The sequence below is a fragment of the Salvelinus fontinalis genome, chromosome 8 (assembly GCF_029448725.1).
Source record: "Salvelinus fontinalis isolate EN_2023a chromosome 8, ASM2944872v1, whole genome shotgun sequence".
Lineage (NCBI taxonomy): Eukaryota > Metazoa > Chordata > Actinopteri > Salmoniformes > Salmonidae > Salvelinus > Salvelinus fontinalis.
The window spans coordinates 5202909-5687745 of NC_074672.1; the positions used below are offsets into that span (position 1 = coordinate 5202909).

General features: G+C 41.8%; 3 protein-coding genes and 3 long non-coding RNA genes across 9 annotated transcripts; 3 read left to right on the forward strand and 3 right to left on the reverse strand.

Annotated features, from left to right (window-relative positions):
* Positions 1-558: 558 nt before the first annotated feature.
* LOC129860415 (actin-binding LIM protein 1-like) lies at positions 559-62658 on the reverse strand. Its single transcript, XM_055930804.1, has 9 exons — positions 62406-62658; positions 53321-53446; positions 41829-42012; positions 41616-41725; positions 26694-26820; positions 14553-14646; positions 10843-10930; positions 10305-10363; positions 559-1548 (listed from the first exon to the last, which is right to left on the reverse strand). Exons 1-9 carry the CDS (start codon positions 62656-62658, stop codon positions 1438-1440), a joined length of 1152 nt encoding a protein of 383 aa, XP_055786779.1. The 3' UTR covers positions 559-1437.
* Positions 62659-93078: 30420 nt separating this feature from the next.
* On the reverse strand, positions 93079-392542 carry LOC129860416 (pro-neuregulin-3, membrane-bound isoform-like). Its single transcript, XM_055930805.1, has 9 exons — positions 390961-392542; positions 235098-235230; positions 178859-178932; positions 168802-168828; positions 148237-148339; positions 139121-139247; positions 117730-117845; positions 116942-117097; positions 93079-95350 (listed from the first exon to the last, which is right to left on the reverse strand). The coding sequence occupies exons 1-9, from the start codon at positions 391733-391735 to the stop codon at positions 94609-94611; spliced, it is 2253 nt and encodes a 750-aa protein (XP_055786780.1). The 5' UTR covers positions 391736-392542; the 3' UTR covers positions 93079-94608.
* LOC129860417 (uncharacterized) lies at positions 199678-204064 on the reverse strand. 2 transcript variants are annotated; one of them, XR_008760364.1, is made up of 4 exons: positions 201706-204064; positions 201269-201338; positions 200635-201169; positions 199678-200502 (listed from the first exon to the last, which is right to left on the reverse strand). It is a non-coding gene; the product is annotated as an uncharacterized LOC129860417 (long non-coding RNA). The 2 variants fall into 2 exon arrangements; XR_008760363.1 differs by having other exon boundaries at positions 200635-201338.
* Positions 392543-393343: 801 nt separating the features above from the next.
* Positions 393344-400906, forward strand: LOC129860419 (uncharacterized). Of its 2 annotated transcripts, none has more exons than XR_008760366.1 (2): positions 393344-395329; positions 396057-400906. It is a non-coding gene; the product is annotated as an uncharacterized LOC129860419 (long non-coding RNA). The 2 variants fall into 2 exon arrangements; XR_008760367.1 differs by lacking the exon at positions 393344-395329 and adding an exon at positions 395357-395803.
* A 4263-nt stretch (positions 400907-405169) lies between these two features.
* LOC129860418 (uncharacterized) lies at positions 405170-409112 on the forward strand. Its single transcript, XR_008760365.1, has 2 exons — positions 405170-405403; positions 407633-409112. It is a non-coding gene; the product is annotated as an uncharacterized LOC129860418 (long non-coding RNA).
* Positions 409113-440397: 31285 nt separating this feature from the next.
* On the forward strand, positions 440398-477666 carry LOC129860420 (zinc finger protein 518A-like). Of its 2 annotated transcripts, XM_055930807.1 has the most exons (3): positions 440398-440730; positions 450832-450913; positions 470211-477666. In XM_055930807.1, exon 3 carries the CDS (start codon positions 470229-470231, stop codon positions 474594-474596), a length of 4368 nt encoding a protein of 1455 aa, XP_055786782.1. In that variant the 5' UTR covers positions 440398-440730; positions 450832-450913; positions 470211-470228; the 3' UTR covers positions 474597-477666. The 2 variants fall into 2 exon arrangements, with proteins under 2 accessions (XP_055786782.1, XP_055786783.1); XM_055930808.1 differs by lacking the exon at positions 450832-450913.
* The last annotated feature ends 7171 nt before the right edge of the window (positions 477667-484837 follow it).

A 484837-nucleotide genomic window follows, 5' to 3' on the forward strand; every position in this document is an offset into this window, starting at 1 on the left:
CCTCAAGAACACAGTGGACTCCATCATTCTTCAATTGAAGAAGTTTGGAACCACCAAGACTCTTCCTAGAGCTGGCCGTCCTGCCAACCTGAACAATTGGGGGAGATGGGCCTTGGTCAGGGAGGTAACAGAGCTCCAGAGTTCCTCTGTGGAGATGGGAGAACCTTCCAGAAGGACAACCATCTCTGCAGCGCTCCACCAATCAGGCCTTTATAGTAGAGTGGCCAGACGGAAGCCAATCCTCAATAAAAAGCACATGACAGCCCGCTTGGAGGTTGCCAAAAGACACTGAAAGTACTGAGACCATGAGAAACAGGATTCTCTGGTCAGATGAAACCATGATTGAACTCTTTGGCCTGAATGCCAAGCGTCATGTCTGGAGGAAACCTGGAAACATCCCTACAGTGAAGCATGGTGGTTTCAGCATCATGCTGTGGGAATGTTTTTCAGTGGCAGGGACTGGGAGACTTGTCAGGATTGAGAGAAAGATGAACGGAGCAAAGTACAGAGAGATCCTTGATGAAAACCTGCTTCAGAGCACTCAGGACCTCAGACTGTGGTGAAGGTTCACATTCCAACAGGACAACGGCCATAAGCACACAGCCAAGACAACGCATGAGTCACTTCAGGACAAGTCTCTGAATGTCCTTGAGTGGCCCAGCCAGAACCCGGACTTGAAACCGATCGAACATCTCTGGAGAGACCTGAAAATAGCTGTGCAGCAACGCTCCCCATCCAACCTGACAGAGGTCGAGAGGATCTGCAGAGAAGAATGGGAGAAACTCCCCAAATACAGGTGTGCCAAGATTTTAGCCTCGTCCCCAAGAAGACTCAAGGCTGTAATCGCTGCCAATGGTGTTTCAAGGAAGTACTGAGTAAAAAGTCTGAATATTCATGTAAATGTGATATTTCAGTTTGACATGTTTATTTACTTAGCAACATAGATTTGAATAAGGCTGTAACCTAACAAAATGTGGGAAAAGTCAAGGGGTCGGAATACTTTCCTTGTCAGCTCACATTATTGAACTGAGTTGTGTTGTTGCATTGGATTAAATGATTTGACTACTCACATCATGTGTTATGTCATACCAATGACAATGTTAAGCCTGTTTTATGACCGAGGGTACAACTAAAGAGCTACCAAGACTTCAAAAGCCCTACACTACCTAATAACGATATAATACTATTTAGCCAGAACTGTGATGCTGTTATTACATTTGTTTATTGTACAAAATACATACAGGACAATGACAAGACAGCCATAAAGAACTCAGGACAGTGTACATGACAATACTCCCAACATAACAAACACAGATGATACAGCGCAATAAATAGGGAACACCTTGGAGTGATATCAATCAATAATAAAGAAAGTATAAGAAGAACACTGTTGTTTCATTGGAGTCCCCAGTGTGTCACCTTCAGTCGCATCTCCAGTTAGTAGTGTGCAGAGTTGCTGTAGGTACTCACATAGATCGTGTGACCAGGGGACCCTGAGATGCTGGAGCCAGGTCTTGAGCAGATACTCTCAGACGAGGACCTGGTAGGCTGCGGGCGAAAGAGAGACTGTCAGCCACTAACGACTAACTTTCCCATAATGGCACGGTCCCCACAATGACATAGTTGACACATTTGCACACAGAAGGAGCGTCCATTGTGACGATGTCCAGTGCCTTCAGAAAGTATTCAGACCCCTTGACTTTTTCCATATTTTGTTACGTTACAGCCTTATTCTGCAATGGTTTAAATAAATCAATTTCCTCAGCAATCTACCCACAATACCCCATAATGAAAAAGCGAAAACAGGTTTTTAGAAGTTTTTTCAAATGTATACAATTTATTTTTATATATATATATATACACACCTTATTTCCATAAGTATTCAGACACTTTGCTATGCGACTCGAAATTGAGCTCAGGTGCATCTTGTTTCCATTGATCATCCTTCAGATGTTTCTACAACTTGATTGGAGTCCACCTGTGGTAAATTCAATTGATTGAACATGATTTGGAAAGGCACACACAGGTCTATTATAAGGTTGAAAGTGCATGTTAGAGTAAAAACCAAGTCGTGAGGTCGAAGGAATTGTCCGTAGGGCTCCGAGACAGGATTGGGTCGAGGCACAGATCTGGGGAAGGGTACCAAAACATATCTGCAGCATTGAAGGTCCCTAAGAACACAGTGGACTCCATCATTCTTAAATGGAAGAAGTTTGGAACCACCAAGACTCTTCCTAGAGCTGGCCGCCCAGGCCAAACTGAGCAATCGGGGGAGAAGGGCCTTGATCAGGGAGGTGACCAAGAACCCAATGGTCACCTGAAAGAGCTCTAGAGTTCCTCTGTGGAGAAGGGAGAACCTTCCAGAAGGACAACCATCTCTGCACTCCACCAATCAGGCCTTTATTGTAGAGTGGCCAGACAGAAGCCACTCCTCAGGAAAAAGAACATGACAGCCCGCATGGAGTTTGCCAAAAGGTATCTAAAGGACTCTCAGACCATGAGAAACAAGATTCTCTGGTCTGATGAAACCAAGATTGAAGTCTTTGGCCTGAATGCCAAGCGTCACGTCTGGAGGAAGCCTGGCACCATCCCTACTGTGAAGCATGGTGGTGGCAGCATCATGCTGTGGAGAGACCTGAAAATAGCTGTGCAGCAACGCTCCCCATCCAACCTGAAATAGCTTGAGAGGATCTGCAGAAAAGAATGGGAGAAACTCCCCAAATACAGGTGTGCCAAGAGTCGAGGCTGTAATCGCTGCCAAAGGTGCTTCAACAAAGTACAGAGTAAAGGGTCTGAATACTTTTGTATATGTGATATTTCAGTTCAAAAAGCCTTTTTTGCTTTGTCATTATGAAGTATTGTGTGTAGATTGATGAGGGGCAAAAAACAATTTAATACATTTTAGAATAAGGCTGTAACCTAACAAAATGTGGAAAAAGTCAAGAGGTCTGAATACTTTTCGAAGGCACTGAACAAAAATAAGGAAATCAGTCAATTTAAAAAAAATATTCGGCCCCAATCTATGGATTTCACATGACTGGGCAGGGGCGCAACCAGCCAATCAGAATTAGTTTTAATCCAAAAAAGGGCTTTATTTTTATTACAGCCAGAAGTTCCTGGGCTGGCTGGTTACATGTGGTTGTGACGTGGGTTGGTCGTACTGCCACATTCTCTAAAATGATGTTGGAGGCGTCTTATGGTAGAGGAATTAACATACAATTCTCTGGCAACGGCTCTGGTGGATATTCCTGCAGTCTGCATGCCAATTGCACACTCCCTCAAAACTTGAGACATCTGTGGCATTGTCTTGTGTGACAAATCCAAACATTTTAGAGAGGCCTTTTATTGTCCCCAGCAGAAGGTGCACCTGTGTAATGATCATGCTGTTTAATCAACTTCTTGATATGCCACACCTGTTAGGTGGGTGGATTATCTTGGTAAAGGAGAAATGCTCACTAGCAGGGATTTAAACAAATTTGTGCACCAAATTTGAGAGAAATAAGCTTTTGTGCGTATGGAACATTTCTGTGATCTTTTATTTCAGCTCATGAAACATGGGACCAACACTTTACATGTTGAACTTCATTTTTGTTTTAAGTTTAAATGAGTGTGACAGGAATTGGAGCACATTCAAACATTTGTGCCCAAAACACAAACACACATCAGCCTTTCCCTTTTCTCAAATGCCCTCTTTCCCTTTAAGAAGGACATCTTAAAGATATCTTCTTAAAAGTATCTGTTAACAGTTTGTAAATGCCTTTCAGAAATGGCCCTTTGTTTTCACTTTGAAATTGATTGGTTTGATTAGCTTGATTAGTTAGTCTAGCCTGATTAGCTAACATTCCACTCCTTGTAATTGCTTGTCAGACTGGACTTTTGGAAATCTCAACGTTCAATATGCAGCCGGATTTACGGCACAGTTGTTGATTGGTAGTTGGAAACAACATTAATATTTTCCATGATAATGCAAATTTGGTGCAATATTGAATTAGAATTTTAAGAACAACAGCAAACACTACCGTTACAACCTGTTGCGGTAATTTCCTTCTGAGGAGCCAGTGTCAATGCAAGATCATCACTTTTAAGAAGATAGCATTAAGACGTCCAACACACAGAAGAAACTCAACCACTACACTTTTGCAGGAACTGTTCTCACCCCTAAAGGGCAAAAACAGTGAGTCAGTCCTCCAGGTTTCTTTTTCTGTGTTGTGAATGAACCATTACCTGTCGGTGTAGGCTTTTACCTTGGGTACTCAAGCAAATACAAATTACACTGCAAATCCTCTACGTGCTTTTTGTGTAAAGCAGTGCATAGCAGACTACTGCACATTTACTGTAGGAGCTAAAAGGCTGCAAACATCTGGCCTGCTTAGAGTCTTACAGCTGTGTACCAAGAGGGGATGGCCTTAATCTGGGCCGCTGCGGCGTTTTAGGATGAGAACCCTAAAAGAGAGGACAATCCGTAACTAGTGCTGGGTGTCTACTGTGTTTTGAGGTTTTGGTTCGATTATTAAAAAAGAATCACGGTTTTTGATTTAGATTTAAAAGAAAAACATTAAGTACACTATGCATTATGAGGGTTGAATGCTGTAACAATACAGAATAAAAACGATTAATAAAAGTTCCACGATGGTAGTGACTCTGCTTATCACTTATTAAAAATCATTAAATTTCAGTATATTATATTTGTTTAATTTAGCTTTATTATTTTATTCCAAGTCATCATCTCATCTCTATAGAGCTGCTGCCTATACTGTCTGACAAAATCACTATTTTAGTAGTTCTTCCAAGTAAATAAGGGATACTTTTATGACTGCTGAACACATACCTAACGAAGCAACTGCTCTCTCTCTATGTAGCTATCCCGTCTTGATTGCTCATTTTAAACCACTAGATGTGGGTTTCCATTGTGCCCTTAGGTTAATTACTGCTGATGGTCAAAGAACTCACCATTGTGTTTTGTATCAAAAAGTTTGTTGGGCCTCCTTGTATGCAAAGAGAGAGCAGCATTTGCTTGTGTTATCTACAAAGCACCCATGCAGAAACCTATGTACCTATAATTCAATTTAGACTAACACATGACCAAACCTGGTCTCAGGCTTAGATAACACAGTTGGGTAAAGCTTCTTTAGTTTTTTTTGTGCCCTTGATGTGGAACAACTTACAGGGCTCTCTGAAATGAGATGTTCTGGTCCCCCTTAGTCAGTTCAGAGTAATGATCGGAGACCTATGTTGATAAATGTGTCTGTTTTTCTTAATATGTTTTGTAATTTTGTATGTTTGATGTATTTAAACAGGGCTCATCTGTAAAATAGGCCTTACTCTTAGTGTGACCTGTCAAAATAAAGGTTAAATAAATAACAATTATTCTGTCTCTTATATAGCAGGCATAAAAGACCGTACAAGGAGCCACGCAATGGATTATGGTCATTGTAGTTAATTATCGCATTTTCTGTGCTAAACTATATAGAGCAGTGGCCTGTTGGACACTACTACTCCCATGCATGAACTGAACGAAATGGAATTCAAATAATCGGACCAATGTTGGTCAATTGGTTGTTTAAAAAACAAAAAATAACCGTCATTTCAGTTAATTGCTCAGCACTATCCGTAACACAATTTTATTTTTTGGAATTTACCAGCCAAACCACCCTTCTTAACACTCGCTTAACCTGGAAGCCAAACGCACCAATGTGCCAGAGGAAACACCGTTCAACTGAAAACCGAAGTCAGCCTGCAAGCGCCCGGCCTGCCACAAGGAGTCGCTAGACTGCGATGAGCCAAGTAAAGCACCCCCAGCCAAACCCTCCCCTAACCCGGACGACGCTAGGCCAATTGTGCGCCGCCCTATGGGACTCTCGGTCACGAACCCCAGGCTGTGTGACGCCGTAACACTGCAAATCAAATCAAATTGTATTGGTTCCATACACGTGTTTAGCAGATGTTATTGCGGGTGTAGTGAAATTCTTGTTTCTAGCTCCAACAGTGCAGTAATATCTAACAAGTAATATCGCACAATTTCACAACACACAATAAACACATTTTAAGTAAAGGGGTGGAATTAAGAATATATAAATGCTTGGATGAGCAATGTCGGAGCGGCATATACTAAGATACAGTAAAATGGAATACAGTATATACATATGAGATGAGAAATGCTAAACAGGTAAACATTATTAAAGTGACTAGTGTTCCTTTATTAAAGTGGCTTCAAGTCTATGATTTAAAGTCTATGTACATGTATATGGGGCAACAGCTTCTAACGTGCTACTGATGGCTATTTAACAGTCTGATGGCCTTGAGAAATAAGCTGTTTTTCAGTCTCAAGGGTTCCCAGATTTGATGCACCAGTACTGACCTCACCTTATGGATGATAGCAGGGTGAACAGGCAGTGGCTTGGATGGTTTTTGTACTTGACAATCTTTTTGGCCTTCCTGTGTCCTGGAGGGAAGGTAGTTTGCACCCGGTGATGCGTTGGGCAGACTGCACCACCCTCTGGAGTGCCTTGCGGTTGCCATTCAAGGCGGTGATACAGCCCGATAGGATGCTCTTAATTGTGCATCTGTAAAAGTTTGAAGGTTTTAGGTGCCAAGACAAAAATGTTCAGCCTCCTGAGGTTGAAGAGGCGTCATTGCGCCTTCTTCACTACACTGTCTGTGTGGGTGAACCATTTCAGTTTGTCAGCGATATGTACGCAGAGGAACTTGAAGCTTTCCACTGGGGTCCGGTTGATGTGAATAGGGGGGTACTCCCTCTGCTGTTTCCTGAAGTCCACGATCAGCTCCTTTGTTTTGTTCATGTTGAGTGAGAGGTTGTTTTCCTGGCACAACATTCCCAGGGCCCTCACCTCCTCCCTGTAGGCTGTTTCGTCATTGTTGTTAATCAGACCTACTACTGTTGTATCATCTGCAAACTTGACCATTGAGTTGGAGGTGTGCATGGCCACCCAGTCATGTGTGAACAGGGAGTACAGGAGGGGGCTGAGCACCCACCCTTGTGGGGCCCCAGTGTTGAGGATCAGGGAAGTTTCCTGGCGGCCCGTCAGGAAGTTCAGGACCCAATTGCACAGGGCGGGGTTGAGACCCAGGGCCTCAAGCTTAATGATGAACTTGGAGTGTACTATGGTGTTGAATACTGAGCTATAGTCAATGAACAGCATTCTTACATATGTATTCTTGTTGTCCAGATGGGATAGGGCAGCGTGCAGTGTGATGGCATTTGCATCTGTGGACCAATTGAGGCGGTAAGCAAATTGAAGTGGGTCTAGTGTGACAGGTAAGGTGGAGGTGATATGATCCTTGACTAGTCTCTCAAAGCACTTCATGATGACAGAAGTGAGTGCTAAGGGGCGTCATTTAGTTCAGCTACCTTTGCAATCTTGGGTACAGGAACAATGGTGGCCATCTTGAAGCATGTGGGGACAGCAGACTGGGATAGAGAGAGATTGAATATGTCCGTAAACACACACGCATGCTCTAAGGATGTGGGTAGGGATGCCGTCTGTGCCGGCAGCCTAGCGAGAGTTAACACTTTTAAATGTCTTACTCACATCGGCCGTAGAGAAGGAAAGCTCACAGTCCTTGGTAGCGGGCCGCATCGGTGGCACTGTGTTATCCTCAAAGTGGGCAAAGAATGTGTTTAGCTTGTCTTGAAGCAAGACGTCGGGGTCCGCGACGTGGCTGGCTTTCCTTTTGTAATCCGTGATTGTCTGTAGACCCTGCCACATATGTCTCGTATCTGAGCCGTTGATTTGCGACTCCACTTTGTCTCGATGCTGACGTTTTGCCTGTTTGATTGCTTTGCGGAGGTAATGACTACTGTTTGTATTCTGCCATATTCCCCATCACCTTGCCACGGTTAAATGCGGTGGTTCGTACTTTAAGTTTTGCGTGTACGCTGCCATCTATATACGGTTTATGGTTAGGGTAGGTTTTAAGTCAGTGGGTACAACATCTCCTAAGCTTGATAACCGTCTCAGTGTTCACGTCAGTATTATTCTCCGAAGCTACCCGGAACATATCCCAGTCCGCGTGATCAAAACATTCCTGAAGCATGCTTTTGGATTGGTCAGACCCGCGTTGAATAGTCCTTAGCATGGGTACTTCCTATAGGAAGGGAAGAGCAAAATGGAGTCATGCTCAGATTTGCCGAAAGGAGGGCAGGGGAAGGCCTTGTATGCATCCCGGAAGTTGGAGTAACAATGGTCCAGTGTTTTTCCAGCGCGAGTGCTACAGTCGATATGCTGATAAAATTTAGGTAGCCCTTTTCTCAAATTTGCTTTGTTAAAATCCCCAGCTACAATAAATGTGGCCTCAGGATATATGGTTTCCAGTTTGCATAAAGTCCAGTGAAGTTCCTTGACGGCCGTCATGGTATCGGCTTGAGGGGGGATATACACTGTGACAATAACCGAAGAGAATTCTTTGGGAAGTAATACGGTCTGCATTTGATTGTGAGGTATTCTAGGTCAGGTGAACAAAAGGACTTGAGTTCCTGTATATTATTACAATTACACCATGAGTTGTTAATCATGAAACATACACCCCCACCCTTCTTCTTCCCGGGGAGATGTTTATTCCTGTCGGCGCGATGGACTGAGAATCCAGATGGCTGGACCGACTCCAACAGCATATCCCGAGAGAGCCATATTTCCGTAAAACAGAGTATGTTACTATCCCTGATGTCTCTCTGGAAAGAAACCCTTGCCTTGATCTCGTCAACTTTGTTATCTAGGGACTGAACATGAGCGAGTAATATACTTGGAAGCATTGGGTGGTGTGCGCGCCTCCTAAGTCTGACTAGAAGACCGCTCCAAATTGCTCTTCTCCGCCGGCGTTGCTTTGGGTCTGCCTCTGGAATCAGTTAAAATGCCCTGGGTGGTGTGAACAAAGGATCCACTTCGTGAAAATCGTAGTGCTGGTCGTAGTGCTGGTAAGTTGACGCCGCTCTGATATTGTCACGCCCTGACCTTAGAGAGCCTTTTTATGTCTCCATTTTGGTTTGGTCAGGGTGTGATTTGGGGTGGGCATTCTATGTTCTGATTTCTATGTTTTTGCATTTCTATGTGTAGCTGGGTATGGTTCTCAATCAGGGACAGCTGTCTATCGTTGTCTCTGGGAATCATACTTAGGCAGCCTTTTCCTCTTTTGTCATTGTGGGAAGCTATCTTTGTTAGTGGCACTATAGCCCTGTGAGCTTAACGGTTGTTTTTTCATTTCTTGTTTTGTTGGCAACATTTACTAAAAGAAAATAAATTGTACGCTCACCACGCTGCACTTTGGTCCTCTTCTTCCGACGGCCGTGACAGATATCCAATAGTTCTTCCCGAGTGTGTGTGTGTGTGTGTGTGTGTGTGTATGTATGTATGTATGTAATAACAGATTTTCTGAGCTAACAAAAAAAATGAAATACTTCAAAGTTTACTAAGAGCTAGAAGCGAGGCAGCCCTCTCTGTCGGCACCATCCTCCCAAACAGTATATCCTGAGTGAGCCATGTTTCCGTGAAACAGAGTATGTTACAATCTCTGATGTCTCTCTGGAAGGAAATCGTCGCCCTGAGCTCGTCAACTTTATTATCTAGAGACTGAACATTAGCGAGTAATATACTCGGAAAGCGGTGGGTAGTGTGCACGCCTCCTGAGTCGGACTAAAAGTACACTCTGAATACCTCTTCTCCGCCGGCGGTGTTTTGGATCAGCCTCTGGAATCAGTTCAATTGCCCTGCGGGGTACAAACAAAAATCCGATTCGGGAAAGCCGTATTCCTGGTCGTAATGCTGGGGAGTTACCGCAGCTCTGATATCCAAAAGTTCTTCCCAGATGTTTGTAATAACACAAAAGAATTCTGGGCAAATAATGTAAGAAATAACACAGAAAAAAAACAAAATACTGCAAAGTTGCCTAGGAGCTAGAAGCACAGCCATGCTGTTCTATACGTCTGTCATGCCCATAGCAAACACTCTAACACCCATAATGTTCTCTGTCATAACCATAGCAAACTCCCTGTCATACCCATAACACTCTCCATTTCATTCTCCCTGACTACAGTTGAAGTCATCCAAATGAACAGAGAACTAAATTGTAATAACCCTAAGACTTTTACGATCACATTTACCAGCATATTTGCTTATAAATGATTTGTGAAACATGAAGGCCTTTTAATGAAAGGGTTTATGAACTTTTGTCGAACGTCAACTTCACTATCATGAAACAAACTGTTGTCTTGATTCCAAACAGTCTCGACATGATAAGTGAACAAGAGAATTCAAGCTGGCAGTGTGTTCGACGGAGTTGATCAATTTTACCCTGTATTTCTCTTCAGCTCTGCTATTGTTCTTACAGTCTGGATGCCATACTGTAGATCCTGTGGAGAGAGAAGAAGAGCTCAGAAGAGCCTAAATGTGTAGCAGACCGGGGTTCAAATACTATTCGCTTTCGATGAAATACTTTTGCTGTGCTTGCCTGATGCAATTGCGCCAATGTGCAAACTCTGCCAATCAGGCACTCCAGGCAGGCTCAATCAAGAGCTCAAAGTATTAGAAAGAAAATAAATACTAGTTGAACCCAGGTCTGGATGCATAGCTACATCTGAAGGCATACATCTGTAAATCTTGACTTCCTTGAAATTTCATCCCTGATTTCCTCCTTTACCATTCATGCTTTTACAAAGCAAAACAACATTGCACATATCCACACAGTGCATACAACAACATTCTAAACAACCTTGACTCAGTGAAGTGAAAATTCTACGGAAGTGGAGGTTAGTAATCTCCCCTGTGAGAACATACACAAATGTTTACAGTACTTGAAATTCAACTAGATGTACTTGCCCTGGGAACCCACCTTGCAGGTACATTTCCTCTCCTTCTGTGAACATGTGGTTGCATCTGCTGCACCTTGCACAACTGGGATGGTAGTGCTTGTCACCTGCCTGGAGAAGGGAGTCAAACGTCACACACAGTAGCATGCACTGTAAACCGCAATGTGCTGTCAATACTCAAAACTTTTGAGGAAACCCCTTTCACTTAACAGATTTGAGTATAGTTACTTGTTCAAAGGATATTGTAGTTATTACACAAACCGATAAAGTCACTGTGACCCTGTAGGGGTCCAGATTTGGGTTGTATCAGGTTGAAAAGGTTGAGTAATGCTCCCACTAAGCCACACCTCCAATGTCATTTCCCAGTGTGCCTTGCTTTTTCGAGTCAATTGTAGAGTTACTAACCCATGACTGTATTTGTTAGTGACAGAGGTTTCGTTGTTGAATTTGTTCATCTTCATTCCAAGGCGCTTTTACCATGTGAGTTCATAGGCAATGTTATCATTATAATTAAACTCTTCATGACAACACATAGCTTGGAGACCTTCTGCTGAGGCCTAGCTTTAATCTAATATAATGGTTTACAGACCACATCAGGCTTTGAAGTAGGGTTGCAGAATTTCCAGAAAGAAAAAAAAATCATGATAGAAGGAATTCCAGAAAACCTAGGAAATTTACCAGAATAGAAAACCTAGGAAATCTACCAGAATTTTGCAAACCTACCTGCAAGTCAGATTTGTCTGCCTAGCAAAGTGATGTCTAATTTCTATTGGAATCCAGCCAGGTAGCCAACATTTCAACATTTTATTCACCCACAACATACATTCATAACTGCCGTGGTCTGAAACTGTGTGTGGAGACTACCTAATCCATTTAAACCGGAACAACCATTTCAGTGACGGGTAAAACAAATCTAACTAAATGATTGGATTAGTTTAAAAAAAAGTAATTTATCTTTGTAAGATGAATCAATCAATCACTCAATGTACAGAGAATTAAAAACGATTCCCCCAAAATCTGCCTGCTAGTAGAGCATGTTGGGGAAAAAGTCAAAAGATCAAATCACCCTCTAGTGGCCTCATGGGTGGAATGTTATTAATATTTTTTAAATAATTTCTTAATTAATAAACATGAAACAAAAATCTAGTTTTGTTATATTTCAGTCTTCTGTGATGTACATAAAGTGTAATATTTGGATACAAAATCAAAATAAAATGCATTTGAACTCTGTGACATGGTACAGGTGTTTTTTTTTAAACACAAACCATGTGTGTGAGGTGTATAATATTGTTTCAAATTAGATTTGTTTAAGACTATCAAGAAACATTCTCTGTGACCCTGATTTAGCCCACTGCAGTAACATTTTAAAGAGCCAGTGCACCTAAAAAAGCAACTAATCCCTTTGAAAACAGCCTATGTGGCATTGATATGAGTCAGAAACATTCATTATAGTGTCAAAATTGACTACAAAGTGTAAATAGGATCATTTCGGTCAAAAAGTCTAAAAAATGGAGCTTGAAACCTCAACAATGAAGGCTCCTAAATGGAGCAGCAGTCTAAGGCACTGCATTTCAGTTCTAGAGGCATAACTACAGACGCTGTGGTGGAATTATGTTTTTAGATTAATTAATTTGACAAATTTATAAAAAATGAAAAGCTGAAATATCCTGAGTTAATAAGTATTTAACCTCTTTTTTATGGCAAGCCTAAATAAGTTTTGTCTCGTCAGTCCACAGAATATATTCCCGAAAGTCTTGGGGATAATCAAGATGTTTTTTTGCCAAAAGTGAGATGAGCTTTTGTTCTTTTTGGTTAGCAGTGGTTTTCGCCTTGGAACTCTGCCATAGATGCCATTTTTGCTCAGTCTCTTTCTTATGGTTGAGTCATGAACACTGACCTTAACTGGGGCAAGTGAGGCCTGCAGTTCTTTAGATGTTGTTGTGGGTTCTTTTGTGACCTCTTGGATGAGACGTCACTGCGCTCTTGGGGTAATTTTGGTAGGCCGGCTACTCCTGGGAAGGTTCATCACTGTTCCAAATTTTCTCCATTTGTGGATAATGGCTCTCACCGTGGTTCGCTGGAGTCCTAAAGCTTTAGAAATGGCTTTGTAATCCTTTCCTGACTGGTAGATGTCAATTACTTTGTTTCTCATCTGTTCCTGAATTTCTTTGGATTGCGGCATGATATATTGGATTTTGAGATCTTTTGGCCTATTTCACTTTGTCAGACAGGTTCTATTTAAGTGATTTCTTGATTCAACAGGTCTGGCAGTAATCAGACATGGGTGTGGCTAGTGAAATTGAACTCAGCTCTACAAAAAATGTGATTAATCACAGTAAATTCATGATTTAACAAGGGGGGGGGGCAATGACTCTCGCATAGGGCCATGATCGTTCGGATAGCTTGTTTCCCTTAATAAATAAAATGACCACTTAAACTGCATTTTGTGTTTACTTGGGTTATCTTTGAGTAATATTAAAATTTGTTTGATCTGAAACATTTAAGTGTGACAAATGTGAAAAAAAATAAGAAATCAGGAAGGGGTCAAATACTTTTTCACAGCACTGTATATACAAAAGTACAATACAACATGATCCAGCCTTCTTGGTAAAAAGAGTAGGTGAAAGGATGATCTCTGCATGTGTAGTTCCCACAGTGAAGCATAGAGGAGGAGGAGGTGTAATGGTGTGGTGGTGCTTTGCTGGTGACACTGTCTGTGATTTATTCAGAATTCAAGGCACACGTAACCAGCATGGCTACCACAGCATTCTGCAGCGATACGCCATCCCATCTGGTTTGCGCTTTAGTTGGACTATCATATGTTTTTCAACAGGACAATGACCCAACACGTCCAGGCTGTGTAAGGGCTATTTGACTAAGAAGGAGAGTGAGGGTGCTGCATCAGATGACCTGGCCTCCACAATTTTTGATCTCAACCCAATTGAAATGGTTTGGGATGAGTTGGACCACAGAGTAAAGGAAAAGCAGCTAACAAGTGCTCAGTATATGTGGGAACTCCTTCAAGACTGTTGGAAAAGCATTCCAGATGAAGCTGGTTGAGAAAATGTCAAGAGTGTCAAGAGTGTGCAAAGCTGTCATCAAGGCAAAGGGTGGCTGCTATGAATAAATATAAAATACATTTAGATTTGTTTAACACTTTTTTGGTTACTACATGATTCCAAATGTGTTATTTCATAGTTTTGATGTCTTCACTATTATTCTACAGTGCAGAAAATAGTGAAAATCAAGAAAAACCATTGAATGAGTAGGTGTGTCCAAACTTTTGACTGGTACTGTATGCATAGTGTAATTGTTAATTGATGTGTTCATGCAGGGCTCATCTGCAAAAGAGATTGTGGTCTAAACATGACTCCCTGGCTAAATCAATGTTAAATACAAATCCATTGTTACACAGGGGTCATCAAGTCTTTGGCTAAGATTAAAGGCTAGGATGAAAACAATGGTCATGTTTGAATACTCTTAAACATCATTCCTTCCTCTTAATGAATTAATCACCAATCTGACATGACGCGATGCGTTACTGCTGGGCTGTAACAAACATGAGCATGCCATATAGATCCCCAGACGAATGGATTGAGATATCCAATAATATAGAACTTGACTACGCACACTGTTCATTCAAAACAATGAGCAGCAACGACTGAAGGAACAATGATTTATAATTTCAAGTCATGAGACGGGAGGAGCAAGGGGACAAGGAAATGTTTCATACCTCCAGAACCTTCCCTGTGATGAACTGATTGCAGGCCTCACACTGGACCCCAAAGTGGATCTGGTAGTCTTTCTCGCAATAGGGGGTGCCATCCCTAAGAGAAAAGAGGATTGGGGAAACAAGAGAGTCAGGCAGACAGAGAGGGCAAGATCTGAACATTTCTAGTCAATAAACACTTAGATATTGTCTGTGATATAAGATGGCGCCGGAGAAGAAGGCTGACGTTTTAAATGTCCCCAACCAATTGTGTTTGTTTCTTTGCTTATTTTTTAAAACCTATTTTGTACATAATGTATCTTATGACCGAAAATAACTTCTGGACATCAGGACTGCGATTACTCATCACGGACTGACAGAATCCTTTTTTTCCTTTAACGAGTCTGACGAGCCCGATGTGAATAATATACTGCTCTCCCGGGAACAGGCCCAGATCCCCGTGATTTGTGTGAAGAGAAGGCAGAGAAAGTGGCCAAAGGGCGGGCTTCCTTCTGAGAATTCATAGGCGGCGCTCCTAGGAGCCGGGAAACTTAAATTCGTTTTTACCAAATTTCTATTAGCATGTTAAATGTTCAACTAGAGGGAAAAAACTCTGGACCACCTTTACTCCACACACAGAGACGCATACAAAGCTCTCCCTTGCCCTCCATTTGTCAAATCCGACCATCATTCTATCCTCCTGATTCCTGCTTACAAGCAAAAATGAAAGCAGGAGGCACCAGTGACTCGGTCAATGCAAAAGTGGTCAGATAAAGCAGATGCTAAGCTACAGGACTGTTTTGTTAGCAGACTGGAATATGTTCAGGGATCCCTCTAATGGCATTGAGGAGTACACCACATCAGTCATTGGCTTCATCAATAAGTAACCGATTACGTCGTCCCCACAGTGACTGTACGTGCATACCCAACCAGAAGCCATGGATTACTAAGCTAACATATGGAAATGTTTTAAGATGGTCATACCATGGATCATCTAGAGGTGAAAGAAACTCACCTATTTAGGCGAGGTGCTGGCTAGCGGAGTGGAACACTTAAAAAAATAAAGGAGAGCTGTCATGGCTGAATCAGAATTAGTTAGGTAACATAGATAAATAAGATGTTTTATTTATCTTCATATTATGCTTATGTGGGATACTTGTCAGTTAGAATGTCTCTTTTTGAATTATACTGTCGGCAGTTGCATTTTCCTTTCTCAGCTAGGGCTTAGTCACTTGGGGTCCAGAGAGGGGAGAGATCAGGCTTGTCTTCATATGTCAATGTATCTGTTAAACCATGTAATCCATCTGGTGCTATGCAGAATATCAGAAGGGGAGGAGGACAGAATGGAACATTGTCTTCTTATGGGAATGTGTCTGTAACTATTGTATGTCCCCTCTTGAGGTTGCCCTTATCTTGACCTAGTATATGACCTAAGAGGTTCACTGTCTTCTCTGAGCTTATCCAGGAGGGGGTGTATTTGAGATGGGCTAGATGCTATCTAGCTATGGGATACTCCTCTTTCTAGTAAAAGGTTATTTGAACTGTTACTAAGATCTATGGTTCGTCATGTAAGTTAGGAGAGGGTGTATCTTGGCTATAAAAGATTCTAAGAATTGTGTTGTAAAGACTCTGAAAATTCATTTATAGACACTGAATTGATCTGAGAGTCAAAAAGGGCTATAGTGAAGCTCATATATAATTAAAGATGGACTTTATAATATAACTCTGACTTGTGTGTGGTTTGCTCTCTCATAATTGAGTAATACAGGAAATTACCACGATAGAGCTCTAACTCTAACTCGAGCTCAGATGCAAAGATATTTATGTCCAACGTTGACAGACAAGCTGTCGTCATCAGGGTATACCATCATTTAGGTATTTGAATTTTAGGACCCCTTTAGGTATAAAAAAATATATAAAATTATTATTTCATGGTCTGATAAACACTGCTGTAGCTCGTTCACCTTCCACCGCAGATGCGGAAGGCTGACATAGGCAGATTGAGACGCAGTCCATGCAAAACAGATATCTCTATCTTAAACTGACGGATTTTGATGGGTATTTTTTTATTATGTTACTTAGATTAGAGTGTCAATTATCATTGGAAAAATCTTTCTTTAGGACCAATTTCTAAAATTGTGATAAAAAAATAAAATAAATTGTGAATAACTAATGTCATTAACCCCCTAAGGTCGAAGTTCACACCCCACAGAAAGCTAATTAGCATCATAAAAACATCTCCATAAAAAGCTGTCAATTTAAGCTAGAGATGTGAGAGCTGTTTCAGGAAACTAGGCTTATGTCGCGGGTCACTACTTCACCAGGAAAGAGTAAACTTTTTTTTTTTTTTTTATCAAAATGCATTTTTGGGCAGAAATGCCTTCTCAAACATATGAACTTTCATGCTCCTTAATAACAAACTTTTATGCCATCTAAATATGACTACAATTTTAGTCAACTGCAACCTAGTTGGTTTAGCCACAGAAAAAGTCAACCTTCCCGCTAGCCATGATTGGCTGAGATAATGAGTGGGCTGGACATGACGAGAGATGAGTTTGGATTGGTCTGCCATGTAGCATGCTTCTGTCCAATTGAGCTGGTCAGCATGTGTAGGTAATCCTGTCTAACACTGCTTTAAAAAAATTATAATAATATATACAGTGGGGAGAACAAGTATTTGATACACTGCCGATTTTGCAGTGTATAAAATGCAAATGAATTACTTAAAAATCATACAATGTGATTTTCCATATTTTTGTTTTAGATTCCGTCTCTCACAGTTGAAGTGTACCTATGATAAAAATTGCTTTGTAAGTAGGAAAACCTGCAAAATCGGCAGTGTATCAAATACTTGTTCTCCCCACTGTATATATATCGCATAGCTAGTAGAACAGCATAAATGTTGCACTCCACTTTCTGGAGGACAAGGTTTTGAAATCAGTGGAATTAGAGTATAATAGCTCAGGAGATGGAGAAAACACCTGTCTCCGGATTACATGTTCATACTAAGGGCAACCATGGCATCCATGACAGGGGCAAGCGTCCATCCATGATGTATACAGGTAAGATAGTCTAGCTAGCTACAATTTTAGGTATTACACATTTCTAATTTTGACAAAGTTGTTTTTATTTCAAGTTAAAGTGTACTGTTAGCTAGCTAGCTCGCTAGTTAACATTACATGTATGATCTTATTATTCGTATTACATTTACATTTAAGACATTTAGCAGACGCTCTTATCCATAGCGACTTACAAATTGGTGCATTCCCCTTATGATATCCAGTGGAACAACCACTTTACAATAGTGCATCTAACTCTTTTAAGGGGGGGGGGGGGGGGGGTTAGAAGGATTACTTTATCCTATCCTAGGTATTCCTTAAAGAGGTGGGGTTTCAGGTGTTTCCGGAAGGTGGTGATTGACTCCGCTGACCTGGCGTCGTGAGGGAGTTTGTTCCACCATTGGGGTGCCAGAGCAGCGAACAGTTTTGACTGGGCTGAGCGGAAACTGTACTTCCTCAGAGGTAGGGAGGCGAGCAGGCCAGAGGTGGATGAACGCAGTGCCCTTGTTTGGGTGTAGGGCCTGATCAGAGCCTGAAGGTACGGAGGTGCCGTTCCCCTCACAGCTCCGTAGGCAAGCACCATGATCTTGTAGCGGATGCGAGCTTCAACTGGAAGCCAGTGGAGAGAGCGGAGGAGCGGGGTGACGTGAGAGAACTTGGGAAAGTTGAACACCAGACGGGCTGCGGCGTTCTGGATGAGTTGTAGGGGTTTAATGGCACAGGCAGGGAGCCCAGCCAACAGCGAGTTGCAGTAATCCAGACGGGAGATGACAAGTGCCTGGATTAGGACCTGCGCCGCTTCCTGCGTGAGGCAGGGTCGTACTCTGCGAATGTTGTAGAGCATGAACCTACAGGAACGGGTCACCGCCTTGATGTTAGTTGAGAACGACAGGGTGTTGTCCAGGATCACGCCAAGGTTCTTAGCACTCTGGGAGGAGGACACAATGGAGTTGTCAACCGTGATGGCGAGATCATGGAACGGGCAGTCCTTCCCCGGGAGGAAGAGCAGCTCCGTCTTGCCGAGGTTCAGCTTGAGGTGGTGATCCGTCATCCACACTGATATGTCTGCCAGACATGCAGAGATGCGATTCACCACCTGGTTATCAGAGGGGGGAAAGGAGAAGATTAATTGTGTGTCGTCTGCATAGCAATGATAGGAGAGACCATGTGAGGATATGACAGAGCCAAGTAACTTGGTGTATAGCGAGAATAGGAGAGGGCCTAGAACAGAGCCCTGGGGGACACCAGTGGTGAGAGCACGTGGTGCGGAGACAGATTCTCGCCACGCCACCTGGTAGGAGCGACCTGTCAGGTAGGACGCAATCCAAGCGTGGGCCGCGCCGGAGATGCCCAGCTCGGAGAGGGTGGAGAGGAGGATCTGATGGTTCACAGTATCAAAGCCAGCCGATAGGTCTAGAAGGATGAGAGCAGAGGAGAGAGAGTTAGCTTAGCAGTGCGGAGCGCCTCCGTGACACAGAGAAGAGCAGTCTCAGTTGAATGACTAGTCTTGAAACCTGACTGATTTGGATCAAGAAGGTCATTCTGAGAGAGATAGCAGGAGAGCTGGCCAAGGACGGCACGTTCAAGAGTTTTGGAGAGAAAAGAAAGAAGGGATACTGGTCTGTAGTTGTTGACATCGGAGGGATCGAGTGTAGGTTTTTTCAGAAGGGGTGCAACTCTCGCTCTCTTGAAGACGGAAGGGACGTAGCCAGCGGTCAAGGATGAGTTGATGAGCGAGATGAGGTAAGGGAGAAGGTCTCCGGAAATGGTCTGGAGAAGAGAGGAGGGGATAGGGTCAAGCGGGCAGGTTGTTGGGCGGCCGGCCGTCACAAGACGCGAGATTTCATCTGGAGAGAGAGGGGAGAAAGAGGTCAAAGCACAGGGTAGGGCAGTGTGAGCAGAACCAGCGGTGTCGTTTGACTTAGCAAACGAGGATCGGATGTCGTCGACCTTCTTTTCAAAATGGTTGACGAAGTCATCAGCAGAGAGGGAGGAGGGGGGAGGAGGGGGAGGAGGATTCAGGAGGGAGGAGAAGGTGGCAAAGAGCTTCCTAGGGTTAGAGGCAGATGCTTGGAATTTAGAGTGGTAGAAAGTGGCTTTAGCAGCAGAGACAGAAGAGGAAAATGTAGAGAGGAGGGAGTGAAAGGATGCCAGGTCCGCAGGGAGGCGAGTTTTCCTCCATTTCCGCTCGGCTGCCCGGAGCCCTGTTCTGTGAGCTCGCAATGAGTCGTCGAGCCACGGAGCAGGAGGGGAGGACCGAGCCGGCCTGGAGGATAGGGGACATAGAGAGTCAAAGGATGCAGAAAGGGAGGAGAGGAGGGTTGAGGAGGCAGAATCAGGAGATAGGTTGGAGAAGGTTTGAGCAGAGGGAAGAGATGATAGGATGGAAGAGGAGAGAGTAGCGGGGGAGAGAGAGCGAAGGTTGGGACGGCGCGATACCATCCGAGTAGGGGCAGTGTGGGAAGTGTTGGATGAGAGCGAGAGGGAAAAGGATACAAGGTAGTGGTCGGAGACTTGGAGGGGAGTTGCAATGAGATTAGTGGAAGAACAGCATCTAGTAAAGATGAGGTCAAGCGTATTGCCTGCCTTGTGAGTAGGGGGGGAAGGTGAGAGGGTGAGGTCAAAAGAGGAGAGGAGTGGAAAGAAGGAGGCAGAGAGGAATGAGTCAAAGGTAGACATGGGGAGGTTAAAGTCACCCAGAACTGTGAGAGGTGAGCCATCCTCAGGAAAGGAACTTATCAGGGCGTCAAGCTCATTGATGAACTCTCCAAGGGAACCTGGAGGGCGATAAATGATAAGGATGTTAAGCTTGAAAGGGCTGGTAACTGTGACAGCATGGAATTCAAAGGAGGCGATAGACAGATGGGTAAGGGGAGAAAGAGAGAATGTCCACTTGGGAGAGATGAGGATCCCAGTGCCACCACCCCGCTGACCAGAAGCTCTCGGGGTGTGCGAGAACACGTGGGCAGACGAGGAGAGAGCAGTAGGAGTAGCAGTGTTATCAGTGGTAATCCATGTTTCCGTCAGTGCCAAGAAGTCATTAGAGTATCTTAGAGCCATTTGCTTTGCTAGTTATAGCCTAATGTTAGCTAGCTAACATTGAACCTGGTTGGTTATGTGACTGCAGATTCATGCAGGGTAGTATCGTCATGAGTTGGGATTATGGTTTAATACCTACATGTCCTAACAAAAGACAAGTAACCATTTCAATAGAATGCCACTGCGACAACTGTTGATAGACGTAGCTGGTAAATTCGCTCTGGCTATGTACTCCGATTTCAGAGCACTCTCGTCTGAGTGTGCCAGAGCGCAGAATAACTGAAGAATTTACGAACGCTCAACACCTGTTGAATATGGCCGGTGTCAGTAAACGTTGGCAAAAAAGTGTAAATTGTTGCCAGCAGCAGTTGCAGTCATCATTGCTCTGGGTAACATAAAAACTGACTAACCAACCGGCGAGTAAAATAGTTAGTGAGCTGTTCTCTCATTTGTGTCTGGAGTTAGCTAGCAAGCTAGCCAACGTTAGCCACTTAGCTTGGGTGCTTGACTGCTGTTAGGACAGAACGCTTGAATCAACCCTTAAAGAGATGGGTGGGTCTAAAACTTGAGGGTGTGAATGATGCTGAATGGGTGTAGACAAAGAAGAGCTCTACAGTAGGTACCAAAACGTTCAAAAGGCCACTTTTTTCAAAAGTGAGGTTCCAAGTTTCTCAACTTTCAAAGCAGAATTACTTTCCCATTGTTCCTCAAATGCAGGGTATGATACAGTCTGTAGCTCTGTGTCTCTACTTTCATCCAATGTAAAAAACACAATTTCAAATGTTGGTACATAAGACTGAATCAAGGCGTTCGGTCACATATCTGCACTGGATGCGTCTCAAAATTGTTTATAGCGTCCGAACAGTTTGGCCGTCAAAACTATTATGACCCTTTTATGGAAAGATGAGACTTGCTCTAAGAGTACAAATTATTGAATGGGACTTACAAACGTTTGAGAAAGATCATTTCACATGTTTTACTTTGAGTAAATTTATTTATTGGTTTCTTTTCATTTTGATAAGAGATGAAAATTCAATGAATTGCAGGTTATTTGTTGATTTAAAAATAGAAATGTACATATTTTAAGGTTGTGTCATTAGATTTGGGGTGGGGTCGTGAGGAATTCTTGGGGGGGGGGGAATTGTATCCCTAGCAATGTTCCCTCTAAGCTGTGCTCGTGCACACAGCTCCCAGGGCCTGCTGCACATAATAAATATCAGCGCACGCAGAGAAGCATGAGATGGAACGTCACTCAACTTTCTAGAGTTCTCTCGTTAGTTTACACTATCAACGTTTCCCTTTACTGTGGGAACTGTGATTGGATAATACTGCATTGATTCACTTCCAATGTAACATACCGAAACAAAACTAACTATGCAAGAGATTTTGTTGTAGGATTCCATTGCATTGACAGGGATGACTCAGGCCCCTACTCTACACAGACGGGTGCGCCATAACCAATCAGAGCTGCAGTAGACCTAAATGCAAATAGACCATTGCCATATATGGATCTGTGCCATTCCCTTTGAACTGGACTGTTGTTTACAGCATGAGCAGTCGTGAATTTGCTTGTTTTGAGATCAAAGCGAGAGCTACATGTAGTGACGTGTGTACACTCGTTCATATTCTTTGCTAGATGGTGAGTTATTAGCACAGTTTTAGATCATTTGTAGTCAGCAACGGGGGAGTGATTGCTTCCTACAAGAGCACAAAACGTTTGCATTTCTAGACATCTTTGAAAAGCGAGTCAGATAAAGAGGGGCAGTGTTGTATTTTGAGACAGGCTTGAATAAGCGAAGTAGCCAATAGGAAGAGGGTAGCATAATTTGTCTGATTCTCTGTAATAATGGGATGGGATGATATTTTACTTTGCAAAGTGGTTTTCTTGCATTAAACAACATTTTCAGTAACCTCTTTGTCTGAGGGACAAGTGGATAAACAGGTCATGCCAAGCCCTGCATAGTTTTTTCAAAAGTCTCATGGAAAGTAAGCCTACGTTGAACGCCACACATTAGCTGCTACTGTATTTCCATGTTAAACGTTACGGGATGCATTTTCTCCACTGTTTTTGATGGCAGGCCACTCTGGTAAGTCTACATTATGATCAAATAGCCACAATAACCTACTTGACCACTGTTAACTAAATTAAAGCGGGTACAGCCTCAGTGTTCACAGTAAATGTGCCAGAAGTTGCAGACTTCTCACAACGTTCAAGTTTGCGCTCAGCAGACCTGAAATTTGCTCAGTGACGAAACAACTTAGAGGGAACATTGGTCCCCAGGAATTCTGGTGGGAAAAAAATGGGGTCCACACTGAAAACATTTCAATACCACTGGCCTAGAGTGTAGTCTGTTTGCCAGATATTCATTCTCTCCATTGTCTAAGACACCAATATCAGCACAAATCACAGCACAGTGGCGACCCGTCATTCAGGGTAGGTTGGCTCTGTTTTGCATGTTATTTTGGCATTAATACGTGTCACATATCACTTTGCAAACAATGTTAAAATAATAATTTAGTTAAAGCCACATACAAACATTGTCTCTTTTTGCTTTCTTGAGTAAGGCCGATCCAAAATGCAGGTGTTTCAGCCTAGTTCAGTGCTTTCTGTGGTGGCAGCCAGCGGAAAATATGGAGCGTAGGGGTTGGTAATGTTCTCTAGTTGCACCATGATTGTCTCAGTGTTCTGTCACTCATGGGGATACTAAGTCACCGCAAAATCTATGGCTAGAGCTCGAAAATTCAAGCCTCTTTTGTGCTGCCATAGAGTTACATTAGAAGTGCCCATCCAAGAAGGCTCAAGGTAATTGGGCACAGATAAAATTACATAAAATCACGCTATATCTACCGTATGTTAACATAATTGGACTGATCATGTCAACATCATACTTTTAAAATCTTAGCTAGCAGTCATCATGAATCAAATAGACAATCTACTGGCAAATCCTTTTCAATCCTCTTCATATGAAGAGAGAAATTATGAAGAGAAATGGTATATAAAATGTATCGGTGCTCATCGGCCATTGGACATTACACAACAAGTTGAAACGGCAAATTCAACAATGAGTGGTTTGGAAGGAATCAGTGGCTAACTGCAAGCATTGCAAAGCAATCAGTAGCCTGCTATTCAGAGGAGTGGGTGTATGGTCCAAGTCTGGGTTTAAGGGTCTCTTTTCCAAGTTTAAAATTATACACGTTCAACATTGGCCAAGCTGTCAATCCAGTATGACTTCTGCCGTGTTCAAAACTGGAAACTCGGAACTCAGGCTTCAGTGAGTTCAAGACAACTGCGAACTCGGGAAAATACGTTTTGAACGGCCATCCAACTCGGAATTCCAAGTTGGGAACTCGGGCCTCTTTCTAGCGCTCCGACCTGAAGATCACTGACGTCATGATTCGACCTTGTTTTTTTTCAGAGTTCCCAGTTGTCTTGAAAGCGCCATAAATCCAGAGAATGACAGATTTTGATGACAAAGTTTTATGACAAAATTTGCCCACGAAGGACCAGATAAAATATAAATGTATTGGTCACATACACATGGTTAGCAGATGTTAATGTGAGTGTAGCGAAATGCTTGTGCTTCTAGTTCCTACAGTGCAGTAATATCTACCAAGTAATTTAACAAATTCACAATGACTACCTTATACACACAAATGTAAATGGATGGAATAAGAATATGTACATATAAATATATTGCTGCGGCATAGGCAAGATGCAATAGACGGTACAAAATACAGTTGAAGTCGGAAGTTTACATACACCTTAGCCAAATACATTTAAACTCAGTTTCACAATTCCTGACACTTAATTCAGGTTATGTTGATATAGGACTCGTTTTACTGTGGATATATAGATACTTTTTAACCCGTTTCCTCCAGCATCTTCACAAGGTCTTTTGCTGTTGTTATGGGAATGTTTTGCACTTTTCGCACCAAAGTACGCTCATCTCTAGGAGACAGAACGCGTCTCCTTCCTGAGCGGTATGACGGCTGCATGGTCCCATGGTGTTTATACTTGCGTACTATTGTTTGTACAGATGAACGTGGTACCTTCAGGCATTTGAAAATTGCTCCCAAGGATGAACCAGACTTGTGGAGGTCTACAATTTTTTTTCTGAGGTCTTGGCTGATTTCTTTTGATTTTCACATGATGTCCAGCAAAGAGGCACTGAGGTTGAAGGTTTGCCTTGCAATACATCCACAGGTACACCTCCAATTGACTCAAATGATGTAAATTAGCCTATCAGAAGCTTCTAAAGCCATGACATAATTTTCTGGAATTTTCATGCTGTTTAAAGGCACAGTCAACTTAGTGTATGTAAACTGCTGACCCACTGAAATTGTGATACAGTGAATTATAAGTGAAATAATCTGTGTGTAAACAATTGTTGGGAAAATTACTTGTGTCATGCACAAAGTAGATGTCCTAACCGACCTGCCAAAACTATCGTTTGTAAACAAGAAATTTGTGGAGTGGTTGAAAAACGAGTTTTAATGACTCCAACCTAAGTGTATGTAAACTTCCGACTTCAACTGTAAATCATGCAGATATAACTTGTGTGTAAGCAGTATATAAGAGAACGAATGGGACTGCCCTGGTGAAGCTCACTTTATGCATCTGAGTTTCACTGTGACCTCTTCACCTTGTTATTATCAGAGTTATTCATTAAAGATTGACTTCGAGCGTCTCGTGTAGAATTTACACAACAATTTGGCGTCACAAACTGCATGATTGATTCTGCCTGCCAAGCTTTCTAGTGAGGGTCTGCAAGAAAAACCAGTGCCACATTTTATGAAGTGTGAGGGAAATTCCCGGAATGAAGGGTTTGAAAGTGTCTGTGGTTGTATGCATTGATTTTGTTTACTTACTCCTTTGATAGTTTAAGTAATAACTAAATTACTAAAATGTCATGATACTTATCAGAGTGAGTGATAAGAGTAGGGAATGTGGTGGAACATTTGTTTGGGCTTTTCTAAAAAACAATTTCTGTGTTCATGCAAGTGACTGATTGAACGTGCCTGAGAGGAATCCTCACTATCAGTATCTGCAATTTGGCAGTACGCCCAGAACCTTGTTTTGAGAATGAAAGGGATATCAGTTTCAAGGTCTCAGCTTGGAGAGAAGAAGCCTTGTGGGGTATTGTTCGGTCACATGCATTAACAAAACGTTAATGATTAATTCATTATGAATATTTGAAATCATGCAAATATAACTTGTCTGTGTAAGCAGTATATTAGAGAACAAACGGGACTGCCCTGGTGAAGCTCACTTCAGACCGGTACGCAATGCATCTAAGTTTGAGCTTGACCGCTCCAGCTTGCTGTTAATAAACAATGCTTCATTTAGATTGACTTCAGGTGTCCCTGGTGGTAATTTCGACGACAATCCCATCTGCCAACTTCTGTATGTAGCGTCTGAACAGTTTGGGTTGCATACTAATGACCCCTCTGTGGAAATGTGAGACTATTTCCACAGAAGGTTTTCACCAACATGTACATGTTGATTGTTTTGGTCTCGGATGCCCACAGGCCTCAAGATACCCCAGTACCAGATGAAAAACAAATGAATGTAAGTACTGTATATTCTATATTGAGACCGTTTAGTGCATAAGGGGTTAAATGCACGTAAAAAATATAACAAATGTTTCCTGATCTTTCTTCTATCTCTCAGATATAGGACAGACGCTTCAGAATAAACTTCCCTTTTACTTTTTTTTGGGGGGGGGGGGACTATCTGTTATTCAATGCGTTTGTATTGGCTAATAGCAGTAAGGCAAAACAAAATGTTTCAAACAATAATTGTATATTTTTTTATACTTCTTAAGGTTCAAAATCAAATAGCAAAATTATATTTGTTGTGACCTTAAAACAATTCCATATAGCTTATTAGAAACCCCCTCTTTGTGCCCCCATATTTGAAATTTCACCCATTATAAGGTTATAATTTCATATACTCAATCAGTCTACTATTTAGAAGCACAGGTTTTCAGACACAGCCTAATAAAGAAAGAGAGAGGGTGTAGAAATTAAGAGAGGGTTGAGTGTGTTGCAGTTGATGATTACTCACTTGCTGATGTACTCCCCGTTCAGCACTTTGCCACAGGCCTTGCACTTGAAGCAGCCAAGGTGCCATTGTCTTTCCAGAGCCAATAGGGCCTGGCCATTCTTAATGTCCCTACCACAGCCTGCACAGTCTGAAACACACAAACACACTTTTAGCATGATCAGAAAGACAGAGCAGACATGGCATACACAAAAGCGCACACACACCTCTGATTTATCTTTAAAATTCAACCCCTTAGCTGGCGATGTGAGTTAATAAAATTCAACCCCTTAGCTGGCGATGTGAGTTAATAGAAGAACTCCTCTTTCATTTGTCCAAGGGCACAAAGTGATTTATGTTTTCAATATAACACTATCAATACATGAGGCTCCAGGCTTTTTTACCCATAAAAAACTGATTATATAAATACATGAAGGTAATTGTAACGATGTGCGCTGTCAGTCGTCAAGCAAGTTCAGGGAGTGAGTGTTAATAAATAAACGCAACATAATACAAAACAAGAAACACGAACACACAGAAATGAAACTGAAAAGAGAAACAATAACGCCTGGGGAAGGAACCAAAGGGAGTGACATATATAGGGAAGGTAATCAGGGAAGTGATGGAGTCCAGGTGAGTGTGATGACGCACAGGTGCGCGTAACGATGGTGACAGGTGTCCAACATAATGAGCAGCCTGGTGACCTAGAGGTCGGAGAGGAAGCATACGTGACAGTAATAACAACATAAACTCAGCAAAAATAGAAACATCCCTTTTCAGGACCCTCTCTTTCAAAGATAATTCATAAAAATCCAAATTCCTTCACAGAGCTTCATTGTAAAGGGTTTAAACACTGTTTCCCAAACACGTTCAACACCTGTGGAACGGTCGTTAAGACGCTTGCAGACGGTAGGCAATTAAGTTCACAGTTATAAAGACTTAGGACAATAAAGAGGCCTTTCCACTGACTCTGAAAAACACCAAAAGAAAGATGCCCAGGGTCGCTGCTCATCTGCGTGAACGTGCCGTAGGCATGCTGCAAGGAGGCATGAGGACTGCAGATGTGGCCAGGGCAATAAATTGCAATGTCCGTAATGTGAGACGCCTAAGACAGCGCTACAGAGAGACAGGATGGACAGCTGATCGTCCTCGCAGTGGCAGACCACGTGTAACAACACCTGCACAGGATCCGTACATCCGAACATCACACCTGCGGGACAGGTACAGGATGGCAACAACAACTGCCCGAGTTACACCAGGAACGCACAATCCCTCCATCAGTGCTCAGACTGTCCGCAATAGGCTGAGAAAGGCTGGACTGAGGGCTTGTAGGCCTGTTGTAAGACAGGTCCTCACCAGACATCACCGGCAACAACGGTGGGCACAAACCCACCGTCGCTGGACCAGACAGGACTGGAAAAAAAGTGCTCTTCGTTGACGAGTCGCGGTTTTGTCTCACCAGGGGTGATGGTCGGATTCACGTTTATTGTTGAAGGAATGAGTGTTACACCGAGGCCTGTACTCTGGTCGATTCGGAGGTGGATGGTCTGGGGCGGTGTGTCACATCATTGGACTGAGCTTGTTGTCATTGCAGGCAATCTCAACGCTGTGCGTTACAGGGAAGACATCCTCCTCCCTCATGTGGCACCCTTCCTGCAGGCTCATCCTGACATGACCCTCCAGCATGACAATGCCACCAGCCATACTGCTCGTTCTGTGTGTGATTTCCTGCAAGACAGGAATGTCAGTGTTCTGCCATGGCCAGCGAAGAGCCCGGATCTCAATCCCATTGAGCACGTCTGGGACCTGTTGGATCGGAGGGTGAGGGCTAGGACCATTCCCCCCAGAAATGTCCGGGAACTTGCAAGGTGCCTTGGTGGAAGAGTGGGGTACCATCTCACAGCAAGAACTGGAAAATCTGGTGCAGTCCATGAGGAGGAGATGCACTACGGTATTTAATGCAACTGGTGGCCACACCAGATACTGACTGTTACTTCTGATTTTGACCCCGCCTTTGTTCATGGACACATTATTCAATTTCTGTTAGTCACATGTCTGTGGAACTTGTTCAGTTTATGTCTCAGTTTTTGAATCTAGCTATGTTCATACAAATATTTACACACCTTAAGTTTGCTGAAAATAAAAGCAGTTGACAGTGAGAGGAAGTTTATTTTTTGCTGAGTTTAGAATCATAAGCATTTCGCTACACTCGCAATAACATCTTATAACCATGTGTATATGACCAATAAATTTGATCTCTCGTGACCACAAGGGAGAAATGTATATTGTTTCGAAAAGAGATGCTTGTCAGCTAGTCTAACAGCTAATTCTTTATGATGGCAGCCATGTTTGTTTATGTTTGACAAGCAAAAACTCCCTCATCCCAGAATGCCATTCACTATAAGACGCAAATAAAAAAAGTCAGACGGCTGCACCCATTGCCTGAAAAATCTGAATTTAGTTTGGCCACTTTTCAGCATATTACAAATGTTCAACTTACGTGTTACAGTGTATACAAGAACCGGAGCACATGACTTGACAAGTCATTTACAGTTTTTGACAAATCAAAGAAAATAAAATGTTATCACCTCACAGATCATCACCCCAAATACAACTCTACTTCCTAGCCTTACCGTAGCATGAAAGCTAAACAGGGTTGCCAGATTTGTCTGAAACCATTTTAGGGGGGTTTGTGGGGGGGTTCATTTCATTTGAGGGGGATTTCAAGTCCATGGGGGGTAGAAATAGAGGAAGGTATCGTTGGGGGATATGATGGAAGATATATTACTATGATGGGGTATTTCAAGTCCGTGGGGGGTAGAAATAGAGGAAGGTATCGTTGGGGGATATGATGGAAGATATATTACTATGATGGGGGATTTATCAATAAATGGGGGGCAAAAACAGGAGAAGTTTATTCGCTAAATAAAAATTGAGACCACTGGAATGGGGGGACTGAGCTGGAAACCCTGAGTTACGATAGTTACAATCTAAGTCAGTCGAGTGAACCAGCCCTTCACCTCGTTTATGTGACAACCAGAATACATTGTATGATGTCAACAAACATGAGGTCACACATTATAATCAGTACAATCTTTCATTTTTCACACATCATACGTGTCCATTACAATCCATGCAACAATCGGAATGCATGATTTGTCACCAGTCCTTGAAAATGTGATTAAGCAGTAAATAGATTATGCCCTACGCACACATAAGGTGTGCTAAAGTAGAAACAACAACCCGGTATACAGAAACTATAATGATGACGTAATAAGGCACTTACTTTGATAAGAGCGCACCCATATCCAAAGTTATTGTCAGTTAGGAAAACAACAATGAAGGCAATGCGGGCACCAGACGGAAAATGTGCCAGGGGCAAAAAGTTATTTTCTGACTGGAGATGCGCAAATGTCTGCATACTTGATCTGGGGAAATACTGGGGAAGTGCTTGGGCTCTCATCTAAGAGAGAAGTTTGTCTGGCTCAGTAAAGCTCAGTATAAAAATAAATTGTGCGTAATAGTGAAATGGGCTACTTCTATGTGAATTAATGAGGAGGAGGAACACACCTCAATTCAAACTGTTGTTAAAAATAATTTGACATTGACAAGTTGAAATATAGCCTATTGATAATTAGCAGGCAGCGTGCCTTGGTTTGAGGGCAGCACGGGTTAAATGTCCTGTTGCGTAACAACATTTTGGAACAGTGAATGCATTATGCCATCACATACATAAAAAAACTCACGCTGGGGCGACCGATAGAGATATTTGGAACTCACACATGAAAAGGTTAAACATTCACAAGGCTGCGGGGCCAGACGGATTACCAGGAAGCATACTCAAAGCATGCACTGACCAGCTGGCAAGTGTTTTCATTGTTATTTTCAAACTCTCCCTGACCCAGTCTGTAATACCTACATTTCAAGCAGACCAACATAGTCCTTGTGCCCATGTGCTAAACAGAGTGAGTAAGGTAGTGTAGTAATAACAAAGATTTAAATACTAAAAAAGTGGTGAAAATAGTAGCCTACAATAAGGAAAATCTCCAGGTAAAAATACACTATCTAGTCCTTGTCCTATATTCTAATCTGACTTTGGTGCAGGTCATGTTGTTCTTCACATTACTGTCTCTGGTAAACGCACACTATTTCAAATAAAATATGTTTATTTGTCACATGATACAGTAGGTGTAAACGGTACAGTGAAATGGTTATTTGCATATTTGCATAGCAGCAATATCAAAAACATAAAGTGTCCAGATAAAAATATTTTAGAAATATTTTCTTCATTATTAGATGCCGCTTACCTGACACACTTGTATAAATGAATGGGTCATGTGAAGGAAATAATATGACCACCCCCAAGCCACATCTATCTAAGTGGATGGGTCACTATTGCCTAGACATGTTCATGAAATGCAATTGATGGCTGTAATCCCCCCAGATACACCTGGCTAACTTGATGGGTCATGTGGAAGAGAGGATATAGCCACCCCACAGCCACATCTAGCTAAGTGGATGGGTCTCTACAGAAGGTGTAAACGGCACAGTGAAATGGTTACTTGCACATTTGGATTGTAGCAATATCAAAAATTGAAAGCGTCAAATATTTAAAAAAAAACTAGAACAAAAAGTGTCAATACCAGTAGAGAAAGAACAAAATAATATACAATATATACAAGATCAATATCCATAACGATATCAGTGATACTGGTGATAGACAAAGTAGTACGCATTCCAAGATCGTCAGTGTATAAAATACTTGTTCTCCCCACTGTATGCCTACATTCCTGAAACGGGTCACTGTAGAGTGGCTTGAGAAATTATTCAACCCCGTTGGCATTTTTCCTATTTTATTGCCTTACAACCTGGAATTCAAATAGATTTTGGGGGGATTTGTATCATTTGATTTACACAACATGCCTACCACTTTGAAAATGCAAAATATTTTTTATTGTGAAACAAACAAGAAATAAGACAAAACAACTGAAAACTTGAGTTTGCGTAACAATTCACCCCCAAAGTCAATACCTTGTAGAGCCACCTTTTGCAGCAATTACAGCTGCAAGTCTCTTGGGGTATGTCTCTATAAACGTGGCACCTCTAGCCACTGGGATTTGTGCCCATTCCTCAAGGCAAAACTTCTCCAGCTCCTTCAAGTTGGATGGGTTCTGCTGGTGTACAGCAATCTTTAAGTCATACCACAGATTCTCAATTGAATTGAGGTCTGGGCTTTGGCGAGGCCATTCCAAGACATTTAAACAACTTGAGTGTTGCTTTAGCAGTATGCTTAGGGTCATTGTCCTACTGGAAGGTGAACCTCCGTCCCAGTCTCAAATCTCTGGAAGACTGAAACCGGTTTCCCCCAAGAATTTCCCTGTATTTAGCACCATCCATCATTCCTTCAATTCTGACCAGTTTCCCAGTCCCTGCCGAAGAAAAACATCCCCAGAGCATGATGCTGTCAACACCATGTCACGATCGTGTGGAGGATTGACGGACCAAAACGCAGCATTAGGAAAATAAGCCATCTTCCTTTTTATTATGAAGAAGGAGAACCGAAAACAAAACACTATTACAAAACTAACAAAACAAACAAACGACCGTGAAGCTATGAACGTAGTGCACATACAGGCTACAAACGTATAACATAGACAATTACCCACATCAAACGAAAGCCTATGGCTACCCTAAAAATGGCTCCCAATCAGAGACAACAGAAATCAGCTGTCTCTAATTGGGAACCCATTCAGGCAACCATAGACTCTCCTAGACAACTACACCAACATAGACACAGCTAGACACATACACTCAACACAAACCCATACACTACACCCAACACCCCCTTTACCATATAACCACCCAAAACCGATAAAACACAAACATTCCCCATGTCACACCCTGACCTAACTAAAATAATAAAGAAAACAAAGAATACTAAGGCCAGGGCGTGACACACCATGCTTCACTGTGGGGATGCGGTTCTCGGGGTGATGAGAGGTGTTGGGTTTGCACCAGACATAGCGTTTCCTTGATTGCCAAAAAGCTAAATTTGTCTCATCTGACCAGAGTACCTTCTTCCATGTGTTTGGGGAGCCTCCCACATGCCTTTTGGCTAACACCAAATGTGTTTTCTTTTTTTTTTTCTTTTAGCAATGGCTTTTTTTCTGGCGATTCTTCCGTAAAGCCCAGCTCTGTGGAGTGTACGGCTTAAAGTCGTCCTATGTGTAACGTCCTGACCAGAGTTCTTATGTGTTTTGCTTGTTTAGTGTTGGTCAGGACGTGAGCTGGGTGGGAAATCTATGTTGTGTGTCTAGTTCGTCTGTTTCTGTGTCCAGCCTAATATGGTTCTCAATCAGAGGCAGCTGTCAATCGTTGTCCCTGATTGAGAATCATATATAGGTGGCTTGTTTTGTGTTGGGGATTGTGGGTGGTTGTTTCCTGTCTTTGTGTTTTGTCTGCACCAGCTAGGACTGTGACGGTTAGTTTGTTTTGTCATTTTGTATAGTGTCTTGTTTTGTGTTAATTAAATCATGGAAAATTACCACGCTGCATATTGGTCCTCAGATCCTTCTCGCCTCTCCTCGTCTGAGGAGGAGGACGACTTAGACTGCCGTTACAGAACCACCCACCAAACTCGGACCAAGCAGCGTGAGTACGAGCAGCAGCTGCCCACTACACAGGAATCCTGGACATGGGAGGAAATTCTGGAGGGTAAAGGACACTGGTCTCACATTGGAGAATATCGCCGCTCTCGGGAAGAGATGGAGGCAGCTAAAGCCCAGGAGCGGTGGTATGAGGAGGCAGCACAGAAGCGTGGCTGGAAGCCCGTGAAGAAACCCCAAAAATTTATTGGGGGGGGGTAAAGGTTAGTGTGGCGAAGGTAGGTAGGAAACCTGCGCCCACTTCCCATGCTTACCGTGGAGAGCGGGAGTACGGGCAGACATCGTGTTATGCGGAAGAGCGCACGGTGTCTCCTGTACGAGTGCATAGCCCGGTGCGGGTTATTCCACCTCCCCGCACTGGGCGGGCTAGATTGAGCATTGAGCCAAGTGCCATGAAGCCGGCTCAACATATCTGGCCTCCAGTACATCTCCTCGGGCCGGTGTACATGGCACCAGCCTTACGTATGGTGTCCCCGGTTCGCCAACACAGCCCAGTGCGGGTTATTCCACCTCCCCGCACTGGACGGGCTATGGGGAGCATTCAACCAGGTAAGGTTGGGCAGGCTCGGTGCTCAAGGGAGCCAGTACGCCTGCACGGTCCGGTATATCCGGCGCCACCTTCCCGCCCCAGCCCAGTACCACAAGTGCCCACACCACGCACCAGGCTTCTAGTGCGTCTCCAGAGCCCTGTTCCTCCTCCACGCACTCTCCCTGTGGTGCGTGTCTCCAGCCCAGTGCCTCCAGTTCCGGCACCACGCATCAAGCCTCCTGTGCGCCTCCAGAGCCCTGTACGCACTGTTCCTTCTCCCCGCACTCGCCCTGAGGTGCGTGCCCTCAGCCTGGTACCACCAGTGTCGGTACCACGCACCAGGCCTATAGTGCGCTTTGAGAGTCCAGTGTGCCCTGTTCCTGCTCCCCGCACTATCCTTGAGGTGCGTGTCCATCTGAGCCGTCCGTCTGCCCAGCGCCATCTGAGCCGTCCGTCTGCCCAGCGCCATCTGAGCCGTCCGTCTGCCACGAGCCATCTGAGCCGTCCGTCTGCCACGAGCCATCTGAGCCGTCCGTCTGCCACGAGCCATCTGAGCCGTCCGTCTGCCACGAGCCATCTGAGCCGTCCGTCTGGCACGAGCCATCTGAGCCGTCCGTCTGCCACGAGCCATCAGAGCCGTCCGTCAGTCAGGAGCCGCTAGAGCCGTCTGTCTGTCAGGAGCTGCCAGAGCCGCCAGCCAGTCAGGAGCTGCCAGAGCCGCCAGCCAGTCAGGAGCTGCCAGAGCCGCCAGCCAGTCAGGAGCTGCCAGAGCCGCCAGCCAGTCAGGAGCTGCCAGAGCAGCCAGCCAGTCAGGAGCTGCCAGAGCCGCCAGCCAGTCAGGAGCTGCCAGAGCCGCCAGCCAGTCAGGAGCTGCCAGAGCCGCCCTCCAGTCATGAGCTGCCCTCCAGTCATGAGCTGCCCTCCAGTCATGAGCTGCCTTCCAGTCATGAGCTGCCCTACAGTCATGAGCTGCCCTACAGTCATGAGCTGCCCTACAGTCATGAGCTGCCCTACAGTCATGAGCTGCCCTACAGTCATGAGCTGGCCTACAGTCATGAGCTGGCCTACAGTCATGAGCTACCCTACAGTCATGAGCTGCCCTACAGTCCGGAGCTGCCACTCAGTCCGGAGCTGCCCTACAGTCATGAGCTGCCCTACAGTCATGAGCTGCCCTACAGTCATGAGCTGCCACTCAGTCCGGAGCTGCCACTCAGTCCGGAGCTGCCTCTCTGTCCGGAGCTGCCACTCAGTCCGGAGCTGCCTCTCTGTCCGGAGCTACCTCTCTGTCCTGAGCTACCTCTCTGTCCTGAGCTACCTCCTAAATCATGTGGGGGCCTTGGGGAGGATTCTTAGGCCAAGGTCGTGGGCGAGGGTCGCCACTCAAAGGACGCTAAGGAGGGGGACGAAGACAGTGGTGGAGTGGTGTCCTCGTCCTGCGCCGGAGCCGCCACCGCGGACAGATATCCACCCAGACCCTCCTCTTGAGTTTTAGGGGTGCGTTCGGAGTCCGCACCTCAGGAGGGGGGTACTGTAACGTCCTGACCAGAGTTCTTATGTGTTTTGCTTGTTTAGTGTTGGTCAGGACGTGAGCTGGGTGGGAATTCTATGTTGTGTGTCTAGTTTGTCTGTTTCTGTGTCCAGCCTAATATGGTTCTCAATCAGAGGCAGCTGTCAATCGTTGTCCCTGATTGAGAATCATATATAGGTGGCTTGTTTTGTGTTGGGGATTGTGGGTGGTTGTTTCCTGTCTTTGTGTTTTGTCTGCACCAGCTAGGACTGTGACGGTTAGTTTGTTTTGTCATTTTGTATAGTGTCTTGTTTTGTGTTAATTAAATCATGGAAAATTACCACGCTGCACATTGGTCCTCAGATCCTTCTCGCCTCTCCTCGTCTGAGGAGGAGGACGACTTAGACTGCCGTTACACTACGGACAGATACTCCAATCTCCGCTGTGGAGCTTTGCAGCTCCTTCAGGGTTATCTTTGGTCTCTTTGTTGCCTCTCTGATTAATGCCTTCCTTGCCTGGTCCGTGAGTTTTGGTGGGCGTCCCTCTCTTGGCAGGTTTGTTGTGGTTCCATATTCTTTAAAATGTTTTATAATTGATTTAAATGGTGCTCCGTGGGATGTTCAAAGATTCGGATATTTTTTTATAACCCAACCCTGATCTGAACTTCTCCACAACTTTGTCCCTGACCTGTTTGGAGAGCTCCTTGGTCTTCATGGTGCCGCTTGCCAGGTGGTGACCCTTGCTTAGTGGTGTTGCAGACTCTGGGGCCTTTCAGAACAGGTGTATATATATACTGAGATCATGTGATAGATCATGTGACACTTGCACACAGGTGGACTTTATTTAACTAATTATGTGACTTCTGAAGGTAATTGGTTGCACCAGATCTTATTTAGGGGCTTCATAGCAAAGAAGTGAATACATTTGCATGCACCACTTTTCCGTTTTAACATTTATTTTGAAATATTTTTCATTTCACTTCACCAATATGGACTATTTTGTGTATGTCCATTATATGAAATCCAAATGTAATTCATTTAAGTTACAGGTTGTAATGCAACAAAATAGGAAAAATACCAAGGGGGATGAAGACATTTGCAAGGCACTGTACTACAGTCTATATGTCAATAGAACTTCGGTTGTGTTTTTGCAAATTTGCTTTGTTAAAATCCCCAGCTACAATAATTGCGTCCTCAGGATATGTGGTTTCCAGTTTGCATAAAGTCCAGTTAAGTGCTTTAAGGGCCGTTGTGGTATCGGCTTGAGGGGGAATATACACGGCTGTGACTTTTACCGATGAGAATTCTCTTGGGTGGTTATACGGTCCGCATTTGATTGTGAGGTATTCTAGGTCGGATGAACAAAGGACTTGAGTTCCTGTATGTTATCACAATCACACCATGAGTAGTTCATCATGAAACATACACCCCCACTCTTCTACTTCCCAGAAAGATATTTATTCTTGTCTGCGCGATGAACTGAGAGCCCAACTGGCTGTACGGACTCAGACAGTATATCCCGAGAGAGCCACGTTTCCATAAAACAATTCCTGATGTCTCTCTGGAAGGAAATCCACGCCCTGAGCTCGTCTGCCTTATTATCCAGACACTGAACATTAGCGAGTAATATACTCGGAAGCGGTGGGTGGTGTGTGCGCCTCCTGAGTCAGATTTGAGTACCTCCTCCGCAGGTGGTGTTTTGGGTCTACCTCTGGAATCAGTTAATTTGCCCTGTGGGGTACGAACAATGGATCCGATTTGGGAAAGCCATATTCCTGGTTGTAATGCTGGTCACTTACATATCACTCTGATATCCAAAAGTTCTTCCTGGCTGTATGTAATAACACCCCCAAAATTCTGGGCTAATAATGTAAGAAATAACACATAAAAAATCTAAATACTGCAAAGTTTCCTAAGAGCTAGAAGCAAGGCAGCCCTATCTGACGGCGCCATTTTCAGCATGATCATGACACAGGTGCACCTTGTGCTGGGGACAATAAAAGGCCACTCTAAAATGTGCAGTTTTGTCACACAGCATAATGCCACAGATGTTTTGAGGGAGCATGTAATTGGCATGCTGACTGCAGGAATGTCCACCTGAGATGTCGCCAGATAATTGAATGTTGAATGAATTTCTCTACCATAAGCCGCCTCCAACGTCATTTTAGAGAATTTGGCAGATACGCCATCTATTCTCCATAACCATAGACCACGTGTAACCACGCCAGCCAGGACCTCCACATCAGGCTTCTTCACCTGAGACCAGCCACCCAGACATCTGCTGAAATTGTGGGTTTGTAAAACCAAATAATTTCTGCACAAGCTGTCAGAAACCGTCTCAGGGAAGCTCATCTGCATACTCGTCGTCCTCACCAGGGTCTTGACCTGACTGCAGTTCGGCATCGTAATTGACTTCAGTGGACAAATGTTCACCTTCTATGCTATGGCCACTGGCATGCCAGAGAAGTGTGCACTTCAGGGAAGAATCTCCGTTTCTACTGTACCGGCCAGGGATCGGTGCACCCCCCCCCCCCCCCCCCCCCGCAGGATGGTTGAGTTAACGTAGGCTAATGTGATTAGCATGAGGTTGTAAGTAAAATAAAACCCCAGGACATAGACATATCTGATATTGGCAGAAAGCTTAAATTCCTGTTAATCTAACTGCACTTTCCAATTTACAGTAGCTATTACAGTGAAAGAATACCATACCAAGCTACTGTATGAGGAGAGTGCACAACTATGAAAATGTATTAATGTATCCAATTAGGCACATTTAGGCAGTCTTGATGCAACATTTTGAACAGATATGCAATGGTTCATTGGATCAGTCTAAAATGTTGCACATCTAGTGGCCAAAATCTAAATTGCGCCTGGGCTGGAAAAATACAGTATTGCCTTTCTCTTGCATTTCAAAGATGATTGTAATAAAAAACAAAAAAAACGTTTATTTTCCTCGTATTATCTTTTACCAGATCTGATGTGTTTTTTCTCCTACGTTAATTTCACATTTCCACAAAAAAGTGTTAACTTTCAAATGGTATCAAAAATATGCATATCCTTGCTTCAGGTCCTGAGCTACAGGCAATAATATTTGGGTATGTTATTTTAGTCGAAAATTGAAAAAGGGTCCGATCCTTAGAGAAGTGGGACAACATTCCACAGGCCAGAATCAACTCTATGCGAAGGAGATGTGTCATGCTGCATGAGGCAAATGGTGGTGACACCAGATACTGACTGGTTTTCTAATCCACGCCCCTACCTTTTTTAAGGTATCTGAACCCAACAAATGCATATCTGTATTCCCAGTCATGTGAAATCCATAGATTAGGGTCTAATGAATTTGTTTCAAATGACTGATTTCCTTATACGAACTGTAACTCAGTAAAATCTTTGAAATTGTTGCGTGTATCCTTTTGTTCAGTGTAATTACTAATAATTCCTCTCTATTCTGTACTTTCAGAAACCACACACACAAATACACTGAACATCTTTCTTGCCGAAGATTGTGGCCAGCGTTTGTATGCTAGTAACATACTGTTTGAACCAATATGTAATGGTTGTTCATTTAATTGAAGTAGTAGTAGTGGTTGAAGCACAAAAACAAAAAATAGTTTTACTAGAAGAAAGAAAAACTGCAAGAAAAGACTGACAACTGTCATTTCATTATAAATATGCATAACCCATATTTCAATATTCATATAGTAATTGAACAACCAAAACTGCATTCCCACCCCCTCAGGTGCTCCTCCAGCAGCTCTGTCATGAGGTTCTCTTTGTACTTTCGGTAGGTAATCGTCCCACCTATGGGGAAAGGGAGTGGGGAGAATGAGGGATTGGGAGGATGATGAGTGGGTAGGTGGGTGAGCTATTGTCAATATAATTGCATATTGGAACGTTATGTCCAATTATAAAATAAAATAAAAATCTAGTTCAGTAATATTCTTACCGGTAAGATGACGATGAAGTATGTGGCCATTGAGGAAAGTAATGCCGATCAGATGGAAAAATATCTTCTTATACCACGTTGTAGTTTTCTCAGCGCATTCCACAAAACTCTTCATCATGTTCACCTTATTCACTACCCCCATTTTGAGGTTACAGTACACAGTCTGCTTTGATCTTTCCCTCTCCCGTCAGATGGCCCACCTTCCCTGTGGCCGACAGGGTTGCTGTATGGACAATGCAGAGGACATGGACGTCTCGTTTGTCATGCTATTTTACTGCCAGCTGTTGACCGTTCTCATTGAACTCCACCTCCTCCCTCTGCATCTTCCTGCTTCCGAAATACTGGCATCCCCTTCATGTTCGACCGGACTGTGCCACAGGCCACTTTGCTGTTGAAGAGCAGATGCTGGAAGAGTGTGGGACTGTACCAATTGTCCACATACAAAGTGTGTCCATTCCTAAGAAGTGGAGCCAGCATGGTCAACACCATGGACCTGGACACCCCAAGCCCCTCACAATGTTGGATGTCAGTGATGGACCCTGTGTAGACCACATTGTCCTAGACAAATCCTGTCTTCATGTCGCACATATCAAAGAACTTGACCCCAAACCTGTGCATTTTGGAGGGAATGTACTGACATAAAGCCAGCCTACGCTTTCATAACATCAGGGACTCGTCAATGCACAGGTTTTTGTACTGTATGGCACAAAGACCCGACCAAATGCTGATGTCATGATGGTAAGAACATTGATTTGTATAAAAGTGGTCATTTAGGTTGGCAGTAGCATTGTTTACGAAATGCAGGCATCGCAGCAGAACTAGGAAGGGAAAAGAGGGTGACAAAGAAGGGAGTTGCAAACATAGGATCCATGCTCCAGTATTCACTTAGGGAGTTCTTCTTTACTATCCCCATGAGAAGGACTGTCATCAGGAAGGTACACATTTCACTAATTGTGGTTGTAACCCATTTAGGGAGCTTCCCCCTCACTCTTGGCTCTCTCTTCTCCTGTAGCTCCAAGGCATTGTTCTCCTCCACTATGTCTCCCACCAGCTCCTCTGTCAGAAACAGCTTGAAGCACTCTGCCTCAGAGGGAGATGGCAAGGGGCTTTGCACTCCAGACTGATACTCAGCAGGGCCCGGAGGGGTGAAATGGCTGGTGGCCTTCCAGCTACCGCAGACCTGCCGTACTTCACCCACTGTTGGTCTGCCTCCATCACCACCATAATCTCCAGAATGACCGGGGACTTCATCGGTGGGAAAGGGGCTAAAATGATTATTGTCAAATAATCTTACTCAACTGACGTAATTGATAGCAGGTTGAAATTTGGCCGTAGAATCAATGACCGAAAAATATGTATTTTCAATATCTGTAAATGGCATACTTTCAACGTCCAGTTTAATATGTATTTTCACGTTTCATTCAGCACCTAAAATGCACCGGATTTGAATGGAAACTACATATTTTTGACGTACGTATAAGACGTCTTTTCAACATCCATATAAGATGTATAAAATTTTCCTTACTTGGGTGCATCATTGTTGTTCCTTTTGTCCAGTGAACTATGGACACCTCTCCCACTCTGTCTGGGCAGGGTAACAGGAAGCGGTCTAGGATAGGCTAATGTTGGAGAAGTTATACCCTCTTAGATAAAAAAAAAGGTGCTAAGTAAGATTCTTTGTCTTGGTCCTGCCTAGAACCCTCTATAAATGGTTCTACCAAAAACCTTTTTATCATTTAAGGGTTCTTCCTGGACCTCTCTTTGAAGGGTTCTTCCTAGAACCATCTATGAATTATTCCACCAGCCTTATTAACCTTTAAAATTAAACTCTTTATGACAGTACATTACATAAATCATATGGCCTTTCTTTGAGAGCCTAGTTATAGCCTAGCACAGTGGTCGGAAACTCCTGGTTTACAAGTCACATTATGCTGGCTTGCAAAGTGATGTGTAATTCCTATTGGACTCCAGCTAGAGTGAAGATATCCAACAATTGGAACTTGTAATTACCCGCAACCTGCATTCAGAATAACTGCCACGATTATTTTATTTGATTTAAGAACAAATTCTTATTTACAATGACGGAAAGGGAGAGCTGATAAATATGACAACCTAAATCATGTTAACAGAAACAATCATCCCACAGAGAAAAACTCTTATCCATGCCGGATGTAATTTACGACACCTGTGGTAAGGGATCCTCAAAAACGATTTGGACACCTCTCACTCACGTGGACACACACACATGCACATTTGGACACACACAGATGCACGCATGCACGAACGCCACACACACTTACTGCTGGAGCTGCTGATGTCTTTGGGGGTAGGGGACAGAGGGTGGATGCAGTGTTGACAGAGACAGTCTTTCCCATTAAAGGTGACACGATCTCCTGTAGGAAATGGTCGTCTGAGAGTGAGAGAGAGAGAGAGTGAGAGAAGAGATACATCTATGTGTATGTGTGTGTGTGTGTGTGTGTGTGTGTATGCATGTGGCAGCACAATGATCTTACTTGCAGATTGTGCAGACGAAACAGGCTGGATGGTACGTCTTGCCGAGAGCAGTGACCACCTCTCCCTCTACAAAGCTCCCACAGCCATTGCAGCATGTGCCATGGAGTCGCTGGTAGTCCAACGTGCACAGGTAGTCCCCGTTCTTCATGAAGAAGCCTCCCTGAGCCAAGTCGCACCCGCACACTGAACACACACGCACACACAAAATGTATTCGCTTAGCATACATGCTAAAATGAGAAAAGTTCTCTCAGAATCTTTCTTCATCAATATTTAGCCTTCATTTCTTCACAAAATAAAACATTTAATTTCTTCACACATAAAATGGCTGTAGGTAGCATTATGCTAAAATTAATTAGTAATCTCAGGCAAAAAAATTGTCAAAGACTCCAGCCACCCTAGTCATAGATTGTTCTCTCTGCTTCCGCACAGCAAGTGGTACCGGAGCGCCAAGTCTAGGTCCAAGAGGCTTCTAAACAGCTTATACCCCCAAGCCATAAAACTCCTGAACAGCTAATCAAATGACTACCCAGACTATTTACATTGCTCCTCCCTTCTACGCTGCTGCTACTCTGTTATTATCTATGCATGGTCACTTTAATAACTCTACCCACATGTACATATTACCTCAATTACCTCGACACCGGTGCCCCCGCACATTGACCTGCCATTGTTATTTACTGCTGATTTTTAATTATTAGTTATTCATATCTCAACCTTTTTTTGTTGGTATTTTCTCAACAACTGCATTGTTGGTTAAGGCCTTCTAAGTAAGCATTTCACTGTAAGGTCTACACCTGTTGTATTCGGCGCATGAGACAAATAAAATTTGATTTGATTTACGCAGTAGCGCCGATTTGAGTAATGGAGGATTCCAGTAGTATGTCAGAATATGGCTGCACGATTTGGACGAAATACAGTTGAAGTCGGAAGTCTACATACAAATTAGCCAAATACATATAGACTCAGTTTTTCAGAATTCCTGACATTTAATCCTAGTAAAAATTCCCTGTCTTAGGTCAGTTAGGATCACCACTTTATTTTAAGAATGTGAAATGTCTGAATAATAGTAGAGAGAATGATTTATTTCAGCTTTTCTTTCTTTCTTCACATTCCCAGTAGGTCAGAAGTTTACATATACTCAATTAGTATTTGGTTGCATTGCCTTTAAATTGTTTAACATGGGTAAAACGTTTCAGGTAACCTTCCACAAGCTTCCCACATTAAGTTGGGTGAATTTTGGGCCATTCCTCCTATCGGAGCTGGGGCAACTGAGTCAGGTTTGTAGGCCTCATTGCTCGCACAAGCTTTTTCAGTTCTGCCCACAAGTTTTCTATAGGATTGAGGTCAGGGCTTTGTGATGGCCACTCCAATACCTTGACTTTGTTGTCCTTAAGCCATTTTGACACAACTTTGGAAGTATGCTTGGGGTCATTGTCCATTTGGAAGACCCATTTGCGACCAAGCTTTAACTTTCTGACTGATGTCTTGAGATGTTTCTTCAATATATCCACATGATTTTCCTCCCTCATGATGCCATTTATTTTGTGAAAATGTCTTGTGTCATGCACAAAGTAGATGTCCTAACCGTCTTGCCAAAACTATAGTTTGTTAACAAGAAATTTGTGGAGTGGTTGAAAAACGAGTTTTAATGACTCCAACCTAAGTGTATGTAAACTTCCGACTTCAGCTGTATACTATACATTTTTGTGCATTTAGATATGTTTGTCCTTGTTCGATAGAGCCATTGGACGTCTTTCAGCGATGTTCCTATCAGCGGATTCATTGCTAAATATACAAGCAGACACATTTTTTTTCCAGTCTCTGAAAGACTACAACTTGTGTTGGGTGGTGCTTCCTGCTCTGTTCTCCGGCCCTCCTCCAAGAGGCACCACTAACAACAAAATCCTTTGGGCAAAACTGAAAGAACTGACCAGACGCAATGGCTTCAAGTGATTTCTCTCATCAATACGAATTCGACCACAGAGCAATTTTTTATGTTCTATTATCTACATTGTGACATTCAAACAACTGGACATTTTTGGGATTTAGCTAACGTTAGAAGCTCAGCTACAGCCGATGCCAGCATCAAGAGAGCAGATGACAAATTTGGTGCCTAGCTAAGTAAGTTTCCGGCAAGCCACCTAGCTAGCTAACTTTAGTATATCGATTGAAACCCATATTGTGTATTGCTGGCTAACATACTACTCCCAGTTAGCACATTGGATCTGGGCCGATTCCGGCTGAGAGTCGGGGCACTTGACTGAGAGTCAGACTCGGCCGATGTCATGTGAGCCGAGTCTGGCCCGCTTTCGGCAGCATTACTTATGGCTAGGATGCGGCGATTGAGCTCAGGCTGCGATTGTGTTAACAACGTTAAACTTCAATGGTAAATAATATTTCTAATCCAATTTGGACATTAAAGTAACTGGATATTTTTTGTAATAATATTCTGTAGAAAAGTATGTTAAAAAGTTATTTTACTGCTGCTTAAGTTACCAGTTTGAAAAGGCAGGTTAAATGTAGCCTAACGTTCATTTATAGGACTAAGTGGGATATCGACACGTAAAACGACAACGTTACGGGACTTCTAACATGTTTCAAGGCCAGTTTCCTAATCAGCAATCAGATTGTGTTGTCTGTGATGTTAATTTACAGCAAATTGCTAAACAACCTCTTCTGATTAATCAAGGTGAGTGTTCCCTGAAAATGACACAAGTTTTTGAATGTTAATGCAGTCACTTTGACCCCTAAAGATCTCTTCTCTGTCTCTCTAGCCTGCCAGCTAATTCCAGCAGAAGCTCTTCCTCCTGCAGCCAGCCAGCTATTCAGCCAACAAAGGAGATAAGGTTCCTAAGAATTAATGCAAGTCGCTGCCCTTTATTAATTCAGTTCATCAATGTTTTTTTTAGAGCTCTGGCCCTCAACGTCACCATTTGTCAGAAGGTGTTCTGCAAACGTGTCAAGATTTCTGATTCTATTCAAAAAGAGCAGTCTACACATAATGTAGAAAATGCTGCTGTTCCTTAGACATTTTATATGTCCAATGAGGCCGCAGAGGAAATGTTGTTCAGTGGTCAGGACTTTGAGGAAGAACTGTTTGTGGATGCTTTGATGGACACTGCAGGTGTAGGAGACGCTGGAGGTCAGGGTGAGGTTAAAGATGCTGAGGGGAACGTTGGTGATGAGGGTGATGATGTCGAGGAGAGGATTGACGATGAGGTTGAAAGCCCAACGAACCGTTTCAAAGGCTATTTGGTGAATTGGGCTCTTGAATATGGAATAACATTAGTTGCGTTAACAGCCCTGCTTTCGATTCTGGGCCGCTTCTGTGCCGATTCCTCATTGCTAGCTGGGCTCTTAAAACTCTTTAGTAGATATGGCTACTAAACAGCAAGCTGCAACATTACAGCTAGGTTTACTGGTAAACATTAGCACATGACTGCAGTTGACAAGCTAGTTAGGCTGGTGCCTGCTAACTTGTTATATGCCACACCTCGCTTCGTCACTTGTTAGCAAACATGTAACATCAGCAACTAAATATTTTACTTGCTCGCTATGTAGCAAACAGTGAGGAGAAACCATAATACAACCATTTTATGTTGTAAAGCTATGCAAATATTTGCCTAAGCATGCATGATTGACATGGCTGTAGGTAGATACTGTCTGCCTACCTACCTAGGTAGGCAGTCTGGTCACTGTACAAAGGTTGAGAGTTATGCCATATTTCTTTCTATTAGGCTAGATATTGTTGTTAACATAATCTTTGTGCATGTACGCATGTATGCATGTTCAACTAGTCTGCCCTAATGTTGATGTTATGCTGGCACAGTTCAACTGTCCTTCAAACTACAATAGAGTATCATTTTTAATACTTTTTTTGTCTTACAGACAATACCATGGTACCTGGGCTTTTCCCTGGAGTGGATTCTAGATACAGAATTCTGTTTGCTTGCATGTCATTGTAGCAGAACTGTATCTCGTGAATTGTATCCCTTAGACTAGACATTACACTGGGTTTCTAGCAAATTACTTTTGAGGAGCTGAATGGTAGTTTGATCATGACAACACTCCCTCCACAGCTTGACAAGTATTCCCTGAACTTTACTACACTGATCATACTGTATTTATAAAAATAAAAAAAAATTGTGAATGGCAATTTCCTCATGACCACCAGTTCTCTAAGCTACAGATTGTTACACCTGCCATCTTGCCTATTTTAAGTCTTCTCTCATTGATCGAGACATGCAGCACTTTGGTGTGGACACCCACCTGTCTCGATCAATGAAGAAGACTTGAAATGGACAAATCTTTGGGTAAATCACATTATCTGGTGTAGCAATCTGTAGCTACAGTTCTCTGCACTGAGACACACTGAACTGTACTACACTATTCATACAATTTTTTTGGTATGTTACTTTTATTTGAACAAATAAACATTCTTTGGATATCTGAATGTCTAGCATCTGTTTGATAGATGCTGTACAGCTTATATAAATATATTATGTGAATCCATAAAGGCAGACACATTTATTTACGGTGGTTCTACATCAGGGCTCCAACCCTGTTCCTGGCGAGCTACCGTCCTGTAGGTTTTCACTCCTAATAGTTGAATGGACTTTGTGGTTCACTATGAGCAGACGAATACACAGGAAGTTGAAACTTCTCGATTCTATCAGTGAAATGAAAATGTGCTTGTTCTAGCTTGTGGGTTGGCTAATTGTGATGTTAATAATAAAATGTAATGTTAATACAGTAATGACTATATGCCGTGGCAGATCCAGGGTGAAATTCCCTTTTATAGACAACCAAGCACACACAATTTCTATGTTTGGAATACAATGGGGCTTTGGAATAGTGTTGTTTAGCAGTGAAAAAGCCAGTAAGGAGTTGTGTTAATTTTTTTATTTATATGGATGCCCATTAGCTTTTGCAGAAGCAGCAGCTACTCTTCCTGGGGTCCACAAGAAACACAAAACAGTGATACAATGATAGACAGTCACAGACATTTGTAATGCAACAACATATAAACAATACATCAAAATACAAACAATACAACAAATCAAATTGTATTTGTCACATGTACAGAATACATTACTGTGAAATGCTTACTTACTCAAATAAACTAAAGTAAAACAAATATATATTAAAATAAAGAAAAATATTTAAAAAACTAACTAACTAAAACATTGTGTGTGTGTTTTGTGTGTGTCCTAACAGTCCCCGCCATTCCATGCGATGTTGTTTAATCCCTTCTTTTAACCTGTTTGGGCTGCAGGGGCAGTATTGAGTAGCCAGATAAAAGGTACCCATTTCAAACGGCCTCGTATTCAATTCTTGCTCGTACAATATGCATATTATTATTACTATTGGATAGAAAACACTCTCTAGTTTCTAAAACCGTTTGAATTATATCTGTGAGTCAAACAGAACTCATTTGGCACAAACTTCCTGACCAGGAAGTGGAAAGTCTGAAATCGAGGCTCTGTTCTACCTCCTGCCTATAAATGGGTATGATACGTATTAGTATACATGCACTTCATAGACCTTCCCCTGGATGTCAAGAGGCGGTGAGAGAAGAAATTGAGTGTTTATCTTGGTCTGAAGTGGAATACAAGCTCTTTGTATGACGTGTCCCCCATTTCCTGTTTTCTGGAGAGCGCGAGGGGGTACCTGGATTTGCCTTCTGTTTAGCTGCCGTTATAGGCGACTACTATCTCCGGCTTTGATTTTATTTGATACATGTGACCATATCACCATAAAGTGTGTTTTTTCAATATAGTTTAATCAGATTATTTAAATTTTTTCGGGAGTTTTGCCGTGTTCCGTTCTCTGACTTTGTTGACGATGGAGAGATTCGTGCCACTTGGCTAGTGTGCTTGCTAAATCGAGAGGGAAAATGGACGTTCTAAATCCAAACAACGATTGTCCTTGACAAAGGACCCCTTGTCCAACATTCTGATAGAAGATCAGCAAAAGTAAGAAACATTTTATGATGCTATTTCATATATCTGTCGTCCATGTGAACTAGTCGTCGGCTCCCAACTTTTGTGTACTCTAGCTATACCGAAGCTGGATGTCGTAATGAAGTTATTTTTTGGAATTCTAACACTGCGATTTCATTAAGAACTAATGGATCTATCATTTCCTATACAACATGTATTTTTTAGTTATGTTTATGAATAGCTATTTGGTCAGAATATGTGTGTCAGAAAAAGTGTCAGAAAAATATCCAGACGTTGTGGAAAAAGTAGCTACGATAGCAACAAGTATAACCACTGATTTCAGCTCTAAATATGCACATTTTCGAACAAAACATAAGTGTATGTATAACCTGATGTTATAGGACTGTCATCTGATGAAGAATATCAAGGTTAGTCAAAAATTATATATCTTTTACTGGTTTGTTACGATCGCTAATTTTTACTGCTGGGAAATGGCTTGAGTTTCTGGCTATTGTGGTAAGCTAATATAACGCTATATTGTGTTTTCGCTGTAAAACACTTAATAAATCGGAAATATTGGCTGGAATCACAAGATGCCTGTCTTTCATTTGCTGTACACTATGTATTTTTCAGAAATGTTTTTTGATGAGTAATTAGGTATTTGACGTTGGTGTCTGTAATTATTCTGTCTGCTTTCGGTGCAATTTCTGATTGTAGCTGCAATGTAAACTATGATTTCTACCTGAAATATGCACATTTTTCGAACAAAACATAGATTTATTGAATAACATGTTATAAGACTGTCATCTGATGAAGTTGGTTAGTTTGGTTGGTTCTTGGTTAGTTAGGTTGGCTTTGTGCATGCTACCTGTGCTGTGAAAAATGTCTGTCCTTTTTTGTATTTGGTGGTGAGCTAACATAAATATACGTGCTGTTTTCGCTGTAAAACATTTAAAAAATCGGACATGTTGGCTGGATTCACAAGATGTGTACCTTTCATTTGCTGTATTGGACTTGTTAATGTGTGAAAGTTAAATATTTAAAAAATATATTTACAATTTCGCGCCCTGCACTTGAGCTGGCTGTTGTCATAAGTGTACCGATGTCGGGCTTGCAGCCAGAAGGTTATTTTGCTGTCTGCTTGAGTAAATGGAGATGGGAGTTCCATGCAATAATGGTTCTGTATAATACTGTGCATTGCCCTGAATTAGTTTTAGACTTGGGGACTGTGAAGAGACCCTTGGTGGCATATCTTCTGGGGTATGTGTCTGAGCTGAATGTTATTTGAGTACGCAGACAATCTGGCATTTTCATCACAGTAATGTTTCTCATAAAAACTAGAAGAGAAGCAGTTGAACTCTCGTCACCCCTCATCCAGGAAAGACTGGCATGCATGTTGTTGATGTTAGTTCTGTATGTGCCGGTAAGGTTAAGGCGTGCTGCTCTGTTTTGAGCCAGCTGCAGCTTTGCTAGTAACGTTGATTTGTGTCAAAACCACAGAACATCTTTTGTATAACAGACATACCCCTCCCCATCTTCACTTCAAGTTTGTTAATATGACTTGACCATGATTATTGACCATCCAATATTATACCTAGAACTTTGGCTTCCTCAACTTGCTCAATGGTCACACCGTTTACCGATTTTGTGACAGCAGCACATGTTATTGTTTTTATTAAATTACTGTGATCTCCATCTGGAGATATCAGAAGATGTTTTTCCTTAGAGAAAGATTGAGAGATTAATCAACCTGGCTCAGAAAGCTATCTAGTCTACTAAATCAACAAAGAAGGGCAGGATTGAGGGACTAGGACATAAGGCCAACTAAAAGGAGGAAAAATGGAGCATAAAACCAACGGAAAAGGGAATTGATTGAGGATTTCTGGAGGATTTCTAAAGGAAACACAGTACAAGGCGTTGAAAAGGAAACAATCAAACAAAAATATATAAAATAAAAAGCACATAAAGGCAAGGTAGGATTGTTCTGGATATTGCAATTGATGTGTACTGTCACACCCTGATCTGTTTCACATGTCTTTATGCTTGTCTCCACCCCCCTCCAGCGTCCTTAGCTTATTGATGAGCTTTGAGGGCACTATGGTGTTGAACGCTGAGCTGTAGTCATTGAATAGCATACTCACATAAATGTTATTTTTGTCCAGGTGGGAAAGGGCAGTGTGGAGTGCAATAGAGATTGCATCATCCGTGAATCTGTTGTGGCGGTATACAAATTGGAGTGGGTCTAGGGTTTCTGGGAAATTGGTGTTGATGTGAGCCATGACCAGCCTTTCAAAGCACTTCATCGCTACAGATGTGACAGGTCGGTAGTCATTTAAGCAGGTTACCTTAACTGCTTAGTGATCCAATCCCATTATTTGACAACACCCAGTGAAATAGCAGCACGCCAAACTCAAAAACAGAAATACTCATAATAATAATTCATAAATCATACAAGTGTTATACATCGGTTTAAAGATGAACTTCTTGTTAATCCAGCCACAGTGTCAGATTTCAAAAAAGACTTTACGGCGAAAACAAACCATGCTATTATCTGAGGACAGCACCCCATCAAACAAACACATGAAAATCAAAAATCACCCCGCCAGGCGCGACACAAAAGTCAGAAATAACGATATAAATCATACCTTAGAAGATCTTCTTCTGTTGGCACTCCAATATGTCACATAAACATCACAAATGGTCCTTTTGTTCGATAAATTCTGTCGTTATATCCCCAAAATGTCCATTTATTTGGCACGTTTGATTCAGAAAATGCGCAACATGACTACAAAGTATCTAATAAGTTACCTGTAAACTTGATCCAAAAATTTCAAACAACTTTCCTAATCCAACTTTAGGTATTTTTAAACGTAAATAATCAATAAAATTTAAGATGGAATAAACTGTGTTCAATACCGGATGAAAACAATGTGGCGCAAGCTTTCAGGTCGTACGCGCCAACCACAGAGGTAAACTTGGCTATCCACCCAGATAGGAAATGGTTACTTCTTCATTTCTCAAAAGAAAAACATCAACCAATTTCTAAAGACTGTTGACATCTAGTGGAAGCGATAGGAACTGTAAGCACCTTAGAAATCTAGATCCATATAGAAACCCATTGAGAAGAGAGTGACCACAAAAAAGTTTCCTGGAAGGTTTGTCCTCGGGGTTTCGCCTGCCAAATCAGTTCTGTTATACACAGACATAATTTTAACAGTTTTAGAAACTTTAGAGTGTATTCTATCCAAATCTACCAATTATATGCATATCCTAGCTTCTGTTTACTTTGGGCACACTTTTCATCCGGACGTGAAAATAGTGCCCCCTAGCCTTAAGAAGTTTTAATGTTCTTGCTTAAAAGATGTTGGTATTAGCGACTCGGACAGGGAGTGGTTGAAAATGTCAGTGAAGACACTTGCCTGATGGTCAACACATGCTCGCAGTACACGTCCTGGTAATCGGTCTGGCCCTGAGGCCTTGTGAATGTTGACCTGCTTAAAGGTCTTACTCACGTCGGCTGCGGAGAGCATGATCACAGTCTTTCGGAACAGCTGGTGCTCTCATGCATGTTTCAGTGTCATTTGCATTGAAGCGAGCATAAAAGTAGTTTTGCTCGTCTGGGCCATTTTTTTATTATGTTACTTAGATTGACGCACAGGTGCGTCGATAGACTCTTAGGATTTGTTTATGAGGTTGCCATGAAAATGGATAGACAAAGCTTTATGAGTGTAGTCTGGCGTATGCAGTCTTTCCAAAATCTTTCACAAACGCAATAAAAAATGTGACCATGAAATGTATTTGGTAGTTTTTCATTCAATATATGAAATTCAACAAGACAAGCACTGAGCTCTTTTTTTGTAAGCAGTAAGGATTTGTAGAGCAAGACAAGGTTTTGTTAGTATAAAGGCGGATTGAGCAATGGTCTTGGTCTAATACTAATTGTCATTTCTATGGATACGAGGAGTGAATTAGTCGCAGACCAAATAGTTCTCTATCACAGGCAAATATCATCTTATTTCTGTCAAGATCCTGTAAAACAACAGAACCACCTAAGATACCACAGAAGCTGTAAGGAGACTGCTGGTGAACGTGGTATAATGACCATGTTGGCGCAACAGTCGATGGAATAAGAGAAAGGCTGTTTAGGTGGCATCAGCATCAGCATCTTCTGCTACACCATCTTTGTAACCCTGTTAAAGCTGAAGAAGAGGTCAAGAGCGTGGAGGTGAGCCTGTGTCTTACACTCCTTCCTGACTTTCACTTTTCTGATGCTGAGCGTTGCTAAGTGACTGAACCAAAAGTAAACTTCGACCGAGATTGACAAGTGTCTTGTTACCTCAAGTTGACATTTGCTTATTGTGTAAGTTCGGGGTGTTCTGTTGTTTTTTGGAATTAGTTGACTCGAGAGAGAGGGTGGAGAAACTCAATTCAATCACTTTGAAATTTGTGAAGACAGTGGAGTGTGGTTAGCGCTTTATGGGGGGTTTCCTTAGGAAGCAGCTCAATTTAATTATAAAAGAGAGGAGAAGAATGATAGAAAATGCGTATTATTTTGGATGCTGAATATCTGCTTGACTTGTGAGTATATTGAGGTGGTTGTACTTACAAGTTGGGCAGCTTGTTATGGATCTCAGTCTTTAGTAAAGGGGTTTCAAATCAAATGTTATTGGTCACATACACATATTTAGTAGATGTTATTGCGTATGTAGAGAATTGCTTTTGTTCCTACCTCCACCAGTGCAGTAGTATCTAACAATTCACACACATCTAAAAGTAAAATAATGGAATTAAAAAAGATATAAATATATAATTATTAGGACGAGCAATGTCTTAGTGGCATTGTTTGATGCCGCTGCTGTGCTGTTAGCACAAGACAAATGATTATAGTTTATAAGAAGTGAACATTTGATATTGTATCATACTATTGATTGACAATTGACTAAACTGATGAATTTGTATTACTTTGATTATTATTCCTGAAAAAAAACACGATATATGTTAGCCTTTCCTTCAATCTCCTCTCTCAGCCCACAATACAAACTAACCAGACGTCCTCTAGAGTTAACCCTGGCTTGAAGGGCAATAATGTCACTGTGGGATTACAAGTTCTGAATGTTTTATCTTCCGCTTTCTGTGAATAAAAATATATTATAAAGAAAACAGTAAGTGGGATCATTTGGAATGAAAATTCCATAGTTCCCGTTCTGGGTGAGAATAGCACGTGACCTATCTCAAGTACGGAAATGTATACCCTTTGAGACCAGGTGAAAGGTGCCATGTAAACGCAATTCATTACCATTCAATGAATCATTCGAGGTCACACTACTCACACAAGACGGTAACCACAAAGTGCCAAAAATTGCAAGAGTTCCAACCATCCGCCACATCTTACCTTTTCTAAAGACTTCCCTGTGCATTGGACCAAAGGGCATACACAGCAAATTCCTCAAAGTTGACAAGGAAAAGAGACTGGGAATAAGTGAGATTCGGGTCCAGACAAACATGTACGTGAGAGCGCGCACACACACACACACATATACATACTCACCCTTGCAGGTAAAGCACTTGATGTGGAAGTGCTTAGACTGGACCCGCAGTACCTCCCCCTTGCATGGCTCCCCACATTTATAGCACTGGATGCACAGCTTCTCTGCAGGGTCCTGAACATGGGCCACTGGAGGAGAGAACAGACAGGTGTGAGCACGGCCACCTAAAATTATATTTAAATCACTGTGTTCAAAACGTGGTGCCTGTACACACAGCAAACATGCGGGTGTTAAACGTGTTGTGAGTGCTATATCTGATTGTTGATTCTAGTGGAGTTAACACCAGTGGGATTGAAATTGACACCAACTGCAGTGAATATATGACGTTTTATTTCAATCACAGTGGAATTAACACCGCGCGGTGTTGTTGTTACTTGACTGTGTTGAGTTAATTTCCGTTAACATTCTCAAGGTGATTTTTTGGGGGGGAGGGACATCATTATCATAGTGCCCAGCATGCTTTGTTAGAGGTTGATTTTTAAAATATTTTTCTACACGCACATTGATAGATTTTTTTTTTTCTTCCTATACACAGATACATATCTTACATTTTTCTAAACTAATCCAATCTGTAAGTGATTGGACTTAATGCACCTGTTACTGAAATGTTTGTTCCAGTTTAGATTATTTATGTAGTCTTCATTAGCTGGTACTGTACCATAGTAATCATTCTGAGTGCAGGTTGTGTTTGAGAAAAAGTTCAAATTGTTGAATATCATCTGGCCGGATTCCAATAGGAATTACTGTTCACTATACAAGCCAGTAGTGATGGGAAATTTGACTCTTCTTACTGGCTAAACCCTTTTTGACTCAAGTTCCAAGTTGTATTAATTGTATGTACAAGATACGCATGTATAGCATTGTCTATTGAAATGTGTACTTGCAGGTTCTTTCTTGACAATGCAACAACAATAAGAAATATTTACAATATTTGCATGTGTATTGGGGAAGGGGGATGGGGGGCAGTGTATAAACTGAGCAGTATAATAAGAGTCTGGTAGCAGCAGTTGTGATGTGTGTGTAGTATCAATGTATATGTGTGTGTATATATGTCTGTGTGGGTGTGTGCATGAGTGCTAAGGTGCGGAAAATCAGAGCAGGTGGTCAGTCCAGTTCAAGTGTTCAGCAGCCTCATGGCTTGTAGATAGAAAGCCTGATCTCTAAGCCTGCTGGTATCAGACCTCATGCTCCAATACTGTCTGCCCGACGGTAAGGGAAAGAACAGTTTGTGGCTGGGGTGTGTGGGGTCCTTGATGATGCTGGGTGACTTCTTCAGGTACCATTTCGAGTAGATATCCCGGAGGGCCTTGCGGTTGTGGACAGAGCAATTCCCATACCAGGCCATGATGCAACCGGTCAGGATGCTCTCGATGGTGCAGCCGAAGTATTTGGAGAGGATCCGGGGCGTTATACTGAATTCCATCAACTGCCTTAGGAAGTAGAGACGCTGTTACGCCCTCTTGATAAGAGTGGTGGTGTTGTTAGTCCATGTCAAGTCCTCGGTGATGTGGACACAGAGGAACTTAAAACTTGTCACTCTCTCTACTGCAGTCCCGTTGATGTGGATTGGGGCATGTTCCTTCCTCTGCTAGTCTGTTTAGCTGACATTGAGGTCATTGTCATGACACCACAATGTCAGTTCGCTTCCCTCCTCCCTATAGGCTGACTCAACGTTGTTGTTTACCAGGCCGTCAGCAAACTTGATGATGGAGTTGGTGTCGTGCAAAGCCACACAGTCGTGGGTGAACAGGGAGTACAGCAGAGGGCTGAGGACACTGTAACGGTTCCGTAACCACAGACACTGGGAGACGGGAAGCAAGTATACAACATGTATTTTTTAGTAACGTTTATGAATAACACAATATAGCGTTATATTAGCTTACCACAATAGCCAGAAACACAAGCCATTTCCCAGTAGCAAAAGGTTAGCGATCGTAACAAACCAGTAAAAGATATATAATTTTTGACTAACCTTGATAGTCTTCATCGGATGACAGTCCTATAACATCAGGTTATACAAACACTTATGTTTTGTTCGAAAATGTGCATATTTAGAGTGGTCAGTGGTTATACATAGTGCTAACGTAGCTACTTTTTCCCAGAATGTCCGGATATTTTTATGACACTCAACTATTCTGACCAAATAACTATTCATAAACGCTACTAAAAAAATACATGTTGTATAGGAAATGATAGATCCATTAGTTATTAATGCAATCGCTGTGTTAGAATTCTAAAAATAACTTCATTGCGACATCCAGCTTAGTTATAGCGAGAGAGTGCCCAAAATCTGGGCGCAAACCAATAGTACACATGTTAGACAGATATATGAAATAGCATCATAATATAGGTCCTACTTTTGATGATCTTCCATCAGAATGTTGTACAAGGGGTCCTTTGTCGGTAACAATCGTTGTTTGGATTTAGAACGGCCTCTTTCCCTCTCGATTTAGCAAGTACACTAGCCAAGTGGCACGAATCTCTCCATGTCAACAAACGGAAGAGAACGGAACACGGCAAAACTCCCGAAAAAATTTCAATAATCTGATTAAACTATATTGAAAAAACATACTTTACGATGATATTGTCACATGTATCAAATAAAATCAAAGCCGGAGATAGTAGTCGCCTATAACGAAAGCTTTTCATAAGGCAATCCCCGGTTCCTTCTCGCGCCTTCCTGAAAACAGGAAATGGGTGACACGTCATTCCAAGAGCTTTTATTTCACTTCAGACCAAGATAAACACTCCATTTCTTCTCTCACCGCCTCTTGACATTCAGGGGAAGGTGTATGACGTGCATGTATACTAATACGTATCATGCCCATTTATAGGCAGGACCTAGAACAGAGCCTCAATTTCAGACTTTCCACTTCCTGGTCAGGAACGTTGTGCCAAATGAGTTCTGTTTTACTCACAGATATAATTCAAACGGTTTTAGAAACTAGAGAGTGTTTTCTATCCAATAGTAATAATAATATGCATTTTGTACGAGCAAGAATTGAGTACGAGGCCGTTTGAAATGGGGACCTTTTATCTGGCTATTCAATACTGCCCCTGCAGCCCAAACAGGTTAAGAAATCGGAAATATTGGCTGGATTCACAAGATGCTTGTCTTTCATTTGCTGTACACCATGTATTTTTCAGAAATGTTTTATGATGAGTATTTAGGTATTTCACGTTGGTGTCTGTAATTACTCTGGCTGCTTCGGTGCTATTTGTGACGGTAGCTGTGATGGTAACTGCAATGTAAAACTGATTTATAGCTCAACTATGCACATTTTTCGAACAAAACATAGATTTATTGTTCTATGTTTTAATAATCGATAATATTTCAACCGGACCATAACCTATTCATTAAGAGACAAAAGGAAAATGGGGTGCCCCTCTCTCGCTCGCAGGAAACATTAAGAGGACACCGGACTACTTTTGAAAAATCTGGTTAATTTTCAAAATAAAAGCCTGAAACCATGTCTAAAGCCTGGTCACAGCCTGGGGAAGCCATTGGAAAAGGAATTTGGTTGATACCCCTTTAAATGGAGGATAGACGGGACAGGAAACACAGATAAAAAAATATATATATCACTTCCGGTTTACATTTTCTCAGGTTTTCACATGCAGAATAAGTATTGTTATACTCACAGACAATATTTTGACAGTTTTGGAAACTTTGGAGTGTTTTCTATCCTAATCTGTAAATTATATGCATATTCTACTATCTGGGCCAGAGAAAATGTCCGTTTACGTTGGGCACATTATTTAAAAAAATTAAAAATAATAATTGTTTCTGTACCCAAGAAAGCAAAGGTAACTGAACTAAATAATTATCACCCCTTAGCACTTCTGTCATCATGAATTGCTTTGAGTGGCTAGTGTTGTGGAAATTCAGTACTGAGAGAGATTTTGTAATTTCTTCAAACAATTTAAAAAAATGTATTAATTATTGCAATAATGAGGCTGGTTGACCCCCCCACCCTTGAGTGTTGTACTGAGTAACCTAACCTTTACAAACATGCAGAGTACTTTATATAGCTGACACTAACAATGCTCAAGTCATGGTTGGTTAAACCCCCCTCATGCAGACCAAGGAGCATCATAAGCCACTCTGGCTTCATCCTGTCGTTATCTGCACGTGGGCTGTTGTCTTAACCCCACCCTGACTTAGTTTCCCAGATGCAAGGATGATTGAGACAATGAGGGATTGTTCTACTCCTAAGCTATCTCTAGTAAAACACATTCTTGTCTATGTAATTCAGTCTTTAACCCATTTGTCAGCTCAAGCCATCTCCAGTGATAATACGCCCAGATTAGCTGCAGGGAACTAGAGTGGAGCCCATGAAAACACAGACACTAGCAAGACAGAAATGTCTTACTATTAGTTAAATATTTATTGTTAAACATTAATATCAAATACACAAGGTAAATATGTAATTTTTCTATCACACTAGTTAAGGATCATATCACCTCTACCTTACCTGACACCATAGACCTACTTAAATTTGCTAGTCTTTTCATTCTCAATGCTGCCTGTAGAATGATATATTTTGCCTGTGTGCATAAATGACAGACAGTTGTTGGTCGGTGCAAGTATCTGGAGTCATCGGAGGAGCGCGTAATAATCCTACTGTAGAATTCATTGCAGGCAGCAGATCAAATGAATGTCTACAATGAATGAGTCACTCAGAAAAACAAATCATGACCTTAGAGTCAGTAAAAAGATTTGTTAAAAAGAAAGAATTGTTCATGAACTGCAGCATATTGTGATTTGTAGATCTGATATGGCCAAAGAACCAGGATCATCAGACCAAAATGTTAGGGGAAAACTATGCCATAACTGAAGGCTTGTTTAATCTATAGTCATAAATCGTTTACGTTGAATTCAAAAACATGGATTTACACAGTCATTTGGTGGTTTCAGAAATAGAAGAGTATCACTGGAAAAACCATGTCTCTGTCATTAACAACAACAGTCATGGGTATTAGTTTGTCAACAGTTTGAACAGTGTTACTTTAACACTATTTCGGTGGGTCACATATACACTACCGTTCAAAAGTGGTCACTTATAAATGTCCTTGTATTTGAAAGAAAATTACATGTTTTGTCCATCAAAATAACATCAAATTGATCAGAAATACAGTGTAGACATTGTTAATGTTGCAAATGACTATTGTAGCTGGAAACGGCAGATTTTTTATGGAATATCTACAAAAAACCCTAGACAATACAAAACAAGCATACCCACCCTCGTCACACCCTCACCTAACCAAAAATAATAAAGAAAACATAGAGAACTAAGGTCAGGGCGTGACACAAACAACATTCCTTCTTGGGAAAAATGTACAATGTCTTTTTATGTTTATATGATTTTTAAGAAACCTGTGTGTGTCTGCTTGCTTGCATGCGTTTGTGTGTGAGTGTACTGTGTACACGTGTGTCTGTATCCGTGTGTCCCATATGCCAACTTGAAGTACATGTTTTCTTAAAGCAGATTAGCTCATTGAGTGTGTTGTACCTACACAATAAAGGTTTAGATGTGTTCTTAATAGGGTACAACCACTTGTCACTGGTGTGATACCCTGTAAGGGTCATCCTTTGAGCCTTTAGTTGTAGGTACATTATTGTACCCCAGTTCATACCTCAGATATTACCTTTCTTACATGTAGTCCACAGATACAAAACCACGTACTAAGAAAAGGCCAGTTTTATTGCTTCTATAATCAGGACAACTGTTTTCAGTGCTAACATAATAGCAAAAGGGTTTTCTAATGATTAATTAGCCTTTTAAAATTATAAACTTGGATTAGCTAACACTACGTGCCATTGGAGCACAGGAGTGATGGTTGCTGATAATGGGCCTCTGTACACCTATGTATGTCTAGGGGTGTTGGTAAGTCTAGGCATATGACTTCTATGGTGGCCTGAATTGGTTCCCAATCAGAGGCAGCTGTTTATCGTTGTCTCTGATTGGGGATCATATTTAGGTTGCCATTTTCCCTTTTGGTTTTGTGGGTTCTTGTCTATGTGTAGTTGCCTGTTCAGCACTCTTTGTATACCTTCATGGTTTGTTTTTGTTGTTTTGTTATTTTGTTGTTTTGTTCGGTGTTCATTCTTATATTAAAGAGAATGTACGCATACCACGCTGTGCCTTGGTCTCCTCCCTACAACGGCCGTGACAGTTTGGTACTCCAAAAATAGCCATTTCTGCAGAATGGCTGCAACTTTATACCAAATGCTTCAGAAAGGGTTTTAAATATAGTGGACCGATAATCTGCCACACAAGGACAGGACCAGAACATGTGGGTCAAGTCCTCCAAGGAGCTTTTACCCCTGTCATATGTACCATCAAAATTTGGGTAGAATTTGGACAATCTGGCCTTACTAAAAGGGATACGTGAAGTACCTTAAACTGTATAAGGCTGAGCCAGGCACAATAGGAGCTTCCATTTACCCTAAGTAGGGCAGTATGATCTTAATGTTAAACAAAAAACATTTGTTGACCTTAAACTGGTACAAAATACAGAAAAACAAAGTATACAGTGCCTTGCAAATGTATTCAACTCCCTTGGTGTTTTTCATGTTTTGTTGCATTACAACCTGTAATTTGGATTTCATACAATGGACCCACACAAAATAGTCCAAATTGGTGAAGTGAAATGAAAAATATAACTTGTTTAAAATTAAAAAAAGCAAAAAATTATAAATAAAATTACAACAGATAAAGTGGTGTGTGCATATGTATTCACACCCTTTGCATTGAAGCCCCTAAATAAGATCTGGTGCAACCAAATACTTTCAGAAGTCACATAATTAGTTAGATTGCACACAGGTGGACGTTAGTTTAGTGTCATGTGATCTGTCACATGATCTCAGTATATATACACCTGTTCTGAAAGGCCCCAGAGTCTGCAACACCACGAAGCAAGGGGCACCACCAAGCAAGCGGCACCATGAAGAACAAGGAGCTCTCCAAACAGGTCAGGGACAAAGTTGTGGAGAAATATAGATCAGGGTTGGGTTATAAAAAATATCAGACACTTTGACCATCCCACGGAGCACCATTAAATCCATGATAAAAAATGGAAAGAATATGGCACCACAACAAACCTGCCAAGAGAGGGCCGCCCACCAAAACTCATGGACCAGGCAAGGAAGGCATTAATCAGAGAGGCAACAAAGATACCAAAGTTAACCCTGAAGGAGCTGCATAGCTCCACAGTGGAGATTGGAGTATCTGTCCATAGGACCACTTTTAGCCCTACACTACACAGAGCTGGGCTTTACGGCAGAGTGGCCAGAAAAAAATCCATTGCTTAAAGAAAAAAATAAGAAACACATTTGGTGTTAGCCAAAGGGCTTGTGGGAGACTTCCCAAACATATGGAAGAAGGTACTCTGGTCAGATGAGAATAAATTTGAGCTTTTTGGTCATCAAGGAAAACGCTATATCTGGCGCAAACCCAACACCTCTAATCACCCCGAGAACACCATCCCCACAGTGAAGCATGATGGTGGCAGCATCATGCTGTGAGGTTGTTTCTCATCGGCAGGGACTGGGAAACTGGTCAGAATTGAAGGAATGATGGATGGCGTGCTAAATACATAGACATTCTTGAAGGAAACCTGTTTCAGTCTGCCAGAGATTTGAGACTCTGGACAGAGTTTCACCTTCCAGCAGGACAATGACCCTAAGCATACTGCTAAAGCAACACTCGAGTGGTTTAGGGGGAAACATTTACATGTCTTGGAATGGCCTAGTCAAAGCCCAGACCTCAATCCAATTGAGAATCTGTGGTATGACTTATAGATTGCTGTACACCAGCGGAACCCATCCAACTTGAAGGGCCTGGAGAAGTTTTGCCTTGAAGAATGGGCAAAAATCCCAGTGGCTAGATGTGCCAAGCTTATAGAGACATACCCCAAGAGACTTGCAGCTGTAATTGCTGCAAAAGGTGGCTCTACAAAGTATTGACTTTGGGGGGGGTGAATAGTTACGCACGCTCAAGTCTTCTGTTTTTCTGTCTTATTTCTTGTTTGTTTCTCCCCCCAAAATATTTTGCATCTTCAAAGTGGTGGGCATGTTGTGTAAATCAAATGATACAACCCCCCCCCCCAAAAAAAATCTAATTGAATTCCAGGTTGTAAGGCAATAAAATAGGAAAAATGCCAATGGGGGTGTATACTTTCGCAAGCCACTGTATTCTATTCCCTAGAGCCCACAACATTGACTCCACAGACTAACATGTCTGCACATTGAATGGAGCTCAAATTGGGAAGTCCCCACATATAATTACCTTTTTGTATTTTGACTGATGAAGACTCTTGTAGTCGAAGCGCATTGCAGTTATGCGTCCTGATGTTATATACTATAGACTGATCTGCTCCTTGTACATATTACCTGAGAATAGTTTACTAAAGTTCTCTGCATCGCACTGGCCACCTACTTGTGTTCTTTTTTAGATTTATATTAGAAATAGTCAATTCAACATACCCAAAATAAAATGTATTTCCCATTCCCTATCTTCTCTCTTCCTCGCTCCAGTCTACACATTATTTCCCTCACTCCTCAATACTCCCTCTACTCTTGGTTCCCAGTTCCTTCTCTCTTACACTATTCAAAAATGTCTTAATAGGAGTCCTTTCTCAATGTTATCTCCCCTTCTGTTACCTTCCACTGTCCCAATCTCTTTTCTTCACTAATTTCTCTCCACCACTCCAGTAGGGTTGCCAACTCGGACCAAACTCAATCTGGGAGATTGAAGGTAAAGTTGTTCTAATGTTATTTGGTGACTCCTTTTACAGATTTGAAAACTGCCACTCTATTTATATGCATCTTCTTAGGGTTAGGGTAAGGGTAAGGATTAAGGTTAGGGTTAGTGGATAGTTAATACAACAATTGGTTGAAAGTTGAACGAGTACAACTCCCCAAATAAAGTGCTACCAAATTGTCCTAAAACTTTTGACATTACATCAATTAATTTCAGAGACAATCTAACTGAATAGCTTTTTCGCTCGCCTTCAGAAGAACAAACCCAGTCTCCAGACCAAATCGGAATGGTGGCAACACTAGGCAGATGAGCAATCCCTTACCTGGTCCAATTGATCCCATGTCTGGCGGCATGCCTACCATCCGCTCACACAGGATATAGTCGTTGGGGTTCAGGAAGGGAAGCTGCTCCATCATTGATTGTTTCGGAATCAGGTAGAGAACCTCAGCAATCTGACCATCCTCAATGATCGACATGCGCCTAACCGAATTCTTGCGCTTGGCCCTGTCCATCACCACCATATCCTCGCCCCGGCTGGAGCCACAGATCTTGCCCAGGCTGCTGAGGTTTGGCATGTCGATACTAACAAAGGTCTCAGCCCAGCAACGAGGGTTGCAAACTGACTGCAAATTAGAAACCATGCAGAAGGACTGCTGAAGGACTGCAAGAACCAGAGGAACAGTAGGACGGCTGTATGGCAAAGCAGAACATAGGAACGGTAGGGCGGCCAAACAGTTAAAGCAGCCGAAAACCGCAAACACCCTTTGAACTCAGGTATTAAGCTGACCTCTAAGACTTTGTAACATTGTACGTGTGTGTGTGTGTGTGTGTTGTCCGTCAAGCACTGCGAGACTAACTCCTACTCACTCCCTTAAGAAGATTAAGAGGGATGTATTTTTAGTGTTTATCTGCAGGGCAGGTATAACAGTGGAGCCGTGACGCAGTAAGTCAAGTCAAATGGCTGGTACAGTCATTCTATCTACCGGCATTTCCCCCTCATCCAATTGCATGCCCCCGAGGCATATCAAAACAAGAGCAGCATGCATCCATGGTAATCTCCTGTGATTGGGGGAATCTTTAAGAAGATTATGAACTTCAGCCTTGTGCGTTTTTTTACCATCACCTGTATTACAGTTAAAATCAATCTCTTTATAGCTAAAGCCACAGTTAAGCTAGATCACAGGTCAATGCATTTTCCTATCCATTCTCTATTCTTGAATTGAATGGGATACAATCTAGGGGCAAGCAGAGAAGTGAATAATTTATCGTTGGAGGGAGAGGGGACTTGGTGGTGTAATTCCATGTAGCTACTTAGATTACATTTGATCGGGAGCAGTATCTACAATCAAAACCCTGTTTCAATGTTGTTGCTGCAGATTTGAGTCCAAATCTTTTTTGATTGGTTAAAGTTGTCACTTGCCAGGTCGTCATTGTAAATAAGAATTTGTTCTTAATTGACTTGCCTGGATAAATAAAGGTTAAATAAAAACATTTAAAAAAAGTAATGAAGCTAGTTCTTTGGCAAGGACATGATGCCCTCTGAGGCTGGGACAGGGAGGTTTCCACATTTACCCAAGATGCTGAGACTGGCCTTAAATACATGTACAACTACAAGCGTTGTGTTTGGTTGAAAACATTCTGACCTAAACCTCAACTGGAGTTGTTTATAAAGGGTGTGACCATTGAGGAAGCTAAACTCCTAGGTATAACATTGGATGGTCAATTCATATTGAAAAAGGTTGCTGTGAAGATGGGGAGGGGTATGTCTGCTATAAAAAGATGTTCTGTGTTTTTGAGACAGAAACCAAAAGTAGTAGTTGGTTTTGTCCGTCTTGATTACTGTCTGGTAATATGGTCAAGTACAGAAAAGAAAGAGTTACTGGCTAAAAACAGAGCAGCACGCCTTGCCCTTAACTGCACAAACAGAGTTAACATAACAACATGCATACCAGTCTTTCCTGGTTGAGGGTTGACGAGAGATGAACTGCTTCTCTTCTAGTTATGAAAATTATTACTCTAGGGAAAATTCCAGATTGTTTGCATAATCAAATAACATTCAGCTCAGACATCTATACATATGCCACCAGCGGTATCTTCACAGTCCCCAAGTCCAAAACGAATTCACAGCAACACACCTCATTATACAGAGCCATGATTGCAAGCATGGAACTCCCTCCCGTACCCAATTACTCAAGAAAACAGCAAAATGACCTTAAAAACAAATATTAAACAACATCTCATGGAAACGTTGGGGACTGTGAGGGGAGTTGTAATATGTGTTGTTGTTGATGTATTGTTTGTATGTCCTTGTATTTTACATGTGTGACTGTCCTTGTCTATCAGTGTGTCCGTGTTCTGTTACTTGTCATGTTGTTTTTTTTGTACACCCCAGGAAGAACAGCTGATGCCTCTTCAAAAGCTAATGGGGATCCACATAAACAAATAAAAATGTATTATAACACACAAACACACATGCCCCTTCCCTGAGTTATTTCATATGTACTGTATCTCTCGCTCTCTCACGTCAGGGAGTGCAACTTTCTATATTAATTCCTATGAGGGAAGTGCAGAGACCAGTGATCTCACAGCCCTTATGTAAGCCATTTCCTCAGATCAAAGGTAACCTTATCCGGAGGTCAACATAGCGCCTACTGAGGTTGCAGCCGAAACACGTTTTTTATTACTGTGCAGTACAGTGCCTTCAGAAAGTATTCATACCATTTGACTTAGTCCACATTTTGCCTGAACTCAAAATGAATTAAATATGTATTTTTCTCACTCATCTACACACAATACCCCATAGTGAAAATGTATTGAAAATGAAATACAGAAATATTTAATTTACATATGTATCCACACCTCTAAGTCAACACATGTTAGAATCCCATTTGGCAGGGATTACAGCTGTGAGTCTTTCTGGGTAAGTCTGTAAGAGCTTTGCACACCTGGAGAGTACAATATTTGCCCATTATTCTTTTCAAAATTCTTCAAGCTCTGTTAAATTGGTTGTTGATCATTGCTAGACAAAACTGTAACTCGGCCACTCAGGAACATTCACTGTCTTCTTTATAAGCAACTCCAGTGTAGATTTGGCCTTGTGTTTTTAGGTTATTGACCTGCTGAAAGGTGAATTCATCTCCCAGTGTCTGGTGGAAAGCAGACTGAAGCAGGTTTTCCTCTAGGATTTTGCCTGTGCATAGCTCCATTCTGTTTTTTTTTTTAAACGAGAAAAACTCCACAGTCCTTAACGATTACAAGCATGCACACAACATGATGCATCCACTAATATGCTTGAAAATATGGAGAGTTGTACTCTGTAATGTGTTGTATTGGATTTTCCTCGAACAAAACACGTTTTGTATTGAGGACAAAAAGTTAATTGCCCAATGCCTTGTTGTAAACAGGATTCATGTTTTTGAATATTTTTATTGTGTGCAAGCTTCCTTCTTTTCATTCTGTCAATTAGGTTAGTATGGTGGAGTAACTACAATGCTGAAGATCCATATGCAGTTTTCTACTATCACAGCCATTAAACCCTGTGATTGTTTTAAAGTCATCATATGCCTCATGGTGAAATCCCTGAGCGGTTATCTTCTTCTCTGGCAACTGAGTTAGGAAAGACCCATGTATCTTTGTAGTGACTGGGTGTATTGATAGAACATCCAAAGTGTAATTAATAACTTGACCATGCTCAAAGGGATATTCAATATCTGCTTTGTTTTATTTACATTTTTTACCCATCTGGTGCTCCCAATTAAAAAATGCTTGATGCACAACATTACATTTAGGGGCACCAAAAAATAATTTATGTTTAATTGATTGATATACAGTCAATATGAATTCTAGCTAATATTTAAGACTATGTTGTGCCTTAGAAACTAAAATGTAACACTGTAAATACACTGCTCAAAAAAATAAAGGGAACACTTGAACAACACAATGTAACTCCAAGTCAATCACACATCTGTGAAATCAAACTGTCCACTTAGGAAGCAACACTGATTGACAATACATTTCACATGCTGTTGTGCAAATGAAATAGACAAAATGTGGAAATTATAGGCAATTAGCAAGACACCCCCCCAAAACAGGAGTGATTCTGCAGGTGGTGACCACAGACCACTTCTCAGTTCCTATGCTTCCTGGCTGATGTTTTGGTCACTTTTGAATGCTGGCGGTGCTCTCACTCTAGTGGTAGCATGAGACGAAGTCTACAACCCACACAAGTGGCTCAGGTAGTGCAGTTCATCCAGGATGGCACATCAATGCAAACTGTGGCAAAAAGGTTTGCTGTGTCTGTCAGCATAGTGTCCAGAGCATGCAGGCGCTACCAGGAGACAGGCCAGTACATCAGGAGACGTGGAGGAGGCCGTAGGAGGGCAACAACCCAGCAGCAGGACCGCTACCTCCGCCTTTGTGCAAGGAGGTGCACTGCCAGCGCCCTGCAAAATGACATCCAGCAGGCCACAAGATCATACTGCTGGTGTCCTTTACAAAGGAGGGGAGCTGTTCTGCGAGTTGTTTAATAAGAGTCAACAAAAGTTGATAAAGTGGCCGTTACTGCGTCAATGCCCGCTACAGTTTTTGTAACATTCTTGTGTAAATCCTGTGTAATTTCGGCAAAGTATGAAAAGTGGCAATTTTAGGGTGTTGAATAGCCAAAAAGTTATGTTCTTTTTTGGTGATTTGACCAGAACTTAAATAGCCATCTAGGACAGTAAAGATAGTATTCTGAAATTGGGAGTAGGGTCACTTCTGAGTTTCTTAATAAAGGGTTATCTTTTGTGCGGTGATTTTGATGCTAAGGTAGACATGTTTAAGTGTTTTAGAAACATCTGTTTAATGGAATACTTTACCTCCCCTAATCGTGATATTTCAACTCAACATGTAAGCTGCTCATGAGCACCTACTCTGACTACTTTTAGAAGTAAGAGTTATTCTGTACCTCTAGCCAATCACAATCACCCTATTGAGACATAGTACAGACTCGTTGAAAAAGATGTTGGCAATCTCCTTAAGAACAAACATAATTTACCTAAGGATGAAAAACAACCAACCCGCCCTGCTGATAAGGGTGGGTTGGTTGTACTCATGGATAGGACAGTTTATGTAAATGGTTGTCATTGGCAACCGCTTACAACACCTTTTACAAGCAAGGAGACATGGGCAGGGCTCAATATCTTGCTTAATAAATTAAAGACATTCAGTCCCGTGGGTTCTGGGACCGTGCGAACGTTCCCCTCTGCCTCTCGTAGTTGTTTTTTCTTACCCCGTAGGGTAAGGTATCTCGTCTGTACACGTGACCCCTGCCACCTCCGCGATTCCGTCAGCCCAGTCTTTGAATAAAAAACGGGCACTAGGGCCTCCTGAGTGATGCAGTGGTCTAAGGCACTGCATCGTAGTGCTAGCTGTGCAAAATAGAGATTCTGGGTTTGAGTCAAGGCTCTGTCGCAGCCGGCCGTGACCGGGAGACACACGGGGCAAACGTACATTTGGTCCATCGTCGTCCGGGTTAGGGGAGGGTTTGGCCAGGCAGGGATGTCCTTGTCCCATCGTGCACTAGCAACTCCTGTGGCGGGCCAGACGCAGTGCACGCTGACATGGTCGCCCGGTGTACTGTGTTTTCTCCGACACATTGGTGTGGCTGGCTTCCGGGTTAAGTGGGCATTGTGTCAAGAAGCAGTGTGGCTTGTTTGGGTTGTGTTTCGGAGGACGCACTGCTCTCAACCTTCGCCTCTCCTGAGTCCGTATGGGAGTTGCAGCAATGAGACAAGACTGTAACTACCAATTGGATACCACGAAATTGGGGAGAAAAAAAATATATATTAAAACTGGCACTAGAATGAGCGGATGAGGCACTGGTCGTATAGTGTTGGTCAGACGGGAGTGGATAGAAGTACATGGCCTCCCACCTGTGTCTATCATGGAGAGGAGGAGCAGGACCTCTTTTTTCAGGGTTTCTTCGGAAGTAGACTTTGTCCTCGGCCTTGTCTTTTTTGTCTTGGTTGTATTTCCTTTATTTCTGTAGACAACTTGTCTTGGAGTTCTTGGTTATTTTTCATCAGTTCATTGAATATGCCATCCTCATTAACTTCTTTGGGAACGGGGGGCAGTATTGAGTAGCTTGGATGAATAAGGTGCCCAGAGTAAACTGCATGTTATTCAGGCCCAGAAGCTAGAATATGCATATAATTAGTAGATTAGGATAGAAAACACACTGAAGTTTCTAAAACTGTTTGAATAAAGTCTGTGAGTATAACAGAACTGATTTGGCAGTCGAAACCCCGAGCACAATCCATCCAGGGATTTTTTTCCCCATTAGGTACTATGGCAGGCCCGTTTTAATAGAAATATGCTTGCAGTTTCTATAGCTTCCACTAGATGTCAACAGTCTTTAGAAATTGGTTGATGTTTTTCTTTTGAGAAATGAAGAAGTAGCCCTGTTATTTTCCTGTGTCACTCCAGGTGCACTCTAATGTTTTGGTGCGCACGACCTGGAACGTGCTTCACTTTGTTTTCGTCCGGTATTGAACGCAGTTTATCCCGTCTTAAATTTGATCGATTATTTACTTTTAAAAATATCTAAAGCTGTATTAGGAAAGTTGTTTGAAATGTTTGGACAAAGATAACAGGTAGATTATGAGATATTTTGTAGTCATGTAGCACGAGTTGGAACCGGTGTTTTTCTGGATCAAACGCGCCAAATAAATGGACATTTTGGATATATAACGACGGAATTAATCGAACAAAAAGACCATTTGTCACAACTTTGGCCGAAGTTGATCCCTCTCCTTGTTCTGGCGGCGTTTGGCGGTCGACGTCACCTGCTTTCTAGTCCCCACCGATCCATGTTTCATTTTCGTTTTGTTTTGTCTTGATCATACACACCTGGTTTCCATTCCATTAATCATGTTCCTTATTTAACCCTCTTACTTCCCTCTCTGTTTTGTGTGTTATTGGTTGTCATGTGGGTTCGTGTTCTTGTGCTCTGGATTATTTTTGTATTGTTTCCTTGTTGGAACATTATCTTGATTATCTTGATTTATCTTGATTTTGAGTAAACTTTCGGACTATTACTCATATTTGCGTCCTGCGCCTGACTCCGCATTTTTCCATTCACCAACACCCTCACACCATTTGTGATGTTTATGGGACATATTGGAGTGCCAACAGAAGAAGCTCATCAAAGGTAAGGCATGAATTATATCTTTATTTCTGAGTTTCGATTTGATCCATAAGAAGTTTTTAACAGCTCCTTGCAGAGCTGTGTGTTTCTCTTCAATCATGTTAACCATTTCAATAAAATACATTTTCAACTGGTCAAAAATTAATGTCACTAAATCGATAGAGCATTTGTTCTGGATGGCACACCAGTGCTTGCAGAAATCATCTGTGCGCTGTCCCAATTATGGTTATTTTTGTCCTCGTGGAATAATTGTTTACCAGCAGGTGGCCCACGTACAGAGGACAGAGGCGGAGACCATGTTGTTGTAGGGGAGGTGAGTGAGAATCATGCTCTCGTGATGAGGTAGCCCTGCCTGCGACTTCCAAAAATGTGTCATCCTCGGCCCAAGAGGGAATTTCCATTTGGCCTAATGGTCTCTGAGCTGGAGACTGGGGTTCAGATCCCACCCGACACTGTCATGGGGATGTCATGAGGGGTGGAGAGTACCACAATCTGCACGCATTTTGCATTCAATGCACACAATTTGAATTCAAAGTAAGCTGGTACAATAAACTTACCTAAAATACACAAAAAATAGGCTTCTAGTTGGCACATTGTGTTTTTTTTACTCTGAACCGTCTGAAGTTGGAGATGAGCCAAGCTAGAGAAAAAAATCGCTAGCTCTCCGCTCCGCTCTGCCCCCATAGTCGTAGTACTATATTCCTCGAGATGGATGGGAGCTCTTCACTTCGCCCGTTGATACACTGATATATGAGGAAAAGGGAAAAGGGTCAAGTTGAAATACATTACTTTGACAAATACATTTTCAAAAATTGCATGTATTAGTCAAGCACGTAACAAATATTATTTTGTAGTTAGCTCCTTAGCGTAGCCGTCATTACGACAAAGGTATTTAGCAACAGCGTTTAGTCAATTAATCAAGAACACTTTCTTGCCCGCAAATGCTTTGATCTCCGCAAAGGTAATAAGTCCATTGACTAGCAAGGAAACGTGCTGTGTTGCGGTAGTTCGGTGCGAACGCTGAGTGGATGGAAACAGACATGGCAAAGAGAGAGCTGTTACCCTTTTAACATCCTTTACAAAAATGTATGTTAGACTGTTAAAGATTAGTGGGCCTATGTTAATTAATCAGTTCTTAAATCTGTCCTCTTGATTTAGCTGTTTGTCAACAGTAGGCTGCTAATGACGTGATAATAGCCTAATCAGTTCACCAATAACAACAAGGCATGTTGAATGAATGGTAGTCAAACCTAACTTGATGGATTAGGTCAGAGATGGAGATCTGAAACAAGCTCATATAGGCCTAGTTCAGTTGTTTTATAACATACATACATACATACACATATATATATATATATATACATACATATATACATATATATATATATATATATATATATATATATATATATATGTATATATATATACATACATATATACATATATATATATATATATATACATACATATATACATATATATATATATATATATATATACATACATATATACATATATATATATATATATACATACATATATACATATATATATATACATACATATATACATACATATATACATATATACATACATATATACATATATATATATATATATACATATATACATATATACATACATATATACATATACATATATACATATATATATACATATATACATATATACATATATATATACATATATACATATATACATATACATACATACATATATACATATATACATATACATACATACATATATACATATATATATACATATATACATATATACATATATATATACATATATACATATATACATATATATATACATATATACATATATATATATATATACAGCCTACAGTCAGCTAGACTACTACATTGCATCCAGTAATTTAATTATTCAAAATTTTCTCCCCAAAGAAAATGAAGAAGCCAGTTTACAATAATATCCACATAAAGACACCTACTAATTAGAATAACCATTACCACTATATTTAAGCTAGACAAAATGTGAAGGTGTCATTGAGAACACCTCAATTTAATTTAGGACCAAACACTAGAGCAGTGTTCCCCAACTTCTCGAGTACCCCCAGGAGTACCCCCAGCAGTACCCCCAGCAGTACCCCCAGCAGCACATTCTGTTGTAGCTCTATTGTCCAGGGCCTGATTCAACTCATCGAGGGATTGATGATTGAATGACAGGTTGAATCAGGTGTGCTTGTCCAGGGCTTAAAATGAAAATGTGTACTGTTGGGGGTATTCGAGGACTAGAGATGGGAAACACGGCACTAGACAACAGGTAGGTAAGTACGGCAGGACCATTATCGGAAAAATAGGTAGGAGCAAGCCCATGTAATGCTTTGTAGGTTAGCAGTAAAACCTTGAAATCAGCCCTAACAGGAAGCCAGTGTAGAGAGGCTAGCACTGGAGTAATATGGTTCTAGTCAAGATTCTAGCAGCCCTAAAACGGAGCCTTGAGGAACACCGACATTTACAGTTGATTTGTCGGAGGACAAACCATCTACAGGGACAAACTGATATCTTTCCGACAGATAAGATCTAAACCAGGCCAGAACTTGTCCGTGTAGACCAATTTGGATTTCCAATCTCTCCAAAAGAATGTGGTGATCGATGGTATAAAAAGCAGCACTAAGGTCTAGGAGCACGAGGACAAATGCAGAGCCTCGGTCTGGTGCCATTAAAAGGTAATTTACCACCTTCACAAGTGCAGTCTCAGTGCTATGATGGGGTCTAAAACCAGTGAAGCATTTCGTATAGTACATTGTTTTTCTTCAGGAAGGCAGTGAGATGCTGCTCAACAGCTTTTTCAAAAAAAATTGAGAGGAATGGGAGATTCGATATAGACCGATAATTTTTTATATTTTCTGGGTCAAGGTTTGGCTTTTTCAAGAGATTCTTTATTACTGCCACTTTTAGTGAGTTTGGTACACATCTGGTGGATAGAGAGCCGTTTCTTATGTTCAACATAGGCGGGCCAAGCACAGGAAGCAGCTCTTGCAGTAGTTTCGTTGGAATAGGGTCCATATAGGGTATGCAGCTTGAAGTTTTAGAGGCCATCATTATTTTCATCAATGTGTCAAGAGATATAGAAAGAGAGGAGGATGTTATTGCCATTTTCTGCAAGTAGAGTCAACATGATTTTTCTACTTAAGCACACACACAGAGAGATACACAGAAATCATTACCATGGACAACCATATTATTTTTAGCTTACGTTGATTGGACAAAATAGTTTTTGGAATCTTTTAGATGTCACTGTATTAGACGAAGGATAGGTGATTAGATGATGTTGAAATGTTGAAGTGGAAATGGTGCTGGAATAGTGGAGGCAGCTCCTGTTTTCTTTGCGACTTGCAGTAACTCTCCGGTGTTTTAAATAAACAGTTGTTTTGTTGCCTGAAAATGTCAGAAACATTAACTTGATTGACAATGCTGTAGGTCATGTAACTGTTTGTTACACGCACTATGTTTTGTGGACTCCACCGAACAGATGTTGCTCTCCAGTTTTGTGATGAAACAAAGGTGGTTGAATTTCTTCTGACATTGTGTCTTCTTATTGTTTCATATATATCATGGTGGCAAGGCATATGAACTAATGAACTAACTAGGCTATAGAGCAAACAACGCAATTATTACAACACATAGGTTGTAATGGGGCTTTTTTTTCCTGGCTTGGCTTCCCCAGTGATTTTACGCACGCACACCTACTGCAAAAAAGGTGTTGCATCATCCTCCTGAAAAGATTACAACAGAGTTCATAATTGATTTCTTTTGATCACTTTCCAACAAAAGTGTTGTAGTTTTTCTTACTCAAATACAAAAGAAACCATGATTTGGAAATGTTCTCTGAGAGCATGATGATGATGCTTTTGAGGTTTTTTACCAACTTAAACATTGGCCTTTGAATTCAAACTCCTAAAAAGGTCTTGGAATATCATGTCAATGTGCATTATAACTGAACCCCATCTTCTTGCAAACCAACTCCCCCCCCCCAAGGATGGTTCACATTTAACACAATCAAACATGTTTGCTTGTAGATCACAACGATTCCCAGATAAGCAAAACAGCCTGAAAAAGTGTACCATACCAACTGCATCCCACACAAGAGTGAATGCGAAAAAATACATATTTTTTAATAGCACAGTGGACAGAGAAAGTATTCCCCCAAAGCTCTTACATCAAAGCCTGTCAGGTCTTAAGCCTCCCGGTTGTTTGGTAAATATAACTCACAAATACTCGGCCAAGAATGTGCTGAGCCGCTCGCCCATTGAGCGATTACGGCCCTGAGGGTTGTTTCAGTACTATCTAATCCTATTACACGATCCCTTGTACTGCTGCTCTTGAGTTCCAGCGACTCACTTGGTAAAGATGTGATTAATGTAATTGCACTTGCGTCGCCGGACAGACGGCTTCAGGAAGTGGTAATTACACGTAAGTCCTCCTGCTAGTGGAGCTCAGAGGTGGCCAGTTCAGAGTGGAGAATCCATTTGTCAAGAAAAGCACGCATTTTGGGATTATACGTTCTGCTCTCCCTTCCTGCACTCTTATCTGTTTTTCATTTGGGGATAGTAGATGCCTTTAAGAGCTCACAATGTTCTTGTGCCAGCCATTGTGGGACCCTAATGTTTTAAACGAGACAACATTTGTGAAGCTTCATTGCAAAGCCACATGGGCATTTCTGTTTCTATCTCATTACAGTGTTTTTCACTCCCAGGCGGTGTGGGCCTCCATACAGATGAAGTCGGAAGTTTACATACACTTAGGTTGGATTCATTAACCTGTTGGGGATGGGGGCGCTGTTTAGACTATTTATGCTAATGTGGCTAATTTTTTAAACGGCTTCCCACAAAATCCTTGATCGTACAATATGCATATTATTATTATTATTGGATAGAAAACAGTCTATAGTTTCTATAGGAGTTGAAATTTTGTCTCTAAGTGGAACAGAGCCCATTCTACAGCAATTTCCCTGACATGGAGTCAGATTTGAGAAACGTTGGCCACTTTTCTGAAGTCATTTAAAAGGGCACTGTCGTTGCTATGACTATACGGACACTTCTTACGTCTTCCCCTGGATGCCTTTACGTGATGACGATTCCAACGGGCTCGATTGCTCGTTCACAGGCCCTACAAATGAAAAAAACCTTTAGCTAGCAAATCTTTTCTTGCTGCGTAACGCGCGTGGAAGACACCGACCCTCTCCTGTTCCAAGCGTTAGTTTAGCCTGTTATATTTCTCCGGTCATCTTTTCACTCGTTATAGGAGTTACAAACATCACAAAGTAGTTAATTTAAAGCGTTTTATAGCAATTTATATCCGTTTAGTGCGATTTTGGGACATTTATTTTTGCAACGATGTGAAAAGTTGGGCACGCTTTTCAGTTCATCCCGAACGTAGTTGACATTTCCACATGGCAAGAGGACAGCTTTCCACCAAAAGACGATTTCTCCCAAGAAAGGATCCTTTGCCCAAGATACTGATGGAAGAACAGCTCAAGGTAGGACATTTTTATTATGATAAATCGTGTTTCTGTCGAAACATTTTAGTGGCTTAGGACGCCATGTTTTTTGACGTAGCTTCGCTTGGCGCAAACTGTATTGAAAAGTAAGGATAAATTAAAAAATGTAATTCCGCAATTGTATTAAGAATTAAATTGTCTATCAATCCCTGTCCACCCTATATTTTTTAGTCACGTTTATGAGTATTTATGTATAAGAGTAGATCACTGTCTAAGTGGCGCAAGGACTTTTTCTTTACCAGCTTGTCTACATTTCACATTGTCTAACCATGATTTTGGTGGCTAAATATAAACATTTTCGATCAAACTGTATATGCATGTTGTAATGTGATGTTACAGGAGTGTCATCGGAAGAATTCTGAGAAGGTTAGTGAAAAAATTAATATCTTTTGGCGATGTTGACTTTTATCGCTCACTTTGGCTAGAATCAATGCTGGGCTGCTAATTGCTATGTGCTAAGCTAATATAACGATTTATTGTGTTTTCGCTGTAAGACACTTAGAAAATCTGAAATATTGTCTGTATTCACAGGATCTGTGTCTTTCGATTCGTGTATGCTGTGTATTTTTACGAAATGTTTGATGATTAGTAGTTAGGTAAACACGTTGCTCATTGTAATTATTCTAGTCCATTTGTGATGGTGGGTGCAATTGTAAACTATGCCATATACCTGAAATATGCACTTTTTTCTAACAAAACCTATCCCATACCATAAATATGTTATCAGACTGTCATCTAATGAGTTTTTTTGTTGGTTAGGGGCTATAAATATCTTAGTTTAGCCGAATTGGTGATGGCTACTGGTGTTGGTGGACAAATAAAAGATGGTGGATTATGCTAATGTGTTTTTAGGTAATAGATGTACATCTTTACATATTGTGTCTTCCCTGTAAAACATTTTAAAAATCGGAAATGTTGACTGGATTCATAAGATCTGTGTCTTTCATTAGCTGTATTGGACTTTAATGTGTGAAAGTTAAATATTTTAAAAAAATATTTTTTTTGAATTTCGCGGCACTGGTTTTTCAGTGGGGGGGGGGGGGGTGTGCCGCTAGCGCCACGCTGATCCTAGACAGGTTAAAACTTGTTTTTACACTAAGTTGACTGTGCCTTTTAAACACCTTGGAAAATTCCAGAAAATGATGTCATGCTTTAGAAGCTTCTGATAGGCTAATTGACATAATTTGAGTCAAATGGAGGTGTACCTGCAGATGTATTTCAAGGCCTACCTTCAAACTCAATGCCTCTTTGCTTGACATCATGGGAAAATAAAAATAAATCAGCCAATACACGTTCATCTGTACAAACAATAGTACACAAGTATAAACACTATGGGACTACGCAGTCGTCATACTGCTCAGAAAGAAGACGCGTTTTGTCTCCTAGAGTTGAATGTACTTTGGTGCGAAAAGTGCAAATCAATCCCAGAACAACAGCAAAGGACCTTGTGAAGATGCTGGAGGAAACAGGTACAAAAGTATCTATATCCACAGTAAAACGAGTCCTATATCGACATAACCTGAAAGGGCGCTTAGAAAGGAAGAAGTCACTGCTCCAAAATCTCCATAAAAAAGCCAGACTATGGTTTGCAGCTAACTGCGCATGGGGACAAAGATTGTACTTTTTGGAGAAATGTCCTCTGGTCTGATGAAACAAAAATAGAACTGTTTGGTCATAATGACCCTCATTATGTTTTTAGGAAAAAGGGAGGTGCTTGCAAGCTGAAGAACACTATCCCAACCGTGAAGCACGGGGGTGACAGCATCATGTTGTGGGGGTGCTTTTCTGCAGGAGGGACTGGTGCACTTCACAAAAAAGATGACATCATGAGAGATGAAAATTGTGGATATATTGAAGCAACATCTCAAGACATCAGTCAGAAAGTTAAAGCTTGGTCGCAAATGGGTCTTCCAAATGGACAATGACCCCAAGCATACTTCCAAAGTTGTGGTAAAATGGCTTAAGGACAACAAAGTCAAGGTATTGGAGTGGCCATCACAAAGCCCTGACCTCAATCCTATAGAGAATTTGTGGGCAGAACTGATAAAGCGTGTGCAAGCAAGGAGGCCTACAAACCTGACTCAGTTACACCAGCTCTGTCAGGAGGAATGGGCCAAAATTCACCCAACCCATTGTGGGAAGCTTGTGGAAGGCTACCCGAAACGTTTGACCCAAATTAAATAATTTAAAGGCAATGCTTCCAAATTTGAATTGAGTGTATGTAAACTTCTGACCCACTGGGAATGTGATGAAAGAAATAAAAGCTGAAATAAATAATTCTCTCTACCATTATTCTGACACTTCACATTCTTAAAAAAAAGTGGTGATCCTAACTGACCTAAGAAAGGGAATTTTTACCAGGACTGAATGTAAGGAATTGTGAACAACTGAGATTAAATGTATTTAAGGTGTATGTAACCTTCTAAATTCAACTGTATGTGCAGGCTTTTGTCTCAGCCCAGCACTAATTCCCCTTTCACACCACTGAGCCAAGCTAAGTTGAGCTGGTCTGGTTAGGCACCCACCATAGATGCTGAATCCATGGTGGAAGCCAGCAAAGTACCATTTGGGAAAAGAGGTCAGTTCACAATGTCTACTTTCCACTTGACTGTGAATTCTAAGAATTTTTTGGGCTCTTTGGTTCACCAGTGCAAATAAAGGTGAAGAGAGAGTAAGCGCGTGTTAAACGTCCTTAAATAAAAAAAATAAAACAGAAGTACAGAAAAAGCAATAAATGCAGTTGAGAACTAAATAAACACAGCTTATAGAGCAAGTTTTAAGAGTCACACAGACACATTCAACGCACCCACTACGCTATCAATGCAAGTGTATAATTAACCAGATGATCAACCATGTTAAATTGGCCTTAATAGCCATATTAACGCTTGATGATGGTGACCTGAGAACATCAAGCTGAATATCTGAGATTTATTCATAGCACTGTTTTGTTAAGCCATCAACAGCTCCGTTTCACAAACATGCTCGCTAAGATCCCACTGGGCACAGATGTAAGTTTAGCATCTAGTTTAGATTTACATTTGGTGTAGTTGTCAACTAAAGTGAATTCAATGTGAAATCATAAAAACATGGCACCATGTAATTGAATTTAGGTAAAAAGTTGGGTGATAAAAACTTCCCTTAACCTGTCTAGCCCCGGGGTGCCGCTAGCGGCACACCCCCCCCCCCACCCCCACTGAAAAGGCAGAACCGCGAAATTAAAAAAAAAACTTTTTTTTTAATATTTAACTTTCACACATTAAAGTCCAATACAGCTAATGAAAGACACAGATCTTGTGAATCCAGCCAACATGTCCGATTTTTAAAATGTTTTACAGGGAAGACATAATATGTAAAGATGTAAATCTGTTAGCTAAACACATTAGCATAATCCACCATTTCTTCTTTGTCCACCAACACCAGTAGCTATCAACCAATTCGGCTAAACTAAGATATTGATAGCCACCAACCAAGAAAAAACCTCCTCAGATGACAGTCTGATAACATATTTATGGTATAGGATAGGTTTTGTTAGAAAAATGTGCATATTTCAGGTAGATGTCATAGTTTACAATTGCACCCACCGTCACAAATGGACTAGAATAATTACAATGAGCAACGTGTTTACCTAACTACTAATCATCAAACATTTCGTAAAAATACACAGCATACACTAATCGAAAGACACCGATCCTGTGAATACAGACAATATTTCAGATTTTCTAAGTGTCTTACAGCGAAAACACAATAAATCGTTATATTAGCATAGCACATGTGCAAACATTACCCCAGCATTGATTCTAGCCAAAGAGAGCGATAACGTAAACATCGCCAAAATATATGAATTTTTTCACTAACCTTCTCAGAATTCTTCAGATGACACTCCTGTAACATCACATTACAACATACATATACAGTTTGTTCGAAAATGTGCATATTTAGCCACCAAAATCATGGTTAGACAATGAGAAAAGTAGCCCAGCTGATCAGAAAATGTTCGTGCGCCATATTAGACAGTGATCTAGTCGTATACATAAATACTCATAAACGTGACTAAAAAATATAGGGTGGACAGCGATTGATAGACAATTTAATTCTTAATACAATCGCGGAATTACATTTTTTAAATTATCCTTACTTTTCAATACAGTTTGCGCCAAGCGAAGCTAAGTCAAAAAAAATGGCGTCCTAAGCCACTAACATTTTTCGACAGAAACACGATTTATCATAATAAATTGTTCCTACTTTGAGCTGTTCTTCCATCAGTATCTTGGTCAAAGAATCCTTTCTTGGGTCTAATCGTCTTTTGGTCGAAAGCTGTCCTCTTGCCATGCAGAAATGCACATTGCGTTCGGCATGAACTGGAACGGTGCCCAGAGATTCACAGTGGCTCAGAAATAAATGTCCCAAAATGCGCACTAAACGGATATAAATTGCTATAAAACGCTTTAAATTAACTACCTTATGATGTGTTTAACTCCTATAACGAGTAAAAATATGACCGGAGAAATATAACTGGCTACACTAATGCTTGGAAAAACAGTAGGTCGGTATCCTCCGCGCGGATGACGCACCAAGAAAAGGGTTCCTACCTACAGGGTTTTTTCATTTATAGTGGCTGTGATTGGGCAATCGATACCATTCAAAGCGTCATCACGTAAAGGCATCCAGGGGAAGACGTAAGCAGTGTCCGTATACTCATAGGAATAACAGTGGCCTTAAAACTGACTCCAGAACAGGGGCCAAAATGTGTGAAATCTGACTCCATGTCAGGGAAATTGCTGTAGAATGAGTTCTGTTCCACTTAGAGACAAAATTTCAACGCCTATAGAAACTATAGACTGTTTTCTATCCAATAATAATAATAATATGCATATTGTACGATCAAGAATTTTGTAGGAAGCCGTTTCAAAAATTACACGATTTCCATAAATAGTGACAACAGCACCCCCTATCCTTAACAGGTTGATTATTCTTTTTAAATCCAATCAGTTTCCCACAACATAATTTTGGTTGAAATTACGTGGAAACAATGTTGATTCAGCCTCCGTCAAACAGGCATTGGATGTACAGTGGTTCCTCCTTTTAAAAGTTTCGAGCTTACACCGCGGGACTTAGAGGTACACAGAGTCATGGCTTCATTGCTCCAGGCCACCGCAAGGGGGAGTTAGAGCACTCATTATGCATTTGGGTCCCAAGGTTTTCATATGACCAATCACATTGAGTGGTTCCAATGGGGGACAAATATGACGTGAGCCACCCGTCGCTGGTGACTTTCTTCAGCAAAGATGGCTGACAAAACATTTACGGTGGAAGCAAATGTAGGTAATTATAACGTCATAACAAGTCAAGCAAAAAAAATGTATATTGAAAGGAATATGTTAGTTAACGTGGAGACAAACAATTGTGCATATTTTTTTATCATAAAGGTAATTTACGAAAACCGCTATTTAGCAATTTTTTTTTCAGTTATATCTAATACCAGGTGTATCAAACTCCATTCTTGATTCTGTGTCTGCATGTGTCTCCACTCCTGCTCCTGGGACATCAATGATTACACATTGTAACTATGCAATAGACTAGAAACATGATCTAAGTAAAGGCTGATTTGTAATTCACATATACAGAAAAAAAACAGTACACTACACTTCCTATGCATGTCTAACTCCCTTCATCTGCATTAATCTGAGGTTCTTCCAGCCATGTGGATGATTGAAAACAGGGCAGCAAAGTTTGTTTGTCACCAGAGCGGTTTAGAGCATATTACTATTTGCCTGTGAATAACCAGACTTTCATACAAACTTACTATGCTGAATTATTGACGCACAACCGAAGGTGCTACCATATCCTGCCAGCACACCCACAAGCGAGCCACTCAGGCGGAGAATGACGCGTAGAAGAGGGCGAGGAACGAGATGGGAGTAACAATCCAGGCTATTTGCTCTGAGACCGGCATAATAATGTAATGAAACAAGCAGGGAGCAGGTATCGAACCATCAATATTCTAGCCTGAAGTCCAGCATGCTATCGACTGTGCCCAAATGTATTAATTAGGGTTGGGGCCGATTGTGGCTAAAAACACTATCAATTGGAATATTCAACAAGTGGAAAGGGGAAAAATTATTATTATTAGTTTTTCACTTAGCAGGCTGTGAACTCTGCTAACAACGTTTCTTGGATGGGCTATTAGCTGAACTATAGACTATTCAACCTTTACTTAAGAATTGTTTAATAGCCGAGCTAGGTGTGAAACCCTCCCCAACTTGCATCTATGTTAATAATGTTCTTGAATTTTTTTTAATAATAATAAATAAAACTGGTGGCAATCAATAGGAGGTAAAAACATGGCCAACTTGCACACCAACAGATGGTGTCACGATTGTCTTCTTTAAAGAGAGTGGACCAAGGCGCAGTGTGTGCAAAATACATCTTCTCTTTATTTTGAAGATGAACATGAAACGAAACACTTATACAAAACAACAAACGTGAAGCTACAAACGAAAGTGCACACACAAGCTACTTATGTTCAACATAGACAATTCCCCACAAACAGCTAAAGCCTATGGTTGCCTTAAATATGGCTCCCAATCAGAGACAACAATAACCAGCTGTCTCTAATTGAGACCCAATTCAGGCAACCATAGACTTTCCTAGATACCTACACTCAACCATAGACACAGCTAGACTTCTATACTAAACATTAACCCACCTACTCTAATAAACCCCCTAAACCTTACAACCACCCTAGACACTACAAAAACACATACATTCCCCATGTCACACCCTGACCTAACTAAAATAATTAAGAAAACAAAGAATACTAAGGCCAGGGCGTGACAGATGGAGAAAACCTACACCAGTCGAGCAATTCATTTCAACAATAATTTGACTTTATAAACAACAATAGGGCTTAATTGGAATCTATTTCTTCGGACCCTAGACCTATATAACTTAAATGGCTGAGGTAGGCTATGAGGCTTAACAGCCTAATAGAAGTAAGATTTTTTTATTTTGGCCTACTTACAATTGCAACTGTTCAAAAATGTAGCATTCTACATAAAACAATAGTTTAAAGAAAAAAAGTCTGCATGTTCGAACTAAAAACTAACAATGAAAAGCGAACATTTGTGAATCCCAAACTCTGAAAGTAATTGGAAAGGTAGATACAAATTATTTGTGACATTGTATTTCCAGTAAAGAATGTAAACAAGATGCTGTGTTTTTATTTACAGAAGTGATAGACAACTGGAGGCATTTTGAAAACAGGTTTTCAAACACTTGTTTTTCACAAGTGTACTTTAGTACTGTAGCAAGTGTAGCCCATCAAGCAAATGCTTCCTATTAGCAGGACAATAGACTTTTTATAGCCCGGCTACTATTGTGAAAATTCGTCAACTTCCATCCAATGTACACTGAAGTGTTACATTTCTAACTCAAAACAGCAGTACAGTATTACTTCATCAACATCTTTATGCTTTCGTTAATAGTATAAAATAACGAGAAAAAGACATTCAAATGCGGATGTTTATTTAACCTGTTTGGGCTGCAAGGGGCAGTATTGAGTAGCCAGATAAAAGGTGTCCATTTCAAACGGCCTCGTACTCAATTCTTGCTCGTACAATATGCATATTATTATTACTATTGGATGGAAAACACTATCTAGTTTCTAAAACCGTTTGAATTATTTCTCTGAGTGAAACAGAACTCATTCTGTAGCACATTTCCTGACCAGGAAGTGGAAAGTCTGAAATCGATGCTCTGTTCTTCTTCCTGCCTATAAATGGGCACGAGACCTATTAGTATACATGCACGTCACACACCTTCCCCTGGGTGTCAAGAGGCTGTGAGAGAAGAAATGAGGAGATTATCTTGGTCTGAGATGGAACACATCATCTTGGAATGACGTGTCCCCCATTTTCGGTACTCTGAAGAGCGCGAGGTGGACAGTGGGATTGCCTTTTGTTTAGCTGCCGTCATAGGCGACTATTATCTCCGGCTTTGATTTTTAATTGATACATGTCACCATATCATCGTAAAGTATGTTTTTTCAATATAGTTTCATCAGATTATTGAAATTTTTTCGGGAGTTTTGCCGTGTTCCGTTCTCTTCGGTTTGTTGACATGGAGAGCTTTGTGCCACTAGGCTAGCGCACTTGCTAAATGAAGAGGGAAAGTTGCCGTTCTAAATCCAAACAACGACTGTTCTGGACAAAGGACACCTTGTCCAACATTCTGATGGAAGATCAGCAAAAGTAAGAAACATTTTATGATGCTATTTCATATATCTGTCGTAGTCGTTGGCGCCCAAGTGTTTCTGGCTATTGTGCTAAGCTAATATAACGCTACATTTTTTTTCGCTGTAAAACACTTAATAAATCGGAAATATTGGCTGGAATCACAAGATGCCTGTCTTTCATTTGCTGTACACTATGTATTTTTCAGAAATGTTTTATGATGAGTAATTAGGTATTTGACGTTGGTGCCTGTAATTATTATGGCTGCTTTCGGTGCAATTTCTGATTGTAGCTGCAATGTAAACTATGATTTATACCTGAAATATGCACATTTTTCTAACAAAACATATGCTATACAATAAATATGTTATCAGACTGTCATCTGATGAAGTTGTTTCTTGGTTAGTGGCTATTTATATCTTTATTTGGTGTAATTTGTGATAGCTACTGATGGAGTAAAAAACTGGTGGAGGAAAAAAAGTGGTGTCTTTTGCTAACGTGGTTAGCTAATAGATTTACATATTGTGTCTTCCCTGTAAAACATTTAAAAAAATCGGACATGTTGGCTGGATTCACAAGATGTGTACCTTTCATATGCTGTATTGGACTTGTTAACTTCTTATGGCTGCAGCCCGACGCCGGTACACTTTTGACAACAGCCAGCTCAAGTGGAGGGCGCGAAATTCAAAATATATATTTTTAAGATATTTAACTTCACACATTAACAAGTCCAATACAGCATATGAAAGGATTCACAAGATGTGTACCTTTCATATGCTGTACTTGTTAATGTGTGAAAGTTAAATATTTGAAAGAAATATCTTTTGAATTTCGCGCCCTGCACTTTAAGTGGCTGTTGTCATAAGTGTACCGACGCCGGGCTGCAGCCATAAGAAGTTAAACTAAATTTTAGTCGCACTTCCACCCAGCTCCACGACCACAGGTAAAACCTTGCTGAGATGATCAATGTATTTGTTGCATTGTTGTATCGTCAATTTCTCTAGCCAAAACATCTTGATGGCCTTGACCAGTTCATCTTTGCCTGTCGGCTTGGCAGAGTTACGGATGAATGTTATCAGTTAATGCAAAACAAGTTTGATCGGGTTTAAATTAAGAGACCTACATGTAGAGATGTTTATTTATTTTTTGATATCCTGCAGGCCTACCGTAGGTGTTGTAGGTCTATTATTTAACCTTTATTTTTCAACATAAAGGTCTGCTTACTTTGTTGGCGTCTTGACACAGTTTATGCCCTCATTTGCAATGCAAACCCGGGCGGCAGTGTGTTTTGGGTCATTGTCTGCATTTGGAGAAGAAAAAAATTAGTTTAGCCTAACAGCCAACATTAGGTACAATAATTGAAATATACATGTAAATAAGTCTCTAAACTTGACAAAATATTGCTATAATCCTACCTTGAAACAATGTGGTCCCAGAAACACCTCTGACATAGGGTTCAGCATATCTGTTGATGATTTCTTCCTCAAAGAAATCTCGAGCCATGACACCTGAAAAAGGAGGCAAGAGTGAATTATTGTGGAACACAACAGTCCCTGAGGTGTAAGCTACAATATTTTATGTACCTTTTGCTTTGTAAATGATAAGTGCACAGGGCGAGACCCAGATGCAGACAAGGGAGGCAGATGGTTCGAGTCTCTGATACTTATTAGTATCCAAGGGGCAGGCAAGAGAATGGTCGTGGACAGGCAAAAGATCAAAGTCAGAGTCCAGGAGGTACAGAGCGGCAGGCAGCCTCGAGGTCAGGGCAGGCAGTATGGTTGGGAAGGCGGGTTCAGAGTCAAGGCAGGCAAGGGTCAAAACCGTGAGGATTAGCAAAAACCAGGGAAGGAGGGGGGAGCAGGAGCACGACGTAACATACTGGTTGACTTGACAAAACAAGACGAACTCGCACAGACAGACAGGAAACACAGGTATAAATACCCAGGGGATAATGGGGAAGATGGGTGACACCTAGAGGGGGTGGAGACAAGCACAGGTGAAACAGATCAGGGTGTGACATTAAATAGCCAAATTTACCATCAAAAATCTAACATGGGCCTGGTCCCTGGTGAGAAATTGCCCCCCACACATGGAGGTTAAGTGGATGCTTGGGACTCGGCTTGCTTGATCTTCTTCCTTCTTCTCTGTCGCCATTTTGAGCAAATTGCTCAAGGGCCACGGTTGATTCGTCTGTGAAGATGACGTCATTGAATGTCTCGCCAGCTTTGATCCATGCCTGCAGGACGCGAGGGTCTTTGTTTGTCAGCTGAATCCTTGGGTCGAAACTACAGAACATTGTGGCTATTTGCAGGGCTATATTTTGGCTTTTATAGAATATTGTTTTGGCCTTTATTCAGATTACAATCGCTCACTGTTGTTTAATTGAAAATAAAATAATTTCGTTATTTATAGCCTTCCCTCTGTGGATGTCTATTTCAGCACCGTTTTGCGCTGCCCTGAGACAAACATTGAGAAACTAAAATGTTAAATAATCAAGTTAGGTTTCTCCAGAAATAAATCATTCTAAATAACAAACTGGCTTTATTTACAAATTAGTGAGAATGTCTCACCCCATGTTCAAGAAATAACTTTTCTCAGGTTAAATGAAAAAGACATTTCCAAAATATCGTAACTTTTTAAACAAAGCAATTATTATTATGAATTAATTTTGAATTATATAAAAGCCCCTTAGATATTATCACATATCCTAATGGAAAATGCCTTTAGATATTAATTTAGAATCCTCCAATCTTCAAAATGTAATGAATGGCGGAGAGTCACTTAATTGAAAAAAGTATTTTTAAATATACTGTAGGCATACCATAGGTGAAATGAGTCTCACTAGTGTTGAGTAATGTGCTGTTAACTTCACTAGGGTAGGGGGCAGTATTGAGAATTTTGGATGAAAAGCATGCCCAGAGTAAACGGCCTGCTACAAAGCCATAAAAGCTAGAACATGCATAATATTAATAGATTTGGTTAGAAAACACTCTGAAGTTTCTAAAACTGTTTGAATGATGTCTGTGAGTATAACAGAACTCATATGGCAGGCAAAAACCTGAGAAAAAATACAACCAGGAAGTGGGAAATCTCAGGTTTGTAGTTTTTCAACTCATTGCCTTTCTAATTTACAGTGTCTATGGGGTCATAATGCACTTCCTAAGGCTTCCATTAGATGTCAACAGTCTTTAGAACCTTGTTTGAGGCTTCTACTGTGAAGGAGGAGGGAATGAGAGCTGTTTCAACCAGATGTCTGGCAGAGTGCCATGAGCTGGTCACGCTCATGGCCGTGAGAGCGACCTGCGTTCCAAAGGAATTCTCCGGTTGATACATTATTGAAGATTTATGTTAAAAACATCCTAAAGATTGATTCTATACATCGTTTGACATGTTTCTACGAACTGTTATATAACTTTTTGGACTTTTCGTCTGAACTTTCGCCTGGACTTGCCCGCGCCTCGTGAGTTTGGGTTGTGAACTGAACGCGCTAACAAAAAGGAGGTATTTGGATATAAATTATGGACTTTATCGAACAAAACAAACATTTATTGTGGAACTGGGATTCCTGGGAGTGCATTCTGATGAAGATCATCAAAGTAAGTGAATATGTTATGTTATTTCTGACTTCTGTTGACGCCGCAACATGGCTGGTATATGTTTGGCTTGTTTTGGTCTCTGAGCGCCGTACTCAGATTATTGCATGGTTTGTTTTTTCCGTAAAGCTTTTTTGAAATCTGACAAAGCGGTTGCATTAAGGAGAAGTATATCTATAATTCTGTGCATAATACTTGTATCTTTTATCAAAGTTTATTATGAGTATTTCTGTAAATTAATGTGGCTCTGTGCAAATTCACGGGATGTTTTGGAGGCAAAGCCAATTGTAAACTGAGGTTTTTGGATATAAATATGAACTTGATCGAACAAAACATACATGTATTGTGTAACATGTTGTCCCAGGAGTGTCATCTGATGAAGAATATCAAAGGTTAGTGATTAATTTTATCTCTATTTCTGCTTTTTGTGACTCCTCCCTTGGGTTGGAAAATGGCAGTGACCAGGTGCTGACCTAACATAATGATATGTTGTGCTTTCGCCGAAAAGCCTTTTTTGAAATCGGGCACTGTGGTTTGATTAACAAGAAGTTTATCTTAAAAATGGTGTCTAATACTTGTATGGTTGAGAAATTTTAATTTGGCACCCTGCAATCTCATTGGCTGTCCGTTAGCGGAACCCCGTTCCCAGACAGGTTAAAAAAGTGCTTTCTGGACCGTTTTTTGAAATTCTTTAGATTTTTTGGGTCAATTATACATGTATAAGAACTGTATGAACATACTTTAGTCATATTTTATTGTCATATTTTTTTAAAACTTGTCCATAAGGCATATGTTTTGTTCATTTGCAATATGATATCATAGGAAGTCAAAAGTCACTTTTTTAAACTTTTTTTTTGCCAAATGCCATAAGAAATGTCCAAATGCAATATGAAAGTATTGAAAGTGCAAAATCAGGATGTTATATCCATTTGCCCTGTATGATCATTAGAAGTCAGTTTCCAAACCCAAAAGTCAGTGAACCTTGTTCAAATGGCATATATACTGCCCAAATGATATATTGCACTATGTTAAGCCAAGAATCAACCTAGGTGGTCCATTTGTCGGGACTCTGTTTTTTAACAATCTTTTTTTTAAACTTCTTGCGAATATAGGGGGTGCTGTTTCGACTTAGCATAAATAGGTCTCCAGATTAAACGGCTTCCTACTCAATTCTTGCTCGTACAATATGCATATTATTATTATTATTATTGGATAGAAAACACTCTCTAGTTTCTATAGCCGTTGGAATTTTGTCTCTGAGTGAAACAGAACTCCTTCTACAGCACTTTTCATGACAGGGAGTGAGATTTCAGAAATCTTGGCCCCTGTTCCCAGGTCAGTTGTAAAGTCCCTGTAAATGCTATGGAGAAACAAACACTGCCTACGTTTTCCTCTGGATGTCAGTACGTGGTGACGCTTTGAATGGAGTCGATTGCGCAATCAGGGCCTCTATAAAACACCAAAGACCGGAAGTAGCTTTCTTTTCCTGCCTGCGCCTGACGCACGATGGACATCGGACTTGCCTCCTTCCAAGCTGTTGTTTAGCCAGTAATATTTCTCCGGTCATGTTTTTACTTGTTATAGGTGTTAAAAACATCATAAGGTAGTTAATTTGAACCGTTTTATAGCAATTTATATCCGTTTAGGGCGATTTTATGGCATTTCTGTGTGATGCACTTTGAGGACCTGGGCACTTTTCGAGTGCATGGTGAACGTTAGTGGCCATTTCGACGGGACAAGAGGACGTCTTTCGACCAAAAGACGAATAGACCGGAGAAAGGATTCATTGCCCAAGATTCTGATGGAAGACGAGCTCATAGTAAGAACTATTTATGATGATAAATCGTGTTTCTGTCGAAAAATGTTAAACGCTTATGCCGCCATTTTGTTTGGTGTAGCTTCGCTTGGCGCAACCTGTATTGAAAAGTAAGGATAATTTAAAAATTGTAATTCAGCGATTGCATTAAGAATTAAATTGTCTATCAATCACTGTCCACCCTGTATTTTTTTGTCAAGTTTATGAGTATTTATGTATAAGACTAGATCACTGTCTAATATGGCCCCCGACATTTTCTGACCAGCTTGGCTACTTTTCTCATTGTCTAACCATGATTTTGGTGGCTAAATATGCACATTTTCCAACAAACTCTATATGTATGTTGTAATATGATGTTACAGGAGTGTCATCTGAAGAATTCTGAGAAGGTTAGTGAAAAAATTAATACATTTTGGTGGTGATAATGCTATCGCTCTTTTTGCCGTGAATCAATGCTGGGGTAATGTTTGCACATGTGCTATGGTAATATAACGATTTATTTTGTTTTCGCTGTAAGACACTTAGAAAATCTGAAATATTGTCTGGATTCACAGGATCTGTGTCTTTCAATTACTGTACGCGGTGTATTTTTAAGAAATTATTAGTAATTAGTAATTAGGTAATACACGTTGCTCTCTGTATTTATTCTAGTCGAGTTGTGATGGTGGGTGCAATTGTAAACTATGATTTATACCTGAAATATGCATATTTTTCTAACAAAACCTATCCTATACAATAAATATGTTATCAGACTGTCATCTGATGAGGTTTTTTCTTGGTAGTGGCTATCAATATCTTTATTTGGCCGAATTGGTGATAGCTACTGATGCAGTAAGAAAATGGTGGAGTAAGAAAATTGTTGTCTTTTGCTAACAGTGGTTAGCTAATAGATTTACATATTGTGTCTTCCCTGTAAAACATTTTACAAATCAGAGATGATGGCTTGAATCACAAGATCTGTATCTTTCATTTGGTGTCTTGGACTTGTGATTTCATGAACATTTTATTTTATGATATCCCTGTAACTTTAGGCTAGGCTATGCTAGTCAGCTTGTGTTTTGGGGGGGATCCCGGATCCGGGTTAGGGTGGCGTTAGAGGTTAAATGACCAGGGTCGCCCTCTATTGGATGGGCATTTGTGGGGGGTGCTCCCTACCCAACCGTAGACCCCTTGCTCCCCCCAAAAGGCATTAAAAACTATTTTTTAAATGTGCTCCTGGTAACACATTCCAATCACCAGGTGCACGGCTGTCCATTTGCAATATGTTTCAATGGGCATTTACCATCACAAATTTGACATGCTCAAAAATACTGCAGAAATGCAAAATTGACTGGCCCGATGAACTTGGGATGGCCGGGCAGTGATAGTGGTTCCGCTCCATCGCTCGTTGTGTTGATTTCATCATGTCCATTTGGTGATGTTTTTTCACTGTTGAATAATATTGAGTACGGACATCCATTTTTTTTAAACCTCCATAATCACTCAAGCCGGCCCCCATTGACTTGGGGCCGTAGTATAGTGCTACCATAGCGGGCATGGAAGTCTGGATACCCCCTAAAAGCATTTAAAACCGTATTGAAAATCGTGCCTGGTAACCCAAAACATGAAACATAGCCTAAAATACTGCAGAAATGCAAAATTGACTGGCCTGATGAACTCGGGATGGCCGGACAGTGATAGTGGTTCCTCTCCATCGCTCGTTGTGTTGATTTCATCATGTCCATTTGGTGATGTTTTTTCACTGGTGAATCATATTGCAAATGTACTGTGCATTTGCAATATGTTTCAATGGGCATTTACATCACGAATTTGACATGATCAAAACTCCTGCAGAAATGCAAAATTGATGGTGACAGGAGAGAAGTGGGATTCTGTCGTTTTTTAACAGTTTTAGAAAAATGTACAAAATGACTAGGGGCGCCCCCTATTGGATGGGCACGGTTGGGGGGTGCTCCCTACCCAACCGTGGACCCCTTGCACACCCCTAAAGGCATTTAAAACCATTATAAAAATGTTATCCTGGTAACCCGTTCCAATCACCAGGCGCACAGCTGTCCATTTGCAATATGTTTCAATGGGCATTTTATTCACGAATTTGACATGCTCAAAAAAACTGCAGGAATGCTCCCGTCGGACCCTGGCCTTTGTGCGACAAGGCTTTTGATGGCCTATCATGGTTCCTGACGTCTCCGCGTTCATCGCCGCATGCACGATCTGTGCGCAGAACGAGCTGGTCTCCTTCAACCTCTGCCTGTCCCTCACCGTCCCTGGTCTCACATATCCCTGGACTTTGTCAGGGGTCTCCCCCGGTCTGATGGCAACACCGACATCCTGACAGTAATGGACTGGTTTTCCAGAGCCACCCACTTCATTCATCTTCCCAATCTAGCCTTTGCCAAAGAGACGGCCCAGCTCATGGTGCAGCACGTCTTCCAGATCCACGGACTCCCAGTGGACATGGTCTCCCACCAGGGTCCTCAGTTCTCGTCTACAGAAGGTGTAATTGGTAAAGTGAAATTGATACGTGCATATTTGCATAGTAGCAATATCAAAAATAGAAAGTGTCCAGATCTAGGAAGTGGAAGGGTCACTATTGTCTAGACATTTTCATGAAATACAACAGATGGCTGTAATCACCCCCAAACACACCTGGCTAATTTGGTGGGTCATGTAATCATCTGACGAAGTGGAGTCTTTTGTTTAGATATGTACCTAGCTAGCTAGCTAAACAATGAATCATAATCCCAACCCATGCAATACAAACTGATTTTCACCATGCATGCAATGCTGTATTAAGAATCTGCAAGTAACTAAAGCTAGCCAACTAGGTTCAATGTTAGCTAGCTAGCTAGTATTAGGCTATGGATTTCTGCAATACTAATAATATTCGTACCCAGATCATACACGTAACGTTAGCTAGCAAGCCACCAAGCTATTTATAATGTATCTTACCCCTATACACAATGAACGCCTTATGTCAGACTGGAACCCTTTAACTGACTAAGATGTCCTGTGTCGTTTCCGTTTTGTACGTGGCTACAGCTTGTTTGGTGTTATATCTTTCAAAAAAGTTGTGGTAGCAAAGATTATCTACACGTACTGAGCAGCTCATGTTATAGACAGAAACCTGCTACATGGCAGACTAATCCAAACTCATCTCCCGGCATGTCCAGCCCATCCATTATTTCAGCCAATCATGGTTCCTGTCTTTTTCTGTGTCTAAACCAACTAATTTAACAATTGTATTCGTATTTACAAAGATCATACACATTTGTTATTAAGGCACAGGAAAGTTCACATGTTCCAAAAGGTATATTTTTTCACTTCTGTGAAGTAGTAGATTTTTCCCACTTTGACAAAGTATTTTTTGTAGATCATTGACAAAACATGACAATTAAATCCATTTTAATCCCACTTTGTAACACAACAAACTGGAAAAAGTCAAGGGGTGTGAATACTTTCAGAAGGCACTGTATTCTAATATTGCAATCAGAACATTATTATTTACATAATCCAACATCAGGATATGCATAGGCTCTTGAGGAACTCATACACTTGTGTAACCCTAATTAAAACTACAATACTGTCAATGTTCAACCGTAACATGTGATGAAAAGACAACAGAGCAGATGAACCAGAATTACATTTACTCTCACGGGTGGACAAAAATACATATCTGAAAGCCTGCCCCTGCTAAGCTACACCTCCAATCTTCTAATTTGACCTGCTGGTTCATATATCAATAACCCAGCATTAATAACCCAGCAGTTTAAAAAAACAAAAAAACAATTAAGTACCCAATGCCTGCAACCCAGCAGTTGGGTCAAACAAACAAAACATAATTTATTTAGAGTGTAGGTTCACAAGTAGGCTACACTACCTCTGCAACCCTCCCAACCCACTTATTAGTAACCTATACATTTTGCAGTCATTTTGCTGCTGATTGATTAAAAAAACATTTGACGAGAAAAAAAGGTGTTACTAATTTGGAGGAAAAACAAAATCTGTGTTGCTCATCTTTGTTGTTAACAGGAACAGAGACAAAACCAGGTGCCGGCGCTTTAATATTTTCTGTGATTAATTCCTCTTGAGAAACATTCTCACCTGAAAATCGGCTAGTTAAAAACGTTTCTGCTGATATCACTGCAGTTTTTCTAAATGCAAAATAATGAGCCTGCGCTTTAACGAGGCTGTTTTGGGGAAGAGATAAGTAAATTATTCAATCCGTCTGATGCTCCTTATCAAATGGAGTACCTCGCTTTTCCGGGGAGGAACACCGCTGTCATCGTTGTGCTCGATAGGGTTGCTGTTGCCATGGAGACAGGAACAGTGACTCGGACCATTCGTCTTTTCTATTTCCTGAACTCTGGTAGGAGATGTCTGGGCTGCTATGGGTGTCACATGATAATCTTTAGGTGGAAGAAGATGTAGAACTGAGAAACCTCATTCAGGATAGTGAATAATGCCATAGTCAGCACCTGTTGACATAATGTGTCATATAGGATAAACTTATTTTGCTACACAATTTACTAGGCTATACCCTCACTGACTTGAAAGACACAGACATCAAATGTGAAGCTGAAAGGTGTTTTATAAATTCAATCACTCACACACTCTTTAACACTGTAGTCGTTGTCTTTATTTAGTCAGGTTGTCATGTCAAATATACAGTATATATACGTCTATATACAATTAGATTTCTTTACAATAGAGAAACAACATAGCGATAACACACTATTTTGGTTTCTAAGTAGAAGCGTTGTTTAAATAGTGCCATACAGATAATGTATATATTATTTTATACACTTTTAAATCAAGCTCCCACTCCAGTCTTTATGTCCGTCTGCATTGTTTCACATTATTCACATAGACTGTGTGTGTATTCTTAATAATTCAAGGTCTTAAATGTATCAATAAATTCCTCTCTGCAGTCCAGGCTGCTGTGGCTCTTTTACAGAAACTAGGGGCCATCTGTGATTGGTCAAATTTGTTAGGCAGGTGGTCCCACTCCCCTCGTGTCGTCGATGCAGGTGGGCGGAATCTTTCCCTGCAGGTGTCATGTTACTGATGATTTGTCACCAGATATTGTTTGTTATGTTTTTACCATTGTGGCCAGATGGAGGACTAGAGCTCAGACTAGTGGCCACGTCAGGGACAACAGTTGTTGACAACTGTAGCATTGTAGCTATGCCTAACCCTTTTCCCTAACCTTAACCTCATTCTCCTAACATGCTATGTTAATTCACCAAACCTGCTGTGTTCATTCTAACCTACCACATTAATTCACCTAACCTGCAACCAGAGATGGGAAGTATTTCTGTTACATGTATTTGAAATGTGTATTTTAATTACTTCTGAGTATTTTGTGTAATTTGTATTACACTGGGCTGAAATGCACTCCAATGTATGTTTTAACAAGATACTGTTGAGAGCTGTAATTTGTATTTTCAAATGACAAAATACTTTTTTCTATACCGTTTTTTTTTATAGCGGTTCACAATTTTGTGGCCCCTTTCACCCTGCATTGGTATCAGAATTCTGATGGCAATATGGTGTGTTAAGAGCATCTGATAAATTAACGAAATGTAAATGTATATGTACAAATGAACAATTGAAAAGCATGCTGAGTATTACTCTAATGAGCTTCGCCCCGAAACAAGGCCAATAGTAATACCTAGTGTGCTTTGCAGTTTATTTTGGTATGTTTATTTTCACATGTACATTTATATTTTGGTTATTTAGCAGATACTCTTATCCTGAGTGACTTACAGTCAGTGCATTCAACTAATGTAGATAAACAACAGCATATCACAGTCATAGCAAGTAAAATGTTTCTGTAACCGTTACTGAGAATGTTGTTGCTGTTCGGGCCGGCAACTTGCAAATGTATTTATGTATTTTAAAATACAAAATACATTTATTTTTCATTAAATACATCTCAAAATATAAGTATTTTGTAGTTTATTTTCATACGTTGTTCTTTATGGTAATTTGAAATTGTATTTTGTCATCTTTGCACATCCCTGCCCCAACATTAATTATCCTAACCTGCTATGTAAACAAACCATCTGTGGTGACAAATCATCAATATCACCACACTTGTCGGCAAGATATAGTCCAATCAGCTGGCAGAAGTTTTGGCATAATCAATTCCAGCACCTCTGCTCACCACTGCTGTCAGAAAGCAGTTTGACCCTCCATCCATTAGGGGTGGGGTGGGGGTATTGTTCACCGAGCCCCTGGGCCTCACTTTGAGGACCCCTGCTCCCGGGACAGCTGTATAGCAGTCTGGGTGTATACCGCATGCTCTTTCCCTCGGACTCCAGCACGGTCACAGCAATAATAGTGTTTGTGCTGTTCAACCTGGCAACACCTGATCTGGATGCTGCTGTCCCGGAGGGACAAAAGCCAGAGTGTTGGAACGAGCCCCCTGGCCCTACTGGAGTTTCAGAGGAGCCATGGTGCATCTGGCTAGGGCTTGTCCCTAACCCCAGTGCAGTCTTAGCGCCGCAGGGACGCACATGACTGGGTCTGGCCTCAGATTCTATTACAGTCTCAGAGGAAGAGGTGGTTGAGTGACGGGGGGTGTGGCTGCAGCCAATGGCAGGTCCTTGGGCCTTGTGACTTGGCCCAGCGAGACCCCCTCCCTGCGAGACCCCTTGCCTGGTCTCATCCATGTGACCCCCCTCGCGGTCGTGTCCCTGGAGAGAGGGGATGATGGGGACCGATTGTGTGCGGAGAGAGGGTGGAGCAGGTTTTAGTCCTCTGTCCAGACAGGTGTAGGGCACCTCCCTCCAATCTTTCTTCCACGCGGAACGAGACAGGGTTTGCATATTCTGGAACCCGCTGCGCTGGCGGTCGTCACCATCATCCCTCCCAGTGTCAAACCTGAAGAGATGCAGAGAATAAAAAAGAGAAACAATAGAGCAGAGATGACCCAGACCATTATTGCATGATTTCATATTTTCACACGACAAAGCGGAGAGGGAAAGAGAGAAAATAGGAATAGATTCAGTTCAAGCCCCAAAAATAATCTGTATACACCAGTGAAAAATGTTTATTCTCTGAGGTACTGGCAATGCATAAACTTTGTAATTATTTATAATCCACCCATACAGAAATGAATATGTTGCTGAAAACTTCCCTCAAGTTTGGAAAATTTGCTGCAAATTAAATAGTGTGCCACAAAATGTTGCCAGAAGTTTGCAAACATTTGCCACTAGTGGTGAATCTGCGACAAACCTTTGGAAACAATAGTATTTATTGTCACTTGTGGCAAATGTTTACCAGAAGCAGTTTCTGGTGAACACATGAGTTTCAAGACCAGTAACAGTTGATGACCAATCAAGGGGATTAGAAACATCTGTTGGAAACTAAGCTATCTACCTACGAAAGTTGTCCAGTGAGAGTCTAACTTATTAATTAACTTTAACATTTTATTATCTAAATGATGCCTACTTAGCAATGTCATGTTTTATGGGATAGAGTGAAACACTGACAGTTTCATTCTGTCAGTGCCACTGACTGACTGGGTAGCGCTTAGCTATCATATTTTTGCACAATTCATGTGATAGCTGGCTAGCTAACTAATGATTTGCCTAAACAATTATATTTTTAGGTGAATACGCTCCTGTCTTAATACCAATATGCATGACAGTATGCTAGTGTCACGGTTCAGTAACATGATAGCTAGCACAACAGCTAAGGGAGCTAGCAAAAATATGAGTTGATTTGAGTAAAACTTCACTTTTAAAGATGGATACCCTTCCCCTACCCTTGGTGTTGTTATAGGCTGTATTGGGAGGAGGATGCATCAATACCCTGGAAATATATTCGTGGTGCAATCATTCATAACACTTTGAGTGATAAAGGGGCGGCAGGTGGTCTAGTGGTTAGAGTGTTGGGCCAGTAACCGGAAGTTGCTAGTTCGAATCCCCGAGCTGACAAGGTAAAAACCTGTCGTTCTGCCCCTGAACAAGGCTGTTAACCCACTGTTCCTAGGATGTCATTGTAAATAAGAATTTGTTCTTAACTGACTTGCCTAGTTAAATAAAAAAATTAATTAGTGTATCGTCTTTACCCTCCTGTTGTGTTCCTGTCAAATTGGACTGATTTACAAGTTTTCTCTATGAAACATGTAGTTAAGGTTCCATGACGTTGTCCACACAGGGCATCTGAATGCACAAAATACATTTTGATGATTTTCATAACATTTTGGGTGTTATATTTAACTTTTGGGCACATGCTCATTCACCTGTGGTGTTCCCAGTCAAAAATGACCGGTCATTATAAATGAATGGGTGAGACTACAATTAGTGTATAAAATTGAGTTCAGGCACATGCCCATTCATCAGATGGACACACTTCCTCTCCCAGTCCCCCACATGCATGTGTGTTTGAGCACACACACACACACACCTCACTCTCCTTCTTGGCTTCCATGGCAACCCCCACGGGAACCTTTCCCCAATAGAATCTTTCCCCCACGGGAACCACACCTGTTGGCATTCTCACAAACAATCGCAGCAATGTTTCAATAATATATAGAACTTTTCTCGCAGCTCTGGTATATAAAGCTTTTTTGAGGCCTTGCTCACAGTTCATTCTGTGGCAGCACAATGACCAAACGATATACTGTATGTGAGGCTCTTGATCATATCTTTGATCATGACACTGATGAGGAGGAGAGAGGCCAGGAAACTGACAGTGATGATGCATTAGAGGAGGAAATGTCAGACGTTGAAGACAACACAGAATATGATCCAGACCAAGAGACAACCGATGTGGAACAATCCAGTGATGAGGAAGAGGTTGATGTTACATTCCGGTCAAAGAATGGGAATTTGTCCTGGTCTTCATCCCCACCGAGAAGATGAACCCAGGGCCAACGACAAAATATCCCAATATGTTTCATCTGAGTATTTGTTATAGTCAAAATAATCCATACATTATGCTTTTTTTACTCAAAAACGAGTTGCATGAGCACAGGTCAATGAGGCCTACAGGCCATAAATAGCAAATAGAAGTTCAAAACCTGTAATGTTCACAAGAACTTAAGTTGATAAAAGATCTAACACAACATTAGGTGATAATATATGTATTTATAATCAGCTATAGTGGGGTGGTCATTTTGGACCGGGAACACAGAATTAATTAACATGAAACGAACACAACAGGAAGGTAAGTAATGTATAATTTTCATACAGTACCAGTCAAAAGTTTGGACACAACTACTCATTCCAGGGTGGTTCTTTATTTTTTTTACTATTACCTACATTGTAGAATAATAGTGGAAACATAAAAACTAGGAAATAACACATATGGAATCATGTAGTAACCAAAAAAGTGTTAAACAAATCAAAATATATTTTATATTTGAAATTCTTCAAAGTAGCCACCCTTTGCCTTGATGACAGCTTTGCACATTCTTGGCATTCTCAACCAGCTTCATGAGGTAGTTATCTGGAATGCATTTCAATTAACCAGTGTGCCTTGTTAATTTGTGGAATTTCTTTCATTAATGTGTTTGAGCCAATCAGTTGTGTTGTGACAAGGTATACAGAAGATAGCCCTATTTGGTAAAAGACCAAATCCATATTATGGCAAGAACAGCTCATATAAGCAAAGAGAAACGACAGTCTATCATTACTTTCAGACATGAAGGTCAGTGAATAAGGAACATTTCAAGAACTTTGAAAGTTTCTTCAAGTGCAGTCACAAAAACCATCAAGCGCTATGATGAAACTGGATCTCATGAGGATCAACATGGGAGATGAAGACCCAGAGTTACCTCTGCTGCAGAGTTCATATGAGTGTTACCAGCCTCAGAAATTGCAGCCCAAATGCTTCACAGAATTCAAGTAACAGACATATCTCAACATCAACTGTTCAGAAGAGACTGCGTGAATCAGGCCTTCATGGTCGAATTGCAGCAAAGAAACCACTACTAAAGGATACCAATAATAAGAAGAGACTTGCTTGAGCAAAGAAACACGAGAAATGGACATTAGACCGGTGGAAATCTGTCCTATGCTCTGATGAGTCCAAATTTTAGATTTTGGGTTCCAACCGCCGTGTCTATGTGAGCCGCAGAGTAGGTGAACGGATGATCTCCGCACGTGTGGTTCAAACCGTGAAGCATGGAAGAGGAGGTGCAGCATGGAAACATGTGCAGAATTGTAGGAAATTAGCTGTAAAACTGCAAATGTTTCTCTCTGCTCCATGGCAAAATAAGTAGAATTGCATTTAATTATTTGAGCCCCAAACACAATGTTGTTTAGGAATCCAATAGGCTAGGGCCGGCTCTGACTGAAGGTGTGGGTATGGATGTAGGTATGCAGACCCGCGAGCCACTGCGACCTCTCATGATGAGTTACGATTTGTGGCCACCACCCCCATAAAAGTCAAAGTTGTGCATCCCTGGTGTAAAATTAGCTAAGCAGCTGGCTGTAGCCCATGTACCCAAAAACATCAATTCAGAGTCCAGCTAAATTATCTAGATAGTGTTACGAAGTAGCTAGCATTAAACCCACGTACCATGCAGACCTTACTTGCTACGAAGTTACAGAAAACTAAACCAACAACCAAAAAAACTCAATTGGATTCATTCTAAACGTAGGACCAACGAGGTAAAATGTAGCTAGCTAGCATTCATTTGTTTATGCAGAGACATCTTTGTTGCAGCATCTTATGAGTGATAAACATTTTCCCGGCTTTCTGTGTTACAGAATGTGTTGCAGTCATGACGCAAGTGGCACTAGTGCTGTAAAATACTCCCATGTATCTCGTTTGACCACCTGTTTTCAACTACATTTCAGTCAGCTATCGTCATTGCGAACTAGCACTTCACATAGGCTAGCTCAGCTGTTATTAGAAAACGTCTGTGTTACTCAAATCCTGTAGGTAGCTGGCAAGTCCACCTCGGCAACAATGTTATTGGGGTGCAGAATGTTACATTAGTCTTTTCATTTTAAGATAACCTTCAATTAAGTTTGTGGTTACTACTGGTTGCGGATCCGAGGTGAGAGAAATTGTCATGTTTTTTTTGTTTTGGTTAAGGCTCAGAGTTGGCTTATTGATATTTTGAAAACTGACACTACTTCCATAGACAGTATGGATAACCGGGAATTGTCAATGGCTTGGAACCTCATTTCAGCCAATCAGATTGCAGATTTCCCCGAACTAGTTTTATTTTTATTTATTTAACCTTTATTTAACTAGGCAAGTCAGTTAATAACAAATTCTTATTTACAATGACGGCCTACCAAAAGGCCAAATGCTTCCTGCGGGGACAGGGGCCTGGGATGAAAAATAAATACAATATTAATATAGGACAGAACACACATCACAACACTACATAAAGAGAGACCTAAGACAACAACATAGCAAGGCAGCAACATGACAACACAGCATGGTAGCAACACAACATGGCAGCAGCACAAAACATGGTACAAACATTATTGGGCACAGACAACAGCACAAAGGGCAAGAAGGTAGAGACAACAATGCATCACTCAAAGCAGCCACAATTGTCAGTAAGAGTGTCCATGATTGAGTCTTTGAATGAAGAGATTGAGATAAAACTCCAGTTTGAGTGTTTGTTGCAGCTCGTTCCAGTCGCTAGCTGCAGCGAACTGAAAAGAGGAGCGACCCAGGGATGTGTGTGTTTTGGGGACCTTTAAAAGAATGTGACTGGCAGAACAGTGTTGTATGTGGAGGATGAGGGCTGCAATAGATATCTCAGATAGGGGGAGGGAAGCCTAAGAGGGTTTTATAAATAAACATCAACCAGTGGGTCTTGTGACAGGTATACAGAGATGACCAGTTTACAGAAGAGTATAGAGTGCAGTGATGTGTCCTATAAGGAGCATTGGTGGCAAATCTAATGGAAAATAAGGAAATAAGGAAATATGGTACAGTATTGAGATCTAATTTTAAAATGTGTCATAATTCTCAAATGCTGTTAGTGAAACCTAATAAGACCCACTCAACAAAGCCCCGAGGAGTGAGCCATTGTTATTGTCTGACTTCAGAGACCATAAATGTCCATAAATGAGTACAAATAATTGAACTACTTTCCCCATTCTTCTGTATTACAGGGGGATGTGTGCACTGGAGGTAAATCCAGCGCATCTTAACATATCTAAAAATAACTGACATGGCACATTTGGCTTCAATCCATTCTTCATCTGTGACAGGTAAATATGTCTTTCTGACAGTGTTTAACGAAACTGACAATGCTCGTTGGGGATTTGCTGTCAAAATCGAAAAGACGGCCGGGTTCTCATGCCAATATTCACTCTCTTGTTCTCTCTCGCTGTCTTCTTTATGGTCTCTCTCCCTTCCTCATTCTCGCTCTCCCTCACTCCTTCGCCCTCTCTGCTTTACATTTGAGCCATTTAGCAGATGCTCTTAGTGATGCTTTCTCTCTCTCTCTCTCTCTCTCTCTCGCTCTCTCTCTCTCTCTCTCTCTGCTTATTCCCAGAGACCCGAGGGTGTCTCCATGGCAATGAGGGAGGGAGAGTTTTGTATGGCTGTTAAATCTAGAAATAGGTCAGTCCAACTTCCCTGGGACAGCACCGACTTTCTTTGCTGATGGATCTGTAAAAGGGTTATCAATAGTTAATATGTTCCAACTAGTCAACTAACTAACCCAATCTTTGCCTGTCGGTGAGAAGAGAAAAGCACTCTTACACCACTCGTTCCCTGAGGATTTGCAAGCCATTAATTGGCTATGGCTACAGATTCCTCCTCTGCTGCTTTAAAACATATCCTAGTTATCTCTCCCTCTCTGCATGTGTGTTTGTGTGTGAATGGATACTTTGTGTGTGTTTGTGCACATGTGTGCATACTCTATGTATGGCCTGCATACTATGTGTTTGTGTATGCATGCAAAACCTGCACACTGTATGTGTTGTGCGTGAGCATAATGTCCGTGTGCATGCATACTAGTCTGTATACTGTATGTGTTGGCGTGTGTTTGTGCAGTGCTCCAGGAGATCTACTCACAGCCGTTGAACGAATATGCTGAGCTTCCTGCATGCTACCCTGTTTAATACGAATACTAATTATGGAAAAGTTTGATAAAAAAAGAGTTTGACAACAGTTTGTACTTTACAAGTCACTGTGATGCTCGAACAGGTTGGCATGCTAATAAGAACTTTGCCTGGGACTTTCAAGTGCAATAAATTCTCTCAGAGACCTATGGTTGTGTCTCAAATGGCACCCTATTCCCTTTGTAGTGCACTACTCATTGGTTGCACGTTTTGTAGACTGACTCTCGACTGAACATTCTACTCAATGCATTTTCATATGGGGTCGATGACGATTTCATCAAAAGTGCATTATAGTGGCTTGGAACATTTCTAATGTTCCAAGAGATTGACTTTAGATGTGGTATAACATTAGCTAACTAGCTAAGATTTAGGGGAGAGCACTGGATTTTATCTAGCTAACGTATTGTGTGTAGATTGATGAGGAAAACCTTACATTTAATACATTTTAGAATAAGGCTGTAACATAACTAAATGTCTAAAAAGTCACGGGTTCTGAATACCTTCTTATACCTAATTTCTGTATACCAAATACCTAATATCTGTGGTTCGTCGGTTGGTTGAGAGGGGTGTATCTTGGCTATAAAATATCTATAAAATATCTTTGTACTTTTGTGTTGTCACTTTCAATGGTTCATTAGAAATGGCGCATCATTGAAAGTCAAGTGCTATTGCAAAGGTCTTATTATTAAAAATGTAGTTTAAGTATAACTCTGACTGGTGTGTGAAGTTTGTTTCTCCTCATTTGGTAATACAGAAATTAGCCACCACATCTGAATGCCAAGTGTCATGTCTGGAGGAACACTGGCACCATCCCTACGGTGAATAATGGAGGTGGCAGCATCAAGCTTTGGAGATGTTTTTCAGCGGCAGGGACTGGGAGACTAGTCAGGATCGAGGGAAAGATGAATGGAGTAAAGTACAGAGAGATCCTTGATGAAAATCTGCTCCAGAGCGCTCAGGACATCAGACTGTGGCGAAGGTTCACCTTCCAACAGGACAACGGCCCTAAGCACAAAGCCAAGACAACGCATGAGTGGCTTCGGGACAAGTTTCTGAATGTCCTTGATCGCCTAGCCGGACTTGAACCCGATCGAACATTTCAGGAGAGACCTGAAAATAGCTGTGCAGCGACGCTCCCCATCCAACCTGACAGAGCTTGAGAAGATCTGCAGAGAAGAATTGGAGAAACTCCCCAAATACAGGTGTGCCAAGCTTGTAGCATCATACCCAAGAAGACTCGAGGCTGTAATCGCTGCCAGACGTGGCCACGAGCCATTTAAATTACAGGTTGTAACACAACAAAATAGGAAAAAACGCCAAGGGGGATGAATAGTTTTGCAAGGCACTGTACACTGTCATAAGGCATTTGTGTATGTGTTATGAATGACAAAGTTTTCTTACTTTAAAGTAAGTAAACTGTCACGCGATATAGAGACTACAGTTGAAGTTGGAAGTTTACATACACTTAGATTGGAGTCATTAACTCCTTTTTCAACCACTCCACAAATTTCTTGTTAAGTCGGTTACGACATCTACTTTGTGCATGACAAGTCATTTTTCCAACAATTGTTAACAGACAGATTATTTCCCTTATAATTCACTGTATCACAATTCCAGTGGGTAAGAATTTTACATACACTAAGTTGACTGTGCCTTTAAAAGACTTGGAAAATCTGTACAAACAATAGTACGCAAGTATAAACACCATGGGACCACGCAGCCGTCATACCATTCAGAGATGAACATACTTTGGTGCGAAAAGTGCAAATCAATCCCAGAACAACAGCAAAGGACCTTGTGAAGATGCTGGATGACACAGGTACAAGAGTATCTATATCCACAGTAAAACGAGTCCTACATCGACATAACCGGAAAGGCAACTCAGCAAGGAAGAAGCCACTGCTCCAAAACTGCCATAAAAAAAGCCAGACTACGGTTTGCAACTGCACATGGGGACAAAGATTGTACTTTTTGGAAAAATGTCCTCTGGTCTGATGAAACAAAAATAGAACTGTTTGGCCATAATGACCATCGTTATGATTGGAGCAAAAGGGGGAGGCTTGCAAGCCGAAGAACACCATCCCAAACGTGAAGCACGGGGGTGGCAGCATCATGTTGTGGGGGTGCTTTTCTGTGGGAGGGACTGGTGCACTTCACAAATGGATGGCATCATGAGGGAGGAAAATTATGTGGATCTATTGAAGCAACATCTCAAGACATCGGTCAGGAAGTTAAAGCTTGATCGCAAATGGGTCTTCCAAATGGACAATGACCCCAAGCATACTTCCAAAGTTGTGGCAAAATGACTTAAGGACAACATAGTCAAGGTATTGGAGTGGCCATCTGTTAGGAATTTTGTTAATAATAATAAAGCAATTTCTAGATTTAGATAAAACTATAACTAATTGAACTCTGCACGCCTAGTGAAAGAGATTTGTGCTGTGGGTTATAAAGTAAGCAAAAAGGGTCGTTAAACTATGGTTGAACTGATCCAACTTAGCCCTGAGATGTTTAGATAAGGCAGTGAGTAACTTTTTAGGTCTTCCATTATCTTGAGTTGTCTGCTAAAGTGGTAATAAATTATAGTGAGCCTTCAGGAGAATAGATTATATTGTGTCATGTGTGTGCGCTGGGGAGTTGGAATGAACTTTTGAACCTGTTTTATATTGGTCAGGAGGAGGAGATTTATTCTGTAACCTATGACGTCATATCTTGTATATAAACTGTTGTTTATGGTCAAATGGTAGCGTGTTCCGAGAATAAATACTATTATCTAATTTTAATAAGTCTATTTTATGTTAATAAGTATCTTACAAATTCTTATAAATAGACAGATTGATTTTATTTAATGAGTACATTGAGGAATTATTTAATTCCCTTAACACCATCACAAAGCCCTGACCTCAATCCTACAGAATATTTGGGGGAAGAACTGAAAAAGCGTGTGTGAGCAAGGAGGCCTACGAACCTGACTCAGTTACCCCAGCTCTGTTAGGAGGAATGGGCCAAAATTCACCCAACTTATTGTGGGAAGCTTGCGGAAGGCTACTTGAAACGTTTGACCCAAGTTAAACAATTTAAAAGCAATGCTACCAAATACTAATTGAGTGAATGTAAACTTCTGACCCACTGGGAATGTGATGAAAGAAATAAAAGCTGAAATGTATCATTCTTTACTATTATTCTGACATTTCACATTGTTAAAATAAAGTGGTGATCCTAACTGACCTAAGAAAGGGAATTTTTACCAGGATTAAATGTCAGGATTTGTGAAAAACTGAGTTTAAATGTATTTGGCTAATGTGTATGTAAACTTCCGACTTCAACTGTATATGTTATGAATGTTATGTTATGAATGACCAAAGGAGTCTCAATTCAAAATATGTATTACAGGACACTACATAAAGTGTCAATAAATAGCCTATAAATGTTTAGCCGATTGATGAAGATTCCAATAATCCACAAGTTACTGTAGGGTGTGAGAAGTACTTAGATGGGTTGCTGTACCTGCAAAGCTTGCATTTGTGTTTGTCAAAGCCAAGGTGATTTGTTGTAGTCCTACCTGGTACTAGCCACCAGGTATTCCCCTTCTGTTCTCATACTGGAGACCAGGGCTTGATTACAACTGGTTACAAAGGGTGTCAACATTTTGTGGCTGATCTTTCAGCGAGGAAGAGGGCGAATGTGTCAAAGAACTGACTGGTCCCAGCACCGCACGATATGGCTCGTTAGATTGCTGTGTGAGTGTCTGTGTACTGAGGAACACGTAACTTGGTTCCAGAATAAAGACACTTTCAATTTCCTTAAGTTGGGCCCTTTCACCAAGGTGATGCCTGGTGTGACCAACATGACTTCTATTTAGCACATGTGTCATCCTGCAGCACAACATGTCATCCTTTCTAAACACACATGTTTGTCATATGCGACATTGGAGTATGACACATTTAACATGGGTGATTGTCAAATTATGTCAAAAAGCATGACATGCGGTTATAGGTGATTTGTGACACATTTATGTAGTGCTTATGAAGGCTTTATGAGGCGGGACCAGAATTGGTCGTTATGCTTTGTGATTCAATAATTATTAGTTTGGTAATCGACCAAAATAGTTAGCTACATAAAGCTATGTTTGCCTGTTCAGCACATTGCCGTTAACTCCAACTGTGAACTGACCAACTTGAACGACTGAATGAATAATGATCAATCAGTCAAGTAAACAATGGCTCTTCGGCACTACATATCGGTAGACTATGGTCGAGGGACGGGAAACTCCAGTCCTCGGAGGCCAGAGTGGTGTCACACTTTTTCCCTAGCAAACACAGCTGATGAAAGTAATTGTATGTTACACTGGTTACAGCACAACACCACATCTTATGTAAAGAACACTGTTGTGACACTGACTTATTTGGTAGTAATGCCCCCCCCCCCCCCATTTAGCCGTGGTCAACAGAGCATTGATGGAGATTCACAACCCTGGAGAGCATTGAAGAAGAGGAAGTAGTTGAAGTCATAATCAATGTTTATTTTGCATGTGCACAGGATACAGTAGGGTGTACAGTACATGGGAATATGACATTGAATTGTACCATGTACTATTGACTAACAATTTGTTCATGTTTTCCCACAGTGCCATCAACCCCCACAGACTCGGACTCGTCCCTCATGTCCCAATACTAGCTAAAGATTGTTATATCCAAAACTTTGACAAAGCACCATTAAATCCATTATTACAATTTTTTACGAATATGGCACCACAACAAACCTGCCAAGAGAGTGCCGCCCACCACAACTCATGGAGCAGGCAAAGAGAGCATTAATCAGAGAGGCAACAAAGAGGACAAAGATAACCCTGAAAGAGCTGCAAAGCTCCACAGCGGAGATTGGAGTATCTGTCCATAGGACCACTTTAAGCCGTACACTCCACAGAGTTGGTCTTTACGGAAGAGTGGCCAGAAAAAAAGTCATTGCTTAAGAATAAAATAAGCAAACACGATTAGTGTTCGTCAAAAGGCATGTGGGAGACTCCGCAAACATATGGAAGAAGGTGCTCTGGTCAGATGAAACTAAAATGTAGCTTTTTGGCCATCAAGGAAAACGCTATGTCTGGCGCAAACCCAACACTGCATCACCCCAAGAACACCATCCCCACAGTGAAGCATGGTGGTGGCAGAACTATGCTGTGGGGATGTTTTTCCATCGGCAGGGACTGGTAAACTGGTCAGAATTGAAGGAATGATGGATGGCGCTAAATACAGGGAAATTCTTGAGGGAAACCTGTTTCAGTCTTCCAGGGATTTGAGCAGGACAATGCAGGACAATGACCCTAAGCATACAGCTAAAGCAACACTTGAGTGGTTTAAGGGGAAGCATTTAAATGTCTTGGAATGGCCTAGTCAAAGCCCAAACCTCATTTCAATTGAGAATCTGTGGTATGACTTAAAGTTTGCTGTACACCAGCGGAACCCATCCAACTTGAAGGAGCTGGAGAAGTTTTGCCTTGAAGAATGGGCAAAAATCCCAGTGGCTAGATGTGCCAAGCTTATAGAGACATAACCCAAGAGACTTGCAGCTGTAATTTTTGCCAAAGGTGGCTCTACATAGTATTGACTTCGGGGGGGTGAATGGACTTGAGCGTGTATAACTATGCACGCTCAAGTCCAGTCTTATTTTTTGTTTGTTTCACAAGGAAAAATACTTTGCATCTTCAAAGTGGTAGGCATGTTGTGTAAATCAATTGATACAACCCCCCCAAAAATACATTTTCATTTCAGGTTGTAAGGCAATAAAATAAGAAAAATGCCAATGGGGGTGAATACTTTCGTAAACCACTGTAATCATGATCTTCAGTTTAGGATGCAATTAGTTTTATCATCAAATAATCATTGAATCACAAAGCGTAACAGAAAAATCCACAGCATTTCGCAACTGTCTTTTGGCATTGATTATTTCACAACCACAACTTCTACAACCTTAGTAGGCATATATTTTTAACACTTTTTTTGGATATAAACTGCTTGCTGTAGTTTTGAAGTAATCACAAAAAAACAGACCTTATTTTAGGGCATTTTTCATCCTGACAGCTCCTATTAGTTCTTTGAGCACCATGGAACCAACTCGCCTTCCAACTGTTCTATTCCAAGCCCACTGTTGAACATCACAATGCTTGCTTCGCTATTGTTGGAAATAAGACCTGTCCACGGTAAACTCATACTCGTACCTCAGGTAATTTATTAATAACAAGGTTACAGCTACTTGGTGCACAAGCTCACTGTTTGCCTGGGTACACATTGTTGTGACCCACAGTGCTAATTATGGCTGGTGCATAGCCATCAAACGTTAAACATTTTCTGATCATGGTTAACCATATTTTTTTTCAGAAAAAGGTGTAAACCTAAACAAAACGCATGTCCCCTTTTTCAAAATGTGGCCCATTTAAACAGCCAGAACACATTTCTTAATTAAAAAATAACTTTTTTTGACGATTTGTTGATTCTAAATAGCTACTAGGTAATTTGATATGCGACGAAATCTGTTTGTTAGTCGGCATCAAATTGAGCGAATGCTGCGCAGGTTCACTGAGTTGCAAACCAAATGGATATGTCTAGCTCATTGATTTGTAGTTCTGACGCAGTTGCTACCTCAGATTATGAGCCTAGCAAGTGTCACGAATGAGTTACGTAGTACCCACAGAAGGCCACAGGGAGGAGCAAGAGAGCTATAAACCCATACTGTTTTTTTGCTTTAAAATCCTAAACCTACATATAACCTATTTTAGCCCTAACCCCTAACAATAGGTATAACCTATTTTAGCCTTAACCCTAAACCCTAATTCTTGGGTAAGGTAGCCTAGAACACTTTAAAAACTATTTTTTATAATAATATTATGTTAGTAAATACCATTATAGTTCTAAGTAGCATTTTGATTGTTTAAAAAAAATCAAAACCTATGTAAGTATTTTGCAGTTTTGTTGTTATTAGTTATTTTATGGTATTTATTATTGCAAGGCAGAACACTTAATAAACAAGCCACATTTTATTTTTCAAATATGATTTGAACTGGGTGTGACCTAGTAACATATATGTGAAAGTCCAGTAATTAGCTGGGATAGGTGGGGCAGGTTTGAGACCAGAAATTAATAAGAAAAATACACTATATTTCTCAGCTGCCTCACCAATGTCTTTATGTAAATTACTTTTAATTGCTAAATATTTTCAATAGATGGCAGCATAAGACCACAAAGCATCAGTTATAGGCTATAGCAGAATATGATTGACATAAAATAGCATGCAACCAAAGACTATATGTACCATGATTTTCTAAAATGGTCACTCATTACAGGTAGCTATAAATATCTTGTATTAGGCATGTGTTGCTTTTGGGAGAGCAAAAATAATTGTGACTATAGCAGGTATTGAACCTCTGCCAAATAATTACTAGACAGATGCGCTAACCTCAACCCTAGTAGACATGCAAAAAAAAAAAACTCTTAACATATATTATGAGTAAAGAGCCTTGAATAGAAAAGACAAGAGTGCTTCTTCCAGCCGCCAATAAATGACATCACGCAACCCTCGCGGAAGCAAATTTACCTCAACATACCCTCGCTGTGTCACGTTCCTGACCTATTTATGTTAGTTTGTTATGTGTGTTAGTTGGTCAGGACGTGAGGTTGGGTGGGCATTCTATGTTTTCTGTTTCTGTGTTGGTTTTGGGTTGCCTGGTATGGCTCTTAATTAGAGGCAGGTGTTTGGCGTTCCTCTAATTAAGAGTCATATTTAGGTAGGCGTTGTCACAGTGTTCGTTGTGGGTGATTGTCTCCTGTGTTTGTGTATGTCGTTACGCCACACGGGACTGGTTTCGGTTTGTTTGTTCAGTGTTTTTTATGTGTAGGCTTTTTTCCCTGTTCGTGAGTTCTCCTGTGTTATGTGAGTCCGTTGTTCAGATCTGTCTACACCGTTTATTTGTTTTGTTAGTGTATAGTCGAGTTCTTGTTTTTTCTTTAATAAATCATGTCGTCACAATCCGCTGCATATTGGTTCAATCCCTGCTCCTCCTCTTCTGATGAAGAGGAGGAGGAAAGCCGTTACAGAATCACCCACCAAACTAGGACCAAGCGGCAAGGGAAGGCTCAACAGAGCAACCAGGACTCCTGGACTTGGGAGGAGATCCTGGACGGTAAAGGACCCTGGGCTCAGCCAGGGGAATATCGCCGTCCCAAGGCGGAGTTGGAAGCAGCGAAGGCAGAGAGGCGCTGGTATGAGGAGGCAGCGCGGCGACGCGGTTGGGAGCCCGTGAGTCAGACCCAAACATTTCTTGGGGGGGGCACACGAGGAGTGTGGCAAAGCCGGGTAGGATACCTGAGCCAACTCCCCGTGCTTACCGTGGAGTGAGAAGGCGTCGTACTGGTCAGACACCGTGTTATGCGGTAAAGCGCACGGTGTCCCCAGTACGCGTGCTTAGCCCAGTGCGGGCTATTCCACCTTGCCGCACTGGGCTAAGTTGGGCATCGAGCTGGATGTCATGAAGCCGGCCCAACGCATCTGGCCACCAGTGCGTCTCCTCGGGCCGGCATACATGGCACCAGCCTTACGAATGGTGTCCCGGGTTTGCCAGTATAGCCCAGTGCGGGCTATTCCACCTCGCCGCACTGGCAGGGCTACGGGCACCATTCAACCTGGTAAGGTTGGGCAGGCTCGGTGCTCAAGAGCACGTGTCCTCCTTCACGGTCCGGTATAGCCGGTGCCACCTCCATGTACCAGTCCTCCGGTGGCAGCCCCCCGTACCAGGCTGTCTCTCCGGGTTCTCTCTCCAGCTGTTTCCTCCTCTCCAGCGCAGCCAGTGCCTATACCACGCACCAGGCTGTCTCTCCGTCTCCTCCCTACAGAGCCGTCCTGCCATGACCAGCCAGAGCCGTCCTGCCATGTCCAGCCAGAGCCGTCCTGCCATGACCAGCCAGACCCGTCCTGCCATGACCAGCCAGAGCCGTCCTGCCATGACCAGCCAGAGCCGTCCTGCCGGGACCAGCCAGAGCCGTCCTGCCGGGACCAGCCAGAGCCGTCCTGCCGGGACCAGCCAGAGCCGTCCTGCCGGGACCAGCCAGAGCCGTCCAGCCGGGACCTGCCAGAGCCGTCCAGCCGGGACCTGCCAGAGCCCCTCAGCCGGGACCTGCCAGAGCCCCTCAGCCGGGACCTGCCAGAGCCCCTCAGCCGGGACCTGCCAGAGCCCCTCAGCCGGGACCTGCCAGAGCCCCTCAGCCGGGACCTGCCAGAGCCCCTCAGCCGGGACCTGCCAGAGCCCCTCAGCCGGGACCTGCCAGAGCCCCTCAGCCGGGATCTGCCAGAGTTCCTCAGCCGGGACCTGCCGCCCCTTATCCCGGTGCTGCCCCTTATCCCGGTGCTGCCCCTTGTCCCGGTGCTGCCCCTTGTCCCGGTGCTGCCCCTTGTCCCGGTGCTGCCCCTTGTCCCGGTGCTGCCCCTTGTCCCGGTGCTGCCCCTTGTCCCGGTGCTGCCCCTTGTCCCGGTGCTGCCCCTTATCCCGGTGCTGCCCCTTATCCCGGTGCTGCCCCTTATCCCGGTGCTGCCCCTTATCTCGGTGCTGCCCCTTATCCCGGTGCTGGCCTTTCATTTAGGGGGTTTTAGTTGGAGGGTGGTCATTGGGAGGGGAATACAGAAGCGGGGAGTGACTATGGTGGTGTGGGGACAGCGTCCGGAGCCTGAGCCACCACCGTGGTCAGATGCCCACCCAGACCCTCCCCTGGACTTTGTGCTGGTGCGCCCGGCGTTCGCACCTTGAGGGGGGGGTTCTGTCACGTTCCTGACCTGTTTTCTGTTGTTTTTGTATGTGTGTGATGGTCAGGGCGTGAGTTTTGGGTGGGCAGTCTATGTTTTCTGTTTCTATGTTGGTTTTGGGTTGCCTGGTATGGCTCTTAATTAGAGGCAGGTGTTTTGCGTTTTCCTCTAATTGAGAGTCATATTTAGGTAGGGTGTTCTCACTGTTTGTTTGTGGGTGATTGTCTCCTGTTTCGTCTATGTCTGTACCATACGGGACTGTTTGGCTGTTCGTTCGTTTTGATGTAGTCTGTTCCTGTCCGTGAGTTCTACGTTTAGTTATGTAAGTTCATGTTCAGGTTTTCGTCTACGTCGTTTTCTTATTTTGTAATTTTGTAAGTGTTTTGTTTTCGCTTTTGCCGTCGTATTCAAATAAAGAGATGGCTTATTTCCCTACTGCTGCGTATTGGTCCACTGATCCTTCTCTCCTCTCCTCGTCCGAGGAAGAGGAGGACAACAGCCGTTACACGCTGCCGCAGAAGGCACAAACTTTTGGCGGGGCTTGTTGAGTGGTTAAATGCTGGTTGATGAATTTGACAATAAATGCCCTGGGAAGATATGTTTTTGTTGACCAGAGGTGACTGAATTAATGTTCAGGCTTATTGATCATCGTCATAGTAATGAAACATAATTTCAAAACCTGAGCATAAAAACAGTTAAAATTAAACATGAATCATCATTATATTACCTCATAGCAATCTGTTAAATGCTTTTTCAGTCCTTCCTCTTGCATGTAGAAAGGGACAGACAAAAAGTTTTCCTGTGAGGGAAGTGGTGTATCCGGGGAGAAAAATGATCTTCTGAAATTTCATTTCTGGTCTTATGCTGCTATTTATTGGAATTATTTAGCAACTGCAGTAGTACTGAATAATGTGTATATCCTGACTAAAGTAGTAATTACTCAGAATAGCAAAATAACAAAGAATGAAACTCAAACACCATACATTTAGTTAAATCATTTTAAAAATTATTTATTTAGATGTGTGACATCTGCCACAGTAACACCCCGTTAAGATATAAACATAGACACTGAATATCTGCTTATTTGTTATAAATCTGGTAGCTCTCAAAAGAGCCTTTGCTTTGCTGAGCAGTTCGTTTTCAGGGGTGTACTGCCTGCCATGAATAATGAAAAGTTAAGATATTGCCACGCTTTCACATAGAGACGTAGTTTATGTTTACATTTTAGCAGACGCTCTTATCCAGAGAAACTAGGATAAGTGCCTTGCTCAAGGGTACATCAAAAGATTTTTCACCTAGATGGTTTGGGGATTCAAAACAGCCACCTTTCGATTACTGCCCAACGCTCTCAACCGCTAGATTACAAAACACAAAACATTAAACACAAAAAGGCAAATGGTAGTAGATAAATGCTAAGCTGGTTAAATAAAAGACTGATCTTAGAACTTTCAGACTGACGGAGCGGCCTTCTGGTCAGACTTCGGAGGTGCGCACACCACCCACCGCTTCCGAGTATTTTACTCGGTAATGTCCAGTCTCTAGATAACAAGGTAGATGAAATTAGGTCAAGGGTTGCTTTCCAGAGAGATATCAGGGATTCTCTCTAGGGACATGCTGTCAGAGTCGGTATAGCCACCGGGATTCTTTGTGCGTTGCGCCGACAGGAATAAACATCTCTCCGGTAAGAAGAAGGGCGGGGGTGTATGTTTGATGATTAATGACTCACGGTGTAATTGTAATAACATACAGCAACTCAAGTCCTTTTTTTCACTCGACCTAGAATACCTCAATCAAATGCCGATCATGTCATCTCCCAAGAGAATTCTTGTCGGTTATTGTCACAGCTGTGTATATCCCCCCCTCAAGCCGATACCATGACAACCCTCAAGGAACTTCACTGGATTCTATGCAAACTGGAAACCATATATCCTGAGGTAGCATTTACTGTAGCTGGGGATTTTAACAAAGCAAATTTGAGATCAAGGCTACCTAAATTCTATCAGAATATTGATTGTAGTACCCGGGCTGGCAAAACACTGAATCACTGCTACTCTAACTTCCGCAATGCATACAAGGCCCTCCCCCGCCTCCCGTTATGCAAATCTGACCTTGACTCCATTTTGCTCCTCCCCTCCTATAGGCAGAAACTCAAACAGGATGCACCTGTGACAATAACTATTCAACGCTGGTCTGACCAATCGGAATCCACGCTTCAAGATTGTTTTGATCATGCTGACTGGGACATGTTCCGGGTAGCCTCCAAAATAACATAGATTTATATGCTGATTCGGTGAATGAGTTTATAAGAAAGTGCAAAGGAGATGTTGTACTCACTGTGACTATTAAAACCTACCCTAACCAGGAACCATGGATAGATGGCGGCATTCGCGCAAAACTGAAAGTGCAAACCTCCGCATTTAACCATGGAAAGATGATCGGGAATATGGCCGATAACAAACAGTGTAGTTATTCCCAAGGCAATCAAACAAGCGAAATGTCAGTATAGGGACAAAGTGGAGTATCAATTCAACGGCTCAGACACGAGACGTTTGTGGCAGGGTCTACAGATTATCACAGACTACAAAAATAAAAATCTGCCACGTTACGGACACCGACGTCTTGCTTGCAGACAACCTAAACACCTTCGTTGCCCGCTTTGAGGATATTACAGTGCCACCGACGCGGCCTGCTACCAAGGACTCTGGGCTCTCCTTCTCCGTGGCCGACGTGAGTAAGACATTTAAACGTGTTAACACTCGCAAGGCTGCCGGCCCAGACAGCATCCTTGGCGCGTCTTCAGAGCATGCGCAGACCAGCTGGCTGGTGTGTTTATGGACATATTCAATATCTCCCTATCCCAGTCTGCTGTCCCAACATGCTTCAAGATGGCCACGAATGTTCCTGTATCCAAGAAGGGAAAGGGAACTGAACTTAATGACTATCGCCCAGTAGCACTCACTTTTGTCATCATGAAGTGCTTTGAAAGACTAGTCAAGGATCATATCACCTCCACCTTACCTGTCACCCTAGACCCACTGCAATTTGCATACCGCCCCAATAGATCCACAGTTGATGCAATCTCCATCACACTGCACAATCCCATCAGGACAAGAGGAATACCTATGTAAGAATGCTGTTTATTGTCTACAGCTCAGGATTCAACAGAGGGTGGTGCGGTCTGCACAATGCATCACCGGGGGCAAAATACCTGCCCTCCAGGACACCTACAACACCCGATGTCACATAAAGGCCAAAAAGATCACCAAGGACAACAACCACCCGAGCCACTGCCTGTTCACACCGCTACCATTCAGAAGGCGAGGTCAGTACAGGTGCATCAAAGCTGGGACCGAGAGACTGAAAAATAGCTTCTATCTCAAGGCCATCAGTCAGACTTGAAATCATTAGCTACTCTAACAAATGTTTCACTATTATCTTTATTATTGCCACTTTAATAATGATGTTTACATATCTTGCATTACTCATCCCAAATGTATATACTGTATTTTATACCATCTATTGCATCCTGCCTATGTCGCTCTGTCATTGCTCATCCATATATTGATATGTACATATCCTTATTCCATCCCTTTACTTAGATTTGTGTGTATTAGGTAGTTGTTGTGGAGTTGTTAGATTGCTTGTTTATATTGCTGCACTGTCGGAACTAAAAGCACAAGCATTTCGCTACACTCGCAATAACATCTGCTAACCATGTGTATGTGACCAATAACATCTGCTAACCATGTGTATGTGACCAATAACATCTGCTAACCATGTGTATGTGACCAATAACATCTGCTAACCATGTGTATGTGACCAATAACATCTGCTAACCATGTGTATGTGACCAATAACATCTGCTAATCATGTGTATGTGACCAATAACATCTGCTAACCATGTGTATGTGACCAATAACATCTGCTAACCATGTGTATGTGACCAATAACATTTGATTTGACTGCCATTGTTTTGGGGAAATAGGGACATGTCTGTCTATTTTGCCAAATGTCTCAAAATGTATGTATTTTAATGACTTGAAGTTCTACACCATTTTAATCACGATAACCTATTATTGCTAATGATGTACGTTTGAGCAGTGTACAATGCTGTTACCAATTGCTGGTAGTTAAAACGTCAACAACAACAAAAAATGACTCATGAACTCTGAGGTCATCCCATTGTTTCCTGTAGGGGAAATATAGGTATGTCTGTTTATTTCACAAAATATCTCGCAATGTGTATATTTAGATTTTTTTCAAGTCAGACACCATTTTAAAATCATTTTAAAATCAGGAGAATCTCCTCTTTGTAATTATGTAAATCTGGCCAGCAACCGCAGATGTCATCGATCACTAGACCAGAAATAGTCAGAAGTTTTCATTTGTTCCCTACTTTTTCATTACGCAGACATAACAGTTGACACCATCGAGATGCGGATGTTTACTTTCTGCACTAGTCGTTTTTTTTCAAATTTCATCCGACGAACAGATTGTAGCTGTAAAATAAAAAAGGGATACATTTGCTTGTGCCATTTAGGAGAAATTTAATTCTAAGCATCACTCCAGTCAGAAGAGGCTCTCCGAAGTTCCGTTTCAATTCATTTGCTGTGGCCTCGAGCTAGCGTTCGTGCTCAGCCAACGTTCTTTTGCCGTTTTTCAGCCTTGGGTAAATTTTGACTTGTTCTATTGTCCAGCCTAATCTTAGGTTCCCTTGAAATCCAACTTTCTCCACCAGTATCTCCATGAGAAATCCATGTATGTGTGATGTTAATTTATAGCTAGATTGATGCATTTTATGAGGTGGTTCGGGGCCAAAAATCAACAACCACACACACTACTATGTCAACAATCTGCATATCTAGCTTTAGCCAGCTAGCGTTAGCCAGTTTAAATAAATGCATTGGGCATCTTGTGGGGTTTGTGCAGTGTAGCTACATGATGTAGCTATCGTTAGATTACTTTGAGTACAAAACAGTCCAAATACAGATGTTAGCTAGCTAAGTAGCAGTGTTAGCTAGCTTGAACATTGAATACACTACGGTTAAAAACACAACAACCCTTACCTACCAGTCCATGAGAACAGTGGCCATTTCACTCCATTTTCCACCTTTCAAAATTCATTCCAATGTTTATCTGGTTTATGGTCATGGGCAGTCTTTTTCTCACTTCTTCTACTCTTTTTGTGGTCAAGTTGATTCAGATCCAAGAACGATGTTTGTTTCTGTCAACATTTTCTGAAAACATTGTCCCTGCTACCAGGACAGTTTATCTGAAAACAAGTTACCTAGTTTGGTCTGCTCTGACTTTCACTTCGTCTCAAGCGCCGGGGCGACGTTCCAGCAGGGTTGTTCGAGTAGGCGGGAAGACACACCATGCCCAGAAGGCCAGCCCAAGGCTCAACCCACTTGTTTTTGTTCAAAATAAAAATGCAACACAAGATGTGGGGCGGCATGGAGTGTTACGCCATTTAAGTTAACTTAGTTCAAGGTGGCTCAAGGTAAACAGAAGATTTATACTCATGAATATTATTTCAAAGCACATGATTCAAACTGACTTATCAAGACCAAACAAGCTTGCTATCAACACTGTCCTCATTCAGTTTCAAAGGAAAGCAGAACATCCAGGTGCTTACCCTCTTAAAGACTCCGCCTCCATCTCTGTAGATACTACCTCTTGCAGGTGCTTATAGGCGGGGCCAGCAACCCTTGGTCCTCGAGAGATTGGCAGGGTCCTGAAGTGATGAGTGTCCTGGTGTCTTTGGGCTGGACTGAGGGACAGGGAGCTACTCCTGGAATGAGCCAGGGAAAATAATACATGACAGAAACAGAAAACATTGAAATGGGTCACAAATGGGTCAATGGTTATAGACGCTTAAATGAGCATGTTGTAGTTTCTACTTCTCCGCAACAGTGTGTCCCTGATTTTGGGGGGGGGGGGGGGGGGACAAGGGGGAAGGTCTTTACTAGTAAAAAAACAACAAAGAGAAAAGAGGAGACTATAAAGAAACACATGTCACATGAATACATTGGGGATCATATACCAACATCTATTGCAATTTAAATCTTTTTTTGAAGATAAAAATATAAATTTCCCCCCATCTGTTGTGAAGCCCTCAGTGTGATTTTCATGTTAGCTGCTAACTCTGTTAAACTGTGAATCAAACGGGAATGTCCCGATTCCGTCTGCTTTTCGAGATGCAGATAAGGGCCTTTGTGTCTGGTACCGGAGCCTAGAGGCACATTAACATTTTTTTTACCAACTGCAATCATCATAAATCTTCTTTACATTCCATGAAAGCGCTGTTTACATTGTGCCATATTGTACATTTTACTTGGCTGCATCCACTTCTGTAGACCTGAGCGGCCCATTTAAACAAGAGGGGCAGGAAGAACAAGAGAAGATGTTCTACTGTATGAGTACCTGAAGCTTTTCCCTTTGGCGAGTGCTCTGTTGAGAGTCGGTGGAGCTGCTGTAGGTGAGCCAGCTGACAGACTGCTGCACCCTTGAGGAGGGGAGGACCCATGAGATTTGTAGCACTGCAGTGAAAGACAAAAATACCAAATAAGGACATGAGTTGAGGAAAGTAAGGAAGTATATATTAGGACCACATTGAGTTCAGTGTACGTAATATAAAGATACTGAATACACCTACAGTATGCACACAAGCCCACATACACACAAATATTTACACACACATACGACCCATTGCAGAGCCGTAGATAACACTCAATTATGCTCAAAGAGATATTCAACGTCTGCTTTTTTACCCATTCATGTTTGTGTTTGAAATTCACTGCATGACTGAGGGACCTTATAATATCAATTAAATACATTTCAAATTCAGTCTAACACAACAAATTGTGGAAAAAGTCATACTTTCTATTCACACCCCTTGACTTTGTCCACATTTTCTGTGTTACAGACTGAATCTAAAATAGATTAAATTGAGATTACACCTAATCACAATACCCCATAATGTCAGTTGAAATGTGTTTTTCAATTTTTTATGTATTAAAATAAATTGTTGAAATGTCTTGAGTCAATAAGTATTCAACCCCTTTGTTATGGCAAGCCTAAATAAGTTTAGGAGTAGAGATTTGCTTAACAATTTACATAATAAGTTGCATGGACTCACTCTGTTTGCAATAACATTGTTCAAAATAAATCATTTTTGAATGAGTACCTTGTCTCTGTACCCTACACTTACAATTTTCTATAAGGTCCCTCAGTCGAGCAGTGAATTTCAAACACAAAGACAAAAAAAAGCAGACATTGAATATCCCTTTGAATATGGTGAAGTTATTAATTACACTTTGGATGGTGTATCAATACACCCAGTCACTACAAAGACACAGGCGTCCTTCCTAACTCAGTTGCCGTGGAGGAAGAAAATCGCTCAAGGATTTCACCATGAGGCCAATGGTGACTTTAAAACAGTTACAGAGTTTATTAGCTGTGAGAGGAGAAAGCTGGATCGATCAACAACATTGTTTTTAATCCAAAAATCGAACCTAATTGAAATAGTGAAAAGAAAGTAGCCTGGACAGAACACAAATATTCCAAAACATGCATCCTGTTTGAAACAAGGCACTAAAGTAATACTGAAAAAAATGTGGCCAAGCAATACACTTAAACTTTTTCCTGGATACAAAGTGTTATGTTTGTGGCAAATCCAATTCAACACATTACAGAATATTGCTTTCCATAATTTCAAGCATAGTGGTGACTGCATCATGTTATGCGTTTGCTTGTAATCATTAAGGACTGGGGAGTTTCAGAATGAAAAATAAATGTAATGGAGTTATGCACAGGCAAAATCCTACAGGAAATCCTGGCTCAGTGTGATTTCCACCAGACACTGGGAGATGAATTCACCTTTCAGCAGGTCAATAACCTAAAACACAAGGCCAAATCTACACTGGAGTCACTTACCAAGAAGACATTGAATGTTCCTGAGTGGCCGAGCTACAGTTTTGATTTAAATCGACTTGAAAATCTTTGTCAAGACCTGAACATTGCTGTTTAGGAATGATCAACAACCAATTTTATAGAGCTAGAATAATTTAGAATAGAATAATTGGCAAATGTTGCCCCATCCAGGTGTGGAAAGCTCTTAGAGACTTACCGAGAAAGACTCACAGCTGTAATCGCTCCCAAATGTGCTTCAACAAAGTTTTGACACATTGATGTGAATACTTATTTCATTAACATTTGTCTCTATTTAATTTAATGAATTAGAAATAATTTCTAAGAACATGTTTTCACTTTGTTATCGGGTAATGTTTTAATTCAGCAACAAAATTGGGAATTTGTCAAGGGTATTGAAAACTTTCTGATGTCACTCAGCAGAAAAAGAAGCAATAGTCCTGAGTCACTCTAGGAGATGTTCCCCCATGATAAATGCCCCCTCAGCCCAGGCAGAGTCCCTTTGATTAGACATTACATTAAATAATAGATTAAGCGTCGCCACATTCTGACTACACCCCCTGGCATGGAACTCTCTTCCAATTTATATAGCGCAAATGAACAGCAAACCTGGTTTCGAAAAACATATCAAGCAACACCTCATAGCACAACACCTCGTCCCCATGTGACCTACTTGTTGTGTGCATTTACTGACACGCATGTTCAACAGATTTTTTTAAATTGTTTTTTATTTAACTAGGCAAGTCAGTTAAGATCAAAGTCTTATTTACAATGACAGCCTAGGAACTGTGGGTTAATTGCCTTGTTCAGGGGCAGAACGAAAGATTTTTTACCTTGTCAACTCTGGGATTCGATCTAGCAACCTTTCAGTTACAGGCCCAACGCTCTAAGCACTAGGCTACCTGCCTCCTGATATATAAACGCACACTACAGATTAATGTTTTAAATTAATGTAAATTGTAAAGTCTTTTGACTGTAATGTCTTTTTTGTTTTGTCGGACCACAGTCAGTAAGACTAGCTGTCGCCATTGGTGTCGGATAATGGGGATCCTAATAAATCACAGCACTTTCTACAGCGGTCAGGAATTAATCCCAGACAGGATTACATTTATGGATTCCTACAGAATTTCCCCTCAATTCTTTCTCTTTTCCTGGATCAAAATTAGAGCCATTAACTTATAACAAGGGCCTCTGTACTGGGAGCCTTAAGAATTCACTCAAGGCGCAGTGCAATGCCCCAAAGCCTCCTGAACAGAGTTTAACAGCAGATAATGTTATTCCAGGGACTGAAGTTCCCGAGATGGTCAGCCTCTGATCTTACTGTAAGTAATTAAAGCGATTGGATGTGACTTAGGTAGTGTCTCAAATAGAACCCTATTCATTATATAGTGCACAATGAATAGGGTAGTGCAAAAGTAAATAGGATGACATTTGGGACTCCCTCCGAGTCTATTCAGAACTCTCATTCCTCATAAGATCTCTTACTCTTCTCGTTCTTTACACCCCTGACTCCCGGAGTGACCTGTTACAACTTGTTCTCCACCGGCACAGGAAAATTGGATCATTTTGACCACCCTCTCACAAACTCGGCTGGGGGAAACGGGACGCAGAGGAGGTGGCCGTTGTCATTTGACTCTCTCCGGCACAATTGCAGTAACTTTCTTAAGAGTAATGTAACATGAGTATTATGTCTGCGTCTCGCCACTGCCAACAGCATAATTGGCTTACTGAAAATGATGTTATACCTATCAACACTTGTTTTACCTGAGTTATGATGCCCCAGATACTCAATTAGTCTAAAGAAGGCCCGTTTTATTGCTTCTATGCGCCTATGTAGATATTCCATTTTTAAAAAATCGTCCGTTTCCAGCTACAATAGTCACTTACAACATGAACAATGTCTACACTGTATTTCTGATCAATGTGATGTTATTTTAATGGGCAACAAATGTGCTTTTCTTTCAAAAACAAGAACATTTCCAGGTGACCCCAAACTTTTGAATGGTAGTGTATATTCATTCATCTGCTTTTCATATTGATGTACTGTTCCGAATGTCAGAGGCAGGATTGCAATCGTTGTCACAGGAGTCTGTTACTGCACACATGACTAGAAGGTGTGAGAACAAAATTACAAGATTATGTAATAATACTGTTTATGCATCAGATAAGGTTTAATGAATACTTTCTTGTCTGTGGGTTACGTTGGGCCTCTGGGGCTTGAGCTGACAGTTGACTTGGTGATAAAACCTAAAGACCGCATTCCAGAGATGAGATGTGGTGGGTGAAACCGAGATAGAGAACCTCAGTATCAGTATATTTGAGTTTAACCATAATACTTGTTGTAATATTTGTTCTGACTTTTCTGGGGAATAAAACTGGTATTGCAACCACCTTTGTATGGCTTATTTTAGAAAATGTGATAGTTTGAACAAGGTTTCATTTTGAATTAGTGGGAGATTGTAATCTGGATAAAAACAAAAATCCAAGGAGTGAGACATTTTTACTCATCTACTGGAGAACCAGTTCGGATTTAAGTGTAACTTTTGTAGGATTGAAGCTTTTAGTGAGAGGTTTAATACTATAATATTAAATTAATAATTGTTGCCACACTAACTCGTATTCATTATATATATTGTGACGGCCTCAAAACCGTTACAATATATATGCAAGTTTAATTTTGTCTGGCTTACCGTTCCAAATAAAGTGAATTATTTTTTTGCTCAAATAATTATAAAAAACAAATTGTTTGTCATAGGCAGGGCCATTAGTAAATTGTGATATGACTAAAGAGTTAATCAGTGTGATCCTCTCCATGGTTGCCAGATGATAACTATTTTTGATAACTTTCTATAGAAATGTGTTCATTTATTTTTGATGGGATATGAATACCAAGTATGTCTACTTCACCATCAGGCTATTTGATCGGTGAATAATAATCATTTCTATTGACCCCAAAACAATCTGAAACTCAACCAAAACAAATAGCATATGCATACAACAAGTTTGTGGAGTCAAACGCTTGATGTACAGTGCCTTCGGAAAGTATTCAGACTCCTTGACTTTTTACACATTTTGTTATCTTACAGCCTTACATGGTGACCAGACCGATTGCTCGCGTGCGTCCGCATGGCATGTTGATTTTATTCCTGCACATCAGACACAACCAGGACACGCAGGTTGAAATATCAAAATTAAATCTGAACCAACTATACTAATTTGGGGACAGGTCGATAAGCAAATATTTATGGCAATTTAGCTAGCTAGCTTGCTGTTTTTGGCTAATTTGTCCTTGGATATAAACATGGATATAAACATTAGGTTGTTATTTTACCTGAAATGCACAAGGTCCTCTACTCCAACAATAAACTCAGGGTAAACTCCAACTCAGGGTAAACTGAGTTGTTTCTTGTAATCCCTCCTCTTTCAGGCTTCTTCTTCTTCTTGGACTTTATATATTGGTTGGCAACCAACTAAGGTGCATGACCACCACCAACTGGACTGGAGTGTGGACCACAGTTCATCTTTCAATCCAATGAGGAGTTGGCACATAGGTATATGCTCCTAAAAACCAATGAGGAGATGTGAGAGGCAGGACTTGCAGCGTGTCAAGTGTCACAAATAGAACAAAGTTCTATTTTAGCGACTGGCTACGCAGACGCGCGTGATCAGTGTGGGTGCAATGATTGAATAACATGTATGTGTAAATATATTTTGCAACTCTTGCGCACGCGACGCAAGTGGTGTGGTCAGCATGTTATTCTGAAATGTATTAAATTGTTTTTTTCCCTCATCAATCTATACACAATTCCTCACAATGACAAAGCAAAAAGAGGTTATTATTATTTTGTGCTAATTTATAAGTATTCAAACCCTTTACTCAGTACTTTGTTGAAGCACCTTTGGCAGCGAATACAACACTGAGTCTTCTTGGGTATGACGCTACAAGGTTGACACACCTATATTTACAGTGAGGGAAAAAAGTATTTGATCCCCTTCTGATTTTGTACATTTGCCCACTGACAAAGAAATTATCAGTCTATCATTTTAATGGTAGGTTTATTTGAACAGTGAGAGACAGAATAACAACAAAAAAATCCAGAAAAACCCATGTCAAAAAATGTTATAAATTGATCTGCATTTTAATGAGGGAAATAAGTATTTGACCCCCCTCTCAATCAGAAAGATTTCTGGCTCCCAGGTGTCTTTTATACAGGTAACGAGCTGAGATTAGGATCACACTCTTAAAGGGAGTGCGCCTAATCTCAGTATGTTACCTGTATAAAAGACACCTGTCCACAGAAGCAATCAATCAGTCAGATTCCAAACTCTCCACCCTGGCCAAGACCAAAGAGCTCTCCAAGGATGTGAGGGACACGATTGTAGACCTACACAAGGCTGGAATGGGCTACAAGACCATCGCCAAGCAGTTTGATGAGAAGGTGACAACAGTTGGTGCGATTATTCGCAAATGGAAGAAACACAAAAGAACTGTTAATCTCCCTTGGCCTGGGTCTCCATGCAAGATCTCACCTCGTGGAGTTGCAATGATCATGAGAACGGTGAGGAATCAGCCCAGAACTACACGGGATAATCTTGTCAATGATCTCAAGGCAGCTGGGACCATAGTCACCAAGAAAACAATTGGTAACACATTACGCCTTGAAGGACTGAAATCCTGCTGTGCCTGCAAGTTCCCCCTGCTCAAGAAAGCACATATACATGCCCGTCTGAAGTTTGCCAATGAACATCTGAATGATTCAGAGGACAACTGGGTGAAAGTGTTGTGGTCAAATGAGACCAAAATGGAGCTCTTTGACATCAACTCAAATCGCCGTGTTTGGAGGAGGAGGAATGCTGCCTATGACCCCAAAAACATCATCCCCACCGTCAAACATGGAGGTGGAAACATTATGCTTTGGGAGTGTTTTTCTGCTAAGGGGACAGGACAACTTCACCGCAAAGGGACGATGGACGGGACCATGTATCGTCAAATCTTGGGTGAGAACCTACTTCCCTCAGCCAGGGCATTGAAAATTGGTCGTGGATGGGTATTCCAGCATGACAATGAACCAAAACACACGGCCAAGGCAACAAAGGAGTGGCTCAAGAAGAAGCACATTAACTTCTTTGGGATAGGGGGGCGCTATTTTCAATTTGTAAAAAATTGTTCCCAAATTAAACTGCCTCGTACTCAATTCTTGCTCGTACAATATGCATATTATTATTACTATTGAATAGAAAACACTCTAATGTTTCTAAAACCGTTTGAATTATATCTGTGAGTAAAACAGAACTCATTTTGCAGCAAACTTCCTGCCAGGAAGTGAAAAATCGGAAATCGAGGCTCTGTTCCAGGGCCTTCCTATTCATTTGCTTGAAATCTATGGATATACATGCACTTCATACGCCTTCCACTAGATGTCAAGAGGCAGTGAAAGGTGGAATGGGGTGTCTAGCTTGATCTGAGGTCGAACAAGAGCTCTTGGAATGACGTGACCACTATTTCCTTTGTTCAGCAAGGCGCGGGAAGGAACCCTGGATTGCCTTCTGAAAAGCTTTCGTTATAGACGGCTAATATCTCCGGCTTTGATTTTATTTGATACATGTGATAAAATCATCGTAAAGTATATTTTTTCAATATAGTTTTATCAGATTATTGAAAGTTTATCGGGTGTTTTGGCTTTTTACGTTCTCTGCGTTTGGTGAAGATGGACAGCTTCGCGCCACTTGGCTAGCTTTGGTTGCTAATTCGACAGGAGAAAAGCATTCATTCATTAATATAAATATAATATATTATAATACTTGTTAACCTTTCTGGCACCGGGGTTCCGCTAGCGGAACTCCTCCCACATTCCACTGAAAAGGCAGAGCGCAAATTATTAATTATTTTTTTTAGAAATATTTAACTTTCACACATTAACAAGTCCAATACAGCAAATGAAAGATACACATCTTGTGAATCCAGTCAACGTGTCCAATTTTTAAAATGTTTTACAGCGAAAACACCACATATATTTATGTTAGCTCACCACCAAATACAAAAAAGGACAGACATTTTTCACAGCACAGGTAGCATGTACAAAGCCAACCTAACTAACCAAGAACCAACCAAACTAACCAAGAAACAACTTCATCAGATGACAGTCTTATAACATGTTATACAATAAATCTATATTTTGTTAGAAAAATTTGCATATTTGAGGTATAAATCAGTTTTACATTGCAGCTACCATCACAGCTACCGTCAGAAATAGCACCGAAGCAGCCAGAGTAATTACAGACACCAACGTCAAATACCTAAATACTCATCATAAAACATTTCTGTAATAATCGATGGTGTACAGCAAATTAAAGACAAACATCTTGTGAATCCAGCCAATATTCCCAATTTTTTAAGTGTTTTACAGCAAAAACACAATATAGCATTATATTAGCTTACTACAATAGCCTACCACACTACCGCAATCATTCATCACGGCACGTTAGCGATAGCAATAGGCACGTTAGCGATAGCGAATAAACCAGCAAAATATATAATTTTTGACTAGCCTTGATACGCTTCGTCAGATGACAGTCCTATAACATCAGGTTATACATACACTTATGTTTTGTTTGAAAATGTGCATATTTAGAGCTGAAATCAGTGGTTATACATTGTGCTAACGTAGCATCTTTTCACAGATATAATTCAAACGGTTTTAGAAACTAGAGAGTGTTTTCTATCCAATAGTAATAGTAATATGCATATTGTACGAGCAAGAATTGAGTACGAGGCCGTTTGAAATGGGCACCTTTTATCCGGCTACTCAATACTGCCCCTGCAGCCCAAACAGGTTAATAATAGTTATGGTTTATAAGTGCACATTGAACAAATAAATAAAAGAAAAACGCAACCAACACAGGCAACATACAGATGAATCCTGAAAAGGTGAGAGCGGTGGTGGATTGGCTGCAACCAACCTCCAGTGGGCCGCTGCAATGCTTCTTGGGGTTCTAACGCCGGTTCCCCCGTCAGGGCTCACATCTCACAAGGAGGTGGTCTCCAGCTGCAGACCAGGCATTCTTGCACCTCAAGCACCAATTCACTATCGCCCCATCCTAATCCATCCCGGATCTATCCCGGCAGTTCGTGGTGGAGGTCGATGCCTTGGACGTCGGAGAAGGGGCTGTCCTGTCCCATAATTTGTCCCAAGACCAAAAGCTACATCCTTGTGCTTTCCTCTCCCATCGTCTCAACCCCACGGAAAGGAATTGCGACGTGTGTAACCAGGAAATACTTCCGGTGAAGATGGCGTTGGAAGAGTGGAGGCACTGGTTAGAGAGGGTGGAACACCCATTCATACTATGGACAGATCACAAGAAGCTGGAATATCTCCGGAACCCCAACCGGATTCCGGGGGGGGCCCAGCTAACTGGATGTTTGTCCCGGACTCTGCCCGTTCCTCGGTTCTGGAATGGGCTGATTCCTCTCAACTGGCCTGCCATCCTGGTTCCCGTCGAACCCTGGCCTTTGTACGACAATGTTTTTGGTGGCCCGCCTTCGTTCCTGACGTCTTCACGTTCGTCGTCGCCTGCACTGCTGGCCTCCTTCAACCACTTCCCATCTCTCACCGTCCCTGGTCACATATATGACTGGTCTCTCCCCATCTGATGGCAACACGGTTATCCTTACCGTGGTGGAATGGTTTTCCAAAGCGCTCATTTAATTCCTTTCCCCAAGCTACCCCCAGCCAAGGAGACGGCCCAGTTCTTGGTGCAGCTCATTGAGTCTGCACGTTCATTGGGTCGTCGGCAAACCTGTCCTCCTGTTCCACCCCAGGTCTAATGACCAGTCGGAGCGAGCCAATCAGGACCTGGAGACGACTCTTCGCTGCATGGTCTCTGCCAATCCCTGAACACAACTGCTGACCATAACCAAACAATTTCTTACCACAACCGCACAAGTACTGACTGCAAACACACAACTTCTAACCACATCTAGTGAACAGAACCAAACAACTACTGACCACACAACTACTGAAAATTAATCTACTAGCTACAGCAACTGACCACAACCACACAAGTTCTGACCACACAACTACTGACCACAAGCACACAACTTCTGACCCCACCACCCAACTACTGACCACAACCACACAACTGCTGATAACATTTATTGACCACAACCACAGAACTACTGACCACACACAGACATCTACTGACCACACCACAATTGACCACTCATCTATTGAACATAACAGATGTCAACAACCATAACATTTCTGAACACCTCCACATAAATACTGACCACAACCATACAACTGCTTACCACAATTAATGACCACAACCACACAACTGCTGACAACATTTATTGATCACAACCACATAACTACTGACAACACACAGACATCTTCTGACCAGACAACTAATGACCACGCTACTGAACTGCTGATAACAAACACTTCCTGCAACCACACAACTTCTGACCACATCTAGATGAACAAACCCACACAACTACTGAGAACAACACAACTACAAATAGTGACCACAACCACCAAACTTCTGACCTCAACCACACAACTACTGAAAACAACCACACAACTTCTAACCACAACCACACAGCCACACAGCCAGTGGCTTGGGAAAGTATTCACCCCAATTGGAATTTTTTGGGGGGTTTGTATCATTTGATTTACACAACATGCCTAACACTTTGAAGATGCTAAATATTTTTTATTGTGAAACAAACAAGAAATAACACAAAGAAACAATAAACTTGAGCGTGCGTAACTATTCACCCACCCAATGTCAATACTTTGTAAAGCCACCTTTGGCAGAAATTACAGCTGCAAGTCTCTTGGGGTATGTCTCTATAAGCTTTGCACATCTAGCCACTGGGATTGTTGCCCATTTTTCAAGGCAAAACTGTTCCAGCTCCTTCAAGTTGGATGGGTTCTGCTGGTGTAGAGCAATCTTTAAGTCATAAAACAGATTCTCAATTGGATTGAGATCTGGCCATTCAAAGACATTTAAATGTTTCCCCTTAAACCACTCAAGTGTTGCTTTAGCAGTATGCTTAGGGTCATTGTCCTGCTGGAAGGTGAACCTCCGTCCCAGTCTCAAATCTTTGGAAGACTGAAACAGGTTTTACCTCAAGAATTTCCCTGTATTTAGCACCATCCATCATTCCTTCAATTCTGGCCAGATTCCCAGTCCCTGCCGTTGAAAAACCACACTGCCGATGAAAAACCACACAACTTCCGACCACCATCATACAAGACTGACTGCAAATACAAAACTACTGACTACAAAACTACTGACCACTGAACAGCTGACCACATCTAGTAACCACAACCACATAGCTACTGACCACAAGCATACAACTTCTGACCACACAACTACTGACAATTCATCTACTGGCTACAACAACTGACCATAACCACACACCTGCTGCCCACATCTCGTGACCACAACTACACAACCACTGACCACAACTATTAAACTTCTGACCACCATCACACAACTACACAACTTCTGACCGCAAACACACATCTGCTGAACATATATAGTGACCACAACCACAAAACTACTGAAAACACGTCTGAACTTCCAACCACACAATTACTGACCACTCAACTGCTGAATACAACCACACAACTTCTGACCATCATCACACAACTACTCGCCACAACCACACAACTTCTGACCACAACTACACATAATACTTAGTGCTCACAACCACACAACTACTGACCACAACCACACAACGTCAAACCACAACCACACAGCTACTGATGAAAATGACAACTTCAAACCACACAAGTACTGATCAGTAATCTACTGAGCACAACAACTGACCACAACCACACAACCTCTGACCACAAACACACAACTTCTGACCACAACTACAAAACTGCTGACCACATCTATTGACCACAACCACATAACTACTGACTACAACCACACACCTTCTGACCACACAACTACTGACCACGCAACTACTGATCATACCTACTGACCACAACCACACACAACTTCTGACTACAACCCCACAACTACTGACCACAACCAAACAACTGCTTATCACAATTAGTGCCCACAACCACACAACTACTGACCACAACCACACAACGTCTAACCACAACCACAAAACTACTGACAAAAATGACTTCTAACAACACAACTACTGATCACTCATCTACTGAGCACAACAACTAACCACAACCACACAACCTCTGACCACAACTACAAAACTGTTGACCACATCGAGTGACCACAACCACATAACTACTGACCACAACCACATAACTACTGACCACGCAACTGCTGATCACTACTGACCACAACCACACAAATTCTGATCAAAACCACACCACTTCTGACCACACAACTACTGATCACTTATCTACTGACAACAACAACTGACGACAACCACACAACTACTGACCACAAACACACACATTATGACTACAACTACAACTATTGACCACAACTAAACAACTGCTGACCACACAACTACTAACCACTCAGCTACTGGCCACAACAACTGACCACACCCACACAACTTCTGACCACAAACACACAACCTCTGACCACATCTAGTGACCACATAACTACTGACCACAACCACACAACTTCTGAACACACAACTGCTGATCACAACTACAGACCACAACCACACAACGTCTGACCACAACCACACAATTTCTTATCACAATTAGTGACCAAACCACACAACTACTAACCACTCAGCTACTGGCCACAACAACTGACCACACCCAAACAACTTCTGACCACAACCACACAATTGCTTATCACAATTAGTGACCAAACCACACAACTACACAACTTCTGACCACAACCATACAATTACGTATCACAATTAGTGCCCACAACCACACAAGTACTGACCACAACCACACAACTTCTAACCACAACCACACAACTACTGACAAAAATTACACTGTTTCTAACCACACAACTACTGATCACTCATCTACTGAGCACAACAACTGACCACAACCACACAACCACTGACCACATCTAGTGACCACAACCACACAACTTCTGACCACTCGTCTATGGAACACAAGAACGGAACACAACCACACAACTTCTCAGCACAACCACACAACTACTGACCACTCACCTGCTGACCACAACTACAATTTTAACTTCAATGGGGTAACGTCATAGTTGGAACGTCCCAATGATCAAGGCAAGCTAGTACCCTGATTGCAGGAGTGACAGGAAGGGAATTGTTTCTATCGTTTAAAAAAATACCTGACCTGTCCTGTAAACTCTGGAAATTAAGAATAAATAAATTGCTGTTGAAGGTTCTCCTATCTCCACAGAGGAACTGTGGAGCTCTGTCAGAGTGACCATCTGTTTCTTGGTCACCTCCCTGACCAATGCCCTTCTCCCCTGATTGTTCAATTTGGCCAGGTGGCCAGCTTGAGGAAGAGTCTTGGTGGTTCCAAACTTCTTCCATTTAAGAATGATGGAAGCCACTGTGTTCTTGGGGAACTTCAATACTGCAGAAATGTGTTGGTACCCTTCCCCAGGTCTGTGCGTCAACACAATCCTGTCTAGGACCTCTACGGAAAATTCCTTCGACCTCATGGCTTGGTTTTTTGCTTTGACATGCACTGTCAACTGTCGGACCTTTTATAGACAGGTGTGTGCCTTTCCAAATCATGTCCAATCAATTGATTTTACCACAAGTGGACTCCAATCAAATTGTAGAAACATCTCAAGGATGATCAATGGAAACAGGATGCACCAGAGCTCAATTTCGAGTCTCATTGCGAAGGGTCTGAATACTTATGTGAATAAGGTATTTCTGTTTTGTATTTTTTAATACATTTGCAAAAAAACAACAAAAAAAAGTTTTTACTTCGTTTTGATTGGGTATAGTGTGTAGATTGTAGAAAATAAGGCTGTAATGTAACAAAAAGTGGAAATGTCAAGGGGTCTGAATACTTTCCGAATGGACTGTATTCGCCTCATGTAGCCCCGCCCACTTGACACAGTTCCATTCGAATGCAATTGTGTTTGTGTTTGTGTTAGTGAATTACCTCAGAGCGAAGGCTAGCTGAAAATTTTAAAATGCCCATCATTAAGACATCTTAACAAATAAACAAAAACAAAACATGGCTCACATTTGGGAACAAACACAAACGGCTTCACCAGGAGGAGGGAAAAGGATTGGTATTTTTGAAGGCCGATGTTCAGCCCAGCCAATCAAGCAGCTCTTACCACTCTGCTTGGGTACTTGTATCCAACAACGGATCCGTAGAGACGGCTGGATGCGCTTGCATCGCTGGACTTGGAAAGTCACGCAGCCTAAATTTTGGGGAAGGTAGGCTAATAAGCAAATTCACTTGCATTTCTATGTCTAACAGTACTTAAAACCTCTACCGAGTACCTAACCCGGATTCGGGAGCACCCCCCACCCCCCCCACACTGATTAGCATCGCTAGCATAGCGTCACAATTAAATAGTAGCATCTAAATATCATTAAATCACAAGTCCAAGACACCCAATGAAAGACACAGATCTTGTGAATAAAGCCACCATTTCAGATTTTTAAAATGTTTTACAGGGAAGACACAATATGTAAATCTATTAGCTAAACACGTTAGCAAAAGACACCATTTTTTTACTCCAACAGTTTTTTCCTGCGTCAGTAGCTATCACTAATTCGACTAAATGAAAATATATATAGCCACTAACCAACAAACAAATTCATAAGATGACAGTCTGATAACATATTTATGGTATAGCATAGTTTTTTTTTTTTAAATGTGCATTTTTCAGGTATAAATCACAGTTCTACATTGCAGCTGCAATCTGATATAGTGCTGATGCAGCCAGAACAATTACAGAGACCAACGTCATATAACTAATTACTTGTCTTAAAACATTTCAGAAAAAATACACAGCGTACAGATATTGAAAGCCCAACATCTGGTGAATCCAAGCAATATTTCAGATTTATTAAATGTTTTATAGCGAAAACAAAATGTAGCGCTAAATTAGCATAGCCACGCCAGCCAGAACCAGCTGGGCGCGCCCGACCAGTTCACATGCACGACAGATATATGAAATAACATCGTAAATTGGGTCTTACTATTGCTGATCTTTCATCAGAATGTTGATAAAGGTGTCCTTAGTCCTGATGAGTCGTTCAATCCATTCACAATGGCAACTTTCCCTCTTCATTTAGCATAGGTACTGGTCGACTAGCACGGTTCTGTCCAAAGTTAAAAAACTCACAGAACGGAACACGGCAAAACTCCCGAAAAAATTCAAATAATCTGATTAAACTATATTGAAAAAACATACATTAAGATGATATGGTCACATGTATCAAACAAACTTCGAGACGGAGATAGTTTTCATCCGTAACGGCAGCATAACAAAAGACAATTGCACCTCTAAAACGCGCGTTTCAGAGAACCGGAAGTTGTCGGTCACGCTAAAGAAATAGGTCTTATTTCACGTCAGTACAAGATAAACAAAAAATTTCTCCTCTGACGTCTTCCTGACACCCAGAGGAAGACGAATGAAGTGTGCTTCGGGTCATAGGTGGCGTGACCATATATAGGCAGAGCGTTGAAGCGAGCATACACATCTTGCAATCTTCTTCTTGCTCAGGGAAAGTGCTGTCAAATGACTTATGTTTCACTCAGAGACAAAATTGAAACGGTTTTAGAAACCATAGCTTGCTTTCTATCCAATGGTATTAATTATATGCATATAGTAACAGCAATAATTGAACAAGAGGCAGTTTAATCTGTAGAGGAAATTATGCTAATGCGAAAACAGCACCCCCTGTATTCTCAAGAAGTTAACATAAGCGATTACAGCATACAAGCAGCCTACATGTGATGTGGTGACCGTTACTATAATCCATAGGCTAACGTATGGTAGAGTTCTCAGATTATATGATCAATCTCTGCATTACTTGGTCTTGTAATTTAATGTTTATAGACTATTTTCCTCTTTCCTTTTATAGATAAGAGTGCGCAATACTGCCTTATCTAGACACAGAATGATAAAATAGTCAGTCTAAACATTTGGATTTTTTTATTTTACCTTTATTTAACTTGGCAAATCAGTTCTTATTTACAATGACTGCCTACCCCAGCTGACAGAGTGTTTCGTTCCTCAGCAGGGTTTTGTAGAGAGGTGCTGCTGGGCACTGTGTCCCTGCCTCACAGGTAGTGGGCTTTACATGATCACCTGAGCTGTAGTTGTGATCACTTAGAGATGGGTCTTCCCATTGGGTTTGGGCATCCTTCTCTGAAGGCATATCCATTCCTTCTATCTGTGTTGGCCAATCCCCATTTTCAATTTGGTGAACAATTGAGCATGTTGTGTCACCTGTTAAGAAATCAGTATGGCTTGTTAATAACCTGTTATGCAAGGGGGCAGTATTTTCACATCCGGATGAAAAGCATGCCCAGAGTAAACTGCCTGCTACTCAGGCCCAGAAGCTAGGATATGCATATTATTAGTAGATGTGGATAGGAAACACTCTGAAGTTTATAAAACGGTTTGAATGATGTCTGTGAGTATAACAGAACTCATATGGCAAGCAAAAACCTGAGAGAAATCCAACCAGGAAGTGGGAAATCTGAGGTTTGTAGTTTTTCAAGTGATTGCCTATCCAATATCCAGTGTAAATGGGGTCAGATTGCACTTCCTAAGGCTTCCACTGGATGTCAACAGTCTTTAGAACGTTGTTTCAGTCTTCGACTATGAATGGGGAGAGAATAAGAGCTGTTTGAATCAAGGGTCTGGCTGAAAGCCATTAGTTTAATCACGCGCGCAGCCGTGAGCACAAGTTCTGTTCCCTTTCCTTTCTAATGACAAAGGAATTATCCGGTTGAAACATTATTGAAGATTTATGTTAAAAACATCCAAAAGATTGATTATATACATCGTTTGACATGTTTCAACGAACTTCAAAGGAACTTTTTTGACTTTTCGCCTGGACTTTGTGCGGACAAAAAGGAGGTATTTGGACATAAATTATGGACTTTATCAAACAAAACAAACATTTATTGTGGAACTGGGATTCCTGGGAATGCATTCCGATTCAATGCTTTGAACCAGAACCGCAAAGACTGTCTCTTTGGGAGGTGGATGCAGGTCGTATGGGGCATTCACATGTACTTTCAGATCGACGTCATATGGGTTGGTGTTCAAAACGTTGTTGTTGTGAAAACGGCCTCCTCTTCATCCAATCATTGTGACAGCCTCGTACTGAACATAATACTTGTCGATTTTAGGATTTTGTGCGGTTTTTAGTGATGATATCAACTATCATCACTAAAAATACCACTCTTGCCTATTTCGTCTCGCGCATGCGCTAGGGTCGCATAGAAACACAATTGCAACTAACTCGCCGCGATCACTGTGACGTTCCAGAATAAGGCGAATTCTACAATATAATTCTATCTCCATAAAAAGCACCCTGCAATGGTTTAAGAAGAAGCGCTGGACTGTTCTACAGTGACCAGAGTCCAGATCACATCCATAACCAGTGGAGGCTGCTGAGGGGAGCACGGCTCATATTAATGGCTGGAACCGAACGTGTTTGGTGTATTGGATACCATTCCACTGATTCCGTTCCATCCATTACCACAAGCCCGTCCTCCCAAATTAAGATGCCACCAACCTCCTGTTTCCATAACCTATGGTGAGCGCTGAAAACAGCAGTTGGTGAAGGGCACGTTTTGAAAGCAGAATACTTTTTAAGGTCTACATGCTCATGGTAAAAAACAAATCAACAATTGCATTTCAAATAATGAATCTCAGATATATGTAGGACCCTGTAAAAATCTGCGTTGCGGAGAACGCAGAAGGAGTCACATAATTCAGATAAAATGTACTTCAACATAATTCAAAAATTGTTTGAATTTAATAGGAAATTAACTAAATGTATTGAACACATTAGAAAATACATTTATTTGCCCAAGTTAATCATGAGACATGAACAAAATGTATCGTCAGTGATTTGAATTTCCTGGCACTTTCTTAAGACACATGAATGCCCCTCTGTGTGTGTGCGTTTGCGGGGCACATTGTGTAGCCATTAGCGAAACCTTTTAAATTGTTAATTACAAAGTGATATCATGATTATTTGCATCAATCAGGTGGCCATTTGTTTTGTAAACTCTGCAGTCTTATGAGCACTACAGTAACTAACTTGCATTAAAGGGTAACTACACCAAAAAATCTAAATGTCATACATTTTTCCCGGATATCAAAAGTGGTCTCCTGATTTGGTTTAAGCATTGTGGGTCCCACTCATAGACATTAAAACCAGTATAGCGACAGCGCTGACGTCATCCACATATTCCTATGGACACCCCCGATGGCGAATTAATTTGAAGCGAGCCATATTGCTGAATAGGCCTGAATGGCACCGTAACTAGCAACTAGCAAAGAATCATGGTCGATGTAGATGTTTTCATCCTGCCTGAGAGAGTCAACAGAGTGATCTGTGTCAGCACGTGGCCCCGTGTGACGACAAATGCAGGAGTCAGAATGGATCACTATTTCATTAAATATCTCTATTTGTAGCAAACTTTTCAAGAATGAACCGTGGGGATCGAAATTGATCATAATAAATAATTACTTTTTGGGGCACTTCTGGCGATCGTAATTTATAGGCTTTCTAGGGCAGACCGGGAGTTTTGGCACCCCTAGGTTGCTACGCAGTGGTTGACCAGCAGAATTTGTGACTTCATGCTCCAGACCGGACACTGGGGGCCTGGTCCCTCTTCACACTGATCTCACTCCAGTCCAAATACGTGGGGCAATATTAGTTTGTAGCCCAGACCGTTCGGACGCTACAAACGTTGTCGTGAGAAGATTTTCAGGATGTGTTCTAGTCTGACAAACAGCGCTTTAGCTCTGCCACTTTCACCGCAGATACGGAAGGCCGTCATAGGTAGATGTGGTGGATTGAGACATAGCCCATATGATGATATCTCTACCAAATGATATCTCTACTTCCATGACTTTTTTAAACCAGTACCGGTTTATCTTCAGACGAGTCCCGTGATACTTGTGGAGGTCGTAGAACAAAACAGAGAACATCATCGAGTGAGTCTCCCCTTTCCATAGTGGGGTCATATGAGTGTGTAGCCCAAATGGACAGATATTGGCACATCAGCGGTACAGACTTCAGACGAGTGCCGGGGGGTTTGAGGGAGTCATGGAGCAAAATGGAGAACATCATTGTGAGTCTCCCTTTTCCATAGTGGGGTCATATGTGACCCACCACCTGGATTCGGTCCCATGTAACAAAATTTGAAATAGTTTTTTTATCATTAGATTAATGTAGAGACTCCGAGCTGGAAAATTTATATATCATACAATGCAGTTCAGGAACAATGAGAAAGTAATTCTGCTTTGAAAGTTGATAAACTTGCAACCGTGAATGTTTTGGTACACTTACTGGAAGGTTCTTCTTTGTCTACACTTATTCTGTCACGCCTGCTCCCTCTCGCCCTCGCTGGAGCTCGAAGGCGCCAGGCTGCCTAGCATTACGCACACCGGTTTCCATCATTACGCGCAGCTGCACAATATTGGACTCACCTGGACTCCATTACTTTGTTGATTACCCCCTCTATATCTGTCTGCTCCTCACTTTGTTCAGGGTGTCAGCATTGATGTCGTTATTTTTCCCATGTCCAGATGCTGTTCCTGTTCTGTTTCATGCCCGTGTTTAATTAAATGTTCACTCCCTGTACCTGCTTCTCGCCTCCAGTGTCGATTCTTACACATTTAGCATCGGTCACACCCTCTTAAGCCTTAGCCCCACCCATCTCTTTAAGGATTCACAGTGTAGTTAACAAGCAAATATTTCAAGACAAAAAGTGGTGAAAGTAGTAGCAAAGTAAGTAGTAGTAAAAAATAAACATTATCTGGTCCTTGGCCTTTATCCTAATTCTTCACATTATCATCTCCAGTAAACACACATTATATCAAATAAAATGTATGTTTATTTGTCACATGCACAGAAGGTGTAAACGGTACAGTGAAAAAACTCACTGTACCGTTTACAGTTCTTCCAGTTCTTCATGATATCTTAAAAAAAAGCTGCGGTAGACAGGATTATCAGCACATACTTAGCAGTTAATGTTATCGACATAAGCATGCTACATGGCAGACCAATCCGAACTCATCTCTCGTCATGGAACTCATCTCTTGGCATGTCCACCCCATCCATTATCTCAGCCAATCATGGCTAGTGGGAAGGTTCCTGTATTTTTCCATGGCTCAACCTACTATGCTCGTTATTGAACTATTTTATTCGTATTTACAGATGGCATACACGTTTGTAATTACGGCACATTAAAGTTCACATGTTCCAGAAGGCACTTCTAAAAAATGAAAAAATAAAACAAAAGTGCCTCTCCTGTGAAGTAGTGACGTGCAACACACGCCTAGTTTCTTAAAACGGGTCACATATTAGTTTGTAGCCCAAACTGTTCGGACACTACAGATGTTTTTGTGAGAAGACATATTTTCGAGATGTGTCCTGGTCGCTGTAGCTCTGCCACTTTCCACCGCAGATGCGGAAGGCAACATAGGTGTATGTGTTGGATTGAGATGTAGCCCAGATGTAGCCCTTTATCTTTAAGATCGACTCTTAAAGATAAAGTAAAACTTTTTCAACTACCACAAAAATTATTTTAGCACATCCCACAATTTTTCTTCAAGTAAAATTACCATCTAGTTGTTGTTTATGGTTTTATTGACATATATAAGGTGGTAGTAGGTGAGATGGGAAGATATAAGAGAGAAATATAGCACAGAAATGTGTGGGACCGGGGATCAAATCCCTGCCTCGGTGACACGATGCAATTTGATATACTAGGTCAGCAGCACTACCGCCAGACCAGTCCATGGCACAGCATCCATTTGACATTTTAACAAAACATACATATACTGTATATGTAAACATCAAAGTAGCATACCATATAAGAAACTAGATGGTAATTCTCCATTTAGAAAAATTGTGGGACTTGCTTTAGCTCTTTCATACTATTTTTTGTGGTAGTGGAAGGAGTGTTCTGGTTTTAGATTTGAAAAGCAGTGAAGTAGACTAAGATTTCATAGTTTTGTCGAACTTGTTGGGAAAGTATTAAAAATGTCAGTTGTTTGTAAAAGATGACAGAATATTTTATTGATGTGGTTACTAAAACAGCTACGTTGTTTGATTGGTTGGAGATATTTCTATTCTGATTTAGATTTGAAAAACAGAGAAGTAATTCAAGATGTCATAACCTCTATCAGGGATCATCAACTCGATTAATTTGTCTCCCTATTATGCATGGGAATACTTGGGAACAAATTTAATAAATTAAAATCACTTGGAGCGAATTTCCTGGTATTTTTACAGTCTTTTATGTCCAACAATGAAAAAGCACACCAAAAAATTATTTGGTGGGCCAAATAAAACCACCCATGGGCCAAAAGTTCGGCCCGCGTGCCGCCAGTTGGGAAACTCTGCTCTAAGTTTGGGGCTAAATTGCTGGGAAAGCGGTCAAAGTAGCTGATTTGTGTCAAAAGTAATGTCAGACATTGTTTACAGTGAATAGAATGTTGGAAGTCATGATGTCACAATGGGACCTTCAGAATTATTTAATTTGTCCACTTTTAATCCCATTAGTGGATGAGGCTTTTAAAGAAGGACAAAAAGTATACATGTTATCTAAAATTTTTATACAAGTACCCTGGTCCTGACCGGTCTGCGTGTTTTATGAATTACATTTATAGCTTTAACGGTGTAAGAGGAGTAGTGTTCCAATAAATAATACAACATATTCAATTATCTCAAGTCCCATTAATAATTGAATAAAATGCTGGTTCCTTATCTCACCTTTTGAAGCTGCCAGCCACACTGAGGCCTTGGGCTCGATTTAGACATGAACCCAGAGGCGTTGATACTGCACACCCTCAGGTTCCGGCTCTCCAAGAAGTGTGCCCGGAGCTTTTCCCTGTGTGTCCTGCAGAGGGCAAGAGAAGCCATACTGAGTTTAATACAAAGCCCCACCTTCAGATTTCATGATCCTCAGATCATACTGTAAAGTACGTTGCTCTGGGTCAGAGCTTTGTGTACCTGGATCTTGTACACTCATCCACTGTATTTGTACTGCTCGTGGAGTAGGCATCACCCTCATCCACTTATGATAGAGTTTGTCAGCTCTATATGCTCAGAAGAAAATGTTATGACATTGGGTATCTAACAAAAGGTATAATGCATTCAACTTGTTATGAGCATGCATATATTATAAGACTTGTAATGTTTTGTCTTCCAATATGGCAATATTTAAATGAATTTAAATTGGCTGATAATAACTTGCTCTGTGCTGAGTTTTCCCCTAGGTACAGATCTAGGATCAGCTTCCCCTCCCCATTCCTAACCATTAGTGGGGAAAATGCAAAACTCCCCCAAGATCAGCATCTAGGCAAGGGGTGTCAAACTCATTCCATAGGTCTATTTTCACCTTTAAATTAAGCCCGAGACCACCAGGTGTGGAAAGTTCCATACTAATTAGTGACCTTAATTCATCAATCAAGGACAAGGGAGGAGTGAAAACCCGCAGACACTCGGCCCTTTGACATCTCTGTTTTTCTGGATCAGGGTCTTTACTTCCTGTACTAGGCCCTTTGACATCTGTGGGGGAACTTCACTCTACACCAATATGATGATACTATACATTATAAGATACCTTCTATGGGTCCGATCACAAGTCTTTCAGTGTATTAACTAATTCTAGAACCGCTGGGCCTCGATGGACCCCCCTTCAAGCGAATGAGCAGTCATTCTGACTGAAACACTCTAACAGTGTAATTCATATATTTAATGTATGCTATCTCAAAATAATAATGTGGTTGTGCTTATGAAGGCCTTGGGTAACATTAGAATACAATTTTTAGTTTACTTCAAATAACAAAATAGCATCTTCATTAGTTTATGTTACTGGAAGCTAAATGTAAAAAAAATCGAACCAAAAACCCCCCCGCCTAAATTCAAGTTTAATCCATTTTATTTGCGGAGTGCCTTTGTTAAAACTATGGAAATTAAAGGATGTGCATTGGAACATGGTAACAGCTTATTTATAAAAAATTATTATTTTTTAAATCCCCAATCTTTTTTTATTTTTTATTGAACCAGGCAAATCAGTTAAGAACTAATTATTATTTACAATGACGGCCTACCCCGGCCATACCCTAACCCGGATGAGGGCCAATTGTGCGCCGCCCTATGGGACTCCCAATCACGGCCAGTTCCAGATACAGTCTGGAATCGAACCAGGGTCTGTAGTGACACCTCTAGCACTGAGATGCGGTGCCTTAGACCACTGCGTCACTCGGGAGCCCCCAAATCACCGAGATGCACGGTCAAAAGACACTCGATCAAATGAGGAAAATATCAGTAGCCTAAATATCATTATAAGCGCCAAGTGGCCTTCATAAATAGTGCAGCTCAGCACAAAAACAATAATGCCATTATAATGAATATGTAGACATGACAGCAGTCAAAAATAGTGAATTATGCTTATATTGTGTGCCTCTTCATACAATGGCATCAGTTGGATTTCACTAAGCTGTTATCCCTTTGTTCTAAAGTTGACACAATTTCTTAACTTTCACTTGCTTGACACACTTTGACATACACTATATGGTCAAAAATATGTAGGCACTTGCTCGTCAAACATCTCATTCCGAAATCATGGGCATTAACATGGAGTTGGTTCCCCCTTTGCTGCTATACCAGCCTCCACGCTTCTGGGAAGTCTTTCCACTAGGTGTTGAAACATTGTTGCGGGGACATACTTCCATTCAGCCACAAGAGTGTTAGTGAGGTCCGGCACTGATGTTGGGTGATTAGGCCTGGCTCACAGTCGGTGTTCCAATTCATCCCGAGGTGTTCGATGGGGTTGAGGTCAGGCCTCTGTGCAGGCCAGTCAAGTTCTTCCACACCGATCTCGACAAACCATTTCTGCATGGACATCGCTTTGTGCACGGGGATATTGTCATGCTGAAACAGGAAAGAGCCTTCCCCAAACCGTTACTTCAAAGTTGGAAGCACAGAATTGTCTAGAATGTCATTGTATGCTGTAGCGTTAATATTTCCCTAAACTGGAACTAAAGGGCCTAGCCCGAACCATGAATAACAGCCCAAGACCATTATTCCTCCTCCACCAATCTTTACAGTTGGCAATATGCATTGGGGCAGGTAGCGTTCTCCTGGCATCTGCCAATCCCAGATTCGTCCATCGGACTGCCAGGTGGTGAAGCGTGATTCATTACTCCAGAGAACACGTTTCCACTCCAGAGTCCAATAGTAGCAAGCTTTACACCACTCTAGCTGACACTTGGCATTGCGCGTGGTGATCTTAGGCCTTTGTGCGGCTGCTCGGCCATGAAACCCATTTCATGAAGCTCCTGACGAACAGTTCTTGTACTGATGTTGCTTCCAGGGGCAGTTTGGAACTCGGTATTGAGAGTTGCAACCGAGGACAGATGATTTTTCAGCACTCGGTGGTCCAATTCTGTGAGCTTGTGTGGCTTACCATTTCATGGCTGAGCCATTGTTGCTCCTAGATGTTTCCACTTCACAATAACAGCACTTACAGTTGAGCGGGGAGGTATTTGACAAACTGACTTCTTGGAAAGGTGGCATCCTATGACGGTGCCACGTTGAAAGTCACTGAGCTCCTCAGTATGGGCCATTCTACTGCCAATGTTTGTCTATGGAGATTGCATGGCTGTTTGCTCGATTTCATACACCTGTCAGCAACGGATGTGGCTGAAATAGCCGAATCCACTCATTTTGAAGGGGTGTCCAAATGCTTTTGTATATATAGTGTACCTTCGTTTGGATGTAGTGCATAGTTCTATCTTTAATGTGTTATGTTGTCTTGTCATTCTTCAGCACCTTTGTAGACTGAAACTGTAGACTGATAAGACATCTTTGATTCGGTGGACTGCTGCTGTATAGGATACATACCATTTTAAGATTATAATTAGAATGGATCAATAACAATATAATGGCTCTCCCTCTGCTTAATTCACAATTGGTGATTACATAATTGTGCATCATTCGCTTCCCCTCACTCATCAACTCACCTATTTTCACCATCATACTTTACTTAATTTATTTCATCTGTTGTTATATGTGTGAAAATAGTTTTGGTGTAGTTTAAGTTAAGTTTCAAGGCAATTATCAGGGTGATTATCAGCTGGGCACTGCACTTTGAACTGTCGGAAGAAGTATTGGACCCAACCCTATTGGGAAAAGGATGGGAAACAGGGGGAAACCATTCCAAAAAATGACATGCCCTGATAAAACTAGTTATAACTCCAGTTCTGTTGTAAATTTTAAGATTCAAACACCCAACAGTGTGTTAAAAAGTCTTGTTAAATAGACAAAATGACTGCTTTAGCAGTTCTGGTGTTAAGTGAAGTGTTTGTCAAAAGCAAGACACCAAGGGAAAATGGCAAGGCTTTTGATTGTGCAAAGGCAACAAAAGGAGAATATCATATTTCCAGGCCTGAAGGAGCTGTTTCTTACACAGTGAGAACTACTGAATGAAATAAACAATTTGTATTATATTGTATCTCTATGGTGATAACACTGTGTGGGTTGTTCCCACACCATTGTATTGCATGAACAAAACTCAACATTCTTCGTCTTCATAGAGGGCAAGATCGTATAGAGACTTTTGAAAGTGTGCTGCAGCAAGGATGTATGTACGTACAGTACATATTGTGAAATTGCAGTATGAGTGTATTCATACGAGAACTGCGTTTATTTGTCACCGTCATTATGTTATCGAACTTAACTGAACAAAAATATAAACGCAACTTGTAAAGTTGAACAAAACTCAACATTCTTCGTCTTCATAGAGGGCAAGATCGTATAGAGACTTTTGAAAGTGTGCTGCAGCAAGGATGTATGTACGTACAGTACATATTGTGAAATTGCAGTATGAGTGTATTCATACGAGAACTGCGTTTATTTGTCACCGTCATTATGTTATCGAACTTAACTGAACAAAAATATAAACGCAACTTGTAAAGTTGAAATAAAAAATCACAGATATTTTCCATACGCACCAAAAGCTTATTTCTCTCAACTTTTGTTCACACAATTAGTTAATATCCCTGTTAGTGAGCATATCTCCTTTGCCAAGATAATTCATCCACCTGACAGGTGTGGCAGTTCAAGAAGCTGATTAAACAGCATGATCATTACACAGGTGCACCAACCTCAGAACCGCGGACCACGTGTAACCACGACAGCCCAGGACCACCCCATTCCGGCTTCTTCACCTGCGGGATCGTCAGAGGAGAGGGGGGGGCATGCCGAGGAGTATTTATGTCTGTAATAATGCCATTTTTGGGTGGGGAAATTATTCTGATTGGTTCGGCCTGGCTCCCCAGTGGGTGGGCCTATGCCCTCCCAGTCCCACCCATGGCTGCACGCCTGCTAGTCTTGTAAAATCCAAATTTATTTATTTCAATTGACTGATTTCCTTCTATGAACTGTAACTCAGTAAAATCTATGAAATTGTTGCATGTTGCATTTTTGTTCGGTATAGTATAATGGCAGATTCAGATTGTAACTTTGAGCAACAAAACAACCCGAAATCAGTCATTTTTTATGGAAGGAAGCAAGAGATATTTGATTGTTGGCAACTACAGATGATGTATATAAACAGTAAATTAATAAGAGGGTGCACTATTTCTAAGGCACTGTGTCACCATCTTTATACTCCTACACCATTGTTTAGAAGGTTATGGAAGATATAGAAATGCATTTATTAATGGCTACATTTGTGTTTGCTAGGTATACAGTGGGTTGCGAAAGTATTCACCCCTCTTGGCATTTTTCCTATTTGGTTGCATTTCAACCTGGAGTTGCTGACAACATTTATTGACCACAACAACATAACTACTGAACACAAAGACATCTTCGGACCACACAACTACTGACCACCCAACTTCTGACCACATCTAGATGAACAAAACCACAAAACTACTAAAAACAACGACACAACAACAAATATTGACCACAACCACCAAACCTCTGACCACAACCATACAACGACTGGCCACAACCACACAACTACCGAAAACAACCACACAACTTCTAACCACAACCACATAGCTACAATGGCTTGCGAAAGTATTCACCCCAATTGTCATTTTTCTTATTTTGTTGGAATAAAAATAGATATTAGGGGGGTTTGTATCATTTGATTTACACAACATGCCTACCACTTTGAAGATGCAAAATATTTTTTATTGTGAAACAAACAAGAAATTAGACAAGAAAATTTAAAACTTGAGCGTGCGTAACTATCCATCATTCCTTCAATTCTGACCAGTTTCCCAGTCCCCGGGGTGATGAGAGGTATTGGGTTTGCGCCAGATAGAGTTTTCCTTGATGGCCAAAAAGCAAAATGTTTGTCTCATCTGACCAGTGTACCTTCTTCCATATGTTTGGAGAGTCTCCCACATGCCATTTGGTGAACACCAAATGTGTTTGCTTATTTTGTTCTTTAAGCAATGGCTTTGTTCTGGCCACTCTTCCATAAAGCCCAGCTCTGTGGAGTGTACGGATTAAAGTGGCCCTATGGACAGATACTCCAATCTCCGCTGTGGAGCTTTGCAGCTCCTTCAGGGTTATCTTTGGTCTTTTTGTTGCTTCTCTGATTAATGTCCTCCTTGCCTGGTCCATGAGATTTGGTGGGCGGTCCTCTCTTTCCTGGTTTGTTGTGGTGCCATATTCTTTCATTTTTTAAATAATGGATTTAATGGTGCTCTGTGGGATATACAGAGTTTAGCATATTTTTGGTCTTCATGGTGTCGCTTGCTTAGTGGTGTTGCAGACTCTGGGGCCTTTCAGAACAGGTGTATATGTACCGAGATCATGTAACAGATCATGTGACACTTAAATAAAGTCCACCTATGTGCAATCTAACTAATTATGTGACTTCTGAAGGTAATTGGTTGCACTAGATCTTTTTTTAGGGGCTTCATAGCAAAGGGAGTGAATACATATATCGAATATAGAGTTTTTTGAAAAAGTTATTTTTTTCATTTCACTTCACCAATTTGGACTATTTTGTGTATGTCCATTACATGAAATAGAAATACAAATCAATTTAAATTACAGGTTGTAACATAACAAAATAGGAAAATGCCAAGGGGGATGAATACTTTCGCAAGGCACTGTATTCTAGACACCTTCATACACACTTAAATTGTATATGAACAAAGTCTCATTAAACATTTTAAATGTTTCTGTCCCTACTACAACAAAGAAATACTTAAATACATGCAATTTTTACTTTGAAATATTGCATTGAAAATGTGATTGGATTTGGAACCGGGCAGGCTCTCGGGCGTGAGCCAGGTGCCTCATTCAAAGCCCAGGGCAAGCAATGAGTAGGATTTTGTGTTTCAAATGCAAAAGTGATTGCGTTTGATAAAAACGCTTAACCTGCCTTCCCAATTAAACTAGTTTGAAAATTCAAATATGCATTTTATGGAAAAGGGATTTATGTTTCTGTACAGTCGTGGCCAAAAGTTTTGAGAATGACACAAATGTTAATTTTCACAAAGTCTGCTGCCTCAGTTTGAATGAAGGCAATTTGCATATACTCCAGAATGTTATGATGAGTGATCAGATGAATTGCAATTAATTGCAAAGTCCCTCTTTGCCATGCAAATGAACTGAATCCCCAAAAAACATTTCCACTGCATTTCAGCCCTGCCACAAAAGGACCAGCTGACATCATGTCAGTGATTCTCTCGTTAACACAGGTGTGAGTGTTGACGAGGACACGGCTGGAGATCACTTTGTCATGCTGATTGAGTTCGAATAACAGACTGGTTGCTTCAAAAGGAGGGTTGTGCTTAGAATCATTGTTCTTCATTTGTCATTCATGGTTACCTTCAAGGAAACACCGGCCGTCATCATTGCTTTGCACAAAAAGAGCTTCACAGGCTTAAGGATATTGCTGCCAGTAAGATTGCACCTAAATCAACCATTTATCGGATCATCAAGAACTTCAAGGAGAGCGGTTCAATTGTTGTGAAGAAGGCTTCAGGGTTAGCCTTCAAGAAGGCTTTAATGTCATTTTCTCTGATGAATCCCCTTTCCGATTGTTTGGGGCATCCGGGAAAAACTTGTCCGGAGAAGACAAGGTGAGCGCTACCATCAGTCCTGTGTCATGCCAACAGTAAAGCATCCTGAGACCATTCATGTGTGGGGTTGCTTCTCAGCCAAGGGAGTGGGCTCACTCACAATTTTGCCTAAGAACACAGCCATGAATAAAGAATGGTACCAACACATCCTCTGAGAGCAACTTCTCCCAACCATACAGGAACAGTTTGGTGACGAACAATGCCTTTTCCAGCATGATGGAGCACCTTGCCACAAGGCAAAAGTGATAACTAAGTGGCTCGGGGAACAAAACATCGTTATTTTTGGTCCATGGCCAGGAAACCCCCCAGACCTTAATCCCATTGAGAATTTGTGGTCAATCCTCAAGATGCGGGTGGACAAACAAAAACCCACAAATTCTGACAAACTCCAAGGATTGATTATGCAAGAATGGGCTGCCATTAGTCAGGATGTGGCCCAAAAGTTAATTGACAGCGTGCCAGGGCGGATTTCAGAGGTCTTGAAAAAGAAGGGTCAACACTGCAAATATTGACTCCTTGCATCAACTTCATGTAATTGTCAATAATAGCCTTTGACATTTATGAAATGCTTGTAATTATACTTCAGTATTCCATAGTAACATCTGACAAAAACATCTAAAGACACTGAGGCAGCAGACTTTGTGAAAATTAATATTTGTGTCATTCTCAAAACGTTTGGCCACGACTGTACTATGCACTATGCTGCCTTGTTGACAACATGACTGAGTGGTGCAGATTACTGTTCCGTTTGAGAAGGGCGCTTCTGCCCGTTCACGTCACTGGCTATAAAGCGATGCAGCCTCATTCAAATTCCAGCAATGCAGCTTATGATTACCCTGAGAGGAAATCTCTTGCTAGGCAACTTAACAGTAACACCAAAGACAGTACAGTATGAAGATGGGCAGAAACTGCTTCGCCAATAGACATCCCCGATCACACTTGTAAGCCACGCCATCGCAACGTTGGCTAGCTAAGCTGAAACGCAGAAACGCCATCTCGTGCCGTCAAATCAAAAGCACTCCTTTGATATAAAGTTGTTTTTGACCAAAATGAAAATGTGTCAGTTATTTAAGACATTGGCTCGAGTCTAGGTTGTGCCAAAAGATTTAGAGAAAATTAAAACAACTAAGGAAGAATTTTTCGCTTCTCAAACCCCGGCCTGGTCTGCTTTGCAAGCGCCTCTGGATTCAGAAACTCTGTGGTAACATGTGAAGACTAACATGTCAAGGCAGCTTTACAGTATCATACTGCTGAATAGCCTACCACCAACATGCTGTTTTGCATATTGTTCGGGAAGAGAAACCCATGAGGGGAGATTTTGGCATCAAAATAGTGGCAAATAGTGAGCAATGGCAATTGACTGTAAAAGACAGGCACTTGTTGGAAACTTTTTTAGGTTTCCAACTGCACTTGTGTTAACAGCAGTTAACAAACCATGATTCCATGTTTAAAAAAAATCAACAAACTGCAGAAAAAGTATATTACTGTGCATTAGCCTTTACCTATGGTTACTGTTGAGGATGAGTACATTATTCCGATTAGACATACACTTTGAAACAAGAATGGTGTCTTTTGTCATATTTCTAAGTACAGCATCAATGAGCCACAGCTGGAGACTAACACTCTTCGCCATTATATAAACATAAGCTCAGTATATCCTTTTACACCAGGGCTGCACCTGTAGTTTACTATGCTAATATCCCATGATGATACACTTTTCCATTCGTTGTTTGGAGGTATACTTAGCTACTCAGTGTGACCCTCACTCACTTGTTGCGGCGATAGAGAGCCATGCATGCCATTCCGAGAAAACAGATCCCTGAGGCAACGCTGAAGATGGACAGCACCTTTCTCTGGTAAGTCTCACGGCTTTCTGTGGAGACACAGGCAAATAGATATGATGTTAAAGCCACTCGCTGTATATGCATGTAGAGTACCTTCTCTGCAGAGACACAGGCAAAATAGTACTGTTAAAGAGTACTATCAAAGAGTGAGCCACCAAGAAAAAAGTAAAATGAAGAATCACACACCACACACAAATCCTTGCTAGTAACACGCACAATAGTAATAATGGGTTTTGTGAAAACAAGAAAAAAACATATTAAATCCACATTTTGTAAGATGTGCATGTCAAAGCAAATTGTATTTGTCACATGCGCCGAATACAACAGGTGTCGGACTTTACCGTGAAATGCGTACTTACAAGCCCTTAACAACAATGCATTTTTAAGAAAAATAAGAATTAAGAAAAATATTTACTAAATAAAACAAAGTAAAATATAAAAGAGCAACAATAAAATAACAAAAACGAGGCTATGTACAAGGGGTACCGGTACTTAGTCAATGTGCGGTGCTACAGGTTAGTCAAGGTAATTGAGGAAATATGTACATGTAGGTAGGGGAAATTGATTATACATAGATAATAAACAGCGAGTAGCAGTGGCGTAAAAAAAATGCAAATAGTCTGAGTGGTCATTTGATTAGCTGTTCAGCAGTCTTAAGGCTTGATGTTAGAAGCTGTCAATAAGCCTTTTGGACCTAGACTTGGTGCTCCGGTACTGATTGCCGTGCGGTAGCAGAGAGAACAGACTATGACTAGGGTGTCTGTAGTCTTTGGCAATTTTTAGGGCCTTCCTCTGACATCGCCTGGTATAGAGGTCCTGGATGGCAGGAAGCTTGGCCTTAGTGATGTACTGGGCATAACTCACTACCCTCAGTAGCGCCTTGCGGTTGGAGGCCGAGCAGTTGCCATACCAGGCGGTGATGCAACCAGTCAGGATGCTCTCGATGGTGCAGCTGGAGAATTTTGAGGATATGAGAACCCATGCCAAATCTTTTTAGTCTCCTGAGGGGGAATAGGCTTTGTCGTGCCCTCTTCACGACTGTCTTGGTGTGTTTGGACCATGATAGTTTGTTAGTGATGTGGACACTATATTGCACGCTCTTATAATTAGCCATGACTCGAAGAACCCTGGAGTTTCTCAAGGAACCCTAGAGTTATTAAAGTAACCATTCTAGTTAATGGGTTCATATTTGCACCTTTGGTTAGTTGAGGGATTCTTGGAGGAACCTTTAATGTTTCAAGCATATTTGTCGCTATATTTAGAGAGTTGTCAGACCCCTCCAGCAACTTGGTAAAAGAGTCTTTTCGGTAATGCCTTTGGGGAGGTTTCACAACGAGGATTTCTATGGTTTTGATAGCATTTAGCTACTTTTCCCACTCAATTCTGCCACAAACAAGAGTGGGAGAAGCTGTCTGTGTAGCAGGTATCAGAGCAATGGCACACACACAGGAGGAGAAAAAGGGGAGGTGGTGTACAGCAGGAGAGGTGGCAAAAATGGATGTCGGGGACCGCAGCTGTGCCAGAGCAAGGCAAATTGCTGCTGTTTGTATTTATTATGGATCCCCATTAGCTGCTGCCAAGGCAGAGTCCATGTGTACGTGTGTGTATAGTGTGTAAATTTATCACGTGTGTGTTTGCATCTGTCTGTGCCTGTGTTTGTGTTACTTCCACTGTCACCCCTGTACCATAAGGTGTATTTTGACCTGATTCTACTGCTTGCATCAGTTACCTGATGGGGAATAGAGTTCCATGTTGTCATCGCTCTATGAAGTACTGTGTGCCTCCCATAGTCTGTTCTGGACTTCTGGAAGAGACCTCTGGTAGCAAGTCTTGTGGTGTATGAATGGGTGTCCGAGCTGTGTGCAAGTATTTTAAATAGACAGCTCGGTACCTTCAGCTTGTCAACACCTCTTACAAAAACAAGTAGTGATGAAGTCAATCTCTCTTCCACTTTGAGCCATGAGAGATTGACATGCATGTCATTAATGTTAGCTCTCTAAGTACTTTTCCCAGATCTCTCTTTGTGGCACCTGACCAGACGACTGAACAGTAGACCAGGTTGCGAAAAAACAGGGTCTGTAGGACCTGCCTTGTTGATAGTATTGTTAAGAAGGCAGAGCAACACTTTATTATGGACAGACTTCTCCCCATCTTATCTACTGTTGTATCAATATGTTTTGACCATGACAGTTTACAATCTAGGGTTACTCTAAGCAGTTTAGTCGCCTCAACTTACTCAATTTCCACATTATTCATTACGAGATGTAGTTGAGGTTTAGGGTTTAGTGAATGATTTGTCCCAAATACAATGCTTTTAGTTTAGAAAATATTCAGGACTAACATACACTGCTCAAAAAAAATAAAGGGAACACTTAAACAACACAATGTAACTCCAAGTCAATCACACTTCTGTGAAATCAAACTGTCCACTTAGGAAGCAACACTGATTGACAATAATTTTCACATGCTGTTGTGCAAATGGAATAGACAAAAGGTGGAAATTATAGGCAATTAGCAAGACACCCCCAATAAAGGAGTGATTCTGCAGGTGGTGACCACAGACCACTTCTCAGTTCCTATGCTTCCTGGCTGATGTTTTGGTCACTTTTGAATGCTGGAGGTGCTTTCACTCTAGTGGTAGCATGAGACGGAGTCTACAACCCACACAAGTGGCTCAGGTAGTGCAGCTCATCCAGGATGGCACATCAATGTGAGCTGTGGCAAGAAGGTTTGCTGTGTCTGTCAGCGTAGTGTCCAGAGCATGGAGGCGCTACCAGGAGACAGGCCAGTACATCAGGAGACGTGGAGGAGGCCGTAGGAGGGCAACAACCCAGCAGCAGGACCGCTACCTCCACCTTTGTGCAAGGAGGAGCACTGCCAGAGTCCTGCAAAATGACCTCCAGCAGGCCACCTGGTAGCGCCTCTACGCTGACAAGATATTGATGTGCCATCCTGGATGAGCTGCACTACCTGAGCCATTTCCTGTCAAATGTTTTCCCACAATGCAATGTCATTTATGGTAATCTACCGTATTCAGTTTCTACAGTGTGTTACTGTTGATTATACAGTAATTTACTGTGACAATTTTTTTTTTTTTTTACAGTGTAGTAACTAGATAGGTAGGTCTTCAGCCAGCATGGAACAAAAGCGGGGCCCAAAACTCAGACGCAGTTGTCATGTCATTACATCAAGAGACATGTCAAACAGTTTGTCTGAAGGTTCCGTTTGGCATCATTGATAGTCATGATATATGAACATTGTCTGGCAGTCAATATATATTTACTTAACTGTACCCAGATGTCACCCTGTAAAGATTCAACTGAAATTGTCAAAGAAGAGCTAGTTAGCTTGATAAGCAGTGATGAACATTATAATTGGTCTAGCTAGCTAAATTATTTAGCCAACATTTTGCCTATATTGAGGCTGTTACAATAACCAAACAGTTGGATAACCAAATCATTTGTGAAACCATGATGGGATGTATGAAAGGATTGGATGTTGCATGCATTCTCAATGTAGTTTGAGTTGATTTGCATATCAGCAAATTTGCTTGAGATAATCTCACTGCAACACTGCGTCCATGTTGCTTGACATACAGTGCCTTTGGAAAGTATTCAGACCCATAGACTTTTTCCTAATTTTGTTACGTTACAGCCTTATTCTAAAATCGATCAAATTGTTTTGTTTCCTCATCAATCTACACACAATACCCCATAATAACAAATCAATAACAGGTTTTTATAAATGCTTGCTGATTTATAAATACAAAAGTTAAATATTACATTTACATATGTATTCAGACCCTAGTACTTTGTTGAAGCACATTTGGCAGTGAATACAGCCTCAAGACTTCTTGGGTATGACACAAAAGCTTGGCACACCTGTATTTTGGGGAGTTTCTCCCATTCTTCTCTGCAGATCCTCTCAATCTCTGTCAGCTTGGATGGGGAGCGTTGCTGCACAGCTATTTTCAGGTCTTTCCAGAGATGTTAGATCGATTTCAAGTCCGGGCTCTGGCTGGGCCACTCAAGGACATTCAGATATTTGTCGCAAAGCCACTCCCGATGTTGGCTTGGCTATGTGCTTAGGGTCATTGTCCTGCTGGAAGGTGAACCTTTGGCACAGTCTGAGGTCCTCAGTGTTCTGGAGCAGGTTTTCATCAACGATCTCTCTGTACTTTTCTCCGTTCATCTTTCCCTCGATCCTGACTAGTCTCCCAGTCCCTGCCGCTGAAAAACATCCCCTCAGCATGATGTTGCCAGCACCATGCGTCACCGTGGGGATGGTGCCAGGTTTCCTCCAGACGTGACGCTTGGCATTCAGGCCAAAAAGATCAATCTTGGTTTCATCAGATGGTCTGAGAGACCTTTAGGTGCCTTTTTGGCAAACTTCAAGCGGGCTGTCATGTGCCTGTTACTGAGGATTGGCTTCTGTCTGGCCACTCTAGCATAAAAGCCTGATTGGTGGAGTGCTGCAGAGTTGGTTGTCCTCCTGGAAGGTTCTCGCATCTCCACAGAGGAACTCTGTCTCAGAGTTCTACGGACAATTCCTTCAACCTCATGGCTTGTGTTTTGCTCTGATGCCTGATGCTCTCAGGCATCAGAGGTGGAGGCTTAAAGTCAACATCAGAATCAGATGAAGACTCTACACCAACGTCGATTTCAAGTTCAATATCCGATCCGACTAACTTATTTAAATTCTGCAGCATTTGCAATGCTGTCAGTGCGTCCATTAGTTTTGTTCGGCTTGCCATTGTGAACTACACACATTGTGTGTTGTACTCAGTGTCTGATTTGACTCTGATAGGCTGGAAGTGGTGTATCATTTCCTTTCATTATAAAATAATTAGATCGCCCACAATTCTTTATCATCATTACACTATTGTTTTAATTTCAATCATGCTCTTCGCCCTCATCATTCAGATCAATCACATTCAATCAACCTCTTCACCCTCCTCATCATTCAGTTAATTGAAGTCACATGAATCATTATCAGTTTCTATCTGGTTTCTTTCGCCCATTCATCCAAGTTTATTATATGACTCATTTTTTCTTAGTTGCCAAAGCAATGCTACCACGCGAATGGTCATGTGCTGAATGCATGGACAGCACGGATATTCTTGGAAAAAGTGAAATTTGGAAATAGAGCTGCACCTCTTCAATTTGAGAGTGCCACACAAACTGAAGAATATGCTCTTTCCGATACTAAACTCATTAAAAAAGAAATGTCCCTTTTTCAGGACCTTGTCTTGTAAAAATCCAAACAACTTCACAGATCTTCATTGTAAAGGGTTTAAACACGGTTTCCCATGCGTGTTCAATGAACCATAAACAATTAATGAACATGCATCTGTGGAACGGTCAGTAAGACACTAACAGCTTACAGACGGTAGGCAATTAAAGTCACAATTATGAAAACTTAGGACATTAAAAACGCCTTTCTACTGACTCTGAAAAACACCACAAGAAAGATGCCCAGGGTCCCTGCTCATCTGCGTGAATGTGCCTTAGGCATGCTGCAAGGAGGCATGAGGACTGCAGATGTGGCCAGGGCAATAAATTGCAATGTCCGTACTGTGAGATGCCTAAGACAGCACTACAGAAAGACAGGACGGACAGCTGATCGTCCTCTCAGTGGCAGACCACGTGTAACAACACCTGCACAGGATCGATATATCCGAACATCAAACCTGCGGGACAGGTACAGGATGGCAACAACAACTGCCCAAGTTATACCATGAACGCACAATCTCTCCATCAGTGCTCAGACTGTCCGCAATAGGCTGAAAGAGGCTGGACTGAGGGCTTGCAGGCCTGTTGTAAGGCAGGTCTTCACAAGACATCACCGGCAACAACGTCGCCTATGGGCACAAACCCACTTTCGCTGGACCAGACAGGACTGGCAAAAAGTGCTCTTCACTGACGAGTCGCGGTTTTGTCTCACCAGGGGTGATGGTCGGATTCGAGTTTATCGTCAAAGGAATGAGCGTTACACCGAGGCCTGTATTCTGGAGTGGGATCGATTTGGAGGTGGAGGGTCCGTCATGGTCTGGGGCGGTGTGTCACAGCATCATCGGACTGAGCTTGTTGTCATCGCAGGCAATCTCAAAGCTGTGCGTTGCAGGGAAGACATCCTCCCTCATGTGGTACCCTTCCTGCAGGCTCATCCTGACATGACCCTCCAGCATGACATTGCCACCAGCCATACTGCTCGCTCTGTGCGTGATTTCCTGCAAGACAGGAATGTCAGTGTTCTGCCATGGCCAGTGAAGAGCCCGAATCTCAATCCCATTGAGCGCGTCTGGGACCTGTTGGATTGGAGGGTGAGGGCTAGGGCTATTCGCCCCAGAAATGTCCGGGAACTTGCAGGTGCCTTGGTGGAAGAGTGGGGTAACATCTCACAGCAAGAAATGGCAAATCTGGTGCAATCCATGAGGAGGAGATGCACTGCAGTACTTAATGCAGCTGGTGGCCACACCAGATACTGACTGTTACTTTTGATTTTGACCCCCCCCCCTTTGTTCAGGGACATATTAATCAATTTCTGTTAGTCACATGTCTGTGGAACTTGTTCCGTTTATGTCAGTTGTTGAATCTTGTTATGTTCATACAAATATTTACACATGTTGAGTTTGCTGAAAACAAACACAGTTGACCGTGAGAGGACGTTTCTTTTTTTGCTGAGTTCATATAGAATTATTTTAGAATTATTAGAATTATTTACTTATTTTTACAAAGTAAAACATAAAGGAGAATTGTATCAACCAGCAAGGCATGCGGTCAAATTATTTGCTGCTGATAAATAGGCATTACACAAACTCACCATTACACTATCGTCTTTCTAAATCAACCTCTTCACCCTCCTTATCACTCAGTTAGGCCTAATTTAAATACAATTGTGAAGGTGCAAAATTATCACACATTCATCCATTTTTCATTCATCCAATTCATCCCAAAGATGTTCAATGGGGTTGAGGTCAGGGCTCTGTGCAGGTCAGTCCAGTTCTTCCACACCGATCTCGACAAACTATTGCTGAGTGGATCTCGCTTTGCGCACAGAGCAATTTTCATGCTGAAACAGGAAAGGGCCTTCACCAAACTGTTGCCACAAAGTTGGAAGCACAGAATCGTCTCCAATGTCGTTGTATGCTGTAGCATTAAGATTTCCCTTCACTGGAACTAAGGGGCCTAGGCCGAACCATGAAACCACCACAGGCCATTATTCCTCCCCCACTAAACTTTACAGTTGGCACTATGCATTCGAGCAGGTAGCGTTCTCCTGGCATCCGCCAAACACAGATTAATTGGTCGGACTGCCAGATGGTGAAGAGTGATTCATAACTCCAGAGAAAGCGTTTCCACTGCTCCAGAGTCCAATGGCGGCGAGCTTTCCACCACTCCAGCAGATGCTTGGCATTGTGCATGGTATTTTATGCTTCTGTGCTTCTGACACCCATTTCACGAAGCTCCCGACAAACAGTTATTGTACATCCAATTGTTGCATCCAGAGGCAGTTTGAAACACGGTAGTTAGTGTTTCAACCGAGGACAGATTCTTATTTAGTGTGTACATATAAGTAGGCTAATGTGCTACCTATTCCTACATACCTGGTGCAAGCTAATTAGCTATGCATATAGTAAATAATAATATGTGTGCAACTCTTTTTGCATCTACAGAATTGTTAGGAATGGAGAGATAAAAGTATTGGGAAAGTGACACATTTGTTGTTGTTTTGGTTCTGTACTCCAAATTAGGTTAAACTGCAGACTGTCAGATTTAATTTGAGGGTATTTTCATCCATATCGGGTGAATCGCTTACAAATTACAGCACTATTTGTACATAGTTCCCCCCTCCTTACAGTACCATTTAAAAGTTTGAACACACCTACTCATTCCAGGGTTTTTCTTTATTTTTACTATTTTCTACAGATATGGAATCATCTAACAAAAAAGTGTTAAACAAATCAAAATATATTTTATATTTGAGATTCTTCAAATTAGCCACCCTTTGCCTTGGTGACAGCTTTGCACACTCTTGGCATTCTCTCAACCAGCTTCCTGGTCATAGTGACATGGAATGCATTTCATTTAACAGGCCTTGTTAAAAGTACATTTGTGGAATTTCTTTATTCTTAATGCGTTTTAGCCAGTCATTTGTGTTGTGTCAGAAGATGGCCCTTTTTGGTAAAAGACCAGGTCCATATTATGGCGAGAACAGCTCAAATTAGTATAGAGAAACGACAGTCCATCATTACCTTAAGACATGAAGGTCAGTTAATGCAGAAAATGCAGTCCCAAAAACCATCAAGCGCTATGATGAAACTGGCTCTCATGAGGACCGCCACAGGAAAGGAAGACCCAGAGTTACCTCTGCTGCAGAGGATAAATTCATTAGAATTACCAGCCTCAGAAATTGCAGCCCACATAAATGCTTCACAGAGTTCAAGTAATAGACCCATCTCAACATCAAGACATTTCAACTCAACATCTGGCTAAAAGACTACTGTAGCTCTGCTGGAGTCACTTGTATAGAGAACTTTGACACCTTCTGGAAACAGAAGATACTCTACAGGAATGACGGAGTCCATCCAAATCATCTTGGCTCCTGGACTCTGTCCACGCATTTCAAGGCTACGTTAAAACAATGACTGGTAAATGATCCAAGACCAGCTCAGTTAATCCCTACCATTGTGACAATGAACAGTCATAAAGCTGCATCAAATGTACATGATCCTAAGGGCATTGGCAAACACAACATAAGTAATTTAATTGATGTACCCCCATTTACACCGAATACTTCTGTTAATCCTACAGCTATTGTCTACAGTAATCATGTGCCTATGAACCAGAGTTACACTGTTAGCACTAAGGCGGCGTGTCCTCGTAGGAAGACCACTTTATGCAGCTCCCACTGCACTATCAGCTCCAATGTAAATAACATGAGTAAGTCTACATCTGATTAACTTCCCAGTAAAGCATTAAAAACAATCAAGCAACCCAGAAAAGTGCTAAAAATAGCCCATACTAATATATGTAGCCTAAGAAACAAGGTCCATGAAGTCTATAACATGATTGTAACAGATGACATTCATATTCTGACTATCTCTGAAACTCACTTAGATAATACGTTTGATGATACAGTGGTAGCAATACATGGTTATAACATCTACCAAAAAGACAGAAATGCCAATGGGAGCGGTGTTGTGGTCTACAATTCAAGACAACATACCTGTAAAGCTTGGAGACGTTCTAATGTTAAATACTGTTGAAGTAATATGGCTACAGGTTTATCTGCATCCCCATAATGCCCATTATTGTGGGAAGCTGCTATAGACCACCAAGTGCTAACAGTCAGTATCTGGATAATATGTGTGAAATGCTTGACAATGTATGTGATATCAACAGAGAAGTATATTTTCTGGATTATTTAAATATTGACTGGCTATCATCAAGCTGCCCACTCAAGAAAAAACTTCAAACTGTAACCAGTGCCTGTAACCTGGTTCAGGTTATCAGTCAACCTACCAGGGTAGTTACAAACAGCACAGGAATGAAATCAACATGTATTGATCACATATTTACTAATGCTGCATAAATTTGCTTTAAAGCACTATCCAAATCCATAGGATGTAGTGATCACAGTATAATAGCCATATCTAGGAAAACCAAACTTCAAAAGGCTGGGCCTAATATAGTGTATAAGAGGTCATGCAAGAAGTTTTGTAGTGATTGATATGTTGACGATGTTAAGAATATTTTCTGGTCTGTGGTGTGTAATGAGGAGCAACCAGAAGCTGTACTTGACACATTTATGAAATTGCTTATTACAGTTACTAATAAGCACTCACCCAGTAAGAAAATTACTGTAAAAACTATTGAATCCCCTTGGATTTATGAGGAATTGAAAAATAGTATGGTTGAGAGGGATGAGGCAAAAGGTATGGCAAATAAGTCTTTGCAGCCCAACTGATTGGCAACCTTCCTGCAAATTAAGAAATCATGTGACTAAACTAAATAAAAATACAAAATAAACCATACTATGAAACAAAGATCAATTATATAAGGAATCATAGTAAAAAGCTTTGGGGCACCTTAAATTACATTTTGGGGAAAAAAGCCATCTCAGCTCCATCATTCATTGAATCAGATGGCTCATTCATCACAAAGCCCACTGATATTGCAAACTACTTTAATGACTTTTTTATTGGCAAGATAAGCAAACTTAGGGATGACATGCCAGTAACAAACGCTGGCAATACACATCCAAGTATATCGGACCAAATTATGAAATTTCAGCCTGTTACCGACCATTAGTAAACTTTTGGAAAAAATGGTGTTTGACCAGATACAATGCTATTTCATAGTAAACAAATTGACAACAGACTTTCAGCACGCTTATAGGGAAGGACACTCAACAAGCACAACACTTACACAAATGACTGATGATTGGCTGAGAGAAATTGATGATAAAATGATTGTGTGGGCTGTCTTGTTAGACTTCAGTGCAGCTTTTGACATTATCGGTGTGACAACCCTCCCACTCTGTCTGCCTTATTCTTTCTCTTTGCTCTTGTTTTCCTTATTAGGATGTCAGGGGGTGGCGCTGGGAGGGTCATCAGCGACATGGGACACACCTGGGACTGGGTGTATCCCAGGATAAATGCACCACTTCCCCATTCATTGAGGAGACATTCTCCATGCAGACACTGCGATTTTGGTTGTGGCTGTTTTGTTAGTTTGCATTGGCACCTTTCAACACCCCTCATTATCACATTTATGTCTGCAACCACTCACTTACACTACTGATTACACACACTATTGTTAATTGAATCCTACAGACGAAGAACCATATATGTGACAAAAAAAAAAGAGATATACATGAAAAATCATTATTGGACACCCTTTTTCTATAGTGAACCGGTTTCACAAGCTTTCCACGCGCTAATTAACAATAATTTTAAATTTAAAGATAGGCTCTCGAGGAATAACCGTTTATGTGCACCACTCAGAATGGACGGATAAGCGCACAACTTTTCTGTTGCTGATGAAAATTGCCGAAATGTGGGAAAGAAACGTAAAACAAAACTAAAAGAATGGAAAGACAGGCAAAGGAAGGTCTTACGGGATGCGGGAAAACCCTATACAAATCGTCAGGGTCAAGAAAAAAACTGGGAAAAGCTGTCCAAAAGAGGTATGTGGAAGAACCGTATATCAAACAATCAATCTAGCTATAGAGTACAGTAGCTAACATGTATGTTCTGGGTGGTCTAATTTGTAACTATAGAGAAAACATATTAGCTAAAGTTTGTTGGCTACTAACTTATACATTATCGTTACAAATATTATTGCTAGATTATAGAAGAAACATAGTTACTTTTTCTCCATCTACCGGAAGATTCGACATGGCTACAGTAGCTAGCTAGTTATATGTAACGTTACACTGTATCCTGCAGGGAAGAGCGTGTTCCACGACGTGCAGAAAGGATTGTGGAAAGTTGGCTGATGAGCGCAAGCTGCATCTGTTCAACAGTTTCTACACTCCCCCATACGAGAAACAACAAGCGTTGATTCTCTCCGGCTTAGAACAGGTTAGAAATAAGACAAAACGCCTATTATTATAATAGCTATATTGAACACTTGCATAGTTTAACTTTGACAGTAATGATACGTACATTACTTAACTCTAAAAGTGCAGTGTTACACAATGGTGCAATACAAACTCATTCTGTGTATAGGTTGGGAGTGTGTGAAAGATGGAGGTCCTGATCAAGCAATACCCTGAATGTGCTACAGTATATTAAATTCTGTATTTATCATTGTCAATTTTTATTGCAGCATGAGGTGAAACGGAGACGTAAACCTGAGGATACGAAGGAGAACAAACGACGGAAACAAACCTTCAAATACCATGTACAGCAAGCAGGCCAGAGATTGAATGTGTGCAAGGTCACTTTCATGTCTGTGTTCCAGCTAACCAACAGCCGTCTTCAGGCAAGTGAAAATATGAAGAGAAGAGAAGAATACCACAGCATTTTCAAACAGCAGAGTCTCAATTTCGGCCAACCCAGGAGTGACACCTGTGGCAAATGTGACACATTCTTCACTAAGATGTCAGCAGCAACATCTGCAGAGGAGAAGAGGAAGATTGCAGTTGAAAGTGAGTTGCACCATCGAAAAGCCGAAAAGGCCTACACACAGCTTCAAAGTGACACTGAGTGGGCTAAAGCCAATGCTGACTGCCATGTCATTTCTGTGGATCTACAGGGGGTGATGTACACCCCTAATCTGACCCACTCCAATGTCTACTACCAGCGGCAGCTGTCAAATTTTAACCTTTGCATCCAGGAACTTGAAAAAGAAGATCCTGCATACATGTGTGTTTGGCATGAGGGGATTGCACACCGAGGGTTCATTGAGGTGGCAAGCTGCATATTGAAGTGGGTGAAGACAAAATTCACGCCACTCACCAAAAGAGAAGAGGCGCAAGGTGTCAGTCCTTCATACACCTGATGATGTTTCAAAGATGATACTTGAAGCACAACCAGCAAAACCATTCAAGGTGACGAGGATGCAATGTGAAGACTTCAGGCACCTCCCAGATTCTGTCCTCAAGCGACTAGCTGGACTATAGATCACCTCAGTGAGGTGGTTAAAAGTCACAGGTATTGCACAGAGAATAGTTTACTAACATCCCATCAACATGCAACATGTTGTTCAAACAATAAAATATCCTAATGCTGGACTGTGAAAGTTGTTTATTGATGTCAGGAACTTAACATTTTTCTGTTCTAATTTCAGTTGAGGATCCTTGGAATCTGTACGCCAGACAGAGCCACAGTCTATTTGAGGGATGGAAATCGTGGCCGATCTCCAAACCAAAACAAGGAGCTACACCTCAACCCCCCATATTTTGCAAGCCACTACCCTAGAGCATATGAGAGTCTTCTGCCCATCAAAAAAAACAAGTACCAAGATCTGATGACCATGCTCAACTACTTGCCAGCTGCTGCACGCTCTTTTTATAAATCACTGCAGAGTGAATAATTTGTTGTTAAACCAAGCTACATAATTAACTTTTTTCTGTGAGTTTATGATCCCCTGAACCTGTATAGTATGTTGAATCTGAATACATTTCAGAAGACATGTCACCCCTATTGTAGGAAATGAAATGTATAGTAGGTGTTTTCTTTGTGAATCCATGTGTGTAGGATTTGAACCAGCACAATATATTGAATTAATTTAATTTTAAGATGTTGTTCCTAGTGTAGAAAATGTTATGTACAATGTGTTCTGTTGAGAATTATTTTGTGTGTGATCATTTGAAACTTTTTTAATCTAAATTAATTAAAAACAAATAAGTCATGACAAACAGTATGTGAGTATTCATTTGACCTTGATTCCCTTTTTTTATTCATTACATTATACAGTACGTCTCTGTCACCACATTTAGCATTAACTCTAAGCAGTTAATATTTATTTACTGCTGTCACCTCAGTACAGAAGGACATTTCTTGCCTTTAGCATGGGTTTAACGCAATTCAAAACGTAATTGCTGATCATAGTGTTACACGCAAAGAGAATGGTTTTCTGAACGTTTCGTAATATTGACCTTAGGAACCTGTCACGATCGTCGTTACGTGAAAGAGAGGAGGACCAATGCGCAGCGTGAAATGAACACATATTTAATCAACGAAGACGAAGAACAATTACAAACTAAACAAAACAACAAACGTGAAGCTATATAAAGACAAGTGCAGACACAGGCAACTTACACATAGACATAGACAATCACCCACAACCTACCGACTATGGCTGCCTAAATATGGCTCCCAATCAGAGACAACGATAGACAGCTGTCTCTAATTGAGAACCAATCTAGGCAACCATAGACATACAATCCCCTAGACTAGACACTGCCCCATAAACACACAAAAAACCCTAGACAATACAAAACATATACATCCCCCATGTCACACCCTGACCTAACTAAAATAATGAAGAAAACAAAGATAACTAAGGCCAGGGCGTGACAGAACCTGCATAATGGACATGCATATTGGCACATCACATTGATCCATATTTGATCCAAGTCTCTCAAAGCACTTCATGATGACGGAAGTGAGTGCTACGGGGCGGTAGTCATTTATCTCAGTTACCTTAGCTTTCTTGGGAACAGGAACAATGGTGGCCCTCTTGAAGCATGTGGGGACAGCAGACTGGGATAAGGATTGATTGAATATGTCTGTAAACACACCAGCCAGCTGGTCTGCGCATGCTCTGAGGACGCGGCTGGGGATGCCGTCTGGGCCTGCAGCCTTGACACATTTAAATGTTTTGCTCACGTCGGCTGCAGTGAAGAAGAGCCCGCAGGTTTTCGTAGCGGGCCGTGTCAGTGGCACTGTAGTGTCCTCAAAGCGAGCAAATAAGTTGTTTAGTCTGTCTGGAAGAAAGACATCCTGGTCCGCGACGGGACTGTTTTTTTTTTTATAGTCCGTGATTGACTGTAGACCCTGCCACATACCTCTCGTGTCTGAGCCGTTGAATTGCGATTCTACTTTGTCTCTATACTGACACTTAGCTTGTTTGATTGCCTTGCGGAGGGAATAGCTAAACTGTTTGTATTCGGTCATGTTTCCGGTCACCTTGCCCTGATTTAAAGCAGTGGTTCGCGCTTTCAGTTTTGCGCGAATCCTGCCATCAATCCATGGTTTCTGGTTTGGGAATGTTTTAATTGACGCTGTGGGTACGACATTGCCGATGCACTTGCTAATAAACCCGCTCACCAAATCAGCGTATACATCAATCAGCCCTGGTTGCACAATCGATATGCTGATAGAATTTAGGGAGCCTTGTTTTCAGAGATGTTTGATCGGGTTCAAGTCTGGACTTTGGCTGGGCCACTCAAGGACATTCAGAGACCTGTTCCGAAGTCACTGCTGCGTTGCCTTGGCTGTGTGCTTAGGGATGTTGTCCTGTTGGAAGGTGAACCTTTGCCCCAGTCTGAGGTCCTGAGCACTCTCGGAGCAAGTTTTCATCAAGGATCTCTCTGTACTTTGCTGACTAGTCTCCCAGTCCCTGCTGCTGAAAAACATCCCCACAGCATGATGCTGCCACCATGCGTCACCGTAGGGATGGTGCCAGGTTTCCTCCAGACGTGGGGCTTGGCATTTGGGCCAGAGTTCACTCTTGGTTTCATCAGACCAGAGAATCTTGTTTCTCATGGTCTGAGAGTCCTTTAGGTGCCTTTTGGCAAACTTCAAGCGGGCTGTCATTTTCCTGAGGAGTTGCTTCCGTCTGGCCACTCTAGCATAAAAGCTTGATTATTTGGAATGCTGCAGAGATGGTTGTCCTGAAAGGTTCTCCCTTCTCCACAGAGAAAATATGGAGCTCTGTTTTGCTACTTTTATCCAGATCTACGGATAATTCCTTCGACCTCGTGGCTTGTTTTTGCTCTGACATACACTGTCAAACAACTGTGGGACCTTATATAAGCAGGAGTATCCCTTTCCAAAAACCTGTCCAATCAATTGAATTTACCACTGGTGGACTCCAATCAAGTTGTAGAAACATCTCAAGGATGATCAATGGAAGCAGGATGGACATGAGCTCAATTTCGAGACTCATAGCAAAGGGTCCGAATACTTTTGATAAAATTTGCTAAAATTGTGTGGTGATTCTTGAGTATTTTTGAGTATTTTCTTGAGTATTTTCTTTTGCAATTTTTTTAAAATACATTTTTGAATAAGGCTGTAACGTAACACAATGTGGAAAAAGTCGTTCTATTGGCCAACGTGCAAGCACTGGATGAACTCCGTTTGAGACTATCCTACAAACGGGACATTAAAAACTTTAATATCTTATGTTCGTGGCTGAACGACGACACGGATAATATACAGTTGGCTGGGTTTTCCGTGCATTGGCATGACAGAACAGCTATGTCTGGCAAGACGAGGGGTGGTGGCTTGTGTCCATTTGTCAATAAGAGCTGGTGCGCAATGTCTAATATTAAGGAAGTCGAGGTATTGCCTGCCTGAGGTAGAGTACCTCATGATAAGCTGTAGACCACACTATCTACCAAGAGAGTTTATCTATATTTTTCGTAGATGTCTGTTTACCACCACAAACCGATGCAGGCACTACGACCGCACTCAATGAGCTGTATAAGGCCATAAGCAAACAAGAAAATGCTCATGCAGAAGCGGCGCTCCTAGTAGACGGGGATTTTAAGGCAGGCAAACTTAAATCCGTTTGACCTCATTTTGCACATGTACATCCAGAGGAAAAAAAACTCTAGACCACTTTTACTCCACACACAGAGACATGTACAAAGCTCTCCTCTATTTGGAAAATCTGACCATAATTCTATCCTCCTGATTCCTGCTTACAATCAAAAACTAAAGCAGGTAGTACCAGTGACTCGCTCAATATGGAAGTGGTCAGATGACCAGGATGCTATGCTACAAGACTGTTTTGCTAGCACAGACTGGAATATGTTCCGGGATTCATCCAATGGCATTGAACCAAGATGGCGTAGCAGTCGGACGTGTGTTTGTCTTGTCCCGTGTAAATAGTCTGTTTCTTCTATTTTTTTTGTATATATTTAATCTCACTTTCCATCTACGAACTGAATATACTTTCCTGCAACCCGCCTCACCCAATGTGGTACAGATCTGCTATTTTTATACTAGCTAGCTACTAGCTATTAGTGATTGTTAGCCATGGCTAGCTGTCTTCACCTTTAGCTCGGGCACCAGCCAGTATTAGCTTGGTCAATACCTGCCAATCTGCACAGTGCGATATCAACCCAGAGCATATCGGACTGCTTTTCTCTACCACATCACCGGATTCCTGCCGCAAGCTCTGGACCATTACACCGGATCATCACAGCTAGCTAACTGCTGGCTAACGCCTCCATCCTGAAGCAATCACCAGTTAGCCTTGAGCTAGGCCCATCTCTCGGCTAGCCAATGAAGAATACCAGTTAATTCCTGGGCTACAACACCTCTTTTACCAATTGACCTGGACCATTTATTGTCGACAGAAAGCCCCGCCGATTCATCATGAATGGTCTGTCGACGTAATCGTCCGATGTGGTTTCAACAGGCTTTCGCTGAAGACACATCTGCTAGCACCGGGCCCGCTAGCTTTCTGAACACCTTGTCTCCCGCTCGCCTAGCGTAGTAGCGACTACCGAACGGCTCCCTGACTCACCTATTGCTGCTCAAGGGACCCTATGATCACTCGGCTACACAGCTGATGCCTGCTGGATTGTTCACTATCACGGTACCTCATTGTGTTTATCTGTCGGCCCCTGCCTCGAACTCTGGTCCTGTGTGTATCTAACTGACCCTCTCTGCCCATTCATCGCCATTTACCCGTTGTTGTCATAGCTCTCCTGATCAACACCTGTGATTGCTTTATGCCTCTCTCTAATGTCAATATGCCTTGTCTACTACTGTTTTGGTTGGGCAAAACTAAACATGGTGGCGTTCGCCTTAGCAATCTCACTGGAATAAAGACCTCCTCCATTCCTGCCATTATTGAAAGAGATTGTGATACCTCATATCTCAAAATAGGGCTACTTAATGTTAGATCCCTCACTTCCAAGGCAGTTACAGTCAATTAACTAATCACTGAACATAATCTTGATGTGATTGGCCTGACTGAAACATGGCTTAAGCATGATGCATTTACTGTGTAAACTTCTTATGGGCAGGGGTTCCGCTAGCGCCATCCCTTGACAACATTCCGACAACATTCCGCTGAAAAGGCAACGTGGGAAATTCAAAAATATTTTTTTGAAATATGTAACTTTCACACATTAAATGAGGCCTCACCTCCTGGTTACACTAGTGACCATATCCCCCGTGCATCCCGCAAAGGCGGGGGTGTTGCTAACATTTACGATAGCAAATTTCAATTTACAAAAGTAATTTGTCTTTTGAGCTTCTGGTCATGAAATCTATGCAGCCTACTCAATCACTTTTTATAGCTACTGTTTACAGACCTCCTGGGCCATATACAGCGTTCCTCACTGAGTTCCCTGAATTCCTATCGGACCTTGTAGTCATAGCAGATAATATTCAAATTTTTGGTGACTTTAATATTCACATGGAAAAGTCCACAGACCCACTCCAAAAGGCTTTCGGAGCCATCATCGACTCAGTGGGTTTTGTCCAACATGTCTCCGGACCTACTCACTGCCACAGTCATACTCTGGACCTAGTTTTGTCCCATGGAATAAAGGTTGTGGATCTTAATGTTTTTCCTCATAATCCTGGACTATCGGACCACCATTTTATTATGTTTGCAATCGCAACAAATAATCTGCTCAGACCCCAACCAAGGATCATCAAAAGTTGTGCTATAAATTCTCAGACAACCCAAAGATTCCTTGATGCCCTTCCAGACTCCCTCTGCCTACCCAAGGACGTCAGAGAACAAAAATCTGTTAACCACCTAACTGAGGAACTCAATTTAACCTTGCGCAATACCCTAGATGCAGTCGCACCCCTAAACACATTTGTCATAAGAAACTAGCTCCCTGGTATAAAGAAAATACCCGAGCTCTGAAGCAAGCTTCCAGAAAATTAGAACGGAAATGGCGCCACACCAAACTGGAAGTCTTCCGACTAGCTTGGAAAGACAGTACCGTGCAGTATCGAAGAGCCCTCACTGCTGCTCGATCATCCTATTTTTCCAACTTAATTGAGGAAAATAAGAACAATCCAAAATGTATTTTTAATACAGTCGCAAAGCTAACTAAAAAGCTGCATTCCCCAAGAGAGGATGGCTTTCACATCAGCAGTAATAAATTAATGAACTTCTGTGAGGAAAAGATCATGGTCATTGGAAAGCAAATTACGGACTCCTCTTTAAATCTGCGTATTCCTCCAAAGCTCAGTTGTCCTGAGTCTGCACAACTCTGCCAGTACCTAGGATCAAGGGAGACACTCAAGTGTTTAAGTACTATATCTCTTGACACAATTATGAAAATAATCATGGCCTCTAAACCTTCAAGCTGCATACTGGACCCTATTCCAACTAAACTACTGAAAGAGCTGCTTCCTATGCTTGGCCCTCCTATGTTGAACATAATAAACGTCTCTCTATCCACCGGATGTGTACCAAACTCACTAAAGGTGACAGTAATAAAGCCTCTCTTGAAAAAGCCCAACCTTGACCCCAGAAAATATAAAAAACTATCGGCCTATATCGAATCTCCCATTCCTCTCAATTATTTTAGAAAAAGCTTGTTGCAACTCACTGACCCCTCCTGTCTCGCCATCCAGTATTTATGCTGCAGTAGTTTGTGTCGGGGGGCTAGGGTTAGTCTGTTATATCTGGATTATTTCTCCTGTCTATCCAGTGTCCTGTGTGAATTTAAGTATGCTCTCTCTAATTCTCTCTTTCTTTCTTTCTCTCTCTCAGAGGACCTGAGCCCTAAGACCATGCCTCAGGACTACCTGGCATGACGACTCCTTGCTGTCCCCAGTCCACCTGGCCGTGCTGCTGCTCCAGTTTCAACTGTTCTGTCTGCGGCTATGGAACCCTGACTTGTTCACCGGACGTGCTACCTGTCCCATACCTGCTGTTTTCAACTCTCTAGAGACAGCAGGAGCGGTAGAGATACTCTCAATGATCGGCTATGAAATGCCAACTGACATTTACTCCTGAGGTGCTGACCTGTTGCACCCTCGACAACTACTGTGATTATTATTATTTGACCATGCTGGTCATTTATGAACATCTTGGCCATGTTCTGTTTTAATATCCACCCGGCACAGCCAGAAGAGGACTGGCCACCCAGTTCCTCTCTAGGTTCCTCTCTAGGTTCCTCTCTAGGTTTCTTCCTAGGTTTTGGCCTTTCTAGGGAGTTTTTCCTAGCCACCGTGCTTCTACACCTGCATTGCTTGCTGTTTGGGGTTTTAGGCTTGGTTTCTGTACAGCACTTTGAAATATCAAATGATGTAAGAAGGGCTATATAAATACATTTGATTTGATTTGAGGGGCTAGGGGTTGGTTTGGAATGTAGGGTACAGCTTTATGGTTTAAACATGGCGTACATGCCCATGTGACATTTCCAACCATTTAAATGAGTATACAGTGTGCAGCGAGGAATACACTTCAGGGATGTAGAGGTAAATGCCATCTTAAATAAATGCACACACAGGAGAACACTCACAAACACGCACACAGACATGCCAGATAGACATTTGCAAACATGTACACAGTCAAGCACACTGCAGAGATAATTATTTTGGTTGCCGTATAGGACCTTATATCACACTCACATACAATACTCGCTTCCATGCTGATAGAATACATATAATTCGCTACCTCCGTGTTTCCATGGTGACCAGAGCACATTCATATTTTCCAAGGTGAGCAAAGAAGGGTTTGCTGGATTGTATATTTTGTGCAAGGTATTTTCTGATTGGCCAAGAGAAAATAAAAGAGCGATTTACTGTGCAAATGAAACATTTCCTTACCCATGAACTTGATGCCCAGTTCATCTGCTGCTCCATCCAGGGACACAGAGCATAAGAGAGGGAGAAAGAAAGAGAGACACAGAGGGGGAAGAGATGGAGAAAAAGTAAGGGAGAGCGATATACACAGAGAGATGGAGATTTGCAGAGGGAGAAGGAAAGGGGGAGAGAAAGAGAGTGGGAAGACAATACAGCGTTATTGAACAGCGTTATATGAAACACAGTCATAACCCTCACTCAGGATTTACCCACTTGGGCAGCTATAGTACTAGAACCTCCCTAAAATCCCTTTTCTTTAAAAAAAAATAAAAAATTCAAACATATAAATATTGTTATTGAGACAGACAATAGGCTTTACAGACCTAAAATGCCTTTCATGTTCCAAGTCCACACAATAGGGAGGTTTATTATGACGTAGGTACTAGTATAAAAATAGTTTCTGAGTAGCATAACCGGTCAAGGGTGGGGAGAAGGGGGAGGTGTAGACTTCAATGAAAAATGACGATGTCATTGAAAGATGACAATGTCACGGTTTGTTATGTGATTGAAATTTGCTCCGCACAGGCCTTGATTTTGGTTTTTCTTCCCAGCCAGCGATAATTGTTCGTTCCCCACCTCTCTGACCCCAACCTTGTGTTTGTTTCAATATTAATGTTAGTTATCCCCAGTTCTTCTGTTGACGAGACTGTCAGCAAAGACACACACACACACACACACACACACACACACACACACACACACACACACACACACACACACACACACACACACACACACACACACACACACACACACACACACACACACACACACACACACACACACACACACACACACACACACACACACACACTCACACCGTATGTCCCTCTCTCCCTGCATTCAAGTATTTTAGAATAATCTGTGAGCTGGGGTGATAGATAAAGAGGAGCACTCGTGTTCCCTTCATCCTGACGTGACCCTCCTCCCCCTTTTCACGCCACTGTAATATTATCTCATTTAAATTCAAATGAAACCCTCACACGTAATTGCTTTTCTGACAGAGGTGGTCTGGGTTTTTAAGTAGAATGTGGTTAGCAGGGCCTGGTGACAGATTATTTGGTTGCCACAGTCACAGAGAGAAGAACAACTCCCTGACAGCATGAAAACAGGCTGTTAGATGGATTTTGACTGTATAACAGGAAAATGTGTCAATGTCATACTAGTCATAGTTCCTTAATATACATTGTTTTCCTTGAAAATAAATGTATGTTACAATTTACAATACAGGGTACATTTAATGTAAAGTGTGGCCGAAATGTAAAATGGCCAACCAATGAAAACACATTGGATATACACACTATTGTTTTTACAGTATTATACAATAAAACTAACAGTAAAGTGCTGTATGAATTATTTACAGTAAATTGCGTACAGAGCCAAAATCACACGGAGAGAAGCCCATCAATGGGGCAGCAGGTAGCCTAGTGTTTAGAGCGTTGGACTAGTAACCGAAAGGTGGCAAAAGCAAATCCCTGAGTTTACAAAGTGAACATCTGTCGTTCTGCATCTGAACAAGGCAGTTAACCCATTGTTCCTAGGCCGTCATTGAAAATAATAATTTGTTCTTAACTGACTTACCTAGTTAAATAAAGGTAAAAAAAAATAAAAAAAATAAAATGCTGTGAAATTTGCGTACGAGAGTAGTGTCAATTCACATGCATTACATAGCATATGCCAAAGTAATTGTCATGAAAATACATAATATACAGTTACAGTGGGGCAAAAAAGTATTTAGTCAGCCACCAATTGTGCAAGTTCTCCCACTTAAAAAGATGAGAGGCCTGTAATTTTCATCATAGGTACACTTCAACTATGACAGACAAAATGAGAAAAAAAATTCCAGAAAATCACATTGTAGGATTTTTAATGAATTAATTTGCAAATTATGGTGGAACAACCTACACAATTAATCAATTTATTTTACCAGTAGACGTGAGAAACGTAGACTTGCTTTATAATTTGAAGGGCGATGACGCAGTTGGCTCATGTGGCCCGTCCGATTTCTCTCATTCCTCATTGGCATTCTATTTCCAGCGTGAGCACCCTTGTTCACGCTCGTAAAAAAAAGATTTTCGTTTGAATTGAGCTTAACTGGTAAATGATTCCGTAAATTCCAAATAAACGTTGGTTTAACAATACATTAATGTAAAGAAGTGGCTGTATTTTGAATAGTACTGTAACCCCACAGAATATGGTACCTCACTGTATTTTTAAAGCACCTAAAACTTTTGAGCACTAGTGGGTGCATGGTATTGTTGCTTCTGGCTCATTAACCTATTTTGAGGCGGGCCTTGTAAGATGCTACATTTGTTGCACACTTTAGTGAGAGTTTATAACTGATGCAGTACCAGTCAAAGGTTTGGACACACCTACTCACCTCAAGGGTTTTTCTTTATTTTCACAATTTTTTGAAGACATCAAAACTATGAAATAACACAAATGCAATCATGTAGTAACCAAAAACGTGTTGAACAAATCAAAATATATTTGAGATTTAAGATTCTTCAAAGTAGCCATCCTTTGCCTTGATGACAGATTTGCACACTCTTGGCATTCTCTCAACCAGCTTCATGAGGTAGTTACCTGGAATGCATTTCAACAGGTCTGCCTTTTTAAAAGTACATTTGTGGAATTTCTTCCTTCTTAATGCGTTTGAGCCAATCGGTTGTGTTGCGACAAGGTAGGGGTGGTATACAGAAGATAGACCTATTTGGTAAAATACAAGTCAATTTTATGGCAAGAACAACTCAAATAAGCAAAGAAAAACACTTCAGAGTGTTTTCTATCCAAATCTACTAATAATATGCATATCCTAGCATCTGGGCCTGAGTATCAGGCTGTTTACTCTGGGCACGCTTTTCTTCCAGACGTGAAAATACTGCCCCCTACCCCAAAGAAGTGAAGCATGTCCCAGTTTAGGTGACCTAACAGCACGAGCTCTGACGAAAGATGGGGGGCAATCAATTCACATATGGTGAATTGGTGGTCTATAGCAAGTGGCAATGATGAGAGACTTGTCTTTGGAAAGGTGGATTTTTAAAAGTAGCTCAAATTGTTTGGACAGACCTGGATAGTAAGACAGAACTCTGCAGGCTATCTCTGCAATAGATTGCCACTCCGCCCCCTTTGGCAGTTCTATCTTGTCGGAAAATGTTATAGTTAGGGATGGAATTTTCTGTGGTTTTGGTGGTCTTCCTAAGCCAGGATTCAGACACAGCTAGGACATCCGGGTTGGCAGAGTGTGCTGAGGCAGTGAATAATAATAATAGGCATATATTAGCAACTGGGCCTGAGTAGCAGGCAGTTTACTTTGGGCACCTTATTCATCCAAGGTACTCAATACTGCCCCCCAGTCCCAAAGAAGTTAAACCGTTTACAATGAAGATCTGTGAAGTTTTTTGTATTTTTACTAATTATCTTTGAAAGACAGGGTTCTGAAAAAGGGACGTATCTTTTTTAACTGAGTTTATGTCCTAATTAGTATAAAGGAGGTAATGTTGCTTACTTGTTGAGCAAAATCAAAGCTATAATGCATCCTGATGTCTTTGCTTGTTTTTTCATTAGGGGCCCCCAGAGACAACTGCAGGTCCTGACAGTTGGTTTTTCATTCAGCAACCATCTTCTGGTAGACAGACAGCTCACTCTGAACAAGCAGGAGTTCCTGCTCCTGCTTCTTCAGCTTGGCAGAATTAACAAATTCTGGCAGGTTGGCAGATCTGAAGACCTGATAGGTGCAGGTCTGTCCTGGGCTTAGTGCTTGAAATGTGGAGTAGTAAGCTTTAACTTGGGGTCTGTTGTTTAGACATGTAGCTAGCTAGCTAAACAATGAACCATAATTCCAAGCCATTGAGTACTATCACTACAAACCGATTGTCATAGCAAGCTAAAGTTAAACAAACAGGTTAAGATCACAGTTATGAAAATTTAGGACACTAAAGAGGCCTTTCTAATGACTCTGAAAAACACCAAAAGAAAGATGCCCAGAGTCCCTGCTCATCTGTGTGAACGTGCCTTAGGCATGCTGCAAGGAGGCATTAGGAATGCTGATGTGGCCTGGGCAATAAATTGCAATGTCCGCACTGTGAGACGCCTAAGACAGCGCTACAGGGAGACAGAACATACAGCTGATTGTCCTCGCAATGGCCATGTGTAACAACACACAACAACACCTGCACAGGATCGGTACATCCGAACATCACAGCTGCGGGACAGGTACAGGATGGCAACAACTGTCCGAGATACACCAGGAACACACAATCCCTCCCATCAGTGCTCAGACTGTACGCAATAAGCTGAGAGAGGCTGGACTGAGGGCTTGTAGGCCTCTTGTAAGGCAGGTCCTCACCAGAAAACACCGGCAACATTGTCGCCTATGGGCACAAACCCACCGTTGCTGGACCAGACAGGACTGGTAAAAAGTGCTCTTCACAGATGAGTCGTGGTTTTGTCTAACCAGAGGTGATAGTCGGATTTGCGTGTATCGTCGAAGGAATGAGCTTTACACCGAGGCCTGTACTCTGGAGCGGGATTGATTTGGAGGTTAGAGGGTCCGTCATGGTCTGGGGCGGTGTGTCACAGCATCATCGGACTGAGCTTGTTGTCACTGCAGGCAATCTCCACGCTGTGCGTTACAGGGAAGACATCCTCCTTCTCATGTGGTACCCTTTCTGCAGGCTCATCCAGACATGACCCTCCAGCTTGACAATGCCACCAGCCATATTGCTCATTCTGTGCGTTATTTCCTGCAAAACAGGAATGTCAGTGGTGTTCTGCCATGGCCAGCGAAGAGCCCAGATCTCAATCCTATTGAGAACGTCTGGGACCTGTTGGATTAGAGGGCAAGGGCTAGCGCCATTCCCCCCAGAAATGTCTTGATACTTGCAGGTGCCTTGGTGGATGAGTGGGGTAACATCTCACAGCAAGAACTGGCAAATCTGGTGCATTCCACGAGGAGGAGATGCACTGCAGTACTTAATGCAGCTGGTGTCCACACCAGATACTGGCTGTTACTTTGATTTTGACCCCTCCTAAGTTCAGGGACACATTTTTCCATTTCTGTTTGGAACTTGTTCAGTTTATGTCTTAGTTGTTGAATCTTGATATGTTTATACACATTTGTACACATGTTAAGTTTGCTGAAAATAAAAGCAGTTGACAGTGAGGTTTCTTTTTTGTTGAGTTTAGATATATATAAATAGACAGATATACACACACAATATGTATATATATATATATATATATATATATATATATACAGTACCAGTCAAACGTTGACACAGCCTCTCATTCAAGGCTTTTTCTTTATTTTACTATTTTCTACATTGTAAGGGAAGATATTAAAACTATGAAATAACACTTATGGAATCATGTAGTAAGCAAAAAAGTGTTAAACAAATCAAAATATATATGTTTTTTTCTGCAAAGTTGCCACCCTTTGCCTTGATGACAGCTTTGCACACCCTTGGCATTCTCTCAACCAGTTTCAACTGGAATGCTTTTCCAACAGTTTTGAAGGAGTTCCCACATGTGTTGAGCACTTGTTGGCTGCTTTTTCTTCAATCTGCAGTCCAACTCATTCTGGACCATCTCAATTGGGTTGAGTTTGGGTGATTGTGGAGGCCAGATCATCTGATGCAGCACTCCATCACTCTCCTTCTTGGTCAAGTAGCCCTTACACCGCCTGGAGGTGTGTTTTGAATCATTGTGCTATTGAACAACAAATTATAGTCCCACTAAGCGCTAATCAGATGGGATGAAGTATCGCTGCAGAAAGCTGTGGTAGCCATGCTGGTTAAGTGTGCCTTGAATTCTAAATAAATCAATGACAGTGTCACCAGCAATGCACCCTCACACCTCCTCCTCCGTGCTTCACGTTGGGAACCAAACATGCAAGATCATCCGTTCACCTACTCGGAGTCTCACAAAGACACAGCGGTTAGAACCAAAAATCTAAAATTTGATCATACCAAAGGACAGATTTCCACTGGTCTAATGTCTATTGCTCGTGTTTCTAGTACCAAGCAAGTGTCCTCTTCTTATTGGTGTCCTTTTAGTAGTGGTTTCCTTGCAGCAATTCGACCATGAAGGCATGATTCACAAAGTCTTCTCTGAACAGTTGATGTTGAGATGTGTCTTTTACTTGAACTGTGAAGCATTTATTTTGGCTGCAATCTGAGGTGCAGTTAACCCTAATGAACTTATCATTTGCAGCAGAGTTAACTCTGGGTCTTCCTTTGTTGTGGCGGTCCTCATGAGAGCCAGTTTCATCATAGCGGTTGATGGTTTTTGCGACTGCGACTGCAAAGTTATTTGACTGACCTTCAAGTTATTGACTGACCTTCATGTCTTAAAGTAATGATGGACTGTCGTTTTTCTTTGCTAATTTGAGCTGTTCTTGCCGTAATATGGACTTGGTCTTTTACCAAATAGTGCTATCTTCTGTATACCACCCCTACAGTGGTTCCTCCTTTAAAAGTTGCAGCGTACTGCGGCGCAGCTTTCATGGTGCCGCAGAATTCTATAGCACGTTATTTAAGTGTGAACCACTGGTACCATTAATGCCAGTTAGTGCTAGTTTGACCACCAGAGGGCATCTTTGAGAAGCATTTGATAGCCTTCAATAGTTGTTGTAGTAGAGAATGCAGGCACGTGGGAGACTGCGGTTCAATTCCCTAAGGGGAGGCAGGAGTAGGCTGTCCTTGTCAATAAGAATTTGTTTTTAACTGATTCCATGTGTGTCATTTCATAGTTGTGATGTCTTCACTATTTACTCTACAATGTAGAAAATTGTCAAAATAAAGAAATGCACTGGAATGAGTAGGTGTGTCCAAACGTTTGACTGGTACTTGCTTAATTAATTTGATTAATATTATGGTGTTTCTATTCCAAGAAAAACTAAAAAGCATCTGGGTTTCCATTAGGATGGAGCTGAAAATATGGCTCTGTACAACGTGATGGTCGGGAGTACCGTACTGGGCTATTTAGCTAAAGAATCCCTGTGTTGTGCAGGCACGTGGGAGACCGGGGTTTAATTCCCCGATGGGGAGGAAGGAGTTGGCTGTCCTTGTTAATAAGAATTTGTTCTTAACTGACTTGCCTAGTTAAAAGTTATACTAAGAGAAAAACATTTCTACACCCTAATCTTCGCATTCTAGTCTAACCAATACAGAAACGGAGATTCGGTGAAAAGAAAAATCTCCTTGATGTCATTGATTTATCAAGACCAGTCCCCATGCTTGACTCAGAGCAGTGCGAAATGATGCTAAAATAGTTGTAGGCTATTGTTTCTAACTTCAATATGCTCTTTAAATAAATATGACCTACACCACCTGTAACATTACATTACTCAACACTAGTGAGACTACAGTAGACCTACAGTATATCGAAAAATATGACGTGACTCCCCACCAATATTTACATATAGAGGATTTTAGATTAAAACCAAAAGTCGCCCTCATGTGTCTCCCGACACGAATATCTGTAGCAACGCATTTTGCAATGCGGTGACTTAGAAAGATGCGCCACTGAGGAAGCCCCATCCACAAAGTATAAAAATACAGAGAGGTATTGGTAAAGGTATATTGTCCTGCTAATAGCCCATAATGGGCTATTATAATAGTGTACATGGTGTCCAGGTCAGGATAACCAAAACATTTCTTTATTAAAGACTATCAGAAAGAATGTTGGTACTGAGTGAATAAATCAGCTTTATGTAGGTGCCGGCTATATGACTGTGTCATCAACTTGATAATATAAATTATAACAATATTTCATTTTTTAAAAATGGGCTAATCGACTCAAATTATGTCAATTAGCCTATCAGAATCTTCTAAAGCCATGAAATCATTTTCTGAACATTTTCAAGCTGTTTAGAGGCACAGTCAACTTAGTGTATGTAAACTTCTGACCCACTGGAATTGTGATACAGTAAATTATAAGTGAAATAATCTGTCTGTAAACAATTGTTGGAAAAATTACTTGTGTCATGCACGAAGTAGATGTCCTAACTGACTTCCCAAAACTATAGTTTGTCAACAAGAAATTTGTGGAGTGGTTGAAAAACTAGTTTTAATGACTCCAACCTATGTGTATGTAAACTTCCGACTTCAACTGTATGTGTGAAATTTGTTTAGATTTAGAATGGACCATTATCATGCACCTATCTCAAAACAGGGTCACGGGGGAAAATACATGTCATCTATGCACTTAAATAGCGAATAGAGGAACGCTTTCCCCGTGGTTCATTTTCATGCCAGCCAGGTAGGCTATACTCCTGTTGTAAAGATAAGCAATGTGGAATCTCCCAGTACTACACTAAGACCAAAATAATCATAATAAAATAATAAAACAACCACTGTACCTTGTCACAGCACAACTGAATGGCTCAAATGCATTAAGAAGGAAAGAAATTCCACAAATGTACTTTTAACAAGGCACACCTGTTAATTGAAATGCATTCTAGGTGACTACCTCATGAAGTTGGTTGAGAGAATGCCAAGAGTGTGCAAAGCTATCATCAAGGCAAAGGGTGGCTACTTTGAAGAATCTACTAAGGGCTAAATGAAGGATGTGTATCATAGAGAGAGAGAGATCCTGACCACAATGTGTACACTTTGTTGCTCCACTTCCTCCTCTGTCTCGCCCTCTGCCTGTGCTAGTCTGTTCCTCTAGGTCAGTGAACGCAAGAGAAGAGATGTGGAGACTCAGCAGTAGAAGTTCAGCAGTAGAAGGCAGGAAGGAAGAGAAGTCAGAGAAGATAGGAGGGATAGAGACGTGGAGAGAGAGGAAGATGAGAGTGGAGGGAGAGGAACATGGAGAGGGAGAGGTTGGAGCGTACGTGTCCATGGAGTCCCGCCATTCACCCTTCTACCACACATCCTGGGCCTAAAGTGACAGAGGGATTTTGGAGTTGTTTTTAAAAGTGGTCGGGGTATGTTTTCTTTTGGATCTGGTGTTTAAGACCATCCTGTCCGCATCCAATTCACTGAATCGTTGTCAAAGTAGGCTACTATTTATACATTTTGTGTCAGGCCTGGTCTGTACTAAATCTTATTGAGAGAGAAGTTATCTACATTTTGTAATGGTCTCTGAATAGTTTGCATTTTTACATTGTTACAGAAGTAAGAGTCATTGTCAAATGGTCTACTTTGTGTGGGTTTTAAAATACTTTCTGAATATTGTCCACTGGTCACATGTTGGATAAAAAATGGGTTTATTTGTAACTAATACATATACTATACTTGGTAAATTTTGAGTGAGTAATGTAGACAATGTACTACAATGTAAATACTCCAGGGTTTTTTGTTGAGTGTTAAAAGTTTTTTGATAGCGAGGGTCTTTTACCCAATGGAAGACATGGATGTGGTGTCATATTAGAGAAGAGGTTGTGCTCTTAACTTGTAATTGTAATGTGTTCTTTGATTTTGAGCTATGTCTGTTTGAAATGTGCGAGAAAATTTTACGACCAAGACTAGCAAGAACACACATTTACTCCAGGAAATGACCTTCTCGTTTCCATTGACAGTGTTTTTCAAAACTCACTCCACTCTTTGTCAAAGGCTTTCAAGGTCTGTACGTAGACATTTGATTACCTTCTATTCCATTTTGCGAGACCATTCCCAGAAGTAATAATAAACATGTGTTGTCCAACTTCAGCTCAAATGTTAAATAACCTTATGTGGGAATGCTCTTGCACATTATTAAGGAAATTGTTCAGGCGGTTATGTTCTGATAGGGATCTTGAATTCAAAGATTCTAAACTGTTTTTAGAATGTTTCTGAAGGACTACAAGGGCTGTGAACAATTTCGGAAAGGCATTGTGTTCATCTTGACCAGGGACGGTTTCCCAAAATAAATGTAAGGGTAAGTTCATCGTTAGATCCTTATTAGGAGCATCATTAAATCTCCGAACTGTTTCCCAAAACCGTCGTTACTAAAGTTGCACAGAAGACAGATCATTCTCTAATACTCTTTTTGTTTTCACTTTAATTATTGATCAATAGGAAGACAAGGCATGTACTTGGGTCAGATAAGATGGAGTCCGTCTTGGGTACAAACTGGTCACAGCGTAGTCCGTGGTAACCCTCTTTACACCTGCAACAGAAAAACAACGGAAGTTGATATCCGAGGTATATGGAGGAAAAGCACGTTTTCATAGCATACATGTGGGTGGAGTATGTGGGCGTGAGTCATTTTACTCATTGAGCAGACACTCTTATCCAGAGCGACTTAATATCATTGCATTTAACTAAAGTAGGCCAAAAAAATGGCATATCACGATCATTGCAAGTAAAACCTGAGGTGAAGCCAAGGCAGATAGAATACTGGCCCACCCAATCAGGCTGGCTTTACATATGTAAAAATATTATAACAATGAAATAAATGAACTTGATTTGTTGGTTGTGCTGTCTCCTTACCAATCAGAAATGTTGAAAATGCAGTAGGAAGTTCCTGGGATCTAATTGGTTATATTGCAATCATATGGTTAAAATGTAATCATATGCGCATAGCCTACAGTCGGGAATGGCAAATATCAAATAGCTGATTGTCAAGTTGCAGCTGCCAGTGAAAAGCACCAATAATAGGCCTTTCGCAATACTTAATCACTGGTAAAACACACAATTCACATATATTCCTGATGATCCTTTCAAATGATTGTGTAGAGTAGTTTATTCCCATTAGTATACCAGGACTAATCTCTTGGGACCAGCGGAGAACGTTGGCCATATCACTGAGTGCACATATTCACTGTCTATCATTGGGTGATTCAGTGACACTGGATGGATGTCCCTTTTCGTAGGCCTAGATTAGATAGTTGCATTCCACACAAGGTCGTTTTATTTTAGTTTGTCAGTGTCCACAGAGTATGCCTACCCTGTCATTTTTTTGTAGTATTAAATATTCTGATAATGTCTCCAGTCATTTAAAGTGTGGTAAAATTGCATAAAATGTGTTTATAAAAGGCAAAAATAAATATACTGAATGTGTGCAAAGAAAGGAGAAGAAACACCAAACAATCTTTTTTGAGAACAGTGAGTGTGTCACATTATTCGCCTGATTGATGACTATCCAATCTACTCATCACACAGGCTATCTTACATTAGTCTGCAAATGAAATGAACGATGCATGCATGCAATGATTTATCAGAAAGGTACATTTTTGGGGTGAAAAAACAGCTCCCCAAACTTGAAACTCATGCCCCGCCTATGGTGTTGTGCATTTCATTATTGTTTACTGTCAGACTCGGACAGTCGGCCTGTTTTGTCAGCTTTGTTGTTGTAAGAGGAAGAGTAGGTGCGCTGCCTACATGGCAATAATACAACAGACATGTTTGCAAAGGGACATTTGTGGTGTTTCTTGGTCACATGTATCCTGTGCTCTGTCTACTATCTACCAAATCAGTGCCATAAAGGGTGGAAGAGAAGACAAGTGCAAGTGCGTATGTATATGGCATCTTCAGCACAAAGGAAACAAAGGAGAGAAATAAGACATTCGAGAGGATTCAAATGAGGGGGAGACCAATAATGCAAAGGAAGAGGGGACTAAAAGAGAGACAAAGGAGAAGAAGAGGGCAACCCAACTGATAGCACAGTCCTGACAGTATTGCCATGTCCCAGTGGAGGTATTGGAAGGACTCGCTCTCTTCTAGACCAGGGTTCAAACAGTATTCATTTTCTTACACTTTAGTAGACACTGGACTTCACATGATTCAGTTTTGTGATATTTTAGGTTTTCTTCAAGCAAAGTGCTGCTAGCTAGCTATCATTAGCTGGCTGGCTCACTAGCGGACGTTATTATTCGTTTCCCAGAGCTGTTTGCTTTTCTCGTTAGAGCCTAAAGTTAGGCATTTTTGGCACTTTGTTCATTGTTGTTTAATAACTAGCTAACGTTAGCTGGCTGGCTCGTTAGCTAACGTTACGTGACGTGTGGTCTTAAACGTTGTTTACCTAGCTACAGAGCCTTGCAAAAGTATTCATCCCCCTTGGTGTTTTTCCTATTTTGTTGCATTCTATTGCATTTTTATTTGGATTTCTTGAAATGGACATACACAAAACAGTCAAAATTGGTGAAGTGAAATTCAAAAAGTAACTTCTTATTTTTTTTAAATGAAAAAACTGGTGCTCACATATGCATTCACCCCCTTTGCTATGAAGCCACTAAATTAGATCTGGGTGCAACCAATTACCTTCGGAAGTCACATAATTAGTCAAATAAAGTCCAGCTGTGTGCAATCTAAGTGTCACATGATCTCAGTATATATACAACTGTTCTGAAAGGCCCCAGAGTCTACAACACCACTAAGCAAGGGGCACCACCAAGCAAGCGTTACCATGAAGATCAAGGAGCTCTCCAAACAGGTCAGGGACAAAGTTATGGAGAAGTACAGATCAGGGTTTGGTTATAAAAAAATATCTGAAACTTTGAACATCCCAAGGAGCACCATTAAATCCATTATTAAAAAATAGAAAGAATATGGCACCACAACAAACCTGCAAAGAGAGGGCCGCCCACCAAAACTCATGGACCAGGCAAGGAGGGCCTTAATCAGAGAGGCACCAAAGAGACCAAAGATAACCCTGAAGGAGCTGCAAAGCTCCACAGCAGAGATTGGAGTATCTGTCCATAGGACCACTTTAAGCCATAAACTCCACAGAGCTGGGATTTATGGAAGAGTGGCCAGGAAAAAAAGGCATGTGGGAGACTCCCCAAACATTTGGAAGAAGGTACTCTGGTCAGATGAGACTAAAATGTAGCTTTTTGGCCATCAAGGAAAACGCTATGTCTGGCGCAAACCCAACACCTCTCACCACCCCGAGAACACTATCCCCACAGTGAAGCATGGTGGTGGCAGCATCATGCTGCTGTGGGGATATTTTTCATCGGCAGGGACTGTGAAACTGGTCAGAATTTAAGGAATGATGGATGGTGCTAAATACAGGGAAATTCTTGAGGGAAACCTGTTTCAGTCTTCCAGAGATTTGAGACTTGGACGGAGATTCACCTTCCAGCAGGACAATGACACTATGCATACTGCTAAAGCATCACTCGAGTGGTTTAAGGGGAAACATTTAAATGTCTTGGAATGGCCTAGTCAAAGCCCAGACCTCAATCCAATTGAAAATCTGTGGTATGACTTTCAGATTGCTCTACTCCAGCAGAATCCATCGAACTTGAAGGAGCTGGAGCAGTTTTGTCTTAAAGAACGGGCAAAATCCCAGTGGCTAGATGTGCCAAGCTTATAGAGACATACCCCAAGAGACTTGCAGCTGTAATTTCTGCAAAAGGTGGCTCCATAAAGTATTGACTCTGGGGGGGTAAATAGTTATGCACGCTCAAGTTTTCAGTTTTTTTTTGTCTTATTTCTTGTTTGTTTCACCCCCAAAATTTATTTTGCATCTTCAAAGTGGTAGGCATGTTGTGTAAATAAAATGATATAAACCGCACCAAAAATCAATTTTAATTCCAGGTTGTAAGGCAACAAAATAGGAAAAATGCCAAGGGGGTGAATACTTTCGCAAGCCACTGTAGGTTCATTGTTTACCTAGCAAGCTATATGTCTTAAGCTAAAGTTTACTGTTAGGTAGCTAGCTAAAGTTAGCAGGCTGGCTCCCTAGCAGACGCTATTCTTGTTTCCCAGAGCTGTATGCTTTTCTAGTTAGAGCCTAATGTTAGGCAGTGTTGTCACTTTGATCATTGTTGTTTAATTTTAACTAGCTAACGTTAGCTGGTGTCGGCATTTGAGCTTTGATGTTTATTGTGGTATAGAGTAATATAAGGAGAATTCAATATAATTCCAATGCAAGAACCCAACTTACGCCCCAGCTGTGCATGGCTGCATCTCACTGTAGGTTATTTGTATCTCTGTTTGTTTTTGTTTACGGTTACTATAACTAGTCTAAATATAGATTGTGTCATGCCTTAATCAGTCTGATATTTTGTTTTCTAGCCCTAGTTGTTACTGCTGTTTTGTTCTGTTCACATTCACAGTTGTGTAGGTATTCTAATCCAAACTGCTATTTTTTATTTTTGTTTGCATGCTTGAATAACTAGGCTACTACTGTCGGTATTTAGTTTGCATTATTTTGGTAAGACAGCTGTGTGTACGGCTGCATTCACATAGGCTGTTTGTAATAGGGGAATTACGCTATGTACTGTATTTTGTACCCTGTAGTCATTACCAAAATGGCCTTGCTTTCGTGTGTAGGCGCTGCCCATTGTGCTGATACAATGCAGGCTACAGATTTTGAGCCAATCTCCACTAACTGTCACTTCAAAAGCAATCAATGGTCTCGGAGTGATTTGTGGTATAGAGTGAAATAAGCAGAATTCAATATAATTCCAATGCAAAAATCGTGCCCCCTAACCGATTTCAACTACCCGTTTAATCACTTTATCCTGGTGCCCGGTCTGCATTGGTCATAAGCAATCAATGCATTAACAAGACGCATCAGTCAAAATCATTGGCTGCATCTCAGTTTCATTCACCTAGGATACTTTGGAGCACATTTATTCTCGCTCTCCTTCAAACATTTATTTAGGACTAATGTATAACAAACGTATAAGAAAGTGCTATACCCACAGAAGTACCAAACAAATCATTTGGATTCAACAATTTGATTCTGACCCAAAAACATGATCAAGTTGACAGAGGGGAGGAAAAGTACACTCGATAGGTGGCCAACTGTGCTCTTGTTGGCTTGGGTCGAGCTCAGCCGTATAAATAATGTGGATAGAATGGACCCTTTCCGGTAGATAATTCAAATAATTAAATGTAATGGTAATAGCCTGGTCCCAGGCTATCTGTGTGTGCTGTATTGGCTATACAGCACAAACATATGCTATTTGTGTTATATATAGTACTACTAAACTTTGTGAATTTCAGTCAAAAGACAGCAAAAAGTGATGATTTAAGTGAACACCAAGTTAACGGACTGTAAAAGGTGTTACCCAGATTGCAAGTATAAAGCATGCCATCATGGCATCAGGAGGCATGAGAGAGTATTTGCGCCTCACATTTTGCTGTTTCTAGTCACAATTTCCTACCCTCCCTGTGCTGAAATGTCTCATTAACATTCTGAGTCACAACCCACATGAAGAATGTCTGTCTTGCTATCTATTTACAGTATCTCCACCCTCTTTTTGTTTGTCTATATCTCTATTTCTCCCCCTCAGTCTCTCTTTCACTGTGAAACGGGCTTAGACATCCTTCAATTTGATGGAAACAATGCATTGTAGACAAATGTGTTTGTGCAAATGAGCGAGTAGAATGTGTGCTTGAATATAATAAAGGATGTGTATGATGATGACTGTGTGTGTGAGAGAGAGAGAGCCTTGAATGGAGCGAGAGAGTGAGCTCTAGGGTGGGTGTGCGCGCATGCACATCATTGGGTGGGTTTTAAAAACAATATAAATCACAGTACATGTATTGGAGCTGTAGTTCTACATTTCTAAATTTCTAATGAAATATACCTCTGTGTCTGGGCATGGGAAACAGGGGTGGGGAATACTGCCACCTAGCGCGTTAATTAACAACTGAGTAAAAATAATGGAAGTGCTGAAGAGCTCAGTGACTTTCAACATGGACTGAGGATGCCACCTTTCCAGTAAGCCAGTTTGTCAAATTTCTGCCCTGCTAGTGTAACCGATGTGAAATGGCTAGCTAGTTAGCGGGGTGCGCGCTAATAGCGTTTCAATCGGTGACGTCACTCGCTCTGAGACCTTGAAGTAGTTGTTCCCCTTGCTCGGCAAGAGCCGCGGCTTTTGTGGAGCGATGGGTGACGATGTTTCGAGGGAGGCTGTTGTCTATGTGTGCAGAGGGTCCCTGGTTCAAGCCCAGGTAGGGGCGAGGAGAGGGAAAGAAGCTATACTGTTACACTAGAGCTCTAAGTGCTGTTATGGTGAAGTGAAAACGTCTAGGAGCTCACAGAATGGGACCGCCAAGTGCTGAAGCACGTAAAAATGTTTGTCCTCAGTTGCAACACTCACTACTGAGTTCCAAACTTCCATGGCCGAGCAGCAGCACACAAGCCTAAGATCACCATGCGCAATGCCAAGATTCGGCTGGAGTGGTGTAAAGCGCTCCACAATTGGACTCAGGAGGAGTGGAAACGCGTATTCTGTAGTGATGAATAGCGCTTCAACATCTGGCAGTCCGATGGACGGATCTGAGTTTGGTGGATGCCAGGAGAACGCTACCTGCCTGAATGCATAAGGCCAACAGTAAAGTTTGGTGGAGGAGGAAAAATGGTCTGGGGCTGTTTTTCATGGTTCAGGCTAGGCCCCTTAGTTCCAGTGAAGGGACATTTTTACGCTACAGCATACAATGACATTGTAGATGATTCTGTGATTCCAACTTTGTGGCAACAGTTTGGGGAAGACCCTTTACTGTTTCAGCATGTCAATGCCCACGTGCACAAAGCGAGTTCTATACAGAAATGGCTTGTCAAGATTGGTGTGCAAGAACTTGACTGGCCTGCACAGAGCTCTGACCTCAACCTCATTGAACACCTTTTGGATGAATTGGAATGCCGACTGCAAGCCAGGCCCAATCGCCCAACATCAGTGCTCGACCTCACTAATGCTCTTGTGGCTGAATGGAAGCAAGTCCCTGCAGCAATTTTCCAACATCTAGTGGAAAGCCTTCCCAGAAGAGTGGAAGCTGTTATAGCAGGACCAACTCCATATTAATGCCCATGATTTTGGAATGAGATGTTTTAGTTTAGTTTATTAATTCGACCATTTAAAAAAACAAGCACACAAAAAACTTAAAAGCCATACATTTTGCATGAATAAAATCATCGAGGATAACACACAATAAAGTCTGGGACTTATTTCCATTGTGGTCCTCTTGAGACAAGATGGCTATACAAGATCGAACACAGTATGATAGTGAAATAATAAAACAAAAACATAAAAGAAGAACATCTATCATCATTCCAGTTACATCATAGGGGTTACACATATGGGCACAGAGGACATCAAACATATTTTTACTTTATTTTTAAAGCTGTCCAGAAGGGATTTTATTTTTATAGGCAGAGGTAACTCATTCCATTCTGAGGCTCCAGTATACAAGAAAGTACCTTTCACAGCATTACTCCTGAACCTGTATAAGCACACATCAGCAACACCTGATCTGGTGCTGTGATTGTGTGCATCCCTAACACGAGGAAAGTAATCACTTAAATATCTGGGCGCAGGACCATAAATACTCCTGTAAACCAAACCTAGTCTAATCTGGGACACCCTATCCTCAACAGGCAGCCAGTTTAGTTCCTGAAAGCAGCTCCTGCCTATGTGAGTACGTGGACTCACCTTCAATACTACCCTGATCAACTTATTCTGGGCTATCTGGAGCTTTCCCTTCATAAGTTTAGATAAGCCCCCAAACCAGGAAGTACTAGCATAGTCAAAATAGCAGTAGGCAGTAGATAGCACTTTCATGGAGTCCTTATCAAGCACCTTTTACTTTCTAGCCAAAAACTTAATCCTGGCATTAACCTTTCCTAGCACCTTATTGGCCATGCTCACACCTCCCAAGCTTCCATCAAGGATACATCCCAAGTAGCTAATATAGGTTTTAGTAGTCAGCACCTCACCCCCTAACTCCACTCTGATTTCAGACAGCCTACACAATTTAGGTCTGGATCCAAAAATAATTGCTTCACTTTTCCCTAAGTGCAGAGATAGTTTATTATCTCCAAGCCATTTGCTAATGTTAGTAAGCTCTGTGCTAAGTGTGCTCTCCAACATAGTTTTACTTTTGTGAGACGTGTTGAGTCATCCGCATAAAGAAAAATACGGCAAGAACAAGCATCTTTTATATCATTAATATAAAATAAAAACAGCAAAGGCCCAAACACACTCCCCTGCGGAACGCCACAACTCATTGGTTTTGCCTGAGACAGTGAACCATTAACTTCTCTAGGGTAGGGGGCAGCATTCGGAATTTTGGATGAAATGCATGCCCAAATTAAACTGCCTGTTTCTCGGGCCCAGAATATTTGATATGCATATAACTGGTAGATTTGGATAGAAAACACTCTAAAGTTTCCAAAAACTGTTAAAATCGTGTCTGTGAGTTAAACAGAACTGATTTGGCAGGCGAAAACCTGAGAAAAATCCATTCAGGAAGTAGTTTTTGTTTTTGTTTTGTAGTTTTCTAATCAATGCCATTACAGTATCCATTTACTTAAGACTCAAATGGCAGTTTCTATGCCTTCCACTAGATGTCAACAGTCTTTAGAAAGTGTTTCAGTCTTGTACTCTGAAAAATTAGGAAGTGAGAGCAGTCTGAATGACTGTACCCTAAAGTTTCACGGAGCTTTTCATGCACACAACCAAGAGAGTGCGTTTCTTGTTTACGTTTTATATTGACGAAGTTATTGTCCGGTTGAAATATTATCGATTATTTAGGATAAAAACAACCTGAGGTTTGAATATAAACATTGTTTGACATGTTTCTATGAACTTTATGGATACAATTTAGATTTTTTTGTCTTCCTGTTTTGACTGCGTTTGAGCCTGTGGATTACTGAAGAAAACGCTCAAACAAAATGGAGGTTTTTGCGTATAAAGAGACTTTATCGAACAAAAGGAATATTTATTGAGTAAATGAATATCTGCCGAGTGCAACCATATGAAAATCATCAAAGGTAAGGGATTACTTTTATCTCTATTTCTAAAATGTATAACTGTTCTATCTGGCTGGCTACTGTTTGTAATGATTTGTATAGTGGGCTATGTTCTCATAATCGTAAGGTGTGCTTTCGTCGTAAAGCATTTTTTAAATCTGACACCGTGGTTGGATTCACAAGAAGTTCATCTTTAAACCTATGTAAAATATGTTTTGTTTTCTCAATTTTTATAATGAGTATTTCTGTATTTGAATTTGGTGCCCAGCAGTTTCACTGGCTGTTGAAGAGGTGGGACGCTACCGTCTCACGTGCCCAAGAGAGGTTAACCTCTACTACTTGCTCCCTTCCTGATAAATAGGACTTTACCCAGCCTAGAGGGATACTGCTTAACCCCAGTGCCTCCAGTTTAGAGATTAGGAGACAGTGGTTAACTGTATCAAAGGCCTTCTGTAGGTCAAGCAGTACCATTCCACACAGATTTCCCTCATCAATCTTTTTCCTGATGGAGTCAGTCAAGTAAAGTAGACATGAATCAGTGGAGTATGTTTTTCTAAAACCCGACTGAAAATCATACATTAGGCCCTGTTTGTTAACATATTCATACATTTGCTCATGTACAATTCTCTCCAGGATCTTTGATGTTACACAGAGGATAGAGACAGGCCTGTAATTCCCAGGGTCAGACTTTATCCCCTTCTTATACAGAGGTATAACTTTAGCTTGTTTCATGTCCCTGGGAAAGGTGCCTTGTTCAAGAGAGAGATTAACGATATGCGTAATATAAGGGCCAATTTGCTCAGCATAATCTATTAGAAACTTTGCAGGAATATTATCCAGGCCTGTGGCTTTGGAGCATTTAAGCTCTGCCAGTATACTGACTATTTTGGCTGTTGCTACCTTTGCAAAAGAAAAAGAGTTTGGCTGAACCTCTAACTACATAATACTTCTTGACTTGGTTGCTTCCATACAAACCAGAACTGGTGGGCAGCTTGCTAACCAGCTTGCTGGCAACAGAAGTAAAAAAAATAGTTGAATTCATTGGCAACCTCTGCCTTTTCATATACCATCTCCCCTTTGATGTTCAGTCCAAAAGTGTTAAGTTTGTTTTTGGTAGTACTACTACAGCCTAGTTCCTTAATGGATTTCCAAAGCTTTTTAGTGTAATTTTTGTTTTCAATTATTTTCTCAGCAAAGTAACCCCTCTTTGCTTCATCCATCCTGCTCTGTGCTTCATTTCTGTGATGTTTATATAGGACAAAATCAGGCTGCTCTTGAGTTCTTAAATTTTTTAAAGGCCTTATTCCTTGCCTGGATAGATTGTAGAATCTCATGATTAAACCAAGGGCTAGATCTCTGCTTTACCCTGACCCGTCTAATGGGAGCCATCACATTCACCACATCAAGGAATCTACATTTAAAGGCTTCCCAGGCACTGTCTACCCCTACACAATTCAGCACAGGTTACCAGTCAATTTTATCCACTTCCTCCCTAAACCTTTCTATACAGTATTTTTTAAGTCCTATGATTCTAAAGGTTTTGTGACACTTAAATATATCTTTAAAAATCCTCCTTGTGCAAAATGTAATAAAATGATCACTGATTCCATAGACTATTTATGCTGCAGTAGTTTATGTTTCGGGGGGCTAGGGTCAGTTTGTTATATCTGGAGTACTTCTCCTGTCTTATCTGGTGTCCTGTGTGACTTTAAGTATGCTCTCTCTAATTCTCTCTTTCTCTCTCTCGCTCGGAGGACCTGAGCCCTAGGACCATGCCTCAGGAATTCCTGGCATGAAGAATCCTTGCTGTCCCCAGTCCACCTGGCCGTGCTGCTGCTCCAGTTTCAACTGTTCTGCCTGCGGCTATGGAACCCTGACCTGTTCACCGGACGTGCTACCTGTCCCAGTCCTGCTGTTTTCAACCCTCTAGAGACAGCAGGAGCGGTAGAGATACTCTTAATGATCGGCTATGAAATGCCAACTGACATTTACTCCTGAGGTGCTGACTTGCTGCACCCTCGACAACTACTGTGATTATTATTATTTGACAATGCTGGTCATTTATGAACATTTGAACATCTTGGCCATGTTCTGTTATAATCTCCACCCGGCACAGCCAGAAGAGGACTGGCCACCCCTCATAGCCTGGTTCCTCTCTAGGTTGCTTCCTAAGTTTTGGCCTTTCTAGGGAGTTTTTCCTAGCCACCGTGCTTCTACACCTGCATTGCTTGCTGTTTGGGGTTTTAGGCTGGGTTTCTGTACAGCACTTTGAGATATCAGCTGATGTAAGAAGGGCTATATAAATAAATTTGATTTGATTTGATTATTACTCCACTCTGCAATATTTTAGATTTATCAGACACCAATATTAAGTCAGTTGTACTTTGCACTGTTTCACATATCCTGGTAGGATCTTTTATCATTTGGGTCAGAGCAAGTGATCTACAAAAGTGCATAAATACATTATGTGTTGGGCTATTCTTTTTGCAGACATCAGTATTGAAATCCCCTAACAAAATGATTTCCTTCAACAGCAAATCATTACAGTTTGACAACACAATTTCAAGACCTTCATAGAACGCATTCTGCTTGGGCGGCCTATAACACATCCCCAACAACATCGGCTTGGTTTTGGGGAGGCAGATATTGTAGGAGTGAATGATACATTTGGGGACAGACATGAGTGAATGGATACAGGCTGGTAAAAACAGCTGAACACTAAAACAGACTACAGGAAGAGATGGCGACACATAGGCACCTAGGACAACTGGACACACTAATGATAGAAGAGACACATAGTCTGCTGACATTAACACACTAATGATAGAGGGACACATAGTCTGCTGACATTAACACACTAATGATAGAGGGGCACATAGTCTGCTGACATTAACACACTAATGATAGAGGGACACATAGTCTGCTGACATTAACACACTAATGATAGAGGGGCACATAGTCTGCTGACATTAACACACTAATGATAGAGGGGCACATAGTCTGCTGACATTAACACACTAATGATAGAGGGGCACATAGTCTGCTGACATTAACACACTAATGATAGAGGGGCACATAGTCTGCTGACATTAACACACTAATGATAGAGGGGCACATAGTCTGCTGACATTAACACACTAATGATAGAGGGGCACATAGTCTGCTGCTTCTAATAAAGGCAAACATGCCAAATACGTAGGCCTATAGGATAGACAGACAAATATTATTTTTAGGACAAGAAAGGGTCCTGCCACCATTATAACCTAACTGAAACCAGACATGGGCGTTATTGGGCGTAAACAAGCAGGAAGCCTAAATGAAAAGATAATGGTGGGAAGTATCTTTGTTTGCATATGTGAGGGACTCATATGCTGTATGTGTATAAATACAAGAGCCAGGGCTCTGGGAAACGGGGTGTGATCCGCAGACCACCCCGGCTTGTGATATTTTATATTAAAGCCTATATTGAACGCACAAGTTCTTGCAAGTCTTATGTTTTGAACCGATTTTCCACGACAATATCCAGCCAGACAATCTCCAGATCAGCGTTTAAATCTGATCTGACGTTAAAAGCAATGTCTGATCTTACAAATGCACATATTACACCACCGTTCCGATTCCGGTCCTTCCTGACAACAGAGTAATTACTTATCTCAATTTCTGAGTCACAGACAGATGAATCCAAACATGTCTCATTAAAACATAAGACACCCACCTCTGATTTGCAAACCAACAGGCGTATCTCATCGATCCTCGGTAGTAGGCTTCGGACGTTTAAGTGCACAAAATGTAAGCCCTTCTTCCCAAAGGCCTCATTGAATTCCCAATCCACTTGTAACTTGCCTCCCACTACGCTGCCATCTTCCCACTGCCCTGCAGCCGGTGGCCTCTCTGTCGCCATGGAGCACCCCTCCCCAGCTTCCACTCCATCGTCCTCACCACCATGTCCCCCGTCACTCGTTAGACGAGCAGCATTCGTTTTCACTGTGCTAATTACCTTGGTAAACAATTTAAAATAGCAATAAGGGACCTCAGGGGTTTGTGATATATGGCCAATATACCAAGGCTAAGGGCTGTATCCAGGCACTCTGCATTGCGTCGTGCATAAGAAAAACCCTTAGCCGTGGTATATTAAACGTATACCACACACCCTCGGGCCTTTTACTAAAATATGATAGGGGAGGAGGAGAATACCCCATAAGCACTGATATATGACCAGTTTAACCAATAACCACTAGAGGGAAATAAACTCAAAACTGACCCAAGTTCTGTGTATAGGGGGGTATTTCATTCTACTCACTGGCTTCACTGGTGTACCGGGCATCCCTGCAGCCCCCACAAGGCGGTGGGGCCCACAATCTCTGGGTGGCCATGTGCCTGTCATCAGGCACAGTAACCCTCCAAAAAGTAATTCATAAACCAATTTAATTTCCATATGTACCAGGAAACTAAAGTTGTTTCTTGGGCTTCAGGGATGTGACCAAAAAAGGGCATTAGGCCTTGAAAAAGAAAACATTAACTGACTGAAAGTAAGGGGATATCGGTAAACAAATGCTGTGGTCAAAAACTCATATCAGACTGAGAGCCTGAACCTTCTTTGGTAGTTCTTTATGAGTGTTAGTGAAGTTACAGCGTAAAAACAGCTTGATTGCGGTGGCAGCACCAGAGAAACTGGGCAGGAAGAAGTGGTGCTTCAAATATAGCAGTTCTATTATTGAGCCTCTCATTCACCTTAATTGCCGGCCTCAACATGTTACGGAAAGAGATTAACTGAATAGGAAGCTCTGGGGATACTGGACAGCCAATAAATTGGCAGATGAAAAGATATCATCTTTAGCAGACAACGGTTCTTGAGAGCTTGAACAAAAAAAGGGATTTTTGATTTCATTTATACTGGTGAACTGGAAATTGAGTTGTATTGTTGCAATATCAACAGTCCCTTATCGCTGGTATATCTTGGCATGCATCATTCAAGACTAAGTTTAAATTGTATGCAGCGCAATGGACAAAAAATGCACAATGTTTCAGGAAAGTCTGTGTTGGCAATACTCAGTAGAGAAAACAGCAAACTGGACCTATAGGCCGTGGTGAAAACATTTGCACACAAAAATGCAAGGCGATGCAGTCGGATACTGTAGGCCTGTATGTAGAAAAAAAGAGAGAGACAAGCACAGACGCAGAGACACTTTTTTCTAAGAGAAAGAGGACTTCAGGAGACTTTTAATTTGATGTAATTTACCTTGAATATTGCAGCCCATTTGTGTAGGCTATTATTTCCCAGACTTTCTGAGATCAACAATAAAGTGGCTGAATTCATCCTCAAACCGACTTATTTTTTCCTCATTGTTAGGTTATTTGATGTGCAATTTTTATAACATGTTCATGAATAGCAGCTAAATAACAGCTTAATACGGTATATATTACGTTACACTGCACAATGAAACAATTCCTAGTAAGCTAGAGTTTAGGGTGGACTGACTGTATTCTTTGTCATTAAAAGACGGACTGGTTTTACATATTTACGTTGTTTTTCGAATGCACAGATCGCTTTGTATTTTGTGAAAGAAACTACGGTAGATCGAAAATGTGGCATCATATTTCTGTCATACTGCTTTGTTGACAACTCAAATCTTCTCATGCACCTGGTATTCAGCCAAACAGCGGCCACTGGCTATGTCCCAAAAGTCACACTTTTCCCTATGCCCTCATCAAAAGTAGTGCACTATATTGGGAATAGGGTGCCATTTGGGATGCATGTGCCCAGTCTTCCTTAAAAATATATTTAAAAAACAAACATTTTATGTGTTATTTCTAATTTAAATTAGGGGGGGATTATTACATACAACCGGAAATAACTTTTGGATTTCAGAATGATGGTAACTCACCAGCATTACAACCAGGAATACAACTTTCCCGAATTGTATCCTAAGTGATTTTGATTTTTTTACTCATTGCAAGTAAAACAGTAAAATTCCCTATTAGGAAAAGTGAACAACCCCCCCCCCCCTTAGAATTGCAAACTTGCTAATAATAAAATACTTATTTTCCACCATAATTTGCAAATAAATTCATTAAAAATCCTACAATGTGATTTTCTGGAGAAAAAAAAATTCTCATTTTGTCTGTCATAGTTGAAGTGTACCTATGATGAAAATTACAGGCCTCTCTCATCTTTTTAAGTGGGAGAACTTGCACAATTGGTGCCTGACTAAATACTTTTTTGCCCCACTGTATATATTCTTAATTCGATTCCTTGTGTGTTTTTTGTATTATTGGGAATTTTTTAGATACTACTTGTTAGATATTACTGCACTGCTGGAGCTACAAACACAAGCATTTCGCTACACCCGCATAATTTTAGTTTGGAATAATTTTGATGGACTGTTAACATGAGAGATGGATGGTGATAGCAAGGCTGAACTGGCAGTATCAATGCCCTTAATTAACTCAAACGCTGTGCAGGACAAGAGGGGCTCATTGAGGTATTTTTATAGGGGTTGTTTGAGTTATATGCTGCTTCCCAATAACCTGTCCTTCTTCCCTAAAGTGTGCACTTATTCACTTCCCTTCATGGATTTAAAGGAAGGGGCCGGTATAAAAAACATAGTGGAAACTCTGTCTAGCCATGTTAACACTCCAATAAAATGCTCCGAAACACTCCGAAACAGTCAAAATCATGTTTTTCATCAAATTGGATGATATTTGGATGAAACCAGAGGAAAGTAGGACTTCAAAAGAATGAAAAATTACTGTTGATTCTTCATTGATAAAGTTTGATGATAAAGTTACTGGTTCCCTCCCCTATGTCAAACTTTGGGTGGATTCGATTATGCTGAGCCGCGGGGCACTGGGAGGTAAGCCCTTCTCAAATCCAACAGTAATCTGCGTCGCTCTGTCATGTTGTCAACAAGGCAACATTGTGCATCATCCAGAACGTTGGGTGAGATCGTTTTACCTGGCCCGATGCCCCGGGTCGGCAGTCTTACGTCTTGTAGGCTATTCCATTGGTGCTTAAGTGAAATCTCGACCCACCAGGGGCACCAGGCCACGCAAAATGAACTAAACTTAGCCAAAAAAGAAACTTCCCTTTTTCAGGACCCTGTCTTTCAAAGATAATTTAAAAATACAAATAACTTCACAGTAAGGCAGGTCCTCACCAGACATCACTGGCAACAAAATCGCCTATGGGCAAAAACCCATCGTCACTGGACCAGACAGGACTGGTAAAAAGTGCTCTTCTCTGACGAGTCACGGTTTTGTCTCACCGGGGTGATGATCGGATCAGCGTTTATCGTCGAAGGAATGAGTGTTACACCGAGGCCTGTACTCTGGAGCGGAATCGATTTGGAGGTGGAGGGTCCGTCATGGTCTGGGGCGGTGTGTCACAGCATCATCGGACTGAGCTTGTTGTCAATGCAGGCAATCTCAACGCTGTGCGTTACAGGGAAGACATCCTCCTCTCTCATGTGGTACCCTTCCTGCAGACTCATCCTGACATGACAATACCACCAGCCGTACTGCTTGTTCTGTGCGTGAATTCCTGCAAGACAGGAATGTCAGTGTTCTGCCATGGCCAGCGAAGAGCCCGTATCTCAATCCCATTGAGCATGTCTGGGACCTGTTGGATCGGAGGGTGAGGGCTAGGGCCATTCCCCCCACAATTGTCTGGGAACTTACAGGTGCCTTGGTGGAAGAGTGGGGTAACATCTCACAGCAAAAATTGGCAAATCTTGTGCAGTCCATGAGGAGGAGATGCACTGCAGTACTTAATGCAGCTGGTGGCCACACCAGATACTGACTGTTGCTTGTGATTTTGACCCCCCCCTTTGTTCAGGGACACATTATTCAATTTCTTTTAGTCACATGTCTGTGGAACTTGTTCAGTTTATGGCTCAGTTGTTGGTTATTGTTATGTTCATGCAAATATTTACACATGTTAAGTTTGCTGAAAATAAATGAAGTTGACAGTGAGAGGACGTTTCGTTTTTTGCTGAGTTTATTTTCCATTCCTTGATTTTTCACACTACTTTTCATTCAGAAGACAGAAAAATTAGGCTATTTTTTAGACTCCGTCTCATGCTACCACTAGAGTGAAAGCACCGCCAGCATTCAAAAGTGACCAAAACATCAGCAAGGAAGCATAGGAACTGAGAAGTGGTCTGTGGTCACCACCTGCAGAATCACTCCTTTATTGGGGGTGTCTTGCTAATTGCCTATAATTTCCACCTTTTGTCTATTCCATTTGCACAACAGCATGTGAAATATATTGTCAATCAGTGTTGCTTCCTAAGTGGACAGTTTGATTTCACAGAAGTGTGATTGACTTGGAGTTACATTGTGTTGTTTAAGTGTTCCCTTTATTTTTTTGAGCAGTGTATGTATTTCAACTCCTTGTGAGTATTTTGTCATTTGTATTACACTGGGCTGAACTACACTCCAATATATTTGGTACCAAGATACTTTCAAGAGTTGTAATTTGCATTTTCAAAATACCTTTCTGTACCATTTGTATAGCTGTTCACCAATTTGTGTCCCCCTTTCACCACGCATGGGTATCAGAAGTCTGATGGTACTATGATGAGATGAGCGTCTGCTGAATGAACTATATACAGTGCTGTGAAAAAGTATTTGGCCCCTACCTGATTTCTTATTTTTTAGCATTTGTCACACTTAAATGTTTCAGATCATCAAACTAATTTTAATATTACTCAAAGATAACCCAAGTAAACACAAAATGCAGTTTTTAAGTGATCATTTTATTTATTAAGGGAAAAAAGCTATCCGAACCTTCATGGCTCTATGTGAAAAAGTAACTGCCCCCTAAACCTAATAACTGGTTGTACCACCCTCAGCAGCAACAACTGCAATCAAGCTTTTGCAATAACTGGCAATGAGTCTTTCACATCGCTGTGGAGGAATTTTGGCCCACTCTTCTTTGCAGAATTGTTTTAATTCAGCCACATTGGAGTGTTTTTGAGCATGAACCGCCTTTTTAAGGTCACGCCACAGCATCTCAATTAGATTCAAGTCCGGTCTTTGACAAGGCCACTCCAAAACCTTCATTTTTTTTTTTTTTAAGTCATTCAGAGGTGGACTTGCTGATGTGTTTTGGATCATTGTCCTGCTGCAGAACCCAAGTGCGCTTCAGCTTGAGGTCACGAACTGATGGCCGGACCTTCAGGATTTTTTAGTAGAGAGCAGAATTCATGGTTCCATCAATCACAGCAAGTCGTTCAGGTCCTGAAGCAGCAAAGCAGCCCCAGACCATCACACTACCACCACCATATTTGACTGTTGGTATGATGTTCTTTTTCTGAAATACTGTGTTACTTTTATCCCAGATGTAACGGAACGCACACCTTCCAAAAAGTTCAACTTTTGTCTCGTCAGTCCACAGAATATTTCCCCAAAAGTCTTGGGGATCATCAAGATGTTTTTTCTGCCAAAAGTGAGACGAGCATTTATGTTCTTTTTGGTTAGCAGTGGTTTTCGCCTTGGAACTCTGCCATGGATGCCATTTTTGCCCAGTCTCTTTCTTATGGTTGAGTCATGAACACTGACCTTAACTGAGGCAAGTGAGGCCTGCAGTTCTTTAGATGTTGTTGTGGGTTCTTTTGTGACCTCTTGGATGAGTCGTCACTGCGCTCTTGGGGTAATTTTGGTTGGCCGGCCACTCATGGGAAGGTTCACCACTGTTCCAAATTTTCTCCATTTGTGGATAATGGCACTCACCGTGGTTCGCTGGAGTCCCAAAGTTTTAGAAATGGCTTTGTGACCCTTTCCAGATTGATAGATGTCAATTACTTTGTTCTCATCTGTTCCTGAATTTCTTTGGATTGCGGCATGATATATTGCATTTTGAGATCTTTTGGCCTATTTCACTTTGTCAGACAGGTTCTATTTAAGGGATTTCTTGATTCAACAGGTCTGTCAGTAATCAGACCTGGGTGTGGCTAGTGAAATTGAACTCAGCTCTCCAAAAAATTTGATTAATCACAGTAAAGTCATGATTTCACGATGGGGGGGGGAAATTACTTTGTCACATAGGGCCATGATGGTTCAGATAGCTTTTTTCCCTTAATAAATACAATTATCACTTAAAAACTGCATTTTGTGTAATATTAAAATTAGTTTGATGATCTGAAACATTCAAGCGTGACAAATGTGCAAAAAAATAAGAAATCAGGAAGGGGGCAAATACTTTTTCACAGCACTGTGTGTTTGTAAAAATGGACAATTGCAAAGCATGCTGAGTGTTATACTAATGATCTCCGCTCCAAAACAAGGTTTTATCTAGAAGGAGTACAGCTTTTGTCAAAATGTACTTTTCGTAGCAGGTTTAGAATAATTTACACAGCAGGTTAGGAGAATTAGGTTAAACTGTATCCCATCTAGACATGACCCTGAAACAACACCAATAATAATACCCAGTGTGCTTTGCAGTTCATTGTGGTATGTTTATTTTCACATATACATTTTGGTAATTTAGCAGACACTCTTACCCAGAGTGACTTACAGTGATTTCAACTAAGGTACCACAGTCATAGCAAGTGAAATGTTTCTGTGACAGTTTCGGAAAATGTTGTTGCTGTTTGGGCTGGCTAATTGCAAATGTATTTCTGTTTCATAAAATACAAAATACATGTATTTTAACCAATACATTTCAAAATACAAGTATGTTGTAGTTTGTTTTAATACATTGATCTTTATGGTATTTTATTATTGCATTTAGACATTTTTGACCATCCTTACTGCCAATCAAGGTGAGCTCCCCGATCACTCAGCCTACTCGCTCCCTGCCTACTCAGTCTGTCTTTTCAGACTTCCTGGTAGTTTGACATGAGAGAAAAGGTCATTCAAATTTTAAAAAGTATGGCTAATGTTTTAGTCACTCAAAAGGCTTTTTTACATGGGAATTGGAATGACTGTTCGGGACCTTTGAATATATGTGGGGCGGAATGCACAAGGGCACACTTCCGGTGAAAGGGCTATTATTAGAGTGCTGTGAAGAAGTGTTGTGTGTTGGTCAGGCAGTTATCAGTGACAGGTAAGTCAAACGCTTGAGCAGTTTGCCTGCTCTCATTTGTCTCCCTCTTACTCTTGTATCTAAGCACAGTCTCATAATAGCACAATTTATATCCGACAACTCAAAATAAAAGTTATATATACTTAATTATTATGATTATTAAATATTATTAGTAGCATCCATGCAGTATGGTGTTTTATTGTACAATTATGTTATTAATTGTCCATTGACTTGTACAAGTCAATGTACAAGCCATACTGATTTCTTAACAGATGACACAAAAGGCTCAAGTGTTCACCAAATTGAAAATGGGGATTGGCCAACACAGATAGAAGGAATGGATATGCCTTCAGAGAAGGATGCCCAAACCCAATGGGAAGACCCATCTCTAAGTGATCACAACCACAGCTCAGGTGATCACGTAAAGCCCACTACCTGTGAGGCAGGGACACAGTGCCCAGCAGCACCTCTCTACAAAACCCTGCGGAGGAACGAAGTTAAACTGCTTTACAGAAGTGCAAGAATCTGGATTCAAGGGGGGAGTCATTCAGCCATTACTACGCCCAGAACACTATCAAGTTTCTGGTGGCCATTGCAGCTTGTGGTCTTGTGATGTTCTTGTCCTCAGCATATGGAGGCAGATGTAGTGACAAATATATAACATCGGATTCTGGCTTCCCGGGATACCTCTGTACAGGTGATGAGCTCATGGCTGACCGGGGCTTCACAATCCATGATCTGCTACACGAGAGGAAGGTCAAATGAACAATTCCAGCCTTCACAAAAAGAGGTGCACAGCTGTCAGAGGAGGACACCACATGTACAAGATGGCTAGCTAATGTGAGGGTTCATGTGGAACGCGTAATTCAAAGGCTCAAAGGGTTTAGAATCATCTCACAGATAATGCCAATCAACCTCTCACCTAAAATGTGTAACCTGCGTAGTGATATCATTAACCACGCAATACTTTGAATATGTGCTGAATGAACTGACCAGTCAAATGCCATTCAGAGGGTCGATTTCCCAATATGAATTAAAGTTGTGTCAAAAGTTACGTTAAATAAATGTCAATTCATTCTATAACAACTTGACTTAATTATTTATTTTACATACTCAATAATATGAATAAAAAACAAAGTCACCAAAACATTTTCCACAATACTGTGACTGTTGATGCATTAGGTCAGGCTCTTTAATTGAAAAACAATGGGTTAATAGTAACTGCAAACAGGAGAGACATCTGACTACATACATCTACAGAGCTGCATATATTTGTCACTCAGTGACAATCTGCCTGCCTGATGCTCCTCAACAATAAATGGCAGCATTTGTGTTGAGTAGAATGCCTTCAACCTCAGGACAGCCTCTGCATAGAACTGTGCATCATAGGGAACAGGGATGACAACTTGCAGGAACGGAGGCCAGACCTTACTTTCTCTCAGTCCTGTGTAAAATATACCAATTTGCACCTGCATGTAGTTGCAGTCGGGGTGTGCCCTCCACCACCTTCACATCACAGGCTTTCCCATTGAAGACATCATCCAGAGAATCACAGCCCTTCCCCATGACAGGACACTTGATCTCCAACAGCTCCTTGGAGTTCAGCACTCCGTCAGGGCTTGCTGATAGCCATGGCTCTTCAACACTGACAACAGTGCCTCTGTGGTCCACAGAGTATCCACAGTCTCCCAGTCACTGGGTGGCCATCAGCTCATTATCTTTCCCGTAGTGCGTGGCTGCATTCCCTCGGGCCCTGGGATACAGATGCTCCTGGAGAAACTTACCAGGGTTGGTGGATTCCCTGATAGGGACCTTCTTGGTTGAGCGTGCAGTAACTCAAAGATTCCTTGAGTTATGTCGCAAGTGTGAGGCACTCTGCTCCTTTGTCATCTGTTCCAAAGCAGTCGACTGGGTTGTGTCAAGCATCACTGGGTTGTGTCAGGTTTCACATTGTAGAAGGACAGGGACTTCTGGCAGTTGTAATTGACATGCTCTCCATGTGGCTGGGAAAGAGTAGAGACGATATTAAGTTATTATATGGAGTTAGAAAGCATTGAACAGAAGAGACACACATCAGTTCAAATACGTTAAAATGGTACAGCCACAAATAAATATTCCTTTCAGTCCAATTTTACCTGGGATGCTACTGGCTGTGATATTACTGTCGGTTCAGCATTAACAGACTGATAGAGCAGACTCCCCACAGGCAGATTCAGGTGTCTCAGGCTCCTATTCAATTCCTCCTGTGAGTGGAATGCAGGAGTGGGAACCAGGGGTGGACATTCTGGATGCTTTTCTGCATATTGGTCACTGGCCTTATGGTGTGTGAAGTCAATGCCGTTTAACCGCTTTGGCTCAAGGTTCATCCGAGTCCCTGCATTCCATTGTCGCTGCTCATCTGTGCAGGCTATGCCAGTTAGCCCACTGGACACTGCATTCTGCACCTGTGATAGAATGTTTGTTACAAAAAAAGACATTCAGAGAAAATGAGAAGATCCCATTATTAACAAGTGTGTGACTAAGGAATAGGTGAGGACTATGCGATCAACTTTCCAAAACACATGCAAGTTTTATTATAAACTTACCTTGCCATTGTTCCCAATGAGATGAGATAACTTATACTTACCATACTTTAGGCGTTACCCCCAACCACAAGGATATTTTACGAACCTTATTCACCCAGAAAAACAATAACACTAAAGACACTAATAACACCAAAGAAATGCATGTGATGCTGACATGTTAAAATACATTATATACCCTACTCACCTGGATAAAGCTTCAGCAACGTGAGATTTGACAGGATACTTGACAGATTCCCCACAATGATACAGCAGTTCTGTTGATCCACAAATACATGTTAACATGTCATGATTTATTGGTTATTCTCAATTCAGCTGTCATCCAACAAAATGTTTGGTCTAACTGCTATGTTAAGGCTGACTATTTTATCATTCTGTGTCTAGATAAGGCAGTATTGCGCACTTTCATCTATAAAAGGAAAGAGGAAAATAGGCTATAAACATTAAATTACAAGACCAAGTAATGCAGAGATTGATCATATAATCTGAGAACTCTACCATAACGTTAGCCTATGGATTATAGTAACGGTCACCACATCACATTTAGGCTGCTTGTATGCTGTAATCGCTTATGTTAAGTACTGTTAGACATAGAAATGCAAGTGACTTTGCTTATTAGCCTACCTTCCACAAAATTTAGGCTGCGTGACTTTCCAAGTCCAGCGATGCAAGCGCATCCAGCCGTCTCTACGGATCCGTTGTTGGATACAAGTACGCAAGCAGAGTGATAAGAGCTGCTTGATTAGCTGGGCTGAACATCGGCCTTCAAAAATACCAATCCTTTTCCCTCCTCCTGGTGAAGCCGTTTGTGTTTGTTCCCAAATGTGAGCCGTGTTTTGTTTTTGTTTATTCGTTAATGATGCACGTTCGATGTAATTCGCTAGCGTTGACGGATGTTGTGAAACGGAGAAAAAAAAACAGCGCTTGAATGGAACTGGGTCAAGTGGGCGTGTCTACATAAGTCGAACATAGTGCTTACTTTTGACCACAGATAGGTCCATAGGGCCAATTACATTCTGTAATTGCATTTTTGTCCCCCCCCTAGTTTTATAATTGGAATGTAATACAAAACGAGGCAACGTTGTGCTTTAGGACCTTGCGAAAGCTTCAGAGCGGTAAGGTAAGCTGTTTGGGGTGTTTATCTGACTGGATGAAAAAAACATTTCTATTTCCCCCCATTTCTAAGGTATTTATTCTATGTGAAATGAAAATGTTCAGTTATATTCCATGACATTCTTAAAATATGTGTGTTGGCTGAATATAAGCCGCAAGTGATGTGTGCTAAATAAACAAGTTGATGGCTCAGTCATATGGCCTCAGCTACAAGGCACAGATCAAATACAACTTTTCAAGACCTGAGCTATTTAATTGATTTTGTTTTATTTATCACATTTACTTGTGAACATTACTAATGTTCCGGAATAGATAACAACAATAGAAAGAAGCTGGTGGAGAGTGGAGTGAAAGTGTGGTGTACTGTAAGTACGCTACAACGCTGTGGGCCAGGTGGAAATGGTTTAGCAGCATGACAATAAATTGGAATACAAAAGAAGCCATCCACCCTTGATGTCAATGTCAGATTTTGCTTTTCACTGAATCTCCGTTAGGATATTGGTTAGACTACAATTAGGCTATGGAATAATGTAGCATAAATAAAGAGTAAGCCTATTATTTTGCTAAACCCCGTACACTATAGGCAACTCCAAACGCTCGCAGAGGATGTGAAATACAGTATGAACACGAGACTCACATGTTGCAGTTCATTTATTGTTTAATTATTCAAGGCTCCCTTTGTTAGTTTGTTTAATATAAATAAAATGCTTGAACGAATGAATGATATATATCGAAGAACACTTTGGAGATTATGGGGCAATTATCACATCAAATGTGAGGACACAACAGTTAATCTGATACAAGACTAAAGTTATTAATATCACAGACCTGCTTTGCCCTAAAGAAAAATGCATCAACCACTTACAAATATGTCAATTTATTATAATCCAAATAATAATCAAAACAACCTTATAATAGGTAATGATTTATATATTTCCAAAAGAAAGACTGATTTACAGTATTTGTTCATCAACATCTTTATGTTTTTGAATACTTGTTTGTAGGCTTGGCAGCGTTACGGATGAATGTTTTCAGTTGATGCCAAACAAGTTTGATCGGGTTTAAAATCAGGAGACCTACATCTAAAGATGAAAACAATATTTCTAGATGTACTCTAGCTGAGGTGAGTCCCACTAGTGTTGAGTAATGTGCTGTTGTAGGTTTACTTACTCTGCTGGAGTCTTGACCCAGTTTATGCCCTCATTTGCAATGCAAACCTAGGCGGCAGTGGGTTTTGGGTCATTGTCTGCATTTGAGAGAGATCGCTCATCATCATAGCTACAGTATGTGCTACAGCTTAATCAAAGTGAGGACGTGGGAGGTCTGCTGTATACTTATGGCCTACTGTAACCTGGAGTCACACCTTTCCAGTACTCCTTCACCCCACCCTTAACTCCGCCCTTAACAGTTACCATTAAAAAAAAGTATCAGCTTATCTCCAAATTTTTCCATTGAGACCAAAGAGAACAGATGGAATGGACATAGTTTTCAGCAAGCCAGCTTCTTTCTATAGTGCTACACATTCCAGAGCTACGGGCGATACGGAGAGTCAGGCGGCATTAGCAGAGAGTCAGGTGGAGAATGACGCGTTGACGAGGGCGAGGGACGAGATGATGGAGTCACAATCCATGTCAGGTACACCTATGAGCTCTGGAACTCCACCTCCGACAGGCAGAGGCAACAATCGTGGCGGGTTCGTCAGGTCGTCTGTTCAACCTGACATTCCTCTTCCTCTTCTGACACCAGAACTTGATGGACTGCTCACCACGAGTGGACACAGAATACCAACTGGGATGGATCCCGAGGCAAATTTGGCTTACCAGTGAACATCCTAGTTTTCATCATGAATGCTATGTCTCAGAAGTTTCTGTCTATGAGCGATGCAACCTGAAAAAGCATTAAAGGCATGAGGTCTCTAAGAAAGTCTGGACATGGCTTGCTCTCCCTTATCTAAGGAACCTGTTGGTTTTTGTCACACGGCACAGTAGCCTAATAAACATATGCATTTTGAAACAGTAAAAAAAATAATAATAATAATATATTTCTACCACTGTAGATGTGTTTTTATTTTTAGAATACAGTTCTCAGTTTACAGTTGGTCACAGTTCGCACGTTGATGAGACATTTAAATTGGACAATAGCCAGCCAAAACTCTCATAACAGTTAATTGGTCATCAAAGCTAATTTGTATCTGGCCAATCAGATACAATGACAAATGTTTTTCACAAGTGTAGCAGGTTGTGAATTCTGCAAACAACGATGCCACTACGAAAATGAGAATGGTAAATGACTATAATTAATACATTCATTCAATACAAAAGAACCCATCCCCCCATGATAGGCTATTAGGAGAACAATAGACTCCCTTGTTCATGCATGGAGGGACCAATCATCAGCACTATCTGCAGTGCCTCTATTCAAATGAATCTCTTCTAACACACACTCCATACTTTGCTGCTACTATTTTTTTTTATCCGGCTGCTCAGCCACTATACCCCTGATTGTATGCATATACAGTTGAAGTCGGAAGTTTACATACACCTTAGCCAAATACATTTAAACTTAGTTTAACAATTCCTGACATTTAATCCTAGTAAAAATTCCCGGTTTTAGGTCAGTTAGGATCACCACTTTATTTTAAGAATGTGAAATGTCAGAATAATAGTAGAGAGTGATTTATTTCAGCTTTTATTTCTTTCATCACATTCCCAGTGGGTCAGAAGTTTACATACACTCAATTAGTATTTGGTAGCATTGCCTTTAAATTGTTTAACTTGGGTCAAACGTTTTGGGTAGCCTTCGACAAGTTTCCAACAATAAGTTGGGTGAGTTTTGGCCCATTCCTCCTGACCGAGCTGGTGTAACTGAGTCAGGTTTGTAGGCCTCCTTGCTCGCACATGTTTTTTCAGTTCTGCCCACAAATATTCTATAGGATTGAGGTCAGGGCTTTGTGATGGCCACTCCAATACCTTGAGATTCAAATATCGACATAATTTTCCTCCCTCATGATGCCATCTATTTTGTGAAGTGCACCAGTCCCTCCTGCAGCAAAGCACCGCCACAACATGATGCTGCCACCCCCGTGTTTCACGGTTGGGATGGTGTTTTTTGGCTTGCAAGCCTCCCCATTTTTCCTCCAAACATAACGATGAACATTGTGGCCAAACAGTTCTATTTTTGTTTCATCGGACCGGAGGACATTTCTCCAAAAGTACGACCTTTGTCCCCATGTGCAGTTGCAAACCGTAGTCTGGCTACGCATTGGCTTTTTTGGAGCAGTGGCTTGGTCCTTGCTGAGCGGCCTTTCAGCGGCCTTTCAGGTTATGTCGATGTAGGACTTGTTTTACTGTGGATACAGATACTTTTGTACCCGTTTCCTCTAGCTTCTTCACAAGGTCCTTTGCTGTTGTTCTGGGATTGATTTGCACTTTCCGCACCAAAGTACGTTAACCTTTTAGCGCTAGGGGTCAGAATTGGTTATTTTTTTTTAAATAACGTTCCCAACGTAAACAGACATTTTCTCAGGCCCAGATCGTAGAATATGCATAGAATTTACAGATTAGGATAAACACTCCAAAGTTTCCAAAACTGTCAAAATATTGTCTGTGAGAAAAATAATACTTATTCTGCAAGCGAAAACCTGAGAAAAAGTAACCCGGAAGTGATATATATTTTTTTATCTGTGTTTCCTGGCCCGTCTAACCTCCATTTAAAGGGGTATCAACCAGATTCCATTTCCAATGGCTTCCTCGGGCTGTGACCAGGCTTTAGACATAGTTTCAGGCTTTTATTTTGAAAAATGAACGAGTTTATTTCAAAACTAGTCAAGTGTCCTGCGAAATATTTCCTGCGTGCCAGAGTGGGGCACCCCATTTTCCTTTTGTCTCTTAATGAATAGGTTATGCTCCGGTTGAAATATTATCGATTATGTTTGTTAAAGACAACCTGAGGATTGATTATAAAAAACATTTGAAATCTTTCTACGACCATTTCGGATACTTTTTGGGATTTGTCGAACGGAACACGGCTTTTGTATTCTCAAAATAATGCGAAACCCAAATGGCGTTTTTTTTGTGATAAAAGTAATATTTATCGAAGAAAACGAGGATTTGTTGTGTAACTGGGTGTCTCGTGAGTGGAAACGTTCGAAGATTATCAAAGGTAAGCGATTAATTTTATTGCTTTTCTGACTTTTGTGACCATGCTAATTTGGGGCTAGCTGTTGTAGCATTGAAAGCTACAATCACAAAAGCTTGGATTTCTTTCGCTGTAAAGTATATTTTCAAAATCTGACACAATAGATGGATTAACAACAAGCTAAGCTGTGTTTTGGTATATTTCACTTGTGATTGCATGATTATAAATATTTTTAGTAATATTTATGCATTTGGCGCCCTGCAATTCTAGCGGTTGTTTAGGAAAGTGATACCGTAAAAGGGATCCGTAGCGCAGAGAAGTTAAGTCTTTGTAAGTCTTTAGCTGACACTAGGATTCTTCTTAACCTCATTGAGCATTCTGCACTGTACTCTTGCAATCATCTTTGCAGGACGGTCACTCCTGTGGAAACTTTCTGTGCTGAACTTTCTCCATTTATAGACAATTTGTCTTAATGTGGACTGATGAACATCAAGGCTTTTAGAGATACTTTTGTAACCCTTTCCAGCTTTATGCAAGTCAACAATTCTTCATCTTCAGTCTTCTGAGATCTCTTTTGTTGAGGCATGGTTCACATCAGGCAATGCTTCTTGTGAATAACAAACTCAAATTTTGTGTGTTTTTTACATAGCAAGGCAGCTTGAACCAACATCTCCAATCTTGTCTCATTGATTGGACTCCAGGTTAGCTGACTCCTGACTCCAATTAGCTTTTGTAAAAGTAATTAGCCTCGGGGTCCACATACTTTTTCAAACCTACACTGTGAATGTTTAAATGACGTTTTCAATATAGACAAAAAAAATACAAAAGGTGTGTGTTGTTAGTTTAAGCACTGTGTTTGTCTATTTTTGTGACTAAAATGAATATCAAATCTAATTTTACGACTAATTTATACAGAAATCCAAGTAATTCCAAAGGGTTCACATCAAATCAAATTTATTTATATAGCCCTTCGTACATCAGCTGATATCTGATATCTGTAGTGCTGTACAGTGCTGTACAGAAACCCAGCCTAAAACCCCAAAACAGCAAGCAATGTAGGTGTAGAAGCACGGTGGCTAGGAAAAACTCCCTAGAAAGGCCAAAACCTAGGAAGAAACCTAGAGAGGAACCAGGCTATGAGGGGTGGCCAGTCTTCTTCTGGCTGTGCAGGGAATATTTTTTCTTGCCACTGTATATGCCACACTGAAATCCTCTCTGGTCTGGAAAATCATGCAAAGATACCCTGTATTAGATAATCCATGTCCAGCTGGAACTGAAAATGGTTAGAGAGTCGACTATGGAAGCACAACCCATGTTATCTTGTATCCGAAGGTTAAATGTAAGACCTCTGAAGTGTTGTTTTTCCTCCCATGTATGTGGATAACATTAAAGGCCTTCTCCATCTGCTCCTGTGCTGATAACAGACCTGGCTGTTTTCCCCTCTGTGCATGATAGAACACAAAATGCTCAATGCTATGGCGCTACGAGGTTCCTGGCAGCCATCTGCAATTCTAATCTCTGGATGATCAAATGATACAAAGGGTTTCCATCATTGCCCATGTGGTAATGGGTCCGCCAGCGCCCTTTCTTTGCCAATTGTGAAGCCTTTCGGTCGCTCGTGTGCCCTCTGCCCTCCCCTCTGAAAAGCTTGCACATTATGGCTCTTTTAAAAGGGTTTTATATAAAGGTGGAGGACAATGCCTTTTTCACGCAACATTTGGGATGCTGACATTTTTCCTGAACTACGTTAATCCTGTCAGAGACATTCTGGAGGATTAGGACCGGAACGTTGCAAAGGGTAATGCCCTCTGAGGGAAACAAACAATGAAAACAGTTTGTTGATAGATATGTCTGGATCGAAGTGATAGTTGCAGCTAGAGAAGATGGATTTCAGTCCTCTATCTTAAACTCACAGCAGCACATTACTACAGAAGAGCCTGCACAGGGGATCCAACTTGTTTACTTCCACAGCTGACACCAAACACAAGAGCTAAGGGTTGAGTTGGAAGGATGGGGTTGGAATGAGGTAGGGAAAGAGGGTAGAACATTATGTGGTAGAGAGGTAGCTCAAACCGGTTTCTAACTGCACACATTACACAGACAAGTGTCTGGGGTTGGGTGGGGTGGGGATTGCTCCCATTTTTATCAGACTACCCTGACCATATTGTTTGAGAATTGATGGTCACATTTGTCTACCCTGATGTGTTTTTATCTGTCATGCTTGCCTTCAGGTCTCTGGCAAGGTTCTTTATCGGGTGGGAATAATTAACTGGGGATTGAACCCGGGAGCTAACAAGAACCTTCAGGTCCTCAAGACATGTTAGTTGATACACAGACAATTCAACGGGAATCAAACCGGGTAATGAACACGAGTCTTCAGCTCCTCAGGTAAGGTTAGTCATCACACGGGCATAGTTATCACCACCCATTACTTGCTGCTAAAACCTACTAGAGAATACTATGGGTAATTAGAATATCAGGGGTCACATATATTTGTGCTCAGACCACGTTTGCCACATGAGCCAATACATTTCTGCTAGGGCTAAAGTGGGCAAAAGATGGGCTTTACCCGTAAAACAAGGGGAATTAATATATAATTAAATTAGAATTAAATCGATAACAATTCACAGGTTTTCCAAGGTTAACAAATAACATTTATTCACGAAAATGTATAAATAGATCAAATATTGGTGTATTTACAGCGAGTGATGCAAATATTCATCACTGTCCACAAAAGACAAACAAACATACAGAACCAGTCAAAAGTTTGGACATACTTACTCATTCAAGGGTTTTTCTTTATTTTTTAAAACTATTTTCTACATTATAAAGTAATAGTGAAGACATCAAAACTATGAAATAACACATATGCAATCATGTAGTTACCAAAAAAGTGCTTGTCACGTTCCTGACCTGTTTTCCGTTGTTTTTGTATTTGTTTAGTATGGTCAGGGCGTGAGCTGGGTGGGTAGTCTATGTTATGTGTTTCTATGTTGGGTTCAATGTGTTGCCTGATATGGTTCTCAATTAAGGGCAGGTGTTTGACGTTTCCTCTGATTGAGAAGCATATTAAGGTAGGCTGTTCTCACTGTTGGTTTGTGGGTGATTGTCTTCCGTGTCAGTGTTTGTTACCACATGGGACTGTTTCGTTTGTCTAGTCTGTTCCTGTTCGTGCGTTCTTCGTTTATATGTAAGTTCTCATGTTCAGGTCGGTCTACGTCATTTTTTGTTTTGTAATTTCTCAAGTGTATTTCGTGTTCGTCTTGTCTAAATAAATTTATCATGTCTTCACAACACGCTGCGTTTTGGTCCGATCCCTACACCTCCTCTTCAGAAGAAGAGGAGGAAAACTGCCGTTACAGTGCTAAACAAATCAAAAAGTATTTTATATTCTTCAAAGTAGCCACCCTTTACCTTGATGACAGCTTTGCACACTTGGCATTCTCTCAACCAGCTTCACCTGGAATGCTTTTCCAACAATCTTGAAGGAGTTCCCACAAGCTGAGCACTTATTGGCTGATTTGCCTTCACTCTGCGGTCTAACTCATCCCAAAGCATCTCAATTGGGTTGAGGTCGGGTGATTGTGGAGGCCAGGTCATCTGATGCAGCATTCCATCACTCTTCTTCTTGGTCAAATAACCCTTACACACCCTGGAGGTGTGTTGAGTCATTGTCCTGTTGAAAAATAAATGATAGTGCCACTAAGCACAAACCAGATGAGATGGCATATCGCTGCAGAATGCTGTGGTAGCCATGCTGGTTAAGTGTGTCTTGAAATCGAAATATATCACAGACAGTGTCACCAGCAAAGCACCCCCATGTCATCCCACCTTCTCCATGCTTCATAGTGGGAACCACACATGCAGAGATCATCTTTTCACCTACTCTGCATCTCACAAAGACACGGCGGTTGGAACCAAAAATCTCTAATTTGGAATCATCAGATTAAAGGACAGATTTCCACTGGTCTAATGTCCATTGCTCATGTTTCTTGGTCCAAGCAAGTCTCTTCTTATTGGTGTCCTTTAGTAGTGATTTCTTTACAGCAATTAGGCCATGAAGGCCTGATTCACACAGTCTCCTCTGAACAGTTGATGTTGAGACGTGTCTGTTACTTGAACTCTGAAGCATTTATTTGGGCTGCAATTTCTGAGGCTGATAAATCTATTGAAGTAATCCTCTGCAGCAGAGGTAACTCTCCTCATGAGAGCCAGTTTCATGATTGCGCTTGATGGTTTTTGCGACTGTACTTTACATTTTTTGAATTCGCTGACCTTCATGTCTTAAAGTAATGATGGACTGTTGTTTCTCTTTGCTCATTTGAGCTGTTCTTGCCATAACTTCTTATGGCTGCAGCCCGACGTCGGTACACTTATGACAACAGCCACTTCAAGTGCAGGACGCGAAATTCAAAAGGTATATATTTTTTTATATTTAACTTTCACACATTTAACAAGTCCAATACAGCATATGAAAGGTACACATCTCGTGAATCCAGCCAACATGTCCGATTTTTTAAATGTTTTACAGGGAAGACAAAATATGTAAATCTATTAGCTAACCACATTAGCAAAAGACTCCACTTTTATTACTCCATCAGTTTTTTACTACATCAGTAGCTATCACAAATTCGGCCAAATAAAGATAAATATAGCCACTAACCAAGAAACAACCTCATCAGATGACAGTCTGATAACATATTTATTGTATAGCATATGTTTTTTTTGAAAAATGTGCATATTTCAGGTATAAATCATAGTTTACATTGCAGCTACATTCAGAAATTGCACCGAAAGCAGCCATAATATTTACAGACACCAACGTCAAATACCTAATTACTCATCATAAACCATTTCTGAAAAATACATAGTGTACAGCAAATGAAAGACTTATCTTATGATGCCAGACAATATTTCCGATTTATTAAGTGTTTTACAGCGAAAACAAAATGTAGCGTTATATTAGCTTAGCTTAACAGAATAGAAACACTTGGGCGCCGGCGACTACGACAGATATATGAAATAACATCATAAATTCGGTCTTACTTTTGCTGATCTTTCATCAGAATGTTGAACAAGGTGTCCTTTGCCCAGATGAGTCATTGTTTGGATTCAGAATGGCAACTTTCTCTCTCCATTTAGCAAGCGCGCTAGCCGGGTTGCACGGATCTCTCCATGTAAACAAACGGAAGAGAACGGAACACGGCAAAACTCCTGAAAAAATGTCAATAATCTGATGAAACTATATTGAAAAACATACGTTACGATGATATGGTGACATGTATCAAATAAAATCAAAGCCGGAAATAATATTCGCCTATAACGTCAGCAAAACAAAAGGCAACCCCACTTTCCAAATTGCGTTCTTCAGAGTACCGGAAATTGGGTACACGTCATTCCAAGAGGATTTGTTCCATCCCAGATCGAGATAATCACCTCATTTCTTCTCTCACAGCCTTCTTGACACCCAGAGGAAGGTGTTTGACGTGCATGTATACCAATAGCTCTTGTGCCCATTTATAGGCATGAAGAGGAAGAGAGCATCGATTTCAGACTTTGAACTTCCGGGTCAGGAAAAGTGCTGCAGAATGAGTTCTGTTTCACTCAGATAAATTATTCAAACGGTTTTAGAAACTAGAGTGTTTTCTATCCAATAGTAATAATAATATGCATATTGTACGAGCAAGAATTGAGTACGACGCCGTTTGAAATGGACACATTTTATCAGGCGACTCAATACTGCCCCTTGCAGCCATAACAGGTCCATAATATGTATTTGGTGTTTTACCAAGTAGAGTTATCTTCTATATACCACACCTACCCTGTCACAACACAACTGATTGGCTCAAACACATTAAGAAGGAAAGAAATTCCACAAATTAACTTTAAACATGGCACGCCTGTTAATTGAAATGCATTCCAGGTGACTACCTCATGAATCTGGTTGATAGAATGTGAAGAATGTGCAAGCTGTCATCTAGGCAAAGGGTAGCTACTTTGAAGAATCTCAAATACAAAATATATTTTGATTTGTTTAATTCACACTTTTTCTTGGTTACTACATGATTCTATGTGTGTTATTTGATAGTTTTGATGTCGTCACATTTTTTTACAATGTAGAAAATAGTAAAAAATAAAGATAAATCCTTGAATGAGTAGGTATGTCCAAACTTTTGAATGGTACTACATATGAAGTTGACAGCGCCAATTCTCTTCCAATTAGCTTCCCACCTATAATTATGCCACAATGGCCCATTCTTCATCTCCAAATGTGTAATTTGCAACCCATTCTCAAAACCTTTCCGGGGAATTTGTTTCTCTCAGTCTAATGTTTTTATTGGTTTTGTATTCCACTGGGGCTGTCATTTGTGTGATTTCTTACCTGTGTTCAACCCAAAATGTCTTCTAGACGCATACTTGATGTATTCCAATTATTATTGACATTTACATTAAAGCGATTCATATTTAAGACTATTAAATAACATCATGAATTATTAAATTTATTTTTATTAATTTTTTAAATATTGAAAGGCATGTAAAAGCTGAATGCAACCCATTGTTTTATTCGTTTCAATTTGCAGTGAATGTAAGCAAATAATCTAAGTGAAGTTTGTGTAATCTTCCAATACACATTAAAAACAAAATGGTTCTATACAGAGACTTGCGAAACTATTCAACCCTCTTCGCATTTTTCCTATTTTGTTGCCTTAAAACCTGTATTTAAAATGTGTATCATTTGATTTTACCACTTTGAAGATACTCATAGGAATAACATTGGCCTTAAAACTGACTCCAGAACAGTGGCCAAAATTTCTGAAATCTGACTCCATGTCAGGGAAATTGCTGTAGAATGGGTTCTGTTCCACTTAGAGACAAAATTTCAACTCCTATAGAAACTATAGACTGTTTTCTATCCAATAATAATAATAATATGCATATTGTACGATCAAGAATTTTGTAGGAAGCCGTTTCAAAAATTACACGATTACCATAAATAGTGACAACAGCACCCCCTAGCCTTAACAGGTTTTAAATTACAGGTTGTAACACAGAAAATAGGGAAAACGCCAAGGGGGATGAATACTTTAGCAAGGGACTGTATAGTGCCAAGTAAGTGGTCTTCCATAGCGGAACCCTTTTTGTATATATGGAACCATGCTCATAAGGTGAACCCTTTCCTAAAGTTCTGTAAATGATTATTAAAAAAGGTTCTATATAGCACCAAAAAAGGGTTCCGTATGCTTACAACCCTTTTTGAGTCCATATACTATATGTACAGTGCATGTCTAATGCATTTTTTTGTTTGTGACGTGCTGCACATTTGTCTATGTGTATAGTTATGCTGACATACTGTATGATGTAATCATCATCTAAACTCAGCAAAATAAAGAAACGTCCTCTCACTGTCAACTGCGTTGCTTTTCAGGAAACTGAACATGTGTAAATATTTACATGAACATAACAATATTTAACAACTGAGACATAAACTGAACAAGTTCCACAGACATGTGACTAAAAGAAATGGAATAATGTGTCCCTGAACAAAGGGGGGGGGGGTCAAAATCAAAAGTAACAGTCAGTATCTGGTGTGGCTACCAGCTGCATTAAGTACTGCAGTGCATCTCCTCTTCATGGACTGCACCAGATTTGCCAGTTCTTGCTGTGAGATGTTACCCCACTCTTCCACCAAGGCACCTGCAAGTTACCAGACATTTCTGGAGGGAATGGCCCTAGCCCTCACCCTCTGATCCAACAGGTCCCAGACATGCTCAATGGGATTGAGATCCGAGCTCTTTGCTGGCCATGGCAGAACACTGACATTCCTGACTTGCAGGAAATCACGCACAGAACAAGCAGTATGGCTGGTGGCATTGTCATGCTGGAGGGTCATGTCAGGATGAGCCTGCAGGAAGGGTACCACATGAGGGAGGATGATGTCTTCCCTGTAACGCACAGCGTTGAGATTTCCTGCATTGACAACAAGCTCAGTCCGATGATGCTGTGACACCGCCCCAGACCATGACGGACTCTCCACCTCCAAATCGGTTCCACTCCAGAGTACAGGCCTCGGTGTAACACTCATTCCTTCGACGATAAACATGAATCCGACCATCATCCCTGGTGAGACAAAACCGCGACACGTCAGAGAAGAGCACTTTTTACCAGTCCTGTCTGGTCCAGCGACGATGGGTTTGTGTCTGAGCACTGATGGATGGATTGTGCGTTCCTGGTGTAACTCAGGCAGTTGTTGTTGCCATCCTGTACCTGTCCGGCAGGTGTGATGTTCGGATGTACCGATCCTGTGCAGGTGTTGTTACATGTAGTCTGCCACTGCAAAGATGATCAGCTGTCCATCCTGTTTCCCTGTAGCACTGTCTTAGGCGTCTCACAGTACAGCCATTGCAATTTGTTGCCCTGGCCACATCTGCAGTCCTCATGCATCCTTGCAGCATGCCTAAGGCACGTTCACGCAGATGAGCAGGGACTCTAGATATCTTTCTTTTGGTGTTTTTCAGAGTCAGTAGAAAGGCCTCTTCAGTGTCCTAAGTTTTCATGACTGTGACCTTAATTGCCTACCGTCTGTAAGCTGTTAGTGTCTTAATGACCGATCCACAGGTACATGTTCATTAATTGTTTATGGTTCATTGAACAAGCATGAGAAACAGTGTTTAAACCCTTTACAATGAAGATCTGTGAATTTATTTGGATTTTTACTAATTATCTGTGAAAGACAGGGTCCTGAAAAAGGAACGTTTCTTTTTTTGCTGAGTTTACATACACATGTGATGGGGCTCTGGCCGTAACTATCTACTGCCAAGGCACAATACAACAAGGCCCAGAGAGAGAGGGCATATAGTCCTTCTCTCCATACAGAGAAGTGACACCTAGGAATTCATCCATGGTCTGCATTGACCGATGTAGTTTGTCTGTCACACTCTGCAATCGCGGTTAAATGCACAAATGAAAAATTATAATGAGATATGAGAGTGCATGAAATATGAACTGGAAAATTTGAGGACTCAGTACGCCTGTGCTGTTAACCTGAAATGATTGCAATTAATTGGGTTCAGCAATCCTTACTAAATCAAGTTGGAGTGACATTTCCATCTCAGTAACCACCTGACATGTACTGATAGAATTGTCAACAGTGAGTGTGGGGCTGATGGGAACTAAGGTTGATGGTCTGTAAGCATGGGGTGTTTATTTGCAGCAACACGTATTATAAACATAGACAGCAAGGGATTATTCGACATGAAAACATATGAGAATTCTATCTGGATGATATTTACTGGTCTACTCGCAAATGTGTGCTCTCGCCTGATGTGTAACCATCCTTGTTCGTTGTGGCCCTTGAAGGATATGTTCTCTACAGGAGAAACAGAAGCATACAAGGGAAAGGCATAGGGATGTACGTCAAGCAAACCATACAGTCTCACAGGACCTGAGATTGAGTTGGATGATGAGACCTGATGTGTAGAGATCAGACCACAGAATACGTGCAACCCAGGGGAGATCACCCACACACTTACCCGAACCTAAAGCCAGGAGCGGGGAAGTTTTGTAGGAGAGGATTTTCAAATCCACACACTTCAAGGATTGAAAAGTAGCCTCTCACAGAGCTAAAACCCATGCCAAACCCAAGTGGGTGCAATTGGTTTGAAAACTGGTCCAAGCCGTCGCACACCTTTTAGGAAGCACACGACCAGGGTTGAGCCCCCGGCGTGTCTCCATCAATACCCACATGACCTGCTGATATAGCAGCCTTGCATACTCTCAAAGTGGAGAATGAACGACCCTGTTCGAAAAGCTTCTTTAGAACCTAAAAATATCTATAATAGAACTTTGAAAAAATAATAATTCCTTTGCCTCCCAGTGCGCCTCAGACAGTAAATCCCTGTGCAAGGTGAGTGGTGAACCATGTTTTTTTGGACCATCAGAGGCCACGAGAACAAACAACACGCCCTCCAAATGCATCCCCTCCAGAGTGGGCTAAATCAGTCACAAGAGAGGCAATGCGTAAAGAGTGCCAGCACATCAACCAACAGAGCGTGTAAAACTGTGCTCGTATGAACAAGCATTACAGCTCCGCCTGGAAAACACCTCCATTCACCTTTTATGGTGACAATTACACCCTTTGTTTGCTGTATAATTTAGAACAAATGGTATGATTATGCCACTGCATGAGTTATTGTTCAATATTTAGTTTATCATTAGATTATTGGGTTTATATGTCCTGCCTTGGTATAGGCTCTGAGATGAATACAAGAACCGCTGGGCCTTGAGGGACCCCCCTTCAAACTAATGAGCAGTCACTCTGACTGCAACATTCGAACAGTGTAAATAATACATTTAATGTATGCTATCTCTAAAACAATAATTTGGTTGTGTTCTTGAAGGTGTTAAGTAACATCAGACACTTTTTATCTTCAAATAACAAAATAGCATTTTTATTTGTTTATGTTACTGTAGGCTGTATGTGAAAACAAATACATTATATTCCTAGAGTTCCTTTCTTAGAACCAAGAAACAGAAATCATGTGTGTTGGAACACAGTAACAGATTATTATAAAAAAAATGTTTTTAACTAAATACCCCAACAACAAAGACACACAGTCAGCAAAACGCATAGTCAAATTATGAAAACAGTAGCCTAAACATCATTATAAGCGCCAAGTGTGCATGAAAAATAGTGAAAATCAGCACTAAAGCAATAATGGCATTATAATGAGTGTTTGGTCTGTTTCCGAAGTCATTTAGTATTTTTTCTGCAAGTTGTAGGTAAAAAGAAATCCTTAGCTGTGCACTGGATCACAACAATTTCTGCTGGTGGGCCCCTTACAAAGAAGACAACAAAACTTTCAAATGAATCAAAACTAGTGAAAAGCCCAACAAGGGACGGGATCTATGTGAGGATAATGTGTGAAGCAGGTTAGATCATATTCTATTTAAATTTACAAGCTGTATTTCTTCTACCAACAAGTTACACTCAATTCTGTAACTTAATGAGGAATCTCCTACTGTATATCTCTAACACATTTACTGTATGTTATTAATTTTCAAGGAATTTATGAGGAGACACTTGAGAAATCAGACAAAGCATGTGTCATGTCTGATATGAATTCGGAACCGGAGACCGTGAAGATAATACCCAAGTAAAATAACTGTTATTTAAGCTTACATATTAAATTTAAACTGAATGTGTAAAACTTTCAAATATTAATTTGACACCATCTACCTCACCTTTTTTTAAGCAAATGTTTCCGATATTTGTTTTTGTAAGTACTATTACTTATCTTGACAGATGTAGGATGCTTACTTCTGACAATGAGACAAACATAAGTTGTACATTATAGATTAAGCTTGTCAAAAAAAGGGGCTTATTTTTTGTTTGATGGATGGTGTATGCCCAATCAGAGAAGGGGGCAGGACAGTATATGTCCAATCAAAGAAGGGGGCGGGATGTAAGATGTCCTATGACGTGATGCGGTCATAGGGTACATGAATGAATCATAGGGTTTATGGTTGATATCTCATTTCAAGTGCTTTGGTAAATACTTTGAAATGACATTTCATGGATCCTGTTAAACTTTGAAGTGACATACGTATTTTAGGTAAACAATTTGGTCAAAAATGAAACATGTACATTTTTAAATCTCAGCTCTGTTAAAAATACACTAAAGAAAAAATATTATATTCATCATAGTGATTCAGGAGTGACATTAAAACAGAACATACCCTACCAATATTAGACAACTATACTGAAAACCAAACTCAAATTACTGAAATAAGTAAATGCAATCAATGAGAGATTAGTCAGATTAACTGATAATCAAAATAGCATTGTAGATGGCACTCTTTTGCTAAGTGTAGAAATGTGTTATAGGTAATGAACGTGTAGGGGACTTCTGAATTTATACAAACTTTGTGGTGCAGCAGAAAAAGTAGCTTACCCCAAACCTGAAGGTTGCGAGTTCTAATTTCAGGTGGGGTTATATTGAAAAGTCAGTACTAAGTGACAATGTCAAATATAGTCAATGATTATTTACGCTATTTTAGTTGAACAGCGTACCACTTACCTTAAAACCTCCATACCATTTAATTACTTTATTTATAATGGTTTGGGATACATGGGACCCTCACACAACGTCCAATAACATTCAGGGGACCTTCAGGGGATCATGACACAACGTCCCAAGAACATCCTAAAAACGTCTCGGGACCAACCAAGAAGTAGACAAAACCTCCCAAGAATGTCTTCAAAATTCCCTAGGAGACGTCCCCAGGACAAACCAGGAACTAGAAAAACCTTCAGGGGACTATAACATAATATCCCGAGAAAGTTCAGGGGACCATGACCCAAAGTCCCAAGAATGTCCTAAAAATATACTGGGACAAACCGGGAACTATAAAAATGTCTCCCAGAGAACATTCCCTTGGGAAAATCACTCTACGCCCTAAGAACTAGTAAAATTAAAGTTCTGAGAACATCCTAAAAAGGTCCTGACATGGTCATCAGTGACATCATGGAAAGCTACAGGGAAATATACAAAGGTCCCCCAAATTCCTACGTGTCAGGACTGCTTAATCGGATATAAAATGTTAAAGAGACACCTCACAAGTATTCAACTGGCAGCTTCATTAAAAAGTACCCGCAAAACACCAGTCTCAACATCAACAGTGAAGAGGCGACTCCGGGATGCTGTCCTTCTTGGCAGAGTTGCAAAGGAAAAGCCATATCTCAGACTGGCCAATAAAATAAAATATTAAAATGGGCCAAAGAACACAGACACTGGACAAAGGAACTCTGCCTAGAAGGCCAGCATCACGGAGTTGCCTCTTCACTGTTGACAATGAGACTGGTGTTTTGCAGGTGCTATTTAATGAAGCTGCCAGTTGACGACTTGTGAGGCGTCTGTTTCTCTAACTAGACACTCTAATGCAGTGGTTCTCAATCCTGGTCCTGGAGACTCAAAGGGGTGCACATTTTTTTATTTTTGCACCTAGCACTACACACCTGATTCAAATCATCAAAGCCTTTTGATGAGTTGATCATTTGAATCAGCTGTGTAGTGCTAGGGCAAAAACAAAAATGTGCACCCCTTTGGGTCCCCAGGACCAGGATTGAGACCCAGTGCTCTAATGTACTTGTCCTCTTGCTCAATTGTGCACTGGGGCCTCCCACTCCTCTTTCTATTCTGGTTAGAGCCAGTTTGCTCTGTTCTGTTTAGGGAGTAGTACACAGCGTTGTACGAGATCTTCAGTTCCTTGGCAATTTCTCACATGGAATAGCCTTAATTTCTCAGAACAAGAGTAGACTGACGAGTTTCAGAAGAAAGGTCTTTGTTTCTGGCCCTTTTGTGCATGTAATTGAACCAACAAATGTTGATGCTCCAGATACTCAGCTAGTCTAAAGAAGGCCAGTTTTATTGCTTCTTTAATAAGAACAACAGTTTTCAGCTGTGCCAACATAATTGCAAAAGGGTTTTCTAATGATCAATTAGCCTTTTAAAATGATAAACTTGGATTAGCTAACACAACGTGCCATTGGAACACAGGAGTGATGGTTGCTGATAATGAGCCTCTGTACGCCTATGTAGCTATTCCATTAAAAATCAGCTGTTTCCAGCTACAATAGTAATTTACAACATTAACAATGTCTACACTGTATTTCTGACCAATTTGATGTTACTTTAATGGACAAAACTATTTCCTTTTCACATCTAGATACACAGTAGTGTATATAGACGTGATGCAGGCATTGGTTTCTAGTTACAATACATTGCATCATTGTTCTATTCAAATGAAACCTATGGAGGGGATGCCGGAGAACATATTTGAAGTGATTAAAATGTTAAGAGCGGTAAACCCCATTAGCAACAAAACTTTTCGCTTTGAGGTAGTTGACAAGGTGAGAATTAGTAAAGAAAGACACCCTTTTACTAAGGTCTATAAACAAACTTCCACAAGTGAATATTTTAATGTGATTGAGAGATTACCTCGTCAACCTCCAGTGTACAAATTAGCTGATAATGAACCCATCAGCAGTTCATTTAGCCACCGTGCTTCTACACCTGCATTGCTTGCTGTTTGGGGTTTCTGTATAGCACTTTGTGTCATCGGCTGACGTAAAAAAGGCTTTATAAATACATTTTATTGAAATGCAGAAAATTATCCCTGCCGCTAATAAAACGTTTAGAATTGAGCTTAAGCTTGGATACCTTTAAATACATTGGATATGAAATCTATCCGTGATCAAAAGTCTAAGGTCTCATAGCCAAATCACTAGACAGTGACATAACTATCATCCGTTTCCACATCAGCAGTGTCATGACTGTCCTGTGAGGATCACAATGGGTCAGATCAGCCTGGCAATGGTTGTCAATAACCAGACCCTCTCTCACCCACAGAAGAGGTGAGGAGGGAACTGGGTTGGTTTGACAGTTCACACCCTGTTGTAAATTGCAGGAGAAGGGGGGGGGGTCTTTCTCCCCATCCAGTCAAATCCACCAGAGGAATGTCTTTGTTATTAACTAGCCTCTCAAAGCACTTCATGGTGACAGAAGTGAGTGTGACGGGGTGACAGTCATTTAGTTCAGTTACCTTTGCCTTCTTGGTACAGCAACGATGGTGGACGTCATTGTGACAATGCAAAGCGTCTTAGGGTATTTTGTGCTCTCTAGATTGTGAGAGAAACGTAGTGGCTGTTTTGACTAAAGCCCTGAGTTTGCATCTGTGGAGAGTACATTGGGGAGGGGGGGGGGGGTTCCCTGTCCCTGGGGAAGCTTTTGGGAGAAAAAAAAGTTAAACCTTTCATATTTAGATTCATTCAACATGCTCAATTATGCTCCTGTTGTGCCAAGGAATGTGTTTTCTCTCTCTCTCTCTCTCTATTTTACTGTGAAGTAATGAAAATTGTTGCCGTCCTTCTCTTATTAACGTTGGGCCAGTAACCGAAAGATCGAGATCGAATACCCGAGCTGACAGGGTAAATATCTGTCGTTCTGCCCCTGAACAAGGCAGTTAACCCACTGAATATTCAGTCCACAACAGGACGTTGCATGTTGACACAGGATAATTGGTGGTAGATAATTAAACACAACAAATCAACAGGTACAGGAGCCTAAACGCAGGCATTTAATAATTACCGCGGAGTTTGGTTTGGTTGTTTTTGAGCTGGCTGCAGCAAACTAGGACTGTAAATAATTATCCAACACAAGCATAAACAATTATCCATTGTACACATTCTCAATGAATTGTCATATCCTCAACTCATCTGATTGTTTCAAACATCACATTTCCCCAGAAATGACTGTCAAAATGGTTTGACATTATATTCCAGAAACAACACATTCACAACTGTTGGACACTACCTGCTAGATGTAGTGTCACAACAATGAAAACGTTTGTGCAGATAGAATCTTTACAGTATCTTCTATGTTGATGATACTGCGACGTTGCTTCCATTTGGTAATATGGAAATACGACTTCCAGTTACCACATTCAGTACACGTGAGCAGGAATCAAACTCACTACTCTGCAAGAATGACACTCCAACCAGTTTCCCAGTTAGATATTTCTTAGATATTCGGGATCTCATGGTCTGACAAACACTGCTGTAGCTCGGCCACCTTCCACCGCAGATGCAGAAGGCCGACATAAGCAGATGTGATGGATGTGGTGATGTGGTGATGTGATGGATTCAGATATAGCCCATGCAAAAAAACAGATATCTCTAGCTGATTTTGATGGTGATTGTTTTTTTCATTTTTCTTCTTAGATTGACGCACGTCCCCAGAAGAGTTGTCATGAAGAGACCTGAAGGATATTGAGATAGGAGAAACACACTTGCCGACGCTGATAGATATGTCAATACAGAGACTACCTCTTTCCTTGTACAGTACAAAACTTGGCTTTTGTTTGTTCCCGAAGGTTAAATTGCAACTTACCCAAACTTAGATTATTTATAATTATACAACGGATGGGTCTATTCCTGAATGCTTATTGGTTAGAAGCACATTCCAGCCTGTGTCTATTCCACAAGTTACCACTGGCTAAATCTATGAAGTTAACTGGCTAAATCTTTTCACACATACGAACAAATGGGTGTGATCATTCTACAGTGGTTCCTGCAGCGTACCCTCAAACACGTGTGATCAGAACACTTATTTAGAACGTCCAGTTTCAATTGACGCAACAGTCAGCATGTGAGCTGGCCACAATGTTTTTTCACAGATACATTTTGCACAAGCACAGTCCTTACAAAGTTATGTCCTGAATGTGACCAGTTTATTTTTAGATGCAATGTTCAGACATTCCCAGAAGTAGCTACAGCAAAACATATTTTTCGTCCAAACCATAAAATGTAGGCTACATTAGTCCTATTGCTAACTGAGGAAAGATTGACGTAACACAAGTGGTCATATTTAGATAACTCTCGGCTGTCAGGAACCACAATATGAATTAGCTAATAGCAATTACTATTTATAATTCATCACATCACGGGTCAGCTCACCATTGATCGAAATTATTGAGTAAAACACTTTCTAGAAATCAAAAGTAATCCGAAGATGGGTAGTTTGTGACGCAGCCATGTTTGTTTTTTCGGGAACAAGTAAAAATAATAAGAGGAGACGATGAGTTTGGTCTGTTTGCAATATGCATGTTGAAGGGGGTGTGTCGTCTACGATCATTCACTTCCCTACATTCACTTCTGGAAGTTTACACTTCACCTCCTTATAACATCTTTGGTCTGACAGACTTTTACGTGACAACCAGAATGCATTTTATAATGTCAACAAACATGGCGCCACACATAGCTGGCAAATAAACTCAGCAAAAAATGAAATGTCCCTTTTTCAGGACCCTGTCTTTCAAAGATAATTTGTAAAAATCCAAATAACTTCACAGATCTTCATTGTAAATGGTTTAAACACTGTTTCCCATGCTTGTTCAATGAACCATAAACAATTAATGAACATGCACCCGTGGAAAGGTCGTTAAGACACTAATAGCTTATGGTCAATTAAGATCACAGTAATGAAAACTTGACAATAAAGGACAATAAAGAGGCCTTTCTATTGACTCTGAAAAACACCAAAAGAAAGATGCCCAGGGTCCCTGCTCATCTTCATGAACGTGCCTTAGGCATGCTGCAAGGAGGCATGAGGACTGCAGATGTGGCCAGGGCAATAAATTGCAATGTTCGTACTGTGAGACGCCTAAGACAGCGCTACAGGGAGACAGGGCAGACAGGTGATCGACAGGATCGGTACAGCCAAACATCACACCTGCGGGACAGGTATAGGATGGCAACATTAACTGCCCTAGTTACACCAGGAACACACAATCCTTCCATCAGTCCTCAGACTGTCCCCAATAGGCTGAGAGAGGCTGGACTGAGGGCTTGTAGGCCTGTTGTAAGGCAGGTCCTCACGAGACATCACCGGCAACTACGAAACCCACCGTCGCTGGACCAGACAGGACTGGCAAAAAAAAAGTGCTCTTCACTGACGAGTCGCGGTTTTGTCTCACCAGGGGTGATGGTCAGATTCGCGTTTATCGTCAAAAGAATGAGAATTACACCGAGGCCTGTACTCTGGAGTGGGATCGATTTGGAGGTGGAGGGTCCGTCATGGTCTGGAGCGGTGTGTCACAGCATCATCAGACTGAGCTTTCTGTCATTTCAGGCAATCTCAACGCTGTGCGTTACAGGGAAGACATCCTCCTCCCTCATGTGGTACCCTTCCTGCAGGCTCATCCTGACATGACCCTCCAGCATGACAATGCCATCAGCCATACTCAATCCCATTGAGCACGTCTGGGACCTGTTGGATCGGAGGGTGAGGGCTAGGGCCATTCCCTCCACAAATGTCCGGGAACTTGCAGATGCCTTTGTGGAAGAGTGGGGTAACATCTCACAGGAAGAACTGGCAAATCTGGTGCAGTCCATGAGGAGGAGATGCAATGCAGTACCTAATGCAGCTGGTGGCCACACCAGATACGGACTGTTACTTTGATTTTGATCCCCCCTTTGTTCAGGGACACATTATTCTATTTCTCTTAGTCACATGTTTGTGGAACTTGTTCAGATTATGTCTCAGTTGTTGAATCTTGTAATGTTCATACAAATATTTACACATGTTACGTTTGCTGAAAATAAACGCAGTTGACAGTGAGAGGACGTTTCTTTTTTTGATGAGTTTATGTCATTAGCCACCCATATGTTCATCAGTGTAAATCTCTCCAGGACAAGGGGTCTTTTATCAATATATTTGCCTGTATTTAAAAAAAATTGAATGCAATTTTATTTGTCACATGCACCGAATACAACACCTTACTGTGAATTGCTTACTTACAAGCCCTTAACCAACAATGCAGTTTTAAGAAAATAGAGTTTAGAAAATATTTACTAAATAGAATGATGTAAAAAATAAAAAATAACAACGAGGCTATATAAAAAGGGGTACCGGTATCGAATCAATGTTATTTTTACATTTAGGTAGGGGTAAAGTGACTATGCTAAGATAATAAACAGCTAGTAGCCACAACTCGGTGAAACATAAGCTATTACAGTTTTTAATGTCCCGTTGGTAGGATAGTCTCGAACGGAGCTCATCCAATTTATTCTCCAGTGATTGCACGTTGGCCAATAAAACGGATGGTACCCACGTTGGCCAATAGAGGCGGGTTACCCACTCGCCGACGAATTCCCATAAGACACCCTGATCTCCACCCCCTGTATTTCCTTATTTTCTTCATGTGAATGACGGGGATATGGGCCTTGTTTGGGAGCAGCATTATATCCGTCCCCCAAAAACAAAATACTAATTAGCTGCTAATGTGGCTAACATAAAGAAGTACAAATGCCATGATGATCTGGATGAGACTGCAGAATCGAGGCAAAGGACATTTTCTCTGGATTAACTATCTAATGTTAGCTAAATGTAGTAATTAATACATTGGCTACATTTCTTTAAATGGAGAATTCTGTGAAGAGTATTGTGCAAGTTTTAAATTGACACAAGGTGTCAGCTAGACATGATGTGCAGGAGCTTGCTGTCACGACTTCCGCTGAAGTCGGTCCCTCTCCTTGTTCGGGCGGTGTTCGGCGGTCGACGTCACCGACCTACTAGTCTTAACTGATCCATTTTTAATTTTCCATTGGTTTTGTCTTGTCTTCCTTCACACCTGGTTAGAAATCCCATCAATTACATGTTGTGTTTTTAACCCTCTGTTTCCCCTCATGTCCTTGTCGGAGATTGTTTGATTGTGCTAGTATGTGTTGGTGTGTGACGGGTTTTGTACCCACTTTGTTATTTTTATATATTTTAGTTTTTGCATTTTGGTCAGCACTTATTAAACGACTCCATTTATATCAAGTTCGTTCTCCTGCGCCTGACTTCCCTGCCTCAGCACTTCTACTACCCGCAGCTATGGATACAGGGCTTTCCTGGAGTTACCAGCTTGTAGGTTCTCTCCAACCCTAATCCACAGCACCTGATTCTAATAACTAGCTGGTTGATACACTACAGTAGGGAAACTCTCTATGACATCTGAACTTCAGCTGGTCGCCCCACCATTTTCTCTTGTAACCTCTTTCCCTCTGCTACAGCCGTCTTTGGCGATTGAACTGAAAGGAGTGTAAACACAGCTTAAAGCTACCACATTTAACAATGTGTGATTCATTCACCATTACATCATCATCTAAAATAAAGTGAATAGGCTTTGTTTCATGTTCTTGTTTGTTTGCGCAAAGGAGGTCCAGTAGGTTAATGACTTGAGTGACATGTGTTTTTTTGTGTTTTGGTATTGAAATACTTTCTCTAACTGGTCTCATCACCTGCTGCTTGCATTTCAATAGCTAATTTGTTTATGAATTACACAATTGTCAGAAAGGGAGGATAAATCAGGCTAAGATGCTGCAACATCAGTCAACAGCCATCTTAGTGCAGAATAACATTGCCTCGACACTTGTATGACTTTGTGATAAGACTCCACATAATATTGGAGATATGGCCAAAAAAGTAGCTAATACAGACGATCAAGATCAATCTCTCTCCTTGGTGAGGATCAAAGGTGCCATATCAGCTTGGCACATGGCGGACAGATAGCCTGACCCCCCCCCCCCCCCTCTTCCACAGGAGAGGATGGGGGGGGGGGGTGTTTATGACTTAACAGCCAGTCATAAATAGTTTTCAGAAACTCTCCTTCCTTGCCCTGCAGTATTGGGAAATAAATCCCGTTGTCTACAGAAGACCTTTCCCACCAAAAACTCTTCACGGCCAAAGAATGACCTTTGGAACTATATTCATAAGACAGGATGTAAGAATAGTCCGTGGGGATCGAAAGAATATTCCTGTCATATTTTGTGATGTCATTAAGGACGCTATGAGAAAGTAACTGTAACTCTGAAAGTCTACGCATCCTATGTATCAAGTATACATCTAAATGTTGTATCAAATATATGATTAACAATAAAAATACTTTTGTGAAGATAGCAATGTGATTTTTGCCTTCTAAATTATATAATTGCTTTCATATGCACAGACATTATGTCAGTGTAATGGAATGCCCCCTTTTAGTCAGAGTGCTTAAAAGGACTCGCTAACAAAATGTACATCAGCTCACAGAGTGAACTGCACGCTACGAAATGGTTTAAACTCTGCAGACCAGAAAACGTGGGACTGTAGTCCATACGTTTGAAATGGTGAAACTCTGAAACTCTCAATCTCTACAGAAGAAGATAACCTCACTTAGGAGACCAAAAACATTCAGTCTGCAGCTGTGCAGGTAATAAGTGGTCCTAGAAGCTTGACTAAAAGACACAAGGTGGGAAGGAAGAATCCTTCTGATACAACTGTTGGTACGTCTGAAGTATATATTCGAACAAACACTCCAAGATCAGAGAAGCTCTACAACTAAGAAGGACCTTGTGACCTCTGGTGGACAACCAGAGCCATACATCGAGCTACTACCCATAGACAGATCAATTGGTTTAACAGAGAGACGACAGAGAAAGACAGCTACACGTAAGTATATATTGCATTTCTAATCCGAGTGAGCGGTGGTTAGAATATTCTGGTTACTGTGAGCATAGTTTCCAAATGTATGTACGATAAGTTGACTCTCTATGTCTCTCTCTCTTTATCTTTCCCCACCCCCTTTCCATTGTGTAACAAGCCGTCATATCATGTCAGTCCACTAGGGACTTTTACTTCATGTAGGTGTGTATGTGTATTCTGTGTTATTATTTAGTTAGTTTGTAAATAAATAATTAAGCCAATTTGTGTATTGCTATTTCATCAATAAGGCCTAGGGTTCTTGCGGATCCAAGGATTTTGTGACGTTCAGAATGAGACTGATGAGGAAAATAAGGATTCATAAGTGACTTATTGATGTAAGACATATCTATATATCTTTAGAGTTTAAGTCGAGAGATAGCAACTCGTTAAACAACTCTTCCCGTGGTGCCGCGATTTCCTAATGAGTTAATTATTACATTATTATTTTAATCGAGAAACAATTAAAAATAGTTTGTTTGATTCAATAAATAACAGTCATCATATTAATGATAGTCACACATTATTCCGGCGCCGAGCGAGATGGCAGCCTCGCTTCGCGTTCCCGACTCTCTGTAAACTGGAAACCACACACCCTGAGGCTGCATTCATCGTAGCTGGGGATTTTAACAAGGCTAATCTAAAAACAAAACTCCCTAAATTCTATCAGCACATCGATTGTCCTACCAGGGCTGGCAAAACTCTGGATCACTGTTATACTAACTTCTGCGACGCATATAAGGCCCTCCCCCGCCCCCCTTTCGGAAAAGCTGACCACGACTCCATTTTGTTGATTCCAGCCTACAAACAGAAATTAAAACAACAAGCTCCCGCACTCAGGTCTGTTCAACGCTGGTCCGACCAATCTGATTCCACGCTTCAAGACTGCTTCGATCACGCGGATTGGAATATGTTCCGCATTGCGTCCAACAACAACATTGAAGAATATGCTGATTCGGTGAGCGAGTTCATTAGGAAGTGCATTGACGATGTCGTACCCACAGCAACGATTAAAACATTCCCAAACCAGAAACCGTGGATTGACGGCAGCATTCGCGTGAAACTGAAAGCGCGAACCACTGCTTTTAACCAGGGCAAGGTGACCGGAAACATGACCGAATACACACAGTGTAGCTATTCTCTCCGCAAGGCTATCAAACAGGCAAAGTGCCAGTACAGAGACAAAATAGAATCGCAATTCAACAGCTCAGACACAAGAGGTATGTGGCAGGGTCTACAGTCTATCACGGATTACAAAAAGAAAACCAGCCCCGTCGCGGACCAGGATGTCTTGCTCCCAGACAGGCTAAATATCTTTTTTGCCCGCTTTGAGGACAATACAGTGCCACCGACACGGCCCGCTACCAAAACCTGCGGGCTCTCCTTCACTGCAGCCGAGGTGAGTAAAACATTTAAACGTGTTAACCCTCGCAAGGCTGCAGGCCCAGACGGCATTCCCAGCCGCGTCCTCAGAGCATGCGCAGACCAGCTGGCTGGTGTGTTTATGGACATATTCAATCAATCCTTATCCCAGTCTGCTGTTCCCACATGCTTCAAGAGGGCCACCATTGTTCCTGTTCCCAAGAAAGCTAAGGTAACTGAGCTAAACGACTACCGCCCCGTAGCACTCACTTCCGTCATCATGAAGTGCTTTGAGAGACTAGTCAAGGACCATATCACCTCCACCCTACCGGACACCCTAGACCCACTCCAATTTGCTTACCGACCCAATAGGTCCACAGACGACGCAATCGCAACCACACTGCACACTGCCCTAACCCATCTGGACAAGAGGAATACCTATGTGAGAATGCTGTTCATCGACTACAGCTCAGCATTTAACACCATAGTACCCTCCAAACTCGTCATCAAGCTCGAGACCCTGGGTCTCGACCCCGCCCTGTGCAACTGGGTCCTGGACTTCCTGACGGGCCGCCCCCAGGTGGTGAGGGTAGGTAACAACATCTCCACCCCGCTGATCCTCAACACTGGGGCCCCACAAGGGTGCGTTCTGAGCCCTCTCCTGTACTCCCTGTTCACCCACGACTGCGTGGCCATGCACGCCTCCAACTCAATCATCAAGTTTGCGGACGACACTACAGTGGTAGGCTTGATTACCAACAACGACGAGACGGCCTACAGGGAGGAGGTGAGGGCCCTCGGAGTGTGGTGTCAGGAAAATAACCTCACACTCAACGTCAACAAAACAAAGGAGATGATTGTGGACTTCAGGAAACAGCAGAGGGAGCACCCCCCTATCCACATCGACAGGTCAGTAGTGGAGAAGGTGGAAAGTTTTAAGTTCCTCGGTGTACACATCACGGACAAACTGAATTGGTCCACCCACACAGACAGCGTTGTGAAGAAGGCGCAGCAGCGCCTCTTCAACCTCAGGAGGCTGAAGAAATTCGGCTTGTCACCAAAAGCACTCACAAACTTCTACAGATGCACAATCGAGAGCATCCTGTCGGGCTGTATCACCGCCTGGTACGGCAACTGCTCCGCCCACAACCGTAAGGCTCTCCAGAGGGTAGTGAGGTCTGCAGAACGCATCACCCGGGGCAAACTACCTGCCCTCCAGGACACCTACACCACCCGATGTCACAGGAAGGCCATAAAGATCATCAAGGACAACAACCACCCAAGCCACTGCCTGTTCACCCTGCTATCATCCAGAAGGCGAGGTCAGTACAGGTGCATCAATGCAGGGACCGAGAGACTGAAAAACAGCTTCTATCTCAAGGCCATCAGACTGTTAAACAGCCACCACTAACATTTAGCGGCCGCTGCCAACATACTGACTCAACTCCAGCCACTTTAAAAATGGGAATTGATGGAAATTATGTAAAAACGTACCACCAGCCACTTTAAACAATGCCACCTAATATAATGTTTACATACCCTACATTACACATCTCTTATGTATATGTATATACTGTACTCTATATCATCTACTGCATCTTGCCATCTTATGTAATACATGGACCACTAGCCACTTTAAACTATGCCACTTTATGTTTACATACCCTACAGTACTCATCTCATAGGTATATACCGTACTCTATACCATGTACTGCATCTTGCCTATGCCGTTCTGTACCATCACTCATTCATATATCTTTATGTACATATTCTTTATCCCTTTACACTTGCGTGTATAAGGTAGTAGTTGTGGAATTGTTAGGTTAGATTACTTGTTGTTATTACTGCATTGTCGGAACTAGAAGCACAAGCATTTCGCTACACTCGCATTAACATCTGCTAACCATGTGTATGTGACTAATAAAATTTGATTTGATTTGATTTGATTTGTCACGACAATAGACATAGCTACAACGTTCTACTCCAGTTTAATGAAACTGTTGCGGCATTATGCTATGGTATGTAATTTGAGCATCGTTTTTTTAGCTAACATAGCTAACTAGCTAGCTACGGTGGAGAGGTCTATTTGATGCAACAAAATGATTTTTTTGTAACCGATCTGAACTCATGTCTGCATGTTAGATAGTTCATCTGCCTTGAATATAATTGTGAATATGGCTGAGAGAATTTAACAAAATAAGATATGTTGAGAGTCAATGTGGTCAAGGACTTAAATAACTCATGACAAAAAGAATAGTGAATATTATTTCAGACACTGACATGGTTCATTTCAAATTAATAAATTGAAGATGTTATAGGGATAGTTCACTTTTTTATATCTTATAGCCAGATGGCTAACAAAAAAACTATGAGAATAATGGGGCAATTAGATAAAGTCCAATGTATGTGGCTAAATCAACTCAAAGTATCTACCAATAAAGTCAGAAAGTTGAGTCAACATTTGAGTTGATTTGCCCAATTTTTAACAGATTTTTTTATTTATTAGCCGTGGTTAAAATTAGCTGAATTTAGTTTTGGCTATTTAAACAACTCTAACCCATGGATTACAGTTTACCCTGGCCCATGGACTACTTTCAGGGTAAGGAACCATCTTACTATAAGGTGTAAAAAAGTGAACTATCCCTTCATTGAATTTACAAATCGATCATTGCATATAGGGAATGAATACGGATGTCGTATTAAACTGAATTTGATAAGCTTTTCACATAAAGATTTTTTATTTTTTAAATTGAATTTAAATAAATTCTTGAATTTATTGAATTGACACTAAACCTGACCCATAACTGTTCTATGTGATCTTTAATTTATATTTGTTGGTTTCCTCCCACAGATGCAACGAAGCACTTCCCTGGTGGAACAAAGGAACAAGTGGGAATGGCTTAAAACTGTAAAATGGCTGAATTGAGAAGAGATGAGAGAATTTTTTTTTAACCATTCCTCCTGACAGAGCTGGTGTAACCGAGTCAGGTTTGTAGGCCTCCTTGCTCGCACACGCTTTTTCAGTTCTGCCCACAAATTTTCTATAGGATTGAGGTCAGGGTTTTGTGATGGCCACTCCAATACCTTGACTTTGCCACAAATTTGGAAGTATGCTTAGGGTCATTGTTCATTTGTAAGACCCTTTTGCGACAATGCTTTAACTTCCTGACTGAGGTCTTGAGATGTTGCTTCAATACATCCACATCATTTTCCTCCCTCATGATGCCATCTAGTTTGTGAAGTGCAACAGTCCCTCCTGCAGCAAAGCACTCTTACATCATGATGCTGCCACCCCCGTGCTTCACAGTTGGGATGGTGTTCTTCGGCTTGCAAGCCTCCCCCTTTTTCCTCCAAACATAACGATGGTCATTACGGCCAAACAGTTCTATTTTTGTTTCATCAGACCAGAGGACTTTTCTCCAAAAAGTAAGATCTTTGTGCCACCTGTCGTGTTTTTGGCTATTCTAGAAAAACCTTTCTCTGTAATTAATATTACCTGATTGAGCTAAACATGTAAATGTAATTAACTAGAAAGTTGGGGCACCACGAAAGTGTTTATAGAGCCGTTATCTTCCGAATAAACTCTGAAAGACCTAGTAATATTTTACATCAATAGCAGTCAATATTAATCGTCACCTTATTTCCGTCTCATCTGAAAGTTGTAAATTCTTGGTTATCTTCTTATGGCTGCATCCCGCTACCGGGATCGATATGACAGCAGCCAGATAAAGTGCAGGGCGCCAAATAAAAAAACAGAAATCTCATCATTAAAATTCCTCAAACATACATGTGTTTTATATCATTTTAAAGGTATTCTTGTTGTTAATCCCACCAAAGTGCCCGATTTCAAATATGCTTTTCAGCGAAAGCACTACAAACGATTATCTTAGGTCACCATCAAACCACAATAAGCACAGCCATTTTTCCAGCGAAAGATAGCAGTCAGAAAAAGCAGAAATAGAGATAAAATGAATCACTAACCTTTGATTATCTTCATCAGATGACACTCATAGGACTTCATGTTACACAATAGATGCATGTTTTGTTTGATAAAGTTCATATCTATAACAAAAAATCTGAGTTTACATTGGCGCGTTACATTCACTAGTTCCAAAAACATCCAGTGATAGTGCATAGCCACATCGTTTCAACAGAACTACTCATCATAAATGTAAATGATAATACAAGTTATAAACATGGAATTATAGATATACCTCTCCTTAAAGCAACCGCTGTGTCAGATTTCAAAAGAATTTTACGGAAAAAGCAAATCATGCAATAATCCAGAACAATAGCCAAATTAGCCGCCATGTTGGACTCAACAGAAACCAGAAAATACATGATAAATGTTTCCTTACCTTTGATGAACATCAGAATGCAGTCCTAGGAATCCCAGGTCCACAATAAATGCTTGATTTGTTCGATAATGTCTGTTATTTATGTCCAATTAGCTACTTTGGTTCGCGCCTTCGGTAACCAATTCCAAAGTCAGAAAGCGCCTCCACTATAACGTGGCGAAATGTCCAAAAGTTCCGTAACAGTCAGTAGAAACATGTCAAACGATGTACTGAATCAATCTTTAGAATGTTGTTAACATACATCTTGAATAACGTTCCACTACTACATTGACTTCAGAAGAGCGATGGAACGGACGTCCTACTCATGTGAAGGCGCATGGTGAATGCGTGATCAGCTCGTGGAAGTGATTGCTCATTCCTGTCTCCTTCGGCCCCTCTTCACATTAGAGTCATCAGACAAAGTTCTGCTGACTGTTGACATCTAGTGGAAGCCGTAGGAAGTGAATACTCATCTATATCTCACTGTCATTTCAATTGAGAGCTTCGTTGAAAATCTGACACCTCAGATACAATTCAAACAGGAGGGGGAACTTCTCAGGTTTTTGCCTGCCATATGAGTTATGTTATACTCACAGACATAGTTAAAACAGTTTTAGAAACTTCAGAGTGTTTCCTATCTAATACGAATAATAATATGCATATATTAGCAACTGGGACTAAGGAGCAGACTGTTTAATATAGGCACCTCTGTGCACCTCTCATCCAAGCTGCTCAATACTGCCCCTGCAGCCATAAGAAGTTATCTTCATGAACCCTGGCTAACAAGTTGAATCAGCAATACAACATTTGGTTTAATTATTTATTTTCTAAATACCTAAATAATCACACAGAATTACATAAACACAGAGTGGATAATACATTGAATACAAATTATGTCATAAGAAAACATCCCTTGTGGACGGAATCGTTATGACGGCTGGTTTCACAAAGAAAGGGGGTTTGGTTTTGAATGAAAGAGCGTGAAGACTGAGAAACAAAGGGAGAAGCTATGTCTCTATCGGGCCGTAGGCCGCTACTCTATCGTAAATACAGAATCTTATGCATTCTAAATAACCGCCCATTTGGAAAAGGAAAATGCAAAAAATGCAATGACCACCCAGACTGCAGTGAAGTACCAGGGTCAAAATGCTTGGCCCCATGCCTCCCACTGCAAGAGAGTCCCAGAGCCGGAGGAACCTGAGACAACTGCTGCTGGAAAGCGATAAAGGTACTGCAGTAAATCTGGGCCTGGTATCATGCCTGGCCATGTTTATATTACTAGAGTCCAGTGAAGCAGGGCCAGGAGATCCCCAGAGAAGAATGGTCATTACCACCATGTTGACCCAGATGATTGTGCCCTTTGTCAAAGGAGTGATTGTCACATTTGCAAAGGTAAACCCTGTACTCCCTTAAATCCTTGTTAATTATGTTTCTTATTTTCATTGTTGGTAACGCAAGATTCTGAAGCCTCTGATTGGAGACAGAGGAAGATAACATTTCCCTTTGATTGATTGCTGGTATAGTTGTGCTTATGTAAGTCTCCATAGCACAAAAGGAGGAATTGTGAAGGAAATATTAAGCTTAATGACAATTGTGTTAGACACCTGTACTGTGTGCTTTAAAGCTATTATCCAAGTTGAACTAGAACCGGACAAATCTGGATTTGAGGTAGGGGAGTATGAGGAGGAGGGGGGGCGGTGAATATCACTTGGATACCTACAGTATATGTATGTCTTATATAATAGATAAGCTTGCCAATAATAGAGAATACTGATCTAAACCAGATATTCCTTGCCTATATAAGGTAAAATGTATTCGTGTCTAAGAGAGTCCAATGCTGGTCTCCCCTGCGCAGGTCACTATTGAATAAACTCTGGGTGAATGCTTAACAGTTCTCAACTACAAGAGCTGATTTGTCTACAACATTAACACACAGACACATCACACAACCCTCACACGCGCAACCACACACACACACACATACATACACACACACACAGAGACTCACCTGCAGTGCCTGTGTACTCCTGCTACTGTCTCAATAATGGAGCACTCGCCCTCGTTGAGGCAGAAGGCCAGGTCCTTGTCGTCGATACATGACTTGAAGACATCCGAACGCAGACTAGGGGATGTGGGAGCCACTGTGAAAAGGAGCAAGAGAAAGAAAAATGTTACTGGTTGTCACAAAGAGACAATTTGCTTTGGGTAACATATAAACTTCAGAACCACATCAAAAAACAATAACATTTGTTTATTAAGAAAGACAGAGAGAGGGAGAGAGAGAGGTGTGCCCAAAATGAGCAAAAAAGACTGCAATTCTATGCTACTGTATTTCTGCCAGGAGTACTTAATTATTACTTGATTTGGCTAATTGCATGAACAGTAAGGATTTTTTCATGTTTTGACAAATATCTTGGCCCTATGATCATGGACTATATCATTAAACATGCATCATACATGCAGCTTCCATACACACTGACAAGGCTACTTGGGCGCTTGCGGTGCTATGTTGATATGAATAATATTCAGTAGCAGGTGTCACAGTACGGCCGGTCAGAATCAATAGGTTAATGGAGAGGAGCTAAGTAGACACGGCAGTCTCTCTCCACTCCTTCCTGTTAATTAATCATCGACGGTGTTGACACCAACTGCAGTAAGGAGAGCTACACAGATACGTGAACAAACCGGTCTGCATCGACTCAGTATTCATTTGTTGAATGGGAAATCATTATTTGTTCCCTAAGGAGGCTTTGAAATACAGATTATCAGAATAATGCAAACATTTGATGTATAGCACATCAACAATATGGATACTCCACAAAAAAAATGTGTTTTGGTTAAAAATGACGAAAGGGTTTGAAGCATGTTGATCAATACACTTAGGATTTAAGGACTCTATTCAATCTGATCTGATTTAGCCGACATCTGCATAGCAGTTGTTTTGTCGGAGGTGTTGGAGGTGGGACTGAATTACAGCTGTCAAATCCACAAGTGGCTCCCAGCATTATATGGAAAGTGGACATTGCCATTGGCTGTATGGAGTCACGTCAACAGAAATCCCATGCAACCTTGTTTACAAGTTGAACACTAGAATGTGAGATGTAGTCTACACCTCGGTTAGGATGATAGAAATCCCTCATTGTTTGGTTTAATGATTTTTCAAGTTGAGTGTAATTATTTCTATATAGCCTAAACTTTCTCACGCTGACCTTCTAACATGAGTGGAGCGGGTGTGACTTTGTGACAATGATGCAAGAGCAGCTGCTCACTGATTTGACTGCTCGCAACGCAGTTCCACCTCCAACACCTCTTATCGCAGCTTAAAACTTCTTATGGGCAGGTGGGACGGTAGTGTCCCTGGCCAACATCCGGTGAAATTGCAGAGTGCGAAATTCAAACTACAGAATTATCAATATTTAACTTTCATGAAATCACAAGTGTAATACATCAAAATAAAGCTTAACTTCTTGCGAATATAGGGTGTGCTGTTTCGCATTAGCATAATTTGCTCTACAGATTAAACTGCCTAGTACTCAATTCTTGCTCGTACAATATGCATATTATTATTATTATTGGATAGAAAACACTCTCTAGTTTCTATAGCCGTTGGAATTTTGTCTCGGAGTGAAACAGAACTCCTTCTACAGCACTTTTCATGACAGGGAGTCCGATTTCAGACATCTTGGCCCCTGATCTGGGGTCGGTTTAAAGGTCCCAGTAAATGCTATGGAGAAACAGACACTGCTTACGTCTTCCCCTGGGTGTCAGTACGTGGTGACGCTTTGAATGGAGTCGATTGCGCAATCAGGGCCTGTATAAAACAGCAAATACCGGAAGTAGCTTCCTTTTGCTGCCTGCGCCTGACGCACGAAGGACGTCGGACTCGCCTCCTTCCAAGCTGTTGTTTAGCCAGTAATATTTCTCCGGTCATGTTTTTACTCGTTATAGGTGTTAAAAACATCATAAGGTAGTTAATTTAAACCGTTTTATAGCAATTTATATCCGTTTAGTGCGATTTTGAGGCATTTCTTTCTGAGACACTTTGAACCGCTGGGCACGTTTCCAGTTCATGCCGAACGTTAGTGGGCATTTCCACATGGCAAGAGGACAGCTTTCGACCAAAAGACGATTAGACCCAAGAAAGGATTCATTGCCCAAGATTCTGATGGAAGAACAGCTCATAGTAAGAACAATTTATGATGATAAATCGTGTTTCTGTCGAAAAATGTTAAACGCTTATGCCGCCATTTTCTTTGGGGTAGCTTTGCTTTGGCCCACCATGTATTGCACAGTAAGGATAATTAAAAAAATGTAATTCAGCGATTGTATTAAGAATTAAATTGTCTATCAATCGCTGTCCACCCTGTATTTTTTAGTCAAGTTTATGAGTATTTATGTATAAGACTAGATCACTGTCTAATATGGCGCACAACATTTTCTGACCAGCTGGGCTACTTTTCTCATTGTCTAACCATGATTTTGGTGGCTAAATATGCACATTTTCGAACAAACTCTATATGTATGTTGTAATATGATGTTACAGGAGTGTCATCTGAAGAATTCTGAGAAGGTTAGTGAAAAAATTAATACATTTTGGTGGTGATAATGCTGTCGCTCTTTTTGCCGTGAATCAATGCTGGGGTAATGTTTGCACATGTGCTATGGTAATATAACGATTTATTGTGTTTTCGCTGTAATACACTTAGAAAATCTGAAATATTGTCTGGATTCACAGGATCTGTGTCTTTCAATTAGTGTACGCTGTGTATTTTTACGAAATGTTTTATGATTAGTAATTAGGTAATACACGTTGCTCTGTATTTTTTCTAGTCGAGTTGTGATGGTGGGTGCAATTGTAAACTATGATTTATACCTGAAATATGCACGTTTTTCTAACAAAACCTATCCTATACCATAAATATGTGATCAGACTGTCATCTGATGAGGTTTTTTCTTGGTTAGTGGCTATCAATATCTTTATTTGGCCGAATTGGTGATAGCTACTGGTGTTGAGAAAAAATGGTGGACAAAGAAAAATGGTGTCTTTTGCTAACGTGGTTAGCTAATAGATTTACATATTTTGTCTTCCCTGTAAAACATTTCAAAAATCTGAAACGGTGGCTTTATTCACAAGATCTGTATCTTTCATTAGGTGTATTGGACTTGTGATTTAATGATATTTAGATGCTACTATTTAATTGTGACGCTATGCTAGCGATGCTACTCAGTGTGGGGGGGTGGGGGGTGCTCCCGGACCCGGGGTAGAGAGGCGTGAAAGGTTAACTTCTTGTTAATCCAGGCGCTGTGTAAGATTTCAAAAAGGCTTTACGGCGAAAGCACACCATGTGATTATCTGAGGACAGCGCCCCGCATACAAAACCATGAAAAACATATTTCAACCAGGCAGGTGCGAGACAAAAGTCAGAAATAGCGATACAATAAATGCCTTACCTTTGATGATCTTCTTCTGTTGGCACTCCAAAAGGTCCCAGTTACATCACAAATGGTCCTTTTGTTCGATAAAGTCCTTCTTCTTATCCATAAAAACTCAGTTTAGCTGGCGCGCTTCATTCAAAAATCCATCCGTTTCCCTCCTTCAAAATGCATACAAAATGAATCCCAAACGTTACCAATAAACTTATCCAAAAAAGTCAAACAACGGTTATAATCAAACCTTAGGTACGCTAATATGTAAATAAATGATCAAATTTAAGACGGAGAATCGTTATTGTCTTTACCGGAGAAAAATACCAAAGAATGCGTTCTCATTCACTACAGCCAAAATGGGAGCCACTTAGAAAAACTACAATTTCTGGCAAATTTTTCCAAAAACAAGCCTGAAACTCTTTCTAAAGACTGTTGACATCTAGTGGAAGCCCTAGGAACTGCAATCTGGGAGGACTTTGCCTTATAATAAAAGTGACAGCCAATGAAAATGGTGGTAGGCTGAATAATTTTTATTTTGGTATGGTTTTTCCTCTGGGTTTCGACTGCCATATCAGTTCTGTTATACTCACAGACAATTTTGGACAGTTTTAGAAAATTTAGAGTGTTTTCTATCCAAATCTACCAATTATATCCTAGCTTCTGGGCCTGAGTAACAGGCAGTTTACTTTGGGCACGCTTTTCATCCGGATGTGAAAATACTGCACCCTACCCAAGAGAGGTTAACGCCTGATTCAATGAAGGCAAGGGATCATCAACTGGATTCAGCCAAGGGACAATTTTTTATTGAGAGGATGATCGGGGGGCAGGAACATAATAAAAATGTACAGTTGAAGTCGGAAGTTTACATACATTTAGGTTGGAGTCATTAAAACTCGTTTTTCAAACACTCCACAAATTTCTTCTTCTCTTCTTTCTGGTGCACAACTGAGCAAAAGGACAAGTACATTAGAGTGTCTAGTTTGAGAAACAGATGCCTCACAAGTCCTCAAATGGCAGCTTCATTAAATAGTACTCGCAAAACACCAGTCTCAACATCTAACAACTAACCCTGCTAGGTAAAGTCCCCCCTTATCTCAGCTCGCTGGTCACCATAGCAGCACCCACCTGTAGCACGCACTCCAGCAGGTATATCTCTCTGGTCACCCCCAAAACCAATTCTTCCTTTGGCCGCCTCTCCTTCCAGTTCTCTGCTGCCAATGACTGGAATGAACTACAAAACTCTCTGAAACTGGAAACACTTATCTCCCTCACAAGCTTTGAGCAGCTCACAGATTACTGCACCTGTACATAGCCCATCCATAATTTAGCCCAAACAACTACCTCTCCCCCTACTGTATTTATTTATTTATTTTGCTCCTTTGCACCCCATTATTTCTATCTCTACTTTGCACATTCTTTCACTGCAAATCTACCATTCCAGTCTTTTACTTGTTATATTGTATTTACTTCGTCACCATGGCCTTTTTTTGTCTTTATACCTCCCTTATCTCCCCTCATTTGCTCACATTGCATACAGACTTATTTTTCTACTGTATTATTGACTACTGTATTTGTTTTACTCCATGTGTAACTCTGTGTTGTTTTATGTGTCGAACTGCTTTGCTTTATCTTGGCCAGGTCGCAATTGTAAATGAGAACTTGTTCTCAACTTGCCTACCTGGTTAAATAAAGGTGAAATAAAAAATAACAGGTGCAAAAATCTAACTAACTGATTGGATTAGTTTAGAAAAATGTACGTTATTCATATTTTTGTAGCATAAGATAAATCATTCAATCAATGTACATGCGAAAACACAGATATTAATAAGGCTGGAAAATGATGGTACAAATGTGCCTTTGTAGGGCCTGTGACAAAGCCATTAGTTCCTTTTAGGTGGCAAACATTCATAATTGTACCTTATGGTGGGTGTTGAGGATACACAAAGTGTGTTTTTACACTCAAAACCCAAAATGTACATTGTGATATTGTACCTTTATATTACCATTATACTCTTTACCGGACCGTACCATGTGAGATCATTATGTGTACCTCTGAAGGTACATTATGTGTACATTTTGTTGTGTCTCCAGGGTAGTGATTGATAAATCGCAGGCCTTTTGTGAGGCCTTGAAAGATGATGACAGATCAGTTGGACACGAAAAAAGATATGGGTGAACAACAGGGCCACCTATGACTTGTTTGGGATAGGGGGCAGCATTTTCACTTTTGGATGAATAGCATGCCCAGAGTGAACTGCCTCCTAATCAGTCCCAGATGATAACATATGCATATTATTATAAGTATTGGATAGAAAACACTCTGAAGTTTCTAAAACTATTTGAATGATGTCTGTGAGTATAACATAACTCATATGGCAGGCAAAAATCTGAGAAAAAATCCAAACAGAAAGTGGAAAATCTATGATTTGTAGTTCTGGAACTCACCCCTATCGAATACACAGTGGGATATGGGTTATGCTTCACTTCCTAAGGCTTCCACTAGATGTCAACCGTCTTTAGAACGTGGTTTCAGGCTGCTCATGTGAAGGGGGGGCCGGATGGGAGATGTTTTACTGAGGGGTCTGCCTACAGCCTCGTTCTCAGTCACGCGCTTTCACTTGAGAGGTAGCTCTCGTTCCAGTGCAATTCTACAGACAATGGAATTCTCCGGTTGGAACAGTATTGAACTTTATGATAAAAACATCCTAATGATTGATTCTACACTTAGTTTGACAAGTTTCTTCGACCTGTAATATAATTTTTTGAACGTTTCGTCTGACGGGACCAGATCGTTTACCAAACGCCCTAACAAAATAAGCTATTGGACATAAATAGACATAAATGGACATTATCGAACAAAACAAGCATTTATTGTGGAACTGCGATTCCTGGGAGTGCATTCTGATGAAGATCATCAAAGGTAAGTGAATAATTATATATGAACAATATGAATAATGTTGACTACCCAATATGGCGGATATTTCTCTGGCTGGTTTGGGCTCTGAGCGCCGTTCTCAGATTATGCTTTTTCCTAAAGTTTTTTAAAAATCTGACACAGCGGTTGCATTAAGGAGAAGTGATTCTAAAGTTTCATGTATAATAGCTGTATTTTCATCAACATTTATTATGAGTATTTCTGTGAATTCATGTGGCTCTCTGCAATATCACTGCATGTTTTGGATTTTTGGATATACAGATGAACTTTACAGAACAAAACATACATGTATTGTGTAACATGAAGTCCTATGAGTGTCATCTGATGAAGTTCATCAAAAGTTAGTGATTCATTTTATCTCTATTTGTGCTTTTTGTGACTCCTCTCTTTGGTGGGAAAAATGGCTGGGTTTATCTGTGACTTGGTGGTGAACTAACATAATCGTTTGTGGAGCTGTCGCTGTAAAGCATTTTTGAAATCAGACACTGTGGCTGGATTAACAAGAATTTCATCTTTAAAATGGTGCCTAATACTTGTATGTTTGAGAAATTAGATTTTTTTTAGATTTCTGTTGATTTGTATTTGGCGCCCTGCAATTTTATTGGCTGTTGGCGAGAGGTTCCGCTAGCAGAACCCCAGTCCTAGACAGGATAGCTCTTTCTATGAGTTTCTATTTACCTACCCTATACGGTATTTTGTTTTAATTACTATGTAAGAACATGTTAATACAATGTTTTACTGTAGAAAATTAGTTGTATTACACCTGAATGAGAGCCACTTAAAGTATTACCTACCTTTATTATCATTAAAATAATAAATAGAGAAGTTAACTTCTCTAGGATAGGGGGCAGCATTTTCACTTTTGGATAAATAGCATGCCCAATTTCAACTTCCTTCTACTCATCCCCAGAATATAAGATATGCATATTATTAGTAGATTTGGATAGAAAACACTCTGACGTTTCTAAAACTGTTCGAATCATGTCTGTGAGTATAACAGAACTTATGTAGCAGGCAAAACCCCGAGGACAAACCATTCAGATTTTATTTTTTGAGGTCACTGTCTGTTCAATGAAATTTCATTGGGATACTAGATTTCTAAGTGACTTGTTTGCAGTTCCTACCGCTTCCACTGGATGTCACCAGTCTTTGGAAATTGGTTGAGGTTATTCCTTTGTGTAATGAAGAAGTACGGCCATCTTGAATGAGTGTCACTTGAAGTGTACTTTTTGGGAGAGGCGCATGACTCGAAAAGTAGCGTCAGATTGTTGTCTTCCTGTATTGAACACACATAGTCCCATCTTCAATTTGATCGATTATTAACGTTTAAAAATACCTACAGTTGTATGACAAAAGTAGTTTGAGATGTTTTGGCAAAGTTTACACGTAACTATTGAGATATTTTGTAGTGACGTTGCGCAAATTGGAAGCTGTTTTTTTCTGGATCAAACGCGCCAAATAAATGGACATTTTGGATATAAATGGACAGAATTAATTGAACAAAAGGACCATTTGTGATGTTTATGGGACATATTGGAGTGCCAACAAAAGAAGCTCGTCAAAGGTAAGGCATGATTTATATTTTATTTCTGCGTTTCGTGTTGTGCCTGCAGGGTTGAAATATGCTACACTCTCTTTGTTTACTGTTGTGCTATCATCAGATAATAGCATATTATGCTTCCGACGAAAAGCCTTTTTGAAATCTGACATGTTGGCTGGATTCACAACGAGTGTAGCTTTAATTTGGTATCTTACATGTGTGATTTAATGAAAGTTAGATTTTTATAGAAATATATTTGAATTTGGCGCGCTACATTTTTCTGGATTTTGGCCAAGTGGGACGCTACCGTCCCACCTATCCTAGAGAGGTTATATAACTTACTTATCACTTCATTTACAGTGCATTCGTGTGCATTTATAATACATTGGAAGATGTGCTATCCTTATAACAGCCAATACATGCATGGTGAATGCCTAACACTAGGCAACGGGCTAGTGGTTCAAAGAAAGTATTACTGTACCACTTCTATGCTTCTTTTTAAATTTCAATGGTCTACACCAAAATGGAAATATGATTTTTTTTGCATATTCAGCAGACCCAGGAGTCTGTCCAGCTCACAATTATCACGCCTCAACATCCAAGACATTTCTTAGGGTTTTAAAAGACATTGGCTCCATATTCTGTATTATCAATTCAATAAACTTCCAAGACATGGTGTTCAAAGGTTACCTATTTCAAGGCTTCACTTCATGAAATCAGATAGAACACAAAGATCCCCATGGTGCGAATATCTAATGTAATAATTGTCATGTTGTACCACAGAGTCTCATTAGTTGAGTTAGTCTAGACTTACAACAGGGTCGACCAACTAAACATGCAAGCACTGATAGACCACTGCTTATAACAGTAGGTCAGCGATGTTCGGGTATTAGTCAAAGTCTTTGTAGCTAAAGATCAGACCTATCCCAGCAGGCGAAAATGTGAAAAAATCTGTTTGAAATTATGTCATAACAATCACAATCTGTCTAGAAACCAATATGAAGTCATTTCAACCAGTTTTGCCCAGTTTTGCAGGCTGGGATGAGGTCCTAAGCTTCCAGATTGATCTCATCACAGTACCGTACTCTAAAACCACCAACCACCATACTGTACTCTAAATCCACCAACCACCATACTGTACTCTAAAACCACCAACCACCATACTGTACTCTAAAACCACCAACCACAATACCGTACCCTAAAACCACCAACCACCGTACCGTACCTCTAAAACCACCAACAACCGTACCGTACTCTAAAACCACCAACCACAGTACCGTACTCTAAAACCACCAACCATCATACCGTACTCTAAAACCAACAACCACCGTACCGTACTCTAAACCACCACCCACCGTACCGTACTCTAAAACCACCACCCACCGTACCGTACTCTAAAACCACCAACCACCGTACCGTACTCTAAAACCAACAACCACCATACCGTACTCTAAAAACCACCGTACCGTACTCTAAAACCACCAACCACCATACTGTACTCTAAAACCAACAACCACCGTACCGTACTCTAAACCACCACCCACCGTACCGTACTCTAAAACCAACAACCACCGTACCGTACTCTAAACCACCACCCACAATACTGTACTCTAAAACCACCAACCACCGTACCATACTCTAAAACCACCAACCACCATACCATACTCTAAAACCAACAACCACCGTACCGTACTCTAAAACCAACAACCACCATACTATACTCTAAAACCACCAACCACCGTACCGTACTCTAAAACCAACAACCACCGTACCGTACCTCTAAAACCACCAACCACCATACCGTACTCTAAAACCACCAACCACCATACCGTACTCTAAACCACCACCCACCGTACCGTACCTCTAAAACCACCAACCACCATACCGTACTCTAAACCACCACCCAACGTACCGTACTCTAAACCACCAACCACCATACCATACTCTAAAACCACCAACCACCATACCGTACTCCAAACCAACAACCACCATACCATACTCTAAAACCACCAACCACCATACCATACTCTAAAACCACCAACCACCATACCGTACTCTAAACCACCAATCACCATACCATACTCTAAAACCACCAACCACCATACCATACTCTAAAACCACCAACCACCATACCGTACTCTAAACCACCAATCACCATACCATACTCTAAAACCACCAACCACCATACCGTACTCTAAAACTACTCTTTACTGTAGAAAATTAGTTGTATTACACCTGAATGAGAGCCACTTAAAGTATTACCTACCTTTATTATCATTAAAATAATAAATAGAGAAGTTAACTTCTCTAGGATAGGGGGCAGCATTTTCACTTTTGGATAAATAGCGTGCCCAATTTCAACTTCCTTCTACTCATCCCCAGAATATAAGATATGCATATTATTAGTAGATTTGGATAGAAAACACTCTGACGTTTCTAAAACTGTTCGAATCATGTCTGTGAGTACAACAGAACTTATGTAGCAGGCAAAACCCCGAGGACAAACCATTCAGATTTTATTTTTTGAGGTCACTGTCTGTTCAATGAAATTTCATTGGGATACTAGATTTCTAAGTGGCTTGTTTGCAGTTCCTACCGCTTCCACTGGATGTCACCAGTCTTTGGAAATTGGTTGAGGTTATTCCTTTGTGTAATGAAGAAGTACGGCCATCTTGAATGAGTGTCACTTGAAGTGTACTTTTTGGGAGAGGCGCATGACTCGAAAAGTAGCGTCAGATTGTTGTCTTCCTGTATTGAACACACATAGTCCCATCTTCAATTTGATCGATTATTAACGTTTAAAAATACCTACAGTTGTATGACAAAAGTAGTTTGAGATGTTTTGGCAAAGTTTACACGTAACTATTGAGATATTTTGTAGTGACGTTGCGCAAATTGGAAGCTGTTTTTTTCTGGATCAAACGCGCCAAATAAATGGACATTTTGGATATAAATGGACAGAATTAATTGAACAAAAGGACCATTTGTGATGTTTATGGGACATATTGGAGTGCCAACAAAAGAAGCTCGTCAAAGGTAAGGCATGATTTATATTTTATTTCTGCGTTTCGTGTTGTGCCTGCAGGGTTGAAATATGCTACACTCTCTTTGTTTACTGTTGTGCTATCATCAGATAATAGCATATTATGCTTCCGACGAAAAGCCTTTTTGAAATCTGACATGTTGGCTGGATTCACAACGAGTGTAGCTTTAATTTGGTATCTTACATGTGTGATTTAATGAAAGTTAGATTTTTATAGTAATATATTTGAATTTGGCGCGCTACATTTTTCTGGATTTTGGCCAAGTGGGACGCTACCGTCCCACCTATCCTAGAGAGGTTATATAACTTACTTATCACTTCATTTACAGTGCATTCGTGTGCATTTATAATACATTGGAAGATGTGCTATCCTTATAACAGCCAATACATGCATGGTGAATGCCTAACACTAGGCAACGGGCTAGTGGTTCAAAGAAAGTATTACTGTACCACTTCTATGCTTCTTTTTAAATTTCAATGGTCTACACCAAAATGGAAATATGATTTTTTTTGCATATTCAGCAGACCCAGGAGTCTGTCCAGCTCACAATTATCACGCCTCAACATCCAAGACATTTCTTAGGGTTTTAAAAGACATTGGCTCCATATTCTGTATTATCAATTCAATAAACTTCCAAGACATGGTGTTCAAAGGTTACCTATTTCAAGGCTTCACTTCATGAAATCAGATAGAACACAAAGATCCCCATGGTGCGAATATCTAATGTAATAATTGTCATGTTGTACCACAGAGTCTCATTAGTTGAGTTAGTCTAGACTTACAACAGGGTCGACCAACTAAACATGCAAGCACTGATAGACCACTGCTTATAACAGTAGGTCAGCGATGTTCGGGTATTATTCAAAGTCTTTGTAGCTAAAGATCAGACCTATCCCAGCAGGTGAAAATGTGAAAAAATCTGTTTGAAATTATGTCATAACAATCACAATCTGTCTAGAAACCAATATGAAGTCATTTCAACCAGTTTTGCCCAGTTTTGCAGGCTGGGATGAGGTCCTAAGCTTCCAGATTGATCTCATCACAGTACCGTACTCTAAAACCACCAACCACCATACTGTACTCTAAATCCACCAACCACCATACTGTACTCTAAAACCACCAACCACCATACTGTACTCTAAAACCACCAACCACAATACCGTACCCTAAAACCACCAACCACCGTACCGTACCTCTAAAACCACCAACAACCGTACCGTACTCTAAAACCACCAACCACAGTACCGTACTCTAAAACCACCAACCATCATACCGTACTCTAAAACCAACAACCACCGTACCGTACTCTAAACCACCACCCACCGTACCGTACTCTAAAACCACCACCCACCGTACCGTACTCTAAAACCACCAACCACCGTACCGTACTCTAAAACCAACAACCACCATACCGTACTCTAAAAACCACCGTACCGTACTCTAAAACCACCAACCACCATACTGTACTCTAAAACCAACAACCACCGTACCGTACTCTAAAACCGACAACCACCGTACCGTACTCTAAACCACCACCCACCGTACCGTACTCTAAAACCAACAACCACCGTACCGTACTCTAAACCACCACCCACAATACTGTACTCTAAAACCACCAACCACCGTACCATACTCTAAAACCACCAACCACCATACCATACTCTAAAACCAACAACCACCGTACCGTACTCTAAACCACCACCCACTGTACCGTACTCTAAAACCACCACCCACCGTACCGTACTCTAAAACCACCAACCACCGTACCGTACTCTAAAACCAACAACCACCATACCGTACTCTAAAAACCACCGTACCGTACTCTAAAACCACCAACCACCATACTATACTCTAAAACCACCAACCACCGTACCGTACTCTAAAACCAACAACCACCGTACCGTACCTCTAAAACCACCAACCACCATACCGTACTCTAAAACCACCAACCACCATACCGTACTCTAAACCACCACCCACCGTACCGTACCTCTAAAACCACCAACCACCATACCGTACTCTAAACCACCACCCAACGTACCGTACTCTAAACCACCAATCACCATACCATACTCTAAAACCACCAACCACCATACCATACTCTAAAACCACCAACCACCATACCGTACTCCAAACCAACAACCACCATACCATACTCTAAAACCACCAACCACCATACCATACTCTAAAACCACCAACCACCATACCGTACTCTAAACCACCAATCACCATACCATACTCTAAAACCACCAACCACCATACCATACTCTAAAACCACCAACCACCATACCGTACTCTAAACCACCAATCACCATACCATACTCTAAAACCACCAACCACCATACCGTACTCTAAAACTACTCTTTACTGTAGAAAATTAGTTGTATTACACCTGAATGAGAGCCACTTAAAGTATTACCTACCTTTATTATCATTAAAATAATAAATAGAGAAGTTAACTTCTCTAGGATAGGGGGCAGCATTTTCACTTTTGGATAAATAGCGTGCCCAATTTCAACTTCCTTCTACTCATCCCCAGAATATAAGATATGCATATTATTAGTAGATTTGGATAGAAAACACTCTGACGTTTCTAAAACTGTTCGAATCATGTCTGTGAGTACAACAGAACTTATGTAGCAGGCAAAACCCCGAGGACAAACCATTCAGATTTTATTTTTTGAGGTCACTGTCTGTTCAATGAAATTTCATTGGGATACTAGATTTCTAAGTGACTTGTTTGCAGTTCCTACCGCTTCCACTGGATGTCACCAGTCTTTGGAAATTGGTTGAGGTTATTCCTTTGTGTAATGAAGAAGTACGGCCATCTTGAATGAGTGTCACTTGAAGTGTACTTTTTGGGAGAGGCGCATGACTCGAAAAGTAGCGTCAGATTGTTGTCTTCCTGTATTGAACACACATAGTCCCATCTTCAATTTGATCGATTATTAACGTTTAAAAATACCTACAGTTGTATGACAAAAGTAGTTTGAGATGTTTTGGCAAAGTTTACACGTAACTATTGAGATATTTTGTAGTGACGTTGCGCAAATTGGAAGCTGTTTTTTTCTGGATCAAACGCGCCAAATAAATGGACATTTTGGATATAAATGGACAGAATTAATTGAACAAAAGGACCATTTGTGATGTTTATGGGACATATTGGAGTGCCAACAAAAGAAGCTCGTCAAAGGTAAGGCATGATTTATATTTTATTTCTGCGTTTCGTGTTGTGCCTGCAGGGTTGAAATATGCTACACTCTCTTTGTTTACTGTTGTGCTATCATCAGATAATAGCATATTATGCTTCCGACGAAAAGCCTTTTTGAAATCTGACATGTTGGCTGGATTCACAACGAGTGTAGCTTTAATTTGGTATCTTACATGTGTGATTTAATGAAAGTTAGATTTTTATAGTAATATATTTGAATTTGGCGCGCTACATTTTTCTGGATTTTGGCCAAGTGGGACGCTACCGTCCCACCTATCCTAGAGAGGTTATATAACTTACTTATCACTTCATTTACAGTGCATTCGTGTGCATTTATAATACATTGGAAGATGTGCTATCCTTATAACAGCCAATACATGCATGGTGAATGCCTAACACTAGGCAACGGGCTAGTGGTTCAAAGAAAGTATTACTGTACCACTTCTATGCTTCTTTTTAAATTTCAATGGTCTACACCAAAATGGAAATATGATTTTTTTTGCATATTCAGCAGACCCAGGAGTCTGTCCAGCTCACAATTATCACGCCTCAACATCCAAGACATTTCTTAGGGTTTTAAAAGACATTGGCTCCATATTCTGTATTATCAATTCAATAAACTTCCAAGACATGGTGTTCAAAGGTTACCTATTTCAAGGCTTCACTTCATGAAATCAGATAGAACACAAAGATCCCCATGGTGCGAATATCTAATGTAATAATTGTCATGTTGTACCACAGAGTCTCATTAGTTGAGTTAGTCTAGACTTACAACAGGGTCGACCAACTAAACATGCAAGCACTGATAGACCACTGCTTATAACAGTAGGTCAGCGATGTTCGGGTATTAGTCAAAGTCTTTGTAGCTAAAGATCAGACCTATCCCAGCAGGCGAAAATGTGAAAAAATCTGTTTGAAATTATGTCATAACAATCAAAATCTGTCTAGAAACCAATATGAAGTCATTTCAACCAGTTTTGCCCAGTTTTGCAGGCTGGGATGAGGTCCTAAGCTTCCAGATTGATCTCATCACAGTACCGTACTCTAAAACCACCAACCACCATACTGTACTCTAAATCCACCAACCACCATACTGTACTCTAAAACCACCAACCACCATACTGTACTCTAAAACCACCAACCACAATACCGTACCCTAAAACCACCAACCACCGTACCGTACCTCTAAAACCACCAACAACCGTACCGTACTCTAAAACCACCAACCACAGTACCGTACTCTAAAACCACCAACCATCATACCGTACTCTAAAACCAACAACCACCGTACCGTACTCTAAACCACCACCCACCGTACCGTACTCTAAAACCACCACCCACCGTACCGTACTCTAAAACCACCAACCACCGTACCGTACTCTAAAACCAACAACCACCATACCGTACTCTAAAAACCACCGTACCGTACTCTAAAACCACCAACCACCATACTGTACTCTAAAACCAACAACCACCGTACCGTACTCTAAAACCGACAACCACCGTACCGTACTCTAAACCACCACCCACCGTACCGTACTCTAAAACCAACAACCACCGTACCGTACTCTAAACCACCACCCACAATACTGTACTCTAAAACCACCAACCACCGTACCATACTCTAAAACCACCAACCACCATACCATACTCTAAAACCAACAACCACCGTACCGTACTCTAAACCAACACCCACTGTACCGTACTCTAAAACCACCACCCACCGTACCGTACTCTAAAACCACCAACCACCGTACCGTACTCTAAAACCAACAACCACCATACCGTACTCTAAAAACCACCGTACCGTACTCTAAAACCACCAACCACCATACTATACTCTAAAACCACCAACCACCGTACCGTACTCTAAAACCAACAACCACCGTACCGTACCTCTAAAACCACCAACCACCATACCGTACTCTAAAACCACCAACCACCATACCGTACTCTAAACCACCACCCACCGTACCGTACCTCTAAAACCACCAACCACCATACCGTACTCTAAACCATCACCCAACGTACCGTACTCTAAACCACCAATCACCATACCATACTCTAAAACCACCAACCACCATACCATACTCTAAAACCACCAACCACCATACCGTACTCCAAACCAACAACCACCATACCATACTCTAAAACCACCAACCACCATACCATACTCTAAAACCACCAACCACCATACCGTACTCTAAACCACCAATCACCATACCATACTCTAAAACCACCAACCACCATACCATACTCTAAAACCACCAACCACCATACCGTACTCTAAACCACCAATCACCATACCATACTCTAAAACCACCAACCACCATACCGTACTCTAAAACTACTCTTTACTGTAGAAAATTAGTTGTATTACACCTGAATGAGAGCCACTTAAAGTATTACCTACCTTTATTATCATTAAAATAATAAATAGAGAAGTTAACTTCTCTAGGATAGGGGGCAGCATTTTCACTTTTGGATAAATAGCGTGCCCAATTTCAACTTCCTTCTACTCATCCCCAGAATATAAGATATGCATATTATTAGTAGATTTGGATAGAAAACACTCTGACGTTTCTAAAACTGTTCGAATCATGTCTGTGAGTACAACAGAACTTATGTAGCAGGCAAAACCCCGAGGACAAACCATTCAGATTTTATTTTTTGAGGTCACTGTCTGTTCAATGAAATTTCATTGGGATACTAGATTTCTAAGTGACTTGTTTGCAGTTCCTACCGCTTCCACTGGATGTCACCAGTCTTTGGAAATTGGTTGAGGTTATTCCTTTGTGTAATGAAGAAGTACGGCCATCTTGAATGAGTGTCACTTGAAGTGTACTTTTTGGGAGAGGCGCATGACTCGAAAAGTAGCGTCAGATTGTTGTCTTCCTGTATTGAACACACATAGTCCCATCTTCAATTTGATCGATTATTAACGTTTAAAAATACCTACAGTTGTATGACAAAAGTAGTTTGAGATGTTTTGGCAAAGTTTACACGTAACTATTGAGATATTTTGTAGTGACGTTGCGCAAATTGGAAGCTGTTTTTTTCTGGATCAAACGCGCCAAATAAATGGACATTTTGGATATAAATGGACAGAATTAATTGAACAAAAGGACCATTTGTGATGTTTATGGGACATATTGGAGTGCCAACAAAAGAAGCTCGTCAAAGGTAAGGCATGATTTATATTTTATTTCTGCGTTTCGTGTTGTGCCTGCAGGGTTGAAATATGCTACACTCTCTTTGTTTACTGTTGTGCTATCATCAGATAATAGCATATTATGCTTCCGACGAAAAGCCTTTTTGAAATCTGACATGTTGGCTGGATTCACAACGAGTGTAGCTTTAATTTGGTATCTTACATGTGTGATTTAATGAAAGTTAGATTTTTATAGTAATATATTTGAATTTGGCGCGCTACATTTTTCTGGATTTTGGCCAAGTGGGACGCTACCGTCCCACCTATCCTAGAGAGGTTATATAACTTACTTATCACTTCATTTACAGTGCATTCGTGTGCATTTATAATACATTGGAAGATGTGCTATCCTTATAACAGCCAATACATGCATGGTGAATGCCTAACACTAGGCAACGGGCTAGTGGTTCAAAGAAAGTATTACTGTACCACTTCTATGCTTCTTTTTAAATTTCAATGGTCTACACCAAAATGGAAATATGATTTTTTTTGCATATTCAGCAGACCCAGGAGTCTGTCCAGCTCACAATTATCACGCCTCAACATCCAAGACATTTCTTAGGGTTTTAAAAGACATTGGCTCCATATTCTGTATTATCAATTCAATAAACTTCCAAGACATGGTGTTCAAAGGTTACCTATTTCAAGGCTTCACTTCATGAAATCAGATAGAACACAAAGATCCCCATGGTGCGAATATCTAATGTAATAATTGTCATGTTGTACCACAGAGTCTCATTAGTTGAGTTAGTCTAGACTTACAACAGGGTCGACCAACTAAACATGCAAGCACTGATAGACCACTGCTTATAACAGTAGGTCAGCGATGTTCGGGTATTAGTCAAAGTCTTTGTAGCTAAAGATCAGACCTATCCCAGCAGGCGAAAATGTGAAAAAATCTGTTTGAAATTATGTCATAACAATCACAATCTGTCTAGAAACCAATATGAAGTCATTTCAACCAGTTTTGCCCAGTTTTGCAGGCTGGGATGAGGTCCTAAGCTTCCAGATTGATCTCATCACAGTACCGTACTCTAAAACCACCAACCACCATACTGTACTCTAAATCCACCAACCACCATACTGTACTCTAAAACCACCAACCACCATACTGTACTCTAAAACCAACAACCACCGTACCGTACTCTAAACCACCACCCACCGTACCGTACTCTAAAACCACCACCCACCGTACCGTACTCTAAAACCACCAACCACCGTACCGTACTCTAAAACCAACAACCACCATACCGTACTCTAAAAACCACCGTACCGTACTCTAAAACCACCAACCACCATACTGTACTCTAAAACCAACAACCACCGTACCGTACTCTAAAACCGACAACCACCGTACCGTACTCTAAACCACCACCCACCGTACCGTACTCTAAAACCAACAACCACCGTACCGTACTCTAAACCACCACCCACAATACTGTACTCTAAAACCACCAACCACCGTACCGTACTCTAAAACCACCAACCACCATACCATACTCTAAAACCAACAACCACCGTACCGTACTCTAAAACCAACAACCACCATACTATACTCTAAAACCACCAACCACAGTACCGTACTCTAAAACCACCAACCACCGTACCGTACTCTAAAACCAACAACCACCGTACCGTACCTCTAAAACCACCAACCACCATACCGTACTCTAAAACCACCAACCACCATACCGTACTCTAAACCACCACCCACCGTACCGTACCTCTAAAACCACCAACCACCATACCGTACTCTAAACCACCACCCAACGTACCGTACTCTAAACCACCAATCACCATACCATACTCTAAAACCACCAACCACCATACCATACTCTAAAACCACCAACCACCATTCCGTACTCTAAACCACCAATCACCATACCATACTCTAAAACCACCAACCACCATACCATACTCTAAAACCACCAACCACCATACCGTACTCTAAACCACCAATCACCATACCATACTCTAAAACCACCAACCACCATACCGTACTCTAAAACTACTCTTTACTGTAGAAAATTAGTTGTATTACACCTGAATGAGAGCCACTTAAAGTATTACCTACCTTTATTATCATTAAAATAATAAATAGAGAAGTTAACTTCTCTAGGATAGGGGGCAGCATTTTCACTTTTGGATAAATAGCGTGCCCAATTTCAACTTCCTTCTACTCATCCCCAGAATATAAGATATGCATATTATTAGTAGATTTGGATAGAAAACACTCTGACGTTTCTAAAACTGTTCGAATCATGTCTGTGAGTACAACAGAACTTATGTAGCAGGCAAAACCCCGAGGACAAACCATTCAGATTTTATTTTTTGAGGTCACTGTCTGTTCAATGAAATTTCATTGGGATACTAGATTTCTAAGTGACTTGTTTGCAGTTCCTACCGCTTCCACTGGATGTCACCAGTCTTTGGAAATTGGTTGAGGTTATTCCTTTGTGTAATGAAGAAGTACGGCCATCTTGAATGAGTGTCACTTGAAGTGTACTTTTTGGGAGAGGCGCATGACTCGAAAAGTAGCGTCAGATTGTTTTCTTCCTGTATTGAACACACATAGTCCCATCTTCAATTTGATCGATTATTAACGTTTAAAAATACCTACAGTTGTATGACAAAAGTAGTTTGAGATGTTTTGGCAAAGTTTACACGTAACTATTGAGATATTTTGTAGTGACGTTGCGCAAATTGGAAGCTGTTTTTTTCTGGATCAAACGCGCCAAATAAATGGACATTTTGGATATAAATGGACAGAATTAATTGAACAAAAGGACCATTTGTGATGTTTATGGGACATATTGGAGTGCCAACAAAAGAAGCTCGTCAAAGGTAAGGCATGATTTATATTTTATTTCTGCGTTTCGTGTTGTGCCTGCAGGGTTGAAATATGCTACACTCTCTTTGTTTACTGTTGTGCTATCATCAGATAATAGCATATTATGCTTCCGACGAAAAGCCTTTTTGAAATCTGACATGTTGGCTGGATTCACAACGAGTGTAGCTTTAATTTGGTATCTTACATGTGTGATTTAATGAAAGTTAGATTTTTATAGTAATATATTTGAATTTGGCGCGCTACATTTTTCTGGATTTTGGCCAAGCGGGACGCTACCGTCCCACCTATCCTAGAGAGGTTATATAACTTACTTATCACTTCATTTACAGTGCATTCGTGTGCATTTATAATACATTGGAAGATGTGCTATCCTTATAACAGCCAATACATGCATGGTGAATGCCTAACACTAGGCAACGGGCTAGTGGTTCAAAGAAAGTATTACTGTACCACTTCTATGCTTCTTTTTAAATTTCAATGGTCTACACCAAAATGGAAATATGATTTTTTTTGCATATTCAGCAGACCCAGGAGTCTGTCCAGCTCACAATTATCACGCCTCAACATCCAAGACATTTCTTAGGGTTTTAAAAGACATTGGCTCCATATTCTGTATTATCAATTCAATAAACTTCCAAGACATGGTGTTCAAAGGTTACCTATTTCAAGGCTTCACTTCATGAAATCAGATAGAACACAAAGATCCCCATGGTGCGAATATCTAATGTAATAATTGTCATGTTGTACCACAGTCTCATTAGTTGAGTTAAAAAATCTGTTTGAAATTATGTCATAACAATCACAATCTGTCTAGAAACCAATATGAAGTCATTTCAACCAGTTTTGCCCAGTTTTGCAGGCTGGGATGAGGTCCTAAGCTTCCAGATTGATCTCATCACAGTACCGTACTCTAAAACCACCAACCACCATACCGTACTCTAAAACCACCAACCACCATACTGTACTCTAAAACCACCAATCCACCATACTGTACTCTAAAACCACCATACCGTACTCTAAAACCAACAACCACCGTACCGTACTCTAAAACCAACAACCACCATACTGTACTCTAAAACCCCCAACCACCGTACCATACTCTAAAACCAACAACCACCGTACCGTACTCTAAACCACCACCCACAATACTGTACTCTAAAACCACCAACCACCGTACCGTACTCTAAAACCACCAACCACCGTACCATACTCTAAAACCAACAACCACCGTAACGTACTCTAAAACCAACAACCACCATACTATACTCTAAAACCACCAACCACCGTACCGTACTCTAAAACCAATAACCACCGTACCGTACTCTAAAACCAACAACCAACCATACCGTACCTCTAAAACCACCAACCACCATACCGTACTCTAAAACCACCAACCACCATACCGTACTCTAAAACCACCAACCACCATACCATACTCTAAAACCACCAACCACCATACCGTACTCTAAAACCACCAACCACCGTACTCTAAAACCACCAACCACCATACCATACTCTAAAACCAACAACCACCACACCGTACTCTAAAACCAACAACCACCATACTGTACTCTAAAACCACCAACCACCGTACCGTACTCTAAAACCACCAACCACCGTACCATACTGACAACTCCATTGTGTCCTCCTCCCAGAGCGCTAAGAACCTTGGCGTGATCCTGGACAACACCCTGTCGTTCTCCACCAACATCAAGGCGGTGGCCCGTTCCTGTAGGTTCATGCTCTACAACATCCGCAGAGTACGACCCTGCCTCACACAGGAAGCGGCGCAGGTCCTAATCCAGGCACTTGTCATCTCCCGTCTGGATTACTGCAACTCGCTGTTGGCTGGGCTCCCTGCCTGTGCCATTAAACCCCTACAACTCATCCAGAACGCCGCAGCCCGTCTGGTGTTCAACCTTCCCAAGTTCTCTCACGTCACCCCGCTCCTCCGCTCTCTCCACTGGCTTCCAGTTGAAGCTCGCATCCGCTACAAGACCATGGTGCTTGCCTACGGCGCTGTGAGGGGAACGGCACCTCAGTACCTTCAGGCTCTGATCAGGCCCTACACCCAAACAAGGGCACTGCGTTCATCCACCTCTGGCCTGCTCGCCTCCCTACCACTGAGGAAGTACAGTTCCCGCTCAGCCCAGTCCAAACTGTTCGCTGCTCTGGCACCCCAATGGTGGAACAAACTCCCTCACGACGCCAGGACAGCGGAGTCAATCACCACCTTCCGGAGACACCTGAAACCCCACCTCTTCAAGGAATACCTAGGATAAAGCAATCCTTCTGCCCCCCCCCCCCCCACCCCCCCCTTAAAATGATCTAGATGCACTATTGTAAAGTGGCTGTTCCACTGGATGTCATAAGGTGAATGCACCAATTTGTAAGTCGCTCTGGATAAGAGCGTCTGCTAAATGACTTAAATGTAAATGTAAATGTAATACTCTAAAACCAACAACCACCGTACCGTACTCTAAAACCAACAAACCACCATACTGTACTCTAAAACCACCAACCACCGTACCGTACTCTAAAACCACCAACCACCGTACCGTACTCTAAAACCAACAACCACCGTACCGTACCTCTAAAACCACCAACCACAATACCGTACCCTAAAACCACCAACCACCGTACCGTACCTCTAAAACCACCAACCACCGTACCGTACTCTAAAACCACCAACCACCATACCGTACTCTAAAACCACCAACCACCGTACTCTAAAACCACCAACCACCATACCATACTCTAAAACCAACAACCACCACACCGTACTCTAAATCCACCAACCACCATACCATACTCTAAAACCAACAACCACCATACCGTACTCTAAAACCAACAACCACCATACCGTACTCCAAACCACCAACCACCGTACCGTACTCTAAAACCAACAACCACCGTACCGTACTCTAAAACCAACAACCACCATACCGTACTCCAAACCACCAACCACCGTACCGTACTCTAAACCACCAACCACCGTACCGTACTCTAAAACCAACAACCACCGTACCGTACTCTAAAACCAACAACCACCATACCGTACTCCAAACCAACAACCACCGTACCGTACTCTAAAACCACCAACCACCATACCGTACTCCAAACCACCAACCACCATACCGTACTCCAAACCACCAACCACCGTACCGTACTCTAAAACAAACAACCACAATACCGTACTCCAAACCACCAACCACCGTACCGTACTCTAAACCACCAACCACCGTACCGTACTCTAAAACCAACAACCACCATACCATACTCTAAAACCAACAACCACCATACCGTACTCCAAACCAACAACCACCGTACCGTACTCTAAAACCAACAGCCACCGTACCGTACTCTAAAACCAACAACCACCATACCGTACTCCAAACCACCAACCACCATACCATACTCCAAACCACCAACCACCATACCGTACTCTAAAACCACCAACCACCATACCGTACTCTAAACCACCACCCACCGTACCGTACTCTAAAACCACCAACCACCATACCGTACTCTAAACCACCACCCACAATACTGTAGTCTAAAACCACCAGCCACCATCCACGATTGAACTCAATATTAAATTGAACAACCATCCGTAATAAGTGGATGAGTCTGGGTACCCTTGAGGTGGGGGAAGAGTTTAGCGAATTAATGAATACAATGACTCCAAGATTCAAAGGAGCGATTAGAATCTGTCTTACTCTGATGCCCGACCACTGATAAGTTTATTAACTCCAAAAGTGTTTGCCTCGGGGACGCCCCCTCCGCTACTTGATACATATAATATTTGTATTCCAAATGGCACCCTATTCCTTACAAAGTGCAATACTTTTGACCAGAGCACTATGGGCCCTGGTCAAAAGCAGTGCACTGCATAGGGAATAGGGTGCCATAATATAATTTTGGACCTCATCGCCTTGCACTACTATTCAAATCAAATCAAATCTTATTTGTCACATACACATGGTTAGCAGATGTTAATGCGAGTGTAGCGAAATGCTTGTGCTTCTAGTTCCGACCGTGCAGTAATATCTCACAAGTAATCTAACAATTTCAAAACAACTACCTTATACACACATGTGTAAAGGAATGAATAAGAATATGTACATAAAAATCTATATGGATGAGCGATTGCCGAACGGCATAGGCAAGATGCAGTAGGTAGTATAGAGTACAGTATATACATATGAGATGAGTAATGTAGGGTATGTAAACATTATATAAAGTGGCTTTGTTTAAAGTGACTCGTGATACATTTATTACATCCAGTTTTTAATTATTAAAGTGGATAGAGATTGAGTCAGTATGTTGGCAGCAGCCACTCAATGTTAGTGATGGCTGTTTAACAGTCTGATGGCCTTGAGATAGAAGCTATTTTTCAGTCTCTCGATCCTAGCTTTGATGCACCTGTACTGACCACGCCTTCTGGATGATAGCGGAGTGAACAGGCAGTGGCTCAGGGGGTTGTTGTTCTTGATGACCTTTTTGTTTCCTATTTGACAGGGTATTTTGTCACGTCGAGTAGGCCAGAAGGCTAAACTGGAAAACCTAACCTCTATCAAAAAAAAAAGATGTCGGAGCCGCAAAAGTTCTTCTGTGCAAGGGTGTTTATTTACTTCGTGATTCCGGAACAAAAACAACAGTACTACCATCAAAAGTATACCTGATGGGGACAGGTTAAAACAATGCTGCCCCATCCACAGCTCAATCCAAAATGCCTTCTTCAATTAACTGAAAGAGGCTTCATTTGTAGGGAAGCCCCTCCCATCAGAACAATTAACACTAATTAATTAAGCAATTACCTATTCAAACCTACATTTTCCATTAAACTAAACATACTAAAGTATACACATTGCAACACATTTTTTATGTAACAATATCCCAATATAACATTTACAAAATCATATCACCACTGAATGAAGACTGCTTGTGTGGACCAACCTCCAAGCATTTAGCACTTCAAATGGTATTTCAACATTTACCCTCCCAACCTCCACCTCCCCACTTGCACACAACACATTTCAGAACCCCCAAACCCAATCCCACCGGTGGTGTTGGTTCTGACTCTCGTCTATCTTAACTTTTTTCTTTTCTTTTTTGGTTTCATTATTATTATTATTTTTTGTGTCCATACATATTATATATATCTATGACTGCGCTCTTCATGGGAGAGAATTAGTCAACTAATGGACACAGAAATGTGACTTTTTCAGGACTTTTAGCGTGGTTTTATTGCTGTTTTGGTAGCTTTGTCTGCAAATCTCAAGTGGTGGTATCCATGGAGACGCAGGATACAAGCAAAGCAGTCAGAAAAGGAGAGCCAGGGCAGGGGGGCATCGGAACTAAATACTGTGGAGCCTGGATAAAGAACCACTGCTTGCTACATCGGAAAGTCCATAGGCCCGGGGAACAGGAACGTGAAAGGTGCGGGGGAGTGATCTCCAAGCTCCGTCTATGTAGCTAGCTAACTACAGTAGCTGCCAATCTGCTAGCTAGTAAAAGCCTGTAGCCTAGGCCACGCACAGCCCGCTCACGCTGTTCCATCTATCATATCTCCTCCACATCAAAGATCAGAGACACTGGTCAGCCAGCACCATGGAAAGCGGCTGACCAGTGTCCTATCCTCCTCTGTTATTTGTGTACACTCTAAAAGATGATGGGTTAAAAACAGCCCAATTTGGTCAATAACCCAGCATCAACAACCCAACCTTGCTCTTTTGAAATAAAACAACCCAACTAAGTGACCCAGTGCCTGCAACCCAGCAGTTGGGTCATCAAAACAACCCAGCATTCTTTTGACTATATCCAAGTTCACCCTAGTCGCTTGGTCTACACTGTAAATCCCAAGGCAACTTCTAGTAAGTTGAACTCAAAGTGGTGGAAAAGTATTTATTACATAACATTTCTATGTGGTACTGACTCAAAACTAAATAAGAAGTCACATCAACTCTGTTGTTTAAAGTTATGATAACAAATCCACTTTTTTCCCCAGCATGCTCTACTGCAGGTATATCTTTAATTGTTTTACATTTTTGTGTTTTTGCATGTACATTGAGTGATTTCTTTAATAATGTTATGCTACACAAATATAAATAACTTACATTTTTATAAACTAATCCAATCATTTAGTTAGATTTTTTGCACCCGTTACTGAAATGGTTGTTCCAGTTAAAATGACTTAGGTAGTCTCCTCATTCTGTTACTTTTACTCTGTCAGTCTTTATGAATGCCTGAATAAAAATGAATAGAAATGTCAGCAGTTGACTATCCTAACACTGGCTGGCTTCCAATAGGATTTACACATCACTTTGCAAGCCAGCATAATTTGATTTAAAAATTCTGGTTGGAAGGGTACTTCCTTCAACTAGGGTGTTCTGAAAATCTGGTAATTTGAGGGAAGTTACCAGGATTTTGCAAGCCTACTCACAGGCCTGAAGTGGCCTGTAAACCATGAGTTTCAGGCCAAGGTATTGGGGCAAAGCTAGGACTAAAAAAAGGTGAACTATGTAATGCATTGTCGTAGAGCGTTTAATTATAATGATAACATCCAAATAGAAACTCACTTTGTGAATGCCACAGCACTGACACTGTACAAATTCAATAATCATGTCTCTGTCACGAACAAATACAGTCATGGGTGGTAACTACAATACACTCAAAGGCAAAGAGCACAGGAAAATTATATTGGAGGCTTGGCTTAGTGGGCTCTTACTCAAACATTTCAAGCTGATACTAGTGATGTTACGTTTGATACCGGATCTCCAAAGCATGCATCAAAATCGTAAGCAGTTTACTTCGAAGCATTGTGCCGATGCATGTATCACTTTATCAGAAGTACCTCATCAATCATGTCCAAAGCTTCCTTGAAACATGTGCTTTTTCAAACCGTGTGTTGCAAAATGCAAGATCGCACTGACTTCGCCGTGGTTCCGGTGATTTCTTCGATTCCAAGCTGGTTTCAAACACCGAACCACTACTGGACACCGTACTTACAAATATAGTTACCTGACTGGTAGCTTAGCTGGTAGAGTAGGGAACTTTGGAGCTATACTGAGGGATGTGAGAGTATTAGGTTGAAGCCTGTTGAAGGGACATTATTTCAAACATTATTTTATGTGAAACTACCCTTTCTGCACTTTTTTTCAATTCATTTGTTTTATTTAGTATAGTATAAGCATCTGAAGCATCCTAAATAATACCACAATACCAGCTCAAATCTGGACACCCTACAGCCCTCAAACTCATCTCTGGACCTCGAAGCCAGTTTCATTGCTTGTTTTCATTGTTCCCCTCTAAATCAGGGCCTGATTTAGACCTGTCACACCAAGTGGGTGCAATTAATTAATAGGTAGAACAGAGAAGCAGCAGGCTCCGGGGGATGAGAGTTGAAAACCCCTGCCCTATAGGGTCAAAGTGACTCTATTAGTTTGAGTAATGACTACACAATCACCTTAAGTAACTCTTTTCAGATATGTTAAGTGCAATGGGTTTCATCAAAAGTTTTAATTAATGACAGCACATTGGGGTATCTATCTATATGTGTATATATATATACAGGGGAAAAGTCAAAGGGTTTGAATACTTTCCGAAGTATTCAATATAAGTAAGTATTAAGTAATATAACATCAGTATTCAATATATGTGCCTCTTCGGAAAGTATTCAAACCCCTTGACTTTTTCCACATTTTGGTAGCTTACAGCCTTATTCTAAAATTGATTGAATTGTTTTTTCCCTCATCAATCTACATACAACACCCCATAATAACACAGCAAAACCAGGATTTTTGAAATTTCGAGACCAGAGAATCTTCTTTCTCATCGTCTGAGAGTCTTCAGGTGCCTTTTAATGAGGAGTGGCTTCCGTCTGGTCACTACCACAAAGGCCTGATTGGTGGAGTGCTGTAGAGATGGTTGTCTTTCTGGAAGGTGCTCCCATCCCCACGGAGGTACTCTGGAGCTCTGTCAGAGTAAAGCTGACAAGTTCTTGGCCACCTCCCTGACCAAGGCCGTTCTCACCCGATTGCACAGTTTGGTTCCAAACTTCTATCATTTAAGAATGATGGTGTTGTGTCTCTGACTATCATTAAATGTGAAAACTTATTTTATCAAATCAATTCTCTATGTGTAATTACTTTTATGTGATTTTACTCAGGGTGGCAGGTAGCCTAGTGGTTGAGCATTGGGCCAGTAACCAAAAGTTTCCTGGATCGAAACCCAGAGCTGACAAAATAAAACATAAAATCTGTCATTCTGCCCTTGAACAAAGCAGTTAACCCACTGTTCCCTGGTAGGCTGTCATTGAAAAAAAAAATTGTTCTTAACTGACTTGCCTGGTTAAATAAAGGTTCAATTAAAAAATAATAATGTAAATTTTTATTAACTAGGAAGTCGGGGCACCACGGGAAAATGTTTATAGTCTCTTTTTCCAGAATCAACTCTTCAGATATTTTCATATCTTATCGATTAGTCTTCTATTAATGCATCATTATTAGCTCATCAGTTCTCATTACTGAATGTCGCAAACCATTGGATATCTGCACGAACCCTGGCATAAATGATGTATCAGCGATATACAAATTGGCTTAATTATTTATTTAATAAGTAACTAAATAATCACAGAAACACAAACAAACAGTAGATATTGGTTACTAACACAATGCATAGATAAGTCCCTAGTGGGCTAAACTGGTATGACGGCTTGGTATACAATGGAAAGGGGTGGGGACAGATAAAAGAGCGGGAAAGACTAAATGGATTCACTACGCACAGTTGATAATTATATTAATTGAAATGCTAATCCTTTGCACATGAGAATAATTACAATGTACATATTTACGCCGTATGTCATTGCTGTCTTCTCTGTTGGAATCGCCGGTCCGTCTGCTGGAGAGTCAGTTCTTCAGAGAGTCTCTGGTTAACTTCCCCAGAAGTCACAATGTCTTTCGTAGTTGTCGCTTTCTCAGCGGCTCTGGATAGTGTCTGTTGTAATGAATACGTCAGGTCGTTGCATAGAATAGATGCTTCCGCAGTTTTTGGTATTCTTGTACTGGACTTACGTAATTTCCAGCTGCAGACTAGTAATTATACGTCTAGGATTTGCTCTTATTTTGTAGTGATAGTCTCAGAGTTTAACCATTTACAACCATGTAGCCAACACTACACACTGCCTGGTCTCCTGGGCCTATAGAGTTGTAGTTCTTAACCATTTCAACATGTAGAGGCAGCTCCATTATTTCTGGTCTAATGTACATTTCGTCAGGAGTGGGTTTTATACACTTCTGAGAAAAAGGTGGTCCATGACACCGACGTAATGTCTATGTTCACGTGGGCGTGGCCACTGATTTGGTTAACTTTATAAGAAAAATCTTATCTTCTCACTTAGAAGGTTGACCTCACATTGCATCTTTTCACAAATAGTTTCACAATATTTAGATTTAAACCCCACAATTGAGAAGTCTACACAAATAGAGATACAGTAATGTGGGTTTCCTGTCCTTCATGAGATCACCAAGTGAAACACACTCGTCATGACTGTCCCTTAAGTGTCCACGGCCCACTCCCACATTCTCGAAACTAGAAATATTGTTTAATTATTCAAACTTTTGATTTCCAAGTGTCTCTCTGTGTTCCACAGTTTACATTCCAATCTCCAACACTACAGAGCATAGGGGCAGTGTATTTTATGACCCGTCATAAAACAGCTGACATCCCGCTCTCCCCCTCACACACTGTAGAGCAGACCCACTGTATCCTGATCCTTCAGATCATCACAGGAGAGTTATGACAGGAGCCACATTACAATCTATGCAACAATCAGAATGCTTGATTTGTCATAAGAACTTGAAAACATGTGAATAAAACTGTGAATACATTATGCTCCAGTAGAAACGACACTTTGATAGTAACGCACACATGTCCAAAATTACTATTTGTAAAGAAAACAACAATTAAAGGCAATGCAAGCACCAGCCAGAAAATGTGCTAGGAGGAAAAAGTGTGTGTAAGACTGTGGTAAGGTCTGCATACTTGCAATCTTCAAAGAGAGAAGTTTGTCTGGCTCAGTAAAGCCTCAAACGTAAATTGTCTGCAACAGTGAAATGGGCTACTCTATGTGATTGAATGAGGAGGCTGAAATTGACAAGTTGAAACATAGCCTATAATTATCCAGCAGCATATCTTGGCTTGAAAGCAGTGAGGGTTAACTGTTCTGTTGCGTAACAATCATATTTTGGAACAGTGAGTGCATTCTGACATCACGTTCATAAAAAAACTCACCCCAGGGCAACAGAGATATTTGGAATTCACATGTTTTCAAGTACTAGTGACAGATCATGCATTCCGATTATTGCATAGATTGTATTGGACACCTATGATGAGTGTAAAATACTATTTGGAAGGTTGTACTGATTATGATGAGCTAATAGTAAGCTATTTGCTAGATATGTGTGGCGCCTTGCTAGTTTCCATTATACAATGCATTCTGGGTGTCGCGTAAATGTCTGTCAGACCAAAGATGTTATAATAAAGTGAGGTCAAGGAATGGTTCACTAATCTTTAGAGTAAACTTCCAGAAGTGAATGAAGGGAAGTGAATGATCGTAGATGACACACCCCCTTCAACATGCATACTGAAAACAGACCAATCTCATCTTGTCTCTTCTAATCTTTAGTTGACGTGAAAAAACAAACATGGTGGCGCGCACAAGCTACCCATCATCTGATTACTTTACCTTTTGATCATTGGTGAGCTCACATGTAATGTGATGAATTGTAAATAGTAGCTAATTGCTATTAGCTAATTCATATTGTGGTTTCTGTCAGCCAAATATGACCGCTTGTGTTATGTCAATCTTTCCTGTTAGCGATAGGACTAATGTAGCCTATATTTTCCAGTTTGGATTATTGTGGGATGCTGTCGCTACTTCTGCGAATGTCTGAACACTGCATCCAAAAATAAACTGGACATAACTTTGTAAGGACTGTGTTGGTGCAAAATGTTTCTGTAAAAAACTTTGTGGCCAGCTCAAATGTTCATTGTTGCTTCAATCAAAACTGGACATTATAAATAAGCGTTCTAATCACACCAGTTTGAGGGTACGCTGCAGGGACCACTGTAGAATGATCACACCCTTTTGTTGGTATATGTCAAAGGTTTAAGAGGCCCCTTTTAACCACATACCACAACGGCACCAACTTCATCCTTACCTCCCATTTAAATTCATCAACTTGTGTGGTCTAGGGTGGTCTGGTGGTCTTAGCTGCTGCCACCGAAACACATATACCCAGGGTTACAACTTTGGTTTTCGAAGTGGGGGGGGGGACAAATACATGTTTGTTTATTTTTTTCGGGTGGGGTAGATCAGCTTTAAAATTGCAGATAGAGTTTGGCTTCCATTGGCTCCCGAGTGGCGCAGCAGTCCAAGGCACTGCATCTCAGTGCTAAAAGCGTCACTACAGACACCTGTTCGATCTCAGGCTGTATCACAACCGGCTGTGATCGGGAGTCCCATAGGGCAGAGCACAATTGGCCCAGCATTGTCCGAGGTTATGGGAGGGTTTGGCCGGGGTAAGCCGTTATTGTAATATAAGAATTTGTTCTCAACTGACTTGCCTAGTTAAATAAAGGTTAAATCAAATATTTACAATCCCCCATTTATTCTTCTGTAAATCCACAGAATATATATATTTTTAAATATTTTCCTTTATTATTTTCCCTTAACCCTACCATTCCTCCCCTAATTGATGTAAACTAATGGACAACAACACAGGCTTATACTTCCAATTTATACATACTACAAAACATTTTACGGGCACAGTATATTTTACAATAGTTATCTTTTGTTTGTTTTTAGTCCCATCCTTGAGCTCCACTCAACCCCTCCCAAAAGTCTCTGAACACAATCCAGTTATGATTTCTATTTCCAATATATTTTTCACCTGTGCTGGGATGTGTCACAAAAGTTCTGAACCTTTCTATTCTCATAGATTCTACATATTGGAAATATTTTTTTTTATATTTTTGCAAAGAGTATTATTATATTATTGATCGATTGACTATGACTTTTTAAATGACACAGCAGTGGTATTTGCAGAGGGGGACATCACTTGGCAGGGGGGTCTGAAGTCCCTCCCTTATTGGGGGACATCCAAAGCACATTTCCTGCTATTCTACACAATCTAATTTGACTCCAGGCTCTTCTAGCCGTCTCTATTTAGAACAATAAAAGTAAGTAAAAATGGCTACTGTCATCAAGCTAAACTCAGCAAAAAAAGAAACGTCCTCTCACAGTCAACTGCATTTATTTTCAGCAAACTTAAATAAATAACAAGATGCAACAAGTAAGACATAAACTGAACAAGTTCCACAGACATGTGACTAACAGAAATTGAATAATGTGTACCTGAACAAAGGGGGAGTCAAAATTAAAAGTAACAGTCAGTATCTGGTGTGGCCACCAGCTGCATTAAGTACTGCAGTGCATCTCCTCCTCATGGACTGCACCAGTTTTGCCAGTTCATTCCGTGAGATGTTACCCCACTCTTCCACCAAGGCACCTGCAAGTTCTCTGACATATCTGGGGGGAATGGCCCCAGCCCTCACCCTCTGATCCACCAGGTCCCAGACGTGCTCAATGGGATTGAGATCCGGGCTCTTCGCTGGCCATGGCAGAACACTGACATTCCTGTCCTGCAGGAAATCACGCACAGAACGAACAGTATGGCTGGTGGCATTGTCATGCTGGAGGGTCATGTCAGGATGAGCCTGCAGAAAGGGTACCACATGAGGGAGGAGGATGTCTTCCCTGTAACGCACAGCGTTGAGATTGCCTGCAATGACAACAAGCTCAGTCCGATGATGCTGTGACACACCGCCCCAGATCATGACGGACCCTCCACCACCAAATCGATCCCGCTCCAGAGTACAGGCCTCGGTGTAACGCTTATTCCTTCAACGATAAACGTGAATCCGACAATCACCCCTGGTGAGACAAAACCGCGACTCGTCAGTGAAGAGCACTTTTTGCCAGTTCTGTCTGGTCAAATGACTGTGGGTTTGTGCCCGTTGTTGCCGGTGATGTTTTGGAAAGGACATGCCTTACAACAAGCCTACAAGCCCTCAATCGAGCCTCTCTCAGCCTATTGCGGGCAGTCTGAGCACTGATGGAGGGATTGTGCATTCCTGGTGTAACTCGGGCAGTTGTTGTTGCCATCCATTTACATTTTACATTTAAGTCATTTAGCAGACGCTCTTATCCAGAGCGACTTACAAATTGGTGCATTCACCTAATGACATCCAGTGGAACAGCCACTTTACAATAGTGCATCTACATCTTTTAAGGGGGGGGGGGGGGCAGAAGGATTGCTTTATCCTATCCTAGGTATTCCTTGAAGAGGTGGGGTTTCAGGTGTCTCCGGAAGGTGGTGATTGACTCCGCTGTCCTGGCGTCGTGAGGGAGTTTGTTCCACCATTGGGGTGCCAGAGCAGCGAACAGTTTTGATTGGGCTGAGCGGGAACTGTACTTCCTCAGTGGTAGGGAGGCGAGCAGGCCAGAGGTGGATGAACGCAGTGCCCTTGTTTGGGTGTAGGGCCTGATCAGAGCCTGAAGGTACTGAGGTGCCGTTCCCCTCACAGCTCCGTAGGCAAGCACCATGGTCTTGTAGCGGATGCGAGCTTCAACTGGAAGCCAGTGGAGAGAGCGGAGGAGCGGGGTGACGTGAGAGAACTTGGGAAGGTTGAACACCAGACGGGCTGCGGCGTTCTGGATGAGTTGTAGGGGTTTGATGGCACAGGCAGGGAGCCCAGCCAACAGCGAGTTGCAGTAATCCAGACGGGAGATGACAAGTGCCTGGATTAGGACCTGCGCCGCTTCCTGTGTGAGGCAGGGTCGTACTCTGCGGATGTTGTAGAGCATGAACCTACAGGAACGGGCCACCGCCTTGATGTTAGTTGAGAACGACAGGGTGTTGTCCAGGATCACGCCAAGGTTCTTAGCGCTCTGGGAGGAGGACACAATGGAGTTGTCAACCGTGATGGCGAGATCATGGAACGGGCAGTCCTTCCCCGGGAGGAAGAGCAGCTCCGTCTTGCCGAGGTTCAGCTTGAGGTGGTGATCCGTCATCCACACTGATATGTCTGCCAGACATGCAGAGATGCGATTCGCCACCTGGTCATCAGAAGGGGGAAGGAGAAGATTAGTTGTGTGTCGTCTGCATAGCAATGATAGGAGAGACCATGTGAGGTTATGACAGAGCCAAGTGACTTGGTGTATAGCGAGAATAGGAGAGGGCCTAGAACAGAGCCCTGGGGGACACCAGTGGTGAGAGCGCGTGGTGAGGAGACAGATTCTCGCCACGCCACCTGGTAGGAGCGACCTGTCAGGTAGGACGCAATCCAAGCGTGGGCCGCGCCGGAGATGCCCAACTCGGAGAGGGTGGAGAGGAGGATCTGATGGTTCACAGTATCGAAGGCAGCCGATAGGTCTAGAAGGATGAGAGCAGAGGAAAGAGAGTTAGCTTTAGCAGTGCGGAGCGCCTCCGTGATACAGAGAAGAGCAGTCTCAGTTGAGTGACTAGTCTTGAAACCTGACTGATTTGGATCAAGAAGGTCATTCTGAGAGAGATAGCAGGAGAGCTGGCCAAGGACGGCACGTTCAAGAGTTTTGGAGAGAAAAGAAAGAAGGGATACTGGTCTGTAGTTGTTGACATCGGAGGGATCGAGTGTAGGTTTTTTCAGAAGGGGTGCAACTCTCGCTCTCTTGAAGACGGAAGGGACGTAGCCAGCGGTCAGGGATGAGTTGATGAGCGAGGTGAGGTAAGGGAGAAGGTCTCCGGAAATGGTCTGGAGAAGAGAGGAGGGGATAGGGTCAAGCGGGCAGGTTGTTGGGCGGCCGGCCGTCACAAGACGCGAGATTTCATCTGGAGAGAGGGGAGAGAAAGAGGTCAAAGCACAGGGTAGGGCAGTGTGAGCAGAACCAGCGGTGTCGTTTGACTTAGCAAACGAGGATCGGATGTCGTCGACCTTCTTTTCAAAATGGTTGACGAAGTCGTCTGCAGAGAGGGAGGAGGGGGGGGGGAGGGGGAGGAGGATTCAGGAGGGAGGAGAAGGTGGCAAAGAGCTTCCTAGGGTTAGAGGCAGATGCTTGGAATTTAGAGTGGTAGAAAGTGGCTTTAGCAGCAGAGACAGAAGAGGAAAATGTAGAGAGGAGGGAGTGAAAGGATGCCAGGTCCGCAGGGAGGCGAGTTTTCCTCCATTTCCGCTCGGCTGCCCGGAGCCCTGTTCTGTGAGCTCGCAATGAGTCGTCGAGCCACGGAGCGGGAGGGGAGGACCGAGCCGGCCTGGAGGATAGGGGACATAGAGAGTCAAAGGATGCAGAAAGGGAGGAGAGGAGGGTTGAGGAGGCAGAATCAGGAGATAGGTTGGAGAAGGTTTGGGCAGAGGGAAGAGATGATAGGATGGAAGAGGAGAGAGTAGCGGGGGAGAGAGAGCGAAGGTTGGGACGGCGCGATACCATCCGAGTAGGGGCAGTGTGGGAAGTGTTGGACGAGAGCGAGAGGGAAAAGGATACAAGGTAGTGGTCGGAGACTTGGAGGGGAGTTGCAATGAGGTTAGTGGAAGAACAGCATCTAGTAAAGATGAGGTCAAGCGTATTGCCTGCCTTGTGAGTAGGGGGGGAAGGTGAGAGGGTGAGGTCAAAAGAGGAGAGGAGTGGAAAGAAGGAGGCAGAGAGGAATGAGTCAAAGGTAGACATGGGGAGGTTAAAGTCACCCAGAACTGTGAGAGGTGAGCCGTCCTCAGGAAAGGAGCTTATCAAGGCATCAAGCTCATTGATGAACTCTCCAAGGGAACCTGGAGGGCGATAAATGATAAGGATGTTAAGCTTGAAAGGGCTGGTAACTGTGACAGCATGGAATTCAAAGGAGGCGATAGACAGATGGGTAAGGGGAGAAAGAGAGAATGACCACTTGGGAGAGATGAGGATCCCGGTGCCACCACCCCGCTGACCAGAAGCTCTCGGGGTGTGCGAGAACACGTGGGCAGACGAAGAGAGAGCAGTAGGAGTAGCAGTGTTATCTGTGGTGAGCCATGTTTCCGTCAGTGCCAAGAAGTCGAGGGACTGGAGGGAGGCATAGGCTGAGATGAGCTCTGCCTTGTTGGCCGCGGATCGGCAGTTCCAGAGGCTACCGGAGACCTGGAACTCCACGTGGGTCGTGCGGGCTGGGACCACCAGGTTAGGGTGGGCGCGGCCACGCGGTGTGAGGCGTTTGTATGGTCTGTGCAGAGAGGAGAGAACAGGGATAGACAGACACATATTTGGCAGGCTACAGAAGAGGCTACGCTAAAGCAAAGGAGATTAGAATGACAAGTGGGCTACACGTCTCGAATGTTCAGAAAGTTAAGCTTACGTAGCAAAAAATCAATAAAATTACAAATCTTATTGACTAAAATGATATAGTACTGCTGGCTGGTGAAGTAGCCTGGCTAGCAGTAGCTGCGTTGTTGAAAGTGAAGCTGGCTAGGTGACCTCGACAGTTTCTCTAAATTTCTCTAAACTACACAATTATCATGGATACAAGGACAGCAAAGACAACTAGCTAACACTACGCTAATCAAGTCGTTCCGTTGTAATGTAAGTTTCTACAGTGCTGCTATTCGGTAGAAGTTGGCTAGCTAGCAGTGTTAGCTAGCAGTGTTGGCTAGGTAGGAGGACAGCAGCGCGGCAGGCGAAACTAGCTGGCTAGCTAACCGATAATTACTCAAAGTTACACAATTATCTTAGATACAAAGCTAGCAAAGAAAACTATGTAGCTAGCTAACACTACACAAAACAAGTCGTTCCGTTGTATTGTAATCGTTTCTACAATGCTCTTCGGTGGCAAGCTGGCTAGCTAGCAGTGATGGCTACGTTGCGTTAATTTCGAACGAAAATAGCTCGCTAGCGAACCTCAATAACGACGCAATTATGTTTGATAAAAGACGGCTATGTAGCTAGCTAAGATCAAACAAATCAAACCGTTGTACTGTAATGAAAATGAAAATCAGACCGTTGTACTATAATGAAATGTAATGAAAAGTTATACTACTATTCGGTAGACGGTGGACGTTTGCTAGCTGCTGGGCAGATAGCAGTGGACAACGAGACGACGAAATACGATAATTACGCAGTTATCTTTGATACACAGACGGCTATGTAGCTAGTTAAGAAGAAATTGCTAAGGTTGGACAAATTAAATCGTTGTACTATAATGAAATGTAATGAAAAGTTATAAAAGTTATACTACCTGCAGAGCGAATGCAAATGCGACCGCTCGCCCCAAACCGGATGTCGCCCCGTCGGATGTCGCCCCGCCATCCTGTACCTGTCCCGCAGGTGGGATGTTCGGATGTACCGATTTTGTGCAGGTGTTGTTACACGTGGTCTGCCACTGTGAGGACAATCAGCTGTCCGTCCTGTCTCCCTGTAGTGCTGTCTTAAGCGTCTCACAGAACGGACATTGCAATTTATTGCTCTGGCCACATCTGCAGTCCTCATGCCTCCTTGCAGCATGCCTAAGGCACATTCACGCAGATGAGCAGGGACCCTGGACATCTTTCTTTTGGTGTTTTTCGGAGTCAGTAGAAAGGCTCCTTTACTGTCCTAAGTTTTCATAACTGTCACCTTATTTGCCTTAGCTATTAGTGTCTTAACTACCGTTACACAGGTACATGTTCATTAATTGTTCATGGTTCATTGAACAAGCATGGGAAACAGTGTTTAACCCCTTTACAATGACGATCTGTGAATTTCTTTCAATTTTTACAAATTATCCTTGAACGACATGATCCTGAGAAAGGGACATATCTTTTTTTTTTTTAAGTTAGGTAAGTAGGTAAGAGATTATTAAATATTTTTAAGTGAATGATAAGACTGAACTAACAATAATCAAGATTGTGTTGCACCTTTTACCAATATCCTAACAAATGAACAACTCTTACAAGTAAAGTACAAAGGCAACTTTTCATTGTCTGTAAGACATCTACTATATCAACTTCCAGCCAAACCCCCCAGCCTACCCGAGACACCCTCGGGTTGGCTTTCACCTGTCTAGTCAATAACTCAACTCACTCCCCAACACAACTTCCTTCCCATCTATTTTTTATGTCTCAAGGGAAAACTAAAGTTGAATGAAAACACACATACACCTACACATTAACACACAGAAACAGTACATCCTCCATATAATTAATATCATAGGCCTAATAGTCCTGTAGAGCTATTTTTACTTGCACACAATATAGCTGGGTCACCCCGTCCCTAGGTGTCCACGGCCCTGTGCTTCCTCAACCTAAGACACCCGACTCAGCTTTAGGATCTTAGTGAAATATTCATTATTGGTTTCAGATGTGTTAGGCCAAGGCCAGAGTGACAACAGCACAGCAGACCCCCAGGCCTGGGACTGAGCAGCACAGCAGCTAGGGATTACCTAAATAGGTATCTCCCTGACATGGGCATGTTTTTAATACAGACTCCTTTTGTCGTACAGTATTCCATATAAAGCATCCAGCCAGACCTTAAAAAAGTTGCACAGTATACCCTTAATCTTAAAACAAATCTAGTGATACTGTACATAACTTGACATTTCTTCCATACATTGTGGGAGGATTCCCAAACTTCCAATTAAAGGCAATGCATTTATTACCCACTATAAATGCTAGGTTACACAGTTTCTTCTGATAAGTCTCCAGTATTCAACATTTGCAAGCAAACAAAAACTATGAGAAGGGAGAATCTGTAGACATGCTGAGATAAAAGAACTTTACCAGAATTCTGCCAAGACCACAACATATGCAAATATGTCCCCTTTTCTCTGCATGATATTCAGTTTTACTGGCATATAGTACATTCTAATACATCCAGTCTTTAACTGGAGTAATTTATATCTGAGATTATATAAACATGACTGGGAACTCTAACATATTTGTGTCCATTCATCATCATCAAGTGCGGTCTTCCTCACGTTTTTGTTTTACATGTTTTGTGTCATCGGGAAAAGCCTCTTTTAACCCTTGATGCAGTTTAGAAGTCGCAGTGGTCTAAGGCACTGAATCTCAGTGCAAAAGGCATCACTACAGTCCCTGGCTCAATTCCAGGCTGTATCAAATCTGATTGGGAGTCCCATAGGGCAGTGCACAATTTGCCCAGAGTCGTTCAGGTTAGGGGAGGGTTTGGCCCGCCAGGATGTCCTTGTCCAAAAAATAGAGGGAGAGAAGCTTTTGGTTTCTCTCCCTCTAAAAACAGAAATAAATATTTTGGCCTTTATAAATATTACTTTGGCCTTTATTCAGATTACAACCGCTGACTTTCGGTCATTAGAAAATTAAATAATCTCAAGTATCGTTATTTTTTAAACAAGGACTTGAAAATGAGATCGTGAACTCTGCAAATGTTTCCAGTCCGAGAATGAGAATGGAAAATGACTGTAATTGTTAAATTCGTTCAATACATTGGATTGCAATACATTGGAATAAGCCGTTATCAGCCGGAGCTGAGAGCATCACCAAAACTAAAGGTATTTTGTTTCGGTGCATTTTCTTTAAAATAAATTATATAGCCTATCAATGTGTAGGCATACTGTGTAATAAAATGTATAATTGTGTACTAAAAACGTGAATGTGTTTTTGCAGAGCATACAACCATGCCGACAACCATACGTGGACAAAGGGCTGGACAACGAGCCGCACCGAAAAAACGCATGGTTCCACAGAATACCAACTGGGACGGATCCCGAGGCAAATGTGGCTTCTTCATCAACATCTTAATGCTTTCATTAATAAAATAATGATACAAATACTCTCACCAGCTTTGATCCATGCCTTGGCCTTCAGGACGCAAATGTCTTTGTTTGTCAGACGAATCATTGGGTCGAAACTACACTACAGTACAAAACAAGAGAACACACATGGCTAATGTTTTGAAGAAAAAAAAAATATATATATGTGTATATGTATATGTGTATATATATATGTGTATATGTATATGTGTATATGTATATGTGTATATGTATATGTGTATATATATTGGTCATGGCTCCCGAGTGGTGCAGCGGTCTAAGGCACTGCATCTCAGTGAACAGGCATTACTATAGTCCCTGGTTCGAATCCAGGCTGTATCACATCCGGCCGTGATTGGGAGTCCCATAAGGCGGCACACAATTGGCCCAGCGTCGTCTGGATTTTGTCGGGGTAGGCTGTCATTGTAAATAAGAATTTGTTCTTAACTGACTTGCCGAGTTAATACGTAAAGGTTAAATCATTTTTTGTTGTTGCAAATTTGTAATGTGTTTTGTTTAGTAAATTGTTTTGTAAATATGAATTCACATTTGTGGTGCCACTAAATAAACAATGAAAAATACAATATTTTTTTGGTCTTCTTGATCCGAACAAGCTGTAACTGGACTGTAGTATATACATTTTTATATTTGTGTTACTACTCGTCAGTATTACTTAGTATAACAACCGTTTAAGTAAGGGTTTTATTCTAAGAGAAACTAAAAATGAACGAGATACCATGTACAGTATTATAGTCGCTAAAAGGAAAAATATTACCACCATCTCTTGCACATGTCACTTTCCTTTCATAATGCATCCTTATTTACAAAGCGATTATTATGATTAGATTTTCTCACAGCACACATTTGGAAATCCCAAACTCTAAAAGTAATTGGAAAGGTAGATAGAAATGATTTGTAACTACAATTATTGTGGTTCCAATAAAGAATGTAAACAAGATGCTGTGTTTTTATTGACAGTAGTGATGGACAGCTGGAGGCATTTTGAAAACCGGTTTTCACAAGTGCACTGTAGTACTGTAGTAGGACTCTTCATAGCCCGGCTACAGTAGGTGTGAAAATCCCTAATTCGCTATGTATTCAATGCTTAAGTACTCTAAAGTGTTACATTTCGAACTCAAGGCCTCATGCAAGTGCAAAATGTCGGAGAGCTAGAAGAGATTGCAAAATAGTTAGGAAGAGATTCCATGGCACGTGGTTTACGAATTGACACGCAACTCTTCATAGCCCAGCTGCTGTAGGTGTGAAAATCCCAATTTGGCCCTAACAGTTCTTCTTCAACATCTTTCCACTTTCAATAATAAAATAATGAGAAAAAAGACATTCAAAATGGAGATGTTTATTTAAACTACATTTCAGTTGCACTTCCCCCCAGTACCATGATCACGGGTAAAACCTTGCTGTGATGATCAATGTATTTGTTGCATCGTCAATTTCTCAAGCCAAAACGTCTTGATGGCCTTCACCAGTTCATCTTTGCATGTAGGCTTGGCAGAGTTATTAATGGTTTCAGTTGATGCCAAACAAGTTCGATGGGGTTTAAATCAGGGTAACTACATGTAGAGATGAAAAAAATATTTTTAGATATACTCTAGGTCTATCGTAGGTGTTGTATGTCTTCTATTAATTTGTTTATATTTATTTTACTACATAAACGTCTACTTACTCTGCTGGCGTCTTGACACAGTTTATGCCCTCATTTGCAATGCAAACCCGGGCGGCAGTGTGTTTTGGGTCATTGTCTGCATTTGGAGAAGAAAAAAAGACATTTAGCCTAACAGCCAACATTAGGTACTAGTTTGAGAAACAGACGCCACACAAGCGCTACACTGGCAGCTTCAATAAATAGTACCCACAAAACACCAGTCTCAACGTCAACAGTGAAGAGGCAACTCCGGGATGCTGGCCTTCTAGGCAGAGTTTCTCTGTCCAGTGTCTGTGTTCTTTGTTCCATTTTAATCTTTTATTTTTATTAGCCAGTTTGAGATATGGCTTTTTCTTTGCAATTCTGCCTAGAAGGCCAGCATCCCAGAGTCACCTCTTCACTGTTGACGTTGAGAATGGTGTTTGTGAGACGTCTGTTTCTCAAACTAGACATTCTAATGTACTTGTCCTCTTGCTCAATTGTGCACCGGGGCCTCCCACTCCTCTTTCTATTCTGGTTAGAGCCAGTTTGCGCTGTTCTGTGAAGGGAGTAATATACAACGTTGTACGAGATCTTCAGTGTCTTGGTAATTTCTCGCATGGAATTGCCTTAATTTCTCAGAACAAGAATAGACTGATGAGTTTCAGAAGAAAGTTATTTGTTTCTGGCCCTTTTGAGCCTGTAATCGAACCCACAAATGCTGACGCTCCAGATACTCAACTAGTCTAAAGAAGGACAGTTTTATTGCTTCTTTAATCAGAATAACAGTTTTCAGCTGTGCTAACATAATTGCAAAAGGGTTTTCTAATGAACAATTAGCCTTTTAAAATGATAAACTTGGATTAGCTAACACAACGTGCCATTGGAACACAGGAGTGATGTTTGCTGATAAGGGGCCTCTGTACACCTATGGAGATATTCCATAAAAAATCAGCCGTTTCCAACTACAATAGTCATTTACAACATTAACAATGTCTACACTGTATTTCTGATCAATTTGATGTTATTTTATCAGACAAAAAATTCGCTTTTATTTCAAAAACATGGACATTTCTAAGTGGCACCAAACTTTTGAATGGTAATGTATATACATATAAAATGTCTTACCGAGCCTTTCCATAAGTCCACCCAAGTTTCTTCAACTGTCTTCTGACTGTGATTAGAGTGATGTAGATGTTGTGCTGTGATGCCAGCAGATTACAAATGGCCTTAGCCAAGCGCTCATCTTTATCCATTAGTGAGTCGATCGCTTGAATAGTCTTGCTGGAAACGGAATACAATGTAAAAATGTGTAGCATACAGTAAATACCAGCAGTCGCATTATTAGGCCTAATTTACAGTATTGTAGCCTTCTGTACCTGTTCATATTCCTGGGTTTTTGCGTTCATAGCCAATTTGAGTAAGACCTTTAAACAGGTCGATATTCACCAGGACGCAGGAAGGATTACCTGACTTAGTACTCAGAGCATGCGTTGACCAGCTGGCAAGTGTCTTCACTGACATTTTCAACCTCTCCCTGACCCAATCTGCAATACCTACATGTTTCAAGCAGACCACCATAGTCCCTGTTATGTACCTCCATGTTATTTTAATAGAAACGTCTTTTTTTTTATTTTTAAGAAAAGCGTATTTTTTGTCCGATAAAATAACATCAAATTGATCAGAAATACAGTGTAGAAATACAGAAATACAGTCCAGCTACAATAGTCATTTACAACATTAACAATGTCTACACTGTATTTCTGTCACGTTCCTGACCGGTTTTCTGTTATTTTGTATGTGTTAGTCGGTCAGGGCGTGAGTTTGGGTGGGCAGTCTATGTTATGTGTTTCTATGTTGGTAAAGGGTGACCTGATATGGTTCTCAATTAGAGGCAGGTGGTTTTCATTTCCTCTGATTGAGAGCCATATTAAGGTAGGTGTTTTCACATTGATTGTTGTGGGTGGTTGTTTCCTGTGTCTGTGTTTGTCTGCCACACGGGACTGTTTCGGTTTGTTTGTCCGTTCGTTCGTTTTGTGTAGTCATTTTTCCTGTTTGTGCGTTCTTCGTTACATGTAAGTTCTTACGTCCAGGTCTGTCTACATCGTTTTGTTATTTTGTTTAGTATCAAGTATAGTTCGTTTTTTGTCTTGTTTAATAAATAATGTCATTTCACAACGCTGCGTTTTGGTCGAATCCCTGCTCCTCCTCTTCGGATGAAGAGGAGGAGGAAATCCGTTACAATTTCTGACCAATTCGATGTCATTTTAATGGACTAAAAAATACACTTTTCTTTCAAAAACAAGGATATTTCTAAGTGAACCCAAACTTTTGAACGGTATTGTATATATAAAGAAGGGAGCTATGTACACAATTAGAAAATGTGTAGGAGCTGTTGGTCTGTTTTGCCCCTTAAAACATTGCCAGTTGAGTGTCACTGAGCCTTTCGTGTTGTGTGTGTTGCGTTGGGTAATGTAACATCTGCAATATTGCACAAGCTTTTTCTACTCTTTACTAGATGTGTTTTTATGTGGTGCAATACAAGTTTTTCTGTGCTATGCTTTTTTGGACACTACAGAGCCCCTTAAACTTTGGGGCTAGATCGCTTCCCAATCCCAATGCTACAGGCATATCAAATCTCCTTAGCCTCCACCATCCTACATCCATCCCTCCCTGGGGGCACTGCTTCACCATTCCACTGCAGCCCAAACAGTCACAGTGAATTTGCCACGACAAAAATTGGAGCAGAGTCCCCTCCGAGTCGTGGGAACAGGATTACAAGATTTGAGCTAATTTATCTCGCCCGCGCGACCTGAGACAACTCTGATCCAATCACGATGTCACACTCAGAATACAACAAAGGTCATGACCAGGGCCCCTCTGGCGGGGGCTGTCACCAGCCCCACCGAGGTGGCTGCTAGGACTGGCACTGGGGCTGCATCAGTGTGATCCTGTTTAACCCTGACACCCTGCAGGGTGTGCATGTTTGCCTGCCTGCCAGTGAGGCTGTGCCTGCCACCCAGGTGCAGGGAGATAGACAGATGAACAGAGAGGAAAGAGGAGAGTGGGCTGTGTGCTAGCCACATGAAGACATGTCTCATTAAATAGCAGGGTGATTTATTGGTATGGCTCAGCATGTTTCACACACACACACACACACACACGCACACACGCACACATACACACACACACACACACACACACACACACACACACACACACACACACACACATATGCACAAATAGTCTAGTTACTGTAAACACGTACACACATTTACATGCACAATCACACACTTTTTCACATGCTGCACTTCCTTGCATGTGTATATATACTGAACAAAAATATAAACGCAACATGTAAAGTGTTGGTCCCATAATTCATGAGCTGAAATAAAAGATCCCAGAAATGTTTCATGCACACAAAAAGCGTATTTCTCTCGAATTTTGTGCACAAATGTGTTTATATTCCTGTTAGTGAGCATTTCTCCTTTGCCAAGATAATTCATCCACCTTATAGGTGTGGCATAAAAAAAGCTAATTAAACAGCATGATCAATAAACAGGTAACCTTGTGCTGGGGACAATAAAAGACCACTCTAAAATGTGCAGTTTTTCCACACAGCACAATGTCACAGATGTCTCAAGTTTTGAGGGAGCTTGAAATTGGCATGCTGACTGCAGGAATGTCCACCAGAGCTGCTGCCAGATAATTTAATGTTCGACGTCGTTTTAGAAAATTTGGCAGTACGTCCAACTGGCATCACAATCACAGACCACGTGTAACCACGCCAGCTCAGGACCTCCACATCCGGCTTCTTCGCCTGCGGGATCGTCTGAGACCAGCCACCAGGACAGCTGATGAAACTGATGAAACAAATTTTGATTGGCTGGGCCTGTCTCTCCAGTGAGTGAGCCTATGCCCTCCCAGGCCCACCCATGGCTGCGCCCCTGCCAAGTAAAGTGAAATCCATAGATTAGGGCCTAATACATTTATTTAACCCTTGTGTTGTCTTAATGGTCAAAAATGATCCACCACTATGTTTAACAGCAGAGAAAACCCCCTAAATGATATTTTTTCAACTTGAAATATGATTTGAAATTTTCCTAGAATGGCCCCAACGTTAGAAAAATTGAAACATTGCCTTTGTTCATGTTTCCATGAAAGCTGTACACCACCAGGGTACAAAGATTGTCTTGGGGTTTCGACCCGGCAGTTATAAAATCATTTACACACCACAAAAACCACAAAGACACACACACACACACAATGAGAAATTGAGACTGTGTGCTACTGATTGAATTCAGACCAAACAAAAACGTTCTAGTGCATGTGCAGCATCTCCCCTCCACGACCCCTCCACAACCCCACACATGACTCAAAAATGCCTCGATTTGATAACCGTGAGTCAAGACCTGCAAGACGTGCGAGAGACAAACTGGTTGCACAGAGTCAGGACAAGGTGAAGGGTCAGCGGCAGAACAGGGAGAGCAGGTTAGGCCTACTAAGGCTAGGTCTCTTTTAGAGGACAGAAGAGCCAAGCATAGCAATAGGTAGGCTAATGTATTTTTGAAAAACAATGTCATACAATATGATAATCAATCTCAGAGCACAATAAATACATGAGTGAATAAATAGATGAATGATAAGTAACGGGTTATTTGGTTTGTCCCTGTCTCTTGCATATTTTTTTACCAACACAAAATGCTCTTTGATTATTTGTCTACAGATCATAATGTTATCTCCTATTGTTAGTAATGACTGTTTCTGTTTTGCAGGCCCAACCACATACACACACTGTGAGACAGGACATCAAACAGCATATTTTGTTCTTTCCATGACTGTCGAACCATTATTTCAGGATGAGGGGGGATGTGGACCGAGAGTACCTCAGTCCAGATCTTAATATGTTCCACATGTACAGGCTCTACAAAGATAAGAACACCATGGCGAAGGCAACATTCTGGCTTTAGTGGGACATTTTCAGTCAGCAGAATATCACATTTGCCAAAGTTATAGATTCTACAAAAAACTGTCATCGGTAGCCACGGAATAGGAGAGGGCAAAGGTTTTGGCTGAGAGTGAGCTGCACCACAGGAAAGCTGAGAAGGCTCCAAAATGACACAGAGTGGGCAAAGCCAACAGTGACTGCCATGTTAGATTTGCAGGGCGTGATGAACACACCTAGCCTAACTCACGCCAACGTCTACTACCAAAGGCAGCTATCAATCTACAACCTTTGCGTTCAAGACTTAGGAACAGAGGAGCCTGAAACTATGTGCGTCTGGCATGAAGAAGTTTGCGACACAAACAACAACACGGAGTTACACATGGCATAAACAAAAGTACAGTCAATAACACAATCAAAAAGAAATCTATATACAATGTGTGCAAATGAGGTAAGATTAGGGAGGTAAGGCAATACATAGACCATAGTGGTGAAGTAATTACAATTTAGCAATTAAACATTGGAGTGATAGATGTGCAGAAGATGAATGTGCAAGTAGAGATACTGGGGTGCAAAGGAGCAAAAAAATAAATAACAATATGGAGATGGGGTAGTTGGATGGGCTATTTACAGATGGGCTGTGTACAGGCGCAATGATCTGTGAGCTGCCCTGACAGCTGATGTTTAAAGTTCATGAGGGAGATATGAGTCTCCAGCTTCAGTGATTTTTGCAATTCGTTCCAGTCATTGGCAGCAGACAACTGTAAGGAAAAGCAGCCAAAGGAGGAATAGGCTTTGGGGGTGACCAGTGAAATATACCTGCTGGAGCGGCGTGTGCTACGGGTGGGTGCTGCTATGGTGACCAGTGAGCTGAGATAAGGCGGGGCTTTACCTAGCTAAGACTTATACAGTGGGGCAAAAAAGTATTTAGTCAGCCACCAATTGTGCAAGTTCTCCCACTTAAAAAGATGAGAGAGGCCTGTAATTTTCATCATAGGTACACTTCAACTATGACAGAGAAAATGAGAAAAAACATCCAGAAAATCACATTGTAGGATTTTTAATGAATTTATTTGCAAATTATGGTGGAAAATAAGTATTTGGTCACCTACAAACAAGCAAGATTTCTGGCTCTCACAGACCTCTTCTTTAAGACGCTCCTCTGTCCTCCACTCGTTACCTGTATTAATGGCACCTGTTTGAACTTGTTATCAGTATAAAAGACACCTGTCCACAACCTCAAACAGTCACACTCCAAACTCCACTATGGCCAAGACCAAAGAGATGTCAAAGGACACCAGAAACAAAATTGTAGACCTGCACCAGGCTGGGAAGACTGAATCTGCAATAGGTAAGCAGCTTGGTTTGAAGAAATCAACTGTGGGAGCAATTATTGGGAAATGGAAGACATACAAGACCACTGATAATCTCCCTCGATCTGGGGCTCCACGCAAGATCTCACCCCGTGGGGTCAAAATGATCACAAGAACGGTGAGCAAAAATCCCAGAACCACACGGGGGGACCTAGTGAATGACCTGCAGAGAGCTGGGACCAAAGTAACAAAGCCTACCATCAGTAACACACTACGCCGCCAGGGACTCAAATCCTGCAGTGCGTGTCCCCCTGCTTAAGCCAGTACATGTCCAGGCCCGTCTGAAGTTTGCTAGAGAGCATTTGGATGATCCAGAAGAAGATTGGGAGAATGTCATATGGTCAGATGAAACCAAAATAGAACTTTTTGGTAAAAACTCAACTCGTCGTGTTTGGAAGACAAAGAATGCCGAGTTGCATCCAAAGAACACCATACCTACTGTGAAGCATGGGGGTGGAAACATCATGCTTTGCGGCTGTTTTTCTGCAAAGGGACCAGGACGACTGATCCGTGTAAAGGAAATAATGTATGGGGCCATGTATCGTGAGATTTTGAGTGAAAACCTCCTTCCATCAGCAAGGGCATTGAAGATGAAACCTGGCTGGGTCTTTCAGCATGACAATGATCCCAAACACACCGCCCGTGCAACGAAGGAGTGGCTTTGTAAGACGCATTTCAAGGTCCTGGAGTGGCCTAGCCAGTCTCCAGATCTCAACCCCATAGAAAATCTTTGGAGGGAGCTGAAAGTCCGTGTTGCCCAGCAACAGCCCCAAAAAATCACTGCTCTAGAGGAGAGCTGCATGGAGGAATGGGCCAAAATACCAGCAACAGTGTGTAAAAACCTTGTGAAGACTTACAGAAAACGTTTGACCTCTGTCATTGCCAACAAAGGGTATATAACAAAGTATATTAATAACAAAATAACTTTTGTTATTGACCAAATATTTATTTTCCACCATAATTTGCAAATAAATTCATTAAAAATCCTACAACGTGATTTTCTGTATTTTTTTTTCTCATTTTGTCTGTCATAGTTGAAGTGTACCTATGATGAAAATTAAGTGGGAGAACTTGCACAATTGGTGGCTGACTAAATACTTTTTTGCCCCACTGTAGATGACCTGGAGCCAGTGGGTTTGGCAATGAATATGAAGCGAGGGCCAGCCAACGAGAGCATGCAGGTCGCAGTGGTGGGTAGTATATGGGGCTTTGGTGACAAAATGGATGGCACTGTGATAGACTACATCCAATTTGCTGAGTAGAGTGTTGGAGGCTATTTTGTAAATAACTTTGCCGAAGTCAAGGATTGGTAGGATGGTCAGTTTTACGAGGATATGTTTGGCAGCATGAGTGAAGGATGCTTTGTTGCGAAATAGGAAGCTGATTCCAGATTAATTTTGGATTGGAGATGGTTAATGTGAGTCTGGAAGGAGAGTTTACAGTCTAACCAGACACCTAGGTATTTGTAATTGTCCATATATTCTAAGTCAGAACCATCCAGAGTAGTGATGTTGGACAGGCAGGCAGGTGCGGCAACGATTGGTTGAAGAGCATGCATTTAGTTTTACTTGCATTTAAAAGCAGTTGAAGGCCACGGAAGGAGAGTTGTATGGCATTGAAGCTCATCTGGAGGTTAGTTAACACAGTGTCCAAAGAAGGGCCAGAGGTATACAGAATGGTGTCGTCTGTGTAGAGGTAGATCAGAGAATCACCAGCAGCAAGAGCAACATCATTGATGTATACAGAGAAAATAGTCGTCCCGAGAATTGAACCCTGTGGCACCCCCATAGAGACTGCCAGAGGTCCGGACAGCTGGCCTTCCGATTTGAAACATTGAACAATGTCTGAGAAGTAGTTGGTGAACAAGGCAAGGCAGTCATTTGAGAAACCAAGGCTGTTGAGTCTGCCGATAAGAATGTGGTGAAAGACAGAGTCGAAAGCCTTGGCCAGGTCGATGAATACGGCTGCACAGTATTGTCTTTTATTGATGGCGGTTATGATATCATTTAGGACCTTAAGCATGGCTGAGGTGCACCCATGACCAGCTTGGAAACCAGATTGCATAGCGGAGAAGGTAAAGTGGGATTCGAAATGGTCGGTGATCTGTTTGTTAACTTGGCTTTCGAAGACCTTAGAAAGGCAGGGTAGGAGAGATATAGGTCTGTATCAGTTTGAGTCTAGATTGCCTCCCCCTTTGAAGAGGGGGATGACCGGGGCAGCTTTCCAAACTTTGGGGAACTCAGACGATACGAAAGAGAGGTTGAACAAGCTAGTAATAGGGGTGCAACAATTGGGGCAGATCATTTTAGATAGAGAGGGTCCAGATTGTCTAGCCCAGTTGATTTGTTGGGGTCCTTTCAGAATATCAGCTCTCAGGATTTGGGTGAAGGAGAAGTGGGGGAGGTTTGGGGGGGTGCAGGGCTGTTGACCGAGGTAGGGGTAGCCAGGTGGAAAGCATTGCCAGCCGTAGAAAAATTCTTGTTGAAATTTTCTATTATCGTGGTTCCAAGGTGGCTTAGCAGTTCAGACGTCTTTTCCGTATTGTCGTGTCGTGTCCTGTATATATATATATTTACACCTTTTCTTCACATATCTTTAACCTGTCTAGGATCAGCGTGGCGCTAGCGGCACACCCCCCCCCCCCCCACTGAAAAACCAGTGCCGCGAAATTCAAAAAAAATATTTTTTTAAAATATTTAACTTTCACACATTAAAGTCCAATACAGCTAATGAAAGACACAGATCTTATGAATCCAGTCAACATTTCCGATTTTTAAAATGTTTTACAGGGAAGACACAATATGTAAAGATGTACATCTATTACCTAAAAACACATTAGCATATTCCACCATCTTTTATTTGTCCACCAACACCAGTAGCCATCACCAATTCGGCTAAACTAAGATATTTATAGCCCCTAACCAACAAAAAAACTCATTAGATGACAGTCTGATAACATATTTATGGTATGGGATAGGTTTTGTTAGAAAAAAGTGCATATTTCAGGTATATGGCATAGTTTACAATTGCACCCACCATCACAAATGGACTAGAATAATTACAATGAGCAACGTGTTTACCTAACTACTAATCATCAAACATTTCGTAAAAATACACAGCATACACGAATCGAAAGACACAGATCCTGTGAATACAGACAATATTTCAGATTTTCTAAGTGTCTTACAGCGAAAACACAATAAATCGTTATATTAGCGTAGCACATAGCACATAGCAGCCCAGCATTGATTCTAGCCAAAGTGAGCGATAAAAGTCAACATCGCCAAAAGATATTAATTTTTTCACTAACCTTCTCAGAATTCTTCCGATGACACTCCTGTAACATCACATTACAACATGCATATACAGTTTGATCGAAAATGTTTATATTTAGCCACCAAAATCATGGTTAGACAATGTGAAATGTAGACAAGCTGGTAAAGAAAACGTCCTTGCGCCACTTAGACAGTGATCTACTCTTATACATAAATACTCATAAACGTGACTAAAAAATATAGGGTGGACAGGGATTGATAGACAATTTAATTCTTAATACAATTGCGTTATTACATTTTTTAATTTATCCTTACTTTTCAATACAGTTTGCGCCAAGCGAAGCTACGTCAAAAAACATGGCGTCCTAAGCCACTAAAATGTTTCGACAGAAACACGATTTATCATAATAAAAATGTCCTACCTTGAGCTGTTCTTCCATCAGTATCTTGGGCAAAGGATCCTTTCTTGGGAGAAATCGTCTTTTGGTGGAAAGCTGTCCTCTTGCCATGTGGAAATGTCAACTACGTTCGGGATGAACTGAAAAGCGTTCCCAACTTTTCACATCGTTGCAAAAATAAATGTCCCAAAATCGCACTAAACGGATATAAATTGCTATAAAACGCTTTAAATTAACTACTTTGTGATGTTTGTAACTCCTATAACGAGTGAAAAGATGACCGGAGAAATATAACAGGCTAAACTAATGCTTGGAACAGGAGAGGGTCGGTGTCTTCCACGCGCGTTACGCAGCAAGAAAAGACTTGCTAGCTAAAGGTTTTTTTCATTTGTAGTGCCTGTGAACGAGCAATCGAGCCCGTTGGAATCGTCATCACGTAAAGGCATCCAGGGGAAGACGTAAGAAGTGTCCGTATAGTCATAGCAACGACAGTGCCCGTTTAAATGACTTCAGAAAAGTGGCCAACGTTTCTCAAATCTGACTCCATGTCAGGGAAATTGCTGTAGAATGGGCTCTGTTCCACTTAGAGACAAAATTTCAACTCCTATAGAAACTATAGACTGTTTTCTATCCAATAATAATAATAATATGCATATTGTACGATCAAGGATTTTGTGGGAAGCCGTTTAAAAAATTAGCCACATTAGCATAAATAGTCTAAACAGCGCCCCCATCCCCAACAGGTTAATTTATTTTATTATCCAAGAACTCAACTACAAAAGCTTTCCTGCAAAAGCTTTCCTGCAACCCGCTTCACCAATTACAATCAGTATTATTTACCTCAATCTGAAAATCCATCGTGGAAGATAGCCAGGGGCTAATTCAGAAGCTAGCCTGAAAGCTAACCAAAAGCTACTCCGATAGCTAGCCAGAAGCTAATCTGTAGCTGCCCCGAAATTAGCCGAAATTAGCCGGTTTGCTGGCTAGCGTTGGTGTTTCAGCTGCCCACGTTTTGCGGTCATCAGCTATTCCTTTAGCTCGATAATCTACCGGCACTTTTGTGCAACGCGACTCGGACCGGAGCATTCCGGAACTTTTTTCTCTCAGTTTCCCCGGATTCCAACCGCAGGCTCTGGACACTTGCACCTTGATTTCGCAGCTAGCTAGCTGCATACCGTGTGACTATTGGCTTACGTCGACCCCGGAGCAAACTCAAATCATGCTGGAGCTAGCCAGCTGAGGAGCTCCATCACCATCCGGACCCGTTTCTTTTGTTGCTGCTGCAGATACGGAACCCCACCGGGCCTTCACGACTGACTGCCGACGTTATCTGCCCGAGGGATTTATCCAACCGGCACCTCCGTCCCGACGTTACCTGAACGCTCATCTGAGGCCCGCTAATCGTTAGCTGTCTTATCGGCTGCTATCTGAACAAAACCCCACTACACGGAACCTACCGACGGAAACGCACGAGGTATCTACAAACAGACCTCCATCCTATGCTGCTACCGATAGCCATATACCCGGCCAGCTGTCTGGATCGCCACGACCCCAACCAACCTCTACTCACTGGACCCTTATTGATCACTCGATTAAGCATGCCTCTCCTTAATGTAAATATGCCTTGTCCATTGCTGTTCTGGTTAGTGTTTATTGGCTTATTTCACTGTAGAGCCTCTAGCCCTGCTCACTATATATCCAACCTCTCAGTTCCACCACCCACATATGCGATGACATCACCTGGTTTCAATGATGTTTCTAGAGACAAGATCTCTCTCATCATCACTCAATACCTAGGTTTACCTCCACTGTATTCACATCCTACCATACCTTTGTCTGTACATTATTCCTTTAAACTATTTTATCGCCCCCAGAAACTTCCTTTTACTCTCTGCTCTAGTAGCTCTAGGCGACCAATTCTCATAGCTTTTAGCCGTACCCTTATCGTACTTCTCCTCTGTTCCTCTGGTGATGTAGAGGTGAATCCAGGCCCTGCAGTACCTGGCTCCACTCCTATTCCCCAGGCGCTCTCTTTTGATGACTTCTGTAACCGTAATAGCCTTGGCTTCATGCATGTTAACATTAGAAGCCTCCTCCCTAAGTTTGTTTTGTTCACTGCTTTAGCACACTCTACCAACCCGGATGTTTTAGCCGTGTCTGAATCCTGGCTTAGAAAGACCACCAAAAATTCAGACATTTTTATCCCCAATTACAATATTTTCAGACAAGATAGAACGGCCAAAGGGGGCGGTGTTGCAATCTACTGCAAAGACTGCCTGCAGAGTTCTGTTATACTATCCAGGTCTGTTCCCAAACAATTTGAACTTCTACTTTTAAAAATCCACCTCTCTAAAAACAAGTCTCTCACCGTTGCCGCCTGCTATAGACCACCCTCTGCCCCCAGCTGTGCTCTGGACACTATATGTGAACTGATTGCCCCCCATCTATCTTCAGAGCTCGTGCTGCTAGGCGACCTAAATTTGAACATGCTCAACACCCCAGCCACCCTACAATCTAAGCTTGATGCCCTCAATCTCACACAAATTATCAATGAACCTACCAGGTACCACCCCAATTCCGTAAACACGGGTACCCTCATAGATATCATCCTAACAAACTTGCCCTCCAAATACACCTCTGCTGTTTTCAACCAAGATCTCAGCGATCACTGCCTCATTGCCTGCATCCGTAATGGGTCAGCGGTCAAACGACCTCCACTCATCACTGTCAAACGCTCCCTGAAACACTTCAGCGAGCAGGCCTTCCTAATCGACCTGGCCGGGGTATCCTGGAAGGATATTGATCTCATCCCGTCAGTAGAGGATGCCTGGTCATTTTTTTAAAATGCCTTCCTCACCATCTTGAATAAGCATGCCCCATTCAAGAAATTTAGAACCAGGAACAGATATAGCCCTTGGTTCTCTCCTGACCTGACTGCCCTTAACCAACAGAAAAACATCCTATGGCGTTCTGCATTAGCATCGAACAGCCCCCGTGATATGCAACTTTTCAGGGAAGCCAGAAACCAATATACACAGGCAGTTAGAACAGCCAAGGCTAGCTTTTTCAAGCAGAAATTTGCTTCCTGCAACACAAATTCAAAAAAGTTCTGGGACACCGTAAAGTCCATGGAGAATAAGAACACCTCCTCCCAGCTTCCAACCGCTCTGAAGATAGGAAACACTGTCACCACCGACAAATCCACTATAATTGAGAATTTCAATAAGCATTTTTCTACGGCTGGCCATGCTTTCCACCTGGCTACCCCTACCCCGGACAACAGCACTGCCCTCCCCTCTGCTACTCGCCCAAGCCTTCCCCATTTCTCTTTCTCCCAAATACAGTCAGCTGATGTTCTTAATGAGCTGCAAAATCTGGACCCTTACAAATCAGCCGGGCTAGATAATCTGGACCCTTTCTTTCTAAAACTATCTGCTGAAATTGTTGCCACCCCTATTACTAGCCTCTTCAACCTCTCTTTCGTGTCGTCTGAGATCCCCAAAGATTGGAAAGCAGCTGCGGTTATCCCCCTCTTCAAAGGGGGGGACACCCTTGACCCTAACTGCTACAGACCTATATCTATCCTACCCTGCCTTTCTAAGGTCTTCGAAAGCCAAGTCAACAAACAGATTACCGACCATTTCGAATCACACCACACCTTCTCCGCTATGCAATCTGGTTTCAGAGCTGGTCATGGGTGCACCTCAGCCACGCTCAAGGTCATAAACGATATCGTAACCGCCATCGATAGGAAACAATACTGTGCAGCCGTATTCATTGACCTGGCCAAGGCTTTTGACTCTGTCAATCACCACATCCTCATTGGCAGACTCGACAGCCTTGGTTTCTCTAATGATTGCCTCGCCTGGTTCACCAACTACTTCTCTGATAGAGTTCAGTGTGTCAAATCGGAGGGTCTGTTGTCCGGGCCTCTGGCAGTCTCTATGGGGGTGCCACAGGGTTCAATTCTTGGACCGACTCTCTTCTCTGTTTACATCAATGATGTCGCTCTTGCTGCTGGTGATTCTCTGATCCACCTCTACGCAGACGACACTATTCTGTATACTTCTGGCCCTTCTTTTGACACTGTGTTAACAACCCTCCAGGCGAGCTTCAATGTCATACAACTCTCCTTCCGTGGCCTCCAACTGCTCTTAAATACAAGTAAAACCAAATGCATGCTCTTCAACCGATCGCTGCCTGCTCCTGCCCGCCTGTCCAACATCACTACTTTGGACGGCTCTGACTTAGAATATGTGGACAACTACAAATACCTAGGTGTCTGGTTAGACTGTAAACTCTCCTTCCAGACCCACATCAAACATCTCTAATCCAAAGTCAAATCTAGAATTGGCTTCCTATTCCGCAACAAAGCATCCTTTACTCATGCTGCCAAACATACCCTTGTAAAACTGACCATCCTACCAATCCTCGACTTTGGTGATGTCATTTACAAAATAGCCTCCAAAACCCTACTCAATAAATTGGATGCAGTCTATCACAGTGCCATCCGTTTTGTCACCAAAGCCCCATATACTACCCACCACTGCGACCTGTACACTCTCGTTGGCTGGCCCTCGCTTCATACTCGTCGCCAAACCCACTGGTTCCAGGTCATCTACAAGACCCTGCTAGGTAAAGTCCCCCCTTATCTCAGCTCGCTGGTCACCATAGCAGCACCTACCTGTAGCACGCGCTCCAGCAGGTATATCTCTCTAGTCACCCCCAAAACCAATTCTTCCTTTGGACGCCTCTCCTTCCAGTTCTCTGCTGCCAATGACTGGAACGAACTACAAAAATCTCTGAAACTGGAAACACCTATCTCCCTCACTAGCTTTAAGCACCAGCTGTCAGAGCAGCTCATAGATTACTGCACCTGTACATAACCCATCTACAATTTAGCCCAAACAACTACCTCTTTACCTACTGTATTTATTTATTAATTTATTTTGCTCCTTTGCACCCCATTATTTCTGTCTCTACTTTGCACTTTCTTCCAATGCAAACCAACCATTCCAGTATTTTTTTTGTTTTTATTTTACTTGCTGTGTTGTACTCACTTCGCCTCCATGGCCTTTTTATATTTTTATTTATTTATACATATATCTGTTTGCCTTCACCTCCCTTATCTCACCTCACTTGCTCACATTGTATATAGACTTATTTTTTTTCACTGTATTATTGACTATATGTTTGTTTTTACTCCATGTGTAACTATGTGTTGTTGTATGTGTCGAACTGCTTTGCTTTATCTTGGCCAGGTCGCAATTGTAAATGAGAACGTGTTCTCAATTTGCCTACCTGGTTAAATAAAGGTTAAATAAAAAAATAAAAAAATAAAAAAAAAATATTGGTAGTGACAGTGTCTCCTGGCCTCAGTGCAGTGGGAAACTGGGAGGAGGTGCTCTTTTTCTCCATGGACTTTACAGTGTCCCAAAACTTTTTGGAGTTTGTGCTACAGGATGTAAATTTCTGTTTGAAAAAGCTAGCCTCTGCTTTCCTAACTGACTGTGTATATTGGTTCCTAACTTCCCTGAAAAGTTGCATATCGCGGAGGCTATTCGATGCTAATGCAGTATGCCACAGGATGTTTTTCTGCTGGTCAAGGGCAGTCAGGTCTGGAGTGAACCAAGGGTTATATCTGTTCCTGGTTCTACATTTTTTTGAAAGGGGCATGCTTATTTAAGATGGTGAGGAAAGCACTTTTAAAGAATAACCAGGCATCCTCTACTGGCGGGATGAAGTCAATATCCTTCCAGGATAGCCGGGCCAGGTTGATTAGAAAGGTCTGCCCGCTGAAGTGTTCTAGGGAGCTTTTGACAGTGATGAGGGGTGGTCGTTTGACCGCAGACCTATTACAGATACAGGCAATGAGGCAGTGATCGCTGAGATCCTGGTTGAAGACAGCAGAGGTGTATTTAGAGGGCAGGCTGGTCAGGATGATATCTATGAGGGTGCCCGTGTTTACGGATTGGGTTTGTACCTGGTATGTTCATTGATAATTTGTGTGAGATTGAGGGCATCTATCTTAGATTGTAGGATGGCCGGGGGGTTAAGCATGTCCCAGTTTAGGTCACCTAACAGTACGAGCTCTGACAATAGATGGGGGGGCAATCAATTCACATATGGTGTCCAGGGCACAGCTAAGGGCAACGGTGAGATACTTGTTTCTGGAAAGGTGGATTTTTAAAAGTAGAAGCTCAAATTGTTTGGGCAAAGACCTGGATAGTATGACAGAACTCTGCAGGCTATCTCTGCAGTAGATTGCAACGCCACCCTCTTTGGCAGTTCTATCTTGTCGGAAAATGTTATAGTTAGGGATGGACATTTCTGGATTTTTGTTGGCCTTCCTAAGCCTGGATTCAGACACGGCTAGGACACCCGGGTTGGCAGAGTGTGCTAAAGCAGTGAGTAAAACAAACTTAGGGAGGAGGCTTCTAATGCATGAAACCAAGGCTTTTACAAAGGCTATAAGAACTGGTCGTCTAGTGCGTTCGGAACAGAGAGTAAAAGGACCTGGTTTCTGGGTGCGGAAGAATAGATTTAAGGCATAATGTACAGACAACGATATGGTAGGATGTGAAGCCAGTGGAGGCAAACCTGGGTATTGAATGACAATGAGAGAGGTTTTGTCTCTAGAGACATCATTTATGGCGAAAGCAAACAATGCTATTTTCTGAGTATAGCACCCCAGCTAACAATCACAGACCATCATATTTCAACCCTCCCGGCGTGACACAAAACGCAGAAATAAAGATATATTTCATGCCTTACCTTTGACGAGCTTCTTCTGTTGGCACTTCAATATGTCCCATAAACATCACAAGTGGTCCTTTTGTTCGATTAATTCCGTCGATATATATCCAAAATGTCCATTTATTTGGCGCGTTTGATCCAGAAAAACATCGGTTCCAACTTGCACAACGTGACTACAAAATATCTCAAAAGTTACCTGTAAGCTTTGTCCAAACATTTCAAACTACTTTTGTAATACAACTTTAGGTATTTTTTTAACGTAACTAATCAATAAAATTGAAGACGGGATGATCTGTGTTCAATACCGGAGGAAAACAATGTTTAGCATGCTTTCTGGTCACGCGCCTCTAACAAACAGTACACTTCACTGTAGCCTCATTCTGAACATGGCTACTTCTTCATTTCTCAAAGGAAAAACCTCAACCAATTTCTGGAAGCGATAGGAAGCGATAGGAACTGCAGGAAGGTCCCTTAGAAATCTGGATTCCCAATGAAAATACATTGAAAAGAAGAGAGTGACCTCAACAACAAAAAAATCTGAATGGTTTGTCCTCTGGGTTTTGCCTGCCAAATAAGTTCTGTTATAGTCACAGACATGATTCAAACAGTTTTAGAAACCTCAGAGTGTTTTCTATCCAATACTAATAATACTATGCATATATTGGCATCTGGGACTGAGTAGGAGGCAGTTTACTCTGGGCACGCTTTTCATCCAAACATGAAAATGCTGCCCCCTATCCTAGAGAAGTTAACTCCACTGGTCAAGCCAAGAGAGAGAACTTGTCATCTATAGTGACAGATGCTGTGGCCACTACAACAACTGGAAAATGCTGAACCTAGTGTGCTTTCTCAACTCATTGGGTTACTTCTCGCAAGTGGAACAAACGTTCATGCTGTCTGGGTACTCCTTTCTTCCCTGTGATCAGTCCTTTGCTGTCATTGAGAAACAACACAAGGTTTCAGAACGTCATACCCACGATGATTTCGTAAAAACAACTTTAATATCATTCACATGATTGGTGAAGACTTCAGGCAGCTCCCAGATTCTGTCTTCAAGTGACCAGCTGGACTACACAGCACCTCATTGATGTGGCTCAAACTCTCAGGTACTTTACAACAAATCGCTCTCTTTCTCTCTCGCTGTTTGTCTGTCTTTTAGAGTGGTTCCCTAATCCCAGCACACTATTTTACACCAAAAGTGATGGTAGAATTGTATCATTAATATTGTTCCTTTATAATTTCATCTGATGATCCTTGGAACATACACACCAAGCAGAACTACAGCCAATATGAGGGATGGAAGTCCTGGTCTGTCTGCAAGCTAAAGCATGGAGCTAGACCTCAAGCTCCCTCATTCACAAGCCACTACCCCAGGGCCCATGAGTCTGCTCTTCCAGTAAAGAAAGAAAAATACAGAGATCTGATGACCATGCTGGACTACCTGCCAGCTGCTGCATGTATTTTTTTATGAGTCACTAGAATGTGAAGCTTCCACAGAGAAATAGGCAAGCCCAGGTTGTAGAATCGTGTGTGTATTACCTTCTACAGTGACAGTGTGTTTAGCCAACCTTGATGTAACATTCTATCGCCATAGCAGAGGTTCACATTCATTCCAAATCTGTTGCATTGGTATAGGCAAACTTGCCTTTCAAGCCCTCAACTTGTCATTCTTTGACAAGACTAAGTCTTGTTCAATGTATACTACCTGTCAAAAGTTTTAGAACGGTGAACGCTGAGCCTGAAATGGGATACTTGTTATCTGGCCATTGGCCCAATTTTACTGCAAGGAATTCTAATTTGTCAACCACGGGCTAGGGTTGGGTTATAAATTACATTCTGTCACTTTGTTCTGTGGAGAATCATTGAGGACAGGGAAGAATGAACATATGCCATCTAATTCCCAGCATAACATCTATGATTTGTTCTCTTTGTATAAACCAATTTTTCACAGCCTGATTTGCTTTGGGGTCTGTGTTATTGAAGAATAACATCAACTGGGCTCCCGAGTGGTGCAGTAGTCTCAGGCACTGCATCTCAGTGCAAGAGGCATCACTACAGTCACTGGTTCAAATCCAGGCTGTATCACATCCAGCCGTGATTGGGAGTCCCATAGAGTGGAGCACAATTTTCCCAGCATCGTCCAGGTTTGGCCCTGTAAATAAGATTTTTTTCTTAACTGACTTGCCTAGTTAAATAAAATAAAAGTGCTAACAGGTACTTCAACAAAGTACTCAGTAAAGGGTCTGAATACTTATGTAAATGTGATAATTCAGTTATTTATTTGTAATAAATTTGCAAAAATGTTTAAAAAAGTGTTCTTGCTTTGTCATTATGGGATATTGTGTGTAGATTGATGAGAGAAAAAAACAACTTAATACATTTTAGAATAAGGCTGTAACGTAACAAAATGTGGAAAAAGTCAAGGGTCTGAATACTTTCTGAAGGCACTGTAGGTGTGTTGACTGTGATAAAGGTGCTGGATTATGAGCTGTCTTGTTTGCTAAATTATCAAATGAAGTATGCAGTGGCATGGTGCATATAGCCATAGAAGCACAGTGACATATGCCTCAATGCGGTCATATTCGTGGTTTATTGGGGGGTGTGGCTTTCAGTTAGTTATTTTTGGGCTCCCATGAGATTGAATGTCATTCCAGTGCACTGCTAGCTATGAATTATATCTGATTGTGTTTGACTGGCTCCCCAGTGGGTGTAAATCGGCCTACACCGCTGACTTACATCCATTGTCATGATCCAATCAGTCCTTTAAAATCATTGGCAGCTTGCAATACATTATTCTCTTTTCATAAAGAAGATAAGATGCAATCTTGTATAAGCATATATTTGCTGCAACAATCTGTTCCAAAGCTATCACTCCATGATAATTTACATTTCAATCTATTCTGCAGAGGAACTAATTGTATTCTGAAGCACATGTTATGTTGATGCAGACTGCTATGTAATGGCTCACATACTTTAACCTTTCTGCATGCAGTTCCCACCTACTGTACATCCTCAACCATTAGTTATTTCCAAAATTTTTGGCACACATTCTCTTTCACAGTGTTTTTCTTTAATCGTGGCAATTCGGCAAAGCCATGAGGGATCATTCACATAAAACAGTGGCTCTCTTTTTTATTAGCTTGGTTTACGTAAGATTAACTTCTTTACATTTTTAGAGATTTTCTTCAAAATCCAGGTGAGTGCACAGGATGTAATTTAGGTAAAAGTCCAGTTTCCGAGAAGTGACATGATAATTTCATGGTATTTCACATTTTGTAAAAATCTGGCCTTAGATTAATCAGATTCATCCTGCTTCTCCCTATTGGCCCTTGTCTGACAGACAAAAGCGTTGTAGTAGACTGATGGTTGGGTGTTTCAAATGTGTTTTTCCTCTGGTCCATAGCATTCCTACCAGACATATTAATCAGAGCCGTTCCGCTCAGAGGCATATTGTGATACACACAATACAAGCTCCCATTCCATCACAAAGTGCTCCCTGAGCTGCTCAAGTCTTCTCACCGAATGAATGACACAGACCGATATGCATATTAAATAAATGTGTGTCTGTATCTAGTCTGCTGGGGGGGCTGTTCTGAAGTGAATCTAAGCAAAACAGGTGAGACTTGAACAGAGCTCCAAGCCATTGCCTACCTATACAGTAACCACATGCTAAATGTCATATGTAATTGTTACATTTTCAAACGTGCAGCAATTTAAATACGCTTTTTTAAAATTATGAAGAGTTACTGTCCTTCGCCTCTAGTGCGAATCAAAGCAAAAGAGGTGGGAATTGAATGGAGATCCAAGCCATTGCCTACCTTCGATGTTATCACATGCTAAATTATGAAATGTGTAGCAATTTAGATTAGCTTGTTAGCTAGTTGGTCGACACGACTATGCTGAGCTTGCGGAACGCAACAGCACAACGCAAGGGGTTAACATTAACACTAATGGTTGATACAGCCATTGTCTTAACTTGACATGATGCCCATTGTTTCCTGACATAGTAAACATAGTGAGGTCACTACACATCGCTTGCGTCATGATGAAAATGTGTCTGTCACAACAAGTGTTTTGTATTTGTCATGTTCAAAACATTATTATTCTGATAACTGTGAGACCTTGTCAGCAAACGAGTGGCCAAATGCTTCATGGTTCAAAATACACAGTTCTGTGTGAAAATGTATGTTATTTTTAAGATGGCTTAGTGATTTGAAGGGCTTGTGCAGATTGAAAAAATGGACAAATGCCTCCTCTGTTACACACTAAAACGTACATTTTATTTTAGAAACCCCCTATAAGAGGGGTAATTAAGCCGCTGAGCTCAAACAAAATGCAAAGATAATAAATGAAGAAAGAGTTGTTAAAGCTAAGTCATTATCTTGGTATCTGGAAACACAAGTAGGTGTGTTTAATTGCATTTTGTGCCCTTACACGGTAACACTGCGGGTATAATTGATTGTGGTGTAGTTATAACAGGTCGTAATGCTTTGTGAGACTTTTCATGAGCATGCAGCCTATGTCCTATAATCATGTCATTAGGATCCTCACTAAATACCAGCCATTTTGAGTCAGTTTAAATGTAAATACAGAGAGAGGCATTTTAAGACTTATTATAAGACATCATAAAGGCTTACACATGCTTATATCAAGTTCTAAAACATTAGTAAAGGGTTATCACACTCATGAACTGAGTAGTTTGAGCCCTGCCGTACCGCGGGTATGACAAAACCATTGGTAACCATTTTATAATAGCTATAAGAACAGCCTTTAGACATGGTATATTGGCCATATACCAAACCCACCTTGTGACTTCTTGCTTAAACATAACATGGCCACCATGAAACATGTCCGTTGCACTTCATGAGCTACCTGTTAATAATGCATTATGAATATTTCCGCCGTGCATTATAACACTTGCTATAACAGCTCGCAGATCATTTTCATAGATATAAATGACTAAAGGCTTAAGATGCATTCATTAAGCATTACAGATGTGGTATTATACATTATAACGGATACGTAATAGCTCTTGACTCCCTTAAATAGACGGTAGCAATGCTTAAATACATGTTTAATGAATTACAAAGCAGATGGCTCGTAGAAAATGTTACTGTACTCTGTCACATCTCAGTAGAGCAACCGTAGTCACAGCACTGCAGCTTTTGCTAATCAGAACAGTGCTCTACACACACACATACACACGGTACACAAGCAGTCCTGCTGCAATTACCATCAATTCACAGAGATGGAACCGACTGCAGCCTAGCTCTCTTCCCTGCACCAGAACTCATTTCTGTCCCATAGCTGATAGGCCATGCTCTGCTGCAGCCAAACCATATAATTAACCCCCGAGCAAGGGGTTAGATAGTCAATTTGAATATAAGTCAGAGATATCAAAATGGCTTTATCAAATGCGAGCAGCTCACATACATTTATTCAATTGTTTCTGCCTTCAACTCTCTATGGGTTATCATTACTTTGTTATTGGCTAATGGGTGGCATCTATTAGCCAACCTCGTCTCTCACTGGTCAAAGCGCTTCAGGCTCCCGCGCTCCTATTGGTCGGATGACTCGGGATCCGCTCTCCCCTTGGGTCCAGTGTTGCATTTGATTTCTCATTACTTATGAATCACTAGCGAGCTTAGTAGGGATTTACAGCAGGTATTGGCTTAATGGCTGGGTATAAAGGTGTATAGAGACCACTCACTGGCAAATCACACACACGCACATGGTAACATATGCATGCATGATTCAGGGAGATAATAAAGACACACACACACACACACACACACACACACACACACACACACACACACACACACACACACACACACACACACACACACACACACACACACACACACACACACACACACACACACGTATATATAGTAGTATCATCTCTGGGTTAAAACACACACAGCATCAGCCAATTATGTGGTTTATCTGCCTGATCTTGTCATGTGACAGCCCTGTGATCACCTCAAGCAGAGATGCCTTATCAAAACTGTCACACAACAGCCGGTGTTTCATCTGAAAAATGGAGAGGCGCGGAAGGGTAACAGCATGCAGAGAGGATAAATTAGCCAGTGAAATAAAACTACTTTTGCCCGCTGCCACCGACACCGACACTGTTTTGTGATGATTTGGTCCCTGGTTCAGGATAGGGTACTGGTAAGAGACACTAACGATTACATGTTGTGTTGCTATTTACATTTCGGATTTAAAAATGACAAAACAAATCAAACTCTTTTAGATAGCGACTGTTGAGCAAAAGCACACACATGCCCACGCTACTTCACTTCATGCTACTGTTTAACCCAGATCTTAAAGAACCTGTCACCTTCCACCTCGTGACATTATCTCATGAACAAGCAATGAAACAAATACAAGAAAATTGCCAATGAGAGTGAAAATACTCATCAACCTAGAGCATCATCATACTCCAAATGTGTTGTTGCTATGGAGGATACTATGGAGACAAGGAGGTTGTTCCTTTTCATTCAATCATTTCTCAGGCTATGTTCCAATATCCAAACTAGCATACCACTTAGAATGCATGCCCAATAGATCACTTTATTCCTATTCCTAGTGTGCATATTGGAACAGAGCCTCAGAGTTTGATGCTTTGCACATAATTAGAATTAATTACATTTATAAACTCAGCAAAAAAAGAAACTTCCTCTCACTGTCAACTGCGTTTATATTCAGCAAACTTAACATGTGTAAATATTTGTATGAACATAGCTAGATTCCACAACTGAAACAAACTGAACAAGTTCCACAGACATGTGACCAACAGAAATTGAGTAATATGTCCCTGAACAAAGGGAGGGGGGTCAAAATCAAAAGTAACAGTCAGTATCTGGTGTGGCCACCAGCTGCATTAAGTACTGTAGTGCCTCCTCGTGGACTGCAGCAGATTTGCCAGTTCTTGCTGTGAGATGTTACCCCACTCTTCCACCAAGGCACCTGCAAGTTCCCTGACATTTCTGGGGGGGAATGGCCCTAGCCCTCACCCTCTGATCCAACAGTTCCCAGACGTGCTTAATGGGATTGAGATTTGGGCTCTTCGATTGGCCATGGCAGAACACTGACATTCCTGTCTTGCAGGAAATCACGCACACAACAAGCAGTACGGCTGGTGGCATTGTCATGCTGGAGGGTCAGCCTGCAGGAAGGGTACCAAATGAGGGAGGAGGCAATGACAGCAAGCTCAGTCCGATCATGCTATGACACACCGCCCCAGACCATGACAGACCCTCCACCTCCAAATCTATCCCGCTCCAGAGTACAGGCTTCATTCCTTCAATGATAAACGCAAATCAAATCCGACCATCACCCCTGGTGAGACAAAACCACGACTCGTCAGTGAAGAGCAATTTTTGCAAGTCCTGTCTGGTTCAGCAACGATGGGTTTGTGCCCATAGGCGATGTTGTTGTCGGTGATGTCTGGCGAGGACCTGCCTTATAACAGGCCTACAAGCCCTCAGTCCAGCCTCTCTCAGCCTATTGCGGACAGTCTGAGCACTAATGGAGGGATTGTGTGTTCCTGGTGTGAATCGGGCAGTTGTTGTTGCCATCCTGTACCTGTCCCGCAGGTGTGATGTTCGGATGTACCGATCCTGTGCTGGTGTTGTTACATGTGGGATGCCACTGCGAGGACGATCAGCTGTCCGTCCTGTCTCCCTGTAGCGCTGTCTTAGGCGTCTCACAGTACAGACATTGCAATTTATTGCCCTGGCCACATCTGCAGTCCTCATGCCTCCTTGCATTATGCCTAAGTCACGTTCACACAGATGAGCAGGGACCCTGGGCTTCTTTCTTGTGGTGTTTTTAAGAGTCAGTAAAAAGGCTTCTTTAGTGTCCTAAGTTTTCATAACTGTGACCTTAATTGCCTACTGTCTGTAAGCTTTTAGTGTCTTAATGACCGTTCCACAGTTGCATGTTCATTGATTGTTTATGGTTCATTGAACAAGCATGGGAAACAGTGTTAAACCCTTTACAATAAAGATCTGTGAAGTTATTTGGATTTTCACGAATTATCTTCGAAAGACAGGGTCCTGAAAAAGGGACGTCTTCAAAAAATGAAACAATTGCACATTTTATTATGCTGCCATATTATGTGGTCAATGAAAAGTCATGCCGATTTCAGAACCACCATCCTCATTCTATCCACTGTTTTGATCAATTTGATCAGATAAAGCTGCTTGAGCAAGCAGATAGCTTCACATTGTACAGTGAGTATAAGCCTGGGGTAATACAGCTATGACAGTGTTGCTCAGGCCCATGCCATATCCCTTTAGTTTTTGCCACCTCAACATGCATTACGCCTCCAGTCAATGTCACCACCATGTCAAGCACTGATCTCTGATTAGTGAGCGGAGGCTCTCGAGTGGTGTAGCGGTCCAAGGCACTGTATCTCAGTGCAAGAGGTGTCACTACAGTCCCTGTTTCAAATCCAGGCTGTTTCCCATCTGGCCTTGATTGGGAGTCCCATAGGGCAGCCACAATTGGCCCAGCCTTGTCCGGGTATTTGCCATTATTGTAAATAAGAATTTGTTGTTAACTGACTTGACTAGTTAAATGAAGGTTAAATAAAAAAATGTAACCATTTTTATTGATTTTTTTACAGACTCAATGCCCCACTGGGCAGCATGTCTCCGATCAGAGGAAGGCAGGGTGGCAGCAAGAGAGAAACAACCTCTCTGTCATCACCAACCAACACGGGTGGTTGTTAAACTTATCAAGTGAAACTTGCATTGTCAACACTGTCTGGATTTTGAGAACAGCAGGTGTGATTTCTTTGTGTTCAGAAGCCCTGAGCAAAAAGAGAGTCGAAAAGCAATCTCAAGCAATCAGCAGTCAGACTTACAGAGTCAACTCTATATGTGACATGGTACGAGTGTCTTCTTTCTTTTTTGCCCATAACCATGTGTGGGAGGTGTATACTTTTGCTTCCAGCATAGATTTGTTTGACTACCAAGAAACACTCTGTGTGACCCTGATGTAGTCACTGCAGTAAAAGGTTAAACAGACATAATATGTTTTTTCCAAGTCTTTAACCCCCTTTAAGGTGTAAGTGGTTAAAATAATTATAACAGGTTAGCTTTTCATTTTGCTACAATCAATCACTTTGACCACCTGTACTTAATTGCATTATAGCTCGCCTGGTATCATAGACTAGACTCAACATATCCAATTAGTTTGATATGTTATGTTTGGTATGGTTACATAAAACAGGTTACTTAAGGCAAAAACTAAAGTAGGGTGGGTGAGTATGTGCACGAAGCAAACATCTAACAGCCCAGGTTGCGTTTTTGAATCTCATCACTGACCACTTTAGCATTTTAGCAACTTTGCAACTATACTGAACAAAAATACAAACACAACATGCAACAGTTTCAAAGATTTTGCTGAGTTACAGTTCATATAAGGAAATCAGTTAATTGAAATATATTCATTAGGCCCTAATCTATGGATTTCACATGACTGGGAATACAGATATGTATGGGCCTGGATCAGAAAACCAGTCAGTATCTAGCGTGACCACCAATTAACACATCTCCTTCGCATAGAGTTGATCAGGCTGTTGATTGTGGAATGTTGTCCCACTTAGGGTTGCTGCAATGGCCATATTACCCCCACACCAGCTGTCACAAGTCATGAAGGCAGTCAAATTCCATGTGACCGTTTAGTCAGGGTAATTAGGCTTCTCCAAACTCTGATGCTACTGATGTTCATTAGTAGCATATCAAACTTGCTAACTGCCTGGTACTCAGTACTCTATTGTCCCTGCAATCACTCTGACATCAATGCAAAAGTAATCGAAAATCTAATCAAACACTACAAGAAAGCTCATGAACTCATGTTTTGCAACATTTCTATAGGCTTTGCAATTGCGCGAGAAAACAGAGCTTTGATGGCCTCTAATGAAAAGAAGATGATCCCATTAGGTTCTATAGGCTAGGCCTACTATATTTATTTCTCAACTTTCCTAATATTAAGCACATTGCTTATCTTTACAACAGGAGCATAGCCTACCTGGCTGGCATGAAAATGAACCACGGGGAAAGCGTTCCTCCATTCGCTATTTAAGTGTATTTTCCCCCTGCCCCTGTTTCGAGATAAGTGCATGATAATGGTCCATTCTAAATCTAAAATTTTTTCACACATACAGTTGGAGTCGGAAGTTTACATACACTTAGGTTGGAGTCATTAAAACTCGTTTTTTCAACCACTCCACAAATTTATTGTTAACAAACTATAGTTTTGGCAAGTCAGTTTGGACTTTCTGCATGACACAAGTTATTTTTCCAACAATTGTCTACAGACAGATTATTTCACTTATAATTCACTGTATTACAATTCCAGTGGGTCAGAAGATTACATATACTAAGTTGACTGTGCCTTTAAGCAGCTTGGAAAATTCCAGAAAATGATGTCATGGCTTTAGAAGCTTCTGATAGGCTAATTGACATCATTTGAGTCAATTGGAAGTGTACCTGTGGGTGTATTTCAATGCCTACCTTCACACTCAGTGCCTCTTTGCTTGACATGGGAAAATCTAAAGAAATCAGCCAAGACCTCAGAAAATAAATTGTAGACCTCCACAAGTCTGGTTCATCCTTGTGAGCAATTTCCAAATGCCTGAAGGTACCACGTTCATCTGTACAAAAAATATTATGCAAGTATAAACACCATGGGACCACGCAGCCGTCATACCGCTCAGGAAGGAGACGCGTTCTCGTACTTTGGTGCGAAAAGTGCAAATCAATCCCAGAACAACAGCAAAGGACCTTGTGAAGATGCTGGAGGAAACAGGTACAAAAGTATCTATATCCACAGTAAAACAAGTCCTATATCGACATAAACTGAAAGGCCGCTCAGCAAAGAAGCCAGAACCGCCATCAAAAAGCCAGACTACGGTTTGCAACTGCACATGGGGACAATGATCGTACTTTTTGGAGAAATGTCCTCTGGTCTGATGAAAGAAATATTTAACTGTTTGGCCATAATGGCCATCTTTATGTTTGGAGGAAAAAGAGGGAGGCTTGCAAGCCGAAGAACAACATCTCATCCATGAAGCACCGGGGTGGCAGCATCATGTTGTGGGGGTGCTTTACTGCAGGAGGGACTGGTGCACTTCACACAATAGATGGCATCATGAGGTAGGAAAATTTGGTGGATATGTTGAAGCAACATCTCAAGACATCAGTCAGGAAGTTAAAGCTTGGTCGCAAATGGGTCTTCCAAATGGACAATGATCCCAAGCATACTTCCAAAGTTGTGGCAAAATGGCTTAAGGACAACAAAGTTAAGGTATTGGAGTGCCCATCACAAGCCCTGACCTCAAACCTATAGAACATTTGTGGGCAGAACTGAAAGTGTGTGCAAGCAAGGAGGCCTACAAACCTGACTCAGTTACACCAGCTTTGTCAGGAGGTATGGGTCAAAATTCACCCAACTTATTGTGGGAAGCTTGTGGATGGCTACCCGAAACATTTTACCCAAGTTAAATACTTTAAAGGCAATGCTACCAAATACTAATTAAGTGTATGTAAACTTCTGACCCACTGGGAATGTGATGAAAGAAATAAAAGCAGAAATAAATCATTCTCCCTACTATTATTCTGACATTTCACATTCTTAAATTAAAGTGGTGGGGCCTCCCGGGTGGCGCAGTGGTCTAGAGCACTGCATCGCAGTGCTAGCTGCGCCACCAGAGTCTCTGGGTTCGCGACGGGGAGGTCCGTGGGGCGACGCACAATTGGCTTAGCGTCGTCCGGTTTAGGGAGGGTTTGGCCGGTAGGGATATCCTTGTCTCATCGCGCTCCAGCGACTCCTGTGGCGGGCCGGGCGCAGTGTGCGCTAACCGAGGGGGGCGGGTGCACGGTGTTTCCTCCGACACATTGGTGCGGCTGGCTTCCGGGTTGGAGGCGCGCTGTGTTAAGAAGCAGTGCGGCTTGGTTGGGTTGTGCTTCGGAGGACGCATGGCTTTCGACCTTCGTCTCTCCCGAGCCCGTACGGGAGTTGTAGCGATGAGACAAGATAGTAATTACTAACGATTGGATACCACGAAAAATTGGGGAGAAAAGGGGGATAAAAATTTAAAATAAATAAATAAATAAAGAAAATAAAAAATAAATAAATAAAGTGGTGATCCTAACTGACCTAAAACAGGGAATATTTACTTGGATTAAGTGTCAGGAATTGTGAAAAACTTGAGTTTACATGTATTTGGCTAAGGTATGTGTAAACTTCCGACATCAACTGTATATTATTTTTTATATGGTAAGACAAGATTAAATCAAGAATAGTCTGATGGGTGACTATTAGTTTATCACTTGTGAATGATATATAAATAATTTGTGATTGATGCCCAGCGTAAGGAAAGAAACAATGCCTTTTTTTTGCAACTTCTTAAAATCATAGTCTCATACCACATGTAGCCTAGCCCATTGGCCTATATCTTTTGATTTGTATTACCACTTAAGTGGCCAAAGAACTTCTTAAAATTAAGCACATGTATCCGCTTTACAAGAGGTGTAGAACTGTAACGTGTGCGCTGAGAGTCGGTAAGCAAGTTCAGGGAGTGAGAGTTTTAATAAATAAATGAAACATAATACAAAACAAGAAACACGAACAACGCACAGACAGGAAACAGAAACAATGACGTCTGGGGATGGACCAAAGGGAGCGACATATATAGGGCAGGTAATCTAGGAAGTGATGGAGTCCAGGTGAGTGATGACACGCAGGTGCGTGTAACGATGGTGGCAGGTGTGCGCCATAACGGGAAGCCTGGTGACGTTTCAAGTTTCACGTTTGGGGAAGATAAAAATGCACCTTTATATTAAAAGCATTACATGCATAATCACATTTGCAGTTACTTTTTCTAATGGTGTTTTCCACTAATGGACCATTTGTGCCTACAGCCTACTGCCGTGTGCGTATTTCTGCGCTTATATTGTGAAGAAATAGCCTAATAGTTAATCAACATTTTAAGCTAAATGTTCTGATCTATGGTGTCAGCCACATTGCGTAAACATTTTTGGGGGATGCTAGTGGTTGTATTGATTTGTGATCTATCGCATCCCACAACTGTCCCAGACTATGTTTTGAATATTTCTTTCTCGCACAGAATAGAAAAGGTCAACTTGTGTACTATGGGGGATAGTAGATTGACATAGGCTAGTGCTTTTGTTGTTCGTTTGGCCTACTAATTTTATTGGCTGACGAAAAGTACATGGACAGTTTTTCCAATATCTTCAATATGCACCTCGGAATTGGATAAGGACGTGTGCAGTTGCGAATATAACGAATATGAATTCAGAGGGCAGAAATGATTCAATTTAAAGCATTAGACCTCTCACTGAAGGCATCAGTCATGCAAAAGTTATACTTAAACCCAAACTGGTTCTCTAGTAAATTGGTATCCTTTGTTCAAGAATGGCCTTTTTCCCTTTATTCAGATTACACCTGCCCACTTTCGGTTGTTTGAAAAGGAAATAATCTCCAAAATATCTTTATTTTTTAAACAAGCCTTAGAAAGTTGGTTGAAATTTCAATTTAATCCACCTGAAAAGACAGAACAAATAATACAACAAATATTGTGGTCAAACTCAAATATACTAATTCATTTTAAAAAACATATCATTTTAGTGAAGATATGTTACAGAGGCAGCTAACACAGACATATGGAAACGTCTGCTCTACTCAAAATTACAACCAACTAATTGCAGCATTACCACAAAAATGGAAGAGGCAAGTAGAAGGGGAAAAAAGTAAGGAACTTGTATGTCGGTCCTGTAATAAGGAACATAAATGGTTAAAGAAAAGCGTTATAAATAAAAACATATACCAATTTCATTTAAGGATAAAAAAAACTGACAGCTGTGTCATATAAATTGCAAAATAGTTGGGTAGAGATTTTCGATGTACCCATTCCATGAAACATGGTTTATGAATTGATACGCAAAACGCCAGATTCAAAACTTCACATTTTTCTATTTAAATTATACAAAATTCTTGCAACCAATAGAATGTTATATATATGGGGGAATACAATCTTTCCAGCTCTGCAGATTTTGCTGTGAGAAAACAGAGTCATTAGATCATTTATTTTGGTATTGTCCGTATGTAGCTCGTTTTTGGTCACAAGTCCAGGAATGGCTGAAGAATTGTAACATTTGCCTTGAACTAACGCTGCTGATAGCAATACTGAGTGATTTGAAAAGCCATAGTCAATCAAATACTTATTTTAGCAAAAATGTTTATTTTTTAATTTACAATCTGTAGAAGCTATGAGAATAGAAAGGTTCAGTACTTTTGTGAAGCATCACAGCACAGTTGAAAAATATATGGAAAATATAGATACACACACTTTTTTTTAATATACCTTTACCCCCCCCAATTGGAGTAAACTAATAAACAATAACACTTAGGCTTCTACCTTCAGTTTATACATCATATACACATGTATACCAAAAAAAGATATGGTGCAGACAATTACATTGATAGAAGCAACAATCTTTCCACAATATTAAGCTGATCCTGTTAAGTGGAGCAACACAGGGGAACCCAAGAGCAGACGCCGATGAGGAAACAGGTATGAATGAACCAAAATCTTTATTGTTACACAGGGAGACATGGAGTGCAGATCCAGGGAAGCTCGGATGAGTTACAAAAAAAAACAGATGTGGAGACTGAGGTTGGAGTTAGCTTAGTAGAACAGGGTAAACAGGTCCTGAGGGGAATCCAAGGTAGTGGTGGTGAGTAAAATCCAGAGCAAGGTAGTTGGATGGTGAGATGTAGAATGGGAGACAGGAGCCAGAGAGAGCGGTAACTGTAATGAGAGGATAAATGGTGTCAGGCAGGGAAACCGGCACAGCAGTGTAACAGGATCTTGAATAATCATAAATGGCTAGAACCATGAACTGACTGAGCAGAGATTACGATCTGGCAGAGTGGAAGTGGCCGGACTGAGTATTTGTAGAGGTTTTGATTTTGGAACTGCAGCTGGTAGGGATCTGCTCTGACTCCAGCACACCTGTCTTCAACCACACAGAGAGAGAGAGAGAGTAACTGCAGGTCAAGAAAACACCGGATGAACATCAGAGGGCGTATGAGCCGGGGGGGTGTAGGAGCTGCTGCAGGAGGGGACAGGGGACTAGAGTAGACTGGTTTACTTAAGAATACATGGAAGGTGGCGTGAATTCTCAGAGAGTCTGCGAGTTTCAAATGAACAGCAGAGGGGTTTATGACTCGATCAATCTTAAACAGGCCAATGAATCGGGGAGCTAGTTTTTTGGAAACCACTTTCAGGGGCAAGTCCTTAGATGAAAGCCATACCTTTTGGCCTGGAGTGTAGACTGGGGTTGAAGCACAGCGACGGTTAGCTTGGGATTGGGTCCTGGCGGAGGCACGAAGAAGAGCAGCCAGGTACGATGAGAACGGCGCATGTGGTCCTGGACTGAGGGCACCACTACTTCGACCTCTTGGGCAGGGAACAAGGGAGGTTGGTAACCCAGAGCACACTCAAAGGGAGACATACCTGATGAGGTGTTGATGAGGGTGTTGTGGGCATATTCCACCCAGGGTAGCTGGGCACTCCAGGAGGAAGTGTTAGCTGAAATCACACAGCGTATTGCAGTTTCCAACTCTTGGTTGGCCCGCTCGGTCTGGCTGTTGGTCTGGGGGTGATATCCAGCCGAAAGGCTAACATTAATACCCAGAGCTGTGCAGAAGGCTCTCCATACCTGGGATGTAAACTGGGGTCCTCTGTCAGAAACACTGTCACTAGGGATGCCATGCAGCCGCAAAACATGGGATACCAACAGGTCCGCAGTCTCCCGGGAGTAGGGAAGCTTGGAGAGGGGAATGAAGTAAACCGCTTTGGAAAATCGGTCAATAATAGTGAGGATGACTGACATTCCATTCGATGGGGGAAGGCCAGTGACGGAGTCCAAAGCTATGTGTGACCAGGGGCGACTGGGTATAGGAAGAGGATGAAGCAGACCAGATGTAGGTTTGGAGGAGGTTTTGTTCCCAGCACAAACCGAGCAGGCTGAGATGAATTCCCGAGCGTCTTTCTCCATGGTGGGCAACCAAAATTGCTGACGCAGGAAGGCGACAGTCCGGTTCATGCCAGGGTGACAGGTGAGTAGAACGGGCCCATTGAAGAACATCAGAACAAATTGATTCTGGCAAAAACAGAGCCTTACAAGGACCGTTTCTAGGATAAGGCTGGTTCAGCTGAGCCTGACGAACACAGGACTCTATCTCCCATGAGACAGTAGCAACGATGCAGGAGGATGGCATAATGGTTTCTGGCTCGGAACTTGTCTGCGGTGAACTGATGGGAGAGGGCGTCAGGCTTGGAATTCTTAGATCCGGGGTGATAAGTGAGTGTGAAGTTGAACCTTACAAAAAACAATGCCCACCTGGCCTGCCGAGAGTTCAGACGTTTGGTGGTCTGGATGTAGGCTAGATTTTTGTGATCCGTCCGCACAATGAAGGGAAGGACCGAACCCTCTAATCAGTGCCGCCACTCCTCAAGAGCCAGCTTAATAACAGCCAGGAGTTCCCAGTTAACTATGTCAACATTTCTCACTGCAGGTGAGAGCTTGCGGGACAAGAAGGCACAAGGACGGAGCTTCTGATCTGAGGGAGAACGTTGAGACAGGACTGCACCTACCCGGGTGTCGGAAGCGTCCACCTCGAAGACGAACTGGAGTTCTGGGTCTGGCTGAGTAAGGATTGGAGCAGAAGTGAAGCGGTGCTAGAGTTCCCAGAACGCTGCCTCTGCGGACAAGTGGAATGGAGGTGGAGGTGAGAGGAGCTGCCAAACGAGTGCAGTCATGGATGAATCGTCTATAAAAATTGGCAAACCCCAAGAAACGCTTTCACTGCTTCATATTCGCGGGCACAGGCCACTCTGACTGCCCTAACCTTGGCAGGGTCCAGTCGTACCTGTCCTTGAGCAATAATGTAACCCAGGAAGGACACAGAGCAAACATGAAACTCACATTTCTCAGCCTAAACAAATAGCTTATTCTCCAACAGCCTTTGGAGAACTTGGTGGACATGTTGCTTGTGAGCCTCAAGGTCCTTCGAAAAAATAAGAATGTCATCCACATACACAAAAACAAAATACCCAATGACATCCCTCAGGACATCATTAACCTTTCTAGCGCATGTGTTACGCTAGCGACCCACCTCGACAACATCCGGTGAAATTGCAGAGCGCGAAATTCAAATTTCAGAAATATAAATATTTAACATTCATAAAAATACAAGTGTTAAACATCAAAGTAAAGCTCAACTTCTTGTTAATCCAGCCGCTGTGTCAGATTTCAAAAAGGCTTTACGGCAAAAGCACACCATGCAATTATCTGAGGACAGCGCCCCGCATACAAAAGCATGAAAAACATATTTCAACCAGACAGGTGCGCCACGAAAGTCAGAAATAGCGATATAATAAATGCCTTACCTTTGAAGATCTTCTTCTGTTGGCACTCAAAAAGGTCCCAGATACATCACAAATGGTCCTTTTGTTCGATAATGTCCTTCTTCATATCCCCAAAAACTCAGTTTAGCTGGCACACTTCATTCAATAATCCACCGGTTTCCCTCCTTCAAAATGCATACAAAATGAATCCCAAACGTTACTAATAAGCTTATCCAAACAAGTCAAACAACGTTTATAAACAAACCTAAGGTATCCTAATACGTAAATAAACTATAAAATTTAAGACGGAGAATCATTATTGTCTTTACCGGAGATAAAAAACAAAGAACACGCTCTCATCCACGCGCATGAAAACACTACAGCCAAAATGGGAGCCACTTAGAAAAAATACAATTTCTAGCTCATTTGTCCAAAAGCAAGCCTGAAACTCTTTCGAAAGACTTGACATCTAGTGGAAGCCCTAGGAACTGCAATCGGGGAGGTTTTGGCCTTATAATAAACATGAAAGCCATTGGAAACGTTCGTAGGCTGACATTTATTTTGGGGGGGATGGTTTGTCTTTGGGGTTTTGCCTGCCATATCAGTTCTGTTATACTCACAGACATTATTTTAACAGTTTTAGAAACTTTAGAGTTTTCTATCCATATCTACCAATTATATGCATATCCTAGCTTCTGGGCCTGAGTAACAGGTAGTTTACTTTGGGCACTCTTTTCATCCGGATGTCAAAATACTGCCCCAAAGAGGTTAACCAGGCTCTGAAAAACAGCAGTGAGACCAAAAGGTATGACCAAATGCTTGAAATGTCCAAGTGGTGCGTTGAACGCCGTTTTCCACTCGTCCCCTTCTCTAATGTGGACAAGGTGGTATGTATTCTGTAGGTCAAGTTTATTAAACACAGTGGCACCATGGAGAGGGGGGGGGGGGGGGGGGGGGGAGCAGCACTGATGTTTGGCAAGGGATACTTGTTCCTGACAGTAATACTATTCAACCCACGGAAGAGTATGCATGGCCTCAGTGACCGATCCTTCTTGATAAAGAAAAACCCAGCTCCCACCGGAGAGGAAGAAGGCCTGATATGTCCGACAGCCAGGGAGTCCTGGATGTATTCTTCCATGGCCTCTTGCGCAGGGCGAGATAGGTTATACAACCTGCTACTAAGGAGTGGAGCTCCAGGCTGTAGCTCGATAGCACAGTCGTACGGCCGATGAGGCGGCAGAAATGGGGTGTGGTGCTTACTGAATACAGGAGCTAGACTGTGATATTCTGGAGGAACAGAAGACAGGTCTGGGGGTTCTGGAATGGACTGGGGTGCAGACAAGGCAGGAGGAAGGGTAGAATGTAGACAATTGGAATGACAAAATATACTCCAAGTAGTTACCTTCCGGTGGACCAGTCAATCTGTGGGTTGTGTAGCTTTAACCATGGATGACCCAGAAGTGAGTGAGAATAGTCGATTATGTGGAAACTGATCTTTTCCAGAGAGAAGCAGGATAACAGGAACAGTTCTCTCCAAAACCCTGAAGAGTAGCTTTCCACTGAGAGCGTTGGCATCCAGAGGTGAATTGAGTGAAACAGTGTCCAGGCCCAACTGATTAACAACCCCTCGGTCCAGAAAGCTCTCGGCGGCGCCTGAATCGATGAGAGCAGACAGAGGAAAAGCCTGGCTCTGCCACACAAGGTTGGCCTCAAGCAAGGGTCCGGGAGATGATGGGCAGGCGATTTGGCTCAACAGTATATCCCCCACTACTGCTGAGCCCCCTCTTTTGCTGGACAACCAGTCTCAAGGAACAAGTGGAGACCAGGTGACCAACCTGGCCACAATATAGACAGCTCCTAGTACTGATATGCCACTGCCTCTCCTCTGGAGATAGACGGGTCCGGCAGAGCTGCATGGGTTCAGGATTAGAACATGCCTGGAGATGTGATGCAGTCGGAGAAGGAGAGCAAGGCACTGAAGCAGATGTTATAGGACATGCAACCCTACCTCCCCACTCCCTCCGACGCTCACGGAGACGGTTGTCAATGCAGATAGTGAGAGAAATGAGTTTGTCAAGTCCATCAGGCTCCTCTCTGGAACTCAACTCGTCTTTGAGGGTCTCAGTGAGTGCGTTCCGGAATGTCCCTGAAGGGCCTCGTCATTTCAGCTGCTCTCTGCGGCAAGGGTGCAGAACTCACATGCCATTTCAGCCACACTCTGGGAGCCTTGATGAAGGGTGTGGCAAAGAAGGGGGTCGAGTGATAAATGGCAGATATGTGAGAGCAGCACTAATAAACGGGCTCTGCCCGATCACTAAAATGGCCACCCCGATCAGAACTACCGATCACAAAATGCCAAAACTACAAGTGCCAGAAGCAAGGGGAACCCTCAGAAGGTGGAGCCGACACACAGATAAAGGGTCAAGAAAAACCAGGAAGGGGAAGAGAGGGCTGGAAGGATCTATGAACCGTAGAGAAAGAGACAATAGATATTGGCTGGATTTACCGTGTATGAGCTGGACTGTTTTGGACTTACCTGTTGGCGTTTGGACCTGGACCTACCGAGAACCCGATTCGTGTACCGAACCCTGCTATCCTTCACCTTGCCTACAACCTGGGAGGACCAGGACGGGGGAACAAACACACAGGTACTGTCCTGTTCGAAAGAACTCTCATTCTGGGGTAATTTGGTGGCAGTTTCCCACTTAATTTGTGACAAACGCTCATAACCTTGAAGAGGTTTGCCACAAGGGACAGAAGTCGTTTAGCGGCATCCTTTACACAAACTGGGTGGTCGAAGACCTTCCTCATCTCATCTGTGAATCTACCGTAGGAGAAGCAGATAGGTGACTGTCTCTCCCACACCGCAGTGGCACAGGAAAGCACTGCTCCAGAAATCTTGGCTCATTCACTAGCATAAGAGTAGGGTTGTTGCTCAAATACTAAAGAACATTGCAAAAGAAAGGCTCTGCAAGTGCCAAGATTACCATCATAGCGCTCAGGAGTCGGAACAAAAGGCTCCCAGGGTGGAGAAGAGGGACTTGAGACTGGTTGTGAACTCCGGGCGGAGGTTCGGACCTGTAGGTCAGACAGGCTCCGTGAAAACTCCTTGATGTTCTCCAGCAGGGCTTTAATTAAGGGCCTTTACCAACAAGAGTTTGGTGAAAAGTAGTGGAGTCTACTGGGTTTAACTCTAGGCCAGATCGTACTGTTATGCGGAGCGACACAGGGGAACCCAAGAGCAGACTCAGATGAGGAAACAGGGATGAATGAAATTAAAATATTTATTGTTACAAAAGGACATATGGCGTGCAGATCCGGGGAAGCTCGGATGAGTTGCAGAAAAACAGATGTAGAGACTGAGGTTGGAGTTTGCTGAGTGGAACAGGGTAAACAGGTCCTGGGGGGATTCCAAGGTAGTGGTGGTGAGTAAAATCCAGAGCAAGGTAGTTGGGCGGTGAGATGTGGAACGGGAGGCAGGAGCCAGAGAGAGTGGTAAATTGCAATGAGAGGATAAACGTGTCAGGCAGGGAAACGGGTACAGCAGCGTAACAGGATATTGCATAATCATAAATGACTAGAATCATGAACTGACAGAGCAGAGATTATGATCCGGCAGAGTGGAAGTGGCAGGACTGAGTATTTGGAGAGGTCTTGATTATGGAACGAGTTGCAGCTGGTAGGGATCTGCTCTGACTCCAGCACACCTGTCTCCAAGCACACAATCACACAGAGAGGGAGAGGGAGTGAGAGAGAGTGTACAGGGGGAGTAATTTCAGGTCAAGAAGACACCGGATGAACACCAGAGGGCGTAGCAGGAGCACATGTGACAGATCCACCCCTTAAATAAAAATTTAAAAAAGAACTGATCACATGATGTAGAGCCATGTAAGTGAACGCACAGTACTCAGGAGAGGGGCGCGACGCAGCACTCCAGGCCAAGGGCACAATGGCCACTGCCCACAAAAGGCGTGGATTTTTTTCACAGCTACACAAAGTGGATGCCGCCGTAAATTTCGAGGCATTGTCAAGTGCTTGTCAAATTGAATGAGAGACTGATGAAGACTGTACAGCCTGCAAAAAAAATAAAAAATAAGCAGAGCTCATGCCTTTCACGCGACTTTTTCAAATCATCATTAGAGTTGCATCATGCTGCCTTACAATGTCTAAAAAATCAAAACATAATGCCTAATGTTTGTAGAACAACTAAAGTTACATTAATAACTCTAAAGAAAGCATTTAAGAGTACCTATTTCTTTGTTAATAACCGCTCAAAAAGAACAGCCGCAGATGCGCACTCCCTCAAATCATTGAGAAAATATCCTTTATATTTTATTCAACTTTGTTCAATTGTATTCTTCATACTGTAAAATAATGCCACGGAATTCTAAGCAAATCTTGTCTGCTAAATGAACTAGTGTAGCCCAAAGCCATTTGCCATAGACAGATCAGGACCTAACATAAGGAAACTCAGAAGAGTTGAACTGGGACATTTTCAGCTTCCAGGAATTGTGCACAGATCCTTGCATTATGGGGCCATGGATTTTCATGCACCCCTCATGTATATCTTCCTATTCATACACATCCTGCACTACAGGCAACTTCAATTCAGAAAAAATGGTCAACAGTAATTATTGCCATCGTGATTAATCTAAGTCACGTGTCAAATTCATTCCACGGATGGCCGAGTATCTGTGGGTTTTTGCTTCTCCTTTGTACTTGATTGATGAATTAAGGTCACTAATTAGTAAGGAACTCCCTTCACCTGGTTGTCTTGATCTTAACCACCTAGAGTCGATTGTCACACCGGTGGGTCAATCTAAGTTACATAACAAAAGAATCCACATCAAAATCCGTCAGTTTAAACTAGAGATTGGATATACCTCAATACATCGTATCCACGCTAAAAAGTGGCAGAGCTAGAGCGGTGTTTCTCAGTCCATGAGACATCTAGAAAATCACGTCTGTAGCGGTAGCGTCGACGTGCCAACTTCTGTTTGGTAGCGTCTGAACCGTTTGGGCTACAAACTGACGTGACCCCACTGTGGAAAGGGGATTCTCACAAACATGATGGTGTTGTCCATTTTGCTCTACATCCCCCACAAGTGCCACGGGACTTGTCCGAATGTCCCAGCTGCGGTTAAAAGAAAACAAATGGAAGTATGAAGGTAGTTTTGTGCCTACCCAAAAAAAGGGTTCAATATGTGTAAAATATATCTATATTTCCTGAGTTTTTTTTTATATCTCCCAGATTTAGGGCAGACACTTCAAACCCTTGTTTCTTCAGATTTTTTTTTTTATTGTCCGTTTTGCTACTTATTAATATGTTATTCAGGTGTTTCTATGGCCTTTAGTAGTAAAGGCCAACATTTATTTAGCAAAAATGTATACCTAAAGGGGTCCTAAAATAAAAAATAAAATAGCTTAATGATCCATAGTATTACCGTCTTAAAACAATTCCATTTCAGCTTAGCACCCCCCCTCCTCTAACATATTAGACTCCAAAAACCAGCAGACTCTAGGCCCTCCATGGAATGAGTTTTACACCGCTGATCTAAATCATTGGGAAAGTGGTTTGGCTTTTTGAGTGTGCCAGGTACCAAATGTGACAGCTGGATCTCCATCTCTATAAATGTTTTTGTGGCTTCCTTTTTTTGTGTGTGTGTGTGTAGACTGTGTCTATCACCGCTGGCCAAATGCCAATCAAGCCTAAGCACTCCCAGGCAGATTACCAGAGGCTTGTCTCCACCAATCAATTTGCCTGTTAAAGTTTAGCACACGAAAGCAGTGTGGGAAGGAGAAAGTCAGCCCTTCCTGCCGTGGGGCTATTTGGGAACTATAGAAAGGGAGTGGAAAAGCACATCAGATATATCATATTTTAAACTATGAAGGAGGAAAGAGGGGGAGGGAGGAGAGAGAGCAAGCTGAGAGAAGGGGTTGGGATGCGAGCGAGTGAATGAAGCTGTGCGTATCATCCGACTTGCAGGTTGAAAATTACTACCAGTCCCTGGAGTGTAGGAGTGACTTCCCTAGCCACTTGAATAAACTGGAAGAGTGTGATTGCCCAGTCAGTGCTGCTGTCAGCGTATTAAGTAGACACCCTGCTTTATCAGAGCTGGCCATTCATGATGAATCATCCAGCACTTTACCGTTACCGTAAAACTCTGTGTACTACACGCCTGCACTGCAAGACCAGATCTGAATTAAACATGCACGTCTATGATTGGTTCAGATTTGGTGCGGTCATCCTCCACAGACCTGATGAGAAACCATAAATCATATTAACGATGAATATCATTTTAAAGATGATGAAAAGTAAAAAGCATGTTTTTTCATTGAATTGGATGATATTTGAAGGAACCCAGATCAAAGTATGATGACCAAAGTATGAACAATTACTGTTGCTTCTACATTGATAATGTTTGATCATTATTAAGTTACTGGTCCCCTCGCCCCATGACAAACACTTGGATTCATTATTAAGGGTACAAGATGACATCACCCAATTTCAAATTGTAATACACCAATGGTAACATGATATTCTTTTACCTAACTTAATTAAATAAGTACCACCTTGTAACCAACATCGGAGAAGGCGTGTTTGCGGATGGACGTGGTTCATACACCTAGATAGCTACTCTCATCGTGCCACAATTTCACTGTAGGGTGTCAGCCAACATAACTAAAAGTTTACCCTACTCATCTATTGCAAAGATAATTATACACTGAGTATACAAAACATTAAGGACACCTGCTCTTTCCATGACATAGACTGATCAGTTGAAAGCTATGATCCCTGGTTAAAGTTAATTCAATCAGTGTAGATGAAGGAGAGGAGACAGGTTAAAGAAGGCTTTTCAAGCCTTGAGACAATTGATAAATAGATTGTGTATGTGTGACATTCAGAAGGTGAATGTCACCCTTTTAGCAGGGTATGGTAGTAGTTGCCAGGCACACCAGTTTGTGTCAAGAGCTGCAACGCTGCTGGGTTTTTTCACGCGCAACAGTTTCTCGTGTGTATCAAAAATGGTCCACCACCCAAAGAACATCCAGCCAACTCGACACAACTGTGGGAAACATTGGAGTGAACGTGGGCCATTCTGAGGGCAAAAGGGCGGTGCAACTCAATATAAGAAAGGTGTTCCTAATGTTTTGTATAGTCAGTGTATGTTTCCCATTTCATCTGTGTCTTGTGTTGGACAGTTACTGGCTAGCTAGGTCTTCAGCCAGCATGCAACAAAAGAAGGAGAGTGTCAGTTGTCAAGTCAACACATCCGTAAGTGCTGCTGTGAACCACATCTCATGAGACATGCCTACCGTTCAAAAGTTTGGGGTCACTTAGAAATGTCCTTGTTTTTTAAATTAAAGCTTCTTTTTTTTGTCCATTAAAATGACATCAAATTGATCAGAAATACAGTGTAGACATTGTTAATGTTGTAAATGACTATTGCAGCTGGAAACGGCTGATTTTTAATGTAATATCTACATAGGCGTACAGAGGCCCATTATCAGCAACCATCACTCCTGTGTTCCAATGGCACGTTGTGTTAGCTAATCCAAGTTTATAATTTTAAAAGTCTAATTGATCATTAAAAAACAATTTTGCAATTATGTTAGCATAGCTGAAAACTGTTGTTCTGATTAAATGAGCAATAAAACTGGCTTTCTTAGTTTTATAGTTGAGTAGTTAGTTAGTTTTATAGTTGACTAGTTGAGTATCTGGAGCATCAGCATTTGTCGGTTCGATTACAGGCTCAAAATGGCTAGAAACAAATAACTTTCTTCTGAAACTCGTCAGTCTATTCTTGTTCTGAGAAACGCTATTCTATGCGAGAAACATGACAGACAGATAAACCAGTGTATGAATCAAATGGATTTGCATATGAATGGAGTGGAAATTAGCTGACTTCGTTATCTGTAAGATAAGTAACTTTAATGTGTCAAGCAGATTACATTTTCTGAAACGTAGCAATATTAAAGACACGGATTTCATGTTGCAATGTTAACAAGGTACCCAAAAGTAGTTAGAATTTATATTTTCATTTTATTAGCTAAAGAAAACTTGTTTAAACAGCGAAATTGTGGAAATCAGCCTTGTTTGCATAGCGGTGTTGAAAATAACATCATTTAGACTGTAATGATCTCCAAAATTTTAAGCATTAGGTCATCACACCGTTGATATAGCAACGGACGCTAATAGTTTATCAAATCCCATTTTGACGGAGAGGGCGACACTATTTGGCCAGGGGGACTTCCTTCCTATAGGAAGAAACTCAAACAGAAGTACCAGTGCTAAAATCTGTTCAACGCTGGTCCGAGCATTCCGGGTTGCCTCTTAGAATTACATTGATGTATAAACGGACACAGTGACTGAGTTCATCAGGAAGTGTATAGGGGATGATGTTCCCACTGTGACTATTAAACCCTACCCAAACCAAACAACCAAAACTAAACCACCGCATTTAACCACCGCATTTAACCACGGCAAGGTGACTGGAAATATGGTCTAATACAAACAGTGTAATGATTCCCTCCGTAAGGCAATACAACAGGCAAAGCGTCAGTATAGGGACAAAGTGAAGTTGCAATTCAGTGGCTCAGACATGAGACGTATGTGCCGGGCCTACAGACAATCACGGATTACAAAGGGAAAACCAGCCACATCTCGGACACCGACATCTTACTCCTGGACAAGCTAAACACCTTCTTCGCCCACTTTGAGGATAACACAGTGCCAACGACGCGGCACTGTGGGCTCTTGCTCTCCGTAGCCAACGTGAGTAAGACATTTAAGAGTGTTAACCCTCGCAAGGCTGCCGGCCCAGACGGCATACCTAGCCGTGTGCTCAGAGCATGAGCAAGTGCAGACCAGCTGTCTGGTGTGTTTACGGATATATCAAAACTCTCCCTATCCCAGTCTGCTGTCCCCACTTGCTTCAAGTGTTCCTGCCCCAATTACCAGTGCACACTGCCCATCTGGACAAGAGGAATAACTATGTGAGAATGCTATTCATTGACTACAGCTCAGCGTTCAACACCATAGTCCCCTCAATGCTCATCACTAAGCTAAGAAACACCTCCCTCTGCAACTGGATCCTGGACTTCCTGACGGGCCGCCCCCCATGTGGTAAGGTTAGGTAATAACACATCCGCCACATTGATCCTCAACATGGGGGCCCCTCAGGGGTGCGTGCTCAGTCCCCTCCTGTACTCCCTGTTCACTCATGACTGCATGGCCAGGCACAACTCCAACACCATCAGTAAGTTTGCCAATGACACAACAGTGGTAGGCCTGATCACAGACAACAATGATACAGCCTATAGGGAGGAAGTCAGAGACCTGCTCGTGTGGTGCCAGGACAACAACCTCTCTCTCAACGTGATCAAGACAAAGGAGATGATTGTGGACTACAGGGAAAAAGAGGTCCGAGCACGCCCCCATTCTCATCGACGGGCTGTAGTGGCGCGGATTGAGAGCTTTAAGTTCCTTGGCGTCCACATCACCAACAAACTAACATGGTCCAAGCACACCAAGACAGTCTTGAAGAGTGCATGACCAAACCTATTCCCCCTCAGGAGACTGGCATGGGTTCTCAGATCCTCAAAAGGTTTTACAGCTGCACCATCGAGAGCACCCTGACGGGTTGCATCACTGCCTGGTATGTCAACTGCTCGGCCTCCGACAGCAAGGCACTACAGAGGGTAGTGCGTACGGCCCAGTATATCACCGGGGCCAAGCTTCCTGCCATCCAGGACATCTATACCAGGCGGTGTCAGAGGAAGGCCCTAAAAACTGTCAAAGACTCCAGCCACCCACATCTTAGACTGTTCTCTCTGCTACCGCACAGCAAGTGGTACCGGAGCTCCAAGTCTAGGTCCAAGAGGCTTCTAAACAGCTCCTACCCCCAAGCCATAAGACTCCTGAACAGCTAATCAAATAGCTACCCAGACTATTTGCATTGCCCCCTTCTACGCTGCTGTTACTCTCTGTTATTATCTATTTAAAAAAATAGTCACTTTAATAACTCTACCTACATGTACATTCTACCTCAATTACCTCAATGTGCGGGGGCACCGGTGTTGACTCGACACCGGTACCCCCTGTATATAGCCCCGCTATTGTTATTTACTGCTGCTCTTTAATTATTTGTTATTCTTATCTCTTACTTTTTTGTATATCTTCTTAAAACTGCATTGTTGGTTAAGGGTTTCTAAGTAAGCATTTCACTGGAATACCTGTTGTATTTGGCGCATGTGACAAATACAATTTGATTTGATATGAAACTGTTGAGCGTGAATAACCCAGCAGCTTTGCACTTCTTGACATAAACCGGTGTGACTGGCACCTACTACCGTACTCTGTTCAAAGGCACTTTAATCCTTTGTCTTGTCCATTCACCCTCTGAATGGCAGACACACAACCCATGTCTCAATTGTCTCAAAGCTTAAAAATCATTCTTTAACCTGTCTCCTCTCCTTCATCTACACGGATTGAAGTGTATTTAACAAGTGACTTAAGGGATCATAGCTTTCCCCTGGAATCACCTGGTCAGTCTATGTCATGGAAATGCAGGTGTTCATAATGTTTTGTACAGTCAGCGTATACTATCATCTTAAATTGACATGTTGAATAATTTTGCCATTTAAAATATTATATATTGCACTAATTTCCCTAATGTAGCCAGTTTGTGTTAATACCTTACATAAGCTTGCATTTTCACCCCATCAATTGAGTGGAATTACACACACTTTTTTATCTCAGATTGTTTTATTTGGTATAACATTTTAGAGTCATCCTAATGACATCAAATTGGTTGCTTAAAACAGAACAATATCTTTGGTTTTGTACTCTTCATTTTCTCAAAGGCGTTTGAGCTGGCCACACTGTTTTTCACAGAAACATTTTGCTCAATCACAGTCCTTACAAAAATAGGTCCTGAATGTGACCAGTTTATTTTTGGATGCAATGTTCAGACATTCACAGAAGTAGCACAACACAATAATCCAAACTGGAAAATGTAGGCTACATTAGTCCTAGCGCTAACTGAGGAAAGATTGACATAACAGAAGCTGTCAAATTTAGCTAACTCTCGACTAAAAGAAACCACAATATGAATTAGCTTACTATTAACAAGTCATCACATCATGGGTCAGCTCACCATTGATTGAAATAATTGAGTAAAACACTTTCTAAAAATGTAAAGTAATCCGACGATGGGTAGTTTGTGGACCATGTTTGTTTTTTAGTGTCAACCAAAGATAATAAGAGGAGACAAGATGAGTTTGGTCTGTTTGCATTACGCATGTTGTGTCATGTACGATCATTCACTTTTCTTCATTCACTTGAAGTTTCCTCGAAAGAAGAATGAACCATTCCTTCACCTCATTATAAAAATGTTGGTCTGACTGACGTTTACGTGACACCCAGAAGGCATTGTATAATGTCAACAAACATGGTGCCACACATAGCTGGCTAAAATAACTTTCATAAAAGTATTTTACACACACCATAGGTGTCCATTACAATCTATGCAATAATCGGAATGCGTGATTTATCACCAGGACTTGAAAACATGTGAATAAAACTGTAAATACATTATGCTCAATACAGTGCATATGGTATGCTACAGTAGAAACGACAACACAATATACAGAAAATAAGGCACTTACTTTGATAGGAACAGACACATGTCCAAACATATTTTCTGTAAGGAAAACGGCAATGAAGGCAATGCCAGCCTCAGCCAGAAAATGTGCCACAGGGAAAAGGTATGTGAAAATGTCTGCATACTTGATCTGAAACACTGGGGAAGTACTTGGGCTCTCCTCAAAAAGAAAAGTGTGTCCGGCTCAGTAAAGACTCAAACATAAATTGTCCGCAACAGTGAAATGGGCTACTTCTATGTGAATTAATGAGGAGGCGGACCATACCTCAATTGAAACTGTTTTTTTTTAAATAAAACTTGTTAGGAAATCATTTGAAATTGACAAGTTGAAACATAGCCTATAGATAATTAGCAGGCAGCTACTGTCCTGTGGCGTAACAATCACATTTTGGAACAGTGAGTGCATTCTGACATCACGTGCATAAAACAACTCCTGCTGGGGCGACCGTTAGAGGTATTTAGAACTCACACGTGAAAATGTTAAGGTTTTGTATACTCAGTGTAGGAACAATGTTACACAGGTTACCTATTACACAGGTTACCTATTACATATGTTACCAATTACACAGGTTACCATAGGTTACTATTACACTAAAAAATGACACAACACAATGCCACCGATGTATCAAGTTATGAGGGAGCATGCTGACCCAGGAATTTCCACCAGAGCTGTTGCCAGTGAATTGAATGTTAATTTCTCTACCATAAGTCGCATCCAAAGTCGTTTTAGAGAATTTGTCAGTAAGTCCAACCGGCCTCACAACCACGTGTAAAAAAGCCAGCCCAGGACCTCCACATCCGGCTTCTTCACCTGCGGGATTGTCTGAGACTAGCCACCCGGACAGCTGATGAAATTGGGTTTGCACAACCGAAGAATTTCTGCTCAAACTGTCAGAAACCGTCTCAGAGAAGCTCATCTTAGTGCAAGGTGTCTTCACCGGGGTTTTAACATGACTGCAGTTCGGCGTCGTAACCGACTTCAGTGGGCAAATGCTCACCTTCAATGGCCGCTGGGGAAGCGTACTCTTCACAGATGAATCCCGGTTTCAACTGTACCAGGCAGATGGCAGACAGCGTGTATGGCGTCTTGTGGGCGAACAGTTTGCTGATGTCAAGTGCCGCTTGGTGGCGGTAGGATTATGGTATAGGCAGGCATAAACTACGGAAAACAAACACAATTGATTAAATTTGAATGCACAGAGATACCGTGACGAGATCCTGAGGCCCATTATTATGCTATTCATCCTCCTCCATCATCTCATGTTTCAGCCTGATAATGCACGGCCGCATATCGCAAGGATATGTACAATATTTCTTGTAGCTGAAAATGTCACTGTTCTTACATGGCTTGCATACTCACGAAACATGTCACCCATTGAGCATGTTTGGGATGCTCTGACAGTTTTGAGGGACAGTGTGTTCCATTTCCTGCCAATATCCAGCAACTATGCACAGCCATTGACGAGGAGTGGGTCAACATTCCACAGTCCACAATCAACAGTCTGATCAACTCTATGCGAAGGATATGTCTCACGCTACATGATGCAAATGGTTGACTCACCAGATACGGACTGGTTTTCTGATACACGCTCCTACCTTTTATTTAAGGTATCTGTGACCAACAGATGCATATCTGTATTCCCAGTCATATGAAAACTATAGATTAGGTGCTAATTCATGGGTGTGAATACCTATGTGGATGGGATATTTCTGTATTTCATTTTCAATACAATTGCGAAACTGTCTAAAAACATGTTTTCACTTTGTCATCATGGGGTATTGTGTGTAGATGGGTGAGAGAGAAAAACGATTTAATCCATTTTGCATTCAGGCTGTAACACAACACAATTTGAAACAAGTCGAGGGGTATGAATACTTGGATAGGATTTTGCCTGTGCTCAGATCCATCACGTTCAAGCACACCCATAGCATGAGGCAGCCACCGCCATGCTTGCAATTATGGAGCCAGTTACTAAGTGACGTGTTGGATTTACCCCAAACATAACTTTGCATTTAGACCAAAAGTGTATTCCTTAGCTTTTTCTTTCAGTATTACTTTAGTGCCTTGTTGCATACAGGATGCATGTTGTGGAATATTGTTATTCTGTATAGGCGTCCTTCTTTTCACTCTGTCATTTAGGTCATTATTGTGGTGTAACTACAATGTTGTTGATCCATCGTCAGTTTTATCCCATCAAAGCCACTGAACTAGATGTTTTAAAATAAGTATTGGTCGTATGGGTACATCCCTGAGCAGTTTCATTCCTGTCCTGCAGCTCGGTTGGGAAGGACAACTGTATCTGTGTTGCGTCTGGGGGGTTTGATACATCGTCCACAGCCTAATTATTAACTTTACCATCCTTAAAGCTGGAATCAGCATTAGTTGAAACAGCGCCACTGGTTGCCCCATGCACATTTGTTTTTGTTTTGTTTATGAACGGAGGAGAAGAACATCCAGCATATTGTTAATAAAAATGTAGAACATACTCTGCTGTCCTTTTGCTCGCGCATTGATGTGCAATGATGTCTGAGTGAAAAAAGCGGTGTTTGAAGTAACATCTTTCATGTTGTAATATCACACGTGGCAGTTTCACAGCTTTAAACAGATATTCGGTGTCTGATTTTTAGCCCCACATTTTAAGAAAAATGATGCATGTTATTTTGGCATTAATTCAATAAAAATATATTTAATAAGGCCTAATTTTGAGGATCTAGTTTTACCTTAATACAATGGCCTGAAACTCTTGGTTTTCAGTCCTGATGGCCCGCAAAGTGATATGTAATTCCTATTCTAGTCCAGCCAGAGCGGGGATATCAAACATTTGGAATGACTACCGGGTTAGGGAGACTAAGATATGAGACTACCTAAACTATCTAAATTAGAACAATAATTTCAGTAACGAGTGCAATAAATCCAAGTAACATATTGAATCACTATACTAGTCCTATGAGATGACTCAACCTCTGATACTTCTCGAAGACAATATGCTTCAACGGAAATAATATTTTCGCAAATAACCAGCATGGATTTCTAAATGGCTGCAAACAAACTAAAATAACATTATGTTCCAAAAGGTGTGCAGTACTGTTCAACGCCTACTTTTTCCTCTCACTGTGTTAGTGCTTCTTGAACTTCTCTTGTGCTTCTACTTGCAAGACTATTGTAAAAAAGAGGCCTTTGACCAAAACATAAAAACACAATAAACAATGTACGGTGATAATACTGTGTGTTTATTTACAATGAAGTCAACTTTGGGGTATAATTCCCCAGCACCCGAAAAGAAAGAAAGACGGGGGTGTGTGTTGTCAGCATTTCATCTCAACTTGCAATACCACCTACCCTCTAACATCAATAACTGCATATCTAGCCTGTCAAACCATAGATTTACAGAGCGCCACCCGCCCTTCTCACCCCACTGCCTCTCCCCAGGCCTTAAATTAAGGGTGAGAGTGTGTCTGTGTAGTGAACTAAATGAACAACAAACACCTAGAGAGATGTCTTGTTTGCACAAATTATCAAGAGTGCATTTCTTTAATGTGTTTGTGTGTGTGTGTGTGTGTGTGTGTGTGTGTGTGTGTGTGTGTGTGTGTGTGTGTGTGTGTGTGTGTGTGTGTGTGTGTGTGTGTGTGTAGTTGGAGGGAGGGTGTCCATGTGTATAGTATGTGTATGCTTTTGTGTGTGTGTGTGTCTGTCAAAGTGTGTAGAATGAGTATATGATCTGACCAAAGAATACCTAGAGACATGTAGGTGTGCACAAATGCTCATGAGTGTATGCTTCAATCTCCACAAAGTCTGTGTGTACAAATGTAGTATACGTTGTGTTGGGGTCACGTGTATTACCTGCCAGTGTGTTTACAGACCCAGTGCTAACAAGGGGAGTGTGTGGCCTTGTGCAGAAGGGCACGTCACGGACTGACGTGCAGACTGCAGAGGGATTCTCGCTCCATGTTGTCCACTTCATGCTCTGTGCAGCTGCTAAAATGGCTCCCAGGCTAAATAAAGTGTATGAAACTGTAACGGCGTTCCTCCTCCTCTTCATCCGAAGAGGAGGAGCAGGGATTGAACCAAGATGCAGCACATTGTGAATACATAATATTTATTTAGGACAACGACGAAACACGGGAAAAACACTTGGAATGATACAAAATAACAAAATGAAAACGTAGACAGACCTGAACTATACGAACTTACATATAACACGAAGAACGCACGAACAGGGAAAATAGACTACACAAAAAGAATGATGTACAAACAAACCGAACAGTCCCGTATGGTGCGACAAACACTGACACAGGAGACAACCACCCACAACAAACAGTGTGAAAACACCTACCTTAATATGACTCTCAATCAGAGGAAATGAAAAACACCTGCCTCTAATTAAGAGCCATATTAGGTACCCATTAACCAACATAGAAACAGAAAACATAGACTGCCCACCCAAACTCGTGTCCTGACCAACTAACACATACAAAAACTAACAGAAAACAGGTCAGGAACGTGACAGAAACACACAGCATCCTCTCACTTTCTTGTGCACGTAAGCCGCCCACACAGGACAAACTGATTCATAGGGATGTGCACCCTGTGAAAAACAACCAGCATAGAGCAGCCTAGGCTGGTGATCAGCCTTTGTTGTGTTTTCGCTGGTGACCAACCTTCGCTGTATTTTGGACACTGGTGACCAGCATGCTGGTCAACCGCAAAACCAGCATCAAGGCACATTATTCTGGCTTGCAAAGTTATGTCTAATTCCTATTGGAATCCAGCCTGAGAATTTGAACTTTAATTCACCCACAATCTGCATTCAGAATTACCGCCAGTGTTAGAAAGATGAATTTATGAGACTACCTAAACCATCGAAAATAGAACAATCATTTCAGTAACGGGTGCAATAAGTCCAACTAACAGATTGGATTAGGTTTGAAAAAATGTATGTTATTTATCTTTGTGTAGCATCTCAACTAAGAGAGAAGTTTGTCTGGTTCAGTGTAATGCCTCAAACGTAAATTGTTCGCCAGAGTGAAATGTCTACTTCTATGGGAATTATTGATGAGGCGTACCACACCTCAATTCAAACTGTAGTTAAATAAAACTTGTTTGAAAATGATTAGAAATTGACAAATTAAAACAGCCTAAAGATAATTAGCAGACAGAGTGCCTTGGTGTGAGGGCAGCGCAGGTTAACTGCCCTGTTGCGTAACAATCATATTTTGGAACAATGAGTGCATTCTGACATCACGTGCATAAAAAAAATCATGCTGGGTGGACCTTTAGAGATACTTGGAACTCATACATGAAAAGGTTAAAATGAGACTTAGGGTGATGTCTCCCTATCCCCTTAATAATCCCGCCTCCTGAATCCAAGTGTTTGGGGGAGGGAACCAGTAACTTAAACTTAAATAATTTTTCATTGTAGAAGCAACCGTAATTTTTTAATACTTTGATTTGGTTTCTTCCAAAAATCACAATATTTCATGAAAAACACGATTTTGACTGTTCATGACCACTCGGGGCTCACGAGTGGCGCAGCGGTCTAAGGAACTACATGTCAGCGCACGAGGCGTTACTACAGTCCCTGGTTTGAATCCAGGCTGTATCACATCCAGCCGTGATTGGGGATCCCATAGGGCGGCGTACAGCGTCGTCCGGGTTTGGCCAGGGTAAGCCGTCATTGTAAATAAGACTTTGTTCATAACTGACTTGCCTGTTAAATAAAGGTTAAATAAATAAAATTAAGAAATATTCATATTCAATGCATTCAAATTCAATTCCCCATTTCAGACTCATAGCTAGCAATAATTATTTGATTGAGTAAAACGTACTAACACAGGTTGGTTAAAGCTAGCTAGCATTTTCCATAGCAGCTAGCCAAGCCCCTGGCAACGTTAACAGGCTTTAAAACTTGGTCAATAAACGTTACAAAAACTTTGATAAACTCATAAAACATTTAGTTAACAATGGCAACCATCTCACTATTTTAAGACTGACATTACACTTGTACACATTACGAACTTTTAACAACATGACAAATTAAGAGACAGAAACATGATTCAATTCTTTCCATTTTGGCTGCACAGCCACAGGAGCGTGTGAGAGGTGAGAGTTCATTGAAATGCCATCTTCCTTGAGACTTCTCACTATACAAAAATTGTCAAAAAAAAAATGTTTTACTTTTAAATGTAACTTTTTGTTCACTACTTTATGACTGCAAGTGTACATTTGTATATTTAAAATCACAAAATAGATAATAAGAAGCCAAAAGAAGGGAGGTTGGGACAAGCTTGGCTTGGGTGGCCAAGGGTGGGTAAGGATGTGAGGTTGGGACAAGCTTGGCTTGGGTGGGGTAAAGGGGGAAGAAAACTGGGAGGTGGAGAGGGATGGATTTGGCTTGTCATTTCATTTATTATTGTGACTTGCAAACCTGCTGTAAAACTAAATAATAGTTCTGGATAGATTCGGAGAGAATGTCGAGTTATTATTCCTGGTTTATCATTATAGCTAAGATTCAATGGTGGTTATTGGTGAGAGTGGGGAGGGTCTCTATCCGAAGGACTGGGATGGGGTGACTGGGAGGGCATCAGACACATCTCTGAAGTATGTGTGGGGCCTCCACTCATCACACGTCATTCTCTCTGTAGACCCACTCTCCCCAAGTAGACCCCCACCAGCCACTATCATTTAATTTACAAGGTAATACAAACTGCCACAGTACATTTTAATTTATTTTATTTCACCTTTATTTAACCAGGTAGGCCAGTTGAGAACAAGTTCTCATTTACAACCGCGACCTGGCCAAGATAGAGCAAAGCAGTGTGACACAAACAACACAGAGTTACACATGGGATAAACAAACGTACAGTCAATAACACAATAGAAAAGTCTATTTACAGTGTGTGCAAATGTAGTAAGATTCGGGAGGTAAGGCAATAAATAGGTCATAGTAGCGAAATAATTACAATTTAGCAATTAAACGCTGGAGTGACAGATGTGCAGAAGATGAATGTGTAAGTAGGGGTGCAAAGGAGAAAAAAAAAGAACAGCATGGGGATGAGGTAGTTGGGTGGGCTATTTACAGATGTGCTATGTACAGGTGCAATGATTGGTAAGCTGATGCTTAATGTTAGTGAGGGAGATACGTCTCCAGCATCAGTGATTTTTGCAATTCATTCCAGTCATTGGCAGCAGAGAAGTGGAAGGAAAGGTGGCCAAAGTTGAGTTGCAGTCATTCTGCAATGTATATACAGTGACATAATCCCCAGACTTGTGGTACATTAGGAGAGGAGTTGGAGCTTAAAAAGCTTAAAAAGGCATAGCGCCTCAAAGTACAAAGAAAAAATTTGCTGTATTTTTTAGTCTGTTCTGTCCACATGCTCATACGCTCAATATACGTATACAATAACTATATATTTATACTATGACTCTCCCATTCCATGGAATGCCCACCGCCCTCATATGACATGTCTGCTAAAGGGTTTTATCTTTTTCTTCAATGATAGCCGGAACATACAAGGTTAACTTAGATTTTATACACGTAAAGACCAACCAAATTCAACGTTTACATGAAATGTGCATAGGCTCCAGGATGAAAAAAAGGCATATGGTTCTTGAACAGAGATTGTCAGCAGATGTGAGTTCAATATATATATTTTTTTAATGGAATATTTAAAGAGGAGCTGGGTTTGAAAGGCCTGTGCTGCAACTTACTGTAGTAAAAGCAGAGGTGTAGGCATCCTGATTTTCCCCTATATCCCAGCACACCAAGATTGCTGTTTTCTAATGTTTGATTGTACCTGACATGGTGAAAAATGCACATTCATTTCATTGAATATCCCACCAGGGGCAAATCTGGTGTTTTTAGATAGAATACAAGCTGTATTCGATCAAATCCAGACAGCAGGTGGCCTAAATCATACATTCGACAAGATTGACAGATATATCAATAAAAAAGGCAAATTCAAGGAGCCTCCAAAAAGGCTGAAAAATGTAATCTCTACAAATAATTTACAGGACACCTGGAGATTACTATTCCAAACTACAAAATACTATTCCTTTTTTTCTCAAAGTAAAAAAAGCTATTCAAGAATTGACTGAATTTTTATTTACAAAAAATGGCCTCAGCAATTTACTGGGTTCAAACATCCATGACATAGTGACTTAGGATCCTTCTTCTGTATCATGAATAATTACACCAACAGAATATACACTTAGTGACAGAATATGGAGAATGAACAAAGCACATATTCAAGACCCGAACTGTATTAAATCCGTAAATAAAATTAAAAAACCTTTACCATTACAAATGTAGACATAGAGGACTTGATTTGAGAATGTTGTAGTGTGTTTATAACTAAAGAAGTGCCTTATTGAGAGTAGTGACTAGTGTGTAATGGGTTCGATGGAATGATATATGTGCAAATGTATCTGTAGCAGGAGGAGGTGTTTGAGACAGTGTGTTTACATAGGGCTATTAAGTGGGATGGAACGTGACTGCAGTGGAGATCTGTGGGGGCTCATAAATTAAGGTCGTGGTGACAGAGGAGTGTCATTACCAGAGACTGTATATTGTTACAAGAGATAGCTCATAGGAGAGGGAGGACAGCTAACTGTGCACAATATAGGGAGTTAATGAAGTGCACATACCCAGATCATGGTGAGAGTAGAAGAGATAGTGATGGCATTTCAGACACTATGGTAAACTTTCAAGAAACCTGTGATTGGATATTCTTCCAACTCATTAATCTCTTTCCCAATTTCTAACAGCCGGCGAACACTTGACAGATTACATGCAGTAGTTATTCCCATGGCAGTCGCTGTAGGGACCGTAATTGAAGGAGGCTATAGTCATGGGTCATGTTAGTAGTAGCAGGGCTTACTTTAGTAGCATTGTTGGGATATTAGCTTATGAGGACTCGTGCCACATGGCTTGGTAACTGGTAACTGGGAGACCGATGGGAGTACAGGGGATGCGGTTATTCAAATGTCACAAATTAGTGATCTTGACATAAGAGGAGAGTCTGTGTTGTCAGGAAATGACCCATGTTTTGCAGTGTGTATATCCTCAGGTGAAAGCAGAGAGAACCAAGGGCACGGGCAGAATTCTGGAGATTGAGTGTACATCACTATACACCAGGTGTGGGGTGTTGGGACAGCATTGGTCTGGTCCACACACAGTGCTCCTTACAGCACCTGCAGCGGTAAAGATCGTCATGTCTCTCCTCGGTGGGTGCATAGGCTTTTTAGGTCCTTCATTTTTGTGGAGTCCAGCAGAAAAGTATCCTGGAGGCATAGAGTCAGGTGAAGAGAGAGTGGGAATTGTCATGGTCTCAGACTTTGGTTTTCATGCATATATAATTATGCATAGTTTATCACATTGTTAACCTCTCTTGGGTAGGGGGCAGTATTTTCATGTCCGGATGAAAAGCATGCCCAAAGTAAACTGCCTGTTACTCAGGCCCAGAAGCTAGGATATGCATATTTGGATATAATATATAATTAGTAGATTTGGATAGAAAACACTCTAAAGTCTCTATATAATTAGTAGATCTGGGACCTTTTGGAGTGCCAAAAGAAGATCATCAAAGGTAAGGCATTTTATTATATATCGCTATTTCTGACTTTCGTGGCACACCTGCCTGGTTGAAATATGTTTTTCATGGTTTTGTATGCAGGGTGCTGTCCTCAGATAATCGCATGGTGTGCTTTTGCCGTAAAGCCTTTTTGAAATCTGACACAGCGTCTGGATTAACAAGAAGTTAAGCTTTATTTTGATGTATTACACTTGTGATTTTATCAAAGTTAAATATTTATAAATCTGTAGTTTGAATTTCGCACTCTGCAATTTCACCGGATGTTGGCCACCGGACGCTACGGTCCCACCTGCCCATAAGAAGTTAATACTGTTATGTTTTATTTTTTTCTTTGCTTTGCAAGTCTTATGCTATCAGTCTCTTTGGAACCAGAAGGAGGAAGTGGAGAAACTAAAAGAAGCTCAGCTGAAGTGAAGGAAGTCACCAGCTTCAGCTGGAATGTAATTATGTTGTGTGATGAGAGATAGAAATAAGATTGTGTGTGGTGTGATCATAGAACAAAGGCCATAAGTCTCAGTTTGAAAACCTCACGGAAGGAAGGCGTAAACCTGAACCAAGACCAGAGGTTCCCCGACCGGTGATCCCAGGGGACCAGGTCTACATCCGTGTGTTCTGGAGGAAGTGGAATAAGCCAAGGCGAGAGGTGGTCCAAACCTACAAGGTGGTCCTAGCAACACGGACAGCCATGCAGGTGGAAGGAAGCACCACATGGTACCCTCTAAACCACTGTACCAAAGCTCCAAGGGTGATCGAACAACCATTGAGCCCGGAGGGAACGAAAGGCGAGGATGCTGATACTCCAGGCATAAGGGCTTATTTTTCATAAGGGCTTATTTTGAGGGCCTACACTGTAAAATGTGCTGTTGTTCATCTGAAGTGCTTTTAAAGGAGAATTCCACTCTTTAGGACAGTAATCTGTATGTTTGATGTAAATGGCATTTTATAGAAGGTTCCAGACAGTTTTCTGGGAATTTCACTTGCTTTTGAGAAACTTACCCCACCAGCAATTGACTTCATGAGCGTCATTCTGGAGTTTCAAGGTGTCCAAAAGCATGAACAAAGGCAAAGAAAACACCCAAATACGTCCTTTTACAAACGGCAAAGCTCTCAGTATCGTGATGCAGGTCTTTAGATGTTGTACACAATTGTGTCAAACCGAACTTTATCCGCAACGTTATAATCCATTTTGTTGAACTAAAGCGATCATTTCTGGCGTGCATGCGTGTACTTCCTCGTTCCTCTCGCTACTGCGTGAGTGTAAGTAAGGACTGTGCTACTGGCACAGGTACTAGGTAGCTAGCTATCTAGTTATGTTGTCAGTCACTCATTCACGAGATCAGCCAAGTGATGACAAGGGGACTGAAGTATTTGTTGTTGTTAGGTTATTTGCTGAATATTGTTGAAAATGGTGCGCCGCACCTGTCTAAGACCAGCAGAAATTGATATTGAGGTAAGAGATATGCTATAAAGTTAGCGAACTGGCAAGCTTGCTAATAAATAAAGTAGCATCACTGAAAGTGGGAACACTGAGTCTGTTGTTATTTAGCTTATGTTAGCTGAAGGTTTGCTTGCTACCTAGCCAATCTGTGTGTTTCGGGATAGAGTAAACAACTAGCTATTTTCAGGTTGTTTTGTGCTTCACTATTGTTATATCATTCTGCAAAACATGTAATTTGCCAACATTAGATGGCATTGGGCGTTTTCACATATCTCCTGTATGATTCGGATCCTGTAGCTTTTGTTTGGTTACCCTGATTATCTTGTTATAGTTATAGTTAGGTCTATAAAGCATGAGTGAAATGCAATATTGTACCCAGGCAAGTCGCGTTGAACTTTTTGTCCATTGTTAACAACGATACCTAGCTAGCTTGCTAACATCGTGTAGAATGTGCGTCTCCCAAATCACATCCCAAAACAGTTATGTACAGGTCTTGTGAAAGCAAAACGTGTTTTGTATAAATCTTACCATTGCTCCCGGGAACTGAATTTCATATATGAAAACACCACTAAATTGAAAAACATGAGCTGGAGTTAGATACAATGCTACGGTATTTGTTGAGTGATACCATGGTTCTATTATTGGGAAGGCTAATGTGTAGAATACATAAGTGTGGGACCTTGGCTAGGGTGGATCCAGTTGTGTTTTACACATGTCTATGTTATGCAGGCTGATGTTGGCGGCAACATAGAAATGAGTGGATTGCCCATTGTTACTGAGATGTTCAGTGTACCACAATAAACTCCTCAACTAACTCCAAGCAAAAGCCAACCTGCAACCCATGGAACAACTGCATCATCGGTGCCTGTAGATATCACAGAACTGAGAGTGCTGCTCTCCAGTACACAGCAGGCAAATCCACGCACAACGCGTTCCACCTCAGAGGCCTACCACGCTTTACCCTTTACCACCTAGGCAAGAGCAATGGTAATATTTTGCAACGGGTGGCTAGTTTGAAGAATCTCAAATATAAAATAAATGCTGATTTGTTTAACACTAACTTACAAAATGATTTCTTATGTGTTGTTTCATAGATCCAATGTCTTCACTCTTATTCTACAATGTAGAAAATAGTTCAAAATAAAGCAACACCCTTGAGTGAGTCGGTGTGTCCAAACTTTTCACTGGTACTGTATAAATGACTGATTTGGCATTGTTGTCTTGTTGCTTATGTTCTATGTCACAGGAAATCTCAAGGGAATTAACCACTGCTCCAAGTCAGCCAGAACCAACCCATTAAGTTGCACCACACGTGATTGGATTACATTGTGCTATTAAAAGCTTTTCGGATCTCATCATGTGTTATAGTTTGTAGACCAACTCTGGTTCTCAAGTACATCCAAAATCACACTTATGTATTGTAGCCCTGGACAAAAACACCAGACAGGCAACAACTGCTCCTGGAATAATTGATGGTTTTGCAATGGTCAGGTCACGGATTCTATTCTATACTTCGGACCACATCTTATGACTACAACCACACAACTACTGATCACTACCACACAACTTCTGACCACACAACTACTGACCGCACAACAGGTGATCACAACACAACAACTGATCACAACACAACTAGACCAAAACCACACAACTACTGACGACAACAACTGACCACAACACAACTTCTGACCACACAACTACTGACCTCACAACAGGTGATCACAACACAACTAGACCAAAACCACACAACTACTGACGACAACAACTGACCACAACACAACTTCTGACCGCACAAATACTGAACTGACCACACAACTACTGATCACATCCACACATCTGACCACAACCACACACTTGCTGACCACATCTAGTATATTTTATTTATTTTTTATTTAACCTTTATTTAACCAGGTAGGCTAGTTGAGAACAAGTTCTCATTTGCAACTGCGACCTGGCCAAGATAAAGCAATGCAGTTCGACACATACAACAACACAGAGTTACACATGGAATAAACAAACATACAATTAATAATACAGTAGAAAAGTATATATAAAGCATGTGCAAATGAGGTAGGATAAGGGAGGTAAGGCAATAAATAGGCCATAGTGGCAAAGTAATTACAATATAGCAATTAAACACTGGAATGGTAGAACGTGCAGAAGATGAATGTGCAAGTAGAGATACTGGGGTGCAAAGGAGCAAGATATATAAATAAATACAGTATGGGGATGAGGTAGATTGGATGGGCTATTTACAGATGAGCTATGTGCAGTGATCTGTGAGCTGCTCTGACAGCTGGTGTATATAAAGCTAGTGAAGGACATAAGATTCTCCAGTTTTAGTGATTTTTGCAGTTCGTTCCAGTCAGTTTTACTCCATGTGTAACTATGTGTTGTTGTATGTGTCGAACTGCTTTGCTTTATCTTGGCCAGGTCGCAATTGTAAATGAGAACGTGTTCTCAATTTGCCTACCTGGTTAAATAAAGGTGAAATAAATAAAATAAATAAATAAAAATTGGCAGCAGAGAACTGGAAGGAGAGGCGGCCAAAGGAAGAATTGGCTTTGGGGGTGACCAGTGAGATATACCTGCTGGAGCGCGTGCTACAGGTGGGTGTTGCTATGGTGACCAGTGAGCTGAGATAAGGCGGGGCTTTACCTAGCAGAGACTTGTAGATGACCTGGAGCCAGTGGGTTTGGCGACGAGTATGAAGCGAGGGCCAGCCAACAAGAGCGTACAGGTCGCAGTGGTGGGTAGTATATGGGGCTTTGGTGACAAAACGGATGGCACTGTGATAGACTGCATCCGATTTGTTGAGTAGAGTGTTGGAGGCAATTTGTAAATGACATCGCCGAAGTCGACGATCGGTAGGATGGTCAGTTTTACGAGGGTATGTTTGGCAGCATGAGTGAAGGATGCTTAGTTCCGAAATAGGAAGCCGATTCTAGATTTAATTTTGGATTGGATATGTTTAATGTGAGTCTGGAAGGAGAGTTTACAGTCTAACCAGACACCCAGGTATTTGTAATTGTCCACATATTCTAAGTCAGAACCGTCCAGAGTAGTGATGCTGGACGGGCGGGCAGGTGCGGGCAGCGATCGGTTGAAGAGCATGCATTTAGTTTTACTTGTATTTAAGAGCATTTGGAGGCCACGGAAGGAGAGTTGTATGGCATTGAAGCTCGTCTGGAGGTTAGTTAACACAGTGTCCAAAGAAGGGCCAGAGGTATACAGAATGGTGTCGTCTGCTTAGAGGTGGATCACAGAATCACCAGCAGCAAGGATGACATCATTGATGTATACAGAGAAGAGAGTCGGTCCAAGAATTGAACCCTGTGGCACCCCCATAGAGACTGCCAGAGGTCCGGACAACAGGCCCTCCGATTTGACATACTGAACTCTATCAGAGAAGTTGTGACCATCCAGTGACCACAACTACTGACCATAACAACACAACTTCTGACCACAACCACAAAACTACTGATCACAACCACAAAACATCTGACCAGATCTAGTGACTACAATAACACAACTTGTGAACACAACCACATAACTTCTAACCACAACCACACACCTACTGACCAAAACCCATACAACTTCTGACAGCACAAGTAATGTCCACTCAACTGCTGACCACAACTGTTGGTCACAACCACACAACTTCTGACCACAACCACACAACTATATTGACCACAACAACACAAATTCTGACCACATCTAGTGACCACAACTACAAAACTAGTGACAAAAACAACACATTTATTGACCACAACCCCACAATGTCTGACAATAACCACACAACTGCTTACCTTAACCACACAATTTCTGACCATCAACTACGACCAAACAGCAAGTGATCACAACACAACTACTGACCACAGCCACACAACTTCTGACCACAACGTCTGACCACAACCACACCATTACTGACTACAACCACACAACTACTTACCACAACCACACCACTTCTGCCCACACAAGTATTGACCACTCAACTTCTGACCACAATTTCCAACCCCAACCACACAACTTCTGACCAGAACCACAAAACTTCTGACCACATCTAGTAACCACAATCACACAACTACTGACCACAACTCCACAATGTCTGACCACAACCACAAAAACTACTGACCACAACGACAACACGACTGACCATAACTGACCAATCAACTGCTGATGACAATTACTGACCAACACCACACAACTTTTGATCATAGCCACACTTATACTGACCACAACCACACAACTTCTGACCACATCTAGTAACCACAACAACACAACGTCTGACCGCAAACAGACAAACTACTGACCACAACAATACTGACCATAACTCCACAATGTCTGACCACAACCACAAACACTACTGAGCACAACGTCAACACAACTGACCAAAACTGACCAAACAACTGGTGATGACAATTACTGACCAAAACCACACATCTGACCACACAACTACTGACCACAATTACTGACCACAACCACACAACTGCTGACCACACATCTACGGAACACTAAACTGCTGACCACAATTACTGACCACAACCACACAACTACAGAAAACAACCACACAGCTTCTGGTCACAACCATACTAATACTGACCAAAACCACACAACTTCGAGCAAATGTAGTGATCACGCCAACACAATCTGTGACCATAAGCACACAACTTCTGACCACAACAACATAACTACTGACCAAAACCACACATCTGACCACACAACTACTGACCACTCAACTGCTGACCACAACTACTGGCCATAACCACACAACTTCTGACCACATCTATTGAGCACAACCACAAAACTACTGACAACAACCCCAGCTTTTCTGACCACAACTACTGACCACACAACTACTGGTCACTCAACTGCTGACCACAATTACCGACTACAGCCACACAACTTCTGACCATAACCAAACAACAACTAAACAAAACCACACAACTTCTGACCATATATACTGACCACAACCCCACAATGTCTGACCACAACCACTCCACTACTGACCACAACCACACATCTAACGACCAAAATCACAAAACTTCTGACCACACAACTACTGACCACACAACACAGCTAGACCAAAACCACACAACTACTGACCAAATCCACACACCACAGAGTGACCACAACCACATATCTTGTGACCAAACAACTGTTGACCACACAACAAGCGATCACAACACAACTCCTGACCACAATCACAAACCTATTGACCACTCATCTGCTGAACATAATTACCGGCCACAACCACACAACTTCTGACCATAACCACATAACTGCTGAACAAAAACACACAACTTCTGACCAGATCCAGTGACCACAAACACACAACTACTGACTACAACCCCACAATGTCTGACCACAACCAATCCACTACTGACCACAATCACACAACTTCTGACCACACAACGACTGACCACACAACACTTGATCACAACACAGCTAGTGACCACAACTAGACAACTGACCATGACTACTGACCACAACCACACACCCGCTAAACAAAACCACAGACCTGCTGACTACATCTAGTGACCACAACCACATATCTTCTGACCACACAACACATGATCACAACACAAGTACTGACCACAACCACACAACTTCTGACCACAGAGGTAGTGACCATTTAACTGTTGACCACAATTACCAGACACAACCACAAAATTTCTGACCACATCTAGTAAACACAACAACACAAACTACTGACCACAACAATACTGACCATAACCACACAACTTCTGACCGCACAACTACTGACTTACTCAACTGCTGACCACACAACTTCTGACCACATCTAATGACTACAACCTCACAACTACTGATAACAAGCACAGATTATCTGACCATAACCAAAGAACTACTGACCAAAACCACACAACTTCTGAACACAACCACAAAACTACTGACCACAACCACACAACAACTGGCAACAACCACAAACATGTTGACCACAACAACTTCTGACCAGATCTACTGACTACAAAAACATAACTTGTGAACAGCACACAACATCTGACCACAACCACACAACTTCTGGCAACACAACTACAGACCACTCAACAGCTGACCACAATCACACAACTATTGACCACAACCACACAACTACTGACCACACAATTTCTGAACACAACCACAAAACAACAACTGACCGCAACCACACAACTAGACCATAACCATACAACTACTGACCACAATCACTCAACCTCTCACCATACAACTACTGACCACTCAACTGCTGACCATAACTACTGATCACAACCACACAACTTCTGACCACAAACACACAACTACTGACCACAACCACACAACTTTGGACCAATTCTAATGACTACAAAAACATAACTTGTGAACATTACCACACAATATCTGACCATAACCAATACAACTACTGACCACAATGATACTTCTGACCGTACAACTACTGACCACTCAACTGCTGACCACAACTACACACATCCTGACCACAACACCACACCTGCTGACCACATCTAGTGACAACAACCACATATCTACTGACCACACAACTACTGACCACAATCACACAACGTATGACCACAGAAGTACTGACCATTTAACTGCTGACCACAATTACCGGACACAACCACACAACTTCAGACCCCAACCACAACATTTCTGACCACATCTAGTAACCACAACCACAAAACTACTGACCACAACTCCGCAATGTCTGACCACAACCACACAAACTACTGACCACAACAATACTGACCATAACCACACAACTTCTGACCACACAGCTACTGACCAATCAACTGCTGATGACAATTACTGACCAAAACCACACAACTTATGACCATAACCACACAACTACTGATCACAACCACGCAACTTCTGGCCACATCTAGTAACTGCAACAACACAATTACTGACCACAACTCCACAATGCCTGACAAAAGCCACTCAACTGCTGACCACACATCTACTAAACACTAAACTGCTGACAACAATTACTGACCACAACCACACAACTTCTGAACACACCTACACAATTCCTGACCAAGTTCAGTGACCACAACCAGATCGAATAACTACAAAAACACAACTTGTGAACATTACCACACATCTTTGGACAACACCACTACTGACCACAACAACACAACCTGTGACCATAACCACAGATCTACTGACCACAACAACACAACTTCTGACCACAACCACACAACATATGACCACAACTACACAACTTCAGACCACAACCAGATACCTGCTGACCACATCTAGTGACCAAAATCACATAACTACTGACCACGCATCTACTGACCACAACCACACAACTTCTGATCACTCAACCGCTGACCACAACTACTGACCACAACCACACAACTTCTGACCACAACCACACAACTACTGACCAAAACCACACAACTTCTGACCAGATCTAGTGATTACAAAAACACAACTCTCTGACCAAAACCACACAACTGATGAACACAACCACGCAAATATTGACCACAATCACACAACTTCTGACCATACAACTACTGACCACTCAACTGATGACCACAACTACTGACCACAACCACACAACTTCCGACCACAACCACACAACTATTGGTCAGAACCACACAACTATTGGTCACAACCACACAACTATTGGTCACAATCACACAGGCCGCCGGAGAGCATCTTGGCTTGTTCATTTATTTTTTATAACAATGCTTACAATTTGAGATTTTTTTATTATCATGTCACTACCAGGAAGTCTGAAATGACAGTGGGCAGGGAGATAGTAGGCTGAATGGGCGGGGAGCTAACCTTGCCTGGCGGCTCTTTGAAAACGCATATGTCAAGCAATGTGGACACAGTGAGCAGTGTTGCAGTGAGATTATCTCAAGCAAATTTGCTGATACACAAAGCAACTCAAACAACATTGAAATTGCATGCAACATCCAATCCTGTCATACATCACAGTTGAACAAATTATTTGTTTATTCAAATGTTTGGTTATTGTAACAGCATCAACATGGACAAAATGTTGGCTGTGTTTAGTTAGCTAGGCCAAATGGAATCGTTAGCACTGTTTATCCAGCTAGCTAGCTAGTTCATCTTGAATATCAGTTAAAACTTTACAGGATGAGGTCTCGTCTTTAAGGCTGAGAATAAATCACTTTTCTCCCGGGTAAGCCGATATTTCCAGCAGAAAACGGAAGTGTCATTCTAAAGCATAGAAAGCATATGTATACAGTATGTCTGGATTTGATTAGATATTTGATTTATTACCTGAAAAGGAAGGTAATTTCAACAATGCAACAATTTGAAGTTATAGTTCATATAAGGAAATCAGTCAATTGAGGGGGGAAAAAATGAGGCCCTAATCTATGGATTTCACATGACTGGGAATGAAGATATGCATCTGTTGGTCACAGATAAAAAAAAATTTAAAGGTAGGGGACTGGATCAGAAAACCAGTCAGTATCTGGTGTGACAACCATTTGCTTCATGCAGCGCGACATATCTCCTTTGCATAGAGATGATCAGGCTGTTGATTGTGGCCCATGGAATGTTGTCCGATTCCTCTTCAATGGCTGTGCGAAGTTGCTGGATATTGCCAGGAACTGGAACACGCTGTCGTACATGTCTATCTAGAGCATCCCAAACATGCTCAATGGGTGACGTGTCTGATGTGTATGCAGGACATGGAAGAACTGGGCCATTTTCAGCTTACAGGAAGTGTGTACAGATCCTTGCCACATGGGGCAGTGCATTATCATGCTGAAACATGATGTGATGGCAGTGGATGAATGGCACGACAATGGGCCTCAGGATCTCATCACGGTATCTTATGCCTGCCCATACTATAACCTCACCGCCACCTTGGGGCACTCTGTTCACAACATTGACATCAGCAAACAGCTCGCCACACGACGCTGTCTGCCATCTGCAGTTGAAACTGCAATTCTCCAGTGGCCATCGAAGGTGAGCTTTGCCCACTGAAGTGAGACAGTTTCTGACAGTTTGTGCAGACCCACAGTTTCATCAGCTGTCCGGGTGGCTGGTCTGAGACGATCCCACAGGTGAAAAAGCTGGATGTGAAGGTCCTGGGCTGGTGTGGTTACACATGGTCTGTGGTTGTGAGGGCTGTTGGATGTACTGCCAAATTCTCTAAAATGACGTTGGAGACGGCTTATGGTAGAGAAATTAACATTCAATTATCTGGCAACTGCTCTGGTGGACATTCCTGCAGTCAGCATGCCAACTGCACACTCCCTCAAAACGTGAGACATCTGTGGCATTGTGTTGTGTGGAAAAACTGTACATTTTAGTCCCAGCACAAGGTGCACCTGTGTAATGAGCATGCTGTTTCTTGATTTACCACACCTGTCAGGTGGTTGGATTATTTTGGCAAAGGACTACACAGCTGATTCAAATAACCAACTCATCATCAAGCTTTGGTTATTTGAATCAGCAGTCGAGCGATAGGGCAAAAACTAAACATGCACTCAGGGGGGGCCCTAGGTCCAAGTCACTCATTGCTTCAAGCCACACCTCTCCACAACCACCAAACGGGAGAAAACGTACCTCAAAGTCTGTTCAATAACGTACAAGACCGCTTTGTGGAAACATGTAATTCAGTACAATTCGTTCCCAATGTAGCAAACGTTCAAGCGAATTGAACGCATCTTTGTTGTCCCCGACAGGAAAGAAATGGCCACAGACCAATGGCGAACATGAATGGGTGTAACTTGACATCAAGGGTGCGTTCGTATATTCAATCTGGAGTGCGCTCAGATTGCCCTCTGGGCGTTCGTAAATTCAGAGTATTGTCAGATTGTCCATTTGTAAATTCAGAGCATTTCGCTCTCAGAGCGTTCAGAGCGCACAGTGGACGCTTTGGCTGAGGAGTAGGGTTGATCCATGTGTGCTGGCCTCACCCCAGCAGTCAAGCACCCAAGCTAACTGTGTAACATTGGCTAGCTTACGAGCTACTTCCAAACACAAATGAGAGAACACCTCACTCTGGTCATTTTACTCGCACTAACAGAGCTGGTTGGGCTGTTTCTATGTTATCCAGAGCGTTGGTGACTGCAACTGCTGCTGGCAACAATTTAATGACGCTTTTTTTGCTGAAGTTTACTGACACTGGACATATTCAATGGGTGTTGGACTGTTTGTAAATTCATCAGTTATTCTGTGCTCTGGCACACTCAGGTGAGAGTGCTCTGAAATCGGAGTAGATAGCCAGAGTGAATTTACGAACGTGCCCCAAGAAACACCCCTAATTGCGGTCTGCAATTACACCCCTCACCAAATGTTCAAGTTCGATTGTTTCAAAGTGTCGCTGAAATTAATTCTATGCCTCTACCAAGCTTAAAATAGCCACACTTTACAAAAGAAGCTCCATAGATATAAAGTGCCTGTGTGTTTTGGAACTTTTACGGTAGCAATTGTGTTTCCACTTGATTTGCTCACTGTCTCTATTATACTTTGTTCATAACACTGTGGTTATTCTGTCATCCTTCACCATTGACAATCCTCTGCTGATATTTTTGCAATCCCGCCTTGCCATCATCCATGATGCTTGTTGTTTATCAGTTCCTATCATTGAATGTGCAGCGACCGCAAATTGCTCCAGAGGAGTAAATCAGATGGATGCTGACCTCTTCATTGGGAAGAGTCACACATACCCTCAATCTCTCTCTGTCTCTCACACACACACGTCACTGACAGACAGTCACAAACACACACAGACACACACACTCAAATTAGGATTCATGACAGAAAGCATTGCGCATCGAATTCAATCCAACCAGCTGTGGTTTTGTGAGAGCTCCATTGTTAGAGGCTGAGTGCGTTTGTACTTTTTAAAACTTTTACATCAGCCGGGGCTAGCACCTTGCTATCTACTTTTTTGAATTATGATTTATGGTTGCATAGGAGGAACTGAAACAGTTTGACGATGCAGAACTACAAAGCCCAACCTTCTCGATAGAAGTCGTATTCAATTTACGCCTTGTGGTGATATCTCGTTCTCTCTCTCCCCATTTGCATACACAAGATGGTGATGGAAATGTTAATATAATATAGCCTATAAATATTCAATTTGGAATATTCTTATCCAAACCGACTTACGATTAGTGCGTGCATACAAATGTTTGTGTTGACTTTGAAATGGGTTGAATTTGTAATTGCTTAGTAATCTTTCAGAGAGAAACTTCATGAAAATGAGTCACAAATATAAAGTAATCAGATATATAGTTTCCTCTACGTACAGATCTAGGATCAGCTTCCCTTCCCCCGATTCTAACCTTTTTGTGGGAAAAAATGCTAAACTGACCCAATATCAGTGTCAAGGGGCAATTTCACCCTACTCCAATTTTACCAAAGGTACGGTCTAGACTCATTGTTTATCCTCAGACGGTAAAGATGTATGGGTTGTGGGTTTCTACTATAGTATAAGAAGTCTTAAAAAGTATTCTGGATCAAACAGATGAGGTTAGACGGCACGATAACTCTGAGCGAAGTGAGACGATTATTCTCTGAGTCAGCCAACATTCAACAAAGTCACTAAGGCTGCGTTCCAAATGGCACCCTATTCCCTATAAACCCCATAGGGCTCTGGTCAGAACTAGTGCACTATGAAGGGAATAGGGTGCCATTTGGGAGTTGACCCTGAGAAGGAGCTTAGGTTATCACAAGCTTAGTACCATCAACGTCTCAAATTCCTCTGTAGACTGTCTTCAAAGAAAAGTATGCCTATTTGACCTATTTGTTCGTCTCAACTGCTTGTGAAAACAATGCCACTTGAAGGCTATTTGTCAACATCGGAAGATTGGGAAGATGGCAGATAATTGACACGGCACCTTTTCTCTAAGGAGTGTTACTTCACACACATTGTAGGTGACATTTTCTGTTTGCAAAAAAGCTCTCGCAGTGTGCATAAAAATATTTGACTAAAAACAACCATTTAAGTAGATGGGAGGACACTAAATCCAGAACAAGTTACAAGGAATAATACAGTTTGGAATTGCATCACATTCATCCCATACTGTTTAATTTAAATACAGATCAATGTTTGCTTCCGTTTTATGGATATCATAGAAGATAAGATTGTGCCAGAAGATCAGATTTTAGAAAAATATTTGCAAGTATTGTGAATTATAATGGTAATTCTTGTGTACGTCAGCGCAGTTTATCACAGCTTTTTTTCTTCTTCTGCCTACTCTTGTGCACAAACAGAATGATTGTTCATCACCATTGTGACCATTTTGTAATCCGAATGCTCCGTTGCGGTGTGGGAGAGGTTAGGCATCTGTCGTGCTCAGATTAAAAAAAGATCCGAAGATCACCACTCCTTTCAATCTAGATTTTTCGGAACACAAACTAAATTTACCCTGTGGTATTTTTAGGCCAGGCCCGAGTAACCATGCCAACAGTGGTTGCTCCACTAAAAGTTTTGTGGGTATGCTAAGGGATTTAGAGGTCATTTGTGGTTTAATACAGTGACCTGCTTCACCACTTCATTGCTCCAGACCAGCGCAAGGGGGAGTTAGAGCACTGATTATGCTTTTGGGTCCTAATGTGTCTCTAACTGACAATGAATGGGCGACATAAACCTAAATGGAAACTGATAGTTGTCCACGACTTCAGTATTACTTACTGAAACTGTTGTTTCACTAAGGTTTTTATAATTTTATTTTGTTAGGATTATTTTCTTCTTACTGTAGCCCACTCCCGACCACAGTTTACACCCCATGTAAACTGTGTTGCTACAGATGCTGGTTCAATACCTGTGCCAGCCTCAACTGGGAGACCCATGAGATGACTGTAGTTTTTTTGGTTTCTCTCCCTCTAAAAACAGAAATAAAACATTCTAAATAACAAACTGGCTTTATTTACAAATTAGTAACAATGTCTCACCCCATGTTCAAGAATGGCCTTTTCCTCGCTCATTTTACGTTATTTGAAAACAAAATCATCTCCACAATATTGTTATTTTTTAAACAAAATTATTATTATTATTATTATTATTATTCATTTAGAGTTATATAAAAGCCCCTTGGATATTCTCACAGATATAATATTAACCCTGTTATTAGCAGGACAATATTTATTGGTCATATTGGTTATGGCTCCCGAGTGGCGCACAATGGGATTGCCTTGCAGTTCTCCAGCTGTATCCACTGAAAGCGTGCAAGGTTCAAGGCACGAGGGCAGGGGGCACGGGATGGGCCGCAAAGCTGCACACAGAAGATGGACCTAGCCCATGGGGGACATGGGGTGGACCCCTACCCCGCCACACTGGGTAGCACAGAGCAACACTAAGAGGCATTGTACTAATAATGGCGCTGACTAGGGAAACATTCCCGCTGTTCTTAGTGCCAGTCTGCACATTCAAACTAAAACAATGTAACTAATAATGGCATCTTTATGCTTTCGTTAATAAAATAATTATAAAAACACTCTTTCAAACTGACGATGTTTATTTAGTTATGGATCCATAACGAATTACTATGGAAATAAATATCACTGAATTACGGAAATATTTGAACACATTTGTCTAATGAAGGTAAACAAATTGTTGCTTAATGGAAAATACGCTTTGGCTTCAACGTTTGGCTTCAAAGTGCATACATGACAGATGGATAAGTGGTCCATATGCTATCAGCAGTTAAGGGTAATGGATCAGAAAGTGCATTGTGGGTGTTCTTGTTAGGGAAGACTTCTTGAAAAAAGAAGATGACATTCTATAATTTTCTCTTCCAAGTAATGGTACCCGAGACATTTTAATGGTAGGTGCCTTGATTATGTCCCCAATTTCTCTCATTAACTGGTGCACTTCCCATGCATCACATATGGCTATTGTGGTAGTGGTCTGGATGCTTTGTTGTAGTTGCCATAGGGGAGGTTATCAATCTTGTAATTTAGCTGAGCCACAGTGATTTGTTCTGTCTTCACAAGCTCCTGTAACACCAACCCCAGTACAGCAGGTATGATGGCCTCAAGAAAGTCTTGCATCACATCATGGGGAAATAAATACATAATAGGTGAAGGTGCATTTGTCATCTCAGAGAAGCAGTATGCTTATGACACCATAGACCATAGTCCCACATGGTGAACTCCCCCTCTGTAAACTTCGTACAGATCTTGTCCTTGGTTGCTGTGCAAAAGCGACAAATCCTTCCTGAACTGAAGTTTTTTGATAAACCAGCAACATCATGGGAAGAGAGGTTGTCAGCGGAGATTGTGTCAACGTTGGCACGAAAGACCTCGCTTTCTATGATGCACTCCAAAGAAACACCTTGTCTCTCCAGCAGTCTGATATAATCAAGCAGAGGCTGGAAGACTTCATCATAACTTGTTAATCCTTTCTGAAATAGCGTGTGTTGTATCAGTGTGGAGAGGTAAATGTTTCTTATCAATATTGTCAATTTGAAAATACACAGCTGAAAGCTTGTTTTACTTTTTTTGATCCAAGTGGATTGACAACCTCAAATGAAGCCGCATCGTTTGTTTTTGCGTGAGCAAGGGATTGCTCTTGAAGAAATCCCCATCTGTGAAATCACTCAAGATTTCATTGTTGGCAGGTTCTTCTTCTCCATCTCAGCTCGCCCAAACATCTTCATTTTGTGCCACCTTCTTCAAAAGGTCAGGTAGTGGGATGTACTGAAAACTGCCTCCGTCCTGTTCGTCCCCACTCAGGTCTAACCATTCCCATTTTTTCACATCAGTATTGCTCCAGCATCCACTCTGTGTTGATGCTTTTCATGCACTCTTCAAAAACCTTTGGTTTAAAAGCTCACACAAGTCATCGTCCTCATCTACATTGATGTGAATATTTCAAAGATAGAATTTCAAGGCATCGCTGAAGTGGGACATGAATTGATCAAAAATAGAATGAAGATCCTCCAAAAACTGCTCTGCACAGTCGCAGGAACACAATGCTTCACTCTGACCTGCAACATAAAAAGGCTGAGATGTCTCTTAAGGCCTCGAACCAGGTCTTCAGCTTTGAAGTCCACGGACTTAATAACATTAGTTGCAGGCGCCCAAGTGAGATCAGAGTCATCGTCGTTCACATTTGCCTCAATGTAGTCAGGCACAGGGATTACAGAACAATTAGGCCTATTGTCAGCAAATCTTTGTGTTTTCTGTATATACACTACCATTCAAAAGTTTGGGGTCACTTAAAGATGTCCTTGTTTTTATAGAAAAGCTAAGTTTTTGTCCATTAAAATAACATCAAATTGATCAGAAATACAGTGTAGACATTGTTCATGTTGTAAATCACTATTGTCGCTGATTTTCTATGGAATATCTATATAGGCGTACAGAGGCCCATTATCAGCAACCATCACTCCTGTGTTCCAATGGCATGTTGTGTTAGCTAATCCAAGTTTATCAGTTTAAAAGGCTAATTGATCAATAGGAAAATCCCTTTTGCAATTATGTTAGCACAGCTGAAAACTGTTGTTCTGAATAAAGAAGCAATAAAACTGGCCTTCTTTAGACTAGTTGAGTATCTGGAGCATCAACATTTATGGGTTCGATTACAGGCTCAAAATGTCCAGAAACAAAGAACTTTCTTATGAAACTCGTCAGTCTATTCTTGTTCTGAGAAATGAAGGCTATTCCATGCGAGAAATTGCCAAGAAACTGAAGATCTCGTATAACGCTGTGTACTACTCCCTTCACAGAACAGCGCAAACTAGCTCTAACCAGAATAGAAATAGGAGTGGGAGGCCCTGGTGAACAACTGAGCAAGAGGACAAGTACATTAGAGTGTCTAGTTTGAGAAACAGACGCCTTACAAGACCTCAACTGGCAATTTCACTAAATAATACCCGCAAAACACCAGTCTCAACGTCAACAGTGAAGAGGCGACTCCGGGATGCTGGCCTTCTAGGCAGAGTTGCAAAGAAAAAGCCATATCTCAGACTGCCCAATAAAAATAAAAAGATTAAGATGGGCAAAAGAACACAGACACTAGACAGTGGAACTCTGCCTAGAAGGCCAGCATCCCGGAGTAGCCACTTCACTATTCACGTTGAGTCTGGTGTTTTGCGGGTACTATTTAATGAAGCTGCCAGTTGAGGACTTGTTTCTCAAACTAGACACTCCAATGAACTTGTCCTCTTGCTCAGTTGTGCACCGAGGCCTCCCACTACTACTAAAGTAGCTACAGTGCCTTGCAAAAGTATTCATCCCCCTTCGCATTTTTCCTATTTTGTTGCATTACAACCTGTACTTTAAATAGATTTTTATTTGGATTTCATATAGTTGACATACACAAAATACTACAAATTGGTGAAGTGAAATGAAAAAAATAACTGAAACGGAAAAGTGGTGTGTGCATATGTATTCCCTTCCTTTGCTATGAATCCCCTAATAAGATCTGGGGCAACCAATTACCTTCAGAAGTCACATAATTAGTTAAATAAAGTCCACCTGTGTGCAATCTAAGTGTCACATGATCTGTCACATGATCTCAGTATGTACACACCTGTTCTGAAAGGCCCCAGAGTCTGCAACAACACACCACAGATGCTAGGACAACCCTGAGGGGGTTTCTCGACCTGCCAATCACACAATGATTGGCAGGTCGGGGCAGCAGCGTAGACTAGTGGTTAGAGTGTTGGACTAATAACCGAAAGGTTGCAAGTTCGTATCCCCGAGCTGACAAGATACAAATCTGTTATTCTGAACAAGGCAGTTAACCCGCTGTTCCTAGGCCGTCATTGAAAATAAGAATTTGTTCTCAACTGACTTGCCTAGTTAAATAACGGTAAAATAAAATAAAAAAACAATCAACGGTTGGTGACCTCCAACTTGTGTGGACTGAGAGTTTCTGCTATCGAACACTGCCTCACTGCAAAGGGAAATTTTATGGAGATAAATAAAATTTGATTTGATCTGTCACATAAGCCCGAATACAACAGGTATTACAGGTATTACAATACAACCTTACCGTGAAATGCTTACTTACACAGCCTTTACCAACAATGCATTTCAAGAAATAGAGTTGAGAAAATATTTACTAAATAAACTAAAGTAAAACATTTATAAAAAGTAACACAATAAAACAACTAACGAGGCTGTATACAGGGGGTACTGGTACAGAGTCAATGTGTGCGGGTACAGGTTAGTCGAGGTAATTTGTACATGTAGGTAGGGGTAAAATGACTATGCATAGATAATAGACAGAGAGTAGCAGCAGTATACAAAATAAATGGAGGGGGGGGTCAATGTAAATAGTCCGGTGGCCATTTGATTAATTCTTCAGCAGTCTTATGGCTTGGGGGTAGAAGCTGTTTAGAAGCTTTTTGGACCTAGACTCGGTGGTCCGGTTCCGCTTGCCGTGTGGTAGCAGAGAGAACAGTCAATGACTAGGGAGGCTGGAGTCTTTGACAATTTTTAGGGCCTTCCTCTGACACCGCTTGGTATAGAGGTCCTGGATGGCAGGAAGCTTGGCCCCAGTGATGTACTGGGCCGTACGCACTACCCTCTGTAGTGCCTTGCGGTCGGAGGCTGAGCAGTTGCCAAACCTGGAAGTGATGCAACCAGTCAGGATGCTCTCGTTGGTGTAACTGTAGAAATTTTGGAGGATCTGAGGACCCATGCCAAATCTTTTCAGTCTCCTGCAGGGGAATACATTTTGTCGTACCTTCTTCACGACTGTCTTGGTGTGCTTGAACCATGTTAGTTTGTTGGTGATGTGGACGGCAAGAAAATTTAAGCTCTCAACCTGCTCCGCTACAGCTTCGTTGATGAGAATGGGGGCGTGCTCGGCCCTCCTTTTCCTGTATTCCACAATCATCTCCTTTGTCTTGATCACGTTAAGACAGAGGTTGTTGTCCTTGCACCACACAGCCAGGTTTCTGACCTCCTCCCTATAGGCTGTCTAATTGTTATCGGTGATCATCCCTACCACTGTTGTGTCGTCAGCAAACTTAATGATGGTGTTGGAGTCATGCCTGGCAATGCAGTCGTGAGTGAACAAGGAGTACAGGAGGGGACTGAGCACACACCCCTGATGGGCCCCCGTGTTGAGGATCAGCATGGTAGATGTGTTGTTACCTACCCTTACCATCTTGGGACATCCAGTCAGGAAGTCCTGGACCCAGTTGCAGAGGGAGGTGTTTGGTCCCAGGGTCCCTAGCTTAGTGATGAGCTTTGAGGGCACTATGGTGTTGAACGCTGAGCTGTAGTCAATGAATAGCATTCGCACGAAGGTGTTTCTTTTGTCCAGGTGATAAAGGGCAGTGTGGAGTGCAATAGAGTTTGCATCATCTGTGGATCTGTGGATCTGTTGGGGCGGTATGCAAATTGGAGTGGGTTTAGGTGTTCTGTGAGAATGGTGTTAATGTAAGCCATGACCAGCCTTTCAAAGCACTTCAAGGCTACAGACATGAGTGCTACGGGTCAGTAGTCATTTAGGCAGGTTACCTTAGTGTTCTTGGGCACAGGGACTATGGTGGTCTGCTTGAAACATGTTGGTATTACAGACTCAGTCAGGGACAAACATCTGTGCCACAGAGGAATGCGGTCTCGAGTAGCCGCCTTTAAGCCTGACTGGTTAGGGTTGTTCTGAAAGCGATAACGGGAAAGTGGGTCAGAGACAGTATGCTCAAGTGTTTTGGAAAGAAAAGAAAGAAGGAATACAGGTCTCAGATGAGTCGAGTGTTGGTTTTTTGAGGAGGGGAGCGACTTGGGTAATTTTGAGGTCACAGGGGACACAGCCTGTGTTCAGGGATGAGTTGATGAGGAAAGTGAGGAATGAGAGAATGTCTCCAGAGATGGTCTGGAGAAGGGAGGGGTTGGTGTCAGTGAGCAGGTTGTTGAGCTGCTACTCACAGGATTTCATCTGGCGAGAGAGGGGAGAAAGAGGTCAAGGCGTAAGGTGGGAGTGGGAGCAGTGGACTAATAAGCTTTGTGAAAGAGGAACAGATGTTGTCAACTTTTTTTTCAAAGTGGTTGACAAAGTAATCCACAGAGAGGGAGGAGAGAGGGTGAGGAGGTGGAAAATTAACTTTTTATGGCTGCAATCCTGTTAACGGGATTGATATGACAACAGCCAGTGAAAGTGCAGGGCGCCAAATTCAAACAGAAATCTCATAATTAAAATTCCTCAAACATACATGTATCTTATACCATTTTAAAGGTAAACTTGTTGTTAATCCCACCAAAGTGTCCGATTTCAAATAGACTTTACAGCGAAAGCACCACAAACAATTATGTTAGGTCACCGCCAAGTCACAGAAAAATTCAGCCATTTTTCCAGCCAAAGAGAGGAGTCACAAAAAGCACAAATAGAGATAAAATGAATCACTAACATTTGATGATCTTCATCAGATGACACTCATAGGACTTCATGTTACACAATACATATATGTTTTGTTTGATAAAGTGCATATTTATATAAAAAATCTCAGTATACACTGGAGCGTTATGTTCACTAGTTCCAAAAACAACTGGTGATATTGCAGAGAGCCACATCATTTTACAGAAATACTCATTATAAATGTCGATGAAAATACAATTGTTAGACATGGAAATATAGATACACTTCTCCTTAATGCAACCGCTTGTAAGGGCTGTTGTCCTCCTCCTCCTCAGATGAGGAGAGGAGAGAAGGATCAGTGGACCAATACGCAGCAGTAGGGAAATAAGCCATCTCTTTATTTGAATACGACGGCAACACGAAAACAAAACACTTACAAAATTACAAAACAAGAAAACGACGTAGACGAAACCTGAACATGAACTTACATAACTAAACGTAGAACTCACGGACAGGAACAGACTACATCAAAACGAACGAACAGCCAAACAGTCCCGTATGGTACAGACATGGACGAAACAGGAAACAATCACCCACAAACAAACAGTGAGAACACCCTACCTAAATATGACTCTCAATTAGAGGAAAACTCAAAACACCTGCCTCTAATTAAGAGCCATACCAGGCAACCCAAAACCAACATAGAAACAGAAAACATAGACTGCCCACCCAAAACTCACGCCCTGACCATTATACACATACAAAAACAACAGAAAACAGGTCAGGAACGTTACACCGCTGTGTCAGATTTTTTTTTAACTTTACGGAAAAAGCAACCCATACAATAATCTGAGTACAGCTTTCAGACAACAAAGCAGCCAAAAATATATATTTTTGTCTATATTGGGTAGTCAACAAAAGTCAGAAATAGCATTATAAATATTCAATTACCTATGATAATCTTCATCAGAATGCACTCCCAGGAATCCCAGTTCCACATTAAATGTTTGATTTAGTTCGATAATGTCCATAATTTATGTCCAAAGTGCTACTTTTGTTTGCACGTTTGGTAAACAAATCCAAAGTCATGAAGCGCGTTCCCTAGTTGCAGAAGAAATGTCAAAAAGTTCCGTTACTGTCCGTAGAAACATGTCAAACGATGTATGGAATCAATCTTTAGGATGTTTTGAAATAAAACGTCAATAATGTTCCAACCGGAGAATTCCTATGTCTGTAGAAAAGCAATGGAACGAGAGCTAACTCTCTCGTGACCGCGCCTCAGAGCCTGTGGCAATCTGCCAAACACCTGGCTCATTCCTCTCTCATTCGCCCCCCACTTCACAGTAGAATCCTCAAACACGTTTCTAAAGATGGTTGACATCTAGTGGAAGCCTTATGAAGTGCAACATAACCCATATCCCACTGTGTATTCAATAGGGGCTGGGTTGAAAATCGACCAACCTCAGATTTCCCACTTCCTTTTTCGGATTTCTTCTCATGTTTTTGCCTGCCATATGAGTTCTGTTATACTCACAGACATCATTCAAACAGTTCTAGAAACTTCAGAGTGTTGTCGATCCAATACTAATAATAATATGCATATATTAGCAACTGGGACTGAAGAGCAGGCCGTTTACTCTGGGCACCTCTGGGCACCTTTCATCCAAGCTACTCAATACTGCCCCTGCAGCCATAAGAAGTTTAAGGAGGGAGGAAAAAGTGGAGAAAAGTTTCCCGGGGTTGAAATTTAGAGTGGTAGAAAGTTGCTTTAGCAATGGATATGGAGGAAGAGAAGGTAGAGAGGAGGGAGTGGAAGATTTTCCTCCATTTCCGCTCAGCTACCCGAAGCACTGTTCTGTTAGCATGCAGAGAGTCACTCAGCCACGGAGCGGGAAGGTCGGGCCAGCTGGGAGGAAAGGGGACAGTGAGAGTTAAAGGATGCAGAAAGGGAGGAGAGTAGGATCAAAGAGGCAGCATCACCTCCCGGGTGGCGCAGTGGTCTAGGGCACTGCATCGCAGTGCTAGCTGTGCCACCAGAGTCTCTGGGTTCGCGCCCAGGCTCTGTCGCAGCCGGCCGCAACCGGGAGGTCCGTGGGGCAACGCACAATTGGCATAGCGTCGTCCGGGTTAGGGAGGGTTTGGCCGGTAGGGATATCTTTGTCTCAGTATGTAAAATGTAATAAAATGTATGCTCTGGATAAGAGTGTCTGCTAAATGACTAAAATGTAAATGTAAATGTAAATCAGGAGACAGGAGGGAGAAGGGTTTAGCAGAAGTAAGAGAGGATAGGATAGAAGAGGCGAGAGTAGCAGGAGCAAGAGAGTGAAGATTGTGGTGACGCATGACCATCTGGGTAGGGCCTGAGTGGGTAGGGTCAGTGGGGAGATGGTGAGAAAAGGAAACAAAGTAGTGATCAGAGACATGGTGGGGGGTTGCAGTGGGCAAACAGCCTATGCAGTCAAGCGCATTGCCTTCCTTGTGAGTGGGAGATGACTGGGAAAGGGTGAGGTCCAAAGGGGAAAAGAGTGGGAAAAAAAGATGTCGAATGAGTTGATTTAAAGTCTGACATCGGGAGGTTGATCTCATTGAGGAACTTTCCAAGGGCACCCGGTGGGCAACAGATGACAACAATGTTATGCTTGAGTGGAGAAGTGACAGTGACAGCATTGAATTCAAATGAGGAGATAGACAGGTGAACTGCAGAGACGTGTGTGTGTGTGTGTGTGTGTGTGTGTGTGTGTGTGTGTGTGTGTGTGTGTGTGTGTGTGTGTGTGTGTGTGTGTGTGTGTGTGTGTGTGTGTGTGTGTGTTTGATCTGCATGGGTGTGGGTGCGTGTAGGTGGAATTGAGCAGGAGGGATCGTACCACTCTACTCAACAGAATGCCCCCAGGCCCCGGGTCCAGAGATAGATGGAGAATGACATTTTAAATAGTATGCATTATTAATAAGAGGAGCACTGTGAGAAAAAGTCTAGTGTTGAACAGAACCTGCCAGCACACTTCTTGACTTCCCAATATCTTAAGATGGAAAAACAAACACTCTCTCAGCTTGTACTGTCTCGCAAAATGTAGAAGGCAATTTAGAACTTTTAGAAAGGTGCTGTCTGTAAGGTATGCTTCCGAACCGCAAAATGAAACACTAGAACATTGCAAAACAACAATTTCATATTCACTGAGTATACAAAATATTAAGAACATCTGCTCTTTCCATGACATAGACTATCCAGATAAAGTTCTGATCCTGTATTCATGTCACTTCAATCAGTATTGATGAAGGGGAAGAGACAGGTTAAAGACGGATTTTTAAACCTTGAGACATGGATTGTGTATGTCTGCCATTCAGAGGGTGAATGGGCAAGACAAAAGATTGAAGTGCCTTTGAACAGAGTATGGTAGTAGGTGCTAGGCGCACTGGTTTGTGTCAAGAACTGCGACGCTTCTGGGTTTTTCATGCTCAACCGCTTCCCATGTGCATCAACAATAGTCCACCATGCAGACATCCAGCCAACATGACACAACTGTGGGAAGCATTGGAGTCAACATAGGCCAGCATCCCGGTGGAACGAATTTGACACCTTGTAGAATCCAGCCCTGATGAACTGAGGCTCTTCTGAGGGCTGAAGCGGGGTGCAATTCAATATTATGAAAGTGTTCCTAATGTTTGGTATACTTAGTGTAGATGGTCAAAACAGTCTTTCAAAAAAAACACAGGTATTTTACCTGCACTAGAAACAAAATGGCTAACAAAGTGGTTTTGGCTTTGCTGTTGCCAGAACTCTCTCTAATTTCAAAAATAGGATTGCCATTCTGTCACTGGTGTGCTGCTGCGAATGTTCCTAATAATAAGGATGATATAAATATAATATTGTATGCCATTTAGCAGACGCTTCATTCCAGATAAAAGTATAGTCAAATGTGCATACATTTTGTAAAGGTGGCCCCAGCGGGAATTGAACCCACAACACCTGACGAACCCACCACCACTGCTTCAAATGGTCCTCCAGGTCTTTAGGGGGCGCTCTAACTGTCACCATTTTATAAGCTTGTCATGTATAATGGAGCTCGCTGGCAGCAGAAATGTGGACCACACAAGCATCCTTTTAGTCAGGATTCACAAGCTGCCAGGCCCGTTGGACATGTATCATATATCAAAGCCTACATCCATGTCCAGTAATGAATCATTTGTCTTAAGCCGCCATGATAGGTGACACAGGATAACAGGTGAAATATTGCAATAGAAACGACAGCAAATCGATTTTCTGACACCTGTCTGAGGCCCACTCTGGGTTCGATGAGTGAAAATAACATGGGCTCGTCAGTATTGTCATTCAGTGCTGTCAAACAGATGTACCATGCATTCAGAAAGTATTCAGACCCTTGACTTTTTCCACATTTTGTTACATTTCAGCCTTATTCAATCTGCACACAATACCAAATAATGATGAAGCAAAAACAGGTTTTTAGACATTTATGCATAAAAAAATAAGTATTCAGACCCTTTACTCAGTACTTTGTTGAAGCACCTTTGGCAGCGATTATAGTCTCAAGTCTTCTTGGGTATGACGCCAATTGCTTGGCAGACCTGTATTTGGGGAGTTTCTCCCATTCTTCTCTGCAGATCCTCTCAAGCTGTCAGGTTGGATGGGGAGCGTCGCTGCACAGCTATTTTCAGGTCTCTCCAGAGATGTTAGATAAGGTTCAAGACTGGGCTCTGGCTAGGCCACTCAAGGACATTCAGAGACTTGTCCTGAAGCCACTCCTGCATTGTCTTGGCTGTGTGCTTAGGGTCGTTGTCCTGTTGGAAGGAGAACCTTCACCCCAGTTTGAGGTCCTGAGTACTCTGGAGCAGGTTTTCATCAAGGATCTCTTTGTAATTTGCTCCGTTCATCTTTCCCTCGACCCTGACGAGTCTCCCAATTCCTGGTGCTGAAAAACATCCCCACAGCATGATGCTGTCACCACCATGCCTCACCATAGGAATGGTGCCAGGTTTCCTCCAGACGTGACGCTGGGCATTCAGGGCAAAGAGTTCAACCTTGGTTGCATCAGACCAGAGAAACTTGTTTCTCATGGTCGGAGACTCTTTAGGTGCCTTTTGGCAAACTCCAATCAGGCTGACATGTGCCTTTTACTGAGGAGTGGCTTGCATCTGGCAACTCTATCAGAAAGGTCTAATAGGTGGTGCTGCAGAGATGGTTGTCCTTTTGGAAGGTTCTCCCATCTCCACAGAGAAGCTATGGAGCTCTGTCAAAATTACCATTGGGTTCTTGGTCACCTCCCTGACCAAGGCCCTTCTCCCCCGATTGCTCAGTTTGGCCGGGCGGCCAGCTCTAGCAAGAGTTTTGGTGGTTCCAACCTTCTTCCATTTAAGAATGATGGAGGCCACTGTGTTCTTGGGGACCTTCAATGCTGCAGAATTTTCTTGTCTCAGAGCTCTACAGACAATTCCTTTGACCTCATGGCTATGCTTCTGCTATGACATGCAGTGTCAACTGTGGGACCTTATATAGACAGGTGTGTGCCTTTCCAAATCATGTTCAATCAATTGAATTTACCACAGGTGGACTCCAATCAAGTCGTAGAAACATCTTAAGGATGTTCATTTGAAACAGAATGAATTTATTCTTAAAGAATAGGACTTGGAAATATGGAAGTATAGATTAGGCCAGGCCTCTGCAATTATCTTCCATGGAGGGCCACATTAGAATATATTTTTGCCATCGCGGCCCAGAATCATATTACAGGATTGTACATCATGTGTATGACTGTGTTGACAGATATATCTACTGTAAATCACATCCAGATATGCTACTTATTTTACTTTTTTAGCATACACAGAAATAAACCACATCCATGTTCTCCTTGTGGTAGGTATTTTCATTATTTAACAAGCAATGAACTACACGGAGGGAAAAGTACCCTGTGCATTCAGCACCACGGACAGAAATATTTTTAACGGGTATGCACAAAAGCACAAGAAAGAGAGAGAGCTAAACATGACATTTAAACTACTCAATCAGTGTCAGGAGTGAAGTCTCTGATGGGCATTGACTAGAGCAGTGAAGTCAGGTATAGTTTCTGACGTCGCTATGCACAGGATTGCTGAGAGGTTAGTCAGTAAGAGATGATCTGTGCCTTGACTTGTTATATTTCATCACTTAAAATGTCTGTTCACATACATAGGTTGACCCAAACAGTACAGTCGTGGCCAAAAGTTTGTTGATGTTACTATGGAATACTGAAGTATAGTTAAAAGCATTTCATACGTGTCAAAGGCTTTTATTGACAATTACATGAAGTTGATGCAAAGAGTCAATATTTGCAGTGTTGACCCTTCTTTTTCAAGACCTTTGCAATCCGCCCTGGCATGCTGTCAATTAATTTCTGGGCCACATCCTGACTGATGGCAGCACATTCTTGCATAATCAATGCTTGGAGTTTGTCAGAATTTGTTGGTTTTTGTTTGTCCACCCGCCTCTTGAGGACTGACCACAAGTTCTCATTGGGATTAAGGTCTGGGGAGTTTCCTGGCCATGGACCCAAAATATTGATGTTTTGTTCCCCGAGCCACTTAGTTATCACTTTTGCCTTATGGCAAGGTGCTCCATCATGCTGGAAAAGGCATTGTTCATCACCAAACTGTTCCTGGATGGTTGGGAGAAGTTGCTCTCGGAGGATGTGTTGGTACCATTCTTTATTCATGGCTGTGTTCTTAGGCAAAATTGTGAGTGATCCCACTCCCTTGGCTGAGAAGCAACCCCACACATGAATGGTCTCAGGATGCTTTACTGTTGGCATGAAACAGGACTGATGGTAGCGCTCACCTTGTCTTCTCCGGACAATCTTTTTCCGGATGCCCCAAACAATCAGAAAGGTGATTCATCAGAGAAAGTGACTTTACCCCAGTCCTCAGCAGTCCAATCCCTGTACCTTTTGCAGAATATCAGTCTGTCCCTGATGTTTTTCCTGTAGAGAAGTGGCTTCTTTGCTGCCCTTCTTGACACCAGGCCATCCTCCAATGGAGCGTTACACCGAGGCCTGTACTTTGGAGCGGGAACGATTTGGAGGTAGAGGGTCCGTCATGGTCTGGGGCGGTGTGTCACAGCATCATCAGACTGAGCTTGTTGTCATTGCAGGCAATCTCAATGCTGTGCGTTACAGGGAAGACATCCTCCTCCCTTATGTGGTACCCTTCCTTCAGGCTCATCCTGACATGACCCTCCAGCATGACAATGCCACCAGCCATACCGCACAGAACTGTGCGTGCGGGCAGCGATCGGTTGAAGAGCATGCATTTAGTTTTACTTGTATTTAAGAGCAAATGGAGGCCACGGAAGGAGAGTTGTATGGCATTGAAGCTCGCCTGGAGGGTTGTTAACACAGTGTCAAAAGAAGGGCCAGAAGTATACAGAATAGTGTCGTCTGCGTAGAGATGGATCAGAGAATCACCAGCAGCAAGAGCGACATCATTGATGTATACAGAGAAGAGAGTCGGTCCAAGAATTGAACCCTGTGGCACCCCCATAGAGACTGCCAGAGGCCAGGACAACAGACCCTCCGATTTGACACACTGAACTCGATCAGAGAAGTAGTTGGTGAACCAGGCGAGGCAATCATTAGAGAAACCAAGGCTGTCGAGTCTGCCGATGAGGATGTGGTGATTGACAGAGTCAAAAGCCTTGGCCAGGTCAATGAATACGGCTGCACAGTATTGTTTCCTATCGATGGCGGTTAAGATATCGTTTATGACCTTGAGCGTGGCTGAGGTGCACCCATGACCAGCTCTGAAACCAGATTGCATAGTGGAGAAGGTATGGTGGGATTCGAAATGGTCGGTAATCTGTTTGTTGACTTGGCTTTCAAAGACCTTAGAAAGGCAGGGTAGGATAGATATAGGTCTGTAGCTGTTAGGGTCAAGAGTGTCCCCCCCTTTGAAGAGGGGGATAACCGCAGCTGCTTTCCAATCTTTGGGAATCTCAGACGACACGAAAGAGAGGTTGAAAAGGCTAGTAATAGGGGTGGCAACAATTTCAGTAGATAGTTTTAGAAAGAAAGGATCCAGATTATCTAGCCCGGCTGATTTGTAAGGGTCCAGATTTTGCAGCTCTTTCAGAACATCAGCTGACTGTATTTGGGAGAAAGAGAAATGAGGAAGGCTTGGGCGAGTAGCAGAGGGGAGGGCAGTGCTGTTGACCGGGGTAGGGGTAGCCAGGTGGAAAGCATGGCCAGCCGTAGAAAAGTGCTTATTGAAATTCTCAATTATAGTGGATTTGTCGGTGGTGACAGTGTTTCCTATCTTCAGTGCAGTTGGAAGCTGGGAGGAGGTGTTCTTATTCTCCATGGACTTTACAGTGTCCCAGAACTTTTTTGAATTTGTGTTGCAGGAAGCAAATTTCTGCTTGAAAAAGCTAGCCTTGGCTTTTCTAACTGCCTGTGTATATTGGTTTCTAGCTTCCCTGAAAAGTTGCATATCACGGGGGCTGTTCGATGCTAATGCAGAACGCCATAGGATGTTTTTCTGTTGGTTAAGGGCAGTCAGGTCAGGAGAGAACCAAGGGCTATATCTGTTCCTGGTTCTAAATTTCTTGAATGGGGCATGCTTATTCAAGATGGTGAGGAAGGCATTTTTAAAAAATATCCAGGCATCCTCTACTGACGGGATGAGATCAATATCCTTCCAGGATACCTCGGCCAGGTCGATCAGAAAGGCCTGCTCGCTGAAGTGTTTCAGGGAGCGTTTGACAGTGATGAGTGGAGGTCGTTTGACCGCTGACCCATTACGGATGCAGGCAATGAGGCAGTGATCGCTGAGATCTTGGTTGAAAACAGCAGAGGTGTATTTGGAGGGCAAGTTGGTTAGGATGATATCTATGAGGGTGCCCGTGTTTACGGAATTGGGGTGGTACCTGGTAGGTTCATTGATAATTTGTGTGAGATTGAGGGCATCAAGCTTAGATTGTAGGATGGCTGGGGTGTTAAGCATGTTCCAATGTAGGTCGCCTAGCAGCACGAGCTCTGAAGATAGATGGGGGGCAATCAGTTCACATATGGTGTCCAGAGCACAGCTGGGGGCAGAGGGTGGTCTATAGCAGGCGGCAACGGTGAGAGACTTGTTTTTAGAGAGGTGGATTTTTAAAAGTAGAAGTTCAAATTGTTTGGGAACAGACCTGGATAGTAAAACAGAACTCTGCAGGCAATCTTTGCAGTAGATTGCGACACCGCCCCCTTTGGCCGTTCTATCTTGTCTGAAAATCTTGTAGTTGGGGATGAAAATGTCAGAATTTTTGGTGGTCTTTCTAAGCCAGGATTCAGACACGGCTAAAACATCCGGGTTGGCAGAGTGAGCTAAAGCAGTGAACAAAACAAACTTAGGGAGGAGGCTTCTAATGTTAACATGCATGAAACCAAGGCTATTACGGTTACAGAAGTCATCAAAAGAGAGCGCCTGGGGAATAGGAGTGGAGCTAGGTACTGCAGGGCCTGGATTCACCTCTACATCACCAGAGGAACAGAGGAGGAGTAGGATAAGGGTACGGCTAAAGCTATGAGAATTGGTCGTCTAGAACGTCTAGGACAGAGAGTAAAAGGACGTTTCTGGGGGCGATAAAATAGCTTCAAGGAATAATGTACAGACAAAGGTATGGTAGGATGTGAATACAGTGGAGGTAAACCTAGGTATTGAGTGATGATGAGAGAGATATTGTCTCTAGAAACATCATTGAAACCAGGTGATGTCATCGCATATGTGGGTGGTGGAACTGAATGGTTGGATATGGTATAGTGAGCAGGGCTAGAGGCCCTACAGTGAAATAAGCCAATAAACACTAACCAGAACAGCAATGGACAAGGCAAATTTACATTAAGGAGAGGCATGCTTAATCGAGTGATCAATAAGGGTCCAGTGAGTAGAGGTTGGTTGGGGTCACGGCGATCCAGACAGCTGGCCGGGTAGATGGCTATCGGTAGCAAGATAGCATAGGATGGAGGTCTATTTTTAGACACCTCGTGCGTTTCCGTCGGTAGATTAGTGGGGTTCCGTGTCTTGTAGAGGGGATCAATCCAATTGGCAAAATAGATATAGTGACCCAAGAAAAAAATAAAGAAAAATGTCCGATATACGTATTAAGATAACAGCCGATAAGACAGCTAACGATTAGCGGGCCCCAGATGAGCGTTCAGGTAACGTCGCGACGGAGGTGCCAGTTGGATAACTCCCTCGGGCAAATAATGTCGGCAGTCAATCGTGAAGGCCCGGTGGGGCTCCGTATCTGTAGCAAAAAAAAAACGGGTCCGGATAGGTGACTGTAGCCCAGGAATGGCTGATGGAACTACTCAGCTGGCTAGCTCCGGAATAGTTTAAGTTTGCTCCGGGATCGACGTAAGCCAATAGTCACACGGTTTGCAGCTAGCTAGCTGCGAAATCAAGGTGCAAATGTCCAGAGCCTGCGGCTGAAATCCGGGGAAACTGAGAGAAAAAAAAAGGCCCGGTATGCTCCGGTCCGAGTCGCGTTGCACAAAAGTGCCGGTAGATTATCGAGCTAAAGGAATAGCTGATGACCACAAAACGTGGGCAGCTGAAACACCAACGCTAGCCAGCAAGCCGGCTAACTTCTGGGCAGCTTCAGATTAGCTTTCGGCTAGCTTTCGGCTAACTTCTGGTTAGCTTTCTGGCTAACTTCTGATTAGCCCCTGGTTAGCTTCCACTGTGGATTTTCAGATTTGAGGTAAATAATACTTTTTTTGTTGTAATTGGTGAGGCGGGTTGCAGGAAAGCTTTTGTAGTTGAGTTCTTGGATAATAAAAAAATATAAAGATATGCAAAGAAGGTGTAAATATATATATACAGGACAAGACAGTACGAGGAAAAAAAATGACGTCTGCTAAGCCATCTTGGAAAACATAGAACTGCTAAGCCATCTTGGAAAACACTTAGGAAGCAACACTGATTGATAATACATTTCACATGCTGTTGTGCAAAGGGAATAGACAAAAGGTGGAAATTATAGGCAATTAGCAAGACACCCCCAATAAAGGAGTGGTTCTGCAGGTGGTGACCACAGACCACTTCTCAGTTCCTATGCTTCCTGGCTGATGTTTTGGTCACTTTTGAATGGTGGCGGTGCTTTCACTCTTGTGGTAGCATGAGACGGAGTCTACAACCCACACAAGTGGCTCAGGTAGTGCAGCTCATCCAGGATGGCACATCAATGCGAGCTGTTGCAAGAAGGTTTGCTGTGTCTGTCAGCGTAGTGTCCAGAGCATGGAGGCGCTACCAGGAGACAGGCCAGTACATCAGGAGACGTGGAGGAGGCCGTAGGAGGGCAACAACCCAGCAGCAGGACCGCTACCTCCGCCTTTGTGCAAGGAGGAGCAGGAGGAGCACTGCCAGAGCCCTGCAAAATGACCTCCAGCAGGCCACAAATGTGCATGTGTCTGCTCAAACGGTCAGAAACAGACTCCATGAGGGTGGTATGAGGGCCCGACGTTCACAGGTGGGGGTTGTGCTTACAGCCCAACACCGTGCAGGACGTTTGGCATCTGCCAGAGAACACCAAGATTGGCAAATTCGCCACTGGCGCCCTGTGCTCTTCACAGATGAAAGCAGGTTCACACTGAGCACATGTGACAGACGTGACAGAGTCTGGAGACGCCGTGGAGAACGTTCTGCTGCCTGCAACATCCTCCAGCATGACCGGTTTGGCGGTGGGTCAGTCATGGTGTGGGGTGGCATTTCTTTGGGGGGCCGCACAGCCCTCCATGTGCTCGCCAGAGGTAGCCTGACTGCCATTAGGTACCGAGATGAGATCCTCAGACCCCTTGTGAGACCATATGCTGGTGCGGTTGGCCCTGGGTTCCTCCTAATGCAAGACAATGCTAGACCTCATGTGGCTGGAGTGTGTCAGCAGTTCCTGCAAGAGGAAGGCATTGATGCTATGGACTGGCCCGCCCGTTCCCCAGACCTGAATCCAATTGAGCACATCTGGTACGTCATGTCTCGCTCCATCCACCAACGCCACGTTGCACCACAGACTGTCCAGGAGTTGGCGGATGCTTTAGTCCAGGTCTGGGAGGAGATCCCTCAGGAGACCATCCGCCACCTCATCAGGAGCATGCCCAGGCATTGTAGGGAGGTCATACAGGCACGTGGAGGCCACACACACTACTGAGCCTCATTTTGACTTGTTTTAAGGACATTACATCAAAGTTGGATCAGCCTGTAGTGTGGTTTTCCACTTTAATTTTGAGTGTGACTCCAAATCCAGACCTCCATGGGTTGATAAATTTGATTTCCATTTATAATTTTTGTGTGATTTTGTTGTCAGCACATTCAACTATGTAAAGAAAAAAGTATTTAATAAGAATATTTCATTCATTCAGATCTAGGATGTGTTATTTTAGTGTTCCCTTTATTTTTTTGAGCAGTGTATATATATACATAAACTGGATGTTTGAGCATGTGTCCATTAGGCGTATGCATAATTTTTTTTTATCAGCATGAATTAGATTGAGCAATTAAAGCCCCACTTTTATTCCATTGGCTTGGATCCGCACTCTGCAGCTGTTGCAAGAGCACATTTTTCACTGACTGTTGGATAATCTTTGGATGCCGACAGCAGTCGCACCATTGGAAGACATAGCTTGGACTGTAGCCTACAAAAGCCTATAAAACACATTTGGTGTGTCGTCATAGTGACTCGCTCAGGTGGAACAAATATAAAATTGCGCCTATTATCTATGCTGATTTGAATGTCATTGAGAAAACAGGAGTGTCGAAGATTTTTTTTCGCAAACATCCATTCTGAATTTAAAAGTCATCCTTAAAGTAATCGTCTCGTTTTTCAAAAGTATCTGTAATCTGATTACAATTTTTTTTGCTGGTAATTTAACGGATTACAGTTACTGTTTTTTAAAAACAATTATCCCTTCCATGTCACGGATTACATGTCATTTGTTACTCCCCAACCCTGGCTGTAACGTAACAAAATGTGGAAAAAGTCAAAGGGTCTGAATACTTTCCAAATGCACTGTACAGACTAGTGACACACACACACAGACAAATAGAGAAGTAGACAGGCAGACACCAGGCAATACACCTGCATGCCCCATCTGACCCAGCTCAAACACACACACACACACACACACACACACACACACACACACACACACACACACACACACACACGCTGAGGCCACATTCATCTACATTCACATGGAGTGACCTCTGCACTTTGAGCCGAGCTGTCACACTGTGTAGACTGGCAAGCTCTGGACAAGGGCATCTACCCTTCAGCAAGTGAGATTCACACTACTGAGGGAGAGGGAGTGGGAGAGAGCGAGCCGCAATACGTTTTCATCTAAAATATTAAAGCACTCCGCGTTTATCTGTGTTTCCAGTGTTTCTCAGTGTCCCACCGCTCCTTGGCAATGAACCTCAAATCCTACCTTCCCCCTTCAGTGGAAACACTCTCTCTACCTCTCCTCTGAGGATGACAATTTAGAAGAGAAAATGGATATATTAAAATGTATCTCTTATCTATCCACTGTGTACAGATTTTGACAAGATTTCCTGGCCTCTCCCTAAATGCAAACTCTTTGACAGAAACACTTTCTAAAAAAGTGGGCACAATCAGAATGTGGACAGGATCAGGACCAAGGATGCATGTCAGCACCAGGTATAAACAAGGCTAATGATGCAACCTGTCAATGGTTTTAGAGTGCAAGATAATGATGATTTAAATGGTTTCTGTCTACAATGCGTGCCTGACTACCTCACAATGATATCACAATGCGTCTTTTAATCGTCTACAGCTGTCTCTCGCTCTGTAGCCAATGTGAGTAAGACCTTTTGACAGGTTAGCATTTACAAGTCCGCGGGGCCAGATGGATTACCAGGAAGCGTTCTCAGAACATCTGCTGACCAGCAGGCAAGTGTCTTCAGTGACACTTTCAACCTCTCCCTGGCCCAGTCTGTAATACATACATTTCAAGCAGACCACCATAGTCCCTGTGCCCAAGAACGCCAAGGTAACCTGTCTGAATGACTATCACCTCGTAGCACTCACATCTGTAGCCATGAAATACTTAACGGCTGGTCATGGCTTACATCAACACCATCATCATCCTTGAGGAAAACTGTTTTTAAATTAATATCTCCATACATATCAGTGACATTGGGCGAGTGTCTATCTACCTCATCCCGCTAGGGTTTAATAATATAGTCACATATGTCATTTAGCGGATGCCAAAGTGACATTTTCGTATAGATGGCCCCAGCAGCAATCAAACCCACAACCCTTGGCGTTGCAAGCACAATGCTCTAGCAACTATGCCACACAGGACACACGTCTTATGTGGAGCATTTAGCTGCTGATTAATGGTTTCTGGTCTGTAGTATCAGTCCATATTGTCCCACTATGCACCAAGCCATAACCCTGACTCTAACTTGCTGGCACCTCACGAAGTGTCACCTGTCCTCTTATCTAGGCCACCAGATCCACAGCTGGCCTCCCCACTACACACACACCTGCGCACTCACGCATGCAATCAGGTACATACACACCACAAACACAGACACACACAGACAGACATACACAAATGTCTGTGTACAAATACACATTAGTTTACACATGCGAACACATATGCGCACCCATACTCACCCACTCACACATATATTCGTACACCCACATACAGACCCGTGGACATACACACACACCAGCTGTTACCCAGGAACAAGTGCAGGCTACTTTCTGAAGTATGCCCAGCCTTTAGCCACATTTTTAACTGGTGCTAATATGGGTACTTTGTCCTGATCTTCTCTACTCTGATTTTAGAAGGCGGAAAAATTATGATTTAAATTATTTCTCTGTCCAGATCTGTCTGCACTTGTAAGATATTCAGATGCAATGTGTGTCTGACTACCTCCGGAGGTGGGCAGGATGATCTGATCACAATGTGTCTTTTGATTGTCTACACCTGTCTAAAATGTGGGCACAATCAGAATATGGACAAGATCAGGACAAAGGTTGCAAGTTAGAACCAGGTATAAACAGTATTTTTTGTGCTCTCCCTGGGTTTCGACCTGAAGCAAGAGCACAGGCTTGCCCATGGAATGGAACTTCTAATCTGGCACCCTCCCTCCATTCTCAACTAAACCTGACAACTTCCTTATAAACATATTACTCTAATAGCATATCCCATGCAGTTACCAGCATAATTGTATTCTGCCGACTGTTTTATACTGCATGTATGTTTCACAGTGCTTATTGACAGAGCAAAAGCCAAAATGGGAAGTGTGAATCAGTGGTGGCAGGAAGTTTCTGCCTCACACTGTATTTCTTTCCAGGACACGACCCTAACACTCTGAGAAATGAGCCAGGGATCCGACTTTCTTTTTAATCAAAATGGATTCCGGTCAGAGAGGGAGTGGAAATCCATCCGTCTCGCTCCGCCCTTCTCCCCCTACCCCTCCGTTCATTCGTCTCATCATGTCCATCCAATCTCCATTCCCCCCATCTCAACTTAATCTTCACTATTCTCCGTAAAACCAGAGGAGACCGCAGGGGTTGGCCGCGGCGCTGGGAGAGAGAACAGAACAGAACAGAACGTACAGACCACTCGCTCACTAAACCTGTAGCTAAAGCTAATACGCGAAGCAGGGTGAAAGTTTCTGACTTGTGAAATCTCAGAGAGCGTTTTCAAAAAATGTAAAAAAAATCATTCCATCGTATCCCAAAAGCACCCAGGACTCCAGCAGGGATCAGAGTAATACTTAATGTGTCACACCCTGATCTGTTTCACCTGTCTTGTACTTGTCTCCACCTCCCACTAGGTGTCTTCAATTTCCCCCCCATTATCCCCTGTGTACTTATACCTGCGTGTTCTGTTGGTCTGTCTTTTCTTGTCAAGTCTTACCAGCGTGGTCTCCCGGCTTTCCAGTAGCTCTAGTTTCTGTTTTCTAGTCCTCCCGGTTCTGACCATTCTGCTTGCCTTGACCTTGCCTGCTGTTTGATGCTTTCTTGGATTACTGACCTTTGCCGCCCTGACCCTGAGCCTGCCTACCGTTCTGTCCCTTATTGATGCTGTCTTGGATTACCGATCTCTGCCTGCCCTGGACTTGCTGTTTGCCTGCCCCCTGTTTTGCAATAAACATCTGAGGTTTGAACTGTCTGCCTCCTGTGTCTGCATCTGGGTCTTATCCTGAGTCGTGTTATAATGTAGGAAAGCATTTCTGTATCTTGCACAGCAGTGCTCCACTTGTGGTTCCAATACACTTGCTGGCTTCATGGTGCCTTTGCTCCTTTAAAATGACCATGATAATACTTAGGCATCGAGAATGAATTTCCCTGTGTAGTTAAATGGCAATGGAGCCACGAGACAGCGTTTTTGAGGCAATTCAGAAATCTCTATACCATAATGACTTTGGATGAAAAAGACACATTTTATGTTTCTATCATTTCGATGGTTGGTACTCAAATGTTTCTATACTTTATATAAAAAAGAATGACTGCAGCTAGTGTCTAGGAGCTTGAAGGGTGAAGATCAAATAACTACTTCATCGTATCTAATCCAATCCAATTTGTTGTTCCTATTTGTTGTTCCTAACATTGCATGCATAACATACAAATATAAATGTGTGATCAATTGGATTGAAATATAATTTTGTGAAGAGGTCATCTTCAACTTATTTATGACTGCCACTCGTATCTCATCTAAAATGATTCTGTATTCTACAGGTACCTAACCTACATATTATTTTAGTTCTATAATTACATATAAATTAGATTTCAAATTATCCTGGAACAAAAAAAACTAAACTCTGATTTGCTTAATTCCATGTTTATGGCAAATTGAACCATGGTGTTTCTGCTGATTGTGAATGAGGGCCATTTTATTTTTGAGCTGATAGGGAATTAGGGACCATTGTGCTTGGGCTGTGATAGTGAATGAGGACCATGTGTTTGTGTTGAGAGTGAGTGGGGGAGAAACTGTGTTTTAATGAAACAATGACTTGTTCCAGCATGGGAACAGCATGCCAGGTACTTCAGCAGACAGCTCTCTGTCTGCAGTTTGGGGTCCAATTTTGTTCCTGCCTGTTCAGCAGATCAAAACTGCTCAGCTATTTGGTCTGTGTTCCTTTCAGTCTACCAGTGACAGGTGTATTATGAGAACGAGAGAGCGATTGTTTGAGATGTCCTATCAATGATTCAGCGAAAGCACATCAAATGCAAGAGAGAAAGATGTTTCGCCTAGGATGTTCCTCTGGAAACATTTGATATATAATTCACTATGTTTTTGGACAGGTTGCCAAGTGTACATGCCACGCCCTTGGTTTAGATAAAGGATTCCCTGGCAGCCAAGGTTCTCCCTTTCCCCAAAATTGGAGTGCTCAGAGTCTCCTGACAGTATGTTGCCTCAAACATGCTCCCATTGGTGACTAATCATCTGTAACAGAGCATTTTAGTAGGACACAATCAGGTAAATACTTAATTGGGTCATGTAAGTACTTAAAAGACCATTAACACAAATGATATACCCATAAATTAATTGGTATTGCTCTGGAAATACAGAGGGGAGACCTTCAGAAAGAGAGGTAACGAAGTTAGTACATCTTTTTTAAATGCGTTAATCAGGTATGCTTGTGCTATGAATCTATGGGAGAATCCCATGTAAAATGACAGATTATAGGGGAATATGGAGCACACTCTGGAGTTAGCAATCAGCAGATGGGGCTTTTGTCTTGTTTACTTTGGGAGTGAGTTGACATCCCCACGGATAAGGTTTTACCATGCACGGATTACCGCCACGAAACAGCCTCCGTAAATAACAAGAGCAGACCTAATCAATCTCTGTCTCATTCTCTCTCCCTTTCTCTTTCTCTCTCTGTCAATCTCTCTCGATCTCTCTCTAACAATCTGTCGATGTAGACAGTTGAGGTTTTAGAGCTTCAATCAATTGTTCAGGGACACATTATTCCATTTTTGTTAGTAACATGTCTGTGGAAATTGTTCAGTTTATGTCTCAGTTGTTGAATCAAACGTTCATACAAATATTTACACATGTTAAGTTTGCTGAAAATAAACGCAGTTGACAGTGGGAGAACGTTTCTTTTTTTACTGAGTTTAGATGGCACAGCTGTCAATTTCTTGGTCCTTAAACGAAACTGGTATATATTTTTATTTATCACAGTTATCTTTAACCAATTTTGGTCTTTAATGCAGGGCTGACAGACAAGTCCCTTACTTTTTCTCCCTTCCACTTGATAAAGGTTACAATTGATAAAGTAATTTCGATTTTCCAATTTCTGCCCTCTGAATTCATTATATAAATAGGCCCTTTTAATTTTGTCTGGCTTGCCATTTCAAATAAAATAGAATATTTTTTGCTCATATAATTTAAAACTTCTTAAAGGCTATTTTGGGGGCAGTATTTTGGCGTCCGGATGAAAAGCGTGCCCAAAGTAAACTGCTTGTTACCCGGGCCCAGAAGCTAGGATATGCATATAATTGATAGATTTGGATGGGAAACACTCTAAAGTTTCTAAAACTGTTAGAATAATGTCTGTGAGTATAACAGAACTGATTTGGCAGGCAAAACCCCAAGGACAAACCATCCAGCGGGGGAAAATTGAGGTCATTGGTATCCCAATTGATTTCTATGGGAAAACTATTTATGAGGAACCTAGTTGCAGTTCCTATGGCTTCCACTAGATATCAACAGTCTTTAGAAATTGGTCTATGTTTATCTTTTGAGAAATGAAGAAGTAGGGCTATTCATTCCATGTGTCACTCTGAAGGTCCCTACTATTTTGGTGCGTGTGAACAGGAACGCACTCCGTGTTATTTTTCTTCGGTATTGGAAACAGATTAACCCGTCTTAAATTTGATAGATTATTTACATTTTAGGATACCTGAGGTTGGATTAGAAACGTTGTTTGAAATGTTTGGACCAAGTTTACAGGTAATTTATAACCTGTAAAAGGAAGAATTGGCTTTGGGGATAACCAGTGAGAAATACCTGCTGGAGCGCGTGCTACGGGTGGGTGCTGCTATGGTGACCAGTGAGCTGAGATAAGGCGGAGCTTTATCTAGCAGAGACTTGTAGATGACCTGGAGCCAGTGAGTTTGGCGACGAGTATGAAGCGAGGACCAGCCAACGAGAGTATACAGGTCGCAGTGATGGGTAGTATATAGGGCTTTGGTGACAAAATAAATGGCACTGTGATAGACTGCATCCAATTTGCTGAGTAGAGTGTTGGAGGCTATTTTGTAAATGACATCGCCGAAGTCGAGGATCGGTAGGATGGTCAGTTTTACGAGGGTATGTTTGGCATTATCAGTGAAAGATGCTTTGTTGGAAATAGGAAGCCGATTCTAGATTTAATTTTGGATTGGATATTTCTAATGTGAGTCTGGAAGGAGAGTTTACAGTCTAACCAGACACATAGAATATGTGGACAATTACAAATACCTAAGTCAGAACCGTACAGAGTAGTGATGCTGGACGGGCGGGCAGGTGCGAGCAGCGATCGGTTGAAGAGCATGCATTTAGTTTTACTGGCATTTAAGAGCAGTTGGAGGCCACGGAAGGAGAGTTGTATGGCATTGAAGCTCATCTGGAGGTTAGTTAACACAGTTTCCAAAGGGCCCGAGGTATACAGAATGGTGTCGTCTGCGTAGAGGTGGATCAGAGAATCACCAGCTGCTAGAGCAACATCATTGATGTATACAGAGAAGAGAGTCGGCCCAAGAATTGAACCCTGTGGCACCCCCATAGTGACTGCCAGAGGTCCGGACATCATGCCCTCCGATTTGACAAACTGAACTCTATCAGAGAAGTAGTTGGTGAACCAGGCTAGGCAATCATTTGAGAAAACAAGGCTGTTGAGTCTGCCGATAAGAATGTTGTGATTGACAGAGTGGAAAGCCTTGGCCAGGTCGATGAATACGGCTGCACAGTAATGTCTCTTATCGATGGCGGTTATGATATCATTTAGGACCTTGAGCGTGCCTGAGGTGCACCCATGACCAGCTCTGAAACCAGATTTCATAGTGGAGAAGGTACGGTGGGATTCTAAATGGTCGGTAATCTGTTTGTTAACTTGGCTTTCGAAGACCTTAGAAAGGCAGGGTAGAATAGATACAGGTCTGTAGCAGTTTGGGTCTAGAGTGTCCCCCCCTTTGAAGAGGGGAATGACCCCGGCAGCTTTCCAATCTATGGGAATCTCAGATGATACGAAAGAGTGGTTGAACAGGCTAGTAATAGTTGTTGCAACAATTTCGGCAGATCATTTTAGAAAGAGAGGGTCCAGATTGTCTAGCCCAAAATGTACAGATTTTGCAGCTCTTTCAGAACATCAGCTATCTGGATTTGGGTGAAGGAGAAGTGGGGGAGGTTTGGGCGAGTTGCTGTGGGGAGCGCAGGGCTGTTGACCAAGGTAGGGGTAGCCAGGTGGAAAGCATGGCCAGCCGTAGAAAAATGCTTATTGAAATTCTCAATTATAGTGGATGTATCGGTGGTAACAGTGTTTCCTAGCCTCAGTGCAGTGGGTAGCTGGGAGGAGGTGCTCTTATTCTCCATGGACTTTACAGTGTCCCAGAACTTTTAGTTTGTGCTACAGGATGCAAATTTCTGCTTGAAAAAGCTAGCATTAGCTTTCATAACTGCCTGTGTATATTTGTTCCTAACTTCCCTGAAAAGTTGCATATCACGGGGGCTGTTCGATGCTAATGCAGAACGCCACAGGATGTTTTTGTGCTGGTCAAGGGCAGTCAGGTCTGGAGAGACCCAAGGGCTATATCTGTTCCTGGTTCGACATTTTTTGAATGGGGCATTCTTATTTAAGATGGTGAGGAAGGCACTTTTAAAGAATAACCAGGCATCCCCTCTACTGATGGGATGAGGTCAATATCCTTCCAGGATACAAGGATCTACCACTAACGATCGCGGCATTAGCTCTTAACTTTTAAAGGAAGAACCACTGTAGATTGAGGACAAACAGGACCAACGTAAAATGGTACGAGGAAGTTTAAAATGGTTGCTTGAGGATTGTACAGCGAATAGTAATGAGGTATCTACTGTCCTTCGCTGCCCTCGGTCTGCATCCCAAATGTAACTCTATTCCCTACATAATGCACTACTTTTTACCAGAGCCCTACTGGCCCTGATCTAAAGTAGCACACTAAATAGGGAATAAGGTGCCATTTGGGACTTAGACTCGCTTGCGACATAGTTTCTCGGTCTCCACCTCCCATTCTCTTTTTCTCCCCTTTTCTACTTCTCTCTATGTCCCTCATTCTCTTTTTGTCATCTTCATCTTTTAATAATCTCTATTTTCTCTCTCTCAGTATCTCCCTTTCCTTTGTTATATATCCCACTCTCTCGCACTTTCTCTCAGTATCCCCCCCTCTCTTGTGACTCCCTCTCCTGCTCTGAGAGAAAAATATAGATCAGAGGGCTGGTATAGCACCTTGATTGTCCACAGAACATCTCCTAGTAAGATATACACTACCGTTTAAAAGAAAAGCGATTTTTGTACATTAAAATAACATAATATTTATCAGAAATAACACGTAGACATTGTTAATGTTGTAAATGACTATTGTAGCTGGAAACAGCTGATTTTTAATGGAATATCTACATAAGCGTACAGAGGCCCATTATCAGCAACCATCACTCCTGTTTTCCAATTGCAGGTTGTGTTAGCTAATCCAAGTCTTTCATTTTAAAAGGCATATTGAACATTAGAAAATCCCTTTTGCAATTATGTTAGCACAGCTGAAAACTGTTGAAGCAATAAAATAGGCCTTCTTTAGACTAGTTGAGTATCTGGCGCGTCAGCATTTGTGGGTTCGATTACAGGCTCAAAATGTCCAGAAACAAAGAACTTTCTTCTGAAACTCGTCAGTCTATTCTTGTTCTGAGAAACTGCCAAGAAACTGACGACCTCGTACAACGCTATGTACTACTCCCTTCACAGAACGGCGCAAACTGGCTCTAACCAGAATAGAAAGAGGAGTGGGAGGTCCCGGTGCACAACTGAGCAAGAGGACAAGTACATTAGAGAGTCTAGCTTGAGAAGCAGACGCCAGACGTGCTCAACTGGCAGCTTCACTAAATAGTACCCGCAAAACACCAGTCTCAACGTCAACAGTGAAGAGGCGACTCCGGGATGCTGGCCTTCTAGGCAGAGTTGCAAAGAAAAAGCCAAATCTCAGACTGGCCAATAAAAAGAAGAGACTAAGATGGGTAAAAGAACACAGACACTGGACGTCTGTCCTTTCTCAGAACAAGAAAAGATTGACGAGTTTCAGAAGAAATGTATTTGTTTCTGCCCATTTTGAGCCTGTAATCAAACCCACAAATACTGATGCTCCAGATACTCAACTAGTCTAAAGAAGTTTTATTGCTTCTTTAATGGAGCGGCAGGTAGCCTGGTGGTTAGAGCGTTGGGCCAGTAACCGAAAGGTTGCTGGATTGAATCCCCAAGCTGATAAGGTAAAAATATGTCGTTCTGAACAAGGCAATTAATCCACTGTTCCCTGGTAGGCCGTCGTTGTAAATAAAAATATGTTCTTAACTGACTGGCCTAGTTAAGTTAAGGTTACACACATTAATCAGCACAACAGTTTTCAGCTGTTGCAAAAGGGTTTTCTAATGATCAATTATCCTTTTAAAATTATAAACTTGGATTAGCTAACTCAAAGTGCCATTGGAACACAGGAGTGATGGTTGCTGATAATGGGCCTCAGTACGCCTATGTAGATATTCCATTAAAAATCTACCGTTTCCAGCTACAATAGTCATTAACAATGTCTACACTGTATTTCTGAACAATTCAATGTCATTTTAAATGGACAAAACGTGTGCTTTTCTTTCAAAAACAAGGACATTTCTAAGTAACCCCAAACTTTTGAACGGTAGTGTATGTCGCTTTGAGAATCTGCACAGCGTCTAGCCAGCTCATGACTGACCCTCACGAGCAAACAGAACTTGTTTGAGGACAAACAAGAGGGGCCTCAGAGGCTGGGAGGAAAATCTGAGCCTGACCAACATTATTTGGGGTTTATATGGTCCCACCCCCATTTTGTGTTAAAACTACTCTGGTCATGATGGTGATATATAAAACGACACAAAATGGAGTAAATATCCAACTCTCAGAGAGTTGTTTAAATTTAACTCCAATTGTCATTTTATTATTTTCAGTGTCATTATTTTTATAACACCCTGACCATTTTACACTTTTCTGTGTTGTTTTGAATCAACTCCAGCAGAGTACATTTCAATTTTGGTTTACTTCCTTCGAGTTATAACTATGTAAAGCAACAATGACAAGCCACCAAGGTCTGACAACTTGGATAGAAAATTACTGAGGATAATAGCGGACAATATTGCCACTCCTATTTGCCACATCTTCAATTTAAGCCTGCTAGAAAGTGTGTGCCCTCAGGCTTGAAGCGAAGCAAAAGTGATTCCGCTACCTAAGAATAGTAAAGCCCCCTTTACTGGCTCAAATAGCCTACCAATCAGCCTGTTACCAACCCTTAGTAAACTTTAGGAAAATATTGTGTTTGACTAGATGCAACGCTATTTTACAGTTAACAAATTGACCACAAACTTCCAGCATTCTTATAGAGAAGGACATTCAACAAGCACAGCACTTACACAAACGACTGATTGGCTGAGAGAAATTGATGATAAAAAGATTGTGGGGGCTGTTTTGTTAGACTTCAGTGCGGCTTTTGACATTATCGATCATAGTCTGCTGCTGGAAAAACGTATGTGTTATGGCTTTACACCGACTGCTATACTGTGGATAAAGAGTTACCTGTCTAACAGAACACAGAGGGTTTTCTTTAATGGAAGCCTCTCCAACATAATCCAGGTAGAATCAGGAATTCCCCAAGGCAGCTGTCTAGGCCGATTTCTTTTTTCAATCTTTACTAACGAATTGCCACTGGCTTTGAGAAAAGCCAGACTGTCTATGTATGCGGATGACTTAACACTATACATGTCAGCTACTACAGCAACTGAAATTACTGCAACACTTAACAAAGAGTTAGAGTTAGTTTCAGAGTGGGTAGTAAAGAATAAGTTAGTCCTAAATATTTCTAAAACTAAAAGCATTGTATCTGGGACAAATCATCCACTAAACCCTAAACCTCAACTAAATCTTGTAATAAATAATGTGGAAATTGAGCAAGTTGAGGTGACTAAACCGCTTGGAGTTACCCTGGATTGTAAACTGTCATGGTCAAAACATATTGATACAACAGTAGCTAAGATGGGGAGAAGTACAGTGGTTGCTCCACTAAAAGTTTTGTGATTATGCTGTGGGATTCAGAGGTAATTTGTGGTTTAGTACGGTACCCTGCTTCACCACTTCATTGCTCCAGACCAGCGCAAGGGGGAGTTAGAGCACTGATTATGCTTTTGGGTCCTACTGTGTCTCTAACTGACAATGAATGGGCAACATAAACCTAAATAGAAACTGATAATTGTGCACAACTTCAGTATTACTTACTGAAACTGTTGTTACACTAAGGTTTTAATTATTTTATTTTGTTAGGATTATTTAGATTTTACTGTAGTACTGTAGCCCACTCCCGACCGGTCATGTTGTACAGCGCCTGAGTGGCGCAACGGTCTAAGACACTGCATAGCAGTGCAAGCTGTGTTGCTACAGAGGCTGGTTCAATACCTGTGCTGGACTTGACTGGGAGACCCAGAAACCCGTTTTTTTGCCCATAAATAATTCTAAATAACCGACTGGCTTTATTTACAAATTAGTAACAATGTCCCACCCCATGTTGAAGAATGGCATTTTTCTCGCTCATTTGATGTTATTTGATACACAAGTTAATCTACAAAATAAACAAAGTGATTATTATTCATTTAGAATTACATTTACATTTTACATTTATGTCATTTAGCAGACGCTCTTATCCAGAGCGACTTACAAATTGGAAAGTTCATACATATTCATCCTGGTCCCCCCGTGGGAATTGAACCCTGGTCCTCCCGTGGGAATTGAACCCACAACCCTGGCATTGCAAGCACCATGCTCTACCAACTGAGCCACACGGGACCACGGGACCAGAATTATATATAAATGCCCCCTGGATATTCTCACAGATGTATTATTAACCCTGTTATTAGCAGGACAATATATATTGGTCATGGCTCCCGAGTGGGGCACAATGGGATTGCCTTGCAGTTCTCCAGCTGCATCCACTGAAAGCGTGCGAGGTTCAAGGCATGAGGGGAGGGGGCACGGGATGGGCCGCACACAGAAGACGGACCTAGCCCATGGGGGACATGTGGTGGACCCCCATCCCCCCACACTGGGTAGCACAAAGCAACACTAAGGGGCATTGCACTAATAATGGCGCTGACTAGGGAAACATTCCCGCTGTTCTTAATGCCAGTCTGCACATTCAAACTAAAACAATGTAACTAATAATGACATCTTTATGCTTTCGTTAATAAAATAATTATAAAAACACTCTTTCAAAATGCAGATGTTAATTTAGTTATGGATCCATAACGAATTACCATGGGAATAAATATCACTGAATTACAGAAATATCCTCCAATCCTCCAATATTGGCAGAGTCAAGTCATATTTTTCGATATATTGTAGGCCTACCGTAGGCGACATGAGTCTCACTAGTGTTGAGTAATGTGCTGTTAAAAGCGGTGTAGGTCTTATTTATTTAAAGAGCATATTGAAGTTAGAAGCAATAGGATTTGAAGCAGTAGCCTACAACTATTTTAGCACCGTTCCGCCATGCTCCTAGATGAGCATGGGGACTGGTCTTGATAAATCAATGAGATTTTTATTTTCACTTAATCTCCGTTTGGGTATTGGTTAGACTACAATTAGGGTGTAAAAATGTTATGCTCTTAGAAACCCAGAGGGTTATTAATTTTTCTTGGAATAGAAACACCATAATATTAATCAAATTAATCCAAAACTCTAAAAGTAATTAGATACAAATTATTTGTGGCATTGTGGTTACAATAAAGGATGTAAACAAGATGCTGTGTTTTTATTTACATTAGTGATGGACAGCTGGTGGCTCTTTATAGCCTGTCTACTGTAGGTGTGAACATCCCTCTACCTGCAAAAACTGACATTGTGATCAAAGAGAACAGACAAAATGGACATGTTTTTATCAAGCCAGCTTCTTTCTATGGTTCCAGGGTTAGGACCGTAACTACGAGAGGACTTGAAAGTGAGCCGGAGCTGAGAGGATCACCAAAACTTAAAGGTATTTTGGTTTCAGTGCATTTAAAAAAAAAAATGATATAGCCTATCAATGTGTAGGCATACTGTGTAATTAAATAAAGGTTAAATAAAAACAAAATACAAATTGTGTACTAAAAAAGTGAATGTGTTTTTGTAGAGCATACAACCATACTGACAACCATCCATGGAGATCAGTGGACAAAGGGATGGACAACGGGCCTCGCCGAAAATGTTTGCCAAGAAAGCGGTTCGTTTTGCTAGATTCTTAAAATGTGTATGCAGCATTTGTGTGTTGGAGTCACTTTTAATTCTTAATTGATTTACCATTTCTATCATAGGCCACTGTAATTGATGGGCGCTCAGGGCTGTACCATTCTGCTCATCTGATGAAGGTGCGCATGGATCAGATTCAAACTTTGAAGACAGCAGACCAGCAGAAAGAGAAACATTGTTGGGGGGCAGAGATACGAGCGACAGCTGATGCATTGGTCCAGAGCCAGGCGGCATTGGCGGAGAGTCAGGCGGAGAATGACGCATTGAAGAGGGCGAGGAAAAGAGATGGAGTCACTGAATCTCCATTTTGGGTATTGGTTAGACTACAATTATACAATTAGGGTGTAGAAATGCTATTAGTGTTCTTAGTGTAACCTTTATTTAAATAGGCAAGTCTGTTAATTACAAATTCTTATTTACAACGACAGCCTACTCCTTCGTCCCCGTCGGGGAATTGAACCCCGGTCTCCCGCGTCCCATTACTGTAGCCTACTCCCGACCGTCACGTTATACAGTGCCATATTTTCCATTCCATCCTAACGGAAACCCAGAGGGTTTTTTGTTTTTCTTGGAATAGAAATATCATAATATTAATCAAATTAATTAAGCAAAAATTCTTAAAATCAGTCCCATATACTATGTTCTTCCAAAAAAAGTTTTAAATTCTCTAGTACAGCCACTAGTGAAGGCTATCAAATGCTTCTCAAAAATGCCCTCTGGTGGTCAAACTAGCACTAACTAGCATTAATGGTACCAGCGGTTGGCACTTAAATAACGTGCCATAGAATTCTGCGGCACCATGCAAGTTGTGCCACAGTACCCGCAGAAGCCGAACAACTGTATGTCCGTGATAAGGCACTGCTCTACCTTCTTGACAGCACTGTCAACAAGGCAGGTCCTACAGGCCCTAGTTTTGTCGCACCTGAACTACTGTTTAGACGTGTGGTCAGGTGCCACAAAAAGGACTTAAGAAAATTGCAATTGGTTCAGAACAGGGCAGCACGGCATGGCACAGCTGGCCCTTGGATGTACACAGAGAGCTAATATTAATAATATGCATGTCAATCTCTCCTGGCTCAAAGTAGAGGAGAGATCGACTTCAGCACTGCTTGTATTTATGAGAGGTATTAACATGTTGAATGCACCGAGCTGTCCATTTGAACTACTGGCACACAGCTCGGACACCCATGCATACCCCACAAGACATGCCACCAGAGGTCTCTTCAGAGTCCCCAAGTCCAGAACAGACTGGGGAAGGCGCACAATACTAAATAGAGCCATGACTACATGGATCTCTATTCCACATCAATAACCCATGCAAGCAGTACAATTTTATTTAAAAAAAACAGATTAAAAAACACTATGGAACAGCGGGGACTGTGAAGCAACACAACCATAGGCACAGACACGCATACACACACACACGATAGCATACACACTATACACACACGTACACATGGATTTTGTACTGTATATATATATGGGGTAGTGGTGGAGTAGGGGCCTGAGGGCACACAGTCTGTGAATGTATTGTAATGTTTTTTAAATTGTATAAACTGCCTTAATTTTGCTGGACCCCAGGAAGAGTAGTTGCTGCCTTGTCAAATACAAATACAAAGCTTTATTTGAATATTTCTTAACGTGTCATGTTATGGTGGTTTGCAATGTGATACGCAATCTCTATTGGAATACAATTTGCAGGAATATATCCAGCACTTTCACTTCACCCATAATTTACATATAAAATACCTGTCATAGTAGGGTCAAAAATACAGTACATGGGGACTACCTACAGCATGTAAACTGGAACTGTCTTGCTAACGGCTGCTATAAATCCAACCAATTAAAGATTAGATTAGTTTAGAAAAATGTATGTTTCTTATCTTTGAGTAGCATCAGATCAACAACAATCGATGTACATGCAAAAACACAGCTATTGAAACAAACAATTTTAATAATGAACCTGCAACAGAACATTCTGGGAAATATGACAATGAGGTTCCTCCCACATCTGTGGATATCTCCAAAGATTTAACTCCCTGTCTCTGGTTACTCTTAATAGAGTTAAAAGTACTATGTCCCAATCAACTCCAGTTATTAACAGAAATAGACAGGAGAAAATGGATTGAGGTAGAAAACAATGATATGGAGAGAATGAGTGGCCTTCACCAAGACAGAGGGGGAACGAGGAAAAGAACAGATGAAGAACGGAGCCATGTGAGGTTTCAGTGAATTCGTCCAAAATGGCACCCTATTCCCTATAATGCACTACTTACGTCACAAGTTGTGAACTATAAAGGGAATACGGTGCCATTTGGAACACAGGCAGTGAAATATGCAGGTGCCTGATGGAGAGAGCATGTCTTTCTCCAGGACACCGAGAGATTCATTTAGATCTTGACCAACCACAGGCCGGAGGAAACGGGGGCTGAGTGATATAGAAATGATGTTACTGTCACCCTGATCCAGTCCTTCACTCCTGAAACGCCGGCACATCTTTAAGTGCATTACCATACAGATCTCACATCCTGAACATGAGCATTTCCCAATTTTCCACTAATGTAGCTACCCAGCTAGCCAACAATCTAAAAACTGGCACAATGTCAACTCATTTCCCAACTCGGTCAATAAACATAAAAGCATGCGGCTTCCATTTTTGGGTGAGAGATCAGTCTGATGCGACTTCCTGCTGACAGCCCAGCATTTTTCTGACTTCTTATTTTTTTTCTTTTGAATATATGCAAACATACAAAGTCAGTCACTTGAACAAATAGGTTAACTAAATGTTTCACTTCTTGTCAATAGGGGGGCGCTATTTTCACTATGGAAAAAATCGTGCCCAATTTAAAGGGCCTCATACTCTATTCTAGATCATACAATATGCATATTATTATTACTATGAGATAGAAAACACTCAAGTTTCTAAAACTGTTTGAATTATATCTGTGAGTAAAACAGAACTCATTTGGCAGCAAACTTCCAGATAGGAAGTGAAAATTCTGAAAATGGGGCTCTGTTTCAGGGCCTACCTATTCAACTGGCTTATATTTATCGATATACATGCACTTCATACGCCTTCCACTAGATGTCAACAGGCAGTGGAAGGTGGAATGGGGTGTCTAGCTTGATCTGAGGTCGAACAAGAGCTTTTGGAGTGGCAGGTCAGGAATTTCCTTTCTCTACCAAGGCGCGCGAAGCACCTCGATATTGTCTTCTGATAAGCGTTCGATTTACATGCCGAATATCTCCGGCTCTGATTTTATTTGATACATGTGATAATAACATCGTAAAGTATGTTTTTTCAACCGAGTTTTATCAGATTATTCAACGTTTATTGGGACTTTTGGAGTTTTCCGTTCTTTGCGTCGAGAGAAAATGGGAACGTCATCAACATTGGCTAGCATTGTGGCGCGAATTCGACAGGAGAAAAGGACATTCTAAAACCAAACAACGATTTATTCTGGACCAAGGACTCCTTGTACAAGATTCTGATGGAATCTCAGCAAAAGTAAGAACAATTTATGATGTTATTTCGTATTTCTGTGGAAAATGTTGATTCCTATTCTCTGCCGTTTTGGCGAGCGCTGTCTCGCAATAACGCAAGCTGTTTGTTATGGTAAAGTTATTTTAAAAAAATCTAACACGGCGGTTGCATTAAGAACAAGTGTATCTTTAATTTGCCATACAACAAGTATTTTTATGTAAAGTTTATGATGAGTTCTTTGGTCAGATTAGGTGAGTGTCCAAAATAGCTCCGGACATTCTAGTGAATCGATGCTACATATTCACAATGTATAACCACGGTTTGCAGCTCTAAATATGCACATTTTCGAACAAAACATAAGTGTATTGTATAACCTGATGTTATAAGACTGTCATCTGATGAAGTTGGTCAAGGTTAGTGATTAATTTTATATATTTTGCTGGTTTTTGCGATAGCTACCTTTTGCGGTGAATAAATGCATTTGTATGTTTGGCTATTGTGGTAAGCTAATATAATTCTATATTGTGTTTTCGCTGTAAAACACTTTAAAAAATCGGAAATATTGGCTGGATTCACAAGATGTTTATCTTTCATTCGCTGTACACCATGTATTTTTCATAAATGTTTTATGATGAGTATTTATGTATTTCACGTTGCTCTCTGTAATTATTCTGGTTGCGTCGGTGCTATTTGTGATGGTAGCTGCAATGTAAAATTATGATTTATATAACATGTTATAAGACTGTCATCTGATGAAGTTGTTTCTTGGTTAGTGACTAATTATATCTCTATTTCGTCGGTTTTGTGATAGCTACCTATGCGGTAGAAACATGGTGAAAATATGCGGTTGAGTCTTTGGCTATTGTGGTTAGCTAATAGAAATACATGTTGTGTTTTCGCTGTAAAACATTTTAAAAATTCGGAAATGATGGCTGGATTCACAAGATGTTTATCTTTCATTTGCTGTATTGGACTTGTGATTTCATGAAAATTATATTATATAATATCCCTGTCCCGTTAGGCTAGGCTATGCTAGTCAGCTTTTTTGATGAGGAGGATCCGGGATGGGTATCACTGAAAGATTAATTTTTTTATGATTTTGTAGAAGTGAGAGTTCACCAGGAAGTAATGTCACACTGACCGCTCACCTCTAACTGGACTACCTAAAAAACACTCACATTGATACAGCTACGACCGGAAGTGACTTTTGGTAGTAGGTTAGGAGAGAATTTTCGCTAACCCATTTACTAACATTACCCTAATTATTCTATCCTGCTACGTTAATCATCATAACCTGCTGGTAATTTCTCCAAACCTGCTATGAAAAAGTCACTTCCTGTTGTTGCTCTATCGAAGTGCCGTGTTTTTATGGAATCTTCACCTCTCACATGCTCCTCTGCACCAAAATGGAAGATTTTGTCTATTAATTTGTCATTTTGTCAATTTCTCCTTATAAAAAGGTTTATAAGGAGCAAAAATGTATTGTTAGTGTCAAAATAGTGAAATAACATTGTAAACCATAAAATATATACGTTTTATGATGATTTTGTAATGTTATTGACCGAGTTGGAAAACGTGTTGACATTGTGCCAGTGCTTAGATTAGAGCTAGATAGAGCTAGATTAGAGCTAGAGCTAGATTTTAGCACGTTTCACTAACTAGTTATTGCTTTGAGTCTAAAATGGGGAATTTAATTTGAATGGTTTGGATATGATTCTTTGTCCAATCTATTAAATAAAAGTCCAACTGAAAAATGTTCTCCTGTCTCCTTACTCCTCCTGTTCAGCCTATTGTCTGCAAAGGTTGTTACATTGTAACTACAAAGTCATTAAAATGTCACTTCACTTTACATTAAGTCCTGGGTAAGTACATATTAAATACATGTATATTCCTTGTAACTGTTACGGCAGATTTCCTCCTCTTCGTCTGAAGAGGAGGTGTAGCAGGGATCGGACCAAAACGCAGCGTGGTAAGTGTCCATGTTTTAATAGAAACAACTGAACATGACACAATACAAAATAACAAAGAGAATCTAACCGAAAACAGTCCCGTGTGGCACAAACACTGACACAGGAAACAAACACCCACAAACCAACAGTGAAAACAGGATACCTAAATATGGTTCCCAATCAGAGACAATGAATGACAGCAGCCTCTGATTGAGAACCATATCAGGCCAAACTAGAAAACCCCACATAGAAACAGACAACATAGATAATACCCACCCAACTCACGCCCTGACCAACAAAATAAAGACAAAACAAAGTAAATAAGGTCAGAAACGTGACAGTAACAACATTTTAATTACAGAGTTTAAGTACAATGTAACTAAAAGGGTTATACCTAATATTCTCCTGTCTCCTAATTTCTCCTGGTTAGCCTTTTGTCTTCAAAGGTTGTTACATTGTAACTACATAGTAAATAATCCTTCTGGGCTTCACTTTATATTAAATTGCTTGCTCCTGGGTAGGCACATGATAATTACAAATATATTTTATGTATCTTCATTGTTCTTACAAAACACTTGATTCAGCACAGTCTTTGAGCCAGGTCATAACATAGAAATAACGTGAATATTTAACGACCAGAAAAATACAACTTTACTTAGTTTTAATCTGGTTATGTAACATCTCCTCAACCTGAAACATAGTTTTTCAACCGGAAAATAACGGCATTACGACATTCCCTGCCAAATTTAACCCAAAGCCCCATGGGAATGAGCCTCGACGAGGAGGCTTAAACATTATTCTCTGTGAAGTCTCCATCCATGTCTTAGAAACGGTATATATGGAGACAGCCCCCTCATTCGCCATGTCTTGAATACCTGACATCATCAGCCATGTACAGCATCTCCCGCTTTAAAACACACATTCAAGGAGTTTTATATTCAACTAAAGCCAGTCTGAGCTTCATCTCACTTTGTCAGTGTCTTACCATTGAGAACCAATATCATTGATGGGGATTGGACAAAAAGCATGGAACAATGGAGGTGACTGGACAAAAACGTGTTAAACATGGGAATCCATTTGAAAACATTCCAGTGAGCAAAACTTGTTGAAATTATGTATAATTTCATCGACAAAAAAAGTATGTCACCTCTGGGGCAGTACTATTAGCATAGAGTATGTGTTCACGTCAAAGTGTTGAGTCACCTAACTGCAAACGTCTCTGTTGTGATCACATTCTATGTTTCAATGCCAAACTGTAATTCAGACAGGCTTGTGACATTCAAATCATTTATTAACATTGACAGAGAACATTAATGGGTTCGATAAGGTATGCTGCATAAATAAACTCAAACTCTCTTTTTCATGACAAAATGTTTATTAACTAGTGCTAAACTTCCATTGCATCTTGTGTACTGCTATTAACTATGAATTATTTGGAAAAAATACAGTAGTATGCACTTAAATCAACTTTATAAACCAATAGGATATTTATGTCAATGAGGGGGGAAAATGAGGTAATCCCTTTTAGAATAAGGCTGTAACGTAACAAAATGTGGAATAAGTCAAGGGGTCTGAATACTTTCCAAATGCACTGTATAAATGGGCTCCACTTATGCCCTAAAATAAATGTGTTTATATGGGCAGAATATTGTAGGTAAATAAATACAATTGTGCTGCATTAGTTGACATCCTTTAAGACAGAATAAATAAAACAGGGTTGGGCGAATAAATCGAAAAATGTAATCCATAAGCCTACTAATACATTAATAAATAAAAAACGTGCACATCTAAAGGAACGGTATTTCAACCTTGCAATAATCAATTTTCTTTCAGTTTGCTTTACAGAATCTGGTTATCAATATAATTAAACTAGGCCTATGATATTTCCTTGAATAGGCCTATCCTCCACACACACACCCTGATTGGCTTTAGGATAAGCGAATTATTAGAGATTATGCACAGCTGTTTTCAGCAGCACACTAAATCTTTCCAGCAATTGAAGGAGTATTAGGATATAGTGACTGGCACCAATAGTCTATTTAGAGTCTGTGTCAATAGGCTACCAGTTGCATTTCTTCGATATGAAAAGGACACGGAAATATGACTGGCCTGCACTGCACATTGGAAAGTGTCCAAACGACTGTGAGCTGATTGACCAGTAGGCTAGGTGTGAATGTTCTGAAAGCTTTATTCAAATCCATCATCTGAATACTAAAAGCTCCCTTACCCCATATTTGTTTTACAAAACAAGGATATGTTTCCCATGGTGATGGCACATGTCTAAAAAGCTTTTGCGTCCCCCACGTTCAACTGTGAAACAGGCCCATAGTCAAAGAGCCAATTCACAGAAGTATTGTAAGCAACAATTTTTTTAATGACACTAATATCAAGTGCGTGGAGCCTGTAGGAGCAGAGATTCTTAATGCAGTCAAATGACCAAATCATTCTCTGGTTGCCTCATGGGTGGAATGTTATTAATATTTTTCATATTTCAGTCTTTTGTGATGAATTTAAAGGTGTACTCTTTTTTTAAGACCATAACCATATATGTGAGGTGTGTGCTTTCGTTTCAAAGTAGCTTTGATTAAGACTACCAAGAAACACTCTGTGACCCTGATTTAGCCCACTGCAGTAGATGGTTAATGTACAAGTCAAAGATAAAGGTGAGGGGAAAGGAAATCAAGTGCTCTCAGATTACTATTCAGCCACAGTGTGAATGCCATTATGTTACATGAGTGCCTCCTTTCATGCCGTTTAAGGAGCTCATCCTTATACATATTTAGACTATGGTTGAAACAAGGTAGCCTTTTGAGGGGGAGTTTCTTTAGCAGCAGCCATACATTAATGTATGGTCCGGCCAATTATATTGGTGCCGGAGGGGAAGGCTGCTGTTTTACAGGCTCCTAATCAACAGGTGCTATTTTGTGTGTTTGTTCGCATTGTTTCTAACTTATTTTGTACATAATGTATCTGCTACTGTTTCTTACAACCGAAAAGAGCCTCTGCCTATCAGAACAGCAATTACTCGAGCTGGACGAAGAGTCTTTCTTAAATTAGTCTGGCGCGAAGGATATACTGTTTCTCTGAGACCAGGCCCAAATCCCTGTCATTTGCGTGAAGAAAATACGGAAATACAGGGGGCGGAGATCGGGGTGACTTGTGAGAATTCGTCGGCGAGTGGGTAACCCGCCTCTACCATCCGTTCTATTGGCCAATGTGCAATCACTGGAGAATAAACGGCATGATCTCCATTCGAGACTATCCTACCAACGGGACATTAAAAACTGTAATATCTTATGTTTCACCGAGTCGTGGCTGAATGACGACACATATAATATACAGATGGCTGGGTTTTCATTGCATCGGCAGCTATGTCTGGTAAGACGAGGGGTGCGGGTGTGTGTATATTTGTCAATAACAGCTGGTGAGCGATGTCTAATATTAAAGAAGACTCAAGGTATTGCTTGCCTGAGGTAGAGTACCTTATGATAAGCTGTAGACCCCAATATCTACCAATAGAGTTCATCTATATTTTTCGTAGCGGTCTATTTACCACCACAAACCGATGCTGGCACTACGACCACACTCAGCGAGCTGTATAAGGCCATAAGCAAACAAGAAAATGCTCATGCAGAAGCGGCACTCCTAGTGGCCGGGGACTTTAATGCAGGGAAACAAACAAACTTAAATCTGTTTTACCTCATTCCTACCAGCATGTCACATGTGCAACCAGATGAAGACCACCTTTACTCCACACACAGAGACGCATACAAAGCTCTCCCTCGCCCTCCATTTGGAAAATCTGATATAAATTATATCCTCCCGATTCCTGTTTACAAGCAAAAACTAAAGCAGGAAGTACCAGTGACTCGCTCAAGAAGTGGTCAGATGACGCGGATGCTACGCTAGAGGACTGTTTTTCTAGCACAGACTGGAATATGTTCCAGGATTCATCCAATGGCATTGAGGAGTATACCACCTCAGTCACCGGCTTCATCAATAAATGCATTGACGACGTCGTCCCCACAGTGACTGTACATTCATATCCCAACCAGAAGCAATTGATTACAGGCAACATCCGTAGCGAGCTAAAGGCTAAAGCTGACACTTTTAATTCTACAACACTGACAACACTGACTCTGATGATCGTCGTACGCGGCATGGCTTGCAAACTATTAAGGACTACAAAGGGAAACCCAGCCATGAGCTAAATGCCTTTTATGCTCACTTCTAGGCAAGCAACACAGAAGCATGCATGAGACCAGCAGCTGTTCCGGACTACTGTGTGATCACACCTTTAAATAGGTCAACATTCACAAGGCCACAGGGCAAGACGGATTACCAGGACGTGTACTCAGAGCATGCACGGACCAACTGGCAAGTGTCTTCACTGACATTTTCAACCACTCCCTAACCGAGTCTGTAATACCAATATGTTTCAAGCAGACCACCATAGTCCTTGTTCCAAAGAAAGCTAAGGTAACCTGCCTAAATGACTACCGCCCCATAGCACTCACGTCATTAGCAATGAAGTGCTTTGAAAGGCTGGTCATGGATCACATCAACACCATCGTCCCGGAAATCGTAGACCCACTCCAATTCGTATACCACCCCAACAGATCCACATATGACGCAATCTCAAATCGCACTCCACACCGCCCTTTCCCACCTGGACTAAAGGAACACCTATGTGAGAATGGTGTTCATTGACTACAGCTCAGCATTCAACACCATAGTGCCCTCAAAGCTCATCACCAAACTAAGGACCCTGGGACTAAACACCTCCCTCTGCAACTGGATCCTGGACTTTCTGACAGGCCACCCCCAGGTGGTAAGGGTAGGCAACAACACATCTGCCACGCTGATCCTCAACACGGTGGCCCCTCAGAGTTACTTGCTTATTCCCGTCTTGTACTCCTTTTCACCCACGACTGCGTGGCCAAGCACGACTCCAACACCATCATTAAGTTTGCTAATGACACAACAGTGGTAGGCTTGATCACCGACAACGATGAGACAGCCTATAGGGAGGAGGTCAGAGACCTGGCAGTGTGGTGCCAGGACAACAACGTCTACCTCAACATGAGCAACACAAAGGAGATGATCGTGGACTAAAGGAAAAGGAGGGCCGAACACGCCCCCAGTCACATCGACGGGGCTGAAGTGGAGCAGTTCGAGAGTTTCAAGTTCCTTGGTGTCCACATAACCAACAAACTATCATGGTCCAAACACACCAAGACAGTCATGAAGAGGTCACGACAATGCACTTTGCATGGGTCCCCAGATCCTCAAAAAGTTCTACAGCTGCACTATCAAGAGCATCGTGACCGGTTGTATCATCGCCTGGTATGGCAACTGCTTGGCATCTGACCGTAAGGCGCTACAGAGTGTAGTGCGTACGGCCCAGTACATCACTGGTGCCAAGCTTCCTGCCATCCAGGACCTATATACTAGGTGGTGTCAGAGGAAGGCCCAAAACATTGTCAAAGACTCCAGTCACCCAAGTCATAGACTGTTCTCTCTGATACCGCAAGGCAAGCGGTTCCGGAGCACCAAGTCTAAGTCCAAAAGGCTCCTTAACAGCTTCTACCCCCAAGCCATAAGACTGCTGAATAATCAAATGGCCACCCGGACTATTTACATTGACACCACCCACTCCCCCCTTTGTTTTTACACAGCTAATCGCTGTTTATTATCTATGCATAGTCACTTTACCCCTACCTACATGTACAAATTACCTTGACTAACTTGTACCCCCGCACATTGATTCAATACCAGTACCCCCTGTATATAGCCTCGTCATTGTTATTTTATTGTGTTACTTTTTTAAACTTTAGTTTATTTAGTAAATCTTTTTAAAACTATTTCTTGAACTGCATTGTTGATTAAGGGCTTGTAAGTAAGCATTTCACAGTAAGGTCTACACTTATTGCATTTGGCATATGACAAATAACATTTAGTTTCATTTGATTGGGCACCAGCTCTCCGATGCCATCAGCCAGATAGAACAAACGCTAGAGCTGTTGTGAACACTCTATTTAATTTGCACACAAACACACCCTCCCTTTAAGAAAAGCAGACTTACGTGTTCTGTATCGGTGGTGAGGGCGTGTGGCGGGACCTTTTGCAGAGCGTCCAGGTTTCCAGTGCCCAGTGGGCTTGCCTGGGGGAGATGGTGGAAAAGTTGGTGGTAGCGCCTTGGTTGTGGTGTTGGCGGTAGAGGTTGTGCTAGTAGCTTTGGAGGTTGGACCAGATCGCGAGTTCGGGGGGTCCTTATCCTTACGACCATTGGCTGTGCCGCCGACCCGAAGTACCGTGGTGCTGTGTGGGGTCACTTCTTTACCCCAGGGCGGGGGGAGTCGTGTGGTGCGGGTGGTGGTGCCAGTCACGCGGGTGCCACTGCCAACCCAGTTGTGGAGGTGCGGGACCGAGTGGTTGGAGGGCAACCCAAATTGAGTTCTCAGGGCTGGGACCGTGCCATCGGCCTCTAGAGAGGTGGTGGAGACAAACACGGTGGCGGTGGTCTTCGTAGTCGTGGTCATAGTGTCTGGACGCTTGGGTGGAGCGCTGGGTTCGGAGAGAAAGATGGGGTCCTGCCCTATGCCCTTGGCATCCACTAGGTCCGTGGGCACATAGTCTTGAACGGAACCCACTACAATCCATTTGAGCAGCATGAGACTGAGGCCCAGGCCCACGAAGCCCATCACCAAGGGCACTGCGCACAGCCAGGTCTGCTGCCGGTGCCACACCGCACAGGGCCCACAGCGAACAGGCCCCGGTGCCCGAGGGGAGGCCTGTTCGCCCCCGGGTTCTTCCAGGGTCATGGCCCCCAGAGTGCTCTCTCCCGAGGGCTCACTCATCCTGCTGATGCCGTCAAAGATCAGGGGTCAAACCGGGGACCCAATGACAAAAGGACAGGAACGAGGGAGGGGATGGGGCAAAGAACCAATACTGGGCATCATACCAATTCATCCACACAAAATTCCTACATTTATACCCACACACACACACATGGACACAAGACAGCACCCACAGACACATACAAGTAATTACAAGCCAAGCAGCTCACACGGATGCACAAGTAAGCAAATATACACTCCCTCTGGCGCCGAGATAGCTAATTACACACACACACAAACAAACACAGACACACTCATACACACACAGGTTGGACACGGGCAGGTGAAAGGGCTGACCGGTGGGGCAAGCCTCGCTGTAGTTAGGTGGAAACGAAATGACGGTAAATCCCAAGATGCTTCACTCTACGGTGAGAAAAAATGCAGAAGAAAAAGGCAGGCAGGAGGGTATTGATCCACGGTGTGGCAAGCTTCAGACCGGAGCTGTACATCCTGTGTGTGTCTGTCAATGAGAAACAGGCCAGGCCGGGCAGCAACCCTTCTCTGCAGCTTTTTGTACTGTGTTTTTTTATGCTCCAGTCCAGGGGCTTCCTCTGCAGTCTTCTTCCCTGTTTTGGGTCAGCCTCAGCTTCCCCTCACTGACAGCCCTGTGCAGCGGTGCTTTAGCGCTAGTAGCCGATGGTAATCTTATATGGAGAGCCAATGGAACTGAATAGAGAGCGAGAGTGAGGGAGAGGATTTGTAGGGATGAGGCTGGCAGGGGGATGAAAGGGGGGGGGTTAAATCCAACTGATGTCCATCAAATGCCTTTCCCCTCAGATCTCCCGGACTGTCCGTCTTTCTCCAGCTGTCTGTCCACCGCTTGTCATTGTGGTAGAAAAATGAAAGCCTTGGCTACTTGCTTGCTAACTCAGAACGCTACATTGGCGGCGGTGTTGAGAGCAGAAGTGCGAGCGACAGAAAGGGAGGGAGAGAAAGAGAGAGGAAGAGGAGGAAGAAGGGAGGGAGGGAGTGCTGCTCTGAAAAACTGATGTGGCTGCTGTTGTTGTTAGCTGCAGACTGGGAGAAACACTCCACTGTGAGCAATGTGGGTTTCACGGCACACAACCGGCGCTTTCCTCCCTTCCACAGACTACAACGGGCGCTTTCCTCCCTTCCACAGACTGCAGGACTCCAGACTGACAAACAACTGCCCCATCCCTTCTCCGACACACTGCGTGTGCGTGTGAAAGCGATAGAGACCACACTGCCTTCCCTATCACCGTCAAATCTGAGAGCAAGAGAAAGAGAGAGGAGGCAGAGATCCTGGGAGAAAGCTCTGCAGCAGCAGAGACAAGGAGGCACTGCACAACACACTGTGCGGAGGAGAGAAGAGCTGCCACAGACACCCCGGGGAACAGAGAGAGGGGAGGAGGAGAAGGGGGGGCAGTGCGGAGCTACATCTCCCCACCTACAGTGAGAGAAACAAACCAAACATTGGGCTCATAATTTATGGGCGGGATAAATCCTTCCTTCAAAACTGATTTTTTCGGCTCACAGTCGATGAAACACTCATTTTACAGTTCCCATGAGACCCCGGTGCTAGGCCTTATCTGCAGGGCTTTGCTGTTATTTCCCGGTGACTGACTGTCTTGCAGTCGAGGAAGGAAGCGTAAAAATGGAGGAAGGTGAATGCAGTAATAATAAGGGTTTATTGTCCAAGTCGTCAGAAAAGGTGTGTGTGTGTGTAAGAGCACGAAAGAAAGTGTGTGGCAGAGTAGAGAAACAGAGATGGAGATGGAGAGGGAAAAAGATCAGCATGCAGAGCTTAAAGTTTGTGACATTTTTATGTGTTCATTTCTTCTCCCATCCCCCCGCCTCCTAGTCTGGCTCCTTGATGTTGTAGGCACGGTGCGTTGATAATGAAGGGGGCTAGGCTTCTTTACTAATTGGTTCTCCTCTGTCTCTCACTCAAACACCCACATGGTCACAGCCCACGAGTACTGCATTTTGGCCCTTGGTTCCGCAACCAAGCAATCACGTCCCACATTTTATCAACAAATTCAAACACCGCTCTGATTTAAAGAAAATGGTTGATTTGTCTTGTATTTCAGTCAGACATTCCAACCTGCCTCTTACACTTACACATTACACTTATGAAAAAAGATCAAGTAAAAATACATGACCAAAAGTATGTGGACACCTGCTCGTCGAACATCTCATTCCAAAATCATGAGTATTAATATGGAGTTGGTCCCCTCTTTGCTGCTATAACAGCCTCCACACGTCTGGGAAGGCTTTCCACTAGATGTTGGAACATTGCTGCAGGGACTTACTTCCATTCAGCAACAAAAGCATTAGTGAGGTCCCAGGCCTTCCCCAAACTGTTGCCACAAAGTTGGAAGCACAGAATTGTCTAGAATGTCATTGTATGCTGTAGCGTTAAGATTTACCTTCACTGGAAATAAGGGGCCTTACCAGAACCATGAAAAACAGCCCCAGATCATGAATTTCTCCTCCATCAAACTTTACAGTTGGTACTATGCATTGGGGGCAGGTAGCGTTCTCCTGGCATCCGCCAAACCCAGATTCGTGCGTCAGACTGCCAGATGGTAAAGCGTGATTCATCACTACAGAGAACGTGTTTCCACTGCTCCAGAGTCCAATGGCGGCAAGATTTACACCACTCCAGCCAACGCTTGCCATTGAGCATGGTGATCTTAGGCTCGTGTGCGGCTGCTCGGCCATAAAAACCCATTTGATGAAGCTCCCTACAAACAGTTCTTATGCTGAAGTTGGATGAGCCATTCTTACTAATCTACTGGAGAGCCAGTTCGGGTTTAAGTATAACTTCTTATAACTTTTGTATGACTGATGCTTTTAGTTCAAGCTTTAATAGGGATAGGGGGCAGTATTCAAAAATTCGGATGAATGACGTGCCCAAAGTAAACTGCCTGTTACTCAGTCCCAGAAGCTAGGATTATGCATATAATTGGTAGTATTGGATAGAAAACACTCTGAAGTTTCTAAAACTGTTAAGATAATGTCTGTGAGTATAACAGAACTGATATAGTAGGCGAAAACCCGAGGAGAATCGTTCCAATTTTTTATTTTTTGAGGTCACCACCCATTGGAAGGACTGTCTATGGGAAAATCAAAGGAACACCTCCCAGATTGCAGTTCATAGGGACTCCATTAGATGTCAACAGTCTTTAGAAAGAGTTTCAGGCTTGTTTTTTGAAAAATGAGCTAGAATTTGTAGTTTTTCTAAGTGGCTCTCATTTTGGCTGTAGTATTGTTGCGCGCACTCTGTAATTTACATTTTACATTTACATTTTAGTAATTTAGCAGACGCTCTTATCCAGAGCGACTTACAGTAGAGTGCATACATTTTATTACATTTTTTTTTTTTACATTTCATTACATACTGAGACAAGGATATCCCTACCGGCCAGACCCTCCCTAACCCGGGCGACGCTATGCCAATTGTGCGTCGCCCCACGGACCTCCCGGTTGCGGCCGGCTGCAACAGAGCCTGGGCGCGAACCCAGCCCAGCCTGGGCGCGAACCCAGGGACTCCTAGACCACTGCCCCACCCGGGAGGCTAATTTATCTCTGGTAATCAACATACTATTCTCCGTCTTAAATTTGATTGTTTATTTACATATTAGGGTACCTGAGAATTGATTAGGAACATTGTTTGACTTGTTTGGACAAAGTTTATTGGTAATTTTTGGGATTCCTTTGTATGCATTTGAACAAGGGAAACAGGTGGATTACTGAATCAAGCGCGCCAACTAAAATTGACAGATCGAGTGAAAAAAAGCAATTTTCCCACACAACAGCTCTCCTTCTCACTATCACGTATTAGTTTGGCTTCCCCACCCGCCATTTTTTTTAAAGACCCGACGGAGCTCATTGCCTTGTTGAATTATGCAGAAACGGACAGCGTGGGGGTCAAGTAATTGATTCTTTTGGAAAGGGGATAAATTGTGCTTTACAATGGCATTGACATTACAGTTGATCTAGAAGAATGACGTTTTTGGGGCGCTAAAATAAGGTCAATTGTACGGACCAAGGCGATGTACAAAAGTGAGTGAGTTTACCTTACTGCTGTACAGTAACGTTAGCTAACTAGCGATGTCTGTATGAAGAACCATTTTCTTTAGCTAGTTTGTAGCTAAAGTACGTTAGTTAAAACTGCATCAACTGTCAATGCATGGATGTCTTCATAGGTCAGAGGCTCAGAGTTGGCACAGTTTAGACAAGAGACCACTTTAAGGGTTGTTAACTAAGTACAAATAAAATGTCAATGGACCAATCGGGTCTGCGGTCTATTTTTCAGGCTAGAGACCATGTTGCGGAGCCTTCGGTGGGCAAGCGGGTCATTTGATTGATGAAGAGATGGCCGGCAATCTAATTGCTGTTGCAGAGGAGTTCCTACAAGAGGCAAATGACATCCAACAACGGCAACCTTACGAAGATGGCAAGTTATTACATTTGTATATATTTTTTTGCAAGGCATGAGTGGCTAAGGCTGAGATTGTATCATTTTACTTGTCCTGTGTTGTCTCCTGTGCCAAGTCAATCAATGAAAAAAACATTTGGTTGGCCTATAATGCTGTTCCTAAATTCTATATGGTGATCTTATAGTCTTTTAACCTAATGAATTTAGGAGTGTTTTTTGTAATTAATTATCTATTGTATTTTTTATTTCAGTAGCCTATATAGCGCCTTTGGAGGGAAGGTGGTATCACATCACCAAGGAGCAGCTTGAGTTCCTCATAGATTATAATTTGACCATCAGACAAATGGCAGATGTTCTCAATGTGTCGCACTCCGTGGTCAAGCGGCGCACGAGCTAAGTTATCGTAATTGAATAAAGTAATTGTAACACAAGAGGGAGATCTCTACATCCTCTCTAGATTTGATCACATTCCTGATTGATGTATCTTTTTGTGTTATTTTTGTACTTAGTCATTTTCAGCTTTTCAGGTTCTACTCACTGTTGTCAGACGCTCGGCTGGATGAGGGGATCAACGAGCTGATATCAATATGAACAGAATGAGAGAAAGATAAGAGAAAGAAAAGTAGGTGGAGGATTGGAGGATTGTTATCCATGGTGCTGTGGATGGTTACAGCAAACTTGTTGTGTTTCTGAAGGCCTCTGACAACAACAGGACCGCCACAGTCATGGAGTCATTCGAAGCAGCCATCACCAGCTACGAAGTACCATCCTGGGTGAGATGTGACCGGGTGGTGAAAACAACCGTATCTATGCCTTCATGGAGCAGTTCAGTGGTGGTGAGAGGGGAAGTTCCCTCCGGGGAAGGAGCACTCACAACCAGAGGAAATAGTGGCTGTGGGGGGACGTCTGGCATGGAGTCTCCAACGTTTACCATGACCTGTTCACCTTCTTGGAGACGGAGCAGGTCATCGACATCAACAATGAGGTGCACCTGTGGGCACTGCACTTTGTGTTCCTGCCACGGGTGAACAGAGATCTTGCTGTGTTTGCCAGTCAGTGGAACCACCATGGGCTGAGGACTGAACAACGGCAGTCACTTCTGCAGTTGTTCCGTCTCGGGTTCCCTGGCAATGCAGAGGGCCAATCTGACAGCAGTAAGGGATTTGTTCGCCCCAAATTTAACCACCATCAGCTCCTCCAACCACCACCTCAGCTCCAACCCCTGGCGCCGCAGCTCTTTATTGGTCGGAATGGGTGATTGGGCCACAAATCCAGTTCACCATCAGCAACTCACAGATGGAACTGTTGCAGACAATAATTCCATTGGAAGGCCCCAGAGGCAGCCTGGGAGTTGACAATCTACAGAGGGTTGTGGCAGTTATATCTTCAGCGCCACTCGTTCCTACTCCAACCTGACTTACTACACCCCTGATACTCCCCTACTGGGATGAGGGATTGGACGCTATATCTTCAGCGCCACTCGTTCCTTTGAATCAGTTCATTTTTATAATACATGTTTCCCCTCTTTCGCACACTGTATGATTTGGTCTCTAGAAAGGTTCGACAGACATCTTCAACTCTAAACGGATGGGGTCCAGAGTTTAGACACAGGTGGCCTTAACTTTTGTTAAGTACTTCCCCATTCCAGTACGATTCTGTTTGGTCATGTTTGGAGAAAGTCAGGTAGTGTTAAGATATACGGCATATGGTTATTGTATTTTGCTCTGTGGCGCATTAGCACAACATTCCATCTGCTGACACAATATTTGTCTTCCACTCAGTACAACACGACCCAGGAGAGGCCTACTGCAAGCACTGGATTGGACCCTTCAGAGCGTGCCTGCTGTGGGAGGACAACAGAACATCCCGAATGGACATTATTAAAACAGAACTTACATTTTTGTAATGCCCAATCGGGACTTGTTAAAATAAATAATTGTGTGGAGAACGCTTGATAGTTTAAAAAAATAAACTATGAAGATAGGGATTTGGTGGTTCGGCCCCCGTTACATTTTATATCATTGTGATTAACAGCAACATATTACAGTTAGTAACATAACATTGTTGACACATTGTGACAGCTCAAATTATGTGGTTGAAGATGGACTAGTGCAGGGCTCTCAACCTTGTTCCTGGAGAGCTGCTGTCTTGTAGGTTCACTCCAACCCTAGTCTAGTGCACCTGATTTTAATAATTAGCTGCTTAATAAGTTAATCAGGTTAGTTACAACTGAGGTTGGAATAAAAACCTACAGGAGGGTAGCTCTCCAGGAACAGGGTTGGAGAGCCTTGGACTAATGGATCTAGTTCTTAGATCAATGCATTTGAAATTCGATAAGTCACTACAAAGGTGCAGTTCCCAGAAGTGGAGCTGTTACTTAATGCAGAGGATGGGAAGCCTTATTTCATGTCGTTCTAATTAAATGATAATGGCTGAAGTTAATTTGATGTCCTACATTAAGAACAAATGATCAGATTTGAATGAGTTGGCTGCAATATGGCAGCAGTACTTCAGTCAATATCAGCAAAGGATACTGGTTATTAGTGAAGTGTCGGTAAAGTGTTTCTGAAAAAACTAAACCTTAAAAACAAGCAATATGGATTGTATAATTTAATATTAATGATCATCAAGTGAACAATAACGGCCAATATGGAAATAAAGTGTATTTGGAAAGTATTCAGACCCTTTGACTTTTTCCACATTTTGTTACATTAGAGTTTTATTCTAAAGTGTATTAAATAAATACAAATGTAGCGTAATACCCAAGAATGGTGTAATCTATATCTATGGTGTAATCTCTGCCAAAGGTGCTTCAGCAAAGTACTGAGTAAAGGGTCATAAATGTAATATTTCCTTTTTTTATACATTTGCAAAAATGTCAACCTGTTTTTGCTTTGTCATTATGGAGTATTGATGAGGGGGGAAAAAAATATTGTATCCATTTTTGAATAAGGCTGTAACGTAATAAAATGTGGAAAAAGGGGTCTGAATACGTTCCGAATGCAATGTACAAACAATAGAGATGTAAGTAGATAAATGCTTAAATGTTGATGTGCAGTTACATTTTCAAACACTCAATTGCTACTGTAATTTAGTGCTACTAGATACAATTATGTATCGTAAAAATGTGTTTTTATGCAACACCGAAATGTGGGGAATTCACAATACCCGGAGGTCATGAATTCCCTAAAGACATTGTGGGTGCTATGAAGTGGGAGCCTTAGTGTCACAGCACACGTGTTTGCCTCTGGGTACTTTTTCTTCTGCTGCCCAGCGAGACGCCCTCGCGCTGTGTGGAGGAATTCGATGGTCGGGGTGTCCTCAAACCCAAGGGGTGGCACCACCGTTGCCAGAAAACTCCAACACCATCGCCACTGTTAGAGGAGGACATTCTCCATCTGAGTACACGGTAAAACATTTAAATCACAAAATGGAATAATATACAGTTACCGATAAACTGGAACAATTTACTATTTTACCTTGCACCTCAGCCAGCCAGTTGAACCAGTGGCAGATGGTGTTGTTCTCCAAACACCGCCGGTTGCCGCCAGGTATGGAATAGGTTACTTTAAACAGGTCCCTGGCAGTGGGAGGCTTGATGGAGTCCACAAAAAGTGCTCGGAAGCTGTCCGGATGGTTCCCCAATGCCTCGAGCAGCCCAAGAGAGTTGAGACCATATTTCAACCTGTTATGGTTTAGAGACAGTATGTATATTAAAAATAAGTGTTAAGGACAATATAGTGAGGTGTATTGATTTAGGGGGGTGGACTGATTAAAAAGGTAATGACAAGTACTTCACAGATTTACGACAGAGTTGACTTACTGCTCCAAGGCCACCTGCATACAAATTGTTGAGCCACCAATTCAACCACACCATCTCTGTCCTCCATTGTGTTGACAACAATCCTTTTTTGTAGAGGAACGAGCCTCCTCCTCCTCCTGTCTTAAAGGCCTCTACATTTAGATTCATCTGGGGGAATGTTTTCCCCAAAACCTTCAAGAAGCTGCTCTCCTCCTGACCACAGGGCACTTTGATCTGCCACACAGGATACTCTAAAGATACTGAGATATGGAACCATTATTTAAATCTAATAAAAAGTATCCTAATATAAAACAGGGAAATAGTCCATGATCTTTAAAAATCAGTAAAATAACCTTCAATAAGTCTATGTTTAATCACAAGATAGATTCACACCTAGCTTACTTACAAAGCAAGCACTGCATCGCACTGTGTCCTCATGTACTACATTGATATAGGGAAAATGTACCTATCCTGTTCAGCTACCGGATGGTAGGGTCAGCGATCAGACAACCCTCATAGTTATCAACCTGCTACTCCCGATTTGCCGCCTTTGGACTCCAGCATTATTCAGTCTCCCGAACGATTGAAATCTGACATGTGCAAACGTTATAAAAGTTACAATAATGACACTCAGCATAATCGCCGCCGCCCATACTCGCGCACCCCACGGTAGCTGTTGCAACCATTAGCTAGCTAACGTTACTAGGCCTGTTAATATTGACTTTTGCCAGAAATGACCTAACCTACCAGAATGAATCCTACCTTTGAACCACCCGATCCTGGGGTGGTTGTAAAGGTGGTTGCACTTGGCTGGCAAAACTTAAAAAGCGGTCTCATGTTTTCAAGGTTCGACATGACTTAGTCATTTGTTGGTGATGATGAATGTTCAAATACCTCAAATATTTTTTTTTTTTAATGGCCCAAACAACAATGCATTGGCAGGGCAATTCAAACAAAGCCAACATGCGTTGATAATGTATTGGGCCTATAGCTTACTGCACAAACCTTATTGCTCCAGTACAGCTGGTTAATGTTGCATAGGCTTACGTAGATCTCTGCTTGCATTTTGACTCAGAAAGTGATCTTGACTCAGAAAAGTTTGGTGACCACTGTTCTCGAGTTTTCCCTGTTAACACTATCAACGTTTCCCTTTACTGTGGCAATTGTGATTGAATCAATGCAATATTAGCCACTTTCAATGTCGTGACGTGATTTTCATTAACCTGCTAGTTATTGGATTGAATAAATAAGTTATGTTCAATTTTTACCCAATTAAATTAATCATGTAACAATTAACAAATTATATATCGATAACAGTTATATATCGATAACAGTCACTTATAAATCGTTACCTCATATCAGTTCTCATTCTGAACAGTTGTAACCTTCTTGGATCTGCAAGAACTCAAGATTTTGCTGTTATTCAGTACTATACAAATTGGTTTCATTATTTATTTACTAACTAAATAATAACACAGAATACACATACATGAGACAAAAGTCCCTAGTGGACTGACAAGATATGATGGCTTGTTACAACATAAATGGAGGGGGATAGAGAGGAAAAGAACACTGATCGTGGATACATTATAGGACATTAATCATATACCTTGCACACGAATCGCCGCCCATTTTGGGATAAGGAGTAATTGATGTATTTACGTGTGGATGTCTTAATTTGATTAATATTATGGTATTTCTATTCCAAGAAAAACAAAAAACTCTGGATGGAACCGAAAATATGGTGGTGTACAACGTGACGGTCGGGAGTAGGCTACAGTGCTGGGCTATTTAGCTAAATAATCCCTGTGTCGTGCGTGGAGGCCAGTTGTGTATAGCCGTAATGGAAATTTTGGTGACCTTATTTGACCTTTTCTGCTGCTTTTGAGACACGATTCAATCCCTCCTTGGGCACTACTTGATTGAGTAAATAAAACACTCAACAATCACAGTATTGGTCTGTGATTGGTCACTCTATTATGTATTATTATTCTAATATGAATTCATTATAGAATTGTGTGTTATTAATGATAAACCTTTAAACTGCACTCTTCCTCCCCTCCCTACCTATCCCTCTATTTTTCAGCTTATTTACATTGTGGATCGTGTGTGTGTGAGTGCATGTTGTTTTATTTTTCCTTGTCAGCCACCCATCTCTGCTTGTCAGTCTTGATAGACCCAGTGTATGCAATTTTGGGTGAGGCTGTCAGGCAGTGGTGGAGATGCACAAAGTGACAGTAAGTAAACAGCTCAACAACATGTCGGTGTGTACATCTGTTGGTGTGAGTGAGCATATGCAATATAATTCTGAAATACCTGCATCTATCTAGGTATCCTCAAAAGTTTCTCACTTCACAGTCAGTAGAGTAGGAACTGGTGCAGCCGGTAAATTAAATACCACAGCAGATGACTGCTGTGACTGCAGCTGAACTGCTGGGGGAGGCAGATCTAAAAGAGATGGGCACAATTGTCTTAACTGACTGAAATGAGTGTAAGGCCTAGATTCAATCAGATCAAGAATTAACCGGCGATAGCCGACACTGCATTTTGGCCGTGTCTGAGGTGTAACTGCGTTGGATCTGTCAAATCAGTAAGCAGCAGCTCTTGATCATTGTCACAAAACCACACCCGTCCTACTCTCGTTACAAGTTCTGAAAGAGAAAGTGTAGGTTATATAGAAATAATGTCACTCAAATTAAAAATCATGAAACTAAATAATGAGGATTTCTACCAGCCTAATCGAGGTGTAGATTACATCTCAAATTGCAGTGTTCTAACTTGTGAACAGGGCTGCATGAGATGTCTGTTAATGCGACTCTGCGCAGCCAATGGCAATGTCCACTTTAGGTATAATTCCAGGAGCTGCTTGTGGATTTGACAGCTCTAACACAGTTCCACCTCAGACACCACCAAAACAACCACTATGTGTATTTGACAGCTCTAACACAGTTCCCCCTCAGACACCACCAAAACAACCACTATGTGGATTTGACAGTTCCACATCAGACACCACCAAAACAACCACTATGTGGATTTGACAGTTCCACATCAGACACCACCAAAACAACCACTATGTGGATTTGACAGTTCCACATCAGACACCACCAAAACAACCACTATGTGGATTTGACAGCTGTAACACAGTTCCCCCCTCAGACACCACCAAAACAACCGCTATATGGAAGTCGGCTAAAGCGAACGTGATTGAATAGAGCCCCAAGTGAGGGAGAGTGTGCATGTGTGTATACATGCATGTGATAATTACCTGTATCACCTGTCGTGGCCCGGGGTAGCAGACGCAGGGGCAGACGACTGCAGCTGTGAAGACTGTGGTTGAGCTAATAGGGGTGTCAAATCTAAAAGAGAGAGGAACTATTTCCTTAAGTTAAAATAATTATACAACTAAACCAAGTGAGTGATTGAGTGAGTTTCATAATTACCTGGACCACAACAAACTGCTTCTGGTCTACAAGCCTCTGGAAGTTCCAGCGTGCCACTCCAGGCCTGGAACAGCTTGGTGGAAAGACGGTTACCTGTCACCCGCCGAGCAGGTTGGCAGATCTGAAAAATGGGCACAATATAATTTATGACAAAACCTTGACTACACACTAACCTAAACAGAACAAACTATGGGAGGCGCACAGTAGAACATAGAGCCATAACTACATGGAACTCTATTCCACATCAAGTAAGTCATGCAAGCAGTAAAATTAGATTTAAAAAACAGATTCAAAATACAACTGTTGGAACAGCGGGGACTGTGAAGAGACACATGCATACACATGATAACATACGCACTGTACACACACGTAGACAAGGATTTTGTGTTGTAGATATGTGGTAGTAGAGTAGTGGCCTGAGGGCACACACTTAATGTGTTGTGAATGTATTGTAATGTTTTTAAAATTGTACAACTGCCTTAATTTTGCTGGACCCAAAGAAGAGTAACTGCTGTCTTGGCAGCAGCTAATGGGGATCCATAATAAATACAATACAACAAATGAATTAAGTTTGCGTGTGACTTCATTTTCCCAACTGCTCATTGTACTTGCTCTTGCAATCTGATGTGTGTGTGTGTGTGTTCTGTGTTATGACTTAGAAGTGTCAACCTGACCACATTCGTGTAGTAGGCCATTCAGTGATTAGCTTGGGAAAACTTACTATAAACAGAGTACAGTAAAAAGGATATCAAATATTCAGATCTGGATTGACAAGTAGGCTAAATCATGTGAAGTTACGAACCTCTAGGGCTTAGTCCGGACCTACTGTCTCAACCTCTAAATGCTCAGCTATGAAGAGCCAAGTGGCATTTATTCCTGAGGTGCTTAACTATTGCACCCTCTATAACCCTCTATTATTTGACACCGCTGGTCATCTGTGAACGTTTAAACGTCTTGAAGAATAATCTGGCTAAATGTCTGTACTCTTTTATAATCTCCACCAGCACAACCCGAAGAGGACTGGTCACCCATCAGAGCCTGGTTCCTCTCTAGGTTTCTTCCTGGGTTCCTGCCTTTCTAGGGAGTTTCTCCTAGCCACTTTGTTTCTATGTCTGCGTTGCTTGCTCTTTGGGGTTTTAGGCTGGGTATCTGTTTCAGCACTTTGTGACAACTGCTGATGTAAAAGGGGCTTTATAAAATACATTTGATAGATTGCTTGTATATGCTTCTATTCATGGAAGTAACTAAATCTAAATATGACATTGAGTTGTCTTACATTCCTCAATAGGAAGTTAAGCCAGCACTTTTTCCTGGTCTTTCCTGCTGGGGACAGGGGGCTTCAGGGTTGGGAATAGAGGGCCTAGAGAATTGGAATATTAACAATAATTAGTGTCCACATTTATGAATGAATGAAATGCAATATGGGTTAGCTGTGTATCTCATCTGATTGAGAATTGCTGATGATATACAGTATATGTCTATTGTCTTATGAAAATCTGCCACCAAACCACACAATTATATCTAGTGAGAGTGCACACAACCATTAGCTTATTTTACCAAGTCAAAAATAACATCATTTTGTCAAGGGACCCAATGAATAACAACGACGCTAGCCTACTGCACCCCATATCAACCAACTTGCCAACTAGTAGTGAACAAGGCTATATTGTTGTCATTCAGTAATACCAAAGATGTTCTACTAAAATAGAGTACATCCTGTCCTTTCCAATGGGAGGCAAGTGAGCCGAGTAGGTGGGATCAAGTGTCGAGATGGGTTTTTCAAAGTGACGTCGATTGGTCTGTCAGATGGCTTAGTGACGTCAATAGAAAAGCATGGTCATCATATTCAGATTAGGTTCAAAATGAGATGCAGACGTTGGACTGGAGATTTGGAAAAGAGGGACTTAAACACTTGATTTGATGTAGCCAACGTTAAGTAACTATTCGTTGTTGAGCCTTTTATAACACTACCAAGATAGAAAGTAAGTTACAAATATATAGTTGAATGTTATACATGTTATATAAATGATATATTAAAACGTTTTGTAGCGTTTTGTAACTGTTCGGCTAGCTATTTTCCGGTAACATGCTGAGGAACAGTAACGGTAAATTAGCTAACAGTTAACGTTAGCTAAATCAATAACATTAAATTAGATGGGCTCCGCACATGCAAGAAACTAGCTGAGGACTAGTTAACAGTTGTCATTTTGCGAATCAATACTGAAGACTTTTGGTAAAATATAATTGAGTGAAGTTATTAATAGCTAACCCGTTACTCTTCTCTTAATACATTACATAATTTCACATGGGCAAGAAGAGAGAAATAGTAGCTAGCTTGATATATACAATATGATATATTTCTCCGCTAAAGTTAGCTAGCTAACGTTACTGTGGCGCAATAAATCCGATTCTGCACATGGCAGAAAAATAGAGTAACTAGCTAGTTTAGCTAGCTAATCATTCAGGACCGCACATCAGAGTGAACAGGACGTAAGTTATTTGTTTACTCGAAGAGCTAGAAACTGCTAGAACATGATTGAGCACGGACGAACAGCATTTGTATGAATTAATATACTCTCTACAGTACTGCATTGTTACACTTCAAAAGAGCTAGAATCAGGTGTTGGAACAAATTATTTTACAATCGTTTTGTTTTGAACAGAACCATTACCAGGCGGACATTGGAATTGGTTTCTGAGTGACAGTGAGGACAAAGCACTGTCCCCCCCAACTCGCGGGCCAAATTTGACACATGGGTGGTTATATTTAGCCCCAACAATTGAGGCAATTTAAAATATATACACTGCTCAAAAAAATAAAGGGAACAGTTAAACAACACAATGTAACTCCAAGTCAATCACACTTCTGTGAAATCAAACTGTCCACTTAGGAAGCAACACTGATTGACAATACATTTCACATGCTGTTGTGCAAATGGAATAGACAAAAGGTGGAAATTATAGGCAATTAGCAAGACACCCTCAAAAATGGAGTGATTCTGCAGGTGGTGATCACAGACCACTTCTCAGTTCCTATGCTTCCTGGCTGATGTTTTGGTCACTTTTGAATGCTGGCGGTGAACTCACTCTAGTGGTAGCATGAGACGGAGTCTACAACCCACACAAGTGGCTCAGGTAGTGCAGTTCATCCAGGATGGCACATCAATGCGAGCTGTGGCAAAAAGGTTTGCTGTGTCTGTCAGCGTAGTGTCCAGAGCATGGAGGCGCTACCAGGAGACGGGCCAGTACATCAGGAGACGTGGAGGAGGCCGTAGGAGGGCAACAACCCAGCAGCAGGACCGCTACCTCCGCCTTTGTGCAAGGAGGTGCACTGCCAGAGCCCTGCAAAATGACCTCCAGCAGGCCACTTTATTTTTTTGAGCAGTGTATATATTTTTTATTGTTGTACATAAGACTGTAAAAACACCAGGAAATCAGCTCCAAGTGATTTTTATTTAAGAATCTATTAAATGTATTCCCATGCATAATAGAGACACCTGATCATATACAATTGTAAGCAAGGCTTCTTCCAGTCAATTTGCAGTCTACAAATTATATTCCGGCCCCCCAACCATCTGCTCAAGAAAAATTGGCACGCGGCTGAATCTAGTTGATGATACATCCCTGGGATAAAGGGAATGGATGACTCCCCCTTTCTCCGTTTGTTTATGTTCTCTTCACCAGAAAAGTGAGACGGGGGAGTCCAGGCACTAAAAGAAAAGTGCTATCCGGTGAAACACTTCAATTTTCACTGCGCTATGGTTTTTGGTTCGTTAACTTCACCATGTTTTTTTCCTAAGCTGCGCTAGCATTCTACACATGGTGCATTTCATTATAATTTTTTTCTATGAGGCGTAGGCATGCTCGACATGGCCTTCCAGGATGAAATCAAAGGCACTAGATCTAAGTAAGAGGACTCTTAGTACTTACACAATGCCAATTTTTGCCCAGAGACTGCTAAGGTTTTTTGTCAACTATGTCCTCCATTTTTTGTTATTCCAATCTATAAAATGACTATGTACTTGGTTTTGGTGGCTTTCGGTATTGCAGCATGCCTACTTTGCATTTGCTGTTGTTTTTTTGTGATTGACAGCTTCTTTTCTAGTAGTTGTATTCTCTTAAAGTAACATCTGTATGAGATTAACTTTGTGATATTTTTCTTTCAATGTGTGTGCAATTAATCACTGTGGGTGTATTATTATTATACTATAGACCTCCTTCAATTGGATGATGGCCTCCTCCTGCATGACACCTGTGCTACATGCTGCTTCCTTTGACACCTGAGCTTCCTCTCTGCTCCTGAGGACTACTCCTTCCGCCTCCTGTCACCTAACAGACCACCTCCTGTATGCTTGTGAGGAAGCCTCCTGCCACCTCTGTCACCTGGTAAACCACTTCCTGCAGACCACCTGAACTAAATTCAGCATCAGCTGCTTCCTCTGCTGGGTCTACGCTCTCTTGTTCTGTCTTTCTCGCCTAAAACTCCTACATCTGCTTCCCTGTCCTCCTTCAAAAATAGACCATTCAAGACTTTAAACCTGTGATATAAAACAATAACGATGCATCTTTAATTGCTATGAACTTTGTGGTTGGCTTACTTTTTCCACTACGCCGTGCATTTGTTGCAGATTGAGGGGGTGGATTCATGTAATGTCTTCTGGTAGGTACTGCCTCAGAGGACAGTGTCTTCCGTGAACCCTGTTGAAAGACATTTTTTACCAGAAAATATCATGACTGATTATTATTTATTTTAGACAAAGATAATAATCAGAATATAACTCTTCAAAGTGCTCCTCGCACACAGCGTAACCCCCTTTCTTCAGGTCCTCAAAAGGACTTCTGCAGACTGATATCCCTACGCCTGATGTTTCTCAGCCACATCTTCCTCCTGAGTAATTACAAAAGTGTGTAAGGTTTAATCTCACATTTTATTGAATTCAGATGGATGTTGGTCTATGCTTAAGGTCTCCTGTTTTATAGTTCATTTAGTACTGTAGTGGTTGCAGATAACCATAAACTATTATGTCCTCTACCTCCGTTATTGACCTTGATTTTAGATTTTCTTTTAAATAGTACTCTACAGTTAATTTCGGCAGCCATGTTGTTTTTTCTCTCTGTATGTGTAAGAGGAGCGTGACGTAGACTCCAGAAGTAAGCAGAAAGGCAGCCTTTCTTGCTACTCCTGTGACCAGTACCCAAATGAGGACCTGACATTTTTACGGATCGTGTCCTGCTATAGTTAGTAGTGTATATGGACTCACCCCTGTAGTCTGCAGACTTCTGGGTTCTACGTCACACCTCTCTTCAATCAAAACTGACACTCCTCTGTAAGACACCACCTTAAAAACCATCGCCTGATTAGCAACACCCCCAATAACGGAGAACATATTATAAAATAAAGACCCACACTTTATCCTGTCCTATGAAACATTAGAATAAATACCCACACTTTATTCTATGAAACATTTTCAGTTGCTGCCCTCTGAAACCTGATTGATCTTTGGAAGCTCTGCTCTAATACTACACATGGTGTATGTCTTTATGCTTGGACCATTTTCCTATTCATTGGATGCATGCACAATGTGTTCTTCCAGGTTGTGATCAAATGCTCTACTTTCATGGTGTCTATATGTTCTATATTTTTCACCATTTTAAAAGGCATTTAATAAATGTACAGTGTCTTGCAAAAGTATTCATCCACCTTGGCGTTTTTACTTTTTTGTTGCATTACAACCTGTAATTTAAATGGATTATTATTTGGATTTCATGTAATGGACATACACAAAATTGTCCAATTTGGTGAAGTGAAATGGGAAAAAATTACTTGTTTCCGAAAACTGAAAAAAATGTAAAACGTAAAATTGCTGTGTGCATATGTATTCACCCCCTTTGCTATGAAGCCCCTAAATAAGATCTGGTGCAACCAACTACCTTCAGAAGTCACATAATTAGTTAAATAAAGTCCACCTTTGTGCAATCTAAGTGTCACATGATCTGTCACATAATCTCAGTATATATACACCTGTTCTGAAAGGCCCCAGAGTCTGCAACACCACTAAGCAAGGGGCACCACCAAGCAAGCGGCACCATGAAGACCAAGGAGCTCTCCAAAACAGGTCAGGGACAAAGTTGTGGAGAAGTACAAATCAGGGTTGGGTTATAAAGAAATATTTGAAACTTTGACATCCCACAGAACACCATTAAATCAATAAAAAATGGACAGGATATGGCACCACAACAAACCTGCCAAGAGAGGCCCGCCCACCAAAACTCAGACCAGGCAAGGAGGGCATTAGTCAGAGAGGCAACAAAGAGACCAAAGATAACCCTGAAGGAACTGTATTTTTTTTTATTTCACCTTTATTTAACCAGGTAGGCTAGTTGAGAACAAGTTCTCATTTGCAACTGCGACCTGGCCAAGATAAAGCATAGCAGTGTGAACAGACAACAACACAGAGTTACACATGGAGTAAACAATAAACAAGTCAATAACATGGTAGAAAAAAGATAATCTATATACAATGTGTGCAAAAGGCATGAGGTAGGCAATAAATAGAATAATTACAATTTAGCAGATTAACACTGGAGTGATAAATCATCAGATGATCATGTGCAAGAAGAGATACTGGTGTGCAAAAGAGCAGAAAAGTAAATAAATAAAAGCAGTATGGGGGTGAGGTAGGTAAATTGGGTGGGTAGTTTACAGATGGACTATGTACAGCTGCAGCGATCGGTTAGCTGCTCGGATAGCAGATTTTTAAAGTTGTTGAGGGAGATAAAAGTCTCCAACTTCAGAGATTTTTGCAATTCGTTCCAGTCGCAGGCAGCAGAGAACTGGAAGGAAAGGCGTCCAAATGAGGTTTTGGCTTTAGGGATGATCAGTGAGATACACCTGCTGGAGCGCGTGCTACGGGTGGGTGTAGCCATCGTGACCAGTGAACTGAGATAAGGCGGCACTTTACCTAGCATAGCCTTGTAGATGACCTGGAGCCAGTGGGTCTGACGACGAACATGTAGCGAGGGCCAGCCGACTAGGGCATACAGGTCGCAGTGGTGGGTCGTATAAGGTGCTTTAGTAACAAAACGGATGGCACTGTGATAAACTGCATCCAGTTTGCTGAGTAGAGTATTGGAAGCTATTTTGTAGATGACATCGCCGAAGTCGAGGATCGGTAGGATAGTCAGTTTTACTAGGGTAAGTTTGGCGGCGTGAGTGAAGGAGGCTTTGTTGCGGAATAGAAAGCCGACTAGATTTGATTTTGGATTGGAGATGTTTGATATGAGTCTGGAAGGAGAGTTTACAGTCTAGCCAGACACCTAGGTACTTATAGAGGTCCACATATTCTAGGTCGGAACCGTCCAGGGTGGTGATGCTAGTCGGGCGTGCGGGTGCAGGCAGCGAACGGTTGAAAAGCATGCATTTGGTTTTACTAGCGTTTAAGAGCAGTTGGAGGCCACGGAAGGAGTGTTGTATGGCATTGAAGCTCGTTTGGAGGTTAGATAGCACAGTGTCCAGGGAAGGGCCGGAAGTATACAGAATGGTGTCGTCTGCGTAGAGGTGGATCATGAAATCGCCCGCAGCAAGAGCAACATCATTGATGTATACAGAGAAAAGAGTCGGCCCGAGAATTGAACCCTGTGGTACCCCCATAGAGACTGCCAGAGGACCGGACAACATGCCCTCCGATTTGACACACTGAACTCTGTCTGCAAAGTAGTTGGTGAACCAGGCAAGGCAGTCATTAGAAAAACCGAGGCTATTGAGTCTGCCGATAAGAATATGGTGATTGACAGAGTCGAAAGCCTTGGCCAGGTCGATGAAGACGGCTGCACAGTAATGTCTTTTATCGATGGCGGTTATGATATCGTTTAGTACCTTGAGCGTGGCTGAGGTGCACCCGTGACCGGCTCGGAAACCGGATTGCACAGCCGAGAAGGTACGGTGGGATTCGAGATGGTCAGTGATCTGTTTGTTGACTTGGCTTTCGAAGACCTTAAATAGGCAGGGCAGGATGGATATAGGTCTGTAACAGTTTGGGTCCAGGGTGTCTCCCCCTTTAAAGAGGGGGATGACCGCGGCAGCTTTCCAATCCTTGGGGATCTCAGATGATACGAAGGAGAGGTTGAACAGGCTGGTAATAGGGGGTGAGACAATGGCGGCGGACAGTTTCAGAAATAGGGGGTCCAGATTGTCAAGCCCAGCTGATTTGTATGGGTCCAGGTTTTCCAGCTCTTTCAGAACATCTGCTATCTGGATATGGGTAAAGGAGAAGCTGGGGAGGCTTGGGCGAGTAGCAGCGGTGGGGGCGGGGCTGTTGGCCAAGGTTGGAGTCGCCAGGAGGAAGGCATGGCCAGCCATTGAGAAATGTTTGTTGAAATTTTCGATTATCATGGACTTATCAGTGGTGACCGTGTTACCTAGCCTCAGTGCAGTGGGCAGCTGGGAGGAGGTGCTCTTGTTTTCCATGGACTTTACAGTATCCCAGAACTTTTTGGAGTTAGAGCTACAGGATGCAAATTTCTGCTTGAAAAAGCTGGCCTTTGCTTTCCTGACTGACTGCGTGTATTGGTTCCTGACTTCCCTGAACAGTTGCATATCGCGGGGGCTCTTCGATGCTATTGCAGTTCGCCACAGGATGTTTTTGTGCTGGTCGAGGGCAGTCAGGTCTGGAGTGAACCAAGGGCTATATCTGTTCTTGGTTCTGCATTTTTTGAACGGAGCATGCTTGTCTAATATGACCAGGCATCCTCAACTGACGGGATGAGGTCAATATCCTTCCAGGGTACCCGGGCCAGGTCGATTAGAAAGGCCTGCTCGCAGAAGTGTTTTAGGGAGCATTTGACAGTGATGAGGGGTGGTCGTTTGACCGCGGACCCGTGGCGGATACAGGCAATGAGGCAGTGATCGCTGAGATCTTGATTGAAGACAGCAGAGGTGTATTTGGAGGGCAAGTTGGTCAGGATAATGTCTATTAGGGTGCCCATGTTTACGGATTTAGGGTTGTACCTGGTGGGTTCCTTGATGATTTGTGTGAGATTGAGGGCATCAAGCTTAGATTGTAGGACTGCCGGGGTGTTAAGCATATCCCAGTTTAGGTCACCTAACAGAACAAACTCTGAAGCTAGATGGGGAGCGATCAATTCACAGATGGTGTCCAGGGCACAGCTGGGAGCTGAGGGGGGTCGGTAGCAGGCGGCAACAGTGAGAGACTTATTTCTGGAGAGATTAATTTTTAAAATTAGAAGTTCGAACTGTTTGGGCATAGACCTGGAAAGTATGACAGAACTTTGCAGGCTATCTCTGCAGTAGATTGCAACTCCTCCCCCTTTGGCAGTTCTATCTTGACGGAAAGTGTTATAGTTGGGTATGGAAATCTCAGAGTTTTTGGTGGCCTTCCTAAGCCAGGATTCGGACACGGCAAGGACATCAGGGTTGGCAGAGTGTGCTAAAGCGGTGAGTAAGGCAAACTTAGGGAGGAGGCTTCTGATGTTGACATGCATGAGGCCAAGGCTTTTTCGATCACAGAAGTCAACAAATGAGGGTGACTGGGGACATGCAGGGCCTGGGTTTACCTCCACATCACCCGAGGAACAGAGGAGTAGTAGGATGAGGGTGCGGCTAAAGGCTATCAAAACTGGTCGCCTAGAGCGTTGGGGACAAGGAATAAAAGGAGCAGATTTATGGGCGTGGTAGAATAGATTCTGGGCATAATGTGCAGACCAGGGTATGGTGGGGCACGGGTACAGCGGAGGCAAGCCCAGGCACTGGGTGATGATAAGAGAGGTTGTATCTCTGGACATGCTGGTCTCAATGGGTGAGGTCACCGCATGTGTGGGGGGTGTGACAAAGGAGGTATCAGAGGTACGGAGAGTGAAACTACGGGCCCATTGCAAACCAAAACAATGATAACTAGCCTGAACAACAGTATGCAAGGCATATTGATATTTGAGAGAGACATACAATAAGGCATAAAGTGATTGCAGGTCTTGATTGGGAGAGCTAGCTAAAACAACAGGTGAGATAACAGCAGCTAGTCAGCTAACACAGCAACAGAAGGTAAAAATGGCGACGACTAGGCAGAGAGGGTCGGATTAACTACACACAGATCCTGAGTTAAAGCACAGAGCCGACAGATAAAACACAAATAAACAGAATGGAGTACCGTGAATTAATGGACAGTCAAGCAGGCATCAGCTATGTAGCCAAGTGATCAGTGTCCAGGGGGCAGCCGTAGATGGAGCAGTGAGGCCTCCACTAAGCTAGCACGCGGCGTATAAAGTTAGTAGCCCGGGGGGTGGTCTGCTCAGACGGAGGGGGTCTGCTCAGACGGAGGCCGGTTGAGGGCACAGCGGATGGGGTATTCGTCTGCAGACCAGACGTGGTCGCGTCGACAGAGAATCCAAGCCGGATGGCGAAAGAGAGGTTGTGAATTGTAGAATTGTGTTTGCTAACTGGTGCTAGCTTCGTGGCAGTGGCGCTAGCTGCAAGCTAGCTGTGAGGATCAGAAGTCGTGGCTCAGGGATTACGGCAGGAATCCGGCGTTGTTGTCGAGAGGCAGTCCGATGCTGGTAAATTGGTGAGTAATATCCAGGCTAATAACAGGGCTGGTGTCTGTGCAGAGGTTAAGCTGCTAGCAGCGGCAAAAAATGGCTAAATTAGCTTGTAGCTGATTAGCTGGTTAGCTACTGGGGGTTCAGGACAGTAATGGACGAGGCATATTGATATTAGAGAGGCATGCGTAGCCAAGTGAACATATGGGTCCAGTGAGTGGTTGGGCTGACTGGGGACACGGCGATTCAGACAGTTAGCAGGCCGATGCTAACAAGCTAACAGTTAGTAGGCCGGGGCAAAACAGGCTAGAAGTTAGCAGACCGGGGAAGGCAAGCTGGCAGTTAGCAAACCAGGGCTAGCAAGTTAGCCTTTGGGGGACGTCGCGATGGGGGGAAGTCTGTTTTTGCCTCTTCGTGCGGTGACGTCGATAGACCAGTCGTGGAATTAGTAGGGTTCCAGGTAGCTCTAGGTAGCTAGCAGGCCTAGTAGGTTAGCAGAATGGGCCTTCAGCGGGCGTCACGCCTGAGGGGCCTGTTGGAGTCCTCGGGCAGATTATGTCGGTATTCCAGTCGTAGAGGATCGGCGGGGTTCCGTGCTCCGTACCGGCAGTAAAGGGGTCCGGATATTGTAGCCCAGGAGTGGGCTTCAGTGGTAGCACAGGAGCCCTGGCCGGGCTAGCTTCAGGCTAATTGGTGCTTGCTCCGGGATGGAAACGCTAGCCAGGAGTGGTCACCCGGGATTGTGGTTAGCTAGTTGCGAAGATCCAGATGAAAATGTTCAGAGTTTGCGGTAGGAATCCGGGGATATGGAGAGAAATAGGTCCGTTATGCTCTGGTTTTAGTCGCGTTGTTCGAACTAGCGAGAGCTTTCCGAGCTAAAGGTTAGCTGATGACCGCTAGCAATGGTTTGCTAACTGATAGCTGGTAGGTAGTTAGCTGGCTATCTTCAGTTGATGGATTCCAAAAAAGCTCCACAGTGGAGATTGGAGTATCTGTTCATAGGACCACTTTAAGCCGTACACTCCACAGAGCTGGGCTATACGGAATTGCCAGAAAAAAAGCCATTGCTTAGAGAGAAAAAAAAGCAAACACGTTTGGTGTTTGCCAAAAGGCATGTGGGAGACTCCCTAAACATATGGAAGAAAGTACTCTGGTCAGATGAGACTAAAATTGAGCTTTTTGGACATCAAGGAAAAACGCTATGTTTGGCACAAACACAACACCTCATCACCCCGAGAACATCATCCCCACAGTGAAGCATGGTGGTGGCAACATCATGCGGTGGGCATGTTTTTCATCAGCAGGGACTGGGAAACTGGTCAGAATTGAAGGAATGATGGATGGCGCTAAATACAGGGAAATTCTTGAGGGAAACCTGTTTCAGTCTTCCAGAGATTTGAGACTGGGACGGAGGTTCACCTTCCAGCAGGGCAATAACCCTAAGCATACTACTAAAGCAACACTCGAGTGGTTTAAGGGGAAACATTTAAATGTCTTAGAATGACCTATTCAAAGCCCAGACCTCAATCCAATTGAGAATCTGTGGTATGACTGAAAGATTGCTGTACACCAGCGGAACCCATCCAACTTGAAGGGGCTGGAGCAGTTTTGCCTTGAAGAATGGGCAAAATCCCCAGTGGCTAGATGTGCCAAGCTTATAGAGACATACCCCAAGAGACTTGCAGCTGTAATTGCTGAAAAAGGTGGCTCTACAAAGTATTCACTTTACAGGGGTGAATAGTAATGCACGCTCAAGTTTTCAAATTTTTTGTCTTATTTTTTTATTTGTTTCACAAAGAATATTTTGCATCTTCAACGTGGTAGGCATGTTGTGTAAATAAAAAAAATACAACCCCCCCAAAATAATTTTCATTCCAGGTTGTAAGGCAACAAAATAGGAAAATGCCCAGGGGGATGAATACTTTCACAAGCCATTGTACAACCTTTTGAATTTTGTCTATTTCCTTAAGATGCATATAATTATAGTAGACTATATTTTGTGGTATTCTTACTTAATATGATCATAGGGCAACAGAACATAAGTAGTTGCCTATATAATATTTTTACAGACCTCTACCATCATTTAAGAGGTACTTAATGGTGTTCTACAACTTGATAAATTACTTTGCAATGACCCAGTGTCACAAATGATCGCTTCTGTGGTCCCGTGTGGCTCAGTTGGTAGAGCATGGCCCTTGCAACGCCAGGGTTGTGGGTTCAATTCCCACGGGGGGACCAGGGTTCAATTCCCACGGGGGGACCAGGATGAATATGTATGAACTTTCCAATTTGTAAGTCGCTCTGGATAAGAGTGTCTGCTAAATGACTTAAAATGTAAATGTTTCTATTGATTGTGCAGCATACCCTGGGATGGCCTTGGATGCAATATGGCTGGGCACATTGGTAAACTAACGTTTGCTAGCCATGCTGCCTCATGCTAATTGTGTTAAACCCAGCTATAGATTTGTTTCATTACTGGTAGCTAACATGTTTTATCTATCAGTGATTATTGCTTTGGTGATTGAGTCAATGGGTAGTCATGGATACAGCACACTACAGATTACACAGTCAACAACGTGTGCCTCACCATGCAATAATTACTCCAAATGCATCTTCTCGTTATTTATGACATACCTTTCAACGTCTGTTGGAAAATGGAAAAGGGATTTTCCACCCTTCCATTTTACAGTAAACAATGTATTTATTGATGGCATATGTTTCTTATCATGAAAAATAGTTGATTCACAAAAGGAGTACGAGTAGAGGGAAAACTTGCAAAGAAATCGATTTCTAGCTATTTAAGCCAAGTATGTTTTATTTTTTTAGTTGTGAATTAGCTAGCCAGCTAGATATCCACTTGGGACAGCTAGCTAGTAACCGCCAAGAAGAGGATTTAAACTATTTGTGCCTTACTGAATATGCATGACGTTCATTAGGAAAATGCCCACTATCTAGTGCACTCGTCATAAAAAATGAATCTCCATAAACAATTAGGTAAGTCAAGTCTACCAAACTTAGTGCACTCTGTTATGGATTCTAGTTTTGGAAACAGAAAACTGTATGGAGATCAAATGTTTAATTTGAGAAAATGTGCAGAACGTCGGCCAAAATCCATCTAGCTCAATCTTCTCCCACTACCAGCCACTGGGCTTCCTCTTCCTACAACATTTGGTAGTGAGAGGAAAAGCCAACCGGATCTCTCACATGTATACCTCCGGTGAAATATCTGTGGTAATACTGTAACGTTACCACATTATTATCCACCTAGCTAGCTAGTGATAGCTTAGCTAGCTCCAAAGAAACAACAAATGAATAACAAGCTTTTTAACAAAATACCTATCTAGCTTGTATGTAAAACAACTTTACAGATTATTAAAACGTTTGGAAGCAAAATTGCCTTACCAGTATGCTACTCTCTCCGGAACTTGAGTGATGCATCCAGATATGAAGTTAGCTAGCGACGTTAGCATTAGCTAGCTAGCGTGTTAGCTATGACAGTATCCAGCAACAATGTCGAGGTCAAAAACGAAAGTAACTATGTTAAACCATGCTGACTTTGTAAAGTAAGCCAAATCAGACTGAAACAATTAACAGGCTGAACGTACATTTCTGTGACTAACTAGCTAACTTTAGCTTGCCAGCTCAGTGACCGGTGTTGCACCTATTCCTGTTTACAGAGTGTGCGTCCCTCCCCACTCCCACGTCCTGCATTGAGGAGCGCCACTGAGTCAGCATGTGGCCAGAATTCTATTACATCCGTGTTGGTTTACAAACCCCATTGACAATGCATGGGAAACTGTTTAGGGCCCTTTAGCAAAATAATCCCCGGCAGATGGGGAGGAAGGAGTAGGCTGTCATTGTAAATAAGAATTTGCCTAGTTAAAAAAAAGGTTATACTAAGAGCATAACATTTCTACACCCTAATTGTAGTCTAGCCAATACCCAAATGGATATTCAGTCAAAATAAAAAATCTCATTGATTTATCAAGACCATGCTTGTTCAGAGCAGCGCGAAACGGTGCTAAAATAGTTGTAGGCTATTGCTTCAAATCCAATTGCTTCTAAATGCAATATGCTCTTTAAATAAATAAGACCTTCACCACGTTTAACAGCACATTACTCAACACTAGTGAGACTCATGTCACCTACGACAGGCCTACAGTATTTTGAAAAATATGACGTGACTCTCCGCCAATAATTACATATAGAGGATTGGAAGATTGTAAATTAAAATCAAAAGTCACCTCATGGGTCTCCCAGTCGAGGCCAGCACAGGTATTGAACCTGCATCTGTAGCAACACAGCTTGCACTGCTATGCAGTGTCTTAGACCATTATGCTATTCAGGCGCTGTACAACGTGACCGTTCGCGAGTGGACTACAGTAAGAATATCCTGGAAGGATATTGACCTCATACCATCAGTAGAGGATGCCTGGTTGCTCTTTAAAAGTGCTTGCCTCACCATCTTAAATAAGCATGCCCCATTCAAAAAATGTAGAACTAAGAACAGATATAGCCATTGGTTCACCCCAGACTTGACTGCCCTTGACCAGCACAAAAACATCCTGTGGCGTTCTGCATTAGCATTGAATAGCCCCCGTGATATGCAACTTTAAAGTTGTATTGTCAATCTTGTTTTGTATTTAACGCCACTTTAACTGTGTACATGACACTGCAACAAAATTTCCCCATGGGGACAATAAAGTAAGTAAGTAAGTAACTTTTCAGGGAAGTCAGGAACCAATACACACAGTTAGTTAGGAAAGCAAAGGCTAGCTTTTTCCAACAGAAATGTGCATCCTGTAGCTCTAACTCCAAAACGTTATGGGACACTGTAAAGTCCATGGAGAATAAGAGCACCTCCTCCCAGCTGCCCACTGCACTGAGGGTAGGAAACACTGTCACCACTGATAATTTTCAATAAGCATTTTTGTACGCCTGGCATAGCTTTCGACCTGGGTACCCCTATCCCGGCCAGCAGCTCTGCACCCCCTGCAGCAACTTCCCCAAATACTCCGGTACATTTACATTACATTTAAGTCATTTAGCAGACGCTCTTATCCAGAGCGACTTACAAATTGGTGCATTCACCTTATGACATCCAGTGGAACAGCCACTTTACAATAGTGCATCAAGATCTTTTAAGGGGGGGGGGAGGGGGTCAGAAGGATTGCTTTATCCTATCCTAGGTATTCCTTAAAGAGGTGGGGTTTCAGGTGTCTCCGGAAGGTGGTGATTGACTCCGCTGTCCTGGCGTCGTGAGGGAGTTTGTTCCACCATTGGGGGGCCAGAGCAGCGAACAGTTTTGACTGGGCTGAGCGGGAACTGTACTTCCTCAGTGGTAGGGAGGCGAGCAGGCCAGAGGTGGATGAACGCAGTGCCCTTGTTTGGGTGTAGGGCCTGATCAGAGCCTGGAGGTACTGAGGTGCCGTTCCCCTCACACCTCCGTAGGCAAGCACCATGGTCTTGCAGCGGATGCGAGCTTCAACTGGAAGCCAGTGGAGAGAGCGGAGGAGCGGGGTGACGTGAGAGAACTTGGGAAGGTTGAACACCAGACGGGCTGCGGCGTTCTGGATGAGTTGTAGGGGTTTAATGGCACAGGCAGGGAGCCCAGCCAACAGCGAGTTGCAGTAATCCAGACGGGAGATGACAAGTGCCTGGATTAGGACCTGCGCCGCTTCCTGTGTGAGGCTGGGTCGTACTCTGCGGATGTTGTAGAGCATGAACCTACAGGAACGGGCCACCGCCTTGATGTTTGTTGAGAACGACAGGGTGTTGTCCAGGATCACGCCAAGGTTCTTAGCGCTCTGGGAGGAGGACACAATGGAGTTGTCAACCGTGATGGCGAGATCATGGAACGGGCAGTCCTTCCCCGGAAGGAAGAGCAGCTCCGTCTTGCCGAGGTTCAGCTTGAGGTGGTGATCCGTCATCCACACTGATATATCTGCCAGACATGCAGAGATGCGATTCGCCACCTGGTCATCAGAAGGGGGAAAGGAGAAGATTAATTGTGTGTCGTCTGCATAGCAATGATAGGAGAGACCATGTGAGGTTATGACAGAGCCAAGTGACTTGGTGTATAGCGAGAATAGGAGAGGGCCTAGAACAGAGCCCTGGGGGACACCAGTGGTGAGAGCGCGTGGTGAGGAGACAGATTCTCGCCACGCCACCTGGTAGGAGCGACCTGTCAGGTAGGATGCAATCCAAGCGTGGGCCGCGCCGGAGATGCCCAACTCGGAGAGGGTGGAGAGGAGGATCTGATGGTTCACAGTGTCGAAGGCAGCCGATAGGTCTAGAAGGATGAGAGCAGAGGAGAGAGAGTTAGCTTTAGCAGTGCGGAGCGCCTCCGTGATACAGAGAAGAGCAGTCTCAGTTGAATGACTAGTCTTGAAACCTGACTGATTTGGATCAAGAAGGTCATTCTGAGAGAGATAGCAGGAGAGCTGGCCAAGGACGGCACGTTCAAGAGTTTGAGAGAAAAGAAAGAAGGGATACTGGTCTGTAGTTGTTGACATCGGAGGGATCGAGTGTAGGTTTTTTCAGAAGGGGTGCAACTCTCGCTCCCTTGAAGACGGAAGGGACGTAGCCAGCGGTCAGGGATGAGTTGATGAGCGAGGTGAGGTAAGGGAGAAGGTCTCCGGAAATGGTCTGGAGAAGAGAGGAGGGGATAGGGTCAAGCGGGCAGGTTGTTGGGCGGCCGGCCGTCACAAGACGCGAGATTTCATCTGGAGAGAGAGGGGAGAAAGAGGTCAGAGCACAGGGTAGGGCAGTGTGAGCAGAACCAGCGATGTCGTTTGACTTAGCAAACGAGGATCGGATGTCGTCGACCTTTTCAAAATGGTTGACGAAGTCATCTGCAGAGAGGGAGGAGGGGGGGGGGGGGGAGGAGGATTCAGGAGGGAGGAGAAGGTGGCAAAGAGCTTCCTAGGGTTAGAGGCAGATGCTTGGAATTTAGAGTGGTAGAAAGTGGCTTTAGCAGCAGAGACAGAAGAGGAAAATGTAGAGAGGAGGGAGTGAAAGGATGCCAGGTCCGCAGGGAGGCGAGTTTTCCTCCATTTCCGCTCGGCTGCCCGGAGCCCTGTTCTGTGAGCTCGCAATGAGTCGTCGAGCCACGGAGCGGGAGGGGAGGACCGAGCCGGCCTGGAGGATAGGGGACATAGAGAGTCAAAGGATGCAGAAAGGGAGGAGAGGAGGGTTGAGGAGGCAGAATCAGGAGATAGGTTGGAGAAGGTTTGAGCAGAGGGGAGAGATGATAGGATGGAAGAGGAGAGAGTAGCGGGAGAGAGAGAGCGAAGGTTGGGACGGCGCGATACCATCCGAGTAGGGGCAGTGTGGGAAGTGTTGGATGAGAGCGAGAGGGAAAAGGATACAAGGTAGTGGTCGGAGACTTGGAGGGGAGTTGCAATGTGGTTAGTGGAAGAACAGCATCTAGTAAAGATGAGGTCAAGCGTATTGCCTGCCTTGTGAGTAGGGGGGGAAGGTGAGAGGGTGAGGTCAAAAGAGGAGAGGAGTGGAAAGAAGGAGGCAGAGAGGAATGAGTCAAAGGTAGACGTGGGGAGGTTAAAGTCGCCCAGAACTGTGAGAGGTGAGCCGTCCTCAGGAAAGGAGCTTATCAAGGCATCAAGCTCATTGATGAACTCTCCGAGGGAACCTGGAGGGCGATAAATGATAAGGATGTTAAGCTTGAAAGGGCTGGTAACTGTGACAGCATGGAATTCAAAGGAGGCGATAGACAGATGGGTAAGGGGAGAAAGAGAGAATGACCACTTGGGAGAGATGAGGATCCCGGTGCCACCACCCCACTGACCAGCTGCTCTCGGGGTGTGCGAGAACACGTGGGCGGACGAAGAGAGAGCAGTAGGAGTAGCAGTGTTATCTGTGGTGATCCATGTTTCCGTCAGTGCCAAGAAGTCGAGGGACTGGAGGGAGGCATAGGCTGAGATGAACTCTGCCTTGTTGGCCGCAGATCGGCAGTTCCAGAGGCTACCGGAGACCTGGAACTCCACGTGGGTCGTGCGCGCTGGGACCACCAGATTAGGGTGGCCGCGGCCACGCGGTGTGAAGCGTTTGTATGGTCTGTGCAGAGAGGAGAGAACAGGGATAGACAGACACATAGTTGACAGGCTACAGGAGAGGCTACGCTAATGCAAAGGAGATTGGAATGACAAGTGGACTACACGTCTCGAATGTTCAGAAAGTTAAGCTTACGTAGCAAGAATCTTATTGACTAAAATGATTAAACTGATACAGTACTGCTGAAGTAGGCTAGTTGGCAGTGGCTGCGTTGTTGACACTACACTAATCAAGTCGTTCCGTTGAGTGTAATAGTTTCTACAGTGCTGCTACAGTGCTGCTATTCGGTGGCTAGCTGGCTAGCTAGCAGTGTTGATTACGTTGCGTTGCGTTAAAAGAACGACAATAGCTGGCTAGCTAACCTAGAAAATCGCTCTAGACTACACAATTATCTTTGATACAAAGACGGCTATGTAGCTAGCTATGTAGCTAGCTACGATCAAACAAATCAAACCGTTGTACTGTAATGAAATGAAAATGTGATACTACCTGTGGAGCAAGCGGAATGCGACCGGGTTGTTGAGTGCGGAAGTTCTATTCGGTAGACGTTGGCTAGCTGTTGGCTAGCTAGCAGTGTTTCCTACGTTAAGGACGACAAATAGCTGGCTAGCTAACCTCGGTAAATTAAGATAATCACTCTAAAACTACACACTCTGAACTACCCAATTATCTTGGATACGAAGACAGCAAAGACAACTATGTAGCTAGCTAACACTACACTAATCAAGTCGTTCCGTTGAGTGTAATAGTTTCTACAGTGCTGCTATTCGGTAGACGGTGGACGTTTGCTAGCTTGCTAGCTGGCTAGCTGCTGGGCAGATAGCAGTGTAGACTGCGTTAGGACGACGAAATACGATAATTACGCAATTATATGATAGTCTCGGTAATGTGTTTTCTGACCTTCCCTTGGTCGTATTTTCGCGGGGCAGAAATCTCTGAGACCAATTGGTACACTCTGATTTAACCCCCCAAGATATTCCTGAACAACGTCTATTTGCGCCCCTACTGGATGGAAATTATAAGTGTAATGGCTGTGCCCAGGGACATCGATCCCAATCAAAGGTGTTATTACGTGCTCCACTAAGGCAGTTATTTATCTTATAACTTGTCCTTGTGGTAAAAATTATGTGGGTAAAACAAAGCGTGAATTAAAAGTACGTATCTCAGAGCATCGTAGCACCATTAGGTGCAAAAACTTGACCTACCCAGTTGCGGCCCACTTTTTGGAGGCAGGCCACTCGATTTCATCTTTGCGTTATATTGGCATCGAACATGTCACCCTCCCTAGGAGAGGGGGTGACCTTGATAATTTATTGTTAAGACGAGAGGCTGCTTGGATATTTAATTTAAAGACCCCTGCTCCCTTTGTTCTTAACGTGGACTTTGATCTGAAGCCATTCTTGTGATTGTTGTGATTGTTGTGACTTTGCCATTGTGGTTGTTTGTAGGCTTGTGTGGTCTTTAGTGAGTCTATGATCGTATGCTATCCATTTGTATTTATTGTATGTTGCTCATTCTATGCCGTTTTAATATGAGAAATTAACCAATGATATTAGGCCACTGTTGGCCATGATTACAGACACCTGTGTGTCTTGACACTATATATAAACGAGACAACCCGCAGTGTCTGTGATTGTACCCTGATGAAGACAGCTTGCCTGTCGAAACGTTGGTAAATGAAATATTTTTGCATCTGAGCTCCTAGAGTGTGCGGCTCTCCTTTATTTTCAGGTATTACTTTAGGTGACAGTTTCCTTACGTTGATCGTATTATGATCGTATTATGCAGCTAGTACAGCTTCCTTTTTAGGTTCAGAAGTCTGTTCAATTACTAAATTGTAACTCTCTCTCTCTCTCTACTCTGTTTATTTCCCCCTACTCTCCTGTCTTCCAGGTCTCCATCAAGGCATTGTGGCCTGAGGATCAAACTACAGAATTTCCTGAGGAGGATGAAGCACAATGTACTGTAAACCGAGAAGACGAAGAGCAGAGAAGAAGAAGACTGTATTTGACCATTTCAGAGTAGGAGATACTCATTGAGTAATGAAGATAATTCACCAAACAGGACCGACCGGTGATTTTCCATAATGAAGCAAGATTGAACCAATTATTAATATGCTTTGGGTTTGATTGACTTTGGGTATGTGTAATGTTCTCAGTCAACTTACCTGGTAAAATAAGGATTAAATTATAATATTAATAATAAAGGATGGATTGGGGGAGGGAATAAAAAATACGATTTTAAATGGATTGAGGATGAAAGAAAGATGAAGGAAGTTATGGAAGGAAGGAAGGAAGTTATGGAAGGAAGGAAGGAAGTTATGGAAGGAAGGAAGGAAGTTATGGAAGGAAGTTATGGAAGGAAGGAAGGAAGTAAGTTATGGAAGGAAGGAAGGAAGTTATGGACGGACGGACAGACAGATAGAGGGGTGAAGGTTAGAGACTGTATGCTGTACAATGTGTGCCGTTTACAATACAATATACTGTGAACAATGTTTCTAATAGGTGTTTAATGATTTGATAAAAGGTGTATTACTGCGTGAAGGGAAGTGGATGTGTAGTATTTATTGTTACATCATTTAGAACAGTTTCATATTGCAGAGTCTTGTTTTTATCAATGTAATTGTCTGCATCATTTCCAATCCCCCATATAAGGGAAGTGGGATTTGTTCATCCTCATTTGACATGTTTTATTTATCTGTTCTGTTTGAAGAGCATGTTTTTATACTGGAATTATATTTATTGGTTAATAAATACATCCACTTTAAAATAACCCTGTCTTAGAGTTGTGAAATTGCTTATTATTATCATTACATTAGGAAAGTAACTGTCCGATATCCAACTATTTATGGCCCCCAAATAGAGTTGTGGGTGTTAATCCACTACACATTCTACCCTACTATTTCCTACAACACAAAACAAACCCAAAACATTCCACTATCCTTGGTTGTGGTGTGTGCAGTACATGACTGAAATCCCTCTCTGTCGTCATCATGTTTCAGAGAACCCTGTACGCATTCTAGCATATGAGATTCCCTAAAAACACATCAGTTCGATAAAGCCATGACCAAAATGTACTTTTTCGTAAAAGGTTAGGAGAATTTACACAGCAGGTTAGGAGAGTTAACGTTGTTGGTTAGGAGAATGAGGTTAAGGTTAGGAAAAGGCTTAGGGTTAGCGAGAATGCTCTCCTAACCAGCTAGAAAAGTCACTTCTGGTCGTAGCTGTATCGAGGTGGTGTGTTTTTAGTAAGTCCTTCTGTGATTGGTGGAACTCATGTCTGTTTTGTTTGTGTACGTTTCAATACATGGTGTGAGTTATTGCATTGGTCACTAGGCTGTCTTGAAACCATGAAAATGACCTTCTTGATCCAAATCAGTCAGGTTTCAAGACTAGTCACTCAACTGAGACTGCTCTTCTCTGTATCACGGAGGCGCTCCGCACTGCTAAAGCTAACTCTCTCTCCTCTGCTCTCATCCTTCTAGACCTATCGGCTGCCTTCGATACTGTGAACCATCAGATCCTCCTCTCCACCCTCTCCGAGTTGGGCATCTCCGGCGCGGCCCACGCTTGGATTGCGTCCTACCTGACAGGTCGCTCCTACCAGGTGGCGTGGCGAGAATCTGTCTCCTTACCACGCGCTCTCACCACTGGTGTCCCCCAGGGCTCTGTTCTAGGCCCTCTCCTATTCTCGCTATACACCAAGTCACTTGGCTCTGTCATAACCTCACATGGTCTCTCCTATCATTGCTATGCAGACGACACACAATTAATCTTCTCCTTTCCCCCTTCTGATGACCAGGTGGCGAATCGCATCTCTGCATGTCTGGCAGACATATCAGTGTGGATGACGGATCACCACCTCAAGCTGAACCTCGGCAAGACGGAGCTGCTCTTCCTCCCGGGGAAGGACTGTCCGTTCCATGATCTCGCCATCACGGTTGACAACTCCATTGTGTCCTCCTCCCAGAGCGCTAAGAACCTTGGCGTGATCCTGGACAACACCCTGTCGTTCTCCACTAACATCAAGGCGGTGGCCCGTTCCTGTAGGTTCATGCTCTACAACATCCGCAGAGCACGACCCTGCCTCACACAGGAAGCGGCGCAGGTCCTAATCCAGGCACTTGTCATCTCCCGTCTGGATTACTGCAACTCGCTGTTGGCTGGGCTCCCTGCCTGTGCCATTAAACCCCTACAACTCATCCAGAACGCCGCAGCCCGTCTGGTGTTCAACCTTCCCAAGTTCTCTCACGTCACCCCGCTCCTCCGCTCTCTCCACTGGCTTCCAGTTGAAGCTCGCATCCGCTACAAGACCATGGTGCTTGCCTACGGAGCTGTGAGGGGAACGGCACCTCAGTACCTTCAGGCTCTGATCAGGCCCTACACCCAAACAAGGGCACTGCGTTCATCCACCTCTGGCCTGCTCGCCTCCCTACCACTGAGGAAGTACAGTTCCCGCTCAGCCCAGTCAAAACTGTTCGCTGCTCTGGCCCCCCAATGGTGGAACAAACTCCCTCACGACGCCAGGACAGCGGAGTCAATCACCACCTTCCGGAGACACCTGAAACCCCACCTCTTCAAGGAATACCTAGGATAGGATAAAGCAATCCTTCTGCCCCCCCCCCCCCCCCCTTAAAAGATCTAGATGCACTATTGTAAAGTGGCTGTTCCACTGGATGTCATAAGGTGAATGCACCAATTTGTAAGTCGCTCTGGATAAGAGCGTCTGCTAAATGACTTAAATGTAAATGTAAATGAAAAAGCTCTTCAAATAGACAGACAGGTTGTGTCTGAAATGGCCCCTATTCCCTATATAGTATACCACTAATGACCAGGGACAGATAGTACAGTATATAGTATACTACTTTTGACCAGGGACCGGATAGTACAGTAATGACCAGGGACCGGCTAGTACAGTATATAGTATACTACTTTTGACCAGGGCCCGACTAGCACAGTATATAGTATACTACTAGTGACCAGGGACCGGCTAGTACAGTATATAGTATGCTACTAATGACCAGGGACCGGCTAGTGCAGTATATAGTATACTACTAATGACCAGGGACCGGATAGTACAGTATATGGTATACTACTTTTGACCACGGCCCATCTAGTACAGTGTATAGTACTTTTGACCAGGGCCCATCTAGTACAGTATATAGTATACTACTTCAACCAGGGACCGGCTAGTAAAGTATATAGTATACTACTTTTGAGTAGGGTCCGGATAGTGCAGTATATAGTATAGTACTTTTGACCAGGGACCGGCTAGTACAGTATATAGTATACTACTTTTGAGTAGGGTCCGGATAGTGCAGTATATAGTATAGTACTTTTGACCAGGGACCGGCTAGTACAGTATATAGTATACTACTTTTGAGTAGGGTCCGGATAGTACAGTATATAGTATAGTACTTTTGACCAGGGCCCGGCTAGTGCAGTATATAGTATACTACTTTTGAGTAGGGTCCGGATAGTGCAGTATATAGTATAGTACTTTTGACCAGGGACCGGCTAGTACAGTATATAGTATACTACTAATGACCAGGGCCCGGCTAGTACAGTATATAGTATACTACTTTTGACCAGGGCCCGGATAGTGCAGTATATAGTATACTACGTTTGACAAGGGACCGGCTAGTACAGTATATAGTATACTACTTCAACCAGGGACCGGATAGTACAGTATATAGTATACTACTTTTGACCAGGGCCCGGCTAGTACAGTATATAGTATAGTACTTTTGACCAGGGCCCGGCTAGTGCAGTATATAGTATACTACTAATGACCAGGGCCCGGCTAGTACAGTATATAGTATACTACTTTTGACCAGGGACTGAATAGTACATTATACTGTACAGGGAATAGCATGCAATTTCAGACAGACGGCGACATGAGTTGACACGTCTTGGGTTGTGTTTGTTGTCAGTCAACCCATGAGCCAATCAGTTCAGTCCGGCTTCGTGAGTCTCCCTAACTGTGGTTATACAGGGATTTAGAGACCAATATGTTTAAACATCCAATGGACTTAGCTGACTAGTATAGCAACAACACAACAGTCTATATAGACCCTAATGAGGAGACAACAGTCTATATAGACCCTAATGAGGAGACAACAGTCTATATAGACCCTAATGAGGAGACAACAGTCTATATAGACCCTAATGAGAAGACAACTGTCTATATAGACCCTAATGAGGAGACAACAGTCTATATAGACCCTAATGAGGAGACAACAGTCTATATAGACCCTAATGAGAAGACAACAGTCTATATAGACCCTAATGAGAAGACAACAGTCTATATAGACCCTAATGAGGAGACAACAGTCTATATAGACCCTAATGAGGAGACAACAGTCTATATAGACCATAATGAGGAGACAACAGTCTATATAGACCATAATGAGAAGACAACAGTCTATATAGGCCATAATGAGAAGACAACAGTCTATATAGACCCTAATGAGGAGACAACAGTCTATATAGACCATAATGAGAAGACAACAGTCTATATAGACCCTAATGAGGAGACAACAGTCTATATAGACCATAATGAGAAGACAACAGTCTATATAGGCCATAATGAGGAGACAACAGCCCTGTATATATAAACTTTGTTTAATATGTATAATAATTGATATAATAATTGATATAATAATTGATAATTGTAGCCTTGAGGTGTCTATCAGAGAAGTAGGCAGCTCTGTTGTCCCTGTGTGTGTCCCAATTGCTACCCTATTCCATATGTAGTGCACTCCTTTTGACCAGAGCCTTTGCCTTTAAAGTAGTGCACTATGTAGGGAATAGGGTTCCATTTGGGACAAAGTCCCTGTGTTACCAAACAGGGCTGACGGTAGAGCTGGTTACCGTCCCTGGCTAGCAGAATTACTCATCATTTACTGTCATTTAGCTCACGTTGTTTTAGTGTGCAGCTTACTCATTACTTCAGGAAGCAGAAAAATAACAATTAGAAACTATCAGAAGACTTTGACAAAGCTCTTTCAGTCTCTTGTTCTGGCCCTTTAATGATAGGAATTCATTTGGGAGATACATCCACATTTCCTGCTTAATTATGTGACGATTTTAAAGAACAAATGTTTGGTGGTTCTTTTTACTTTGTGTTTGTTTGTGTGTCTGTTGTGCGTGTTTGGCTCTTAGCTGACATTGGGAATAGACAGGTGTGAATCACCTGGAATTTCCAGTTGAACAAATAGTAGAGCCGTCACAAATTATGATTTCATAATCAATCCGGTTTATTTCCAAGTTTCAACAGGGAGACTGTTTTCTAATTGACTGGTTGGGAGGTTGTTTACAAGGTTTCCACTGAACTTGTGACTTGATTTGATTAGAAACACGTGACTTTAAAACAATAACAACACAGCAGCCTGAAACTCTCCTGATTGGTGTTTCATTCATCCATCAAGTCATCAGATTTCTATGGTAAAACTACTGGACAGCCCACTCACTCATTAACACCTGACATTTCCATGGAGTCCTGGGATCCATATAAACTATAACAAACGTCATCATTTTACATTACATTTACATTTTAGTCATTTAGCAGACGCTCTTATCCAGAGCGACTTACAGTAGAGTGCATACATTTTATATACTGAGCCAAGGATATCCCTACCAGCCAAACCCTCCCTAACGACGCTATGCCAATTGTGCGTCGCCCCACGGACCTCCCGGTTGCGACAGAGCCTGGGCGCGAACCCAGAGACTCTGGTGGCGCAGCTAGCACTGCGATGCAGTGCCCTAGACCACTGCGCCACCCGGGAGGCCCAAGATACACTTGTTTAACAAGCAAAGTGTAATTTTCACCTAATTCTCTCATTCTGAAAATTAACCACATACTGTAGAGGGAAAACATTAGTTCACAGATAATATTTTGTTCGTTAGCTAACTATAACTAGTTAACATTTCACACAGTGCAGGGCCCAGTAAGCAACTAACACGTAATTTGAGGAACGGCAAGGAGTCGTATGTTACCAGTTAATACTATAGCGAATTGGTTAGGTTACTAATGTTAGCTCATCTGATGTTGTAACGTTAGCTAGTTAATACTGTAGCGAATTGGTTAGGTTACTAATGTTAGCTCATCTGATGTTGTAACGTTAGCTAGTTAATACTGTAGCGAATTGGTCATCCACAATATACAGGTATACCATATACTGTAAGATAAGTGAGTCATTAAAGGGTTAAGGAGAAGTTCAACAACTGCTTCCATTGAACTGTGTCACTGTCTCTAATCTATAAGAGTTATGGCTTCATCTGAAATGATTCTGTACATAAATACTACAATAACCAGGAACGTAATACAGTATACCACCCAAGCTTATTTTATACTGTCTATTTTATTGTATATTTTACCTGTTATTGATGTGAATGCCTTGTCTATACTTTGTATGGTACATTATGTGCAGTGATCTGTATTGCGTTGTAAAAAATGTATAAATTGTCTTTACCTGTTCACCAATTGTCATGACATTACATAGATCTACACTATGTTTTGTTGACTTTTACCAATTTACCTTTAGTATTCAAATGTTGCTGATACATTGATCTGACTGCTATAGTTCATACATAAAACTATAATATGGCATATTGTAATGAAGTGGTCAACAACCGGTCCATCACGATCAACTGGTCGATCTCAAAGACATTCCTTTTCAATCACCAAACATTTCTGTAGAAAAGACAACTATAAAGTCAGTGATAAAGGCTTGCGCTCCTTATTTTTTTATTTGTGTTGCGCTGTTGGTGGTAGATGTACTTAATTCAGAAGCCCTGCAAAATGTTCCCATTTTTAACCATTTAATTTGTCTGAAACTGCAAACTATGCCTACCCGACGGACTGTGAGATCTGTGGCTAAATCGTGTGTGCCTACTGCACTGGCCAATCAGATAGCTCAGATCACTGTGCCTACAGAGCTTCCAAAACCCTGGCCAAAGCAAAGCTTGATACTAGCCTACGTAAGATATTTTTTATTTTACCCTCTTTTTCTCCGCAATTTTCTCCTCAATCGCTGCAACTCCCCAATGGACTCAGGAGGGAAAGGTTGAGTCATGCATCCTCTGAAACATGACCCGCCCACACCAATGTGTCAGAGGAAACACTGTTCACCTGACTACCGAGGTCCGCCCTGCCCGCCACAAGGAGTTGCTAGAGCGCGATGAACCAAGTAAAGCCCCCCAGCCAAACCCTCCCCTAACCCGGACACCGCTGGGCCAATTGTGCGCCGCCAGATGGGACACCCAATCACGGCCGGTCGTGATACAAGCCTACATAAGATTTAAGAACTTTTAAAACCATGACCACAGAGAAACTGTCAAAGAATACAGCAAAGGGCTGCTGTTTTTATGAGTGAGTTCATGTAAAAACATTTATTCAGCGCAGTCAACACTGTTTTATTCAACACTATTACAAAACACGCTTCTCCCTACTTCCACTCGTACTACAGCGCCAATGAATGAAAAGTAAAGTATATCATTAGCCCTGCATTTTCATTATTCAAATCAAAATCAAATGTTATTGGTCACATACATATATTTAGCAGATGTTATTGCAGGTGCAGTGAAACGCTTGTAATGCTCGTATTATTAGCAGCTCCTCGTGTATATTTTAATATCAAGGAATATTTAACTTTCTCTGGTCATAGGAACAACATGAATTTGTGCATGAGGCAGATGCGGTGCGACTCATGTTTCGCAATCAGGTGGAAGAAGGTGTCACCTCTCTCAGTCTCACGGTTGGAAAGGAAGGAGAGAGCAGGGACCGTGAGCGGCAGACCCTCTGCTGTTTTTCCCTCCCTCTGCAGAGACTAATGTCGTGTTCAAAACAACTGGGAACTCGGAAATCTATGACTTCAATGCGTTCAAGACAACTGGAAACTTTGAAAGAAACAAGATCCGACTGGGAAAAATCGTTTTGAACAGTCATCCAACTCAAAATACCAAGTCGGCAACTCTGGCATTTTTCTAGACAACCAATTGTCCAACCTAAAGATCACTGATGTCATGATTTGACCTCATTTTTTTCAGAGTTCCCAGTTGTATTGAAACTACATGCCCATCAGATGCAGGTACCATCAGCCATGTAAAATAAAAAAGCAATGTTTTCTTCAGTTTGTGTCATCTGGTTGATACTTACAAATCTTTGAACCAAGAGGAAGATGAAGTTCTGACTGACCCAAGTTGCGGCTCTGCGCAGATTAATTGAAAATTGCTTCCTGGATTTTAATGAAAAAATGACCAATATCATTGGGAGATATTAGTCTAGGTAAATATTTTAGCAACGTAATCTTATCGAGATTTTAACTACAAGGGCTATTGCAGTGATTGAAGGCACCGGTGGTGTCTTTCGAAGGTATATATGATGTGATATGATATTTATGAAATGGGGTTTCTATGGGAGAGGGAGAAGTAGAATTCGCTGATGAGCTAAACTAAATACTTATCCAACCAACCTAAAAACTGTCTCTGGTGAAGGCTAATGCCACGGAATAAGTTCTAGTGAGATTAAACATATTTTTTGATGAACCTCCCCTGTAACATAGTTGATGAAAACATTAAAGAAGGCAATACAACAGTTTACATTTCAAGATACTACTTTATGAACAAAGCATTTATCTAAACGTGAATCTGAGAGTTAGGCAGAGAACATCTAATATACTATACTTAGAAAGGGGGGAGAAAGATAGAAGGGGAGAGTGACAAAGTGAGGGAGACAGAGAGAGAAAGAAAGAGATAAGAGTTGTATAGTTACCACTAGTGCTGGGGGATAGGACTACATCCATCATCAATGGCGACTTATGTGACAATGTCAAAAACACTGTGTTGTTAAATTTGAGGCCGACTTGAGAAATTCTGTTTTTAGAAACTTTTTACAATCACCGGATAATGATGTTAATAATCTATACATATGTGTTCTGCAAAGTCCTAATATCGGTAACAATAATGGTTTTGTCCGAATACTCGGCACACCCCTATCAAAGACATACTGGGGATGATTGTGCTAACAAGGCAAGGTTTTTTTAGAACAGGTGCACACAAACTGGAGGTCGGAGCCAATCCTAATATTAAAATACTGTATTGATTGCATGTAATTAAAAAAAATATATTCTAATATACAAAAAACTAAGTTTCTGTCCGTCACAAAGGAAAGTTTGAATACATTGTTGATAACTACTACAGTACTGTACAAAGAGAACATTTTGACCACAGCTTTTGACCACTCCCAAAATGGAACTGGCAAAGTGGAACTGGCTTATTTTTTAAATGTATTTCATTCAAGTTATTGTTTTATGATGTTTTACAGCTGGAACTGGCAGAGGGTGTTAAACTCCAGGCAAACATTATCAATCGACTGAGCAAAGAACCATCAAAGTGCATTTCTGTTTAAAACTACTAATATAGTGGTTTCGTCAGATAGCATAGAGATGATGACTTGGAATGAAATAATAAAGTCATCAGATGAAACAAATTAATGTAATTTACACAACAAATATTTTATTAAAGTAAAGTAATGTGAATAAATAATAGTTAATAACTAATAAGCAGTCACTACCATCATGGGACTTTTATGAATCATTTTATTCTGTGTTGTTACAGCATTCAACCCTCATAATGCATAGTGTACTTAATGTTTTTCTTTTAAATCTCAATCAAAAACCGTGATTATTTTTTAATAATCGAACCGAAACAAACCTCAAAAAGTATTAATTTCTCATCACTATTGTTTTTTAAAGTTCTTTATAATGTTGAAATAAACATGTCTCCAACACCCCATATTACACAATTACAAACTGAAAATCTTTGTGTGTACATTGTACAGTTAATTGGTTAGAGAGACTCAAATACATTTGTACATATCCACTGTATATGGTCATGGCTAGAAGGGATCCATCTTTTGTCAAATTAACGCCACAAGTGGCTGTTCTTTGCATTTTAACTCAACCTATCTCTCCTAACCTGCTAAGTGAATTCTCTTAACCTGATGCTTAAGTTCCCATAACCTGCTACGAAAAGTCAATTCTGACATTCATTTTACAAAAGCTGGTTCCTTGCTAGTCCCTTCTAGCCTGATTCAGTCATGTCTTTGGTCACGTTCGCATGGATCAAACAAAAACACCTTAATGATTGGTTGAAAATAGAGCCTCCCACAATACAGGATGAAGTTGGTGAAGAGCAACTGCAGACATTTGCAGTCGACTGCAGCAAAGTTTATGGATATACTGAAAAGATACACGTCTCTCCGCCCTAACAATGGGAGTCGTTGTACACAGTGGCACGCTGTCTAGCTCCCGCATATACTTTCTTTGGGTTAAGGGGTTGTAAGTAAGCGTTTCACGGCAAGGTCTACTCGTTGTATTTAGCGCATGTGACAAATACAACTTTATTTGGATACATCTCATTATTGTAATCCTTTTCTGAATATTCAATGAGTGTTGTTGACATCAACCACCTATATTCAATGGAGACGCTATGCTACTAGCCACATGCCATGAATGTGCATAGCCATCTCGAGACAACTCTGATAAAACACTATATCTAAAAGTTGCGTGTCCACACTCGTAACAACATAAAGCATTACGAAACTTCTATTCGATCAAATAAACCTCACGTAGCAAATAAGCCATTCATTTTATGTGGACCAAATTCAACACTGTTACATTGGCCTCCATACAAAAACTCCTTGCTTGGTGGGCGAAACAATGAAAAACGCCACCTACTGGAGGGAGAAAGATTTTCCGCTGAGTTGGGCCTTTTTAAAAAAAAATTTTTTTATTTTTATTAACAAATATCATCAAACAAAAGAGGAATAGTCACATGCAAACAAGCATACAAACACACTATTTACATTGCCAGGAATCCTAAATAAACAAATCATATTCATTAATAATACAACAAGTTTTAATTGCCCTTTTGTTTTTCATTTTTTTTCAAGTGGTGTCATATTGTTTAAACTCATTTATAAAGTGAAAAAAGTTAGGTTTTGAATTAGACCATTTGCATTTGTGAATATGAAATTTACCTAGTATTATTAGAAGTTGAATTAAATATTCTACATCTTTATCTATGTCAGAATTTCTGAAATAAATCAAACAATTGTGTCACGTTCGTCGTATGAATCGGACCAAGGCGCAGCGTGGTATGCGTACATTCTTTATTATAATAAGAATGAACACTGAACAAACTAACCAAAATAACACGTGAAGCTATACAAAACGAGTGCTGACAGGCAACTACACATAGACAAGAACCCACGAACACCAAAGGTTAAATGGCTACCTAAATATGATCCCCAATCAGAGACAAAGATAAACAGCTACCTCTGATTGGGAACCATATCAGGCCACCATAGACATACAAATCATCTAGAACTACAAAAATCTAGACATCCAAAAAACCCTAGACAATACAAAAACTAATGTACCCACCCTAGTCACACCCTGACCTAACCAAAATATAAAGAAAACAGATATCTCAGGTCAGGGCGTGACAAATTGCATATTCTTTTGGGGTTGTTGGAATTTTAAACTTACCAGGAAATTCCCCATGTGAGTAGATATCCATCCTCATTCAGTAACTGTACAATAAAACCAGTTACAGAAAAAAAGACATTTTTAAATCATAAATCTTTGTTGTTCCTTATAAAGTATCTGTGAGGGGAAACATGGTGTTTATACGCTAACATCCCAACTTGACTGGGATTTTATCCACATCAAAGTTACATCGAAGCAAAAATTCTAAACCACCAACAGAGTCAAATAAATACTTAAGGAAGACATTAAGGAAGCAAATTGGATGCAGTCTATCACAGTGCCATCTGTTTTGTCACCAAAGCCCCATATACTACCCACCACTGCGACCTGTACACTCTCGTCGCCAAACCCACTGGCTCCAGGTTATCTACAAGACCCTGCTAGGTAAAGTCCCCCCTTATCTCAGCTCGCTGGTCACCATAGCAGCACCCACCTGTAGCACGCGCTCCAGCAGGTATTTCTCTCTGGTCACCCCCAAAACCAATTCTTCCTTTGGCCGCCTCTCCTTCCAGTTCTCTGCTGCCAATGACTGGAACGAACTACAAAAATCTCTGAGTGGAAACACTTATCTCCCTCACTAGCTTTAAGCACCAGCTGTCAGAGCAGCTCACAGATTACTGCACCTGTACATAGCCCATCTATAATTTAGCCCAAACAACTACCTCTCCCCCTACTGTATTTATTTATTTTGCTCCTTTGCACCCCATTATTTCTATCTCTACTTTGCACATTCTTCCACTGCAAATCTACCATTCCAGTGTTTACCTTGCTATATTGTATTTACTTCGCCACCATGGCCTTTTTTTTTGCCTTTACATCACCTCATTTGCTCACATTGTATATAGACTTATTTTTCTACTGTATTATTGACTGTATGCTTGTTTTACTCCATGTGTAACTCTGTGTTGTTGTATGTGTCGAACTGCTTTGCTTTATCTTGGCCAGGTCGCAATTGTAAATGAGAACTTGTTCTCAACTTGCCTACCTGGTGAAATAAAAAATAAAAAAAGTGTTGTAATTGCCATTATTACATTTAAAAAAAAATAATAAATAATAAAATCGGCCGATTAATCGGTATCGGCTTTTTTTTGGGTCCTCCAATAATCGGTATTGGCGTTGAAAAATCATAAATCGGTCGACCTCTACTTGAAACATAGCAAGAATGAAAGGAATCAATTTATCATTGAATGCTTTATAAAACTTGATTATTACACCATCATTTCCAGGGGACCTATTGTCCTTAAGGCTTTTAATAGTCTTTTATCTCAATTTCAGATAACTAGTCACAAAAATCCCTGAAATCATTATCTATCTTCTTAGCAATGTTGGCTACATTGTCTAAGAAAAGATCCATATTGGAAGTTGACTGGGCTGATGTATACAGATTCTGATAAAACTGGGCAACATGCTGAGAGATTTCTTTTGGATTTTCTTTGGGAGTATTATTAATCATTAATGTACATATGGAAGTCTTTTCGCCTGCCCTTTTTTCTAAATTAAAGAAATATTTTGTATTTTTCTCTCCCTCTTCCATCCATTTTCGTCTTGATCTTACAAACGCTCCCCGGGCCTTTTCCTCGTAGATACAGTCTAACTGCATTTGCAATGATGATAGCTCCAGTAATTCCTGATTAGTTAGTTCACTTTTTTTTTGTATAATCCATTATTCCCTTTATGATGTCATATTCTTTCTCTCTCTTGGCACGAGCAATTTCTTTCCCCATTGAAATAGCCAAAAGCCTTAATCAAATTGCATTAGCTCCCAGTAACTTCCAAACGTATTCATAACACAGGCACAATTCCAGTATTTATCAATAATTCCTGCTACTTCCATTTTAAATACTTCCTTCTCTAGTAAAGTCTTGTTCATTTTCCAGTAACCTTAAGTAACTTTTTGTTGTTGACAAACCATGCATATTTATCTCTATTAAGATCCCTTTGTGGTCTGTTAAAATCGATGGTTCAATCGAGACCTTGTCAGCCATATCTTCAGATATCAGCCAGAAATCAATACAGGATTGTATAGATAAATATTTGGTATAAACATAATCTTATCTGTGTTCTTATGTCTTCAAATATCTAGAACACCTAACCTAGACTTATATTCCTTATCTCACAAACAGAATTGCTATCCTTAGGAGGCCATCTATCTAGATTATCATGTAATACTGTATTAAAATCTCCACCCCATATTACTTTGGACAATGGAAATTTAGACATAATTTTACTTATTATCCTCTCAATGTCTCTAAATAAAATACAGTTACTTGACTTGTTATTGGAAGCATAAGTATTTACAACAATGAATTGAATGTGGTTGACATCTACCAATAGTATAATCCATCTCCCTGTATTATCTGCTTCATGACTGCATATATGACCCTTAAAGTTGCCTTTTAAAATAGCGACACCTGCTGACCGATTAGTACCAAATGAAAACCAAATATCATTCCTTGGAACGCGAAGCGAGGCGGCCATCTCTGTCGGCGCATTGACACTTCCAAAACGCAGTATCGGTGGAACAGGCATGAGTTTCTTGAATGAAATAAAAGTCGGCACTCTTACCCTTACAGTACAAAAATAAAGATTCCTTTTCAAAATATTACGTATTCCCCTGGCATTAATAGAAAAAACAGAAATTGACATTTACTATCACAGTGACTATATGAAGAATATTAAACTTGTATACATTCACATGAATTGGGTTCTCACAAAAAGAAAAGTTCTTACTAGTTGCAAATAAAAACAGTCCAACCACGCAAGTGGTTGACCTAAATTATATATATATTTTTTTTTAAATAAATTTGCAAATAACATTGTACCATAGATTGGTAAAACAAATAGCCATAAAGCAAACATTAAGTGTCAATGTGAATTTCCCTGCCATAAAAAAAAAATATATAAAAATATATTTAAAAAAAGGTTCACACAAACAATGCTCTTCCCTCAATAAATATAAAGTTTTATCAGATGCAAATAAAACTCAGTCCTGCACAACTCACTTGATAAATCCAGCAGTCAACAAGCTAGGAGTCAGCGTGATTTTCCCTTCCATTAACAAAAGCCTTGGCTCCCACAAAGTATGCACTTTTCCCTTCCTTCCTTCCTTGCTCTCTCAATCATCAGCCACAGACGATTCCGAGCTTCTTTGTCAAATGCTGTCAGATCCTGTAGCTGGCTCATTGATGGTTCACTTCTCAGCTTCTTTGGAAGTTGCTCCTTGGTTGGGGTATTCGGGTATGGATCACATTCACCCCCCTTTTTTACACTGCAAGCATATGAGTGAGTTTCAACAATGACTCTTTTCTCCTTTGAAGTTTCAACATCCATCATCTCAGCAACAGTTTGGTCATGTCGTGATTACATGCTACTAGCTATGAAGACGTTAACAGGCTAACTTAACTACACACGCTGAAACTTTTCAATAGCTAGCTTGTTCGTTGGAAATCGTCAAATATATATTTAAATGGTTTGATTAATTACAAAATTATTCAAAATAGCTACATTGTATGGTTAGATTCTTTTTTTTGTGAATTTTTTTTTTTGCAACTGCAGTCTAAAACTATAAACTGAGAAAACCCCCAAAATGTTCCTCACCCGTGAGTTGGGCCTCTCTCACTGCAGTCAAAACATCATGACACTAATCACATGATCACTCATTGCATCTTTAAGTGCTAAAATGTCACATTTTGCAATACAGCTTTTGTGTATTGGAAAATTAGACTATAGAGCATTTATTCTGAGATTGTTTACATAGTGAAATATTTTGGACAGATATGAAAATATATATTAGTGATTAAATGGGTTAACCTATAAGGATTACCAAATTTGATGTTCCTTTTTATTTTACATACACACAGTGACTGCCAATACAGTGTGAATTTACTCATTTCATTGCGAAGTTCATGGGTAAACAACTATTTTCAATATTTTATAATCGATTTACAATATTATATAACATCCCAAAAATATATAAATACCAAATTATCAAATAAGTGTCAACAGTGTTGGTAAAAATGTAACTTGTCTAAAGCATAATACTTTTTTTGTGTCTCTGGATTTATTAATTATTTATTTTATGTCTTTTTTGTTATGTGTGATATCTGTATATTGTTTTGTACAATGTTCGTGTAATGCAATAAAAAAAAATCAACGGATCACATTTTGTGAAGTTCATGCAATCGAAAATAGGAGCACGTCGGCAATAGTACTGTTTGTCCCTCTTGATGTGCCGTAGCATGTATACACTTCCTCAAAATAGTCTCAATTCATTCTTACGTTTTTTTGTCTTGGAGGTTTTAGTCGCGCAATTTTACATCTAACCAAGATGTTTGGCGCAGTATTTCTCAAGTGAAAACATTTGCATGAAAACTAGTCTCTCCTTCAAAGACAACAAACGTTTGGCTGAAGGATCCCTCAGACGGGGTGTAGACAACAGCTACGAACTTCCGCTTGCGCACAAACCATAGAAATTGAATGAATAGAAAGGACATGGAACATCATGGGTACACTTGCAATGGCTGCCTGGTATTGTGACGCAATAATTTACATGGTACTGTAGAATGTTAATTTAACTTATGCTAACTGATGTGGCTCCAGCAATGGAATGTATTTTATGTTATGTCCTTTGAGTTGTTAAAACAAATCACAGCCCAAATTGATGGGTACACTTCCTGCTTTGCTACTATGGGTACGCTTGCAATGGCCGCCAGTCCACCCATTATGCATAATTCAATTGAATGGGGATAACCGTTCTATTCATTCTAGTGCTATGGCACGAACAGCCGGGAAAAAAACATTGCAGAAGACCAAAACGTCATAAAATGTCGTCATAATATATGCAAGAACTGTTTCGGATGGGAAGCACTACCATGATAATTTAGCGAAACAGATGGAATGTAGAACACGGGCCTGTGAACATTGTCTTCATATGAATTTGCCACTTCTGAATCAGTCGGTCGTATAGAAAAAATATTTTCTAATTGCTCGAACAGCTCTTGAATCGAGTCTAGAACTGAATTCATATTCATCCGCTTTAGATGCCTCACCAACCTCAGTCAATCAGCAACGGAGTACCCGGATGGAACTGTCATGGCCGCCGTCGCTGAACTGCAAGGCTGAAGAGAAAAGGAAGGTAAATTAATCAACATTAAGCCCTTTTTCAACTGTAGTTTTAACAGTCAAGAATGTCTTATTTCTAACCGTCTATTTCCATTATGAGGTGTTATTTCTCGAGTGGGTGTGAGCAAGCCCTATTTTGTATTCAAATAACCGGTTACACAAGTCGCAACGTAAAGTAATTATGTCAGTATCAAGGATGAAGTTGATCAGTTAAGTAACGTTAGCTAGAACAGTGGGAATTCGCAAGACAAACATTGTTTAATGATTCCTTACACTGGTTTTGTATACGTCCACGTTTCTCAAAGTTAGATAATGTAGAGGCTCTATAGATGGGTTGGTTGAGATGCGCCCAATCCATGGGGCAAAACGGATGAGGTTGGCTTAGATTGTTGACAACGTGTAAACTATATTTTGTCTCCACTGTGTATTGAAAGCATACATTTGCACAATGACCACTTGTTGTTTCTCAAATACATCGTTACAGTTGTTGATTAGTTAGCTATTGAACTAGAATTTTAGCCTTACAAGCCTTACAACTTGTATGTCAGATTAGACAATTTTGTCTAAACAACAATAGATAATTGAGTAGTAACAAGTAGGCTATGACGACTAAAGTGTAATTTCAGGTTAAAAAAAACTCCATACCAGCGGTGACCAACCTTGCGCCACAATCTACTGGGTGAGCAGACTTCTATTCCAGCCCAGCAATAGTACTCTTGATTGTCATCTCATTAGATTTGATAAATTGAATCAGGTGTGTTATTTGCTGGGCTGAAACAGAACCCTGCAAACCTCCAGCGGGGTTGGGCCTCCTCCAATTGTAATGGGTTTGTGATGTTAAACTGTATTTTTGTATACAACAATTGCTGACAGATGGGCTTACACGTATAACCCATGGCATATAGTTCCCGAGTGGCGCAGCATCTCAGTGCTATAGGAGTCACTACAGACCCTGGTTCGATCCTGGGAGTCCTATAGGGCAGCGCCAATAGGCCCAGCGTCGTTAGGGTTTGGCTGTGGTAGGCCGTCATTGTAAATAAGAATTTGTTCTTAACTGACTTGACTAGTAAAATAAATAAAAATTATAATAAATATAGGATACACCTGTCTCTTGGGACATCGCTCTTCATCTGAAAACAGGCTTTCACAGCTTTCCAGATCTTGGGACAGAAAACATCACAAAGAAACAGGCTTCATTATACTGAAATTAGACGGCACTGAATATTATGTTGCTGTTATCGCTCGGTCCTCAGTTTTCCCTTCCAGGGACTGGCACTGGAGAATCTTTTCATGATGTCCTCCCACAAAATGACCTGCCCTATCCAGTACAGTAACCTACACTCTCCCTGGAAAGAGAGACAGCTCCACTGAAAGCTGGAGCTGCAAATTCACCTTCCTTATTTTATTTGTTTATTTTGTCTATATTTAACCTTTTTAACTAGGCTGCTTCCATGGCTGTTATTTACAAATGCATTTGGAGACGTTTTAATTTACAACGATAGCTAGCTAATAGGAAGTTTGCTACCTGATGACATTTATTTCACTTAGCTAAACAGTGTACAGTTAGCTTTTTACAAAATAGTGGGAAATCTTCACTGTTTTTGGTGGTAGCAAAGCGCAGCCATCTGGATGAATGCAGACAATGAAAAAAGTTGGTTCGTCACCAGAGCGGTTTAGAATGTGTTGTGACGTTTGACTTTATCAGCAGGGCCTAAAATTCACTTTTTGTTTCACCAGCCACAGTGGCAGGTAGATGAGAACAATCTACCAGACAAAATAATTTTTTCACCGTAAATGCATAAAAAAACTGACCATGCTTTGGAGGGTTTCCAAAACAGTAAAAGTATTAGTAAGAAGTAAGGTGGTATATTGCTCAATTTCATTTTTTATTTTTACCAAAGTACCAGATGAGACACAAGTTCAGTGTATGTGTGATAGGATGTGTCTGTTTTTTAATCAGATCAACTGTATTCACTGAGCTTGTCTGATGCTTTAAGCGCACTGTTTGATTAAATAATTAAGACACACACACACATTACTAGAGGTAGTCCGACTGCAATTGATTTGATTGTGCTGGCCGGACTCGGACTTGCTGCACTGTATATAATTGTTTTCTTCTTCGAATAAATCACCCAGAACATCAAGTGTTTATTGCGGTCCTTGTTGCTGAAACTGCAACATAGTTACAGCCATTTTTGACTGAAAAGTTTTGATACCGAAATCCCTAATTTGTTTAGGAAAAACATTCCCTTAACCATTGCTCTCTTTACGTGACACATGTCTGCGTCGCAAGCATGTGACCAATAGGACCTGACCTATAGCATATCATAATCACACCAAAATGGTTATAACAAACTCCACACCGTAACACATGTGATAGTGAAATGGATGGAGAGAACATGAGAAACTCAAAATGGGGGGAATGTTTGTTTATTGGTTGCTCAGGACGTAAAGGTGAAGTCAGATGTGTGGAATACAATTGACTACTTGTTGAAAATACTGGAGATCAAGATTGCGTGTGTGCCAAACAGGCGCTGTTAGACTACACTATTTTTTTCTGACCGTTTGGAACAATGTCAACACAAAATAAATTATAAAGGTACCAGATAGTCTGTAATGTTTTGTTTGTTTTTAAGGTGTTACAAAAACAGTCTTTTGCAATTGCAGAAATGGAACGGTTTAAGTATTATTTACATAGAATTATTCAAGGCTCGCTTTATTTTATACTGAACAAAATATAAACGCAACATATGAAGTGTTGGTCCCATGTTTCATGAGCTGAAATAAAAGATCCCAGAAATGTTCCGTACGCACAAAAAGCTTATTTCTCAAGTTGTGCACATATTTGTTTGTCTCTGTTAGTAAGCATTTCTCCTTTGCCAAGATAATCCATCCACCTGATAGGTGTGGCATATCAAGAAGTTGAATAAAACAGCATGATCATTACACAGGTGTACCTTGTACTAGGGACAATAAATCGGCCACTCTAAAATGTGCAGTTTTGTCACACAAAACAATGCCACAAATGTCTCAAGTTTTGAGGGAGTGTGCAATTGGCATGCTGACTGCAAGAAAGTCCACGAGAGCTATTGCTAGAGAATTGATGATAATTTTTCTACCGTAAACTGCCTCCAACTTAGTTTTAGAGAATTTGGCAGTACGTCCAACCGGACTCACAATTACAGACCTTGTGTAATCACACCAGCCCAGGACCTCCACATCCAGCTTCTTTACCTGCGGGTTCGTCTGAGACCAGCCAGCCAGACAGCTGATGAAACTGAGGACTATTGCTCTCTGTAATAAAGCCCTTTTTTTGTATGGAAAAACTCATTCTGATTGGCTGGGCCTGGCTCCCAAGTGTGTGACAGCAATTCAGTGAATGCAACAAGTACTAGATAGACAGACAGAGAGAGAAGATACAAAACACAAGTGTTCAGAGACGATTTTAAAAAAAGTACACTATTTCCCTATAATATTTGTCGAACAAATTCATGTCAAGCTATCACTTCAGTGTTTGCATTTAGCCTACAACATGCCATGAAACTTCTTGAAGCACGGCCCCATCCTACAAAGTGACACAAATTGTAATGATAGTAATTTGACAACCAGTCAGGAAATGCAACAAGTATTAGATCGAAAAAGATTCAGAGAAAAATTCATAATGCTCCCACGCAAAGTAGGCTATTTTATTGATAATGATTCTTACTTCTGTAACAATGTAAAAATGCAAAAAACTCTCGAGATTTTAACAAAATGTAGATAACCTCTCAAGTACAGACTAGGCCTGACTCAAAATGTAGAAATAGTAGCCTACTTCGACAACAATTCAGTGAATTGGATGTGGTGGCAGACAGGTTGGTGTTTAACACCAACCTATCTGGAGAGAAAAATAGACTCCTTCCACTTTTTTAAAAACAACTCCAAAACCCCTACCACTGTTACTTTAGGCCCAGGCTGTGTGGTACAAGGGTGAATGGTGGGACTTGGGGCAGACGCACTCCATGGAAACGTAGGTTTCCCTCTCAGGTGTGCTCTACCTCTGCTTCCGCCTCTCCCTCCTCCTCTTCCATGTTCCTCTTCATGTGCCTCTCCCTCCACACCCCTCTCCCTCCTTCATTCTTCTCTTCCACTTTCCTCCCTCCTCGCTATCCGTCCAATCATCTCTAACTCCTCTTCATCCCTGCCTTCTGCTGCTGAGCCCTGACTCTCCACATCACTTCCCTCGCTTTCATAGACCTAGAGAAACAGTAAGAGGGAGCTGGAGCGGAGCAACACATAGTATACAATTGTGGTCAGGAACATAATCTCTCTCTCACACTGTCTCTCTTTTTATTTAATTTATTTAACCTTTATTTAAGTCAGTTAAGAACAAATTCTTAATTACAATGACAGCTTAGGAACAGTGGGTTAACTGCCTTGTTCAGGGGCAGAACGACATTTTTACCTTGTCAGCTCAGGGATTCGATCTAGCAACCTTTCGGTTACTGGCCCAACGCTCTAACCACCAGGCTACCTGCTGCCCCTTTTCCTTCTTCTCTTTCATTTTCTCAACCATACACATAGTCACTCTTCCTAATAATCACCCTTTAGGGATTTCCATAGTAAATAGTGTGATAGTTACACGACTCACATTACTTACTTACACACGCACACACATTATTCTATCCTCGTGGGGACTTAAAATGTATTTCTATAAAAAAAATCCTATTTTCCCTAACCACAACCCAAATCCTTAACCTAACTGTAACCCTAAACCCGAAAACACCAGTCTCAACGTCAACAGTGAAGAGGCGACGCCGGGATGCTGGCCTTCTAGGCAGAATTGCAAAGAAAAAGCCATATCTCAGACTGGCCGATTTATAAAAAAAAAAAAAAAAAAAAAAAATAAAAAAATAAAAAAAAAATTAAGATGGGCAAAAGAACACAGACCCTGGACAGAAACTCTGCCTACAAGGCCAGCATCCCGGAGTTGCCTCTTCACTGTTGCCGTTGAAACTGGTGTTTTGTGGGTACTATTTAAAGAAGCTGCCAGTTCAGGACTTGTGAGGTGTCTGTTTCTCATATTAGGCACTCTAATATACTGGTCCTCTTGGTCAATTGTGCACCGGGGCCTCCCACTCCTCTTTCTATTCTGGTTAGAGTCAGTTTGTGCTTTTCTGTGAAGGTGATTAGTAGTACACAGCATTGTACCAGATTTTCAGTTTCTTGGCAATTTCTTGCATGGAATAGCCTTCATTTCTCAGAACAAGAATAGACTGACAAGTTTCAGAAGAAAGTTCTTTGTTTCTGGCCATTTTGAGCCTGCAATCGAACCCACAAATGCTTATGCTCCATAATCAACTAGGCCAGTTTTATTGCTTCTTTAATCAGAACAACAGTTTTCAGCTGTGCTAACATAATTGCAAAAGGGTTTTCTAATGATCAATTTGCCTTTTAAAATGATAAACTTGGATTAGCTAACACAATGTGCCAATGGACCACAGGAGTGATGGTTGCTGATAATGGGCATCTGTACACCTATGTAGATATTCCTATAACTCCAGCTACAATAGTAATTTACAACATTAACAATGTCTACACTGTATTTCTGATCAATTTGATATTTTAATGGACAAAATGTGGTTTTCTTTAAAAAACAAGGACATTTATAAGTGACCCCAAACTTTTGAACGGTAGTGTACATATGAGATAAGTAATGCGAGATATGTAAACACTCTGTGGTGTTATTACAGTGACTAGTGTTCCATTTATTAAAGTGGCCAATGATATCAAGTCTGTAGGTAGGCAGCCGCCTCTCTGTGCTAGAGGTCAACCGATTATGATTTTTCAACGCCGATACCGAATATTGGAACACCAAAAAATGCTGATACCGATAATCAGCCTTTCAAACTATTTTTTAAAACTTAATACATCAATAAAATCAATTTAGTCTCAAATAATGAAACATGTTCAATTTGGTTTAAATAATGCAAAAAAAAACAAAGTGTTGAAGGAGAAAGTAAAAGTGCAATATGTGCCATGTAAGAAAGCTAACGTTTAAATTCCTTGCTCAGAACATGAGAACATATGAAAGCTGGTGGTTCCTTTTAACATGAGTCTTCAATATTCCCAGGTAAGAAGTTTTAGGTTGTAGTTATTTTGGGACTATTTCTCTATACGATTTGTATTTCATATACCTTTGACTATTGGATGTTATAATATGTACTTTAGTATTGCCAGCCTATTCTCGGGAGTTGATAGGCTTGAAGTCATAAACAGCGCAATGCTTGAAGCACAGCGAAGAGCTGCTGGCAAACGCAGTAAAGTGCTGTTTGAATGAATGCTTACGAGCCTGCTGCTGCCTACCACCGCTCAGTCAGACTGCTCTATCAAATCATAGACTTAATTATAATATAATAACACACAGAAATACGAGCCTTAGGTCATTAATATTGTCAAATTCAGAAACTATCATTTTTGAAAACAAAATGTTTATTCTTTCAGTGAAATACGGAACCGTTACGTATTTTATCTAACGGGTGGCATCCATAAGTCTAAATATTGCTGTTACATTGCACAACCTTCAATGTTTTGTCATAATTATGTAAAATTCTGGCAAATTAGTTCGCAACGAGCCAGGCGGCCCATACTGCTGCATATACCCTGACTCTGTTGCACAGAACACAAGAGAAGTGACACAATTTCCCTAGTTAAAATAAATTAATGTTAGCAGGCAATATTAACTAAATATGCAGGTTTAAAAATATATACTTGTGTATTGATTTTAAGAAAGGCGTTGATGTTTATGGTTAGGTACACATTGGTGCAACGACAGTGCTTTTTTTCGCGAATGCGCTTGTTAACCTATCTGGTATTCCACCTTCACAGCAGCCAGTGAAATTGCAGGGCGCCAAATTCAAAACAGAAATCCCATAATTAAAATTCCTCAAACATACAAGTATTATACACCATTTTAAAGAAACTTCTTGTAAATCCAGCCACAGTGTCCAATTTCAAATAGGCTTTACGGCGAAAGGACACTTTGCGATTTATGTTAGGTCAGCGCCTAGACACAGAAACCCATACAGCCGTTTTCCAACCAAGGAGAGTGTCACGAAAGTCAGAAATAGCATTACAATTAATCACTTACCTTTGATGATCTTCATCTGGTGGCACTCCCAGGTCTCCATGTTAGACAACAGTTTGTTTTGTTCGATAAAGTTCATCATGTCCAAATACCTCTGTGTTGTTGGTCCGTTTAGTTCAGAAATCCAAAGGCACAATGCGCGCTCTCAACACCAAGACGAGAAGTCAAGAAAGTACAATAAAAGATAGTAGAAACATGTGAAATGATGTTTAAAATCAATCCTCAGGTAGTTTTTGTCATAAATAATCAATAATATTTAAACCAGACAAAAGCTTCGTCAATGGAAAAGGTAAACAAGAAATGTGCGCTCCCGATCACGTGCTTGGTTCATGTCTGGAAATGTCCACTGTCCTCTCATTGAAAGCGGTGTATCTCCCTCATTTTTAAAAAGCCTGAAGAATGCCTAAAGACTGGTCACACGTTGAGGAAGCCATAGAGATCGTGAACTAGGTCCTAAGTCTTGTATGGCGGATAGGCTTTCAATGGAAAAACAGCCTTTCAAAATAATATTACTTCCTGGTTAGATTTTCCTCGGGTTTTCGCCTGCCATATCAGTTCTGTTACACTCACAGACATTATTTTAATAGTTTTGGAAACTTTTGTGTTTTCTATCCAAATCTACTAATTATATGTATATCCTAGCTTATGGGCCTGAGTAGCAGGCCGTTTAATTTGGGCACGCTTTTCATCCAAAATTCCGAATGCTGCCTCCTACCCTAGTGAAGTTAAATCACCCGCTTGGCAAAGTAGGCTGTGATTCAATGAGAAATTAACAGGCACCGCATCAATTATATGCAACGCAGGACAAGCTAGATGAACTAGTAATATCATCAACAATGTGTAGTTAACTAAGATTGATTATTTTTTATAAGATACGTTTAATGCTAGCTAGCACCTTCCCTTGGCTCCTTGCTGCACTCGCATAACAGGTAGTCAGCCTGCCACGCAGTCTCCTCGTGGAGTGCAATGTAATCGGCCATGATCGGTGTCCAAAAATGCAGATTACCCATTGTTATGTAAACTTGAAATCGGCCCTAATTAACCTCTCTAGGGTATGTCGGACGGTAGCGTCTCACCTCGTCAACAGCCAGTGAAACTGCAGGGCGCCAAATTCAAAACAACAGAAATCCCATAATTTACAACACTTGTTGTAAATCCAGCCACAGTGTCCAATTTCAAAAAGGCTTTACGACGAAAGCAAACCAAACAACTATGTTAGGTCAGAGCCAAGTCACAGAAAACACAGCCATTTTTCCAGCCAAAGAGAGAATTCACAAAAAGCAGAAATATAGATAAAATTAATCACTAACCTTTGATGATCTTCATCAGATGACACTCATAGGACTTCATGTTACACAATATTACACATGAATGTTTTGTTCGGTAAAGTTCATATTTATATCCAAAAATCAGAGTTTACATTGGCGCGTTATGTTCAGTAGTTCCAAAACATTCTGTGATTTTGCCGAGAGGCACATCAATATACAGAAATAGTCATCATAAATGTTGATGAAAATACAAGGGTTATACATGGAATTTTAGATACACTTCTCCTTAATGCAACCGCTGTGTCAGATTAAAAAAGACAACAAATCAACCCAAAGAGATATCCGCCATGTTGGAGTCAACAGAAGTCTGAAATAGCATTATAAATATTCACTTACCTTTGATCTTCATCAGAATGCACTCCCAAGAATCCCAGTTCCACAATAAATGTTTGTTTTGTTCGATAATGTTCATAATTTATGTCCAAATTCCTCCTTGTTGTTCGCGTGTTCAGTACACAATCTAAACAAGAAGTTATATTACAGTCCGTAGAAACATGTTAAACGAAGTATAGAATCAATCTTTAGGATGTATTAACATAAATCTTCAATAATGTTCCAACCAGAGAATTCCTTTGTCTTCAGAAATGCAATGAAACTCAAGCTAACTCTCGTGGCACTCTGGGAGAGAATTTACTCAATCCCCTCTCATTCACCCCCACTTCACAATAGAAGCATCAAACAAGGTTCTATAGACTGTTGACATCTAGTGGAAGCCTTAGGAAGTGACCCCATTAGTCGAAGCCTTAGGAAATGACCCCATTTCCACTGTATCTTGGATAAGCAAAGAGTTGAAAACCTACAAACCTCAGATTTCCCACTTCTTGGTTCGATTTTTTTTCTCAGGTTTTTGCCTGCTATATGAGTTCTGTTATACTCACAGACATTATTCTAACAGTTTTAGAAACTTCCGAGTGTTTTCTATCCAAATCTACTAATAATATCATGATTCTGTCAAGTTTTAAGTTCATCATTCACCAGTAGTGGGTCCTGCGTGCTCTGGGCATTACTGAATCAAATGAACAAAATTAGTCGAAAGATTTGTTCTTTTGACCGAACGAATTGAAAAGATCTGAGGCAATAAAAGCTGAACTTCACTACAACCACCACTGCAGGATCAGTTTTCTTGGTTGGGTCAAAAGACATGGGTTATGTGCTAATACCTAACCTCAAAAGGGTCCTGTGCAAATAATGCTGAAATTACAAAACCAGCTATTTAGACTGCCCTTTATACTACCCACCTAATCATTGATAACTATAATTTTTTTTGATGCATGAAGTACACTAAATAACAATATCGGGCCGACTCATACAACCACTAAGAGCGTGAAGTGTGAGCCTACACTTCTGTGCTGTTGTCCAGCGGAGCTTCACGTGGCAGCACAGTGAAGCATACCTGTGCAGATACTTTGTGTGAGTTCGTCTTGCATTGCGCTCATCTGCAATCTTATCGGTTCATCCTGCTGCTTGTGGCAACGTCATAGTGCACAATCTTAACATTACCCTTCATTCAACCATAACCATAATCTTTACCTTACCCTTTAATATTTAACCAATTAACACAGAAATGTATGATTACAATAAATGGACATCAAAACCATGTAATCAGTCCACACAATAAATGGTAGCCGTAGTATTGATCATTTTGCTATTTTTCTGACAGCTCGCGGAGCGTATCCCCACATAACCAACCCCGAGGGAGAAGACACAACATTGATGATAAGGCTTCCTTGGAAGGGGTAAAGGTAAATTCACATACCGGTAGTAATATTATAAACAGAGGAGGTCATTTCTGACGTTTTTTTTTGTTGAGGAAGTGTTCTATTGAGTTCAGTCTTGATAATTTTGTAAAATATGAATTAGGTTATGTGCATACAACAGACATACAGTATTTATACCTATTTCAGTACATTTTCTTTTGTCATGGTGTCCTTTAATCTGTTTAGGCTACCACAATTCTAATCTCTGATATGAGGCAATTGGACCAACAAATGTGCTCATGCTCTGTGGAAGCTGTATTTCTTAGTGGTAACAATGGGATATAACACAGATTTCAGTGTGACCATAATCTTGATTGCAATGAAAATGCCACAAGAATATAGCAGGAAAACATCTGAACTCACACCCGAACTGTGTGAAGTCATCATTGTTTAAGTTTTCTATGCCTCACCAATGGGGATCATTATGTGCATGCAAGGAGATCACCTCATGTTCATACGGCTGTCGATGTTTGTTGCAATGTCCCCTTGATGCTTATTTTGACCACTTCCATCTCTTCAGATACAGAAATTGCTGATGGGCAATGTTTCATAAAAATTATAATTATTGGCTGTGGTCTGATTCCTGAAATAAGACAAAATTGAGGCTAATTCGGGGTCCAGAGCCGTGATAGTCCGACAAGGCATTGTGACATAGCTATGCGGCTCTGAGACCACGGTCCATCGGGGGGACACAGACCGACAGCGCACCTCCCCAAAATTCCCAGCCAACATGGCACCACATTCGTGGAGTCTATTCATTCTTAATGTTGTGACAGTTGGAGAAACAACTCGAGCCGCGCTGAGAATTTGAAACGAATGAAATGTTCAATAACGCTGACTCGAACAAGGTTTGGACTCTGATTAGCGCTTTAACTCTTTCAATAGTTTTGCATTTATATTGCACGCTTAATTACTGAATGTATTTCATGATTTCTAATCAAATTTTATTGGTCACATGCACATTGTTAGCAGATGTTAATGCGAGTGTAGCGAAATGCTTGTGCATCTAGTTCCGACAATGCAGTAATAACCAACAAGTAATCTAACAAATTTACTACAACTACCTTATACACACAAATGTAAAGGGATGAATAAGAATATGTACATATAAATATATCGATGAGTTATGGCCATGCGGCATAGGCAAGATGCAGTCGATGGTATAGAATACAGTATATACATATGAGATGAGTAATGTAGGATATGTAGACGTTATTTAAAGTGACTAGTGATAACTTTATTAAATCAATTTATTAAAGTGGCCAGAGATTTGAGTCAGTATGTTGGTAGCAGCCTCTATGTTAGTGATGGCTGTTTAACAGTCTGATGGCATTAAGATAGAAGCTGTTTTTCAGTCTCTCGGTCCCAGCTTTGATGCACCTATACTGACCTCGACTTCTGGATGATAGCGGGGTGAACAGGCAATGGCTCGGGTGGTTGTTGTCCTTGATCTTTTTGGCCTTCCTGTGACATCGGGTGGTGTAGGTGTCCTGGATGGCAGGTAGTTTGCCCCCGGTGATGCGTTGTGCAAACCACACCACCCTCTGGACAGCCTTGCATTTGAGGGCGGTGCAGTTGCCGTACCAGGCGGTGATACAGCCCGACAGGATGCTCTCGATTGTGCACCTGTAAAAGTTTGAGTGTTTTTGATGACAAGTCACATTTCTTCAGCCTCCTAAGGTTGAAGAGTCGCTGCTGCGCCTAATTCACCACGCTGTCTGTGTGGGTGGACCAATTCAGTTTGTCTGTGATGTGTACGCAGAGGACTTTAACGTTCCACCTTCTCCTCTTCTTGCCCATCGATGTGGATGGGAGGTGCTCCCTCTCCTGTTTCCTGAAGTCCACAATAATCTCCTTTGTTACGTTGACGTTGAGTGTGAGGTTATTTTTCCTGACACCACACTCCGAGGGCCCTCACCTCCTCCCTGTAGGCTGTCTCGTCGTTGTTGGTAATCAAGCCAACCACTGTATTGTCGTCTGCAAACTTGATGATTGAGTTGGAGGCGGGCATGGTCACGCAGTCATGGGTGAACAGGGAGTACAGGAGAGGGCTGAGAACGCACCCTTGTGGGGCCCCAGTGTTGAGGATCAGCAGCGTGGAGATGTTGTTTCCTACCTTCACCACCTGGGGGCGGCCGTCCGCTGGAGTTAATGACAAGTTTGGAAGGTACTATGGTGTTAAATGCTGAGCTGTAGTCAATGAACAGCATTCTTACCTATGTATTCCTCTTGTCCAGATGGGATTGTGCAGTGTGATGGCGATTGCATCGTCAGTGGACCTATTGGGGCGGTAAGCAAATTGGAGTGGGTCTAGGGTATCAGGTAGGGTGAAGGTGATATGATCCTTGACTAGTCTCTCAAAGCACTTCATGATGACAGAAGTGAGTGCAACAGGGCAGTAGTCATTTAGTTCAGTTACCTTGGCTTTCTTTGGTACAGGAACAATGGTGGCCATCTTGAAGCATGTGGGGACAGTAGACTGGGATAAGGATTGATTATGTCTGTCAACACACCATCCAGCTGGCCTGCGCATGTTCTGAGGACGCGGCTAGGGGTGACGTCTGGGCCGGCAGCCTTGCGAAGAAAAGCACGTTTAAATGTTTTTCTCACGTTGGCTGCGGTGAAGGACAGCCCACAGGCTTTGGTAGCGGGCCGTGTCAGTAGCACTGTATTGTCCTCAAAGCGAGCAAGTTGTTTAATTTGTCTGGGAGTAAGACGTCAATGTCCGCGACGGGGCTTGTTTTCTTTTTGTAATACACAGCTGTGTCTAATCGAAGAGAGTTCTCTTGGAGATAATGCGGTTGGCATTTGATAGTAAGGAATTCTAGGTCAGGTGAACAAAAGGACTTGAGTTCCTGTATGATGTTGTGGTTACACCATGAAATTTTAAATTGAAGTCAATGAATATTGACTTTGTAGACTCTACACTTACACTCGACTCTACACTCTACACTTAACTTCTTATGGGCAGGTGGGACGGTAGCGTCCCACCTGGCCAACATCCGGTGAAATTGCATTGCGCGAAATTCAAACTACAGTATTATATATATTTAACTTTCATAAAATCACAAGTGTAAGACAACAAAATAAAGCTTCACTTCTTGTTAATCGAGCCACTGTCAGATTTCAAATAGGCTTTACGGCGAAAGCACACCATGCAATTATCTGAGGAGAGCGCCCCGCTTACAAACACATGAAAAACATATTTCAAACAGGCAGGTGTGACACAAAAGTCAGAAATAGCGATATAAAAAATGCCTTGCCTTTGATGATCATCTTCTGTTGGTACTCCAAAAGGTCCCAGTTACATCACAAATGGTCCTTTTGTGCGATAATGTCCTTCTTTATATCCATAGAAACTCAGTTTAGCTGGCGCGCTTCAGTCAATAATCCACCCAGTTTTCCTCCATCAAAATGCATTGAAAATGAATCCCAAACGTTACTAATAAAGTTTTCCAAACAAGTCAAACAACGTTTATAATCAAACCTTAGGTACCCTAATACGTAAATTAACGATCAAATTTAAGACGGAGAATCGTTATGGTCTTTACCGGAGAAAAATACCAAAGAACGCGCTCTCTTCCACGCACTTGGAAACACTATAGCCAAAATGGGAGCCACTTTGAAAAACTACAATTTCTGGCAAATTTTTCAAAAAATCAGCCTGAAACTCTTTCTAAAGACTGTTGACATCTAATGGAAGCCCTAGGAACTGCAATCTGGGAGGACTTGGCCTTATAAAAGTGAGCCATTGAAAATAGTGGTAAGCTGAATTTTTTTGGGGGGGGGGGGTTTGTCCTCGGGGTTTTGCCTGCCATATCAGTTCTGTTATACTCACAGATATAATTGTAACAGTTTTAGAAACTTTAGAGCAGGGGTGTCAAACTCATTCCACGGAGGGCCTAGTGTCTGCAGGTTTTTGGTTTTTCCTTTCAATAAAGCCCTAGACAACCAGGTGTGGGGAGTTCCTAACTAATTAGTGATGTTAATTCATCAATCAAGTACAAGGGAGGAGCGAAAACCCGCAGACACTCGGCCCTCCGTGGAATGAGTTTGACACCTGTGCTTTAGAGTGTTTTCTATCCAAATCTACCAATTATATGCATATCCTAGCTTCTGGGCCTGAGTAACAGGCAGTTTACTCTGGGCACACTTTTCATCCGGATGTCAAAATACTGCCCCCTACCCAGGAGAGGTATTCGAGTAAGTAAGTACAACAGTCAGTAAAATGCATTCTATCACAGCGTTGCCCCTGTCTTTTAGTTTACTTACATTCAAAGAGGTACAGTTAAAGGAAATTTTCACCCCAAAAATATGTATTTTATTTATTAACTTCATTAGTCCATGGTTGAAATAGCTGACATGTAAACCATTTTGGGGCTATCAAGTTTTCAAGATGTATTACTCTCAAAATACAGAAATGGAGCCGGTATGATGAATAATGAATCATATGATGCAAAATGTATCATACTGGCTGTATTTCTGGGCATGATTTGGAAGCTTGCTGTATTGCCAACATGACTAGCTAAGCCATACAATATGATCTTAGTGTTAGACATTCACAAGGCATTTCAAAGAAATGGATCGTATTTTGTTGCATTTAGAAGGGAGTAATGAGTGCATTCAGGTGCGTGTGTCCCGGTGAATTTTCTTTACAATCAACAAACAGGCTCATTCTGTTCAGAACAACCCAAGGTATGATGCCATGTCATCTTGTAACTGTACATCAAACATAGTGATGATCATAAACGTAGACACTGTATATTACATGAGTTAGAAGATTTGGAAATGTGCAGTGCACGTTTGGACTCATGCGTTTGGCTTGCTTCTATGACATCGTAGCGGTATTTATTATTATCCTCTCATCTTTCAAAATACATAGACATTTTAATTGACGTTGTTTCCCTCACTCGGACAACAAAACATTTGTTAAAGTTCCCCAATTACCGGGGAGGATGGGGGCAACTTCTTATGGTGCTTAAGTTCAGAAAGGCCATCAGTCAAAACCCATACAGCGCTGTAAAGCACAGAGCCAGAGTTCTGACGTCATGTATAGCATGTTACTGTACAGCCACTACGTTCAAATATAGGCACTTATTAGTGCCCAAATCCGCCATGTTCAACCCTTACAGTGCATTCGGAAAGTATTCAGACCCCTTGACTTTTTCCACATTTTGTTACATTACAGCCTTATTCTAACACCCCATTAAAAACAGGTTTTTAGAAATGTTTGCAAATGTATAAATAATTAACTTAAATACCTTATTTTCATATGTATTCAGACCCTTTGCTATGAGACTCGAAATTGAGCTCAGGTGGATTATTTTTGCATTGCTCATCCTTGATGTTTCTGCAACTTGATTGGAGTCCACCTGTGGTAAATTCAATTGATTGGACATGATTTGGAAATGCACACACCTGTCTATATAAGGTCCCACAGTTAGCAGTGCATGTCAGAGCAAAAACCAAACCATGAGGTCAAAGGAATTGTCCATAGCGCTCCAAGACAGGATTGTGTCGAGGCACAGATCTGGGTAAGGGTACCAAAACATTTCTGCAGCATTGAAGGTCATTAAATGGGAGAAGTTTGGAACCACCAAGACTCTTCCTAGAGCTCGCTGCCTGGCCAAACTGTGCAATCGGGGGTGAAGGGCCTTTGTCAAGGAGGTGATCACGAACCCAATGGTCACTCTGACAGAGTTCCTTTGTGGAGATGGGAGAACCTTCAAGAAAGACAACCATCTCACTCCATCAATCAGGCATTTATAGTAGAGTGGCCAGACAGAAGCCACTCCTCAGTAAAAGGCACATGTCAGCCTTATTGGAGTTTGCCAAAAGGCACCTAAATGACTCTCAGACCATGAGAAACAATAGTCTCTGGTCTGATGAATCCAAGATTGAACTCTTTGGCCTGAATGCCAAGCGTCACGTCTGGAGGAAACCTGGCACCACCCCTACGGTGAAGCATGCTGCTGGTAGCATTATGCTGTGGGGATGTTTTTCAGCGGCAGGGACTGGGAGAATGGTCAGGATCGAGGGAAAGATGAACAGAGCAAAGTACAGAGATCCTTTTTGTTTAATCATTTTTGAAATGCAAGAGAAAGGCCCAGGTGCAATTTAAATGTTGGACACTAGACGGCAGCAGTGTATGTGCGTAATTTTAGGCTGATTTCAATTAACCATATCTGTTCAAAATGTTGTATCAAGACTGCCCAAATGTGCCTAATTGGTTTATTAATAGATTTTCAAGTTCGTAATTGTGCACTCTCCTCAAACAATAGCATGGTATTATTTCAGTGTAATAACTACTGTTAATTGGACAGTGCAGTTAGATTAACAAGAATTTAAGCTTTCTGCCCATATCAGATATGTTTGTCCTGGGATTTCTTTTGTTACTTACAAACTCATGCTAATTACTGTCGTAGCGTGACAATCATTAAATGTGAAGGCTGTTATATTATCAAATCAATTCTCTGTGTAATTATTCCTTACGTGATTAAACTATTTATGTACATTTTAATTAACTGGGACATCAGGGCACCACGGGAAAATGTTTTTAAAGAGTCAATTTCCCAAATTAACTCTTCAGATATTTTCATATCTTATCGATTACAGATTTATATTAATGTATTATTACCTCATCAGTCTCATTCCTGAACGTCGCAAACCCTTGGATATCTGCACGAACCCTAGCATAAATCATGAATCAGCGATATACAAATTGGCTTAATTATTTATTTACTAACTAACTAATCAATTACAGAATTACATAAACACACAGTAGATCATCATTGGTTACGAACAAGACACAAAGAAAATATCCCTAATGGACGAAACCGATATGACTGCTTGGTAGACAAAGGAAATGGGTGGGGACAGCTCAAGAGCAGCAAACTACAGTTGATACCTACAGTCATGGAAATGCTAATACTTTGAACATGAACAACCGCTCATTCTAAAATAATTTACACGTTTACGAGTGTATGCCAATGTTTTCCCTCTCGGCGATCGCCGGTCCGTCTGCTGGATAGTCAGTCAACAGAAAGTCTCTGGTTTGTTCACCAGAGATCAGTCTTCCGTAGTTGTAGCTTGTTATAATGGATACGTCAGGGTACCATTCGGAAATGTTCTTGAGAATAGATCTTTCAGAGTACCATTGTTCTTAAATCGGCTGCGTTTACCAGACTAAAGTATTTAAACAGCTGAAGCCTGAATAATTGTTCTTTAGTTTGTAGATTTCTTAGCCATTTCAACATGGGGATCCCGTCCCTGCGACATGGGGATCCCGTCCCTGCGTTATCTTAACTAATTAAAATGTCACGAGTCCTTTTTATTAACTCTGTGGAAAGGGGTGTTTCATGATGTTTGGGTATAATGTATGTGCTCACGAGGGCGTGGCCACTGACTGGATAAACTTTACATGAAAAAAGCATTTTCTCATTTAGAAGACTAAAGTCACATTTAAGAACAAATTCTTAATTTACAATGAGGTCCTACCCCGGCCAAACCCTAACCCAGACGAATCTGGCTAATTGTACCCTATTGGACTCCCAATCACAGCCGATTGTGATACAGCCTGGAATTGAACTAGGGTCTGTAGTGACGCCTCTAGCACTGAGATGCAGTGCCTTAGACGGCTGCGCCACTCGGGAGCCCTCGGAGGTTAGTACCTCTGTAGGCCTCCCGTACTAAGCAACACTAACTGTTGAACGAGGAAGAGCTAGAGTTTGTTTGAAAGTGATTTGGAAAGTTCTTGATAGCTACCTAGCTTCTTAGTTTTGATCCCGCGACGCAGTTGGCATCAGTTGCTGGGACTGCTTGTTAGGGCTGGGCGATATGACGATATATATCGTGTGATGATGGAGCATAATATATCTATAATTTATTTCGTTGTCACATATCACACTCTTTACGGCAACATTTTTAGTCAATTGGACGACGCTTTGCGTTCGTGTGGAAGGAAATTTGCAACACAAACAAACATGAAGGAGAGTGAATGTGACACAGAGCACGGAGACATGGAGCTCGTACCTAATAGGGGCTACTTCTGTCGCATGGAAGTGGTTTTGGTATGGAAGTATGACACAAACCAGAAAACCGTCCTCTGCAAATTATGCCACAGGCCGGTCCCGACAACAGGCTCAAACACCACTAACCTCTTTTACCACCTACGCAAGAATCATGTGAAACAGTACGGAGAGAGTCTACGGATGAGACCCCAAAAAGTACAAGAGTGCTCAAAACAAAACCTCCGACTCAGAACGTTGCAAGAGGCTTTTGCCCGCGGCAAACCATATGGCAAAGAATCACGAAGATGGAATGAGAACAGCTGCCGTTACAACTTACATCTGCAAAGACATGGCCCCAATTTACACTGTCGAGAAACGGGGGTTTTGTGAGTTGGTGCGGACACAAGGTACCAAATGCAAATTGTATCGTTATCGGGATATGAAATTACCTATATCGTGAGATTTTTGCCATATCACCCAGCCCTACTGCTTGTCTCTTTCCAGTGATCCTGCCAACCGATCAATCAATTAAATGTCTTTTTAAAGCCCTTCTTACATCAGCTGATGTCAAAGTGCTGTACAGAAACCCAGTTTAAAACCCTAAACCGCAAGCAATGCAGGTGTAGAAGCACGGTGACTCCCTAGAAAGGCCAGAAACTAGGAAGAAACCTAGAGATGAACCAGGCTATGAGGGGGGTGAACAGGTCAGGGTTCCATAGCTGCAGGCAGAACAGTTGAAACTGGAGCAGCTGCACGACCAGGTGGACTGGGGACAGCAAGGAGTCATCAGGCCAGGTAGTCCTGAGGCATGGTCCTAGGGCTTAATCTACTCAAGTGACGTACCCCTCCTAGGGACGGCATGGAAGACCACAAGTAAGCCAGTCACTCAGCCCCCGTAATAGGGTTTGAGGCTGAGAATCCCATTGGAGAGGTGGAACTGACCAGGCAGAGCCAGCAAGGGCGGTTTGTTGCACCAGTACCTTTACGTTCACCTCCACACTCCTGGGCCAGACTACACTCAATCATAGGACCTACTGAAGAAATTAGTCTTAAATAAAGACTTAGTTTGAGACCGAGTCTGCGTCTCTCACATGGAAAGGCAGACCATTCCATAAAATGGAGCTCCATATGATAAAGCCCTGCCTCCAGCTGTTTGCTTAGAAATTCTAGGGACAGTAAGGAGGCCTGCCTCTTGTGACCGTAGCGTATGTATAGGTATGTACGGCAGGACCAAATCTGAAGGATATGTAGAAACAAGGACAAACTGGAAAACCCACCACCGGCCCAGGTGATAGGCCCAGGCCAATAGTGGTCAAGTTCCTGAGGTTCAAGGACAAGGTAGCTGTTCTGAAAAGAGCCAAGAACTTGAGAGGAACGTATATCTTCCTCAACGAGGACTATCCTGAAGATGTGCCCCAGAAGAGCAAAGAACTGATCCCAGTCATGAAAGCTGCCAGAGCGCATGGGGACATTGCGTACATCCGCTATGACAGGTTCATTGTCCACCTTCCCTCCCAGAAGCCTGGAAGGGATGAGAAAGCCAAGCCTATGGGTTCGTAGCCTCAACCCCGCAGCACACACACACACCAATTGATTAATGGACTGCTGAATGTATATATTTTTTGTCTCTTGATTTGTATGCTCTTTTCAGTATTATGTCCATCTCTGATAAGCTATCCAGGAAAATAGCCCATATTAATATATGTAGGTAAATGAAATCAATAACTTGCTAACATCAGATAACATTCATATATTATTTGTTTTTGAGACTCACTTAGATAATGATTTTGATACATCAGTAGCAATACAAGGATATAACATTTATAGAAGAGATAGAAATGCTCATGGGGGACGTGTTTCTGTATGTATTCATAGCCATATCCCTGTAATACTTAGAGAGGATCTTATGTCAAGTGTTATTGAAGTGTTGTGGTTGCAGGTTCACTTGGCACATCTACAGCCTTTTCTTTTGGGGTGTTGCTATAGGCCTCCAAGTGCTAACAGTCAGTTTCTAAATAATATGTGTGAAATGCTTGATAGTGTATGTGATGTAAACAGAGGTCTACTTTCTTGGGGACCTCAATATTGACTGGTTTTCATCAAGCTGTCCGCTCAAGAGGAAGCTATATCCGTACCCATTGGACGCAGTGATCACAATATAGTGGCTATATCCAGGAAAGCCAAAGTTCCAACAGCAGGGCCTAAAATAGTGTATAAGAGATCATACAAAAGATTTTGCTGGGACTCTTATGTGGATGATGTTAAAAATATTTGTTGGTCTGATGTGATTAGATGTGATGTGATCCAGATGCTGCACTTGACGAATTTTATGAATTTGCTTCTTCCAATAACTGACTGTTAGAACGGTTAAGGCTCCATGGATTGATGAGGAATTGAAAAACTGTATGCTTGAAACAGATGGGGCAAACGGAGTGGCTATTAAGTCTGGCTGCACATCTGACTGGCTTACTTACTGCAAATTGAGAAGTTATGTGACTAAACTCAACAAAAATAAGAACTTTATTATGATGCCAAGATCAATGATGGGAAAAAACGTGTGTACTTTAAATAAAATTATGGGCAGAAATTCAAATTCAACTCCATCGTTCATCGAATCAGATGGCTTATTCATCACAAAACCATTTGATGTTGCCAATTATTTTAGTGATTATTTCATTGGCAAAGTGAGCAAACTTAGTCAGGAAATGCCCACAACGAACAGTGGGCAATTTTATTAATTCATTAGAAAACTAATAATGAAAGAAAAGCAGTGCAAGTTTGAATTTTGTAAAGTCACTGTGGGAGAGGTGGACAAATTGTTATCGATAAAAATGACAAACCATCTGGCATTGACAACTTAGATGGAAGGCTACTGAGGATGGTGGCTGACTATAGCCACTCCTGTCTGTCATATCTTTAATATGAGCCTAGAGGAAAGTCTTTGTTCTCAGGCCTGGAGGGCTTTACTTCTGTTCTAACAGCAGACCTATACGCTTGCTACCAGCTCTTAGCAAACTGTTGGAAAAATTGTGTTTGACCAAATACAATGCTATTTCTCTGTAAACAAATTACAAACAGTCTTTCAGCATGCTTATAGAGAAGGACACTCAACATGTACTGCCCTGACACACATGAATGATGATTGGTTGAAATAAATTGATAATAAGAAGGTTGTGGGAGCTGTGCTGTTCGAGTTCAGTGCATCCTTTGATATTGTTGACCATAACCTGTTGTTGAAAAAACATACAGTGGGGAGAACAAGTATTTGATACACTGCCGATTTTGCAGGTTTTCCTACTTACAAAGCATGTAGAGGTCTGTAATTTGTATCATAGGTACACTTCAACTGTGAGATACAAAAATCCAGAAAATCACATTGTATGATTTTTAAGTAATTAATTTGCATTTTATTGCATGACATAAGTATTTAATCACCAACCAACCAGTAAGAATTCTGGCTCTCACAGACCTGTTAGTTTTTCTTTAAGAAGCCCTCCTGTTCTCCACTCATTACCTGTATTAACCTGTTGAGGATGGGGGCGCTGTTGAGACTATTTATGCTAATTGGGTAATTTTTGAAACGGCTTCCCACAAAATCCTTGATCGTACAATATGCATATTATTATTATTATTGGATAGAAAACAGTCTATAGTTTCTATAGGAGTTTAAATTTTGTCTCTAAGTGGAACAGAGCCCATTCTACAGCAATTTCCCTGACATGGAGTCAGATTTGAGAAATGTTGGCCACTGTTCTGAAGTCAGTTAAAAGGGCACTGTTATTGCTATGACTATACGGACACTTCTTACGTCTTCCCCTGGATGCCTTTACGTGATGACGATTCCAATGGGGTCGATTGCGCGTTCACAGGCACTACAAATGAAAAAACCCTGAGGCTAGCAAGTCTTTTCTTGGTGCGTAACGCGCGTGGAAGACACCGACCCGCTCCTGTTCCAAGCGTTAGTTTAGCCTGTTATATTTCTCCGGTCATCTTTTCACTCGTTATAGGAGTTAAAAACATCATAAGGTAGTTAATTTAAAGCGTTTTATAGCAATTTATATCCGTTTAGTGCGATTTTGGGACATTTATTTTTGAAACGATGTGAATAGCCGGGCACGCTTTTCAGTTCATCCCGAACGCAGTTGGCATTTCCACATGGCAAGAGGACAGCTTTCCACCAAAAGACGATTACTCCCAAGAAAGGATCCTTTGCCCAAGATACTGATGGAAGAACAGCTCATAGTAGGACATTTTTATTATGATAAATCGTGTTTCTGTCGAAACATTTTAGTGGCTTAGGACGCCATGTTTTTTGACGTAGCTTCGCTTGGCGCAAACTGTATTGAAAAGTAAGGATAAATTAAAAAATGTAATTCCGCAATTGTATTAAGAATTAAATTGTCTATCAATCCCTGTCCACCCTATATTTTTTAGTCACGTTTATGAGTATTTATGTATAAGAGTAGATCACTGTCTAAGTGGCGCAAGGACATATCCTGACCAGCTGAGCTACATTTCACATTGTCTAACCATGATTTTGGTGGCTAAATATAAACGTTTTCGATCAAACTCTATATGGATTGTGTAATATGATGTTACAGGAGTGTCATCTGAAGAATTCTGAGAAGGTTAGTGAAAAAATTTATATATTTTTGGCGATGTTGACGTTATCGCTCACTTGGGCTAGAATCAATGCTGGGCTGCTATGTGCTATATGCTATGCTAATATAACGATTTATTGTGTTTTCGCTGTAAGACACTTAGAAAATCTGAAATATTGTCTGTATTCACAGGATCTGTGTCTTTCGATTCGTGTATGCTGTGTATTTTTACGAAATGTTTGATGATTAGTAAGTAGGTAAACACGTTGCTCTAAGTAGTTTTTCTATTCCATTTGTGACGGTGGGTGCAATTGTAACCTATGCCATCTACCTGAAATATGCACTTTTTTCTAACAAAACCTATCCCATACCATAAATATGTTATCAGACTGTCATCTGATGAGTTTTTTTGTTGGTTAGGGGCTATAAATATCTTAGTTTAGCCGAATTGGTGATGGCTACTGGTGTTGGTGGACAAATAAAAGATGGTGGATTATGCTAATGTGTTTTTAGGTAATAGATGTACATCTTTACATATTGTGTCTTCCCTGTAAAACATTTTAAAAATCGGACATGTTGACTGGATTCACAAGATCTGTGTCTTTCATTAGCTGTATTGGACTTTAATGTGTGAAAGTTAAATATTTTAAAAAAATATCTTTTTTGAATTTCGCGGCACTGGTTTTTCAGGGGGGGGGGGGGTGCCGCTAGCGGCACGCTGATCCTAGACAGGTTAACTGCACCTGTTTGAACTCGTTACCTGTATAAAAGACACCTGTCCACACACTCAATCAAACAAACTCCAACCTCTCCACAATGGCCAAGACCAGAGAGCTGTGTAAGGACATCAGGGATAAAATTGTAGACCTGCTCAAGGCTGGGATGGGCTACAGGACAATAGGCAAGCAGCTTGGTGAGAAGGCAACAACTGTTTGCGCAATTATTAGAAAATGGAAGAAGTTCAAGATGAAGGTCAATCACCCTCGGTCTGGGGCTCCATGCAAGATCTCACCTCGTGGGGCATCAATGATCATGAGGAAGGTGAGGGATCAGCCCAGATCAGCCCACCTGGTCAATGACCTGAAGAGAGCTGGGACCACAGTCTACGAGAGAACCATTAGTAACACACTACGCCGTCATGGATTAAAATCCTGCAGCGCACGCAAGGTCCCCCTGCTCAAGCCAGCGCATGTCCAGGCCCGTCTGAAGTTTGCCAATGACCATCTGGATCATCCAGAGGAGGAATGGGAGACGGTCATGTGGTCTGATGAGACAAAAATAGAGCTTTTTGGTCTAAACTCCACTCGCCGTGTTTGGAGGAAGAAGAAGAATGAGTACAACCCCAATAACACCATCCCAACCGTGAAGCATGGAGGTGGAAACAGCATTCTTTGGGGATGCTTTTCTGCAAAGGGGACAGGACGACTGCACCGTATTGAGGGGAGGATGGATGGGGCCATGTATCGCGAGATCTTGGCCAACAACCTCCTTCCCTCAGTAAGAGCATTGAAGATGGGTCGTGGCTGGGTCTTCCAGCATGACAACGACCCGAAACACACAGCCAGGGAAACTAAGGAGTGGCTCCGTAAGAAGCATCTCAAGGTCCTGGAGTGGCCTAGCCAGTCTCCAGACCTGAACCCAATAGAAAATCTTTGGAGGGAGCTGAAAGTCCGTATTGCCCAGCGACAGCCCCGAAACCTGAAGGATCTGGAGAAGGTCTGTATGGAGGAGTGGGCCAAAATCCCTGCTGCAGTGTGTGCAAACCTGGTCAAGAACTACAGGAAACGTATGATCTCTCTAATTGCAAACAAAGGTTTCTGTACCAAATATTAAGTTCTGCTTTTCTGATGTATCAAATACTTATGTCATGCAATAAAATGCAAATTAATTACTTAAAAATCATACAATGTGATTTTCAGGATTTTTGTTTTAGATTCCGTCTCACAGTTGAAGTCTACCTATGATTAAAAAAATTACAGACCTCTACATGCTTTGTAAGTAGGAAAACCTGCAAAATCGGCAGTGTATCAAATACTTGTTCTCCCCACTGTATGTGCTATGGCTTTTCAACCTCTGCCATATCGTGGATTCCGAGCTATTGTCGTAGCAGAATTAGTTAGGTAACATAAATAAATAAGATGTTTTATTTACTTTATACTTGTAATTAGAATGTCTTCTTTTGGACTATACTGTTGGCAGTTGCAGTTTCCTTTCTCCTCTAGGGAAAAATCACTTAGGGCCCAGAGAGGGGAGAGGTGAGGCTTGTCTTGTACATGTCTGGTAATATGCAGAATATCAGAAAGGGAGAAGTCAGGTTTGAACATTGTCTTCATAGGTGAATCATCTGTGAAACCATGTGAAGGGCTCCACTATGTCTGTACTCCAGTCAGTCCCTCCTTTTCCCATTAGGGGGAGGAGTATGGCAGTGTCTGGAACCATTGTATTACCCCTCTGATGTTGCATGAATCTTGACCTAGTATATGGCCTAGAGGTTCACTCCCCTTAGTGAGCTTCTCCGGGAGTGGGGAGAAGAGGGGGTGTATTTGAGATGGGGGTATCTAGAATTGACAATTGATATATGCCATTGGATGAGGTAATGTTTTGGTACTAGGAAGTACCAAGAACGAGAAGTAGAACCTTGTCTAAGAGACCAAACTGAACGATAATTTATTATTAATGCTATCTGGCTATGGGATACTCCTTTCAAGTAAAAGGCCCTTTGTGAAGTTCCTAAGATCTGTGGTTCGTCATGTGAGTTGAGAGGGGTGAATCTTGGCTATAAAAGATACTAAGTATTCTTTTGTAAGCACTCTCAGAGAATTCATGTATATACACTGAATTGATCTGAGAGTCAAAGGGCTATGGTGAAGCTCATATAATTAAAGATGGAGTTTAAAATATAACTCTGACTTGTGTGTGTGGTTTGTAAACTCTCCTCATTTAGTAATACAGGAAATTACCACGACACTATCTAATAGAACTGAAAGGATTTTCTTTAATGGAAGCTTCTCTAATGTCAAATATGTAAGGTGTGGTGTACCGCAGGGCAGCTCTCTAGGCCCTTTACTCTTTTCTATTTTTACCAATGACCTGCCACAGGCATTAACTTATGGCTGCAATCCCGTTAACGGGATGATATGACAACAGCCAGTGAAAGTGCAGGGCGCCAAATTCAAACAACAGAAATCTCATAATTAAAATTCCTCAAACATACATGTGTCTTATACCATTTAAAAGTAATCTGGTTGTTAATCCCACCAAAGTGTCCGATTTCAAATAGGTTTTTCAGCGAAAGCACCACAAACGATTATGTTAGGTCACTGCAAAATCAGACAATTATTTTTCCAGCCAAAGACAGGAGTCACAAAAAGCAGAAATAGAGATAAAATGAATCAGAGCCACGTCAAATAACATAAATACTCATCATAAACATTGATGAAAGATACATGTTTTACATAGAATTAAAGATACACTTGTTCTTAATGCAACCGCTGTGTCAGATTTCAAAAAGCTTTACGCCAAAAGCCCAATATTCAATAATCTGAGAACAGCGTTCAGCCACAAAAGCAAGCCATACAGTTACCCGCCAAATTGTGCAGTCAACAAAATAGATAAAAAGCATTATAAATCTTCACTTTGCTGATCTTTGTCGGATGCACTCCCAGGACTCGCACTTCCACAAGAAATGTTTGTTTTGTTCGGTAATGTCCATTTATGTCCGAATAGCTATTTTTGTGGCGTGCTTGGTAAATAAATCCAATGTCAGGAAGCGCGTTCACTAAAAGCTGACAATGTCCAAAAGTTCCGTAACAGTCAGAAACATGTCAAACGATATATTGAATCAATCTTTAGAATGTTTTTAACATAAATCTTGAATAACGTTCCAACCGGAGAATTACATTGACTTCAGATGAGCGATGGAATCGGAGCTCCCTCTCATGTGAACGCGCATGGTCAGGTCATGGCAGACCTGACTAATTTCCCCCCTCATTCGGCCCCCCTTCACAGTAGAGTCATCAGACAAGGTTCTACAGACTGTTGACATCTAGTGGAAGCCGTAGGAAGTGCAAACTCATCCATATCTCGCTGTGAATTCAATAGGATCTTGGTTGAAAATCGACCAGCCTCAGAATTCCCACTTCCTGGTTGGATTTTTCCTCAGGTTTTTGCCTGCCATATGAGTTCTGTTATACTCACAGACATCATTTAAACAGTTTTAGAAACGTCAGTGTTTTCTATCCAATACAAATAATACTATGCATATATTAGCAACTGGGACCGAGGAGCAGGCAGTTTACTATGGGCACATTTGTGCACCTTTCATCCAAGCTACTCAATACTGCCCCTGCAGCCATAAGAAGTTAAACAAAGCATGTGTGTCCATGTATAGTGATGATTCAACCATATATGCATCAGCAACCACAGCTAATGAAGTCACTGAAACCCTTTACAAAGAGTTGCAGTCTGTTTTGGAATGGGTGGCCAGTAATAAACTGGTCCTGAACATCTCTAAAAGTAAACGCTTTGTATTTGGTTCAAATCATTCCTTAAGTTCTAGACCTCAGCTGAATATGGTAATGAATGGTGTGGCTGTTGAACAAGTTGAGGGGACTAAGCTACTTGGCATTCCCTTTAGATTGGAAACTGTCATGGTCAAAACATATAGATTCAATGGTTGTAAAGATGGGGAGAGGTCTAGATTTAATAAAGACACCAACCTCCAGAAAGCAAGTTCTGCAGGCTCTAGTTTAGTCTAATCTTGATTATTGTCCAGTCGTGTGGTCCTGTGCCGCAAGGAAAGACCTAGTTAAGCTGCAGCTGGCCCAGAACAGATCGGCACGATTTGCAATCAGAGGGCTAATATAAATACTATGCATGCCAGTCTCTCTTGACTAAGAGTTGAGGAGAGACTGACTGCATCACTTTTTCTTTTTATAAAACATTGTTGAAAATCCCAAATTGTTTGCATAGTCAATTTACACACAGCTCTGACGCACACACTTATCCCACCAGATATGCCACCAGACATGCCACCAGGGGTCTTTTCACAGTCTGCAAATCCTGAACGAATCCAAGAAAGCATACCGTTTTATATAGAGCCTATAAAGTAGTTGCTGCTTTTGCAACAGCTAATGGCGGTCTTAATAAAATACCAAATACCCTCCACTGGACATTATTCTATTGGATGATTCAATGAAGATTGTAAGTCTGAACCGGACCGATACAATACAGCAGTAACATTAATAGAAACTATACTTGTCAGTTGGTAATACTGTAACAAATATTCAAAGTATTCCCATGCATAATAGAGAAATACACTACATGGCCAAAAGTATGTGGGCGCCTGCTCGTTGAACATCTCATTCCAAAATCATGGGCATTAATATGGAGTTGGACCCCCCCCCCCCCTTTTGCTGCTATCATAGTCTCTACTCTTCTGGGAAGGCTTTCCACTAGATGTTGGAGCATTGCTGCGGGGACTTGCTTCCATTCAGCAACAACCGCATTAGTGAGGTCGGGCACTGATGTTGGGAGAATAGGCCTGGCTCGCAGTCGGCGTTCCAGTTTATCCCAAAGGTGTTTGATGGTGTGGAGGTCAGGTCTCTGTGCAGGCCAGTCAAGTTCTTCCACACCAATCTCGACAACCATTTCTGTATGGACCTTGATTTGTGCAGGTAGTGTTCAAACCCAGATTTGTCCGTCCGACTGCCAGATGGTGACGTGTGATTCATCACTCCAGTGAACATGTTTCCTCTGCTCCAGTGTCCAATAGCGGGGAGCTTTACACCACTCCAGCCGACGCTTGGCATTGCGCATGGTGATCTTTAGGTTTATGTGCGAATGCTCGGCCATAGAAACCCATTTCATGAAGCTCCGGATGAACAGTTCTTGTGCTGACGTTTCAGAGGCAGTTTGAAGCTTGGTAGTGAGTGTTGCAACCAAGGACAGATGATTTTTTTACGCACTACGTGCTTCAGCACTCCGCTGTCCCGTTCTGTGGCTGAGCTGTTGTTGCACCACTTCACAATAACGGCACTTACAGTTGACCGGACAGCTCTGGCAGGGCAGAAATTGGACAAACTAACTTGTTGGCAAGGTGGCATACTGTGTCATGTTGAAAGTCATTAAGCTCTTCAGTAAGGCCATTCTACTGCCAATGTTTGTATGGAGATTGCATGGCTGTGTGCTCGCTTGTATACACCTGTCAGCAACTGGTGTGACTGAAATAGCCTAATCCACACATTTGAAGTGTCCACATACTTTTGACCATTTTGTGTATGTGATCGTATACAAATGCAAGCAAGGATTGAAATTATTGTTTTAGTCAAATATTAAATATGTTTTCAGTCTACACATTATTTGTGATTATGTTCCTTCCCGGGGCTGAATCTGGTCCCTGCCATATTGGGTCTTGGGATTTAAGCATAAATAGCACTTTATTTTCGCACGCAAACCTGAATTCAATTTCATGTTCAAATGTGTCGGGTGTCTAAAGTTCTGATTTGATGCATCACATTAATTTCTCCTTTGACACCAATGCCTGATTTGCAAGGTTAGTCAGAATTCCCAAGTTGTGATTGACTGACTGTTTAATCAAAATTGGATTCCGTGGTGAGAAATTGTCTTGTGCCGCTAGATAGCATATTTGTGACACTCTTCTCTTGTTCATAGGAGCCTGTATATTGAAGCATGGAAGAGGACCTGAAAACACTGGATGATCCTGCTGAAAGCCATGACGACATGGAGGCTGAGGAAGAAAAGGAATCGGCAAAGGACCACACCGGCCAGAAGTTAGATCAATTTCCTGGGTTGCCATGTAGTGACCAATGTGACCCTGATGAAACATCTGTTGAAGAGTCAGGTAGTCGCAAGACAGCCAGAAAAGCATCCAAGTCCCCATGTAAAATACAGCAAGGTGCAGTCTTCTCTGGGAAAATACTTAGCTTTGGGTGTTCAGAGTGTAAGGGTGATGCTACCTACAGCCCCAATGATCTCCTCAAACATTTTCAGGGGGCTCACAAGGGGACTCTGCCGACATATCCATGTGACTTGTGTGGCTTTGTTACAAATGAGTTCCCTGCACTTCAGCGCCATCGGATCGGGCACAGGAACACTTTAGTCACATGCGAGATCTGTAATAATGATGTACAGTACTCTCTCCTCCTGCTCACTAGACACTATATCATGTCTCACAGCCAAAATGGCCACTTTCACTGCGAAAAATGTGAGTTTTCAACAGTTGACGCAGGGACATTTGTGCAGCACATCCATCATCACAATGAGAGCTGGCTCAAATGTGTGAAATGTCAACATGTGAGCTCTAGCCGAGGTGAGCACCAGAGGCACCTAAAACTCCACTCGGGTACCTTCCCCTTCACGTGTCAGGTCTGTGGATATGGGGCAGCACGGAGAGAATACCTCACAAAGCACATGGTAACTGTCCATGGTGAGGAGGCAGGCAAGAAAAATATATGGAGAGCAACGGAGGACAGCAACAATACCCTGGCAAACTCCTCTTCAGGATTAAAACTCCTGCTGAAGAAAAGCCCTGCTGCAGGTGGTCAATCTAAGGAATCCCAGTGGATGTCCAAACTGAATTCTCTTCCTGGAGTAGGTTTACTTGACCAAAATGGAAGGTTGTTGAACCCAGAGAAAACATTGGAGGAAACCCAACAGTTCCTTGACAGGGCTGTGGGTGTGAAAAAGGACTGTAAGAAGCGGGTCAAAGGGACTCTTAAGAATGAGCAGCAATGTGACTCCCAGGCTGTATCATCTATAACACCACCTAAGTCCCAGGAAAGTGATGACAGTTATGGGGCTGACACCCTAAGCCCGAACAACTCCAATGGACTAACTGTTCTCATGGTCAAAAATAAAATCTCTATTCCACCTAACTGTACTACAAAAGTAATGGGGTTCAAAATGGTTGACGGCAAAAAGCATTTAGTTCTCAAAGTTATACCAACAGCAAAACCTGAGTCCTCTGCAGAAAATAAAATGTCATGTAGAGCTCAAGAGAGAGGCTGCCCAATTATAGACGCTACCTCCGATGGAAATCAATGCTCAGATTCGGCTGAAAATTGGGAAAATTCAAGTACTATCTTCCCTTACATGACAGTTCTAAGCCCCTCTGGAACTGATCGAGATGCTGCAATTTCAGTTCAAGTGAAACCCGAGGAAGAGGACATTAGCATTGAGGAGACGTTGCCCATACTGGAGAAACTAGCACAGAAAGCAAAACACCCAGAGCAGCAGAGGAATGGTGAACAACATAAGTTTCAGGATGAACAGATTCCTTCTTTGGCAGTTTCTCCAATGACCAAAGAGTCAGATCACTCCACGATTCAGAACGGTCAACTGAATAACAATACGTCATCAATTGCTAAGCAGCCGAATGATTCTGAGTTGGGAGACAAAATGTCTGCTTATTCAAGCCCTAATGTGACTGCTGTGGAGGTCGTTCCAGCCAAAATGCTCACAGATAAGACCATGCCCTCTGAATCAGCTTATGAGACCATGCTTCCCAAACTAGTCTCTGAAGAAACTATCAGCATGCTTAGAGTTGGTGACCTGAATACAGCTACAGCTGATAAGATCAGTCACCCCATCACTGAAAATTCCCCTGTGCCCAATGGAGAGACGTTACCCTCCAATGACAAACCTAAGAAGACTGCCTCGGAACCCATGACTGGCGACATCCTACCTTCTGATGATACCATTGAAAAAAATCATTCAATTATCAAGGAGATGGTTCCTTCTGATTTTACTGCCAATAAGATGAATTCCTGTGTAGCGACGAAGACTAAAACTGAAACTTTATCCCCAGATCTGATGCCCCTACTGGAGTCACACCCAGCTGAATCGGACAACTCCAAAGAGACTGATACTAATGCTGAAAATCTTAATTCTCCCAACCAAGAGGTGTTCAGTTTTCATAATTACTCAAAGGAAACATCAAGCATTTCCTCCAACTCAACACAACCTTGTGAACATCCATCAGAGCTTTCGACAGAGGATGAAAGTGTTTGGATGACAGAGTCACCTGAATGGAGCTTGACATTGGCTGCATCCCCCCAACCTCCAGATGAGGGAAATGGGGACGTGGAGTCTGCAGAAGAGACTGAGACTGCAATGGAAAGAGTGTCAGACAGTGACATTGAGGTTGATGAGTGCATAGCTACTGTAGACCTGGCCACCCCAGTGGCAGCTGAGAGAGATAATCATGGACACTCTGGGTCTAAACACCAAGTCCAAACTACAGTAAAAACGGAGGAGGAGAGTGTTCCTGTGTCAGAAAGGGCAACAGGGAGCATAAATAGTTTGGCCGTGTTGGGTCGCATACTGGAGGAGCATTCAGATGCTATCATTAGCCACCAGCTTGAGAAGGATAGAATAGGCTGCTCATCTGCTAGCCATGATTCTGTCAAGCCACCTAAGACTATGCTAAGGATCCTTAAAACGACAGAGGGAAAGCAACAAATGTTCTTACAGACTGCAGAGAACCAGTTTGCTGGGCCTGTGCAGCTCCAAGGCAACGCAGGGTTCAAGCTGATAACCAAATCCTCTGCTCCTCAGATCAATGTGTCCTATGTTAAGCCAGGAATTGAAATACAGAATCACACCACCGGGTTGGCACTCACCCTCAATGGTGGAAGGTTCAGCATTCTAGGACATACTGTAGGTGCTAGTGAAAAAGGTGCAATGCCGTTATCTGCTATTCAGCCTGGAGCTAGTACTAGTGCAAGCCACTACCTAGTCAACAGCACAGCTTTTAAAAGAAATATGCTGTTGTCAGACGCAGCACATAGTTCTCCTGGAGAAAATACCATAAAGTCACTGCAGACTTGTTACTTAGTCCAGAGGCCAGTCCCTGTAACCCAGCCCCCCCACAATGCAGGTAGCAAATTAGCAAGCTCAATGTCTCAATCTCCACTCATGTCCCGTCCAGTTCTAGCAATGTCTGCGAACTCGGTGAACAAATTAACTGCATTGCACACTGGGCGACAAGCCTTCTTGGTTAGATATATCTCTCCAGCTAAGTCAGGGATGCTTCTGAATAGTCCTGATGGGAAGTCTGTGAACCAGAAAGGTCAACCTAATGAAAATCGAGGAAATAAAGTTGTTTATAAGATCGTCAGAACTGCCAATGGTAGCACGTTTCTTGCTGGTGCTGCACACTCCTCTGCCAACAAGCCCATTTATCTGGCCACAAATTCCACACAGATGCCCTGTTTTCTGATGTCATCAAATAATGTCTCTACTGCAGGGCAGAAATTGGTACCCATACAAAATGCCTCCCACAAACCTGTCATAGCTTCCAAGCTCTCAAATCTTCTGTCCCCCCAATCCAACATGCAAGGTAGGGTCAGGCAGCAAGTGGGCATAGATGGTCTGAATAAATCCCCCCTTACCCCAAGTCGCCAGCTAAGTCAAAGGAAGAGGCACAGGAAAGCATTGTTTGATGAACTCCCAGAGCACTTGCCTAAAGTGAAGAGGCTCAAGGCGGTAACTGAGAAAGGGGCTCCCTCGCTCTGGGTGCCTGTACCCAAAGATGCAGAGAGGACTCTGAGACTGTACCCATTCAGTTCACTACAGGAGATTAAATGCCCTCGACGAAATCAGCCGGTAGTGGTTCTCAACCATCCCGATGCCGACATTCCTGAAGTGGCCAGTATCATGAGGTCTGCTAACAAGTACAAAGGTGCTGTTTCCAAGGTGGCACTGTCCCAAAAAACGGTTCAAGCTCTCTCTGAACTCAGCCCGACTGGACTTCTGGGGAAAAGCGCCAAGGTGAAATGTCCCTCGTCACAAAGCTGTGGGTCGAGACTTCGGCCTTCAGAAAGCAGAGTCCGGGAGCGATTTCTGTTAAAACTGAAGTTTAAAAAAATGAGCAGGAAAAAGTACGAGGTGGTGAAGTCCTTATCTAGATGTGCAGAGAGGTCATCAATGTTCGCCTGTTGGTTTTGTGGTCGACTCTTCAACAACCAAGAGGAGTGGATAGGCCACGGCCAACGGCATCTCATGGAGGCAACCAGAGACTGGAATAAGCCGTTTTAAAGCTGTCACATAGCCCCTGGATGGGCCAAAATACCATCCTATAGTGGCACAAATGGAGAGATTAAAGTTGTATATTTTTCAAATGACTCATCAGTATACTTTATTCTTACAGCAGTTTCTATTCCCATAAATGCCCTAATAGCTATGTTTGAATCACCGTTTTTGAGGCTGATGTGTGGTACAACCTGAAACCTTTTAGTATGTATAGATATTCTAATATGTTTATGTAAGTATGACTTAAACTCGTTTGTACAGATGGAATTGAACTGTGAAAACTTGGCACACTGTAATGGAGTATATTTGAGGGAGCACTGTTAGATTTTTTTTGTATTCAGAAATGTACCAAATTCCTCAGGTGATTTCATATTCTCTGATTCAACTAATCTGCTTTGTAACATACAGTTGAAGTTGGAAGTTTAAATACACTTAGGTTGGAGTCATTAACTTGTTTTCAACCACTCCACACATTTCTTGTAAACAAACTATAGTTTTGGCAAGTCGGTTAGGACATCTACTTTGTGCATGACACAAGTAATTTTTCCAACAATTGTTTACAGACAGATTATTTCACTAATAATTCACTGTATCACAATTCCAGTGGGTCAGAAGTTTACATACACTAAGCTGACTGTGCCTTTAAACAGCTTGGAAAATAAAATTCCATAAAATTCTGTCATGACTTTAGAAGCTTCTGATAGGCTAATTGACATAATTTGAGTCAATTGGAGGTGTACCTGTGGATGTATTTGAAGGCCTACCTTAAAACTCAGTGTCTCTTTGCTTGACATCATGGGAACATCAAAAGAAATCAGCTAAGACCTCAGAAAAAATTTGTAGACCTCCACATGTCTGGTTGATCCTTGGGAGCAATTTCCAAATGCCTGACGGTACCACGTTTATCTGTACTAACAATAGTACGCAAGAATAAACACCATGGGACCATGCAGCCGTCATACCGCTCAGGAAGGAGACGCGTTCTGTCTCCTAGAGAAGAACGTACTTTGGTGCAAAAAGTGCAAATCAATCCCAGAACAACAGCAAAGGACCTTGTGAAGATGCTGGGGGAAACAAGTACGAAAGTATCTATATCCACAGTATAGATATACAGCACAGTCCTATATCGACATAACCTGAAAGGCCGCTCAGCAAGGAAGAAGCCACTGCTCCACCATAAAGCCAGACTACGGTTTGCAATTGCACATGGGGACAAAGATCGTACTTTTTGGAGAAACGTTCTCTGATCTGATGAAACAAAAATAGAACTGTTTGGTCATAATTACCATCGTTATGTTTTTGATTGATAAGGCTTGCAAGTCGAAGAACACCATCCCTACTGTGAAGCACGGGGGTGGCAGCATCATGTTGTGGGGGTGCTTTGCTGCTGGAGCACTTCACAAAATGGATGGCATCATGAGGAAGAAAAATGTATGTGGATATATTGAAGCAACATCTCAAGACATCAGTCAGGAAGTTAAAGCTTGGGCACAAATTGGTCTTCCAAATGGACAATGACCCCAAGCATACTTCCAATGTTTTGGCAAAATGGCTTAAGGACAACAAAGTCAAGGTATTGGAGTAGCCATCACAAAGCCCTGACCTCAATCCTATAGAAAATGTGTGGGCAGAACTGAAAAAGCGTGTGCGAGCAAGAGGCCTACAAACCTGACTCGGTTACACCAGCTCTGTCAGGAGGAATGGGCCAAAATTCACCCAACTTATTGTGGGAAGCTTGTGGAAGGCTACCTGAAATGTTTGACCCAAGTTAAACATTTTAAAGGCAATGCTACCAAATACTAATTGAGTGTATGTAAACTTCTGACCCACTGCAAATGTGATGAAAGAAATAAAAGCTGAAATAAATAATTCTCTACTATTATTCTGACATTTCACTTTCTTAAAATAAAGTGGTGATCTTAACTAACCTTAACAGGGAATTTTTACTTGGATTAAATGTATTTGGATAAGGTGTTTGTAAACTTCCGACTTCAAGAAATTATTTTTACATTTATCGTCTTTTCATAGGTTTGAGAGAACATTGTGATAATTTGTGTTTTGATTCCCTTCATTTTGTTATTCATGTTTTATTCACATATTATTGTTTTTTATGTTCAGAAATAGTTGTGAAGAATTAGTTTTACAGGAATACAAATGGGTCGTCCTTGTGGATTATTTTTTTTTTCAGCAGTTACATACAGTACTTCCTATATACATCCCGGTTTGTTTCACTATTTTACCTGTTTTTATTTCTGGGGTGACAGATGTTTTAGCTTCTTTTACGATAACACAACCCCATTTGTCTATCTTAATTGTCATTGCTTGACTTTAGCATTAGTCATAACATAGTTATGTTGATTTTAGCTCTCGTAACTGTCATTTGTTTCCACATCTGTGCTCAGTACGCAAAAATATCTCAACTGATAAATTATTGCATGAGTGATACTTTATGAGAATTTTTGCACATTTAGTACTGTTTAGCGGGCAGGAAAATGTTCCCCATGATCAAAGCCGTACTAGTAGTTGAAAATTAATAGGCATACAAAATAATATCATATGGCTTCATGAAAGACTGGTGAAACAGCATGCACAAAATAAGACTAAACCACAGTTTAAGCATCAACCACACCAGCAGATTAGCTACTTTCCTTGTACATTTCATTCAAGTTTGTGTTTCTGATCTTATGCTAATTGAACACCTTATTTCCAATGTCCCAATACATTTGTTTTGTAGTAGTAGAGTGAGTTCTGTTAACACTTTCTTTGAACCATATATAATCTGTTTTATTTGACAAAATGTCACTTGTTACAGACTAGCCCCCTCCCCCTTGACACCACAATACCTCTGAACTCAACGACCAAATAATTGTTATTCTCTTAAGTTTTATGGAATTCTCCTTTTATTAGGAAAAAATGTTTTTTTCAGTTTTAATATCCCTGTCAGACAGGTTGCCGGGATCTTTTTACCTGAGAATAAAGTGCCTAAACTGTTGTGCACCAGGTTGACACTATTGTACTGTATTCACCTCCTTGTGGTTCTCTCTTCTCAAATAAATGTAAGTACTTTGGAAAATAACTAATGTCTTGTGTTTTGCTAATATTTAGTTTTGTTGTGTCTTTGGGCACAGGAACACAGATTAATAGATTCATCTATTTGATTAATAAAAATATTCAGAAATGTAAGATTTGACTAATTTAAACAAATAAAAATCCTCAGGACACTCATCGTCTCTTCCTGTTGTATGCGGAAAAGCTTGGTTTTGTTTGTTTGGAAAGTTTGTTTAATAGAATATTGGGAAGTTCTTGATAGCTACCTAGCTTCTTATGTTGGATCCCGCAACGCAGTTGGCATCAGTTGCTGGGACTGCTTGTATCTTTCCAGTGATCCTGCCGACCAAGGACGGGTCTGAGGAGCTATTTGGCGTTGCAGCTAGCCTAGCTGCTAGCTAACTGGACATCAAGCTAGCAAGGTGTTCCTGAACGGAGCCTGTGATGCGGTTAGCCATTGTGGCTGGGACTGTGGATTGTCCCAGGTTTGTGGCTGTCTAGATCTCTGCTGTTTGTTGTTTTCCATCTTTCCCGTGACCTGCCCTGTCTGGAACTGTGAGGAGTAACAGCCTAACATGCGTTGCTAGCTACCATGACAAAGACCGAAGCCGGCGGGAGTACTGTTGAGGACAGTGGTGTCTCTGTATCACACGTGAAGGATCTTTTAAACAAACAAAAAGAGACCTATAAGCAGTTGTTACAACCACAAGAAAATTGTTTCAAGTGTTTTGTCCAAATACTGGTATATTCTAATAATAAAAGAATGGACGACCTGACCAGAGAAGTCCAGGACCTGAAGAACAGTTTGCAGTTCTCCCAGGGTCAGCTCGATGAGTTGAAACAGGATAACGGCAAGATGACAGCAAATCTGTAAGTCATTGAGAGAGGACATCAGTTCTGTGTGTGTGAATCGATGATAACAATGACCGATAAATCAGGGACAATCAAGGCGGAATAACATGTTTGTGGATGGAATTGCAGAATCTCCACATGAGTCCTGGACTGAGTCTGAGGATAAAGTGAGGGAAATGATCTCTGAGAAATTGAAGATGGGCCACAGGAAGATTGAGGTGGAGCGTGCCCACAGGACTGGAAAACTCACCACCAGCCCAGGTGATAGGCCCAGGCCAATAGTGGTCAAGTTCCTGAGGTTCAAGGACAAGGTAGCTGTTCTGAAAAGAGCCAATAACTTGAGAGGAATGTATATCTTCCTCAACGAGGACTATCCTGAAGCTGTGCCAGAAGAGGAAAGAACTGATCCCAGTCATGAAAGCTGCCAGAGCGCATGGGGACATTGCGTACATCCGCTATGACAGGTTCATTGTCCACCCTCCCTCCCAGAAGCCTGAAAGGGATGAGAGAGCCAAGCCTATGGGTTCGTAGCTTCAACTGCGCAACACACACCAATTTATTGATGGACTGCTGAATGTATATATATTTTTTATCTTGCTTTGTTTTCTCATTTCCATATTATGTCTATCTATGATAAGCTACACAGGAAAGGGCTGAAAATAGCCCATATTAATATGTAGCCTTAGAAATATGGTTAATGAAATCAATAACTTGTTAACATCAGATAACATTCATATATTAGCCATTTCTGAGAATCACTTAGATAATGAATTTGATACATCAGTAGCAATACAAGGATATAACATTTATAGAAGAGACAGAAATGCTTACGGGGGAGGTGTTGCTCTATATATTCATAGCCATATCCCTGTAATGCCTAAAAAAGGTCTTATGTCAAGTGTTATTTAAATGTTGTGCCAAGTAAACCTACAACCACATCTAAAGCCTTTTCTTTTGGGGTGTTGCTATAAGCCACCAAGTGCTAACAGTCCGTTTCTAAATAATGTGTGAAATGCTTGATAGTGTATGTGATGTAAACAGAGAGGTCTACTTTCTTGGGGACCTGAATATTGACTGGTTTTCATCAAGCTGTCTGCTCAAGAGGAAGCTTCTTACTGTAACCAGTGCCTGTAATCTGGTTCAGGATATTAATCAACCTACCAGGGTGTTTCTAAACACTACAGTAACAAGATCATCCACATGTATCGATCACATTTTTACTAATGCTGTAGAACTTTATTCTAAAGCTATATCCGTACCCATTGCTTCTTCCAATTATTGTTAAACATGCAGCATGACAAGAAACTGACTGTTAGAAATGTTAAGGCTCCATGGATTTATGAGGAATTGAACAACTGTGTGGTTGAAAAAGATGGGGCAAAAGGAGTGGCTAATAAGTCTGGCTGCACATCTGACTTCAAATTGAGAAACGATATGACTAAACTCAACAAAAAGAAGAAGAAACTGTATTATGAAGACAAGAACAATGATATAAATAATGATGGAACAAAAACGTATAAAGGGAAAGCCAGCCACATAGCGGACACCGACATCTCGCTCCCAGATGAGCTGCAATGCCTTCAGAAAGTATTGATTTATTCCACATTTTGTGTTACAGCCTTAGTTCAAAATGTATTAAATATAATTTTTTTCCACATACCTACACATAATACCACATATGACAAAGTGAAGAAAAAATGTTATTTTTTGAAAAATACAGGAATATCTCACTTACATAAATACTCACACCCGTGAGTCAATACATGTTTTGCCTGCTGCGCGCATGCGCCATCGTGCGCTATCGTGCATAAATGTATTTTGCCCCCCCACACCAAACGCGATCACGACACGCAGGTTAAAATATCAAAACAAACTCTGAACCAATGACATTAATTTGGGGACAGGTTGAAAAGCATTAAACATGTATGGTATTTTAGCTAGTTAGCTTGCTTTCTATCACCCACGTGGGTATAACCAATGAGGAGATGGCACGTGGGTACCTGCTTCTATAAACCAATGAGGAGATGGCACGTGGATACCCGCTTCTATAAACCAATTAGGAGATGGGAGAGGCAGGACTTGCAGCGCGATCTGCGTCAGAAATAGGAACGACATCTATTTTAGCCCTTGGTGTCGCAGACGCTCGTTGGTGCGTGCAAGCAGTGCGGGTGCAATAATTGAATAACATGGGTTTCTAAATTTATTTTGAAACCCAATTTATTTTGCGACGCTTAGGCTATTGTCCTGCTGAAAAGTGAATTTGTCTCGCAGTGTCGTTTGGATTGCAGGTAGAACCATTTTTTCCTCTAGGATGTTTCCTGTGCTTAGCTCTATTCCATTTATTTTTATCCTAAAAAACTCCCTAGTACTTGCTGATGACAAGCATACCCATAACATGATGTAGCCACCACCATGCTTGAAAATATGAAGTTGGTACTCAGGGAAGTGATGTTGTGTTGCATTTGCCCCAAACATAACGGTTTCTATTTAAGACATAACGTTCATTTCTTTGCCACATTTTTAGCAGTTTTACTTTAGCGCCTTATTGCAAACAGGATGCATGTTTTGGAATACACAGGCTTCTTCTTTTCACTCTGTCAGTTAGGTTAGTATTGTGGACTAACCACAATGTTGTTGATCCATCATCAGTTTTCTCCTATCACAGCCATTAAAGATGCATTATCCAGAAATCACTCCACCATTTCCTGGTTTGCTAAAAATCTAATAGTTTGTCTAATTTCAGTTCGTGACAAAACAAACAAGTATAGTGTAGAGAATCAACATACCATCTAAACCGATGTGAAATATATTTCCCATAACAAAAAGTATAGTATTTTCAGCTGTTTGAAGCTGGTGTAAAAAAAGAAAAAATGAAATTCAAGAACGGAAGCATCTAAAATCAAATGAAATGTTTTGGTCACATACACATACAGTTGAAGTCGGAAGTTTACATACAGCTTAGCCAAATACATCTAAACTCTGTTTTTCACAATTCTTGACATTTAATCCTCGTAAAAATTCGCTGTTTTATGTCAGTTAGGATCACCACTTTATTTTAATAATGTGAAATGTCAGAATGATAGTAGAGAGTGATTTATTTCAGCTTTTATTTCTTTCATCACATTCCCAGTGGGTCAGAAGTTTACATACACTCAATTAGTATTTGGTAGCATTGCCTTTAAATTTGTTTAACTTGGGTCAAACGTTTCGGGTAGCCTTCCACAAGCTTCCCACAATAAGTTGGGTGAATTTTGGCCCATTCCTTCTGACAGAGCTGGTGTAACTGAGTCAGGTTTGTAGGCCTCCTTGCTCGCACACGCTTTTTCAGTTCTGCCCACACATTTTCTATAGGATTGAGGTCAGGGCTTTGTGATGGCCACTCCAATACCTTGACTTTGTTGTCCTTAAGCCATTTTTCCACAACATTGGAGGTATGCTTGGGGTCACTGTCCATTTGGAAGACCCATTTGCAACCAAGCTTTAACTTCCTGACTGATGTCTTGAGATGTTGCTTCAATATATCCACATCATTTTCCTCATGATGCAATCTATTTTGTGAAGTGCACCAGTCCCTCCTGCAGCAAAGCACCCCCACAACATGATGCTGCCACCCCCGTGCTTCATGGTTGGGATGGTGTTCTTCCGCTTCCCCCTTTTTACTCCAAACATAACGATGGTCATTATGGCAAAACAGTTATATTTTTGTTTCATCATACCAGAGGACATTTCTCCGAAAAGTACAATCTTTATCCCCATGTGCAGTTGCAAACTGTAGTCTGGCTTTTTTAATTGCGGTTTTGGAGCAGTAGCTTCTTCCTTGCTGAGTGGCCTTTCAGGTTATGTCGATATCGGACTCGTTTTACTGTGGATATAGATACTTTTGTACCTGCTTCCTCCAGCATATTCCCAAGGTCCTTTGATGTTGTTCTGGGATTTATTTGCACTTTTCGCTTTGAACCCCCGTGTCCATAGGCCTTGGAAGCTTAATTGCTGGCAAAAGTGTCCATAATCAGAGGTAATTAAACTGTTCTGTGTTCTTTTTCTCCATCTCTGCCTGTCTTGTTGTACATGGAACCTGTCTCACATGCACAGTTTGGAGCAAGAAGGATACCTTGAATTCTATCCACCTCTTCTGTGTGGGATATGTGTTCCTACCTCATCTGCGTGCAGATCTGCAGCATTTCACAGAGAGTTGGAATAATTACCCTTTAAGTACAGAAGCGAACCTGACACCTCACCAGCTGTGGCATATCAGAATGCTCCAAACACCTGTGCACATTTTAGTTTTTGCCTTAGCACTACACAGCTGATTCAAATGATCAAGTTATCATCATCCTTCAAGTGGTATTTATGTTGAATAATGACATTATCTTCTATTGTTTGTGCTCAAATGTCTGTTTTTCAGCATAAAGTACTCTGTAGCCACTTAGTGTGGACACCAGGTGAGACCACACACACACAATAACAGTCTCTCTCCTTCACTTCATTCCTCCCCCACTTCTCCCTAAATCATCTAGGTTATATTTTTTATTTAACCTTTATTTAACCAGGTAGGCTAGTTGAAACAAGTTCTCATTTGCAACTGTGACCTGGCCAAGATAAAGCAAAGCAGTTCGACACATACAACAACAGAGTTACACATGGAGTAAAACAAACATACAATCAATAATACAGTAGGAAAATGTATATACAGCATGTGCAAATGAGGTAGGATAAGAGAGGTAAAGCAATATATTTATTGGTGACATGGTAAATACAATATAGCAATTAAACACTGGAATGGTAGGATGTGCAAAGGATGAATGTGGGATGAACGACCAAATACAGATATAAATAGTCACTAACCAAGAAACAACTTCATCAGATGACAGTCTGATAACATATTTATTGTATAGTGTAACGGATGTGAAATGGCTAGCTAGTTAGCGGGTACGCGCTAGTAGCGTTTCAATCAGTTACGTCACTTGCTCTGAAACCTATTAGTAGTGTTGCCTCTTGCTCTGCAAGGGCCGCGGCTTTTGTGGAGCGATGGGTAACGACGCTTCGTGGGTGTCAGTTGTTGATGTGTGCAGAGGGTCCCTGGTTCGCGCCTGTGTCGGGGCGAGGGGACGGTTTAAAGTTATACTGTTACATTGATGCTGTTGACCCGGATCACTGGTTGCTGCGGAAAAGGAGGAGGTTGAAAGGGGGGTGAGTGTAACGGATGTGAAATGGCTAGCTAGTTAGCGGGTACGCGCTAGTAGCGTTTACGTCACTTGCTCTGAAACCTATTAGTAGTGTTGCCCCTTGCTCTGCAGTTTAAAGTTATACTGTTACAATAGCATATGTTTTGTTCGAAAAATTTGCATATTTCAGGTATAAATCATAGTTTTACATTGCAGTAGTCTCACCAAAGCAGCTAGAATAACTACAGAAACCAACGTGAAATACCTAAATACTCATCATAAAACATTTATGAAAAATACACGGTGTACAGCAAATGAAAGACAAACATCTTGTGAATCCAGCCAATATTTCAGATTTTTTAAGTGTTTTACAGCGAAAACACAATATAGCATTATATTAGCTTACTACAATAGCCTACCACACAGCCGCATTCATTCAAGACACGTTAGCGATAGCGAATAAACCAGCAAAAGATATTAATTTTTTCACTAACCTTCTCAAACGACATCAGATGACAGTCCTATAACATCATATTACACAATACATATATGTTTTTTTCGAAAATGTGCATATTTAGCGGCACAAATCGTGGTTGAACAATGTGAATACGTAGTGAAAATGCACCTATTCTAATCAAATAACTAATCATAAGCTTTACTAAAAAATACATGTTGGACAGCAAATTAAAGATACACTAGTTCTTAATGCAACCGCTGTGTTAGATTTTAAAAATGAACTTTAGTAAAACTTTAGTAAGACAGCTTACGTTATAGTGATACAGCACCCAAAATCAGCGCCCAAATTACGTCTAAACATTTGACAGAAATACGAAAAAACATCATAAATCGTTCATACTATTTGATGAGCTTCCATCAGAATCTTGTACAAGTTGTCCTTTGTCCAGAATAATCGTTGCTGGGTTGTAGAATGTCGTCTTCATCTGTAGAACGCTAGCCATGCGGCACAGAAGTGTCACAAATCCCCAGAACGCATCACAGGCCAATTCGGCATTCAGGCCAATGAGTTCAATCTTGGTTTCATCAGACCAGAGAATATTGTTTCTTATGGACTGAGAGTCCTTTAGGTGCCTTTTGGCAAACTCCAAGCAGGCTGTCATGTGCCTTTTACTCAGGAGTAGCTTCCGTCTGGACACTCTACCATAAAGGCCTGATTGGTGGAGT

Bases quoted from the DNA above. Each gene is read 5' to 3' on its own strand.
- LOC129860415 (XM_055930804.1), bottom strand. From the start codon at position 62,658: ATGCCAAACCTCAGCAGCCTGGGCAAGATCTGTGGCTCCAGCCGGGGC. The intron at 26,821-41,615 runs GTAAGTGTGTGT...TGTGTGTTTCAG, and splicing joins AGACATCAGCAGCTCCAGCA to ACTGTGCAGGCTGTGGTAGG. The intron at 10,931-14,552 runs GTATGAAACATT...TCCCTTCTCCAG, and splicing joins TCACAGGGAAGGTTCTGGAG to GCAGGTGACAAGCACTACCA.
- LOC129860416 (XM_055930805.1), bottom strand. From the start codon at position 391,735: ATGAGTGAGCCCTCGGGAGAGAGCACTCTGGGGGCCATGACCCTGGAA. The intron at 148,340-168,801 runs GTAAGGAAATGT...GTGTCTCCACAG, and splicing joins ACTGGGCATCAAGTTCATGG to AAAGCCGTGAGACTTACCAG. The intron at 117,098-117,729 runs GTACTCATACAG...GGCTCATTCCAG, and splicing joins GCCAAAGGGAAAAGCTTCAG to GAGTAGCTCCCTGTCCCTCA.
- LOC129860420 (XM_055930807.1), top strand. From the start codon at position 470,229: ATGGAAGAGGACCTGAAAACACTGGATGATCCTGCTGAAAGCCATGAC.